General features: G+C 32.8%; 31 protein-coding genes across 82 annotated transcripts; 16 read left to right on the forward strand and 15 right to left on the reverse strand.

The window, feature by feature from the left end:
- Positions 1 to 3,246: 3,246 nt before the first annotated feature.
- Positions 3,247 to 15,645, reverse strand: LOC145317064 (uncharacterized). Its single transcript, XM_080157946.1, has 15 exons — positions 15,455 to 15,645; positions 15,047 to 15,113; positions 14,500 to 14,670; positions 14,039 to 14,123; positions 13,416 to 13,537; positions 12,437 to 12,680; positions 11,814 to 11,900; positions 11,447 to 11,521; positions 11,000 to 11,082; positions 10,589 to 10,783; positions 10,286 to 10,465; positions 9,727 to 9,852; positions 9,097 to 9,203; positions 3,959 to 4,064; positions 3,247 to 3,434 (listed from the first exon to the last, which is right to left on the reverse strand). Exons 1-15 carry the CDS (start codon positions 15,621 to 15,623, stop codon positions 3,302 to 3,304), a joined length of 1,950 nt encoding a protein of 649 aa, XP_080014072.1. The 5' UTR covers positions 15,624 to 15,645; the 3' UTR covers positions 3,247 to 3,301.
- Positions 15,646 to 17,215: 1,570 nt separating this feature from the next.
- Positions 17,216 to 140,700, reverse strand: Rpt2 (26S proteasome regulatory subunit Rpt2). 2 transcript variants are annotated; one of them, XM_080157943.1, is made up of 17 exons: positions 140,656 to 140,698; positions 43,064 to 43,202; positions 42,721 to 42,770; positions 42,567 to 42,636; positions 42,055 to 42,213; positions 30,804 to 31,013; positions 30,121 to 30,257; positions 29,287 to 29,408; positions 28,717 to 28,791; positions 28,171 to 28,445; positions 27,462 to 27,529; positions 25,936 to 26,320; positions 25,328 to 25,437; positions 24,411 to 24,943; positions 23,795 to 23,975; positions 21,688 to 21,801; positions 19,344 to 19,856 (listed from the first exon to the last, which is right to left on the reverse strand). In XM_080157943.1, exons 2-14 carry the CDS (start codon positions 43,189 to 43,191, stop codon positions 24,684 to 24,686), a joined length of 2,049 nt encoding a protein of 682 aa, XP_080014069.1. In that variant the 5' UTR covers positions 43,192 to 43,202; positions 140,656 to 140,698; the 3' UTR covers positions 19,344 to 19,856; positions 21,688 to 21,801; positions 23,795 to 23,975; positions 24,411 to 24,683. The 2 variants fall into 2 exon arrangements, with proteins under 2 accessions (XP_080014070.1, XP_080014069.1); XM_080157944.1 differs by lacking the exons at positions 19,344 to 19,856; positions 21,688 to 21,801; positions 23,795 to 23,975; ... (11 more) ...; positions 42,721 to 42,770; positions 43,064 to 43,202 and adding exons at positions 17,216 to 18,654; positions 18,908 to 18,994; positions 19,240 to 19,342 and having other exon boundaries at positions 140,656 to 140,700.
- CSN4 (COP9 signalosome subunit 4) lies at positions 43,462 to 44,679 on the reverse strand. The gene has a single exon (XM_080155443.1). The coding sequence runs from the start codon at positions 44,677 to 44,679 to the stop codon at positions 43,462 to 43,464; it is 1,218 nt and encodes a 405-aa protein (XP_080011569.1).
- On the reverse strand, positions 45,450 to 52,820 carry LOC145315461 (mitochondrial coenzyme A transporter SLC25A16-like). Its single transcript, XM_080155444.1, has 8 exons — positions 52,655 to 52,820; positions 49,919 to 50,046; positions 49,227 to 49,349; positions 48,486 to 48,549; positions 48,031 to 48,117; positions 46,351 to 46,450; positions 45,795 to 45,884; positions 45,450 to 45,570 (listed from the first exon to the last, which is right to left on the reverse strand). The coding sequence occupies exons 1-8, from the start codon at positions 52,818 to 52,820 to the stop codon at positions 45,450 to 45,452; spliced, it is 879 nt and encodes a 292-aa protein (XP_080011570.1).
- LOC145315462 (cytochrome b-c1 complex subunit 7-like) lies at positions 53,032 to 53,886 on the reverse strand. Its single transcript, XM_080155445.1, has 3 exons — positions 53,644 to 53,886; positions 53,413 to 53,483; positions 53,032 to 53,104 (listed from the first exon to the last, which is right to left on the reverse strand). Exons 1-3 carry the CDS (start codon positions 53,884 to 53,886, stop codon positions 53,032 to 53,034), a joined length of 387 nt encoding a protein of 128 aa, XP_080011571.1.
- LOC145315463 (caspase-3-like) lies at positions 54,584 to 57,426 on the reverse strand. The gene is made up of 6 exons (XM_080155446.1): positions 57,259 to 57,426; positions 56,688 to 56,808; positions 56,299 to 56,362; positions 56,113 to 56,211; positions 55,803 to 56,019; positions 54,584 to 55,057 (listed from the first exon to the last, which is right to left on the reverse strand). The coding sequence occupies exons 1-6, from the start codon at positions 57,424 to 57,426 to the stop codon at positions 54,584 to 54,586; spliced, it is 1,143 nt and encodes a 380-aa protein (XP_080011572.1).
- Positions 58,291 to 71,497, forward strand: LOC145317067 (ribose-phosphate pyrophosphokinase 2-like). Of its 10 annotated transcripts, none has more exons than XR_013878889.1 (12): positions 58,291 to 58,436; positions 58,578 to 58,636; positions 58,737 to 58,836; positions 59,162 to 59,225; positions 59,344 to 59,443; positions 59,502 to 59,607; positions 59,960 to 60,045; positions 60,234 to 60,304; positions 60,827 to 60,920; positions 61,102 to 61,199; positions 61,648 to 62,075; positions 62,520 to 65,764. XR_013878889.1 is itself a non-coding variant. In XM_080157954.1 (9 exons), exons 2-9 carry the CDS (start codon positions 65,772 to 65,774, stop codon positions 69,181 to 69,183), a joined length of 960 nt encoding a protein of 319 aa, XP_080014080.1. In that variant the 5' UTR covers positions 61,650 to 62,075; positions 65,002 to 65,771; the 3' UTR covers positions 69,184 to 71,497. The 10 variants fall into 10 exon arrangements, 3 of the variants coding, with proteins under 3 accessions (XP_080014080.1, XP_080014079.1, XP_080014081.1); XR_013878890.1 differs by having other exon boundaries at positions 65,002 to 65,764; XM_080157954.1 differs by lacking the exons at positions 58,291 to 58,436; positions 58,578 to 58,636; positions 58,737 to 58,836; ... (5 more) ...; positions 60,827 to 60,920; positions 61,102 to 61,199 and adding exons at positions 66,372 to 66,525; positions 67,127 to 67,244; positions 67,582 to 67,707; ... (2 more) ...; positions 68,650 to 68,820; positions 69,091 to 71,497 and having other exon boundaries at positions 61,650 to 62,075; positions 65,002 to 65,904.
- On the forward strand, positions 71,480 to 84,179 carry Ip6k (Inositol hexakisphosphate kinase). 12 transcript variants are annotated; one of them, XR_013878883.1, is made up of 14 exons: positions 71,480 to 71,591; positions 71,918 to 72,098; positions 72,518 to 72,646; positions 75,228 to 75,334; positions 75,913 to 76,003; positions 76,541 to 76,628; positions 77,055 to 77,177; positions 77,454 to 77,510; positions 78,101 to 78,214; positions 79,372 to 79,436; positions 80,029 to 80,134; positions 80,814 to 81,114; positions 81,532 to 81,828; positions 82,683 to 82,763. XR_013878883.1 is itself a non-coding variant. In XM_080157947.1 (13 exons), exons 1-12 carry the CDS (start codon positions 71,508 to 71,510, stop codon positions 81,070 to 81,072), a joined length of 1,404 nt encoding a protein of 467 aa, XP_080014073.1. In that variant the 5' UTR covers positions 71,480 to 71,507; the 3' UTR covers positions 81,073 to 81,114; positions 83,679 to 84,179. The 12 variants fall into 12 exon arrangements, 6 of the variants coding, with proteins under 6 accessions (XP_080014073.1, XP_080014076.1, XP_080014078.1 ...); XR_013878878.1 differs by having other exon boundaries at positions 80,814 to 81,828; positions 82,650 to 82,763; XR_013878877.1 differs by having other exon boundaries at positions 80,814 to 81,828.
- Positions 84,169 to 89,171, forward strand: Mic26-27 (MICOS complex subunit 26/27). Its single transcript, XM_080157956.1, has 9 exons — positions 84,169 to 84,290; positions 84,992 to 85,085; positions 85,380 to 85,431; positions 86,180 to 86,276; positions 86,680 to 86,831; positions 87,123 to 87,286; positions 87,502 to 87,537; positions 87,806 to 87,841; positions 88,950 to 89,171. The coding sequence occupies exons 1-9, from the start codon at positions 84,169 to 84,171 to the stop codon at positions 88,998 to 89,000; spliced, it is 804 nt and encodes a 267-aa protein (XP_080014082.1). The 3' UTR covers positions 89,001 to 89,171.
- Positions 89,850 to 101,468, forward strand: Smurf (SMAD specific E3 ubiquitin protein ligase). 12 transcript variants are annotated; one of them, XR_013878870.1, is made up of 15 exons: positions 89,850 to 92,079; positions 92,175 to 92,294; positions 92,487 to 92,814; positions 93,122 to 93,441; positions 93,554 to 94,345; positions 94,493 to 94,684; positions 95,070 to 95,221; positions 95,551 to 95,642; positions 95,896 to 96,104; positions 96,713 to 96,798; positions 96,990 to 97,179; positions 98,683 to 98,796; positions 99,489 to 100,824; positions 100,986 to 101,134; positions 101,307 to 101,468. XR_013878870.1 is itself a non-coding variant. In XM_080157939.1 (13 exons), exons 1-13 carry the CDS (start codon positions 91,186 to 91,188, stop codon positions 99,672 to 99,674), a joined length of 3,675 nt encoding a protein of 1,224 aa, XP_080014065.1. In that variant the 5' UTR covers positions 89,850 to 91,185; the 3' UTR covers positions 99,675 to 101,468. The 12 variants fall into 12 exon arrangements, 2 of the variants coding, with proteins under 2 accessions (XP_080014065.1, XP_080014066.1); XR_013878867.1 differs by having other exon boundaries at positions 99,489 to 101,179; XR_013878869.1 differs by having other exon boundaries at positions 99,489 to 101,134.
- Sf3b1 (splicing factor 3b subunit 1) lies at positions 101,465 to 113,890 on the forward strand. The gene is made up of 14 exons (XM_080157938.1): positions 101,465 to 101,555; positions 102,957 to 103,022; positions 103,631 to 103,774; positions 106,068 to 108,008; positions 108,164 to 108,417; positions 109,683 to 109,993; positions 110,320 to 110,467; positions 110,678 to 110,899; positions 111,087 to 111,297; positions 111,480 to 111,609; positions 111,729 to 111,873; positions 112,120 to 112,247; positions 112,915 to 113,110; positions 113,363 to 113,890. Exons 2-14 carry the CDS (start codon positions 102,995 to 102,997, stop codon positions 113,540 to 113,542), a joined length of 4,038 nt encoding a protein of 1,345 aa, XP_080014064.1. The 5' UTR covers positions 101,465 to 101,555; positions 102,957 to 102,994; the 3' UTR covers positions 113,543 to 113,890.
- Positions 114,017 to 117,595, forward strand: LOC145317070 (uncharacterized). The gene is made up of 5 exons (XM_080157958.1): positions 114,017 to 114,712; positions 115,154 to 115,204; positions 115,481 to 115,781; positions 116,106 to 116,213; positions 116,685 to 117,595. Exons 2-5 carry the CDS (start codon positions 115,155 to 115,157, stop codon positions 116,841 to 116,843), a joined length of 618 nt encoding a protein of 205 aa, XP_080014084.1. The 5' UTR covers positions 114,017 to 114,712; position 115,154; the 3' UTR covers positions 116,844 to 117,595.
- On the forward strand, positions 117,600 to 130,837 carry Nt5c (5' nucleotidase C). The gene is made up of 15 exons (XM_080157945.1): positions 117,600 to 117,871; positions 118,437 to 118,506; positions 118,804 to 118,897; positions 119,415 to 119,478; positions 119,896 to 119,976; positions 120,378 to 120,498; positions 120,868 to 121,003; positions 121,225 to 121,286; positions 121,481 to 121,618; positions 122,002 to 122,100; positions 123,133 to 123,299; positions 123,641 to 123,707; positions 124,194 to 124,378; positions 129,732 to 129,803; positions 129,958 to 130,837. The coding sequence occupies exons 1-15, from the start codon at positions 117,600 to 117,602 to the stop codon at positions 129,998 to 130,000; spliced, it is 1,671 nt and encodes a 556-aa protein (XP_080014071.1). The 3' UTR covers positions 130,001 to 130,837.
- Positions 130,827 to 149,209, forward strand: DNAlig4 (DNA ligase 4). 2 transcript variants are annotated; one of them, XM_080157941.1, is made up of 24 exons: positions 130,827 to 130,924; positions 131,784 to 131,844; positions 132,103 to 132,192; positions 132,472 to 132,573; positions 140,816 to 140,928; positions 141,231 to 141,336; positions 141,585 to 141,634; positions 141,970 to 142,012; positions 142,164 to 142,286; positions 142,700 to 142,879; positions 143,306 to 143,491; positions 143,876 to 143,948; positions 144,190 to 144,353; positions 144,591 to 144,663; positions 144,804 to 144,923; positions 145,361 to 145,437; positions 146,172 to 146,313; positions 146,574 to 146,741; positions 147,085 to 147,136; positions 147,339 to 147,394; positions 147,785 to 147,931; positions 148,417 to 148,477; positions 148,648 to 148,760; positions 149,115 to 149,209. In XM_080157941.1, exons 1-24 carry the CDS (start codon positions 130,842 to 130,844, stop codon positions 149,192 to 149,194), a joined length of 2,463 nt encoding a protein of 820 aa, XP_080014067.1. In that variant the 5' UTR covers positions 130,827 to 130,841; the 3' UTR covers positions 149,195 to 149,209. The 2 variants fall into 2 exon arrangements, with proteins under 2 accessions (XP_080014067.1, XP_080014068.1); XM_080157942.1 differs by having other exon boundaries at positions 148,648 to 148,745; positions 149,112 to 149,209.
- A 1,488-nt stretch (positions 149,210 to 150,697) lies between these two features.
- On the forward strand, positions 150,698 to 158,313 carry ric8a (ric8 guanine nucleotide exchange factor A). Its single transcript, XM_080155447.1, has 11 exons — positions 150,698 to 150,708; positions 152,025 to 152,216; positions 152,632 to 152,764; positions 153,104 to 153,198; positions 153,504 to 153,568; positions 154,006 to 154,166; positions 154,480 to 154,650; positions 154,943 to 155,056; positions 156,517 to 156,654; positions 157,085 to 157,249; positions 157,543 to 158,313. Exons 1-11 carry the CDS (start codon positions 150,698 to 150,700, stop codon positions 157,756 to 157,758), a joined length of 1,461 nt encoding a protein of 486 aa, XP_080011573.1. The 3' UTR covers positions 157,759 to 158,313.
- Positions 158,314 to 161,008: 2,695 nt separating this feature from the next.
- On the forward strand, positions 161,009 to 169,450 carry LOC145317052 (uncharacterized). Its single transcript, XM_080157929.1, has 12 exons — positions 161,009 to 161,247; positions 162,774 to 163,042; positions 163,298 to 163,443; positions 163,735 to 163,841; positions 164,524 to 164,585; positions 165,380 to 165,500; positions 166,334 to 166,386; positions 166,687 to 166,755; positions 167,423 to 167,546; positions 167,838 to 167,897; positions 168,519 to 168,592; positions 168,962 to 169,450. The coding sequence occupies exons 1-12, from the start codon at positions 161,194 to 161,196 to the stop codon at positions 169,011 to 169,013; spliced, it is 1,191 nt and encodes a 396-aa protein (XP_080014055.1). The 5' UTR covers positions 161,009 to 161,193; the 3' UTR covers positions 169,014 to 169,450.
- Positions 169,451 to 186,522: 17,072 nt separating this feature from the next.
- Positions 186,523 to 188,801, forward strand: LOC145317071 (troponin I-like). Its single transcript, XM_080157959.1, has 2 exons — positions 186,523 to 187,028; positions 187,807 to 188,801. Exons 1-2 carry the CDS (start codon positions 186,999 to 187,001, stop codon positions 188,047 to 188,049), a joined length of 273 nt encoding a protein of 90 aa, XP_080014085.1. The 5' UTR covers positions 186,523 to 186,998; the 3' UTR covers positions 188,050 to 188,801.
- A 9,645-nt stretch (positions 188,802 to 198,446) lies between these two features.
- Positions 198,447 to 228,310, forward strand: LOC145317072 (integrin beta-6-like). Its single transcript, XM_080157960.1, has 25 exons — positions 198,447 to 198,627; positions 199,541 to 199,645; positions 201,818 to 201,959; positions 202,278 to 202,382; positions 203,059 to 203,131; positions 203,896 to 204,047; positions 204,241 to 204,309; positions 205,871 to 205,976; positions 207,558 to 207,602; positions 207,990 to 208,027; positions 208,650 to 208,745; positions 209,289 to 209,381; positions 209,950 to 210,014; positions 219,715 to 219,793; positions 220,098 to 220,221; positions 220,836 to 220,921; positions 222,178 to 222,359; positions 222,628 to 222,757; positions 224,031 to 224,113; positions 224,591 to 224,639; positions 225,383 to 225,469; positions 226,079 to 226,181; positions 226,384 to 226,464; positions 227,329 to 227,393; positions 227,878 to 228,310. The coding sequence occupies exons 1-25, from the start codon at positions 198,572 to 198,574 to the stop codon at positions 228,007 to 228,009; spliced, it is 2,346 nt and encodes a 781-aa protein (XP_080014086.1). The 5' UTR covers positions 198,447 to 198,571; the 3' UTR covers positions 228,010 to 228,310.
- A 5,640-nt stretch (positions 228,311 to 233,950) lies between these two features.
- Positions 233,951 to 278,426, reverse strand: VGlut (Vesicular glutamate transporter). 4 transcript variants are annotated; one of them, XR_013878859.1, is made up of 10 exons: positions 278,293 to 278,426; positions 247,287 to 247,676; positions 245,309 to 245,644; positions 241,047 to 241,186; positions 240,644 to 240,851; positions 239,349 to 239,802; positions 235,263 to 235,411; positions 234,730 to 234,882; positions 234,423 to 234,565; positions 233,951 to 234,078 (listed from the first exon to the last, which is right to left on the reverse strand). XR_013878859.1 is itself a non-coding variant. In XM_080157930.1 (9 exons), the coding sequence occupies exons 2-9, from the start codon at positions 247,662 to 247,664 to the stop codon at positions 234,476 to 234,478; spliced, it is 1,908 nt and encodes a 635-aa protein (XP_080014056.1). In that variant the 5' UTR covers positions 247,665 to 247,676; positions 259,986 to 260,195; the 3' UTR covers positions 234,422 to 234,475. The 4 variants fall into 4 exon arrangements, 1 of the variants encoding a protein (XP_080014056.1); XR_013878858.1 differs by having other exon boundaries at positions 277,671 to 278,335; XR_013878857.1 differs by lacking the exon at positions 278,293 to 278,426 and adding an exon at positions 259,986 to 260,204.
- A 1,477-nt stretch (positions 278,427 to 279,903) lies between these two features.
- Positions 279,904 to 286,339, reverse strand: LOC145317073 (uncharacterized). Its single transcript, XM_080157961.1, has 4 exons — positions 285,740 to 286,339; positions 281,296 to 281,781; positions 280,938 to 281,034; positions 279,904 to 280,621 (listed from the first exon to the last, which is right to left on the reverse strand). Exons 1-4 carry the CDS (start codon positions 285,862 to 285,864, stop codon positions 280,349 to 280,351), a joined length of 981 nt encoding a protein of 326 aa, XP_080014087.1. The 5' UTR covers positions 285,865 to 286,339; the 3' UTR covers positions 279,904 to 280,348.
- Positions 286,340 to 290,012: 3,673 nt separating this feature from the next.
- LOC145317054 (uncharacterized) lies at positions 290,013 to 302,019 on the reverse strand. Its single transcript, XM_080157932.1, has 13 exons — positions 301,866 to 302,019; positions 301,275 to 301,341; positions 300,793 to 300,891; positions 300,266 to 300,320; positions 299,694 to 299,745; positions 298,299 to 298,362; positions 295,749 to 295,837; positions 295,042 to 295,137; positions 294,358 to 294,530; positions 293,894 to 294,083; positions 293,602 to 293,673; positions 290,764 to 290,863; positions 290,013 to 290,278 (listed from the first exon to the last, which is right to left on the reverse strand). Exons 2-13 carry the CDS (start codon positions 301,317 to 301,319, stop codon positions 290,057 to 290,059), a joined length of 1,257 nt encoding a protein of 418 aa, XP_080014058.1. The 5' UTR covers positions 301,320 to 301,341; positions 301,866 to 302,019; the 3' UTR covers positions 290,013 to 290,056.
- Positions 302,020 to 303,447: 1,428 nt separating this feature from the next.
- LOC145317056 (pyruvate dehydrogenase (acetyl-transferring) kinase, mitochondrial-like) lies at positions 303,448 to 324,750 on the forward strand. 7 transcript variants are annotated; one of them, XR_013878861.1, is made up of 11 exons: positions 303,448 to 303,615; positions 304,020 to 304,095; positions 304,530 to 304,648; positions 318,477 to 318,573; positions 318,749 to 318,883; positions 319,422 to 319,508; positions 321,921 to 322,028; positions 322,770 to 322,937; positions 323,213 to 323,539; positions 323,776 to 324,215; positions 324,474 to 324,750. XR_013878861.1 is itself a non-coding variant. In XM_080157935.1 (10 exons), exons 1-10 carry the CDS (start codon positions 303,554 to 303,556, stop codon positions 323,938 to 323,940), a joined length of 1,344 nt encoding a protein of 447 aa, XP_080014061.1. In that variant the 5' UTR covers positions 303,448 to 303,553; the 3' UTR covers positions 323,941 to 324,750. The 7 variants fall into 7 exon arrangements, 1 of the variants encoding a protein (XP_080014061.1); XR_013878863.1 differs by having other exon boundaries at positions 324,491 to 324,750; XR_013878865.1 differs by having other exon boundaries at positions 324,605 to 324,750.
- On the reverse strand, positions 306,562 to 308,013 carry LOC145317057 (uncharacterized). Its single transcript, XM_080157936.1, has 2 exons — positions 306,934 to 308,013; positions 306,562 to 306,787 (listed from the first exon to the last, which is right to left on the reverse strand). Exon 1 carries the CDS (start codon positions 307,956 to 307,958, stop codon positions 307,425 to 307,427), a length of 534 nt encoding a protein of 177 aa, XP_080014062.1. The 5' UTR covers positions 307,959 to 308,013; the 3' UTR covers positions 306,562 to 306,787; positions 306,934 to 307,424.
- LOC145317055 (protein DOP1A) lies at positions 324,743 to 364,829 on the forward strand. 2 transcript variants are annotated; one of them, XM_080157933.1, is made up of 56 exons: positions 324,743 to 324,888; positions 325,244 to 325,334; positions 325,537 to 325,630; positions 326,456 to 326,671; positions 326,856 to 326,944; positions 327,316 to 327,365; positions 327,777 to 327,953; positions 328,579 to 328,887; positions 329,198 to 329,272; positions 329,615 to 329,862; positions 330,033 to 330,141; positions 330,579 to 330,807; positions 331,334 to 331,386; positions 331,596 to 331,677; positions 331,992 to 332,100; positions 332,882 to 332,989; positions 333,336 to 333,475; positions 333,858 to 333,942; positions 335,212 to 335,278; positions 335,726 to 335,836; positions 336,207 to 336,369; positions 336,666 to 336,738; positions 336,907 to 337,020; positions 337,205 to 337,311; positions 337,550 to 337,680; positions 337,866 to 337,985; positions 338,159 to 338,258; positions 338,672 to 338,732; positions 339,006 to 339,229; positions 339,523 to 339,608; positions 339,803 to 339,894; positions 340,228 to 340,318; positions 340,551 to 340,608; positions 340,797 to 340,870; positions 341,208 to 341,300; positions 341,514 to 341,571; positions 341,780 to 341,839; positions 344,478 to 344,544; positions 344,798 to 344,865; positions 345,135 to 345,206; positions 345,680 to 346,584; positions 346,881 to 346,995; positions 350,335 to 350,460; positions 350,826 to 350,888; positions 353,322 to 353,389; positions 353,679 to 353,808; positions 355,865 to 356,027; positions 356,355 to 356,450; positions 357,589 to 357,688; positions 358,018 to 358,055; positions 358,219 to 358,304; positions 358,718 to 358,779; positions 358,924 to 359,065; positions 359,554 to 359,638; positions 360,400 to 360,478; positions 362,966 to 364,829. In XM_080157933.1, the coding sequence occupies exons 1-56, from the start codon at positions 324,842 to 324,844 to the stop codon at positions 363,018 to 363,020; spliced, it is 6,714 nt and encodes a 2,237-aa protein (XP_080014059.1). In that variant the 5' UTR covers positions 324,743 to 324,841; the 3' UTR covers positions 363,021 to 364,829. The 2 variants fall into 2 exon arrangements, with proteins under 2 accessions (XP_080014059.1, XP_080014060.1); XM_080157934.1 differs by having other exon boundaries at positions 337,869 to 337,985.
- Positions 364,830 to 367,580: 2,751 nt separating this feature from the next.
- On the reverse strand, positions 367,581 to 467,529 carry LOC145317074 (uncharacterized). Its single transcript, XM_080157962.1, has 18 exons — positions 467,452 to 467,529; positions 462,188 to 462,258; positions 460,180 to 460,248; positions 458,027 to 458,060; positions 457,538 to 457,594; positions 456,792 to 456,897; positions 455,206 to 455,294; positions 444,185 to 444,306; positions 439,048 to 439,108; positions 424,495 to 424,574; positions 419,742 to 419,832; positions 419,277 to 419,362; positions 376,745 to 376,842; positions 375,782 to 375,872; positions 374,931 to 375,003; positions 372,777 to 372,848; positions 369,773 to 370,373; positions 367,581 to 369,297 (listed from the first exon to the last, which is right to left on the reverse strand). Exons 1-18 carry the CDS (start codon positions 467,513 to 467,515, stop codon positions 368,979 to 368,981), a joined length of 2,184 nt encoding a protein of 727 aa, XP_080014088.1. The 5' UTR covers positions 467,516 to 467,529; the 3' UTR covers positions 367,581 to 368,978.
- Positions 412,630 to 414,570, reverse strand: LOC145317075 (uncharacterized). The gene is made up of 2 exons (XM_080157963.1): positions 413,754 to 414,570; positions 412,630 to 413,389 (listed from the first exon to the last, which is right to left on the reverse strand). Exons 1-2 carry the CDS (start codon positions 414,474 to 414,476, stop codon positions 413,174 to 413,176), a joined length of 939 nt encoding a protein of 312 aa, XP_080014089.1. The 5' UTR covers positions 414,477 to 414,570; the 3' UTR covers positions 412,630 to 413,173.
- A 15,860-nt stretch (positions 467,530 to 483,389) lies between the features above and the next one.
- LOC145315465 (uncharacterized) lies at positions 483,390 to 487,548 on the reverse strand. The gene is made up of 2 exons (XM_080155449.1): positions 487,471 to 487,548; positions 483,390 to 483,692 (listed from the first exon to the last, which is right to left on the reverse strand). The coding sequence occupies exons 1-2, from the start codon at positions 487,489 to 487,491 to the stop codon at positions 483,390 to 483,392; spliced, it is 324 nt and encodes a 107-aa protein (XP_080011575.1). The 5' UTR covers positions 487,492 to 487,548.
- Positions 487,549 to 516,342: 28,794 nt separating this feature from the next.
- On the reverse strand, positions 516,343 to 526,858 carry LOC145317079 (liprin-beta-2-like). 6 transcript variants are annotated; one of them, XR_013878895.1, is made up of 8 exons: positions 525,693 to 526,858; positions 525,151 to 525,240; positions 523,246 to 523,326; positions 521,265 to 521,327; positions 520,714 to 520,816; positions 517,415 to 520,429; positions 516,798 to 516,936; positions 516,343 to 516,587 (listed from the first exon to the last, which is right to left on the reverse strand). XR_013878895.1 is itself a non-coding variant. In XM_080157965.1 (6 exons), the coding sequence occupies exons 1-6, from the start codon at positions 525,909 to 525,911 to the stop codon at positions 518,904 to 518,906; spliced, it is 2,082 nt and encodes a 693-aa protein (XP_080014091.1). In that variant the 5' UTR covers positions 525,912 to 526,858; the 3' UTR covers positions 516,343 to 518,903. The 6 variants fall into 6 exon arrangements, 1 of the variants encoding a protein (XP_080014091.1); XR_013878894.1 differs by having other exon boundaries at positions 516,343 to 516,605; XR_013878891.1 differs by having other exon boundaries at positions 516,343 to 516,936.
- Positions 526,859 to 527,818: 960 nt separating this feature from the next.
- On the reverse strand, positions 527,819 to 538,677 carry LOC145317076 (uncharacterized). The gene is made up of 9 exons (XM_080157964.1): positions 537,716 to 538,677; positions 537,043 to 537,621; positions 535,023 to 535,117; positions 532,656 to 532,714; positions 532,038 to 532,244; positions 530,925 to 531,839; positions 530,231 to 530,526; positions 528,790 to 528,867; positions 527,819 to 528,456 (listed from the first exon to the last, which is right to left on the reverse strand). Exons 2-9 carry the CDS (start codon positions 537,190 to 537,192, stop codon positions 528,136 to 528,138), a joined length of 2,121 nt encoding a protein of 706 aa, XP_080014090.1. The 5' UTR covers positions 537,193 to 537,621; positions 537,716 to 538,677; the 3' UTR covers positions 527,819 to 528,135.
- Positions 538,678 to 539,517: 840 nt separating this feature from the next.
- On the forward strand, positions 539,518 to 545,967 carry LOC145317081 (enhancer of polycomb homolog 1-like). Of its 2 annotated transcripts, none has more exons than XM_080157968.1 (2): positions 539,518 to 541,168; positions 544,540 to 545,967. In XM_080157968.1, exon 1 carries the CDS (start codon positions 539,545 to 539,547, stop codon positions 541,051 to 541,053), a length of 1,509 nt encoding a protein of 502 aa, XP_080014094.1. In that variant the 5' UTR covers positions 539,518 to 539,544; the 3' UTR covers positions 541,054 to 541,168; positions 544,540 to 545,967. The 2 variants fall into 2 exon arrangements, with proteins under 2 accessions (XP_080014094.1, XP_080014095.1); XM_080157969.1 differs by having other exon boundaries at positions 539,518 to 541,118; positions 545,473 to 545,967.
- Positions 545,561 to 553,609, forward strand: LOC145317080 (uncharacterized). Of its 3 annotated transcripts, none has more exons than XR_013878897.1 (10): positions 545,561 to 545,698; positions 545,878 to 546,080; positions 546,487 to 546,596; positions 546,877 to 546,988; positions 547,357 to 547,463; positions 547,875 to 548,621; positions 549,342 to 549,486; positions 550,256 to 550,772; positions 550,974 to 553,045; positions 553,159 to 553,609. XR_013878897.1 is itself a non-coding variant. In XM_080157966.1 (9 exons), the coding sequence occupies exons 1-9, from the start codon at positions 545,655 to 545,657 to the stop codon at positions 551,992 to 551,994; spliced, it is 3,006 nt and encodes a 1,001-aa protein (XP_080014092.1). In that variant the 5' UTR covers positions 545,561 to 545,654; the 3' UTR covers positions 551,995 to 553,609. The 3 variants fall into 3 exon arrangements, 1 of the variants encoding a protein (XP_080014092.1); XR_013878896.1 differs by having other exon boundaries at positions 550,974 to 552,623; positions 552,865 to 553,609; XM_080157966.1 differs by having other exon boundaries at positions 550,974 to 553,609.
- Positions 553,610 to 576,716: the final 23,107 nt, after the last annotated feature.

The following is a 576,716-nucleotide window of genomic DNA, read 5'->3' on the forward strand; positions in this document are numbered from 1 at the left end:
TGAGAGGGTACCACAACACTCCTAAAAAAATCACGCCTATAATATGATTACCAACCCCCCCCCCCCTAACCAAAAACAAATATCATACCTTAGTTTTATTTTAATATTAAATTATTTTTGGCTAAAAGTAATAGAGAAAATTTTCAGCCGTTCTTTGTCTATCTGCTATATGAATAATGTATGAAAACCTCCTAAGCTGTTTCAGGGGGGTGACTACCTTTGTCAAGAAGTATGGACCCCTTATTTTTGCCAGGTGGGTGGATACACCCCCTTATGCATGCTTTTGATTTTAATCTATTCAGAACATATTATATAATCCTGCCTTCCATTATTGTCTAACTTGCCATAGCAAAATTAATTCATTGTTATCAACGTACCCATTCTTGTTATAGCATAAAAATATTTTGATTCTAAACTAATCAGAATTCTAACTGTACAAAGTTTGTTACGAATTATTATTAAAAATATATGTAAATATTCATTGGTGCTATTATAAACATATTTAGTTAAAAATAAATTTTATTTTGCAGCAAGATTTTTTCTTTAAAAATTATTAAAATAATAAAATGATCACAAATATTCATATAAAGAATTCATTTTAAGTATGACTTCAAGATCTCCTGGATTACAACCGTATCTCAGCCATACTGAAATAATAAGTATATTATCGTATTATATGATCAAATTATAAAGTTATTATCAGTTTTGTTCGAACGGGCCGTCTGCCCATCGGGGCTAACAAAACTGGTTGTAGTCTTTTGATTTTTCATTTTCATAACAGCGAAAGCTGTCTATAATACGATGCAATAACTATAATACATTTTACGTCTTCTGAAAATATTTGCTTTACGATTAACTATGCGTTTCTAAGAAATTTTACCTATTTGTAAAATATATTACAGGATTTAGTCAATTGTTAGTCCTTCGTGAACCTAGGATTTTAATTTTCGTGGCTAATTTATAAAAAAAAAAACATGATACCTTCATAAAACAGAGCTCTGGTGGAAGATAAATTTCTGGAGCGAAACGTATTGTCCAGCAGATCATATAAACAATGACAAAATATAAATCATGAAAGTATCTCTGTTTGGTGCCAATTAATTCCATTTGAAATTGCTTAAACTTTGAATAGTAACTAAAGGGAAGTGGGCAAGAAGGGGGGGAGGAAGGAAATAGGTTGTTAGGAAATAGGGAAAATTTCACTTAGATTTTTTTGTCAGAATCCTGTTCCCTTGACCCTGCGAAGTATAAACTGAACAGTCACTGGGCCACAGTTTATTATGGGGTCAATATGATATGTTGGGGGTAACTCCAAAGTTTATTGAAGAAAATGTAAACAAATGACACCATCATGTTTAAACAATGATCTCCTCTGATCGTTTCCCCTAATGGATATAAAATATACTTGGATATTATGACAGGCGAAAAATTGTCGTCAATTTAGGTTGCTAACATAGAGATTACTTATTGGTCAGTTTGTTGATCCAGTAGAAGGGGAGGGGATAAGGTAAGGGGGGGTCGTTATTTTAGCCAGCTACAAGTTTTACTTTATTAGAGTAAATGATAATCTGATGTTTTATCAAATTAAGGATTTATCCATTTTGCCTTAGTCTGCACAGAAACTTGCATAAAGTGTTAAAGGGGATATAATTGATTATGTTTGTAATACATGCAAATTAATCTTTACTCTACGCGTGTAGGTGACTCAATTTGATTGATTGATACACCATAGTTACATGGGTATAGGTATTGATATAAAGGGGTACTAGATCAAGCCGATATTGTTGTATTAGATCTTGTATTTATTATCTCTACTTGAAAGTACACTAGTGGCTGCGCCCCTAGCTTCTAGAGGCTCTGTATTCGAAAAGGGTAGGGAAATGCAGAAAATTGCCCAAATCCATCCCAAGACTTAAATCTTGAAATGAAATAGTTTTAAACCCTCCAGATACCTTTGTGAAGCTTACCTAAAATAGAGAACTCAATCGGTCCATTGGTTATAGAAATCATAAGATTCAGACAAAAAAGACTTACTACTTTATATAATAGGATAGAATTAAGACATGACCCAATGTTTCATGAGATCTCCAAATCGAGAAAAAGAAGTCAAACAGCCAGTAAAATAATATTTAGATGATTTTCGGCCATCACTGAAAACTGTTTAATACTAATTCCTACACTTTTCAACAACTTAACCTTCATGTTAAGCATACAAAAGAACTCATGGATGGGCAATTAGACAAATGAGTCATGAGCAGATTTTCAGTGACCAACAAACTAACGAACCAAGTAAATTTACAAGATGCTGTGAGAAATAACTTCTTCAAAAGAATCAGCAGTCTAGCTTAAATTGCAGCTGAGAAAATAATATTTCCCCTATAGCATTACGGACGAACAGATAAATTAAATTAGAGTAGATTCGCTATTAACAACGTTATCATGACAACATCACGTCTAAACAGAATGACCTATCAATGAAATGCTAAAGGGGTTAAGAACATGATAGTAGACATTTACATACACCGTGAGAATATTTCTTGATAAAAAGTTTAACTTCAATATTTACTATCATATTGTGATCTCGTGTCCTGCACAACATTTGTCAAGGGGTTCAACTTACATTATATTTGTGAGATTGTCACTTTTTAGGGGGTTAAAAAGAAGGCAAAACAATCTTACTGCATACTGGGATCTTAATAATGAGGAGCTCCCATGAGAAAGCGTGTCAAGTCAAAATGGACTTAACGTGGAGCTTGAGCTAGCCATAAGAGGGGTGGGGGGGGGGGGAGAGTTTTGACACATTTGCGTAAACCTGGTGTATAGGCTTAATTAATCTTTGTGCTGAGAGGATAGGTTATTAAAGATAAAATCATTCTTATATAATGAGTTTTCCCAAGTTTTAAGATTTTTTGGTTAGGCCACCAGGTTCAGGAGCTGCAGGCCTCAAGGTTCAGGAGCTAAATGCCTCTAGGTGGTCTCTGGACAGGTAAAAATTTTAAAAAATCTTTTTTTAAAAAAAGAATTAGAGGTCAAACACTAAGAAACTAATGCTACACACACACATCCTACTGTTTATGTTGTTATATGCTAAAATATATTGTATGGATGCAGGAATTCACATACATTTAAAACAGTTTTCTTACATAGCAGCTATGTAAATTCCATCTTTGTTAAACGAATTGCACAGACAGTCGGATATATGCTAGTTAAAGTATAGCTAGCTATGCTTTTTAATTTTTTTGTAGATTTGTAAATTTTCATGTATATTAAAAAAATAGAAAAAAATAACAACAATAAACTATCACAATGGAGCTTTAAGTACTCTGGCGGCTGCAACGGCATTATTCCCCTGGCCGCCACTGCATATCAATAAGAAGAGCCCGTTGACTGAAGTGTGCTGGTACATACTCTTGCAAAGCTCCTCTACTTTGCACATCCTGTTTATTGTTAACAGTACAATAATAGTAAAGATTTATTAAAATAGTTTTCAATTCCACAGTTGTTTTCATTTTTCTTTTTGTCCATTGGACATTGTATTCCAAGACTCCAAAATAAAGTCATTTTAATCAATTAAATCAATGAGTGAACCTACCACCCCCCCCCCCCCCACCCCCCCCCCCCCATTATCTAACCGCTACGGGAATAACCCTCCGGTGCTCTAACACTGCGGGGCTACCCAGTACCCAATAGAACCTAACCCAAACTCGAAATAATAAACAAACAAACTTAAAACTAACCCCCCTGTATTTTTTATTTATACCTATTAAATAAAGAAGCTGTAATACAAATTTTAAAATAAAAAATAGGTTTTTCCCATAGAGTTCAAACGGTCTTTGATGCCGTAATTTTTAATGGTTTCATAAAAATGTCCATTCTAGGAAAATTTAACCAAAGATTGTAAAAGAATCCTTGGAAAACATACATGCAAAATCTATATTTTTTTGTTTCTTATTGTACTATCCTGTCAGTATCTGTGTAGTTATTAAAGTCCAAGTGAGTGATGCTCATATCATATTGGAAAGCTGCAGCCTGACCAAGCTCCACCACACTCTCAATACTCTCACCTGAAATATTAAAATCTAAATGAGTGATGCTCATATCATATTGGAAATTCGCAGCCTGACCAAGCTCCAACACACTCTCAATACTCTCACCTGAAATATTAAAATCAAAATGAGTGATGCTCATATCATATTGGAAAGTCGCAGCCTGACCAAGCTCCAACACACTCTCAATACTTTCCAAATCAAAGATACCAGAGGCCGAACTCAATACATTTTTTTACTTAAATGTAAGATTTTTTCAACCCGCGACAGTGGCGTGTTTTGCAACGCATCCGCTCGTTGTCATTGCGGGAAGGTGATAGGATCGAACCTCGGTCCAAAACCGCGTGATAACTAAAGACGTTGAAAATGTTTTCTACTGTTTCTGGTCAGGTGCGCGACATAAATGGTTTTAGTGGACATCCCTGGCACATTTCAGTCAAAACCCAGAACAATTTAATTAGGACTTCCTGACAAAACTCATTCAATCCAAGGGTTGTTTTTCTGAAGGACGTTTGACCGTACAACCATCCCCCTAATCATCACAGATTTTTTATCAAAATGCATCAAATAAGATCTCATGAACAGAATAGAACAGAGCAAACCAAACAAATATAAAGGGAGGGGGCGGATGTGACACTTTTTGAAACCAAAACTAAAAGTCAAAGGACCTCTACTAAATCTGGAGTTACAGCTCTTAGATTTGACATGGCAGTTGCTTTAGAGAGGTACATTATGGAACTGTGAAGAAACGGCGGTGGAACCGCTGCTCCAGCCGTTTTCCGCCGAATTTTGTTTTTGCCTTTTCTCGCCAAATTAGGCAATTTTCATTCATTTGAGATAAACTTTTTTACTCATAAAAATTTCCCTTATATTTTGACACGACACTTTATTAATTCAAATATGTCCATATTAAACAAAGTGTCAAGTGTAAATATACTTATTGAACGGCATCATACTTCCAGTAAAACCACATTTCTCGTCTCCTGCATTTGCAGCCTTTTTTCTTTCCTGTCGTTCCTTACATTTGCATTTGGCGAGAAAAGGCAAAAAATCGGCGGGAAACGGCGGTTTCTTCACAGTTCCATATCGTACCTCTTAAAAGCAACTGCCATGTCAAATCTCAGAGCTGTAACTCTTTATTTAGTTCAGTTCCTTTGACTTTTAGTGTTGGTTTCAAAAAGTGTCACTTCCGCCTCCCCCTTTAGAATAGGTGTAAAGTAAAACCATTGGGTTGATAATATTTTAAATCACCAAGTAATCTATAATACAAAGTAGAACGATGTGTCTGTCTGTTTGTTTGTAGCAAAGGATATCGCTAACCGCTGAACAGATCGGGTACTCCTTTACAGGGTAGCTCCCATAGGTCCCGGGAAGGTTTAAAACTATTTTCTTAGGAGGTGGGACACCCCCAAACCCCCCAAAAAATAAAAAATCCCCCCCCAAATAAAAAAAATTTAAATTTTTTTTTTATAAATCTAAAATACGAAAAATTGGTTTGATTAAACCTCTTAGGGCAAAGCCCCTAGAGGCGAAGCTACTAGTATTATATTGAAGTTGAGTGATTTTTCTATATAATCTGCACGTGAATAAGACAAAGTACACAGCACCCTTCCTCCAAACAATAAATCATTAGAAATCTCGTTCCTAGTGCAGATATTTACATAGTACAAATTTACGCTGTTACCAAAATTGCGCATTTATATTTCACATATTATTACTTTTTTTCGCACATGGCGAATTTCTTATTAATTATTGATTGACACTTTTGCTGAATGATACGTTGAAATATTTTGAAATCTTAGATTATTTTCTTTATATACACATGTTGCAGAAGAATGTGTTCTTCAACGTAAAATAGGTGTTTATATGTAATTTAAGATCTTAGAAAGTATTCCTCCCATGAATGGTTGTAGAATAAACGTGGATATTATGACAGGGGAAAATTGTTGTCAATTTAAGTTGCTATTTCACTTGTCATTTATTTGTCAGTTTATTCATACAGTAGGAGAGGATAAAAGGGTGGATCATTATTTAGCCAGCTACAAGTTTCACTCATTAGAGTATATGGTAATCTGGTACAATTGTAAACTCATAATTCGAAGATATACGTTGCGTTATTAGAATTAATTCCTGTAGGTATGATTTAAAATCGCTTTAAATATTTTACTAGCAAAGCTGCTCTATAATTTCATGCGTCAATCTGTCCGCCTGTCAGTTAGAAAAGTCTTAAGGAATTTTCTCGACTGCTGTCAAAACTCTTCTCTATAACTTATTTTGTCCTTAATATTTATCATTGGTGTTTAGTTTTATTCTAGGCTACATAATGTATGTTAATGTATAAGTATAAATATGAAACCTAAAATAAATTTCTATTTCAAGGATGATTTTACTTACAACAACAAAAAACCTTGAAGACTTTGCTTGTAAGATTTTAGGTTTGAATTTCTTAGGAATAGGGACAGATGGTCAACCTTGTGTAAGAAATTGAATCCATATATTTTATCCCCACCCACCTTGTTGATAAATTCTACACTAACCTAAAGTATGAATTAAATTTACACAATTTCATACTTAATCCAATTTCACAGTCCCAACCCAAATAGACCTAACTGTTAATCATTACCTATTATTTGAAGAAAAGTACACCTTGAAAAGTACTCTTAATAAAACTAAATCATAAAACATTTTTCTGTTGATTTGTAAGTTCATATGCATAAATCATTATTTATGCTCATCTGTTAGTTTTATTGAAAATTAATTTACAACATAAGAAACAGCATTTTTGTTAATTGACCATGAACTTTTAATTTAATTAAGAAAAGCGTCCTCAAAACACTGAAATAAATAGAGAACGCAATTATGTTATGAAACGAATCATTTCATTTAACAGTTTTTGTTTACTTTTAAAATGTTTGGTGTTGCGTATTATTGGCAGGTCGTCACTCAATAAACAGCCAAATAGCAAGAACTATGAACTCTGGCCGCGGCGCTCGGCACCATTGCCTGCCTAGCCGCAGTGCTCAATTCCTAGCCTGCCTAGCCGCAGCGCTCGGTCCCCTACTCTGCCTAGCCGCGGGCGCTCAGCCCCCTAGCCTATAACCTAACCTAACATAGTTGTTCTCTGCCAGAGTCATAGTTCTGTCGGGGGGGGGGAGGGGGATACAAATTTTCAAAATTGAAAAAAAAGAGGAAAACGCCAGAAAGATGAAAACAAAAAAAATCACCGAAATTGCATACAAATATTTGCTATATTAATGATAGGGTAGCAGCGCCACTTAAAACTAATCTGTTCTGTACTTTGAACATACTGCTGGCCCAATTATTTTAACTACGACGCACGCAATTTTAGGGTACATTTCTTCACTTATCAGTCAGCAGAACATCGTACTTTGATTATCTTTTACAGGGTATTGCTTTCACATGAATCCATATTAAAGAGGATTAGTTACGGAAAATTATCATTTCTCACTAGTAGCTGCAGGGATCTCAAAAGATACGACAATGGACGATAAATTGAAGTCTCCAAAGTTATTAAATCCACGCATGAGAGAACATGATTGTAAAACTTAGAGAATTTTTATAGTTTACAATCTATTGCCCTTCCCCTCCCTGTATCGTTAAGGATTAAAGAACGACACATCGTTATCCAACGACTGGATATCTGTAAGAATGGATTCATTATTACTTGGATCTTACACATAATTATCATGTACTCTTATATAGTGAAACTCAGCGTTTCGGAGCCGGATCCGGGAGCAGCAACATTTTTGGTGGAGCCGGAGCAGTATTTTTCGTTAAAAACGGCTCCGGCTCCAGATTAGCTAAAAATGATTTTTTAAAGTAATATTATAATTTGGCAACGGTCTATTTCCATATAATAAACTGAAAAACTATTGTTACTTAACAAATAGACACACATCCTTCTATTTTTATATAGCTTTAATCAAATAAAAGCAAAATATTTTATATTATTTTATCAAATTCAATAATGAACAAAAATTGATATATTAATTTTAAGGTAGGAGCCGGAGCAGGAGCCGGAGCAGGAGCCGGAGCCGTGTTTCCAGATACGGCTCCGCGGAGCCGGAGCCGCATCAAAATTAAACGGCTCCGACACGCTGGGGAAACTTGTAGCTCTCCAAAATAACTTTCAACCACCATTACCCCCTTTGCACTATCCTGTCCCCTCTCCTCCTACTGGTTGAACGAACAGACCCTTAAATAATATCCATGTTAGCAATCTATAAGACTATCTTACCAACTAAAACACAAGATCATGGCATGTAAAAACAAAATAGAAAATAAGAGAAAAAGCTGAAATAATCCTCTTGTCTTGGGTTATGTGTAATTCTGCAAAACTGCTGAATTGTCAAGTTTAAAATATGCGTATGATATCTCTTTACATGTTTATCTTACAATGATAACACTGGCGTCAATAATTTAAGAAATAAACAAAGTTTTTATATCAGACGAGTTCAAGAAATAAAATAAGATTTTTTGGCATTGACAAACTTAAATTACATAGTACTTAAGATTTATACTAACGTCTTCATTTCTAGCTTAGAGAGACGGGATATTTAAGGTGTTTTGTTAAAGGAAAAAAGCTAAATCAATCTTAAGTCATAGCTGAAGCTCCAATGAAAAGCACAACCCAATTGTTTAATCTTTTCCTTAAAATCCATACTACTTTATATTACAGGATATGATATGAACAGGTACATTTTAGTAGCTATATTAAACTTTCCACAATGACAGCATATTTATCTTGGTAAAAAGTCAAGCAAGAAAGGGTAAAAGATTTATAATAAAAAGTTTTATCATTTAATGAATATGAAAACTTTATTCCTCCAATACACAATATCATAATTTATCATGTTTGAAACTTAGGTTTCGTGAAGATATTTACTTTTTTAACTATAAAAATATACTTTTCATTTTTTAGAATTCGATTTTGTGTTAATATCATCCTGCAAAAATAAGATACCATCACAGAAAAATTATTTTTTCAAAATCAAAATTAGTCAAACAGAAAAAAAATAGTTTTTCTTGCCTGTTTTCAATGCTGCTCCCTCCAAAAATTCTGGATGTTTCTCATAGGACTTTTGTAAAGAGCTGCTAACTGAGAGACCAACAGTTTTAAATTTCTTTATAGAAAGCCTGAAATAATATTGTTCATAAAATTCTTTTACAAAAAGGGAAAATTTGTATTTAAGAAAACTAAAACCTTTACATCGTCGGCGGGGAGGTGATAGGTTCGAATCTCGGCCTGACACCGCGTCATAACTACAAACGTTAAAATGGCAACTTCTGCTGCTATGTCAGGTTCGCGAAATAGTTAGAATATGAGGAATGACTTGGCTTATAAACAGGCGCATCTCATTACCATGTACAGTTAGGACTTCTCAGACAAAAGTCAATCAAAGGGTTGGTTGTCTGTTGGATGTTACTTAACCTAACATTCTTGGGTGTCAGAGTATCGCATACCATTACAAGCGGATGATGCTCTGAATTCTCTAGATTATCACTTAAGAATCGTAGGGATATCCCGCCATGTATGCATTGGAAAATCTTTAGAAGCATAAATATAATGCAAGAACATCTATTTTAATAGATGAAACAATATTAAATTTGCTTTTTCAAAAAGACAAAAATATCTCATACTTAAAAAATGTGGTAGTACCTTTTAAATTCTTGCTTTTTTATATTATTTGTTTGTTCTTCATCCACCACCAAGCCATTTTCATCCTTGTTATTAGTATTTTGAATAGCAGAAAAAGAATCATCAAGACTATAAATTTTCTCAAAACCTGCAAATACAATAATTTAATGCTGATATACACAGTATTTACAAAATACATTAAGTTATTGGTCAAGGAAAGCAGCTAAGCTTACAAATATAATATTAGTATTACGTATCTCCGTAAAAATCTGGATCCTATCTTTAGAGTCTGTGACTTACAATAAAGTTTCTCATAGATTCAGGGAAAGTTTATAACTTTTTTGGGGAAGGGTACCTAGCCCATCTGGAGAAATTGCCCATAGAAAAAAAAATTGGAAGGATATGATATGGTCGACCCAAAGAGGACTCTAAGGGTATGGCTATTATTAATCATGATATATAGTATTATATGCTGGTAAGACTTACTAAAAGATAAAATTACCGTTGCGATTTACGTTTTTTAAATAGCCTCAATTTGAAATTATTATAAAAATTCAAGATTCTAGCACTAAATTATGTCCCTGGTACAGTTCCCCCCAGGAGAACATCTCCAAAATGGTATCCCTGTTTCAGCTTCAGCAGGACGAGTTCCAGGGCGGCTATGGCGTCCTCTTCAGGACAATGGCCGTCGGGTCCACCAACCTGGATAGTCCGTTCCAGAAACAAACTGGTCAGGGTTGACAGTTTGGTTTTTCTTCGTCTAAATTATATAAAAATAAATTTGATGATATTAACGAGTATAATATTTAAAACAGAGATAATGACAAGAATGCAAAACTTTATATTAAAATTCGAAAACTACGAAAAAAACCTAAAGAATTACCTATCTCCAGTGATATTAAAAATTACGGATGTATCAATGATATAAGGATGCATCATTTTCATGGCTTTCAGGTCAAAGTTGAGAGATTGACCGACCAGAATACAGTCATCTGGCAGGAGGGCGCGCAGGTCAGCCTGGACATCCGTCAACCTGGTCGTCACATTTTCTAGGTCTTGGGCAGTCACTCCGCTGTACCTAGAGTTTGTTTGCTATCAAATATATAAAATTTATTTCTGAATGGAATCTTTTTTTTCTTTTTTTATCAAGATTTAATCCAATTATTATAAAAAGGAGTAAGCTTTTTGTTTGTTTGAACCTTACAATAACTACAATAGTTTTCCTGTATGCTAGGGACACAGTCGCTAGTATACATAAAAAATGTAATCTAATAGCTCACGGAAAGAGTTATACCTTGTAAGATGATTATGAATTGGGTTTTCAGGTTTCACCAAAGTCTTATAAACAACCTCCAGCTTCTCATTTACTACACAAATCTTAATAAAAAAAATTAGATATAAAAACTATTCAAGCATAGGCACCGCATATTAGTAAATAATAATAAGGAGCTTTCACAAAGCAATAATAACCCAAAAACAAGGGTAAATATTTGGAAATAAATTGAAATAAGGGGAGGGGGGTAAATTTTTTGCTTGTTTGTTTGTAACTTTATGTCAGGTTAGGTTATTTTTGGGTAATGGGTAGACCCGCAGGGGTTAGAAATAGAAAAAAACTACCCTCGCAATTATTTTGAATATATTTTTAAAATTATTCTCAACTATTACTGTACGTGAAAGAGTCACATAATAATAAAATTAATAAATAAGACAAATACTCCTAAACTAGGTATAAAATGAATACCTTAGTGAGTTCATGGCCATCCGAGGTTAAACACATTTCACAGTCAACAGAAAATAATTCGGACTTCTCATGGACCTAAAATTACATTTTTTGGTAAAATTGACGTTAGTAGCAAATAACATCTTAAAAGTAGCGCAGTCACTAAAAACTTGGATAAGTACGTTCGAGGGCTTAGATTTTTTTATCCGCTATGTAAAATTGTAATTTGATTTTTGATTATGTAGCTTCTCATTTGAAAGGGGAATGATTAGAGGTGCACTTTTAAAGTGTCTCATTATTTTTTTCTGTACGTTTTCTAAAAGGCCTTTATCATGGCTGTAGAACAGATGCAATACTTGATAAATACTAAAATATGGATGTTTCTAACCTCTTGATAAAGATCCTTGGTATAAACAAATTTAGTGGTATCAATATCTGTTCCAGTAACTGGTAAAGGATATCCCTCAATCAACATCTGGTATTCGTGCATAATAAGTTTCAATATTACCGAACATGTTAGCTTTTAAAAAAGATATGGTTTCCTTTAGGACAAATAATAATTTTTTCCGCGATTTCAATTGAATTCAATAACTAATTCAAGGTCCTTGTTAACTCGGGTATTATTAAAATGCATTAAGTGTATTGCTTTTATTTATTTCTTCTTGTCTTCTTTGGATATAAAAAAAATCAATGGATTTGTTATTACTTGGATCTTGCACCATATTTTCATGTTCTTTACTAAAGGGAAACAAGCAGCGAGCTAAAATAACGATTTACCACTTCCCCTCCTTTTACCCCATCCGCTCCCCTCCTTCTAGATAAACGAATTGACCAATAAATGACCTGGGAAATAGCAGCCTAGATGACCAACAATTTTTCCCCTGCTGTCATAATATCGACGTATATTCTACATCCATTGTTAAAACATTATCAAAAATATTCACACAACTCTTAGGTATATCCTTGAAGCGATAAATTCACGTAATATTTTAGTAATTATTAAGCACATTCCTGTTTAGCACTCAGCAAGAGTTTCAGCCTTAAACTATCTTCTTGTTTTTTAGTTTCATCTTCAGATTTATCTTTCTTGGAATCATCATTTATTGACTTATCTTTAACCTTATTATTTGAAATTTCTTCTTTTTTCTTCTTACTGGAAGTTGTAGGGAATAATGCCTTGACACTTCCTTTCCTGTCTAAACTCTCTAATGCAGATTCTAGTCCTCCATGTTCTTTAATAAGTTTCTCAAGCATTCTGCAATATTTTTTATCTAATTTAATTTTTTTTTATCCATATAGCAACCTTTGTCCGTTATGGAAAATCCCTAATATGTACAATACATTTTTTTCCGCCTTCAAAATCACGCATTATCCCATAAAATATAACTTGCCATTAAAGCTTGAAAATTAAAGAGGACTATCCACGAACGAGAGCACATGATTCTAAGTACCTTCCAGCATTGATCCTAAGTATTTTCTTTCAGAATATAATAGGTCACCATATATTATTAATATATTGACGAGAAAATTTATGTTTCACCATGTTTTTTTTAGGTATTTTAATTGATTTTGAAAACTTTTATGAAGCTAATTCTTTTAATAAAATGGATATTTGATGATACATATGCGAATACTCGTGTTAAATAGATTGTAAATTAATCCATATTAGCATTAATTTAAACATACATATGAGATATAGTAAATGTGCTTTTGCCTTTTTTATATTTTTATCATTTGACAACATGGACAATTAAAGACACCCCGAACTCAACAAAATGTTTGATAATATTTTAACGAAAAATGGTGGACATTTTCTTACTTTTCTTCAACTTGAAGTGGTGAAACATAAATTTTCTTGTCAATATATTAATTATTGATATTGACCTATTATATTCTGAAAGAAAATACTCAGGATCAATACTGGAAGGTACTTAGAATCACGTGCTCTTGTTCGTGGATAGTCCTCTTTGCAAAATACATTAGCCATTACCTTTTAGATGTTGGTACCAGGGCAAGTTCGTCTGGAATAGTGAATCCATAGTTAGCAGGACTAACAACCTCCATCAGATCTTCCCCTAGATCAGTCCAGATCCAGGTACAAGAGGATTTATTCTGAAAATCAGCCCATTTCTATGTTAAAGTTTACTTACTCTATAAATAAGGAATATAAGTAGGCACGCGTACCAGGACGTTTTATGAAACTGGTTGTTACTTGTTTAATGGCAGATTTTAATAATTCAAAGGGGACATTGGATTGCATATTAAACTAATAACCATTTATTAAATTAACGCTCTCTCAGTTGTCAGCTTAAGACTTTATGAAATCTTAATTAGTTGGTTCAAACTAGAAGTGTTCAAACTTTTCAGCCAATAATATCAACTTACAGAAGGATTTATTTTGTTTATCATCATTGGAGATGTACATCAATTTATCGTTCATTATCTTATCCTTTACGATCCATGGAAGGATAGAATTGGTCATGATAAATGGTAAAAAATTAAAATAAATCATCTGCTACCATTTCATACCTACTAATGATATAAAAAGTAAAGTAAATAATTTATCCTAAAAACAGTTTTATGGAGGGACTTTATATTGAAAAGGACAAATTCCTGAATTAATTGTTCAGCCCCAATGCCATCTATAACCAGGCAAACTATGTTGCTCAGTTTTCTCCAGTTTGTTAAGGTACACCATCTAAACATAATTCATTAATAAGAACAGAAATACTTTATTCGTTTAAGTTCTGAAAATTTTCGCTTACTCCACGTCATGATAACATAATCTGATCTGACAGGTCTCTATTCATGATCGACAGACATTAAATTTTTTTACTTGATTCGTATGGCAGGTGTCCTATCTTATTCCAACCTAATGAATCGAGCCTGACAGACAGGGATGGAGTGTGGATTGAAATAATAACAAAAACATATTTTGGTCTAAGTAGAGGCATGTTTGTAAAATCAAGACACAGCAAAAAACTCCCAGTGTGTTTGCTTTCTAATTGGTCTACATTTTTAAGGCATAAGAAGATAGCATTTTCTTTAATTATAAGTAAAACAAGTGTTAGTACCTATGAGGTATAATCGGAGCGTCATCACCAGCCAAACAGAATGTTAATAAAGCTTGGATGTCACTCAGATACAGAGGTATTCTGTCCTCAGGTGATTTTGTAAGAAGTGCATCTTGACCGGCACGCTTTAACCGAAAAGTTGGATTAAAGTTGTGAATATTTTGGTGCTCCCTAAAAAATAGAAAATTATAATACTTCCAACAAATCATTGGTTCAAAAAAATAGAAATAATCCTTATAGAATAGTAACAAGAACTCTGTCTGTCTGTACCGAAGGATATCGCTAACCGCTGAACCTATATATGGTTATCTTTTACAATGTAGCTTCCCATAGGTCCAAGTAAAGTTTGTAACTATTATGTGGGAGAGTACTCCCCACGCTTTTTTTTTTTTTTTGAAGAGGGGGGATTTTTTTATCTTTTTCTTTTTAAAAACAAAAAATAATAAAAGGGGGGCAGGGGGTCGTATTCAACCCCCGCATTTTCAAGTACACCTAGAACAGCTAGTACGTAATAAACCAATTATCAAAATTAAATATCAATATTTACCTATATTTCTGTTTAAGAGTAAAATAATCATCTTCTACGGTTTTGGTTGTAACTACATTTTTCTCACCTAAAGTAAAAACAATAAAAAGAGTACCTACCTAGTTACATGAATGAATATGGTGAACGTAGATCAGAGATGTAATTATAAACTTTTACTTTTTTTATGTTTAGCATTCATGTGCTTATGTTCTTAGATAAAATAGGACAGTTTAATGTTGCTTTTTTCAATACATTATAATATTGTTTAAAACTAGAGAGTAAAAATATACGTTCTCTGACATCTAAACTAATCATGTGATGTTAGGGCTTGGAACGCATATATAAAATTCTTTGCCTCCTTTGGTTGTATTTCATCCTTATACATGATCACACTAAAGTCAACACAACAACTACTATCTAAATTATTACCATTATTCTCAGCACTATTGACTAGCTGGTTAAAATTTTCAGGTGTATGATCCACCTTCCGTTTCTTTATGTTGTCGGTTTCATTGAGTTTTGCAATATTTAAAAAGGCTTCAATTTTCCTCTTTTTATTCTCCAGCCGCTTGGCTCGCTTTTCCTCTCTACTGCTCATTTTCCTTTGCAAAACAAAAACAAGTACATTTCTCAGAAAAAACGGTAGTATGGTATTTTTAAAAATTGGGATCAACTACAGTTCAGGGTAAAATAATCCTGGTAACGAGTTGTGTCAATTAAAAATTTCCATGAACTAAAAGGACATTCATTATGTTAAAATTGTGAATAACTAAAATATTTGTTTAGGTTGTTTGTTGCAAATTATTTGTGAATGAGAAGATTACCTAAATCAGAGATAATGATTAAGATCAAAGTTTATATGTTGTAATTTAAATAATATAGAATTATATTAATTTTTCTTTATTCAGAAGCTTTTATATTTGAAATTCTTTATTAAAGACATAATTTTATTTTCAGATAATTCCACCAATTTATTAGCACACCTATTATAGGAATTATAAGCTATATATCCAGTAATATAATAGTGTGTGAAGGGGTAAAAATGTACTGTTAAGTGAAATAAATTAACTTAATAAAAATATACCTTCCCTTTATTCCTTTAATTGCAAGGATAGCATACCAAAAGTAGCTTTTAATTTGGACAATCACTACTCGTTAAAGTGAAGTATTTTTAAGTAATTAGGTGGGCAATTATTTTATGGCTTGTGAATATAAGTTTTAGCCGCCACACGAGTATTTTCAAAAATCTATGAATTTTAAAGGCTGCTGCCAAACGGCTGAACGTACAGATCATATCCGCACACCATTTTAAGCGACATAAGAAGGCCTACAAATAATCTGAAATAGCCAAAATCTAATGATGTACAGGGAAAGCTTCATTGAAGAAAAAACGCATAAAAAAGGTATTTTTCGCGCATTTCTCTGCACTGCGAGATAATTATGCATTATTGATTGATGGTTATTCCAGATTATTTGTAGGCCTTTTTATGCCGCTTAAAACAGTGTGCGGGTATGATCTGTTTGTTTGGCCGTTTTTAAATTCATAGATTTCTGGAAATATTCGTTACTAGGAATATTTTACCGTGAACTGCAGTTGATCCAAAAATTGTTCTTAAGGTTTGTAGTTTAGCCTAATCTTATGTATAACTATCTTTTTTTTAATATGCACTCCAGAACAAAAAAGTATATATTGTCAGGGGAAAATTTGACGTTAATTTAGGTTTTTAACATTTATTGGTCAGTTCGTTCATTCAGTATGGGGGGAGAGGATTGGGTAAAGGGGGTATCGTTATTTTAGAAAGCTGAGAGTATCACTTTAATTAAGTACATGAAAATCTGGTGCAACATCAAAGTAATAATATATCGATTTATAGTTTATACAAGAGTATAATAGTCATCATATTGTTACATGTGTATGGGGTAAACAAACTTCCCAGAAAATAAGGGCAACTGCATACTATTGGAATTAAAGTTTAAGGAGATAAGAGTGTACGTTAAAGGGAAATACTTTACACAACTACCAACAACATTTGTAATATTTACCATGGCACAATAACCATCACATTCAATGATTTATATCCCAAAAATACACAAAATCTTATTGATAACTTACTGGACTGATTTTTTCTCTCTGAAAAATATTATTTCATTATATCTTTATCTGAAAAAAGTGAATAAATTACACATGAATAGTTTGGTTTATTTATTACAAAATTTTAACTCCATATTATTACATAATAATAATAAGACAATACCAAATAATTAGCATGTATATATCATAAATAAATTACAATGCGAACGATAAAATAAGTTAAGAATTAATTTCTATTGATCCATCGAGTAAGGAGTTGAATTGAAAAATATTGGTATAATAGAAATAAATCAGATTAACTAGGAAAGGGCATTCGGTAATCTATCCAAAAACGATCACAGAAATTCTCAATGCACGGATAGTTATAAGAAAATACTTGGGCGACAGTTTGACTATTTAAAGATACAATCCTTCTGGTGCCCCCTCCTCCTTTCTGTACAATACATTCTCCTTAGATTTCTTAAAATCCTCCTGACAAACCTTCATTCTGCGCTCTCTGAGTGCTAGAAGTCCGGCCTCTGTACAGATGGCCTTGATGTCGGCACCAGACAGGTCATCCTTGGCCATGATAAAGTCTTCAAGATCTACATCATTGGATAGGGTCATCTTACCAGTGTGAATGTTAAAGATACGACGCTTTGTCTTCTCATCGGGTAAGGGGAATTCAATCTTTCGATCGATACGGCCAGGTCTAATTAGGGCAGGATCTAAAGTTTCAATTCTGTTGGTGGCCATGATAACCTTGGTATCGCCGCGAGAGTCGAAACCGTCAAGTTGGTTGAGCAGCTCCAACATGGTACGCTGGATTTCACGTTCACCACCACTGTTGCTGTCGTAACGTTTGGTGCCCACAGCGTCAATTTCATCAATAAAGACAATTGAGGGTGCGTGTTCGTCAGCGACACGGAAAAGTTCTCTTACGAGCTTTGGGCCGTCGCCGAGGTATTTCTGAATTAACTCTGAGCCGACGACACGAAGGAAGGTGGCAGAGGTTTGGTTAGCGACAGCCTTGGCGAGCAAGGTCTTGCCGGTGCCAGGTGGACCATACAAGATGACACCCTTGGGTGGTTTGATACCCATCTCCTCATAATACTCAGGATGGGTAAGAGGCAGCTCAACAGATTCCTTGATCTCTTGAATTTGAGTGTCAAGACCACCAATGTCGGCATAACTTTCTGTTGGCGCTTTCTCTAATTTCATAACTGTAACCATAGGATCTGTATCATCAGAGAGTACGCCCACCACAGCATGTACCTTACCATTCAATAAGACAGAGCAGCCGGGCTCCAACTGATCCTTGTCAACAAAGCTGAGAATTGAAACGTAGTGTTCGCTGCCAACACTTGTGGACACGATGGCATGATTATCATCGATGATCTCTTCCAGTGTTCCGACTGACATGGGAGTACCACGCAACTCATCCACCTTGGTGCGCTCCTCTTCATTTTTCTCCTCCTGGGGTTTGAGTCTCTCCTGGTTACGGATAAACTCTTCCTCCATTAAAAGATAATCTTTTATTCTTTCTTGCTTTAACAACCTAAAAAATAAAAATTAATAGGTATAAATCGCAATTCAATTATGCGACATTTATAAAAAGAAAGAATTTATGTCACATTAGTCAACTTTCTCAGGATGGCGAGACATTAGCATGTTAATACGTGACCAGTAATCAAGCAATAAAGCATAGAGAATTGAGTTCCTTGCTCTTATCATTATTCTAATATTAAATTTTCACCCCATCGATAACAGTGAAATGATATCTCCTTTAAATCCCAGGGTAGCTTTATTACCTGAGCCTACAGCGTGTGTGAGGAGTAACAGTTGGAAGCTTGTAGGCACCATCAGGTCCCTTTACCTTCTTGCGTTTCTTTCCAACTCTAGAACATTTTCAAATATTTATTCTTACGTTCAATAAAAAGGGTATGTCAGAAATCGAGCATAACATTGGTAATTTTATGCAAAAAGTTTATATTAATGAAAAATATGATGAATCATAAAACGTCCCTATACAGTGCAAAAGTATCGTAGAAGGATTTTATCCCAGTATGAAACCATTTTGCTCTGTGATTAGGGGTTATGTAATATAGCACCCTCCTTTAGTAATGAAAGAATATATATTTTCCTTGTGGGGACTGGTGGTTCATATTTCTTCTTTTCAGTTTTATCCCCCTTGTCCTTACCAGGCCCCCCTCCAGATCCGGACTGTTGGTTTCCCATTGTTAAGTCTGAAATTAGGTTTACCAATAAACTTCTGCGGGTAAAATGCTAAAAATAGGTAGATATACAAACATTGCAAAATTAGCTTAGATTATCTAAATTACATAAAAGATAATTGAGTACATTTTTAAATATACAAAATGTGCTGTTCGTTAGTTAGAGTCAGGTACAGTATTCTTTAAGCGTAATTAAGGTTAGTATTCTTTAAGCGTAATTAAAGTTAATGTTGGTCGTACATTATTTTTGTAGGTATAAGAAATAACATACAATTATAACTAATAAAATACATCTATTTTAATTAGTACAAAATACAAACGGATAATTTGGAGTGAAATATTAATGGGATACATTTAAAATCTAATTCAATGAATCAGCATACTATATTTTATCCCATCTCGGATTAGCGCCGGCTGAAATCAAGTCCCACAAATAGTTCCGAACAAACTGCGGAGTAACGTTAGGGTCGGCCATGTCGAAGGTGAATGTGTTGACGTCATCCTTTCTCTCATTGATAATAAAGCCCTAAAATAAAATAAAAAATAAAATAAAATATAAAAGCAGGGCCGGTGTGCTGGATCGATTCCTGAATAAAGGCCCACACCTTATAAATAATGTTACCCCAAGAGTTGAAATTTGTATATTTAAATACAAACAATTGCAGCCCTAGCATTTAGGTTATAAATAATAATGGGGCTCATGTCAAGATTCTTTATATAAAACTAGCGGCTACGCCCCTAGAGGCCTCTAGTGGCACTTTGAATGTTTTTTTTTATTTAAAATATCTAATTACAGAAATAATTGGTTTATGTTTCGTTGGAGTCTCTTTTTCGAGGGGTAATTTTTTTCTAGGGGCGATTTCTCCTGAGAGGGTGGTGGTACCCTCCCCCAAAATAGTTATAAACCTTCCCGGGACTTATGAGAAGCTACCCTGTTAAGGAGAACCCGATCGGTTCAGCGGTAAGCGAGATCCTTCGGTACAAACACACAAACACACAGACATCCTGTTACTTTAGTATAAGGATGGAGAATTCCATCTGTATATTGGTTAGTGAAACCCTAATGAACTACTTTTTACAATAGAAAAAATGATAATCACTTGAATATAATGTACATGCCTAAAGTTTTAAATTTCAAATAAAAAGAATATATTATTACCTATTGAAATTAAAAGAAGTAATACTTAGATTTAAAAATTGAACTTTAAAGTGAAGTAATAGACTGCTTTAGTTTTAAAATCTTGCAAATAGGAGGATAAATATATAACTCTGTAATCTAGTTTTAGACTATTTTCTTACCCCCCCGTAAGAAAACTTGAAACACCTCTAGAGATTAAGGCGCAGCCATTAGTTCTTGTATAATATGTTTATTATCTACCTAAACTTTGAGGAAAATTTAAAAAAATAACTAAAAATCCCTAAAAATTATGCTTTCAAGTTTGTTAGTAAGATGAAACTACCATTTAAGAATACAATACAATTAAAATATTATAGCTGAAGTCACAAAGAATTAAATTTACTTTAATACCGATAATATTTGTAACTAAAATAAAACTTTAAAGTCATTGAATGCGAAGAAACTTTTAAAAATTGAAAGCCGCAAAGAATGACATGACTAAACAAAAATAAGTAAAGAAAATGTTCCGCGGCATCTGCGCACAAGCTTGTGCGCAACTCAAAAAACGCGTCAAATTATTCGGCGCCCTTAAAATATTGCGATTCAATAATATTCTTCAATTTAAAAGCAATTTTAATTTAGTATTGTTAACATTTATACGAAAAATATAGTCTCTTTATAATTTGAACTTAACAAGTTTTGAATTCACGATATTTTCTTCTTTTAACCTAAGTTAGAAGCTAAATATCTTGAAATAGACTAATCTCAGACTAGAGTTACATGCTATTGTCACCCCTCCCCCCTCTCATCTATCCTAGAATGTAGAAGCGAAGCATCCATAGTATTTATTTAATTAGTTTGCTTATTAAATAGAATAATAAATGACAAAAAAGGAAAGTTATCTTTCTTGGTACAAATAAAAATCAGCAAACAAAAATCATAGATAAACCGTCAATAAATACGAAAACTAAGAGTTTGCCAAAGTTTTGATGCAGATTCAGGTGCGTGATAAACGTGATAAACGTTAGCAGTTATCGTTGTGTATGTAACCTATGATGTTGATGATACACCAAATTACTTTTTTGTAAATAAAAATATTGATTGAAAAGTTTGGACACTGTTAGTTTGGAACCAATAATCTAAACTCAAAACTTTTGAGGTAACGAATATAAAGTAGATAAGAAAACTTTGTGTACCAATGTCAGGTACAACTTACAACTCTAATACTTGAAAATCTTACTTTGAGTTCAGTGCTCTTAGCCTTCTCATCCAGAGTCATTCTTGTGAGGTGAGTGTACATCTGTTTCAGAGTTTTCAACTTCGGGATATTCTCAAGCATTCCATCCTCTCGAGCCTTGAAATATTATTTTTAATATTTAAATCATCATTGTTAATACAAAATGTAGGGTAGTGCAGGGTTAATGCGGTCATCGGGTCAATTCCGGTCAAACGACCAACTTTTTAAAAATCGTTTTTTAACGGTGTTCTAAACGTTTGCGAGAGATCTTCAGAAAAGCAAAGTTGTAGTTTATTGCCTATATTTTCATTTCTTACTTCAGCAAATTTTTGTCAGATCACTCCTTCTATGATTTTTTTGCGCTCAAAAAGTTGCAAAAAATTTGCAAAAAAAATTTTCAAAATAGGCCATGTTCAATCTAAAATTGTGAAAAAATGGTAAGTCCTATCGACCACCGAGTTTTTGTAAAATGAAAGATATGGCATTCATTTATCGTTTGCAATTGGAGGCGTTGTTCTAACTTGATTTTTTCATAATTTTTTTTTCGTCTAAAAAAAATGGTCTATTCCGGTCACTTTTTTTACTTTTTTTTTATTACTGTATTTATAACTGTATAATACCCTAATGTTTTATTTAGGTGATCTGGAAGCATAAACAACCTAAATGCATGACCTAAGCTTTAATCATTGCCTTGCCTGTTGTGTGATGTACATTACTAGTCATTTTACTGCTTGTATTATGTCATGTTTTGTTGCCTAAGCTTTTCAATTTGTAAAGACATTAAAAATTTTTCAGACACATTTTTATAGTAATGGGAAGAGTATATCACCCAAAGGAACGCCTTAAATATTTGCCTGAAGATGTATCAGCTGCATTGGCTCATGTAAGAAAGGGTATGTCTATTAGGGTGGGTTCATATCGGAATTAGACAAAGCGGGGATATGCAACAGATAAAATTAACCTTAAAAACATTTCTGACCGAAAAAGAATTTTAAAAAATTGAGTTTTAGAACACGACCACTTAAAAATATAATTCATTACTTATTAGTATGCAAAGACGACATTCAAAAATTTTTTTGAATCAGAACTATGGCTTCATGGTGCTCCCTGGAAAGGCCTTGAGGAGCTGAATCAGGAACTTTTGTCCATTTCAAAATATCTCGTTCCTAGCCTTAGAAATCACTAAAAAACCAAAATTTTTAAAGGTTTATTGAGAATTGTCCAATTTGTAGAGGTTTTTTAGATTTTCTCAGGCTAGGAACGAGATTTTTTGAAACGGACAAAAGTTCCTGACTCAGCTCCTCAAGGCATTTCCAGGGAGCACCATGAAGCCATAGTTCTGATTCAATAAATTTTTGACTCCCATTTACAAATAGCTATACAATTGAATGTCTGGTCGTCAGCGGTTTTAAGACTTATGATAAATTTTAAATCATCCAGAGGTGTATTATAAAAAAAATGTCCAAAATCGACCCACCCTAATGTCTATTAGAAAGACCGCTAGAAGATTTAAAATTCCATATGAAACCCTTGCATCTTTTTCGTATAAGAGGGTGTTCGCGATTTTTGCGCGGTTTGGATTTTTTATGTCAAATCGGCTAGGATTAAGCTAGAAAGGTGTCTAAGGTGTCTATAGAAAGCTCTTTGCATGTCCTAACAAAAACTCCCCAGAATATGTGTTCTATCTCCAAGATTTAGAGTACATATTCAAGATTTTGCATTTTCAAAATTCCTGTTGCATAAAATGTGTTGAAATATTAGAGTTAGAGTTCGGTTCAGCGGTTAGCAAGATCCTTCGCTACAAACAAACAAACAGACAGACATCGTTCTACTTTGTATTATAGATAACTATGTAATCTAGCGCTTTCACACAAAGTACCCTACTAAGCACGGAAACCCCCCACCCCCCTAGGGGTTAGGTATATAAAAAGACCGGCTCCCTTAGTTTTAAATCATTTAAAAAACGAGGAGGTTGTTTATCAACTGTAAACTGGCACTTTGTGTGAAAACATCAATAATTAATATAAAAAAAAAAAATTGCATTTGCATGCATTGTTCTGCAAATTAAAAAAAATTGACAATTAGATAGGTAACATTAGTAAACTCCAACCTGACTACTCTTCAGCTGTTGCTCAATACGCTGGAGCTGTATGTTGATCTGGTTGAGGTCCCTCTGCTCCCTGTCCTTCTCAATGTTGAGCTCCACCAGGACCTGGTGCTGCTCCTCGCTCTGGCGCCTCACCTCGGCCCGGTCCTCCAATAATTTCTCATATTTTCGCTCCAAACAAAATCTATAGATTTGAGATAATTATAAGGATAATAAAGTTCGTATGTAGCGTAGCTATTTTGACCGTCGTTCTTTGCTGCTATAAATATAGGAATTTGCACCTATTGTTAATAATTGGAGTTTAGTGAAAACTTTTCAGCTTTCATTTAAAAAGTTACTTGAGAAGACATATATGAAGGCGTGTAGAGTAACATCGCAATTTAAACAAATATATTTCAGACGAAAAAATGTTATAAAACTGGAATGAATCACATAAAGTATCATGTAAATGTCAACCGCTAACCGTCAATAAGTCTCTTTTTTTCTAGGTAAAGTAAGTTAGTTGAGCTACCTATCTTACAATCGTTTCTAATGAAATTTAATAGCTTTAAAATATGAGTACAAGAATACCTTTCTTTTAGTCTTTACTATATCCTTGGCCTTCATGCAATCTACATACCTTTTTTCTTGAATAAGATCAAGCAACTCTTGGAACTTGGATTCAATGATATCATCCTGACCGTACAGATCTTTGCTGCTGGTCACAGCTGTACGTAGGTTGTCCTCTTCTAAGCGGATCAACTCATCAATGTGCGACAATTCATTCTCTATGTTCATTTTAGAGTTTACAGTAAAAGACTTTCTGCAAAAAAATTCATAGAAAAATAATATATCACAGATGTAAAAATTTCTTTTAAAAAAATTAAATAACAATCAAAAGAAGCATAAATAACTATTTATTCTTTTCTTTGAGCTTGAATGCCGCGGCACCATTCATCTTGTCATCTCCGGGACATATGACTATGAAGAGACTACTGGCTGGTAGCATAGAGAAGAGTGTCTCACATGTTGTGTTGGCAAAGCTCAATTTCTTCTTTGTTGATACTCGCTTACCCTTCAACCCTTCAGTGTCTAGGTGGCAAATGAATAGGCCCCTTTCCTCGGGGTTGTAGGATTTACTTAATTTTGCAATAACTGAGTGACAATTGACACCTAAATTTAAGAAATTTTTTATTTGCAATGATTGAATATTTATTATTTGGACCTTTTAGGAACGAGTCTTATTAGTACTACAATAGTTCAAAAGAGAGACTATCTAGATCCTTGAGACGTCAAGACTAATTTAATTGTACTTTAAAGATAAATTTTAATTTAGCCTTGTGATGGTTTTAGTTTTGCAGGGGTTAAATTCCCCTCATTATTTGCTATAGGATATAACCTGGGAAGGAAATATCTTTTTATTAAAAGTAAAATCTAGTATGATAATCATAAGACCCTTAAAACCCTTTAAAGTACAAACAAATGTCAGATTTGATGAAAATTTATGGGATTTAAGCTGCAATAACAATGTCTTAAGTAATGTTGAATAAAAATAACCTGTATCAAACTTCTTTGTCTCAAAAATAAGGCTCGGAATTTTTGTGTACGATTCTTTCAAGTTTTCTGTGACATATACTTCAACACTTTTGTTTGATTTGTTCAGATAACTAAAATAATATCATTTAGGTAACAAGTTATAAATAAGAATTTTCTTAGACTTTATAAAAAATCTATCTAAGGGGACTATTTTCTGAAGGGGAGGGGGGGGGGATGAGCTTGTACCATAAAGGTAAAGTAAGATATATTAGGAATCTAAAGGGATGAGACAATGGCCGATTAATTGATGTACATACCCAATGATGATACACAAATTTACCCCTTCTTTATATTATAATTAATGGTTAACAGTACGTTTGGAAACTTAACTTAATGAACCAACCAATTAAAATTCAATAGAAGTCCCCAAAATTATTAAGTCGACGAATAAGAAACCTTAGTATAAAACCTTGGGGACTAAAATAATAAACATCACATTGTACCCTCCCTTCCCTGAAAAAAACTAGCGCAAAATACTATCCCAACTTTTAATTGCTGTTGTGAAATTTATGCAAAGCTATATAAAGCGAAGAAAAATACATAATTATAAATACACCGAAAAAAACAACCTTGTTAATGTTTCAGCAGGCACATCCTTGCCGGTCAGAGGCCCTATTTTCCTAGGAGTGCCACCCTCATCATTAGCATCAGCTTCAGTCTTGTCGTTTTTTTCTGCTGTTGATTTGTCAACATCAGCACCTTCGCAGCTTTCCCTTTCTTCAGAAGTTGTATCAGGTGAATTGTCGCCGCTTTTTTTAGCCCGACGTTTTGAATTAACTGTTATAGGAATTTGTCTTTTGTTCTCTCTGTACCACTCATTTCTCAATTTAATTATCTCATCAAATCCTTCCTCCTGATGATATCTGAGGTCTCCAAATTCGTTTCCCTTCTGTATTTTCAATAATGCTAGCTCCAATGAAGCTAATGAATCCTCCTCCGGACAGTGACCTTCGCCTGAAAAGATGGCGTCTTTTAAGATAGGCGTTTTTTGGATCTTGGACAAAGTAGCCTCGGACAAAGTAGCCTCCGGACAAAGTTGCCCAGACAAAGTAGCCTCCGGACAAAGTTGCCCGGACAAAGTAGCCTCGTGACATTTACTTAAGAAAAGTAGCCTGCTAAGGAAAGTAGTCTCTACTGTTAAAAAAGGTAATGGCCGCAGCGCTCGGCCCCGTGGCCTGCCTAGCCGCGGGCGCTCGGCTCCCTAGTCTATAACCTAACCTAACCTATGTTAGCCTCAGGACATTTATTTTAAGAAAAATATCTTCAACTGTTAATACATAGGTGGTTTAGAATTTCAGGATTTAAAAAAAATGGTTAGTAGATTTTTACAATTTTAAATATTGTTTTTACAATTTTTAATATTGTCATATTACAATTTTTAGGTATCGTTAGGTTATAGGCAAGGTGGCCGAGCGCTGCGGCCATGACCTTTATTAACAGTGGAGGCTACTTTCCTTACGAGGCTACTTTGTCCGGGCGCTACTTTGTCCGAGGCTACTTTGTCCGAGTGCTACTTTGTCCGGGTGCTACTTTGTCCAAAGCTACTTGTCCAAGATCGGTTTGTTATGAGTATAGCCTTATATTAGTAATCTCACACAAAAAAATCACCAATAATCTGTTAAATGTAGTTAAATGAACGGAAAAAAATAAGATCCTCCACGTTTTTTTTTTGAAAAAATAATTTGAAGGAAAACCGATTTTGGACGAAATGGTATCAAGCTTTTGGTTGAGTTAGATGAGTACAAAAATAAATAACAGCAAAAATATTAGGACTAAACGCTGAAAAAGGCAAAAATACATTTATCATATTGTTATATTATTTCCAATAAACAACCCTATTGATAAATATATGACAATAAATGACGACACAAAAGTTTTCTTTTATGTCTCAGCATTTGATCGTCTATAATGCCAACTCCTTTCACATTTTAAAATTTTGTCACAAGACCGTGGTAGAGCTGAACCTTGTTCAGATCAATTTATTCTCAATTGAAACCTAAGTATATTTAATAAAAAAGGCTTGACATCACTGTTGGAAGATGCTTAAAATCACTTCCTCTCGTTTGTACATAGTCCCGTTTATATTTTTTTTTACCTGCTCTATTCTGAATATCTCTATCAAGGAAAACCTTTGACAACAATTTCAGTTTAGACATGCTTCTCCTAAAATTAATTTTTTTTATACACGAGAGACTCAGCCTTAATATTCTCAAACATGCTTACCAAACAAAAATATCGCATAAAAAAGTAGTTTTTTTTTTTATTATAGTAATGTGAAATTTGACAGTCTTCATGTACTTTCATATCTACAGGGATCTAAAGGGGGCAATGGACGATAAAATGATAAACATACATTCGCAAATGATGAAAAATAATTACCTCTTTTAAAATTTTATATTATTTTTTTTTGAATGTTTGGACAAAGCTAGTTTTAAACCAACCGATTAAAAAGTATCCAACGTTATTTAAATTAATTCTGTTGATCCAGGGAGGGAGTGGACATTGGACTGTAAATCAAACCGATGCCCAAATTTTAATTGGCATGCTCTCTTATTCATTGGCTCGAAAACTTTAGGTACTCTTATTAAATCTTGTTTGGTAGGTTCAAACAATAGATTTGATTTGAAAGAGAGTAATTTTGTTCACCATCATTAGGGTCATCATACTTCAATTTATCGTCCTTTATCCTCTCCCCTAAGATCCCTTGATTTATCAATTAATCAACGTTTTATTCTAATGTATTAAATGCTGAAAGTACTACATACAAATACAATCCAAGTCTTAAAACGTTTAACTATACTTACGTGCCAGTCAGGTTGTAACAAACTAAAGTATCTATCACATACGGATGCATCATTTCTAGAGCGTTCAAATCTCCACTCAAGCTATGGCCGACAAGAATACAATCCTTGGGAAGTAGCTCCCTGATGGCCTTCTGTATTTCAGGTAAGGTTGTTGTCAGGCTTCTCAAGTCTGCCTTCCTTACTCCGCTGTATTGTGTCACGTAGTCAGTGATAGTATTGTTGGTTCGTACGTACGACTTGTACAGAACTTCTAAGTCTTCAGTCACCAGAGTAACCTGAGAAAATTATAATGTAATATAACAAAAATGAATCAAAAGGGCCCTCTTAGAAGCATAAAAAAAGCTGCGTGATAAGAGCACTTTAAACTCTTGAAACCGATATGTTTCAAGCATTCCCTTCGTCTATTTATGCTACCTAATAAAGTGGCTTGTATTTTCAAATTCTAACCTCTTACATATTACAGAAATATAATTTAAGGCAATATCATTTATATATTGACAATTGTTTTCACCACAGTACAAGTACTAACTAAGAAAGAGTTCTTACGTATGTCAACTGATGTCCATTTTGTGTCTGACACATCTCACAATCAAGACCAAATAGTGGCGAATTTTCTGTAACCTAAAAGAAAAAATTATTAGTTTACCAGAAAATGTACCTACGCTTTTGTAATTAAAAATAGCTTTTGTATGCAATATCACATAATCCAAAAGATTAAGTAGTGAAGCACAAAAAAATATCAATTGATAAACGGACAAGAAAAGGTATACAGGAAATGTTAATTAGTCATAAATAAAAGAACGAGAAACACGTACACAAAAAATAAGCTTTTAATTTAAGAAAAATAAGTTAAAATTGCAGAGGTGAATTCTTAAAAAAAATTTGCCCCACTAATCGCTCAGTGGGGCAAAATTGTTTTCGTGAAAAATCCACCAAAATCACATTAAAAATCTACAAAAATTAAACAAAATCATAGAAGGGTTATTAACATATGATTTTGTTTAATTTTTGTAGATTTTTAATGTGATTTTGGTGGATTTTTCACGAAAACAATTTTGCCCCACTAAGCGATTAGTGGAGCAATTTTTTTTAAAGAATCCAACTCATGTTTCTTACCTCACTATATTCATCCTTGGTGTGGACAAAATGTTTGAAATTCTTTCTGTAACCTTCTATTGGCAGCGGATAACCTTCTTCTATTAGTTGCTCAATATTTAATAACAGGTCCAGTTTGGAACCTTAATAAAACAAGACTAGTTTTTTTTTTATGAAAACTGATGCCTTTTTGAAATAAAAAAAAAACTACTGTTAAACATACAAACCCAGGGGTGTATATTCTGCACAAGATTTATTTTTTTTCCCCGGCTACAAATTTTTATATTTTTTTCCCCCCCTAGTTTTTTCTCTCCAAGTAGGGGGGAAAATGAAAAAATATTTAAAGAACTCTATATTTTACTTATTTTCTCCCTCATACCACACATTTTTTTAGTTTTTTTCTCCAAGGAGGGGGGGAAATGGAAAAAATGTTTTCAGTTTTCTTAATTTTTACATTTTTTTTCCCTCCAACCACTATTTTTTTATTTCCCCCCCCCCCCCCCCCTTAGCCGGGGATCCCATGCAGAATATACACCCCTGTACAAACCTTAAATACTTAGAAATTGTTTCCTGAAATATGCTGGCTAAACAACTTTAATGTTGATATTATTATATGTAATGTATAGCAACTTTGCCGTCTAAAATACCCTCTATGACGGATGTCCATAGTGTCATGGATCAGTTGCCAGACAGGCTTGCTTAGATTAATCTAAAATTGTAGGAATTATATTTTTCTTGCTCTACTATAGCCAAAGTTCGAGTACTTTATTATATCTTACAAACCCCCTCTCTGGTATACATGATTCTAAGGCAAAAAAATTTATGTTAGTCTAAATAAAAATAATGTTATATTACCTTTCTTAGGGCCAAAACTTTGCAATGTTTGTTTGTCCATTCTTAATCCAACTTTCTTCTGATAATTCTTGACTTGATTTTCTTTTGTTTCATCTATCCTTTTAGTTTCTTTTTTTTCAATCTCTTCCCCTGTCATCCTAAGTCAAAATATTACTTACTATCAACTTTGCATCTATCATCCAGGAGCTTGTATTCAAAGGTGAAGAGGGGCATAAAACTACCCTAGTTCCTTCATTATATATAAACTACAAATGGCCTAAATCCATACTCTTCAAAAGGGGGGTACTTAATAATAATACAAATATCACACACTAGCTGCTACGTCCCTATAGGCCTATAGGGGCACGTTTTTTTTCCAATCTATGTTAAGATCAGCTGTTTACCAAAAATATTTTTTTCTCGCTCGATGGGGTTAGTTATTATTTTTATTTTTAGCTATAAACCTTCCCAGGACCTATGAGAAGCTACTCTTTAAAGTAAAATCATATCGGTTCAGCGGTTAGCGAGATCCTTCGATACAGACAAACAGACAGACAGAGATTCTGTTGCTTTCATATAAGGATATCTGCACATAGCACATTTATTATATTATAGCTATGCTTTTTTTGTTTTGGCAGATTCTTTTAGATCATCACCATATAGGCCATGGAAAACCATAAGCTATAATCTAAGAAAATAATTACCCATGGACAAGCGCAATCTCTTGAACAACATTTCCACCATATCTTGCAGGACTCACCACTTCAACCATTTCCAGTTTGTCAATAAACTTTTCTTGGTTGGGTTCAACTGGTGCATCAGATGATTCACATTCCAAATGGTCAACACCCAAACCGTCAAGAACGACACAAACAATGTTCTGAATATTCCCTTTGCTGTTCATTTCCAAAAAACTAGAAAAATATTGTGACAATTCATGATAATATGTCATATTTTAGGATTTATAGGATTTAAGCTAGGTATACCAATGCACTGCACTGTGCTAGAACTATACCAAATGTAGTAGAGGTGAAGCTATGGAGAAATTCGTTCTTGTTAGACCAATAGGTACCAAATGCGTTATAACAATTTCAATAAAATATATTTATCATTTGTTATGTTTTAGGTAGTCTTTCAATAATGTCTTGAGGAAGTATTAAAACAAGGATGACAACATCCATAAGTATCGAAGTACAAAAGTTCGTGGATGGGACTGACGGTCAAAAACCTGCAAAAAGGCAGTCTGACCGTCATTGTTGATTTCTTCAAATGACCGGAAATTTGATTTGATATCTTTAACTGAAAAAATTTTGAAAATCGATTAATAAACACCAAAGATATGGGGGAAAATGTAAAAAATATAAAATAGCCAAAAACCTGCAAAAAGGCAGTCTGACCGTCATTGTTGATTTCTTCAAATGACCGGAAATTTAATTTGATATCTTTAACTGAAAAAAATTTTGAAAATCGGTCCATAAACACCAAAGATATGGGGGAAAATGTAAAATGTATAAAAATAGCCAAAAACCTGCAAAAAGGGACTCTGACCGTCATTGTTGTTTTCTTCAAACGATGGGAAATTTGATTTTGATATCTTTAACTGAAAAAAGTTTGAAAATCGGACCATAAACACCAAAGATATGGGGGAAAATGTAAAAAATATAAAAATAGCCAAAAACCTGCAAAAGGGCAGTCTGACCGTCATAGTTGGTTCTCCAAACGACGGAAAATTTAATTTTGATATATCTAACTGAAAAAATTTTGAAAATCGGACCATAAACACCAAAGATATGAGGAAAAATGTGGAAAATAAAAAAATAGCCTAAAACCTGCTAAAAAGCCGTCCGACCGCCATTGACGTTTTATAGTTATTTGTGCTCCTTAATGATGGGAATGTTGTCAAAAAATTTCAGCTTTTTATCTTTTATAGGAGCTGAGTAAATCCCATTTCCCCCATAGCGTTACGGACTGACGGACTGACGGACTGACTGACGGACGGACAAAGTGAATTATAGAGTAGCTTCGCTACTAAAAAGGGGGGAGAGGTGTATTTTTCATTTAAAAAAAGGGGGGGGGGGCGAAAGTGACACTTTTTGAAACCAGGGTTGGCATAAAAAACCCAAGTTGGGTTTTAATGGGTTTTTTGAGTTGGGTTTTTTAAAATGTACCTTTTGTCGATAATGTTAACTGTACTATTTTCAAACAAATAATAGAAATTATAAAAACATTTTATTTTAAATATTGTATAACTGCATTTTAACTGCTTATTTTTATATACGGTGCATTATTTGCCAAATGTACCACTTTTCTGCACTACCTCTCCGATTTTGTTAATACTCTATATTTTGGTCCGTTGGGTCATTCAAGGATGCTGGATGGCCAAAAAAAAGTTTCAGAGTCCCTGGATGTCTAGATATCTAGCTATCTATGAAGGTAGGTAACAAAAATTTTAAAAACACCCATTTTTTCACAATTTTAAAAATTATTTTTTTCATCAATCTTACATCCAATCTATACATTTTATACACCAAAATGATCGTTTATTCATGTAAAAAGCGCACATAATGCTATTTTGGCCAAAACTCTAATTTTACAGGGTGTCCAACAAAAAGTGTATTTTGGATATCTAGCGTAATACCCAAAATACCTGTCCGAAAAAAATCATTTTTTTTGGCTTAAATCCTGTGTTTTATCTGTGTGCATATGTGGTATATAACGGTTTGGACCACCCGGGACTATAAGGTTGTCAAATTTCACTTTGGGACACCCTGTAAATGAGGTTTTTGCGTCTGTAGATCTAAAACTTGGTCCAAATTGGCTATTTTTTTCAAATTACTCTAATATGTGTCTTAGTATGTTTGGCCATAGTGTTTTCTGACCAGATCAATAATTTCATATTTTTTGGACACCCTGTATTTTCAAAAAAAGAGAAAAAAAAATTTTGTTTTTTTTTTAAATTTTTTTCTATTTTTAAGTTACTTAAAACTGTCATTTAGATACAGATTTTGACTAATAACAATAATATTTGCCTATTTTACAAATTTTTACACTTTTGGGACACCCTGTGCATGTTTTTGAAAAATGATGGTTTTTGCCCATTTTTGGGGGGAAGGAGTCATTTTAGGGCCATAGACTATTTCTTCATTTTTGTAGAACTTTTCAAGACACATCATTTGTTATTTATGCAAAAACCGCAAAAACCGAACCATTTTGCGGTTATTCACCGCCAAAGGCGGAATTTTTTACGTTTTTTGCAGTTCCCGAGGTTCTAATGGGCATTTGTGGTAAGAAGACGTTGATTTATCAAGATAACTGTGAAATACTTTTATTTAGGCATTTTAATTTACTAAATTTCATGTGAAGTAAATTTTTTTGTATATCCAACCGATTTTTGTCAAAAGGAATTTCAAATGCACATGATTTATGTTTCTTTTATCACTTATGTTATAGCAATTATTTATGTTATATTCACTTCATTTTCTTGTTTTAACAATTGAAATCCATCTCGACGAAAAACGGTTAGCTGCACAAAAAAATTTACTTAATATGAAATTTAGTAAATTAAATTACCTAAATAAAAGTATTTAAGAGGGATCTTGATAAATCAACGTTTTCTTACCACAAATCCCATTACAACCTCCAGAACGGCAAAAACGTAAAAAAATTCCGCCTTTGGCGGTGAATAACGGCAAAACGGTTCGGTTTTTGCGGTTTTTGCATAAATAACAAATGATGTGTCTTAAAAAGTTCTACAAAAATGAAGAAATAGTCTATGGCCCTAAAACGACTCCTTCCCCCCAAAAATGGGCAAAAATCATCATTTTTCAAAAACATGCACAGGGTGTCCCAAAAGTGTAAAAAATTGTAAAATAGGTAAATATTATTGTTATTAGTCAAAATCTGTATCTATATAACAGTTTTAAGTAACTTAAAAATAGAAAAAAAAATTTTTAAAAAACAAAAAAAAATTTTCTCTTTTTTTGAAAATACAGGGTGTCCAAAAAATATGAAATTATTGATCTGGTCAGAAAACACTATGGCCAAACATACTAAGACATATATTAGAGTAATTTGAAAAAAATAGCCAATTTGGACCAAGTTTTAGCTCTACAGACGCAAAAATCACATTTACAGGGTGTCCCAAAGTGAAATTTGACAACCTTATAGTCCCGGGTGGTCCAAACCGTTATATACCACATATGCACACAGATAAAACACAGGATTTAAGCCAAAAAAAATGATTTTTTTCGGACAGGTATTTTGGGTATTACGCTAGATATCCAAAATACACTTTTTGTTGAACACCCTGTAAAATTAGAGTTTTGGCCAAAATAGCATTATGTGCGCTTTTTACATGAATAAACGATCATTTTGGTGTATAAAATGTATAGATTGGATGTAAGATTGATGAAAAAATTAATTTTTAAAATTGTGAAAAAATGGGTGTTTTTAAAATTTTTGTTACCTACCTTCATAGATAGCTAGATATCTAGACATCCAGGGACTCTGAAACTTTTTTTTGGCCATCCAGCATCCTTGAATGACCCAACGGACCAAAATATAGAGTATTAACAAAATCGGAGAGGTAGTGCAGAAAAGTGGTACATTTGGCAAATAATGCACCATACATAAGTATACGTATGTATAAGTTACGGAATGTCTGTCTATATGTACCAAAATAACTCCCTAACCACTGAACCGATATGGTTCTCAATTACAAGGGGGGGGGGGGGGGGAAGTTTTGCCACTTTCGCGTAATCCGTGATTATTAGGCTAGGTATTGATGTGAGACTATAGGTTATTTGGGATAAAAGTTTACTTTTGGGTAGTACTTCACGTATATTTAATCATTTTTTGGATAGGTCTCCAGGTTCAGGTGCTGCAGGCTGGAAGGTGGTTTCTGGACAGGTAAAAAAAATTTTAAATTTTTGTTTGAAGAGTTAGAGATCAAATTATTTAACAAAATATGCATCTTTATGGATATTATTGAAATACCAGAAGAAAAAATTAAAATCGGCCTCCAGGTTCAAGGGCTGCAGGCCTCCAGGTCCACTCTGGACAGGTAAAAAAACAAGTTTTTTATTTGAAGAGTTAGAGGTCAACTTATAAAACAGAATATGCATATTTTTTTATATTATTGACATATTTGAAGAAAAATTAAAATCGGCCTCCAGGTTCAAGTGCTGCAGGCCTCCAGGTCCACTCTGGACAGGTAAAAAAACAAGTTTTTTTATTTGAAGAGTTAGAGGTCAACTTATAAAACAGAATATGCATCTTTATGGATATTATTGAAATATCAGAAGAAAAAATTAAAATCGGCCTCCAGGTTCAAGTGCTGCAGGCCTCCAGGTCCACTCTGGACAGGTAAAAAAATATTTTTTTTTATTTGAAGAGTTAGAGTTCAACTTATAAAACAGAATATATGCATATTTTTTTTTATATTATTGACATTTTTGAAGAAAAAATTTAAATCAGCCCCCAGGTTCAGGTGCTGCAGGCCTCCAGGTCAGGTAAAAAAACAAGTTTTTTTATTTGAAGAGTTAGAGGTCAACTTATTAAACAGAATATGCATATTTTATGATATTATTGACACATTTAAAGAAAAAATTAAAATCGGCCTCCAGGTTTAGGTGCTGCAGGCCTCCAGGTCCACTCTGGACATGTAAAAAATAAAAATTTTTATTTAAAGAGTTAGAGGACAACTTAAAAAACAGAATATGCATCTTTTTTGATGTTATTGACATATTTGAAAACAAAAATTTAAATCGGCCTAAAGGTTCAGGTGCTGTAGGCCTCTAGGTCCACTCTGGAAAGGTAAAAAATAAATTATTTGAAGAGTTATAGGTCAACTTATAAAACAGAATATGCATATTTTAACATTTAAATCGGCCTCCAGGTTCAGGTGCTGCAGAACTCCAGGTCAACTCAGGACGAGTAAAAAAATAAAAAAAATTATTTGAAGAGTTAGAGGTCAACTTTTAAAACAGAATATGCATTTTTTTGTTATTATTGACATATTTGAAGAAAAAATTAAAATTGGCCTCCAGGTTCACGTGCTGCAGGCCTCCAGGTGCACTCTGTGCAGGTAAAACAATAAATTTTTTTATTTGAAGAGTTAGAGGTCAGTTTTTAAAACAACATTAGCATCTTTTTAGATGTTACATGTATATTTGAAGAAAAAAAAAAATAAAATTGGCGTCCAGGTTCAGGTGCTGCAGGCTTCCAGGTAAACTTTAGAGACTATTTTCAGGTATATTTCCTATTTATTTGATTTCCCCCCTACTTTTTTCCTATTCTATATTTATTTAAACCTGGTAGTTATCATATTCATTGAAACTTTTTGATGGATCCCAGTGATTGCTGTTGGCCATTGGCCAGGTAAATATCCAGGTAATTTTTGAATTTAGAGGAAAGGTATGTATTTAAAAAATGGTTAAAATAAGATAATATAGTAAAATTAATCATTTAAGGCTTCAAAATGTGTGTCCAGACAGGCTCCAGGTCCTTTAATTTCACTATATTATTATATTTTAAGTTTTAAACTTATTCTATTTCGAAATCTTTCTTCTAAATTCCAAAATAACCATTTGAGATATTCACCTGGCCGGCAACAACCAGCGTTCACCAGGATCCAGGTAAAAGTGTCACTGTCCATATAAAAAAGTAAAAATGTATGATACCTACCTACCATGTTTTAAAACAGGAAAAAAAGCAAAAATACCTGAAAATGTAAGCCTGCAGCACCTAAACTTGAAGGCCGATTTTAATTTTATCTTCAAGTATATTTATTATATCCAAAACAATGCATATTTTTTTTTATAAGTTGACCTGTAACTTTCCAGATAAAAAGACTTAATTTATACCTGTCCAGAGTGGACCTGGAGGCCTGCAGGATCTGAACATGGAGTCCGATTTTAATTTTTTCTTCAAATATGTCAATAATATAAAAAAAGAAGCATATTCTGTTTTATAAGTTGACCTCTAACTCTTCAAATAATTTTTTTTTTATTTTTTACCTTTCCAGAGTGGACCTAGAGGCCTACAGCACCTGAACCTTTAGGCCGATTTTAATTTTTTCTTCAAATATGTCAATAACATCAAAAAAGATGCATATTCTGTTTTTTAAGTTGTCCTCTAACTCTTTAAATAAAAATTTTTATTTTTTACATGTCCAGAGTGGACCTGGAGGCCTGCAGCACCTAAACCTGGAGGCCGATTTAAATGTTTTCTTCAAAAATGTCAATAATTAAAAAAAATATGCATATTCTGTTTTATAAGTTGACCTCTAACTCTTCAAATAAGGGGGGGGGGCACATCTGACACTTTTGCGTAAACAGGGATTATAGGCTTTGTCTTAGGAGTTATAGGATAGGTTATTTGGGGAAAAAGTTTAGTTTTTGGGTGTATTTTCCTTATATTTAAAAAAAATTTTGATAGGTCTCCAGGTTCAGGTGCTGCAGGCTGGAAGGTCACTTCTGGACAGGTATAAATGAAAAAAATTTTTTTTTTGAAGAGTTAGAGATCAACTTATTAAACCAAATATGCATCTTTTGGAATGTTATGAGCATATATGAAGAAAAAATAAAAATCAGCCTCCAGGTTCAGGTCCTGCAGGCCTCCAGGTGAATTCTGGACAGGTAAAAACTGAAAATTTTAAATTTTATAGTTAGAACAAAACTTATTTTACAAAAGTTGCTACTTTATGGATGGTATGAACTAACTTGAAGAAAAATTTGAAATCGGGCTCCAGGTACAGGTACTGCAGGCCTCCAGGTAAATTCTGGACAGGTAAAAACTGAATTTTTTTACTTTTGAAGTTAGAACAAAACTTATTCAACAAAAGTTGCTACTTTATGGATGGTATTAACCAATTTGAAGAAAAATTTGAAATCGGGCTCCAGGATCAGGTACTGCAGGCCTCCAGGTGGATCCTGGACAGGTAAAAACTAAAAATTTTTACTTTTATAGTTGGAACAAAACTTATTTAGCAAAAGTTGCTACTTTAAGGATAGTATTAAGTATTAACTCATTTGAAGATAAATTTGAAATCGGGCTCCAGGTTCAGGTACTGCAGGCCTCCAGGTGGATCCTGGACAGGTAAAAACTAAAAATTTTTACTTTTTAAGTTAGAGCATAACTTATTTAACAAAAGTTGCTACTTTTTGGATAGTATTGACCAATTTGATTTGATTGATGAGAAGTTTGTGCAGAAACATGTAGTTTTATTGGCAATTCAATCTGACAATGAATAGATGATGTCTAACTTGTATCTTAGTTCTAATTGCCTATTTTAACAAAATTTGTTTGGTTTGTTTGTTACTTTTAAGTTAATTTTGTCAGAAAGTTTTCATATCCCTTTTTTTATACTTTATTGTTGAAGAAAGCCTGCAGGAAATATGCCGCTCTAATTGCTGAAAGACTGCCACAATAAGGCTTAATACCCCAAATTTGAAGCCTGCAGCTTCAATAACTTTTTTGTATCAAATTGAGGGTATTGTGTTGGATTTTGGTTGGATTTTTACCGCAGTTAGAGCAGTGTATTTCCTGCAGGCTTCCTTTAGTGACTGACCTGTTGACAGTACGTTTTTTTTATATATATTCTAGTCAATGCTTATTTTTTTTGCAGATATAATTCAAAATGTAACAAAATGGTTGGATTTAACTTGAACCTTGAGCCCGATTTCAAATTTTTCTTTGTATTAGTTAAATAGATATAGTTCTAACTCTTTAGTTAAATATTTTAATTTTTACATGTCCAGAATTCCCCTGGAGACCTGCAGTACCTGATCCTGGAGCCCAATTTCAAATTTATCTTCAAATTGGTCAATACTATCCAAAAAGTAGCAACTTTTGTTAAATAAGTTATGCTCTAACTTTAAAAGTGAAAATTTTTAGTTTTTACCTATCCAGGATCCACCTGGAGGCCTGCAGTACCTGAAGCTGGAGCCCGATTTCAGATTTTTCTTTAAATGAGTTAATACTATCCATAAAGCAACTTTTGCTAAAGAAGTTATGCTCTAACTTAAAAAGTAAAAAATTTTAGTTTTTACCTGTCCAGGATCCACCTGGAGGCCTGCAGTACCTGAACCTGGAGCCCGATTTCAAATTTATCTTCAAATGAGTTAATACTATCCATAAAGTAGCAACTTTTGCTAAATAAGTTTTGTTCCAACTATAAAAGTAAAAATTTTTAGTTTTTACCTGTCCAGGATCCACCTGAAGGCCTGCAGTACCTGATCCTGGAGCCCGATTTCAAATTTTTCTTCAAATATGTTAATACCATCCATAAAGAAGCAACTTTTGTTCAATAAGTTTTGTTCTAACTTCAATAGTAAAAAATTTCAGTTTTTACCTGTCCAGAATTTACCTGGAGGCCTGCAGTACCTGTACCTGAAGCCCGATTTCAAATTTTTCTTCAAATTGGTTAAACCCATCCAGAAAGAAGCAACTTTTGTTCAATAAGTTTTGTTCTAACTTCAATAGTAAAAAATTTGAGTTTTTACCTGTCCAGAATATACCTGGAGGCCTGCAGTACCTGTACCTGGAGCTCGATTTCAAATTTTTCTTCAAATTGGTTAATACTATCCAAAAAGTAGCAACTTTTGTTAAATAAGTTATGCTCTAACTTTAAAAGTGAAAATTTTTAGTTTTTACCTGTCCAGGATCCACCTGGAGGCCTGCAGTACCTGTACCTGGAGCCCGATTTCAAATTTTTCTTCAAATTAGTTCATACCATCCATAAAGTAGCAACTTTTGTAAAATAAGTTTTGTTCTAACTATAAAATTTAAAATTTTCAGTTTTTACCTGTCCAGAATTCACCTGGAGGCATGCAGGACCTGAACCTGGAGGCTGATTTTTATTATTTCTTCATATATGCTCATAACATCCCAAAAGATGCATATTTGCTTTAATAAGTTGATCTCTAACTCTTCAAAAAAAATTTTTTTTTCATTTATACCTGTCCAGAAGTGACCTTCCAGCCTGCAGCACCTGAACCTGGAGACCTATCAAAATTTTTTTTAAATATAAGGAAAATAAACCCAAAAACTAAACTTTTTCCCCAAATAACCTATCCTATAACTCCTAAGACAAAGCCTATAATCCCTGTTTACGCAAAAGTGTCAGATGTGCCCCCCCCCCCTTTATTTTTTACCTTTCCAGAGTGGACCTAGAGGCCTACAGCACCTGAACCTTTAGGCCGATTTAAATTTTTTTTTCAAATATGTCAATAACATCAAAAAAGATGCATATTCTGTTTTTTAAGTTGTCCTCTAACTCTTTAAATAAAAATTTTTATTTTTTACATGTCCAGAGTGGACCTGGAGGCCTGCAGCACCTAAACCTGGAGGCCGATTTTAATTTTTTCTTTAAATGTGTCAATAATATCATAAAATATGCATATTCTGTTTAATAAGTTGACCTCTAACTCTTCAAATAAAAAAAACTTGTTTTTTTACCTGTCCAGAGCGGACCTGGAGGCCTGCAGCACCTGAACCTGGGGGCTGATTTAAATTTTTTCTTCAAAAATGTCAATAATATAAAAAAAAATATGCATATATTCTGTTTTATAAGTTGAACTCTAACTCTTCAAATAAAAAAAAATATTTTTTTTACCTGTCCAGAGTGGACCTGGAGGCCTGCAGCACTTGAACCTGGAGGCCGATTTTAATTTTTTCTTCTGATATTTTAATAATATCCATAAAGATGCATATTCTGTTTTATAAGTTGACCTCTAACCCTTCAAATAAAAAAACTTGTTTTTTTACCTGTCCAGAGTGGACCTGGAGGCCTGCAGCACTTGAACCTGGAGGCCGATTTTAATTTTTTCTTCAAATATGTCAATAATATAAAAAAATATGCATATTCTGTTTTATAAGTTGACCTCTAACTCTTCAAATAAAAAACTTGTTTTTTTACCTGTCCAGAGTGGACCTGGAGGCCTGCAGCACTTGAACCTGGAGGCCGATTTTAATTTTTTCTTCTGATATTTCAATAATATCCATAAAGATACATATTCTGTTTTATAAGTTGACCTCTAACTCTTCAAACAAAAATTTTAAATTTTTTTTACCTGTCCAGAAACCACCTTCCAGCCTGCAGCACCTGAACCTGGAGACCAATCCAAAAAATGATTAAATATACGTGAAGTACTACCCAGAAGTAAACTTTTATCCCAAATAACCTATAGTCTCACATCAATACCTAGCCTAATAATCACGGATTACGCGAAAGTGGCAAAACTTCCCCCCCCCCCCCTTAGCTTCTCACGGGTCCGTTGAAGATTTTTAACTACTTTTTTTTTGGGGGGGGGGGGAGATTTGTGGTGCCCTACCCCAAAATTGGAATAAACCTTCCCTGGACCTATGAAAAGCTACCTGTACAGGAGAATCATACCGATTCAGCGGTTAGCGAGATCCTATAGTACGACAAACATCCTGTTACTTTATAAAACTGATTTAATCTTATATCTTAAAATTCCTAGGTAATAATCTTTAGAAAACAATAAAACCAAAAAAACCGGATTTTAGTAATAAAACCCAATGGGTTGGGTTATTTTTAAAAAACCTGGGTTTTTACCACCCCTGTTTGAAACCAAAACTAGAGGTCAACAAAGGAACTCAACTAAAAAAAGAGTTACAGGTCTGAGATTTTGCATGGCAGTTGCTTTATAGGGGTACAATACGGAACTGTGAAGAAACGGCGGCGCAACCGCCGAAAACCGCCGTTTCCTGCCGAAATTTTTTTGCCTTTTCTCGGCGGCTTTCGGCGGTTGCGCCGCCGTTTCTTCACAGTTCCATATTGTACCCCTATAAAGCAACTGCCATGCAAAATGTCAGACCTGTAACTCTTTTTTTAGTTGAGTTCCTTTGACTTTTAGTTTTGGTTTCAAAAAGTGTCACTTTCGCCCACCCCCCCCCCCCCCCTTTTGTAATGAAGAAAATTCTGAGCCTTACCCTGAATCCTGAAAAGGCGACTTCCATCCTTGAAGTCCAATGGAGATAATCTGCTGGACACTTGACATGTCCACGGGAGTTCTTGCATCTTTACTCTTGCTTAACCTAGCATTCACACCTTCTTGGCGCAAGGTCAAGCGTGGCTTTTGTATCCATGGTCTAAAAGTTAAACCATTTTGCAATCAAATTTCGACTTGGGGATGATTCTCATAATATTGATTTTACTCGACCAATAAAAGATTCTTTTAATATTGCAAGTGGATCCGTCCCTAGCCTCTAATAATGCGAACTATTCAATCCCCCGACAAAAAGTTTCTTCTGCAATTACCAAACTTGAAGGTTGGTTTTAGATTGCAAAAGAGGTTGATTAGAATGAATAATTATAGAAGTATCACAGTAACATTTCTTTTTTACCCCACCCATTCTTAGAAGAAAAATAATTTAGTTTACAAACCAAAATAAACTTATTATGTATCTTATTCAGATAGTCTTCTAGTATTTGTATCCTTTACCTTCTTGTGTGGTTATTTCTTAGTTTCTTATGTTTGTTCTTTAAATTAGGTTTCTTAGATTTCATATGTTCTGAAAAACATATTGTATCAAATAAATAGATCTTAATAAACGGTTTTAATAAATAAAAATAAACATATAAAAAAATAAAATTACCTTCATTTGATTTCGGTTTATTATTATTATCTTCTTTTTTCTTATTGGGTCTAAAAAAATGTAATAGTTTAAAAATTTGGACACTTATAATAACAAATAATCATTAATTGGAAATATAGTTTAAATATCTAGGTATTCAAACTTAACTATTTCCGTTATATTAAGAAAAACATTGATTTATTTCCCCTAGAAAATGGGCAAGATTTTATTTAGAGGGACAATAATCTCCTGTTCCTGCAAAGAGTTTGCCCTTTAATTGACGGTGACGAGCAATGTGCGTCGCAAAGTGTGCGTGCTGCGTGAAATCAGCTGTTTATTCCAAGCTTACTAATAACTCAATAACCTGGTATCCTCTTCCATCATCATTTTAAGCAAATCAGTTTTTCTATCTAATTTACTCTTTTTGGCACTCTCTCCTCCATTCATTGGCAACGAAGAATCCAGTTTCCGCTTTTGATCCATACCGCCCATTTTAAACTTCTCTGAAATGGACAATAGTGCTTTATATAAGGTATCACAAATTTTTAGTAAGACAAGATCTTAGTTAGAAACGAATTCATTTAATGATAATGTTGCATTTTTAGGAAAATGGATGTATATTAGGTATTATTGTAAATCTATCTTTCTTTATAAAGATAAATTGTTTTACTTCAAAAATTCATTTACATATTCCTGATTGGATGCAAAAAAAATCATTGAATGTTCACATATACTCACATCAATACATAGTAAAATAAAAGTTTAGGAGACCATTTGAGACCCAATGGTCTTGTTCATCCAGTCCGGCTCCACCACGCCTATCTTGTCAATGATACTGTTCACCTGGAAGCAGAGATGTTGGATCTGCTTGTCCCAGGAATCCAGAACTTCCCTGGTCTCAAAGTGTACAATGGAGTCAATCTGGTCAATGTGTCCTTGAAGCCTTCCCTCCGTGATCATCTTGCTAGCCACTCGTTCCGCCTTCTCGGGAGGAATCTCAAGAAGCGCGCCCAGACCACTGAACGTTATATTGTTGTACAACTTTGATGCAGCAAGGATGTTATGCTCCACAACTGCGTGATTTAAAATTGTAGACCCGTCGGCCATTGTAGCTTTCTGGTGTGTCTGAAGCAGGGACTCAAACTCAACTAACTCGGCACGCTTGATCAGCCGGTCCAGATACATTTTCTCGAGAATATTAAAGCAAGGCAGCTGTTGGGAACGCTCGTCCTTGTAGAGAGTGGCCAACATACGGCTACGCTGCTGCCCAGCGGATGCAAGGATAGCGCAGATTGTGGCGCTGCGCAGGGCTGTCATACGCTCACTCTCGTGTATGGCTGTCTTGTAGGACAGCTCATTATACTTTTGGGCAGCTTCGATAAATTTGCGTTTATAGTCAAGAACACGACCCTGACACACCTTGTACACAATCTGTAGCTCTTCATTCTTAGTTCTTGCCTGTAGGGGTGTGGAACGATTGATGTAGGATTCGCCCTGAATGTGATCTTCATCCTCCAGGTAAAGTCTGGCAATCTTAAGATAAGTTTCAAGCTTGTAGTCGATGGTGTATTGTTTCTGTCCAGTTTCAAGGGGAATGCCAACCAGAGTTTGTGCCGCTTGCTTCCAGTTCTGCTCCCGCTCGTAGATGTCCGCCAGATGTTGGCGGATGGACCCAACCTGCTCCTCGAAAGAAATTACTCTTGGCGCAATCTTTTCCAGAGTGTAGTGAGACACGGCCTTGCTAACACTGTCCTCAAGATTTTGAAGAATAGTTGAGATTTCAGTAAGCAGCTGGCGTGAAATTACCAAGGACACATTTTCGTCCACAATGGCCTCAATAAATGCGCGAAGTCCCTCAACAAGCTCGTCCTCTCCCAGACTAAGGATGTTGTGCAGAATTTCGCGGAATTTTTCTGACAGGTCCTTGTGTGGACCTGTGGTACTGATTAGGGCCTGGAGCGCACCCTTAAACTGAGACATTTTTATTTTTACTTCACTTTCTGAAAATAACAATTTATTTTTTTATTTTAAACTAATTAATGCTTTGTTTTCATTTCTGACAAATCAATTTCTGGTTTACATACAAAAAAATACATTTTTAATAAGAGTACAAAAACATTGATTTTATCTATTATGTATAAAGATATAAAAATGAGTAGGTAAATTTATAAAAAAAAAAAAGATTGTAAAAGTTCAGCTTTTTTGGTAGCATTGGTATTCCTTGATGAAAAAAGGTAATGCATACAGATTTTAAATATCTGATTTACATGAATAATTACAAGATTAGATGAAATAAAACCAAATTCGGATTAAAAAACAGATAACAGAGACAACATTTTTTTATAAAAGGAAATTAGGAGAAACTGGACTGAAAGAGAGAAAGAGGGTGGGGGGGGGGGCTAAGTATTTAAGGATATGAGGAAAGCCTCAGAATTAAAGAAATCAGCCCCCCCCCCTTCACTTGAAAAAAAATCAAAAATTTCTGGTTTGGCTAAATAAATAATAATATTGAATTTTTACATGAATGAGTTAAACAGAATATTAAATAAATTCAAATGCTTTTAAAAAATCAATTAAATAAATAAATAAATAAATAATAATCAAATCTTACAAAACTTTCTAATCAAGTCATTTAAACACAATTTCCTTAAATATTTTGATTGTCCAAGGTTTTCAATTTCAAGACAAACTACCTAAACTATTTCAATATAAATTTTCGTTTTAATTTTCTGTCTGAATTTTTCTTTTCATCACAACTTCTTTTTATCCTTGACAGATGTAGAGATTCCAAAAATATGTTTACAGGATTCATAAACACAGAATGACACAGCGTTCAATGGAACAGAACGTACAAAATTCACTGACATTCCCCTAGAAAAAAAGAAATAATGGCCTAAAAATACATGTAAATCCAGCATTGGGGAAGTTTCAGTAATGGAAAGAGGGATAACTCTGTAACCATTAGAGCTATTGAAAGCTAACATCAGAAGTAAAAGTTTGTATGTGATTTTTCATTATAGAAATCCTAGATTTTTAGGCCTTGAACAGTATATTTTAGGTAAGTATGTTATTCGTTGAATATATAATGATCTAACCTGTACCAACCCCGTCTAATTCCATGATTGTAGTAGGTATCCTTTAACAACAAAAGCAGTTTAGTTCCATCTCCTAACTGCATTCTCCTTCTAAAATAAAATAATATTAATAATTTTTTTCATGATTTGAATAGCGAGGCAAGGCAGCCGCATATTTTTCCAGCATCTACTTGATATAATGATCACAATTTTCTAACATACCTAGTTAAGTAGGTATAAGAATTTTTAAGCTTAATAGAAAATGCTGTAAAAAAAAATATGACATGCAATTTAAACTTCCTTTCCACTTGTCAAATCACAATATTTTGCATGGTTTTGATTATATGTTATAATTTTTTAAGTAGCAATTCTATTTTCATTTTATAAATAAAATGTAGTTATGTTATGTACAACGATATTACGATATTTAGATATCATTTGATCAATTTAAGTAGTATCTAGTACAAATTATATATCAAAATACAATTGAAGTCTAATCATTATTATTTTACATAGATACTTATCACTTTAAGTAGAATCTAGTACAAATCTTAAATCAAAGTTAAATTTTTTTTACCTTATGACATCCAAAGGATAGCATACTGACTGCGCCAGTGCTCCAGCCAGGCCTCCAGCTACCAGTCTGCCAGGTGTAGTCAACTGGTAGTGATCTTCTTCTGATAATATAATAATTGTTAGAATTTTATTTATTTTAGGAATGAAAAATCTAGGGTAAAGCGGGGCGATCTCGGTTTTGAGGTGAAGTCGGTATTTTTTTGACCACCTTCATTAAATGACATTTTTCTCCATGTTCTAATCGACTGACAGAAAAAAAACATAAGATCAAATTTGTTCCTTATTAAATTGCCTACAAAAAAGTATAAAATGAAATTTTTGTGAGATGAATTTTTAGGGTACTTATTGGGTCTTAAAGTCGGACGACAAAAATTTTTTTTTTCGATTTTTTTGCTTCGGTCGGAAAAACGGTAAGTTGGACAAAAACTGGTAAGAGCTAGAGCTTAGACGTCTTCAGGGGACTTATTAAGAATCTAATAGGCTATCCATTTCCGTTTAAAACTTTAAAAAAGCTTGTATAGTTTTTTCTTAAATCGACTAAAAGTGAAGCGGGGCGAATTCGGTTTTTTCACTTTTTATGCTAACTTTTTCAATTTTATATAAAAAAGTGAAATTTTCGAGAAAAAAAGTCAAATTTCTCGTACTTAGAAAAAAAAAAAAAAATTTTGTAGCAAAAATTGTCCGATCTTCATAATTTTTTTTTGTGAATGCTCTTTATTACATTTAGCAACTTTAACCTTTAGGGCATGCTGTAATTAAATCAATATGTCATAGGTTTTTTGAAGCTGGAAAATCGACCACAGATTTTGCCAAACTTTTCTCTTTTTTTCAACTTGATTTTTTTAGGAAATTTTGCTAATAGAACTAATTTTTTTTGGCCAAATCTATTCAAAATTGCCTGAATTTTAAGGATCAGGCCTTTAAAGTCATAAAAAGTTATTTTTTCTAGTAGTATTTTTATGTTTTTTATAAAAAAAAATTTCGAAAAAAAAGTCAAATTTCGCGTACTATGGAAAAATTATTTTTTTTGTAGAAAAAATTGACCTATCTTAATAAAATTTTTTGTGCATACTCTTTATTACATTGAGCAACTTTTACCTTTTGGGCATGCTGTAATAAAATCAATACGTCATCGATTTTTCGAAGCTTGAAAATGCCCTACCGACTTCGCCTCAAGGCGGGGCAAAGTCGGTGCCGTTTTAGAGATCAATTTTGACAAACTTCCCAAAGTCCTAGGTTTACGTCCTTTTAGGACCTGATCGACTTTTCCGAGATCTTTCTACTAGTCTTGGTCCTATTTTTAAAAAATAATTTTTACGATTTGCAGGTTCAAAAAACCGAAAAAAAGACCGAGTTCGCCCCGCTTTACCCTAACAAATAATATCATAGAAAATGACATGCATCTTAAAATATTTTAAAAGGGACTGGATAGAATCATTGTCATGTTGGTTTAATGCATTGTTTTATAAAAATTTAATAAGATTCTTTAAAATATATTCCCCATATCCCAAAGAACAAAAAATATTTGCTGAAAATTCTGTTTTTAACATGTTTGTAACTAAAAATGGGTTTGAAGAAATTGTTTGCCAGAATCCTTATCTCTTGTCCATGGTTACATTTAATACAGACCCTAGAAGCTACCGACAAGTACAGAGGCTCAACTCAAACTAGTATAACTTACCATGAGGTTTGTTGTCCTTGACCCGTAAAATATGAAGGTTCCATATCAATATAATCTTTATCTGTTCAAAAAAACAGAATGACAACCCTAAAAGTATTTAAAAAGTTAGATAAAAATAATTTAATAAAGATACCTAACAATTTTCCTGTATTTTAAGTTAAGAAACAAGGACAATTATGTCTATAGTTTGTTCATCAATTATTGACCGTAGATAAAAAAAACAGTGAAGTGTAGTGAATTACATAATGAAATGCCTTACTGACCGAAGTATAAAGTAAATAAGACAATATAGATGTTTGTAGAATAGTGTATACAAGTCTAGGCGGTGGTGTGTGAGTCAGTTATCTCTCCTTATTCGCACGCCACGTACCTGAGGGACGGACGAACAGACCGGCCTAAATTATAAAGTAGCAGCAAAACAGCTAATATTTAAAGGTATAAATCAAATTACAAACCTGACTGTGGAACTATTGCCATAATACTTGGAGTTAATCCACGATAAAAACCTATCAGTCCTTTCTAAAAACAATAATAAATTGATTAAAAACTCAAATTTAACTATATTTTTCAAACTCCCCCCCCTCCCCTAAAATCATTTTGAAATTTAATTGCTGGCAAAATTGCCAATATATTTTATAAGTAATTTTAATGTTTGGAAAATAACAAACATTAGGTGAAAATCTACTATACCTACCTTTTTATATATAGTTAAAGATGCTTTACTCAAACTTTTGTAACCAGCGTCATTCTAGTATCATACAAGATCATGGGTAATAGTTTTTATTTTCATGATTCTTGAATTTAAACATAACAAAGGAATAAGTTTTGCAGTTGATCTATAAATAGAATAGTAGGTATTTCATTGTCCGTGTATCATTCGTCTGTCCATACACATAATAAGGGACAGGTATAATTATAATTAACAGTACAATATCTCCACCCTCAAATTCAATAATAATAAACAAATACGGTCTTTAGTTTATCCTGACCATAGATGCAAAGAATTAGAACTGTCAACTATAACTAAGCTTGGTATTCCTCTGCTACTTCACATAATTATCCTATTTTACGACAATAACTTACTTAAAGCGAGAAGAAATGAGAAATAAACTTAACTTTTTAAATAAAAACGAGCATTTAGTTGATATTAATGAGATGTTTTTTTAACTTGTCTTTAACATTGTACCCATAATTGCCTTTGAATGGAAAGCCAAGTTAGCTCTAAGCGTATCAAGAGGGTAGGTAGCGACCATGCCAGAGACACCGCCAATGGAACCAGCCAGGAACCTGGTCAGGTGGGAACAGTGCATAGGATCGTCCTGATAATAAATTAATGTAATCGTTTGCTAAATCTGGTAAAATATATAAAACTAGAGAATATTAACTCAATGAACCTGTGTTCTTATTTATTAAGGGGGACCTATGTATTTTTTTAAAAAAAGCTATTATCAATTTGCGGGAACTAATAATAATGATTTGCTGGTATACCAGGTATAAATCTAACAAGAACTTCTTTTAACATAAATAAAATATGAGGCGGTTACCCTCTAAGTGCCTACCATGAATCCACACCCTCATTTTGAAATCGTGCGGTTTCAGTGCTTGATGGGGTTCCAGGACAAACGCAGGAGTCCCAAACGTCGGAGTGGACAAACGCAGTAGTGTTATAATATTAATTTAATTAAGTATTTTTATATAGGTTAGGTTAGGTTAAGATATGAATATACAAATAAGCCCTCGCATGGGTTAGGCATTTAAAAACCTACAAGATAGTTTAAAATAGGTTAGATTAGGTTAAGTTTCCACTCCGACGTTTGGGACTCCTGCGTTTGTCCTAGGACTCTTGACGGGAACTTTGAGAGAAAGCACCAAAAATAATGAGCCTTGCCTTTGAAAGAAATTTTTTCAGAACTTCGTAAATGGAGAACTGAATGCCTCCGTACGGAAATATCCGTATCATTTGAACCATATTTCCACGGAATAGTCCACTCACACCCTCAGCTTTCAATATATTAACTGAAAAAAATATAGGTAAATAAGTAAGGTACAATTAAAAAAAAAACTATGATATTTCTTAATATAGTTTATTTTCAAGTATCCTTATTTCGGGGAGTATATACAAAGTACCTATTTAAGTAAAAATAATACTTTTGCATGCTTTGCAGTTTTGGGACTGTGTAATATATATTCCTGATATGCCAAAAATCAAAGAAAAAAGGAACGATCAATAAGGAAATTGAATATCGTTTTTTAAAAACATTCTAGACAGCTAAAATATCATATAAGCCAATATTAATTTTAATTTAAAGAAAAAACTTTGTAAAGCGTTTGATGTTGTTGTATGGATATAAACCGAAATAAATAACGATAAATTGCGTTATTTTAACGGTCAATCATAACCCTTTATCCCAGGGGGGGGGGGGGGGGGGTTAATGCAACCATCTCGTAATCAATGTATAAATGGCACTTAGAATTCGAATTTTAATCTGAAATTTTGCATGAGTAATCCTTGGTCGGTCTATTTTCCCTAAATCGAACAAAAAGTTGGAAAAGTAACTGCTAACGGCTGGCGGCACAGCCGTTTGGCCATTTGTTGGGTATTTTCAAGGGAAACCCATCACGAAACCTCTCTCCACATAATGCTCTTTGCCGCTCCAAAACGTTTAAACGGTTCTAGTCGGTAGTTGCTGGTACCTAGGAATCTAAAAAATGGTTTTTTTTTTATCATATCACATGATTTAAAGCAAAAATATGTTTCAAAAAGTTGATTTCTACGTAATTTATGACAGATTTGCCCTAAAATTAGCCAAAAATCGGCTAAACGGCTGAGCCGTTAGCCGTTACTTTTCCAACTTTTTGTTCGATTTAGGGAAAATAGACCTACCAAGGATTACTCATGCAAAATTTCAGATCAAAATTCGAATTTTAAGTGCCATTTATACATTGATTACAAGATGGTTGAATTAACCCCCCCCCCCCCCCTTAAGCTTCTTAATTAGGGTTTGCAATCCGTATTCGGAATCCGCCCAATTTTAAGCCAATTTTGAAATCCGAATCCGTTTTTTAATAGCTGATTCGGATTCTTAATTGGTAGGCTAAAATTTGCGTCTTGATTTTTTCTTTCATCTCCGTCTTTTTGAAGGCAAAGATTATCATCATTATATATAATATCTTTTAATTCTGGTTCGATTCTCGGAAGTGAATTATAGAGAAAACCAACACATTAATTTTTAGTACATATGTAGCACCTAAATTTTTTAATTAAAAAAAAAAACTTTTAAAATATTGCTAAAATCCGGAATCCCCTTTTTTTGGACGGGTTCTTGTAAGAATCCAAATCCAGTCCAAAAATTTGACGGATTGCCATCCCTTTTCTTATTACATGTTTTTTCATTGACATCTGAAGATAGCAAACATTTTCGAAACAATTTGTTATGTCTGAATTGATTGATTGATTAGCCATAGTCTCTTAGGGTTTGGACCTAAGTAGTCATGGAGTAGGCTGAGACACTTTTGTATAGCTACTAGGGCTATCGAGCTCCACGTTCAAGCACATTATGACTTGACCCGCTATCTCATGAGAGCTACTCATTATTACCTCACCCTCGCCGAGTATGGCAGGTGTCCCAAATTAAGTCACCGTAATGAATGACGCTCTCCGCAGAGGAGCTTGGGATAAGGGTAGTACTGATATTATGTACTTGACTATTAAGTATCCAAACTTACTCAATAATCCCCTTCTTACACAACCAGGAGAAGTTGCGTGAATGTATTCAACTGAGAAATTCGAGTTGCCACATGGGGACTAGAACTCGAACTCTCATCACCGTAACTCAGTGCGTTACCACTGAGCTACGACGCCCCTTATTTATGTCTGAATAAATAAATTAATTCATTTTTTGTTTGTGAGTTAACATCTTATAGGTATTTTAGAAGCTGTATCTGAAATTATTGCTCTCTAGGATGTTTCTGAATGTCCTACTGAATAAGGGGGGGGGGGGGAGTTCTGACACATTTGCGTAACCCTGGTATATAGGCTTTATCTTTGAACTGAGAGGATAGGTTATTTGGGATAAAATCATTCTTATATGATGAATTTTTCCAAGTTTTAAATTTTTTTGGATAGGTTCCGGAGCTCCAGGCCTCTAGGTGGTCTCTGTACAGGTAAAAATGAAAAAAAAAAAAAAAAAATTTTAAGAGTTAGAGGTCAACTTATAAAACAAAATATGCATCTTTTTGAATGTTGTTCACATATTTGAAGAAAAAACATGCATAATTTTTTATAAGCTGACCTCCAACTCTTCAAAAAAAAGTTTTTTTTTTCATTTTGATAAGGTTTGATAAGGACAAAAAGTATTATGTGGAGATAGGTTCTTTGACTAACTTGCTCTTAAGATAGCCAAAAAAATGGCCAAACGGCTAAGACGCCAGCCATCAGGCGTTACATTTCCAACTTTTTGTTCGATTTAGGGAAAATAGACTTACCAAGCATTATTCATGCAAAATTTCAGATCGAAATTCGAATTCAAAGTGCCATTTAATTATTGATTACGAGATGGTAATTATTAGGTATTATCTTTTTAAGGCCTTGGCCTTACTACGACATCTTAAGGAGAGAACTCACTCAAAGCTGAAGTTATCCCGCAGTGGGTAAACTCAGTCTTCTGGGTCTGCAGCAGAATCTTAACCCGGTCTAGGGGCGCCACCACCGTTTTTCCCGCCATTCCTGCCACCCCACCAGCCACAAGCGACTTGAGCGCCAGGGCATATTTTCCACCACCCTCACTCATTTTATATCTACATTTTGTGCATAACTGAAAACAGGACAACTAAGTAGATTAAGACTAAAAAGAAGAAACAAATTGCAAGATCTACAATTTGACTGATTAAAAGAGCGTATAATAATTTATATTGTTCTCACCAAGCAAGTGTATTGTTATAATATACGACATAATTTATATTTAAATCTATGAACAGGCAAAACTACATTTAAGGAAAAATTTATGCATTCTTGCTCCATTCGGCTTTCTCAGCTAATTCTGCTCTAACTTCCTCCAACAACAAAGTCAGGTATCTGAAAATATTTAAATCTCAATTTCATTGTTCCTATTACGTATAAGAATGGAAGATTGTTTGTCCAGTACATCTGTCCATTGAGATATAACTAACGGCTGTTCCAACTATGAAGTAATTTTAGTATATTGATTCGAATCAGTTTTTCTACTTAAGAGAAGCATTGTCCCACTCCTAACAAAAAAAAATGACCCTCAATTTTTTTTTATTTAACTAATTTGAAGTAATGTATCCTCAAATTCTTTAAAAAAATTTTGGTGATAATTAATGAATCAATAATCCAATGATAAAAGATCTGAAATGTCTCACCTTCCTTTTTCTTGATCCTCCTCGAAGGTGGGCCACTGGTCTTTAGGTAGAACAGTCTTCATAACAGAGCACTGAAAAATATTTCTTTTTTAAACTTTGACATTAGTTTTTCGTTAAGTTTTCAGTCTTTAAATTCAAACCTGAGCCTCATAAATAGTTAAAGATTATGCAAGTCACTTCTTATTCTTAATTGAATTACCTTTGTTATGCTTCAAGTAAAAAAAACAATACCTGGAGAGCTCTCTGGATTCTGAATGCTCTTTCATCCTGAAGGTTCTGTGGTAGTCTCCTGATGGCCTCCTTAACCTCATCGTTTTCATACAGCACATCATCGTGATAGAGCCCGTACTGGTTGAAGCCAGACAGGTTGAAGGCCCACTTCTTGACAGCCATGTTGTTCACGAATGTTCTGGTCTGCTGCGTGGCAGAGAGATTGCGAGCAGTCAGGCTCAGGGCTCGAGAAAAAAACGCCATGTTGCTGCACTCTGTAATAGATAGAAAATTCATTTCATTGTAAACATTTCATATTTTTAATTTAATACATATACAAAAGTGTGAAAATATAACAAATGCAAATTAATGTAAATTGTAAAACAATAGGTAGTTAGCGTAAATTCTTTATGTAGTTGCAAAAGATTTTTTTTTTTTGACAACAAATATTAAGAGTGTTAACTTTAAAGATTGCACACAAACTAGTTTAGTTATTTGCTAAATATAACTGAAATGGTGCTAATTTTAAAGAATCAATCTAAAGAGGAAATGCACAGTAAACAAAATAATAAAATGAAGACTTAATTAGGTATTTAGATATAAAAAATAATAATTACATCAATCACAGATATAACTTTATTATTAAGTACTGAAATATTGATATTTTACTATAAAATGAGAAAAATTAAGAGAGCAAACAAGGCAGTTACGTAGATAATAAGCAATTCGATTTTTATCCAAATAAAATAAAATAATCTGAGTAGATTCAAAACTTTTGAGTACATAAAATAGAAACTATATAGGTAACAATAATATTATTACTAAATCACCAGAATTTTACGACAATTTGAGACAATAATTTTCTAGATGTATAAGCAGAAGAGGTTTGAAACTTATGAGCAACAATTTATGCGTTAGATTAATATGAATGGTACACGAATATATGACACATGTATCTATTTTACATGCAAATGCAATTTTCTTTGTTTTTAACTTGTCTGGTATCCATCTGTTCATTTTTCATCTTTGTCACTGGAACAAAACTTTCTTTCTGGCAATCTGAACAACGAGAACATTCTTTGGCCACTGATATCTGCTTTAAATACATTCGTCTTAGCAGGGTTGAATACATGAGAGGTGTTTGTTTCTTCTGGTGCAACTGTGGACGGGAAGGTACATTTGATTCTTTTTCAAGAGAAATAAATCTTGAAACAGCAAGTAAAGTATCCAGTAAAGAATCATTCATTGAGCTCTCATCAATTTTGTTGCACAATGCCTGGATAAACCAGGAGCCGGAGTCGCTACTTCGAAATGAATAATGGTCCCAGAAAGATGCTTGAAAAATAAGAAAATCTGAAAAATTTGGAATCCTGTAGGTGGAGGCTGAATCTTGGCTTGTATGTCGACGACGAACATCTATGCCTGGATCTGTGCTCTGAAAATAAAAAAAAATAAGAAACATTCTTAACAATATCAAAATATTATATTTTCTTAATTTTAAATGATATTTATTGAATCTATCTATTAGGGTGGGTCGATTTTAGAATTTCACATTAGTAGACATTGGCAAGGGTTACTGGGCCAATATAAAGCCCTGTGAAACTTGAAAGAGGGGTTTTAATTCAAAAACAACAGGGTATAAAATGTGCCCGCCCCCTTATAAAACAAAAAATTGAAATTCCTTCAAACACAGGCATGTTGCATATCAAAATGACCGCATTGAAATGCTGATTACAAATCTAAAAATCGTTTTGAAAAATATTGATTCAGTCTGAAATGATTTTCAAATAACCTACCAAAATGAACAATTTTGACTAAATCAGCTGTTTTCAGGTACTTAATGAGATCTTATTCCAACTAGGAGCCATATTTTTCAAAACGGTTTTCAGATTCGTAATCAGCATTTCAATGTGGTTATTTTGATATGCAACATGCCTGTGTTTGAAGGAATTTAAATTTTTGGTTTTATAAGGGGGTGGGCACTTTTTATACCCCCCGCGCGCCGGCAGCTATATGAGCCAAGTCAGTTTTGAAACTTGAATGGGGCTTATAATACATATATATGACTTCCACAATGATAACAGTAAAATCTAAAAAAAGGGGGAAATGGGTCCACCCTACTGTCTATAGGCACAGAGCATTACAACCAAATAATAATCTCCAATAAATAAATATCTTACCTTTCCCTGGCATGCCTGTACAAATATCAACTTAGGCTTGCCCGCAAGCAAAGGACATTTATCCGCTGCCAAGGGATACAAAATATCTTGGTCTACACGGTACATACTGTCGTTAGCAAATACTGTCCCATTGTCTTCTCCATGAGAAAGTATGAAAACAGCTAGGGCAGATATTTGAGAGGTTTCGCTACTTGTTTGTAAAGTATTCATCACATCCCTGAAAAATACATTTAATCAATGGAACGATTAGATACTTTACTTTATTAGAATCTGAAAAAATCTGACTAGGCTTTGATGGCTAAAAACTTACCTAATTTCCTTGCAGGTATAATCGTTGCAGATCTGGACTTCCCATTTTAGTGAGGTAAATGTTTTTTTGATTGCTTTTACATCATGTTCTGTTCCTCGCCTGTACAAAGAATTTATTTACATTCAAATAATCAAATGTTATAAAATAATTTAAGTTGTGTTGAAATAAAATAATCTAAATACCTACCTTTCAGTGAGATCAAATCGAGAATGAAATCTCTTGTGGTTAAATATGATCACCTTCTTAAATCCTAAACAATAAGTATACTCTTAATAAGGAATAACTGTTAAATACCTATTTATATTTTTTAACTTTTATGTCCAGAAAACCTTCTTATCGACATTAGCGCAGCTACTCTATATGCTTGATTGGTTTGGTTCACTTTTACATTCTTGCTCACTGCACTCGAAGGCAAACATGTTTGCATAATTATCTTAAATATAAAGCTATTTTCTAATAAAAAAAGAATGACTATCTCATTTTCAAAAGCAAGATATCTTACTACTGAATGCATAACAAAATACAATGTAACATTTTAATTGTTCTTGTTATTACAAAAATTAGTGTTAGCATACCTGTAATATCATAATGAAGACTATCTCTATGAGTAAGGGTAGAGGCCTGGCCTATGAGTGCACTGACCAGTCCATTAATATCTGCATCTTGGACTGCGGGACTTGCATCCACATCTTCAACCTTACATAAAGCTAAATAACTATTTATAATATTCTAAGAAGGAAACTTAACTAAGTAACATGAAGAGCTAGAGAGGGAGGAAGAGACATTCCCATCGTTAATTTGAGTAAAAGGGACAATTGCATGAAGTGCATTTAACGAGTTTGATTGCAGGCATAAGTTACAAGAACATTATCTAACATTAATTGTATTACCTATTAATAGCAATCATATCGGCACGACTAAAATAGTCTTCATGCTTTGTAAAAACAGGACAGTCATATAAATTGTATATTTTCAAAATTAAGATTTTCTAGTCTAAGTTTTTTAAATGGTAGAAAATTGAAATTCTTTCAAATATATATTGAACAGGAAAAATTAAGCAGATCACTAAATTCAAGTTTAAATGCATTCCGTGCAACTACCCCGTTAAGAACATTACTACAAAAGGGCCAAATCTTATAAGATTACCTGTTCTGGAAGCACAAGACTGTTCGTATCAGTTTCGCCATCATTAGTTGGCATCAATAGTACGGGTCGAGTTGTATTTATATTATCAATTCCAGCTCCTTGGTCATCTGAAGTTTTTATCACTTGAATATTGTTCTGACAAGGTAGTTCTCCAGTCTGTTCGGCCATGATTCATTTCTGAAAAAAAAAATGCTGGTTAGCAAACATAAGCATCAAAATTATCTTTCTGTTTCTACTAATAACACAAAATTAAAATGGGTAACAACAAAAAAACACTTTTTGGTCAATTTGGTTTGACTAACAAACAGAAACTTGTCAAATCAAGGCATTTTAGTTTTACAAAAGTAAATGGCCTTATGAAAATTGACTAAGCTCATGATCAGCTGTTTGAAAGAAACATGGCTACCGTAATGTCTATTTATAAACAAATGAAAAATCGTTTTTTATGAAATTTTTTGTTTTCGTAAAACAAAATGTTGATTTAATTTAATCTTCACCTTTTGATTTTTTCATTTTAATTAAACTTTACTCGGTATGAATTAATACTAATATATTTTATATTTTTTTTACAAGATTCAAAGTTGGGAGCTTTATTTTTGCCGAATGCCGCGTCTTTGTATTTCGCCATGAATTTGATTTCAAATGTAGACGACATTTTTACTGCTCATAGTTACCTAAATAAGGTACAAAACACCTTCAAAAAAAGAAATAAGTCCTTTAATTAGTACTATGACAAATGAAATAACATTAGTCTACTAATTAATACATAATTTACGTGATATACCAATTATAAGAAATTACAAATTGCAAAGACGACTTATAAAATATGAAAAGACGACATTTTAAAATCTTTGAAATCAGCGGCATTCGCGCAATGAGGATCCCAATTCCTTTTCAGATGTCAACTGGTTTATTTATTGACATTTGAAGTCAAAATTGTGCCTTAAACAATACGTGTTTACATTTTAATCATAAATAAAAAACTTTATTGTGTTATTATTTATCCTATTCATCTATATAATTTGTTTTTTCATTGCGATTTCGAATTATTGAAAATTTGACTGAACTTTCGGATGTTTAGTAATTTTTCAACCTTCTTTACAGAAAATGACGACACAAGTTGATCCCGTAGGAAATGTACCCGGTCCAGATGAATCAAAGAAAGAATTAAGTACTAGGTGAGGAAGGGATCTTTTTTAATAAAGATTTTCTTATGGTGAATAATATAGATTTTCAATAAAAATAATTTAACATTGTCAAACGATTGATTATATAGTGTAATTTTATAAAAAATAATTAGACATGTTAAATTGTTTTAGGGTTGCTGTTGGATTAATTTTTCTTATTTTCTCCACATCTTTGATTACAATGGGTTTAGGTAAATATTTTTACGAATGTTTATATTTCTTCTTAATTTTTTTAATATCTGTCTAATATTAACATTTTGTTTAATATTTGATCAATGATATATTATTTAGTATATTCAACTTTTCCCGATGTGGCGGAATCTGAACAAAAATATCTTAAATTCCCAAGTGATATTGAAGATGCAAAATCTCTTGGTGCAGTTCTTTCGAGGTTATATATTTTTATTTTACATAATTTTGACTGGTGTTTTCATGTCATGGCAGGTACATGTGTAGTAATCCCGAATAATTAAACAACCCATTCGTCTTGGCACGCGCGCCCTGGTTTTACACAAGATACATCTTTGTTGGCGTAGATTATCGGACCTACTATTGATAATTTGTTTGAGCAGTTTCCTTTAATTGTGTAAAACATTCAATTCGATGTATTTATTCTATAATATTAAAAATAAATTAATTGGTAACAATAAATTTTATTGAATACCTAGTTTATTGTTTATCAAAATCTCGTATGATAATCCAAACTCTAATTCCAGATATACAGATAAATACTTTGCCCAAGTTTATGGAGGTTTTCTTTGTACCTACCTTTTTCTACAGGTAAATTTCGATTTTAATATGATCTTTCTTTTCCTTTTTCATTACTCAAAATATAATACACAAATTGAATTCATAAATACAGAAAACTTTGTAATTCTATAATTGTGATTTTTTTCAGACTTTTGCAATCCCTGGATCTATTTTCCTGTCCATCATTTCAGGATTTCTGTTTCCTTTTCCACTCGCCTTGTTTTCTGTTTGTTTTTGTTCAGCTACAGGTAAAGGAAAACACTTCATTGTTTTGTAGTAAACTGAATCAAACTTTTATTTTTATAGGCGCTTCTTTTTGTTATCTGCTTTCATACTTGGTTGGAAGAAAGTTGGTTAGGAAATATCTGCCTGAACGTGCCGCCAGCTGGTCAGAAAAAGTCGACAGACAAAGGTTTGTTTTAGTTTCTAGCATTAATTCAAATTCTTTACTTCACATTATCACCTACATTCTGTTAAACATATTTATCCTAAAAATTAAACACACCAATGACTTATTTATTGTCATATTTTTCTAGATAATTGTTTTTAAATATAATATAATGCATTAATATATTTGCCAAAAAAATATAAATGTTTCATAAAATACCCTGAAATAATATCACACTTCCAAATTATTCACGTTTTTAACTAACAGTGTTCTGTAATTTGATGGGAAACATATGGATGTCCTGTCCGCTTTTTTATTTAAATTTGTATCTTTTATGAATGTTTGTATCCTTAAAGTATAAATGTTTTTTTTTCAGGAGCAATTTACTTTCCTACATTATTTTCCTGAGAATAACTCCCTTCCTTCCAAACTGGTTTATCAATATTGTTTCTCCTGTCATTGGTAAGTTACATTTTACCTACCCCTCTCAGGTAGATAAATAAAAAGAATAGTCCCATAACGGTTATTTCGTGAGTTTACCAACCATAAATCTAAAATCTTTATATACATCTTCTATTTCCAATTCATGTTCTGCCAGTAACAGTAAATCCTTTTTAATTCTCTGATATTTATTATCCTTTGTTGTATAGGAGTTCCTCTGACTCCTTTCTGGATTGGATCTTTCATTGGAGTTGCACCCCCTTCTTTTGTATTTATACAGGTATCATTATTTTATATTTTTCTTTATTCATTTGATTATCCGTTTAAGCCAGGGAGTTTAAGAGATTGAACAATGGAATGAGCATAAATGTATAGTGTATACTGCCGATTATGATAAGCAAAATTATTAATGGTAATTGTTTGTCACACAGTGAAACTTAATAAGCATTAAATTTTATCTTGCAAAGTTTTGAAGCTGACGAATTGCAGAACGAATGTATAAACTTTGGGATGCAGTAGCATTTACAGTCCAATTTCTGCTCCCTTCCTTGTTATAAGCCCTGTTAAATAAGCAATAGCATTATTAGTATTTTTATTATTTATAAAATTAATCAATAAAGCACACTTATGTACTTCTGTCCTTAATAGAGATTGAGTTGATGTAATATTTTTCTCCTTGCTATTTTATTGAAACTATTCTAATTTAAAGTGCAATATTCATAAGTCTAAGACGAAATTTTATGGATTATCATTTTATGAAATATTTGCATAGATATATAAGTATCATTGTACATATGTCTAGGCTGGTGTAACCTTGCAACAACTGACGTCAACTATGGATCCAATTACAATTGAATCTGTTGCTCTTCTTGTCATTTTTGCAATTATTTCTTTAGGTAAGTTTTATTTTCATAATATTTCCCCAATTATATTTTGTAACATATTTTTCATTTTTGTCCAGAAATAATAAATCATTTACATAGAATACCGTAGTATTTAAAAATATGATAAGTAGTTACTAATACTGTACAATCCAATGTACATACATTATTGATAAATATTTTATTTTCATTGTAGTTCCCGTTGTTCTAAACGACAAAATGAAACAGAAATTTGATTGACTGATTTGTTGGATTCGCGCATCTCAAAGGCAAACAAGACTGACCGATATACAGGTAGTTATCTAATAGACTCAAATATTCTATTAATACTATTATGGGTAAGAGTAATACAAAGTATTTAATGTATTTTACAATATTTTTTTTTTATATCAAGACCGAAAACGGTCATAACAAGCAAAGATTGCAATGAATGTAAATTCAGACTTTTTTTACTTATAATTAAGCATTGTTGCAAAAAAAACAATAGGAATTTAGACAGTTTTGCAAGTATACAAATGTTTCATTTCCAAATATGATTAAGACCATGTGGTGTGCTATTGTCATTATTTTAAGTGTGTCCTTCAAACTATAAAATCAAGATATTACAGTTTTCGGTCCTGCTTTTATTTAACAAATATCAAGTGTTGAAGGTTAACCTAAATAACCCTACCCTCTATCTCTAGAGACTAGGAGCAAACACAAGATATTTATATAATACTAACACTGTAAATACTTATTTTAGAACCCTGATTCATTATCCCTAAATTCATCAATTTCAACCTTAACCCGACCTGCTCCTATCCAGCCTTCAGTATCCGTAATTTCAACACCACCTGCCTCTATAGCTCCAAGCATAGCTGGGCCTGAAGAGGAACACATCCATGCTCCACCCTTATCACCTAAACCCCGCCATACCTGTCCAGAGTCGTGCTCATTTACAGGGAAACAGGTTTCTGCTTCCAGCAGCGGTGCTTCCAGTTCACAGGTTGGTCCTGCTGTGGATGAGAGTTCGAATCCCAGTTACAAATATAGTGACAAGAGTGTATATTGTAAAGATTCTGAACCTATAATGGGCGAAGAAAGTTTTACAAGATACTAAAACTCTTCCATTATAATATTGTACAATTCAAGTTTTTTAGAAATTCAGATTCTTAATTATATAGAATATAGGTAGGTATCAAATTTTCATTATTTTACAATCAGATAAGATATACAATATGAATATAAATGTAAGGAGGGAGGGGGGGGGGGGGGTTCAGTGACGATTAAGTCAATTACCAAACAAACCCCCTCTATAAGATAAATATCATGTGTTAACGTAGGATTTTACAATTAGAAATTGGATTTAAGTCCCTTTTAGGTAATGATGAACGTATAATCTTTACTTACATATAACTGACTGAAGATACCCAAGTCCTGTCAATTTTAAAGCTTACAGAAAGAATAACATTCCAGGTTTTTTTTCTAAAATTATCTTTAAATTCTCATTTAGCAAATTGTCGTTCTTTTAAATTATAAATAATTCTTATGACGTATTACCAAGTCAATAGCGGACAATCAATATTAATAATATTTATCGATTTTAAATAAAAGTATATTGACAATTTGTCAAAGTGTTAACAAATACAAGTGTTATTGGAATATTGTACAATGCAAATTTTCTTAGAATTACTCATATAAGATTGTTCACAAAAAATATACATTTCTTATATAACTAGTTCATTCATTCATGCAAAACAATAATAAAATGCTTATATTACTAAATAAAGAAGAGCACTAACATGCCATAGTTCTTAATCAGGCTTTCTTTTCAAACATGTCAATATAATATAATACTGGATTTTATTATTTAAAGTATTTTAATCTTTTCCATAAGGTATAATATGTAAATGTAGTTTTTTATTATTATTATTCACGTAATTTAGTAAATGATCAGTATATATTAACTTTAAAATATTATATTAATATTTTTTCATATACATTACAGTGTCCCGTCCTAGAAATATTTTGTTAAAATTTTGGCCCCCAGCCAAAATATGGTTGATTTATGCAAAGAAATGAAACATGCAAAATATTTTTTCTTTAATGCAAAAATTGCAACTTTACAAGCACTTTAAAATTTTGAGGCCCCCCTTATGGAGGTAAAAACTCATTGAATCAGAACTATGGCTTCATGGTGCTCCCAGGAAAGGCCTTAAGGAGTAGAATCAGGAAACTTTGTCCGTTTCAAAATATCTCGTTCCTAGCCTTAGAAATGACTTAAAAAAACACCATTTTTTATAGTTTAATTTGTAGAGTTTTTTTGAGATTTTCTTAGTCTAGGAGCGAGATATTTTGAAACGGACAAAAAGTTCCTGATTCTACTCCTCAATGCCTTTCCTGGGAGCACCATGAAGCCATAGTTTTGATGCAATGAATTTTTGACCTCCATAAGGGGTGCCTCAACATTTCATAGTGCTTGACGCTTATACCGTCGCAATTTTTGCATTCCAGAAAAAATATTTTGCAGGGGTCATTTTTTTGCATAAATCAACCATATTTTGGCTGGGGGACAAAATTTTAACAAAATTTTTCTGGGACGGGACACTGTAATATACATACACATTTAGTTGAATATATCAATAGGAAATATGTAATAGAAAAAAATAGGGGTGTATTTTTCCAAACTAGTTTAATTTCTTCATCCTCCTTGTGGTTGGGGTAATTTTGGAAAATATACACCCCCAAAAAAATGTTCAACAGCTTATTATCTTATAATTATTAAAAAGGCGCTACGTTGAATTAAATTCATGTTTTATTTAACATAAAAATATGATGTCAGCTATTCAAGCTAGTAAACATAATATTTATGTATGTTAGTTTGTCGTAAAATGTATCATGGTCAAATATCATTTTTAACGAGCATGTTTTTGTAATATTTGCTTTATTATGAAATATTCTGGGACAAAGGATTATGTCATGGATATAAAGAAAAACTGTTCCAGTATGGCTCCTATTTTCTTCCGGAATTTAACCGGTTCTAAGCTATACTGAAAAAAGTGCATTATTGTCAATTGTCTTATAACTAGATAAAGATCTACGGATTATTTTTATTTTCTGAACTGTAGACACCTGAATATAATACGATGCGATAATAGTTATTAATTGCATCGTATTATAGACAGATAGGTATATATTCAAATAATAAAACAAGTTTTGTTAACGCCAGCGGGACAAGGGCTAGGGCTAACAATCAATTTTATGATTTTTATTTTAAAATTCATGGAAAATTTCTGTAATACGATGCTACACATGATTTTTAAGTATGGCTTATATCCGGTTAACTAATCGGTTTCGAAGCCAATTTTTGCCAGTTGTAAAATTGTTTTTTATAATCTTAATGCACAATATCATTTTAAAAATTCCAGCTTTTAAATTAGTTTTTAATTAATGACAAGTTTATGATTTTAAATTGATTTTCCTGTCTCGCGGAAGAAAGTAGCTACGGGTGGTGCAAATAGAGGGGAGAAGGGTGTGAGATTGTAATGATAGCAGTGGTGGTGGTGATATGATTCGTGTTTTGTGCATGATATCTCTGTGTATCTGATTAGGATATCTCAGTTTTATTTCTAATGTTAATAGCTTGTGTTGATTACAGTTAATTCTATGGACAAATATTTATATAGTTATAATTCTGAATTTATTTTGTGATTGAATTACAGAACAAGGATAACTTTGTCGATGAATGGCGCAGCAATAACAAGCCAATAAAACAAAGTGATCGATTGTTTGCACCTTACAGCATTGTTGTTAATCTTTCGGGGCTTATATACTACCTAGGTTTCTATTGAATACAGTTAAATATACGAGATAAAAAATACTATTTTTTCTCAGTTTTATGAGGAAGAGTTTTAATTTTTGAAAAAGTTTTATTTAAAAATCATAAAATACCTACTTTGCTATCTATTTTTAAACTCAATGTTAAGTGTTTATTTACGGATGGGGATGACACATGAGAATAACTGAAGGAAGGCAATCGAGACTTTTTTTCTGGAAGGACGTACTTTCGCTCTGACAAATGGACAAACTCAAGTTAATGAGTAGCTGCGCTACTAAGAAAATGCGAAACTATTGTTTCAGTTTAGAGCTTTAGGTAACATATTGCATTCTGTTTTAATATTTTATTTTAATCAACATTTTATTTTTTAAATTATTTACAATTTTGCTTACACTGTACTGTACTGTATATATTTTACCAATATTTATTTAGAATAATGTAATGTAAAGTCTTGTGATAAAGATATGCTTACTATTTTTATTTATTTAATGTAAACAAGCTAAGTCCAATTTTGGCAAGACCTTAAAAAATAATCTAGTTAGCTAAAACTTACTTATTAGTTAGAAAAACAACTGTTGTAAAGCTGGAAAAAAAACTTTTAAAATCAAGTTTTAAAAATGTAAATAAATAAAATCTGTGAAAGTTAAAATTATTATGTAATAATGTTATGTAAGTTTAATCCTTTAATAAGCGAGAACAATAAAACAGTGGGATGCTTTCAAGGTGACCGATTTTTCTTGTGTAGATGTCACTTACGCCCTTCTTGTGGGAGCTGGGAGAGAGATAGACCCTTAGTCCTGTATAGTTTTTTCTTTGTTATGTTAATAGCTTTCTAGAGACACCTTAAGATTGGTCCACTGTAGCTCCCCTGGTGACACGGCAAAGTCAAAACTTGGATTTAACATTCAGTCACCTTGAAAGCATCTCACTGTAATATTCTCATTGTTAATGGGTATTTTGATTGTGATGTATAATTGTTTCATATTATTTCTCAATAATATGATGATCTGTAACTGGACTATTGTACCTTGTTTTTATAGAATCATAGAATGCCTAACATAAAGATTTTCTCTGGGTCCTCCCACGCTGACCTGGGACAAAAGATTTGTGACCGGCTGGGCATCAATCACGCCAACGTTGTGACCAAAAAATTTGCCAACGGAGAAACTAATGTTGAAATAGGTATGCTTTCTATTAGAACAGCTACTATGTTATATGTTTATGTATTCGTTTTAACTGCCTATAATAATATTTATATAAGTATTTTTGGATGAATTTACTATTTTATACACGTTTTTCTGTGCTAACCCTCACCACCCCCTCTTCTTAAAATGTGTTTCCTTTTCATGGTAAAAGAAAATCAAAGCCACCTAATTTACTTTGAAAACTTTTTCGAAAATAATTTTGTACCATCAGCTATTATTACTTATTGAGATATGTTTTTTAGTTGCTTCGTCCCTAGCCCCAATGGAGGGGAGAGGGGGATGCCAGGAAAATAGCCTGAAACCACACAAAGACAATTATAAAGATTCCCTAAAAAGTACAACTCATTCAAACCAACAATTTCCAAGATCTTAAGCTTCAGACATTAAAACCTTACTAATTTATATTAAAGGATGTACAATATGCAATTTAAAAATATATTTCAGGTGAATCTGTACGAGGTGAGGACGTGTATATTATCCAATCAGGTTGTGGTGAAGTTAATGACAACCTTATGGAGCTTCTTATTATGATCAGTGCCTGCAAGATTGCCTCGGCTGAGAGGATTACAGCTGTCATCCCGCTTTATCCTTATGCCAGGTATGTTTATGTCAAAACAATATCTGTTTAACCAGGGTTCTTAAGGGATAAGACAATGGCCGAAAATTGATGTACATCTCCAATAGTGATACACAAAATTACCCCTTCTGTAGATAAAAATTAGTGATTGAAACGTTTGAACACTCAACTTAATAAATCAACCAATCAAAATTCACTGAAGCCCCTAAAGTGAAGCCAACGAATAAGAAAACGTTATTATAAAACTTTGGGTACTAGTGTAATAAACAGCTTATTGTCTCCCCTCTCTCTCTGGTATATAACGTATATAAACGAACAGATTTTGCTTTAGAGTAGCTACCCTTTCAATAAAAATAAGGACGTCAATGTCCATATATAATACAATACAGCTTAAATGTTTAATTATTAAGTGAACAGTAATGAAATATAAATCTTATGGTATGTTTACTAAAAATAATGCTTAAATGACAAATATAAAAAAATAGATTTTTTTTGTGTGGTTCATGAACTAGTCCAAAAACTGAAGCTCACTTAAGTTTCTAAAACTAGGAATTTTTCAGTTACAGATGGACGGACTTGGCTCAATTCTAGATAAGATTCACAACCATTGTATATTTTGTAGACAAGATAAGAAGGACAAATCTCGAGCTCCTATATCTGCGAAGCTGGTGGCGAACATGTTGAGTGTGGCGGGGGCTGACCACATCATCACCATGGATCTCCATGCCTCACAAATACAGGTATGAACGAAGAGCCTTGAACAAGCTAACTAACTACCATATGGTAAAAAACTTAAAATTCACTGAGGAAATATGGTTTTAAAATCTCAAAAATCCTAGCTTAGGAACGGTCTTGAGGTATTTGTAAGATAGAACCTTTTTATTCTTAATCTTAAACCTTATGGCATCTCTTTTATATAACACTAGATTCAACATAAGATTTAAAACATATGTACAATGGTACATACATATGTTAGAGCAAGAACGTTCAGAGGGGGATAACAAAATGACCACCAAGCTAGGGTGGGGTTACTTGGATATTTTCATTCCCTACTCCATATAATAATAATATTATTAGGGCTTCTTTGATATTCCTGTGGATAACCTGTACGCAGAGCCAGCAGTTGTGAAATGGATCAAGGAAAATATTCCAACATACAGATCAGAGGCTATTGTTGTCTCACCGGATGCCGGCGGAGCCAAGGTACAATATCTATTAAGTGGGTGATTTATTGTGAAATTTGACAACTTGTGCGAAGGTTGTTTTCTAATCAAACAGCAAAGCTAAAAGACTTCATGACCTGATCTTCTAGAGTTTTGAAATAAATTAATGCACAAAGTATGTTAGGACATCGCAATCCTTCCCCTTATTTCAATTTATTTCAAAAATATCTTTGGGGGGTTGGGGAGGGTTCTGTTGTGTTTGAACACATGTTTTCAATTTCTTCGCTATTCTAATGTAAAATGCCTATGATTTGAACTACTTTTACAATGATGACTATTTCAGAGAGTGACATCTATCGCTGACCGACTGAACATTGATTTTGCTCTTATTCACAAAGAAAGAAAGAAGGCGAATGAGGTAATGTATGATTTTATACAGTTTACCTGTATTTAAGTGTCACACTTCTTTGTTAATCTCAAGGTTTCGCGGTAGGTCGTTAATGCGTCAATTACGTCACGAGGTCATTTGATTTTCTTGTGTTGGAGCCTCGTCTCATGAGCAGTTAAAATGTTGTTTCAACAATTTAAAATTAAGGGGATGATTTATTAGGTACGAGTACATCACTTGATTTATTGTTCATAAATTCTTTTACTATGCATTTTATTAATAAACTGATAATGATAACTTGTGTGAAGGTTGCTAGTATGGTCCTAGTTGGAGATGCCAAGGGAAAGATAGCTATTCTCATTGATGACATGGCAGACACTTGTGGAACAATAGTTCAGGTATGTCCATTTTTGCAACATTTTATACTCTCTCTGAAATTGGAGGATGGGGTTGTAAACTGTATTATAGGAATCCCATGCCATTAGAAACATTCAAAATATATTTCCTTTCCTTGATTTGTAATGTTTTTTCAAAATCTATTTTCTTGAAATCCCCCTATCGTATTTTAAACTTAACTAAGATTTTTACTTCCAGGCTGCCCAAAAATTGGTGGACGACGGGGCCAAAAAGATCTACGCTATATTGACCCATGGAATATTTTCTGGAGAGGCGCTCAACAGGATCAACGGGTCCCACTTCGAGGCCATCGTGGTGACCAACACAATCCCTCAGGACAAGAATATGGTTGCTTGTGATCGTATTCAGGTTTGATATTGATGTTGTTGCTCTTTTGCTCAGCTCAGCTCATGTACAGGGATGAGATGAAGTCTTGATATAAGTCATGATAAGTAAGCTACTGCTGTTTTGTCATATGCGCGACATTAATAGTGAGAATAGGGGGAATGTATTGGCTAAACCAGGCAAAGTAAGAAGGCAGTAAAATCCATGACAACATTACAGATTATTAAAACATACGGACAGTCGGACTTTTCGAATTTTAGATTAGCTTCGCTAATAGGAATGTTTCTTATTTAGGTGATTGATGTTAGTATGATGTTTGCTGAAGCTGTGCGAAGGACTCACAATGGCGAGAGTGTCAGCTATCTTTTTGAAAATGTTCCCTACTAAACCAACAAGAGATAAAAATCTTCATTCTAATGATAACTTAAAAATTAAAAATCCATTAAAGTTCAAATCTTCACAACTTTTTAAAAAGCTTTTGGGTATAGAAAGCTATGATCAACAATTTAGATATTTTAAATACTAAATAGGGATGGCAATCCGTCAAAAAAAAAGGCGGATTTCCGCGGATTCCGGATTATTTTTTTTGGCGGATTCCGGATTCTAGCAATATTTTTAAAGGCTTTTTTTTAAATTAAAAGATTTAAGTGCTACATATATCCTAAAAATTAATGTACTTGGTGTTCTCTATAATTCACTTCCGAGAATAGAACCAAAGAAATTTTAAAAAAATATATATAATGATGATAATCTTTCCCTTCAAAAAGGCGGAGTTGAAAAACTCAAGACGCTAATTTTAGCCTACCAATTAAGAATCCGAATCAGCTATTAAAAAACGGATTCCGGATACGGATTCCAAAATTGACCAAAAATTGGGCGGATTCCGGATCCCGGATCCAGATACGGATTGCCAACCCTAATACTAAAACAGTTTTTTTGCTGTACCTTATCTGTATCTAAAAGCTTTGAATATTTTTTTTTCCCGCATTACAAAAATATTTAAATCTAAAATCTTTTATCAAATATATAGTAATGTATTAAGAAAATTCTACCGATAACTATTAATGTAAACCTGCATTTAGAATATTAAAACACTATCAAACTTACATTTCTCATAACAAAAAATTTAAGCTTCATCATTGATTCTCATCATCGTGTATGTATCTCAAGATTTACTCAAATCATTTACTCCTCCGTTTTAGATAGCTGCACTAACATAAATTGACATTTCAAAGAAATTAAATTTAAATTTCTTCGCTAACCGGTGCAAAATAAAACTTTTTAAGATTTTAAACGTGAGATTCTATTTAAATCCTTAAAACAAAACAATTGCTCAATATAACGAAATGAGTATATTTAAGAAACCCATTACTGCCACGTATATATTTTAACTCTTCACGTGGCCGTATTTTTCCAAAGGTTGTATCGAGGGAGGGGGGGGGGGCAACTTTCATATGAATATCTCTTGGGCGGGCAAGGATAAAACTAAGAAAAGGTTAATACTCTTACAAAAGTTAGCAAAATATATATCAAGAAATTGGCCTCTAGGATAAAAAATGATAAGTTTCTGATCAAATATCTTATCCTTAATAACCAAAAAACGAAACAACAAATTCTAGCCCCATCCCAATGATTATTGTTTGTATGAAAGTGAATTATCCCCCCTCTCTTTATCTTATTTGCCAGTTTCATTTAATCAATTCTCTTTTTTTTCTGTTTGAAATTCTTAATAAAAAACATATTGACATTTTTTGTGCACACAGTACATTTGTTCCAAACGTTATCTTCCAAATTTGTAAAGTTGCTTAAACTCTTAAGTGACTGTTTTTTTCTTTTTGGATCATTATGACAATACTTTTTGTATTTATGTCATATCTTACATTAGAATTTGCTTCACAGAGCAAAGTCTATAAAACTTGACATCTTGATTTTGTTCTTTTTATAATTTTCATGTAATGAAAATCTCTACTATCTTAAATCCTATGGTCAATCAAACAAGGACGAAATTGACTTAATCGCTCCAACCATTTATTTATTATTTATTCTATTGGTTCATTTAACCTTATATTTTCAACAATGATAATTTACTATATTATTTATTTTGGTGATTTTATTAACATATTGTGATTAATTTAGCAAAAAAGAGACCCAAAATGTTTAGTTTTTTAGCTTTAAAGTTAACTTTTCAAACCCAAGCTTTTAAAATCTTCGTTACCTTATTTTTGTTTGATAATTGATTTGATTTTTAAACCTATTTTTATATTTTCGTTTTTTATTTATGAGTAACATAATATTTATATCCTATATATCCTATAATACTTAAATTATATACAATTATACAAGATATATATCATTTTGTATTGTTATGATTTGTTTTTTTACCGCTTTTAAGGGGGGCATTAATGTTTTGCGTCAGTGAAATTTAAAAATTATCCTTCTCTTGTCAAAAGTTAAAATTAATCCAGAAATTTGAGGTAAAATCTTTTTTTTACAAGTTAAGCAGCTACCATTCTCCAATTTAAGTTTCAAGTAACTTTTACAAACAATTTGGGTCAGTAAATCTTCCAACCAATCAAACCTAATCAAAAAAACTTTTGTATATACAGGATGATAATTTTTAAAATTTGCTGTAATCTGTTCAGCTTCATGTTGGCTTCGTGCTGGTTAATATGTTATCATATTTGTTACTGTCCAGATAAAATAATGGGATAATGTATTTTGGTGTGGCCGCCACAGGTCTCTCCAGAACCATGTCAGGAGAACAACAACTAAAGCTGGAACCTTTTATTCACCAGGTACTAATATTCTCAGACAGAAAGTGGTAAAGTTTTTTGTCTTAAGCTAAAGATCTCGAAAATTACTTGGCTGAATGGATTGTACTTTATAAATATCTTGGGGGTGGTTTTAGGCCATTTTCCTGACATCCTTCGCCCTCTCCTAGAGTCTAGGGGCGAAGCAACTAGTATAGATTAAAAACAAGATTTTTGCAAGATTAAAAACAAAAAGAAAAAAGCTAAACAATTTGAGGCAAACGACAATCTTCTTTTCTTTCCCTCTTTTTAAATTGTCAGATTAATCTAGTCTTTGATCTGTCTGGTCGTTTACTATTTATTATTCTAAGGTTGGAGGTCACAGTCCTTTATTCTGCCTGGACTCCCTGACCGTGTGCAAGCCCCTGGAGCAACGAGAGTTCAACTTTTACTGTTCCCTGCCCCACACACTCATACCCTTCACTCCGCATTTCAAGGGGACCATGAATGTTGAGGTCACAGAGGACCCAGACGGGTACATCATATTAAAAGGCACCGTAAACTTTATATCATTCTGTACTTTTGCACCAGAACTAAACTAGCTTTCTTTTGTATTATTTATTTTTTCAAAAGGCTTTGCTACAACAGATCTGCATCGTCATTGTTTGTTTAATGAACTTAAAGTTGCCCTGTCGAGCCTGAAACCCCTTCCCCCTTATTGTGAAATAAATTGAAAAAAGGAGAGGGGTTAGATGTTTGTTTGTTTAATACTGTAAGTTAAGTTCTGAACAGAGTTAGGGCACCGCAGTTATAGGCCTATTCCTTGCTAGGTATGCCACCCTCTCCCCCTGCAGGGGTTAGACATATCAAAAGCCTTTTTTATTTTAGTAATAAGGGAGGGATGAGGTTCAGTGATTAATAGTTACTTTGAGTGTTAGCACCAACTAAAATGACATAAAATTGCGGCCAAGGCTTGCCACCTGAGAGTTATCGAAAATTGTACCGGAAACACTCGAACTCCACATCATCATCTGACGGCAAACCAAAAATGAGACTCAAGAGGTGCAAGAGCATTGAGATTGAGAATGGTCGCCCTTCAGGTAAAAATATTTATCTACCTGTTTCAGAGATATTCTCTTCATACCAACACCAACTGGATCCATAGCTTCGGTTTCTCATTTATCGCTAATGTGTTAGCCCTTTTTTTAGTACTAGCGGCTTCGCCCTTAGCCTCTAAAAAATTAATTACCCCCACTAAGGTAACCCCACTACTTTCTGTTAATAAAAAAAAATAAGTACCCCCACTATTTTCTATTTAAAAAAAAAAAAATGAGGGGGATTTTTTTGTTTTTTGGGGGGTTGGGGGTGTCCCACCCCCAAGAAAATTGCCTAAAACCACCACAGGACCAGTAGGTATATATCCTAAAGAGTAGAATCCGATCGGTTCAGTGGTTACCGAGATCTTAAGTGACAGACAGACGGTCAGACGGACAGACATCAAGCTACTTTGTATTATAGATTTAATCCTAACATCCAGGAATAAAATAAGTGTGCCTTTGTGCTGGCACAAAAGAATCTTTATACCGTCATGAAACGATATGAATGTCCGTTACAATGAAGCTTCATATAGATATTGTGAAGTATTTTTTTCTATTTTTCCCAGGGATAAGGGATGGGAAACGTAGGAAAATATTATTTCAGGCCTATTTCAAGCCTAGGCCTATTTCTAGCCTAATAAATCAGTTTTGGGATGGCGCAGTGCTTCGTATAAAACGCTAATAAAAAAGCTGTGTGTGCGTGTGTAGATAAAGTATAGAATCAAATTCAGGTAGCTAGTTTAAAGTAAAAAACATAACTTTTTATAAACCTATATATTAATGGCTTTTGTTAAAATGAAGTTTTTTCTCTCCCAAAATTTTTTTATCTTTTACTTTGGTAATTTGATCTGTCAGAAAGCTATCGTTGGGTTTCCCTCAGACAGATTTTAGTTTGTATTATTTGCATTTTTATTAATGAGTAAAAATTTTATTTGAAAAGGGATAGTTCTACGAAGTGTATTTAAAGAGTTAAGGTACTTAGAGTAGTGAACTTTTATATGTCTTAGTAGAATATATTAGGCATTGGATAGATATGATTATATGTTAAAGAATTTTTAACATGACCAGACCAAACTTTTTTTATTTGACAATATCTAAAAAAGTTAAAGTGATTTGCCACATAAATTACATGAGAATGGTCTATTTTTTTCCAAATATATATAGCCAAAACACCAATATCAGAGAATCTTTTTCAACATATTTCACAAGAGTTATAAAAAAATTGAACAGGGGTTCCCCTTGGGACAAGTTACTTAAAAAACATAAAAAATAAGGTCCGTTTCATCATAGGACAGGTTTTCTATAGATTCTTTTTAAAAAATAAAGAAAACCGTCCGGTTTACAATATACACATTATCTCACGCGGAAATACCATTAACCATACAACATATATATATATATATATATATATATAAAAAGACCATTCTCATGTAATTTATGTTGCAAATCACTAACTTTTTTAGATATTGTCAAATAAAAAAAGTTCGGTCTGGTCAATGTTAAAATTCTTTATCACAATCATATCTATCCAATGCCTAATATATTCTACTAAGACATATAAAAAGATCACTACTCTAAGTACTATACTAAATATTTTATTGGTCATTCTTTGTTGTTATGTGTATTTCGTTGTATAAAAAGTTTGAAGTTCTATTAACTAGTAAATGCTATCTAAAGTTGTAATTATGACAAAAAAGTTTTTGCCACATATAACATGCAACGAAGTTGAAAATAAAAATGAAAAACTCATTTTTTAAGGAAAATCCCTGGTCAAATCTTTTAATTTTAATCAATAACTTTATATTATGCACTACTACGTTATTTAAAATAGGAAAAACTTACAGTTCACTATTTTTTTTTTAAATGCACTTCGTGAAACTATCCCTTTCATTGCTAATTAAAATTCAAAATAAATAAATTAATATGCACTTGGGTAACATTCTCTCAAGTATTCTTTGGATTCTATTATGTAGTGATATATTTGTACTGTGTTGTATTGTGTATTGTACATATATTAGGGTTAAAGTGTCGTATCAATTCCGTATTAAATTTTTAAAATTCAAAATACAACATCTAATTTATAAACTACCAAATGAAAATTCGTAGCTACCTCCTTTCCAAAAAATAATCCCGTTATTTTTGTTTTTTCTATATGGCCCTTTTTTAATGTTTAACTCTAAGCAGATTTAATAATTAAGCTAATGTGATCTAACACCATTTATATTTATTTTTTAGTAGCAGACGAAATCATTATTTTTTCTATAATTGTCTGCTTCTAAAATTTTCGCCAATTGGTGATTGGTTGTTAAAAACAGGCCGATTCTTATTGGTTTAGAGCTATAGCTACTTGGGAGCGTCCGCCAGTTTGATAGTAATTTGTAATAGTTGCAATATCCCTTTAGAATCTAGGCCGGGACCTAATTAATGGCCAGGTTTTCTATCCCTTATCCCTGATTTTTCCTCTTTTCTTTTTCAAAATCTATCTAGAGATTTTTTATGACACAACAAACCAAATGCACTTATAATTAACAACAAAAACGTTTTTTTCTTTAAATCCTTTTATACCAAGAATTTCTTGCTTTAGGTCAATATTTCGAGGATGAGTTGGTCCAGGGAGAGAAGACTTATAATCCGTGGGCACTCAAATGTCATAGGGAAAATCTCATGAAAATAGGCATCAATGTTTTCGAAGTAAGTCAACATTCCGTTTTTGTTCGTATCTTTTTGTTCATCAAAAGTTTTATTATTGTTTACCTATCTTGAAATATAAATATCTTTTTTACTAATATTAAATTTTCCAATTTTTTATCCTAGTCATGGGCTGCATTTAAGCCAATTAATTCCATTTAAGATTGCTGAAAATTAAACATTTTGTTGGCGTAGAGTTGGCGTAAAACTTGTTTTTTGATTTAACTGAGTGGAGGGGAGTGGGTAAGAAGGGAAGAAAAAGGGCAGGGGGCTGTGGGTAAATTTTCAATTAGAAACGTTTGTCAGAATTACATTCCCTTTTCCCTAATCCTAGTGATTTGAACTTAACTAAGAGGTCTAGCATATAGTCACTTTATTGAAACTCATTAATTTAATTCTGTTAAGATATAAATTGTTATAATATTAATAAAGCAGGGTTTATTCAAATTAATTTTTGGTTTGAAGAATTCATAGTTTGAAATTCTGCTTAATTTCTAGCTTAGCACAACTTTTATACCTCTTCAAAGATAATTTTAATCCTCAAGATAGAAAATCAAACTGACCATTTTTTTCACATTAAGAAAAACATTGATCGGCTGTCCAATCCAACATTTCAAGAATTTATCCTGTTAGAAAACCTGACCTACAAATACAAATATCCTTGTGTACTAGGTAACATTGTTTTAACCCGCGACTATGTTAACATGTTGCGCATAGGCTAGTTTTCGAAAAGATTCGAATCTCGGCCCAGCACGACGTGTCTTAAATAAAGATGTTAAAAATGCTTCCTTCTGCTGCTATGATAGGAGTGCAACATCAATAGTTAGAGTAGCGAGAATGCGTTGGTCCATAACTGTTGCAAATCATTACCGAGTACAGTTAGAATTATAAGACAAAGGTCGTGCTATTAATTGGTTGATTATCTATAGGACGCTTGGCCTTTCAGTAGCAATATTTGGTCCATAGGCAAACCAAAATAAAAAATAGAAATCCTTTAGTGGTTATGTTCAGTAATCTAGTAAAGCTACTCTATATTTTACTTTGAAAGTCAGTTATTATCATTAATCGAGAATAATATTTGAGACTTTTTCAATAAATTATAAAATATATTAGGTATGAAATATTCAATATCATTCCTCTGGTGTAATTTTAAATTTTGAGTCATGATTTAAACTTTATAAATAAATGTGAATTATTTTTTGTTGCAAGATCTGAAAGTTGGAACTCGACAGTATGGTGATGGGGCCTCAATAACAAAGCAAAAATCTAAAACTGCAAAAGTTGAAAGTTCAACGAGGTAAGTTTTGTTGACAGGAATATGATAAATGAAGGTTTTTTTTAAAGTTGTTATTATTTTGTTTATCTTAACTTCTAGAGATCTATTTTTTAAAAATATGATTAAGTAGGTAAAGTAGGTATAATCTTGATGGATTTATTATTAATTGGATCTTACACCAGATTATCATGTACTCCAATAAAAGGAAACTTTTAGCTGGCTAAAATAACGATCTCTCCTATCCACCCCCTTTACCCCATCCCCTCCTTTGCTGGATTAACAAAATAACCAATAAATGATGTCCATATCAGCAACCAACATTGGGGAATATGTTTTCCTACTTATATCCACGTATATTCTATATTCATTGCTATGTTTAAGTATAAATTTCATCAAATATCTTTAAATACAATATAAACTTATTAACCACAACCTTCCTTTTTCTAGTTGCAGTCTAGGGTTGAGATTAGGAGGAATGCAAGTTTATCAATTAAATCTTGGAAGATATTTGTGCAGATCTAAGAACTATGGCAGAAATTTATCAGTGGAAGGTCTAAAAATGGCACTTAGGTAAATCTTATTAATTTTGAGTTGTTGTTTTGTTATTACTTTTTGAAAAAAGGCATAGGTATAGTTTTCACATGCTTCTTCGTCGTTACATAAAGATTTCATTCTATAGGTGCATTTTAAAAAATAAGACAAAGATTTTAAAAAACATAAGAATTCAGTAAGAAAAATTACTATTTCATTTTAAATCACAAATTTCCAATTAGTAATTTTTAATGAGTTGTTCCATTTTTCCTCTTAATTATAAATTATCCCCAATTTATTTTATAAATTGTTTAGACAGTTCTTTTGCAATGGTTTGGTGATGAGAATGGACGTGATACAATCATTAAAAAGGTAACTTATTAACCTATCTATAATACAAAGTAGCTTGATGTCTGTCCATCTGAAGCTTAAGATCTCGGTAACCACTGAACCGATCGGATTCTACTCTTGGGGATGGGGATGTGGATAGGGATGGGGGAGTGTGGTTCGAAGCACCCGAAATATTTTTTATTTTTTTTTAAAACTACCTCATGGGGCAAAGCCCCTAGAGGCTAGGGGCGAAGATGCTAGTTTAATATAATTTTCCTAATATTTAAAAAAATAATTTTTAAAAAGTTTTGTTTGGGTATAAATTAGGAACCTTAGACCTTTTTTTTCAATCCATAGAATATTTTAATTTATTAACTTTTTAAATTCAATGTACATTTAATGTTTTCTTTGGTATCTTTCAAAAAAACGGCGGTGGAAGCGGCTGAAAGATATAAACATTTGGGGTAATTATTTACACAACCAAAAAGATTTTACCCAATTATCTCAATTATTATGTCATGTAAAGAGTCACCACATCCCCCTCGCCCCTTTAGGAGGAAAAAGTGGAATGTAAGAATATTGATAGATTTACTTATTGTTAATTTTCAGTATTTTTTATTATTCTTATTTAGGAAATTAATTGAATTGCGAAAGGTTTTGGAGAAGCTTGACTCCTACAGGTTCTACACAAGTTCTCTTCTTGTTATTTATGATGGATATATTAGTCATTCTGGCATTAGCCAAAGGTAAGTATTTATTTTCTATGGAGAAGTAATGATCTATCATTATAAATGTATAAGCATATTTGTTTAACCCAGAAAAATATCTGTCCCAAGTTGTGGACACGTATTTCGCCTGCTAGCTAATTGCTTTCTGCTCTTTTGTATCGACTAGACTGTGATTATATTTCCGAAGCTATTGGCTGTTATTGAAAGTCGTTACAGGGTCTCCACCCCGTGGTTAGAGTTTCATATAGCCCGTGCCCTCTCTATTCTATTAGTTTAATGTTATTATGTCGGATTTTAAATAGAGATACCTATTCAACTTTAATGGATCTAATAAACTCAGTAAAATAGGAGTTTCGTGTTCATTTTTTTGGGTGGCGTTTGGAGTTTTCATTAGATTATGTTGATTTTAAAATTATTTTCCAGTATGGCTACTAAACCGATTAATATCCACCGGATTAGAACTTGTATTAGCAATACTGAAAAATCACATATATAGTATCGTATTACAGACAATTTATCACGAGTATTAAAATAACAAGGATGACAACATCCATAAAAGCGAAGCACAGAAACGGTAGGACAAACGGTCATTAACACTGATATAGTGTCAGAACTAAATAATCAGAATATAAATATATAAGAGTCGAAGCAAAATTCTAAGTAAATTTGTTGAAAAACTGCTTTATACAGGATAATGTTTATGGACATACCTACATTTTTAGGACTTGATTATAGAGTTGCTTTGCTTATAACATTATACTTTGTTCTCCCAGGAATCAATATACCAAAAATCAGATCAATCGGATGATTTGATCATATAAAAATTTGTTGTTAAAAAGTAAAAAAAATCAACATGTTTAAAACGGACGTACGGACATTTTGGTAATGATTATAGAGTTGCTACGCTTTCTAAATCGTACCTAACTATTAAAGGAATCACCATGCAAAATTTGAAATCGATAGGACAATTCTAACATGCCTAAATTAACGAAAAAAGCTATCCGTTACGGACGGACGGACGGACGGACCGACCATAATTATAGAAAAGCTTCGCTTTTAAAAATCATAAACTATTTTAAACTTGTAATTTTTCATTTTAATACCTGTAGAAAGCTGTTTGTAATACGATACGATAAATAATTATTCCTTTATTTTCAAACTAATTCTTAATCTAGAAATTTTGAAGAATCTTACCAGCTGCGGAATAGTATGAGCACAACAAGCTTATTACAACTTTCAGGTAAGTAAATGTTATATAATATCTAGTCTGTTTTGAGTGCTCTTGAAAGTTTCGTGTTAGTCTTAAAAAGCAAGAAATGCTAGGTCGCATAGCATTTGTAAGTTGTCAGGGAAAGACGAGTGAAATATTTTTATTTTTATTAATGAATTTAGAGTATACACGTGGATAATATGACTTTCTAACATGGAACTCGTATATTGGTCAGTTCGTTCATCCATTAGGTGGGGAGAGGATGGAATAAAGGGAGTAGATCGGTGTTATTGTTATTTTAGCCAGCTACAAATTTTACTACTAGAGAATATGAAATCTGGTGTAAGATCCTAATAATGATATATCCAGTTTTAAAGTATCGCAGCTACTCTAATAGTGTATGTTCGTATGACACAACTTATACTTTAGCTTATACTGTGTCGTGTTTTATTTAGTATTTTCATTGATAGTTATTTTTCTTTTATAATCTATCTGTTTATTTTCGAAATTACGGTATGGTCTTGTATTTTAATCCAAGCTTTTTTTAACCCCTAATGCTGCATTACTTTTGGTGAAGTTTCCATAAACATATGTGTTTTTTTGTGACGAATATTTTTTTTAGGAAGAAGTCTGATTGGTGGACTAGATAGTGAAGACAATGAGATGTCAAGATCTCTGGATCAACTTTCTTTCTTCTCTGGTTATGTTAATCAGAGCTCTAACTCATGGTAAACATTATCCTAATAAATAAATAAGCTTTTTTGTCTGTAGCGAAGGATCTCGCTAACCACTGTACCGATATGGTTCTTCTTTTTAGTAAAGCTACTTATAGGTATCGGGATGGTTTTAGGCTATTTTATTTTTATAAAAAGTCTGAGTAGGTATAGTTTTCAGCTTTTTTTTGCCCTACCATATTCTTTCGAATATATAGCCCCTAGAATCTAGATGCTAGGGGCGCAGTCGCTAGTATCCTTTAAAACGCTATTGCGTTGTGCTACTTTAGAGTATATTATTATTTTGGCCAAATAAACGTTTGTTAAGGCCAAAAATACAAGTTTGCTTTTTAGCTGGATGACCATGTCAGGTTTGCTTTGCTGCTGGCATCCTGTGCCTGCCAGGATGGAAAATTTTAAAAATTTCAACACTAATACTATAATCACCAGATTAAAAAAAGTTTGCTCCATATCTTTAAACAAAGAAAATGAGATTGAAATTCTTCCGACTGCTACTGGTTAAACCAATTGAGTGATATTAATATAGTTTAAGCACTTCCTGGGTTTAGGTTTTGAAAAGATTGCAACCCCTAAATTCTGCGGAAGCCCACACGGCAGTATGCGGTTAAAATAAAATCCTAACTTTGCTCACATAAACCTTTCAAAATTCAATATTAAAGATATGTTAAATTAGGTCAAGAAAGAAGTCTGCATCTTACACAAGCATATCCAGTCTAGAAGACCTTCCAGCTGACCGACCTCTCTTCTCCGCCTCTAAGGCCAAGAAGCTAGTCAACGTCAAGATGATCGACTTTGCCCACTCCACCCACAGCGGACTGAAGGACCCGACCCTGCACGAGGGACCTGATCGAGGATTTTTGTTAGGAATTGACAGTCTGATCAACACCCTGCAAGAACTACAAGAGAAGGATGTAAATCCCGTTGCTGTTTAAATTTAGTGTGTATATACATTAATATTTAATATTTTTATTTATGTAGGTATTATAACATAGGAAATTTAAGATTCTATTATTTTTTTCTCAAATTTATCGACATAGATTAAAGATATTATTGCTTAGAATTAAACAAACATTTAATTTTTCATAATAATCACAGTAGTATGCACCTCTAGCCATCAGGGGCATATTCAATTTGATAACAAAACAGATATAAAAACCTGCCCTGAACCCTAAGAACCTCTTTTAATAGGAGGATACCTTAACCGGTTCTGTGGCAAGTGTTATTGTAACAGACTAACAAATCCCCCTTTTAAAGTTATAGCTAGAAAGCGTCATTTACTTAATGTTTTTAATGACATATTTGCTTTTCCTCATTTTTCTTGAATTTTAGACAATCTAAAAATTTAACATGACCCGGTCTAAAATGGTAAAATTGTGAATATTTGAAATTAGAATTGTGTATACTCTGATCAGTACAATGCCTGTTTATTTTATATTTTATTATAATAATCCATATTGGAATTAAATCTCGTGTGAATGATGGATAGTTTTTTAAAAATTTGTATAAATAATGAAATAATTAGTCATATCTATAAATACCATGATATATCATAACTCTGATGCGAAGAATCGTACCTTATATTTGTATGGACCATAAAGGGGTTAATAATCAACCCAGAAAATTAAATCAACTTTTGAATATAAAATAATCTTGAAAATTTGGTATTTCTTTTTATTCTGCTCAGCTTGGTTTCTGGAAAAAAAACTATTAAATTGTATATTAGAAGCAGTGGCGTGCACAAGTTTTGCTAGACTAACCCACCCCTCCCATCAAGTAGTTTTAGATGGGTGTATTATACCTATCCTTGTCAATGGATGTATCCACCCCCTTATTGCCAGGGGAAGGGATTACCACCAACACACCCTTTTGCACTTCTAGAAGACAGTTTTAATTATTTAAGAATAAATCATATAATATAAACTATGAAAGTATAAATAGACAGAAATAGAAGAATGGATCAAAAGGTCTTGATCATCTTATTCACATAACTTTAAGATAATGTTTCCTAAGAAAACAATGTTGAAAACATCCATAATATATTCAATCAAAAGGTCGAACAAACCAATATTAACAAATATAGAGTTAAAACGTGACACATATTTATCTTTATTTTTAGAAGTTTGAATAAATAAATCCTAAAATACAGGAAGTTTGATATGGAAATCCTTACATTTTAAGACCTTATTAAAGAGATGCTTCACTTAAACAAATTTTACCTAGAATACCATAATGCCATATGAATAGGAAGATTATATCATATAAAATGGTGTTTTTTAAACAAGCCTAATATCATCATTTTTAAAATGAACATCCGGCCTTTCTGGTATTCAATATAGAGTTGTTACACTTTCTAAATTGTACTCAACTGTTTCAGAAATTAGCATGCCAAGTTTGAAATCGAAATTGTTCTAACTGGCCCGAATTAACAATAATAGCTATCACTTAGGGACGGACGAATAGACGGGCAGACCCTAAATGAAAAAAAACCTTCGCTTTCAATGATTTCCAGAAACCAAATAACTGTTGCATATTTATATCAAAGTATGAAAATTATGTTTTCACATTTATGATACATTTTTTGTTGTTTTTTCTCTTTTAAATATACCTAATGTTATTAAAATCATATGCATACCTTTTTGTTTTCCTGTTTCTTTAGATAAAGTAAAAGTTTATTTTCATATCAACGTTTTGAGTTCTTTAATGTTCTGCACCTATTTTACCTATTTATATATCATTATTTTCATATTATCATGTTCACTCCCCAAGATATTAAAATAATTATCCCCTTTTAATGTTTTTTTTAAATTTATCTTGATATACCTTATCCTTCATCCCCCCTTCGTTTTTATGCACAATCAAATATTTTAGGATTTTTAAAAGATTATTTTGGCAAGGGTGTTATCCCATCTTCGTTATTATGCACAATCAAATATTTTAGGATTTTTAAAAGATTATTTTGGCAAGGGTGTTATTTTTCTATTTATTTACCATTACTATAAATCTAATATAGAATTTTGTTTTCTTCAGTATTTATTAATTCATGCAGTATGTTTTTTTAAAAACTCACTAAAGTAAAAGCTATTATAATCTTATTATAACCATTATAATTTAATGATTATAAATAAAATATTTTTCTTCTTCTTATATTATCATTTTGATATTTTTAACTAAAGTTACAAATTTATTATTATTGTGAGTAAAATCAAAAATTATAATGTTTGTTTTCAAACAATTTTTGGATTATTTATAAAAACAGTTACTTAACATGCAACGTTCATAATACATTTCAATTGCTTTTACACTGGGTATTATACAAAAAAAACTGATTTGTACTTTCTTAAAACTTAAATATTTCATCAAAATTTTTTGTGACACTAGTGACTACGCCCCTTGAGGTCTCTAGACGTAATAAAACCTTTACAACTAAATTAGGAAAAAAAATTTCAAAAGTGAATAAAAATTGAAATTTTTTAAAAAATCAAATAAAATACAAATGAAGAAAATGCAAAATTGTTCATTAAATTTTAATATCTTTTAGATTTTAAAAAGCTTTTACTTTAGTGCTTAAAAAGAACATATTGTAATATGTTTCTTCTTTTATTTAAACCTCTTTGTGATAGTATATAAAAACATTTAGCATTCTGTTCAAGCAATTAATAAACATAAATGTCATATTTTAAATGTAAAAAATAATGATATAAATCTTTTTATTTTGAGAACTAAAATCCATATGTTAAATGAAGAGTTATATGTATATATATTTTTTAATGAAATATAGAAGACAAACTAAAATTAAGGAGGTATAAGAATTTTACCCTTTCCATAACTTTGAAAGTTGTGGAACTTTTTTACGTTCTAAAAATTATTGATTTGCCCTTCTTTTTAATTACTTCTATAACAAGATAATTTTTATATCTATATTAGGTATTAGACATTTATGTTATTATTCGCAACCTTTTTTTGTTTGTTAATTTTCTTATTATTCTGTTATAGTTTAGTGACCAATATTTTGTAATAGCAGCAAGCACATGATTCCAGATTATTTAAGAATGAGTTTTCTGTTTAAGAAGCTAGCTGTAAAAGCTGAAGAGGAAACAAAATTAATCCGCCCATCTGATCTTCCTCTCTATGATGAACCTAAAGAAATAAGGTAAGTAGAATGGATATAGAATATACGTGGATATTATGACAGGGTAATAATTGTCGTCAATTTAGGTTGTTAACATGGACATCACTTATTGGTCAGTTCGTTCATCCAGTAGAAGGAGAGGGATGGATTAAATGGGGTGGATCGTTATTTTAGCCAGCTACAAGTTTCACTTTATTAGAGTATTTGATCATCTGGTGAAAGATCCAAGTAATAATAAATCCATTGTTAGTTGTGTTTTTCACTTCAGGGCTTTCAGGGAATTTGTCAGATGATTGGCATCACAGACACACCTAGTTGTAATAAACTTTGTAATTTTGTTATTAATTAGCAAAATTAACAACCAAAATAAACCTTAAAGTTCAAATTCCAATTGGGCTAGGTAATCTTTTAATGTTTCTGTTTTGTTGCTAACCAATAGGGTGTTAAGAATAATTAAATTTTTAAAAATAGGTTAGTATGTAAACCTTCTGTTTAATTTAAAAACATATACCTAGGTTTAATAAAGATACATTTTTGCTGATTTAAGTGCACTGCACATACAAAATTATTGTTTGTTTGTTTTGGCCTCGTCAAGAGAAAACACTCTTGGTATAACATAATTAAAATATCTTTTCTCTTGGTTTTTACATCCGCACATGAAAACAGGTATCTTTTTTTTCCTTCGAAAGTCTTGAATTTTTATGAAAACTAATTTTGTTTAGTTACGTGGTTGCTCCCCGTGAACCCGGAACTCTGGAACAAAATATTAGGGTTGCCAGAGAAACAGTCAATTCCGTTACTGATCAGGTCAATGAGGTAACACTTTTCTTTTTGTAAAGGCACGTACTTAAACAATGATAGCAACATTAGAAACTTACCATAACAAAAACAGTTGGTCAAACGAACATTAACAATTATCGAGTGACAGCGCTTTTAATGTTGAAGAATCGAAATATCATTTAAAATCTAAAGAAGAAAATCGATGTTATTGGGGTAAAATTTCTTGAAATGAAGAGAGTTTAGTATGGAAGTACATACTTTTTTTTTAAGTCTAATCATTGAGATGCTACGTTAGGTAAGCACTAAAAGATTTTTAAAAATTTATTTTAGGTTCGAGATCAAATCAATCATGTTATTGAAACTGGAAAAGCACATTCACAAGGTACAAAATCATTCATTTTATAGAAAATATTTTTATCTACCCAATAAAGCTATAAGTTATTGTTGAAAATATAAAAATTTAATTAAGATGTGTAATTTTTATAATTTTCTTAGCTGACTTTCTAACTAAGGAAAAACTTGAAGGTAAACATAGACTTGAAGCTTTGTATTTGCAGATAAGCATGTTTTAAATGTCATTTTGCATGTTTTAACCTTGACAAAAATTGTGTAGGTAACATACATTTATCAAAGTTTTTTTTGTATCCATTATAGAACTAAGTACAAGAGCCAAAGAATGTAAAGCCAGCTGTAGCCAACATGCTATTTAATTTGATTTTACAACATAACTTTGGGATGAAATATAACAAGGGGATGAAATCAGCTTTTTGTGTTTTTTTTTATTTTAAGAGAAATTTCGAAGCTTTATTAAACACAGAAAAGAAATAATGCAATTACAAAAATACCTTACCTATTTTAGCTTTCTTTGAAAAAAATCTATATAACTTTTATTTTGCTCAATGATTTTTTTATATTCCGAGGCGAATTCTTAGAAAACTTTTGCCTCACTAAAATCAGTTTTCCCCACTTAAATTTTAGTAAGGCAAAATTATCCCCTCTAATTTTTTAGCGAGCCTCACTGATTTTTGTGGGGCAAACTGATTTTAGTGAGGCAACAGTTTTTTAAGAATCCACCTCTGGTTTAAGTCAATAGTTAAAAAAACTACCTTTTGATAAATTGTGACATGTAGGTGCCTATAACCAGCTGACAGATGAGGACAATCTCCTTGCTCGTGTAGGTGTTATCACTAGTCTCGGTACTCTTGGTCTTCTTGTTGGTATGGTCAGGTATAGCTATCATTTGATTAACATACACATTCCTAGTTACAACAACAAGAACAAAAACTATCATAGATGCGTAGATGTATATAGAGGGGGGGGGGGGGCGTAATGAAATCTAAACTTAAACAGTGAGCAAAATGGTCTAAATAATGAACTAGATGAAATGGGATTTTTAATCTTTTTTTGGTCTATTTTAGTCTAATTTGATGTAGAAACCTACTTTTATTGTTTTTTTCTTAAGTTTTTTCTTCGAATACACTATGTCTAGTATACATACAGACAGAAAATGAGAAGGTTTAAAAGACAAAGAGCTGATGTTTAACTTTATAAATTTCTTTTTAATAAGAAAGTTACCTATCTATCTATATTAGAAATACATTTTTTTTAAATTGATGAATAATTTGTGCAGGGGTAGAATGTTACAGAGGTTGGTGTACACTGGTCTTGGTGCCGGTGTTGGTACAGCAATCTGCTACCCAGAAGATACCAAAGAAATTTCAAACAATGTCTACGTAGAATCAAGAAAGAAGGCCATGATTGCCTATAATTTTGTTACAGGAGGTAATGTAATTTCAGAAGCTTTCCTACTCTTTCATTTGATCAAACTGTTTATCCAAATGTTGATGCAAAAAAATATTAGATATTCACTAGAGAAGTTTTTACCATAAACCATCTCTTGTCATAATCTTAGATTAGATTTAATAGTTTTTACGGAAATAATAAATAAGCAAATTAAAAATTACAAATATGCATGCAAAATTGTGCACTAGCTTTGTTTTATGATTTATTTTAGATTTATTAGGATCTTTAGTTGTCTTGTAAAAAAATTAAGTTAAACTAAATTCTATTCAGTCGAATCTTCTGCCGTGAGCGGAGGAGGCCAAGGCGAGGCCCATTTTATTTCCGCCTCAATAACCCGCCTCTCCAGGTCACTAATCACTTGGATAATGGCCATGAAGAACAATTTAATGAGCTCCGTCTCCTCTGGCACAAGTGAGACACGTGTTATGAGTGAGGTGGGTTTTCATTATTGAAATTCATTATATGTAAAAAAAAAATTGCCTCTATTTATTTTCCATTGCAATAGGAGAGACGGGTTATTCAAACATTTTGATAAAATGCTATGTTACCTATATTAGTGCATGTATGTATTTGTGTTACTTTTAATGTGCAGTGGGTTTTTTTTGTAAAAACTATAATATATTATAGTATAAAATATTTTAAATTTCAGGTACAGAGCAGTAATTTACATCAAATTGTTCGTGTGGTAAGTTATATTTTTAATTAATCCTCAATTCTTACATTTTTTAAATGTTTGATTTGTAACACTTGGCATTTATTTTTAATCTTTAAAACTTATTTACTTAAATTTTTAGTTCGATTATAATATAGCTAAAGTAAAAATCAGAAATTATCTTTGCCACGGAGCAAAATATGCGGTTTTCTTAAAAAAGCCTTTTTACCAAATGGTAAGTGCCTACTCACCTTAATTCTGAATCTTTTAATCACATATTAAGATAACAAATATTGTTTAGGTTGATGATGGGGAGAGAAAACTTGTAGAAGGGGATCCAGGATAGTAAAAGTTCTTTTTAAAAATTATATTTCATGTTTAAATCAACAGGCAGCTACACAACATTTTAATTCATGATAAGAAGAACTATTAATTAATCCGAAGGCTTGAAACTTTAAAATTTCTATACTTACTTACAAGGAACATGGACAAAGTAGCTTCGGACGAAGTAGCCTCAGCCTCGGGACATTTACTTTAGAAAAGTAGCTTCCTCAGGAAAATATATAGGTGGTTTAGAATTTCGTGGATTTTACAAAAATTAGTTAGTAGATTTTTACAATTTATAATACCTATTGTTTTTACAATTTAAAATATTGTTTTTACAATTTAAAATATTGTTTTTACAATTTAAAATACTGTTTTTACAATTTAAAATATTGTTTTTACAATTTAAAATATTGTTTTTACAATTTAAAGTATTGTTTTTACAATTTAAAATATTGTTTTTACAATTTAAAATATTGTTTATACAATGTTTAGGTTAGGTTAGGTTAGGTTGTAGGCTAGGGGTCCGAGCGCTGCGGCCATGACCTTTATTAACACTTCCCTTAGGAGGCTACTTTTCTTAAGTAAATGTCCTGAGGCTAATTTGTCCTAGAGGCTACTTTGTCCGGAGGCTACTTTGTCCAAGATCCATTTACACAAGCAGATGTATGAAAGACAAACCAACATTTAGACAAAAATGTATGTATTATTTTTCTATTGGGATGTATAAGTTTTCAGTGTCTAAACTCTCCAACTATTCAATTTAATCTTCCAAAGGGTTAATTTTATTGAACGTAAATGAGGGTGTGTAAATCAATTTTTCTTGGCATTATCCCTGATTTTTATATGATTTTAAATTCTTTTCATTAACATCTTTCTAGGAGCGATTTCTCTTGGAAGGGTGGATGAAAGCATTACCCTTCCCAAAAATTAAATAGTTTTAAAAATTTCAAGGTACCTAGCCTATAAAAAGCTTTTGTATAGCTGAGCCAGCGGCTAGCGAGATCTTTCGCTACCGATAAATACGACAGACAGACGGACGAAGAGACTTACATTAACATATAAAATTGTGTTTCTGCTCTCAATCAATTTTGATTTGAAAAGAACTTTAATGAATGAAACCAGGTCAAGGAAAGGAGGAGGACAAAGACCTCTACACTACTCGTTCTTAAACAAACACACAAACATCCTTTTTTCTTATAGATAGTCTAAAAAAACATCATTCTTGTATTCTTTTTATGAATACTTTTATTGCTCATTGTCAATTATTGTTTGTAGTTTCTCTAGACTTGTTGGTTATGCATTAAATAAATAAGTTTAAATAAATAAATAATGAATAATCATTGCGATCATTTACTTACTCTTTTATTACTGATATTAGCGGACTGGGCGTTCAACAGTATTTGAAATTGTTATAAAAGACGAGTTTATGATAAGGAATATACTAGTGTTCATGTAAAGTATATTGCATGCAATATACTATAGACAATAGCCTTCTTAGCATTGCCTCCCTGCGCCTTAGAATAGGGAATTGTTTGAGTTTGGTTAATGATGTTAAAACTTTCGGCGATTATAGCTTTTGCCCTACATGTCGAAGATGAGCTTTTCCAATTTTATCAAAGGGATATCTTAATTTCTTAAACCTTATTCATTAGGGCAAATTTGTGATTGGTTACTGTTAGTCAACACTAATCCAAACTTATTGGCTGAAAACTGCTCGCGAAGAATACCAACCTTATATCTAAATGTCCATGGGATTTTCATAAATTAAACAACTTATTACAGATTAAATTGTTTTTTTTTTCTTTAAAATAAAACCTGAAAAAGGGATATAAATTATTGTTAACTATTTCTTATTAGGCTAAAATTACAAATATTAATCTTTTTTTGGGGATAAAATGACCAAGAACTATTTGTCCAGAGTTAAGAGTTTTCAATAGAACTATTACTTTAGATGGTTCATTATGCACAATAACCTGTCGATCCTTGACAGAAACTTTTGTAGATGATAATTAGTGGTTGAAACACTTGAAAACTTAACATAATGAATCAACCAATTAAGATTTTATTAAAGTTCCCAAATTTGTTATGCCAACGAATAAGACAATATAACTTTGTGAATTAATGTAATAAACATTTTAATGTCCTCTCCCTCCCTGTATTATTAGCTGTGGATGAAATGATAAAAAATACCCCTTTGAAAGAAATTGTGTATTCTATAAATCTAACCATTAACGTCGTCGTATTGTTTCTATACTTTGTTCTCATTAGTAATATAATTTGATTTGGCATCTAATCTTTTTAAACCTATTGTATCTTCTTTCTAGGACAGCAATGAAAATTTAACGCGGCATTGTAAGTTGATATCAAAATTTTTGCAATTTTATATATTTTTACTAAATTATGTTTGATTTCATTTATCATAGATTTTAAAAATATTACAAAATTAGCCGTATTAAATATAGTTTTTGTAGTTCTATTAAAAATTATGGATGTTATTGATCAAATAATGGCTTTGTCCTTAAATTTTTGCGCATTATGATTTTATTTATATACAAAGAAAAATAATTGTTGTTTCTGCAATGTTGTTAAATTAATTTAGGTCAAGTATAATTTGTATTTGTTGTAAAATTTGTTGATTTAATGATTAGAGGTGTTTTTGTTGCAACTTAAATGGAAACTAAGTGTTTTTCAATAATTTTAATTATATATTTGTTTATGCATGCATTTTGGTGTTTATCATGTATAATAACATTAATATAATAGTTTCCTATTATTTAAATTGAACTTGTGGCTGTAAAGGGCACTGGGTCTTTTTTTATTAATAAAGGGGTGTTATTCGACCCACCATTATAGTTTATTGTTTATAAGTTTTAAGAAAAAGAAATTTAATTGTGGATGGGTGGATTTTTTTCCTATCTGGCTTCAACCCCGATTAGGTAATATATCCAAAGGATTAATTATAACCGGTTCAAGCCATGGCATTTTTTGTATTAAATGATATTCCACCGAAGCAAATACTTTTCCCAAGAAGTTGAATTACATTAAAGATACAATAAAAAAAATAACTACTAGTACGTACCAATAGTGATCAATTTTTAATCAATCATGTGGCAATGATTGTTCCCACACGGAATCACGGGAACGATCAGATCAAAGTCATTTTGACTTTGTAGGTATCTATTAAGATTACCTAGATCCATGTCCAACATTATCTCGGGTGGATTTCCATTATTGTTTTAAAGTTCGTATAGAGAGGTTATCTAAAAATAATTCTATTTCAGATATATGAAAACAAATTAAAATGTATTTTAATCAAGATTTTAAATTCTTGCTTTTGCATCTGGTGCAGCGAGGATGAGCCGGTCAGGAGCTTTAAAAATCCGGGTCACAATATTGTGCGCCCGGAACTTAGCCAAGCGTGACCTCTTTCGTCTTCCCGACCCCTTTGTGCGTGTCACAGTTGATGGGTCGGGACAGACGCACACAACTGAATCGGCAAAAAACACGCTTGATCCTAAATGGAATCAACATTTTGACCTGTTCATTGGCAAGTCGGACGCTATAACAATTAGTGTGTGGAATGATAAAAAGGCACATAAGAAGGGGAGTGGGAGCAATGGTTTCCTTGGCTGTGTACGATTGCATAACAACAGTATCAACCGATTAAAAGACACTGGATATCAACGCTTGGATTTAGTGTCTGACAATAATAACCCTCTATTAGTGAAGGGACAGATTGTAATATCATTGTTGTCCCGCGATGGTCATGGCATCGGCAGTCACAACGCTGTTGTTGACCCATTGGGCAATCTTTCCTGTCCTATGGATTTGCCAGAGGGTTGGGAGGAACGGCGCACAACTGCTGGCCGAGTTTACTATGTCAACCATTACTTACGCACAACGCAATGGGAGCGCCCTACTCGCCCCGCCTCAGAATCAGCTACGCCTCGGTTATCTGCTGCCGAAGAAAGTTTATCACCGCCACATAATCAGTCTGATACTAGTCCGCCATTTGTTCAACCGCCGTCGCCGCCAACTGCTAGTACGACTGCCAGTACGGGTGGTTTAGGACGTTCTCATCTTAATACTAGTCTACAGTCTCAGCAACCACAGACTCCACCGCCGCAAAATGGCAGAGCCCCTGATGATCATCCAGCCCCCTCCATTATTAGACAAGATAGTAGTGATAACACCGATAACGGAAATATATCAATGGGTTATAACGCTAAAAATCAAACACCCTCAAAGGTAAAGCTTGTATAATTAAAGTGTTTTAGTTCATATTATTTTGTTAAACCAATATAAACTAAAAAATATTATTATTTGATAAAATTCTATTTTAGGAGAATCCTCAGTCGAGTAGCAAAATTGATAGCAGCAACAAACAAAGATTTTTATCCCGAACTGTTCTTCATCAACCAGATGATTTACCAGACGGATTCCAGATGAGAACTACTAATCAGGTAAATTAATTTTATATTTTTTGGTTAGATAACAACCTAACAGTAATTCTATGTATAATTCTAAGTATAAAAATTAAACGAATTTAGTATCAAATGTTTTATTAGGTATTGTTCTTCACCATGACAAAAATAATTAAGATAGTAATTGAATCTTTGAAAGGATTTAATTCCATTATTTATTTATTTTATCAGGGGCAAATTTATTTTCACCACATGCCAACCGGTGTTTCAACTTGGCATGATCCTCGCATCCCTCGTGACATTGTAGCTCCTGACGGCCTGGATCTGGGCGCACTGCCACCCGGATGGGAAGAAAGAGAGACGTCCACCGGACGGCCCTACTTTGTCAACCACCACAACAGAACAACCCAGTTTACGGATCCACGGCTAAATGGTAATTTGTTGCGCGACCTACTGCGAACCCGGTCTATGGATAGTGATCCAGGAGGAAGTAGTCCTTCTACCAACGGTAGAGATGGACAAGATGTTTGTAGTGTTGGTGATAGTATTGAGAATTCAGGTACACATCATTTTAAAAATGGAAACTCTTTCTGATTTTACTTCCTTAATTTTGCGAATAAAAAACAATACCTATTTCGATCTTTGTTCTTGCATTTATGTCTCTTTTTAATTATTCTTTCATTTTTATTGTATTGGAATTTTGAGAACGATTTTTGAATATATTACGTCCTTTACACGAGAATCTTGAAAAAGCTTATGTTTATGATTTAGTTCATGATTCTTTAGATACCTAGCAATTCAATTAACATGTACTTAGCAGTTTTTTATTTTGATTAAATATGTACCTAAATTATTAATTTTTTCAGGCAAGTCAGACAATAAAAACACCATACTATCCCCCTTTAAAAAGAAGCCCAGTGATAGATTAACCTCTTCAAATTCAACTCCTTCTTTCAACAACAACAACTCCCTTCAACAGTTTAGCCAAATGGATTCTAGGCTGTTGGCTGCTATCAGCTCGCAATCTAATACTTCTTCCATAGGTGCTGTGGCAACTACCACTACTGCCGTGAATGGTACTAATGGTGGCTCAACTATAACTGGTGCTAATACTAATGTAACCGCTTCCCTGGTGTCTCCTGTGAAACAGCCACCTGCTGTTCCACCTCACAATACTGCTACAAAGGTTATTTCATACATCTTTTCATCCGATATCTATAATTTTATTCTTAAAAATTATATTATTTACTTAAACTAGACTGTATATCTAATTGAACTCATATTATTTTAATTTTCAGACTAGTCGGCCACTTCCTCCTTTACCTGTCTCAGATCAAGACTCATCATTAACTCCTCCATCCTCAAGAGCGCCAATTCTGTCAACATCATCTCATAGTGTCAACACACCTGTATCAACGCCTACACACTCTTCTTCAGTAGCATCAAACACTGCAACGGCAACAACTTCAAGTAGTCACACCTGTCGTACTTCTGTGGCTAGCACAGAACCTGATATTGCCGAAGAGGTCACCGAAAATACTTTACCCGAGAATCTCTCAGAAATAGAAAATATTTCCGCCGTTCCTCCTGAACTTCCACCTAGGCCTGCTGTTATGCCTTTAGCTGCACTGGCTCCTGTTAACACTCCTGAATCAGAAGAGACTGATGTTGAAGACGGTGACGCAAGAGTATCAGTAGAACCATCTGCACCAGCCATGCTGGATTCAGCAACCAATACTGAAACTACACCTGAGCCTCAAAGTGATGATCAATCTAATGCAACAGAAACAGAATCAAGAGACAGGGTTGATGGACTTGTAATGTCTTGTCTATCTGCTGCGGCTGCACTGGATCCCTATCCCGCGCCACAAGGACAACGAAGCGTTCAGCCACCAGTGTCAGTATCATCGGATGTTACCAATCTACGCGCTGCTCATATACTGCCGAATCTTAGCGCTCTACGCATTAACTCAACTTCGTCAAGTAATAGTCCAACCACTACTGGAACAACGACAGCTTCAACTCCAACGAGTGGTAACATGTCAAACGGACCATCTCAGCATATGCATGCTGGTAGACTTAATCTATTAAGGGATGAAATATTTTTTTGTATCGTATTCTTTAATTTTAGTTTTTTTCATCGATTAAAAATTCTCTCTAACTCTCTAAAATATGTTAAGGTTTTTTTTTAAATTAGGTAGATTTCATTTCTAAATAAAAATATTTTATTAACTTCTAGTAGTAGTGGTTCGAAGAATAATTCATCCAAATTCCTCTTTGAAAATGAGGAGTGTCTTCCCAAATACAAGCGTGACCTTGTAGCAAAAATGAAGGTTTTAAGGGCGGAGATTAGCAAATTAAGGCCTCCTTCCGGTCACTGCAGGCTAGAGGTTTCCAGACAGGAGGTCTTTGAGGATTCATACAGAATGGTAAGTTTTAGATTTCTCTTTTACAAGGATCATCTATAATGGCCTGATTCTGTGTTTTTTTACCATTAATTTCCTGTCTATTGGCAACATAATTGTTATTGATGCGCCCAAATCTATGTGTTAAAGATTGAATGATCAAAATTAGAATACATGATTAACTTCTACTTGGGCTATGCCATTAAAGTGCGCCCTTGTCTATGGGCATACTTCCTGCCCTTACAATTGATATTACATACTTAACTAAAGTAACAGTTTATTAGGTACCTAGAGTTTTTTTTAAAAGTCTTATTGTAGAATACCTAGTTGTTTTTAATATTTAATTTTTGTTAAGGATCATTTATGATAAAGCTTAGATATTTTCATCAAGACTATTAACCTTGTTAAGGTTGTGAAAATGAGGCCAAAAGACATGAGAAAGAGATTGATGGTAAAGTTTAAAGGAGAAGAAGGTTTGGATTATGGTGGAGTGGCTAGAGAGTGGCTCTACCTCCTTTCACACGAGATGCTCAACCCATATTACGGCCTCTTTCAATACAGGTAACAAGTTTTACACAAACTATATTATCTAGAGAGAGTTGCAAGTTAATATCTATCTAGTGTGAGATGGGCAACTTATAAAAAATACTTATCATTAAAAAAATTTGAATTTGAAGTATGGAATTTTTAAGCCAAAAATATATTGCATAAAAGTATTTTAGAGATGGTTTTTATTTGCATTATAAAAAGCCAAGTTTTATGTTTAACTTAGTGACGTATTAGCTCTTTATTAAATTTTTAAGATTTTAATCAATATTTTGTTAATTTTTTTAGTGTACAGCCTCTCAGCAGTTTCTCTAATTCTACCTAAATTAATCTAAATATTTTAGTCGAGATGATATTTACACCCTTCAAATAAATCCCGACTCATCCATAAACCCGGATCATCTTTCTTACTTCCATTTTGTTGGAAGAATTATAGGTAATTAAAAATTTTAATTAATTTGCTTAACCTTGCTATGCTTGCAAAAAGTTTATAAGAGATTTCCTTTACCAAGAAACAAATTCTATTATTTAGAACAATTTCCTTTGCCCCACATGGCAATGGAAAAAGGTTGGGGTGGATAAAGTTAGGAGAATTTTTTTTACGTAATAATATTTTTCCACTTAAAAATAGATAAGTACCTAGGTATAACTTTTAAATGAAAATATAATAAAGAAATTTGAAATTTCAGGCATTGCAGTTTTCCACGGGCATTACATTGATGGTGGATTCACCATGCCATTCTACAAAATGCTTCTGAACAAGCCCATCAACCTGGCGGACATTGAGGGCGTGGACCCGAACCTGTACACTTCACTGAGATGGATGCTGCAGAATGATATTACTGACATTATTGATACCACCTTTAGTGTTGAACATGATAGATTTGGATGTATTAAGGTTAGGTTATAATAACAACAAAATAGCTTATCTAAATTAACTCTTGGCACTTGACACTTAGATTTTGTTTTGATTAGTTACAGTGATGACATATTAAATATGTTAAGTCCAAAACAAGGGGATTTTTGTCTCAAATAATACCTACCAATACCTAGTAAATTTCTCTCTTAAAGGCAGGGTTTCGGATCCGGATCTGGATCCGGATCCGCAAGGATCCGCATATTTTCGAGTCCAAGGATCCGGATCCGGATCCTTGGACTCAAAAAAATGAGGAAAAAATGGAAAAATCTACCTAAATTTATATAAAATCTCAGACATTCTCTTGATGAGAGCCAATCTTTAAGGTTTAGGGTAAGACTTGAAAATTAAAAGTATTTTTGACTTCAAATTAAGAATAAATATTTTTTGAAAGGTTTGGTGATTTTATTTTTATTGTCAAGGATCCGGATCCGCACTGACCAAATTTTGAGGATCCGGATCCGGATCCGCAAAAAATCAATGCGGATCCGAAACCCTGCTTAAAGGGACAAGCTTGGCCGGTTAGTCATGAATTATTTACATTCAATTCTCTCCCAATTATTTGGCTGTATTAAAATAATTTTTTTTAGGTTCATGAGTTGAAGAAGAACGGACGTAACATTCCAGTAACAGATAGCAACAAAAGAGAATATGTCAAATTATACGTTAATTACAGGTATTTAAATAGATTAACTTTTCGACTAATCTTAAGATTTAAAAAACAAAAAAAATCGCGTAGTTAGACCAAATAATTCATTTAATGAGAAATGGCTTTTAAAGTTGCTGCAAAATCCACACTTTTTGTTGATTTTATTAAGATAAATTCTACATGAAAAGAAAACGCATGTACCCAAGGTTTAATTTCAGATTTATGCACGGGATCGAGCCCCAGTTTCTGGCCCTGCAGAAGGGCTTCAACGAGCTCATCCCACAGCAGCTGCTCAAGAGCTTTGACGAGAGAGAGCTGGAGCTGGTTATTGGGGGCCTTGGCAAAATTGACCTCGAGGACTGGAAAGGCAACACAAGACTGAAAAATTGTCAACCAGAAACTAAACAGGTTTGTGGAGCTTACACTAAAAAAAATACAATTTTACGTCTATTAAGTCAAGTACAAAGAAAATGGAAATTTGCATGGAGAGGATCTATGTATGATCACCCTGCAAGAACTATGTATATCAATTAGACAATATTCTAAAGAAGCATGATTTTCTGTTATAGACTTTACCTAAATGATTTGTTTATTAGTTGTTTCTACTTCACTTGAATATCATTTTTACTTTGAAAATCAGATTTTTTCTAAATATTTAATTCAGCTCGTATCTAAATGGAAAAATGTATTTTTTTAAATCATCAAATAAAGAAGGTGTCCTAACTTGTGCGATTTTTTTAAACCGCTAGTCGGTGCTTTTAGTAAGTATTATATGTAAAATGATCCATAAAATTTAGATCTGCAATCGGTTTTTTTTGTTGACCTCTTATTTTTGAAGTAATTTAAGTTTTTTTTTTTAAATTAAGTTGGTTTTAAGATACTAAAACGCAACAAAAAAAAAAGAAGAAAATTACCATTATGAACAAAAATACTAAGATCTTTAATTTGACACCTTACTTTTTAAATTCTGTTGAATAAGGGGCGGGAGGGGGGTTTAATGCAACTTAGAATTAATGCACTTAGAATTCGAATTTCGATCTGAAATTTTTCATGAGTAATCCTTGGTAGGTCTATTTTCCCTAATATTTTTTTTTTTAATTCATGTTAAATAATAGCAATAACCATTTTTTAAATTTCTAGTACCAACAGCTACCGGCTAGAACCGTTTGTTAAGGTTTTTGAGCCACAAAAAGTATTATGTGGAGTTAGGTTTCGTGACTAATTTTCCTAAGTTAGCCCATAAAAATGGCAAAACGGCTGATCCATCAGCCGTTAGCCGTTACTTTTCCAACTTTTTGTTCGATTTAGGGAAAATAGACCTACAAAAGATTATTCATGCAAAAGGGGTAGTTTCACGAAATGCATTTGAACTTAATTTAGTGAACCGCATATTTTATCCTGGTTAAATGGTTAAACTACATTTATACGGCATATATTTGAAAAAATTTAAATTTTCTACCACATAATTTTTAAATATCAAGACTTGAAAATTGTCTTTTTAAATTTCATATATCACAAAAAGACAATTTTCAGGTCTTGATATTTTAAAAACTACATGGTAGAAAATTGAATTCATTTCAAATATATGCTATTTAAATGTAGTTTACCCCATTAACTAAGAAAAAATACGCGGTTCACTAAATTAAGTTCAAATGCATTTCGTGAAACTACCCCTTTCAGATCAAAATTCGAATTCTAAGTGCCATTTAATCAGTGATTACGAGATGGTTGCATTAAACCTCCCCCCCCCCCTTATTGAATAAATCTATTTTGTCGAAGCCCGGTGAATCAAAACTTTGAACTGTGGGAGCTCGTCACGAATGGTTAAAACAAAATAACAAAAGTTAGGACACGTTCTTTATGAAAACGATGAGTCCACTCTATTAAACTATTTAATGTGTTAATGTATAGGTTGTCTGGTTCTGGCAAATTGTGGAAGGATACAACGAGGAGATGAGAGCCAGATTATTACAGTTTGTAACAGGTTCCAGCAGAGTTCCACTCCAGGGATTCAAAGCTTTACAGGTAAGTTCGTGTTTGACATATAATATATTTTTTAATTACATAGACATGTAATTTATCAGTTAAAATTAGCTTTAAAATGCTGTTATTTTTACAGTAAAAAAATAAAATCTGCTCGCTCTTTTTTTGTTCTGACATAAGTGACAAAAAAGGAACTGAGATTTTTTATGACACGAAACTCGATGTAGATAGATTGCCACTGAAAGAAAACTATTTGTCTGTCCAGCTTTTCCACCAGTAAGATATATGTTTGAATTTTTCCCATTATTTCTTTATTGATTGGTTTACTATTGAAAAAGAACACCATAGGAAAAAAATTTTGTTTTAATACTAATCCTTTCCAAAGTTATAAGGGGTATATATTCTGCATGGTTGACCCTGCTAAAGGGGGGGGGGGGTGGTAATAAAAAATATTTGGTTGGGGGGGGGGGGGGGAATGTGAAAATTAAGAGAACTGAGAACATTTGTTTCCATTTTTCTTCCCTCCTTGGTGAAAAAACTAAAAGAATATGGTAGGGGGTATAATATGAATAAAATAAAGATTTCTAAAAAAAATCCTTTTTTCCCTTCCTTGCTGGAAAAAAACTAGGAGGGGAAAATAATGAAATATTTTGCAGCAGGGGAAAAAAATTAATCTTGTGCAGAATATACACCCCTGATCAAGATATTTAATTTAATTGATTTCATTGTTTCAGGGATCTACAGGTGCTGCAGGGCCACGTCTGTTTACTCTGCACCTGGTGGATGTTGATTCTAACAACCTGCCCAAGGCCCACACCTGCTTCAACAGGTTGGATCTACCTCCATATGAAACATATGAGAAGATGTCAGACAAGTTGACTCAGGCTGTCGAGGAAACTTGTGGATTTGCTGTTGAATAAATCTAAACAAGCAATTTTATTACAATTTTTATTTAATCTAAATGTTGTTATTAAAACAAAAAAATATTTTAATAATAAACAAAATAAGATAAACATTTACAAAATGTACAAAAAAAACTTTTTAGCTTTACATTAAAAGAAAAGAGAAAAATAATGGATTTTACATACACCAAGTGGTTAGAAATATTTAAATGTCATTGGGGAATAATATAAACGGGGAGTGTTGTAGTTTGAGTAACTTTAACATTTTTCTCTATTGTGAAATAATGTTGTATAACTTTTTTATACACATACAAAGATGCCATCAAATGGAGATAACATTTTTTAACTGAAAATTTTTAATTTTTATAAAATGCAATGTTTTATACATTAAATTAATAATAGTCTTTTTATAAACATTTTTGAATCTTATTCGATTATGTTTGGTTAATTAAAAATAGCAGAATCTCATAAATTTATAAATTAAATAGTTTTATTTAAGTTCTCAGCCTCCTCTCCCATTTTTATTTAATTCTATTGTAGGAAAATTTTAATTTAGAATCCAGTTCGATTTTATCCAGTTAACCTTACAATGACATAGTTATGTGCCTACAACAATAACAAATTTTAGTTATTTAAATGTGCATCATTTATTAATTTTAGGTTATTTATTTTTGAGTTTTACATAAAAGGCTAAATGGAATGTTAAATTTAGTCTAATGATAAAATATTTTGCACTTTCCTTAACAACTTACACAAGCACTAATAATTGCTGATGATTACGCAAATGCACCACTTCTTAATTTATTTAAGTTTAATCCAAATCTTATTTGCATGATTATTTGAAATTTAAGATAAAAAACATTGAAATCTACATATACATAAACCTAATAAGCTTATTTAAACTTCTCTAAATGTATCTCCCTGCAATCTATACCTATACATGTTCTCTAGTATTTATCCATAATCTTAATCAATACATTTTTTTTGTAAACACCCAAGCTTACTATTAAACTACATATATATTATAAGAAATATTTTGAGGAGTATTTTCTGTTAACAATATTAGAGAAAAACATAAAATTTTGACAATGTGATTTTTTATGAAAATAAACATTTTATTCAATGTTAATAAGTTGTAACCCCTTTTTATATAAATATTATACAATGTGTTAGTTTTTAAGACTAAAATGATTCCTAATTAAAATTTGAATTAAGTTTTAATACTAATTTAATGTGACATACCTAGATTATTATCAATTAGATTGGATAAACTAATCACTACTTTTTGGTTCATAAAAATAAACACACTGTATTTCTATTAAATCTTAGCACTAAGAGCAAAGCTTCTTTGTCGCTAGATTTTTTATTGTAATTTTGTATTTTTAATAGAACTCATGGATAAAAATCTACTTAACAAAAGTAAAATTTAAATCAGCTAATTAATTTTATAATATCAAAATATATAAAGAAAGGTATTGGTAGATTTGTCACCCTTAAAATCCAGCCTAAAACACAAAAAAATGGTCAAAAACAGGAATTTTAAATCCTTGAGTTGGTATGGTAGTTTTTTTTCACATGGAATAATCAAAAACTATCATGGCAACACTTGATTTACTTTTAGACCAATTTAAAGGTTAGATTTGTCAAAAGTTGCACATCTGCCCCCCATTCCCTTGAATTCTGAAAAAGATACTAAACATATTATTCTATACATTATTGCTTCCTTTAAAACTAGAATTTTGTACAATTTATAATTTATTCTTATGATACCTAGGCTATGATTATTACTATTATTATTATTATATTTTCAGACTTTAAATTATAAATATTTTGAAGAAGTTTGAAGGGCAGTAAACAGCTGGTCTTATTTCCAGTCAGGAAGGAATAATTCAAATCCAGGTACATAGTAATTTAAATTGAACAGCAGAGAGACGGGCAATTATTTATATTATACAGAGCTGAGTAGCTTCTTTACCTATTGATAATGACAATTAACTTTGGTTGTTTTTTTATCACTTTCTTTAAGGAAAAAAATAAAGGGACAGAAACAGTATATTTACAGAGATCTAATAGAATAAGGCAATGGCCTATAAATTGATGTACATCCTCAATGATGAATAATAATAAGCAAAGTTATCTCTTCTTTAGATCACAATTAGTGGTTGAAACGTTTGTACACTCAATGGTCTAATAAAACCAACAATTCAAATTTCTAAAAGCCTAAGAATAAGAAAGCGTTGTTATAAAACTTTGGGGACTAATGTAATAAACAGCCCAATATGATTACATATCTTAGGGCACTATAATAGTACTATATCCGTTCTCTCCCTGGGTATTTGTGATTATTTTTATTAAAAGTGAAGCTTTTCTATAATTAGGGTCGGTCCGTCCGAGACAGATAGCCTTTTCCGTTAATTTAGGCATGTTAGATTTCAAACTTTGCATGGTGATTCCTGTAGTAATTAGGTACGATTTAGAAAGCGTAAGAACTCTATAATCATTACCAGAATGTCCGTACGTCCATTTTAAACATGTTGATTTTTTACTTTCTTAACAAAATATTTTTATTGTGATCTAATTATCCGATTGTTTTGATTTTTGGTTTACTGATTGCTAGGACATTAAAGTACAATAATTTAAGCAAAGCAACTCCATAATCAAGTCCTAGAAATGTAAGTATGTCCTTAAACATTATCCTGTATCAAGAAGTTTTACAACAAGTTTACTCACAATTTTGCATTGACTCTTATTCATATGTATTCTGATTATTTAGTTCTGACACTATACTAGTGTTAATGTCCGTTTGTCCTACTATTTCAGAGCTTCGCTTTTATGGATGTTGTCATCCTTGTTTTTTTTTACTGGTTGATTTACTCCTAATTTTCTCAATTGTAAAGTTTCCTTCATTCCAAGTATATTTTCATCGTCTTTGATAATATTTATTTACTTCCATATAATGTTGAAATTCTCCAAACCTCTTCGCCCGAGTTGGGCCATTCTTTCTGCTTTGCTTATCTCGTACTTATATATCAGAAACAGAGTTGCCGCATATTTTTTTTTAAATTTAATTCCTCAATGTTAATAATAATTTTTTCTCTTAGAATTATTCCTTTTTTTCATGAAACGTAATATTAGATTAACTTTTTAAAATAATTATTTCAAATTTAAAAAAAATTCGCAACACGGCAGCTCTGTTCATACATTATTTACCAAGTTTCAACATGGCGCCCCGCTAGAGACAACAAAACAAAAATTAAAACACTAAAATTTAGAATATAAACTTAATTGTTTACTATTTAGATTCCTACTGTGAAGAAAAATCATATAAAATATAAAAAATGTCTGGTCCTGCAAGAACTGTTGAAGGTAAATATAGTTTATGCTTATATTTTGATTATTTGTTTCTGTATTTAATAAAACGTTTTTTGTATATATTATATATGAGACCGTTATTTTCATAAAATTTTGATTTTACATCGTAAAATGCATAAATAACTGAATTTAGATATTTTTAGGGTTAATTTTAAGAATGTGTTTATAGCTGTCAATGATTTTAAAACTTTAAAATTATTTTTTACGTTATATTTAATAGGATTTCCTATATACATTATACAAATGACTATAACCGTATCACGAAATCGTTCTGTACAAAATGACGGTTCAACGGAAAGACATTTTGTTTGTTTTACATAAGTAAAGTACCATAAGTATTTTTATCCATTTTATAATGTTATTTTCTAAAATTCCATAACAAGTTTAAGGGTAATCTTTCATGGTTTTTTTCATTATTAATACTAAACTCATTCCTATCTGTTATCTAAATATCAAGAAATTGTGAGTGGAATATTTACATTAAGTTTAAAATACTCCGCCTCCATCCTTTTTTTGTTACTATGCTAATGTATTGTAATTTACATAAAGATTTAAACATTACTTTAAAAGCAGGGGTAATACATTATTTACATTTCTTTTAGATTTTGAGGCCCAAGTAGCCAGTCTACAGGCAAAGCGCGCTAACCTCCCAAAGGATTTGCCCAAAGAGGATGAAAGAATTGGCCTGACAGACACTGGTGTGTTTGATCAAGATATCTACTCTGGAGGCAAAGGAAAATTTGATGGTAATTTTTTATATTGTTATGTGTTATTGATCAGTTTCAAACGTTGACAAGGCTAATCAAGAGTTACCTAGTCTTTGATACTTACCTTTTTAGGTATTGTTGAATAGTTATCTGTTACCTTTTTAATCTCCTAAATATATGTTCGTTATAAAGAAAAAAATGTAAATCTTTTTTTTTTGGGGGGGGGGCTGTAAATATATTAATTGGCAAATTTTTTTTGTAGGGGGGGCACTATGTGCCCAGGCAATGCAAAAACTCGAAGGTTCCAAAAAATGCAATTTTGGATATTGACTATTTTTATAGTTTAAGGTTAATCTTTGTCATATTTGAGAAGGATTCCCAAAGCAAGAGGTGATAATATCAATTACTTATGATTTTACAGCCTTTAGAAGTAGCCTACCTAGATATTTAGGATTTTGTAATAAAGCCTGACTATTGAAATTACATTTTATATGCAAACTTTAAATTATCGTCAAACTACCAAAAATTGAGCTACAGTAATATATTATACCTTTTTTTGAAAGCTTATTGAAAATACTATACGATTTTAAATTAATTTTTATACGTTTACTTCTAAAACTTATGAAAAAATTGATGTCAAAGCATTCCCCCCTAAAGAAGCAGGAATTATAATATTTTGTCATGATACTCTCAACTTCAAATAGTTTGATCTTTTTTCAGCTAACGAGGCCGTATATCAGATCTTTACACATGTTTAACCAAGGCACTCAGTGAATGAATCCCGTTGGTTTCACTGGCGGCCTCGTTAGCTGAAATTTTTTTCTTCATATTTTTGTAGGTGTGGTCGGACCCATTTTATAGCAATTTTTACATAATAAAGACAAATTGAAATAACTTTTTACAAATCATTTATCGTGATATTTATAGTTCTCGATAAAATTTTTTTATACAATCCCTTATTCTTATTGCTTAAAGTCTCTAAAGGATATCCTTGCCCCTCCCCCCCCCCCCTGGAGGGTGGGGGGAGACACCCCATGCACACCCCTAGGAATATTTATTTAAGCTATGTTACCGAACCTGTTGCTTCTAATCAATTACCATTGTTTTTAAATCAAATGAATATCATCTTCAATGTTTCAATTTGATAAAACTAAAACCTATTCCACTTTAGTGGTTAAAAAGTTAAGACACTCCACTTAAAAAACAAACAAGAAAATGTTATTATAAAACTTTGGGGACTAGAGTGATAAACAGCCCAATGTCCCATTCCTCCCTGATAAAGGTCCTATATGTCCTTTGATTGCAAGGCCTTTTGGATTAAAGTTTTTAGTGCTTTTGGGGTGATTTGTGATGTATTCGCTTTTATTTTTAAAACAAGGATTGTTTTGTCTATAAGTAGCGCAGCAGCAACAGATCAATTTTTTAATGAAAAATTACAGTAAATTATTTTACAAAACAGCTCAATGTCCCCTCCCTCCCTGAAACAAATCAATTGATAATATAAGTATTTAATTAATAATTTATGTATGGGGGGGGGGGGGGGTTAAAATGTGGTGACTTGAAACACTACATACCATCAATTTTATTTTGGGAGCTACTCCCTTAGTTTAGAGATAATTGGGTAAAATATTTTGGTTTGTGTCACCAATCACCCCAAGTTTTGGTATCTTAAAAAAAAACCGGGGCGGAACCGCCGTTCACAGCCGTTTTCCGCCACAACCAAAATATTTTTTATTTCTTGCTGAATTAGGCAATTTGGAATCATTTGAGACCCAAATCGTTTTTGGATGTCACTAATCACCCCAATTTTTGGTAACTTTGAAAAAAACGACGGCGGGCCCGCCGTTTACAGCCGCCGCCGCCAAAATTTTTTTTTTGCATTTCTCGCCGAATTAGGCAATTTGGAATTATTTAAGATAATGTTGTTTTTTTGGCGGCGGAAAATGGCGGTTAACGGCGGGAGCGGCGATCCCGCCGCCGTTTTTTTAAAGATATCAAAACTTGGGGTAATTAGTGACCCAACCCAAAAGATTTTACCCAATTTAAAGCAAAATTAACAGAATTATGAGTTTTTGTTTTATTTTGGAATTCTGGGCACATAGTGGGGGGGGGCTATTTAGGGAAAAGTTCTCGAAATCGAGGTATCGAGAACACTTTATTAGAATTATCAATTTCGTATCTTATTGAATATAGTTCAGACGAGCTATGTTATACTTCTTTCTGGGAAATGTTTAGCTTTCTGTGTTGTTATTTCACAATCTCAGCGTCATCGACACATGTACATGCACTTACCCCTTTTCGTGATAAGATTTTGATTCATACTCATTTGCAGGTTACAACTACAGTATTGCCAGCCAGGATGATGATGAGGATGATGACGGTGGTGGTGTGGAGCAGCGACCTGGCCAGCGACAGTCATACACTGCTCCTGTTGCCTTTCTTAATGATGTTGCCCGTGGCAGCGACGACTATGACCCGTTCGCCGAGCACAAGAAGCCGACCGTGGCGCAACGTGAGTCAGAATATCAGGCGAGACGCCGGGCTCAAATGATCTCACCCGCCAGAGTGGATTTCTTTGCTGATGGTGGTAAAACCCCCGAAGTTGGCGCTAGAGGATATGCTGAAATTATGAGAGAAGTCGCCCTGAAGGGAACAGAGGCTGATTTCCGCAAACAAATGCAGGAGAAGGCCAAGGACGGAACTTTAAAGGCCGTTTCGCAGGACACCAATGGCGCTGCAAAAGCCGCAGCTCCTAAACGCAAAGGCCGTTGGGATCAGACTACAGATGAGACACCAACCGCTAAGACGGCTAAAAAGCCGGCTGCTGCATTTTTTGCGGAGGCCAGCACGCCACAACACAATCCTGCCTGGGCCGAGACACCAGGTCGCAAAGATCCTGGATCAGAAACCCCAGGAAATGCTACTCCAGGTGCTAGAATGTGGGATCCCACTCCAGCTCATACTACACCTGGCAGAGATAAGATGGGTGCAGAAACTCCCGGCCACGGAGCTGCTACTCCCAGTGCCAGCACTAGACGTAACAGGTGGGATGAGACACCCAGAACAGACAGAGGTGAGACTCCAGCCAATGCTGGTTGGGCTGAAACTCCAAGATCAGTTCAGCCTGGAGATAAAATAGTGTCTGAGACACCCACACCATCTGCAAGTAAGCGTCGCTCCCGTTGGGACGAGACTCCTGGTGCAACTCCTAGCATGACACCTTCTGCTACACCATCGGGTGCTGCTACTCCAAGTATGACTCCTGGCAGTGGTGCAACACCCAGCATGTCGACACCCGGTGCCGGTGCAACTCCCAGCATGATGACACCAAGTGGAGTAACACCTGTCGGTCAGAAAGCCATGGCAATGGCAACTCCAAGCCCTGCACAGATGATGGCAATGACACCCGAGCAAATGCAGGCATTCCGCTGGGAACGAGAGATTGATGAACGTAACAGACCGTTGTCGGATGACGAACTTGACGCTATGTTCCCGCCAGGCTACAAAATTCTGCAACCACCTGCAGGATACATTCCCATCCGTACGCCAGCAAGAAAGTTAACTGCAACGCCTACTCCTATGATAGGCGGAACTCCTCAAGGATTCTACATGCAGACAGAAACACTGGACAAATCTGCTAAGTTTGTAGATAACCAGCCTAAGGGACAGAACTTGCCGTTCTTGAAGCCCGAAGATGCTCAGTACTTTGACAAGCTGCTCGTGGACGTTGACGAAGAAATGTTATCTCCCGAAGAGCTGAAGGAAAGAAACATCATGAAACTGTTGCTTAAGATTAAGAATGGAACGCCACCCATGAGAAAATCAGCATTAAGAAGAATTACTGACAAAGCAAGAGAATTCGGAGCAGGGCCGCTATTCAACCAGATTTTGCCATTGCTCATGTCACCCACACTTGAGGATCAAGAGCGACATTTGTTGGTGAAGGTTATTGACAGAGTTCTTTACAAACTGGACGATCTTGTGCGTCCGTATGTCCACAAAATTTTGGTCGTCATTGAGCCACTGTTGATTGATGAAGATTACTATGCGCGTGTTGAAGGCAGAGAAATTATTTCTAATCTTGCAAAGGCTGCCGGTCTGGCTACTATGATTTCCACAATGAGACCCGATATTGATAACATTGACGAGTATGTGAGAAACACAACAGCCAGAGCTTTTGCTGTCGTAGCTTCTGCTTTGGGTATTCCATCTCTGTTGCCCTTCTTGAAGGCTGTCTGTAGATCCAAGAAGTCTTGGCAAGCTAGACACACAGGTATTTAGCTTTGTTCATTTTAAAATTATATTTGTAAGAATTTTTTAGTAGTTCAAGTTCAATCAAGAAGCAAAAAGAAAATATTTTTTTTTAAATTATTCACATTAATATAGAATTGTAAATATTTGTTTGCTAAAATTTATTTTTCAATTAAGGTATCAAGATTGTCCAGCAGATTGCTATCCTCATGGGTTGTGCAATCCTCCCACACTTGCGTGCACTCGTTGAAATCATTGAGCACGGTCTTGTCGACGAGCAGCAGAAAGTACGAACCATCACTGCGCTGGCCCTGGCCGCTCTGGCTGAAGCTGCCACTCCCTATGGTATCGAAAGTTTTGACTCTGTGTTGAAGCCGCTCTGGAAGGGTATCAGAACCCACAGGGGCAAGGGTTTGGCTGCCTTCCTCAAGGTGAGATTACAGTTTAATTTTACTACAATCAATGGCAAGGGCTATTTGAGTAGATAATATTCTTATTTGCTGGATGATAGTTTTTTATAAGTTCATTTCAAAGAATCTGTATTTTACGTTTGTCTGTGCCTTCCTAATATTTTGGCTATGTATGTTTAAAGTTTAGTATTTGAACCTATGAATAAAGTAAAGATTGAGAACGCAGTATTTCCCATTTAACCCTTGCCATTGTAAAAAAAAATTGAAGAATATGGTTATTAATGATTATAAGTGTTGTAGTTTTGTTGAATGCCTAATCGCTAGAACTGAGTTATGGAAAGCTAAGATATCCTGTAAAGTATATCTTTATTCACCAAAGAAGGATACTTTTTTTCATTTAGTTGCCATTTGAACTTATATCAAAGTGATTATTGGTCGCCAAATGAAAATAATACAATCATGCGATTAGGAAATTTTTTGTGCAAATTAATGACATGTAATTTTTCATTTTATCAAGTATTGTCTGACTAAACCAGTTTTAGTAGAAAAGTAAACTTTTAAAATTAGCCTTACATGGACTTCTGAATGTAATATACTAAAAATTGAGAATAAAAAAAAACATTAACTAGTTTAAATGTCCACTTGGGACAAGGGATTTAGTTTAGTAGCCGATTTGCTTGATAATTTGGAATCTTACCTCTACAGACGATTTTGAACGCTAGTAAACTTAAAAAGCTACCATTTCTCAAAGATATTGAAGCTGTTTAAACTTTTCAGGACCTCCGATGGTGAGCTTCTTCTTGCTAAGTGAAACTAAGAGTTATTTTTACCACAGGGGTGTAGCTTATTTTTTTTGACAATTTAAAGAAAATATGGTTACTAAAATATGTCTTTGTTTGGGATATTTTATGTAATGTATGTAATGCAAGGCATCGATTTGGAGAAAAGCTGCAAATATTCTGGATGACGAAGACTGAGATATTGTGAACGACACACGGACTTGTACTAAAAGCAACTACTTATTGTAATATATTTAAATGTCTTTAAGAAACAGCATTTTAAAAGCTACACCCCTGGTTATTCCAAACTCTTATTTACTATGACGTAACATGCCGAACTTATTTATCAAGCTTCAAGATTTTGTAAATGCTTTTGAATTTATAAATAGTTAAATGCCATGATGAGTTATTTGAAATTTATGAATACTAAATGTCCTTATCAGCATGTTGCCTCGTAGTAATCGCTTAGGAACACCCAAAAATTATCATGTGTTTTGACTGTTTTAGGCTATCGGTTACCTTATCCCCCTTATGGACGCTGAGTATGCCAACTACTACACTCGTGAGGTCATGTTGATCCTCATCAGAGAGTTCCAGTCCCCGGACGAAGAGATGAAGAAAATTGTGCTGAAGGTGGTGAAGCAGTGCTGCTCCACCGACGGTGTGGAGGCACAGTACATCAAGGACGATATTTTGCCGCCGTTTTTCAAGCATTTCTGGAACCACAGGATGGCGTTGGACAGACGTAATTATCGTCAACTGGTGGACACGACTGTTGAAATTGCTAACAGAGTTGGGGCATCTGAAATCATTAACAGGCAAAGCTACAAACATTGATTCAATATTTTAAATCCTTTAATGTGCTAAACTTTTATTTAAAATTAGAATATAAGTATTTAACTGGGATTTTTTTATAAGGGGTACTTAAAGAGAACGTTTTAAATAAAGAGATTTATCATTTAATAGAAGGAGTTGACATCTTGTGAAATATTTAAAATTGAAGTTTTCCAGTTTTTATAAACCGTCACACTTATAGATATTCAAATCTTGTCAAATAAATCTTCGTCTTTTTTTTATGCGCAAACCATATGAAATCATTTAGGCTTTTAAATATGTAATCTAAGTTTGTACCTTTGTTTATCAGATTGGTTGACGACTTAAAGGATGAAAACGAACAGTACAGGAAGATGGTTATGGAGAGTATTGAGAAGATCATGGGAGGTCTTGGAGCATCGGATGTTGACAGTAGGCTGGAGGAACAACTTATTGATGGTATCTTGTATGCTTTCCAGGTAAATTATGTTTAGTCTCTCAATATTAGAACCAAATAGCCAGCGAGTTTTTAAACAAAAAAATATTTTGACTGATTAAACCAAGCGTTACAAAACTATCTAAATGTTAAAAATATGTTCATTTAAAATTTTACCAAGTTTGGCCTTAATGAACAAGTCAATCAAGTATTACATTTTGTCAAAGTAACTCTTAACATTTTATAATTTCAGGAACAAACAACAGAGGACGTTGTCATGCTGAACGGTTTCGGAACTATTGTCAACAGTTTGGGTAAGAGGGTGAAGCCCTACCTGCCTCAGATTTGTGGTACCATTCTCTGGAGGTTGAACAACAAGTCTGCGAAGGTCAGACAGCAGGCGGCTGATCTTATCTCCAGAATTGCTGTTGTCATGAAGACATGCCAGGAAGAAAAGTTGATGGGTCATTTGGGAGTAAGTATTTACCTTCATTTACACTATTCACTAAAAACTGTTGTATTTTAACTTTTGATATAATTCTGTTTTTACTTTTATCTTTAACTTTAGTAGGGAACAACAATAACAAAAAATATGAATTGTTGTCTATTTTTTCATTGATTGTTGATACTTAAATTGAAAATACTAATGTTTTCTACCCTAGGTTGTGCTATACGAGTATCTCGGAGAGGAGTACCCCGAGGTGTTGGGCTCTATTCTCGGTGCCCTCAAGGCCATAGTGAACGTCATCGGTATGACCAAAATGACCCCACCCATCAAGGACCTGTTGCCCCGTCTCACTCCCATCCTGAAGAATAGGCACGAGAAGGTGCAGGAGAATTGTATTGATCTGGTGGGCAGAATTGCAGACAGAGGTAGTTTTTTTACAGTTTCATCATTACCCATTTCAACGTTGTATTATCCTAAGAAAATAATATTATTTGCCGAAAAAATAGATTTTTTTTGTATTTAACACAATTACCGATTTGAATTTAAAATATATTAGTCAGTAGGTAATGTTTAAATTATTATTTTTTCATAAATTCCATTTGTTTAGGACCCGAGTATGTGTCTGCTAGAGAATGGATGAGAATTTGTTTCGAGTTGTTGGAGCTTCTCAAGGCTCACAAGAAGGCTATTCGTAGAGCTACCGTCAACACCTTTGGCTATATTGCAAAGGCTATTGGGTAAGCCCCTTTTTTATACTTTCTAAATTAACTTTGCACTTTTTAAAGGACTTTACCTTTAGGTAATTCTTTAAATCAGGTTTGTCTTACATTGAATTTAATAAAGTTATTATTTTTAGTCCCCACGATGTGTTGGCAACCCTGCTGAACAATCTAAAGGTTCAAGAGCGTCAGAATCGTGTGTGTACGACTGTTGCTATTGCTATTGTGGCTGAGACATGTTCTCCATTCACAGTTCTACCTGGTCTTATGAACGAATACAGGGTAAGACCGCTTTTGACTTTATTATTAAATTATTATGACCACAATGAAATAATGTTACAAAAAACTTCTTTAAACGTTTTTATTATCAAAACAGTAAGAACAATAATAACCTAAAAAATGTATTAAATTTTGAATGCCAGAATAGTTTTTCTCCAATTGCTATATTCTTTGAGTTGGACATATTTGAAACTTCATACTTATTAATAATAATTTGATCAAAATTATACCTTAATTTAATAAATCTAGGTTCCAGAGTTGAATGTGCAGAACGGAGTGTTGAAATCTTTATCCTTCTTGTTTGAATACATTGGAGAGATGGGCAAGGATTATATCTATGCGGTCACACCTTTGCTCGAGGATGCTCTCATGGACAGGTTAGTTGGACACAGATTGGCTTCCAAAGTAAAATTGTTTCTGAACCAAATTTTGGAGTAGAACATACTGTCAGTTTTTAAAGGAAACATTATCATTTTTATGTTGAAATATTGATCGCGATCCCAAACTGTTAATGTTGTTTTTGAGAGTATTAAAGATACTGTATTAAAAATGTTAATAGCTCGGTACAAAAATACTTATTTTCTACGCCAAATCGAAAGAACAACTTTTTTTCTTGGAACTAACTCGTTAAAAATATATCAGAGCTGATATTACCACCAAATACCTTTATGGAACAGATCCCTTATGTACTGCTAACACCAACACTTTACTCATCCATCTTTAAGCTGCTAAATATAATCTGGAATCAAAACATATAATTTAAAACCCCTATAGGTAAATTCACTCTGAAATGTCAACATAATGAAATCCAGTAATGCAAACCAAAGTCATACGAGAAATAAATAAACACAACATTTTAAACATAAATAGATATAATTTTATTATCATAAAATTAAACTTATAACTAAACAACATAAGCAATAAACAACATCTTCATGGCACAACCTATAATAAATAAAACATATAAATAATCACATATACAAACAAGAGCAATATATAATATGTCTTCATAAAGAAAATATTGTAAGTTTTTTTTATATTCAGAGACCTGGTTCACAGACAGACAGCGTGTGCCGCTATCAAGCACATGGCGCTTGGCGTCTTTGGCTTCGGCTGCGAGGACGCGCTCATTCATCTCATGAACTTTGTCTGGCCTAACGTGTTCGAGACCTCACCTCATTTGGTTCAAGCATTTATGGACGCGGTCGAGGGTATGCGGGTGGCTCTAGGGCCCATTAAGGTATTTTTTTATATAATTTATCCTTAAGTTTTCTACTTTATATTTCAAATGGGACTGGTGTATAGCCAGTAAGAAGAGTATTTTCATGTATATATAATTCTCAAGACATATTAATTTTATCACAACTATAAGTACAATTGTTACAATATTTTACATAATGACAATTTGTTAGAAACTTGTTATTCTTTCTTAAAAATGTAAAAATAAAATATTGCAAAAACTTTAAAAATTATTTTCTATAATCTATTTTAGGTGTTACAGTATGTCCTGCAGGGTTTATATCATCCAGCACGCAAGGTCCGCGACGTGTACTGGAAGGTGTACAACCAGCTCTACATTGGTGGACAAGACGCTCTAGTCGCTGGGTTCCCTCGCATACCAAACGACACCAAGAATTCGTATGCCCGCTACGAGCTAGATTATGTTTTATAAACATTGTATTTAGTTTCGTGTGAATGTTAGAACCGGATGTTATATTTGCGAGTGCATAAATATGTATTTAAAGAATACAGAAAAAAATATATAGTAATATTAATGTACAATATCTTTAGTTTTTATACACGGTAATTAAATGATTTTTTAATTAAACTTTAAATGATTTTTTAATTAAACTTTTTTTCAAGAATAAGCACTTTGAAGTATATTTGTTTATTTGAGGTACCAGTTTTTGAGTCATTTTTGGTAATGTTGAATACAGGACAAAAAGTAGTATTTGATGAAAACTGTAATATTAAATCATGATTGTGTTATAAACCTGTTAAAATAAATGTTTTTTCCTAAGTTTTATTTCTCTTTTTCTAATGTTTGTACATTATGAGGTATATTTTAATGTTATGTAATTTTTAATTAGAAATTGCGTACATCTTGCTTCACGTGAGTTTGTGCAAAAAAAGACTGCAATAATTGCGCATCTGTAAATATGGGTGGTCGCATGTTAATTTTAACTTGTACCACAGATAGAATAATGCCAAGAACCCGAAAAGTTATTTTAAAACAGGACTAGAACGCCAAAATTAGGCATGAAAAGCTACATTAGCGAGGCAAAATGTGGAAGAACGGCTGCGAAATACCCGCTACCGCCGAAAAACGCCAATTTTTTTGGGTTCTATTTCGCGCAATAAAAAATCAACCATAATTATTTTTCTGTATTTCAATTTAAAAAAAAATTACGTAACAGTATTTGAGGTCAAATGTTGTTACAAAAACGTACTTTACTGAATTCAAGAATTGCGTAGGAATTATTGTCCTTCCTTATACAACTCTGCCGCACCAAACCAAAGGAAAAAAGTCTGAAATCACGAAACCTTAATGTAAACAAGTCATTGACTGAAATCATATGTTCGAATTCGATGTTTTTCTTGGCTAGAAAAAAAATTCAAACTACAGACTAATTTCACAATTAAATTAAAGATTATTGTTATAAATTTTAACAATCATTTTGTTTAATGCACTAAAAACGTATTTTAAAAACTAACAATTATTTTTTTCAGAAATTAATACAATGCAACTTTAGATAAAAAAAAAACATTAGCACCTAGTTTACTCGAAACAAAGAAAAACATTTTTACTTCAACAAAGAAAATAATATAATATATAAATCAGGTAATTCATATAACATGAAAAAGTTTGTATAAATGTAGGTATATTTTATTATATTTTTATATATACCTACCATTTTTAAAATAAAAAAACACACTATTTATTTGAATTAGGAAAGTACGAGGAAAATTTATGAAAAGAATATAAATAGATGCTATTTATTTCCATATGGCTTAATATCCCATTGGTTTCTACTGATACTTAGTTCTGTACTAAACTCCATGATAAGCAAATCCAAGGAATTAGTCTTCTAATTTCTTATCAAGTTTTCGGTCCCTTGGGTCATTAAAACAAGAATTATGATATTTTATTCATCTAGCGCCAACATTCTAGTTTTTTATTTGTATGGAAATAGACCAAGAAACGTGTTTAAAACGTAATTATAGCCTTAATTTTCTTATGTTTGAAGTTTTGTAAGATTAATCTTAATTTTTTCTTATTTAGAATGACAGAGACACCGCCAGGAGCCGCTAGCTCATGGGTTGATCTTACAAGGTAAATAACCCATTTATATAGTAGAAATGCTTTCGTAAATGATTAGTTTTGCTATTCAGTCCTTCCATATTTCTAGAGGTGTGCGATTATAATTAAGATGGGATGTTTTTTAACTTAGATATGTTTCGTTTTGAGCCTTTGTCATACATTCCTGAAATAAGATTAATTTTACTTAAAAACGAATTAACATGATCAATTTATCTTGCTTAACAACTGAACATTATTAGACCTGTTGTAATATATATACTATAGAGGCAAACAAAATCTTTATTATAGAGAGGGAACCGCCAATCCATTTGCCTCACCGCCTGGTCCCTCCTCCCCTTGCCGTACCACACCAGTCCCTTTCAATGTTGACAACGATTACATCCGAATGTTGCGCGAGGCCCAGCGGGAATCTGCGCGCAGCTCTGCTCGCGTGTCCCCCATCAGTTCGGCGATGATGTCCATGTCCTCAACATGCAAAAATACGCCCTCCGCCTCGCCCAAGTCTCCGCCCAACAGCCCGAACACAGAGTTGGCGAATTATGAGGAAAATCTGAGGGGTGTGGTTGTTAACAGAGAACCTGATGTTCAGGTTATATTTAATGTTTATGTATTAACTTAATATTTATTAGATAACTCCATTATTGGCTCCTTATGAAATTTTAACTGTTAAAGACACTACCAATCTAAATAGCAGAACCAATACGCAACTTTCACCATAAAAACTTTTCGGAGGTTGTTCAGTAAGTTATTTTAAGACGCTCGCTTACGATTCTAGGGTTAGAAAGTTCGAGAAAATAAACATTATATGACCAAAAAACTCTCAAATCAAAATCTCATACTAATAATATTACCTACTATACTACACGCTACTACTATAGTAAACATAAAAATATTTTGAAAACTTTTTTGACAGGAGGATATAAGTGTATCAAACTGGAGGTCTCGACCTAATCTGTATCCTCCCAGAGGCTGGAGACTACCAACAACAAATAGCAGCTCAAAAAACTCCTCAGGGGCTCAGGTATAACGGTTTATTTATTTTAGCAAAACTTAAAAAAAAACTTACATCACATATCCATTCACCCTTTTTTTTGATAATAGATTTGTTAAAATTAGTTTGACCCATAAGATTAAGTACTTAGTAGTAATTTGGTTTGTCTCCTTTCAATTCAGGTCCTTCACTACTGACAACACTTAATTCTCCTTTTCATGGTCTCTATCCCGAAATATGCGAATAAATCATTTCTTAAGATTAAAAACATGAAGAGTTTATATTGTTTAAAAATCCTACTTTCTGACAATTAACAGTGGCGTATTATATCTTCCGTATCTTCCCTATACGCCTCTCCAGATATTCAAGATATTTTAAGATAAGGATATATTCACTTATTTTTACTGTATAAATTGGGGAAAGAAATAAAGAGGGGTGTGATGGGAGAAAAATTAAATCTGGCGGAAAATATACACCCCTGCTAAAAATTGAATATTTCAGTCTGATAGTGAGGAGCGAAAGTCTGAGAAGCCCGAGCTTAAAAACCATTTGACCGCTCTACTGGCGAGTAACCTCTTGTCCCTGGCGCTTGGCGCCGCCGTCGGATATTGGCTGTTTCGTAAAACGAGTGGCGGCAATCTCGTTAACAAGACAAGTTAGAGGAAAACAAGTTGTCCTGACCGTCATGAATTTTTGTCAACTTATGGTTGTGCCACTTTCAAACTCGGAAAGCTAAAAAATTTATTGTATTCAAAATTTTGTATTACTTTTCATATTGAACATTTTCGATATTATTACTTGGAATGAAGTCTCATGTTAAAAATTCTTGTTTTTTATGTATGATGTGTTTCAATCAAAATTTCTTTTTTATCATATTTATTTCTTTAATAGGTATTGTTAATGGTAATTTAAATGCTATTTTGAAATTTTGTATAAGTTATGAGTGTATTATTTTGCTATTGTGACATTTAAGAACAATCTACTCACTTTATTCATTAACTTCTATTTGAATTAGAAATAGTTAAAAGCCATACCATATTAAGCTGACTTATATTTGTACATATTTAAAGTTAAAATATATATTCTCTCTGTTAAAATAAATCTGTGAGTCATAGTTAAAGTGACTGAACAAATACTTACAGTAGTTAATTTAATCAATTTAGTTTGTAAATAATTTTGTAGAAATTTCGTATTGATAAAATTATTAAATTAAAATACAAAGTTTGATTATGTTTGGTATCTTTTAAATCATAAAATAAATGTTAAAAATTCTAGTCTATCTTTGTAAAGTAAACAACATTTCTACTTTGAAAAATAAATAGTTAATATTTGAAACAAGTTACTTTTAATATACCATCATCCTTCTTATGATGGCTTAAAATTTATAAAAATCTTTACTTAATATTTCAGAATGACATGATAATGAAAATGGCCACAACTATTTTTACCAGTGCTAGTAAATTTGGACAGTTTTGTAAATATAACAATAGACAGAAAAAAGTATTATTTTCAAAATTACAAACATACGACAAGAGACAATTGTCTAGTTGTCACAAGTCTTTCTTGACAAATGGTGTAAAATGTTTGTCAGGTAGACTAAGAGGACAAACATTGATTGTTGAGCAGGCAAGAAAAATCTCCTGTCAGGACTTGTGGACAAATTATGATCAAGCAAAGAGCTGGCTCAGGCATGGATTTCTCATCATGTCTTAACTTTTTTAGGTTTAGAATAAACAAGTATGACAACATTCCTAAAAAGAAAAGCACGAAAAATCAGACGATCATTATTAAATATAAAGTGACTGCACTTAATTATTGTTTCAGGAATTATCATAAGAAATTAGAAATAAATAGTCCACATGAACAAATCTAAAATAACGATCATTGCTACTCATTACGAACGTACGGATCAACCCTTTACTGTAGAAATCTTCACCCTAAGAAGCCATTTAAAGTAACATGAAACTAATAAAAAATAAGAGTATGAAATGATATGAATATTTGCAATTTACTTAAACTGCTTTTAATTTGTTTATCAAACATGGTTTACACTGGTTTTACAATCGAGAAATGAACCATGGAATTATAGGTATTGTTCAAACAACCCTATGTAAAATCTTTACCAAATAATTTTGTTGTAAGTGATTTAAAAATTACGATTTAAACCAAATAACAAATTACCTCTTTCAAATTTGTCAGGCCTTTAATAAAAATGTTAAACAGGCGTTATTAGAAATCCAATAACATTATCAGATGTAAAAAGCTACCCCCAGACATAGAAGTCAATCAAGTATTTTGCAACGATCAAATTGATTTATCTGAGGTTTGTATATTCTTCATCATACAACAATATAAACTCTATGAAAAAATTATTTTGAGAACATTGAATAACCTTATGAAGAAATTATACTTGGCAATAGACAATAAATTGATCTTGTACATATTTCAGTATTTATAAAACTCATTTTTTTCTTTCAATAAAATTGTAGGTCAATATGCTTTTTTACATGTACTTATCTAATTTAATAAATATTAAAACCCATGATATACTTTTTCTTATTTGATAATTATAACTATAAATTGTTGGTTGTATTATTCAATTAAATGTACTTTATATTAGGTTGAAGTTTATGGATTTGATTATGACTACACGCTTGCCAGCTATAAGAAAGGAGTAGAATATCTTATACACGATATTGCTAAGGAACATTTAGGTATGGTTTTAACCGGTTAAGCTATTCTTTAATTTGTTTAGCCGTCCGTCTATTAGTAAGTGACGTTATAGAAAAAATGTGATTTTCTCGGATTCTATTTAAGACTGCTTTTTTTTGGTTTAGATACACTTTCATAAGAGCCTTTAGTTTTTTATATTGCTTTTGTTGATATAAGATCTTCAAATTGAAATTTTACTGGATTGGGAATCATTGAATACTTAATTTTGTATAGGCCTTGAGTTCATATTCTTTGAAATAGAAAGGATTTGGGATGATTTAATTTTAGCAGTCGGGCTTTAGAAAGTATCAAATTTAAGGCGATTGCAAGGTTTAAACTCGTTTCATGACTTAAAATGTTTTATATTAGCCAAAAGTCGCAAACGTATGAAAAATATTAGAGGATTTTTCATGGAAAGCAGATGGGAAGGAACAGTTTGGTTTTTGTAATAATAATGAACTGAACACTCTTTACTTGACATTTTTTATATGAATTGTGATAATCATTTTATTTTTTTAGTGAAGAAATATGGATATCCTGATACTGTGGGAAAATTAATTTATGATCCCAATTTTGCGATAAGGTACAGCTATACACCTTGTAAGCGAATCTTTTCTGTCATTTAAGTTTGTCACCACGTCAAAAACAATAGTTTAATCAGGTAAGGTACTGTAATTTTCACTGGTGGTACCCAAAGTTTTATAACCTTATCTTATTCGATAGCTCAAACTTTGGGAACTTTTTAAAATTTTTAATTGGTTGGTTCCTAACTTTCATTGTCCTAACTTTTCAACAAATAATTTAAATTTATAAAAGTGGTATTTTATTTCATCATCATTGTGGATATATATCAGTTTTTCGTCCAATGTCTTATAAATACCTTAGATCTCTGAATGTAATATAAAATAATGGAAAGAGGCAGTCTTAATGTCATTGGTTGTGCGGTATCGCCTATTATATATCGTTCTAGAACATCATATTATATTTCAATGTATTTTAGGGGATTACATTATGACGTTGAGAAAGGTCTTTTCCTGAAGGTTGACAGTTTTCATCAGATTCAGTTTGGAACGGTTTACAGGTATGATACTTTATTTAAAGTAGTTTTCATTATCATCAGTTGAAAGAGTTCAAAAATAAAAGGTGATATAATAAAATAGCTAAAACTTAATATATTCTTATATAGCTTCCTTAAAATAGGTATTAGGGGGGGCACATTTAAATAATTGTCGCCAACATATAGTTCGAAACTTAATTCTTGAATAAGTTTTATGATTTCACTTGCTAAAAATGTGAAAATACTGTGAAATGGTATTTTGTGATGACTAAAATAGGACCAGGTAACTATTTCAATTGGGTTAGTACCTCGTTCTAGCTTCTTGATATGATATTTTTAGCTTTTTACGGTGTTTCTTAGTGCATTTCTCCTCTCCCTTTTGAAAGAAACAGATTAGAACTCAATAATTTAAATCCCATTCTCAGGGGTAAGGAAAAGTTGAGTGATGAGGAGGTAATATCTCTGTACACCAGACGACATCTACCTATCAACTATCTGGAGGCAACCAAGCTCAATGTTGGTGTCAACTCGGGACATGGATCAAAGGCAGGCCTGTTCAAACCTTAACTTTCTAGTCAAACCTACATTTTTAACAAAAATCTTACTTTTTTTGGGCGATCCACAAAAATAGCATAAAGAAGGGTTACCTAATATTGGAAGGCAATGAATGTTTTTATGGTATTAATTTTTAGTTAAGATGTCAGATATGTAACCAAAATAGGATCGTTCTTCCTTTTAATTAACCCTTGCTTAAGAATGACAGGTGTTCTATCATAGCGATAATACACTGTTAATAATATCAACATGTTATCAAAATCTTAATGGAAAAATGAATTGAAAACACAGTGAGTTAAAAATCTTAACTGCAAGAAAAAAAATATGAGTTAGGTTTTGAACCCTCCACCCTTGTTGAAGGTTAAGATGGTTCAGTTGGCAGATATCTTTTCTAAGCCAGAGATGAGTCTCATGGCCTCTGTGATGGACCTGTTCAAGGAGAATGATATTGAGTACCAGCCAGAGTCATTGTACTATGATATTTCTAAATGTATAGGTAAATACACATTTAATATTTTCATTACAAAATCAATATTATTCAATTCAAAGATGAACTAATTATATAAAAGAATTGATTATTTAACTCAAGTCAGAAATTAGGTGAAATCTTTTTTAAAAGTCATTACAAAGAGACAGAAATATTTATGATATTGTGTATAATAATAATAGTAATAAGTAAAATTGTTTTTCATGATTTTACTTTCTTCTACTTGATAGGTTTAGCACATGCAACATTCCACGCTGAAGTCAGATCAAATCCTAGTCTATATCTACACAAGGTAATCCTTATATAAAAGTAACAGTATGACTCTGTGAGTAAGTAACCGCTAACCGTTGAATCGATATGGTTCTCCTATAATCCCCCCCTCCCCCAAAAAACTTTTTCTTTTAAAATCTAAAATTGAAAGCAGAAAGAGGTTCGTTTTAAACTGTAATATATTCCTGTCTTGTTTAATCTATTACATTTTTTTAGGATACTTTACTGGCACCATACTTGATATCATTACAAGAAGCAGGAAAGAAGATTTTCCTCATAACAAATTCTCCATTTGAAACAGTACACGCGGGTATGGCCTATATGGTCGGGGAAAACTGGAGGGATTTATTTCAGGTTAGTACCTACTTACATTTTTAACTATTTGAGAAAAAAATACCTTAGGTTTTTGATCAGACTAGATACCCCATTAGAGTTGTTTTTAGACTTTTTTCATCTTCTTAAAGACACTAAAGTCATTGTTTGCATCCCCCCCCCCCCCTCCCTCCTTACCAACGCATTTCTACTACTTTCCCTTATATTTAGGTAAGACACCTGCCGTAACTAGGGTGATGGTAATGATAAAGAAGGTCATAGTTGGAATGCTATCTGAGATCTTATAAAAGATATAATAGATATTCAATTAAAATACAGAATGCTTAGCTTATAGCAAAAAAAATCAATTGTTGTATTTTATTCTTGCACAATTACAGAGCAACTATAAAAAAGATTTAATTTAGGTTATAGTAGTCCAAGCTGGGAAGCCTCATTTTTTTACCAACTCTTCACAGCCATTCAGACAATATGATTACAGCAGACGAGTTTTCTTCTGGGATAAGGTAGCTCATCAATATATAAAAGTATTTGGACGTTTGTTTGTCTGTTGCCGAAGCCTTTAGTATATTTAATGGTTGTTCTTTCTCTATTGTCTCAAAATATCTAAAGCTGCTGTAGATGTCAATAAAAAATAGACAATTTACTAGGTTTAATAAAACTAATTTATAATACCTATCTATAATACAAAGTAGCTTGATGTCTGTCCGTCCGTCTGAAGCTTAAGATCTTGGTAACCACTGAACCGATTGGATTCTACTCTTCAGGGTATATACCTATCGGTCCTGTGGTGGTTTTAAGCTATTCTCTTGGGGGTGGGACACCCCCAACCCCCCCAAAAATGAAAATTTACCCCCCCCCCCCAAAAAAAAAAAAATAATTTTCTTGAGAACACATTATTTTTTTTACGAATTTTGCGAATTCGTTATTTAAACGAGAAAATGTTTTCCTTCTGGGTAGGTGCGAAAATTTGCGATCCGTTCTGCTGGGTAAGTAATAGAAGATGTAATTATACCTCTTGGGGCAAAGCCCCTAGAGGCTAGGGGCGAAGCCGCTAGTTTACTTCTATTTCATTGCACGTTTTTGAACATCACTTATGCTGAATCTTTATGTTGATAATCAGTGTATCGGAGCCGGAGCCGGGAGCAGCAACATTTTTTGGTGGAGCCGGAGCCGTATTTTTCGTTAAAAACGGCTCCGGCTCCGGATTAGCTAAAAATGATTTTTTAAAGTAATATTATAATTTGGCAACGGTCTATTTCCATATAATAAACTGAAAAACTATTGTTACTTAACAAATAGACACACATCCTTCTACTTTTATATAGCTTTAATCAAATAAAAGTAAAATATTTTATATTATTTATTTTATTTTATCAAATTCAATAATGAAAAAAATTTATATATTAATTTTAAGGTAGGAGCCGGAGCTGGAGCCGGAGCCGCATCAAAATTATACGGCTCCGACACCCTGTTGATAATACTCTTACTTTAAGAAAATTGTATAGAAAATACCTAACCAATTTCAATATATACAGGTAACAAGTTTGGAAGCCGGCAAAATCTATGCTGGCGGAACTATCAATGATTTCCAGCGGTTGACAGGCTGGATGGGCGGCAATGTGATGTACTTTGGCGACCATCCGTACGCCGATCTGGCGGATGTTACTTTGCACCATGGCTGGAAGACTGCTGCAGTTATTAGGTAAGCATATTTTTCATTTGGATAAGACTTTCCTAGAGTTAAAAGATAGAAAAAGAGGGGACATCTGACGGTAAATCATGCTGGTAACCATAACTTTATAGATACGTTCTCTTATTCTTTGGTATCTAAATTTGCCAACCATTAGTTTTAGTCTACAGATTGGATAATTTTATTCGGGTGGTGAATAATGTTCATCAATTAATCGTCCATTTTCTTCTCCCTTAAGTTCCCTTGATATATTTTGCTTTAAAAACTTTTATTTTATTCTAATGATAGGTTTGGGGTACGAAAATAAAACATTTTATGAAAAAAACAACTGAATATCAACTTGATTAATTTAGAGAATTGGAAAAAGAGATTAATATGATGAATACAGAAGAATTTAAATGGGGAGTAAATTGGCAACAGGTATTACAATTTTACATTTTATTTCATTAACCATTAAGATTTATTTTTTTAAACAGATGGATACACTCATCCAAAAGGTGAAACTATGGGTTCCAACTATTCCACCAATCAAAATTAATTTTGCATTTTTAAGTGTTGTGTTATTTTCTTGTTGTTATTTTCACTGATAGGCGTAATACACAAATTTTCTATTACTAAAGAAAGGACGTGATAAATCAAATTCAAAACAATGGCTTAAAATATTATTTTAAAATTCTTAGCCCGAACAAGACATATTTCAATACCATGTACAGTCAAAACTTTCAGGCTGATTTCGTGAATCATGAAGATGATTTTCTGTAAAAGTTTAGACAAATATCTCTTTCTTACTATCTCTAAGTTAATTTCAATCCCTCCTCCCTCACCCCTTTGGAGGTATTATTCGACCTGAACAGTGAACACCTATACTTCGTTATTTTGTTTTTACATTCATTCTTCCAATTAAAGGTGCTGAAATCCCTAATTGAGGACCACCAGGACTGCGAGGACCCTACCGCCATCGAGGTGGTGAAGGAGTGGCAGCACGAGGTGAACATTATCCAGCACAACCTCAGAAACATGTTTAACCCGCACTTTGGCTCCTTGTTCCGCTCTCATAATAATCCAACATACTTCTCTAGAAAACTTTTTAGGTAAGGAAACCTTATTCTTATACTAAAGTAACAGGATGTCTGTTTGTCTGTGTGTTTGTACCGAAGGATCTCGCTAACCGCTGAACCAATCAGGTTTTCCTTAACAGGGTAGCTTCTCATAGGTCCCGGGAAGGTTTATAACTATTTTGGGGGAGGGTACCACCACCCTCCCAAGAGAAATCGCCCCTAGAAGAAAATTACCCCCCCCCCAAAAAAAAAAACAAATCTTTTAACTAAAATTAAAAATGTGGGGGGCACCCCCCCCCCCCCCCCCCAATTTTTTTTTTACTTTTTCTTCTAAAATCTAGAATAATAAATTAGGTTATCAAATTCGACTCTCCCCTCCTCAAGTGCCCCTATAGAGGCTGTTGCGGGGTGATTTTATGTTATATGTTGTCCATTTGTAAAGACTAATCTTCAAAATGATATATCCCCTTTCCCCCTTTATTCTGTTACCATTTCTAATAATGTACCTTTTTCATAGTACACCAAACTAGTTTATCTAGATCAAACTTGTATGTACATTGTACATAAAAATCCACGTACACATCATTTGGTACCTGATTCTTGAAGTGAATGGATGTATTTTTTTGTGATAATAGTTTTTTAGTTATAGGTTGTTCATAATTCTCTTTATTAATTACTTCAAGTATTTCTTTTGATTTTAGATAAGAAATGCAATAAATTTTGAACAGCTTAAGATGAAATGTATTTGTGAACCAGTGTTTAGTTATTAATAAATTATCTAAAAAATACTTCACTGTAGTTCTTACTGAAAATACTCGCATCTTTAAAAGTATCAGTTTATTGGTGCATATTAAAATCTTGTAAAGTGACAACAGAACCCGTCTGTTACAGTTCAAAATTTAGATTTCATTAATAGCACTAAAATTGTTTATTGCTTTTGCTATATTATAACTTTGACATTTTCCACTTGGCCTACTTGCCAAAATTCAGACCATTGTAAAAAAAAAAAAAAAAAACTTGTGGATCGCCTTAACAATTCTGGTCTACCTTCAACAATTCTGTTTAAATAATTCTGGTCTGCCTTTACAATTCCGGTCTGCCATCAACAGTTTCGGTCCGCCTTCAACAATTCTGGTCCGCCTTCAACAATTCTGGTCCGCCTTCAACAATTCCGGTCCGCCTTCAACAATTCTGGTCCGCCTTCAACAATTCTGGTCCGCCTTCAACAATTCCGATCCGCCTTCAACAATTCCGGTCTGCTTTCAACAATTCTGGTCCACCTTCTAAAATTCTGGTCCGCCTTCAATAATTCTGGTCCGCCTTCAACAATTCTGGTCCGCCTTCAACAATTCTGGTCCGCCTTCAACAATTCCGGTCCGCCTTCAACAATTCTGGTCCGCCTTTAACAATTCTGGTCCGCCTTCAATAATTCTGGTCCGCCTTCAATAATTCTGGTCCGCCTTTAATGATTCTGGTCCGACTTTAATAATTCTGGTCCACCTTCAATGATTCTGGTCCGCTTTCAATAATTCTGATCCGCCTTCAATAATTCTGGTCTGCCTTCAATAATTCTGGTCCGCCTTCAATAATTCTGGTCCACCTTCAACAATTCTGGTCTGCCTTCAACAATTCCTGTTGGCCTTCAACAATTCTGGTCTGCCTTCAACAATTCTGGTCTGCCTTTAAGAATTCTGGTCCACCTTCAACAATTCTGGTCCACCTTCAACAATTTCAATTCACCTTTAAACTTAAGTATTAAAGTTGCTTTAGCTAGGGTTCTTTCGAGAACTAAGCAAGGTAACAACTATATAGTTTAAATTGATTTACTAAGGTTTTAAAAGAATTTATCATGAAGTCTTTTCAAGCTGAACAAATCACTTAAGTCTCTAGTTCTAAATTGCGAATGGAATCTGGATATGGCAGTTCTTCATCAGTCAATGAGTCACTCAATAGAAGTGAAAGCTTGAGTGTTTCTAACTGCATCCAAGATCCTGAAGTCTTCTCTGAAGACTGGACCATTTCAACACTGGCATCAGAAATTAAAATACTGCATTCTAAGCTTGATCAACTAAAATCAGAAAATTTCTTTCCATTTGCTTCTGAGCCTAGAAGAGTTGAGAGTAATCCATCTATTACTACAACAGAGTTTCAGTTAGAGTCTGTGTCAAAAAATCTTGAATGTTCAGATTGTAACAACAAGCCAGACTCTTTTCTGACTACTTCTGCTCATGACAGTGAACAATATTCTGAGTCAAGGAATAGCTTGAATACCTCCAATGATGCTCAAAATTTTGAAAATAATTCTGATGCTCTTTCAATTTCAACTTTGTCAGCAGAAATTAAATTACTTCATTCCAAGATAGATAAGCTGAACTCAGTGAAATTCTTTTCATCCACTTCTATGCCAAAAGGCTCCAAGCCCAATTCTGAGTGTATTGATTATAAAATGAATCCAGAATCCCCTAAATCTACAACAGCTTCTAAAGATGAAACAGGGAAAAATGTTCCTATTTATCATGAAGCATGTGTAAATGATCCAGTGAATAATGCCCTAAAGATATATGGCAAGTTGTTAACAAATCAAATTAATGATTTGAGGAACCTTCTCATTCCTTTGTCTGACAAAGACTTAGATAGACCAACCTTGCTGTTCTTGTACAACAACTATCTGAATCCAGTAGACCAAAAAGTTCAATTTCTACAAGAATCTATCAGAGAGTATTTTAGTATTACATGTTATGACATTGAAAAGGCTCTTTCTGCTACAAAACTTGTTGAAGATGCTACCAGTTGGACCTCCAAGTTAAGAGGGTTATTTTTATCTAGAGGAATTTTCAAAAAATCTCAAGGCTACACTTTGTATTCTGATTTAGAAAAGTTTTCTCCTAATTCTACAATGGATGTCTATGAGTTCTTCAGAAGATTTGAAGGTCTCACCTTTGATTTTGATTATGTTGAGGAGAAAGCTTAGTTGCTATATGGAAAGTACTTATCAACAGTTCTCCAAGAAGAAGTTGAAACCCACAAGGGAGATTATGAAGCTACTAAGCAGTTTCTAATTCACAAATATGGCGATCCTAAAGATATTGTTTTAGCTTTACTCAAGCCTTTGTCAACCATACCTTTTCCATTAGATCAAACAAACATTGAACACTCCCATTTCTATCTCAGAAAGCTCAGTTCCAGCATGGACAAAATTAATTCTTTTCTGAGACCCCAATTCCCTTATTCAAAGGATTTTGAGTTATTCCTCTACTCCAAGGACTTTCTGCACAATCTACTAAACCTTGTGCCGAAAGAAACAAAGTTTGACTTCTTTGACAAGATCATTCAAGATGGAATAGATACATTGAACATCAAAGGGAAAATGTCCTATGAATTATTATTGAAGACAATCCATAAGCATTTTGAGATATTGTCTTGCTTACAGTTATGTCAAAGATCTTACAAAACTCTACCTGATCAGAAGACAAAGTCAGTGAGCTCCTTTAGCAAGAACAATCCTTCCATCAATGTGAGCAACTTATCCAATGAAGGATCCGATAATAAGAAGTTCAAAGGTGTCAGTGACATTGAGTACCCATGTGTGCTGCCTGGCCATAATCACAGTATTATTGGATGTAAAGAATTCTTCAAGACATCTACCCACAATAGAGTTAAAGCAAGAAAGGTCTCAAGCTTTACCCACTGTGCTGTTTGTTTGAAGTCTTCAAGTCTTTGTAGAGGTGCAAAGTGCTCAAACTTTAGATTAGTACCTTCAGTCCTGAGATGTAGAGATTGTGAAGCCCTGCATGCTTCTGATAATTCCAGACCCTGTTACTCTGTTCTGTTTTGTGTAACTAAATCTCACCACAAGCCATCAGACTCTGTGATTTATGATGCTTTGAAGAGTTACATTGATCAATAATGTTCTTAAGTGATCACTTTAATACCTATAATTGAGCATTAATCAAAATAAAACTCATTTTAATGATTGCCTATTAAGGAAACTTGTTTCCTGGCAATTATATATTTCTATAGTTAAAGTGTAGTTATAATCATGTTGCCTCATTTAGGAAGACTTGTCTTCTGGCAATAATAATAATACAAATCTATTAGAGACAACTTTGTGTTTGATGTCTAATTACAGACGTTTTCCTACTGATCAAAATATATCCTGTTCATTGTAGAGCACTTCACCACAGAGCTAACAATAGCAGATGATATGTTAATCTAAATATCTAAGGGATTTAGTGTTACAAATGGACTTTCTTGCCCTGGGCCAGTGTTGCGGGGTGATTTTATGTTATATGTTGTCCATTTGTAAAGACTAATCTTCAAAATGATATATCCCCTTTCCCCCTTTATTCTGTTACCATTTCTAATAATGTACCTTTTTCATAGTACACCAAACTAGTTTATCTAGATCAAACTTGTATGTACATTGTACATAAAAATCCACGTACACATCATTTGGTACCTGATTCTTGAAGTGAATGGATGTATTTTTTTGTGATAATAGTTTTTTAGTTATAGGTTGTTCATAATTCTCTTTATTAATTACTTCAAGTATTTCTTTTGATTTTAGATAAGAAATGCAATAAATTTTGAACAGCTTAAGATGAAATGTATTTGTGAACCAGTGTTTAGTTATTAATAAATTATCTAAAAAATACTTCACTGTAGTTCTTACTGAAAATACTCGCATCTTTAAAAGTATCAGTTTATTGGTGCATATTAAAATCTTGTAAAGTGACAACAGAACCCGTCTGTTACAGAGGCCTCTAGGGGCGTAGCCGCTAGTACTTATTAAAATTAACCGGATTTATTTTTGGTGTTTCTGTAGCTAAAGATTTCGCTAATTATTGTCGCCTAATGAAGCTCCTTACTGGCCAAGTGATGTTTTACAACTTTTTTGGGGGAGATTACCTCTACCTTTGTTTTAAAAGATTCATCTAAATCATTTATTAAAAGAAAAACGGGTATATTTTGTGTTACTTATCCTTTCTATGATCATAAATGGCAATCTGAATCCGTTCCGGAATAACCCTCATATTTTTGGACCGAAACAACAAAATCCGCGAAAATTTTGATCTTTAACTTGGATTAATCCGGTATTCGCATCCGTTTTGGATGGATCTGTCAATATTTTGTATTGCGATCAGAATCCAAATTTTGTGCTAAGTTCCTTGGATTGCCATCTCAGGCCGGGCTTCGTCTTATTTTCACAGTAGCTTTTCTCCCTGCGAGGGGCTCTTACCCAGCGGGGCCAATTTCCTAACCATACAAGGCAATTATTAAGATTTACCTAACCTAAAATAACCTATCAAAAGCACTGTGAAAATACGAAGAAACCCACTACTTCGTTTTCTTTCCTTGATCTTTATTAATTGGTGTTTATTTTTAGAGTTTCTGATATTTATACAAGCAGAGTAACAAATTTTCTACAGTACAGTCTCAAACATACGTTCTATCCAAGGTAAATATTCTTATGTTAATTTCATTAATTCTCAACATTTATAATAAGAGATTCATGAAGAAAAATATGAAAACCTATAAGTAGTTGAAACTAATGAACGCCTTAGATTATTTGTTGTTCTTTAATAGGTAGTTAAAACTTTGTATTATTATAGGAGAGGAGCTTTACCACACGAGTTTAAATCTTGGTTTGTCTGAGAAATTTGTATTTGTAGTAAAAAAGTAGAAGATTATATTCATTTTATAAGCATATATCATCGTTCATATTTCCATTAACACATGTTATTGTATGATAAACTGTTTTGTATATACTCTTAGTGCCATTGTTGATATTGTATAAAAATAATGACCAAGGTTGTGAGAGTAAAAATCTTGTATCTGTTCTCATATTATTTATTTTTGTTCATTTATTTTCTAGAATATGCTTGTTTTATTTTAAATAATCGCATTTTATATTCATTAAAAATCAAATTTACAGAGTTCGAGCTTATTATTTGTTGATTTTATATATTTTCTACATAGATCAAAAGAAAATGAGCTTATTAGAATTTAAAATTTCGGATAAAACTGTCTTAATTTGTGGAATTTTCTATAAAATAATTTTTGCACTTTTCCTTTAATTTGATTATTTAAACTGCCATCTGAATAGTATTCTGGCTTTCAATTATTTTTTAAAAGTTGTAAGTTAATGTATGAAAAGAGCTTAATTAATTTTTATTATACATTAAGTAAACGTTTTTTATTTTATTTTTTTGTCAATGTGTATTAGATGAAAATTTACAGTAATTTCGTAAGGTATGGTGTCAAAAAAATATTATACATATATGTCATCATTTTCGTCAAATGTGTTAATTTAGTCATAGTTTAGCTAAAATTTTTATAGAAAAAGAATTTTATTTTAAAAAGTTTAAATAAAAACAATTTTTCTATTCTCTTAATGTTTAGTTAGATAATTTTTTCTAATAAAAATAATAATGTTAAGATCTGTTGTTAAATATTATGCAAATTTGGAGAGATTAGAACCATTTTTCAGAATATAATGTGTGATTGGAGTGAAACTTTATCATTTAAAGAATTAACAGATTTTTTATCTAAAAATGCCAAGGTTCCGAAAAAGAGCAGGTAGAATGTTTTATGGGTTACATGGACGTCAATGGGATGTCTTTTAAAACAAGGATGACAACATCCATAAAAGCGAAGCACTGAAACGGTAGGACAAACGGACATTAACATTTGTATAGTATCAGAACTGAATAATCAGAATATAAATGTATAAGAGTCGAACGAAAATTGTAAGTAAATTTGTTGAAAAACTTCTTGATAAAGGATAATGTTTATGAACATACTTACATTTTTAGGACTTGATTATAGAGTTGCTTCGCTTATAATATTATACATTGGTCCCAGGAATTAATATACTAAAAATCAGATCAATCGGATGATTAGATCACATGAAAATTTGTTGTTAAAAAAGTAAAAAAAATCGACATGTTCAAAATAGACGTACGGACATTCTGGTAATGATTAAAGAGTTGCTACGCTTTCTAAATCGTACCTAACTACTAAAGGAAGTTTAAAATCGATAGAACAATTCTAACATGCCTAAACTAACGAAAAAAACTATCCGGGACGGACGGACCTATCCTAACCATAGAAAAGCTTTGCTTTTAAAAATATTTAGTCTTCTAAAAATTGCAAGAAAAATATTTTATTTGGGCATCGATAGACATGCCCAAAATTATGGAACGTTCAATAATTTTCATTTGTGCATAAAGTAGAATATAAAAATGATAGTCCATCCGTTTAATGGGGATTATAAGTAAGCTTAAGATAGCCTTTTTAAAATTCTAAAGGAGCAACTTTTCATAAAAACTTTTTTATGTCAGTTTTTAACTGCTTTGGTAAAATAATATCAATTCATTTAGTTAACTATTATGATATTTATCCTAATAACCTGCCAATAAAGTTGTTTTGATATTAGATTTAAGAATATGGAGAAGTTTTTGTTATACTGTAGAAAGAAAGCAAACTGTTACAGCAAGGTGAAGTTTTAAGGGATATCTAATAGCTTAAAGTGTTGAGTGTTTTTTGTCGGTTTTGGTCTTTTTTCATTCATGTGACATTCTATATAAATTTAATAGCTATTTCATTCATTGAATTAAAATATTAAATTTTTAACCTTGGCCTTAGATCTCTCAGTGCCAACAAACTAGAATTAATTTTTCATTTACTAGCCGTGAAAAATTCTTAAATATACGATACAAGTTTTTGAGTAACGCTTAGAATTTTGTTTTGTTTAGAATCCAGCAGATGAAAAGTTATCACTATTTCCAGTGATGCGCATTTTAATGCCATCTTTAGACAAAGAACGGGGTTCTTATAATATGAAGGTAGATTTTATACATACATACTTTTTATAGACTTTTTTTTAGTAAACCTTCCAGCATTAATATCAAGCAGTTAAAAAAAATTATTTACTAGGTTTCTAATTTAGTTTACAGTTTCGCATCTAAAGAAAAGAAAGGTTTTCCGTCAGTTAAAAGTTGTTAACAAAATGCTCATTTGTTCAGTTTTAAGATTAAACTATTCACGGCATGATAATTTAAAATTATAGTTAGATTACTCTATCTATTTTTTTTCTTGTCTGATTATTTTTTTTCCATATATAGGAATCCGTAATAGCAGACCTCTACATAGAGTTTCTGCAGCTGGGTAAAACTTCTGCTGATGCCGTTAAATTAAAGAACTACAAAGCTCCTAAAGTTGTCCAGGTAGAAAATAATTAATTCAAATCATTCAATGTTATTTTTTTTAGATTTATATAAATCTAATCTTTATTTCTAATATTAATCGATAAGCTTCCTTGACTTTAAATTTTTTAATACAATTAATCATAATATGGCTAATCTTCTCAAAATGCCATTTTTGCAGAAAGTTTGTATATCAAATGTAAAATATGATTGTTTGTTTAATAGGTAGGTAAGTATTAAGTTTTGTAGGTTTTTTTTGTCTGTCAGTGAAACTTAAATCTATTTTCATAGCTTAAACGGTTCCCAAATGTTAAAAGCAAAGCAATTAGCTAACGAAAAATATATTTCGTATGACTTAGTGTGCAATACCGCCCCTCAGTCTTATTTACCACCAATGACTAGTATTAATTGTAGAGTAGCCTTGCTACTGTAAATGATAAATTAATCACCTTTGGGTGCAAGTTGATTATATTTCGGTTTAGGTGCATATAAGATAGATAAAGATTAATAATAAGAGGCTAACCTGATTTGGGGTAGAGCTCTTATGTCCAACTGATAATGTGCACTTTGCTACAATTACAAGAAGACAAAACTAACTCAAATCAAGACTTACTTACTTGGGTATACTTGTGTTCTTTATCTTCTAGCTCCTCATCTAGAGGAATGGTTGAAGATTTCTGCTCGTTTTAATGTTGATTCATCCAGGCAATTAGTTTTTTCTTGAATTTATCTGTTGAAGTAGAATGTTTTATTTCCGATGGTACAGAATTCCATGATTCGACAATCCTGTTGGTGAAGAAGTTCTTTCTAACCTCAAGTCTTGAATTTTGCTTTACTAAATTAAGTGGTTCACTTTGATTTCTGGTAATGTTTCTGGTTGTACTATCTTGCTGGAACTTTAAACTCAAACTTATTTCTCCAATGTTGTTTGCCACTTTAAACATTTGAACTAGGTCAAACATTTTTCTCCTTTTTTCTAAGCTCCACAAGTTTAGCTCGTTAAGCCTGTCAGGGTATTCATTTGAACTTAGGCCAGATATCATTTTTACAGCTTTTATTTGAACATTTTCTAAAGCATCTATGTCCGCTGTAGTCCATGGTGACCATACTGAACTGCTGAACTCTAAATGTGGCCTCACATACTGTTTATAGAGTTGTAAAAATACACGTCTATCCCTGTAATGAAAACATCTAGTTATTTTACCAAGGACTTCTCTAGCTTTCCCTACAGCTTCATTTACATGTTTAGATGGTTTTAAATTTTGTGTAATACAGATTCCAACATCTCTTTCAGCTTCCACTTCAGTTAATTCTTCTCCATTCATAGTATATTTGTATCCAGGATTATTTCTGCTTACATGCATGATTTTACACTTTTTAGTATTGAAGTCCATACTCCAAGTTTTACTCCAGTTAAAAAGGTTGTTTAAAGTATCTTGCATTTGATTGGCGTCATTTTGGCTTCTGATTTTTTTGGCTCCTTTTGTATCATCAGCAAACTTCTTGAGTACATTTAGATTTTCAACTTGCTCATCAAGGTCATTGATATAAATTATGAACAAAATAGGTCCTAATACACTTCCTTGAGGTACTCCAGATATAACAAAGATCATGTTTGATTCAGCTCCTTTGACAAAAACAAAATTGTTTTCGGTCTTTCAGCCATTCTTTAATCCATCCAGCAACTTTTCCAGAAATACCATGAGCCTCAAGTTTGATTAAAAGCTTAGAGTGGGATATTTTATCGAATGCTTTACTGAAGTCCAAGTATACAATATCAACAGGTTCACCATTATCCACATATTCAGTTATCTTGTCCATAAATTCTAATAGATTTGTTTGACAAGATCGGTTTTTCATAAAGCCATGTTGGGTTTTGTTTAGGAGGTTATTATTGTTGAGGTGTTCTGATATTTTTTCTCTTATTATGCTTTCTAACATTTTACAAACAGAACTGGTTAGAGAGACAGGTCTATGATTTTCAGGTTTCCCTTTGGCTCCTTTTTTGAATATTGGTATGACTTTGGCATTTTTCCAATCTTCGGGTAGTGTACTTGTGTCCAAGGATTGTTGAAAGATTAGCATTAAGGGATACAAAAGAGCAGGTTTTAAATTTTTCAGCAAACTAGTATTTATATTATCAGGTCCAGGAGATTTGCCAGGTTTCAACTCATCTATTTTCCTTTCGATATCTTTCATAGTTATTTTGATATCATTGAGTTCACTGTTAACATTGGCTTTATTTATATTCGGTTTTGTTCCATCATCTTCAACAAAAACACTTCCAAAATAGTTGTTTAACATATCTGCCATAGCTTTTGGGTCAGTAACAGTATTTTTTTGGGTATCAATCAAGGGGCCAATGCCAGTGTTCTTACCAAGTTTTGATTTCAGGTAGGAATTGAACTTTCTCTTCCCATCATTTCCAGTTTTCTTAGCAATGTTGACTTCGATTTTTCTCTTAGCTCTTTGAATAGCTTTTTTTGTTTCTTTGGCTATGACGTCATATTTCTTACAGTCCTCTTCTCTCCCAGTTTTTTTTTTAGCTTGTAATATCTTGTTTTTTTGTTTAGTAGACGTTTAATGTAACTATTAAACCAGATTGGTTTAGAAGGATTTCTGGTAGCATTTATTTTAGGAACATTTTTGTTTATAGATTGATTGATAGAAGTTTTTAATTCTTGCCAATTTTTTTCTATATTGCCATTCAGTTTTTCTGTCCAATTACCTTTTGAAAGTTCCTCGTTCATAGCTCTATAGTCTGCTTTTCTCCAGTCAAATTTTGTGTAGCTTGTTTCTTCTTCATCTAAACCATGATTAGTTGTAATTAGAAGCATGACGTGGTCACTGTTTCCTAGTGGGCCAAGATTTTCAACATTTAAAATGTTCTCATTATTTGATAACACAAGATCAAGTATATTATTTCTGGAGTGGGTAGCAAAGGTAACATATTGGTGGAAACCCTTGTCAAGACATGTATTTAAAAAGTCTTTACCTTGGCCTTCACAAGACAGGTTCTTCCAATCTATTGCAGGATAATTTATATCGCCAACAATCACACTATCAGTAGGGGCATTTTTGATAAAGTCTAAAAGTTTATCACAATTTTGTTTATTTGAGCTTGGTGGTCGATAGATTAAAATAACATTAGTAGTAAAATTGTTTGTCAAAACTTTAAAATTAACAAATTGATTAAAATCACTTTTTCGTCACTTGGTAAAATTACAAGTCCTTTTCTTGCATATACTAATAAGCCTCCGCCAATACCATTATTGGTATCACATCTGTCCTTTCTCAGATCACTATTTAGTTCGTAGCCACATACTTTTAATACATTATCATTTATTTCACTGTTGCACCAAGATTCTGTAATCAAAATTAAATCTGGCTTAATGTTCGTTGAAGTTGCATTTAGTTCATTTATTTTACTTAAAATGCTGCGTGCATTTAAGTACAGGATATTTAGTCCCGGCTGGACATTTCTTCCTCCTCCTCTGCTCTGTCCTCCTCCGACATCTCCGCCCCTGTCTCCTCCTCCACCTCTGACTGTCTTGTCTTTTTTTTGCTTTTCTCTGTCTCTTGTGTTCTCACTCTTTTTTTGCTCTGTGAAGTCTCCCTCTCTGGAATGTACCTACCCCTTCCTGCTCTCCAACTGCCTCGTCCTCTGCCCCTGCCTCTCATTGTGTTGTTTGTTGGATCTATTTTCTTGCAAAGTATTAACCTTTTTTCTCCCCTGGAGCCTATCACCTTCCAATGGGAGTTTTAAAGCAGTTTCATCATCTAATTCATTGTTCCGTTTATTTGCCTCTTCCCAGAGACCATCCTCCTCCTCTCTCTGTTGTTTAGTCAGATCAGGAACAATATAAACACTTTCAAATGTTTCATGTAGTTTTTTTCTGTTTTTGACAATTTTTTTCTTTGGTTCTTCACAATTTAAACCCAAGAGAATTGGTCTACATTTTTTATTTTCAACTTCTGTAGGTCTAGGACCAATTCTTTTAATGAATTTTATACTTATTTCATCACTAATGTCAACATCAATACTGGCAGCTACTTCTCTTACAAGTTTTAGATCATGATCTTTTTTGGCTTGTGCAGTTCTAGCAGTTTCAGGAGCTTCATCTATACCATGAACGATTATGTTACACTTCTTATCTTCCCTGTCTCTTAATTCAGCAAAAATATCTTTCCTCATTTTGGTTTTATTTTCACTGCATTTCTTTTCATTTTCTTCGCTTTTTTTGTTCACACCAGCAACGTCTTTTTTCAGGTCAGCATAATCTTTTTTGACATCAGCAACATCTTTCTTTATATCCTGTATCTCCTTTGACAGCACCTTCACTTTATTGTTCAGAACCTTCGCCACCTTTGTACAGTGGGAGCAGGACCAGGAGATTGAATTTCCCTCGTTATTTTCATCAACCAGATATTTTAGTAGATCTTTGCTGATATTGGAACAATCAGGGTGGGTGTATTCTTCACAAACTTGACATTGGACACAAGTTTCTGTTCTTTTCAGGTTAGCTTTACAGACTAGGCAAGAGTAAGTTTTCTTTCCATTGTTGGGCGCCATTCTTAGAGTTTTTTTATTACAATATATCCAACTCTCCCCCTACCCTACCGAGATGTGGTACGTACGGGGGGGCCCTAGCGGAACCTGTGAGAGAGGATATGTAAAACAATCACAATAAGATTACAAGATATTACAGAGCTTAGGTGTCTTTGTTCTATTTTTTTTATTAAAAGTTTTTTTTTATATGTACACCTATTCTTTTTTTATTGGGTAGGTATTCTTTTTTTTTATTAGGTTTATTTTTTTTTAGAACCTTTTCTTTGTTTTATTAGGTTTTCTTTTTTTTAGAACCTTTTCTTTGCAGACTGGCCAGAGTGTACGTTTTGTACGTTACGCATCGAATCTGTGTACGTTCTGGACGTTATTTTGATATGTGTACGTAACGTATTTTGAAATTTGTATTTTTGTACGTTTTACGTTTTTTTAAAAATAATAAGAATCAAATATTAGCAGAAAAGTAATTTGTATGTTTTGTACGAAAATTTTAACAAAAACTATAGGTGTATTATATCAAATAAATTCAATATTATCTTAAATTTTCATAGAACAAAAACATGTAGGTAAATTATGCATATTTGTTATTAGAACTTAAGGTTTAAATTTATGGATTTGAAATATATGTCCTATAGATTTAGTTTAAACTATTGAACAGAAAGAGATATGCAGTTGACTAAATTAAAGTTTAAATGCATTTCATGCAACTATCCCTTTAATACCTAGATTTTACGATATTTTTTTCAAATTCTTTATATACTTGGGTAAATTTTCCGAGATATCATATGGTGCTCAGTTTAGGATTAAGAAGTCTTATTTTTTGGTATCTTCAGTTTTTAAAGAATAAGAATCAAATATAAGTATAAAAGTATTTGTATATTTATTTGTATTTGTACAAAAAGTATTACAAAAATAGTATATTATCTATAATACAAAGTAGAATGATGTCTGTCTGTCTGCTTGTCCGTCTGTATATCAGAAGCTTAATATCTCAGTAACCACTGAACCTATTGGGCTCTACTCTTCACGGAATATACCTAATAGTCCTGTGATGGTTTTTTGCTATTTTCTTTGGGGGAGGAACACTTAAAGCTTTTTACTTTCTACTAGGATTAGAGGCTTCGCCCCTAGCCTCTAGAGGCTTCGTCCCCTCTTTTATAGAATCGTTTGTTGGAAATTTGTCAAAAAAAATATAAAAAAAGATTGTGATTATTTTTTTCATTTAGGCTTCGCCCCAGGGTGCGGTGGGGGTTCCCCCACCCCGCTGATTTGCATTAGTTTACAAAAATAAATTGAGGGGTGGTTGATTTTTTTGGGAGGTAGGGTTTCCCACACTCTAAGAAAATAGCCTAAAACTACCACAGGACCAGTAGATATATTCCCTGAAGATTAGAACCCAATCTGTTCAGCGGTTACCAAGATCTTAAGCTTTAGACAGACAGGCATTGATTTACTTTGTATTAAAGACTAGTATTTTCTGAGATCTTTCGCAATAGACAAAATAACCCTATATCCTATTATATGTTTATCCTATAAATCCTTTTTTTCTGTAACGAAGAATCTCGCTAACTGCTGAACTGACATGATCTTTGTGAGGTTGTAGGCTATTTTCTCTGTCCTTCCATATCCCTTCAAGAACCTGTATTCAAAATGGTAGAAAAATAGCCTAAAACCATCTCGGTAACTGTGTGAAGTAGTTATGAAAATCTTAAGCATCGGACCAAAAACTTACTACTTTATTTAATAGAATATACTTAGTACGTAATAACAGGATGTATGTCTCTCTGTCAGTTTATTTGTACCGAAGGTTCTCGCTAACCGCTAAACCGATATGGTTCCTTTACAGGGTAGCTTCTCATAGGTCCTGGGAGAGGGTACAACAACCCTCCCAAGAGAAACTACTCTTAGAAAAAATTCACCACCCTTCCCCTATTTATTCTTTCTTTTTAAAATTGAAATCAGAAATGGGGATGGTCTACTTCCCCTTCCCTCACTAAAAAATTTATTAGCGAAGCTACTCTATAATCACTTTGTCAGTCCGTTATGCTATTGGAGAAACGTGATTTTCTCGGCTCCTGTTTTTTGATTGAATAAGTTCACATTCTACATATTTTCATTGAGGTTTGCCTTTTGGTTGGGTGCTAGATCTATTCCTAGATTTTCTTTTTTTCATGGTTTTCTCGACTTCTATTCAAGATAGACGGCTGAAATTTTCAGGGAATAAATAAATTCACATTCTACATATTTTCAAAAAGTTTCTTTAAGGTTTGTCTATTTGTTGCAGTGCTAGATCGATTCCTAGATGTATAGGTTTTTGTGATTTTCACAACTCATATTCCTGATAGTCGGTTGTAATTTTAAGGGATTGTATTAGTTTTCATTCTTAATACTTCCACTAAATTTCATTGAGATTTGCTTATTGGTTGGGGGGCTGAATTTATTCCTAGATTTTCACGTTATTATATATTTTTCAAAGGTTTTGTAATTTATTTAAATAAGTTAAATGCTTATTTTTTACGACACTACTCTATAGTTTATATAGTTCCCAGATTTCCATCAATAACTTTTGAGCTTCGCTACTTAAGGATGTTGTCATCCTTGTTTTTTACTTTTTATTTTTAAATAAAAAAAATGGGTTTTTGAATTCAACTCCCCCCCCCCCTAATCAAGTTCCTCTAGAGGCCTCTAAGGGCGTAGTTGCTGGTCCTTATAATAGGATATACTTTGTACATAATAACTATTTTGGGGAAGAGTATCACCATCCACCCTCCCCCCAAAAATGAATTTTAATTGCTCACTGATTTTAAGTTAATTTTTTTCCAGATGTCTATAAATAACTTTTGAGCTTCGCTACTTATGTATGTTGTCATCCATGTTTTTTTTATTGAATTCAACTCTCCCCTCCTCAAGTGCCCCTAGAGGCCTTTAGGAGCGTAGACGCTAGTTCTTTTGAATAGAGTAATAGGATATCTTGTGTCTGTCAGTTCGCTATGGTTCTCCTTTACAGGTAGCTGCTAGTAGACTTAAATGTATTGATAATGGGTAACTAGGAAATTATTTAACTTATTTTTATTAGGAATGTACGTTCTTGTACGTTTTTTTACTTTTTTTATGTACGTAACGTATTTTTTTTGTGTACGTTATGTACGTTTTTTATTTTCAAAATTGGCTGGCCAGTCTGTCTTTGTTTATGGTTTTTCTTTTTTAGTAGGTGTATGTAAAGTTATCTTTTTTTTACAATTATGTTTTACAATCAAGACAATCTTTTTTTGCTACAATTAGCAAGACTCTGTAATATCAGGGTTAAGGTGTTAGCAACAGGAATACATATCCTGCGATTGGTTTATTTAAATGTTAGTGTGTTAGGTATTATTCAATCAGTAACATAAATTATAATTTCCGATATATTCTTTCACAATATATTCTTCATTATAATTTTCCTGGGTATTACAGTAGTACAGGAGGGTTATTTATTACACCTCAACTGTTTCTCCAATTCTCAACAGAACATTTTTCCGGCACCCGCCGGGGAAGACCTCTTGTAGAAGTGAATCAAGCAATATTCATCAATCAGTATTTATACATGAAGACCAATGAGTGTATGGACTGCTTTGTAGCTTTCCATCCAACATACCAATGATGCAACAATAATATAAACATTTAATAACATTAACATGAATGAATTTACCACATTAGGACGATGCAGGTGATTTTGCAAGTGTTGTTTACACAGTTATGCTGGACAGAAGTTATCCGGGGAACAAGTTATCCCTGTTTCAAGTTAATCAAAAACTTGATGAGATAGTCAGGTATAATTTTCAAACTTTACCTTAAAAATCTAAGGTAGTGAAAAGGTACCTAGATATAAAATATTATGAAAAATCTAGCAAGCCACTTACCCCTGTTTTCAGGGAACGCTTTTTGGCATATATATTGTCAGAATAGAGCAATCAATGTTAAGAATTTTTATTTTGTTGTTGGCTATTATTTTTCCATTTATTCTCAAAAGTACTTTGAGATATTTTGTTCAGTTGAATATGAAAAAAATACATTCTTCGTGCTTAGCCAAAGAATTATTGTTTACTTATTGTTTTTTATAATTATCTTACAGAGCCACACAGACAAAAGGAAGACGAAAAGTTGCAGAAGTTCTTAAATATTTATTTTTAAATCAGAGTCCTCAAGAACAAAAATGGCTTCTGAGAATCATTTTAAAGGTAGGCCAGGATACAGGGATAGGTAAATAAAAATATGTTTTCTCATTTGTTGACTAGAAAAACTTGGGACTTATACTAAATCTTAATTGATCGGTACAATTTAGCAATGTTTAAAGTTTTCCGCCAATTGTATTAATCTACAGAAGGGATAAAAATCAAAATTGAGGTCGTACATCAATTTTTCCTCCATTGTCTTATCCCTTAAGATACCTGTGTGTGTTCCATACTTAAACTTTACTACTTTTAAGGAGATGGGAATGGGTATTGGAACAAATTCGATGTTCGCAGCTTTCCATAGGTAAGATGACAGTAATGATTTAAATTCGTAACATTGAAATTTCAAAATGAGATTTACTTAAAATATAAGATAGGTATATTGCGATATTTTGTAGGTATATTGTAGGTTGACTTATTTATAATTAGGGTTTGTTATATGGGCTTTCGAGATAAATTGCATGTATACATTGGGTTTCCCATATTTCCAGTCCAAAAAGACTATATAATCATTGTCAAGAAGGTGCTAATTTCCACTTTTATTTACTAGCTGATTTAATTTTTGAGCTTCGGATTTATGGTTGTAAAAAAGTGAAAAAGTAAAAGTTCTATTTTGTCTAATTTTTTATTTTCTTTAAGGGATGCTAAAGATTTATATGAAGTAAATTCAAATCTGAGAAAGGTAAAATTTGTTCATATTTTTTTGAAGCTCAGAAATACTTTACCTAATGAATTAGATAAAATCAAGATTAATTAGATAAGTTTTCTTTGCCAGAGGATATATTTCTTTGAATAGCCTTCAACAAAAACAAAAGTCAAAACTTTCTTTTTAGGTTTGTGAAGATTTGCACGACCCCAACATTCGTCTGAATCAGATTGGCATCCAGATTTTTGATGCTTTTAAGCCGCAGCTAGCTGATAGGATACAGCTGGCCAATTTGGAGACCATCATGAAGGTAGGTAAAACAAAAATCCGTAATGCTATCTAAAAGGAATGTTCCTTCTGCAGCTAAATAAAGTGCTTATTATTACAATAACAAAAGTTATATCACGCATAGTTTGGACTTTAATGCAAAGGTTTATCAATCAAGTTGTTTGTTTTCTGTAGGAGACAAAAATCTTTTACAGGTACAACAAATAAGGCTTTGTGTTGAACCAGTCCTTTATTGGCTAACCATATTTAGGATATTTAACATAGAAGAAGCCTTTGAAATAGTAATCATTCTTAATGTATTTACTTATTGAATAAATGTTGAATATAGATTTGTACTATGTAAATAATGATTAGCTTATAAGATATGACAAAAAGCAGTTGCTCATGCACTTTCCATGAAATAGATACAATAGAACAATTAAATCAATATTCTAGGATAAAAGCTGGTACATAGAAACAAAATATGATGGAGAGAGAATGCAGGCTCACTACAAGGACAACAAGTTCAAGTTCTTTTCCAGAAATGGAAATGACTTCACCGTCGAGTTTGGGGCCTCGGGACAGGAAATCAATAAGTTCTCTAAATTCTTGGCTTCGTCTCTAGATTTGTCCAAGGTATTTTTTGGTTTAGATAAGTTTAGTTTTAAAATATCATAAATGACCAAGCGCTATGTTTACGGTTGCAGCTACAATTTTTAACGGCTGATAAGCATTAAAGGATTGCTTGCGACGTATTTTAAAAACATTTACGATATTGATTTTGCTTGAAAAAGTTCTTTTTGTTACAGCAGCCAATTTGACTGAAGAAAAAACTGATACCGGCCCTTATTTCTTCTGGTCAAACATAGCAGTTCTTGTTAAATTACCAATTGAATATTATAATTTTTACATTATAATTTATGTTTGGCGAAAAAGTTAAGTGCACAACATTTTATATGTGGTAAAAACATCCTTCCTTATGTCTTTTCGCAAAAAAATGGATGTTGAAATTCATTTCTCTGTAAAGAACATCTTGATATTAAACAAACCATGTTATTTAAGGTAAAATCTATAATTCTTGATGGAGAAATCTGTGCGTGGCACAAAGACGAGAACAGGATTGTCCAGAAGGCTGACAAGTACGACATCAGGAATATCAAGGCGGACAACCAGAAATATCAACAATGTCTCATCATTTATGATATCTGCTACCTGAATGGAAAGGTCTTAACAGCACTGCCATTAAAGGTATATTTTTAGTATAACCTTGGAGGGAGAGGACATTGAAATTTAAATTACACTTGTATCCAAAAATTTAACACCCTGCCTACTTATTCGTTGGCTCAGAAACTTAGGGTACTTATATTGAATTTTAATTGGCTTCCAAAATAAAAATTTTAATTTACAGGAGGGATAATTTTCTTTATCATCTTTTGGAATGTATAATGTATTTTAATTTGTCGTCCATTGTCTTATCCCTTAAGATCCCCAATTAAATCAAATCAAGTTTATGTTTTAATGTAGATTTAGACATTGGAATTCCAAATATATTAGTTTTCTTGAAAAATATTCAAGCATGTTTTATTGTATTTAAATAGTTTATTGCACTAACATATTTAATTATTTTTCCAGGAAAGGATTGATATCTACAAAGGTTTAATAAATCCTCAACCTGGAAGGATTCAATTTTCAGAACGTAAAATAGGTAGACAATTAATTTTTTTTTGTATCTGTATTTTAATTAAGCACTACTCTTTTATGTCTTCAATTATGGTTACCGACAGTCCGACACACAAATTAAGTTTTAGACTGGATGCTTATTTCCTTACGCCTATTTTGAATAGCAGGTGAGAAATTTATGTTTACCCCATGTTTATCAATCGGACATCTGGAATTATAGAGTAGTTTTGCTACCAAAAAAGGTAGAAGAAATTCTTTTGTTTAAGTGACATCAGCTGAGGAAGTAGTAGAAGCTCTTCACAAGGCTATAGATGACAGAGAAGAGGGTCTGGTGCTGAAGGACCAGTCAAGTGTATACAAGCCTGGTGCCAGGGCCAACAGTGGCTGGATCAAACTCAAGCCTGATTATGAAAATGGTCTCATGGACACGGTAAGTAAGGAAAAAGAATCTTCCCCTTAATCCAAAACCTGTATTTAGTTGTGTGATGATGGGGAGATTGATACATTATTTATTTAACTTATCTTAGTAAATATAAAATACTTAGGTCCAACAAAATTTTTTTTTTTACCTAAACACACCTTATTGTTGTATTCGGCTTGTTTTTGAAACTTTGCTTATTCCAAACTCAAAGTACAGCTACTCTAAAATATATATTTATGTTTCCAGGTTGACTTGGTAGTTCTTGGTGGATATTATGGTTCAGGGCGACATTCTGGCAATGTAGCCCAATTTTTGTTAGGTAAATCAGTAAGATACTTGTCTTAAATTAACAATTTTTTATAAGCTGCTTGTTCTAATGTATTTTCTGAATTATATTCGACAATTCCTAATTAGTTTAATCTAATTAAAATCAGCTTCCATGACTCAAAATTCTTTCAGGTCTACAGGACACCTCAACAAATCCAGCAAGATTTAAATCATTCTGTCGTGTTGCCAATGGTTTCAATGACGAGGAAAGAGTTGATTTGGTCAAGAAGTGTGGCCCTGGATTGCGTACAGGTACTATTGACATTTATGGCCTAAGGCGTTTTTAATAATGGAAATTGGATATTTCTCCTTTTAATATAACCCTTGGCTAGCTCTGGCAATCTTTAAAAACGTAAAAGAGTTAAAACCTGATATTTTCAAATTGAACAACTAAAGATGGCACTTTTTCAAAATCGGATAGGAAACAACATTGTAAGTCAAAAGATCATAGAGCTTATAATGAATCAGCTAAGCAATCTTAGAATTTTACGCACCTTTTTCAGAAAAGGTTTCTCTAAAAATCATGATTATTTTTTATGCTGAAAATTTCAGTAAATTATTTTTTGTATTTGAAGAATCTTTAGTTGTAACATCTATTTTGTGTTTTGTTCGTATTAATATATTACAACAAAGACATATCAAATTTTCGTGATCATTAGCTTGATTATTTACATGTCTTATTTGTTCAGGACAACCAGCTGACGTAGATGTGACTAAAGAGAAACCGGATGTTTGGTATAATCCTGTAACAGCTCCTGTTTTGCAGGTAGGAAAATATTAACCTTAGTTTTCTGTGAAAATAATCAGTTTTGAAAAAAGCATATGAAAACATCAGTACGAAATCATAGTGTGTGTTTATACTTCATAATCTGTAGATTAAAAGTGCGGTAAAGGGTTCTGGCGGACTATCTTTAACGCCTTATGAAAAAGCCCTTACCATTAATTTTCATTTTTTTTCTCTGTATCGACGGTCTCTAAAATGTTTATCTGTATTAAGTAGGAAGATATCTTTGCGTGTGTCTGTCCATCTTAAAAGATATTGAAGTGCCTACGCATTTTTTGTTCGCTAATACTAGAAGAATTTGATTTCTAGTCGTTTTTTGGTGGAGTTGCATACATTGAATACTTTAAACTTACAAAGGACAGTTCAATTCTCTTGTCATTGGCTATAAAAATTTTGTGGTTTTTTTCCTCAAATAGCCTTGTTGAGCACAGAACCCCTCCTCCCTTCTGTGGTGGTTTTTTATTTGTTTGTTTATTACTTTAGATCAGGTTAAGTTAGGTTTTCTTTGGTACTGGATAGCTTCAAAGTGTTAGGACACTGTAGGTATAGGACTTGCAAGGTTAGAGTCAACTGCAGTTGTTAGGCATAGAGAGTTAAATCTGCTCACCCCCCTAATATTAAATTTATTTTTAAGAAACTAAAGGGTTCAGTATTACAGATAATAATTTTTAAAAAGTGGTATCAACTATGCAATAATACGTGTAAATATTTTACAGGTAAACGCTGCAGAGATGATCTATTCAAGTTCGTATGCAGTTGGCAGTACACTCAGATTCCCAAGAGTCGAGCAGATTAGGACTGATAAAGATAGTTCTTCATGTACCACTCTAGAAGAAATTCAGACTATTAAACTAAAAGGTATGAATTGAATATTGATAGAATGTGTTCTGGTTAGTCATTAACAAAGTTATTTAACAACCCATTAACATCTATAATCATCATATTTTTTATTGAAGGTTTGTCAATTTCCCCTCAAATCAACATAAACTGTCGACAAAAGTTAAACTTTCACTTTAGGACTTCTGAAACAAAGATTCTTTACAAAGCCAATACCTATATCTGTTTTGTAAACAAAAGTCTAAAGTAGTTTAAAGTTTATAAAGTATATCATTTTACAGGCGGAGGAAAACTTTTCGGCAACAAAAGAATCGGAGATCTACAAACACTGTCACAACCAAAACGTGCTCGCATTGCAGATGATAACAGTAGTAGCAGAAAAGCAGGAGGTGGCAGTTCAAGAAGGATACCTGTATTTGTAAATCAACAGCCCTTGCTGGATCTTAGCCAGGAAAAAATTAATAAAACTTAGTTTGCTCTAAAAAATAAAATTTTCTAATTTTATCTATAATTCCGTGGCTATGTCAAATAAGGAATCGTACATAAATTATTTTTTTTTGTGCAAATATATTAGTAATTTTTCTGGCCTTTTGGGGAATAAGCATGCATAGAACTGCTTTTAAATCCGTTTAGCCTAGTTGGATATTAAACTATCAAATTTAGAAGTAGGCCAAATTTTCTGTAACCAAAGACTACCAAACATTACCCCATTCTTTCTTTTTTTGCACTGTAGAGTATACTTACAACTAAAAAACTAAGTTTATCAATTTAATGGAAACCAAATCAAATTAAAGGAACGGATAGAGACACATCATCTAAAGAATAAAGTTGTTGTTGTTGAGCCAGGGAACAATTATTGAAAATTAGCAACTTTATATTTTTATTAAGATAAACAAGCATCAATTACTGGAACAGTCATTCGATTATATAACTCATAAATTATCCTGAATTCTATTCGCACCAAAAGTAATTCTCAGTACACTAATTTTTGTTTGACTTAATATTTTTGAACGAATTGTAAAATATATTTTTTAATGGTTGGTCTTAGGTGTGGATATAAATATAAAGCACAAGCTTGAAAGAATTGTAGCTAAACATGGAGGTATGCATTGAATGTAATATCTTTAGTAGCAATGCTTCTCTATAATTCAATAAACCCGCTTCGTCCGTTCTTTAACACCATGTTGGAGATGCGATTTTTAACGTAAAAAAATTATCATTTCAACTCTTCTATATACCTAAGTTAGATCCATGATATTCTTATATATCTGATTGAGATTTGCGACTTAGATGTATTTGTAGATGTTTTAATTTGGATGAATTTACAGTGCTTTGTTATGAATTAAGATTATATTGACATATTTTAAAATGATAATCGTTTTACAATAAATTTCTTAAGAATAGATTAAAACAGTATTATCACGAATTTAAACTTTGATATTATAGGTTGTGTATCCTTTTCATTTTGCCTCGAAGTCCATTAATTTTTAAGGAACAGTAGAACAGAACTCTAAAGCTGGTAGAACGCATATCTACATAGAAACTATTGGCTCCATCAAGTCAAAGAATATTGCAAATCAGGGCCTAATTGATGTTGTTAAATCTGACTGGCTTCTAGCATGTGATACAAAATTTACAGGTTTGATCTTTTATATTTACACTTTGATTACAGAATATTTGTTTTCTTCTATCATGATTTCAAACACTTGATTTGTCTAAATATAATAAAATTTCGATTTTTTTGACTAGAGCGTAATTCATATAGTGCATCCGCTCGTTGTGTCGGGAAGGTGATAGAACCTCGGTCTAACACTGAGTCATAACTAAAGTCGTTAAATATGATTCCTTTTACTCTTATGTCAGGTGAGCGACATAAATAGCTTGGTAATAAACAGGCGTAAGTCAGTAAAAGGTATATTTTCTTCAGGACATTCAGGCAAAGGTTGTGCAATCAAAGAGTTGGTTGTCTGAATGACATTTGAAAATTGATTTATGACTGGAACCACTGTTCATAAAATAGAAAAATTTAAATATTTGACATTATTTGTTTAAAATATGAATATAGTATTATTTCTATCCAATAAAAATCTAATCTTGTAATAATGCAAATAGCTTAACATTTAGATTATGGACCTCATGACACAGTATTTGCTACTCAAGAAACTTTGAATTCCTGGGAAAAAAGGTAAGTGATTTTCTAATAAAATATTATTTTTCTGGGGGGAGTGGGAGAATGAAGAAATAAAAGAAAATGTATTAATCAGTCTTAAGCAGTTTGTTTTTCAAGTAGATAAAAGACTATTCAACAATTTAACTCAAATTAGTTAAAAATATATAATTTAATAATTTATTTAGGTATGATTCTTATGGTGATTCTTATAAAGATCCTGCCTCCATGAATTCGTTGACATCAAGCCTCAAATTTGTATCAAATTCTACTCAAGACATCAATACAGGAACTATGAATGGTTATTTTCTAAATTTAAAATTTTGTTCTTCCGTTAAGAAGAGTTTATATTCTGTGGTAGTACTCAAAAAGTAAAAAATTACTCAATTTTAATTCTTTATTTTTAGTTTTGATGGCTATTTACATGGTAGTACTTCACGTTTATCGATTGCTTTGTTGAAGTCAAAAGAACTGGAATTTAACATGGATAAAAATTTCTTTAGTGGTAAAATGAACACGATATTTTTATTTACATGTATTATACAACTAATGTTTTACCTACTTTTGCCACTATGCATACTATGTTTAGAAATATGTGAAACTCTCTGTTTATAGTATTAATATATAAGAAAATAATCATTCTATGTTGATGCAGACAATACTGAAGAACTGAATGAGCTAATATCAGATTTGTCTGGCTACAAATATTTCTTATTCAAAGGAAAGATTTTTTAGTAAAAAAACAGAATTTGGTATTAATAAGGGTTATTCCTATTAAAATATGTTGTGATTGGGAATAGTTTACATTTATTATTTCAACTAACCCTGGGTCAAAAAAAGGAAATAAGTGTATTTCATACCTTTTCCCTAATGATTAATCCTTGAAATTTTATTAAAATATATATTTTAAAAATGAATCTTTACAGGTTTAAAGTTTTATCTGGATTTTCCAAAGGATAAAGTGAACATAGAACGTTTGTTAAGAATTCAAATAGAAAGATTTGGCGGGAAGATAATAGAACAGGATAGTTCTACCTTTTCACATCTGGTTCTACTCAATTCTAATCAACAAATTCTTGAAAGGAAAATAAAATTGTCAATCTGTTTAAGTATTTTTTTTTTGGGGGGGGGGGGGATTGAGAGTACAAGAAAGGGTTAGTTAGTAAACGCTAAGATTTTCTGAATTAGATTGCACATTGATTACTGAACAAAAAGATATTCTTACTGACTATTTTAAGCAAAGCAACATTTTAATTCGAAATTTCTGTATAGTTTGCTGTTACATGATTTCCTCGGCTTCTTTTTAAGATAGACGAATGAAATTTTTTGTAAAGATTTCCCTATACCAATTAGCATCCATTATTTAATTTACTCGGTTTGTTTGTCTGTTGGTCATGCTACAAAAGACATAACTTGCGCACATTAAAATTTGTTTGGTTCTTTGCTAATTATGGATGTTGTCATCCTTGTTATCTTAAAATGTAATATATGACAATTATATTTTTTGAACAGGTATAAGGCTATGAGACGTAAACGTTTGGTACATATGGGATCAATATTTCACATGATAACTCCTGATTGGGTTTTTAAATGTATTGATGCGGCTAAATTAGTTGACCCAAGTGATTATACAGTAGATATTCCTCAATAGATTAATGATGAGACGCCATCTTGGATTTTGGTAGAATGGCCTGCACAGAAGTCAAATACAAATACACATTTACTATTTGACTAGTAAAGGTTTTAAAATGTTTGAATTTGTAGGTCGTGGCCGCTAGTGGTTTATGTAACACTAGATAATATAGTTTTACTTTTCGTTCAGACGGCGTTGTAATAGACACCCATATCATTATTATACAGTAGCTGAACTACTAAAGGAATTTGTGATATAAAAAGCTTTAATCGTTTGAATTATTAGATGTTATCTGAAAAAATGCAATTATTAACGAGAAATGCTTTTACAAAATAATGTGATGAAATTTTCATAAAAACATTGTGATATTAAAAAAATTTATATTAATACAGGACCCTAAACGTTCTTATATGACATGTATTTCAAAACTTATTACTTTAATATTTTATAATTTTAAATCAACTACTTCAAATACACACAGACACACACACACGCAAGCACTAGAAGATCACAAAAGATGAAAGAGTAAATATATAAGAAATGACTGAACTAAATAAAATAAGGATTTTATAATCAGTTTTTAAGAAAAGTATACAATTTCAAAGATGATACGCATGTAAATAGTCTCTTTAAAAAAATTCTAAATATTCTAAATATTTTTTTTCTCCTGATAGTTCAATATTATTATAATATCGATTTGATCAAATTGTCAATGTTTTATCTAACAGTCAGTCAAACCGGTGCAGTGTTAATAAAATTTTAGTTATTCTCTTGTTTTGTAGTAATTTGGACGCAAGTGGAATTTTTATTAGCCTATTTTTGGTCAAAGATCTATGAAACGAGTGAATAACTAATCAGTTTTATATTTCTCTTGTTTTTATTGAAGTATTCATATAAATTTTTTTCAGAAGAAAATTAAGTTTCAAATGACAATAATGCAAAGTTTCCCTTATCCGTCAAATTAGACGGCTATGATTGGTTGAACAGATTTATCTCGGAGAATTTATCGATCTGTGATTGGCTGGTTGTTGCCAGGCCTACCAATATACACACTACAACTATAAAGAGAGAAATAAAACAGCTGATTATCAAAACAAGGATTATTGTGTATAAAATATGATAGAAAGTCTTATCAATTTGTAGTGCTTCCTAAATTATTATCAAATAGTATAATTAAAACTTTATTAGTTATTTATTTAAAATGGAGTTGTTAAATTTGCCAAATCAATCCCCAAAAGAACAGTTAAAACTACTAAGTAAATTTGAAACTGCAAATACGAATACAAGAACTTTTAATTTAACCAGAAGTGATAGAAAAACTATTTGGTCCAATCTATTCAACATCGTACAAGCAAATAATTCAGGAAATTTTCTTATTATTAATATTTTATCCTTTCCAAATATTTAATACATGAATGTGTTCTTTTTAAACATTTGTTTCTTTCAACAAATGTTTAAGTTATTACTGTGATTTTAATAATCGTTATACAAATAATTTTTTAAAGTCCTATTTTGAACAAAATTTAAAAATGAAACTATGACTTTAAGCGTTCTATTCTACCTACTAAACTTTTAATTCTTAACTAGCTGCCAAGTAATTTTTCATGCATTTATTTTTTTCAACAAATTATTAAGCTACTACTGTGATTTTAATAAAGTCCTATTTTGAACAAAAATTTAAAAATGAAACTATGATGTTAAGCATTCTATTCTGCTTAACTTTTCATTCTTCACTAGCTGTCAAGTAATTTTTTTATGCACTGTTTTTCGCGCTTGCTTTTTATATAATTCTTGTGCGTATAAGCGGATTGCTTTTCATTAATATACGTGAAAAGCTATCTACAAAACTACCAAATATATCTTTTTTTTCTATGTCTTATTATGCCGAAAACTATTACATTTTCATGGAATAAAAACTGCATACAAATTAAGAAAATTGGTAACAGGTGATGACGAAAAAGCATCAGCTGAAGATAATAAAGATGATGTTGATAACTCCCTACTGAAGCTGAAAGCCCTGACAGCCTGCAGAATCCTATCTCGTGATAGTACAGACCTTAATGAGAGTATTGAAAATGATCATGTTGATCTTATGGCTCAAGTTATTGATTCGTCTAGCTTAAGGTTTGCTATTTATAATTATTAACTAGCGGCTACGCCACTATAATCATCTAGGCCCCTAGGGACACTTGAGGGAAAAGGGGGGGGGGGTGTAAATAGACTCTCCACTTTCAATTTTAGTTTTAAAAAGGAAAAAATGTTCGAGGGAGGGGGGGGGGGGTCCGGGGACCTATGTAAAGCTACATTGTAAAGGAGAACCATATCGGTTCAGCAGTTAGCGAGATATTTCGATGCATAAAGACACACACACTGTTAGTATTTTTAATTAAAGATAAAAAAAAATCATGCAGTCAAAAAACAAACGATTTTGGTAAATTGCGCACTTACAAAATAATTATGAACTGTAACAGGATGTTTTATGTACAGGCCTTAAAGCAAAACTTAGTTACAAACATATTTTAATATTAACATTATTAAGATGGTCCACTGAAGTAAAGTTTGAAGGAAAGAAGGTATTATCTAACTGTATTCAGCAAAGTGAAACTGTACGTGCCTATTGTGTACAGTCAGACCTACTTAGTAAGGTCTTCCACCTTATAACATCACATAAGGTAAGATAGAATGAAATCTGATGTAGATTTTTCTTAGAGAAAATATATATTAATGCTTACTTTTGATTTTTTGCCATACAAGTATATCTTTAAGCCAACATGAATTTAAATTCATAGAAATGTATATATCCTTGTATAAAAGTAACAGGATCTGTGTATCTATCTGTACCAAAGGATCTCGCTATTTGCTGAACCGATATGTTTCTCCTTTATAGTGCAGCTTCTCCTATATAGTGTAGCTTCTTAAAGGTCTTAGGAAAGTTAATAACTATTTTTAGGAAGGATACCACCACTCTTTATAGAGAAATCGCCCCTAAAATATACTTTATTTTTTTACAGGCATATGATGAATTTGAAAGATTTGATCTTCGATTAATGTTTTTGTTAACTGCCAAATGTGAAGAACTTAGAACTGTGGCTAATCAAAAATTAAGGTTATTTACAGTTTTTTTATATTTTAGAAAATGTCTATACAGCTACAAGCAATTTTAAAGACTCAAAAAAATCTAAGTTGTTTAATGTTAGTGTATTAGGTACCAAGACTTGAAGTTTATATTATAATTGAAAACTTACACTTGACACTTTAGCCATTATGGCTTGCTATATCCCCGTAAAAACATTATGACTTCTCAAGCTGTGTCTCAATAGACTTTCTCGTGATTACCTCGCACTTGCTTGTTTGATTTTGGCAGCCTGCAGGCAGTTTTACCTAAATAAATTAATTTTTTTAACTGTTTAGAGCTATTGAGGGCCTTACAACATGTCTGCAGAATATTACAAGATTGCAAAAGGATAGAAAAACAGGTAAATTTTTCATTTTATTTTAAAAATTGTTGTTTTTCTGTTAGATCAATAGTTCCTTGACTTTTAAAAACTCTTAATTTTCTTGTAATTGGTTTAAAAATTGTTATTTAATAAGAAGAAGTCTGTATTCTCGTATTCATTTTGCACCTCGGGGCAAAAAAACTGGTTTTAATCTTATAATTGTACATTTTTATATCAGCGGAAAGCTGTTTATAATACGATGCGAGAAACAACTATAATTTTTTTAGTTCCCATTAATTTTCCATAATCAATAATCATGCCAATTTATGGCTTACAAAGCTCATGCGAAATTGGTTGTGTATGTGTTTGTGTAGGCATAGTTTCTTAGTGTTCAGATCGTGGAGTAGGAAATTTTTAGTTTAAATAAAGCTGCAAGCTATGATATTTCTTATGTGATTATTTTGCCTTCAATTTAGTTCCATCTGATGAAGCTGTGTATATGGGGGAGTTGTTGAAGCTGTTGTTCAACGTGACCCTGGCTGTTGACCAGGCTGATGACAAGGACAAGTTGGTGCGGCTTTGCACAGCTCTGGATCATGCTATTAATCTTCCTTTCCATTCAGATGCAGATCAACAGGTACATAGTCATACTCTTAAGCAAAAACATATCTAGAATTAGTTGAGAAAAAAGAAATAACGTTAAATAAAGTAAACAGTTTTTATTTTTAATTTGTTGTTTCAAATGAATTTATAACATCTATGTGATGGTATAGTTTGATAGGCCCAAGTTTCTGCATAGATTTGACCTAACCAAGAAAAAAAAATAAGAAAAATTAATTATGTGATTACTAGTTACATTTCTTAATATAAGTAGGTTTATACATAGCAATAAATTATTTTCTTCATGTTATAGTGTTATTATTTTAATTGGGTTTAATTTTGTTATTTAGAATGTAATAACTAATATGATTGGGTTGCTAACCAACATGTTGGACACGAAGGACCCTACCCTAGTCATCTTCCCTCCTAACAACACAAACAACATCGACAAGTTGCTCAATTTTCTCATGAAAATTCTCGAGAGCATGGATAGTAACGACGGCAATTTACTGGGATTAAAGGTAATTTTCATTATTGTCCAGAAATTTTAGAGTAAAGCTGATAAACATCGGTGGGGGGTTACGGGGTTATCACATATCCCCCAGCCCTAAAGAAAGGTTTGAAGGGTATTATCCTAAAATAAAAAAGGGGCTAAAGACAATCCCCCACCTTGAGACTTTATACCTCCCTTTCCCAAAACAAAAAAAATATATAAAAGCTTGGACGTCATTGAGACATCTACCGGGCATTTATTATCGATTAAATGTATTAAAAAGATAAAGATTAAAGCTACAATTTTGTCTTCCTTTTCAGCAAGAGATCTCCCCTGTCCTAATGGTGTTGTGGGGTGTTAGTAAACTTCACCCGCATGTAAGAAAATATTTGAAAAGTGTTATTCTACCTCCACTAACAACTGAAGATCTAAAGGTGAGCTTTCATTTCAAAATACAAGACTAGCGGTGAAACATTTATATTGTTTCATATCTTTCCATCCTATTATTCCAGAGAACAAAGGAAAATTATTCTTTTTGGTAAAAGAAGGTGTATCAACTTTTTTTTTTATGGCTAGCCGGTTCTTTTAGTAAGTAGTAGATGTAAAATTTTTCATAGAATTCAGATATGCAATCGGTTTTTTTTGTAGACCTCTTATTTTTTAAGTAATTTAAGTTTTTTAAAAATATAATTAAGTCGGTTTTAAGGTACTAAAACGCAACAAAATAAAAGAAGAAAATGGCCAGTAAGAACAAAAATAGTAAGATCTTTAATTTGACACCTTACTTTTAAAATTCTGTTGAGTAATTATTGAAAAAATCTATTTTTTTAACCTCGGTTTAATAAAAACTTTAGACCTAAATATTTTCTCAAACAGACATAAAAAACATGGGTTCATATATACCTTTAGAATCAGAAAAATATTACGAATCCATTGTAAGCAAAATTGAAAAAAAGTAAAAAAATATAAAAATATAAAAATGGCCAATTGTATTTTTTGTTCTGGCAACACTATTGTCTTCCCTTTTTTACCCGCTCTTTACCCCCTCTATACCCCCTTCCCATTTTTATACCCAATTCAAAAGTTAAGACGTTGCCTGTACAATATAATATGATATTTTCATATAATTCCTTTTATTGTAGTTTATATACTATATTGTAAACTTTTTTTTCAATTTTGCTTACAATGGATTCGTAATATTTTTCTGATTCTAAAGGTATATATGAACCCATATTTTTTTACTTGTGAAATGATAAAATTGAGTTCAAAGTTTTTATTCTCGTGGGTTTAAAAAAATCGATTTTTTCAATAATTACCTGACAGAATTGAAAAAGTAAGGTGTCAAATTAAAGATCTTACTATTTTTGTTCATAATGGCCATTTTCTTTCTTTTTTTTGTTGCATTTTAGTACCTTAAAATCGACTTAATTTTTTTTTTTTTAAACTTAAATTACTTAAAAAATAAGAGGTCTACAAAAAAACCGATTGCATATCTGAATTCTGTGAAAAATTTTACATCTACTACTTACTAAAAGGACCGGCTAGCTATAAAAAAAAAAGTTGATACAACTTCTTTTAAAAGAAATAGGCTGTCGTTCTTTCGATTCAGACTTCGCCCAACATCGAGACGCTAAGGAAACGCACCAACAGATTGTATTAAGCCTGTTTCCATGCATCTTATACCAACAACAAAATTGATTCGGGAAAAAATCACGAAACCTATACGTGTTTTTCAGCTGTTGTTGGAGTGCAACACATAGTAAAATTGACGACCTCTCCATTTGTCCCTCAAATATTAATTTAGATTTATTTCGCTTGTTGATTATAGCTTATTCCTGGTTTGCATGCAGCTGAATTGCTGCGAAACGAGTGAATAAATATATAAATAATTTAGAGGAAGCCAGAAGAGGGAGGAAGCCCGAAGGCGAGACTGGTGAAGCTGTTTACAAATGCTGACACTCAGATATCCATGATGGCCGCTGAATTCATTTTTGTCCTTTGCAAGCATAACGTTGGCAAAATGGTGAAACAGGTAGAAATTAGAAAATTAAGAATCTAACGAGGACATGTTTATTCATGAGTAGCGCATCAGTAACAATTAAACAGTTTTATAATGAAGGAGAGTAAAGAACAATAATTTTGAGTAGGTAGAGATAAGGCTATGTATTGCGTTTTTGGCAGTTATTGTAAAACATAATAAAAATAATGAAAAAAGTACTTACTTTGTAAGTTCGCTCGGCAATTTTAGTTATAGTGCATAGAAGAATAAAGAAATTTCCGATGATCTTAAGCAATAAATCATCTATTTCATAAATAACTCCAACTGTTTGGTTTCTTTTTAATTTTAAGATTTTTCATGTTAAAGAGCTTTGCTGCTTTAGATTTATCATCATGTTTTATAAGCATTAAATTTCAATTGTTTTTTATTTAATTATTTTGATTAACCGCTTTTTTTTATTCAGACAGGGTACGGGCATGCCGCGGGGCTGCTGGCTCGCAGGGGGCTTATGATGGGGGGCAGGGGGGATGAGGAGTTCTCCTCCGACTCTGAGGGGGAGCAGGAAGAGGAGGAGGGGTATAAGAAGGAGGCGCACAAAGTCAACCCCATCACTAACGTAGTTGAGGAGGTAATAAATGATCTTATTAGCAAACAAGGACGATAATATTTTAAATAATCCTTTTGTTTATAAATTGTGTATGCATTTCAACATAGTTAAATATTTACAGTCAGACAGTTAATAATAAAGATATTTAATGGACCAAACTAGTACATTTTTTAGCGGGAGGAGGGGTCAGTTTGAAACACAAAATATAGATAAAATGATCTTTTAGATTTTAGATTTATTTCGGTATGTTTTTTATGCGGTTGATTTTTTTCCATTTGGACAAAACAATTTCCTGCATTTTATTTATTTAACAGGAACGACCAAGTCCATTTGAGGGTATGAGCGATGAACAGAAAGAGTATGAAGCCATGAAGATGGTTAATATGATCAACGACCTCATGAAGACAGGCATCATCAAGCCGGCGACTGTTGGACCTGATGGCAAACCTGTGGAGGTGGAGCATGTGCTGCAACTCCAGGAGGGGCTCAACATACCTCCAACATCAGATGATCAGTCAGACTCAGATTAGGTTTCAAAGCCACGTAATCCTATTCGTTGGCTAAAATCTTTGGGCACTTTAATTTAATTAAGATTGTTTGCTTGCAAACTAGCAATGTCCAAACATTTCAGTCAATGATATTGATATATAGAATTGGTAATTTTAAGTGTCACGTACATTAATTTATCGTCCATTGTCTTATCCCCCAAGATCCCTGATCTCGCGTCTCGTGAAGTCGTTTTAATCTTATTATGTGACCAGATATTTAATTACTAGCTTTATGTTATTTTATTCATCTTGCTTAGGTAATAAAATTAATTCCGTGCAAATGTTTTGAATAACTAGGACAATTTGTCCTTAACTAGAACAAGCCAGCTATATCTCCAGCTAAAAAGATAAAACTTGTTTTTAGTATTTGTCGCTTCAAAAAAAATAATGACACTAAAATATACATTTACCTACCTTATATAATTTTACATTTTATTTGCATTTTTATCAATGTTTGTTTTATCTGTAAAAATTGTTTTGTATTCGTTATATGTTATCGTGAATGTGATATTATTAAAAAATAAATCATAAAATATAGTAAGTTAAGTTTAAGCTGGTTAAATTTGTAAGTTGGGTGTGATACATTCCCTAATTTTCATATTTTTCTAAGGTATCTATATCTCAGTGATATTTGATAAAACTCCACATAACCTAACCTAAGACTCGAGTTGCAGAACACGAGACTAGCCATGTATGCAATATCTGTATTTTAAAGTTAGAATGTTTTTCAATCTATTAAAATTAAGTTTCACTTTTCGGTGTTTGTTTCGGTTTTAGCCATTATTTTCAATTCATTTTGTCTCCTTCATGTGAGTAATTTCTTTTTTGTTTAATAGATGCTAAAGTAAAATTATAATGTGGATAATTTCGAAAATCCAAGTTTGATATAAAATGCTAGGTAAAAGACCACATTTTGAAGGGTATTTTTCCACATGTGGTATTAATTAATTTCCCTTATTTATTGTCTAGTGCACAGCTACTCCGTTACTTGCACGTTCGTTTAGCAGAGCTATGTAAAGGCATAGACAGAGGGGACAATGGTGATTAAATTACTGATTAATCCAATATTTTCTCATGACTGTTACCTGCAATGGCAGAAATTTAAGAATGATACCTATAAGAATATTGACAGGGAGGAAGGGACATTGGGCTGTTTGTTTATTACACTAAGCCTCAAAGTTTTCTAATAACGTTTTTCTTATTCGTTGGCTTAACATCTTTGGAGACTTGAAATTTGATAGGTTGGTTTAATAAGTTGAGTGTCTAAGTATTTCAACTACTAATTTTAATCTACAAAAGGGATAATTTGGGATGTATGTCAATTTATCGGCCATTATCTCATCTATTTAGATCCCTAATTTTCCATCAAACTAATGTAATCTAGCTATATTTAGAGGAATATTAAACACATTTTGACTCAAGATTAATTAGTTATATTTTGCATATTTTACCAGCAAAATAATTTCATTATTTTGTTGTTTCGCTAAGGACGTAGTTACCCTTGTCTTATATTAATTTGATGTATTGGAATGGCTAATATAAACAGGATGACATATTCCATAAGTAGCGAAGCTAAAAAGCCAAAGTATATTAAAAAGCAGATACTCACTGACTCAGTGTCCCCAGAGCACTACCAATGGACTATATGAGCTATAGAGCAAATGCCCATAAGTCTGCAGAATCATCACAAAAAAAACAGCCGGTTTTCCAGGATAGCAGCTGAGTAAATCAAGCATATTTATTTACACAGAAAACAAAATTTCCTGAGAATTTCCGACGAACAAATATTTACGTTTCTCCACGGAGGCATAGAGTAGCTTTGCTTGAAAATTAGGTTAGCTCTGAATCCCTCCCCCAATTATTTATTATGGTATTTCCTCATCTGTAAAATTTTATTGCGCGCATCTTAATATGACAGAGCCCCCCCCCCCCTTTTTTTTTCCCTTCTGCTCCACTTTCAATACTACTTTCCCCCATAAGTGTTGCCATTAATTAGAATTTGTCGCGAGTGTGTGTGTGTGTGAGAGCGCACTAATTAGTTATTCCCACCCTTTTTTTATGTGACCCCCCAAGAGTGACCCCCTACCCAAATATTTCTAAGAATTTGTCACCAATGGCAATATTTTCTGATATTCTTTCATTGTTATTCTTGACATAAACACATGTGTTAACAAATTGCGCTTAATAAGCAGTTAAAAGTGAAGTAAAGTAATTAATTAGTTTATTAAGATTATAGGTGTTATTCATGTCTGAAGCCTTAAATCTATGAAATGGTCAGATTGATAGTGCTGTCTTTTTAATTTCGGATATTTCTTGTTAGTGTTTTAAGTACCTACCGAAGATACTCTACATAATTCAAAACGTCTGTATGTCCGTCTGAAAGGTTTTGGGGAAACGTGATTTGATAATTGATTTAGCCCCCGTCGCCTTTTTTTTAATTTACTTAAAAACGGATTTGAGGGGTTCTGTTGTGGTCTTGAATTGATTAAAGTGAAAGAACCAAATTTTTGTTGCATAATCAATTTATTTCTTTTAATTCTATTAAAGGAAGCCTTAAAGAAATATACTGATTTAACTGCTGAAAGACTGCCACAAGAACACCCAATACCCTAAATTTGAAGCCTTCAGCTTTAATAACAAAAAAAGTTAAAGGCATTTTTTAAATGACATCTTAGGTACATGAAAATTTTGAAAGATTTCCATTGCTCATGTTAGAAATTAAATTCTGTCGTCTAGAAACAAAGTTATAAGTTTTTTTGGTATTATCCTCTTAGGAAAATTTTTTTCAATTTTAAAAATTTTAGTACCCCCCCCATCCCCGACAACGAACAACTCTGGCCGCAGCGCTCGGCTCCCTAGCCTGCCTAGCCGCAGCGCTCGGCCCCCTTGCCTGTCTAGCCGCAGCGCTCGGCCCCCTTTCCGCTTACAAACGCAATGTTAAACCGAATATTTTTAAAGATATTTTGACTGTGAAATTATTCATTGTAAAAATCTAATCAGTTACATTCAACATAGGTTTCTGACGAAGATAAGGTTATAATTTTGTGTCTAGGCGACGTAGTTTAATATTAAAATTTCTAGGATGAGTAACTTTTCAAAATTTTCATGTACCTAAAATGTCAATTTGAAATGCCTAGAACTTTTTTGTTATAGAAGCTGTAGGCTTAAAATTTTGGGTAATGTGGTATACTTGTGGCAATCTTTCAGCAGCGTTGTATTTTTTGCAGGGTTCCTTTATTACCTGGCTTTAAATAATTCTTTATTTTATTGATGATCGAACTGACCAATAAATGAGGACAAATATATTTGCAAGCAAAATTGACGACAAACTTTACACTGTCAATTATCCACGTATAATCTTATAGTAATTCAAATAGTTTTTTGTTATGTTCAGTTTTAGAATATAAAAATAATAAAATGGATATAAATGGGAAGAAGATACAGTACTATGAGGGCGGTATTCCGCAAAAGGTACAGTTTAATTATTTTGATTTTTCATAGGAGGGGGGGGGGGGGGGGGTAATGCAACCATCTCGTAATCAATGAGTAAATGGCATTTAGAATTCGAATTTTGTTCTGAAATTTTGCATGAGTAATCTTTGGTAGGTCTATTTTCCCCAAATCGAACAAAAAGTTGAAAAAGTAACGGCTGGCGGCTCAGCCTTTTTGCCATTTTTGGTTATCTTAGTCACGAAACCTATCCCAACATACCTTTTGCCACTCCAAAACGTTAACAAATGGTTCTAGCCGGTAGCTGTTGGTAATAGAAATTTTAAAATGGTTATTGCTATCATTTAACATGAATAAACCAAAAATATGTTTTAAAAGTTGATTCCTACGTAATTAATGATGAATTTGCCCTGAAAATAGGCAAAATACGGCTAAATGGCTGAGCCGCCAGCCGTTACTTTTCCAACTTTTTGTTCGATTTAGGGAAAATAGACCTACCAAGGATTACTCCTGCAAAATTTCAGATCGAAAATCGAATTCTAAGTACCATTTACTCATTGATTACGAGATGGTTGCATTACCCCCCCCCCCCCCCTCTGAAGAATAACTGTATAAAGAAAAGCAATATTTTTAAATCAACTGCAAATAAAGCTTTGGTTGTTTGGACAAAGGGGGAGGTAATCATTGCCCGACCGGTAAAATCCGCGGCATGCTGGCGATTTTTGTTTGCATTTGACCATTAATAATCACTGAAAAACAAACTATATTTTAGTCCATTTTCTTCGGAATATATTTGGATCTAGTGCAGTTTACAATATACAAGAATGTTGGAGAGGAAAATCACTAAACCTTTCCAACACATTTTTTTTTTAATTACGACTGACAGACTGACGGTCAAAGTAGATTACATACTGGATGCTCAGAACAACGGGAAATTTATTTTTGATACTAATATACTAACCCAAAGTTATGGGAAAATATGTAAAAAAAAAATTTAAAAAATACCTCTTCTTTCCTCTTTAAGTACTAAAACTCTTGAAGCAACGAGAAATTTAAGATACTGTAATCAAAAAAAATGTTGAAAATCGAACCTAAAACACCAAAGATATGTGGAAATATATACTTAATTATGCCGAATTTTAATGAGAATATTGACAAGAAGTTTCAGTCTTCTCTCTGTTATAAGAGCCGAGAAAATAGCGTTTTCCCCCATAACGTTTCAGTCATACGGACTGACAGAAATTTCGAATTATAGAATAGCTTACAGAGATTTAGAGGGAAAAGACAATGGCCGATAAATTGATGTACATCCAAAATGATAATACACAAAATTACCCCTTCTGTAGATTATAATTAGTGGTTGAAACGTTTGGACACTCAACTAATTGAACCAACTAATAAAAATTTAATAAAAGTCCCCAAGGTTGTTAAGCCAACTAATAAGAAAACGTTATTATAAGAATTTGGGGACTAAAATAAACAGCCCAAGGGCCCCTCAATAATAGCTTCAGGTCTAATATAAATAATGAAATATAAAATACTTTCAGGACTGGTCCAAGTTAACTGAAGAAGATTATCCTAGGACAGCCAAGGACATGTATGAAAATAATATCATCAGCTTTCCATGCTTGTGCTGCGCTATGAAATATTACAAGTTCAGCCATGTCAGAGAGCATATGAGATTATGCCATATCAGGGAGAATATTCAACTATTATCAGAAAAGTCTAGAAGGAAGAAAACTGAAATTGTAAGAAGACAACCGGTTAGAAAGGCGGCGGCAAAAGTGATGACATTCTTAGATGAGCCGAAAGGAAAGTTCCATGAAGGTAATTTCATGAGTTAAGCTATTAAAGTAAAGTATAATTGCATAATAATTTTATTTCCTCTGAATTAAGTTTTGTCCTTATTAGAGAAATCTACAAGAAAATAAAACAGTGTCAAAATTTTGTAATCATAAACTAGATAATCTACACAGAATAAGTTTGTTTATCACCATTTGAGGATGTAGAACAATTTACCTTCTATTACCTCTAAGATCACTGGTTTTCACGGAACTAAAACTTTAGAAAGATCTGTAGCACCACAACCCAAGACAAAACCAAAAAGAAAATCTCAGAAAGAAGTGGAACCAATGACGCCAAGACGCAAATCTCCACGCAAAAAGTTGACCAGTTCTCAAGCAGAAAATATTCCTTCAGTTTCCAAGGAGAAAGGAGGTAATATAAATAAAAGCGTTCTTGTAACTTATAATGGCTGTTTTGTTAAAACCTCACAAAAGATTGCACTCAGGTGAGAAACCATACTCATGTGGGCGGGCACTAAACACGACCCCCATATTTAAAAAAAAGTTTGAAAATAGGGTGTCTGGGTGGTCATAGTTTTTGAGGGAAAGTGCCTAAACTGTTTTTTATAAATATTTCTTAAAAATTTATAAAGGGGTTTAGATCAATAAAACCTTTCCTTCAAGTAACTATTCATAGAAAAGTTAAATGTTTCCTCCTTTCCAGATGAAAAGCAAGAAGCAAGTGCCCAAGAAACACCCAAAACGAGAATTAGATTAGAAAATCCACTGAAAGCCAAAATAGCGGCAAGGAATCTGATAAAACAAGAAACTGTAAGTTTTTTTAGTGTGTGCGTGCGTTCAATTATATTTAAAAGCAATTTTTTTAGAAAGTATATTCAGAAGCTTTTCATTAATTTACTTTGTCTGTCCGTTCGTTTGTCAGCCCTTCAAGTCTGTAACGCTAAGGGGGAATAATTATTTTCTCGGCTACTATATAAGCTAGATTGCTAATGTTTTTATGGATATAGTGACACACTACACTAATGAGCATCTAGTAAATAATTTACTTGGTGCGTTGGTCTATCAGTTATTGTACAAAAATATAAATATTAAAACTTACATAAAAACAAATATGAAAGGTTTCGTGATAATAAAAATATATTCTTGAATCAAGATTACAGCACATTTGCTCTAAAAATCACTTTGTCATTCCATTCATGATTTTTATGCTACGCAATTTGTTGGTATTGTCATTCTTGTTTTGTTATGTCTTACTACTAAGCCGTAAGAGTTGAATTAAGTTACAACGTATCTATAATATTTATTTATCGAGGGGTCAAAATTCAGGGCCACCAAAACTAGTATTATTTTTATTAATTTTTATTTTATTATTCGTGTAAAATTGTCCCTAATAAGATACAATACTGAATATTCTAATATGGCTTAGAACCGGTTCTAATCCAGTGGATGTTAATCTGTTTCAAAGCCTTACAGGAATATAAATCAATTTTAGAAAAGCAAGAAAGTTGATTTGTCTGGTCTGGTGGCAAATCCAAGATCTTTGAGGCAACTCAAGTTAGTATATTATACACTAAGGGAGGAAGGGAGGGGACATTGGATTGTAAATTATGCCGGTACTAAGAGTTCGCAAAATATTATCTCTCGTTCGTTGGTATATAAACTTTTGTTTCTTTTATTAAATCTTGATCCCTACATTTTTAAATGTTATGTGCAAATAATAGGGGAGAAAATTGTCGAGAAAAGGCAAACAAAATTCAGGGAAACGTCAGTTTACGTCATGATCGATGGTTCCGCCACGTTCTTCACAGATTGAAGCATTGAACCTCATTAAAGCAACCGTAATGTCCAAATCTAAGGGCTTTAACTCTAATTCTACACCCCTAGCATCTAGACTTTCTTTATTAAAAGGGGCAGATGGTTTGAAAAATAGCTAAAAACCATCCAATATTATCTAGACTTAAGTCTGAAAATGAAATAGCCCAAAACCATTACAGAAGGTTACCTAAAATAGTCGATCCAGTTATTGAGATCTTAATTTTCAGACAAAAAACCTTTCATATAATAGGATTGAGTTATCAAGCGACTATCTTTAAAATAAACATTTTTTGGATCATGGAAAGAAAACGAAGTAGTGGGTTTCGTCGTATTTTAACAGTAGCTTTTGATTATTTTAGGTTAGGTTAGGTAAATGTTAACGATTGCCCCGCAGGGTTAAAGCCCTTCAGCAGGGGCATGAAGTAGGAGAAAAGCTACTGTGAAAATGCGACGAAACCCGCTACTTCGTTTTCTTTTCATTATCCCATTTTTTTAGTTATGGAAATTATACTGTCATTGTTTATGTATAATAGGAAGAATACTGAGATTGTGGAGAGTTTGAACAAGGACCACGAAGACGACATTTTTGATGCTATTCCAATTGACCATAATTGTAAACTTCTTAACTATGATGAGTCCAGTGGCAGTGAAATCAGGAAAATATTGCTCAGTCTTTATAACAGTTGTTATATCTGGTCTAAAAAGATTGTAGGGAATGTAAACATGATATTTTATTACGGCTCGGTTTATCATTTTTATTTTTAGGCTATGCCAGGATCAGCTTTGTCTGCGGCATGGCTGCGGCTTGTGCGAACTTAGATTTTGCGGCTGAAAAACAAACCCCCCAAAAATTTTAGCGGCTGTTTTAAAGAATGTTCAGAAGTTTCTTCGGGCTTATGGAAAAAAAATGGGGTTGCCCTTGCTTAAATCTGAAGGATCTAACGTATTGGATATGGGGTTGACTTTTGCTTAAATCGGAAGGATCCAACAAATTGGATTAGGAATGAACGGTAATTCTATATTTATCCCTAATTATGGTGAACAAAAGAAACCATGTAGATTTAATTATTGGTTAAAAAGTCTTTACTACCCATCAAGGATACCATCTTACCCAATTTTTTGGGTTCAATTGAGATTAGCCACCATCCTAGCTTTACTATAAAGCATGGGTGTATATTCTGCAAAATTGACCCTGCTAAAAGGGGGAGGGGGGAATTTAAAAAGTAAAAAAAATATGTGGTTTGGGGAAAATAAATGTTAAAATGAAATTATTAGAGAAATGAAATTTTTTTTCCATTTTCAGCCCTCCTTGGTGTAAAAATCTAAAAGAATAGGCAAAAGAGGGGATAATATGAATAAAATTAAGAGTTTTGTAAATATTTTTAAGACATAATATACTTTTCTTAGTACAATGTGACATTAACTTTGCTGTTTTCAAGCCAAGGGAAATATTTGAAACATAGAGCAAGAGTAATATTCTTCTTTATAGTTTTAGCATGGATGAAGATAGAAAGAGTCCTATACAAAACTATATTGAAAGGTAATTTTTAATTCCCATCCTTTTCGTCGGACTTACTTTTCTTATTTCCATGAGTTATAAAATAGTAATTTCTAGCGCGATTATGCATATTGTTAAAAAGATTTTTTTTTTTTGCGTAAAACTTGTTTTGTGTTGTAACTATAGGAAAGTGGGTAAGAAAGGGGGGGGGGGGAGAAGGAAGTGGGCTTAAAATTGTTTGTCAGAATCCTAGTTTCTTCTCCCTGGATACTTCGGCAGCAAATCTTAATATTAAATCAATAAAATTAAGATATTGTTTCAAAAATGTATTAATTAATTAAGTTCATTCCTGGTCTGTAATGAACAGCTTCCTCCATCCAGAGAACAATCTCCTCTGAAATTTACCAACAGGTTTACCTTTAGTAGCGCAGCTACATTATAATTAGGGCATGTATGTATGTACCTCCGTCACTACGTCCGAAAAAACCAAAGTTCAACAATGAAATTAAAAACACACGCATTCTTTCTCTTTCTTTCCGTCAAAGTATGAAAGTATGAGTTAATATGAACTCTTAATGTTAACTTTAAATTGGACATTATTGTCCTTGTTTTTAATGTTAGCGGCTGCGTCTTTAATTCTTTGTTGCGCAATTGCGAGAGTGTCCTGCCTTCTTTTCAGTAGCAAAGCCAATCTATAATCCACTATGTCTGTCTGTATGTCAGTCCGAAGCGTTATGTTGGAATGAAATTTATCATCACCTCATTTTTTTGGATGCCGACAAAGGTTTATTCTATTAAACTTAATTTTAGAATTTATTTGCCGTTTAGGCGGTCGTTACTTAGCTATAATATATATTTTAATATATCACATTCTGTTATAGACATTTTCCTAAAGCGAAGATAGGAAAAAAATGATAGGATTAATTCCTGCGCGAATAAAACGGGAAATATATTTTTGGATCCTTACAGGAAAATTTCTATAAAGATCAGAACCGGTTCTGATCCAACGGATAATAATCGGTATTGAAAAGATAAGCCGTATTGAAAAGATTGTTAAATTACTTGAAAATAACTTCAGGGTAGCGAACGATGCCTATGTGTATAAGAAGCTTCAAGAGCGGAGGAGGGAATCACAGAGTAGCTCCACCAAACAAAAAGAAAGCAAGATTAAAAATGCTTTCTTCAGTGCTGGGTTATCTCAGGTATATTTGTTGATTGGTAAATTTGTTGTTTTGGGGGTGTAAAATCCTATAATATAAGTGAGGTAGGGGTGGCCGAGTTGAAGAGGAGTGAAAAATCCTGTGCTGAGAATTTGAATCAAGGGGATTAATATAAAAAATTTAGGTGGGGGTGGATTGTACCAACCAATCATGATTTGATTACCTAAAACTTTTAAGCCAAGGAATGAGAAAACTGGTTTTAAAAATGAAGCCATTATAAAATATAATCTCTAAAGCCCAAAATAAAATCTCTAAAGCCCAAATATTTTTTAGACACAGAAGAGGAAGAGGGTTGAAGCAAATTGCAAGGTTGTCAGGAGACTCTCAAAAGAGGTGGTCAAAATATTTAGAATTGATTAGGGGTATTATCTATATTTTTTTTCATCAATGTATCGTCCATTATCATATCGGCTTAAGATCCCTTGATTATAAATCATTTTAATAGAAGGATTACCCTGAGTGGTTTTAAGACCTCCGAAACATTTATTATAAAAGTTTTCTGTTTGTCCTTTAAAACACTTTTAGATTTCCCTGGTCCTGTAATTTTCAGAAAATATTTTAGACATTCTATGTGTTTGTTTGCCCGTATAAAAAAAGAATATTAGGGATGGCAATCCGCCGAATTTTTGGGTCGGATTCGGATTCTTACAACAATCAGCAAAGAAAAGTGCGGATTAATCCGCGGTTTGCTGATTCTAGCATTTTAAATTTTTTTTTTATAAATGATAATATTGTAGCCCTTTTTGTAGCGGCCATTTTCTTACTTTGAATGCTACCCACCATTTTACCTGTAGTTAAGAAACAATAAAACTCTTTTTTTTTGGTATAAAAATTAGGGAAAAATTTGGGTAATTGCTGCTGATTCGGGTTGCCATCCCTAAGTATAGTAATCTTTTCTATATTTTAAAAATGCATCAGTTTTCATGAAAACTAATCTTGTTTTTGTTTTTAAAGATGGAAGAAAGTGAAGAGAAAGTGGACAAGACTGAAGATTCTGACCAAGGTGAAGTAGATGATTATTTCAGCTGGTAAGACGATTATTTTGGATATTTATATCCTTATTTTTATGCAATTTCTATAACTTAACAGCTATATAATAATGGTACTTCTATGATTTTCGTGTCATATTTTAACTTTATTCGGGAGTGTACCAATTTAATTAACATGAATACTTTAATTCGAATGTTTTTGCCATTTGTAAAAAAAAATTTGGATGAAAGGGTTATAGATTAATTCAACAGTATGTGGAATCTCACTTCCAGAAATCCATAAAATTTTCTATTAAATTAGCCCTTATAAATTACTATAATTCTGCTGACAAAAAATGTATTACCTAAACCAATTTCTATGTCCATAATGTTTTATTAATGTACCTAATCGTTCTTGTTGTTTGATAGGTTGGACGAAGAAACCGAGCTAACCAATCAAGGCGGCCTCTTAAAGCAATAGTGTATTCCACCAAAAAACATTATGTGAGATACAACAGTGCTTAATTTATGGATAAAACCTTTAAGATAAAAAGAAACTATGATTCAAATAGAAGTAAGAGAAATAATAAAAAAAATCTGTATTTAAAACTGGTCTTTACTTATTTAGTTGTTTATCTAAAGATATATTTGAAAACTTATTTTCATACGGAAATCTGTATATAAATAAATGTTTATTAAAAAATATTTTTCTGTACTTACTAGAGTTAATACTCATCTAATAGTCATATAATCTATGTCAGTTATTTATATTTGTCATAATTCTAGTGATTATTATGCTACGCTTATTTTGCATTTACAGTACCTCATTATTAAAATGTTTATTTAAATTCTGATGTTATTTCTTTAGTTTGTAAGTTTTAGTATGTAATAAAGCTGCTAGATTTTTTTTTGAAAATACTTGAACTTTATCTCTTTGAGCTTATTCTGTTTTTAATTTTTTAACCAAAGATTGAACCAAATTTTAACCAAATAATTCCGTATTCAAATTTTGAAGTTATTTGTTAGTAAAAGGGCAAAAAAATGATACAAACCAAAGCTAGTATCAAAGTATGTACCAATGACAATACAATATGTCAACATGTATACCTAGTTAATTATTATCTAGGTGGTATTCATCTGATAAAAATTACTAATTTGCTTTCAACTTTTACGCTGGTCAAATTTATTTGTTAAGTGTAATTCTATTTTTTTTTATTTTTACTCCTTAAACACAATTCTTTTAGTCTCGACAATGTTAATTTTAAATGACGTAAACATTGGAGAAAAAAATGTTTTTCTTTCAGATGATAATTTTCTTTTTTGGGGGGTTATAAGATATCATCTTGAAACCTAATACCAAAAGTTTCAAGCTTTTTTATTAGAGTTTATTATTATATTTTTATTCCTGTATTAATGTATACTACTGTATATAAATATTTCACATCATGTGTAATACCAGTGTTAAGCATTTTTTGCTACTTATTTTTGTCATAAATTGCATTTTGATATCTTTTTCTTCTTTTCAAATGTGCAAAAATGGTGTGCGGTATATTCAACGAGTAAAACAATTTTTAATAAGTAAATATCCAACATGAAAAAATCTTAAAATTCTTATTTCCTTTGTTTTAATTTCACCTTTTATTTTTTTACTTTATGAACAATTTGTGTCATACTGTTATTTATCTAAGTCATATTTAATTAATAAGGCCATGTGATCATTATACTAGAATTCGTCCATTTCATATGTCATTGTGTTGACAACCTATTCATAAGGGACTATGCACGAAAGAAAGCAAAGAACGTTTAATTTTATTCAGTTCTTATATAGGTATCTGTTTTATAAGGTCAAAAAATACAATTTTAAACTAAGATTTGTCAATTTTGCAATAAAAAAAATTATATATGCAACTCGTTGAGCATTTAAACTTTTAAAATATATCAAAATTTATTTTCCTACATTTAACATAGACCTAGTACAAAAATTTAAAAAGGCTTGACATCACAACTGTAAGATGCTAGGATACATTGCTCTCGTTCGTGCACAGTCCCTTTAAGTTCTATTACTATACTTTATTTTTCAGCATGTCAAATAGTTTAATAGTAATGTTAATAAGTACTTAATAATATGCTTTGTTATTTTTGTGTAACAGGGAAATAGAGATTTGTTAATATGTTACAAAATTGAATTGGGAAAATAAGTTACTTAAATATCTCCCAGTGAACTTTTTAGAGATATTTCACAGTATGATATCTTGAATTACCCTGTGGTGCACAAACCCCTTAGGCCTAAATCACCTAAATTAAAAGTGAGGTATTTGTTGTTTGTTAGGTGGAGAAAATAATCGGTTTAGTTTACTCCATAAAAGTGAATGGTGTATCGTAAAACAGAGGAGTGCAGTAGGGGGGGTATCAACATTCAACACCCCCCTTAAGATTAAAATTACGAAGGCCGGCCTTTTTTCATCCTCTAATGGTTTCACACCCCCAAGGTGAATCGCTGTGAACGCCACTCTGGTGTAAAGTTTAAAAGATACTCATTTTTTTTCTCAATGAATTAACCTTCTCTATGTCCCTGGTATTTAATTAAAATTTGCGATGAAAATTTTTATTAATATTCTGTAAATTCTAGTTTATCATTATGTAAAGTTATAAATACAGTACATTTTCGTTGTTCTTACATTGTTTTTTTTTTCTTCATCGGTAGAGTGTTAGGTACGGTAGGTATGTACTTAAATATGTAACGGATAGCTCTTGTGATTAATTTATGTAAGTATTGTCATATCGATTTCAAACTTGACCAATGATTCCCGTAACAATTAGTTAAATTAAAGAGCGCAGGATCTCTATAAGCATTATCAGAAAGTCATTATGAATAATTTTGAATATCAAATTTGATAATGTTCGTTTGTTGCAGCCAACTTGTTGAGCTTTGCTTTTTTGATGTTGTCATCCTTGTTCTATCAAAGTTATTAACACTTTTTTACCAATTCAAGAATGATTTTATCGTTCTTATTATTTTTATGGTCGTTTTGACATCTGTTATAGCGCAGTGGTCATCGAAACTTTTTTTCTGTATGTCCGTCCAACAGATCTATAAATGTATATACAGACAACTACCTTTCTTCCTTTTTCAACGAACTTCTTCGTCTGCTTCTAAATTTTTTTCTGCTACTTGGCTGTGTTAATATAAGCGACACTATTGGTTGATTTTCAATGACTTAATAGAAAGGTTACTCAAGGTGGTTGCGATGTGGAGATATAGTTATTTAACCCTCTATCCCTCTAGTGTTTTACTCTAATGTTCGCCCTACTTTTTGATTTTATGATTCTACACCAAAGAGTCTCGCAATCCTAAGACGACCTTTGGGCCAAAACTTTATCTGTGAATTTTTATTAACTAATTAAAACTTGACTGTTGACATAATGTAAAAATATTGTTGCCTCATTAATTATCTCAACATAAAAATACATATATAATATATATACACAAACATAAATAGTCAAATTTACCTTTAAACTCATTGCAATTTCCAGGCAGAAGGGATTTAATTTTCCATTTCTACTCCAGTATTATCTAGGTTGCAAACATGGACTTCACTTATTGGTCAGTTCCTTCATTATACTGCTAAATTTCTTAAAATTTTAGCAAACCAAACTAATAATGGTGTGGTCCATACTTGAGACCGACTGCAACAATGACGAAATTACTTTACAGTTCGTGCAAATTAGTTTTTAATGACAAATTTTCTTCTGCACATTCCTTCCTCCTTGCGACACAGATTGCCCAAATGCAAAAATGATCAAATTAAAATCTGATTTTACAAGATAAGCATGCACAAAATTAAAGCTTGATTTTTAACAAGGTTATTTGTTCAACACTTAGTTTTACTCAGAAAAAAAAGGTTTTTATCAAAATAAAACAGAAGAAACATTTATCAAAAGTGTATTTTTTAATAACAGTAAATGGTAATTGAATAGAAATAGCAAGATCTTTACATATATTCTGCTGATTATCCTCAAAGGGAAGGGATAATATATTATATTATACATCCCCCTCACCCCCAAAAAATGACTCCTCAAAATATTTGTTGGAGGGGGCATTACCCCATCCATCCCCAAATTCTCAAAAATACCTTAACAACAAAATTTGCCACCTCGCGTCATAGCTCTAGGTCATTAGTTTTATTAATTACCAACTGTATATATTTTTACCCCACATTTCGGATGATTTAAAACTTTCTGCGCGCTTCTCGCGCCATCTAACCACCAAGCCAAAAAAACGTGAACATCCTTTTCTAAGCCAATCCTGCAAATGTTTGAACCTTGTACTAAAATAATATTTAGGCTATTATCCTCACCTTTTTCACAGATTAAACTTTTATTGCTGTAGAAATTGAGAATGCGTTTAATTTGAAGTCGTGCTTCATTGATATTTAATGTTTTAATTTAATAAGTTTTGATTAAATCAGGGAGAGAGGGGAAAATATAAAAGTGGGAGGTAGGGTTGTGCTAAAATTCCGTAAGGGTGTGAGTTTTAAGGCGTAAAAACAGTAGTAGAACGATAATATTCACTAAATATGTGTATTCCTTATTGAATAGAACAATACACAAATTTTTTATTTATATTTAGTGAATGTTATCGTTTTACTACTGTTTTTAAGTTTTAAAACTCACACCTTTACGGAATTTTAGCACAACCTACCTCCTCCTTTATTCTGCCATCGTTGGACTTAAAAGTTTATAGGTTTATTGTTGAATCTTGATGGGGCTGTACAAATTTACAGTCCAAACTTTTCTACCAATAATTAAATGTGCGCTAGGGGTAATTTTGTTAATTTTAATGTGTGTGAGGTCGGAGGTAGGGTAAATTATCTCATTCGTTATGATTCCTGGTAAAAGTAACAGGATGTCTATCTATATCTGTTTGCTCAGAAGGATCTTGCTAACCTCTGAACCAATATGTATCTCCTGTACAGTGTAGCTTCTCATAGGTTATGGGAAGGTTTATAACTATTTTAGGGGAGGGTCCCATAACCCTTCTAGGAGAAATCGTGTCTGGAATTTTTACCTTTTTCTTTTAAATAACAAAATCTAAATTGAGAGGGGTCGACTTCCCCCTACAACTAAAATCCCCCTAGAGGCTTCTAGCCGCTAGTTATAAATATTTTAGTTAGCAAATGATTTATAAGAATCATTTATTTAAAAATTATTTAGCTGTTTATTAAAATATTCTTGGACATTTTAAAAACTGAAATATATTTTCTTTGGGTATATTAACTTCAGTTAAATCGACTTTTTTTTCTTATTTTCTAATTGATATGAGTCAAAACAAAAGTGCAGGGCATAATTGTTCTTGTCATTCTAGTTTCTAGCTACACTGCAAAAAGCATAGATTTTATTTTTGAAGATAAAAAGATGACATACCTTATAAAAACTTATTACCTTACTTAGAGAGGGGATATTATACTGGCAAACACTCTTTCTCATTCTGGTTTGAAAATTGTCGTCACTTTAATTAAATCTTAATTAATTTAGTAGCTGAGGGAATTTCAGTAATGGGGAAGTATAGAAAGGGGAAGTTTGTTCACTTCAAATATTAATATCAGTAACATTATAGACACAAACACTTATAGAATAGTTCCGCGACAAAAAATATTTTAAAATCAAAATTAAAGCACATGCATAATTTAATAGCTGTATTATTACTTGGATCTTATACCAGATTTTCATATTGTCTAATAAAGTAAAACTAACAATACCCACCCCTCGTTCCATTCTCTCCTACTGGAGGAACGAATTGATCCATAAGTATATGTTAACAACATAAATTGAAGACAATTTTCCCCCATTCACGTAATATTCACGTATAATCTATATCCATTCATAATTGTTCTTTTTTATAGTGCAACGCATGTAGCTAAGAATGTAAGGAATCTAATCACTTTAAACTTGTTGCCCTCAAAATCTTATCTCAAGCACAACAAAAAAAAACTAAGAGGTAAAAACACAGCTGAGAATACAATTATAAACTTAAAAGATTAATAATTGTCTTGGGGTGATTTTAGGCTATTTCTTTAACTTCCCCAGCTTTCCTTTGAGAGAAGGGGTAAAAAACTAGTTAATTAAAACAGAATTATTATAATAATGGAAATAGAATAGACTTGGATATTATGACAGGGAAAAATTTTCTTCAATTTTGATTGCTAACATTGACATCACTTATTGTCAGTTCATTTATCCAGTTGGATGGGGGGGGGGTCATTATTTTAGCCAGTTACCAGTTTCATTTTATTAGAGTGCGTTACAATCTAGTGTAAGATTCAAATAATAAATCCATAATTATAATATTGCAAAAGATAAAGGAGAAGAAATATAATAGGTGATTAAATTCCGTAAAAAACTAGCTGTACAGACTAACAGATACATAGATATACAGAGTAGCTTTGCTATGAAAGGAAATAAAAAAGATGCAGTTATCTCTTCTATTCTAAGTGGAAAATAACTCAATATTCAACAAGATACAAAGTAGAAAATATGCAAGAAAGAGGAGCTTTTAAACGGATTTATTATTACTTGGATCTTACACCAGATTATTATGTACTCTTATAAAGTGAAACTTTTAGCTGGCTAAAATAACCATCCCCTCATCCACCCTCTGTATCCATCCCCTTACCTCCTACTGGATGAACGAGCTGGCCAATGAGTTGTGACAATTTTCCCGTGTAATAATATCCATTATACAATTCTATTGCACCCATAAGCTTCTCTTTAAACACTATCCTATATCTAACGTAAGATCTCTTACGAACGAAACGATAGGTCCTCAATTTTCAAAAAAGCTTGGTGTTGATCCCAGGCAGGTTTCAGTCTATTGATACTTCTCCTATGAATTATTTCCCTGGAAGTCCCCAAAACCCGAAGAAAATAATCTTTAATTTCAATCGGACAACCCTATTATTGTTGCGCGACAAACAGACATGAACTGTTACTATAAAATAGCTTCGCTACTAAAAAACAAAATGATAACTTTAATAAAGAAATTTAAAGAGATGTTACGCATCGAAATAAAAACAATTTAACGTCTTTTGATTGCATTAAAGTATTTGTACCTAATTCCCAATAATAAGATTCACCAGCCGTTCTTTTGTAAGTAAGTTAAAGATAAGAAATATTTTCGTAGATTTTTATAGTGCCTATAAAAAAGGGGATAAATTAAAAAAAACTTTTGGCCAAAGTATCCCGAATGACGTCAAATTAAAATATTCCATTGTTCTATCATAATGCCATTCTGAGTTTTTCAGCTAAAAGTTTTTTTAAATTATCCCCTTTTTTATAGGCACTATAAAAAGCTTCCCTAAGAAAAAACACCCGCCCCTTATCTTCATGTCGACCATAGGGCAATATAAATAAAATGGAATTAGATATTATCAGTAACCTTTTTTTTCAAATTTAATTTAATTGTTATTCATGCTGATTTTAGGGCAGTAAATGTAAGGGTTCATGGCTGACATATGATATGGGTTAATAATCAGCATTTGCGGTAGACGAGCCCTGGTAGTTTTTACACTAAATGAAGAAAAGACATTATAAAGTAAATAAATACAAATTGGCCTTTTTAGCGGAGTTAAGCTTATATATGACCACATATTACCGAATCTTTGGATTAGCACAGCTTCTCTATAATCATTAAGGAAAATATACGTCCGACAGTTTGTAAAAGTAAATTTCGTAAACTCGATCAATGAAGTTATATCAATAACTGATATTATAAGTTAAACTTGCAAAAATTTACCTCCTACTATTTTTTGTGTTTCAATTACCATGGCACAGTGTAGTAATGTTACTTTATTAACTGGCATGTTAAATAATGGATATATTATTACTTGGAAGTTAAATTAGATTTTCATGTTCTCTAATAAACTTGCAGCGGGCTAAAATAACGATATCCCCTTTACCACATCCCCTCCCCTCAGGATGACCGGACTGACCAATAAATGAGTTCCATGTTAGCAACCTAAAATGACGACAATTTCAACCTTGTCATAATATCCACGCATATATTACATATCCTTTTGTTTATAAATACTTTTCTCTTTTAGTTTGAGTTGATCAAACCTTTACATTTTACTTTGCCATTATTTCAAATGAAAATCGTTGCTGTTTTTAATAATTTCGCGCATCTGACAAAGCAGCACTAGGTACATCTGTTATTGTCTTTGGGCCGAGTTTCGAACCGATCACCTCCCCAACAACGAGCGGATGCGCTAAAGTTGTGGGTTTGATTTGACCTTAATTATAGGAGCACAGCTTTTCTATAATTAAATTATTAACATAATGTGACTGAAAAAATGTTCATTATTATGTTAACGTAAATATGTAGCCATTATGCCATTATACTATCATTATATATCGTTAATATGTCATCCATTGCCACTTTTTGTTGCTAATTTGACAATATATCGACAAAATATTCAAAAGCTGTCATTTTAGGGGAATAATTCGGGAATAGTCCCTTTCGTGGCAACGCCCCATAAGGGGCGATTCGTCGTATTTTAAAATGGCTTTTAATAGGTTATTTTAGGTTAGGTTAGGTTATATCGGGTTAGGTGATTGCCACGCAGGGTTATGCAATTGGCCCCGCAGAGGCTAGAAATAGGAGAAAAGCTACTCTGAAAATACGAAGAATCGCCCCTTAAGGGACTATACCCAATAATTCTTGTTTATTCCAAAGCTTTGCCTGTATGAGATGTGTTTATGCTTGTTAGTATTGAGACATAAATAAGAGGAAAAGAAAATATTTTATTAGCGTAGGACGTCATACTCAATTCTTAGTGACAAAGTTGAACTTTGGTGTCTTTATTATGTCGACTCTCAAACTATACAGAGTATATCCTTATAATAAAGTAAAAGGATGTTTGTCTGTGTGTCTCTTTGTACCGAAGGATCTCGTTTAACGTTGGATCGATCGGGTTCTCCTTAACAGGGTAGCTTCTCATAGGTACCAGGAAGGTTTATATCTATTTTGGGGGAGGGTACCATCATTCTCTTCAGAGCAATCGACAAATATAAATTAAATAAAAAAACGCCGCCCTGCGAACATTTTGCAATAAGCTAAATCATAAAATTATTTTTGGTAAATAGCTGAATTTAAAATAAATTGAAAAGAATAAATTTTACGTGTCCCTAGGGGCCTTTAGGGGCGTAGCCGCTAGTCTATTACATAAAGTAGTAAGGCTTCACATAGGTCATTGAATGGGTTTAGGCTATTTTAATTTTATAACTAAGTCTTAAGTTACTTTCAGTCTAAATAAATCTTAATTAAAAGGATTCACATTGTAATAAACATGACTTATTTATAAAATGCTATATAGTCAATCGTCATTTAAACTTTTAAGAATGCTGCCAAGTTGAACAGGGCTTTAGTCCTGTAAAAAAAAGATAGTTTCCTTTTTTATGTTTTTTTCTTGAGCTCATTTTTACGTAATTTTATGTTGATTTTTCAGGTGTTGATAGTCGTTGTTATTTCAATAGAGGTAAGATGTATTTTCAATTAATATGAAAAGTCTAGATGCATAATACTTATAAAAAAAATGACGAATTGTAAACAAAAATCTTTGTAGGTAATATTCTGTAATAAGTTGGACGAAACCTCGTAAGAGTGTCGAACTATGACGTCAGAAAAAATTAACAATTAACCAATGAGAAGCCAGTATTCATTGTAATTGACCAATGGTAAAATATATAGCGGTCTCTCATTGGTTAATTGTTAATTTTTTCTGACGTCATAGTTCGACACTTTTACGAGGTTCAGTTGGACGTACTATTGTGTCTGATAAACTTTCTAGGGTAATAAAAATGCTTTAAGATTATAGTGTTATACGCATGTATTGTGTATTTTTAAAACCCTGATCATAGATATGCTGTGCTGTTCATATACAAAATCAATGGTTGCTATTGTGACATAGGAATTATAAATTGAAGTAATGAATATTGATATAGAAATTGAAATTTTTTTGTTGTAAGATCGACTTAACAACGGACAAAGTGAGTTGTTTACTGGATGCTCACATTGGCAATAGATACTTTCTTTTGGTAAATAGAACTATGAATATGAGTACATTTTTGCTGTTTTGACTTCAAACAGCATTCCATTGCAAAAAACGCGATATTCAGTTTGTTTAAATATTCAATTAATTAGGTTTTTTCAAGAATGTCAAGCGTGGGAAAATTTTTAGAATGTGGGAACCATTTAATTTTCATTTAAATGGTACATATGTTTTTCATTTAATTTCATTTTTAGGACCCGTGAGAAAATTTTTTTAACGTGAGAACCATTTAATTTTCATTGAATTTCATTTTTTGGAAGTGTGGGAAAAAACGTGAGAAAAAATATGTTTTAGTATAAAGAAATGTTCTATCAGTTTCAAACCTTTTTCATTCGATAAATCTGACTTTGGAAAAACTGTCAGACCGATTTTTGAAATTCAATCTGTGAAAAAAGATATTCAAGTTTTAATTTTTTGTTTTGAAAATATTATTTTCATGTATTGACGCCATCTTGGATTCTGATAATTTTTTTTTGTTAGAAGATTTTTTTTAATAAAATATTTTATAAAATTAACTTTTTACAATAAAAAAATCTTTGAACTTAAATTGACCAATAATTCAAAGATTTTTTCTCTTTGATTTGGAAGATTTTTTATGATTTTTATTTTTAATGTCAAATAAAAACACAACAGTGAAAAAAATGAAAATTAAATGAAAAAACGTTTTATGATTTTATTCAAGAAATTATTTGCTAACATCACCTTTTTGTTGCAATAGAATGTTATTTAAGCAAACAAAATTTAGCATAAATGGATATTTAAATCCCTCGGTATTAAATGATGAGCTAACGCTCGATCATTTAATACCTTGGGATTTAAATATCCATTTATGCTAAATTTTGTTTGCTTAAATAACTCATTTGACACATAAAAAATATTGTAGTATCCAAATGTACATAAGTAGTATTTTTTTGGCATAAAACAAAAGATCTCCAAAATTGATAGGCGAAGTAAGTTTTACTTTTCAGGGAAGCTTTGTATAGGCCCTCGGTTGGATTTAAGCTTTTTATCATGCAACCCTATAAACTTCCACTGATAATTACGCCCAGAGATAGGGTGTCTGTTTGGTAAAACAAATTTGGTTGGTTCCATTAAGTATTAATCTACATGATCTTGACAATCTGAGTAGAGAATACAAACCCTCCATGGAAAAATATCCTTGGACTCCCCCCCCCCCACAAGCCAAAATAATTTGACAACATTATTATTCAGGGGACCATCACAACATCCCTATGGGGTAAAGCTAGAAGCTGCAAAAAAGTAGATAAAAAAACAATGTTCGACTACAAAACATATAAATAGATTTATATTTGAATAATATCTGTATGACTGTGCAAGTATGCATACCTTTACTTAGCACATCATTTCGGATAATATTTAAACAGTAAAAACATTGGACTGTAAATTACACTGGTACCTAAAGTATTATAGTAATGCTACCTTATTCTTTGGGTAGTTTAGTTGAACTTTTACTATTCAACCAATAATTTCAATAACCCGCAGGGATAATTTTGCTTATCATAATGGGAACACTAGCTATTGATGTTATTAACTTTTTTTTAAAAATACTGTCAGGTTTAAAAGTACGTTAGATAAGATGGTCGTGTATAGCGATATATCATTACTTGGATGTTGCACCAGAATTTCAGGTACACTAATAAAGTGATGCTCGCAGCTGTCTAAAATAACGACATCCTTCTTTGTTATTTCCTCTCCACTCGTATTAGATGAACGAGCTGACCAATACACGAGGTTCATATTAGCAAGCTAAATTGACAACAAACATTTCCCAGTCAATATATCCTATATCCACGTATATCCTATATCCACGTATATCCTATATCCACGTATATCCTATATCCACGTATATCCTATATCCACATATATCCTATATCCTATATCCACGTATATCTTATATCCACGTATATCCTATATCCACATATATCTTATATCCACGTATATCTTATATCCACGTATATCCTATATCCACATATATCCTATATCCACGTATATCTTATATCCACGTATATCTTATATCCACGTATATCCTATATCCACATATATCCTATATCCACATATATCCTATATCCACGTATATCCTATATCCACGTATATCCTATATCCACATATATCCTATATCCACGTATATCTTATATCCACGTATATCTTATATCCACGTATATCCTATATCCACATATATCCTATATCCACATATATCCTATATCCACGTATATCCTATATCCACGTATATCTTATATCCACGTATATCCTATATCCACTAGTGTGGCCCAAATGAAGGTCTAAATCGCTTTTCAATGTGCGTGATGTAAAAATAGGTTATGTATTGTTTGTAGATTTTAGCCCTATAATTGATTTTAAGAAAAAATCTATCGCTATCTCATCAAATGCATATTTATTTTCACCTTATCTTCCCCAAATTAAGATAGCCTTACACCAGATATAAAGCAAAACATCAAATTTTCTGTCTGTTTGTTTACAAACATTGAAATAAAATATTAAAATCACCAGGAATAAACATATGAAGAAAGAAAGTATAAAAATTTATTTATGTACAATTACAATAATTTGGGAAAGCTAATTCATACTGCAAAATCAATGAAGAAAAATAATTAAAGATAAGCCTTACTCTTTATTCCTGGTTTAATAAAAAACAATCAAATTATTTTTTGCAATATTAATTTTTTTATTAGTATGCTTTTTTTAAAAGTTGAATATGAGAATACGTATATTACATGTTTTTTTACTTTCATTTAATTTTTATTTAAATAAATTGTCTCTTTATTGGCGATAATGTCTGTTGAGCCATGAAATTTATTAAAAACACATTTTCCTATTTTATGTCTTTAAAGCGTATATTTTTTAGAGTTTTTCATCATTTCTGTTCTCATAAGACTAATAGCTACTGTTTTAGTTCAATTTCTTACACAAATTATCAATTTAAATAAAACAATGTTTTTAGACGTTTTTCGGAATTATTCGGCAGGAATGGCGGTTCTGCCTACTTTTTATAATTGCTTCATATTTGAACTCTTGTTACATTATTTTAGGTTGGCAGTTCTTTAATTATTTCTTGTTAAAATCATGAAAATATGAAGTTTTTGATAAAAAGCTTAAGATTGAAATTTCGAGATCAATTTTCATTGTAGAGAGGTCTAGTTTTCACTAAAAGGTCTACATTTGAGCCGGTAACAACTTCAAGGTATCCGCAAATTGATATGGTAAAGATTTAAAAATTCATGTTTTTTTGGGCCAGTCTAATATCCACGTATATCTTATATCCACGTATATCCTATATCCACGTATATCCTATATCCACATATATCCTATATCCACGTATATCTTATATCCACGTATATCCTATATCCACGTATATCTTATATCCACGTATATCCTATATCCACGTATATCCTATATCCACGTATATCCTATATCCACGTATATCTTATATCCACGTATATCCTATATCCACGTATATCCTATATCCACATATATCCTATATCCACGTATATCTTATATCCACGTATATCCTATATCCATTGAAATAATCTGCATAGTCCGAAAAGACCCAAATAATATGCATATCTGAAAGAAGGAAAGCTTTCCTCTGTAAATGCCTGATAAAAATTGACTTAAACTTGGCATTATTCTATACTCTACAAATCAGAGCGTAGGGAGGTACATTTTAAATTTTAAAAACCAAGTTTTAACATAATCTACCTACAAAGAATTGCTTTATAATATTTAAAATATAAAGGGACAAAAATGTTAAAGTCCGTTAGTTTTTTATATGTTTCATCATGTATTTGACCTTAACTCTGTCAAAATTGCCTTTTCGATCTAAAATACTAAAACAATTTCTTTACAAGTCCAAGTAATCAGTCTTGAAATAGCCATCTATTTAATGGAAAATTGATAGAAATATGCAAATTTGGGTGCTATTCACTAGCTTTTTAAAAATTAACATATTTTGACAGCAAATAGGATTGCTAGATCGGAGACGGTCGCCAGATCTCAAAATTTTATTTTGTACAAATATATCAATAAATTTGAAGAGTTTTTTTAAAAAAATCATAGAAAGGTTATAACCATAAGATTTAATATAAATTTTGTAGATTTTTTATATGATTTTGGAGGATTTTTTACAAAACCAATTTTGGTGATCTGGCGACCCTCACCGATTTAGGGATCCTAAATTTTTAAAGAATCCACCTCTGTACACCCCTGCTCTGAACTTAAAAGTAACACTATACAATATTATACATATATATGTATATAACATATACATCAAAGTAATTTTTAAATAGTTAAATTGTCCAAGCATTCTCAACAATTTTTGGCGCGCATAGAGTGTTCTATTAAGCTTCGAACCACGAGCATATTAAAGATCTAAAACTTAGAGTATTGCATTCCATGACAAGCGGATGATGCTCTTGAGTTCTCTAAATTATCACTTGAAATCGAAGGGGAATCTCGCAACAATTAGTTATAAAAAGAGATTTTAAAAGGGGTTTTCTTTTGTATTACTGAATTCTGGATATTGAATTTTAATAGTAAAATATTTTTTTTCTTCAAAATCTGTATCCCTTTTTTTGTTTATTTTCATTACATTACTTAGATTTATTTACATTGTTGCGTGTTATGGACGTATATGTTCTTGTTTATCTGTTTCTGTCTCTAACAATCACTTAACCTTAGCCTTAACATTACTATGCATTTCTCTCATATTTATCTACCTTTATATTTTTTCTTCATTCATTTTTATTTTATTAAAGACTCTATGAAGAAAACAAAAAAATATTTTTTTTACTTTTTTGTATAATTTTCTTATCCCTTTAAAATCTGTTAAAACTCTGATACCTAACATTAGAAAAAAAGGCGTGCATAAGGGGGATATAAGACTCTTTGACACCCTGATACAAGCCCCTTAAAACAGCCAAGAGGAGTGTCAATTTACCACCCAAAGAACGCCTTTTTGACATTGAAGTATGTTGATTATGTAGGGGTTACACGGCTAGGGGGGTGTATCCTCCCCTCTGTCACCACTCTTGTTGTAAGAATTATCCCCTCATAAATCACACACTCCCCTAAATCACTCTCGATTTTTTTGTTTTAAGGGTAAAACTCTGTGCACGCCACTGAGTAAAATATATTTGAAATATTATACATTTAAATTTATACCTTAACTTTGGGTATTTTTAGCCACGCCCTTTTAAAAGCGAAGCTTTTCTCTAATTATGGTCAGTCCATACGTCCGTATGAAATGGATAGCTCTCATCGCTATTTTAGTCATGTTAGAATTTTCCTATTGTTATCAGATAGTCAATATGTCCATTTAAAACAGGTGAAAGTAACAACAAATTTGTATATAATAGAATTATCCTAACCATCTGATTTTTGGAAAAAGGATTCCTAGGACATCAAGTTACAATGTTTTAGACGAAGCATAATCAAGTCCTGTAAGTATACAGAATCCCGTAGATATAATTTTGCAACGAATTTTAATACAATTTTGTTTAGACCCTAATAAATTCATATTGTGATTATTTAGTTCTGGTACTCTACAATGTTAATATTTGTTTGTCCTCCTGTCTTATTCTAGAGCCTCGCTTTTATGGATGTGGTCCTACTTGTTTTTAGGATATTAGCTATTTTAAAAAGAACAACTATGTCCATAAATAGTTAAACTACAATTTTACAATTTTTGGGCATAGTTTCTTTCGTGGCAACGCCTCGTATAGGCGTTTCGTCGTATTTTCACATTAACTTTTAATAGGGTATTTTAGGTTAAGTTGGGTTAGGTGATTGGCCTGCAGGTTTAGGCAATTGGCCCCGCAGGGTAAGAGCCCCCCCCCCCCCCCAGAAGCTAGAAATTGGAGAAAAGCTATTGTGAAAATACGAAGAATCACCCCTTAAGAGGCGTTACCACGAAAGGGACTATACCCCAATTTTTTGATGACCCGCGACCATAGCTTAAAATGTAGCGCACCCAATCTTTGTCTGGGAGGTGGTGAGTTCGAACACCGTGTCAAAACTAAAAACATTTAAAATGGTTCCAACTGCTTCTATGCCAGATGCGCGACATCAATAGAGAGTGTAGAGGTATGCCTTGGCCCAAAGCAGGCGCAACTCCTTACCATGCACAGTTAGGAATCTATGACAAAGGCCGTGTTATCAAAGAGTTGGTTGTCGCTAAGGTATTACATAACCCAATGCTATTGGGTGTTTGTATAAAAAAATAGAGATTGGCTCCACTTATTTATCTTTGGTTGTTGGACTTAACGTTAAAGTGTCATGAACAGCAGCCTTACCATTATTACCCCTAAAAAATAAAAATGTTAGGATTACAAAACAGGGATTTTTAGAGATAAATTATAGGAGGTATTTTAACTTATTTTTTATTGACCCATCATTTAAGATCCCTGACATTTTCTTATTTGAACCCTGGGAGACTAAATTACAATTATGTCAGACAAACTTTACAATAACATTAACATAATACAAAATGCATGAAAAGTAAAATTTGTGCAATTTTTAGTAAGTTTTTTTATTACTAGAGTAAGGGCTGATTACTCACATAAATTAAAAACAGTTTTTAACATTAACATTAAATTTTAAAATATTTATTTAAAATTAATATAACTTATGCATCTCCTATTGAAATCGATAGTTTTTGTTCTAGTGTAAGTGTATTTTGACTTTTTGTTTAATATACAATACAGCCTGAAACCTATTTGAAACTTTTTCTATTTTTTTGTATTTATGTTCTAAATTCTGACATGAAAGAGAAAAAAATTCGAGGAGTAATTTTTCTAATATTACATCTGCCCTTAACCAGTACTAAGTTCCCAAGAAAAGGACATTCATACATCTATCTACAATCCTATAATATAAAGTATTAAGGTTTTTTTGTCTAGAGTACTACGATCTAAATACTGGTCCCAATTGGTTTCAGTAAAGCCGTATAAATGATTTGATTTAATTTGATTTGAAAAAATACCCTCTAAAATTTAAGTATACCTAGTATGCAATACACTGACTAAAATTTCAATTATTTCTTAACTTTCCTTTTTTCCTCTTCAAACGCAAATAAACTATAAATACAAGATATATTAATGTATATTTTTTCCAAAACAAACACTAATCCCACTTAAGCAAACATTCGCACACAAAAAAAATAATTTGCTAAAAAAAACACCAAGAATAATTACTTTCAAAGTTATGTAGCCTAAATATTTTAATTAAATTTTTGTCAGATTTTTGTTTAAATTGTTTAAATGCAACTATATTGCTAAACTAAGGTAAGCAGAAAAATGTATGAGTAATTTAAAATGGCAAAGTTGTTGTACAGGTTTACGGTACATATTATAATATACACGGAGACTTGATGTACTTGGGCTATGTGAATGTGACCTAAGAAATTCTCTTGTGTCACATTGTCTTGCTTTCCTTACGGTATCCTCCTCTTTCACAACCTCCTTGACTATCCCCATGACTATCCCCTTGACTATCCCCTTGACTATCCCCTTGACTATCCCCTTGACTATCCCCTTGACTATCCCCATAACTATCCCCATGACTATCCCCATGACTATCCCCTTGACTATCCCCATAACTATCCCCATGACTATCCCCATGACTATCCCCTTGACTATCCCCTTGACACTCCTATCCCCTTGTACTATTCTTCATTGTCTCCTTTCCTCCCTTTTTTTTTTTAATAGCCTTCTCATTTTAAATGCTTCAATGCTTGTTCCCTTAATTATCCGAGGTTTAACATCCTTCCTTATTACTTTTCTATGATTATATCCCCGTCCCCTTTCTAATTTGACCTCTTATATTCCCCCTCAGACAATGATTTTATCCGAGTATTGTTTCCCTGCCCCTGCACGGCGACCTCACCTCCATGAAAGAAATGCCTGACCTCCTAAAGTAATTTTTTCTATTGTGTGTGTGTGTTGCCTCTTTATTGTGGCGTATTAGGCAGCCCCCCCCCCCCCCCCCATTGTTCTTAAAGGTTTCTTTACTACAATTCTCAACACTACTTTCCTCGAGTACAACCAGGGGTTAAAATATTTTTTCATAAATTTTATAATTTGTTAAAAGTAAATTTATTTTATGATAAAAAAGAGTTGCAAGATATTTTTCATATTTTGAAAAATAGGAGAACATAAAAATTTATAAAAGACTGTTTGAGATATTGTGGAGGTGTGTGGGGAAAGTGGAAGGTTGGCGGGTAAAAGGTGACCCTGACGAGGCGAGGAGCGAAGGTCAGCCTGAGGTTGGTCAGTCCACCAGAGACCAGGGTTTAGATCACACCACTTCTACACCATCTCTTAACCATGGCCATCCCTGACGCTGTCAAATCTAAGGTAATTTTATTATTTAAATACTTATATTTGTTAATTAATATAACTTAAGTTAAACCTAATAGAAAGAAATCATTCATAAAGAGAAGTGAAAAAATATCTAGAACAAACAAAAAAGACAATTATATCAAGCATTATCAAAATTAAATACACATACAAACATCAATTTCATTTATTAGCACTTATCTCCGTGTTTAATGGTCCTGATTTACGGACATTTGTCTGCTCATAAGTTATAGAGTAGCTGAACTATCAAAAAAGAATGTGCCTAAGTTATAAATTGTTGGCGTATAAAGAAAAGCTAAATATATGTGTTGTGTGCGCGAAGGATATTTAGAAACGTCATGTAAACTATTAATATAATCCTGGTCACTTAGACAACAAAAAGTTTTCTTGACTAGAGAAGCTTACATAAGTTGCCACAAGATTTATTGTCTTTTGTAATAGTCATGATGGTCTTTTAAACATTTACTTCTATTAATTAATCATCAAAAACAAAATTTGGAAACAGCTTCATTGTTTTTTATGTTGTTTGGTTAAGTTAAACTACGGAAAAGTAACATGTGCGCATCTCTTTGTCTTACTACCATAAATTTTAGAGGGTTGATGTTGGGATGTAGGTACGATCTACACTCCCCTAAAATAGATTAAAACCTGCCAGGGATCAATATGACGCTTCGAAAATAAGGAGAACCTGTTATATCTTTTGACAGACAAACAAACAGGCAACCTTCGACTGTTAAAGTAGGATTATCATTTTTATCTTTTACATAAATTTCAGGTCGGAGACATGCCCGATGTCTCCGCGATGGACAAGGACGCTCTGGCCGCCCTGATCAAGCAGCTGTACGACCAGAGCTGCTCTGTCTTCGCCGAGAAGTTCACCATGGAGCACGAGGTTAAGAAGAACGAGGTTGAGATCCACGCCCTGGAGCTGGAGGTGAACGACATGCACGGCAAGTTCATCATCCCCCAGCTGAAGAAGGTGAGCAACTTCAAGCTGATGGGCGGTGAGGAGTCCTAAACTATGATGACCATTACAACAACAACAACAGCCATCTAAACTCCATCATCATTAAATCAACAGCCTAGATATTATGTCAAAAGCTGTTGTTTTGCCAAAAATAACATCATAGAAAAAAAAACACCGGGCATGAAAAAACTTTTTTCTATAATATTTTCAAAAAAAAAAGATTTTGTTTAAAACAAATTTTCATTTAAACCAAGGCAGATTAGAAAGCTATCAAAATGAAGGCAAAAGATAAAAATTTTTACTTTAATAAATTGCATTCGTTGTAGATTTTTTTTTTTCGGTGTATAGAACATTCCAGTAATATTTTTGTTAAAACTGTCGTATTCCTTTGTCCTGGAAAAAGTAATTATAATGAAAATATAAAAGAACTGAGAGACAGTAAAAAAAAACTTTAGGGCTTAAGTGGAAACTAACTATGCTAGGAATTTGAATGGGATTAAAAAAAAAATTCGAATTGTATCCAGAATACATTTTTACAGACTTTAGACCTGTAATATATTTATAACAAAGCAAAATGTTCTAATTTTAAAATGACCTTTTTTTAAAGCATAAAATAAATTTATTTTAAAGTTAAAACATTTAAAAATTTATTGTTAATGTAAAAAACCTTATTGTAAAAATGACTACCAAAAAAAATATCAGCTGTGTGGATAACTATGTATTTGTAATACAGTTATATATAGATATGTATCTCAAAATATGTACATACAAATATAAAAGGAGAATAAATTAAAAATTTTCCATTTTGTGAGTTTTCTTATTTTAGATATGTTAACAAGGATGACAACATCCATAAAAGCGAAGCTCTGAAATGGAAGGACAAACGAACATTAACAATCTGTAGATTGTCAGAACTGAATTAGCAGAATATTAATGCATCAGTACAAACAATATTGTTAGTAAATTTGTTGCAAAACTGCATTAATATTAATAATTGATGATACTGATTAAGGACATACTTACATTTTTGGGACTTGTATATAGAGATGCTTTGCTTATAACATTGTACCTTGTTGTAATAGGAATCAGTTTTCAAAAAAAATTTTGTTAAAAAAGTAAAAAAATCGACAAGTTTCAAATGGACGTACAGACATTCTGGTATTGATTATAGAGTTGCTACGCTTTCTAAATTGTACCTAACTACTACAGGAATCATCATGCAAAGTTTGGAATCGATAGGACAATTCTAACCTGTTTAAATTACGAAAAGAGCTAACTTTCTGTGATGGACGTACGGACGGAAGGTCGGACGTACGGACGGACCGACCCTAATTATAGAAAAGCTTCGCTTTAAAAAAAATTTGTCTCATAAGTAGCGTAGCATTAACAAGGAAAATATCAACCATACAAAAAAATCTATTTTATGTAGACAATTATGAGCTAATGTGTTCTAAAATTAACATCGGTGTTTTCCCTTGAAGTTCCTTGTTGAGCACAGAATCCCCGTTTCCATCCGATATAAAAATTTAATGCGAGGGGGAAGGGAGAGTAGTTTATTGTTAATTTGTTTGTTTCTTGAGTTCAGGTTAGGTTAGGGTTTTTCGGGTACTGGGTAGCCCTGCATAAAAAAGGGTATTGGTACGGGGGTTAGACATTAAAAACTACGTCACCCATATATTCATTTTATTTAAAAAAAAAAAAGAGGGGGAAATGGGTGTGGTAGGGAATTCAGTGCTCAATGGGCACTTTGTTGTAAAACAACTAACAACAGGTCGTCGATAATATGTTCTTTTTATCCACTTTCATCCAATAAAGTTACATATGTAAAGAAAGAGACCCAGTAGGTGGAGAATGTACACAAGTTTAAAAATGACAAATAAACACCTTTTAATTGTTGCTTCTAAAAGTTGAACTAAACTTGATATCGAAAGTGTCTTTAATTTAGAAAATAAACATTTGAAAAATGTAAAAATTATGTTCTGTACAAAATCGTAATTAAATTTTTCTGTCATCCGTAAATTCTTTAGAATTTAAAGGTAGTATATGCAGGGATCTAAAGGGATGAGACAATGTCGATAAATTGATAAACATCCAATTGATGAAACACAAAATTACCCCTTCTGTAGATTATAATTAGTAGTTTACTGTGAAATGTTGGACATTCAACTATGTAAATGAACCAACTAATCAAAATTCTATAACAGTCCTCAAGGTTGTTAAGCAAACGTTTTTATAAGACTTTGGGGACAAGTGTAATAAACAGCCCAATGTCCGCTCCCTCCCTAGTTATATGTTACCACAAGTAGCACTAGAATATCATCTGAACATGAAAAGAATAATAATTGTTGAAACATGATTTTGATTTTCTAACTTACCTGTATACAGGGTTAGATCAACTGTACATGACGTCCAAGCTTTTTATTTTCAGGGGGTAATTGAGGGGTTTCAAAGGGTTTAGGGACGTAATCTAATGTATTTTTTTAAAAATTCAGGGGGTTTCAAACTTTACACCCCTTTACCCCCACCCTTAGACATCTATGCATAAACAATATTCTTTAAATATTGAACAAGGATGACTACATCAATGCAGCGAAGCTCATGACTTTACACAAACTAAGAGCTACAACTATAGAGAAGTGTAGCAAAATAGCGTGGCTTATAAAAAAGCGCAATTCATTATAAAGCATGCTAAATTAAGACCTCCAGCCACAGGTCGTGCCATCAAAAAGTTGGTTGTCTGTTATGGCAAATAATCATATGTTTTTAAAAACAACATATAGTTTAGATACAACATTAATACGTCCTGTGATTTTATTCTTTAGAGTTTATCCCTATATTTAATACTAGTGCAGCTGCGGCACTAGCAGCTAGGGGCCCCGAATTCAAAGATTAAGAGAGGGGGCAGAAAACCGAATAACTTTTAACAAAAGCATCAAACTATTAAAGAACATGGCATAAATTGGCTGTGTTGTTAGCGAGATCTTAACGCACAAATAAGATAATCTTACTTCGTGATATAATAAAAACCTTAGCCCTTTACAACTCCTAGCCCACGTATAGATAGAGCTGTAATTCGTAGGTCAATTTGTCAATTTCTATGTCATTTATTATAATTTATTTTAATTAGTCTGTCTCGAATTTTGTAGGCACTAGCCTCAGAGAGAGGGGACAAAAGACTGTAAATTATAAGGGATCTAAAGGGATAAAACAACGGCTGATAAATTGATGATAAACAAAATTACCCCTTCTGTAGATTACAAATGGTGGTAGAAACGTTTGGGCACTCAACTTAATAAACCAAACAATCTAAATTAATAAAAGCTTCAAAAGTTGTTTAAGAAAAGGTTATTATAAAACTTTGGGGACTACCGTGTCTTACCTCCCTGTTCCTAAAAGTTTGTAAACTTTTTTATTTTACAAGACCTAAAATTATAAGAAAAATTTTTATTATCATAATTATGTATAAACATTTACTTCTTTAAAAATCTTTAGAGTACTATAATAGATATAGTAAATGATAGCTTACTCCCATATATAAAATAGTTTTTTCAAAATAACCTAAAATGTATAAAAGCTTGACTTCTAAATACTAATTTTATTCTACAGCATAACCTAATTCTAAATACTTCATCTATAAAAGTAAGCTTTAATTTTGAATGATAATTTAATAAAAAAAGAAAATAGTTTTTTTCATATAAAAATGTTAAATATTAAAATTCATGTATATCAATGTATTTTAAACACCCCCCCCCCTGCTGATATTGTCTCTTGCTAAAAAAAAACAAAAAAAAAATCACTTCCAGTTTACTTTTAACATCCAACTAAACTCAAGGTTGATCATATTATTTTCTTCTTTTTTTAGCAACATTTTCTGCCTTTATAGATCTACAAATTTCTTTATTTTTACCTATCTTTTAATATGTAAATTAAATTAATATGATTTATGTCATTTAGACTGATGAGGGTGCAATGTCCACCGAAATATATTTCAATAAATAGCTGGGAAGTATCAAAGACTTTTTCACTTAGTGAATTTATCATGTCATTTGTTAGTTGAAAAACATTAGAGGGCAAAATTGGATCATGATTAGGTCGTATAAAGTAACAGTGACGAAACTTTTCCACCAATGATTTTAAACTACACAAGAGGTAATCTTGTTCATTCAAATTATTATTTTTTCTTTTATTGTCCTATCTCTTTGTCCTTGGGTATACAAAGGAATACAAAGGCGTGCACATGATTCTGTCTCCTTCTCAATACTGTTGACCTCCAATGAATTGCAAAATCGATACTCAGTGGCTACGCCGATTTTGAGAAAATAAAAAAATGTGTCATTGATTTGTTCTCCAGGAAAGTTTTTCTTTCTCAATATATGTATATATCCTTCCATGAAAGTAACAAGATATCTGTCTGTCTGTACCAAAGGATCTCTGTAACCGCTAAACCGACGGTTTTTGACAATTTGAGGGAGGGTACCCCTACTTTATTAAGAGGAATTTGGCGTAAATTTGAGGTACAATAGTTTTTTCTTCAGTAGAATTATTCCATTATCCAGAGCAATAAACAATGGGAATTTGCACCGCCACCCCCCCCCCCCTCTTCAACCCTGGCTATATATATGTATTTTTTTGGTTAGGGAAACTAAGAAAGAATAACACTATTTGTGTACAAACCAAGATCGAGTATGTTTATAAAAAGCGCAGCAACAATATTTTAATAACATTGAATTGTAATATAACTTTTAACAAAATGAGAAATGGTCAAATTGCGTATGTCACCGTAATAACTTATATGACATACACCACAGAGCTAAGCTAACTGCTGCACTAAAAAAACGTACAGGGTTATAAAAATCCTCAAATAATGTCACATCACACTATTTGGAACACAGTAATAGTGTCTGACTGATTATGACGTAACAAAAAAAATTAGCCAATGAGAGACCACTATAAATTTTACCATTGGTCAATAACGGCCTCTCATTGGCTAATTTTTTTTTGTTACGTCATAATCAGTCAGACACTATTACTGTGTTCCACTATTTGCAACTAAACTTTTATTACAGATTCTTGAAAAAGGTTCACATTTCTTAAAAAAAAACGTTGCTAAAATTTTACGCTAAATCATTTTCCTTTTTCAGCTTGGCCACTGCACTGTGGGGCAAGTGTTATTTCGAGGGTCACTGCCGACTAGCAATTGCATCTATGGTTCACCACAGACATAATTTAATAGCCAGTTCTGGCTATATGCCCCCATCCCCCTCTCACCCTAAACCAGAACCCCAATATAGTCAAATATGCCAAACACCTTTTTGAGATATTTAAAAATCCTGCTTCTAAAAGGTTGGAATAGTTATTTATCGCATCGTATTATAGAAGTTTCCGCGGATATTAAAATTAAAAATTATAAGAAAACAAACTGGAATTAATTTAATGATTTTTATTTTAATATTCGGGGAAAATTATTGGTATTACGATGTTATACATGATTTTTCAGTATGGCTTAGAACCTGTTCTAATCCAGCGGATATTATCAGTCTTAAATTCATACTTACATACTGGATTATGAATTATTTGGTCCTTAAAACTTAAATTTGTATATCGAACAAACACTAGGCCTATAAATAATTTAACCCGTTATTTTCTCTATTGGCTCCTCTGTGTAATGTAAAAAAGTTCAAATGTACCCATAAGAAGCGAAGTATAATGACAATACACTACATACTTATATTGAAACAATATTTTGACAGATTTTAGTAAAACTTAGAATCTTTTATGGAAACATGTAATTGTAATTCAAATAAGGACAGGCGAAAGTCATTTGTAGAGTATGCTTAAAGGTATGCTTTTCCGAACAGATAAACATACCTACATACAAACACAGATAAACATACTCACACACATACAAACACACACATGAATACATTTTTCATCCACATATTCTTTCACAGATAAGACATATTTACTTGAGCTAGAACATTGTCAAGTTTTTCAGAATTTATTTATGGGACCAGCAAAACCGGAATTAATTCTGTAGTTTTGATCCGCGGAAAAGTGTCTAGCATACGATGAGATAACTTTTCTATAATACAAAGTAGCTTGATGTCTGTCCGTCCGTCCGTCTGTCCGTCTGAAGCTTAAGATCTCGGTAACCACTGAACCGATCAGATTCTACACTTCAGGGAATATACCTACTGGTCATGTGGTGCTTTTAGGCTTTTTTCTTGGGGGGTGGGACACCCCAACCCCCCAAAAAACAACCCCCCCCCCTTTTTTGTAGGAGATTTCCTTAGTCCTTTTTTTTGTAGAAGATTTGGTATTATCCTCTAAAAATTTTTTTTTCAATATTGAAAATTTGAGTACCCCCCCCCCCCCCCCCCCCGACAGCGAACTATGAACTCTGGCCGCAGCGCTCGGCTCCCTAGCCTGCCTAGCCGCAGCGCTCGGCCCCCTTGCCTGCCTAGCCGCAGCGCTCGGCCCCCTTGCCTGCCTAGCCGCAGCGCTCGGCTCCCTAGCCTAAAACCTAACCTAACCTAAAATAGTTGTTCGTCGGTAGTCGGGGGGGGGGGGGGGGGTATAAAATTGAAAAAAAATTTCTAAGAGGATAACGCCGAAGATTTCCTTGGTCCTTTTCACCTTAACTTTTTTTTGATCACTTCTTGGGGCAAAGCCCCTAGAGGCTAGGGGCGAAGCCGCTAGTATCTATATATTTCAGTTTGGCATCGAATCCGATTATTTTTCCTTGGCTTTGAATTACAAAACAGAAAGTACAGCGTATATATTATCATATTTAAAATATTATGCATAAAAATTAAATTAAAATACCCCTATTTTGTTGTCCTGGGCCTTTCGCCCCTCGAGAAAAACAAAACTGGAATTATTAATTTTCTAATCCACGGACAACTGTCTTAATTCGATGTGATATTATATTCCGAAATGTTTCGAAATTAATTTTTCCTTAATCTGTATACTAACTAAACGAAAAAACAAACAGACACACTTATACAATTAAAGCTAAAACACACATACAAACATAAGTTCAGATACATTTTTGTAAGAGAAAGCTACGCTATAACTAAAGTCGGTCTGTCCGTCAGTCATATCAGTCCTTATCAGCTTTCTTTTTGGCTAAATATGTTTTTTATTTTACTATAGATAAATAATGTAGAAATTTTCATCCCATTTCTATCCTTTACACATTAAAGTAAGAAAATAGAGGGTCGCGATCTAAATTCAACTCTAACCACGGGGTGTGGACCCTGTGCCGAATTTAATTTGGGTCTTTGAATTTTCGCCTATAGCGTCGGAAATTCTTAAACTTTCTTAGTTTGTTATTGTTCCGAGACTTATGAACATATTTGTCCTTGTGAAATCTTTCTTTACTTGAAGTGAGATTTCTTAGAGTTTCTGAGAATTCTCTAATTGAACAAAGAATGCAAAAATATAAAGCTTGACACAAAGGAACATTGTAACTAGGCGTGTGCATAGGGTTTTTCGGACATTGTGTAACGCATACCGAAAATCCCTTACCCCACCTATTGTTTTTTTTAAATCCTTAAAAAAAGGTGTATGTAGGGTTGTGTTAGCCTTTTTAAAAGAAAAGCTTTTCTATAATTAGGGTCGGTCTGTCCGTAACGGTAAGCTCTTTTCGTTAATTTAAACAGGTTAAAATTGTCCTATTAATTTCAAACTTTACATGATGATTCCGATAACAGTTAGGTACGACTTTATGATCCAGTCTTTAAAATGTAAGTATGTCCTTAAACAGTATCATGTATGAAAGCCAATTTACCTACAATTTTTTATAGAGTTATGCATTAATATTCTGCTTATGACACTCTAGAAATGACAAGTGTTAAAGTTCATTTGTCCTTCCATTTAAGAGCCTTGCTTTTATGGATGTTGTCATCCTTGTTTAAATATGGAAGTGTAAATCAAAATATACAGTTGATCTAACCTTACTAAGAGAAGAAATATTCATATTTGGTTAAGCTTATTTAGGTGGGATGCGTGCAGAAAATTTTACATTCCAGATATTCAACTTATATTATAAATTGTTATGAAGGTGTATATTAATACTAGAGAATTGTTCATAACGTGGCTGCACCCCTGCAACTAGTGGCTCAGTATACTAATGGAATGGAAAGGGGCAGAATAAAACCTTCACAAGACATGAATTTCAAAATTAAATATACTAAAACCAACCTAGGATCTTTGTGAAACTTTCCTGATATGGAAAACTTAATTAGTTCAAGAGCTAGACCGAACTTAACGAACTAACAACAACAACAAACATAACATTTGATAACAGGATAGCTTTTAAAATTTTTCATTTTGACCAACAAAAGCCACAGTGTTAAGAACAAAAAGTTTTCCTAAGTAGAGAAAATATTCACTGATCAACGTAAGGGTGTCCATACGGTGTAACAAAATTATATTCTCGTGTCAATTCATTTGTTTTAGCTAATTATATTGCTCAATATCTAAAACTAGTGGCTACGCTCCTATAGACCTCTAGTGTCATTGCATTGTTTTTTTTCTTTAATATCTGATTTGAGAAATAATATGTCTCAATTAAGATCAGCCGTTTCTTTTTCATGTTTCTAGCGGCAACTATCGAATATTTTATGCTTTTTTTTCTCTTGTTAGGGTGGTGGTGCCATCCCTAAAAATAGGTATAAACCTTCCCAGGACCTATGCAAAGCTACATTGTAAAGGAGAACCATATCAGTTCAGCGGTTTGCGAGATCCTTCCGAATATACAGACACTAATCCAAAAAAATGTCAAAAATTATGTCGCAAACATGTTTACATAAGTATTTAACTTATAATGTCATCAAAATATCTATATGTTGATATTCTGTTAGCATTCATTACACATTGTCGATATTATGGCAGCCCCGACCACTTTTAATCAAAGCCATAAGGTCGACATAAACCTTTGCATTGTCGTATCAATACAATGACAATATTTTTTAAGCTTGTTATTAATTTGGGTCAGTCCAATAAATTTTTTCTATAATGTAAAGGTTGGGTCATTTTTGGGTTATATTTAAAATTTGGGCTTAGTTTATCTTAAGTTCTTAACACATTAGTTATAGTTTTTACTGTTTCATTTCCATGGATTCCTGGATTCCTGTTTATTATGACTAATTGGAAAAAGTTTGAAATCTTCTTGTTTTAAATTAAAACTGAAAATGTTTATTTTATATTTTCCAAATAAAAAAACAAGAAAAACTTATTCTTAAAATCTATAAAACAAAGTAAACCGAATGATTGTCTGTACGTCAAGCCAACCCTGAAACAACCACTTGACCAAACAGATTCTGTTTTTCAGTGACTTGGGGATAGAAAGTTCTTTAAAAATGTACTTCATAAAAACACTTGTCGTTAATTTAGGTTGCTAACACCATATATTGGTCAGTTCGTTCATTCAGTAAGAGGGGAGGGGATTGGGTAGAGGATGAGTATAGGAGGGAAAATTGTTATTTTAGCCAGATAAAACTTTAACATTATTAGAGTACATGATAATCTGGTGTAAGATCTAAGTCAGATCTAAGTAATAATAAATGCATTACTTTAATACGTTGCGAATGGTATTCTTCATCTGTAGGACAACGGCTCCTTGAGGGTAGTGGAGGAGCAAGTTGATTATTTGACTTGTCGTATTTCCCAGTAAACACAGTGAACACAGGGATAAAGGATACTTCTATAAAAGTTATTTTTTCCTTTTAATTTTTGCTGTAATTTGAAATATTTTTTAACATCATAATATTTTTTATTGTTAATCACTGTTTTTGATTATTTGATATTTTTTCGGCAGAAAAATATTTTTCATAGGTTAATCATCCTTCAATACATAAAGGTGACTGGCAGGGATATAGGGATATGATAGTGGATCTAAACTTCATTATTTTGTCTCTCATGGACTTTGGGTACTAGGGCCAATAAAACCTTTCTTATCCAACAAATTGATATCTTTTATGATCAATTAGATAATAATCAGTATATTATAACCCACTGTTGAATGTTACAATCTTAAGCCCTTTTTTATTTGTGATTATCCAATTTTTTTTTTAAGTTGGCATAGTTAAAAAATTCTTGTAATTTTTCTAGATAGATCTGGTTTTGAAGACTGTTGATATAAAACTTTATATTGTTACCAAATGTCCCATCCATAAATCCCTGCTTACTACTGATAACAATATTTGTTCTTTTATTCATTTTGTGTGTTTGTGTGTGTGTGAGTGTTTGGGCGTGTGTGTGTGTGTGTGTGATTTACCTTTACTATAAACCAAACTTTTTGATAAAAAAATCTAGAAAAAAATTATAAAATTAATATTAGTTTAATTAATGTTCTAATAGAAACTAAAAGTAAATAAAAATAAAAATTATAATTATAATTCTTAAAGAAATAAAAATCTCCATCTAAATTTGTGATAATTTTCTTATCAAAAGCTTAATTTTCTCGTAAACTGTGACTAGTCATAAAACAAACTATACAAACTGTTGTACAAACCAATTATTCTCTAAAGTTATGTATTAGTGACAAAATAATTCTCTTTTAATCATTATGTTAGGCTGTAGTTATAAATTTATTTATTTAAGTTTGATACTGGTTTTTATAAGGTAATTAAATTTTAATTAAAAACCTACAGAAATGGATATATTATCACCTGGATCTTACACCAGATTTTCATGTTATATAATAAAGTAAAACGCCAGTTCAAATTACGATACCTCCCATTCATCCATCCCCTCCTACTAGATGAACAAATTGACTAATAAATGAGTTCTATAAAATAAATGCCAAAAATTTTTCCACCTGTCATAATAACCACGTATATTCTACATCCATTCTTACGGAGACCTGAATAAAAAAACTTAATACAATCGTTGCTTTATGAATTAAGAACTAAACTTGCAAAATATGGCAAATAATCTTACCGGGTCATGTGAAGAAAACGTAGTTGCGGGTTTCATTGTATTTTCACACTAGCTTTTGAAAGATTATTTTAGGTTAAGTTAGGTTAGGTGATTGCACCGCCAGGTTAGGCAATTGGCCCCGCAGAGTTAGAGCCCCCCGCAAGGGCTAGAAATAGGAGAAAAGCTACTCTAAAAATATGACGAAACCAGCAACTTCGTTTCCTTCACAAGATCCTTCCCAAATATACCTAAAATATTTGTGTCAAAGTATTAAAGATAGCAAGGGAGGGAGTGGATAATGGACTGTAAATTACATTGGTACTCAAAGATTTATGACAATGGTATTTTATTCGTTTGCCCTAAAAATTTGGGTACTTTTATTGAATTTTTTTTTTATTGGATGGTCCCAAACTACAAGTGTACATACTTTTCAATCAAAAAAGTTCATCTACATATGAGGGTAATTGTCTATTGTTATTGGGGAGGTAAATCAATTTATTGGCCAGTGTATTATCCCTGCTTATAGCTGTTTAGGATTATCAACCAGAAACTCGAAATTTTAAACCTTTATGCACCCAAGAAAATGCAGTTTTATATTTTAGTTTCATATTTATAGAAATGTTGAAAGTGTTCGTTGTGGGGGATACTCTACTTGTGGAGAGTGTATGCAAGATTTTTCTTGTGTCTGGTGTCAAGACAAACAATACTACTCAGCTCCCAGGTATATAGGTGCAAGATTATTCTTGTGTCTTGTCAAGACAAATAATATTATTCTTGTGTCTGGTGTCAAGACAAACAAGATTTTCTTGTGTCGTGTGTCACGATGAACAAGATTGTTCTTTTAATTGGTGTCAAGACAAACAAGATTATTCTTGTCTCTTGTGTTAAGACAATCAAGATTATTCTTGTGTCTGGTGTCAAGACAAACAAGATTATTCTTTTGATTGGTGTCAAGACAATCAAGATTATTCTTTTGATTGGTTTTGTCTTAACCTCTTTTCGAGGAAGCTTTGTGTTTATCAAGATCGAAATTAATTCCTTATTCAAATTTCAAATTAGGCGCAAATGTCGTCTTTGTTTGACTTTCCTTTTCTAAAGAGACGCGGCATGGAATTGTTTATGTTTTGATGCGTCCACGTTCTTTACTTTTGAATGATATGTGAGTGGGTGAAGATTTCGGAGAATAAAGTTGGGCCTATCATTGGTCTCATAGTGCGTGAACGACCCTAGTATACCAGGGGCTTTAAACCATAAGAACTTCAGGTAGAATTTGTTCATTTTATTTAAATTGAATGGCGTATAGGACGATTTTAGTAAGTTTAAAAGGCTTTAGCCAGCTAAACATGAAACTTTATTATGATTAAATTATTATGTTTTAGTTATTTTTTATGTGCCTTTATTTTTGCATTTAACAATGATTTATTAAACCAAATAATTTTCCTTTAAAGCCAAAGTACCCAAAGATTCTTAACCGTAGAAAAAAAGATTTTAAAAAGCAAATAAGATTACGTGGTTATAAAAACTGGAATTTTGTATTAATTGATTTTGTAATTTCAGGACTTTGAAATAGTTTGCCTCAATAAATCTATAATCAAACCTGCTGTTGAAACTTGATGGTTCCTGGTATTGGGGGTTTGTGTGTCCGTCAAACAAGATCTCTAGAACTTCCCGCTAATTCGGAAGTCACACTCAACCAAAGTGTCATGGTTGAGACAGGTTTCATGAAAAACAATTTTATTCACATCCCAAATTTAAGATTATTTTTGTGTCTTGTGTCAAGACAAACAAGATAAGTCTTGTGTCAAGCTACATTATGCTTTTGTCATTATTCTCACGTCTGTTATCAAGACAAACGAGATTTTTCTTGTGTCTGGTGTCAAGACAAACTAGATTATTCTCTTGTATGGTGTCAAGACAAACTAGATTTTTCTTGTGTCTGGTGTCAAGACTAACAAGATTATTCTTGTGTCTGGTATTAAAACAAACTAGATTATTTTTGTGTCTAGTGTCAAGTAAACAAGGTTATTCATCTCCCTGGTATGTGCATACAAGAATATTCTTGTTTCTTGTGTCAAGACAAACAAGATTATTATTGTGTCAAGGCAAACAAGATTAATCTTGTGTCTGGTGTCTAGACAAAGAAGATTACTATTGTGTCTAGTGTCAAGACAAGCAAGATTAATCATGGGTCAAGACAAACAAGAATAATCTTGTGTCTGGTGCCAAGAAAAACAAGATTATTATATGTCAAGACAAACAAGATTATTCTTGTGTCTGGTGTCTAGACAAATAAGATTATTATTGTGTCTGGTATCAAGACAAACAAGATTATTCTTGTGTCTGTTGTCAAGACAAACAAGATTATTCATCTCCCTTGTACATATATTTATAAACAATTTTTCTTGTGTCTAGTGTCAAAACAATTAGTTATATGGTATATAAAATTGTTCTTGTGTCTGGTTCAAGTCAAACAAGATTATTCTGGTTTCTAGTGTCAAGACAAACAAGATTCTTCTTGTGTCTGACGCCAAGACAAACAAGATTATTCTTGTGTTTGGTGTAAAGACAAACAATATTATTCTTGTGTCTGGTGTAAAGACAAACAATATTATTCTTGTGTCTTGTGTCAAGACAAACAAGATTATTCATCTTCCAGGTATATGAATACAAAATTGTTCTTGTGTCTAGACAAAAAGATTATTCTTGTATCTGGTTTCAAGGCAAACAAGATTATTCTTGTGTCTGGTGTCAAGGCAAACAAGATTATTCTTATATCTGGTGTCAAGACAATCAAGGTTTTTTCTTGGGTCTAGTGTCAAGACAAACAAGAATATTCTTGTCTCTGTTGTGAAGACAAACAAGAATATAAATCTCACAACTATTTTCTTATTAGATGTATATCACGTGACAGCCCCACAACATGTGTATCAACAGTGGATGTCTCCAGCAGCATGACAGTTGTATCTGAAATGCCCTTGGAATTAGTTTCAGGAAGCTTCACTCAAGTAACACCCCAAGAAGTTAATCTATATCTAAGGAAAGGAAAATTTGTAGAGATATTGCAAAACTTTTTAAAATTTAAAGTCAGGTAATTGGGAGTATTATTTTGGCTGGGGTGATATAAGTAAAGATGAAAAGAACCCCACAGGATAAGGGACTAAAGCACTGGCATAAAACAAATTATTTAAAAGTTGGTAAAAAATAATAGCTTGAATTCAGTAGATCATAGTTTTCAATTAGGGAATAGCTAATTGTCTGAAAAACAGACAGAATAACAAACAAATAAGTTATAGAGTATCAAAGCTACAAAAATAAGCCATCTTTTCTTTTATCAAAAATTTTCCCAATTTGGTAGGCCAGGTAAACCTGTGAATATAAGTTTGACCGTCGGACACGCAGAAAACTTCCCTGTGGACCTGTACTTCCTCATGGACTTGTCATGGTCAATGAGAACTTCAAGGAAAATTCAAACACCAAACACTATCAAAGAACAGTAAACTGTTATAAAGTAGAATAAAGAAGATCTTGTAACATATACAATAAATACAAAGTATTTGGGATTATACAATAATCCTTTAGAACAAAAAAAAGCACTACATATACCCGCTAAGAAGAATTTATATATGATGTACCCTGTAATTCACTCCCTAGAGTATTTGTGTTTTAATTTTTTAAATGGCGCACCCCCACTTTTGCTGCGTGAGCGTAGTTCCCACGTTTACATACTTTGATGCAAAGAGTAAATGACGGATGTGAGAACGGACGTACTGGGATGAACTTATTATAGAGTATATGCACTACTTATACGTTTTTAAAAGAGAACGTAATAAAGATCGTCTTGCGTTGTTCCAATATTTTTTACATTCATAGTATGTTCTATAAAGCTTAACCTCAATAGTAAGTCATGTATTTATGTCAGTAACATCGATAATTTTATGGTATAATGATATTTTGTTATATTTCATTTAAGTTTGTAATTCAATTTATAAAAAAAAGCTTCTTTAAATCTATTAAATATTTCTTTCTATTTCTCTCATTATTATGCGGTAATTTTTTCAATTTTCTTTTCTATTATATATTGCTTAAAAATTACTCTATTTCAAAATTGAAGGTGTTAAATATCGAATTTTCTCCAGAGATGTGTTAACAAAAGTAACCCAAGATATTATTCAAGCAATTAACCAAAAATCTGATGATGTTAAATTAGGTAAATTTGTTTTTACATTATTAAGTACGTTTAATTAGATAAATATTTTTTTTTACACTTTAACAGGTTGAAGCCTCATATAGTGCCTATAAAAATTGGCGTCATACAGGCCTTCTATTGGTCAATTAAATTGTATACAGGCCTACCATTTAGTCTGTGTATTAGCCTATCATTGGTCATTTGTATTGTATGACATCATTTTTTATTAAGAGCTTCAAAATTGATGAATATGTTACCAAATAAATTATATAATACTAGCGGCTACGCCCCTAGAGGCCTCTAGGGGCACTTGAGGAAGGGGGAGTCGAATTTAATAACCTAATTTCTTATTTTAAATTTTTTTGGGGGGTGAAGATCTTTTTTTTTGGAAGGGGGGGGGCCCAACCCCTCATTTTAAATTTTAGTTAAAAAAATTTAGATTTTTTTTTGGGGGGGGGGATATTTTTCATTTTTTTGGGGGGGGGGTGGGGGTGTCCTAACCCCCAATAAAATAGTTATAAACCTTCCCCAGACCTATGAGAAGCTACCCTGTTAAGGAGAACCTGATCGGTTCTGCGGTTAGCGAGATCCTTTGAGACAAACAAACACACAGTCACACAGACACACAAACACCCTGTATAAGGATAAACTCAACTGTCATGTACTATGTGAGATAGCCATCCATTTTTTGTGTAGAATCCACTCCTGACTGGGTTGTAGCTGGCACCTCGGCCTTTTTGTGATTGAAATATTCTTTTTTTCAGTAAATAGAACATTTTTTGTAGGTTTTGGAAGTTTTATAGACAAGAACGTTCCTCCTTTTACAAGTGCTATTTCTGAATTTAATTGTGCTCCAGACAATCCAAACTGTTCTCCGCCTTACAGTTTTTACCATCAACAAAGATTAGAGAATATAAGCCCGGAAGACTTTAAAAAGGTTGGGATTTAAATTAATACTAAAAGCTATATTTCCCTGAAGTGTTAAGCAGTTTCGGTTCAGCTGATACCGAGATTCTAAGTTTCAGACTTAAGAGATATTTAAAGAAAATTGAGCGTTGAATACATCCAAACAAACAGAGTTAAGGAAGCTAAGTTGATAAAAAAGATGATATTTGTTTTATTATTTAAAGTCTGTAATGGAAGCTCCTCTTGCTGGCAATGTTGACGATCCTGAAGGTTCTCTGGACGCTCTCCTCCAGGTACCTGGTACCCCCTCTCAAACTTCACATTGTCATTTAATAATAAGCAATTTAGATGGTCTATGTCGTCTAAGTAGCATGAAATATGTATGGTCATGACTGATATATTATTAATATTGCTGTTTTCAAAAAGAATTTGTTGACTATTATCTTTGTATCATAAATGCCATTATATGAAAGTGGCCATGACTGTCAAATTATTAACATATGTATTCTAATAAAACATAGATTAATATATTCTTTTTAAAGGAAAAGATTTTCCTGAATAAGGCTCGTTCGTACATACTTCCGTACGTCCTATAAATGATAATCCCTGAATTAATTAATTACAATTTAGATTATATAATATTTTGGGGGATATATTTTACTGAAACTTATTTATTTTTAGTCTGTTGTTTTTGTAGATAGGATTGGTTGGAGAGAGAATTCTAGAAACATATTTATATTTAGTCTATGGTTTGTGTAGATAGGATTGGTTGGAGAGAGAATTCTAGAAACATATTTATATTTAGTCTATGGTTTGTGTAGATAGGATTGGTTGGAGAGAGAATTCTAGAAAATATATTTATATTTAGTCTATGGTTTGTGTAGATAGGATTGGTTTGAGAAAGGATTCTAGAAAACATATTTATATTTAGTCTATGGTTTGTGTAGATAGGATTGATGGAGAGAGGATTCTAGAAAACATATTTATATTTAGTCTATGGTTTGTGTAGATAGGATTGGTTGGAGAGAGGATTCTAGAAACATATCTATATTTAGTCTATGGTTTGTGTAGATAGGATTGATGGAGAGAGGATTCTAGAAAACATATTTATATTTAGTCTATTGTTTGTGTAGATAGGATTGGTTGGAGAGAGGATTCTAGAAACATATATATATTTAGTCTATGGTTTATGTAGATTAGTTGGAGAGAGGATTCTAGAAACATATTTATATTTAGTCTATGGTTTATGTAGACAGGATTGGCTGGAGAGAAGATTCTAGAAACATATTTATATTTAGTCTATGGTTTGTGTAGATAGGATTGTTTGGAGAGAAGATTCTAGAAACATATTTATATTTAGTCTATGGTGTGTGTAGATAGGATTGGGTGGAGAGAGGATTTTAGAAAACATATTTATATTTAGTCTATGGTTTATGTAGATAGGATTGGCTGGAGAGAAGATTCTAGAAACATATTTATATTTAGTCTATGGTTTGTGTAGATAGGATTGGTTGGAGAGAGGATTCTAGAAACATATTTATATTTAGTCTATGGTTTATGTAGATTAGTTGGAGAGAGGATTCTAGAAACATATTTATATTTAGTCTATGGTTTATGTAGACAGGATTGGCTGGAGAGAAGATTCTAGAAACATATTTATATTTAGTCTATGGTTTGTGTAGATAGGATTGTTTGGAGAGAAGATTCTAGAATCATATTTATATTTAGTCTATGGTGTGTGTAGATAGGATTGGGTGGAGAGAGGATTTTAGAAAACATATTTATATTTAGTCTATGGTTTATGTAGATAGGATTGGCTGGAGAGAGGATTCTAGAAAATATATTTATATTTAGTCTATGGTTTGTGTAGATAGGATTGGCTGGAGAGAAGATTCTAGAAAACTTATTCTACTTTTTACTGACAGGGATTTCCATTTTGCCATGGATGGAAAACTTGCAGGTTTTATACATATTTATTAGAGCAGCTATACTTAAAAACTAGGATATATCCAATTTTTCACTAAAAGCCTTTTTATAGAAATTATTGTTCCGCAATTGATAATGCCCTTTAAAAATAAAAGTATAAATTTGTTTTAAAGTTTTTAACTTTCTCAACTGTCTATTATTTTTTTGCTTTTTGAGATATAATAAAGGAACCCAAAACTTTTAATCCGTCAAATTAGAGAACGTGCTTTGGGTACCAGTATAATTTACAAACTGATGTCCCCTCCCTCTCTTTAAAAAACCTTAGATAATTGACAAGCTCGTATGCTTATGGTACTTCCAGACAAAGGTCCTAAAAGTAAAGTGTTGGGGGTCTGCAATTGTATTGAAATATATTGACGAATGTGTCTAACGGCTAAAATTGTATTACTTGTGAGACTTGATATACCTTGAAAAAAATAAACTCAGGCATAAAAGGAAGAAAAGAAATTAATAGCATATAAATCAAAATCTCCTTTTTTCTACAGAATAAAGCCTCTTCCTACATAATTAGTAGCGAAGCTACTCTATAATTCACAATGTCCGTCCGTCTGTCTGTCCGTAATTAATGAATTGGGGGAAACGTGATTTTCTCGGCTCCTATAAAAGATAGAGAGCTGAAATTTTTGACAACATTCCCATCAATAAGGAGCACAATTAACTATAAAACAGCAATGGCGGTCGGACTGCTTTTTAGCAGGTTTTAGGCTATTTTTTCATATTTTCCAAATTTTCCCCATATCTTTGGTATTTATGGTCCGATTTTCAAAATTTTTTCAGTTAAAGATATCAAAATTAAATTTCCCGTCATTTGAAGAAAACAACAATGACGATCAGACTGCCTTTTTGCAGGTTTTTGGCTACTTTTATATTTTTCACATTTTTCCCCATATCTTTGATGTTTATAGTCCGATTTTCGAAATTTTTTCAGTTAAAGATATCAAAATTAAATTTCCTGTCGTTTGAAGAAAACAACAATGACAGTCAGACTGCCTTTTTGCAGGATTTTGGCTATTTTTATATTTTTCACAATTTTACCCATAACTTTGGTGTTTATAATCCAATTTTCAAAATTTTTCAGTTAAAGATATTAAAATTAAATTTCTGGCGTTTTAAGAAAAGAAACAATGGCGGCCAAACTGCCTTTTAGCAGGTTTTTGGCTATTTTTATATGTTTGACATATTTGCCCATATCTTTGGTATTTTTGGTCCAATTTTAAAACATTTTTGCATTAACAGTTTCAAAATATTTTTTCCACCGTTATGTGCATCTAGTATGTAATTTACTTTAACCGTCTTCATCATACAAAATAAAACAAGGTTTCGTGTTTATTTTCTCCAATAAATCTATTCTTGATTTTATTAAATACACTTTAAATCTACTTCTACGTATTCCCATCCACAATTTTTTGTGCTTCGCTACTTATGGATGTTGTCATCCTTGTTATTATTCAAACCACGTTTTTTAAACAAAAAACTTTGGGTTTGTAACTTTTTGTCAACCAATATAGATAAAAGTCTAATACAATTGATTAAGGCTTAATATGAACTTTTTCAGGAATTCTACAAGAAAACGATGGTCTGTGCCACTTAAACGATACAGGTTTTTACTCTATTTTTAAGTTGAAAGGTTTTAAACAAATAAAACTGCATTAAAGGATAGGCTAATAATAAAATAAATGACTGCTAACTTGTAAATATTTGTCTCCTCTTCCTGTATAGTTATTTACTTCATCGTAGTATGGAAAGTTTCCACGGAAATTAAAATGAAAAATTATGAGATTCCAATTAGTTTTGTTAGCTATAGGCTCGGGCTAACAAAAATTTTACGATTTTTTCAATATTCGTAGAAAATTGTGTATAATACGATGCTATATATGATTCTTCAGGATGGATAAGAACCGGCTTTAATCCAGCGGATATTAATCGGTTTCGAAGCCATGCGGGAAAAATAAATAAAAATATAATGATCTAATTGTTATGTTTTAAGGAAATGGTTCCGGATACTACACAAAAGGAGCTATACAAGTAATTACAAGCAGAGCTACTCTACAAATATCCCTAGAACTTCTGTCTTTACGTCCAACAAAGTAGAAGAACAATACATGACATAATAAGACAAATTGTATTTATTTTCTGCATCTTATTTTACGATAAAGAAGCATATAACAGAATTAAAGAAACATGGAAAAAACACTCATCATAAGTTGTAAATTAAGATTCAATCTTTAAATTTCATATTTCTAAATGCGAATTGTCCTATCGATTTCAAACTTTGCATGATGATTCCTTTAACAGCTAGGTACTATCTAGGAAGCGTAGTAACTCTCTAATTGTTACCTGCAAGTCTGTACGTCCAGTTTTAACATTATACTTTTTAACTTTTTTAACAAAATGTTTTGGTATTTTTATCATACTAATCTGATTTTAAAGCATTCCAAAAAGGTACAATATCATAAAATCAAAGCATTTAATTACGTCCTAAATATGTAAGCATTATATAAATTTATATTCTGCTTTTTCAGTTCTGACACTATAAAAGTATTAATGTTTGTATGTTTATCGTTTCAGAGCTTTGCTTTAATGGATGTTGTCATTCTTGTATAATCAAAAAGATCTGCTTTTCTAGTAATCTATTTTTTCTATCAAGGATTACCCAAGTGTTGGTATGATAAGTAGAATTGCACAAGAAAATAATTTTATAATTCTGTTTGCTGTTCCCCAAGAGTATAAACAAGTTTATCAGGTAATACAGTTGGGATCATGAAACCATCTTTATGGCAGTAGAAATATAATTTATCCGTATAGAAAAGAAAATATTCCCTCTTGATAATGTTATCTTCTTGGTTAAAATGATTTTGGCAATTGCCGATTCCTTACAGGCCTCTATTCATAAAGATAATTTCGTGGCTTACATGATTTTTGTGAGTCTTCTCTCAAAGTGCCTTGAAATAAATTGGGGAAGTTCTTATTAATGCCTGAGTTAAGGAACTTCAGGTATAGGCCCCGAAGTATAAGTGCTCTCGCAGTGATTAGGCATAGGAAAAAAGTTAACATCCCCCCTTCCCTTATTTTCAATTTATTTTTATGAAATTTTAAGGGGAAGGTGGTTCTGTGCTCGACAAGCATTTTGAGGAAAAGCACCATTTTGGCAATTTTTTGCAGTAGTTTAAATTAAACTTTCTGCTCGGAAAATTTTGCTAAAGAACCATTTTTTTAAAAATTCCGTTTGTGTCATGATCTATTAGAAATGAAAAATTTACATTCAAATAAATTTTAAAAAATTCAGGGGATGGTTGATATGATTCCAGGATCTTCTGTTGATATATTAAGCAAAGATGCTTCTAATATTGTAGAGATAGTTAAAACTAAATATGATCAGGTTATATATGATTATAATATTAATATTGATATATTAAGTAAATATGCTTCTAATATAGTAGTGATTTTTCCAGTAATGAACAGCGTAAGGAAAGGGGTGTGGGGTTACGTCAGTTATTAAGTTCCTTCAATTTCAATTTTAGCTTTAAAAAGAAAAGGTGATTTGTCTTGTTGGAGGTACCTTTCCTTAGAATAGCTATAAATATTATCTGGACCTATAAGAAGCTTCACTGTATATGTGAACCATATTGGTTCATCGGATAGCGAGATCTTTTGCTACACACAGACAGACACTCACACAGTCCGACAAACATCATGTTACTTTTATGCTTGATTAAAGATTGGATAGAGGAGGTATAATTTATTCTATCCTATCCTATATTGTAAAATAGTTTTGTGTCTGAAACTGAAGATCCTAAAAAAAGCTTGTCAAAAGGGGTTGCAACTTTCCAGAGAAGCTTTATAAATATTCATGGGTAGTTTTATTTTAAATAACTAAACTCATCACACTCCCCATTGAGTCTAGGGGCGTAGCAATAAATGCCTAAATATTTATTTTTATTTTGAAGATAACAACACAAATGCGACTGTCTCCTGGTTATAATAAGAACATAAAAACAAGACTTTTTTCCAGGTAAAAAAATCTCTGGTTTTTGTAACCAGAAATTTTCCTCTTTTACTTTAGTTTAGTTTAGTTTAGTTTAGAGAGTCGGGCTGAGAACACGCATTTTGCAAGCTCTCCCCGCCCTACTCATGTGTTAGCTCAGTTCTACCTTCCCCCTCTCTCTCAAACTAGTTCCCCTCTCCCCACTGCCCGTGGTCACTCCGCAGTTGGAGGAAAGGGAAGACACTGTAGCCAGAGGGCACCTCGTATTTAGGCCTGGCAATGTGTTTGTGTTAACGTATCGGTCAATTGTTAACACAAAATGTGAAAAATAAACACTAAATAAATTGATTTTAATATATATATGTGTAACCTAATCGCTTTATCGAACAATCTATAGTGAAGATACTCTCTAAAAAGAATTTTTAGTAATTTATCGGTCTGGCAACAGTTTACCGGCGCAAAGTACTTCTTACAAATACGCTCTCCCATTGGCTAACATATTCACGCGTCTTACCATTGGTCAGCCGACCCACACTCGTTAAGCACCCTCGGATCCGCCATCTTCATTCCATCATGGCCTGTAGTACGTGTGACAACCCAGAATATTGGTCAAAATTCAAATCAAATTTGGACGCAGCTCTGGATGTTAAGTTTAGTGAATATGATGCGAATATAGCCAAGGTAAGGGATGAGCTTATCCATAGTACTTTTGCCAGCCATAAAACCGAAATAAATGATATTAAATCGAGAGTCTCAGATTTAGACGTTAAGTTAAAATCTATCGAGGGTATTGAAAATTTCGTCGATGCTAAATTAGTAGCAAGTGAGCAAAAAGCGATTAGGACTACGGTTACACAACAAAAGGACTATTTAAACTCTGTCGAAACGTCGAGGGAAAATTTCGTAAAGTATCAGCTGCTACAAAACTCGATAAGAGAGCAAAGATGTCGCGATTGGAGCTGTAGAATAGTGAACTTTCAGCAGCCATGGAGCCGCGAAAATATCACAGAGTTTGTTATATTCAGAAACATTATAAGGCCCACCCTTGAAACCGCCGTTAAACGAGGGGAATTAGAGTATATCCCTACGCATTTTAGTGATATCGTTGAGCGTGCTCATATGCTCCCATACTCTAAGGGTCAAATCCCTGTATTTATCTTTCGTTTTATGTCTAGATCCTACCTCGACGCGTGGATGAACAATAAGAAGGCTGTGCTCGACCGCTACAACGCCGAGATCAAGAGGTTCAACCCTAGGAATAACGCGTCACCGGTCCCCTTCTTTCCCAACAGATTCGTACAGGCCAAGCAAGACATGTCAGACCTCAACAGGAAGACAATGACCTTTGTATATGCCACCAACCAGATCTCAAGGGCCAAAGTCGCTGGCCAGTATGTACAATTCCAGCTTAAGAACGGCAGCCGCTGGATCCGTTGCCTAAATCCGTTCGGCAAGGATCTGAAGGAAATGTCTCTGCCCATCCCTGGAAGCGAGGATTTTTTTCTATCTGAAGCGCCGCCGATCCTCCGTTTCAATAAACTAACGCCTGAGGAAAGGAAATCATTTTTCTCGAACCAAGCTGACCTAACAGAGGAGGATTTCCCTAGACAATTCAACACAATTACTGCTCATCCTGCCAACACGGTACAGCATCATTTGACTTCAGCCCCTGCCCCAGCTCTTGAGGACCTGGCTGTATTCCCCCCAATTGACTCTGCCGCCGCACGTAGTGCCGCAACTACCGCAACTGCAACCGCCGCAACCGCCGCACCTTGTGCCGCACACGCCGCCGTTGCACCTGCCGCCGCCGCACATAATACTGCCGCCGCACATTCTGCACTTGCCGCGCCCGCCGCCGCACCCGCTGCCGCTGAGTTCACTGCCGCACCTGCCGCCGCGCTCGATATCGCACCTGCCGCCGCCGCACATGCCGCCGCAATCGCCGCCGCACCTGCCGCCGCACTTGCCGTCCCATCAGCCGCGGCATCTGCCGCCGCACCTGCCGCCGCACCTGCCGCCGCGTCCGCCGCCGTACCTGCTGCAATTACTGCTGCACCTGCCGCCGCACACGCCGCTGCACCTGCCGCCGCACTTGCCGCCGCATCAGTCGCCGCATCAGCTGCCGCATCTACTGCATCTGCCGTTGCCACAGCTTCCGTTGATCCTGTTGCCACGAGGGCCAAATCCAGAGAAACTAAGGAAGTGAGAGACACCGCCAACAAACCAAAGCGTACAGCAACGAAAGCGGTAATCTCAACATGAAGTTAAGTATCTTGAACGGCGAAAAAAGGTACCTAACATAAACTCTTGTTTCTTAACTCACCCAATGACTTAAGACTTTCAGCAGAGTTATTTTTGATCATTTTTGAAGCATATAGCATATAAAATATATGGAACTTGAATGAAAATGAGCAGGGGGAACTAAACTAGCTTATAAATGTGTTGCCACCCCCAACACACACATAGACTAAACGCGATCGGAATAAATATAGTAAATATAGTAATTTTTTTCGTTTCAACGATAATATCTTATATATTAACTATCTTTATTTGTTTATTAATATCTACTGTGTTTCAGATGTCCATACTTGACGTTAAAACAATTCCTCCTGCGGTGCTCCTGGACCAACCCTACCATGACAAACCTCCCTAATGAACAAATTAATCAGGATAACGGTAACTTGAACGATAACGTTGGTCTAAACCTTATGAATCCAATTTACGGTGACTATTTTAACGATTTCGAAAATGAATTCGGAATTAATTGTGTCTTTTCAAGTGAACAAGGAGTTGTACAAAAACTGAAAACATTTAACGAAAATCTTCTCAATATTTTTAGTTTAAACTGTCAGTCATTACATTCTAAATATAGCGATATTGTCTCCACTGTAGACTTCTTCAGACAACATGATATCCACTTAAATGTTCTATGCTTCCAAGAATTATGGCTAAATAAGGATGTAAATATGGATTGCTATGGGATTAATAATTATAATTGGCATGTTAAACTGAGAGCAAACAATAGGGGGGGAGGGGTGGGTATCCTAGTAAGCAGATATTATAAAGTTGATAAATTATTTGATAATTTTTCATTCAAAGAAAATATTCTTGAGTCCATCTGCTTAAAGATCTCCTACAATGGTATGAAGTTCTGTTTATTAAACTGCTACCGCCCACCCAATCAAAGCAATGCTGAAATCGAAGAATTCTTTGAACTATTCCTTGATTTAATTGATAAAATAGCAGCATTAAACATACCATACTTCATTGTGGGAGATTTCAATTTTGACCTTTTCAAAATAAACAATATAAATAGCAATTCTATGAGAATTATTGAATCTTTTTCTTTCAACGGTATCATAAATACTGTTACCAGAGCCACTAGAGTTACTAGAACCACAGCAACCCTTCTTGATTTATTCGGGGTGGGGAATTTTATCCAAAACCTGATGTCATCTTTTGTTCTAACTTCAAAAATCTCCGACCACTTGCCGATTATTAATTCATTCCGAATAGACAAAGTAAACAAACCCAAACTTCCAGATTTTTTTGAAAAAAGAGAATTAAATGATGAAAACTTTGATGCCTTAAACTATGCACTCTACCACACTAACTGGAACCATGTCTTAAGTCAAGACAACGTAAACACTGCTTATGATAATTTTATTTCAACCTTTTTAAAACTTTATAATGAAAAATGTCCAGTTAGGAAAAAACGGAAAAACAAACGCACCCAGCCCCAGCAACCCTTCATGTCAGATTATTTATTACGTTGTAGATTGCATAGAGACATTCTGTATAGTAACTTTTTAAATGACAAAACAATAGAAAATGAAAGTATTTACAATGTCTATCGGAATAATTATAATAGGCAAGTAAGAAGAGCAAAGATTGATTATTATAGAAAACAAATTAGGGATGCAAATGGGGATGGGAAGAAACTTTGGAAAACTCTCAAAGAAGTCATCGGTTTTAATAAATCTTCTCCTGAGTGTACGTACCTCCAAGTAGGCCCAAATAAAATTGAAAACGACCAAGAAATACCTAATGAATTCAATCGTTATTTTAGTCAGATTGGGTCTTCCCTGAGGCCTGAAATTCCTTCCACCCCCAAAAACTTTTTTGAATATTTACCCCCCCCATGCCAAGATTCCCTCTTTTTCGAACCATTGTACCCCTTTAAGGTCATTAATATTATCCGTAGTATTAAACCTAAGCGTTCCACAGACATCAATGATGTCTCGATGTTTGTCTTGTCTCGCTGTGCTGATACCATTGCCACCCCCCTAACACATGTTTATAATTTATCACTTCAAAATGGCATTTTTCCAGAGAAAATGAAAACTTCTAAAATAGTTGTCCTTCACAAATCTGGTTCACTCAGCGAGGCAGATAATCATCGAGGCATTAGTCTCATTGATAACTTTTCCAAACCCATCGAAAAATATGTCTGGTTAAGTTTTTAGAAGACCGGTCTTTTTTTAGCAATCGCCAGTTTGGCTTCATGAAAGGAATCTCAACCTTCCATAATGTACTAAATTTAAGCACAATGATTACCCAAGCACTCAGTCGAAGCGCTTCCTGTATGGCCATATTTTTGGACATAAGGAAGTGCTAAGGAAGTGGATAAACAGGGATATCCTTTTTAGTAAACTTGAGAACTCAGGGATAAGAGGGGTTGCACTCGAGTGGTTCCGTAGTTATTATGCAAATAGGAAGCAGCGTGTATTTTTTAAGGGTCTCTTCTCCTCTACTATTGAATTTATTATTATTGGCGTACTCCAGGGGTCAGTCCTGGGACCTATTCTTTTTTTAATTTTCATAAATGACCTTGTTTCATGCAGTGAAGAGATATTAATCAATCTCTTTGCTGATGACGCAGTGGGCTTTCTTGAAAAGCAGAATATAATCCAATTAATAAACCTTGCAAAGGAGCTTGTCCCCAGACTGACCCAATGGTACAACGCCAATAAACTTCTCATACACCCCCGCAAGACCAAATGCATGGTCTTCTCCTCCCCCCGTGAGACACTCACCCCCGTTGAGCTCGCAGCTAAGACCAACTTCGAAGTTTATGTAGATATGAATAATCACAATGAAAACGATGAATCAAAAATTACTAAGTTGGATCTTGTTAGCGGTACCAACGAGGGTAGTATCAAACACCTTGGAATTCAAATCGACGAAAAAATGAAGTTTTCTTATCATCTAGAAAAAGTCTATAGTAAAGTTTCTAAGATAATTTATAGTATGAAAGTAATGCGACACCTATTGGATAAAAAACATTTAAGGCTACTCTATACTTCTTATATTAAGTCGAATATCGAATACTGTTGTCTCCTGTTCACTGCTTGCCCTATGTATTTGTTAGCACTAATTATTAAACTGCAAAAGCAAGCCATTAGAATAATTGAAAATTTACCAAGCAGAGCTCACACAGCTGAATTTTTTAAATCTAATGGCATACTCCCATTCAATCTGTTAATTGAATTTAATGTTTGTAAATTCATGCATGCCTATAAATTAGGCACTTTTCCTAAAATCTTTGAGAACACTTGGAACTTTGTTCAAGACAGACATACATACGGCACAAGGAACAGGAACAATTTTGCTTACGAACCGGGCACTAATAGAAACTTCCTCCTGCACGCCCCTCTTAACTCTTTTCCAACTATCTTTAACAGCCTTCCAATTGAAATTAAGTTAATTGATAATAAAAATATTTTTAAGAAAAAATGTTTTACTTATTTCCTAAACAAGATCGAGTTTTAATTAAAATGCAAACTTTTCTTTCTTCTCATTCAATACTGGTTAATACTAAAGTGTATTCAACAATGTTTTTTTTTTTTCAATTCTTTAAAAAACCTTCCAAGAAAAGTTTTTAGTCTTGCTTCTTATTTATTTCTATTTTTAGCCCTCGACTTTCCGTAAGCACTAAACTTACTTTGATAATATTTAATAAAACTGTATTCTTCTAACCTCAAATCATAACGAATAGGTTCCGTAGGAACCGACACACATACCCAAGTATGTATTTTTTATCCAGCAGCTAACGAATCACGCAACCTCTATCTAACAAAAAACAACAAAATTTAATTGAATTTTTAGCCGAAAATTTATTATTTATTCAAATCTTGATATCGAAAAATTTATTAAAAATGACTGTATCGCAGACTGGTTCTAAGCTCTGTATATGAGGGCAAAGCCTCTGCGCATTTATGAGTCGTACTCCTCGCTGGAGTCGCCGTAGGCGCCGTGGACGGGCTCTTGGTTGAGCAGCTCCTCCAGGATGTCCTGCTGGGCTGTGACCAGGCGGTCCATTGCGGCGATGGCGTCCATGTTGGCGTGGAAGGACCGGGCGTACGTGGGCAATGCTTGAATTAACCGCACGACTAACCCGTAGTTTCCATACATACACTGGAGGATTTCTTCGTCGATGACGCCGAAGCGGGACCTCCTCCAGAGTAACATGTCCCCCTTGTACACGATGCCCATCAACCTGCGCTTGACCGTAAACCAAAGGTCGAAACAGCGCCTGTCTACCCCCGGAAATGGGAGTAGATCAGGCGCTGCCGCGAGGTTCAACAGCTGCTGGACATCGGGTACAGGATCATCTGCCTCTTCGCTGGTATCAAGCATGGCGACGAGTTCCTGTACCTGAGCATGGAGGGGAACATTTTCCTCGCCTCCAGCTTCTGCCGGAATTTCCGGCGCTTCTCCTGGTATAGCTCCTTGGCCTTGTCCTCCTTCCTCTTCTTGATTAGACATCTTGGAAACAATTAAATCTTGACCCAATTTCCCCCATATTTATACCCCTTTTGTGTTTTAATACCATATATTATGTAATCTTTAATTAAAATTAATAATAAGTAATACACTTTCCCCACTTCCGTTTCCCGCTTATTTTCCCCTATGCTTAATAAACAATTGTTTCCCTCCCGCTTTTTTACCAAGCTATACCAGGAAACCACCCTTTCCCCCCCTTTTCCCCACCCCCCCTCTACCTATACCAAACAAAACGCGCCGCTCAGTCTGACAAGTAGCCACGGTCGTGAATAAACCACTCATCACGTCCCTTTCTTCTTCTCGTTTTTCCCCCCTCCTCCCCTCTACCTCTTCAATCCTTTAACTATTCCCCCATACTTAACAATGTCTTTACTTCACCTACTTATTTTTATATCTATATTTTGTTTTATCATTTTCTCCTCATTTATCCATTTCCTATTTTTGATGCCAACATTATATTGATAAGTTTGACCCATAGCAACATATTAACAGACATCCTATTACTTTACACACTTTTCTGTAATAACATTAATTAAAGTTTATAGCAAGATATCTAGGATTTATTAATAAAATAAAAGATTGATGAATTTATAGTTTTTAAAATTAGTACATTGAATTATTAATAGTGCTATTCGTCACAAAACTGTTCACTTTAAGCCATAGTTAATCAAAATTAGCAACGTCATTCTTCAAAATATTTCAATTTTTTTCACGTATGCATTTTTGTGGATATCTTGTATATGAAGTCATAGAGAACTTGACCAGTATTGGTCCTGGATCAGTACTGGCCACTTTCTGGAGCTAAATCTGGAGGCATGCCCCTTCCTGAGCAGTAATCTGCTGAGCAATTGCACCCAATTTATTTTCATGATACTCCATGTTTTTGTTTGGATTGTACAGAGTTAGTGCCAACTCGGTTTCGAGATAACCCTGCTGGTAAAGTAGCCGGGCTACCTCACGACGCACTTCCTCACTGACATTGTCGCCATTAACTATATTGAGAAGTCGTTGATGTGTTATTGTCAATCGATCGCGTAGCGGCTGCCACATTTGCTGGTATTCTTCCTCTCCGAACATTTTTTCGTGCCTGAACAACAGTAAGATTAAAACTTCACTAAAAGCAAAGCTATAACCAAAATTAAACGCGCGACAGCGCGCCACAGTTTTATTTTACCATGGCCTACTTTCACTCTTACTTTCACCCTTCTCTTTTATAAAAAAGTGAGATTAATATAACGTTTTTTTTTGGGGGCACCAACCCCTTTCCCCTCATCTTCCCACCCCCCCCCCTGCCCCCCCGTCCCACTTCCTTATGTTTTCACCCCCCCTCACAGCTATGCTGTGACCAGTTCTCAAAACACAAAAATCAGATTCCGGAGGAATCGAACTTTACATACTTAGGGACACACTCCCTATATCTCAAAATACCAAAATCAGATTCCGTAGGAATCGCATATGACATATATTTTATTTTTTATTTATTTTGTACACAAGAGGATTTTATATCCCTTCCCAAGAAATAAAACTCAGATTCCGTAGGAATCGAAACCATTACTTTACTCCTTGTTCACCTAGGTACCTAGGTACGTTACATAGGTACGGTTTTTTATCTAGAGACACATTATCCAGGTATATTTTTGTCACTTTCACCGTTATTATTATTATTATTTTATGGATTATTGGTTTGGACCAGCGTTGTCGCGATATTTATCGTTGCCCTGTAATTACTAGTGTGGAGGTGTCCTTAGACACGGACATAACTCCACTCTATAATGAAAATAATTTGCTACAAAGGAACCTGTCAGGACAGGGTTGATAAGGGATCACAACGGGAATAGCAACTTCTCACGAAGGTTTTGGTTCCTTAATTGTTCCGAATTTATGCTTGGAGGAGTTGCAACTGATAGTAGGAGGATGTCTGAAATACACAGCAAGATACTGTATTTATCATTATTATTATTGTTAAGATTTTTTTTTGCACATATAACATTGTATCGGCTTGGCAAGCGTCAAAGTACACCAGTGGCTCCACAACCCTTAAAGGGTTATGCCAACTATCTGGTACAATGTTGCATGGAATTTTTCTTGTAAAATGTTATTTTTATCCTACACGAACTTGGCTTGGCAACTAGGTGGAGACGAAGTTCGGCCAATTCCATGCTAGGTACTTAATAATAGTTATTATGTAAATTATTCTCAAATTTGTACCAAACTTAACAAACCAGAAGAAACAAACCAATCAAAGCATAGTAACTTTAATGAATGATATATACTTAATAAAAACATGTTGTACCTTTGAGGAAAATAAATCTTATCTTATCTTATCTTACTTTGAACTTACCCAACTGTACCAACAACTAAATTAATGGGAGAAAAAATATATTTAAAGTTTTCGTGATTTTTAGCTGTTTTGGGGGGCAAGGCTCAGTAGTAAAAATAACCTCTTTATCTGACCTCTAAATATTAGTTTAAATTTATTTCGCTTGTTGGCTATACCTTATTCCTGCTTTAGACCTTCTTCCCTCCTATTTTCCAACTACTATCAATAAGCCTCCACTACTTTCTTGGGTTTTCTATTTTTCTCCGAATCTTCCTCCAGCCCTTCTGTATGAAAAATTAGAAACATAAGAAGTGCTTACTTAAGTTTAATGTTTATATTTGAATGTTTTTTTTTCAACCTCTTTTTAATGAACACTTATTTATTTTATATTGAAAGTTTAAAAATCAGATTTTCATTCTAGCAGCTGGATGTGCTTTAGTTTTCTTATGAATGAAGACTTTATTTCTTTCTCTTAAACTTTTTAACTTTTTATGATTAAAGTCAACCTTTAATATAAAAAGACTTGACAGGTATCTTTCCAGTATTTAAAAAATTCTTTTCCTAAATAAATCAAACAAAAAATTAGTTGAAACTATTATTTCATCTAAAGTTTTATTTAAGTTGTTCCGGTGCGACTCTGGAAGAAAGAAGTGAATGTACTGACATTAAGATTGGTGTACCTATTCAGTTTACATTAGAGGTAATGAGAATTCTTTTTTTTATTATACAATTATTCACGAAACCTCTTAAGATAATCTGGAATTCTAAAAGCCAAGATAGGCCAGGTTTTTTTTAGAATGAAGTCAGTGGATGGTTTTAGGCTATTGTATTGGTTTATCTATTTTAAATACAAAACTCCTATATGATAGGGGCGCTTCCAATAGCAGTAAAAAAGCATGTAATCTTAATATGCAGATGTTTTTAACAAAAATGATTATCGTTTTTTAGTTAGTTTTTTAAAATAATTTTTATTTTAATATAATTCATGTTTGATCTGCTTTAAGGTGACAAGTAATACTTGTAATTTTGAGAAAATTGAGCTTCCCATAGCTCTGATTGGTCTGACAGATAAGATGATTATAAATATATATCCCCAGTGTAAATGTCCTTGTGAACATGTAGAGACAGGTTCATTCTATTTTAGTAGCGTAGCATCTTTAATAACTAGGTTCGTCAGTAAGATATGTAAGTTGGAAAGAATTTTAATGTTAGAGGGAGATTTGAAATCTGCATCAAATTTTAAGGATTTTTTTATAAAATTAGTTTTTTGAATAATTCTTTATCGAAAAGCGGAAATACAATTTAAGTTAACTAATTTTGACATCTGTGATTTGTGGATTGAAAATTATCTGCGCTCTGATTGGAGAAGCTTAAGTGTCGCACATCATTCAACCAATTAGAGCGCCGGTAGTTTCCAATCCACCTATCCTATTGGTCAAAATTTATGAACTTAAATTGTATTTCCGCTTTTATATAAAGAATTATACAAAAAAACGAATTTTATGAAAAATCCTTAAAATTTGATGCAGATTTCAAATCTCCCTCTAACATTAAAATTCCTTCCAACTTATATATCCTATTCGTCAGTCAGTCATTATTTATAAATAAGGAATGTCATCAAAGTTACAATCATTGTATAATATGGAATGCAATGGAAATCAAATTAATAAGAAAACAGACTTTTATAATTCATCAATAATATTCTTAAAAAATGAATTTTAATAAGAAACTCTAATGCATAGGAATTAGCGAGGCTTGTAATAATAATGGGAAATTGGTTTGTGGAGCCTGTCAATGTAATCAAAATCATTATGGAAGACTCTGTCAGGTTTGTTATTAAAATCATTTTACATTAACAAAATATATGGAAAATGAAAAAAAAACCTTTTACCTTATATTTTAAGTAGTGAAGCTACTCTATAAGTATTCGTGTTTCCCTATCAAACCTAGTAAAAGTGTCTGACTCTGATTATGACGTAAAAAAATTAGCCAATGAGAGGCCAGTATACACTGTAATTGACCAATGGTAAAATTTATAGTGGCCTCTCATTGGTTAATTTTGTTTGACGTCATAATCTTAGTCAGACACTTTTACTAGGTTCTTTCCTATCCTATGCCTTTTGGTATGTTAGGGTGTTGCCTACTTTTATCTTTAGAATTGCAGATAATTTACTCCCCTTCACTCCCCCATAACTTCACGTTTCCATCACTTTCCCTTTCTTTTCTTTATTTATTCCCTTACGCTTTATTAACCATTTACTGCAACAGAAAAACATTTTAAAAGAGAATACTAAAAACAGCCAATAAAGGTACTAAGAAAGAGAGGTAATGTCTGATTGAGCCAATAGGAGAATCGCATCGGTACATACATTTAATCTCATTGGTTGAAATTGTGTACACATTTCATTTCATACATAGATAAAAGTCAGCTGTAAACAATATCATTTCTTATAGTACAAAGCTTTACTGAATCAGACTTAATTGCCCAAAAATTTCGTCTTAAATTTGAAAGCTTCAAACAGTGGTGGATTCTTAAAAAAAGTTAGGCTGGCTACTCGCTGGCGAGGCAAAATTATTTTTGTGAAAAATCCTCCAAAATCGCATAAAAAATTTACAAAAACTAAATAAAATCTTTAAAGGGTTATTAACATATGATTTTGTTTAATTTTTGTAGATTTTTTCACAAAAATAATTTTGCCTCACTATCGAGTAACAAGTCTATTAATTTTTAAGAATCCACATCAGCTTGAGTCGAAAGTAAACAATACATTTGTCTGCTAGAAATGTTCCTTCTTAGATTTGACGAAAAAAGGGTTCATAATATGCTTCTATTCTTATATTTTTATTAAACAACCTTAACTCTTCAGTATGGCTCATACTCTTAGTTTACACTAATTATTCAACATATAATTTTCCCGAATTCTTTTAATTTTATCATATTTTAAATATTTTTGAATATGAATCAACTAAAGTTTGGACTAGAATAGATGTTTTTTTTTTGTAAAAATTAGCCTATATAAACTAAATTATCCTTATTTGTTAAAAGATAATAACAATTAACAAATACTTTTTGTTTTCGTTTAGTGTTATGGTAACAACATGGATATCCAGTCAGGTGAGGAACTGTGCCAGAAAACAGCTGGTGGACCTGTCTGCAGTGGCAGGGGTGAGTGTACCTGTGGCATCTGTACCTGTCATACAGACACCAGGGGTATCATCTCTGGTACTTTCTGTGAGTGTGATAACTGGACTTGTCCTAAAACAAGGTATGAATAAATAAGATAATGTGTTCTTTGCGTTTAATCTTCTATTACTAATTTACTAATCATCTACAAAAAATGGCGAAGTTCTAAATGAACACTTAACTGCATATTTCTAAAGCTATCATGTCTATCAGTGTTTTATTGAGTTAAAGAAGAAGCAATATTTCAAACTCTTTTCAAACACACTCATCTCTATTTTATTCTACTTCTATATCATTATTAAATCCTGCGATATCCTTTTATTAAACTTTTTATCATTAAAAATTTTCAGAGACGGTCTGTTATGCAACGGGCATGGTTTGTGTGAGTGTGGTTCTTGTACCTGTGATCCTGGCTGGTCTGGTCAGCTGTGTGACTGTCCTACACAAGATACTATGTGTGTGTCTCCATATGATGGAGAGGTAAGTGTGTGACTCTCCTACACAAGATACTATGTGTGTGTCTCCATATGATGAAGAGGTAAGTGTGTGACTCTCCTACACAAGATACTATGTGTGTGTCTCCATATGATGAAGAGGTAAGTGTGTGACTCTCCTACACAAGATACTATGTGTGTGTCTCCATATGATGGAGAGGTAAGTGTGTGACTCTCCTACACAAGATACTATGTGTGTGTCTCCATATGATGAAGAGGTAAGTGTGTGACTCTCCTACACAAGATACTATGTGTGTGTCTCCATATGATGAAGAGGTAAGTGTGTGACTGTCCTACACAAGATACTATGTGTGTGTCTCCATATGATGGAGAGGTAAGTGTGTGACTCTCCATACTTTAGATACTATGTGTGTGTCTCCATATGATGGAGAGGTAAGTGTGTGACTGTCCTACACAAGATACTATGTGTGTGTCTCCATATGATGGATAGGTAAGTGTGTGACTCTCCTACACAAGATACTATGTGTGTGTCTCCATATGATGGAGAGGTAATTGTGTGACTCTCCTACACAAGATACTATGTGTGTGTCTCCATATGATGGAGAGGTAAGTGTGTGACTCTCCTACACAAGATACTATGTGTGTGTCTCCATATGATGGAGAGGTAAGTGTGTGACTCTCCTACACAAGATACTATGTGTGTGTCTCCATATGATGGAGAGGTAAGTGTGTGACTCTCCTACACAAGATACTATGTGTGTGTCTCCATATGATGGAGAGGTAAGTGTGTGACTCTCCTACACAAGATACTATGTGTGTGTCTCCATATGATGGAGAGGTAAGTGTGTGACTCTCCTACACAAGATACTTTGTGTGTGTCTCCATATGATGGAGAGGTAAGTGTGTGACTCTCCTACACAAGATACTTTGTGTGTGTCTCCATATGATGGAGAGGTAAGTGTGTGACTCTCCTACACAAGATACTATGTGTGTGTCTCCATATGATGGAGAGGTAAGTGTGTGACTCTCCTACACAAGATACTTTGTGTGTGTCTCCATATGATGGAGAGGTAATTGTGTGACTCTCCTACACAAGATACTATGTGTGTGTCTCCATATAATGGAGAGGTAAGTATGTGAGTTTGTGTGTGTCTAAGTGTGTGAGTCTCTTTTGTAAATCTTAAAATACAAAACACGTGTTTTTAGAACCATCGGATCTTGTCTGAGTGACATATAATGCGCCCAACTATTTGGGTACTAACTCGAACCCAAAATCTTTCAAATAACTTTTGATTAAGGTTTGTTCCGGTCATGGTCATTGTGATTGTGGACGGTGTGTCTGCCATGAAGTTGAACAAGGTGTTGGCATCTATACGGGCAGGTTAATAATTTTTTCATCAAACTCAATTTTTGTAATAGAAATTTTGATTCTGTTTGTCAATAATGATCTTGTATCTGGGCAGTATTTTTAAAATTTAAAGAAATTAAGCTATTTAATGGGGTAGGTTAATAGGTAACCCCCAATCAAGGATAGGTGTCCCTAAGAAATTTACATTGTAGTGTGTTAATATAGTATGAAGAGGGTAAACATTGCCTAGCAAATTAATCGTCTATTCCTGACGATTTTTCTAGGGGCGATTTCTCTTGGAAAGGTTGGTGGTACTCTCCCACAAAATAGTTATAAATATTTCCAGGATTTATGAAAAGCTACCCTATAAAGGAGAACCATATCGGTTCAACGGTTAGCAAGATACTTCGGTACAGACAGACAGACAAATAAACAAACACTTATTATTACTTTAATATAAGGATTTAGTAAGTATGTATATATTTACAATAAAAACCAAGTTTTTTCTAGGTATTGTGAGAGAAATCCTGTATCTGGGTTTGGGGCTTGCGAAGAAGTCAGGAAATAGTAACTTTCATCCTTCAATTAAAGACATATATCAAAGAGTTTAATCCTTTTCTCGTGGAAAATTGTATAAGAAACAATACATTTGTTATCATTATGGCTCAGAATAACCCAGCGGAAATATGAAACTAATCCAAAGCCATTTACTGTAAGAATGACAGAAAGGGAAAAAGGGTAGCTAAACGATTGACAAGAATAACTCGTAGAGTAGATTTGCACTTAATCAGATAGAACGAGTACATTGGACTGCAAAATATACTAGTACAGTACCCAAGGTTTTATGAACACATTATCTCATACCTGACACAAATCTTTGAGTACCTTTGCTAGATACTGATTAGCAGGTTCAAGCCAGCAGTACCCTATCTTTATTCAATGAGTAATTTTGATTCTCATCAATGGGAGTATACATTATCTTATTTACTATCCCTCTGACAAAATCTCTGACAATTATTGAGTGAAGTTAAACAGGGAGAGAGGGGGCATTGGGCTGTTTATTACATTAGTCCCTAAACTTTTATAACAATGTTTTCTTATTCATTGGTTTAACAACTTTGGGGACTGTTATTGAACTTTGATTGGTTGGGTCAACAAGTTGGGTGACAAAACGTTTCAAACACTAATTGTTATCTACATAAGGGGTAATTTTGTGTATTATGATTGGGGATGTACATCAATTTATCGTTCATTGACTTATCCCTTAAGATCCTTGGAAGTTACTTGAGCTACCAAACCTAAAGAGAGTGTGTGGAGTGTTTAAACTTTCAATCTGAGGAACAAGAAGATGATTGTTCTAAATGTATGTTTCAAACTAATATTATTGAGGTAAAAACTTTAAAGTTAACAATACATAGATTTTTTCCTCAATTTTTTTTGTCTTAGCATACTGAACGTTTAATTTAAACATATCAAAATTCCACTAATACACTTAGTGAACTTTATTGAAGAGGAGTAAGATCATCGAGAGAAAGTGATTTGGATCAGATCTAGTCATGCAATGACTTTAATAAATTACAAAATCTTAATAGGTAGCGGTTTCAAAACTATTCAACCAATACTTTTAAACTACAGAAGGGAAAACTTTATCTATCATAACTGGGAATTTAATTTTATCGCCAAGAAAAGTGAGAAAAAAATCGGGTGGAAGGTGGTCATATTTTTCTAGGCGCGATTCTCTTGGAAGGTTGGTGGTAGTTATAGTAAACACCTTTCCAGGACCTAGTAGAAGCTACACTCTAAAAAGAGAACTATATCGGTTCATCGCTTAGCGTGATATTTAGACACAGATACACACATATATAGACATCCTGTTACTTTGAAATAAAAACATTATCTTAACCCTGAAAATTATAGGTCTTAGGTTAAATTAGGTATACATAAGTAAGAGTTGGTATCCGTAAGATGTAATAATACAAATAATTTTGTTTAATTTAGATGAACACAACAAATATTATAGTAAACGAGGGAGTGACTATTTGTTCATTTGTTAACAAAAATAAATGTTCATATTCATTTACACTTGGACTTAATCTACAAGGTATTTATTAGTAGAGAAGCTACTCTTTAATTCACAGTGTCTGTCCGTAATGCTATGGGGAATATGTGTGTTACTCGGCTGCTATTTAAGAGAGACGGCTGATTTTTTAAAAAGATTCCAAATACCTATGAGCATCATCCAGAATTTTTTTTTCAATTTAATAATGGAAGGAATAATATTGTTTAAAATTATTATACTTTAGGTGTACCTGTAGTAAATTTAATATCACGGAATGGAAAGGTTGAGGTGTGTGGTACTCCACTAGCCATTGGACTTGGAATAGGTTTGTACATCTTTACATTACCGCACCTTGTAAGGGCGGGATTCTCCTTTGATCTAGAAAATCAAGAGCATAATTCGCGTTTAATGGGATACGATAACACCCAAGGATATTGGTTTACAGACAACCAACCCTTTGATTACACGACCTTAGTCTGAAAAGTCCTAACTTTGCATGGTAATGAACACAGTAATAGTGTCTGACTGATTATGACGTAACAAAAAAAACTAGCCAATGAGAGGCCTCTACAAATTTTACCATTGGTCAATAACGGCCTCTCATTGGCTAATTTTTTTGTTACGTCATAATCAGTCAGACACTATTACTGTGTTCCATGGTAATGAGTTGTGTAATAGGCCAAGGCATTCCCCCACACTCTAACTATTTATGTCGCACACTGGAGGTTCTTTTAAGGTTTTTTTAAGGTTCTTAAATTATACGCAGATACCAACTTTGAGACTTATGTGCAATTTTCCTTTAAATAAAAAAATTACAATATAATCACTAAACTTTTTTATACGACTGTCAATATTTAATAAACATGAATAGCGAAGTAGAAAATTCATTGATTAAAAAACGAAAAATGTGAATTAACGAGGAAGTGTTCAGTAGTCTTAATAAAAAGAGAAAAAAGGACGTAAGAAATAAATATAGAAAAAGTAAAGGCATTAAATCACGAAACTTTATTTGATGCAAGACCGACGAACCAACAGACAAAGTAAGTTGAATACTAAATGATTACTGTTAGTTCTTTATTTCATTCATATGTTTCCCTAAGGAAGAACATGAAAATTTCTGGATACCTTCAAAAATAAATATCTATTGCTTCTAAAATTTACATTGGTTATCTTCTCTTTTTGTTTACAGGGGCTGGAGTTGCAGTTATTGTTATCGGTATTCTAACTTTGTTAGCTTACAAATTATGCATTGAGGTAAAACTTTATGTAAATTGTATAGCATCCACCCGTTGCTGATAAGATAATAGGGTCAAATCTCAGTCCAAACCGATTCATAACTAAAAAAGTAGCTTCTGTTGCTTTTTAAGATTCATTTGGGCCAGACATAGCAGCAGCAGGTGTCATCACCAACCTATATAATATTACGAAATGTGGAACAACCCTTTAGACAACAAGCTTACACATTACCATTTATGCTTAAGAACTTGTATTATCTTTAATTTCAACAGATGGAGAAAGGGGATATTGGACTACAAATTGTACCTGAAATTTTAAAAACACTTTCTGCCATTGGATGGATTAAAAAATTTCGGATTTATTATTGGTCTTTACAAAGTATTAATTTTAATTATAATGATTAATTAGTGGCTGAAAAAACCTAAAATCTACTCTGTTTGAGTATTATTATTAATTTTTCCTAACAAAACATGCCCAAACAACTGAATACTTTATTCCTTAGATAAATGACCGGCGTGAGTATGCTAAGTTTGAGCGTGACCTGGACATGGCCAAGTCAGCGGTCAACCAGATGCCAAATGAAATATACAAGAGTCCAATTACAAAGTTTCAGAATCCTACTTATGGGAAATAACTTTTCTTTTTTTTGTATTATAAATTATTCTTATTGTATGTATTCGTTCTTGTTCTTGGTATTTAAAGCTATTGATCCATCTCTACCCAAGGCTATTTACACTCGCGCTACATATCTATCAGTGGTCTAACAGCAGACCAAAAAAAGCTGAAAGAAAAGGTTGAAGATTTTGAATTCCATTTATGTCAAAGGGGAAGAGCATATACATCGAATAACGAAGCACATTAATTGTAAATTTATCAATTTTATTTTAACTAAAATTAAAATAAAATCAAACAGACTAATGACATAGTACATTAATGTATTAATAAGATTTTTTTTTGTAGAATTAGATCTTTTGTTAATTAGATCTTTTGTAGCAAAGCCTGTAGATTATACGTGGATATTATGGCAGACGGAAAAATTGTCGTCAATTTAGGTTTCTATTTTCCCTGTCATTTGTTGGTCAGTTCATTCATTCGGTAGGAGGGATATCGTTATTTTAGCCTGCTTCAAGATTTGCTTTATTAGAGAACCTGACAATCTGGGGTAAGATCTAAAGTAATAATAGCTAAATAAATAGTAATAGATAAATTGATACATTTAAAAGATGCCATATTTTATAGAATGAATTTAGAATTATTATATGACGTCATTGTTAAATCTTCTGGTAGTTATTGTCACTAAATCATTCATACAAAGAATATCTTTGTTTAGAAATACTGGAGGATTTTTCTACAAATATTTAGATGTTTCCGACCCTAGTTTTAATCTGAGATTACAATTTTAATCTACGCAAAGAAGGAAATAATCCTCATCAATTTTTGGGGAGTGAAGCATCTAGTCAACTCACTTGTGGATTTGGTTTCAGCTCAAACAATATTAAATTTTGTAAATTTAAGAAATATAATAGTTTATTTCTCGCTATAATGCTTTTTAATCTGAAAAGTATCGTCTTATTGATCGGTATAACCATGAAGATATCTTTAATAACATACAGAAAAATATATAACCAACTATAAAAGGATAAATGAAAAAAAATAATTTTTAATACATACAATTCTTATCACGCAACCTTTGTTTGACAAGTTAGGTATGAAAAATTGTTGGAAATTAAAACCAATTTTAAAATTCAAGATCGACCCCCCCCCCTCCCCCCATAAACTTAGAACTTCGTGGATATAGTTGCAATTTTTAAAAGCAGAATCACACAAGCTTATCTGCGATGCAATTAAGTTCTCAGGATAAGAATTTGTTGGTAGCTATGAACCTACTTATCAAGCAACTTTTATCATACTTTCCTTCGCCCATGCTTCTCTTCCAAATGAGGGTGCCATTAATTAAAGTAATTTAATATGGAACAACTTTTTTTAACTGGCTAATTTACAATGAATACTCTTGTTCTTGTTTTGTTAAGTTGAAAAGAAGTAAATGAGAAAAATTTACATATCTTGATCAAATAAATGAACACAAATAATTTATATACATATTCATCAAGTATAAGATACATTCTGTTTCTTTAAAACTAGAAAATGAAATAATCTATACGTGGCAAAGCGCAGAAAAAAAGTTTGAAGATTTTTGAATTACTCAAAAACCAAGCAGGTGTGGATTTACAATTCTTTACCATTGATTTTAATCTGAAAGTAATTTTGTTTATCAAATTAGTGGGTGTACTTTAATTCATTATCAATTACCTTATCCTTTAAGATCACTGGGATTGTCTTTACTTTACCCTCACCATCAATACCACGTGTCTAATATAGCAATCTATGATACAAAGTAGAATAATGTCTGTCCGTCTGTCCGTCCCTTAAGATCTCGGTAACCTCTGAACCGATTGGATTCTACTCTTCAGGGAATATACCTACTGGTCCTCTGGTGGTTTTAGGCTATTTTCTTAGGGGGTGGGACACCTCCAACCCCCAAAAAATAAAAAAAATTCCCCATCAATTATTTTTGATGATGCAGATGATACTATTTGGTGCTGTACCACATGTACTACATTTTTTTAAAATTACCTCTTTAAGAAAAAGCCCCTAGAGGCTAGGGGCGAATACGCTAGTTTATAAAATGTTATTACATTTTTATTAAGCATAAGGTATTTTAATGATTTTCCAATATAAAAGTCTATGCTGTTACATAATAAAGTTTCCTCCTGGGATTATCAGAATCCAAAAATAATTGGGACCCGAGGGACACAAAACTGTTGCCAACATATTTAAATCTCATCACAAAGTGCACACTCACACACACATACACACAATTTTTGCAAATAACAAACATTTATATCATTTTTCAGTATTTGTAAAGGTTTTTGTTTTAAGTAAAAGATCTCTGTAAATTATCTAATTGATTCGCTTTTTAGGGAAGCTTTGTTTTGGATGTTTTATGCTATTTTACTGTCTTTCACAACACCTTCAAATGCAAAGTCCCTAGATGCTAAGGAGCAACCGCTAGTAAAATGATAAATCAGTGATAAGTTATTTTTCGTTGGTGTAGTCTCGAAGAGAATCATGATATATGTCTAAGTTTAAAAACTATACTAAATATTTTTGACAAATTTTATCTGTCTTTAAGTAAATATGATCATATTTGTGACTAAATGTATATCCAGTAAATATCAACTTTAAATATAATGTGACTATTTATTTACCTGGCGGAAAACTTATATGCAGTATATTCTTATTAAAAATGCTTTTAATATCATTAAACAATGAAGAAAGACCGATTTATATAACTATATTTATTTAACTAGATATAGAAAGATAATATTAACTACATAAAACTATTCACAAATATTTCCATTGATACTGGGCTGAAGTTAAGAACATACTGAACAAGAAGTCAAGCTTGCCTAGCAATAGAAATTGTGCTAATTATATTACAAGCTTAAATCTGTCAATAATTCTATAATTTTATACATAAATATGAAAGCTTCTTCTTATGCGATAACAAATAACATGTACATTATCATTATATATACGACATTCTGTCTACTTTTGGTTTAAGGTTTTGAAAATTCATGTCAGTGGTTTCAATATTTTTTATGATATCATCATAGGTTGCTGTTTTTACATATTTTTTACATTTACATGTTTATTTTTATTTAAATATAAATACATAAGGGAAAGGAATCTAACAAGAACAATTAATATTCACAATCACACTGGTAATAAAAAAATGTGTCAGCATAATTAAAATCTTTAGCTTGGTTATCCATTCAAACAAACTTACAAAAAACTTCAAATTTTTCTTATATCATTAAATTTTTAGAAAAAAATTAAATTTTCTTTATCATCAATTATAAAGAATCTTTTTAAAAGTTTTTTTTTCATTTACACCTAGATATGTAATAGGAAATAATACATACACTTTACATACATCAGTTGTTTCAATAAATAATTATTATTATTTTCACATTAGATTTGTAAGAAATTATTTCTCCTTTTGTCGCTACAAAAAAACTTATTAGAGTTCATTTAAAAATGGTTAATTTTTAAAATAAAAAAAAACATTAATATTGCAAAAAGCTTACTAGCATAATGTCATTTTAATAAAATTTTTATACATTTCACAATACATTTTATTATTATTTTACAATTAATAGACTATATTCGGCACTGTGACAAACATTTCTGTATTTTTTATAATAAAAAGAATAAATAAAATATAATTGATTCAGTCTGTAAGTCACAAAGCCGACCCTTACATCTATGAAAACCGTTTGGACATCAGTGTATTCATTTTTTTCAAAAAAATAAAATACCATTGTAATAAGAAATAAAATAAAATGCTATAATATCAAAGAGAAATTTAATAAAACAAATACTTCAAATATAAATTAAGTTAAAAAGTAAAATGTTAAAGATTGAGAAAGTTTTCATGAGCTACTTGGAATTAAAATGTAACAAAGTTAGAATCAGGTTTCAAAGAACTTTTTAATTTTACATTTAAAATAGATTTTAAATAGAATTTTTTTCCTTAATCAATTTTTAAATTTCTGCTGGTAACATTTAAGCTACACTTGAAATTTGAAACTAGAGATTCTGAATTTTGTGTGCCATTAATTCCACATTTTATTTAATCAAATTATGTTTAATTTTTTTAAAACATCACCAAAGAGAATTAATAAGCTATTGTTAGAAGTTAAGCAAAGGGGATAAGGCTGTAGTATAAAATGGTATTCTGATAATTTTGTCATGTGTAAATTTTATTTTTGCAGAATTGAAGGCACACCTACAAATTCAATGTAATAAATTGTATATCTGCCAGTGATTCTAGGTTTCCAAGTAGGCTCAAACAAAAATAAAGTAATTGAATTTAAACAAAACCATTTGATCAAATTAAAAAAGTTTAAATCATGTAAAAAACAACCTCACACAATTGGTGCAGAATATGTCTTATAAAAATCTAAATTAGTCTTGTTATTGAACAAAAACATGAGTTGCGCGTCTAAGATAAACGCGTAAAAAAGATATCTATATGCATTATGCTTGGATAAAGGTACTCCTAGACATGATCAAAGCTTTAAAAATAGCTTTAATCTACATTTAATTGTAGATTTATCAACTTTTTTTCAATCTTTGGATCATTGTGCTTTATGTACATTTGATAAGATAGAGGAGGGGAAAGGGGCGGAGTAGAGAAATAAGGAAGCAGTTAAAAGGTCCAAGGAATATTCCCATTGTCGGTTAGGAAGAGGCACAGTGAAATTCTAGTTCGTTTATGGGAAGTAATAAATATTCATTTTTACATTTAAGGTTTTACTCAATTAAAATCTATTCGCTAGGGATTAGTGGTCCCCAAATCATTTTTATTAAGCCATTTTTATCAAAAATTATAAAGCCTGATATGATTTTTTTGATTCTTAAAAACTTACAAACGAACATCCTAACTCTTTTTTCATTTGGCAAATTCTTCAGAGATAAAATTTGTTATTTTGGAAAGTTTTTTTTCACTGTTAAATTTGAGAAGGAATTGGGAATATCATTTAAAAGCTTTCAACAAAATAGAATCTTGAGTTGAATTAGAAGTAAATATTTGAAATAGACTTTAATACAATATATATGTATGTACATTGTACAATGAACATTTGTTCAAATAAAATTTATAAATATATCTATATAATAAATAAAATTAACAAATAAACTTTTTCTTTTAACAATAAATAAAGAAAAATAACAATTTTTGTAATTTATTCTGAGTTTAGCCTCAAGTTTTCGAAAAGACTAAGAAAAGATTTAGAACCAGAAAAAGTTGCAATAAAAACTTTCAACTTTCCTGGAAAATCTTTTTAGATTTAAGAACAGTTCCTAAGTTTTTATTTAATGAACACCATATTTAAGGTTTTTAGAAAGCCATATGTCAATTTATGAAAGCCATGGAATCAGCTACAAATTCAAGTCTTTGTAATTTTAATAAAAAAACTTTTAAAGAAATTGAGAAACATAAATTTAAAAAATTAATTGAACAATAATAATTCACAACCACAGTATAAGAAATGGGTTTAGTAAAATATAATTACAATAACAAATTAATTTAATAAAACGACATCAATAAAACAAATATGTCATAAATAGAAAGCCTAAGTTAAGTTGAAAACCTGAATTTTATTTATCTGTTAAAAAATTTCTTCGAATTTTCATTTTTACATTTTGAAAGTCTTTGGATTTCAAGAATCATTTAGTTTTTTTTCATATGATTCATTTAGTAATCATAAAATATTGATTGTTATAAAATCTAAAGATTGTTTTAAATAATTTTATTATAATAAACAATTAAAAGATGACCAGAGAAGCAGAATTTACAAGTTCCATTGTCATTCAAGTGATTTTATCTTTCCATTTTATTTTAAATACATCCATTGTTTGTTTGAGTGTTTTTTATCATTTTTCATTCCATTGTTTAATTTATATAAGGGGAGATATTTTCCATTGACAAATAATCATCAGTATTACAGTTTTTACTTTTTTTTGGTTCCATAAGTTTCCATTGTTTGGTTAGAATTGATTTCACATAGTTTTCATCTCTCATGGGAGTGGGAGTTACAAATATGTGTACATACGGGATACAACAATACATTTTATCCTAAAAATATAACAACATTAAGGTTTTAAGGAGAGATTGGTACTGAATAAATATCAGCAGTTTCCCGCAAATTGCAAATGTACCACGTAGTTTTTAGGCTTATTTTAGGTTAGGTTAGTCTAGTTTCAGGCAAGTACGTACGAATATTGCCCATCAGAGACCCCTGTAAGGGCTATGAATATATTAGGTGTTCCAAAAATAGATTGAATTAAAAGGACCTAAACACTTTCACATAAGAAAATCTATAAATGTTTTACTGTAGTATATTTTTATGATTTTTAAAATTTTTTAATGAATTTATTACTTTTTTTTCCTTATTTGAAATTTTAAAAAAATATATGAACCTGTTAGTATTGTATGGTGCATAACCAACTTGAGCATTGCCTTTCTCAGATATTTAATGCCTAAAAGGGTTGCTTGTATTGCCAGAGGTGAACGGATTTGCTGAAGATCTGGCAGCCGCCTGAGCTTCTGATCCTCCTTGGTCCTGAAAACAGGGTTACCGTCTTTATTTTTGGTTTTTAGGATTTTTGTTGGGTAAACAAAGTTCATTAAAACCACATTTTATGTCCTACTTTTAGACAGATATACAATAATAATTTTTTTTTAGTTTTCCTAGAAATATTTTAATGTTGTAAAAAGTATTTATACCTGCATGAGACTACTGCTTTCTGTAGCTGGAACAGCTGTTTGCTGAATCATGCTTGTGTCAACATTTGGGTTGGCGCCATAACCATTTCCCGCCTTTTCTGTGTCCATTTCCATTGTCTCAACCTCCAGAGGGGCCTTCGCCCATTCCTGGATCTAGAAATAATTAAAATTTTATAAACTGAATAAAGCTAATATTGCCTATCAAAATATTAACTGAACTAATAGATTAAATAATTAATTTGTATATTGATTTAGATGAAATAAATTGAGAAAAATATTTTTTTCAGTATGGCTTCGACACCGATTAATATCCGATGGATTAGAACTGATTCTCGGCCATACTGAAAAATTATATATAGTATCGTATAGCCAACAATTTTCCACGAACATTAAAATAAAAATCATAAAATTATTAGTTTTATTAGTCCGGGACTTCGGCCCCTCGGGGCTAACAAAACTGTTTTTTTTTCTTCTTATAATTTTCATATAGATTTCCGCAGAAAGCGATGCGATAAATGACTGTTTTTGCAAACCTCTCCACTGGCAAAGATGGCATAGAAGATGACTCCAAAGAAGTGAATGGATGATGCAATGAGGAAGACTGTCTGCCACTCTGCCATAATAGTCTCCATGTTGTCATGATTCTTTGTGATCTGTTCAGTTGTTATCGGGCAAATCATACCTATAATCATTATATATAATATATGCCATAGGATAACTGTCCATCCGTCTGTCTTACTGTTAGAATCTCGTGAAATCTGAACCTATGAGGCTCTCATTTGGGCACAAAATATCCGTAGAGGGTAGATTTGAAGCAGATTATTTATACTATTGTGGTCTGCATTTATTGATTCTTTGTATTGACTTTATACTGCTTTCAATCAATGCTATAATGGAGGTGGACTATAATCTCTCCTAGAATTCATTACCCCACTCTCCCCATGGAAATGATGAAGTTACAGGAACAGGTATTCAAATTTTATTTTTGTAATAATAGTTTATTGTAGTAAGGCTTTTCGCTTAGCCTCCGGATGGACCTTGGGTGGTTTAAAGCTATTTTCTATGCGAATAGGAAATTTATAAAAATTGCTATTGAAACAAATATTTTATAAGAAGCTATTTATAATGCCTATAAAAAGGGGATAAATTAAAAACTTTTGGCCGAAAAATCCCGAATGACGTCATATTAGAATAATGGACTATTCTGATATGATGCCATTCGGGATACTTCGGTCAAAAGTTTTAAAATTTATACCCTTTCTTCATAAACACTATATATAAAGAGCTTCATTTTAGAATTTTTAGAATGTATTCTGAAATTTTGTTGAGACAATATTTTCTATCCTTTATTGTTACAAGAGGCATAGCAATATTAAAACAAAAGTTGAATAGCTACTCTAGATGTAGATCTACATTCTCGAGTACAGGGGCGTCCAAGCTTTTTTTTTGGGGGGGGGGTAAAAAATTTTAGGGGGGGGGGTAATTCGTGTTTGGGGGGGTAATTAAATTTTTTTTTACCCCCCCCAAAATTTTTACCCCGGGGGTAAAATTTGATTGTGGGGGGGGGTATTTACCCCCCCTAAAGTCTGTTGGGGGGGGTAAATACTCCCCCCAAATCTGTTGGGGGGGGGTAATTACCCCCCCCAAACTAATTTACCCCGGGGGTAAAATTTTTGGGGGGGGTAATTTAATTATGTAAAAAAAGCACCTACCTAATCTATTAAGTTAATAAGTACTATCCTATAACATAAAGTAGTAAGTAAGGTTTATTTGACTATAGCTTCAGATTTCATTACTTTTAATACTGAGTTCTCCTTTTTAGGAAAGCTTCACATAGATCCCATGATGGTTCCACACTATTATAGGTCAATCCTTTGAGTGGTTTTAGGCTATTTTTCTCCTCCCTTTTTACCCTTTAGAAAACACGAGTTCTTAGATGCTAAGGGCGCCACTACTATTCAAATATATAGTAGTATCTCATTCTTTAGAACATAAAAATACAATAATTAACTCACTAACCAATGAACCAATATGATTATACTTTAAAGTGAAGCGTCTTATAGGTCCTGGTAAGTTTTATAAATAGTTTTGAGACACCCTGACATCCTCCCAAAAGAAATCGCCTATAGAAATTCTTTTTCATTATTTAATGAAATATTTAATTTAGTTAGGTATCTATTTTATGGAATCTTCAGTGCTTTACAATTACATCATAGATCCCCCCCCCAAAAAAAAATTTTCAGTAAAATTTTTTTTAAGAACATTCAATTTGGGGGGGGGGTAAATACCCCCCCCCAAAAAATTTTGTTTAAAGAACATTTATTTTGGGGGGGGTATTGTTCAAAAAATTTTGGGGGTAATTTTTTTTTGGGGGGGTATTGTTCAAAAAATTTTGGGGGTGCCTACGGCACCCCCAAAATCGTTTGGGGGTGCCAAATGGCCCATTACCCCCCCCCCCTTGGACGCCTATGCTCGAGTAGATCTACTTGAGTCAAATCTCCGAGATCTTGTCTACAAGATTTGTACAAGATGGACTCTGTACAAAAGTTGATAGTTTTAAATTTAAGCAACAATCATATCCGATGATCAAAATGTAATGAATACCTAATAATGTAAAAAAGCAACAGATTTAACAGAAGTAACTTGTATTTTGTATATTAACTAAATGGATTTAATATTATTTGGATCTTAAACCAGATTATCATGAACTCTAATAAAGTGAAACTTGTAGCGGGCTAAAACCACGATCCACCCCATCCCATCTCCTCATACTGGATGAACGAACTGATCAATGAATGACATGTGAAATGTCAACCTTAATTGAAGAAAAATTTTCCATCTGTCATAATATCCACGTGTAATTGTATTCTACATATATCATTATCTAATATCTATGCTCCAAATATTGTTGATACCAATTTCAAAGAACACAAAAATAAGTATGCTACACAAGCGGCAGAATGACTCTGGTCGACCCTTGTCTACTATCCCTCTCTCCTTCAACTGTCTACTCTATTTATCCTCTAGGGCAAATAAAGGTATCAAAATAAAGGACAATTATATTCCAAAAATGTAAATGACAGAAAAAAGTCAGTCATTTTATGTATCTTATGCTTTTAAAAACTTAATTTTTTCAAGCTATCAATATACTATCCATCTATCTTGAAAATAGGAATAAAACCGACTACCTAGCTATCTATCTACATTTGTCTAAGTCATTATTCATATCTTCTACTTGCTTTGCACGTGCAGAACTAAGTGCATGACTTGTCAATCTATATATAATCTAAGCTGGAAGAATTATCTTCCTTACTATCAATCTAAATTTTTCTATGTTTTTTACTCTATTGTGTAGAATTAACTACCTGACTACTAGTCTGTATGTCTGTATGTTTTATTTTTAAACATCCCTCTTAAGCAAACAAATGACTTTCAATCTATATATTTGTAAGTGATTAATCTTATAAATCTTATATATTGAACTACCTAACTATATGTCAATATATTCCTATGTTTTTTATTCTTTACCCAATTAAATCAACCAATTTACTTTTCATTTTATCTTTTGCTAATTTGGTAGAATCTACTACCTGACTATCCTTCTATGCTGAGACGAATCAACTGCCTGACTATTATTCTATAACTTTCTATGCGAAGCTCCATCTTTGTACATATGTATAATCAATTACCTGTCTATCAATCTATATTCATCTATGTAATTTTTTCTAATATATCCCATATAACCAACTACCTTCCAATCTAATTGTATCTACACGACTGTCAATCTTTCTATGTTATTATTATTCTCTATCCTTTATTTCTGCTCTACTTGAACTAATCAACTTCACACATCATCTTACAATTATATTCAATCAAAACAACAAAAAAAAAACAATTTCGGATTTGATTGTGGATTTAATAAAATGTTTCAATCAACCAAACTTTTGTTTGACCTTAAATGGACGTTTGAATTTTCGAAACATTAGTTGGAATTTCATGTAAAGTATATTTCACGCGACATAGAAGTAATAGGTATCTTATTATGGCTATTTTCATAATGTAATTAGGGCTACATCATTGGAACACCTTTTCAAAATTCCCCTCTTTTGATTTTAAGCTTATGTGAGTTTCATTATATGTATGTTGGCAATCTGTTGAAAAGTAGAGCAGGCTTTTATATTTTGATTTTAAAAAAATCATTTGGCAAAGGTAGGAATTAGTGTTTTAATCCCCCACCTTAATCCACGCTGTACCTCATTAAAACAACTGCCATGCTAAATTTTAGCCTTCTACTGCTGTTTTTAAAGTCTTAGAAAACATATCTTTACGGAAAAACCTTAAATACACCCCCTCACCTCATTTTAAAAACAATTCTCCAAGATTAATACAAATAGGAATAGGTAGTTAGTACGTAAAAATATGCTTTATCGAACAAATTTTAAATCTTAGGATATGAAATGTAACACTTTCCTGTATTACATGAAAAAAAAAAACTATAAATGATCAACTCCGGAAACAGAATTATATAAACTAACATTACAAAACCTAACAAATTGCTAAAGAGTAGACAGACAGGCAGACAAGCGTCCTTATATTAAAAGGATGAACCAGTTCTTTACCTGAGAAAGTTCCAACACCGTTGCTAATACCCATCAGGATAGAGGCGTAGCGGGGGGCAATATCCAGGTGGTTCACATTGAATCCAGAGATGGCGAATCCAGAGCAGCCAACAGCAATGACCAGCGCAACAACGGCGGTCAACTTGTCACGGGTCATGCCGACAACGATCAAAAATAGGGCCTCGCCGCCGAATCCGCCGCAGTTGAAGATTTTCCTAACTGCCGTTGTGCTGAGAATTTTGTTACGACGCAGGTAGTCGGCCAGTTGGCCTCCCAGCGGGACAATAATGGTCATGATGAGATGGGGCAGGGCGGCCAGGGTGGTGCCTTCGGCAATGCTCATGTTGAAAACCTCCTTGAAGTACTTAGGCTGGGTGATGAGGAGCAGATAGAAGGTCCAGGAACGGGCAAAGTTGGCAACGATAATGGCCCAGACAGGCATGGAAGTAAACACCTGAAAAAAAAGAGTCTTGTTTAAAAATATGACAAAAGCACCTAAAATTATATTATAAAAGAATAAAAAAATCATCGGAGGCATATGATGAACCGATTATTTTATGCTTTTTGGAAAGCATCGTAAGATTTTTAATTTTATCTGAGGCTTTACTCGCATTTAATTTTCATATTTAATTTACAGAAAACTCCACACTAAGTATTAAGCCCGTACAAACTTGGATTAAATTCGTTGCTTTTATGTACAGAATTACTATATTATTATCCATATATAGGATTTCTAATGATATAAATTACTAATATTGTTACTGATTAAGCAATATAAGTATATATGCAATACATATATTAATATATTTAATGTACATTATACAAACCCATAAACATTATTGATATATTTAAAAAAAATGAAAGGATATGCAAATGAGCTAAAAGTGTTTTGTTGTAAAAGTGTAAGCAAATGTAACAATGAAATATATATAGAAAATACAATAAAAGTAAGTCATTACTTACCACACTTTCAAAATCATTTAGATAATGTATATTGTATGTAGTGTAAAAAGTAAAAGTTAAAGCATTAAGTGAACATCTAATAAATTTTAGTTTAGAATGAAACAGCGTAAAGTGCCTCCAAAAATGACTTCGTACAATAAAATGACCAATCACAGGTCAGTGTACATTGTAATAAATCAATGGTAAAATTCATACAGGCCTCTCATTAGTTTTGAAGTCATTTTTTTGGTGGCACTTTCAGCTGTTTCATTTAGAATGACAAAAATTATCGGAAATAAGCTTTATAGAACCCGCTATGCATTTATAAAAACAATTAATCCTCAACTAATTACCTTAATCCAGGGAGTTGTCGATATAGTTGGCTGCTTCGCTTTGGAGTCGCCCAATGATTTCTCAATATACATTTGCTCCCTTGGGGAGATAGATGGATGCTTTGCGGGTTTCTCAAACGAGAGCCAAAGCCAGAACATGTACCAGATAATTCCACAGGAGCCGTAGAAATAGAAGGGGGCGTACCAGCCTATACCCTCCGCCAAATACCTAAAACAATAGGAATTTTAGCTACAAACATAAAATTACATGACCATAAAACTTTTTAGGATTTAAAGTTATTATCTGCTAAATTTCAAATGTTTTTCAAAGTAAAGGTAAATAAAAACAAATAGAAGTACATTTTTAAGTTCAAAATGCAGTAAATAATCTCTTTTATAATCTAAAAAATGTGAAATCACGCACCCGCTAATAGGCATGCCAAGTACAGCCCCACCATAGGATCCACTGAGGGCCAGGGTAGCCAGGCGGGACCTCTCCAGGGGAGGAGCCCACCATCTCCAGATTCCGTGACAGGCAGGGTAGGTTACTCCCTCCACCAGGCCCTGACAAATAAAAATTTTGATAAAATATTTCAAAATTATGTGTGTTACAAACTTACTATAGCTATATCTATGTTTTATAGTAACTTAATACACTTTTGCTGAATGATCATATTTTTTTCAAGATTCATACTTCCTACTTACTCTTACTCTTTCTCTCTCTCTCTCTCTCTCTCTCTCTCTCTCTCTCTCTCTCTCTCTCTCTCTCTCTCTCTCTCTCTCTCTCTCTCTCTCTCTCTCTCTCTCTCTCTCTCTCTCTCTCTCTCTCTCTCTCTCTCTCTCTCTCTCTCTCTCTCTCTCTCTCTCTCTCTCTCTCTCTCTCTCTCTCTCTCTCTCTCTCTCTCTCTCTCTCTCTCTCTCTCTCTCTCTCTCTCTCTCTCTATGAAATAGCAAATAAATTAACCTAAATTGTAATAAAAAGACCTAACTTAATCAAACTCTAAAAGCGGTTAAAGTATTGGGATTACGCCTCTTAAATTTTACATAATTACACCTTTCAGCTAATTTCCAAATCTAAACTAAAATACAAAATTTGCTTTTTTGTGTTCACATTTGTCTATTGATTGAGTGAAATGAAATTAAGAGGCTGTGTAACGCTCTAATAACTTCAAATTGTCAGACAGACACCCTGTGTATCTTTAGAAGCGTAGCTATTATATAACAGGAGTACATCTTGACGTATATTCGTCTATACATGTTTGTCAGCAAAATGGGATTTACTCAACTGCTGTATAAGATAGACCTTTGATTTTTGTAATTGTTTCCTTATGAAACATACATATCTTTATATAAAAGTTACAGGATGCCTGTCAGTCTTTATGTGTGTGTTGATAACCGTTTTCTTCCCCAACTTAAATTCAAAGCGTTAGGTTGACCTCCATCCTGTCTCCTCAAGATGCCCCTATGGCCCGTAAAGGGTAGTCTAGGGGCTTGCAACTTGTTAGATTAATATTATCCTTGCTGCGCTACTCATGGAAAATAATTGTTCTATTCTGTCTTAGAAACTAAATTTTAAATTATGAATGGAAATTTGATTAATTATTTCTGGTAATGAGATTATCTAAATCAAAATAAATATATTTTGATTAAATAAGAGTAAGTTTTGAAATGGGTTTATTTGTCTTTAGTATCTTTTACATATAAAGGGCGTGCAAAAAAAAATGCGGACATTTTTAAAATTGAAATTGCGCGGCTTGTGTTAATAGTAGAAAATTCTTATGCATATCGTTAGAACCTGAAATCTAGTTTTTGAAAATATAAGAACGAATTCTGTGCTACGTATAGTTAGGGAGCTACGTGGTGAAATGTTCCTATTGCCTTAAAACTTAACTTGCGAGTAAATTATCAAATATCAAAGTATAAAAAGATTGAATAAAAAAATTGCAAAACAAGTTTATTTTTTATTTTAAAACAATGAATTCAAGAAAAATTATAAAATTAACTAATTTATTAACAAACTAACAACAAACAAAGAAGTTAACAAACTATTAACAAACAAAGAATATTTCTAGCAGTAGAAACACAAACACCTGTAGTGGCAGCAACTTTTCTTAATCCAGGTGTTTTTTATTCAATAACATTTTTTTCACTCTTTTCTGTACACTCTCTGGTGTTTTCTTCCGCCCATTAAATCCTCTATGCTTTAACGACGAACCTGTTTCTTGGCATTTAGTGTAATTTCTCACCAGGAATGAAGATCTTGTTTGTCTTGTAAGATTATTCCATACCTGGGATGCAGATCCACTTTTAAAAAATTGTCTAATCTCTCTTATGCTTGCTCCAGGGTACTTATTCATAAAAGTTTCAATCTTAACTTTTATTTGATACCTTGTTGAAGGATCCATTGTTTACAAATACAGTACAAATATTCGTAGATTTTTTCATATTTAATTAGAAGATTTGTATGACAAATAAATACAAATATTTAAAAAGCTCTAAAAATATGTTTATTTTTTTTCTCAATATTTTTTTAAATTTTCTGGTTTACTCGCAATTCAATACTAAGGCAATAGGAACATTTCACCACGTAGCTCCCTAACTATACGTAGCACAGGATCCGTTCTTATATTTCCAAAAACTAGAGTTCATAACGGTTCTAACCATATGCATAAGAATTTTCTACTATTAACACAATCCGCGCAATTTCAATTTTAAAAATGTCCGCATTTTTTTTTGCACACCCTTTACTTTATAAAACATTAGTTGCTTCGCCCCTGGCCTTTAGAGAAGGGCTGGGAAAGTCAGAAAATTAGCCTAAAACCACATAAAGATATTTATGAATCTTACTTGATCAGTACAACCCATTTGAACCAGCAATTTCCGAGATCTTAAGCTTAAGCTAAAAAAAACTTTCTATTGTACATTATAGAATACATTTCAAGCCTATGCTTTAGGTAACATTTTAGAATAGTACTTTAAAACTAGTAGAATAGTACTATTCAGGTAAAATTTAAAAAGTGTTGCAACTCCATAATCGCTTTTATTGATATTGCTATCCTTGTTTTACATAATAACTAGCGACTTCGCACCTAGCATCTATGGGCTCTGTATTCAAAGGAGTAACAAGGATGACAACATCCGTAAAACCGAAGAACTGAAACGGTAAGACAAACAGACATTAACACTTGTATAGTGTCAGAACTGAATAATCAGAATATAAATGTATAAGAGTAGAAGCAAAATTGAAAGTAAATTTGTTGTCAAACTACTTGATACAGGATATTGTTAATGGACATATCTAAATTTTTAGGACTTGATTATAGAAAAGCTTCGCTTTTAAAAAGAGAGAAGAAAATAGCCTAAAACTTTCCCAAGGCTTAAATTTAAAATAAAATTGACTAAAACCATCGCTGGACCTATGTGAAGCTTACTGATGCTTCAAACAAAATAACCTTATCTTATAGTATTGGGAAAAAAGATTGGATACAATGGTTTATATTTTTATCTATAAATATTTTTTATGGGTAAAACTTGGCGACCCTCATTTTGATTATATTCTCGTCATACTTTACAAACTTAAATCCCATACTAAGCCCTTCGCAGCCTTTCTGAAAAACAACCAAAAAATATTTATAGAACAATTTGTTTCTCTTTCTTATAGAAAAAACAATTATTTGCACACCATCTGTATTTTTTATTCTTTCTTGTGATGAAACATTATTATGAATAGATGGGATAAAATGCCCTGTTAGAAAGAAAAAATGGTTCATGACTAATTTGATTACAATGTTTGAACATAACATTTCTCTTCTCAATTCATCCCTCCAACATTAGCTTTTACATTCAACACCAATGCTAATATTCTCGTTCTATCTATATAATTTACTGTCTATCTATCTAATTTGCTATCTTTTTTTCTATCTAATATGGTATCTATTTGTATATATAATTTGCTATATATCTATAATCTAATAGGCTATCTATCTATCTAGTATACTATCTCTCTATCTATCTAATGTGCTATATCTTTATTATTAACTCTATATTCTCTAATAAAATTCAATTCGAAATTGTATATTTAATTTACATCCTCTTAAAGTACATAAAAGGCATATTAAAAGCAGTTTGATTTCAGAATAACATTTGACTAAATAATATATAATAAGCTTATATTTTGATTTATATTTATATTTTAGGCAAATTAAGGGGTAAGAAAATGTACAATAAAATGATATACATCCCCAATGATGATATAACTTTGGGTACTAGTTTAGTATTCAGTGTAATGTCCCCTCCCTCCATGAGATAACTTTATTCTGTAAAATCTTTTAAACTTACAAATAGCAATAGTAATATTATTGGCTGATTGTAATTATTATCTGATTAAATTTTTTTTTTTTCAAAATTAGCTTTTTATGTCTTTTTAATTACAAGTGGCTGCGCCCCTAGCATCTAAGAGCTCTAAATAGTAAAAGCAAGAAACTAGCCTAGAACCATCTAAGCCATAATAGCCTAGAACTATCTAAGTTTGAAAATAAACTGACCTAAAACCATCCCGGATCCTATTTAAGTGTTTTTTTTTAGAAAGACGGACTCAATCATTTCTTTAGTCATAAACTTCAGTCTTTAACATAAAGCAAAATAAAATCTTATTACTTTATATAATTGGATATAAAGTAAGTATACCTGCATGACTCTGACAGCAATGACTGCCTTCGGATCCAGCAGAGTAGCCGCAGGAATCAGCAAATTCAAGCAGGACGACAGAAAGATGGCAGTTCCAAACAACCGGTTGGCCGGAAACTTTGATGCGAGGAAACCGCCAGGCAGCTGGGTCACAATGTAGCCCCAGAAGAAGGAGGCGTCCACATAACCGATGGTCTCGGGGCTCCAGTGAAACTCTGAGATCTCCGTCACTTTGCCCGTGTTGTCAGTTTTGTTTGACATCATGGAAACTGTGGCAACTCCGACATTGCAACGGATACCAAAGGAAATAATGAATCCGATCATCACCAACAGAGCCTAAAAATAAAGAGGGTATGATAACAAATTTAGGATCAAATTTTGTACAGTACATAATATGTACATTTGGATTATTTCGAGTTTCTGAGAACTCTTTAAAGGTTATATACTAAAATTGTAAATCACAAATATTGATTTAACTTTCTTAATGGTTATTTGATTTTGCCCTATTTGAATATGCGTACAATTTTTGGACTGCTGAGTTTACCTTATTGTTACAAGAATCATCATTCAAAGAAGGAGAAAAAAGAGGAGAAAAACTAAGCAATATGAGAAAACTATACGGATGTCTTTTAGAGTAGCTTCACTACGAAAAAAATTACAATAAATTCCCCGAACTAATGAATAATAATAATGCACATTTTTATTCATATAACAAAAATTACTAAGATTATTAGACAACAAGGCAAATTTTTTCCCAAGGAGCATAGCAATAATAACTAATATTCTAAATGGAAAATTAATAGTAGAGTAGGGTATAGTAATAATATAGTCTTATAGAGAGAAACTGAATAGATACTATAAACGTAGAGATTGTAGATTTTCAACTAGACACTTAAGACAATTAATGAGTGATCGTTGGACAGACGGACGTACAGACAACACCAAGTTATAAAGTAGCTGCGCTACTAATAAATTAGTAGAAGAATATTTGTCATTTCTCACATTCATAAACTTATCATGGGATCAATATTACAAAATTAAGAAAAATGTGAAAGAGAAATATTACGAAATTAATTATTTTAAAAGATTAATTTAGTGAAAAATGTAAAGTTAGAAATATAGGGATAGATATTTAGGAATAAATAGTAAAAGTATTTCATTATTAGCATGGCTTATGGATATAATAGCTGAAGAAAAGCTATACCTTCATAGTTATTTCTCGCATCGTATTATAAACGGCTTTCCGCGGATATAGAATGTACAATTATGAGATTAAAACTAGTTTTTTTAGCCCCGTGGTGCCAAAGCCACCGGCTAAAAAAACTGGTTTTAATCTTATGATTGTACATTTTTATATTCGTAGAAAGCTGGATATAATACGATGCTAGACATAGTTTTTTCGTATGGATAAGAACCGGTTCCTATCCACCGGATTCGAATGAATACGAGAAATATTATTACATAATAATTAGTTTTATATGCTATCCTTACTTAAGTAACAGGATGTTTGTATGTGTGTCTGCGTGTGTATCTGTGTGTCTGTACCGAAGGATCTTGCTAACCGCTGAACCGATCGGGTTCTCCGTAACAGGGTAGCTTCTCATAGGTCCTGGGAAGGTTTATAACTATTTTGGGGGAGGGTACCACCAGCCTCCCAAGAGAAATCACAATAAAATAAAAAATATTAAATATTTCCGCCGCATAGTGTCGCTAGCATAGTCGCGCTACGTAGTCGCGCTGCGTAGACGCTTGAATTTAACAAATGATAACATAGACAAGTTATTTCTTAAATTAGATATTTAAAATAAAAAAAAATTTAAAGGCAACTAGAGGCCTCTAGGGGCGTAGCCGCTAGTAGAAAAGTAAAGTATTTTAAACCCTTAAAATAGCGGTAAATAGCAGGAAAAAATATTTTAAGGCTGCTTAAAAACTTGATGTACAAATTAAATAGTTGTTTTGATTTAAGAAAAAAATTCACCTGTGTATAACGTTTGGTGAGATTACAACAAGGACATTCAGGTTGGCAGTACTGGTCAACTTTACGCAGCTTGGGCCTCTCCAGCTCGGGGAAATCCTCCGGATTTGTCAAATCCGCGGCCGTCAGGTCATTCTCCACCGTCTTGTCCACCCCCTGGTTGGCGTCTTTGAAGTCGTACCTGTCGTAGGCGCCCTCCTTGCGGAACACCCTGCTCGCGTTCCCACTGACCGATGATATTCCCGACTTCACTTTGAACATGAAGGCGCCCTTCACATCCTCTGGACACTCCTCGTGCGCTGTCTTCTCGTCCAGGTGGGCGTTGTTGAAGGCGGCCTCCATGCCCGCCTGTACGCCGGACAACCCCGCTCCTCCCGACATTTCCCTCCGAGCCTGAAATAATTATACAGCATTATTAAAATTATCAATATCTATAATCAGGATTTGGCACTAATAGTAGGTGTTTTTTATATTCAAAAAAATAATAATTCAGAGTCTGGGTCATCATTGAAACAATAAAATCGGTAGAAATGTTGGCTCTTGATTTTCTAAAGTGTATTAAAAAATCCTTATGATGAATTTCAAATAAAGTAACTTGAACAAATTGTTGCAATAAATCTCAATTAACAAAATATTTTATAAATAAGTTTAGTTAAAATTTCATAGGTAAATGATTAAGCAATTTATTACGAAGATTTCATTTCTTTTGGTATGCCTATTCATGATTACACAGTTACTAAAATATAATTTCAAAATAACATCTTAAGAGTATTCAATACCTAAGCGTAGTTCAAACGCCAATTGTAGCTTATTACCTTTAAATAATATTTACATTGACGCAATATAACTTTTTGTTATGAATTAATTTATCAAATATAATGAAACTAAAACTAATTTGTAAATAATAATATTGTAATATTTCTATTGTATAAAAAAATCAATACAGAGCTATAATATTTTTAAAGTAGCACGGTTACTCTTTTAGTAAGACGAGTAGGTCTGTCTACTCTATTTTTCCTTTTAAACCTAGTTGAGTAATTATTTTATAATTAACTCTTTTAAAATTAAAGATATGTTAGTTGAATAGTTTTGTTACCCTAAATAACAGTCGTCGGACACAGACATCTGTTAAGCTTAAGAAAAAATATCAGACAGAAGAATATTTGGATCTACTGCAGTTCACGGTAAAATATTGCTGGTAACGAATATTGCTAAAAATCTATGAATTTTAAAGGCTGCTAGCTGCCAAACGGCTGAACGTACAGATCATACCCGTACACCATTTTAAGCGGTATAAGAAGGCCTACAAATAATCTGGAATAGCCAAGATTCAATGATGCACAGGAAAATCTTCACTGAAGAAAAAACGCGTAAAATAGGCCTTTTTCGCGCATTTCTCTGCACTGCGAGATAATTCTGCATTATTGATTTGTGGCTATTCCAGATTATTGGTAGGCTTTCTTATGCCGCTTAAAACAGTGTGCGGGCATTATCTGTACGTTCAGCCGTTTGGCAGCTAAATTAAAATTCATAGATTTTTGGCAATATTCGTTACCAGCAATATTTTACCGTGAACTGCAGTAGATCCGAATATTTTTGTTTATATTTAGTCTATGGTTCAATTCCATTATACGAGAGATTAAATTTTTGGACAATATAATTACCCAATGCAAAGCTTTATCCAATAAAATTCAACTGATTTTTCGCTGACATATTAAATGGATAAAATAAAATCATTGTGAACATAGTAAAAATACACTACAATTCTACAATATTCTGCTTTGATTTTATTCTTTATGTCCCACATAATCTAAATATTCGTCCCAGGTTTACCTTGTGTTATCGAATAGCTTCGCTACTACTGGAATCTACTATAGCATTATCCTTGTTTAATTTGACAAAAGAATCCCGGTAATTACGTTCAGATGAAAGATTAGAAATTTAATAAAGTTTTACAAATATAATATTATTAATTTCTTCATTATTTTCCCATCACAGGGGAAAGAGATATGGTACATTATATACCATAATGATTTACGTTAGGCTGTTAATTACACTAGTCCCAACAGTTGTATATTAACGTTTAAACTACTAATTGTAATCTACAAAAGGTGTAATTTTAAGCATCAATTAATCGGCCATTGTCTTATCTATTTAGGCCCCTTGCTCCTCTCCCTATCAAATTGTCAATTTACATCCCTAACATTTATCAACCACACTTAGTTTAGAAATTTTCGGCACTCTTTGCACACTACTCTTGCAAATACTGATGAACGCGGTGATTAATTTAAATAATAACACTATATTCTAGTAAAAGCTATTTCAAAATACAGTTTTTCTTCAATTACACTGTCCCTGTTTCCGTGAATGAGGTATTAATCTTAATCCTAATCTAAAATAGGATTTTATTATTAAGAATTGTGTCAACTTTTCTTTTATATAAATTAAAAACAAAAGAAATAATTTTTATGAGAAAATAAAATTTGGTTATGTGATAAGAATATGACTTTTATCAAATATTATTCATTTAAAAATAAGGGGGAGGTCATTTTCTAGTAAATTCCGTAAAAGTGTGTAAAGGTGTGTGTGTTATATGGCCTAAAAATAGTAATAGAACGATAAGGTGCTCCCTTTTGTTCTATTCAATAGGGAATACAAATATATAGAGCACCTTATCGTTCTACTACTATTTTTAGGCCTTATAACACACACACCTTTACGGAATTTACTAGAAAATGACCTCCCCCTTTGTGTACTAAATTAACATACAAAACCTTCTTCCTTCCAATCAATATAAAAAACATTTTTTTTTATCCTATTTTTGTGTTAGTGCAAGTCCGGGGGTTTTATAATAGGATGAAAATTAAGATAAAAGGTGGCCAGCTCATAATCAGTGTTTACGCTTGGCTGAACAAATTATATTGGTGTCACAATATAGGATTTTCAACAAAATATATCAGAAATAGATTTTATTTAGTAACAAGGATGACAACATCCATAAGTAGCGAAGCACAAAAAAATAGTAGATGAGAATACTTACAAGTAGATTTAAAGTGTATTTATTAAAATCAAGTATAGATTTATTGGAAAAAATAAACACAAAACCTTGGTTTATTTTGTATGATGATGACAGTTAAAGAAAATTATATACTAGATGCGCATAACAGTGGAAAAAATATTTTGATACTGTCATCGCAAAAAAATTTGAAAATCGGACCAAAAATACCAAAGATATGGGGAAAATGTGAAAAATATAAAAATAGCCAAAACCTTTAAAAAGGCAATCTCATCTTAATTGTTGTTTTCTTCAAACGACGGGAAATTTAATTTTGATATCTTTAACAGAAAATTTTTTGAAAATCGGACCATAAACACCAAAGATATGGTGAAAAATGTGGAAAATATAAAAATAGCCTAAAACCTGCTAAAAAAGCGGTCCGACCACCATTGATGTATACTTAATTATACTTGCTATTAATGGGAATGTTGACAAGAAATTTAAGCCTTCTATCTATTATAGGAGCCGAATTTAGAATTCTGTTAAGTAATTATTGGAAAAATCTACTTTGTTGAACCCCGTTGAATCAAAACTTTGAACTTTGGGAGCTCGTCACGAATGGGTTAAAATAAAATCACAAAAGTTAGGACACGTTTTTTAAAAAGAGAAAAAAAATCAGAATAAAAGACAAATGAAGATGAAAATATGGAAGAAATTAGAGGGAAAGAGCATCCCCACTAGTTTTATAATTCTAAACATGAGGAGAATATAATATTGCTGATATTAATAACATTATAATTATGATAATAAGATGCTGATAATTCATATTCTTATAATCCTTAATATGTATTACCAGGTGTGTCATCACTTCCACTAAATGTATCACAATATCAAAATAGCGAAACCATAAAAACTTTCATTTATCTGCTAGTGTGCCTTTTTGCGCAATTGTAGGAAACATTGTGGAATTGTATAAGAATGTACAGAAGTGGTAAAAGTGATAGTGCATCTTACAATTGTAAAATACAGTCGGCGTCACAAATAAAACCTGCATTGACAACTAGGATTGTTAAATATGGAAATTATTATTATTTTTCTTAGACCTTAAACCGGAGCCGTCCAAAATATAGAAAGCTCCATTATCTTACATCCGGATGAAGTTGGAGCCGAAGTGGAGCAAAGGGAGGCTCCACATCTTGGAATGTTTGGGTGAAAAGATTGACAAAATTACAGGCACATTTTTATTAATTAACTAAAATTTTTTTAATGTGAATTAAAAAAATAAAGAAAATTAAATATATTGCATCAGATGCAATAAAATGTTGCAGGTTTTTTTCAAGGGGGGAAATAAGAAGAATGAAAATTGTACATATTGTTATGTGGATAAAATAGACTCAATATATCTAGATGGTCCATCTGACCCAAAAATTCGCCCAACTTAAAAACAGATTCTTTAGCAGAGAAACACTATTGTTTATTTTTTGCATTTAATTCTACCAGATACAAAAATTTTCGAGGATATAATTTCTAGAAAGCTAAAATTTTAACCAATGACATGTCTGGAATATACCTCCACTGTTATCTTATTGGCTGATTTAGAGAGTATGTCTCTAGATTATCTCTATTGTGGACAATGTTGTACATATAATATACATAAATATTTAATCCCCTGAGGCATGTTTGCACCATTTACATATTAATATTGGCCATTCTAGATTTCTTCATAACATACAATTACACTATGAAGCAAAACTGTACGACAAAGACAGTCCAAATTTCTAATTTTCTAGATTTCGATCCTTTTACATCAGGGTAAAAAATTCAAAGGCAAATTCAAATAATTTATAAATGCCTTTAGTGTAAGCAAACTCTGATTTTAATGAGTTTAAAGTTAGTTTGGCTCTAAATTCAAAAGTGTAAAGTGAGCAAAAATTAAGTGGATTTCTCTGAAATGTTCCAACCAGAGTCAATTTAGACAGATAGGGAATGGGGGGGGGGGGGACCATAGATAAAACAAAACAATATTTCCTCCGAAAAATAGAAACTAAAAAGTCAAAATGTTACAAATAAGACCGGGGGCGTAGGGAATTAAAATTATCATCAATTGTCCTATCCATGAAATCCCTGAAATTTAGAGGAAATTAATGAGGGACAATAAATTTGAGCTTCTATATTTTCCACTCAGTTGATCTTCACTCCCTACAATTCTGTTGAACTTAGAATTGCTGTAATGACATGCATTTCCCATGTATTTGTGTCAACAACTGACGTATAAGCTTTTCCCTAAATTATATTCAAAACTAAGTTTAACTATAAAGTAACTTTACCCTTATGAATGTTTCTGTATTCATAGTCAGAAAAAGAGGGGGCATTGGCCTTTAAATTATACTTGTACCTAAAGCTTAATAAACAAGATCTCAGATTCACTTGCTTGAAAGCTTTGGGTACTTTTTATTAAATATTGATTGGATTGTACAAACCTTCAGTGTCTAACCTTTTTCAGTAATGAAAACACAGTGGATAATTTTGTTTATCGTAATTACATCTATTTTATATTGTTTTATAACTTTAAATTTCTGATTCATATTGGTCTGTCGATATAATGACAGCACCAAAGCTTAACATGATGCAAAGTATCTCCCCCCTGTCTGATTTAGCTGAGCTATCAGTTCAATCTTTGAAATATCCTTTTAACCTATTATATTACAATATATTACATTATATTACAGGTAATTTCATTTAGTCACCTCTTTCAAAATACATTACTTTGTCTCTTGTTCTTCAATATTTAAAACAAGGATTACATGTTTTGGCGCTTAAAGCAGTACATTTGATTAGTTTGGCATTTTGAGAGCTCTTAAGTAACTTTTCAATTCCTTATGAAAATTAGTAAATTTATGTTGTAATTATCTTTATCTTCATAGTTTCATATCATTTTTTAAATAATGCTGAATAAGATTTCTTTATAATATGTCGGATAAATACAAAAAGGAGAAATGTTTCTTCTAAAATATTTTAAATATGTGAAACATAAGTAGGTACTAAATAAAGAAATAAAATTATATATTTTTATTATAGAATAACATTTAAAAATCAAGATTTAATTTGGACCGAAATTAAGCATTTTTAGTTATTAAAATTATCTTCATAAAAGTAATTTGCCCCAATAAAAAAAGGATAAAATTTATTATAAATCAAACAAGTTCGTCTATCCCTGAAAAATTTCCCCCTCCACTTTTGTAGTGAAACGTCAGAATCCCGTAGCTAAATTAGACATTTTGCTGACGGAAAAGATTCCAATTTTATACATTATATGTCGCGTTTCAACAATATCATATTTTTAGTTGCGAAGTTATTTTTAAAGTTATGTATGTCTGCATTTTATCATTTGATATCTCATTTTTGATATCTATTCTTTTTAATTTTAGAAAATAAGCTTTTGTTGCTTTATTTGATTTGTGGGCTTCATAGTCAAAGGGGTAATTAAGAAGGGGGCATGAAATAGCATATAACCAACCCATTGTAACCCAATGTAAAAATGAATAGCCTGAAACCATCCAGTAGCCTAAGTGAAGCTTCCCTAAAAAGTAGAACTTAATCTACTCATTCCTGTTTAATTCGCAAAGAATATTTTCGATGACAGTCAGATTCTAGGTCCAATTTTGTAGTGTGTAATAATGGGGGTTTTCTCGAGTTTTACAAATGTACAAAACATATTATTTTCTTCAACTTACAGAAGCAGTAATTTAGTGGTTATTTACCCTTGTACTTTTTAAACCTACATAATTTCGGACTAATTGGTATCAGCCACTACATATTTTTATATAAAATTGATATTTAGATACATAAAAAACGCGTCTTTATTCATGATAGTTAATCTTATATTTTTATCCTATTTCATGTTTTCAACAGTTTTTCAATAGGATTTTAATATGGATTAAATTTTAAATATTTCAAAATAATCTGATATTCAATGAATGCATCTACTCTATATGTATAAATTGACATATCTGAAGAGAGTAAACATACTTAAAACCATGTTTAATGTCTGAATAATTATGTAAAGTTCGTGTTTTGTTTGTGAGTTAACCTCGAAACCTTAAAACCCAATATTAATTCATCTTATATAAGCAATATTTCGTGATTTTTTTTTGAATATTTGGTATCAGTCACTGTTATTTGCATTACATTACTTAATAATCAAATAATTTACATAACCAGCTATATTTATTTTTTTTTAACTAAAATATTTTAATTACTGAGCTTCTAAATGACATATTTGATATTAGTCCTTGTTTTTAGTGGAAACTTTAAAAAATGATAACATAATATTTTAGCCATATTTTATTGATTTAATTTTTACATCAAATTATCATTTTTTTACTTCAGTTGAAATACATGATGACAACATTTATTAAGCGAAGCTCTAAAACCAGAAGGAACATTAATTTGTAAGTCTTTACAAATTTGTACATAAATTTGTTGCAAATCATTCATAACTGTTATAATCGTGCAAATTAAAATCAATTGGACAATTCTATCATGTCTACATCACTGAAAAGAGCTATTCGTTACGGACAAATGGACCTACGCTTTTAAAAAACATAAGATATTTCTTTTTTATGTGTATGATATATATAAATATGTTGAGTAGTATGTAAATCCCCACTAAACATATCCATACCCCCTTCCTATTCTTATTCAGTACTCTAGACATCTTCAACAATATTGAAGAATGTTTGCTCAGGAATTTTCTGTGCACGCCCCCCTCCTCCCACCTCCCTTGCAACACACAATGGAGATTTTCAGGACTTTCATTCATTTATTTTCTGTATTTATCATTTTAAAGTAAAAGGAGAAAATTTTATTTTAACAAGGGCAATAATGGTCAGAAGTAGCACAACACGTAAAAGTTCAAATTAGAAATTGACTAGTAATGCATTTTTTTAAAGATTCTGTTAATGAATCATAAGGCACAATCAAATAACCTAGTTTAAGTATATTCAGGAATCTTAAGGGATAAGACAATGGACGATAAATTTTAAAACACACCCAATAATACCCCTTTTGTAAATTAAAATTGTTTGTTGAAAAATAGGGAACGAAATAATGAACGTTCAATAAAAGAACCCAAAGTTTTTAAGCCAATGAATAAAATAAAGTAGTTAAAAAACTTTGGCCACCAGTGTAATTTATATCCCAATGTCCCCTTTCTCTCAGACTTAAAGTAGCTTATTTTAAAAATAAATGTTTATTATTCCACCGTATTCCCCTCCCCCTTTGTTGATCCAGTAATCTTATTTAAAAGGATTCCTAATGTATTTCCAATAAACGTGTTAACCATAAACAAAAAATGTTTTTTTTTTTAAATTCTGATATACTATGTTATGATTTATATGAACTCAGTTACTTTAAAGAAATTCTTAAATATGTCTTTTTTAAAGTTTAATTTTGACGAAATTGAATTTAAGTGTTCCAATATACAAGGTATTTAAATTTTCTAAATCGTATAGTATGAAGTAGTAAGTTTTTTCTTGAGTGTATGTCCGCTAAAGTCTACTTAAACGCTTGATCAATCGATAAAAAGATTATCAAAAAAATGTGGGAGTACCTTCTCCCCCCTTTGGGACTACGGCTCAAGAGAGTTTTTCTTGTAGTCCAATGCATTTGAATGTTTCACCTAAAGATTAGACACTCCAACCCTAAGAAAATAATACAATAAAAACAATATTAAAATATTATTTTTACAGAATGTAGTAGGCCCTACAAATTTGGCAAGTAAGAAATTATTCGACTCGAAACATGAAAATGTAATGAAAAACATGTTCAAAATTTGCATAAACAAGAGATATAAAATTCTGAAGAACCAAATCAGCTTTTATCTCATGATATAAATTTTGACAATCAACCATTTCCTATTTTACAGAGGGAAAACTAAATTAGAATTGACTAGATATTCCATAAATTTCACAAACAAACTTATTTATATGTATCTATGGTAGCCAAATCATCAAAATTATTTTTGTAAAAATCTTCCAAAATCATTTTAAAAATATTCAAAAATTGGATAAAATCTTATATTAATAATCCACCTCAGATGCTATATATTCCAAAGAATTCAATTGCATGTATCACGCTTTTGCGATGTTGATAAAATACCCCCACAATTTCGGAGGGAAAACTACCCCTTTTCTATTCCACTTTAAAAGTAATATTAGCAATGAAGAGAGTTTATTGTCATTTGTCAATGTTAAAAGGCGAGATTTTCAGGGATGAGAGATGTTTAACTTGATATTATGATATAATGGAAAATCAAACCGTGGTTTTCATTATACCTCTCCAATTTCAAACATCAAACATTCCTTATGCTGGGTAGAAATTTTAAAATGTACTCATAATTTATATATTCTTAATAGATTTTAAAAATACTATAGCAAAAGTTGCCCTAACCTTTCACCTCATGCAGAGGGAGGGGGACTTCCCTGAAAAACATATCTCAATCGGACCATCCACTTCATTTTCTTTCAAAACCTATTCTTTAACGCTTAAACGTTAAAAATGTTTCAAAAGAAGGTGTATCAACTATTTTTTTATAGCTAGCCGGTTCTTTTAGTAAGTAGTAGATGTAAAATTTTTCATAGAATTCAGATATGCAATCGGTTTTTTTGTAGACCCCTTATTTTTTAAGTAATTTAAGTTTAAAAAAAAAAAAATTAAGTCGATTTTAAGGTACTAAAATGCAACAAAAAAAAGAAAGAAAATGGTCATTATGAACAAAAATAGTAAGATCTTTAATTTGACACCTTACTTTTTCAATTCTGTCAGGTAATTATTGAAAAAATCGATTTTTTTAAACCCACGAGAATAAAAACTTTGAACTTAATTTTATTATTTCACAAATAAAAAAATATGGGTTCATATATACCATTAGAATCAGAAAAATATTACGAATCCATTGTAAGCAAAATTGAAAAAAAAAGTTTACAATATAGTATATAAACTACAATAAAAGGAATTATATGAAAATATCATATTATGTTGTACAGGCAACGTCTTAATTCTTCAATTGAGTATAAAAATGGGAAGGGGGTAAAGAGGGGGTAAAGAGGGGGTAAAAAAGGAGAGACAATAGTGTTGTCTGAACAAAAAAAATAATTGGCCATTTCTGTAATTTTTTAATTTTTTAATTTTTTTCAATTTTGCTTACAATGGATTCGTAATATTTTTCTGATTCTAATGGTATATATGAACCCATGTTTTTTATGTCTGTTTGAGAAAATATTTAGGTCTAAAGTTTTTATTATACCGAGGTTAAAAAAATAGATTTTTTCAATAATTACTCAACAAAATTTTAAAAGTAAGGTGTCAAATTAAAGATCTTACTATTTTTGTTCTTACTGACCATTTTCTTCTTTTATTTTGTTGCGTTTTAGTACCTTAAAACCGACTTAATTATTTTTTTAAAAAACTTAAATTACTTAAAAAATAAGAGGTCTACAAAAAAACCGATTGCATATTTGAATTCTATGAAAAATTTTACATCTACTACTTACTAAAAGAACCGGCTAGCTATAAAAAAAAAAGTTGATACAACTTCTTTCACAAATACATCAAAAAATTAAACCTAACTTTGAAGAAATTTGTGCAATTTTTTTGTATTTAACAATTTGTTATTCCACTTATTGTATATTCATATAATGTGCAAACTTCGTCAATTGCCCCATGGGGAATACATACCCCCCCCCCCCCCACATAATTCCCCACCAAAACCAGCCATTGTTGAAATAGTAAAGTAATCTTGTAATGGACAGAATATGCATATTTTAATATTCATCCTAAGACGGGGCAAAGGATTCATTGCTTTCACACAAAGTGCCGGTTGAACACTGTATGCCCCCCTTCCCCTCTTATTTAAAATTCAAATTGAAAAAAAGGGAGGGGGGAGTTTTTCAGCCCTAATCCTACGGGTTCTATGTCTAAGGTGACTTAACCCTTCAGGGCTACCCAAAACCTAATTTAACATATTCTAACCTGACCTAAAGTAAAAAAAACGAAACACTACCTAACTTTTCATTATTTTATTTTTTTTTTAAAGTAGGGGTTGGGGGTCCTTGCTTACAAGGTAACTTTGTGTGAAAGCAACAAGAATTCATAATGTATTTAATAAATTAAATTAATTCCCTATCATTCAGGAAGACAAAGTCCAAATTGTGTCAAAAAGGATCTATGTGACGCCATAAAAATGAGGGTGATGAGATGAGAAGTGAAAAAGAAAACCCCTTAAAAAGAGTTGGATAATCCCTCATATATATGACGTCACATGGATGATATTTGACACAATTTTGACACAATTTGGCTTTGTCATTCAGGAATAAAAGAGGTAAGAACATGAAATTGAAATTTTGATCTTAATTATATCTAGAATCAAGCAATGGGAACCCGTTATTTGTTTAGGGCAGCTTCGATCTGGCTCTTACTCTAGCTGAAAAATGTGGCTCTGGCAGACTAAATGTCAGGCGAATCGTCCTTTATTCCAAAATAATGTTTTAATGCGATCCAAGTTCAATTGATATGCTATCGAAGTTACAATTCAATTCTACAAGACTGTGCATTGGTGCATAGCATTATAGATTTCACAAAAAAACATATTATATAATATCACAGTTCCACTACAAAACTATAAAATATTTTTTTTAAACATATCAAGTTAAAGGTTGTAGAAAAAGTCTTTGTTTCAAAAGTAGGCCTCATGAAAAGTTAACCAAAATTGTTTAGACTTCAAATTTTTATTCATTAAACACGTAATGTCAGGAGTTTGGTTTCAATATCTTTTCCAGATTTTATAACTATTAGCTAGCTGACCAATTTATGGTAGCTGGCTGAATTTCAAAATAGATAAGTTTTCAGTGTTGCTTTACTTTTATCATTTTTACTGGTAATTAGAAATCAAGTAAGGTAAAACGTAAAAATAAAGGAAGTATGAATTTTGAAACAATGTTTACAGTCGTTATTTAAAATTTAAGGACGTTATGGACTTTTGTTTTCCTGTTTTAAGTAATTTACAAAACAATTTAAACCCCCACTTTAAGATGATGCATCACAATTAATTTTTAAAGACCACTTCACATTCTTATCAAACAAACTATTTTTTAGCGCTATTTTGCATTTGAAGGACCTTAAATCTGTTATTTTGTTACGTATAGAACTCAAATGGAAAGGGTAGCAAAATAATAAAATAAATAGATATCGAAATCCTAAGCATAAATGTACTTTTTAGGTTCCTAAGGAAGAAGTCATCCCCCCCCACTCATTGTTTGTAAGCACATGCCCATATTTTTAATCAGCTGATAGGACAGAGAGTCAGATCAGTTTCAAGTCACAAGACCTCCACAAGATCGATACCCTTCCCCTCATTCCCTAGAGAGTGCCCATTACATCATATAGCCCCCCTCCATATGCCCAATTCCCCCCCCCCCTACCTCCCCATTGGAACCTGTGAGAATGGGCACCCCTACCCATCCTATCCTCCGACAACGTCATACAAGATTATCACGTGATCAATATTAATAAAATAATGCATTTTAACTAATAGAAAAACTTTGATAAATTTTAAAAATGTCAATTCTTAAATCATTATTACATTTAAAAATTATACAATGACATACTAATACATTTATGATGACTTTAACCCAATAAACTCTCACCTAGCTATCACGAGGTACCAACAAGAACAATTATTTCCAGCACCACCTTCACACAGATGAAAAGATTCGGTTTAAACACAAACAAAATGGGAATAAATTCATTTTTTAATATAAAGATGTTTTTTGAGGTGGGTAAAACTATTTTGCCCGTAAAGTTTTTTGACACAAAATTGCTTTGATTCTGTTTGGTTTGTGTGAAGGGGAGGTACTGCTGAAATTAGAGAGAAATATAGATAGATTCATTAAAGATAGAGAGATAGATAAGGAGAAAGAGGGCAAAAGAGAGAGAGAGAGGGGGGGTGAGAGAGAAATGGTCTCCTAACCAAAATCTAGGCACTCTGAGAGTCAAGCTCACGAGGACAAGTTTGCTTTATTCTAACCCTCGCCCCGTCCATACCACGGAGACGGAACGGAGAATAACGGAGCCACTTGCCGTCAGACTCCCAGAGCAATTTGGTTTCTCCGAGAATATATATCTGGTAGGATGGGTATTCTCAATATTCATTAGGGTGGTCTTGTTTACATTCTTATCTTATTTTATACATTTTATACTATTTTGCTGATATTTGATCAAAATTAGACTATCTTTTAAAGTTATTATTAGAATTGCGTTATAAGGTAAATTTTAGTTTTAAAATTCAATGTTAGTCACAAGCTCGACATAAACATCAGGCAATTAAATTTGGATAATAGCATATTATATCTCTATTTTCATCATAGGCATTCTTGACTACTAGTGGTTGCGCCCTTAGCATCTAGGAGCTCTGTATTTGTAGTGATAGGAAATGCAGAAAAAAAGCCTAAAAACATCCCAAGACTTATCTTAACAATAATTCGCCAAAAACCATTAAGGAACGTATGTGAAGCTTCCTTAGAATGGAGAACTCAATCGGTTCAGTTGTTATCGAAATCTTAAGCAACAAACTAATTACCTTTTTACTTTATAAAATAGGATATTGATCTTCAAAACTAAATATCGGTAGAAAAATACTTTTTTAAAAAGTAAATAAGCAAATAATAAACAATTTAATCATTTCCAAAAATAAATATTACCTAATATTATTCGGTGAATTAAAATGATTTGATGAAAATATAAAATATGACGATTTTTTCTAGTTTCTAGGTATTTGTTTAAATATATTAAATATTTGGATAAATATGATAAAAATAGATTTCTCCTGAAAAATGAAACATTTAAAGAATCATTCTTGTACTAAGATTTGTACTTAAACAACTAAAATTTACATCCCATCATCAATTCTTTATGCAAAATAACATAGAGAAATAAAAATGAATGTGGGGGAGTGAAGTAACTAGTCAAGCTAATATGAAAAATTGGATTGTAAGAAAACATTTTTTTATGAAAGCTAGCAAAAATGTAAGTCTAGAATATATATACATATATTGCATAACCTTATATGTACATATACAGTACATATCATAATATGCATTTGGGCACCCAAGACTTGGTTTTGATCAAGATAGAAAAAGGGATCTTTCATTATGAAAACAAAATTAAACAATTTAGATTAAGGCAATGATGCTTTTGTGTTTAGACTAAAACAAGGATGACAACATCCATAAGTAGCGAAGCACAAAAATTGTGGATGGGAATACTTAGAAGTAGATTTAAAATCAATGATAGATTTATTGGAGAAAATAAACATGAAACCTTGTTTTATTTTGTATGATGAAGATGGTTAAAGTAAATTACATACTAGATGCACATAACAATGGGAAAAAATATTTTGAAACTGTTAATGCAAAAAAGTTTTAAAATTGGACCAAAAATGCCAAAGATATGGGGAAATATATCAACATATAAAAATAGCCAAAAACCTGCTAAAAGGCAGTTTGGCCGCCATTGTTTCTTTTCATAAAGAAATTTAATTTTAATATCTTTAACTGAAAACTTTTTGAAAATTGAACCATAAACACCAAAGATATGGGTAAAAATGTGAAAAATATAAAAATAGCCAAAAACCTGCAAAAAGGCAGTCTGACTGTCATTGTTGTTTTCTTCAAACGACAGGAAATTTAATTTTGATATCTTTAACTGAAAAAATTTCGAAAATCGGACCATAAACACCAAAGATATGGAGAAAAATGTGAAAAATATAAAAATAGCCAAAAACCTGCAAAAAGGCAGTCTGACCGTCATTGTTGTTTTCTTCAAATGACGGGAAATTTAATTTTGATATCTTTAACTGAAAAAATTTTGAAAATCGGACTATAAACACCAAAGATATGAAGAAAATTTGGAAAATATAAAAAATAGCCTAAAACCTGCTATAAAGCAGTCCGACCGCCATTGATGTTTTATAGTTAATTGTGCTCCTTAATGATGGAAATGTTGTCAAAAAATTTCAGCTCTCTATCTTTTATAGGAGCCGAGAAAATCTCGTTTCCCCCAATTCATTAATTACGGACGGACAGACGGACAGACGGACAGACGGACAGACGGACGGACGGACATTGTGAATTATAGAGTAGCTTCGCTACTAAAAATTGTTAAATAAACGGAAATCAAAGGCGAATAAAATTAAACCAGGTTAAGGCATTCAGACAAATTTTCAGGGCTCGGCAGACGCGCGTCATCCGCCTATAAGCCTCAGGAAATTCAACAATTTAATAATCAGCTGGAAATCTAAAACTTATATGGAAATTCCTCTTTTCAAAAAAAATTTCAAAGCAGCCAAACGGGTTTAAATTTAAGGTTTAGTCGCAGCTGACGCGCGGCTGCCGAGCCCTGCAAATTTTATGAAAATGGTTGAATTCTGGAAGTATTCTGTTTTTATGTGTTTGTGTGTGTATGTGTAGGGGAAAGAGTTTGTGTTTTTGTGTGTTGATAGTTTTGTTAACTAGATTATTGTCTCCAGACCTATCTCATTATTAAGTTAACTAAATTTAGGGTTGTGCAATCTGTACTATAGCTGATTGTAGATAAGCTTCTAAAATAACTTTTTGGGTCTTTTTTGGGCTTTATGTTAAATATTTATTTGTCAATTGGTCATTGAACTTAATATATGTATAAGCTATTAAAAGTTTAGAAAACTCAAAGCAACTATTAACAAAAACTACTACCGAAAAAATTGAATTTTCTTTAATTGAAGGCAAGGATGTGGACATGGGAGGATTGAATGAGAAATTAAACCCATAAGAAGTTTATGTAGGGGGTATAAAGCATCCGTCCACCTCAAGAAATAGTACCCCCTCCACAGATTGTTTTAAATAAAGGAGATTAAACAGACTATGGAGAACTAAAATCCGTCATATAACTTGCTTTTGATGATGAGCGGCAACTTATTTATCATTATCTCAATCTAATTTAGTATACGCTGCTATGTCAGGTGTGGGTACAGTGTAACATAAAATTATTTATCATTATCTCAATCTAATTTAGTATACGCTGCTATGTCAGGTGTGGGTACAGTGTAACATAAAATTATTATCTCAATCGAATTCTTTCTTGGTCCAATCAATTGACAATCAATAAGAAAGTGGAAAATTGTGGTTTAATTTTATATTCAATCATTTTTAAACAGGCATTATTTCATATTCCATTGCCATATCCCCAACAACCCTGTTGAAATGACTCATTGTCAAGAATATGAACACCCACAAGGGAATAAATATTTACATGGATAACAATGTTCTTATACAAAAATATAAAAGATGATTTCTTATTAACTACTTTATGATATCCATAGTCATATACAATGTATATTGATTATTATGTACAATAAACAAGGAAAATATAGGCATTTGTATAACGCAAAAATAAGACCAGAAACCTACTATTTTGGTAAAAGAACAATTATCTAAATATTTGACAGATATTGTCAATAAATCACCTAAAAAAGTATTTCATTATGTCAGATAAGTGACAAAAAATCAAGACATAGTAACTTAGTTAGCTATTATGGTTCCTAATCATAAAGACATTGTTCATGTTCATGTTTCTTTTACAAATATTATTTATTTTAGCTATGAAATTGTAACATCATATTAAATTTAGCAACGGTATTGCCACACTTATTTCTAGATATGAGAGTCATGCATCATACAAATATTATGCTTGCTATGATTGCTTTATTCATGCCACACCATACATATATTCACCGAATGCGCATTTCCTCTCAATAAATGCTTTTATTCTAGCTATGACTATTGCGCACCCTAACAAATATAACATTTCTTTCTTAGAGTGCCACATCATACATAGATTGAATAAAATGTTCACTTTCACAAAAAAAAATATTTTAGCTTTAATTTTACCACACCCTAACAAATACAATACTTATAGCTATGAGAGTGCCACACCAAACATATATTGACCGAATGTTCACTTCCCCGGAACAAATGCAAACTCTGGAAACTCTTTTAGCTGTGATACCAGTCAACAACGGCCCATAACAAAATTATTTGGACAGAAATTAAAGAAATGAAATAAAAAATAATATAAAAGTGTCATGGAGGGATGGAAATTGGGCTGCTTAATACACTAGTCCCCAAAGTTTTATAATAACCCATTATTATTTGTTAAATTAACAACTTTGGGGGCTTGTATTGATTGGTTAGTTCCTAGATTGAGTGTCCAAACGTTTCAACTATTAATTGTTAATTAATTGTTAATTATAATCTACAGAAGGGTTGATTTTTTGTTAAATCATTTGGGATGTACATCAATTTATCGGCTATTGTTATATCCCTTTAGATCCCTGTAAAAGCGTAGCATCTTGACCAAATAAGTCAAATAAGTGCCGACAACAGGAGTGCATGTTTGTGTTTTGGTTGCCGTGGCCGAATTATAAAAGAAAGATTGCACCAATAAAAATGGAAAAGAAAAGGACGGCTTGTAAGTGATATAAAAATGGAAATTTATTCAAAAAGAAAAAAAGGATGGAATGAAATTGAAAGAGAAGATAAAACTATATCCAGTATGGCTTCGAACCCGATTAATATCCGCTGGCTTTGAACCAGTTCACGACCATACTGAAAAATCATGTATAGCATCGTATTCTAAAAATTTTTTCACGAATATTAAATAAAATCATAAAATTAATACCAATTTTGTTAACCCTGTCCTCGGTCCATCGGGTTCAACAAAACTGGCTTTAATGCTATAACATTTGATTTTAATATCCACGGAAAGCTGTCTATAACACGATGCGATAAATTACTTTAAAAACTATTTGAATATTGTAAATTGTAGAGTAGGTTTACTTCTAACAACAATTTTATCCAGCTCTATACTGTTGTTAAGCTTTTTCTTGTATGAAGAAGAGTGGAAAATATTATTTTGGATTTATATATTTATCCTAAGCTACACACTAACATACAAATAGTAAAAAAGAATAAAATTAGGTTGAAGTGATTTTGATAAAGAAGACTATCTATTGTATTTTTGAAGCATAATATCTCTTAAATCGGTAGATAGCTTTCTAGAGGGTGTTAAAAAAAAATGCGGACATTTTTAAAATTCAAATTGCGCGGCTTGTGTTAATAGTATAAAAATGTTACGCATACCGTTAGACCAACTAAGAAGTCTATTGTATATATAAGAATGATTCCTATGCTACGTATAGTTTAGGAGCTACATGTTAAAATGTCCCAACTGACTTAAAACTTGAAGAGTAAATTTTGGAACATTTTGCCCCCTAGCTCCTAGCTCCTAGATTATTTGTAGCACAGGAACTGTTCTTATATTATCAAAAAATACAGTTCATTGCGGTTCTAACGGTTTGCATAACACTTTTTACTATTAACACAAGCCGCGCAATTTGAATTTTAAAAATGTTGGCATTTTTTTGCACACCCTTTATGTATTTAAGCGTTGGATTAGGATGGTTTTAAAATCACCGATCTTTTTCATTTAGGGTTATTTTTTTATGTTAGAGGTTTCCAATAGATTTTGAATTTGAAGGAAGATGAGATATAATCTTGAAATAGATGCCAACTATATAAATATGCCAGAAATTCAAAAATATTAAGCTTGACACTAAAGTTTTATAATGTAAAAGTATACTGTTTTAATGGTGATTTCTAGAACGACAAGACAAAATGATATAAGCTTAGTATTTCTATAATGTATTTATTAATAAGTATCATGCATTTTAATCAATTTTACAACTTGTAAACCTTAAATTTAAGCGCATAATTCAAAACATATATTCTTTTATATGCAATGTTATGTTTTTTTATGAGCTTTGTTATTACTGATGTAATCATCCTTGTTTTCTTTAGTAAAGTATTATCTGTGAGATGAAAAGATTTAATATCTTTCTTGCCAGCAGTTTTAAACAGATTATATAGTTTCTAATCAGTGACACAAAAAAAGAGAAAGAAAAACCGAGAAATGAGAATTTAAGGCGGTTTCCTAAAGTGCCAAGCCGAGCACAGACCTCCCCACCATTCTTTATTGAATTGAAATCATAGAAGGTGTTTACTGTTTTGTTTTTCGTTTGTTTCTAAAACTTTAGGTTAGGTTATATTGGATTAGGGTTAGGGAAATAAAGGTATTTTAGTCAATAGTCACTTTGAGGGAAAGGACCGAATTTTTTATTTTATATTGTAAACATGGACGAATAATTCAAATGGTGAAAATTATGATCCTTTTTAGAAAGAATAGAATGGGTAAAAAAAGGAAATAAAAGGAAGGGGTACAAAATATTAATAAAAAAGTGGTAAAAATAAAAATACAAAGAAGATCCGAAGTCAATGAAAAAATGAATATTTCTTAAAATCTTTACAAACAAACAGACCATTAAAGCTTATTGTTTATATAGAGTATAGTTGCTACTAAAATTTAATAAAGCAAGATATTTATATAATAACCGCTGTAACGTTTTCATTTGTATGTCATAAAAGTTTTAATGTTATTTTGGAACACAATAGATTAGAGGGAGGATAGTTTTATCATTTTCCCAGAGATAGTCATATACTGTAAAAAAATATTCTATTAGTCGTAAGAGCTCGCAGCCGTACAGACAAAGAATCTTACTGTGTCTTTGAGATCTGAACCTATGTACTGAATATTTTTAAGACTAACTACGTAATGTTTTTGATAATTAAGGTAAATTAATTAACTTAAAAAATATCAATAATAACTACTCTGGTCTTACAAGGAGCTTGACTGTGAAGGAGAACCATGTAGGTCCAGCGGTTACCAATATCTCAAGCTACTGATACAGAGACAGACAAACATCCTATAACTTTTACATTAGAATAAAACCATCATAATAGTTTCAAATAATATAATAGTTATTATAGTTAATACTAGATCTAAATTTTGTCCACCGGATATTAATCTATTTCTAAGGAATAAGAGAAATGTTTTTATAGTGTATTATAGTAATAAATGTATATATGGTTTATATTTCTACTATACTCAGGGTAATAATACTAGCTTGTGAAAATACTATATTTTAGGCTTATAACAAAAACAAGAATTTTTATTCTTTAACTATCATATAATAGAGAATTCTCATTATTATATGGTTAAGTATGAACCTCATTAGTACAGCTACAATTTTGATTTAAATTCAAATTTAAATTAATTTTAAAGATTTGCTCATGCTTCCCTAGCATCTAGGGTATCTGTATTCGAAGTAGAAGGTTAGGGACAGAATAATAGCCTAAAATCTCCTCAAGCATAAAATAGGATAAAACCATCCAAGGACCTATTATAAGCTTCTCGTCGTTTTTTGGCTAGTAAGATTTTAACGAACAAACAAAAAACCTCACTACTTTAAAGAAAAGGATGACAAGATAACGATTTCTAATTAGATTATAAAGACCCAACCATGATTACTAGAAAATCCTTCATAAGCCTAATTGAATAAAGGAAGAAGGGAAACAATCACACAGTGAAAATATTATGGACTTTTTCATAAATTAATAATTCGTTTTATTAATATATTTTATATATTTTGCCTTAATTTTTTATATAAATAAAAGTAACAATTTCTTTTGATAACATTTTATATAGAAATATCTTAAAAATCAAATTTGAAAACCAGAAGTAACAAGTCTTTATTTTTAATTTCTGAAGGAACTCAAAACATAAGAAAATAAGAAAATCCACCAAAAAACTTGACTGTGTGAGCTGGGGAAGTAAATTAAAAGGGAGGGAGAGTAAGTATGTCTCCGGGGCTTCTAGTGGTAATCTTATTGAATTGTCCCACGGATGGATAAGTCAACAAGTCTAGAATTATTCAAATAGCTTCCAGTAAAAATTTTTTATTTTTGGCATCGGTATAATAGCATTTGAAGTGTGATGTAAAGCTCTAATCTTTTTGATTAGTTTTTCTTATTAAAAAAATAGCAGTCGAAATAACCCAGAATTGACTGCACCTTAGACGGGCGTGTGAAATTTTTAGCAAGAGTTTACATCGATTTTTTATTTTAGCACAGCTAAAACTTCTAGACAATTAAATGTTCCTTTCGGAAAGTTGCTTGACTCTATGTGAAGGACAAAGCTTATAATTGGTCAATTTAAAAAAAAATTACATATCCGTTTTTCCTAGAAGTGTCCTCGTATCACTTGAGTTCAGAGAGGGAAGAAGTTACTCTTGATAACTTTATCTTTTATTTTCATTCAGATTGGCCACACACACATAAACACACACACACACACACATAAAATCTAATAAACAAACACATAAATACAGACTTACAAACAAAAGTTATCATATCTTTATTGGTATTTTCTCAAAATAATGTTTTAAAAAATATGAACTTAATTTTGAATTGGGTATTGGGTAGCTACTTTACAGATTAATGTGTCAGCTTGTTTTTTGATTATATCCAAAAAGTAACTGTGCATTTTAAATTAGCCTAACTAACATTTTTTTCCAATATAAAGTTTTATTACAATGTTTTAGAATACTTTTTCGTGGCAAGTTCGATCAAGCTGTTTAATTTATATTGTGCATTATATAGCCAGTGATATGCCAAACTCTAAATTCGTCAAACCATGGATCAAGCAATTCTTAGAATATCAAATCATGTTAACACTGGGATTAATATATTATTTTGTATTAATGTATAATCGTATGGCTTGTCATTTGGCGCCTTTTTAATAGAGGATTTTCTTTTCATGGTTTAAATCTATAATACAAAGTAGAACGTTGTCTGTTTGTAGCGAAGGATCTCGCTAACCGCTGAACCGATCGGGTTCTCCTTTACAGGGTAGCTTCTCATAGGTCTCAGGAAGGTTTATAACTATTTTCTTGGGGGGTTGGACACCCCCAACCCCTCCCAAAACAATGAAAATTCCCCCCCCTCAAACATTTTTTTTTCTTTTCAAAACTAAAATTAAAATAGTAGGGTCGACTAAGTTACCCCCCCCAAAAATTTTTTTTATATTTTTCTTTTAAATCTAAAATACGAAAAATTGGTTTGATTAAACCTCTTGGGGCAAAGCCGCTAGTATCACATACAGTAATTGAAGCATTTAAAGTTTCTGGTAGTACCAAACAGACAAGTAATTTTAGAAATTCAATTACCTTTTTCAAATGACTTTAGACGATTTTGTAAATATGTGTTAAACGCGATGCTTAAGTCAAGGTGTCACTAATTAGAACTAATCCTATGTATGTGAGTACAACCTAAATCAGAGCTAGATAATTTACACCTGTATCAAATAACAAGGATGATAATATCTGTAAGTAACTTTCGCTAAGAGCAACAAAGCAGACGAAGGTAAGGAGTTAATTAATGAATAGATATTTTTAAGTCGAAGAAAAATTCAGAAAAATTAAAGAAAACTATCTTTTTAGCAGATGAATTAAGCATTCACATAACTACTTTATAAAGCCCAATAGCATTATATTGTTAATACGTACTACGTAATACGTTTGAGATACAGAGAAGCTTCGCTACTCCTAAAAATATACCGTTAATTAGAAGGATAAAGATAATGGGATGCATAAGTACAGACATTTCAAAACACGTGATCTTCACTGTAAAAAAAAAATTTATCATGTTTTTCTTACTGTTAAAAAAAAGATTTTTAAATCGCATAATTTTTTTGTTAAAGTTACCTAACATAAAAATCTTTCGTTTATATTGAAAAAAATGACATTAATCTGGAAAAAAATGTGGGACATTGAGATAATTTTGGCAGTGTTGAATAGGTGAAAGAATTATTAGAAATTAACTTAATTAATAGAGTAGCAATAATATGAAATTAATTGCCAAGTGATATTAGACATACAATATTATCATAACTTTTGTACTATATATAAGAAAATTAAGTAATTAAAATCTTTTTGGCTTCAAACTTTCAAATTTGTAATAATTCATACACATACAAACATAATTGCAATCCAAAAACTTTTTCTTTAAAAAGTTATTCGTGCAGACGGTCAGACCCAAGTACTAAAAAAGCAGCGCTATAAATAGCTTTAAATATTTCTAAAACATATTCTTAAATTAAATGTAAAAATTAAATATTATTTTCATGGGGTTTGAGAGAGAGAGATAAAGAGAGAAAAAGAGAGAGTGAGAGAGAGAGATTTGATTTAGGTTTAATCCATGATGTTTTTAGCGTATAAAATATTCTGTGCTGATATCTGGGAATGATTGATAGTATTTTCCCTAGCACATCAAGCCATACATTCAGACTAATACAGGGAGAAGAATAAGGAAAAGTATTTCATACTCAAAATTTATACAATTGCTTTAAAATGATTTGTTGTAATAGGTCGGAGGTAACTAAAATTTTAGTTTTTACTAATACTAAGAGTAAAATAAAATCAATATTCTTTTCCATGCTAGTCCTTTGTGTTTCCGAAAATCGCCGGAATTTTGCTAAGAACTATTTATAAACTTCCTTGGAAAGTGCCAAAAAAATTTAAGTCATGAAATTTTTTGTACTATTAACATTTAACTATTAAACATTTGTTGATAGGCATAAAAAAATATGAGAAATTTTTTTTGGGAATGAATATCCACGTCAAACTCCCCTCTCACGCCGTCAATCTTTCTTTTTTCATACTTTTGTATTCAGATGGTTTCTACATTTCCTTTTAGATATGAAAACCAAAAAGTCATTCTTGCCAATTTACAAAATTAACCATCTTTGTAGGGTATTGATATGGGAAAATGGGGGAGGGGCGGGAAAGGGAGTTACGTACATTTGTTGGCACCAAATAAGTGTTTATTTTGGCATAAAAAGTAATCTGTAATAAATATTGTCTTGTCAATATGTAATGTGTAAGAAAGTACATTTAACATATTATCTTAAAGTAATTCAATAGTTTTTCCAGTATAGCTTCAAAACCAATTAATATCCGGTGGATTAGATTCGGTTCTCAGCCATACTGAAAAATTATGCATAGCATAGTATTATATCTAGTTTTCTATGAATATAAAAACGTACAATCATAACATTAAAACCAGATTTTATTTCCAGTGCCCTCGCCATCTTGGGGCTAAAAAAACTAGTTGTAATCTTATAATTGTACATTTTTATATCCGCGGAAAGCTGTTTATAATAGGATGTGATAACTAGTAACGTATCAGCCAGCCGTGAACACTTTATTTTAAACAAACCAACAAAAATATACATATGTCGACAAAATGATTCATGGTTTACCATGAAATAAGCACAGCTTCCCTTAAACATCCGTCCGTACGTTCATATGTTCATATACATATTTAACAGTTGAATCTAGTTAAAATTTTCATTATAGAGAAACTTCAAGTCTATACTTATGTAAAAGTAACAGGAAGTCTGTCTTGTATGAAAGATATAACTAATCACTGGACACGCATGGTTCTCTTTTACAGTGAAGCTTCGTAATGGTCTAGGAAAGGTTGTGGGGTAGTGTATCTCGATAACATATAATATAAAAAATTTATATCCCTTTGAATAAAATCAGCTTTTTCTTTTAAAACGAAAAGTTAAAAAGTAGGGTCGACATCTACCACCACTCCCCCTCTTCCTGAAGTGTTCCTATGGGCGTAACCGCTAGTAATAACTTATTATTTTGATATTCTGGGAAGGTTGTGTGTACAATACATAAACTTGTGAACGATTAACTTGTTTCAAGTTTGAATAATGGTGTACAGGCTTCACACAGAATTATGATGCAAACACACATGCTCAGGTGTCCCACCCATCCAGCTAAGTTTCAGGAATTAGGATCGTTAATTGAAGCAAATGTAATAATCTTTGAGACATGTAAGAATGGGACCAACAGTTTTTTAAGTTTCGAACTAATAAATAAGAGTCAACAATTTTATGTTTTTGTAACTAAAATTGATATTTTCAGTTTATCAAAAACCTTATAATCAATTAAATCAAGAAATAAAACCATTACATTAACAAATTTTTGGAGTAGCTAAAATTGATTCTATTAACAATTCATTCTAAGTGTGTCAGTCTCGTGCTTTTTAGGTCTTTGAAATTATATAATATGTTATGAGTTAATATAAAATAGGTTTATTTGTTGCCAAGAATAAACTCATTCTCATATTAGACATATATACTTCATCACAATGGGTTAAATAAAATAGATTTAAGAATGTTGATTTCAATTTCAATCGATATTGATTAAGTAATATTTTTTGGTGTAAATCTCTAAAATAGCGTCATAATTCTAAATGGCTGTTTCAGGCCAAAACTTTTTTGCCTACAGTTTTAAAAAATCCATTTAAATTCTGTGAAATAAACAAAAAAGAAATACAAATTGATTAAATTGTATTCAAAATATAAAGTTATAAATCATATTTTGAATATACAAATTTTTATTTTGTACATTTTGGTCTAGTTTGAAATGGTATGAGCCGAGACACGCCACCAGAATCAAAATTAGAATCATCTCATCATTTTTACTAAGTGAGCTCGATCCTTCAAAAATATTTGGAATATGAAATAGAACTTTTTTTGTCATATTAGAATAATCCATTATTATGAAGTTATTTGGGATACTTTGGCCAAAAGTTTTAATTTTTTAGGCACAATAAAGAGCTTCGAAAAAGATTAAGATAAAATACTCAAATATTTTACTCAAAGCGATCATTAAGGGTTAAGGGTTATTGTCCTTGAATGTTGAAGACATAAAACATGTGTTTTTAAAGATCGGACCCATAAAATCCTGGATTTTGTTGAAAAAGATAGATTGACTTGTCCTCTAAGAAGAAATTTGAAATTGCTTAGTCATTCTATGAATTTATAATGTTAAATATTTTCTAGGTTGCTTCTTGTCATTTACAGTTAAGTTACAGAGTAAATGCTGAGTATATACAGACAAACTTGAATCATTCCTAGAGAGGTTTTGCTTTTTAGAGATAGAAGCTTTTTGTTTAACAAAAAAAACCAAGAGGGGAAATATTATTTACATAATGGTGCTTGGTACAACTGTCTCGTCCTTAGCCTTGCATATATCGGGCTGGTATTATTGTCCTATTACTCTATAAATAGCTTAAATCCCAATGCCAGCATGATGCCTATCTAAAAATATAAATTACTTGTCCGTTTAATAAATCTTTTCCTTTAATCAAAAGCTTGCTACTTTAAAGCCTCTAAGTTTTTTTCTCAATACTAGATAGAAAAACCCTAAAGATACACAAAATAAAACGTTCTTGAACTAGATAAGTTAATTTGCTTAATAGTGTAAAATATTCAAGGACTAAACAAATCTTCCCTGAAATTAAAGACATTTTGTGATTTTATTTTTACATTGGCTGAGCCACAACAACCAAGTACTGTAGTATAAATGTATTGTAATATTGTATAATATTGTCCTAATATAAAAAGTTTATGTGTGAGAAGTCTTGTCTCCCATAAATCATCCAAAGTGTACAGACTAGTGCTCTTACCATAATACAATTTTTAAAACAGCGTATAATTAATGATGGGAGATGCTTTCCCTTAAAGTATCCGGCGATCACACATTAACCCCTTTTATCTTTTTAATAAATTGAAAGTAATGGGGTTCTAAATCCCCCCCTTCCCCCCCTTATACCTATTCCTAACCTCTGCGTGAGGCCCTAACCCTGCTGGGCTACCCTGTACCCAGTGTAACCTAACTTAACATGATCTAAAGTAAATAACCAACACAAAAGATTACTCCTTATTTTCAATCTATTTTTAAATAAGTAGGTGTGGAGGGGGTATCTGTGCTTAGTACTTTTAAACAAAACTTTTTGAGGTTTTGAGAAATGAAATCTAAGGTTGGTTGGTTGTTCGGTAAGTCAGAAAAATAATGATTTTTGAATTTTCATTTGGTATTTTTTTTAGACAATTTTTGCAAGAGGTATAACTATAAACAGAATATTTTCATGTTAAATGTACTAAAATAATTTTAAAAGATTAATAACATTGTTAGAACACTAGTAAGAACATCTTTATCTCTCTAAACAGAACCAAAACTAAGCAGAGCTATGTAGTTAGGAGTTTGGGCAGAGAATTTATAATTCAACTAAAACTAAGCAGAGCTATGTAGTTAGGAGTTTGGGCAGACAATTTATAATTCAACCAAAACTAAGCAGAGCTATGTAGTTAGGAATTTGGGCAGACAATTTATAATTCAACCAAAACACTTCATGTGTTACACATAAACATTTTAAAACATTTCAGACTTTTCTACATTAAGGGTATGTCCGTCCGTCCGGGCTAAAGAAACAGCTGTTGTATGTAGTTATATAGTTTACTTTGTAACGAAATATATCTTAATTGGCTGGTTTATCTTATATCTATCTCATCATGTAGGCTTTATTTATATAGTTAAGTAAAATCTTCTCCCCTTCTATAAAACAAATAGCCTCCTAAGCTGGGTACTCCTAAACATTCTTTCTTTTATTAAGCTCTTAGAGGCTAAGTGTGTAGCCACCTATATGATCATTAAAGTATATTTACAGAGTAAATATCTTTAGGATTATATTTCGTTATTACTTTTTGTTTATTCTAACAAAAAAAATCGTAATAACTTTCATTAGAATAACGTAAATAAGCAGAAGTAAGTATTTACACGTAGCTAAAATTATTATAGGTTAAGTTTTATAATTTCATAAACTTGATTCTTCTCATAAGGATAAAAAAATTAGGAAGTTAAAAGTTGTTCGTCCGTTTGTCCATCTATCACTTCAAGTTTGAACCAACCAATCAAAAAGTATTTAATTACAATTTCAAGACCACTAATGAGAGAACGTGTTTATTAAACTTTAGGTTCAGGTAAAATTCAAGTCCAATATCCTTTTTGCTCCCTGGGCTGAACAATCTAATATCATTCAAATTTTGTAAATATTGTTTTTATATAAAAATATTTACTAATTCCAAAATAATTGCATAATTGTATATTGTTTAAATATTTAATAATTTACTAATTTATAAACAAAACCATGGATACATAATAATGTAATCGATAATTTACTCTTAAATCTATCAACAATATTTTTTCTCCTTATAATTTCCATAAAAATGACGTGTAAGGATTTTTATTGTTTTTTTTCTGAAAAAGGGCTGCCATTTAATAAAATAGATATTTAGCTAGATAGACAAATTGACATAAAAACGGTGACAATGACAGAATAATAAAAAAATTGGCATTAATATGTCAACAACAATATAAATTTTATTTTTGTCATAAGACTTAGTTTTATTTTTTTCTGATATCGACTTGAAGTGAAATAAAATATTTTATTCAAACAATTGTATACAACTGTATCGCTATCATAATCCTATTATAAAAAGTAGTATTGTTTTTTGTTTGTTGGACGCTTAAGATCTTGGAAAATACTGGTTTCAATTGGTTGTACTTTTCAGGAAATGTCTTTGAATGGTTTTAGGCTGAATTACCCTTGCTCTCTTAGCTGCTAGGGATGCAACCACTTGTAATTCAATAAGGTATCACTTGGTCTTTTATTCATTTATTGCATAGAAGTTAAGTACTAAGTAAAAGAAGTAGATTTATTTAATATTTATTTTTGTTAAAAATCTACAAAAAAAAATATAAAACCAATTTGAAATTTATAGTTTATTGTTACTATTTGTATTATAAATATAAATATAAAATCTTGATATAATAACCATATGATAGGATCTACACTAAATGTAATATTCAAAATTCAATATCCATGATATTATATTTCCCCTTCTTACCTTATATTACATTTTTAAGAGCATACATTTTCTATAATTTGGATGTGCCCGTTCGTTCGTTTAGGGTAATATCTTGTTAACTTTGATTTGTTATAATCGTTCTGTTTATTCTAAACCTTGTTGGATGATTTATGTAACAAAAAGGTATAATCTCAAAGGCGTAGCAAACTTACAATTACAATTATCAGAAACTAGTTAAAAAAAAAATAAATTATTGTGTGTTTTAATTATTTTCTATCAGTAAAAACATGATTTTGAAATGGTGATTCAATAGACGATAGGGCATAATGTTATAAGCGTAGCATCTCTGTAATTAATTCTAAAATTTAAAGTACGCTCAAATTGAGCAATTGTTAGGCTTCGTTTTAATAAATGTTGCTATCCTTTTAGATTTACTTTAAGAAATCCTTCTATCTGTGGGATAGCAGATTAGAATGTAAATACACATTATTTTTGGACCTTATTAAAAAGTTGTGCTATTTGAAATAATAAAATTTAAAACATTTAATGGCATAATATAAAGGATAATTTTGGATAAATGGCGCAGAAAACCAATTCTGGGCAAGTAACGTTAGTAATTATGGATATATTATTATTTGGATCTTACACCAGATTTTCATTTTCTCTAATAAAGTAAAACTCTTAGCAGGGTAAATAACGATGACCTTCATCCCCTCCTACTGGATGAGCAAGCCAATAAGAGAGTTCCATGTTAGCAACCAAATTTGACGACAATTTTTCCCCTGTCATAATATCCACCTATAGTCTATATCCTTTTAGTTAACAAAGGTTTACATCACATAGCTAATGAAACTTTATGCATTACATGTTTTTTTCTGGAGTTTATTGTCCATGCAAGGGACGTACAGACAAACCATAGAAGATTAGCTGCGCTACTAAAAATATTTATTCCCATAAGAAAACCAGTAATCCTGTATTTGTGAAGATTTCGTGATCAAATATTTTTATTCCAAGATTAAGATTAGTATTTAGTACCAAATATACCAAAAAAAGAATTTATGTTATTAACATTTATATATACTACTAGGATTGAAATATATATAATTTTTTTTATATATACTAGTTTCTTCGCCCATAGCTTCTTAGGGCCTCAACCGAAGAAGGGTGAGACACAAAATTAGTTTTATGTCAAAAATATTTTTTTGGGGGTAGCTGCGTTAAATGCCCTAGGAAAATGGGGATAGGTGTCACAGCTAGTAGCCTACCGATTCTATTGACGTCATAATAGGGAAAGTGAAAGAGAAGGGGGAAATAAACCCATGGAAAAGAGATTGGATATAGGGTATTTCCTGACGTTGATAGAATAGGTAGGCCAAAAGAAGTGACATCTATCCCCATTTTGGGGGACCATAACTATCATACGTGACGTACCCTCGATCTATATAGCTTGAAAACTGTAGTTAACCAATAAAAGACTACTTTAAAATTGTGTTACGAGATCTTATTGGACATACATCCTGTTACTTCCTGTATAATACTTCGTGTAAACAATATATACCATTCAATAGTAAATATGTTAGATATCAATAAAATCAAAACAAAACTAAACTTACCTTAACTTTAAACTTTATAAATAGTCTTTGTAGCTCATTTCTGACATTTCAACTAAACTTTGAGATTTGAATTATTTAACACTTAATTGTTTGATGCTCTGTGTAACTATCTTATTTTGTGTGTTTTTTAACTTTAAAAATGCTATAATTAGAATGTTTTTGGAAACCTATTATAATTGATTATTCTTTCAAATAATTGTGCATAATCTACAATTTTGTAATTAATCTTATATTGTTATTTTCTTATCTTTAGATATCATATGTAAAATATGGGGCTATATCTTTTTTTTTTTGGGAGGGGGGAGGGGAATTTATCTTTTGAAAAATAAATTAAATTCAACTTATTTATAATGCACTCAAACGTTGAAGAATTTTTTGTATATTCTTGAAAAGAACTATTATACATTGTATAAATTAAGAATTTTGGTAAATTAAATAAGAAAATTTAAACTTTATTATAAATTAATGTCTGAATGTGGCATTTAAGTGCTCTTCTTAATTAAAAAAACAAAAAAGATTAATTAACTGTTAAATTTTCTCACACACACACGCACACTTAAAATCCCTAGGGAACCAAAAAAGTTGATGTACATATTGTAAACAGAAGAAGAATATAACTTACTTTGTGAGAGTCTCTATCCTCCCCGGAGGTTGAGAGAGGGACTGAGAGAGAGAATGTCAGAGGTTACCAGAGGCCGCTACAAGTGTGGTGCGGACCAATTATTGGTGGATGGAGGGAGGTGATGCCCGTGTCCTACTGGTTAGTGTCTGGCGCTAAGTTCTGCATACTTTTACACCTGGAGACTAATTTTGGGGACACATGATATTAAAATTCTTGTATTTTAGAAGCAAATCTTCTCTATAATTAGGGTATCATTCTCCGCACTAAGATACGCTTATCTTGTGCATATATTGAAAATATTAAAGTATAAATTATTTCAGTTCAATTCAACATTTAATGATTAATTAAGACAACACCTGCCGAAAATGTAAATTTAATATATTTTATGCAAAAGGTTGCGTGACTGAGATTTAAAAAAATAAAAATAGATTTGATCTAGTGATATTTAAAAATTTTCCACCATTGTTAATTTAACGTTTTTCGTGTACGTAAAAAAATAAAATAATAATAAACATTTTTTGGTGTTGGGTAACATTCATGTTGAGCTTTTTTTAACCTATCTAAATATAATCTAACCTAAAATAAGCATCAACATTTTTTCTCTAAAGTTTGTTTGTGAATTTTGAACTGAGTAATTTATTTTACCGAACTTGAATTTTAGTTTGATTACTTCTTAGGTTGTTTACACCAGAATCAACTTTGAATTACAATTATTACTCACAAAATAGATTAAGTAATTTGTCTTTTATATAGATTGTGGAATACGGTCAAAAACAATTTTGATTTAAATTTTTAACTAGACCCTTCGTATTCATGAACTTATTTCCTTAATGGAAATTATCACCAAAGCCCTTTAAAATCTGTAGATATTCAAATGATACGCTTCCAATGTCAAAGTATAGAGCCAACCTATTTTATATTTCATGGGAGTTTCTATACCATGAGGTGTTTACTTAGAGTTTATAATATATATATTACCATGAGTAGCTGGTCTTCGAGGACATGAGCTAAAGAGAGGATGGGAGGGGAAGGGGGCTAGTTAAGAGGTCATGAGAATGATAATGGGAAGGTAGGGCAGAAAGTATTTAGGAGTGAGATGCCATGAGAATTTGAGCCAATCAAAATAAAGGTAAGATTGATGAGGGCGGGATTTTCATGACTATCAAGTTCTATAAATTGTTGCTTCGTAAACCATTCATTATATAGAGGGGAGGGTTCAATGGACTATAAATTACACTGTTATTTAATGTTTTGTAACCATGTTATCTTATTCGATGGCTATAAAACTAAAATTTTTATTAAAATTTTATTAAATGGTTTCAAAGTAGTAGTGCCCAAACATTTCGATAACAAATTTTCATCTACATTTGAGATAATTAGGTATCATCATTTGGATGCTTATCTTTTCATCATCCATTGTCTAATCCCTCTAGATTCTTGCATTTATACAGCATAAAAGGCACGAATATTTTCGTCAACATTATGACCAGCATTAAAAATTTCTATATTTCAAAATGTTTTACTTTTAATGTTGTTAATATTCGATATATTTGTGATATAGTTTAGTATCTTTTTAAAGCTTCTGACACGCTTTCAAATAAAATGAAAAACTTCAGTATAAAATTTATTTCAATAAGATCGTTCGTATATATTTAAAGGAATCTTTTTGTAAAATTAAATTTTTTTTTACATTGAAATTTGTTTTTTTTAATCAACATTCATTTACATGATAAATCGCAAAAATATATTTTTTTTTATTCTTTTTTCACTGGTAATTTAATCATATCTGTTATACATTGATCGATATATTCGTTTTGTCTCATTTGCTAAGTACAGTTGCATATTTATGTATAAAAAAATCATAGCACACTTTTGCATTTGTTAAATGGCAGTTTTTTACATCTTATTATAGGTATTAATATATATCATTTTTTTGTATTTACATATCTTACATTGACAATTTAATAATATTTTATTCTTTGCTGTTTTATTTACTATTATAAAATTGTTTTTTCAATATAAGGTGTTGATTTCATAAGAGGGGCCAAGATTATATTTAAGCAGCACGAACTCCTCGCTTCGTTTCTTCGATAACTGTCTTCCTTGTTTTCTTGGTTGTTGAGGCGGCCTCAGCATCGCAGGCCATCATGGCTTCCTTAGCCATCTGGGCGGCAGACTTGGTGTAGGAGGACTGGAACTTCATGGCGGACGCGGTGATGGCGTTCAGCTCCTTCTCCATGCGGTCAATCTTGAGCCTGCCCTGGTTGAGGGCGGCCTTGGCCACACCCAGCTCTCTAGAGTCAAAGGGGGTCATGTGGATATCAGCAATCTAAAAAAACAATTTTCTTAATTTATTTTACTGATAAATTAGACAAAAAAATAATCAATATAATCAAAATGCAAAATTTTAATTTTATAAAAACTGAAATTGTTTATTTCAACACTAGCGGCTGCGCCCCTAGCATCTAGAAGCTCTGTATAGACGAAGCAGAAAAGCGTTGATGCAATGTATCCTTCTCCAAAATAAACATAACCATTCCAGGAGCTATAACAAGGAGAGCATGCGATTAAGGATATATTTCAGTAGACACAGACAAAAACCCGCTTACTGATACATAAGTATAAGTACTAATTTTGTGATGTACCTTTTTCAAAATATCATCACCAGTTTCCCTTGGAACTCCGACGTGTCTAGGGTCTCTGCCACTTGACTCAGCATGCTGCTCTGCTCTTCTCACAGCTCTGCAAATAGGTTAACTATTAAGAGAATTATTATCCTAGATGGTCAATCATTCATCAATATCTTTTCATTTCATATACTAGACATAACGTTGACTGTTCTTATTAAAGTTTTTACTGCATATAGCCCCATCGTAGTTTTAATTCTAATAAAATATGAATGCTAATTTTAGGGTAAATCTGGGTTAGTTCTGTCAATAAACCTTTCCTGTTGAAAATATTAAAACATTTCACCAATATTAGTTTTATTGATTAAATCTGTACCTGCTGATACTCTGGCGTCCCTCCTTGATACTACTCTCCTGTGCTCTCATAAGTGCCGCTCTCTTACTCTGGAGAATTGTCTCCTCTCTCTCTGTGGTCGTCTTCACAGACTCCATGGTTGTGGTTGTCTTGGTCATCTGTGCTGACACAGCAGTCCTGCTGGATGTGGCAGAGCTGGCAGCCATCTGGCTGCTGGACGCAGATGCTGACATCTGTCTGCTGGCTGCTGAGGCTGACATCTGTCTGCTGGCCGCTGCGGCTGACATCTGCCTGCTTGCAGCTGACGCGGCGGCAACAGAGGCGGATCTGCTGGCGGACTCTGCCTTTCTAGACTCCTCGGCCTGTCTGTGAAGTGCCAGCTGGCGGCCATAGTATCCTGTGTATCCAGTAAGGCTGGTACCTGGAGCTGGTGCCACGCTGGTGGCGCGGGCGTAGGTCTGGGCTGTGCTACGGTCAAGAGCTACTTCACTGCTGGCACGAATATTTCTGAAAATAAAAATAATTAAAGTACAAATAATATAATAATAATAAACACACAATTTAAATTTTGGATAATTTTATAGAAAAGATTATATATCAATATATCTTTTGAAAAAAATATTTTAAATGTTTTTTATTTGATATTATCTAAAATATATATACAGATATAAATGATACCAATGCTGTTTAATAATCAAACATACAAGCAGTTTGATTTTAACAAAGCATTCGATCACAAAGATCCTTTAATAGTTTTTTTTTAAATTTAAAAGTTTGAAAAAAATATTTCAAGTACAAATAATATAATAATTATAAACACACAATTTAGATTTTGGATAATTCTATAGAATAGATTATATATTAATATATTTTTTGAAAAAAATTTTTTTGTTTTATTATCTAAAACTAGCGGCTACGCCCCTAGAGGCCTCTCGGGGCACTTAAGGAGAGAGTTGAATTTAATAATTCAATTTCTTATTTTAGATTTTAAAAGAAAAAGTAAAAATAAATTTTTGGGGGGCGAAAACTTTTTTTTTTGGGAGGGGGTGCTGGGTGCCCCCCCTCTCATTTTTCATTTTAGTTTAAAAAATTAAAAAAAAAATTTTTTTTTGGGGGGGTTGGGGGTGTCCCACCCCCCAAGAAAAAAGTTATAAACCTTCCCGGGACCTATGAGAAGCTACCCTGTTAAGGAGAACCCGATCGGTTCAGCGGTTAGCGAGATCCTTCGGTACAAACATACAAACACACAAACACACAGACACACAAACATCCTGTTACATTATTATAAGGATATACATATAAATGATACCAAAGCAGTTTAAATTTTAACAAAGCTTTCGATCACAAAGATCCTTTGATAGTTGTATGTGTGACTTTTAACACATTTTTTTTAATTTAAAAATTTTAAAATTAATATTGATATTAAAGATGGGAAAAGCCTTAATAATTAGAATGAATTAAATTAGAAGAATTTTATTTTTTTTTAGTTAATTTAGATAATTGTGTAAACATTTCTACTACTGGAAAAAAAAAAAAAAAAAAGTTGGGTGGGCATACTTTTAAATTCGCAAGGTCATGTCTTATCCTAAAATACAATGAAAAACAACACGAGGAGAACAAGGATGATTGTACACAAATGTTGTTAGCCTTTTAGGGTGATAGATTAATTCTTTTCTGAATGGTTTACAATATAGTGTGTGTTAAGGAGATTTCGGTGATGATTAGGAAATAAATTTATGATTTTCGCCACTTTAAAAGTTTTTACATCAACAATCTATAATACAAAGCAGAACGATGTCTGTCTGTTTGTTTGTCTGTCTGTTTGTCTGTCTGTTTGTTTGTAGCGAAGGATCTCGCTAACCGCTGAACCGATCGGGTTCTTCTTTACAGGGTAGCTTCTCATAGGTCCCGGGAAGGTTTATAACTATTTTCTTGGGGGGTGGGACACCCAACCCCCCCAAAAGTGAAAAATACCCCCCCCCCCAAAAAATGATTTTTTTTCTTTTTAAAACTAAAATTAAAATAGTGGGGTCGACTACCTCCCCCCCCCAAAAAAAAATAAATTCCCCCCCCCAATTTTTTTTTTTTAAATCTAAAATACGAAAAATTTGATCAAACCTCTTGGGGCAAAGCCCCTAGAGGCTAGGGCCGAAGCCGCTAGTTTTAATATAAACTATCAAGCTTTTTTCATTCAATAAAATCATAGTAAAATAGTTTTTTTGAAAATATATTTGCATAGAATTCTAATATTTCAATGTTTAATTAATGACAACAGAATTTACGAATTTCTCTTATTCCCCCCCCCCCAATTTTTTTTTTAAAATCTAAAATACGAAAAATTTGGTTTGATCAAACCTCTTGGGGCAAAGCCCCTAGAGGCTAGGGGCGAAGCCGCTAGTTTTAATATAAACTATCAAGCTTTTTTCATTCAATAAAATCATAGTAAAATAGTTTTAAAAAATATATTTGCATAGAATTCGAATATTTCAATGTTTAATTAGTGACAACAGAATTTACGAATTTCTCTCATTGTCCTGCCGACAACAATTAGAAAATAAGAGTGTATGTGCTTCTGAATAAAGCGATTACGTCTATTAATAGCGAAGCTTTTGAAACCACATAAGCAGTATATACAAGCAAACATTGGAGAAAAATTAGATTAAAGAAAAATAGGTAGTTATGAAAAAAATAAAAATCTGCAACCTCCCAGCATTATAACAGACAGACAGAAGGACAGACATAAACACATATGGTGTAGCTTCGCTACTAAAAATCTCCAAAAACATTTGAAGCAAGTTGAGACGCCAAATGTTAAATATCTTTACAATAAACATACGTCTGAGGACACAAAATTAGATAGGGTCAACAATAATAGCGCGGCTTTTTCATATTAATAGAATTTTCTTTGCTTATATGTAGGTGTTTTATATCAATAAAAAGAATGCAATCATGCAATGTTATTAAAGTTTGCTATGTAACATTTAAAATGATAAGCTATTTTTATGTGATATACATATGAATTAATTCAATGTTTGATTTAGTAACTAGTTCCTTTAGTTCGGCCTTAACATCTATTATCTACTGGCAATAAAGTGTTTTTGCACATATTATAAAACACCCTTAGACATTTACAAAGCTTCTCAGAAAAGAAACATGTATTTTATCAAACCAATTTAGATTTGCATTGCTTAAATTAATTTTTTTCTCTATTTCAAAGGCGTTTTTAAATTTCTAGATTTTTAAAATGTAGAAAAGGTCTCTATAAGCATTAAGTTAAAATGTCTTAAAATTCTTTTAAAAAGTTATCACAGACAATACTGATGTTGTGAAATATTTGAAGGAAAGATGTTAATCCTGTGTCTTGCCCTTTCTTTACTTTAAGGTCCAGACATTACAGAACTCATTGATAATAGATAATGCTTGAGAAAAAATACTATTCAAGTCATTTTGACCATTTAAAGGTTTCACTTTACTTTTAAATTTGAATTATATTCTTTGTTGTTAAAAGTTTATAAAAAGTTGTTATATAAGTGCAATACTGATCAATTATTTCAAATGACAGTTTTTGTTTTCTATAGATGTACTATCTTTTGTCCCCTAAAGAATTAGAAACACAAACACAGTTCATACACAAACACACACATTTACACACACACACACACACACACACACACCATTTCATTTTATTTTGGTAGCACTGCTATTTTTATGATTTTTTGTCCACGGGTTTACCGACGGTCAGTCTGTCATTAAAATATCATCAAGAAATATATTTCTACTAGCGGCTTCGCCCCTACCCTCTAGGGGCTTTTTTCCCCAAGAGGTTTAATTAAACCAATTTTTCATATTTTAGATTTAAAAGAAAAAATAAAATAAAAATTTTTTGGGGGGGGAGAATTTTTTTTTTTTTTGGGGGGGGGAGTCGACCCCACTATTTTAATTTTAGTTTTAAAAAGAAAAAAGAAAATTTTTTGAGGGGGAGAGGGGTTAATTTTTTGAACAGTTTGAACTTTGGTTCAATAGTTGGTTTCTGATAGGTGTCGGATGACGTCACAAAATAAAGAACAGTAACAACGCCGCCCTTGAGATTAATTAATCAATGGAACGTTTTAACTCGCACTATAAAATCTTTTTCAAATAGGTGTATGGTATTTTTCATGCATTTTTTGTTACTGTATCTAATTTTTAGATTCTCTTTTGTTTGTACTTTTTCTTAATATGCTTAATTTTAAATATTTAAATGAAAATAAATTTAGTGACCTACTAAATTTAAATTTCATGGGCTAATTCGTTTAGCCTTGCTTGTTAAATCTTCATTAAACTAAAAACATTAAATTTAGGACTTATTTTAAGGATAAAGTTTAGTTAAGAGTTGATTTAATGAGCCTTAAATGATTCAAAATTAGTATGTACTATTTGAAAGTAACATTACTAACAGCCCAAAGGCATTAAATAAAAACAGTACCTGGCGTTTGCGATGGATTCTGCTACAGAGCTAGTTGTTGCAGCCGCCGAGGCGGTTGACAGCTCCCTGTTGTAAGCGTAAATATGGGGGGTTGGACGCACCCACATCCATCTGCGAGAGGGCATTTTTGGAGATTATTAAAGTACTACAAAAAATATGATACACACACGCACACGCCTTAGCTTTTAATTTGAGACTAGTCCAGTATTTGCTGAGGCAACAGTTTTGTTACACTCACTTAAAATCACACACACACACACACACACACCCGTACAGACCAACAAACACACAAAATTACTCACGCAAACACAAAAACACACTTTCAGGTAAAATCAGCTGAGATGAAATGAAAGACCGTTCAACACAAAATATGAAACAAAAAATAAGAGGGAGAGAGATACAAAGAAAGGCTAAGTAAAGAAGAGAGAGAGAGAGAGAGAGATCCAGACACAGAAAGAAGGAGAGAGAGAGTAAATGAAAGAAAGAGCGAGATGGATAGAGAGAGAAAGAAACAAATAGAAAGATCCACTTGAGAATGTATTTATCTGAGTATCTTTGGGGAGCGGTCATTCTGCACTTCACACACACTCACATACACACACACACACACAGGTACATATACTTACAAACACACACAGCTACAACTAAAGCAGGGACAAAGAGATAGGGAAATAGCAAAGTTTGAACAAAGATTTGAAAATGAGGCAAATGGAGAGATCGTCAATTTTACTATATGTCCCCCCCCCCTCCCCATTGACAGCTGAAAACCACGTATAGGAATCGTGATTTTTTTCGAATCAATTTCGTTATTGTACAGTTTGGTACAGTCTGAGTGTATTAACTACTCTATATCATTTCCACTGAATACCTAATTCAAAGGCTTACCTAAATATCAGATTTAAAATAATTGATGTCTTAATAATAGATATTATTTTTACTATACCTTTATTCCTGAATTTCTATTATATACGTGATGCGTCATTCTTACTTACAAATACATTCTCATAATATTACTCGAGTGTTTTGTTATCTCTATTATTGGACCAGCAGTTTTTGAGATCTTGTAAGGCACATAAGATTTACAGATTGACAAACATTCAACTACTTAAGTATTTAGAGTTAGATATTAATAAATTTTGATATACAATACTCCATTTTAAGATATTTTTTTTAGATTCACACAAAAGATACAGCTTAGTGTACCAATTAATTACAGGAATCCCCCCTCTTATTGTGTTCTAATTCGAAATGAAGGAATTTTGCAAAACTAAATGTGTTAAAATTTTTAAACTGCGGAGTCTATAAATTTTAATTCGATTGTGCAACAGCATTTATAAATAGCAGGGTTTTAGGGATAAGATATTGGACGATAAATGAAACCCCTCCCTCCCCCCAAAAATCAAAATGTAAATAACACTGTCTTGTGTAGCTTGTAAATTTTGGAGGAAAGAAAAGGTATAAATTTGATAAACCAGCAATATTCCCTTCCTCCTTGAAAAATAGTCATTATTAAAGTAATCTACATTCTTTAAATATTATCTTATTAAAAGATTATTCTTGGAAAATTTAAATTTATAACAAGGATGAAATATTGCATAATTAAAAAAAATAAAGTTCTTATTTTCTTTAAAGCATTGAGTATTTTTAAAAACTAACAAATCTTTTAAAAATACATCTCCTATAAGTATACCCAATGTATAAGATAAGTATTTTTAACTTTTTAAAAACTTTTTTTTCATTGTATGTTAATAGTAAGACGTAACTGTCAAATTACAATACATAAAAACACAGACACACAATCAAACATTCCTTAAGAATGCAATTTTTACAGCTGAAAAGGAGAGGAATTTGAAAACATTTAAAAAAGGGAAGATAAAAGGCTTTTATGAGGAGAAAAAGAAAATGTATTGAAGCTTTTTAAATAAAGGGAATGGGGAGGGGGGTGATGGGGTTGGGAAGGTCAGTGATTGCTTGCTAAGCTGGTCAACTTTCTCTCTAGAACTTGAAAGAAGTTTACACACCACAACAAGCTCAAATAAGATAGTTTTATATGTATTTTTAATTCACTTTAGAATCACCTTGAAAGTTTGTTTCAGAGTGGACCCACAAAATCACAAAAAAAATGTAAATTGCTTGTGAAAAATCCTTATTTTTTGTTAAGTAATCATGATTAAATTAAATGGTATGATGCTTTTCAAAAAACTTCAATTTAGTGGATATAACACTATAATTTTTAAAAAGTTAATAAAATACTATCATACTTTTTTAGGTTATTTTGAAGGAAAACTAGAATTTTAAGTAGCTAAAAGGGGTTTGTTGGAAAAAGGACAAGATAAATATCAGAATTAAAAAGAAATAGATAAATAATTTAAAATCAAAAGAAGATTTTAAAACAATACATAACTTAAAAAACAGACAAAATCAAGGTGAAAACGTAGATTTAGATTTTTGAAAATCATACAGCAAAAGATGTCCTTAAATTGCACTCGAACAAATTATGTCTGGGTATCTGTCCACTACGGCTATACTGTTACATGCAGCTCCTTTTTATAACGAGCCAACAGTATCAGCGGACGTTTGAAAAGAAAATGAGAGGCCGATAAACTACAACTTTGGCAAAACTTCTACAGCTGCGGCGGCAATACAAGAATTTGATAGTTTAAATGTAAAACTATAGATTACTATGTACTTTATTAGGACTAGCAGTTTCGCCCCTAGCTAAGAAATATTCATGGAAAAATAACTATCCTAGAGCCTAAAACAGGTATTAAAAGATAACTAAATTTAGTTTAGTATGTTTAAACTTTATGGTTGGGTACAGCCTGAGTGTCTTTATTATTAATCTAATGTATGCTACTAGCGGCTACGCCCCTTAACCTTACCTGCAGGATTAGGGAATGGTAGGTGTAGGCACCGCAAGATAAGCGCCATCGCAGTTGTTGGGCATAAAGAGAAAAATACTCCATACTATCAAAATAAAATGATGTATTTTTGTGCTCATTCCGCTCTTTAGGGGAAAGCACTTTAAATTTTGATTTACATTTCATTCTAAACTTTTTTATTCTGTGATAAGCAGGTCTGAAGAAGACAAATTTAGTGAAATATTTTTAGTTTTCAAGACTTTGCATTTCTAAATATATGCTTTGCTTTTTTTACTATTCACTTTTCTTTATAGGTTTTAAAGAATGCTTTAAATAATAAAATTAGATTGAAATAAATTTAAAAATCGAATGAATTAAAATGTATATTAGCACATAGAAATCATGGAACCAGAACTATCTTGATAAGTTTTCTGTTTAATTCTATCATATTTGATTTTCGATAATATTTTAACATTTTACTTTACAGAACGTTTCCAAGTAGATTTTTAATATTTGTTGTTTTCTTTATTAATATGTCTTTCTGTTTAAATCAAGACTCAACAGAAGAACATTTTGAATGCGGCTCGCCTGCGAATATTAGGAATTGTTGTTGGCTCGGCTGTGGTTTTAGAAAATGTTAGCACGGCTGCGGATTGTAGCAACTGGTGGCTTAGCTGCGGATTTTAGAAAATAATGGCTCAGCCGCAGACTACAGAAAATAATTGCTGAGAAAATTTATATTAACGGCTGAAGGGTTATTTACGTTTGGCGACACAGGAAGAGTGCTATCCCAGCTGATTTTTCATAGCATGAAGGAGACGGCTTAAAAATAGCCTAAAACCATATCAATGACATAAAGCACCACAAATTGAAGAACTCAACCGCTTCAGTGGTCAGCTACTTCATATTATGGGCTGATTAATTGGCTGCTATTTTGCAAACTGCGGTATTTTCCTAACAACAAAAGTAAATCATAGAATAGTTTCACTACTTAGAATAGTCTACATGCGTTTTCTGTTAATTTTTTAAAACAAGACTTCTAGACAGTTCAAGAATTTAACAAAGAGTGACCTCATTAAATTCTAATTCACGAGATGCAAGAGAGTAAAAAATATTTACAATTATTTAAAAAGATTAATTGGCTTTTTTTTTAAACTTAGTTTTATAAGATTTTATTCATGCTTTTATTTTTAGAAATATATTATCATTAAATGTAACTTATTTAACTTGTACCACAAAACAAAATATACAATTAAATTTTTATTAACATATTTATTTTCCAATAAAACTCGTAAAATGATAAGAATTACTTTTATTTTCATCTTAAAATTTTTTGATATTTGATGAATTATAATACATAATATATGCATATTTAACAAGATTTGAATATATAACTTCCCCTATAAGAAATATATTTGATGTTTAACATTATCTTTTTTGAACTATCTTTTGAATGTTAATAATCCGAATCTGTTTCATTAGCTTTCTTGGCATGTCTACCTTCCACTGCAGCCTCCAGACCTTGCATAAAATCATCAGTAAACGCTTTGAACACCTCCAGACCTATCTTAGAATACTCCTCGTTTAGACCTTCTATTTTAGCTTTGAGCTGATCATTTTCTTCCAGAAGTGCGTCTAGTGTCTCTGCCTGACCAAGGCCTGAACTACCGTCTGGACTCTGATTGTAATGATTATACCTGTAACTTACATTGTAGCAATTAAGATCATTTAATTTAATTTTTTATAATAAATAAGATAATTTTAAATGTTAATCAATCAGCCAATGATTTTTTTGTCCCTGTTACCATAGGTTTTCTTTTATTTGTACTAAACCCACAAAACACCCTTATGTTCAATGTCATGATGATTTTAAAATATGTGGATCATGTAAAGAAGACGAAGTTAAGGTGTCCATAGAAGCGTCATGGCATGCTCTACAATTAACTCGCCACAACCTAGGTCTATCGTTTAAAGTTAAATTTTCAGACATTTTACTCGTACAAAGTGCAAAGAACTCCTACAAGGTACTTGAATGAATCAAAGATAGAACCTGTGCCGAATTTTTTTTGTATAGTATGCAATGACACTTCTATAGACATCTTAACTTCGTCTTCTTTACTTGACCAAACTATATATTGTAATAGATATAAACAGGTATAGTTCCTTGGTAGAAGTAGGTTCTGGAGTGGTGAAAACACAGCTGGGTGGAGTCCAGTTCACACGAGTCTCTGCTCCGGTCAATCCAAATACTCGCAGGATATGTCTAAAAATCGATTTATAACTACTTGGATGTTGCATCAGATTTTCGTGTACTTTAACAAAGTAACAACGATACCTCCATCCTTCCGCTAACCTCCATCCTTCCGCTAACCTCCTACTTGATGAACGAATTGACCAATAAATGAGGTCAATATTAGCAACCTAAGTTGACGAAAAATTCTACCCTGTCAATAAATCTACATATTCCATATCCATTTACACCTAATAGATTTCATTATTATAAGCAACTTAGGGAAATTTATTTTATAGGTTTAAAATAGACAGTTTGAAAAAGAATTGGACTTCTATGTCACTGACTGATTACAACTTGAATTTCTGTATTCAGTGACAATAACTTATATTCTATATTATGGGTCACTTGTAAAAGCATCATGATGAATAGAAATCAGAATTTACCTGAATTCTGGGTCACATGGAACAGTATCACTGTGAATATAAACATAAATCACCTTAATTCTGTATCACATGGAACAGTATCCCTGTGAATATAAATATAATTTACCTGAGCTGGATCTTTAAATCGTTTATAGGTGATTTAAACCGGGGCGATTCATTCAGCGCGCCATCAAATTATTAAATACCAATCTTTAAATTGAAATGGCATGGGCGATTCAGCGCGGTCAGTTGCGCCGAACCGGCGCGGCAATGGTACTCAACTAGTGGCATTGCCGCGCCAAATCGGGGTGATTCATATTTAATAAATAAATTAGGGTTGGGCCGGATATCCGGTGTGGCCGGATATCCGGCCATTTTCAATATCCGGCCGGATACCGGATATTGAAACTATCCGGCCGGATATCCGGCTCTATAATTTTTTTATACTTTACACCAAAAATCTCTGTTTTTTTAAATCTTAAATGGCTATAATTTTCTTATTATTGAAGCTAGAAGAACATTTTTTCTGAATAAGTTTAACTTTATGTAAATTTATATAAGATTTTTGAAAAAAAATTTTTTTAATACTTTAATATCTGGTAATTTGGCCGGTTATCCGGTAATTTGGCCGGATAACCGGATATTTGCCGGATATCCGGCGTTAGCCGGATATCCGGCCGGTTACCGGATATCCGGCATTTGAAATCAGCCGGATATCCGGTATCCGGCCAAAAAAGTATCCGGCCCAACCCTAAAATAAATATTTTTTTAAAATTAGTTTAATATTTTATTGCAAAACTATCGTGAAAACATTTTATAGTTATTTTTAAAATAAATTTTATATTTTTTTTTATATAAAACACCGTACTGACCCAGTTTAAGTTAAAAAATTGTATCGGCACGTATTGATATTCACCTCTGAATCGCCCCGATTCAGCGCACTATAAAAACGATTTAAAGATCCAGCTCTGAATTCTGGGTCACATGGAACAGTATCACTGTGAATATAAACATAATTTACCTGAATTCTGGGTCACAATGAACAGTATCACTGTGAATATAAACATAATTTACCTGAATTCTGGGTCACGTGAAACAGTATCACTGTGAATATAAACATAATTTACCTGAATTCTGGGTCACAGTGAATAGTATCACTGTGAATATAAACATAATTTACCTGAATTCTGGGTCACAATGAACAGTATCACTGTAAATATAAACATAATTTACCTGAATTCTGGGTCACAATGAAAAGTATCACTGTGAATATAAACATAATTTACCTGAATTCTGGGTCACGTGAAACAGTATCACTGTGAATATAAACAAAATTTACCTGAATTCTGGGTCACATGGAACAGTATCACTGTGAATATAAACATAATTTACCTGAATTCTGGGTCACATGGAACAGTATCACTGTGAATATAAACATAATTTACCTGAATTCTGGGTCACTTGGAACAGTATCACTGTGAATATAAACATAATTTACCTAAATTCTGGGTCACATGGAACAGTATCACTGTGAATATAAACATAAATCATCTGAATTCTGGGTCACATGGAACAGTATCACTGTGAATATAAACATAATTTACCTGAATTCTGGGTCACATGGAACAGTATCACTGTGAATATAAACATAAATCATCTGAATTCTGGGTCACATGGAACAATATCACTGTGAATATAAACATAATTTACCTGAATTCTGGGTCACATGGAACAGTATCACTGTGAATATAAACATAAATCGCCTGAATTCTGGGTCACATGGAACAGTATCACTGTGAATATAAACATAATTTACCTGAATTCTGGGTCACATGGAACAGTATCACTGTGAATATAAATATAATTTACCTGAATTCTGGGTCACATGGAACAGTATCACTGTGAATATAAACATAAATCACCTGAATTCTGGATCACATGGAACAGTATCACTGTGAATATAAATATAATTTACCTGAATTCTGGGTCACATGGAACAGTATCACTGTGAATATAAACATAATTTACCTGAATTCTGGGTCACATGGAACAGTATCACTGTGAATATAAACATAAATCACCTGAATTCTGGATCACATGGAACAGTATCACTGTGAATATAAATATAATTTACCTGAATTCTGGGTCACATGGAACAGTATCACTGTGAATATAAACATAATTTACCTGAATTCTGGGTCAAATGGAACAGTATCACTGTGAATATAAACATAATTTACCTGAATTCTGGGTCACATGGAACAGTATCACTGTGAATATAAACATAATTTACCTGAATTCTGGGTCACATGGAACAGTATCACTGTGAATATAAATATAATTTACCTGAATTCTGGATCACATGGAACAGTATCACTGTGAATATCAACTTGGATTGGTTTACTCTTTGGAAAAGGCCTGTAATAAACATCATATGCTTATAATGTGGTAATTAGCAAAACATAAGAAATTTTATTTTTTTTAAATTCATTGGCAAGTCTGTTATATTTTACTTTCTAACGTGCCAATCATATAATAAATAATATAATTAAATTACAAAATAAAAGAAATAGAGTAAAATAAAAATCTAAAATTGATGAAAATGAATCCATATTGGTATAAGAAATGAATAACTTACGAGTTCAAAGTTCTAGAGAAGGTACTCTCATTGTAGGTCATATCATAATAGTCCAGCACAAAGTAGTCCAAACACGTGGGGTAATCAATCTGGGCCATCCGCCATGATACTCGGATCATAACCGGTTCTTTAACCTCTTCCTCTTCTTCTCCTTCCCCTTCCTCCCCTTCTTTCTGGTCATTCTGCCAACCTTAAAAGTAATTTGTTGTTGAGCTTGCCTATCTGTTGGTAAGTAATGCACATAATATTGTACAAGATTTTATTAAAAAGTTGCAAAAAGGTATAAAGTTTGCAAGTATCATCTTTACAAGTGACCCCTTTCCTCACTGTATAACTGGCCGACTCATTAACTCTTTCGTCAATTGATTTATTTATGATATTAACAATTTTAATGTGTAATAATAAGTAATTTTGTACTTTGTAATAGTATTTTTATGCTCTTGTTTAAAACAAATAGTTTTTACCTTGATTATGCTGTCCATAAGGATCATAAGCATTGTTGTTGTTATTATTATTGTAGATGGTTCTCATTGGGTTGTTGGGTTGATACTGATATGGATTGTTGTTGTATGTGTTAGCTCCATATTGGTTCTGTTGTGTGTTCTGTTGGGAAGCTTGATGTGCCCACCCCCAGTCTCTGAATAGTTAAGGATAATTATGTTCCAATTACAGGGAAAAGTACTCAACAAACTCTTTTGAAGAAATCAAATTGCTAATTTTAATAAGGAAAGGTGTTAAAATAGTTAGCGAAAGAATAAAGTATAAGACTTAAATTTAAACCCGCTAGTGTTACTAAACATTTTTTAAAAAATAGATTGTCTGTTTAGGACTAGTGTTAGACATCCAGCTGAATTTTACAGTTATGACGATTTCCCAGAGGCTTAAACGCGGCTGCTGAGCTGCTGCTGAGCCCTAAAAGAAAATAATGGAAGTAGCTATGTAAGTACCAAAAGAAAGTTGGAGAATTGAGAGCAACGGTTCATCAAGCATATTGGTGTGAGTGTTATCACCAGACAGACAATCATATTAACATGGGTGACTTGCAAAATAGTTTTGCTATTAAGTGGCTGTGTAGTGCCTAGAGGCTAAGGCACGTCCATCACTATTAGATAAATCAAAGTTAGGGGGGCAATCATTAAAAAAGTAACCTGTCACTTCCCCACCCATATGACCTCCTAGGTCTGTGTGGTTTCTTCCTATCCTTGCGGATTTTTAACTCTTTCACAGATGGCATCGACATAAATCTTAACAATGGATATATATTATTATTTGGATATTATACCAGATTTTTATGTTCTCTAATAAAGGGAAACTCACAGAAGGCTAAAATAACGATACCCTACATGCACCCCTTTACCTCCTCCCCTCTCCTCCTACTGGATGAACGAACTGACCAATAAGTGAGTTCTATGTTAGCAACATAGATTTATGTCATTGCCCTGTTATAATATCCAAGTATATTCTATATCCATATCTTAACAAATAGGTCGACCTATCTTTAATACAAAGTAGAATAAATGCTGTGTGTCTGTCTTTCTGTCTAAGTAATATAAGTTAGTGACAACTGCATTGGCTAAATTCTGCTTTTCATGGAATCTTTCTACTGCTTTTAATGTGATTTTAACTCTTAAGCTTATATTATTTTTAAAATTTGAAACGGTATGTAGAGCTTTTTAAAAAGGCAGAATTATCCTATTTTAGTTTACTACATATTATTCTCAGGTTTAGTAAGGCAAAATAAACGTTTCTAACCATTTCGTTCCCTATCGTGAAAGAAAAAGTATCAGTATGTATATCTGCGTGCCTTTCGAATAATCCAGAAACAAAGACCTTTCGAAAGTATAAATTAAATAACCTGGGGGTATAATCTAGTTTGTATGAAACTAATCCAGAGTGGGCTTTGAAATCTTCTCGTTTCCCCTGATAATCTTCAGATGCTTCAACCTATTTATTAAAAATATTGGTTTTATGCTATTTACCAGAAAGGGAATCGGGAAACCAACTCTAACTTCTAGGTTATAAACTTGCATGTTTTTTTTTGTGTGTGATTAGTCATAGGAATAATATTTTTTCTTATTTACTAATTAACTTAATTCACCTAACTTTTTAAAATACCCAAAAGGAAACTTAGTCATACAAATGAATCAATCAATATATGAATAAACAAGTAAAAGTTGGTCCATATGCATTTGTTCTTTGCAAAAAAAACATTAAAAAAACATGAAATTTCTTAAAGGCATTTAATATTAAAATTTGAAACCCGTCAATAAATCAGAAAAGAACAGTCAATTGAAAATTTTATTGATAGTCCGCCCGGACAAACACTAAATAGTTATAGAGTAGGGCGCTACGATTATTTGATGTGACCTTTTAGCAATGTTAATTCTGTAAAAATGTAGAGACATTTGTGAAAGCATGTGTGAGTAATATAATTAGGGATAGGGCAAAGGAAAAATTATCCAATAATATATTATACATCCAGGCCAAAATGAAGAATAACATTTTAAAATTTTTATTATCCTTCTATAAAAATGGATGTTGGTCTGTCTGCATCAAAAGACCTCGCTAACCGAAGAAAATTATATAGGTCTTCTTTACAATGAAGCTTCAAATATGTCTTGTGATGAAGTTTAACTATCATGGTAGAGGTTACCTCAACCCTCCTTTAAAATAGCCCTTCTCAACCCCCCACATATCAAAACCTATTATATGTATAATTTACAATTATGCTTTGCGATAAAGCTGGATGATTTTTTTGTAGCCATGTATACAATATTATATCACTTATAAAATTGTCCTTGCATCCTTTTCATTTAATATGACCTTTCAATATGACAATGCAGGGATAAAGGGAAAATCCTATGAATTGTATTTATTCGTTATCCCACTATTAACATAAAGTTGTAATTGGATATTAACACCCTGTACCCCCCCACACACACACACACCACACTATGAAGAAAAGTCATTAAAGTCGGCTTAAAATATGAGTTTCCTAAAAATAGTATAATTATGTCCACTTTCTTATCCCTAGCTCCCTGAAAGCGGGGAGTGGGAAAGGATTTAACCCTAAATCAAGTTTATTTGCTCATTTTCAAGGGCTAATGAGTTCTGGAAAGCAAAAATATTTGCTCATTACACACACTAGAGTTTAGACATTATAGAGTAATCAAAGCAAGAATATATTTAAATTTGTTATAGGATGAAATTTTTATTTTCTTTATTTTCAGAGATTAGGCTTAAGAAAAAAGTTTTTAAATCTATTTTAAATTAAAGGGTGGTTGTTTGATAATCAACAGGCACTTCGAGGGAAAGTACTCTCTTTTATAAATCTTTTGTTATTAAAATTTCCACTGTCCACAGATCTCAACATTTTTTTCTCCGAGAGTCAACAGAGAAGAGATACAACAAGTACGAGTATGCCCAGTTTTACGATGCTTCTCATACAAAAACAAATAAGAAGGTAACAGAATGACACATTTGGAGGCTTTTGTATCAATTTAAAAACCGGCAAAGCAGGTAATTTCATAGGCCCACTAAATTAACGTAAAACTTTACAGGCTACAGCTTGCAAACCTCATCTCGTTAAAATAGGGTCGAAAAAATTGTTTCTACTGCTGCTATGTCTGACGCATGACACAAAAGTCAGGGCAAGTTAACTTTATTTAAAAAAAAAATTAATACCTGTTTAATTTTAATAGCATTCATATAAATCGCATTAAAACGTTCCTAATAGACAAACATTTTTAATTATAGGGTATTTTTGTTAACAAAAATTGGACATTAGGCATCTTTCAACCCATGGAGGGTGAACCCCCTAGATGTTAGAGAAGCAGCCGCTGTTCATAAATAGAATCTATTATTTTGTAACCTTTACTCTTTCTACGTATAGCTAAGCTATAAAAATGTGCAACATTTACAAGAATTTCCCACTAAATTCAATACAATTGGACAGTTTAATGCAACATTTAAATGTAAACATTGAGACGATAAAATATATAAACTTGATTAGGATTATACATTTTAAAGACTGGATTAATCAACTAATCAAAACGAATAAGGTACTTCGAAGTTGCTGAATAAACAAACAAAAAAAGGATATAACATGGATGACAAAATCCATAAGTAGCGAAGCACTAAAAATTTATTGCAAAATCTATAAAGTATGACCTACAGACTGACGGACAAAGTAGATTATACACTTTATGCTCATTCATAAAGAGAATTTTCACAAACAATTTCACCCGTATATCTTCAATAGCAGCCAAGAAAATTGCCCTTCCCCCATAGCTTAACGGACGGACTGGCAAAGTGAATTATAGAGTAGCTTCGCTACTAAAAACCAAAGACTTTAAGATATATATGATTTGTGATTTGTGCTAACTAAAGTTGGTTACTAGCTTACCTTGAACGTATACTCCGTACAAGGTTCAACATCAATATCTTGGTGTCTCATAAACCTGTCTATCCTAGATGAGAACAAAATTACAAATAAAGATAACCACTAGGGCTCGGCAGTCGCGCGTCAGAAACATGTAAACCTGAGGGAAAGAATCAATTTATACATAGATTCATATATAGAATTCGGATGAATGACTAGAAACTTATATGGCAAATCCGTCTATGCAATTAAATATCTTAACCCTAACAGCTCGGGCCCCAATTCCCACCTTAATAGATCGGGGGGGGGGGGGGGGGGGGCTCCAAGAGCCCCCCCCTCTATCTCGGCTCCTGTTACAGATAAAGACGTAAAATTTTTTTCTGGTGGTTCATGTGTATTTTTAGAGAAAATTACTTTTTCTAGTCATAGCAGCCAGGCCGCTCCTTAGCCGCTTTTTAGCGGCCAGCCGCTAAATTTTAAAATAGCTGTAGAGCGGCCAATTTTGCAGCTAGGATGACCAAATTTTAGGACGAACTTTTATTTTTCATAACAAAAAAATTACTTTTTCTGATCATCGCCAAAAAACGGCAAATAACGGAAACCGCCATTTTCGGCGGTTACGGCGGTAAAACGGCGGTTGGCGGCGCTGATTAATATTTTTATCTGTTTGATGTTGCTCAAGGATTTACCAAAAAAATTTATAGGACTCTAGCTGTAATAGAAGCCACGATATTTATGATATATGTCTGTAGTAAAAGCCGGACAAAAATCGGTCATAAAGTCGGTCAGGGAGCGGTCAAACGGTCATAACACATTTTTTCTCAGAAGGTCATTTATATCTAAGTATTCACCAAAAAAATTTTAGGTTTCTCCTTATACACAAAAGTCATAATGTAGAAATTAAGATTTTTTTAGAATTTTTTTCTAATTTTGGTGCTACCCAACCGACTTTGACCGGACACCACGACCGACACAGACCAGATATCCTATTAAAATCAACTCTTGCCGACGTATAATTACTAAACTTAAAAAGTCATGAAGTCACAGCACTCCATCTTACCTACAAAAAAAATGAGATTGAAAAAACTAGAGGGGGGGGGGGCTCTTGGAGCCCCCCCCCCCCCCGATCTGTAAGGGTTAAGAGGGTTGAAAGGTTTAATATTGTGGCTTAAGTGAGGGTGACGCGTGGATACCGAGCCCTGATCACCATAACAACTATGAAATTTACTAATTCAAATAATACAATTAATGCAAGCCCAACACAATTCTTACTGTTTTTAAGATTAAGTAAATGATAGTGTAAGTTAGTTAGAAATATAGTAGTTTTACACATTCACATCTATAACACTACTAGGCCCCATAGAATACTTCTTTTCTCGCCAAAAATATGCAAATAAAATAAATACTTTGAATGTTTACCTTGGCGTTAGCTTTACTGTATTGGCTGGATCTAATTTTTGAAAAAATTCAACCTAAAAGTTTTAATGATTGTCAAAATTAATCGATATATGATTACTTGGATGTTGGATCATATTTTCGCCTACTCTAATAAAATGGTCTTCCCAGCTAGCTAACATAACGATAACCCCAACAATCACATCCAACCCCCATCCCCACTCCTACTAGATGAAAGTACTGACCAATAAATGAGGACTAAAGAAGCAACCTAAATTGACGAAAAAATTTCACATGTCTTTATATTCAATCCATTTCAAAATTGAATATTTTTTTAAAAATAATATTCCAAGAAGAATAAACCGACCTTAATCCATGTATATTTATCAGAAACTGTTACAAAGTTGTCTGCGGATAAAAAATATAATGATAAATATTATAGGATGATTCACTGAAATGGAGGGCCGATTTTTATTTTCTTTTCCATGCAAACTTCGTTGAGCTGTAGAGTTCTCAAATATTGTATTACTTTTTATATCTAAAAGGCGAACATTTCTCAGTTATAGAATAGCTGCGCTACAAAAGTATAAAAAATTCCTGAAAATAGTCGACACATTTGAAGTTGTACAGTTTACCCCAGATCACCCGAACCTAGAAATAGTTTACCAAAATAAAACAGGTAACAGAACACTTAGGGTTGGGATTATCATAAAATGTGTAGTTTTTGCATAGTAAAAAAGTTTTAAATTGTTGTGAATACTTTAATAAAATTACAACACAACTGGTTTTAAGCTATATTTTTTTCTTATTTAATATCTGCGGAAAGCTATCATGGCTTCCAAATCGATTAATATCCACTGGATTAGAACTGGTTCTCAGTCATAATAAAAATCATTAATAGAATTGTACTACAAAAATTTTCAATTAATATAAAAAGAATAATCATAATATTAATACTATTGTTATTCATGGAATGCTGTCTATGATATGATGCGATAAATAACTATAACACTATTTTTAATTTGATGTATTTTTCTTTCCTATTCTAATTACTCCTCTACAGTCTACAATTATGAACGCCATTATTGAATGATCGTCCTTGTTAAACAATAAATTCATTTACCTTATTTGAAAGCATCTGTCCTTCATCGTCGTACAAGCTCTCAACCCTGGGCTGTTCTAGAAACCAGAAAGGAGACTGGTCATAACATACACAGTCAACCTAAAATACACATGAATGAAGTGTATAAATACAAGGATGATAACCTACAAACAGAGTGTCCCGAGAAAACTAATTCTTTTAAACGTTTATTACTACCTAAATATTTGATTTATCTTAGTAAAACAAACAGGATTTAGCAGCCTGCTACTGACCGTTTTATGGGAAAATGATAAAAATCCGCAAAGCACTAACAGAAAAAAATCTACAAGGTAATACATAACATGTTGACTTTATTTAATCACACTGCTTTGAAGAAGCATGAGCCACTCTAAGCAAAAGACACGCCTATTCTACCCATCTTCAGTCACACTCCACATTGGCACGGATAATGAGCCCTAAATTTGTCATTATGGATAGAAACTTGCTTGTTTATATTGACTTACTTGATTTAGAAAATATGCACCAATTAAAAGTATAGTTATCATCATTGAAAAACAATCAGCCTTCTCTCTAAAAAATAAAGATAAAAAGCATATGATGTATGTATTATAACATATATTTCAAATATTGCAAGTGCAGAGAACAAATTACCAAGGATGACAACATCCACAAAGAATTATGAAAAGACAAAGTGGGTTATAAAGCAGATGTTCAGTGTTCATAAAAAGAGGGATACAAAAGAAATGGTGAAGGGTATGATAAATAAAATAAAATTAGAAACCTTTACATACCAATATATAAATTTCCTATGTAGCATGACCGACAGACTTACGGATCAAGTTATTTGAACACTGGTTGCTTTAGGTATCTTACAAAATAATATCAATAGTCTAGATCTTTAAGAGCAGCCTAGTTAAAATCAATTTCCCCTTAGAGTTACGGACGGACGGACGGATATACGTTCCGACAGACGACTTCTAGGGACTAGACGGGACGCGCAGCCAATAGTGTATAGTAAAGAATATGAATGTCACTCGACTCTAATGAATCTTCTACTCTTTCTTTATTGTAAATATTTTATTATAGTTTCTAACCTGATTTTTCACTATTTAAGAATATAAAGTTCTAATGTAACGTTTCGAGTATTTATTCAAACATTTTTATAAATGCTCATCTATATAAGAGCAGAAATGCATATATACATTAAGTAAATTGTTTAGAACCTAACTGAGAGTTTTACCGGATGTACCAATTAGGATTGTTACATCCCATCTAAGGATTTCCTTATGTGTTATTTACAATCAATATATATATATTGAAACAAGAACAATTTCATGAGTAGTGCAGCAATATCAATCGAATTACATTTTAAATTTGGACAGTAAATTGTTGTTCAGTAATTAAATATAGACTTAAGTTACAGTCTGTTTATCTGTATGTATGTAATTTTTACAATCGTTCGTGAATGTTTTGCGGTGTGTCTGTGTGTGTGTGTGTGTGTGTGTGGGAGGAGGGGGTAGTACGACACCATTAGAAAAACACTTTTCCCAGAGGTATTTTTTTTCATAGAAAAACAATTAATGTGGGGTTTATCTCCGACCCAATCTTTTGGGTGAAACAAATAGTACTAAAAATTATTTTAATGATTATTTAACTAGCCAATTGTCAAATACAGAAAATTAATCAAACTAGATCTAATATTCAAAATGGAGAAAGTAAATTTTAGAGTAGCCTCATAAAAATTAATTTATTGTAATTATATGTCAAGTTCAGAGTGTTTCTGTTTAGTCTCTAAAATTTGCTTTTATGAATGTAAACTTTAATAATCTTCCTCCAATCATACTACTAAATATTTTCAGACTGCTGAAAATAGAATTGTATCCACGCAAGCTCTCACAAACTTTTCATAGTAAACATTGATGGACTTTTTAGGTAAAATTTAATTGGTTATAAAGTTTTGTTATATTGGATTAGGTTAGCCATAGAACAATAGCCGGTGTGGATGTAATATTAAAATTTATTGAACTCATTGTAAGTAAATTTTCATCTTTTTATCTATATAACTTTTTTCCTTGCATTAATTAATTTTAAAAACATCTATTTTTAAATTAATGTTTTAGTACACCTTTCAAATTTTCAGTAATAAATCTTTTCTTTTCTTTAAATTAATATAAGATTTATGAAACAAAGGACTTTTTTCCTTTCGCAATTTCCAAATTATTTTAAAATCTTATTTGAAAACTTACAAATACGACATTCAGACAAAAACATTATCAACCAATAGGAAGCGCCTATTTCAGTTTCGACCAATGGGAGTTGAGAATTATCTGTCTGCTAAATTCTGTTTTTATTTCATATTGCGACTTAGGTCAGTGTTCGTTTTCAAGTAATCTAATTAATAGTTGAAAATAACTAATTAATATTGTTTCTACATTATCTTTATAATTTGATCAGATTATTATGTTTATTTGATTTGTATAAATATTTTATATTTATGAAAAATAAAACTTTCCATTATAATTTTGAAAATGAACTGGGCCCGAAGCTGAATTTTCGACATCTTCAAGTTTCCATCATCAAAAACATCAAAAACAAAAATACGTCATACGTTACTAACACATACGATAACATACGCGTTATTTTTATCAAAAATATAAATAAATATCATAAGAATCGTTTATCTTTATATTTTTATTCATATTTTTTAGATTTAGAATGAATCTTGTATTTTAAGTGATTGAGTTTTATTAGTTTTACATTGTTATATAAAAATTGTGAGAAAATGAGAGCAATGAATTTATTTACTAAATTGAGATGCGGGCTAGGTGTTGTTAATCAAAATAGGTTAGTATAGTATTTATAAAATTAATACAGTAATTAAATACATGTTGTCTTTATATGATTTATAGTTAATTACAAAGTTGCCATCCTACATATTATTTTATTGTACATATTCACGAAATCTTCAGAAAAAATTGTGAGAATATTGTTACTGATTTATTATTTTGTAATATTCTTATATTTTTTTTCTAAAAACATTACTTATTACATCATTATTTGTTGTCCGTTGAATTTTATAAGCAAATTAAGTTAAGTTTTACCCTTTAAATTGATTTCTTGTTGATTTTAAAACCTTTGAAACTTCCAATTTTTTAAAAATTATGTCTAATGACTATATTCTAACTACAATTTAACATGTTTTTTCTTCTAATTTATTAAATTGACTTATGCCCATATGATATTTCTAGATTATGTGTAAGTCGCCTGTTCCATAGTGGAAAATATCAATACTACAGTGGAAATGGAAATCAAGATTTGCTAGACAGGAAAATTTACTTTTTAAGCTTTTTTTCAGTCTATAATTGAATTTTTATAATATTTATTTTATAAATTGATATTTACAAATTTTGACCTTAAATTATAACTCTTGTTTTATGTTCATACTTTGTTTATTTTAATTATTTGAACTAGAAGATTCAAGTTAAAACCATGCAGATCTGGATATTTCTAGTTTCTTGATAATTCCCTTATTTTACGTGAAGTGTACTATCGACGCTTCCCCCTAACTTTCTAACTGTGGAAAGATAACAGCAATACCCAATATGACATTGCCTTTAGAGGAATCCAGATTAATCCGGAATATATTAAACTGGATTAGGATTAAGTAGGGAAGTCCCTTAAAATTTAAAAGCATATAAATTAAAATTAATATAAATTACTTGTAATTTTTTCGTAAGACAAAAAAGGATTTTTAAAATAGTGAAACTCTCCACTTTCTTGATGTGTATTCGAAGTATAATCCAGCTCCAATCTCCATCAAACATTTGCTGGATCATGGAAGATCCGCGGGAACTGAAGATTCCTTTCTCTTTCTCAGGTTATAATTTAGAGTTTTTGTCACTGTTGTCATTGACTTGTATTTCCTAGCCTTTGTTTCATACTTAGATATCCTTCCTTCTACAATCGTCAACAATTCCTAGTCAAAAAAGTAGATCTGATATTTTCATATAAATACCAATTGAAAGTCATTATATTCTTTGGTTTTATACTTCCCCTATTTTTTCTGGTCTTGAAGTAAGGGGAGGGGGGGGGGGGGGGGGTTAATGCAACTATCTCGTAATCAGTGAGCAAATGACACTTAGAATTCGAATTTCGAGCTGAAAGGGATAGTTCTACGAATTGTATTTAAAGAGTTAAGGTACTTAGAGTAGTGAACTTTATATGGGCCGCCACCAAAAATAGTGGCGGCCCATCCATGTGGCAGCTGGGTAACGGCGGCAGCTCAGCTGGGAGAGGCCAAGAGTAGAATTAGTACATAGGGCATGTGACATGTCCAGGGTTAGGTTTTTATGGGTGCTGAGCTCAAAAATATTACCAAAAATGGTGATGGCCAATCCATGTGGCAGTTGAGTAATAGCTGCTGCTCAGCTGCGAGCGGCCAAGAGTAGAATGAGTAGATATGGCTTGTGACGTGTCTAGGGGTAGGTTTTTATGGGTGCTGAGCTCAAAAATGGTACCAAAAATAGTAACGGCCAATACATATGGCAGCTGGGTAACAGCTGCTGCTCAGCTACGAGCGGTCAAGAGTAGAATGAGTAGATGGGGCTTATGACGTGTCTAGGGGTAGGTTTTTATGGGTGCTGAGCTCAAAAATTCTACCAAAAATAGTGGTGGCCCATCCATATGGCAGCTGGGTAACGGCCGCAGCTCAGCTGTGAGAGGCCAAGAGTAGAATGAGTAGATAGGGCTTATGACGAGTCTAGGGGTAGGTTTTATGGGTGCTTAGCTCAAAAATAGTGGCGGCCAATCTATATGGCATCTGAGCAACAGCTGCAGCTCAGATGGGAGCGGCCAAGAGTAAAATGAGTACATAGGGCTTGTGACATGTCTTGGGGTAAGTTTTTATGGGTACTGAGCTTAAAAATGCTCCCAAAAATAGTGGCGACCCATCCATATGGCAGCTGGGTAACGGCTGCAGCTCAGCTGGGAGAGGCTAAGAGTAGAATGAGTAGATAGGGCTTGTGGGCTGTAGCTGTTACCCAGCTGCCATATGGATGAGCCGCCACTATTTTTAGAAGCATTTTTGAGTTCAGCACCCATAAAAATCTAATCCTGGACATGTCACATGCCTCATGTACTCATTCTACTCTTGGCCTATCTCGTCTGAGCTGCGGCCGTTACCCAGCTGAGCTGCGTCCATTACCCAGCTGCCATGTGGATGGGCCTCCACTATTTTTGGTAGCATTTTTGAGCTCAGCACCCATAAAAACCTACCCCTAGACACGTCACAAGCCCTATCTACTCATTCTACTCTTGGCCGCTCGCAGCTGAGCTACAGCTGTTACCCAGCTGCCATATGGATTGGCCGTCACTATTTTTAGTAGTATTTTTGAGCTCAGCACCCATAGAAACCTACCCCTAGACATGTCACAAGCCCTATCTACCCTTTATACTCCCAGCCGTTATCAGCCGGTTCTAGCCGTTTAGCAGCTGGTACTAAAAATTTAAAAAAATGGTTATTGTTATCATTTAACATAAATTAAACCAAAAATATGTTTTTAAAAGTTGATTCCTACGTAATTAATGATGAATTTGCCCTAAAAATAGGCAAAAAACGGCTAAACGGCTGAGCTGCCAGCCGTTACTTTTCCAACTTTTTGTTCGATTTAGGGAAAATAGACCTATCAAGGATTACTCATTCAAAATTTCAGATCGAAATTCGAATTCTAAGTGCCATTTGCTCACCGATTACGAGATGGTTGCATTAACTGTCTGGGAAGGATACTGTATCCCCCAAGATGGAATAGGACTTACAGATTGGCTAGTTATAGAGCAGCTTTAGCAATAATAAACTACCTGGGTCTGTAATGCAGGGAAGATCAAATTTATCACAATCTCACCAGAGGTTATCCAAAGGGTGCAGGGGGCCAGGACGGGAGTACGGTTAGGGTCTCCAGGCGGGGCCTCAGGGCATTTAATGGAGTCTGGAATTATTGGAAGGTCTTGATGTTTAGGCCTAAACAAATAGAGTTATATTTTGGGAAATTTGGTGGAAACCTAAACTTCACCCGGCCTAAGCTATTGTCCTATCCTCCCCCCAATTACATTATTTGTTAATAGGGAAAGGTGGAAAGGTTAATAATTTGAAGAACTAAGCTGTACCTGGATGTTAATTCTGGACAGCTTAGTTTTCCAAAGAGCCGGCAGACATTATAATTAAGCGGTCTGAAAAATGAAAATCTTTAATTTGCTATTTGCAACCGCGAAATTATGATGTCCGCCGCAGCGAGCCGCAGGCAGCCTCTGTTCTTCTCCAAATTTGGTGGCCTGAAAGTGTACATACATTAGCGTACATGACACTCCCGGCAAGAAAAAGAAGAACATAGGGCTGCGGGCTGATCACTGCAATGTACAATATAAAGTGGAGAAAAAAGAATACATGACAATACACCCCCGAAGCCGTCACCGCTGGACCTTTAAAAAAAATGGAAGTGGCATTCGGAGTGGCGTATGGAGTGGCTGGTCATCACATTTTTTTTATTTTATGTCTTGTCTGAAAGACATATTGGTTTTGGATTTAAATAAAAAATGGAAGAAAGGGAAAAAGAAACACATTGGAAAAAATGATTTTTTTTTTTTTTTTTTTGTTTTGTTTACAATTTTAATTTTTGGAATTGGAGACAAAGATCCATAGTCTCCAGTTCTTTTTTGGCGGCTGAGAGTCCCGCGTTGGCCTCACGGGCTTGCTTCCGGGCACGCTGGGAGGCTTTTTTAAATTTTCTAACTTTAGTTAGCGAAATTTGGCGCCAGGGGGTTGTAGTTTTGGGGGGGCTCCAGACGGGGAAGAGGGCAAAATGCTGGGCTTCAACGGCCGGGCCCATTTTTGTCGCAAGATGAAGCACTTCATTGCGAAGGATGCTGACTTCGCGCCTGGCCAATTCTGGGGGCATACTAAATGCCCACATCCTCCACGAATCGATCTCTTCCTCGAGATACTCGATTTGCTTGGCAAAACCGTCCAGGTAACGGCGGTTTACCACATCCTTCAGGAACAGCCGGGTGTGGTCATGAATACCACGCCGGATGGACTCAAGCATACCTTTGATGTCTCTAACTTCATACAGGATGTATTTGTGATGGTCATAGGGCTTGCCAATTTTAGCCAGCAAGTCGAATGGCACACTCATTGTGATTTGGGTTTTATCTGAAATTAGATAAGAATTTGATAAAATTGATAAAAACGAAACTTGTAGCGGCACAAACAGGATGAAAAAAATAATAATTTTATTTATCGACACATTTTTTCTTTAATAGAAAATTTTAATAGAGACTTAATAGAGACGGTCTGTTACAGGTATATAGCCGTAACCGTCCTGGCGTGAGGGGTCATAGGTGTTATCGTGATGACTCTCACTTTGGAAGTGACGGACGTATCTACCCTGTGGTGTGTTGACATGATTGTGTGCATATCTATCATCATAGTCTGCTGGTCGGCGGTAGTCTTGACGTACAGCAGGTGATGGTGACCGTCGTCGTGTGGGTGAACGTTGTCTCGGGGGAGAACGCCTTCTAGAATAAGAACGGCGTTTTGGGGAATAGTGTCGTGTAGAATAACGGCGCCTAGATGGCAAGCGCCGTTTTGGAGACGAGCGGGAGCGTGAGCGCTGTCTTGAGGTGGAGGGTTCCTGCTGTTTGACCTGGGAAACTTTTTGTTTTTTCCTTCTTGAACCAGAATTCTGGAGACCGTGGGTTTTCAAAGAAGGTTTGGTGGTATGCTTACAGTCAGGGCATGCTTGATTTCTGCAGTAGAGCATTTTACTATTATGCTTTGGAATCTGGCTGATGGAATTTTGCATGTTGTCAGAAGTCTTTTTTCTGTATTCATAAAACTTCTGTTCACGGTGGAACTCTAAACGGGCGAGTGTGGTTTCCATCGCTGCTTCCTTGCCTCTGAGGTATTCCGCCTGTATGTAAAGGGAGTACATTTTTTGGAATCTGGGGGCGGATACATCATCCTTTCCAAGCAGCTCATGTATCAGATCAAGTTGGTGCCATCTGTCGAAAAAGGTGGGCATTGGACTAGCATGGAATGTTTGATAGAGATTATCAATACTCTTTGTCAATTCACTGTCCATGTTACACGGGGGGGGGTTAGGCTCCTCGGGAAATTTTTGTTTGTATAATATCTCGAGGCGGGTTTGCTTCTGAGCCTCTTCCCTGACCTGGCGGGTACTTGAACAGTGGGTGCCTTTTAGAGTCCAAGCCGGGATTTGAACGTATTCTTCTTCGCTAGGTAGGAAGTTTCCACCCCGGTTGTCGGTGACGTCTATCTTGTGCAGTTCCTGGTTAATTTTTTCTTCAAGAGTTTTGATATTTTCTTGAGCGCACAAGATAGCTTCCAATAATGTATTTTCAGCTTCAAGCATCTCCCGTATATCCGGGTTGTTGACATTCTGGAACAGAGCGGGTTCAATTCGGGTAACGGAGCCTGGGTGTAGTCGATTTAGCAGCTCCTTTCTCTTCTCCTTTAGGTCTTTTTCAACAACAGCTAGCGGTTTGGTTAGAGGGGCGCTGGGAACGGGGCCGTTGTTGGAGATGGCGGAAATGTTGGAATCCATCCTGGAATAAAAAAAGATTTTGTTTATAAAAGAGAAAAAGAAGGCTTTTATGGGGTGTATTGTTTACAATGGTTTATAATATTCGTAAAGCTAAAGGAAGATTGGCAAATAATGATTATTATATAAGAACGTTTAAATTTAATATTTGATAACACTAATCCAGGTTTTCTTCGGCTGGAATCAATTTATCGGTTATTGATGTAGAACCATCATCCTCGTAGGTGGGTTAAACTTCTAGAGGCAATTCATCATTTAATAATAAAATTATTAAGGACATTGAACAGCATTTACTTGTTGGAATTTAACATTTAATAAAAAGATTATTAAAGTTATTAACAGGTGTGTGAACCTATAAGTAGGATTTTTCTTTTGTTGTAATTTAATATTTAATAATAACATTATTAATATTAATTGTTGGTTTGTAAGGCAATTACAGCCGTATTCAGGGAGGTGGGCCAATTCAGCCTTTATTTAATAGGTAGGTTTTTTATATCTTCGGCACTTACAGCCTTTATTATAGTAGAGTTGAATTTTGGACATGCATAACATCGTAATGCGTGTCGGTTAAATTATATTTTTTCGGCAACTACAGCCTTTATTAGTCGGGGATTTGAAATCGGAGACGCACAACATCGTAATGCGTGTCCGTAAGGTTTAATTGTTATCTTCGGCAAATTCAGCCTATGGCAGGTTCAGCCAAAGTTTCAACGGGTGTGACTCATTTGCAACGCATTGAGTTAACCCGTTTCAGGAACAGTTTTATTAGTTTTTTTGCGCCGAAGCGTACGACTCGTCACACTTGGAGGCCGCGGACCTGATTTGGTCAACTAGTGAGAGCTCGTCCTCGGAGAACAGGATGGCGATGTGCCGGACACTCCTTCTGGTCTCATGAAATTCTTCCTTCCAGTGTTTCCGCCAACGGATAACTACCTGACGGACAATACCATCATCAGAAGTGATGAGGTGTAGGACCTGACCAAGACGCCAGAGTTGATCGCCAATCAGCTCATCTGGGGACCGGAGGAAAACAACGATATCCATCTCTTTTGGTTGTGGACCTGTCTTGCCAAATTTCTTTGGTCTTGGGATGTAGTCTGGAAGGCGTTCATATAGCCAGATCTGCCACCATGATTGGTAGAGGCGTTCCATCTGTTCCAAAAGGCGGGAGGGTTGTTCTACCCTCATTGGTCCAGTGGGGGCACGCCTGTTATTTCTGCCGTGTATCAGACGGTTAGGCGTGATAAGGTCTGCGTGACCTACATCCTCCGTTCTGGATACCGTGCAGATCGGCATGTTGTTGATCTCATTTGCTATATATGAAAAGGCAGTCTCAAATGACATGACATCCAGTTTGAGACCGTTAAATGTTGCATGGAACAAGGTTTTGATTTCTTTGATTGAGCGTTCCACACAACCTTGATAGTTGTGAGCAGCAGTGGGACCGACCTCGTACTCTATGCTGCAACTTTTTCCATTGAGCGTTTTAGTGATGTCAGCCATGGAAAACTCCGATTTTGCTACGCCTTTTATGAGCTGTGCTCCTGGGTCGATGAAGACCTTTTTAGGGTAGCAATAACGATGAACGAATCGTTGGAATGCTTGGAGAAAGGCGTCTGTATTATACTTAGTCATAGCATAACATGCTGTTGCGGATGAGGCTGGGTCTCTACAGACTAGACCCCAAACCTTGACTGTGGACCTGTGGTTGTGTTCACAGTGAGCCAAGAACGGACCCATCAGGTCAAGTTGGCAGTAGTAGAACGGGGGAGCAATGGTCAATCTGTTTTGGTGGATTGGTCCCATTTCAGCTTCTAGAAGCTTGGCCTTGAACCTACGACAATGTGGGCAAGCCGCTCTAATCTCTTTGGAGAGATCTCTGCCATGGAGGATATAGGCGATGTGCCTAGATTCTAAGAGTGTTGCATTTACATTCCTGTGTAGTGCAAGCTCTTGGTGGGCGTATAGCATAATGGAGTATGCTATCAAGCTATACCGATCAACTATTGGTCTAACAAAGTGGAGGGGAGACAAATCAGGCATGATATTGTCAACGTCTTCAATGCTGGTGCCCTCGACAATACGACCATTGTATTTGATAATGCCGTCGTCAGTGATGACATTGTTGCCGTGGGCCTTAGAGTTGGAGAATTTAAGCACTTCTTTAGTGGCGAGCCTAAAGTAGTATTTCTCCGCCTTCTGAACTTCCTCGTCCAAGAGTTGGACAACCCGAGGAGTGGGTTGTGGAAGTGATGCCCTGTTGTGACAGTATGATTTAAAGTCAAAAGCAGAATTTTCGAACGATGGCCATGACCCGGAGAGATTTTGGCCATGACCGTTTACACGGGTCGTAGAGATAACTCGAGAACTTGGTTATCTCTGCCGTTCTTTCTTGGGGTGATTTCGTATCACCATGGAGGATTTTGACCTCTTGGGCAGCGGCCTGTTTTGCTTCCATTGTTAGTTTAAGATCTTGGAAGGATTGGGCTGGCATGTCCTGGTAATCAAGATACATCCAGGGTTTGCCATTTTGCCATTCAGATTTGGCGTCGATGTCCTTAATAGTTGCAAGGAACTGGGTGCCGAGATCCGCGATGTTGTTTTCTGACTCAACATGACGCCATTGATCCGGGGATGAGAACCGTCGAATTTCGATGACGCAGCTACGTACGCCCAGAGAAAGAGGACGTGCGTCTTGGTGAAGCCACGACAACACAACAGTAGAGTCTGTGAAATAGGTGACTTTGTCAACCTTGTCTTTGAGATTCTTGGCAACGGTTGTTGCAAGAATGGTGCCTACAACGGCTGCCCTTAGCTCTGCTCGAGGGATAGTGCTGCCAGTCACGATCTTTGACTTGGCAGCGGCCAATCGGACAGTGACCTCCCCCGAGAGAGATATTGACCTAACATGCACACACACGATTGCCATGTTTTGGCTAGCATCAACGGATACTAGCAGATCAACTTTGGGTTGGGAGTTTGCCGGGATTACCGACCGTGGACAGGAAACTGACGCGAGTTGTTGCATCGTTTCAATGTTGGTCACCCATGTTGGAAGCAGTTTGGTTGGGAGCCCATCGTCCCAACCAGTAGCGTAAGAGAGGAGATCGTGATAGTCTGCTTTGAATTTAGCAGTCACGGGGGTGCAGAATCCGAGAAGGTCGAAGTTTGAGGCAACTTGCGACAGGATGGTTCTTTTCGTGAAACTGAGTAGAAGAGCCTCTTCAAGACTGCTTTCTACTGGCGGGGGTCTTTTCCCTCGTTTTGTTTTGCCAAACGACAGGGGTTTGACATCCAAGCTGAGAGTGTCAGCTAGTGGGGCCCAGCGATAGCCGAGGTAGCTAACATGTGTGCCGTCATTGGACACGGTGTCTTCAGGTACAGATGAAGATTTGACAAAGCTTTTGACGCTCATGCCTGCCAAGTCAAGAGTAAATTTGACTCCCGCAATGAGTTTGTCTAGTTCAGTTGCGGAGTCTGTTGAATCAGAAGTATCATCAACATAAGTTTTGGTTCTGAGAACCTGGGCACCTGCGGTATGTTCAGGGTGGTTGTCCATGACATACTGAGCTACCTGTTCAAGGCCTTCTGCAGTTTGATTGCCAGAAGGTTTGACCCCATAAATGATGGTACGCATGATGCGCGTTCTGACAGTGCCACCAGGGGTAAGGCTATCAACCCACAAGTACTTGTGCCAGCAGAAATCAGATGGATCCAACTTGATCTGGTTGTACGCCATCCGTATGTCGCATGCGAAAGCATGTGGTCCTGCTCTGAAGTTGATGTCCAGAGCTAAGATTTTTTCGAGCCTGTTTGTGCCCTTTGCTAGGACATCGTTCAGACTTTTACCTGAGGAGGTAGTTGCAGACGCATCAAAGACAACTCTAACTGGAGTGGAGAGAGAATTTTCTTTAGTGACGAAGCGCCAAGGGAGGTAGTATTCTCCTGGCAGATTGTCTACTAAGGCTCGTTCCTCAGGGGACAGGTCATCAATATCACATGAATAGCCGTTTAGTGCCAACTTGTCATGTGATGCCATAACTTGCAGTTTGGCCTCTGGATCTTTCTGCAGTTTTCGTAGCTGCGATTCCAGAACTTGAGGGCCCTATTTTTGTTTGGTTGTAACTCCTTGACCGGATCAGCAATGAAGGGAAGAGATGCTACGATCCGGCGTTCGTCAGGTAGGAATTTGACGGACTTTTTTATTAGGAGTTGTTCGGCCTCTTCTCTGAGAGAAGTTGCATCCAGAATGTCTCCGTTTTTGCAATCATTGCATCCACGGCATGCTATGCAACGGTAAGGTGCTTGAGTGCCTATGTCTTCACTCTCAAGATACTTCCGTTCATGTCGTTTGACGTGTTGAATATCGGAGCTGTATGTATGAACATCCAGCGAAGTGTCCTCCTCTGTTTTTTCCTCAACAGTGATTGGATGGAGGTATGGAAAGGTGTCGGTTAAGGAATCCGCACACCAATTCCTACCACTGTTCAGAAGTGTTTCAGTGGTATAGCGGTAAGCAGACAACTCGTTGGTGAAAAAGAGAGCAGCACCAACAAAGTTTACAGTCTCGGCTGCTTTGGCCCAAGCCTTGTGGGGACCACCGAGTACGCCTGTGTGGCCATCAATGCCCTTGAGTGGGCTTCTGTATAAGGATAAGCCACAGGGCAGTGAGCAGATACGCATTGGGAACAAGTAGTTGTACTTGATCCCCAAGATTATGTCGACTTGGCCTCCGCCAATGACATCTGGTACAGTAGGGAGAAGCTCGTGGCCTTTGTAGTGATTTGCGAGGTCACCATAAGGATCTGTGAGTTCCCAACGAGGAAATGGGGCCGTCAGTGTGTCCATTTTCGCAGCAATTATAGTTGCGGACATGGCACTGTCGACTAATGGCAGTGTGAACTTGTCACTGCCATAGGGAAGATGGACGACTTTACCACCTGCTACGTTCATGAGGGTGGGTCCAGGGCGGTGTTCTGTGGCATTTAGTCGAGCCGCTGCAGAGGCTGAAACTGCGTCTGTGTCACAACCGCTGTCGTAAAAGACAAACAGCGGATTGCCGGAAAGATCAGGGACGTTTTGGCACATGAAAATGCCAGGAGCAGCAACATCAGGGAAGGTGTTGGGGTCGGAAACGTCAGGTGTGGTGTCAGAGGTTTGGAGATTCATGGTGATATTATCCATGAACAGAAGGTTGCCAGATGTTATAGGAACATCCTTTGGCAATGACTTGCGGAAATCGCCTAACCTCTTTTTATTCTGCTCGACATGAATAGAGCAGGCGAGGATATGCTTTTTTAGCGATGAGCGGACGCGTACTGGCAATTGTCAGCTTGACAGTAAAAGGTGGTGCGACAGTCGTTTTTGTGGTTATTCCACCATTCGTCAATATTGTCGAAATTGACGCTGGCGTCCATTCTGAGGCACCTGTGACAGGCTTTTGTCTTGCCATGGAGTTGGCGTTTCTCCTTATGTGGTGTATTGATGTACACCTGGCATTGGAACAAATATGTGTGTTTGTTCTGACAAAGCGCGCAATCAGTTGGTACAGGCTTAGAAGCAGCGCCTGTGTATGCTAAGAGTGGAGTGGGCGTCTTAGCGGACTTATCAGAGGCCTTGCCTTTAGGGCGTTGTTTTGGGTCCTCCGAGGCCGAGAAAGTGGAGGCCGTGTAAGTTTGAGAAGCTGGTTTACTCCGGTTCGAGTTTTTTTGACCGGGGTTGCTACCAGTCTGGTTGGACTGTCTTTGGCCGAAGTTACCGCTGTTCGAGTTGGCGTTGTTGCCACCAGAGGATGCGGTACCAGTATGGAGGGATGCCCCTTCATGCTGGTTAAGTTGGTATTGGAGCTGACGTAGCTCGCAATCCAAGAAGAGGAGAAGTTGCTCATAGCAGTACTGGCCATCTTCCTCCCCATTTTCATCTGCGCTAAGCAGGAATTTTTTAGACATTTCCTTAAAGTAGTCTCCTTCAAGAAGGTTCAGTACAGAGTTGGCGATGTCCGTTTTGCCGTGATACAAGGCTTGCTCTGCGTCATTTTCTTTTGCAAATTCTTGGGTGTCAGCAAGTAGTGAACGGAGTTTTACCATCCATGTGATCTGCTGTTCCCAGTTGTATTTAGGGCATGGTCCCAGTTCCATGATTTTAGCCTTACGTTTGGCTATGATGCTGGTTTTGCTGCCATAGTGGAACGACAGCTGCTTCATGCAAGCCTTAATAGATTTTTCGGCCGAGCACAACATCTGCGCATTGCCCTGAAGACACTTTTCTTTCAGGATTTCCAATGCTTCGACTTCTGCTATAGACGGCATTGAGTCGATATAAATCTGGAACTTCTTTTGAAATGTAAAGAGGTCAAGTTTATCTGTCTTGGCCCCGGAGAAGTGAGGGATAGGGATGTTGGAAGAGCGCTGATTGAAGGAGTGCCCTGAGATAGGTACTCCGAAACGATCCCTCAAGCGTTCAACGTAAGATTCCAAGCTGGATATTTCCGTTTCAAGCGTGGTGGACTGGGCATCTAATGCTGTTGCATCTTGCTCCATGTCCGTAAGCATTGCGTCCTCACACAAGGTTTTGGCTTTATGTAAGGTGCGCTGTGCCTTATCAAGTAGCTCTTTAAATTGAGCATTGAGCTTATTGAATTGACCTAACTGCTTAACTTCGGTTGCTTTAAGATCGCCGAACTTTTCGCAGAGGTCATCAAGCTCCACAAGCATGGGGTCCCTTTTTTGTTTTACCCTTGCTTGTTTTACCGCGTATGTCGTAGGGTTTATGCGGTTGGGGATGGGAGCTGTTTGCTGGAGCATAGTTGCAGCAGGAACAGCTGTGGCCTGAGTCGTAACTGCTGGAGGCACAATTACTTGGCCATCACATGGTAAGGTACCTGCCTCGGATCCGACTGCTGAAGTGGTAGTCGAGTCGTCAGAGCAAGTAGAGAGAGGTACTGCTGGAGCAGCAGTCGTCGTAATCGGTTGAGCTTTCAAACGTGATGTACGATGGTCATGAATGAACTCGATTTTTGAGCGCATGGCTATACGTAGCTGTAACGCTTTGTTCATGTCAGCTTCGGTGACCCTTGGGTCTGGGCTGTTGCGAAAGAAAGCTATGATGTGGCGAATTGACGAGGCTTTTTCTTCCAACAATGATAGACTATTGTCTAGCTTTTCAATGCTAAACCTGTCAGGGTTATTTATGATGCCCTGACAGTCTTCGTCTATCATCATGCACTCATCGCATTCGATGATGAGTTTGGTTGCCTCATCAGTCATGGTTGGGGTTTGTGCTGTAACAAGCGCAGATAGATCGACACTAATATTGTGTGTCGATGTGGAAGTGTTATAAGCAGAGCCTGGGAGGTGGTCGTGTAATGGGAACTGTTCAGGGTTATAAAAAACCTCGTCCTGAACCTCTTTCTGTAAATCTTCAGAATAGAGTTGTTCCAAAGCTTCTTCAAGAATTGAAGCTGATTTTTGGAAGGATGGTATGGGGGAATAATTATCCCAATCTAGTTGCTGTGGGGCTAGCTCAAACTCTTTAGTATCTGTAGGGGTTGTGGGGGTTTGTGGTGAAAGGCCGTTATACGGATGTATAACGGGAAAAGTTACCAGTGGATCAACAGGTGAGGAGGGTAAGTGGGGGGCTGCAAGTAGTTGGGGAGCTGCAGGGGGTGTAGGGAATCCTGGGATAGGTGACGGGGATGGGCTACGGTGGTGGCTGTTTTGGCCTGGGGGGGTGCGACTAACGCTGGGCCTGCGTGAGGAAACGACGGGCCTAGAGTTGCGGTCAACCGGTTTTTGCCGTTGAAGTAGCGCTTTTTTTGTTTTAAGGAGTTTTTTGGCGCGTAATTCAAACGGGGTGTTGAGTTTATGTTTTTTGGCTAAAACTCTGACCGTTTTAGGCCGACGACTCGCAAAAGTCGCAGAGTCGGATTGTGAACGTTTGGTGTGAGAAGGGGTGGGGTGTGAGTTAGATGGATGATAGAGGGTGTTATGCCTTGAGCGTGTAATTGCTCCGGGCGGTTTAGTGAGGAAAATCTCCTTCATTGACCACTGAATGCTATTGTTAATTTATTTATTTAAATTATAACCTCTCTTTAGCTTATATTTTTTTTTTTGGTATTTTGGATATTGTTTTGTTCCAACAAATAAGTGCTAATGGATGAACCTTCAACAGCTTTTTGTTGTCTTTGGTATGATGCGGGTAGGCAGGGGCCGCAAGCTAACAGGGAGGTGATAGGAAAAAAGGGAGGGGGGTGATCAGGGGCGAATTATTTAACAAGCGACCTCGTTAAATAAGAGGACAAAAAGTTTGTCCTATGGGTGGGTGGCACTTAGTTGTAAAGCACCTCAGCAGCTGTCCAGAATTAACAGTCCGTATTAACATCAATGTCTGGGAAGGATACTGTATCCCCCAAGATGGAATAGGACTTACAGATTGGCTAGTTATAGAGCAGCTTTAGCAATAATAAACTACCTGGGTCTGTAATGCAGGGAAGATCAAATTTATCACAATCTCACCAGAGGTCATCCAAAGGGTGCAGGGGGCCAGGACGGGAGTACGGTTAGGGTCTCCAGGCGGGGCCTCAGGGCATTTAATGGAGTCTGGAATTATTGGAAGGTCTTGATGTTTAGGCCTAAACAAATAGAGTTATATTTTGGGAAATTTGGTGGAAACCTAAACTTCACCCGGCCTAAGCTATTGTCCTATCCTCCCCCCAATTACATTATTTGTTAATAGGGAAAGGTGGAAAGGTTAATAATTTGAAGAACTAAGCTGTACCTGGATGTTAATTCTGGACAGCTTAGTTTTCCAAAGAGCCGGCAGACATTATAATTAAGCGGTCTGAAAAATGAAAATCTTTAATTTGCTATTTGCAACCGCGAAATTATGATGTCCGCCGCAGCGAGCCGCAGGCAGCCTCTGTTCTTCTCCAAATTTGGTGGCCTGAAAGTGTACATACATTAGCGTACATGACATTAACCCCCCCCCCCCCCCTTGTATTATATTAAGCTAATTAGATAATACATTACAATACACAAAACGGTCATAAATAAAAAATAAGGAAAATCGCATGACATATATTTGATATCTCAGGAAAGAGATTCCCACAAGATTGGCCAACATGATCATGGAATTGAAACTGTTGCCAACTGACCTTCTACAACAGAGAGAAGCACAACAGATTTATCAGGTCTCATTTTGCTTTCCCCCTTTAATTAGAATGTATTAATAGTTACTACGCAAAGCTATCATATCGCAAGTTCTTATTTCTTAAAAAAGACATTTTTGATTGAGCCTTATAGAAACCTCGTATATAAAATGCCTTATTTTGTCAGTCAGATCCTTGAATATATTTTACATTTTAGGATTACATTAGAAGTTTCAAAGAGATGATGCTGTATGAGAAGCTAGCAAATTCACCAGAGACACATGCCAAATTTACAGACAGTCTTCAGAACATCAGAATTAGACATATTGACACTGTTCCTAACATGGCACAGGTAACATAAAAAAGTAAAAGGCTCTGTCACTAAAACTACCCCCCCCTTATTTTGAAAAAAAAGAGGAGGAAATACCTTAAAAAATAGCTAAAGGGCTAAGTCGCCAGCTGTTACTTTTTCAACTTTTTGTTTAATTTAGGAAAAATAGATCTACCATGGATTACACATCCCAAGTTTCATAACGAAGTTCAGATTCTAAGTGCCATTACGAGATGGTTGCATTAAAAACCCCCCCCGTGTGTAGATGCTGTTATGACTATTTTTCATGTGTAAGAATGAGTTACACTTTTATATGGCAAAAAGTTCTTTACATAGCATTATCTTTTCTTGTGTTCTAATCTAATCAATCCTTACGAATGGAACGTAATAGTGAGTTTTTCAGAAACTACAAATTATCACATTATTAGTCATGTTGTACAGTTGTTGGTAATCACTCACCGTTTAACCCCAGAACTTAAATCGTGCGACCCAACCCAATGAAATCATATTTTAAATCATAGAAAAATATACATACCTAACTCTTTTATTTTAATTATAGGCGGTGTTACGGGTGAACAAAAATCTGCGAATGCATGATGGAGTTACCGATACTATTCAATATTTTCTAGACAGACTTTATACCAACAGGAAAACTATAATTTAAGTTAGTAAAGAATATTATTTAAGTAAAAATATCGTTTGATAATGGGTTTTTAATCACTCTTCCTTCAAGACATGGCGATAGCCTTTTTAAGTGATTATTATCTTATCGTACATAAGGTTATACTAAAAAAGAAATTTTATGGATACCAGTTACAGCTGTTCTTGGGTGACTATACGGTATATTGAACAGGAAATGTTTATTGTTCAACCATTTACTTATATCTCCGTGGAAATCTTGAGTTTTAATTCATTTGGAATCCGTTTTGGATTAAACCACCAAATTTTTATTATATACCATTACCTAAGCAGAATCCAAATCTGAATTTGTAAAAAGAGCATCGATATAACTTATATATGTAGATGTATTTACTAAGTATATTTGCGATAACTTTTATTTAACAGATTCTTCAAATTTTTAACATTTATAAAACAGCCTACTTTATTGCTTCAAGATCCATGTCAGATCTATATAGGAAATAAATGTCTATAAATGAGCTCAAGTTTTCCAAGGAATAAATGTTTAAAACTCATAGTGCTCCAATAATCCATAATAAACTCTCATTGGCCAGAACGATGAGACTCATTATTTTACTTTATTAAAAATAAATTCATTTTTTTTTCATTTCACGTTGCTATTTACAATATATTGAAGTATTTAATTTCTAATCATAAAAAAGAAAATTTAAATTTTTAATAAAGTAAATGGGTAGTTTCACGAAATGCATTTGAACTTAATTTAGTGAACCGCATATTTTTTTTTTAGTTAATGGGGTAAACTACATTTAAATAGCATATATTTGAAATGAATTCAATTTTCTACCACGTAGTTTTTAAAATATCAAGACCTGAAAATTGTCTTTTTGTGATATATGCAATTTAAAAAGACGATTTTCAAGTCTTGATATTTTAAAAACTACGTGGTAGAAAATTTAACTTTTTTCAAATATATGCCATATAAATGTAGTTTAACCATTTAACAAGGATAAAATATGCGGTTCACTAAATTAAGTTCAAATGAATTTCGTGTAACTACCCCTTTAAGAAAACTCTGTTTCAAATATCAAAACTATAATTTATATCATATTAATCCTTTGGTGATGGTAATGTGAAACAAATATAATTGAAAAAATCTTTTTAAATCATTTCAATTATTACATACCTATTTACTTCTTTCTTTTAGATAGTAATGGCGGGGGAGGAAAATTGATTTATTGAGAAATAGATAAATATATAGATATGTACTCATAGAAAACTAGCCAATAGTGAGATAGTTATATCGAGCCAACTCTAGTCATTAAATATCAGTAAGTATATATTAACCAAACGCTTTGTAATAACGTTACATTTTATTTATTATCTAGTATATTTATTATTATCCTTTAAATTGCGTTCTTAAGAAGTAAATCCTTATTTTATTTCTTCTTTGACCTTACCATAATGAGTTCTCTTAAGTATTAAAGCAATTAGAGTGTTCTGTACTATTCAGCTGCTAACAACAAAAGAATAAAAGAGGACAAAGAATGATTGCATTGCATAGCTCCTTATTTTTCTATTGTTTGGAGTTTTTATGCATTTTACCGCATTAAGATGCCTGATACATTTGAACGGGTTATTAAATGTATAAACTATACATTTTCAGGGTTAAGGTTATAGAATAATAAACGACAAATTAATCCCCCTCCCCTTCCCCACAACTTTTAATTTGCATTTGTTTGCTTGTCCTCTCAATTCCTAGTATAGTTTTGTCATTTAAAAAATCTTTCTTTTAAGAAAGTCGTAAAAAATAAATCATAGAGTAGGTAAATATTGTACTATTTAAAGTGTCCAGATATTAAAAAGTAGAATTTTATAATGAATATTATTTCCCGCTTAAGAGCAGGGAACTCTATGGAATGTGAGTAATGTAAAATTGTCAAGCTTGCTTTTGAAAAACAAGACCGTGTTGGAATTTTTTGCAAAAACTATGAGAGGAGAAAAAGGGGAGAGTATTAAGATAAATAAGGTCAAAGTAAATTTTATAAAAAGTACATTTTAAATCAAAACAAAACATCTCGTAAAATGTTTACAGAAAAAGTACCTAATTTGTTTGAGTTTTTATAAATTGTTTATTCCTTATCATATTATTCGTTAAATTAAAACAAGCTTTTTACAATTAGGGCCGGTCCGATAGTTGATTTAGTTAAGGTCATTGAAACTCCTTAGTAGTCGTGCTTTTTAGAGAAGTTTAATTTAGTGCCATGTATATGCAGGTTTTAGGCTGCGCAGGATCAAATGAAAGGAAAAGACAAATACCACCATAGAATAAAAAAAACTGACAAAAACCTAGCTAGTGGGTATTATTATTTAAAAAATTATGACTTAAAACAAATATTAAATTATAGTTATCAATATTTATAGAATATCAATTCACATGTTGATATCTCATTTCCAATCTCTGCATGGCATCAGAAATAATTCTGAAGGATTGATAGGCACCATTGACCCGCAGTGTGATCTGCTATTTGTGAGTATTTTTTACATTGTAGCGACGCTATGCTATCAATTTATTGTTGTCTGTTGGTCTGTCTGTTAACAAATACATTATATCAATCAAGCGAAGTATTTTTTCGTTACCTATGTAAATGACATTGTGATTATAAAAATGCAGGGATAATAGGTAAGCAAATCAATTAGAAAAATTATTTGGTGGACAGAAAATTCAAAAGCAGATTGGTTGGTTGGTTGGTTAGCCACTGCGGGATGGAGCCGTTCCATTATTAGTAGTTTTAAAATCAGTTAGGAATTCAGGTAATTCCGTCGTCAGGTAAATTTAAAAATTCTGAGGCCAGAATAGGCTGCGTCCATAAATCCAGGGGTATTAGCTCTGTGGGCTTGGCTGTGCAGTTAAATAAATGTTGAACATCATGAGGGCTTTCATTACAGTCAGGACATGTGTCGGGAATGTTTTCATCACATCTGTGTTTGAATGAGTTCAGGTGTTTACAGAAACCTGATCTGAGCTGAGCAAGAGTAGATCTTGTTTTCCTGTTCAGTTCTGTTTCAAAAGCAGATTACATCCCATAGCGCCATTTGGTTATGGCTGAAAATACAAACTGACGAATAAATGAGTTCCATGTTAGCAAGCTAAATTGACGCCTTTTTTCCCTATCATAATATCAAAGCATATCCTACATCCATTAATATATCTTAGAGCAGTACTTATAACTTTCCCAGTAACACTCTGAAATGGTTTGTTTGTATATAGGTAGCTGACCAGGCCTACAATGCTGCCTCACTCCTGTGTGATAACGAATACTTTGACCATCCTGAGTTGAAGAGCAGAGCTGTGGACACAACTGACGAGAACTCGGAGACCCAGGGTAGAGTCACTGCAGTCTATGTTCCTGCCCATCTACATCACATTCTTTTTGAGGTAAAGAATAGGGTTACTTCAATTCGTAGTGGCTTTTCTGGCTAGGTTTAAAGAAAACATAAATAATAGATAATACTTTTGTTCTAATTTTGAAAATTAGCTGATAAGGATTCTGCTGAAAAGGTCTTAGTTTTCAAGAATAACATAAATCACTTTCCAATATTTTTAAAAGTTAAACATCTGTTTGTAGAATATGCAAATGTAGTTTTTTTTGCTTTTTTGCATTAGTTAAATTCCCAATATAGTCAATAATGATTTAAAATGATATATATCAGGTATTCAAGAACGCCATGAGAGCCTCGTGTGAATGGGCCCTGAGAAAAGAGCTGGACACAATACCCTTCATCCGTCTCAGAATCTACAAAACAGACGAAGACATCACCCTGAAGATATCTGATCGTGGTGGCGGCATGTCCCGCCGCACCAAGAGGAAGATCTTCAACTACATGTATTCGACAGCGACCGACAAGGTGTCGTACGAGGGTATTGGGGGAGGATCCTATGGTGCTGGCATATCTGCCTCCACACTGCCTATGCATGGGCTGGGATATGGACTTCCACTCTCCAGACTGTATGCCAGATATTTCAGAGGAGATATCAAGGTATTGTTTCTAGAAGTTCAAGTGAATTTGTTCTTTTAAGAAAAAGGTTTTCGACATTCCAAGTCCAACGTTTTGTTTTTACATTTTTAGATATTTTTTTCTCAATCGAACATAATTCAAACCAATCCTAGAAAGAAATATTAAATTCAATTTTTCTCTATATCATGGTTTCAAATCTAAAATTACCTTATTTAGTAGGTAGGTATATCATTAAATAAACTGATTTTTTTTCGTAGGTCGCCAGTGTTGATGGATTTGGCACAGACGTATACGTTTACCTGCAGCGGTTATCTCACATGGCACAGGAGAACCTGCCAGTTTACAACTATGTATCATCCTCTAAGCTGCTGGCTACCTCTACCCAGGTTCCTGACTGGACAGACAACAAGGAGAGATACTGACACACATTTTATAAGCAGTTGAACAATAGCAAGAAATATAAACCTGTTAGACTACCTCCTCCTCACCCAGGGTCCAAAACTTAAATATTACAAAAGAATAATTTCTAGGTACAATTACTAATTAAGAAATGGTATTTGTGACCCTTTTAATCTTTAAAACCAATGTGGAGGTTTGATTAAAAAGTACCTAAATTTTTTAAAGTCACCTAAGCGTATGCGTCGTAGTTTTAACTTTATGATAAATATTCATATCATTTCTCTAAACAAACATGTAGGTATACATTATTACATATTTTCTAAATTCACATCACATTATTAATCACATAGGTCCTTTTAAACATTTGATATAGGTATACACAATTGAAATAGGTACCGGAAAATTTTCTACAGTTTTTTGGGTAAAGTGGTAGGAACAAAAATGTAAGATTATTAAGTCATTAAAAAATAGGTCATATTTCTAATATAAAAACATTAATTAAGCTAATTTATTAATCTTATGAATCAAAATATATTTTATTTGTTAATGTATTTAGTGTCTATAGAAATAAAGTATACTTACTGTAAAAACCATTTTATATTAAATGACAAACCATTAAAAAAAACTAGACACACTAGGTATAAAAATATATATGTAATGTGTATGTCAGTAATAATTTTCTAAAAGGGAAAAGCATAATATAACATTATCTGGATATTGTGATGTTTTTTTTTATTTTAGTTATATTATTATACATCTTGTAGCTTTGTAATAACTTGATATATTTACACATAAATTTATACTCTTAAGTTGATTATGCTTTCAGATATAATGTATGGTAGAATGATGGCGGATTTTTTCAAAACAACTTGATTAGAATATTTATTGATATGCATATTGCATGCTAAAATATAATACAAAAAAATGAATTCTGAAGAGAATGAACTATTATCAGACTCCAAGTATAGAGGGTAAGTTTATTTTGAAGCTTTAGAAACACTATTAAATATTACTTTTTTATTGTAAAGTCTTAAATGCCCCTCTTAACGTAATGCTATTTTCAAAAAACAGAAAAACATTTTTGATAAATAATTCTGTAATCCAATTTGATAAAGTAGTAAGGTTTTTTTGTCTGAAGCTTAAGATTTTAATAACTATTGAACTTATTGAGTTCTCATTCAACCTGAAATGGTTTTAGGCTATATTGTTTTTTGATTTAAGCCTAAGAATGGTTTTAGGTTATTTTTGCCCTCCCTTTAAGTACAGATCCACTAGATTCAAAGGGCGCAACCGCTAATTTATTATAGAATTCTAAAAATTCTCCAGGTATATGAATCAAATTGATCGATGTTTGCGCGGGTTCGAATCAACATCAGAATGGGCAGATCTCATTGCTGCGCTATCAAAGCTCAACAAGGTATTTTATTCTTAATTATAATTCTTAAAATATTGAAACTAACCTCTCAATTCAAATTGCAAAAAAATGTAATGGTATTTCACATTCTTCTTTGTTTACACTACGTATTATCAGCAAATGAGGACTATTCTTAACGCTATGCGAAGCAAGTGCATTTCACCTAATAATTATAATATCTAAATAGTTTTGTTGTGATATTAAGGTTTTGTTGGCTCACATGAAATATCCCATCATCCCTCGAAGAGTTCTGATCAGCAAAAGACTGGCACAATGCATGCATCCAGCTTTACCTGCAGGTAAACTTGATTAGCGAGAAAGGGGGGAGGCGGGTGTGCCACTTTTTGAAACCAAAAGTAAAACGTGCATGATCTCAGCCCATAAAAGAGTTACAGCTCTAAACTTCGGCACAGCAGTTGCTTTTTTGGAGAACAATATGGAACTGGGAAGAAACGGTGGCGGAACCGCCGCTCCCGCCGAAAACCGCCGTTTCCCGCTGATTTTCTTTGCCTTTTTCCGTCAAATTATACAGTTCTCAATAATCTGAGATAAACTTTTTTTCTCATAAAAATTTCCCTTATATTTTCACGTAACACTTGTAATATTTCAAACATATCAATATTGAAAAAAGTGTCAAGTGAAAATATAAAGGAAATTTTTATGAAGAAAATAAGTTTATCTCAGATGATTGAAAATTGTCTATCATGGCGAGAAAAGACAAAAAAAAATCGAGGGGAACGCCGCCGTTTCTTCACAGTTCCATATTGTTCTCCACAAAAGCAACTGCTGTGCTGAATTTTAGAGCTGTAACTCTTTTATGGGCTGAGATCACGTTTTACTTTTGGTTTTAAAAAGTGGCACATCCGCCTCCCCCCTTTCAACAATGTATTTTCTAATGTTAATGTTATTTATCATTTTAATATACTTCAAACTAGTAAAATTAGTTTTCCAGCTTAACACAATTCAATAAAGATAGCTTTTTCTTAAATAAATATTATACTGAAAATCGGCGAAATTAGTTGTAATAACATGGGTTCCCATGAGACATGGGACAAATTTTAGATTATTGTATACCTAATATAAATCACCCAAAAATATATATACCTAAATCTAACTTTTCTCAGGAGTTCACCAGAAAGCATTAGAAACCTATGATATAATATTCAAATGTATGGGAACAAATAGACTTGCCACAGAATTGTTCATTTATTCTGCTGGCCTCTTCCCGCTGCTGTGCAATGCCGCGCTGAATGTCAGACCAATCCTGCTCTCAATCTATGAAACTCATTTTGTTCCCCTGGGCGAGAGGCTCAGACCAGCGTTGAATGGATTTTTGTCAGGTAATAGCATTAACAGCATTGATTAAGGATTTTATATTAATAGTAAATTAAAACATGAAGGATTAATAAATTGAAAGAAATGAAAAGTTTACATTTGCCCCAATCTTAGAAAGTATGTACCTACCTAATAAAATCAAAGTTTAGCAATTTTTAATATATTATATAATTAAATTTTTTTCTCCAGGTGTTTTACCAGGTCTGGAGGAAGGGTCTGAACATTATCAAAAGACAAACAATTTATTAGAATCTGTTGCTGAAGCTGTTCACCCACAGGTATGCATTTTATAAAATCGCGATTGTCGGGAGGATTATTGGGTCGAATGTCTGTCGGCCCCACATCGAGTCTTAACTGAAAACGTTAAAATGATTTTTGCTCTTGCTGTGCAGTCAGTTGCGTGATATTAATAGTTAGAGCAAGGGAAATGCCTTTAAACTAAAAGGGGCAACTAAATATCATGCACGGTTATGACTTGGACGAATGACTAGTGTGTAATCATGCACTTCATTAGCAAGATTTGGCCCAGAGATTTATCGAATATTACCTACCTAATCTTATAACCAACGTTAAAAATAAATTATATTACCTATTGCATTTAGACTATGATTTTAATTTGAAAAAATTGCCATTTTAAAATTATTTTTAGATATTCTATTCTGCGCTGTGGGAATGTGTAGCGACTAATTCTACTGTGAGGTAGGAGTTTTTTTTTTACTTATTTCAAAACTCACATAAACTTATCTACAATTTTACTTTTTAAGTCTCTAGTAAGTCTAAATATACCTACGTAAGTACTGTTTTTTTTTGACTTACTTGATTATGGTTTCTTTAAAATGAAAATGATCAGGGAAACTACGATTAGGTCGCTGTTTTTTGTTGGTTTTAGGGGCCGTTGAATAAGACAAAAATGTTCCTGACCGAAAATTTAACATTAATAGTATTTAACTTCAGGCTTCCAGCTTTAACCTTCGTGTTATCACACTGTGGTAAGAAGAATAGATCTGGTAACTACGATTAGGTCGCTGTTTTTTGTTGGTTTTAGGGGCCGTTGAATAAGACAAAAATGTTCCTGACCGAAAATTTAACATTATTAGTATTTACCTTCAGGCTTCCAGCTTTAACCTTCGTGTTATCACACTGTGGTAAGAAGAATAGATCTGGTAACTACAGTATCCAACCTTATCTACTTGGTACTGATCATGATGTCATGTGCAGAGCCCTCTGCCTCGCTCTACAGGACACGTCTGTTCTTGTTCAACGATCTGCACTCGATCTTTTACTTCAAGGAATAATTTGAATTGCAATTGCAAACAAGAATATTTATAGTACACTACAGAGGCGTCCAAGCTTTTTTTTTTGGGGGGGGGTAAAATTTTTTTAAGGGGGGGGTAATTCGGTTTTGGGGGGGGGGGTAAAATGGAAGCGCGCCGCGAATTTTTTTCCCCCCCAAAAAATTTTTACCCCGGGGGTAAAATTTGCTTGGGGGGGGGTAATTACCCCCTCTGAAATCTGTTGGCAGGAGTTAAATTTGTTTACCCCCCCCAAATTTTACCCCCGGGGTAAAATTTTTTGGGGGGGGTAATTTAAATTTTATTAAAAATTTAGTATTAAAAATGCGCGCGAAGCGCGCAAAAATTTTTTTTGTTAGAGATTTTTTATTTTGAGGGGGGGGTATTTACCCCCCCAAAATTATTTGGGGGGGGGTAAATACCCCCTCCTAAATGGTTGGACGTCTATGGTACACTATTACCATATTTTTATATAATAAGAAATTACTGTACTTGAATATAAAAAATGGATTTTAAGTACCTAGGTAGTTAAAAGCTGTTAAATATAAAACTAAATATGAACAAAATTTCTAAAATAAAGAAATTTAAAATTAATTTACCCAATCAAATGATCTGTGACCAGGATTTCCTCTTCACCAGCAACAATTTGTGAAGGATGACATGGTGTGTCTGATGGCCTCTGTCCTCAAGTCACTGCTGCGCAGGGACATGAGCCTTAACAGGAGGCTGTTCAGCTGGCTGCATGGCACTGAGACAAATCTTCCCAGCTTACTTAATGAATCCAGAGAGGAGGGGGATAGTCAGGAGGAAGAGAGTTATTTCTGTACCTATGTCAAGGATTATGTTATTTTGGCTGTGAGGAAGATCATTGAGCATGCTATTAATTCAAGATATGAAGAAGAAAATGCATTTGATGCTAAGCCGTATAGGTAATAGTTTAGTATTTTTACTAATGCCAGAAATACCTTTCTCTTGTTTACTTATAATATTCATTTTGTAATACTAAAATTTGATACAGGTAAAAAAGTTACTTTTATGAAAATGCAGGCCAAAATTATATTGATTTAAGCAATGAATTTACTGTCCAAACTATCATTGTCTTTAGCCAAGATAAAATAATATTTCTTTCGTTGTTTTTCCGTTAGTTATGTGTGATAACATAAAAACTTTGATTTTAAGATAAAAAATCAAGTTTCTAAATATCTTGATAATGTTACTTATCAAGCTGTTCCTTTTCAGAATCTTATCTGCCTTGATTGATAAACCTGAAGTTGGTCCGTACATCATTGAACATGTGATATTAGATATTTTCAGGTAAGCTTAAATTCAATATTATTGTTAGTGTATTAACATATTGGGGACGTTGCCGTTTCTACAACTAGCATAGTTATATATGTTTTTATGCATAGTTATATCTGGGTTGGATACCTCTTGGGTTTGATAAGGCTATATTATATTAGGTACAAAGATACTAACATCGCAACATTTACATATCCATACATAGTCAATTAATCATGGTGTAAAAACAAAACGAATATTGATGCAGTTAATTGAAGTTAGTTATATTATGTCATTAGTTAAGACTATTAAAAATGTAATGATGTATGCATATTGAATATGGTATGAGTTCCAATATTATATTGTTTTGTATTGCAGGCTTCTCTATCTGATGTCAGGCAAGGGTGAAAGCCTTGTCCTGGATGCCTCTGGCGGTCAGGAGGAGAGGAAACATGTTGTGCCTCAGGAATTAATAAAAACTGCCAACCTGCTGTTCTCACAGCTTGAAACCGGTTATGTCTGGTCCGTGTGTGAGGCCAAGTTTAGCTCTGCGTGTCAGATGCAACATAATAATTCCTCCAACCAGTATTTAAACAATTCCAGTTATTTGGATAGAACTTTATCAGGCAAAACAGAATTTAATGTTCTTTTTTTATGTTAATGAATAACGCAGAAAAAGTGTTTTTTTTTATATAACATTTAATTTTCATACTTTCTTACCTAGTTTAGTCTTGTATTTACTTTTTTTTGCTATAAGTCAAATAACAAGTTTGAAATTCTGTTGCAATTGATTCAGATTTTAGCGGTGGATCTGTGCATCCTATTGGATGCGAAACAACTGATATTAAAGAGATTTGTACATTGATTGATCTTCTATTAGATATTGTTTCCATAGAAACTTATGCAGGAATGTTTCTTCTAATTCATTAACTACATATTGATAATAAATGTGAATTTTTAAATATAATCTCTTATATATCTTTTAGGGTTTTTGACCTTCTATTTGTGTTACCTTAAGAATAAGATGAATAATTTGAGAATGTTCACCCTTTGCATGTAATTTAATCTTCCTACGACAAGGTTGTAAATATATTTTACATAATTCAAATGAAGAAATCAAAAATATTAAATATACTGCACTTTACTATATAAATTGGGGAAAGAGATTCAACTAGGTTGGAAAATATATACCCCTGGCCTGCGACTAATACGTACATAACAGCCATGAATAAAAGACGGACCCATGGTTTTCGCGGTTTTAGAAATCTTAAGTAATTTAAATATTTATTAGAATGCATTTTTACAAAAAAAATAATTAAAAGAAATATAATCTAATTCCTATAGAAATATCTGTGAAGCATCTTCCAAAATTATTCCAATCCATGGTGACCAGCATATCCCAAAACATCCAGAACCTGGATGGTAGCAGGCTGGCCACTGGACTGCGATCTGTCAAAAGAGTTTTGGAAAGGATAATGTCGGCCGTCAGTGTATGGGAGGAGAATAGGAGTGGAGGGGGAGCAGGAAGGGTTGATGACCGGCTACTGGATTCATCTGTGGATGAAACACAGGTCAGGTTATTTCGATATTGAATGTGGAGTGTCATCCACTTACGGGATTATACCCATTTAAGAAAATAAATATTTATTTATATTTATTTGATTAAAGCTATACCTATAAATTTAGAAGGATGTGTGTATTTGTTAAGTAACAATAGTTTTTCAGTTTATTATATGGAAATAGACCGTTGCCAAATTATAATATTACTTTAAAATATCATTTTTAGCTAATCTGGAGCCGGAGCCGTTTTTAACGAAAAATACGGATCCGGCTCCGGCTCCACCAAAAATGTTGCTGCTTTCGGCACAGGCTCCGAAACACTGTATACATTAATCAATTTAGTACTTAGTTTTTATCAAGTCTGATGCTATAAATAAGTGTTAAATAAGAAGTTTTCTATAACTTTGTAGCCCGAAGAAAATCCTTACATTCTAAATGATACTTAGAAATATACATTGTAAATTCAAAAAAGAGTTTAAGGTTACCAATTTAATACAGGAATAATACAAAAATCAAATGCAATGTTATTAATTTTAGGAGGCAATAGAGCTGATTACTTCTCATAAAGATAGTGAACCTCTTCATAAAAGGTATTCTCTCTCTACTTATCAGTAGCTTATCTTTGAAATGAATACCTACGGAAAGTTAAACTTTTTTTGGGTTGGGGAGGTGTTGTGAATTTTTTTCTTACAACCTACAAGAGAATTAACCCCTCCCCATATTGTAACTTTTTATCCACCCACAGTAAAGTCTTGGGTTTGTTGTAACTCATCAAATAAAATATTTATTTTGTGTTTAGTTATTATGGTTTAATAAGAAGCTGCGCCCCTGCGTACACATCTATGTTTCTCAACCTTGTTCAATCAACCATCTTGGAGACAAGGAAACGATACTTCAAACAGTCAATCATAAATACCTGAATGTATTAAATTTTGAAAACTTACAAAACATGTAATGTTGTGTTTATTTGTTCAATATAGAATTGTGCCTTGAAATAAGAGACTTTATTACCTATCTAAAAGCAAGAAAATAATGTGAATATGTAAATTTTTTTCAACTTAGAATTTACTTTATTTTGGTAGATGTTATTTTCCAGTTTAATAAAAGTTGTTGAGATAGCTTTACAGACTATGGTATTTCTTCATAATGCTGATGTAAATATACTTCAATGGTGTTAAGTATTGCTTGTTGCTGCAGGACTGAGGACTGGAGCTCCATCTTATTCTCCAGCAAAGTGACACAAAAGGGTCAGGAACACATTCAAGATGATAGCCTTTCAAATATTCTTAACAGATTTATGCAAGGTAATGATTTAGGACAGCTAACATTAGATTATGACAAAACTCACTCACTTTGTCATTATTGGAAGCTTGAATTCTGAAAGCATAATTTGAATTAGATCTCTGTGATACACCCCATAATTGACACGTGACATAGACAAATAAGATGACACTCGCACGTCCTTGTAGATAATGTAGATATTCTGTGACTTTATGACTTATGAAGAAGCAGCTGTTTGTATCTTTGCTATATACACTTATGACTAATAGGCTTTGTATATCGAACAGCTGATTGTGCTTTGTACTTTGATTTGATCATTTGATGACTGTTCAGGTTCAATCTAAACATGAACATTATTAATGATTAGCGTAACCATTATTGAGATCGTGTGCGACAAACAGACACATATCATAAACTTTTCAGTGATTAAAATCTGAAAAAAGCCGAGAAAAGTTGTACCTATTAGATTTTTATGCAAGATAAATTTTTTAGCCGGTGCCTTCGGCACCTCGGGTCTAAAAAAACTGGTTTTAATATTATAATTTTACATTCAATATCCGCGGAAAGCTGTTTATAATACGATGCGAGAAATAACTATTATAATGTTTGAAAAATCCTAGAACGTTTTACTTAAGAGATATCCCTTTAGGACCTCTGTCCTTTTGGAGGTTTGTCCCCTTAGATGGTTTGTCCCCTTAAGAGGTTTGTCCCCTTAGGAGGTTTGTCCTATTAGGAGGTTTGTCCCTCTAGGAGGTTTATCGGTGGACCTGTATACTTGATTAACAGGTAGCTTGTTCTATTCAGGCAAAGATCTGACCAATACAAGTGTATCATGTACAGAGAAAGTTGCCAGAGTTGTTCTCAAACATCTAGACCAAGATTATTTAACAGCTTTTAATGTGGCTTGTTCCGGTAATATTTTAATTTATATAAATGATTATATTTAACAAGGATGATAAAATCCTTAAAAGCTGGTAAGTCTATTTTTAAGTTTTCGTGACTTAATAATACATTACCCATTTATTGTTAGTTTGACTTTCTCAAAGCTTTTGATAGTAAAGTGATGGTTATTTTTATTATCTAAATGAGAAAGCATTTATGATTAGCGCTGAGTAATAAAAAATGATTTATAAATCGACAGGATTGCCCATAGTACGCTTTTTTATATTAAACTTATAAGATGTATATATGATTGATTTCAATTTTCTAAAATGTACTTAAATGTAAATTAAAACAATATGTTTATTGTTCTTACTAGGATTACTTGAACTATCTTCTATGCCAAAATTTGGAGGAGAGAGTGATGAAAAGGAGCCCAGCAATGAAAAAGAAGTTCCTGGATGGTTGCAAGGAATCCTGCTGTGCACAATTGTTAATATTACACAAGTCAACAAACAGGCATTGTAATTCTTATAATAGGCTTGAAAAAAAGGTTATATTTTTGAAAGTTTTTAGAAAACTAGGTGCTTTCACTCAAATCTAATTTTTAAAAACAGAAAACCCTTCCTCCTCTAGTATTAAATTGTAAAAAAAATGTTTCTGGCCCCTGCGAGACTAAAGTTAGCTTTTACCAAATGGGACCTATACCAAAAAAGGAATTTAAATATTTTTTTCTTCTAAAAGATACTTTTTGGACCAGTAGCGTTTTGAGGACTAATGAAGCCATATATTGCATCTGTTTATCATATAATTTAGACATGCTGGTCGCTATCATGCTACGTTTTAATGCACCAGTATTTGTAACGCTCATTGGAAAAGAATAACAAATGTTTCCTATCAGATGAATGATTTGATAATTCAACTGACAGCTGTATCTGGGCTGCTGGATTTATGTAGTCTAGCTGCCACGTGTCAACATACACAAGGTACTTTCTCAGTTTTTTAGTAGCGAAGCTACTCTATAATTTGAAATGTCCGTATGTCCGTCTTAGTTTGGGGGAAACGTGATTTTCTCGGCTCCTATAAAAGATAAATGGAAATGAAATTTTTTGAAAACATTCCCATTATCAAGGAGCACAATTAACTATAAAACATCAATGGCGATAGGACCGCTTTTTAGCAGGTTTTAGGCTATTTTTGTATTTTTCACATTTTTCTCCATATCTTTGGTGTTTATGGTCCGATTTCCAAAAATTTTTCAGTTATAGAATCAGAATTAAATTTTCTGTCGTTTCAAGAAAACAACTATGACGTTCAGACTGCCTTTAAGCAGGTTTTAGGCTATTTTTGTATTTTTCACATTTTTCTCTATACCTTTGGTGTTTATGGCCCAATTTCCAAAGTTTTTCAGTTTTATATATCAAAATGAAATTTCCTTTCATTTCAAGAACACATCAATGTCGGTCAGACTGCCTTTTTGCAGGTTTTTGGCTATTTTTATATTTTTCACATTTTTCTTCATATCTTTGGTGTTTATGGTCCGTTTTTTTTTTAAATTTTTGTAGTTAAAAATATCAAAATTAAATTTCCCGTTGTTCTGAGCATCCAGTATGTAATTTACTTTGACCGTCAGTCTGTTAGTCATAGTACTGAAATATAAATAAATATTAAGAAATTAAAAACAAATGTTGAAAAGGTTTCGTGATTTTTTCCTAATTTACATGCTTTTGTCAACTAATATCTAAATTCTTATTTAATTGTTTATGCTTCGCTACTTATGGATTTTGTCATCCTTGTTTATTTATATAAACACTTTCAAATTAATTTTATTTAATTTACAAAATTTTTACAAAATGTAAAGCGCTGACGTCAAAGTTTATATACATTTTACGTCACAGTTTTAATTAAATTTGGTTTTTGAAACAGATTTTTGACTAATCGGGGATTCAGGGATAAGGCAATGAATGAGAGATTAATACCTAAAATTTCCTCTTTGTAATGTCACAAATATTGGACGAAAACTTGGGAGCGAAGGGGCTCGCTTATCGCCGAACCAATGTAGTTATCCTTTAAAGTGAAGCTTCTCATAGGTTCAGAGTTCGATTATAAATATTTTTGTGAATAATACCATTACCATCCCAAGAGAAATCACCCTTAGGCCTCAAGGGGCGCAGCCCTTAGTTCATAATAATTTACATTTGGTCAAAAACCCAAAATAGTTTGATTGAGGTTTTTTATTCATGTTACTTTTTAAGGTAACCATCAGCATACAGTTTCTGTTACTGTACCTTTGGACCCGTTACTGAAGAAGAATCATCTGCGGTAAGGTTTTTTTTACTGCTTCGTATAATGAATAGATGTAATGAAAATTTAAAGGTTCTTTGTCTCTTTTATTTGCTGCAAGATGCGAAGGCTAAGGCCAAAACAAAACCGATTTTTAATATTTTTTTTGTGAAAAATTTTCTACAATACGATACCTGTGTTTTCTTATGGCTCAGAACTGGTTCTAATCAAGTGGATATTAATCAGACTCAAAATAACCTTCCATAAGATATTACTGAACGCAAAACAAAATCAGCTAAATTTGTTGAGATTATGTTTATTACTTTTTTTATTTGTGAGCTTTTGTGAATTCCCCCCTCCCCCAGGCAACTAGCTATATTAACCGGAAAGTATAGCCAAATTGATCCAGTGTGGTTAGTAAGATCTTAAACTTAGACAGACAAAATCATTTGAAAAAAAATATTTTAATGAGAATATTTTTGTCAGGATTCTTCTTGAGGAAACGTCAGTTGTTTACCACATAGCTGAGAGTCTTTGGTGTTATCTTGAGACAGCTCCTTCTATGTATCATCCACAATGTATACATCTTCTACACAGGTATGTTTTATGTTGTTTTTACTTTTTATGTGCCTTTTTAATTTTGATATTATTTTGAGTCTACGTAGTTGTACTATGTGCTTCGTTAACTTCCGATACGCCGCCATAATAAATACTTGTTCAATGTAAAAAAATCTTTCAAAAGTAAAATTCTTCTGCTTGCAAATATTTAGGATTTATACTTATTAAAGGTATTTTTACGTCCTTTAATTATTGACAAATTTTACTTTGAGCTCAAACACTAAATACTAATAAATAATAAATGTTGTATTCCTACAGTTGGCTGTAGATCAGTCTTATATGTACACAAGAGTACTAACTATAGCACATAAACACTTTAAGACCTTCAAGGTTTCTTGTTATATTAAAGGCTATTGGAGCTGTCACCTGACGCAGCAGGCGTGGAAAATGTGCTGGCCGGCAGCCTGGCTTCTCCCAGCTTGTTGGCCCCCAGCCTAGCGGCTGCTCCGAATAATCTCATTGCCTCTCAATGTTCAGATTCGTCTGTCAGTGTATTTAAAAGATTTGCACAGGTGCCATTTTCTTCTATTTAATCAAATATATAATAATAAATATAACAAGGATAACAACATCATTCATAAAGGCGGAGCTCATCAAACCAGATAGTCTGGGACAAATGAACATAAACAAATATATTGCACGATAGAATTATGCAAGGCTTTATTTTAGAGTTTCTTAGCTTATGTAAATATGTGTTATCATTACAGAAATCACCATTGTAATACTCAAATCAGAATATTTCTAAATAGTAAAGCTTAGTTTAAAATTAATATATAAAAGAGCACTTAAGATTAAGTATAACATTTAGTTTTGGCATCTGTCAAGAGATTTGAGTACAAGACAGAGAACCATGGACTTGTGCCTTTTAAAAATGGTGTCAGGTAAATTTACTTTGAACTAGGCCTTTGGAAATAATGTCAAACACATAATTAAGACATAAGAATGTCTCACACTACTGTAGAATATTATAAAACTGAAACCGCAATCTGTAAATACAATGTTTATTTTGAACCTTATTTTTTATTTAACTCAAATTATTCATTTTTTAGGTCTTTGTTCCCGGGCCAGTTCTGTCCGTGTTGTGTGTGAAGTATGGGTGGAGCATGCCCTTATTCGTGGGGATGCGGGCAGGCTTCTAGAGACTCTACTACTAGCTCTTCTAGGTAAAATTAAACTTTATTGGGTAAAGTGGGCCAGCTAAGATGATTAAATAAAGTAACTCTAATTTTTATATGATTCGATAAAAATATTTTTTATTTTTTTTGAAAATGTTCTTTTGAATTAAGAATGCTATACCTATATCTATGACGTTTTCACGTTTTAATGTTTTAAATATTTTATGTTTAGACCCCTCTACTGCTCGACTGTCCATACTTCACTGGACCCCAGCAAATGAGCGGAGCTCCTCTGTAACCCCGAGGCCACAAATAAGAAAAACTGAAAATTGTTTGGAGGTCAAAGTCTTTTTATACTTCTTTAGATAAGACTGTGTATTTAATTCCGTACATAGAGCACAATATCAAATAAGAAAATCCAAGTATTATTGCAAGAGACTACAGCCCCTTCCTAAATATGTAATATATAAAATTAGTATTAGGTGGTAGATGGGGATTTCTTTTGCAATATTTTTTCGTTTGTGTGTTAATATTTTCTAAGTTTATTATTAAAGTTTTAATTTGTTTTCTCTTAAAGGAAGAAGAAACCTGCACAGGATTCCCATTTTCGCTGCTTGGTGAAGGATTTGTGAATCCATTTGCTTTGGTCAACTCTGAATCTGAATTTAATGCTGACCCTTGCAGCGATACTGCCAGTCAACATGCCAGGTAAATCATTTCACAAAATAAAAGTTGATCTTAAAAGCTTTGAAAACAATCAATTTTCCTCTTAAAACGAATGGATTAAAAATGATTGGTGAGGAAATGGCGGTACAACCACTTGTAACATGTCCAAACTTTTTAACCAATAATTTCATTCTACATCCCTTAAGATTAAGATTGCCTGTGATTAGTAGGTTGATGACTCCAGTAACAAATTCTGAGAGTGGAAGTTCCCTGTACCAGTCAAATATCTGGCAGGACGAAAATTCACCCACCACTTCCAGAACTAACAAATTTACCAACAGCAAAAGGTATTGAAAAAAAAAGATTTATTTTATGACTTTGATGTTTGTTTTTTACTTTGCAATTTCAGTTTTTTTCGTTGTAAGACTAAAAAAATGTACCTAATATTGACAACTTTTTTTTTGTAGATTTGATCAGAAATTGTTAACAAATTTGAATGATAATTTCTTTTATTTGCTAGGAATTCATCATCCCGTAATTTGAGCTCCCTGGAGCACCAAGAAGCTGATATCATTGTTGCCCATCTTCTAGATACAATCATGGATAGAGTTGTCGGACAGGTAGTTTTTATTTTATTTATATAATGATATAGTTGACTAGCGGCCATGCCTCTTGATTGAAACTCCCCTTTAAATATTGGTTTTAAAAAGAAAACTTAAAAAATATATACCTATATTTTTTGGAGGGGGATATATTTTTCTAGGGGTGATTTCTCTTGGAAGATTTAATGTACTCTCCCCCAAATATATAGTTCCAAATTGACATCCTGCATCTTTCATATATAGTTAAAAGCAACTAATTCTCAATGTGTTAAGGTGTTTATTTTTGTTAATTAATGTACTTTAGACTTTAGAAAAGCATTTGTCAATTAACCTCTTAGTTACTTATCATTTCCAAACTTAAAGTTTAGCAATGAAATTATTTTAACTTGGTGATTTAAAAGCATAGCCTAAAGTTGATTAAATTCTTTCAGGAAGCATTTTTACTTCGCCTTGAAGAACTTAGTTTTCCCTCAGCAAGAGATTCGAGTTCAGGTCTGTAATATACAATTGTGTAATTTAAATAGTTTTAAGTATTTGATTAATTTTTTTTGTAATTTATAGTTCATTTTAAATGAAGATAAGTGTGTTGTTAATGATTTAAATTTATTGTTCAAAATGCCACCCTTTCAATTTATTAATGAATGTTCGGTCAGCTGTTTTGAGACTGAAAACTGCCAAAACATATTTAGATTATGTAAAACTGGCTTTGCAAGCTTATAAGAAACTTAACATTTCTCTGTAATATTTAAGTAGCATCTATTAAAGATGGTATGGAACGAGATGAAGTTGACGAAGACGACATATCATCTCATCATGAACCTGATCCCCTGCCCAGCAGCATCAGTCACACCGAGTATGGTAAAGATGGACGTCATCACCTGGATAAGTCTGTGTCTGAGGGAAGAGATGAGTCTGTACATCCCCTGCATTCTCATATTCTTCTCTACAGTAATCCTATTGATAGTAGGACTCTTCTGCATTTCTTAACAGTAAGTTTATTTATACTTTTTAAGACGTATCTAGCTTTTTTTATATTGAACACAAGAAATAAAACAAATCTCCCATTCAATACCAGTATTAAAAAATAAAATTGCCAACCGACGACCTTTATCTGTAAATAAAAAAAGTTTTATAACGGCTAACGTTTGGCTTATGTACTTTAAGACCTTAATTTTAAACGTGCTTGGTTTTGATAATAAACGGAACACATACGAAGTATAGGACTAGTTACACAAGAAGCTAATTTTGTTTTTTGCTTCTATTCAAAATTATTATGATTCAGGCTTTAATGAGAATCCTGAAAATCCAGCCACAGCTTGGAGTTTCAAGTTTGGCATCAACTGGTGTTGCTAGCCCTTCATTAGTTAGGTAATCATATTATTTCAAGAATATGGATAAGAAAATATTAATAGTATGCCTATTATCATATAATGTGTGCCTTTCAATATAAAATATGTTAAAATGAGACAGATAAAGTGTGAAGGAGGCTTTAAGTTTATTATAACATCAAATACACTATAAAAAAAATATGAAAAAAATAATTGTAAAGAAATATATTTCAGGGGAGTTCAGTTAATCCAGTTGTTGGCCAGGCACAAACGCTCCATCCTGGGCAAAGGATTCTCAGCTCCAGTTTCTGGTGAAAGTGTTGCAGGTAAAATAAAATCGTTAGAACCCAACCGTTGTCCAACACTTTGATTTTCCGTTTAATATTAGGGGAATGCCTTGGCCTAAAAGAAGTTGATGATTAGGTTGTCTTCTGGGTGATGCTTCACCTAATACCTAGAGTCTATAATTGATGTCTAACATAAAAATGAAGTGGCTAATACTGGTATAATCGTTTACCATGAAAGTTTAGGTTTACTACTTAGACTAAATTGGTTGTCTGAAGGATGTTTAAATTTATGTAAAAGTAAAGGGCCTATTAACTGTTAAGGTTTTAAGTTGTAAACCTAACCTATTTACTATGATTATTAAACTTTTTTAGGGTACAGATCAGCCATGCTGCTAGAAGTTGTACTGACCATAAACTTGTACTTTATCAGATCTTTCTATCCACATTTGCCAGGATTATCCAGGTACACTTTTAATACATTATGAATAAAGTAGTTTGTCGCCATTTTCTATCACAATCGGATCAACATTATTTTAGTTTAATGCTGAAGAAATGGGTAGTGTATTTTAAATTTTTTTTAAATTACTTTTCTTTCTGTAGTGTATAGGGGACTTACTTTAAATATTCTAAATCACATCATTATGATTTTGGGATGTAATTTTCTTATGTTAATAATGTTTAATTTATTGTTATAGGGAAGAAGTACTTGGAAACAGAGAATTACAGTTAACTGCTTCGCAACTTATAAATCAAGTAAACTTTTCTAATTGCAACAAACTTTATTTATTTATTTTGTTTTATGTAATTGCCTTTTTTATTAACACTAATGCATTTTAACACTATAAAATGATTTTATAGGTATTAAAATTAAATAGTATGTATTTACCTACTGTTATTTATAGCATAGAATTATTTTTTTTTGTGAAATAAATTTTTTTTAGGTAATTACAGAGTTGATCCTTCTAGTCAATGAAAGTGGAAAACCCTTTGCCCTCTTCCTGGTGGATATATTTAGGTACATTTTTTTTTGTTTAAGTCTATTCTTCGAACCAAACAAAAAACCCCTTCACATAGTTCCCAAGTTTTGGGTTGGTTTTAAGCTATTTTTCTGCCACCTACATACCTCCTCCTTCAAATGCAGAGCCTCTAGTTGCTAGGAGCACAACTGCTAGTGAAATATCAAATTTTTAATGTGTCTAGTCGAATTAGGCTGTATTTATGTTTTTGAGTAGACAGCTTTTCTTCCCTCTCTCTCTTTTTATAAATAAGGTTATAAGTAGCCAAGGGGAAACTAATCTAACTTTAATAATTATAAATTTCCATTAGCCTTAATTAATAACTGATTGTTTCAGGCGAATAAAACTCCAGAAAGTGATATTACACACAGTGCTTTCATTAGTTCATAGTGTGCCAAAACAAAACATTGTTACTAGTCAAATTCTAAGGTAAACTTAATTTTTATTTTAAAGGAAAATAACTCCCAAGAGAAATTGCCCCTAGAAAAAAACAATCCCCATAATTTCCTTCTTTTTGTTTTTCTTTTTAAATTAAAAATGGAGGTGTTTGGTCGACTTCAATCCCATCTCCCCACTTTAAATGCTCCTTGGAGGATTCTAGAGCCGCTGATATACATTATAAAAATATTATATATTTTGTAGATTGAATATGGGTGATACTTCTGGTACAAGCAACAGTGTTAACTCTGATGCATTCCAGGTTAGTTTTATCTGTGTTACTCGATATACATTGTGTATTTAGATTCCTGGAACGGCTTAACTGCTTTCATTATGATAGCATTTTCAGTCTCTTATATGTATAAATTGCAAGTATTTCAGAAATCATTGAAATTAAAGTTTTCGTTTTTGGTTGAAAAAACTGGAATTAATAATTTCAAGCAAAAACATACAATTAATAATATATTTAGGTTGAAATTTTGAAGTTGGTAGTTTCCTTAGTGATGCTTGAGGAGGTTGTTTTTCAAAAGGTAAGCCACTGACAATGAAGTGTTATTAGAAATTTTCTATGAAACTTTTTTAACAGTAGCATATTATTACAACAGCTCTGACTATCCAGGGAATCTAAATGGATAAGATAATGTCCGATAAATTAATGTAGACACCCCAATGATCATACACAAAATTATCCCTTCTGCAGATTACAATTTGTGGTTAAAACGTTTGGACACCCAACTTAATGAACCAAACCAATCAAAATTCAATAAAGTCCCCAAAGGTGTTAGGCCGATGAATAATAAAACGTTATTATAAAACTTTTGGGACTAGTGTAATGAACAGCCTAATGTCCCTTTCCCTCTCTGCTGATTACCCCCGCCTCTACGACTTCCTGGCATTTGAAAAAATTCCATCTTATTTAATAACTATTGTTTTTATAAAGAACTAGCGGCTGCGACCCTAGCAAATAGGGGCTCTGTAGTAAAAGGGACATTAAAGGGGGGAAAAATAACATTAAAAATCCCCATGCTTAATTTTAAAAATGAAATAGCCTAAAACCATAGTTGGACCTATGTGAATCTTCCCTTTAACGGATACGAAAGATATGGTAAGTTCTGTTGTTATGAAGATCTTTAGCTAATTTTGAACTTAAACGAAGACTTGGCTTAACATCATAGTTAGTGAAGTTAATGAGATAAGATTTATATTATTCACATATAAAAAAATACTACCTACCTATATATTTCATTTTGGAATTTAGCAATGAATCTAATTAAACAGTTATCTAACCTGCTAATATTAAACGGATACTTGAATTTAAATATTCATTCAAATTTTTTTTTAAATTCTGAATATCAAATTAATGAAGATTCAATAAGAATGTAGATTATAGGTTTTAAAACTAAGATTAGTGAAATAGCTTAAAATCGCCTCAGGGTCATTTGGTATAAAATTTGAAAAGCTTTACTTAATTTGTTCAGCTATTATCAAGATCTTTAGAGACAGCGGATGGACGGACATACAGATAAACAAACATAGTTGTACTTTGTATTATAGCTACTAGCGGCTTCGCCCCTAGCCTGTAGGGGCTGTGCCCGAAGAGGTAATTAAAAAAATTCAGTATTACTGGTACAACAACCATCCGTTAAAAAATTGGGGGGTTGGTTGTTTTTTTGGGGGGTTGTGGGTGTCCCATCCCCCAAGAAAATAGCCTAAAACCACCATAGGACCAGGACGTATATTCCCTGAAGAGTAGAATCCAATCGGTTCACTAGTTACCGAGATCTTAAGGGACGGACGGACTAACGGACAGACGGACTGACGGACTGACGGACAGACGGACAGACAGACAGACATTATTCTACTTTGTATTATAGATGGTAATATTGTTTCTCGTATTCATTTGAATCCGGTGGATAGGAACCGGTTCTCATGAATACGAAAAAACTATGTCTAGCATCGTATTATATCCAGTTTTCTACGAATATAGAAATGTACAATCATAAGATTAAAACCAGTTTTTTTAGCCGGTGCCTTCGGCACCACGGGGCTAAAAAAACTAGTTTTAATCTTATAATTGTACATTCCATATCCGCGGAAAGCCGTTTATAATACGATACGAGAAATAACTATTCTCGTATTCATTCGAACCCGATTAATATCCGGTGGACTAGAACTGGTTCTCATCCATACGAAAAAAATATGTATCGTATTATATCTGGTTTTCTACGAATATGAAAACTGGTTTTAATCTTAAAAGTGTACATTTTTATATCAGCGGAAAGTTGTTTATAATACGATACGAGAAATAACTATTCTATCGAAATTTTTGCTTTATCTGTAATAAAATATTGCAAGGATGATGAATTTAAGTGGGCGGTTAAAGATATTTGAATATTTGAATTTTAATTTGTTCATGTTTCAGATACTTCAAATATTTCAACAAGTTTTTTTTTGTAGAGTTAAATTTTAATACCATGCAAATAAAACTACTTAGTACCTATATATTTAATTAATTTTTAGTTTTTAGCATCAATTCAAGCAAAGCTCAACTTAACAGTTTCGAGGGTCGAACAAGCATTAATAAACCTTGAAGGGTTAGAAAATGGGAAGGCAGGCATCCCAAACTTTGATTTGATGAGGAGCGTAGTAAAGTAACGGCTGGAGGCTCAGGCGTTAAACCGTTTTTTGCCTATTTTCAGGGCAAATTCATTATTAATTACGTAGGAATCAACTATTTAAAACATATTTTTGGTTTAATTCATGTTAAATGATAGAACCGTTTGATAACATTTTTGAAGCGGCAAAGAGTATTATGTGGAGATAGGTTTTGTGACTAATTTGCCCCTAAGATAGCCAAAAAATGGCAAAACGGCTGAGCCGTTAGCCGTTACTTTTTGTTCGATTTAGGGAAAATAGACCTACCAAGGATTACTCATGCAAAATTTCAGATCGAAATTCTAATTGTAAGTGTCATTTAATCATTGATTACGAGATGGTTGTATTAACCCTCCTTTGATCTTCAAATCGTGGTCGATCTTGATAATGTATATCTTCAAATTCTTATTTGTAAGAATATCAGAAAGTAAGTCGTCCATTTTGACAAGGTTGATTTTTTTTCTATTTTGACCTCACATTTTACATATTTTGTACATTTTTTCTGATTTTTAGAAACACGAGGAGGGAGACCGAGGTCAACATCCCCCAGTTGTATCAACCATCATGAAATATCATCCAGGCAACAATGTCTTAATCATTTCCTGGACTGTCAACATGACAGCTCAATTCCGAAATTAGCTCACTCTAGTTCTAAGGGTTCTCGAGTAACCACCCCCCCCCCCCCTGCCCAAACCATTGTAGTGCACATCCTCCTTTTACTACCTAATAAAAGCATCCTAAAAAGTAACATTTAATTTTAAAAAAACCATAGAAATAATCGATTTTATGTCCTAGTTTATTTAGTAATGATTAACATTGTGGTAAAAACGTAGAATTTCCGTTTGCTGAGCAGCCGATGTTGTTGGCAGCTGTCTTATCAGCTCTCAGACAACCTCATCTCAGGAATAACATTTAATATTGATGATAAAACAAATATTTTTCATCACGTTATCTTATATGTTGGCTCAATAACTTTGGGTACTTTTATTAAAATTAGATTGTTTTGTTCTAAACTAGCAGTGTCCAATTTTTTTCTACTGAATATTGTAATCAGCTCAGGGCATAATTTTGTATATCATCATTGAGGGTGTATATCAATTACTCGTCAATTGTTATATTTCTAAAGATCCATACTTATAAAAAAATATTTCAATATTTTATAAAAATGTTAGGGATATTCATTCACACTGGAACAATCTTGTCATTTCTTGTCTTCCCTTCTTTGGTTCTAGTCTTACTCGGGTAAGAAATATATTTTCACAATTTTATATGAAAATTTATTAAAGCTGCTATTTTACTTGGATTGTATTTTTAAAAAGTATAATCCTGGTTAGTTTTAACTTAGTTTTATATCCAAAAAAAACATTAACATTAACAGATGAACACAGGGGCGTCCAAGCTTTTTTATTTGGGGGGTGTAAAATTTTGTGGGGGGTAATCTTTATTTCATAGAGGCATAGGCATTTTTTTATTTGGGGGTAGGGGGTAATCACCCCTTTACCCCCCCCCCCCTTGGACGTCTATGGATGGACAGTAAACAATTTGATTAAGTAAGCAAAGATTTTAAAAAATAATTAAGTGATGACAATGAGAGAAAGAATTGTCTAACTTTTTTGCGGTTTTGGTAAACAATTCACTCCTAGAGTGTGCAATTGCATTTAATGTTATGGACCTTTATGCAGGTGTAATGTAAAATATATATGCATTTTTTATAGGTTGTAACAAGTGTGTGTGGACAGATATGGGGCAACCTGGAAAATATTGCTCACCAGGCTATTACTGTAAAATCTCACCTTGATGATAATACAGAGGAGGGTTGTGATGATGTTATTGAAGATTCTACTCCAGCAAGCATCAACATGCCTGCCTCCAGTGACTATGTGCTTATGCAGCTAGAATCACTTGGACACATCCTGTCATACTGTTTGTTGGACACTGGTCAAGCTGGTGGCCTGGCCACTGCATCCTCTCAATCCTCTCTGCCCTCAATCCACAGTGCTGTCGCCAGCTTTGTTCATATCCTTGACGCTAAGACAAGAAAACCACCTGCAAATAAAGAGCATATTTTGGCTGCAAGACAAAGTTTGTTGTCCATGACCCCGCGGCTGATGGTGGCCCTGACCAAACTATGGAATGCTGCCTCGGACGCGAGCACTGTTTGGCTCGTTGGCAGCGGTAAAGCGGTTAAGGGAATGATTCTAGAACTCTTATCGCCACTGGCAAAAGTACACCCAACCCACTTCTTGTCGGCACTCTCAATTGCACGTTGGGAGTTAAATGAGAGTGGCGGCGTTGAAGGCACACGACTAATTCAGCTAGTCTCATCGTTAAAGATTTTCCCCATGACAACAGTAATTTCAACCCTGCGTCAGGTTATCAAGTCTCCACCATCTATTTCTGGTAGCCTGGGTCACAGGCTGGAGGTTTATGCCATGGAGTTTCTTTCTGCTTATTTGTCAAGTCTAAACCAAAATATTCTTGCTGAAGCCTGGGGCAGCCTCAAAGATTTATTGAAGGATTGTCTGAGCCTGAAACCTGCTTCTGTTTTTCTGGGACTGGAGATTCTTCATCAATCTGTGACCAGAGATATTCTTACAAATATGGACAAGAAAGAAATAAGGTATACTGATCATTGTTTTTATTTTTCATGGACATTTATTAAGGAACAATCATCTAAATTTAAGTTTTATAAACACGTCTTCTTATTCGTTGACTCCAAACCTTGGGTACTTTTTATTAAATCCTGATTAGTAGTTGGGTCCAAATTAGTGGTGTCCAAAAATTTTAACCAATAATTTCAATCTACAGAAGGAATTATTTTGTTTATCATCATTATGGGTGTATATCATTGCTTTATTCCTTAAAATCCTGAAATAAAGAGAAATGAAATTCCTCATATTGTTATTATTTTATCAGGGAGATTCAAGAAATGGCGGGCAAACTGATCGAGACTGTGTCCGGACTTGGAGGTTGCATGCTCGAGGCCGGCACATGGCTCAGAGGAACAAGAACTGTTAAAACACAGATTGAGGTAATATTTGGATTTGCCGACGGTAAACTAGCTAATGATTATGATTTAACAGCTCATACTAAACGTTAAAATAAATGGCACCTAGCTGCTTTGTAAGGCACAGGACATTCAAAGTTTAAGTAGGGGGAATGCCTTGGCCCCAAACATTCGCAACTCATTACCATGCACAGTTTGGATCTCAAGACAAAGATCGTGCAATCAAAGAGTTGGTTGTCTGCTATATTTTGTAAAGAGGGTATGAGGCTGAGGTCTAAGAGTCTAGCCTTGAGTTGACAAGTTGACAGTTAAGTCCAGGTGCAAATCACCCATACGACATATTCACATGATATAACAGGAAAATAAAAAGAATCTTGAATTCATTGCTTAATGGGAGCTGCAAATATTCTTATTTTCTGTTTAAACTTGTTAGGTAGATCGTTTTACAAGAAATTTATGTTTACTTACTAATTAAAACCTGATATTATTTATATAAGGTAGGTACAACGTGGGTGCTTTATTTAATTTTAAATAATCTTAACTGTTTTCCTAATTTGTACTTGTATTTCTAAACATTTAAAAATAACGATTGTTTTTATCACAACTAAATTAAAACAAGTCAAATGAGAACTCCCTCAATTAAAAATAAAATATATTTTGGTGATGAAGAGGTTTTGACACACCTCATGGGGTAAGCAAACAAAAAAACTATCCCCTCTAATTTTAAAGTTTTTTTTATCAAAAGTAAGGGTTCGGGGTTTCATTACTCGATAGGTACTTTGAGGGTAAGCAACCATTGCCTTCTCAGGTAAAAGAGCTTGTTGTTTTTTGTTGTCTCCAAAGGGATAGTTTCACGAAGTGCATTTAAAAAAAAATAGTGAACTTTAAGTTTTTTCTATTTTAAATAACGTAGTAGTGCATAATATAAAGTTATTGATTAAAATTAAGAGATTTTACCAGGGATTTTCCTTAAAAAATAAGTTTTTCATTTTTATTTTCAACTTCGTTGCGTGTTATATATGGCAAAAACTTTTTTGTCATAAATACAACTTTAGATAGCATTTACTAGTTAATAGAACTTTAAACTTTTTACACAACAAAATACACATAACAACAAAGAATGACCAATAAAATATTCAGTATGGTACTTAGAGTAGTGATCTTTTTATATGTCTTAGTAGAATATATTAGGCATTTGATAGATATGATTGTGATAAAGAATTTTAACATTGACCTGACCAAACTTTTTTTATTTGACAATTAGGGTGGGCCCATTTCATCCTTTTTTTAGATTTTACTGTTATCATAAGTTGTGGAAGTCATATATATGTATGATAAGCCCCATTCAAGTTTCAAAAGTAACTTGGCTCTTATGGCTGCCGGCGCGCGGGGGGTATAAATAGTACCCACCCCCTTATAAACCCAAAAATTGAAATTCCTTCAAACACAGGCATGTTGCATATCAAAATGACCGCATTGAAATGCTGATTACGAATCTGAAAACCGTTTTGAAAAATATTTCTCCTAGTTCGAATAAGATCTCATTAAGTACCCAAAAACAGCTGATTTAGTCAAAATTGTTCATTTTAGTAGGTTATTTGAAAATTATTTCAGACTGAATCATTATTTCTCAAAACGAATTTCAGATTTGTAATCAGCATTTCAATGCGGTCATTTTGATATGCAACATGCCTGTGTTTGAAGGAATTTCAATTTTTGGTTTTATAAGGGGGCGGGCACATTTTATACCCCCGCGCGCCCGTTGTTTTTGGATTAAAAAACCTCTTTCAAGTTTTACAGGGTTTTATATTGGCCCAGTAACCCTTTCTAATGTCTACTAATGTGAAATTCCAAAATCGACCCACCCTATTGACAATATCTAAAAGAGTTAGTGATTTGCAACATAAATTACATGAGAATGGTCTTTTTATCAGGGATAAGGGATGGGAAACGTAGGAAAATATTATTTCAGGCCTATTTCAAGCCTAGGCCTATTTCTAGCCTAATAAACCAGTTTTGGGATAGCGCAGTGGTTCGTATAAAATGCTAATGAAAAAGCTGTGTGTGTGTGTGTAGATAAAGTATAGAATCAAATTCAGGTAGCTAGTTTAAAGTAAAAAACATAACTTTTTATAAACCTATATATTAATGGCTTTTGTTAAAATGAAGTTTTTTCTCTCCCAAAATTTTTTATCTTTTACTTTGGTAATTTGAACTGTCAGAAAGCTATCGTTGGGTTTCTCTCAGACAGATTTTAGTTTGTATTATTTGCATTTTTATTAATGAGTAAAAATTTTATTTGAAAATTTCATTGCTAATTAAAATTCAAAATAAATAAATAAATATGCACTTGGGTAACATTCTATCAAGTTCTTTGGATACTATACTGGATATAATGTAATGATATATATGTACTGTGTTGTATTGTACAAAAATTAGGGTGAAGGTGTTGTATCAACTCCGTACTAAATTTTTAAAATTCAAAATACAACATCTAATTTATAAACTACCAAATGAAAATTCGTAGCTACCTTCTTTCCAAAAAAATAATCCTGTTATTTTTGTTTTTTCTATGTGGCCCTTTTTTAATGTTTAACTCTAAGCAGATTTAATAATTAAACTAATGTGATCTAACACCATTTATATTTATTTTTTCGTAGCAGACGAAATCATTATTTTTTCCAGAATTGTCTGCTTCTAAAATTTCCGCCATCTGCCAAATCACAGAACACTATTGGTTTAGAGCGGTAGCCAATATGAGCCGTCCGCCAGTAAGGTCATTAAATTAGGCAAATGGTAAAAGTTGCATGATCCCTTTCAAAACCAGGCCGAGACCTAATTTATGGCCAGGTTTCCTATCCCTTATCCCTGGTCTTTTTATATATATATATATGTTGTATGGTTAGTTGGTATTTCCGCGTGAGATAATGTGTATATTGTAAGTAAACCGGACGGTTTTCTTTATTTTTTTAAAAAGAATCTATAGAAAACCTGTCCTATAGTGAACCGGACGTTATTTTTTATGTTTTTTAAGTAACTTGTCCCAAGGTGAACCCCTGTTAAATTTTTTTTATAACTCTTGTGAAATACGTGGAAAAAGATTATCTAAAATTGGTGTTTTGGCTATACACATTTGGAAAAAATAGACCATTCTCATGTAATTTATGTGGCAAATCTCTTTAACTTTTTTCGATATTGTCAAATAAAAAAAGTTTGGTCTGGTCAATGTTAAAAATTCTTTAACATACAATCATATCTATCCAATGCCTAATATATTCTACTAAGACATATAAAAGTTCACTACTCTAAGTACCTTAACTCTTTAAATACACTTCATAGAACTATCCCTTTAAATTATTTAAGGATGTAAAAAGTGAAGAGATGTTGTCAAGTCAGCAGATACAAACAGCAGCTACAGCTCTGAACCTCCTGGGCAGGTTGATGGTCAATATCCTGGATATCATCTTTACTTCAGAAGAAAAAGAAAAGGTATCAAACTTGTTATAATACCAGCGGCTGCTCCCCTTTGCATATAGGGGCTCTGAATTTGAAGTGGGAAGATAAGCAGAAAATTAGCCTTACACCATATTAAGAAATAAAATAGCCTAAAATCATATGGAGACTGATTTGAAGCTTCCCTTATTAGAAGAACACAATTGGTTCTGTTATAGATATCTTAACGGACACACATTGTAAACACTTAGTAATACACTGAAGTAGGATTCGTGGTTGAATGAAACCTATCATTAAAATATTGTCATATTTAATGCTTCTAACCATGAGCTGCCTGTTGATGAAAGTACGTAGGGTTGTTTTGTATTTTAAAACAAACAGTTTATATTGAAATATTTTAGGTGCTACCATTACTTACAACAGTAATGTATAACACAGTTCCTTATCTAAGAAATCACACGAAGGTAAGAATTAAATATAATTTCAGGGAATTGACCATTCCATAATAAAAATCAAAATGATTGCTCTCCTCTCTTTCGTTTAATACAGGGTGGGAGAGATATTGGACTGGTACCAAAATTTTTGTAAACGGAGGTGGATTCTTAAAAACTTTTTGGCTCACTGCCTCACTAAAATTAGTAATGCTCGCTCAAAAGTTTTGTGAAAAATCCTCCAAAATCACATAAAAAATCTACAAAAATTAAATAAAATCATAAAAGGGTTATTAACATAAGATTTTGTTTAATTTTTGTAGATTTTTAATGCGATTTTTCACAACAAATTTTATTGAGCCTCACTGATTTTAGTGAGGCGCTGAGCCAAAAAGGTTTATAAGAATCAACCTCAGAGCTCTTATTCTTATATTTAAGTACTTTTATTACATCTTATTTGGATGATCCAAAGCTTGCAAGCACCGATTTAAATTCTAGATTGGGAATTTTGTTTATCATAATTGGGACTATTTTTTGGCTTTGTTATTTTTCTTAAGATCCCTGAATTAAATCCCTGTAGACAACAATAGCATTCTTTCAATTTGATTTCCCTAAACTTGAATCTTAAATCGAACAATTTAGCTATCAATTCGGGGATACAGGGTTTGGCCAATGATAGATAAATATTTGTATGTATATAGATAATATTGTGTATTGAATTTTGGTGAGGGATATGCTTTAGGAAATTCTATAATCAAAATATTTTGTCATTAGTATCATATCATGATTAAATCATATTTAACTAAATGTAAGAAAATGATCTTCGTCTGTTATTAATTCCTTTAAAAATCGGAAGGATTATTGTGTCAGATTGGACATCTATGGCAATTCTATTGTTCATTTTACTAATTTTTTATTTACATATCCTTATAACCCTAACTTTGTACGCAATGTCAGTTTAACCTAATTATTTTTTCCATTGCTAAATAATTACAAGTTTTTCATTGTTAAATATATTTAATAAAAACTGTCAAATTATTTTATCTAAATTAATTTTCTCTCTTATTTTCAAAAATTGTTAGTACAATGTTATTTTTTATACAATATACACTCATGATGTAAAAATAGTTTTAAATGCTTCTTCGTGTAAGGCATTATAATCTAAAAACATATTCCCTAATATTCAAAACTTATTTACTTTTAAATGACATAGAAATGTACCCCATACAGGATTACATCCATTTAACAATATAGTTTTTAACGAGGTTGAGTTAGATTAGGTTAGGTTTACTATAGTTAATCTAGGTTTATCCCTAAGTAAGTAGCCATGCTCACACTAGATTAATGCCCCTAAATGGACTGAGTGCTTGAAAGAAGTTTTATTCTGAAAGGTGAAACACATCTAGTTGTAATGAAAAGTATATTAACCCCTCCTTGGCAACAGTAGTTTAGGATGTATGTTTCAGATAAATAGTTTTACAAAACTTTATATTTTATCTTGTTTACAATGTGTTCCAATAAAACTACGTCATCCTTTATTTCTAGTTCAAATAAAACAAAACAATATTAATGGGTTAATAAGATAAAAAAGTAACTTTTATTATTATGTGGATAGATCTGGCGTCAGCGCCCCTAGTATTTGAATGGGAATGGAAAGCAGAAATTTAGCCTAAACTATTTAAAAATTAAAAAGCACAAAACTATCCAAGGATATCTGTAAACCTTCCATAAAATGAAAAACTCAATCGGTTAAGTAGTTATCGAAACATTAAATTACATAGGACATAAAAAAAAACTTACTACTTTTTATAATAATATTGATTTTAATATTTGAATAAATAAATCTTATAGAATATTAACATTATATTATATTATAAGAATTATATGCAAAGCAGTTAGACTTAAGTAAAGCGCTTAATAAGTTTGAAAAAATTTTACTCTTTATGATTTTTTAATGTAAGAATGTATGCAAAGAGATAGTTCACTAAAGAGTATTTAAATTAATGTACAATAGTTTATCAATAATAATTAATAACTTCGATAAACACTTCATATCATAATCTTATTATGTTAGTAATTAGCGGCTACACTCCTAGCATCAAGGAGCTCTGAAGGAGTAAGGAAAATTGGCTAAAACTTTAAAACCCAGATATAAATATCAAATATCCTTAAACCATCTAGGGACCTATAAGAAGCTTCCTTAAAGTGAATAACTCCATCGGTTCAGTAATTATAAAAACCTTAATTACAAAGAAAAAAGCTTATTACTTTATATAATAGGATTATAAAAGTAACCACGAAGCCTAAATCTTAAGATTTTTTTTTATAAAAAATGTACTTTATAGTTTAAGAGTGAAAATCTTTTAAGAACTACATAGTAGAAATTGTTAGTTCTTTAGATAAAATTAGATAAATATAAGTTTTGTTATTTGTATTTTTGTCAAGTATTTATAAATTTTTTTTTAGGCCGGAATGAGTTTATTACAGGGTGCTTCAAAAGTATTGGCCAGTGTTTCTGAATACCCCTATACAAGGTAAATAAATTTTTTGTGTATAAACTGTAATTAGTATTTTATTATTTTGGAGAAAAAAAAATATTTTTTCCTTTTTGAATCTTACTTTTTTAGAATTTAAAACCAATTCCTCTTACTTTTTAAAATTCTTTAAAGTTTTAAATTAAAATCGCTGATTTTATGATCTTATGATCTTGGCTATGACTATAATAATGATTTTAAAATTGTGGAATTTTCTTTTGTCTAGTATTTTTAAACCTCTAGTAAAAACTAAAAATAAAATGCATATTTATAAGCTAATTAATCCTAGGCGATGCTGGAAAAAGGACGGACTAGAGCTGTTACTGGATCCAGCATTTTTCCACATGGATTATGAGTCTCTGAAATCCTGGAGAATAACAACTGATAACCTGATGACCCATGACAAGACAACATTTAAGGTATTCATATTTGTGGCATTTGCAATTAAGATCTATATGACTTCGAATCTGATTCATTACAACTATATTAGAACCGGATTTTAGCCACACTGAAAAATAATTACCTATAGATAATCTCCACGAATAATAAAATCTATTTCAATATGGCTTTGAATACATTCATTACCACTGGATTTGAACCGGTTCTTAGCGATACTGAAAAATAATTATAGAGAATATCCACGAATAATAAAATTAAATCATAAAATGAATTCAAATTTTATATGGAATTATTCTTCAATTTTATTTTACTATCCGCACTGCCGCAGAAACCTCTCTTTAATACGATTTATGCATTAATGAATTAATATATGATATATTATATTTGTTCAAAAATTAAAACTTGTCTTTACCTAACCTTGCCTCTCTATCAACTCAAGGACGTAAGTACCAATATTAACAAAATTATTGCATTTACAGAATTCTTTAATTTCAATTAAGGGGGGGGGGGAAGTTTTGACACATTTGCGTGAACAGTGAGTATAGGCTTTATCTTTGGGCCGAGAGGATAGGTTATTAGGGATAAAATCATTCTTATATGATGGATTTTCCCAAGTTTAAAGATTTTTTGGATAGGCCTCCAAGTTCAGGAGCTGCAGGCCTCAAGGTCCTCTCTGAACAGGTAAAAATAAAAATTTTTTCAAGAGTTAGAAGTCAACTTATGAAACAAAATATGTGAATAACATCAAAAAATATGCATATTTTGTTTCATAGGTTGACTTCTAACTCTTCAAAAAAATATATTTTTTTAATTTTTACCTGTACAGAGAGGACCTGGAGGCCTGCAGCTCCTGAACTTGGAGGCCTATCCAAAAAATCTTAAATCTGGGGGAAATTCATCACATAAGAATGATTTTATCCCTAATAACCTAATATCCTATCAGTCCAAAGATAAAGCCTATACTCACTGTTTACGCAAATGTGTCAAAACTCCCCCCCCCCCCTTAATTTTAGTGGGCGTTCATATTAGGATAAAATCTTATTTGAAGTCTTTTATTAAGAACAGTTCTGGCTGTCAAGATAATTAATTTTCTTAATAATATGTCACGTTATTAAACATAGAAATAATCTGACATTTTTAAATCTTAATCTATAAAACTGAAGTATGATTAATTTATGATGAACGTTTAGTAAAATGTCAATTAAGTGAAATTTTTGGGAAAGGTGGATAATTTTTTTTCAGGGGCGATTTTTCTTTGGGGCATTACAGTACCACTCTACTCCCCCCCCCCAAAAAAAAAAAATAGTGATAAAGCTTAATAAGACATATCGGTACAGTGGATAGTCCGATTCTTCGCTACACACAGAGATAGAGAATCATCCGGTTACTTTTATATAAGGATTTCACAATACATCTGATTTTAACAAAATTATAAATTCATTATTCCTCCTTTCTCCGTGTCTTCATTTAAACTTTCTAATTGTCCTGTTTGTTCAAATTAAAGTTTGAAGTCATCTAAATGTTTGTATCTTGAGTCTTTCTAATTACAATGTTCAATTATGAATATATTTCATTTATGATTCACATATGTATGCTCAAAGCTTTCATTTTAAGATGATATTTATATTATTTACCTCCTCAAGTATAATTAGTTTGAATGGTTTACATTAAAACTTTGGGTAGTTCCTTTCGTGGCAACGCCTCTTTAGGGGCGTTTCTTCGTATTTTCACAGTAGCTTTTCTTCTATTCTAGCCCCTGCGCGAGGGGCTCTAACCCTGCGGGGCAATCACCTAACCTAACCTAAAATAACCTATCAAAAGCCATTGTGAAAATACGATGAAACGCCCCTTTAGAGGCGTTGTCATGAAGTGGACTATACCCAAGTTTTTTTGTTTCTTTACTCTTATTCAGCTGTCATGCATATCAAAAGTAACAAACATTAACATCTAAAAATACAAACTTTCAAATCCGTTAATATCTAAATGTTATTGTAGCTTTGTCTTATTTTCTAAAACATTCTTTTGTCAAAAATCATCTCCTCATCCTTCAATTTAAAATAAATTCTTTTACCCCAGGATCTGTTGGCCCGTATAGCTGGACTGGGTCAGTCGAACATGTCCTTGTTCAGCAGTAAGGAGTTAGAGCAAGAACAGAGGGCCCTGCTGCTCAAGCGTCTGGCCTTTGTCATCTTCTGTTCGGATATTGACCAGCATCAAAAGCATATGCCAGATATCACAGGTAAAAATAATCTGAAGAATATTTTTGATCAAACAAAAGCTCAGTTCACAAAGACTTTTGTAGGTTGACATAATTTTTCTTAGGTCAACCCAACTCAAATAAAAGTTATAGGATATGTGTCTATAGCTAGGATCTCGCTAACTGTTGAACTGCTATGGTTCTTTTACAGTGAGGCCCATGCAAGGTTTTTAATTATTTTTGGGGAGGGTGCCTCCAATCTCCCAAGAAAAATCGCCGTTAGGAAAAATACCCTATTTCCTCAAATGCCCCTTGAGGCCTTTTTGCAGTAAAACATCTATGTTAAGAATTAAAAGGAACTTTATTAAGATCGTTTATCTGAGTGTTTGAGATCAGTGCCTGTATCCCCAAGTGTTCTGGCGGCTGTATTCCTTTGCTTCAGAGTTATCCTTATCAGAATGTCTGGTATGTTTTATTAATAAATGTATAAGTACAGATGTATAACCCAGACAACTACCTGGTTCCAGTGATGTGGACTTTTTTTCGTCTGCTAGCAAATTGCTTTCTGCTCTTTTTTTAGCGACTTTGCTGTGTTAATATTTGCAACGCTATTGCCTAATATTGAAAGACCTAACTGAAAGTTAGCACAGGGTCCCTACCCCGTGAACATACAGTTATTTTCCCTTGGCCCTATATTCTTTCACTTTAATTGTTCAGTCAATATTTCTTTAATGTTTCAGTCAATATTTTTTATCATTGCATTGTTTTGTCTAATACAGACTGGAAAGTTATTTGTATTAATTTAAAATTCATACATGTCTAATTTACAATTTAAATATGGCAATTACATATCCAGAATGGCTCCGAAACCGATTAATAAAGGCTGGATTAGAACCGGTTGTCTTAGACTTAGCGTTACGATTCATTAATGGAAGACTTAAAAGCAATGCTATATTTTATTCTTGTTTTATGCTGACCTTTCCACTCTGTATTGATTTGATCTAAGCAAAGCATACGATACTTTCAGTTATAACTTTTAGTTTTAATTCATTTCTCATAAATAAACTTTTTTCCAACACTATGAAATATTGAAATATATAATGTACTAAGTTGTAATAAATACTGTTAAATAAGTTTGGGTAAAAATTGTTTGTGGTACCAGCATAAAACTTGTTTAACTGCATACCAACTTTTACGCTATAATCCGCCAAATTTACATTGCCCCCCCCCCCCCCCCTTTTAATGTCTATATCTTAAGTAGCGCTTAGAGATATCATTGACTCCAAGTCTCCAATAGCCTGATATTCACTTTTCATTTTTAATGTTTTTTTTGTGTTGGTTTAAATTTTTAAAATTCTCGGGTAGGGTGTATAGCAGCTCCAAAATCATATTTCAGGGATATTGTCAGTATTACAATCAAAGCTGCTCTTTAATTGTAATTATATGTATTATCTATTATGTTTCATTAAAATTGTTTTAAAGTTTTAAACCTAAAATCCAATCAATGAAAATTAAATATAAATATTTGATGATAACTAGTGATAATATCATCTATTTCATGAATCATGAGAGTGAGATATTTTAAGAATAAATATTTGTTAAGCTATGCATGTTGCTTTCCTGTGGCCAGTGATTATAACAGAGATGGTCATCATATTTTCAACCATGGAGAATCTTATTGTCACCCAGATCAAACAGAAAAAGTAAGTAAAAATTATACCTATGATAAATAGTTTTTAGCTTCTTTATTATGTAGGAATAATTTATGACAAAGAGATACGGTATTTTGTTCACATAACTGCTTGAATTTGTGTTGAACAACGATAAATCAGTCTTAAAAGTGTTTTCAGGTTTATCTTAATTATCTAAGGGGAAAAAATGCTGAATCGCTCTGAATTCTTTATCAAATTCTTAAAATTTGAATACCCTTTCTAATGGTGCCAAACAAAATAGGATCTCATCCAACAGCTTTTAGTCCTTTAAAATATATGAATGGCAACCAACTGAAATTATTTGATATTTTTTTTTGTAGAAAAGTATCTTCAAGTGAGCAGACAGTCATTAATACAGGTGATTGTTTTTTTCTATTCTTTCAAATCTAAAATTTAAACATGATAAATGAAAAATGATTAAAATCGTGGAGAACCTTTCAATGGTACTCCAATAAACTGTGAAATTCGCTGTATCAGATTTTAGAACCAGACTTGAAATAATCTTAAATTCTAATTTTCAGCTTCCAATGTTGGGTATGGACTGGAGGCAAATGATTCTGTTGCTTGGATGAATGTTTACCTGGCTGTTTGTAAACTTCTAGACCAGGTATGTATGATTTATGTTGCTTGGATGAATGTTTACCTGGCTGTTAACAAACTCGTAGACCAGGTATATATAATTCTGTTGCTTAGATGAATCTTTACCTGGCTGTTTGTAAACTCCTAGACCAGGTATAAACCTTGTGCCCTAATTTGTGACACCTGCCAGACACGTGATAGTAAGGTTATGAAGATAAGGTCCTTTGAGACTGCTTGCCAAGTCATAATGTACTTGAACGTGGAGCTTGCGCAACTTCATGACTTCTTACTATATATAAACATTAACAAACTGTGGATACACACACAGAACTTTTCACTCAAAAGAAGTTAGCCAAAATAAGATTTATTTCTTTTTAAAAGTATTATCTTATTATTTGATTATAATATCTTTGATGAAATCAAAAATTCTAAATTTTTTAGGTGGTACTGTTGCCAAGCTCTCATTTGCCGCAGTTTCAAATGTATAAATGGGCTTTTATCAGGTAGGATTCAAATACCTTTTATTCAAATTGAAACTAAATTCTTATATTCAAATTCTTTCACCAGTTACTTTTTTTAATATTTCCGGTTCGAATTTTTAGTTCAGCTTTCTATATGCTAGCTTTTAATTGTGTTAAATATTTTAGAGAGGGATGTAGTCCAGAAACAAATCTTGAGATAGATGCTGCTAGGAGAGGCCAGACTAATGGTACCAGCAAGGTTCCTCCCCTGCAGTCCAGTGATTTTGTTCCCCATGTGGCCAGGATTCATAAACTTATACAAACCAGGGTAAATTTTATATTATAAATTAAGAAAATGAAATAATGACTTCTATTAAAAAGAAAATGTAATGTGTTGTTCTTACTAAATGAAGCATTCTCATATATGCAACCGTTTTGTAAACTCTACGTCCTGATAATTAAATAAGTAATAGAGGTGGAGGGATTCTCCCGCATATTTTTTTATTTGAAAAAATTTTGGGTAAGGGGAATAAAAATAAGAATAGAGATTATAACTGTCCTGTTGTGTTTATTGATACAGTGCACAGAGGTTTGCCATAGCTGAAAGTTTCAACACTACCTTAAACCAAAATCGAAGGGTTGTGATTTTTAGGATTTAATATAGACAAGTCGGAGAGGCGTTTATTAACATACTCAAAAGTCACACAAGCGTTCTGTCATTGTCCTTCATGTTGTCAGGGGGGGGGGGGGGGATAAACCGTCGTTTTATTTGCTTCTCCATTGATATATCATAATTAACGAACAAAACTTACAAAGGTTGGACGAGAAATCGGACCCTGTCGAATTCCAGTTGGTGAACCTATATTAACTATGAAGTCAATTAAATCTCTTACTGAACTAGGTAAACATTTTTTTAGAATTTCAAGAGTTAGGGTGGGTAAATCTTAGTGTTTACAATTTCTACAATTTATTGTGTTCGTTTCATAAAAGCTTTATTTTGTTTTGTATTTTAAGTATTATACTTATAATAAAGTAACGTTTGTCTGAACTAAGGATTTCGCTAACCGCTGAACCGATCGGTTTTTCCTTAACAGTGTAGCTTCTCATAGGTCCCGGGAAGGTTTATAACTATTATGGGGTAGGGTAACACCATTCTCCTAAGAGAAATCACAAAAAAATGAAACTTTTTAAAATATTCAAGAGACTTGAACGCAACATAGACACGAGATAAAATAACCAAAAATTTAAAGTGCCACTACAGGCCTCTAGGGACGTAGCCGCTAGTTTAAAATATAGAGGTATTAGTATTGAAATATTTTTGTTAATACAGCTATCTCTCTTTTCTCAGAAGAATAGATACAAAGTCACAGACTAATTAATTAATTACTTGTATAAAATATATTTCTTACAGTTAGGATCTTGAATCATACTTTTCTTCATAAGAATTTTTTTGCGCTCTGACCGATATGATTTTTGGAAAACCTAGTTTTATGCACTGATTTTTTTTTAAATCTATACCTAATGATTAAGAATTAAGAATCTAAAAAGAAAAAAACCAGATACTATTAGCTTATTTAACCTAATAATTTTAAAGAATCTGATGAAAAAAAAATAAAAATCCATGATTAAAAGTTCTTGTATTTAATTTTTTAACTGTGTTAGGTCCTTGGTTCAGTGCTCTGAGTAATTCTTTAACTCGCCAACAAACAAAAAGTATGCAAAATATTTCTGCAATATCCAGGTAATTTGTTTTAACAACTTTACTAATTTTATTTTGCTAGCACATTATTCTCTATTTTTTAACTTTTCTTTGTAGAAAGAGTTCTATTCATGAAGGAGGAATAATGGATTTATTATTATTGGATCTTACACCATATTATCATGTTCTCTAGTAAAGTGAAACTTGTAGCTGGCTTAGATAACAATTACCCCATCCTCTCCCTTAACGAACTGACCAATAAGCGATGTCTATGTTATCAAACTAAATGGACGACAATTTTTCTCCTATAATTATATCCATGTATATTCTTTATCCATTAAGAAATCGTAGAATTTACACCCCTTTCCAGTCTTATTTTGCATCAATTGCATGGCACCCTAAAATCATGTTGTTCTTGATGTGAAAAAGGAATTAAGATTTAGATTATTTATCTACCCCTAATAGTTTTATACTAATTTAGCTAGAATTTAAAATATTGTTAATATTTAGATACATTAATGTAGCTAATGCTATTTTATGTAATACTAGCGGCTTCGCCCCTAGCCTCTAGGGGCTTTGCCCCAAGAGGTGATAAAAAAAAATTATTGCGAAAATCGTAAAGGACCATGGAAATCTCCTTCAAAAAAAAAAAAAAAAAAGAATGGGGGGGATTTTTTGGTTTTTGGGAGGTTGGGGGTGTCCCACCCCCCGAGAAAATAGCTTAAAACCACCACAGGACCAATAGGTAGAAACCCTGAAGAGTAGAATCCGATCGGTTCAGTGGTTACCGAGATCTTAAGGGACAGACAGACAGACGGACAGACGGTCAGACGGACAGACAGACATCGTTCTACTTTGTATTATAGATAATTTGCTTAGTAAATTATCAGTACATTTTGACAGGGTTTAGAAAGTCCATATTTTATTAAACAAAAAATATATATGAAAAAAAAACCTGATATAATACTTTTTTGAATTCGCTTAACTATAACATAAGCGTCTAATTGGGGGGGGGGGGGTAAAGGGGTGTTTACTGTGTACAATGTTCACCCCCTCAAATTAAAAAGCTTGGACGTCCTTAACTAAAGATTCAAAGAAATGCATCAGTTCTATTTCATGAGTACCTACTGCCCAATTGTGTGCCAATATAACCCATTTTTTCTAATATTTAACCATGTAATGCATAATGTGTAATTTAATAATATATACTAGTGATGGCAATCCGTCGAATTTTTGGGCCGGATTCCGGATTCTTAAAAGAATCCGTCAAAAAAAGTGGCGGATTCCGGATTCTTATTTTTGACGGATTACGGATTCGGATTCCGGATTCTAGCAGTATTTTTAAAGGCTTTTTTAAAAAATTTAAAAAATTAAGTGCTACATATGTCCTAAAAATTAATGTTCTTGGTGTTCTCTATAATTCACTTCCGAGAATCGAACCAGATTTTGAAAAATTTTATATGTAATGATGATAATCATTGCCTTCAAAAAGCGATAGTCGAAAGAAAAAACTCAAGACGCTATTTTAGCATACCAATTAAGAATCCGGAATCCGCTAATATAAAACGGATTCCGGATTCGGATTCCAAAATTGGCCCAAAAATTGGGCGGAATCCGGATCCCGGATTCCGGATTGCCAACCCTAATATATACATACCTACACTAAATGCAAATGAATTTTGGCTCAGCGCTGCATATTTATTGAGAAATTATGAAACTAGGTGAACAGAATAGAGCAACAAAATTACGTAAATTCACAAATTAAGGGATGACAATCAGAATAAGTTTTTTTTGGCAATTTCTTCAACTTTTGGACAATAACTTTGTTTACGAAATATTCGAATTTAGTATTCAAATTAATTGACATAAAGAAACTACTTATTTTAAGATTTGTTTTGAAAATCCCTCTGATCCCTGTATAATTCGTATATTTCAACATGTAACTACACAATTAGGTTAATATTTGATATTTCACTTCAACCATTTTAACAAGATCTATAGCGTAGATAGAAGCGAAGCCATTTAAATGTGCATTGCCAAATACATTGTTGAGTAAAAAGTATTACAAAGAGGCTCCTGTAAAGTTTTTTTTGGGTATGAAACATTTTTAGGAATTTGCGATAAACTCGACTACAGACTACTAAATACTTCTATACCTATCGATTTTAATGTTTATACTTTTCATGCATCTGATTTCAAAGGTTGTTCATTGGTCAAAATCTTATCGTATTATATAAAGTAGTAATATTTTTTATCTAGCTTAAGGTTTTGATAACTACTTTACCGATTTAGTTCTTGATTTTAAGGAAGCTTCACATTGGTCCCTAGATAATTTTAGACTACGTTTTATCAAAGTTTTAGGATGGATGTAGGCTTTTTTTCTGTTCTTCTCTACCCCTTGGAATACAGTGCCTTTAGATGCTATGGGCCGGGGGCTGCCGCTAGTACCCGTGGATTATAGCACGGCCTAAGCTCTCACTTTTGTTACTTTGACTTTTTACAAAAACCGATGAATTCTTTTTTGTTTAGGTCACCGATTAGTTTCCTGGAGAAAATTATTGAACAAGATTTCTTGGAGAGTTAAGGTTTATGTAAAGTTATAAATGGGGCTTTTTGTATTTTATCGTTAATTATGATGCGTTTTGACAGGGAATTGATTTATTAAAGATGTAATTTTGCTCTGATTCAATGTTTAGTCAAAACCTTTATTCTGTAAATTGAAGATCAATTACACTAAATCAAAACATTTTATGTTTTTATGCTACTTACATGTAGATTGGATTAAAATTTCGACAAAAACAAATATTCCGCTGGGTTAGAACCCTTTGGTTATACCCCCAGCAATGGTTAGCAAAGCTGTATGTAATTTATGAAATAAAATAATGATAAGTGTAATTGTGAATGAATGCATTTTATGTTGTATTTCATAATACTTAAAATTGTTAGATTTAAATTTATTGTAACCTATATAAATATTACCTAATCATAGAATTTATAGTTTTGTAATATTTTTTGTAAACTTTAAATTTATGCTTTTTATATTAGGTTTAAAAATTATATTGGGAATCTTGAGATATTTTGTATACGAGGACGGTATTGTCTAATAGTGGTTCAGCGTTTTAGACTGAACTAAGCGTCATGGAATGCCTTAATTTTATCAAAATTATGATATTCTAAACTGGCTACCAAAAAACGGAAAAGAAAAAAGAAGTGACAATAATTATACGGAGAGAGAGGACAATAAACTGTAAATTAAACAGCTTATCGCTTTTATCATAGTTTGGCTTAAAACATTGGGTACTTTTCTTAAATCTTTATAGGTTGGTTTAAAAGAGCAGTATCCAAATTTTTAAATCAATAATTTTCAATAATTCAGACGGTGTAAATTTGTTTATATTCACTAGAAAATACAATTTATCATACATTGTATTATCCCATAAGATCCCGGATTCTACAGCTTATCCAACCTAAGCGTAATAATTGTTGAGTAGCTTCGCTTCTAAAAATGTGATATTTATTTGTAAGGTGATTTAGATATTTAAGTTTTTTCTTATCTCGTGATTGTCTAGTTTATAAGGAAATGTAAAATTAATAGAAAACTTATTCCAGTATGGCTTCGAAACCAATCAATATCCGGTGGATTACAACCGGTTCTCAGTCATACTGAAAAATCATCTTTAGCAACAAATTATAGGCAATTTTACATAAATATTCAAATAAAAATAATAAAATTAATAACAGTTTTGCTAGCCCGGATCTTCGTTTATTCGGGTTTAACCAAACTGGTTTAAATCTTATAATTTTTCATTTTAATATCTTCGGAAAGCTGTCTATAATATGATGCGATAAATAACTATTAATGAAAATACAAGAATTTTCTCCTATAGTATTCTTTTTATTCTTCTCATTTATAATTATACAATATTTACTGTAATTCATTAATTAATTTAATATGTAAACAATACACACACACCCACACACACACACATACATACACTACACACACACACACACACACACACACACACACACACACACACACACACACACACACACACACACACACACACACACACACACACACACACACACACACCCATTACAGTATTTGATTTATATCAGACTTGTAACTAAAGATTAGGAATTAAAGACTTTTGGCGTCTTACTATAGCCGGTTGGGATTGAAGATTAATCTCGAACCCATAACCTCCCCAAAACATTTAAAAGTATAAACAAAAAAGATAAGTAAAGAAAAGTTTTTAAAAATTTATTGTGGATGCCAAATATCTTTTATTCCTGGATGAACATTTCTGTGATTTGAGTGATTTAATTGGTTGATTAGTTTTCATAATTCTGTGGTATATATTGCATTGTGATAAATATTATAAAGTTATCAAATCTTTTTATTATACAGTAACATACAAGCTACTCTATAACTCACTTTGTCTGTGTGTCCGCAACGTGTTATTCATCAGCTTCTGCTTAAGATGGATGACATTAATTAAGTAATTTCTAAAAACAATTGTGAATTACTCGGCTAATGTTTAATGTAGACGTCTGAAGTTCTGTACCCAAAATTTTGTCTTACCACAATGTTTCTTTAATATCTGTTAATTTGTTTGTTTCTGAGCTTTATTACTAATGGTCGTTATCATCCTTGTTTTGTTAGATGGATTAATTGAAATGTATATTTTGTCGCAATGTTTTAATGGTCCAAAGTTTAGTAATAAAATAAAAGTAATTAAATATAGATAATCTTTATGAGAAAATGTTAGTAGGTTAAAAGTCGGGCTCCCAAACTCGACAGTGATTCATATTTGTATGAATAACATGTTGTATCCTTATTTAAAAGTAACAGAATGTTCGTCTGTTCTGAAAGATCAAGCTGTTGTAAGAACTATTCACATTACTTAGCTTCTTGTTCATTTACCCTACACCTCCATTGAAATATAAGATCTTTAGAATTTCATCCTCAGATCTTTTAAATTTTTGTTTGGAAATTGAAAAGATAAAATTATATTCGATTTGCATACGTGTTCTTAGTTAATTTTATTTGGGGATTAAGCAATGGCACAGTACTGATTTTAAATGAACATTATTAAGATGTACTGAATTTTAGTTTCCGAAAGTGTACCTAGCTTCTGCGTCCTATCTCAATATTTGCTACTAGCTAAAAAAGCTTCAAACTTCCCCAAAAAAAAAAAAAATTTGAAAAAATTAAAATTTTGACTGTGTAATGTATAAATCGTTTATACATTATATCGCTTTTCCCTTTGACCGGAGTAGCAGAAAATAGCGTTTGCAATAATTTGGTTATCTGCTGTACAACTTTGGAAATTAGGGAAGAAATAGGAAATCCATTTTCAGCACATCATTATTAATCTATATTAAGAATATACAGAAAAATATCCCACCACCTTTGTATTAATCAAAATACCAACAAATAGAGAAATCAAATTATTTATCTAGTTAAATAACAGCAGTTGAAAAACCTTATGTCAGCCGCTCTTAATTTGTGCAGCTTAGAGGAAGCCGCAATCTGTAAGGCTGTTTAAGCTGCTCCTGTGGTTGTAACCGCCAACTTTCCAGCCGATGCTGTGCGGCTGCTCGACTTTCAAGAATAGAATGAGACTCATTTTCTTTAAAAAATTGTTATTTTGTTTGGCTTTGAAGTTCCATTAGGATAAACTAATTATCTCTGCAAAAGAAAATGTAATTAATTCTATTTTTCTCATTTCTCTACTGCTTTATCTCAATTTACTAATTTCTGCCTTTTAACATCTGAACAAACTATTTTCAGGTATCTATCTTGAGCAAGATAAATTCAATTCAGTTAAGAGGGTATTTTTTTTCTCGTAATTCCGTAAAGCTGGGCGTTGGGTTGTAGTCAAATGTTCTTATTAAGTCAAAGTGTTCTCAATTATAACCAAATGTATATAAATGAAATGGTCCATAATTAAGATCCGTATGTCTGAATAAGAGCATTTGACTACAACCCAACTTAACGGAATTAAACGTAAAAAATGACCCTTTTTATCACACAAATCATTATATTTTCTTTAATTATTAGTAAATCGTGAAATATATTTCTTTAACTCATCATAGTCCTTCCTATTGAAATTAATTTTAGAGTATTTATGTTGGTTGGGGTGACTGCCATTTACATATCCAGCAAACTTACAGTGGATGTATTTTCGCCAGTGCAATTTAAAAAGTTTGGATGTATTTTATGGCAAACTGAATTTTGACTGTATAAATGACAATAAAATCGATTTTCCCTTGGTTGTTATGTAGATAAGTTGTTTTAAGGGGGGGGGGGGGGCAATAAATATTAATGGGTTGGGGTAATGTTTGGGTGGGGGTAATTTAATTTCTAACTGTTATATTGTATTATGTTTACACTTCAAGAGTTTGGTTGTTTTTTAGTAGCGAAGCTTCTCTATAATTCACAATGTCCGTCCGTAATTAATGAATTGGGGGAAACGTGATTTTCTCGGCTCCTATTTAAGATAGACAGCTGAAATTTTTAGTGAAGATTCCCACTATATATGCCCATCTAATATATACATTGTTTTGTCCGTCTGTTTGTTATTTGGGGTGCTAGATCGATTCCTAGATTTTTACGTTTTCGTGATTTTCTCAACTCCTTTTCAAGATAAAGGGCTGAAATTTTCAGGGATTAATTAATTCTATATTCTACATATTTTCACTAAGTTTCAATAATATTTTTTTTTATTAATTGGGGTGCTAGATCGATTCCTAGATTTTTTAGGTTTTCATTGTTTTCTCAATTCCTATTCAGGCTTGACTGTTGAAATTATCAGGGATTAAGTATGCGCATGTTCTACATATTTCCATCAAGTCTCATTAGGATTTGTCTAATAATTGCGGTGCTAGATCGATTCCTAGATTTTTAAGTTTTCATGATCATAAGGTTGCGTGATTTTAAAGGTGTGATTATTTCCTATTTTACCAATATTGATATTTATTATATGACACTACTTTATAGTATTTTTTTCCTGATATACAATCATAACTTTAAAGCTTCGCTACTTATGGATGTTGTCATCCTTGTTTTTATTTCTGGTTTGTTTCTAATTTTTTGAAAGCACCACACATTCTATTTTAACAAGATACACAATAATTATTTAAAATATTTAATTCATGCCTAAAATCAATTAAAACATAAACAATTTTATTCTATGAAGTTACATAAAGGATAACATTGAGACAATATGCGATTCTAAAACCAAAATTTAATTCATTTCAATTAGGGACAGCCCTTTTTCAAGGAATAAAAGTCAACAAGGGTAATAATTTATTGTCCATACTAAGTGCAACAAAAACAAAACAAAAACTTTTATTGATCTATACGGAAAAGGATCTGTTGCAGTTGACAGTTTAATTGTTCCTGGTATCGATTATCTCAAAAATACATGAACTTTAAAGGCTGCAAGCTGCCAAACGGCTGAACTTACATGTTATGTTCGTACATCGTTATATGAGGTTTGAGAAGGCCTATAAATAATTTGGAAAAGCAAAGATCTAAGGATTCAAAGAGAAAGGTTGACTGTAGAAAACACGCGTAAAACCTGCGACGTAACTGTGGATTACGCCTTCTTTTGTCGGATAAAAATTTGTGCAAACTACATAAGTTATAAGTTTGGCCGCCTGTCGCCTTAAAGGTTCATAGAAATTTTTTATATATGGGTATGTAGTTTGAAAATATTTTTATTATAAAAAGTTAAAGTTATCGATTTAACGTAACGATTTGAAGGTCGAACGGACAGTACCTAAATAAAAATGTAGTTTAACTACTAAAAATTTTTATTTTTTGCTTAATCGTTGAAAAATTCAAAACAAATTTTAGTAATATGGATAAATTAAAGGAAATTTTGTAAGTTTAGTGTTTTGAACTTTTTGTTACATTTGTTGCATGTAAGGGACTTCTTTACTGTATTAAATTCAGTTAAAAATATGAATTAAGGTTGAAATTTTGTTAATTTAGATTTTTATCAGTTCTTCAAATGTGTTTTTTTTTCTGTGAAATTTGAACAATAATTTGACCAAGATACCTAACAAATCAAATTAAAATGTAGAATATTTTTAGTTCTAGAAGTTTATAAACCAATTTTAACAATTCCAATAGAAAAGAAATTTTACTTTCTTTACAAAAACGATATTTTTAATAGAATCACTATTAGAAAAAAGTTTCAGAATAAAAATAAAATAGCATAGGTAGTTATTTAGTTTTATATTCCTAGGTAAGACAATAATAAATTTTATAGTATGAAGGATGAACCAATTTTTATAAAAGCAGTAATATAATCAACGGTTTTGTCCCTCTTGAAAATCATGTCGGCCAAGATGATTTCATTATGAAGAGAAGGGAAAAATGGAATCATACATTATCTTTATTTATATTTCTGTTTTTATAAAAATGGTTTTACCCTCATAACTGTTTGGTTACTAAACAATTGTTCGAGAGAAAAAAAATAAGTATTTTCCCAAAATAGTATCTGTTACTTTTGTCTTTAAAAATTCACAATAATCTTTCTACTGAAAGTCTTGGATGGGGCTGTGCATTAGGAACCACAACATAAACCCCATCCGCCCCCAGACTTTGAGTTCTACACAAGTACTCACGACATAGCTGGCGGTTGACGCCGCCGCCGTATGGCGTCACCAGCCGCGAGGCGGTACACGGGAACCCGTACTGTTCGTCGGAGCAGATCTTGGCGGATGAAGGTACACTGTGGGGAGTGGGAGCACGAGGTGGAGCCTGGCCGCAGGCAGGGTGCTCTGGTATTATACCTGGGTCACTCTGCTCAGACATGGTCCGCTGGGTAAAGTAACTTTCCCTAAAAAAAAGTTTAATATTAATTTTATGCTAAAGTCACAAAAAAGCAAAAAAATTTTAGTCAACGTATGATTATCAAGTTTAAAATAATATGTAAATCTAGAACGTAAGCAGTTGTTAAGCATACCATTTCAGGAATAAGGTATAACCAAAGAGCAAAATGAATCTAATTCTAAAATAATATTTGGGGGGCAAATGGAGAGGTCGTCCATTTTACGATGTGTTGCCCCCCAATGACAGCTGAAAAACACGTATAGGTTTCGTGATTTTTTAAGAATTAATTTCGTTGTTGGTATAAGCTGATACCATTTTAGTAGATAAGTAACCTACTGATAGATTATTTTTCAGAACAATTTATCCCGCTGAATGTTAAAGAAAATCTGGCGTATTAATCTTAAAATAGTTACTTTCACTGTATAAAACTCGTCTTACAGGGAAGAGTGTCCATGTATATTCTTGAAAAATAGGAAGCTTACCTGTAAGCATAGTTTTCTGTGCCCCTAACCATCCTATTATTACTATTCTCCATAATTTTAGTGTACGCATGAGGAGTACCATTGCTGCTTGCCACACCAACTTTGTTACTACCCTCCATACAGTTGACTTTAGTGGAGCAGCCAACAGATATACACGTGCTGCTAGATCTTGTGTTCACTGTACTGTTACTAGCACTCATACTCTTCTTCAGCACTCCCCCGCCTCCGCTCCGCAACGCACTCCTGGCAATTGTTGCGTTGCCGGCCATTGCCAATTGACCGGCATAGTCGCCGCTACCTTTGCCATTGATTTCTAGATTTTTGCGCGGACTAAAGCTTATTAGCTGGCTGCTCTCACAAGAGCTCTGTTTAGACAGCGGCTCCGGATTTTCTCGGGAATTTTTCATGATGCTTTGCATTAATTTGTCCTCGTGGAATGAGTCCACTACCATGTGGTTAGCTGAGGGTGGGGGACACGCTGACGGGAGAAGGGATTGTTTTACTGATGGTTCAATGTTTTGTTTGGTAATTAGTGGCGCTACTGAGTTGTGATTTTGAGTTTTCATCAAGGGAACCTCCTCGACTCTAAATGTTGGATTTCCTGAAACAATAAAAATTAAGAACATCTTTTTTTAAATTTACACGGCAATACGCATTATTTCTACTATATGTAATTATACAATATATATAATTACTATGTAATTATATCTTTAAGGTGCAGACTAAGATAGGTATACACCTTAAAAGTTAAATAAGATCTCAGCCAAAGATTGTTTTACAACATTTACTGCTAAAAAGCCAAATATAGAGAATTTGGCTCCTAAATTTTCTCTAAAAGGACAAGCTATACAAATATATATATCTGTATATTTAGGCAAATAAAACTTATCCAGTATGGCTTCGAAACCGATTGGTATCCGCGATTGGATCTCAGTCATACTAAAAAATCATGAATGGCATCGTATTTGAGACAATTATCCACGAATATTAAGAAAATAACGAAAAGTGAACACTAGTTTTGCTTGCCCGAACCTTCAACCACTAGGGGCTAAAAAATCTGGTTTAAATCATGAGAAGCCAGAGCATCAACCGCGTGTAATGGGATGCGATACTCTAACCCCCAAGGACATTAGGTTATGTAACATCCAACAGACAACTAATCCTTTGTCTGGAAGTCCTAACTCTGCATTATTTGCGGTTGTTTATGAGCCAAGTCATTCCCCATTACTGTCACGAACCAGACATAGCGGCAGTAGGAACCATTTAAATATTTAGGTAGTATGACGCGATGTGGACTTAAACCCGTTACCTTTCCCTTACAGCAAGCAGGCACGTTATCATTTCAAATTTCGTATAAATTACCAACAAACCAAAATGTAAAGTAGCCTCGCCCCTGAGCATATTTACTTAGCACCACATATTCATTACTTGAGTATTATTAAAGAAGATTAAGTCTACTTTCTAGTTTTTCTTTTTTTTTAGAAGAAATTACTTGGAGAATGTTTTCTTGTGATAAGGCTCCATTTTTTTTATACAAAAAAAAACAAGAAGACAATCTTTACATTGTAACTTACAAATTTCAAATGATAAGTGTTAAAAGATCCTTTTTAACACTTTTTAAAATTTTCTAAAACTAGCGGCTGCGCCCATATCATATAGGGGCTCTATATTTAAAAGTCCACATAAATAGCCTACACATTCTTAAGACTGTTAATAGCATAAAACCATCCATGAACCTAACTGAAGCTTCTTTGAAATGGAGATTTCAATCGGTTCAGAAAATGTTGATATCTTAAGCTTTAGAACAAAAAACATTAGTACATTATATAATAAGATACTTGGTATCCATTTTAAAGACGATCAAATATTTTTTGCGAGGGAAGAAATTTCTTAGGATAGTATTTCTCTTAATAAGTTAGTTCAAGCTTTTTAAATCAGTTTCTTATAGTACAAACAGAGAGACAGACACGTACACATCCTACTTCTTTTAAATTATGTTGCACCGTTTGAAAAGAAAAAATAAATAAGACATAATATCAACATATTTACTCAGCAAATTATAAAAATTCTTAAGATTCCAATGAAATTGTTGAGTTGTATCTTAAGCTGGGGTTAAACATTGTTTTAAAAGCAGGGAGAGAGTAAGTTTTCGACATTTAAGTTTTAATTTTTTTGTCGAGTCGACATTTAGAAATGCTATTACTTAATTACTTATTATTATTGTCGACTATATTACACCAAAAGCAAGTGGTTATAGCTGACTTATTATCGACAAACCACCCTCTATTGAAAAATGTAAATTGCTGAAGTGGTTGGTCAGGGCTGACATATTTTTGACTTGATATCAAAACTACTGTTTTTTTGTTGATAAAAAAAAACAGCACAAAAACTACTTCATAGAATCTACCAAAAGAAAATGAAAAAAAAGCTAAAATATGTAATATTAAGAAGTCAAAAATACCCTTTTTTGTACCTAATATGAACTTCTAAATCTACAAGGATAATCAATTCGCAAGACAGGAAAACTTTTATTTTTTAGTATCTAAATAGGAATCAAGTAGAACATGTGTTTTTCCCACACAACATTTGTAATCCTTTTGTTATAGAGTCTGTGGTTATTAAAAAAAATTATTTCATCTCAAAAATGCCTATGTTTAACATTTATATAAAAAGGGATGACCCGGACTTTGTGCGATGGCAGATGTCGAACCTAGTAAAAAGTGTCTGACTCTAATTATGACGTAAAAAAAATTAGCCTATGAGAGGCCACTTGGTCAATTACAGTGTATACTGGACTCTCATTGGCTAATTTTTTTACGTCATAATCAGAGTCAGACACTTTTACTAGGTTCCAGATGTCCTATGTACTGTTTTTCCTTCTCTTTATATATCTATTTTTTTATATCATTGTTTCCCCATTTGTACACTTGGTAGGATACTGATTTTACAAACCAACCGATGAAGAAAAACGACTATTAGTAGTAGCTTCGCTCCTACAAATTACCTTTATTGTATTTGTTGTTGTGTATTGTGGTGGAGTTTGTGATTATAACTTGTGGTGTACCTCGTCCATTTACTAAATACATATCAAAGTTTAATATAAACAATTATTGACACTGGTGGATTCGCCACAAAAAGGAATGGGACGTCCTAATCTAAATATTAAGCGTGGCGTTTGAGCAGAATTTCTTCCAAGGGCTTTTCCTTTAGAAGGATTGACTTATCTCTAAAATACAATCAACCAAAAGTTATTGTCAGAATCCCTGTTAAGGAGAACCTACTTGTTTTGGTGGTTAGAGAGATCTTATAGAACAGTCGATAATCTACCTATTTTTTTTAAAGATTATTTCAAGAAGTCAAATAAAATAAACAAAATAACCTATATTAAAACTGTCAAATTTTATTCTTGTAGGTCATTTACTTTTTTCGTATCAGCATTTCTAATTATTAAAAATAAAAAAGAAGGACAAACACAATTGTTGTATTAAAAACATCAAACCCTTTGTTGAGGTCTAACTGTATCAAATTACAATTACAGAGCTTCGAGGATAAAGTTTCCTTACACTTTTTTTTCTAATATAGTGTGGGTAACGACAGAATTTAGAATATCATATAGACGCCAATAAATATTATCAATTTTTTTTGGTTATCTTAGTTTTGTTATATGTTAATTATCTTAAATCCTTAATAATTTAAAAGAAAGGCATTGTGTCATATATTTAATAGAATTAAAATCTTGCCTTCAAATCATTGATTTGATACGCTAAAGGTTTTTTTAAAATTTTATATTCAAAAATATACTTTTGCATAATACATGTCTTAAAAAAGAAAGATTTAACTTTTAAATAATTTTGGTTTTTCAAGATTAACAAAGAATATGCCTTTGTAGCCTTTATAGGTAGTGTTGGTTAAAACTTTACTTTTTACTTACTTCCTCCATTGCCCTAACTGTAAGAGGATCAAAACATATTGTAAACCATATGTAATTTGTTTTTTTAACAGTGAATTTAATTCAATTTTAGAATCTATGACTTTACCCTCAAGTTTTTTCTTTCAAAACCTTCTCCCGTTAAAAATCGTAAATCCTGAGCGAGGCCAATTTCAAAATTTCAGGAAATTTCAAAAACATTTCAGGTCTTGCAATTCAGGGTTCCAGGAGTGACAAACGTCGTAGTAGACAAACGCAGAAGTGTTTAAGATATTACGTTAATTAAGTAGTTCTACGTACACAGGTTGGTTAGGTTAAGATATGAATATACAAATAAGCTTACCGCAGGGGTTAGGTTTAAAAAAAACCTATAAATTAGTTATGTTAGGTTAAGTGTACACTCCAACATTTGTCCATTCCGACGTTTGTCACTCCTGTGTTTTTCCTAGGACCCAATTCAGACATTCTAATCTTTTTACAATTAGGAAGACAAGTTTAAAATCATTAAACAGTAACTTTTAAGATGGTGGGTGGGTGTTAAAATTACATATATTAAAATAAAAAGTGTTAAAAAAACTTGGAGCAGTTAACCTAAACTATCACAAAAATTTTAAATAATACTAGTTCAGTGGTTAGAGAGATCTTTTTATACAAACATTTTCTTAAATAATCATTATTACTATTTTGATTTAAAATAAGATTCTTTCTTATTAAATAAAAAACATAGAACACTTGAAAATTTTAAATATTTAAAAGACTAGATTAAGATTTCTAAAAATCTAGAGAAAATGCAGAGAAACTTGTCAAATTTTCAATTTTACAAACTTATGGTAAAATAAAAGTTGGTGATAGAGATATGAAAATATTGGAAAATGTCAAAAATAACTAATGACAGTCCAGGAAGATATCTTAAACAGATATATTATTTCATTCTTTGTTCTAAAACTTTACTTTATACATAAATCTTTATCTTTTATATAAAAATATTGTCAAGTATGAAAAGGCTGTGCTTTTTCTTTTGCTTTAGAATTTGTTTCGTCTTTTAGAATTTATAGAATCGAAATACTTGACTATGCATGAATTGTATTACAATGTTATCGAATACAATTGATTTTGTTACTCTTAGTTTTTAGTGGGCAACGTGAGAAAATGTTCTTTTATTTTCATAATTCTAAAAATAAAAGGGAGTTCGGTGCGCGATATTCACTTTGAGGAAAAGCACAAATTTACCTTTGGTAGAGTTTCCTTTACTAGCCGAGTCTGTTGTGGAGCGTTGGTTCACTGAGTCAGGCGGGGAAAAATCCTAAAGGATATAAAAGGTTTAGGAAGGGAGGGGACAATTGATTATAAATTATATCACTTATCAGGAAACCCAGTTTTAAAAACATTCAAGCAAAAATTACATCTTGAAACCTTAAATTGAATCATAACAGCAACAGTGTCCAAACTTATCCACCTATTATTTTAATCATAATATTTATGGAATTAGAGTTCCTTAAGCAACAGTCTTAACTTCAAATTGGTCTTGGCATAATAGTAAAGCAAAAATTTAAAAGGCCAAACACTTGATGTTGATGAATATGAAAAGACTTAGGCAATCTTTACTTCTTGCCAACAATAGCAATCATAAATGCTCTACTCGAAGCAGATATAAAACAGAGTTAAAGAAAAGGTTTTGTGTAAATAAAAATAAAACATATTTTATGTTGGACCTTAATGTATGAAAATATGTCAGATAATGTACTAACAAAAATAAATGTTATTTCTCAGAGACAAAATTTGACAAATCTAGATGTTTTGTGAGACAAAAGTACATAAGAATTTCGAGAAAGTATAATTCAACAAGTCTAAATTGTAAATGGTGTCCAATCTGATTAATTTATGCTGGATTATAAGCCATAATAAAAAATCATGAATCGTAATATAGAGAAATTTCCACAAAACTAGAATTAATTCCAATTTTTTCAATTTAATATCTGTGGAAATCTGTTTATTATACGCTACGATTTATAATTAGTATAGAAGACACCTTGCTGGATATAAAGGCATAGTATCACATTACTTGAAATAAATAATAGTACCTGTCCCAAGTTTGAATACTGTCTCACTGCCTTTGTTAATCTTGTGATTGCTTTCCTCGGGTACAAACAACTCAATGTCTTTATAAATCCCCTAAAAAGTTTAGATAGTAGTGAAGCTGCTCTATAATTGTGGTATGTCTGTACGTCCATTATTCAATATTACTTGAAGACGCCATATTTTTGCTATTTATTTTTTTATATTTTTATTTAGTTGTCCTTGTCAGGGATATAAAGTGCCGATTACATCACTAATGATGATACACCATCCCATCTGTAGATTACAATTATTGTTGAAACGTTTGGACACTCAACTTCATGAACCAACCTATCAAAATTAAATAAAAGTCCCAAAAAGTTGTTGAGGCCACAAATAAGAAAGCGTTATTTTAAAGTTTGGTATTATCCTCTTAGAAATATTTTTTTCATAATATTTTTATACCTCACACCCCCTCCACCCCCCCCCCCCCACTGACAGAACTATGAACTCTGGCCGCGGCACCCTTGCCTGCCTAGCCGCAGAGCTCGGCAACCTAGCCTGCCTAGCCGCAGAGCTCGGCCCCCTAGCCTGCCTAGCCGCGGGCGCTCGGTCCCCTTGCCTATAACCCAACCTAACCTAAAATAGTTCTGTCGGAGGGGGGGGGGGGGGCTATTTATAAAAATTTTCAAAATTAAAATTAATATTTCGGAGGATAACGCCAAAAGTTTATGGAATAGTGTATTAAGCAGCCCAATGTCCCCATCCTCCCTGTGTCTTTGTTATGAAATATTTTCTATTAAAAACTGGTTGTAGAAAAATTCAAAGCGTTACAATGTCATTTTTTAAAATTCTCAGATGATTGTAGGTCTTTTTTTGGTCATTTTTTTTTGTGGAGCCTAAAGATAAAAATCTAGTTTAATCATATATGACAATCTCTTTAATTGTACAACGCATTTTAAAATTTTCTTAACAAAATGAATGGTTACCTTCTAAGTTCTCTGCTACAAAAAGCATAAATGACAGGATTCATACAGGAATTGGTCCACCCTAACCAAGTTGCTACAGTACTAACAAACTCTCCATCCTATAATAATAATAATGTATAAATTGGTCCAGCCTAACCAAGTTGCTACAGTGCTTACAAACTCTCTATCCTATAATATTATAAGTTTTAAAAATATAATATACTGGACTTAAGAATTAGAGTGTTTTTAAATTATATTAGAAACAATAAACTCTAGTTAAAGAGTTTTAAAAAGAAAGTTTTTGTGATAGTCAGTTTTAGATTTAGACTATCATCCTGTCACGGCTACCGCCGCATCTGCAGCCGCTTGGACTACAGCGGCAAGAAAGTTAACAATCAAAGCTGTCGTATTATTTTTCTTGGCGATTTTTATTTTACATTTAAGGTCAAGCCGCAGTAAAATTGCCAATTTCTGTCTTTCTTGCATATACAATCTATATATTATTCTTATATTCTTTGCAAAAATACTATAAAATTTATTGAACTTTCAAAAACATACAAATTTGATAGCACAGAATAGAAAAAATATACAACGTTCATTTTTATTAATATACTTATATTTAATTGAGGTCCTTATGAAAAACCACTACAGCCATTACCTAATCTTAATTTAATCTTGATTTGTTTTAAAATTTTAAAATAAGATCGAATTTATTCTTAGACTATTAACATATAATTATCCAAAATAATTAAAGCAAATCTTTTGTGGTTGCTGTTCTTTTATGTTTCATTTCGACACATATTAAGCAAAAGTTTTCTTAAATGACTTTTATAAAATATAATCATTAGTTTGGTTAAAACATAGAGAAAAAAAAGGGGGGAATCGAAGCAACTAGAAGACGAAAATAGGCAGTGGGCCCAAAGCCTAATTAGTGCTGTTGCCGCGCTAAATTTTATTGCTATTCCACCACTTTTCAAATGGGAGGATTACAAAATTAATATGTAAAGTTTTAATAATTAGAATATAATATTTAAATTAAAAATAAAAAGAAAATTTTGTTATTAAATATAAAAAAATACTAAAATAACAATATCTAAAAAAATATTTTTTTTACTTTTTACTTTTAGATATTGTCATTTTAATGTTTTAAATACAAAGAATTTATTTTTATTTTAAAAAATTTGTGCACAAAAGATGAATCCTTTCATTTTTAAAAAGGGGGAAATCTTTTTCATAATAAACATTCAGCTGATTCTGACCGCCCACAGCTGTTTGCTAAATATCGCTTTTCTTTTTATTCACATTATTATTTATGATTGACATACAAAAAGCCCTGGGCGGCTTTTGATTTTCGTCTGCTAAATTTTCTTTAAAAATTTAGGGATGGAAAAGTAGTATTTTACCATGAAAAGGGGGTGAGTATTCGTCCTCTTATCCTTTTTCCTTATGGGTTAAAATAGCCCAAAAAGAAAGTTATATCATTTCATATAGACAAATGTATCTTCACCAAAAAAATATATCTATAATACAAAGTAGAACGATGTCTGCCTGTCTGTCTGTCCGTCTGTCCCTTAAGATCTTGGTAACCAATGAACCGATCGAATTCTACTTTTCAGGGAATATATAGTTCAAATAAAACTACTAGCGGCAGCACTAGTAGTACTTAATTCTTTTAATTTTCTCTTGGGGAGGAGCCCCTAGAGGCTAGGGGCGAAGCCGAAAGTTGCATAAAAGTAGCAAACGACCCTTCAAAATGTTCAATAAGTATGGCTATGCATGGAGACAAAATTGCGTGAAAAAGAATAAGTTTTGTACTTTTCTCTGATATGTTTACGAAATAGCTTTGCTACATATATTCCAAAAAAAAGTCAAACAAGTTTATAAAGATCAAAATAAAATCTTTCATAATTAATAATTTAATATGCCTAACTATCTTTTTCGTAATGCTATATAATCATAGAGAGCTTTGCCTTTAAAAAGCTTTTTTAAAATAAATTAAGAAAGATTCAGCTTTTTTGCTGGACATACTGTGAATGTATTTCTCCATAATCTGATTAACTGAAGTGGCACATCTAAGCCAAATAATTAATTCTACTGGAATGCTTTAATGTTAAATTACCATGGTTCCCAAACTTAAATTTTGTCAATAAAATTTCTTAAAATTTGAATAAATGATTTATAGGAGTTTATTGGTCTGGGCGTAGATGTTCCATGTCGTGAACCACGGTGCTTTCCCTTAAAGTACCTAAGGAGCATAGAATACCTTCCCCCTAATTTTTAAAATAAGAGAAAATATTTTTTTTTCTGCTTAGTCCCAGTGGGAACAAAGAAAAACCTTACCTGACCTTAAGTAAAAGCTGCCAGCAAACAAAACAGTAACTAATTATATTTTCTTATCCACAGACAACTGTCTTTAATATGTAATAAATATGTATATCTCATATTGTAATATCCGTAAGAAACAATGTTAAATATTTTTAGGAGAGCTTTTCATTAGTCCCAAATTAACTTAAGTTTACTTTTTGGTGGAATTAAGAGTAAAAATGAGACGAAAATTCCTCTTACATATTTATAAGATTGTATGGTTATGAAATTTTTAATTAAATTTTGATGAGATCAAAGTTTGATTAAAAATATATTGTACTTTTTTAGTTTTAAACATATAAAGATTACAGGATTAAGTCAATAAAAGACAATTTTTCCGGTTTTTTTCACATTAAGTGACTTTTGAGCACCAATAAACCCTCCAACATTTATTATAAAATAAATTGAAAATAAGAGGGAGTAATTTTTTTCTCTCTCTTATGACTAACCCCTGCCGGGGGACATAACCATGCAGTGCCTATATACCTGCGAAGCAATAACCTAATCAATCAAAATGAATTAAAATTACCTAATGTTTTTAGCCCAACCTATAATAAAGATTGTTTTCAAAACTTTAGTACCAGGGATAAGGGATAGGAAACCTGGCCATTAATTAGGTCCCGGCCTACATTCTAAAGGGATATTGCAACTATTACAAATTCCTATCAAACTGGCGGATGCTCCCAAGTAGCTATCGCTCTAAACCAATAAGAATCGGCCTGTTTTGTATCAACCAATCACCAATTGGCGGAAATTTAATAAGCAGACAATTCTAGAAAAAATAAGGATTTGTCTGTACTAAAAAATAAATATAAATGGTGTTAGATCACATTAGCTTAATTATTAAATCTGCTTAGAGTTAAACATTAAAAAAGGGCCATATAGAAAAAACAAAAATAATGGGATTATTTTTTGGAAAGAAGGTAGCTACGAATTTTCAATTGGTAGTTTATAAATTAGATGTTGTATTTTGAATTTTAAAAATTTAATACGGAATTGATACAACACCTTAACCCTAATATTTGAACAATACAACACAGTACAAATCTATCATGACATAATAGTATACAAAGAACTTAATAGAATGTTACCCAAGTGCATATTATTTTATTTATTTTGAATTTTAATTAGCAATGAAATTTTCAAATAAAATTTTTACTCATTAATAAAAATGCAAATAATACAAACTTAAATCTGTCTGAGGGAAACCCAATGATAGCTTTCTGACAGTTCAAATTACCAAAGTAAAAGAGAAACAAGGATGACAACATCCATAAGTAGCGAAGCACAAAAAAATCGTAGATGGGAATACGTACAGGTAGATTTAAAAGGTTTTTACTAAAATCAAGAATAGATTTATTGGATAAGATAAATATGAAACCTTGTTTTATTTTGTATGATGACGATGGTCAAAGTAAATTATATTAAAGATGCTCATAACAATGGGAAAAATTATTTTGATACTGATATTCCATAAAAGTTTGAAAATTGGATCAAAATAAACAAAGATATTGGGAAAAATGTAAAACATATAAAAATAGCCAAAAACCTGATAAAAGGCAGTCTGGCCGCCATGGTTGTTTTCTTAAAATGACAAAAAATTTAATTTTTAAATCCTTAAAAACTTTAAAAATTTGGAAAATCAGACCATATACACTGAAGATATGGAAAAAAGTGTTAAATATATTTATAAATAGCCTAAAACCTGCCAAAAAGGCAGTCTGGCCTTCATGGTTATTTCCTTTAAAGACGGAAAATTCAATTTTGACATCTACAACTGAAAAAATTTTGAAAATCGAACTATAAACACTGAAGATATGGAGAAAAATGTTAAAAATATAAAAAAACAGCCTAAAACCTGCTGAAAAGGCAGTCTGGCCGTCATGGTTGTCATCATAAAAAGACGGGAAATTTAATTTTGATATCTGTAACTGAAAAAATTTTGAAAATCGGACCATAAACACTGAAGATATGGAGAAAAATGTGAAAAATGTGAAAAATATAAAAATAGCCTAAAACCTGCTAAAAATCGGTCCGACTGCAAATGATGTTTTATAGTCAATTGTGCTCCTTAATAATGGGAATGTTGTCAAAAAATTTCAGCATTCTATCTTTTATAGGAGCTGAGTAAATCCCATTTCCCCCATAGCATTACGGACTGACTGACGGACTGACTGACGGACTGACTGACGGACTGACTGACGGACAGACTGACTGACGGACGGACAAAGTGAATTATAGAGTAGCTTCGCTACTAAAAAATTTTGGGAGAGAAAAAACTTCATTTTAACAAAAGCCATTAATATATAGGTTTATAAAAAGTTATATTTTTTACTTTAACCCCTTACGGTCAGGCCCCTTGCCGCACCTTAATCAGTTGGGGGGGGGGGGGGGGCGTTCAACGCCCCCCCCTATTATCTCAGTTCCTAGAAGAGTTAGAGCTAGAGGGCTAAAAATTTTTGTGCAAGTGTTATGATGAATTTCCGACCTTAAGTAAGTCAAGGTCAATTTTCGCTTCCTTCACCCTTTTATTTAACAACCTTTGTTTTTAAGTCCTTTTTTACTTATAAATTTCAAACGGCTGTAATTTTTTTATTTTTGAAGCTAGAATAAAATTTTTTTGTAAGATAAGCTTAAGTTTGAAATTTGAAGTCTCTAAGTAAAAAATTGCGGCCACATGAGCCTTTTAAAGATTTCTGGAGACCTGGAGGATCAGGACCTGCAGGATCATACCTAGAACCTAAAATTGACTTGAACACCTGTATTTAATATGAGGATGTACTACTAGAGGATATTTTAGTATTTTGGTAAGATAAAATGCTTTGTTTAAGTCAAAAAAAAATATTTTTGCTCTTTACCTGGATGACCCTGCCAGGTTTGCTGGCATTCTGTGCCCGCCAGGATGGAGATATTCAAAAAATTTCAACTCTCAGTTATGTCTCATACCCACACTTAAAAAGTCAAGCAGTTTGGGCTCTTTATTTTTCACACGCAGAAAATGAGATAGAAAAAACCGGATGGGGGGGCGTTCAACGCCCCCCCCCTACCCTTAAGGGTTAAACTAGCTACCTGAATTTGATTCTATACTTTATCTAGACACACACACACAGTTTTTGTATTAGCGTTTTTAACGAACCACTGCGCCATCCCAAAACTGGTTTATTAGGCCTAGGCTTGAAATATGCCTGAAATAATATTTTCCTACGTTTCCCATCCCTTATCCCTGTTTAGTACCGATATTATTTATATTCCAATGTCAAATACAATCCCTAGGATGTGGACAATTGAATTAAATTTAAAGATGTGTAAATGCAGCCTTTTATTGTTTTTCTTCCTTAGGTAATAAGAAAGGTATGTAGATTTATTTTAGCCCGATTGTCCTAACTCCCTGCATAAATTAAAGTAGCAGAGACATACCCCTCACTCACAATAAACTATTTTAATTAAGTTTCGTACATTACATTTCTATATACAAATTGAATTAAGAAAATGGACAATTTTCAAAAGCTTTTTGATGATACAAGCATTTTTTGTAATCATTTAATTATACCACAAACTTACTATATTCATGGAATCTATTCAATTCATTTATGATATTAGATTATGCAATAGCCATCCCAGATTATAAACCTGATGCACAATAATGCAAAGTATTAACTATTTGGAGCCTAAAAGATTAGAGTAAAACACCAAAGGAAGAAAGGGTTAAATAACTGTATCTCCCCATCGCAACCGTCTTGTGCAACCTTCCTATTAGGTCATTGAAAATCAACCAATGGTGTCGCTTATATTAACACAGCCAAGTAGCAGAAAATAATTTAGAAGCAGACGAAAGAGGTCTTTGAAAAATGAAAGGAGGTAGTTGTCTGTATATATATATCTATAATATAGATATGTTCCTGTTCTATTGTTCTATATGCCACTAAACATAAGAAATCAAGGCTGACATATTTTTGACATAACTACAGTTGTATATGTTGAAAAAATAACAAAAAAAGGAAGGACTTTTATAATTTTATAGAATATTCAATATAATTCTTTCTACGCAATGTTTGTTCATAAATCTGTATTCAGGGAGTCATTAAACTAAGTATATAACAAACAATCATATAATAGCAAAACACTTACTGTCCAACCAACCAACCAAAAGATATAATTGTAAAAATGCTATGCTGTTAAATAAAGAGGAACAAAAAGATAAAAAATAGTGTACACATATTGGATGGAATATGTGACTTGGAACATGGATTTACGTTAGGCCGGCTCAGTTTTGTTCAAATTTAGGCTTTTTACTTGCATGGTTTATGTTATAATGTAGACAAAAAGAAATGCATGCATGAAGACATAAAAAAGAACATATTTTTGGTACATATATTTTTTCGATTCCTCAGGAAACATTTTTGTTAAGTAAAACTCTAAAATTTGGGTGGTCTATATTATTATCATTTTGGACAAGGCTTTGTTCTTTTTAATTATTCACATAAACGATCTCAATACAGGACAATATTCGATAGACATATGATAAAAAAGCATAGTAATTTTTTATTGTTTTTGTTAAGATATTTTACCTTTAAGTTAATCTAAATGATTTAAAAATAAAGTGTACCCATTGCATTAGCGAGAAATTAGGTCTAATTTAATCAAAAAACCTTTAAAAAAGAAGAAAAAAATGTTTCTATGTCTATTCTATAATTAGTCTATTGTCTATAATGTACATATATATGTTATATACTCAGACATTATGTTGCTAATTACTTGTGGGATAAGGAAATACGGATTTAGGATTAGGGATTGACCTCATTACAATATTAGCAAAATTACAAGTTCTGTTTTACTTTTCACTATTTAACATTATAAGTGGAATCATGAAAAGATAGATTATCCTGTTTAAAGGTGAGTATCCTTATCTGTATAATAAGTATAAAATTCTTATGATTTTAGCTGTATTATATTATACCAGCAGATGTGTCCCTAGAGGCCTCTAGAAGCACTTGTAGGAATGTGGGGGGAGGGAGGGAGAATCGACCCTTTAAAAGATTGAATTTTGCTCGGGGAGGGGGTTGCTATCATAGACGATTTCTTTTAGAAGAACCTTCCCCAAATAAGTTAAAGGCATTATATAGGAATACAAAAAGGTTGACTGTAATGGAGAACCATATCATGTGTAGCAGTTAGAGTGATCCTTTGCTACAGAAAGAAAGGTATTATGTTACTTTTCTAATTGATATATCTTTGGGTAAGTTTAAAATCATAGGAGCTTGTATCTTTAAAACAAAAATCTTTTTGTTTTAATCATTAAATGATTTCTTCCTTTTTTAATTAGTTAGACACAAACATACAGCTAATTCATATAGCAAATATCTCATTTTATGTATAATATTCAACTAGCTAGTGCTGCGCTGTTTATAGCTATTGCCTATATATTTATGTTATATACTTATAAAACATATTTATAATATATTTAATTTCTGAAGATTTTTCCAATTTCATGTAAAATTTTGTTATTGTCATGTGCGCTAATATTTATGCTCCTTACAAATTTTACTTTTTTACCAAGTTTACATTTTGAAGTGCTACCAAAAAAAATGAAAATTATAAATCAATAACAAGGATGACAACAACCATAAAGCTCTAAAATCAGACTATAGAACAAACGAATATTAACACTAGTAATATGTCAGCTTAATACGAAGATATGTATAATTTAAAAGTCTAAACAGAATTGTATAACAAATTAATTGCAAAATTGCGTAAATACAGGATTCTATTTAAGGACTCACATTGAAGACATTATACATATGCTTAGCTTAAGATAATGCACCTTGCTGTCCTGAATATATTTGTTCCAAAAGTCAGAAGATAATTAAATCATACAAAAATTGTTGTAAATAGTACAAAATCAGCATGTTTGAAAGAATGTACAGACTCTCTGGTAACGGTATAGAGTTGCTATGCTTTATAAATCGTCCCTAACTGTTACAGGAATTATCATTCAATTTGTGAAATCAATAGTACAATTCTTGCATGCCTAAAAGATCTATACGTTACGTACATACAGACGGACGGGCCTACCTTGTAAACAAAAAACTTCGCATTAAAAAAAAGAAACAGCCTCTTTGAGAAAAAGATTACAAGCTTTAGAAATCTTTACAAGAAATTATATTTCAGCTAAGAAAAGTACACCTTAAGTACACTTGAATCCCATTTCCCACATAGCATTATCGGCAAACCGAATAGCCTATCGAGGACGGGATACACCAGGCGAGATTATTTTGCATGATGTATCTCTGAACTTTATGATGAGGATAATTCAGATAACAAACATTTAAATTGCACGTCCTTTGTCTCGAAATTGCAACTGTGCGCCTGTTTTGGGCCAGGTACTCTGTCTTCTCTAATTATTTAAGTCACGCATTTGACAAATCAACAGTAGGAATAATTTTTATGGTCTTCAGTTATGAGGCGGAAAACACTCTAGTGCCATTACTCTATTATAATAGGTATGTCTTTCAGGGTTAAAGCCCCCGCAGGGGCTGGTAGTGTGTTTTAAAAATCGAATTAAGGTTGGGGGGATTCCGGTGGTTCATTTTAAGTTATTGAATGAAATTGCTCAGCACTCAATATATAAATTAAAGATTTTCATTTTCACCTTCACTAATGATATTTTCTATTTTGTATTGCAGAGATAGGACAATGGAAGATAGAACTTTAAACACTACAGAAACACAAATTTGTAAATTTTGAAATAGGGAATTTAAATCTATATTATAATTCTTCAAGACTGTACACGTAACACAAGCCGTGATTAAGTGTTAATGTCCGTTTGTCCCACCGTTTCAGTGCTTCGCTTTTATAGATGTTGTCATCCTTGTTTGAATAGTAAAACGTTAATTTCTCTGAGGCTAAAAGGCGCAATACGCGCGTCTGCCGAGCCCTGGTAATAAGAAAATATGGAGAGAGGTAATAAAGTTATGTCTTTAAATAGCAATCTTGAAAAACTATTATACAATTTTAATTAATTTTATTTGCCGTACATCATTCACAAATATTTAGCACAAAAGTTATAATGAATCAGGTTAAGTGTTCAAGAATCCCTTTTAAAAAGAAAATTCGGTAATTTCTCTCGTACTTAAAGTGGACCTCAAAAAATCTCTTTGAAAAAAATGTTATGCTTGATTCAGAGCAACTTGAGTAAGGGCTATTAGATCCCTGCAGGGTTTCTATAGAATCACATGATTGAAAATCTGATTAGGGGGGGATGGAGGAGTATTATTTTTTTTGGATTTCACCGAAAATTTCAACCCATTGCTTGGTCTTTTTACTCTTAACAGTAACCCTAAATATTTTTAGAATCATTTCTTTTTTTAGCAGCAAAGCTACTCTTCTCTTCACATGTTAAAACAGGATTAAAAGGATAAGATAAAGGATAAAACATTTATAAACATCACAAAAAATTATAAAGAAAATTATTTGACGAAAAGTTTAAACACCATTAGTTCGGAACCAACCAAACAATATACAAAAAGTGTACTCAGCGTTTTTAAGCCAACGAATAAAATGACGCGGTTATACAAATTTTAGTTATAAAATACTGTAAATTATTGTGCAATTTTCTTACCCTCCCAATGCTTTATTAAAAAAAGCATAGGTAATTTTACTTTATTTTTCAGGTATTTTGCATTTACATTCTTCCCGATTATCATTTTGAACAATATACTTTAGTCCTTTGGCTTACTTCTTTATAAATTCTTTACCTTTGCAATAAATTGTTCTTGTACCTTTTTATACTTAAAGTAAATCTTAGTGATGGTTTGGGATAATTTTATAACATCCTAATTTTCTTTGGGTACTTTGACCAAGTTACAATTTTGTATTGATTTTTTATTTTCATTTATGTTGCATATCGAAGCTACTCTATAATTAATTCTCCTTTACTCCACTATCACTGCACTTCCCGTAACTTTTTAAATCCCCCCTCCATTGCTCCCATCCCACCTCCCTTCATTTACTATATACTTCCCTTTCACTAAAACATCTCTCTTTATCATTTCTTTTCTTCTCACTTTATTTTTCTTTAAACTAAATTAGTTAGGGGGGAAAATCACACGAAACCTACACGTGATTTTCAGCTGTCGTTGGGTGGCAACACATAGTAGAATTGACGACCTTTATATCTGCCCCCCAAATATCATTTTAGATTTATTTCGCTTGTTGGCTTTGCCTTATTAATGATTTTTCAAAGCGTAGCTTTTCTATAATTAGGGTCGGTTCGTCCGTCCGTCCGTAACGGATAGCTTTTTTCGCTAATTTAGGCATGTTAGAAATGTCCTATTGTTTTCAAATGTTGCATGGTAATTCCTGTAGTAGTTAGGTACGATTTAAAAAGCGAAGCAACTCTATAATTGGAGATGCGATCCTCAATTTTCAAATTCTTTGAACGTACATATGAGACTTTTACAGAAATGCTTCGCATCCACAACTATCTATCTATGCTTGATATAAAGTCAACACTTTATAGAGCATATTATGAAGATTTGATTGACGCGTGCCCCGCAATTATCTAGTAGCACTCAGGGGCAAGACACAATTACTTTAGCTAGGCCCAAGGCATTATTTGTATCAATTTATGCATTCATAGGCCTATCTTTACCTATATGACACCATATATGGGTAACGCTAGTCTATTCATGGTAATCTGTATGTGATTTGCTAATAGTATATGTTTATTAAAGATATTATGTTTATAGTTAATGTAATCATATAAACAACCAGTACAAATATGTATGCCTACAACCATGCCTGATTTACGTCACATATTAACACACAGATATTTAATTGCACAGACAAACACTAAAATCCTGGTCCAGAGCTAATGTTATAGCATGTACCTCTTGAATTTATTCAGTTATTCATTAACTCTCCTACCATCAACTTCTCTTTCTGGCTTTAAAAGGTAATGACTTAGTTGTTTGGCATGCATTGTAGTTTAAATTTAGGCCCCTTAGTACTTAGCATGAATTGAGCTCAGGCCTTATGTTAGAACTCTAACACTTAGCACAATTCACTGCTTGGGACTTAGGGCACATTTCTGTCCTACTCTACTTATAATTTTAACACTTATCCTGTAAATATTTTCATACTTAACCTATGCACTTGTAATATAAATACACTTTATAAAAACATTTTCCTTCCTTAATACTAACTATACTTGTATAATTCCGATCGAATATCAAAACCAACCATTTATTCTTAGGTTAAAGCAACATAATACTTCGCGTGGGTCTTTTGTTGAGCTTCCACCAGCTCAACCAAATTCGTATTATACTTGTGGGAATAGAGGGTTAAGCATTCTAAACAAGCGAACCGACGATGAGAATGTCTATGTGTATTGCATTAAAAATAGGTTTTAGTAATACTCATAGAAGAGCGGTCTCCATACCTAAATATGGACAAACGCCCCATTCGCACACACAATGGTGCAACTTACCGGTTGTATCTTGGAAAATTTTACTTCATAAATTTTTTTTCTTTTTTCTTACCGTACCCGAACCGCCTAAGGCAGGTATTTTTACCAAAATCGAATAATTGTAGTTATGGCAAAATCGGATTTTCCAAAACCTGTGTAACTATTTGAGAGCAAGGTTAGGACTATGAGGCGTTTGAAGAGATAGGGACTGAAAGGCACGACACAAATGCAATTGAGAGCCTCGTGTACGAGCAGTTGCACTAGCTGACACTCTAGAGGCCCTAGAGAATGCTAGCATATTTGTGGCCATTGGTCGCCGCCCTATAAGGACACTCGCACTGGTTGACACTCTAGAGGCCCTAGAGAATACCAGCACACCGGCACCTCCATGTCCGCCTCTCTTTAGTAAAACACTTGGGTTGGAATAATCTATGATTGAGCTATGTGCAAAATTTTGATTTCTGGACTTAGTCAGAATTTTGAAATTTAGGAGTTGTGCTGGGTGGCGGAGTATATATATAAATCTTCGGACTTAGTATGATTTTTACTTATTCGAAAGCTCTCTAAGTGTTGAAATACTTGAATCTTTGATACTTAAACCAGAACTTATTAAGAATCAAGCATGGAGTAATTTTTCATTTATAAGCTATCAAAATACTATTTGTAAAAGGACCATTTTGAACTGTCTTGTTAAATGAAAACTTAGGAGCAAATCTTATAGAACACGGGAAACGCTGTTAGTTGGGATACATATTGTCTTTGGAGCCATGTTTCTGAAACAATATGCCGAAAGCAGTTAGTACTCTTGAGTCGTAGTAAAGGGCCAAAAGATTATTACAAACTTGTAGCATTTATACTCAAGTTAAACTGTACTAATACTTTGGTGCCGTTAGAACCGATTTTCTGAGATTTGCACTTACTTATACATGCCTAGGACTTATATTCTTAATGCAATTCTGATTTATATGCGGATGTATCAAAATAACTATTGCCTCCAAAATTTTGAGTTAAACAAAATATTTCAAAGTCTCAAAGATATTCTCAACATCGATCGGTTGGAATGATATAAGTGTAGACAAATTACTGTATGCAATCAGAAATAATTCCAGAGATTTCCTGAGACTCTGAGCAAAATATTCCACTTTTGGACTTAGCACCGTTCTACTTCTTTTGTTACAGAGAGAATCTTGAATTTCTGGACTTATAGTAATTTTTATGAAATTGGAAACTTGGTTGGAAATTTACCAAAATTCGGACTTGTAATAATTGCGATTTTTCCAACTAGATTAACAAATTTCATTTTCCACACCTAAAAGAAAATTTTGTTTTAGAGTATTTCTGTCTTAGCCAAAATATTCCAATTATGGACTTAGAGAGATTCTATTTCTTTTGGTGAAAGATAATTCTAACACTCTAATACTTTATGATTTTAAAATCCTTAACTTAGCGAGATTTGCGTTTAATCAAAATACTCCAACAGTGGACTTAGAGTGATTCTATTTCTTTTGACTTATAGGCAATCTCTAAAGTAGCTTTGTGAATGAACTGTTAGGAAATTTCATCTCGGACAAAATATTCCACGTCTGGACTTAGAGTAATTCTATTTCTTTTGTCTCAAGATAAATTCACTAGTTTTGTACTTAGCATAATTTCATTGAAAAGTTTTGGACTTAGTCAAAATTCACTAATTTTGTACTTAGTATAATTTCATTGAAAAGAAATTTTTTTTGGACTCAGTCAAAATTCACTAACTTTGTACTTAGGATAATTTCAATAAGAAAATTTTTTTTGACTTAGTCAAAATTTATTAATTTTGCACTTAAGATATTTTCAGAATTTTTTTTTCCTAAGCAAAAAAAAAAAAAAAAAAAAAATTTATTGATTTTGTACTTAGAATAATTTCATTAGAAACTTTTCGGACTTAGTCAAAATTTTCCAACTTTGGACTTAGAGTGATTCTATTTTATTTTGACTTAGAAAGTTTTTAATTCAATCTTAACTTAGAAAATTTTTTTGTTTGTATGTTCCTTACAAACACATACATAAATACAATAAACAGTTCACTCAACAATAAGTAGGACATGAAAACTAAATTTTTACTTGCTTTGCTAATGCTAAAATTTCTATTTCATGTGCCGCCAGAATTCAACAGACAACTTGAGAAGAGTTATAAACCATCAATCATTAGTGATAGTGAATATTAGTGATTTAAAAGTATAGTCAACAACCTAAGCCCTATATGTAATTAAAAAGCACACTTATAAGAGACAAAGTTCTAGTAACCAAACGCAGCAAAAGGTTGCAGCAGCCTATATTGGGAATCTTGGGACGTCTCTAAAAGAAGTAGCAAGTAATATTGGAAGTACTCTACTGTCTTTATAAAAATCCGGATTAAAACAAAGAAAGAACATTTTCTTTTTATACCATTGAGAAAATTTAATTTTACTTAGGATTATTAGCATAAAGACTATAACCAAGTAAAATAAAGTGTGTACATATAGTTCATAATCTTTATAATCTAAAATTGTTACCATTTAGAAAAAAAGTGCACTAATTCAGCTAATTTGATTTTCAATAATATTTGACCAAATAATAACACCAACCTTGTAGTCTACTTTAAAGAGTTTGATTGACAACTTCCAGCGTATAGATTGATCACCTTGCGTAGGATATCACACTTCAGTAAGACACATAGAATATTGTGTTTCTCACTAATTAAGTAGAGCACATCCGGTCTATAATAACCTTGAAAACAAACTGATTATATTCATATATATAGGACAATCTAAATTGAGTCTCAATAATATAGTTATAAGGATTGAAATCACAAGTGAAGTCCCATAATAATTCGCGAATAATACTTAGTAGGATTGGTAGGCATACCCTAATACAACTATAAGTATTGGGTGCGAGATCTTTGATATTCAGGCAAAACTGTTGCAATACTACTAGAATATAGACGATCCTTTGGGAGTGAACCTTAGTAAGTTATATTCATAAAGCCTTACAGGAATAAGCAGATTGTAAGCTACATATCCTTAGAGTGGAGTAAGAATTCAACAAGGATTATAAATTGCTGTTTTTCTCAACAATAACATTTGCTAGGAAAAGTCGACGCCTAAGCAAATAACAGTTAATTTGTGATAGTATATTAGCATACCCAAATTAACTTCGCTGCAAACCTTAACATTCTATTTAACTTTATAGCTAATTTATATAGCCAAACAACCCACATTAGCTTTATAGGCAAATATAGAATAAATCTAAGTAGAAGTGTTTCTACAGTTGAGCTTAATTAAGGATAAGAGTGCATTAGCGCACACTCCAGAATAAGATTCAAAGCTCACTCGCAAGCATTCACGACGTAGAAACAACTGTAGGTGAAGTAGACAATACCTACTCATCTATATTTAACAATTTTAAAAGAAAAATTTGTTATTGTAAACAATTTTTGATTATTTTAACTTTAGGCGCATTATTTAGTTTCTTCTTGTACCTTTGCTATTTAAATCCTAAAATAGTACAACATCTCATAAGCTTCTTTAAAGAACTCATAGAAAGTTTAAAAGCTTTAAGCTAGCTGTAATGCCATTATTTAATAAAAGTAAGAAAGATGACAACGCTGAAAAGGCGAACACTCCACGTCGAGGACGCTCGACGACGCCTGGAAGAAGAACTCCATCAGCTGATGCAGCTTCTGCAGGAGATGATACACGAAGGGAGGAACCAATGCCCAACCAGGAGGAACCAGAACAGAATGGTGAGAGAACCAAGACGCCAGAACCAGACACGGAATCTGTAAGATCCATACCTATGCGTGAGGACTCACCAGATGCATTGATCAGAGACCGATATGTTAGAGCAACACTATCAGATCCTCTGGGAAATTTCCTGTTCCCACAATTCCTGGATACAATAAGACTCTGTAACCCCAACATACGTGTGGACTCAGAAATGATGAGGAACTTCTGTACCAACTACACACAGAGTATGAGGGAATACAAAGAGGAACAAAGACGTGAAGTTGAGTTAGAAGCCCAGCGTATTGTACACGAGGAGAATGACAAACGCACTCAACGACACTTCAGTAACTTCACCAACCAAACTGGAATTAAACCACCAAGCAGCTATGCAAGCAAGAGCACCCTATGCAACGATCAAAAGCTTAAGTTAGCCAATGGAACCTTCCCTCTCAAGCATTGCTTCAAAGGAGATGGCAAGCCACCTTACATTACTGATTATCTGTCAGAGATGAACACTGCTCAGGAATTATGTAATCTCTCAAGATCAGAATTCGAAACCTTTATGCTTAGAACCACAACTGGCGAAGCATATACTACTATCCAGCAGAGTTTCAACCTTGGACTATCTATTGAAAGTGTCTACAATAGCTTACTGCTACAATACGATATACTCATCAGCCCACAGGAAGCTCAAGCTAAGCTGATAGCTTTTAAGGGAACCAAAGCCATGTCATTCCCTAAGCTTGTCAGTACCATTCAGAATCTTGCCAGCAGAGCCGCTGTTCATTATACAGACAAGAAGGAACGACAGAATGTATTCAACATAACTGCAGTGGAGGCACTCAAACGTAGCTTACCAACAAATAGCCGCAATATAGCATCTGAAAACCATCACAATCTCACACATGACCTTGGGAGATCCCCTACATATCATGAGTTGACCGCTTCCATGTATCCTAGAACTGAAGACCTAGATCTGGACCTACAGCAGAATGGTGTATCAGCCAGTTACAATGGAGATTTGTCGCTTCATAAAAAGACAAACAACACCAACTACTCACATGACAGGGATACAAGAATGAATAGAGATAAACAGCCTGCTAAAGTTGCCGCTACGTCAAGCTATTATAAAAGGCCAACAGTTAGAGAAGTTACTGCTAAACCAGCCTATCCTAAAACCTACAACAGAGAAAACAGGGATAACAGAGATAGACAACCACAAAAGAACACTAAACAAGATTATCATATCTCCTATGGTACATCCAATAAGCGCTATTGCGGTGCATGTGGTCAAAATACCCACAAAATATCAGATGGATGCAGACTACTGTGCGATGACCAAGGACGACAATATCAAACAGCACTAACATCCGGATACTGCCCAAGCTGTCACAAGAAGTATGGCAAAGACCTATACCACGCTCAACACCTATGCCCTGGACGACCAGCGATGATGGAACTGTACCATAGTGGTAAAGTAAGACCTGGTGGTGTGTTTAAACAGGCATATGAAGAATGGATTGAGGCCAAAGCCAATGGACAATCCAAAGAGCGTGGCAGAACAAGTAGGGTTAACGCTATCACCGTTCGAATGGATCCTAATGACCCTAAGATTTTAGCGGTAGATAGTTCTGCAGCTATCATGGATGAAAACAGGAAAATGTACCTGAACTGCTCCGGCTGTATGTCAAATGGAAACTACGATGTATACATGACAGCTTTGTTTGACTCAGCAGCAGACAGAAACATCATGTCAACCAGCTATTTTGGAATGTTATTTGGAGTACAACAAAATGAGGTTAAGAACCATCTGGAAAAGAGTGACATGGTTCTTGTCAGCTATTCTGGACACAAAATCCCAGTAGCTGGAGAAATAACTCTCATGATTCGCCTTACACAGTTCTCAGGCATCTATAGACCAGTACCATTTATGATTGTACCTGAGGAACACAAGAATGTCACACCTATGATCATCGGAATGAATGGCATTAGAGATCTCCAATTAGGGTTGACTTTCGTTGCGGACAACCACCCGCCAGCACCATATCTATACTCTATGTTCCATCCTGGGAGAGTACTAGATAGCCTGTTCTGTTCTGATTATGAGTTACAACTCTGCACAGGGACAATTGACAAAATTGACTCTAATGAAACTCAGACTATAGAGATGAACATCAACCACTTCTTCAACTTGGCTCCTGGAACAAAAGTCATTCTCAGCGATGACCACATTGCCAATGATAGAAATGGAGGAATTAAAATTCAACCTGGACAAACGCAACTGACTGTCAACAACCGAGGACAACTTAGTGGAAGAGCAATGATAACAAATATCACTGAACATGCAATCACTAACACTGTTATCACCGGATACTTGGAACCAAGCAACCAATTTGTAGTCAAGGAGATCACCACAGACTTTGATTTTACGCAATCATTCCTACACAATGTATCTGTGACAACTGAGCTAGACGAGATTGTACAAGCCTTGGAGCAACATGCAGAGAAAGCTATTACTCCAGCTGTCAATCAGATCTCACTAGACACCAGAAACAATTCAGTCCAACTCTTATAGCTACCAAAATACAGCGCCATCAATCTGGTAGAACGATCTTTTCCTTTAGCTGATGGATATATACCGAATCCTACAGCCATAAACAATGACACTCCAGTACCAGGAGTAGCCTTATCTGACTACCGTTCTAATATTGATGAAATTCTAACTACACCAGATCCTGAAATGAATAAACTCTTTGAAAATAGTGATGACGTTATTGAACTTGGCTTAAAACATATAGCTGAATCTGATAACCTCATGGACTATGTAACAGAACCTACTGGCTATAGTGTGCCTAAGGACCAGTTTGTTAAACCAGAGGATCTTGTGGTGCTGTCAGACTATCCACCAGAGGTAAGACATTATATAGAAGACATATTCCTAAAATCTTACCCCGATATCATATCTACACATTCTACTGATAGAGGTAACATGAGTAAATATCTGGGCAATTATACAATTAGACTAAAACCTGGTCAAACTTTACCCCAGCATAAGAAATTATATTATTTATCACCCGTAGAGAAAATGCAAATGCAATCTATCTTAGAGTTTTTGTTAAAGAACGGCACCATTGAAAGAGCTAATTTGGATGGGGATTCCTATAACAACTATGCAAGCCCAGCTTATCTGATTCCAAAGTCGGATCAGGGGAGCTGTCCTCGTTTAATTGTAAATTTTCAACAATTGAATCCTTGTCTGCAGTCTGAACCTGCACTGCTACCCACGGCAGAAAATTTGATTCAGTCACTAAGGGATAAATTTGTGCATAGTAGTAGTGACATGTCTAACGCTTTTCATAGTATAACGCTAGAACCTTCTTGCAGAGACCTAACATTGTTTGCAACCCCATTAGGAGCTTTTAGACATGCATCCTTACCAACTGGCATTAAGACTTCACCTGAAAGTCTATCACGTTTTATGGAAAAGATATTACACTGGGAATTGGTTTATGATGATAATGGTATTGTTGTAATGGACGGTGATTTAGCCAAGATGGTATACTCACCTATCCCAGAAGTCCAACACATTTATGATGATTTCATTGTCTCAACTGAACTAGCTAAAACTAGATCAGAATCATTGAATATACATTTTAAGATTTTGAAGAAAGTTATGGGGAGAATACACACGCATAAAGGAAAGATTAGTTTAAAGAAATCACAACTTTTCAAAAGTAGGGTAAACTTCTTTGGATTCTTCATTTCGCATAACTATTGCTGTGTAGATCAAAGGCGAGTACAAAAACTTCTGAATATTCCCATGCCTACTGATATTACTATAATGAGATCTTTTATGGGAGTACTACAAAGTATGCATAAACATCTAAGATTTGACATTATGGCTCCTACACATATTCTAACTTCACTTACATCTACTAGATTAGGTAAAACTTTTGTCCCAACTCCAGAACAAAGACAAGCATTCGAAGACATTAAGAAAGCCTTAGCTTCAGGACCAATTTTTAGCAAATTAGTTAACTTATCGGCACCTAAGATTATTTTGTCAGATGCAGCCGGCACCTCAACTGGCTCATATTCAGCAGTCTTAGCGCAAATAGTGACACCAGAATTACAGGCTAAAACCCTACCCCCTGGGCTAAACTTCGATGATCCTGTACACCATGTTATTTATGATAATAGGTTACCAATTTTACCCCTACCTTTGCAGATTGAAGGTGAAAACATTAAGGATTATGCTAAGCGTATGTCTGAAGATGGACCGCCCGAGTTTGAATATTTGGCTAGTAAAACTTTGGGCTATCCTGAAGACACTGTACACAATAGTCTTGGGATATCTTTACAATTGCTTTTGGAACTAAATAAAGTTCAAACACCTTTGACCACCATCCTGCAAAGAGCATCAAAAATCATACGTTCTACCATGCTGAGACAAAAGTATATTCAATTTGTATTTAATAATGATAGGGATAAATTCTTAGAATTTATTCGCAAACTAGAGCATGGATATGTATATCTAGATCCGCAACAACTCATATTTGAGGCTCTTAGTGTGGCTATGTACCGCCCTGTGATAGTTATCACAAATATAGAGGGTGCCAAGCCTGTCACTCAACACTGTTCAGTAGATCTTTTCATGAAAATACCCTTTCTCGAATTTCATTCTTCTGCTAACCTAAAAAGTTACTTTAGGGGCCTAGAAATACATGTACAAAATTTCAGCTCTTTATCTCTACTGGCGACCTAGCGCCAGGCATGTAAATTATCAACAGATAACGGTAGAACGGCGGTTTTAACAATATCTCAGTAATGTGCAGGTTTTAAGCTCTTCTGCATATTTCAATTTAAACACATAAGGCCAAAGATATTATATCCAAAAAATCTTTTGTCAAAGTATACTCTGCACCTAGCGCCAGTCAGTTTTCTAAAATCATGCATTTTATACCTGTGAAAAATGAAATCGCCAGCGCTAGGTGTAGAGTATACTTTGACAAAAGATTTTTGGGATATCATATCTTAGGCCTTATGTGTTTAAGTTGAAATATGCAGAACACCTAAATTCACCTTCCAAGCCATTCTCTAAGCATTTTAAATTTTTTTATGAAATAACGGGATTTCAAAACAGCCTTTTGAAAAGGCCTAAAAAGTATCTTTTTTTGTCCCTTTTTTCACTGTTTATAGTTACAACTTATTGAGATATTATTCTCAGTTAAAAAAAAATTGGCGCTTCCAGCACCAAAACCGGCAAAAACAGGCAGTTAAACTTCTGTACCCCTACTTAACCCCCTAACAGACCCCCCTCTCTATCTCGGCCTCTGTTACAGATAGAGACGTAAAACTTTTTTCTGGTGGTTCATGTGTTTTTTTAGAGAAAATTACTTTTTCTAGTCATAGCGGTCAGACCGCTCCTTATCCGCTTTTTAGCGGCCAGCCGCTAAATATTAAAACTGCTGTAGAGCATCCAATTTTATAGCTAAGAAAACCAAATTTTATGACAAACTATTATTTTTTATAACAAAAAAAAATACCTTTTCTGACCATCGCCAAAAAACGACAAATAACGGAAACCGCCAATTTAGGCGGTAAAATGGCGGTTGGCAGCGCTAAATAATATTTTTATCTGTTTATAGTTACAACTTATTAAGATATTATTTTCAGTTTTAAAAAATTGGCGCTTCCAGCAACAAAACCGGCAAAAACAGGCAGTTAAACTTCTGTACCCCTACTTAACCCCCTAACAGACCCCCCCCCCTTATCTTGGCTCCTGTTACAGATGGAGACATAAAACTTTTTTCTGGTGGTTCATGTATAGTCTTTAGTCTTTAGTCTTTAGTCTTTAGTCTTTAGTCTTTAGTCTTTAGTCTTTAGTCTTTAGTCTTTAGTCTTTAGTCTTTAGTCTTTAGTCTTTAGTCTTTAGTCTTTAGTCTTTAGTCTACCCTCCAGCTATCAACACCTATGGTAGCCACTGAGTAGACACTCTACCCTTTTTGACTCCCCCCAAGGATACCCCATCCCCCAGTCATCATACCCCTCATCTACACACACTCGCAAGGCGCACACCAACCCCTCTCCCTCAGCTGTTCTACCCCCACCACACACACACTCTCTCTAGGCAGGCTATCAGCTGACACAAAGTGCCGGTAACGAAACCCTCTCATTGGAGGAATTAGTTCCTACCGACAGATAAGAGATCTGATTGGTCCAACGCACATTCATTCGGTCACATGACCTCAGGCTATTGGCTAATCTAGATTGATTAGTGTAACACGCGTGTTTTTACACCAGTTTTTATCTGACCACGCTCGATTATACATCTCAATTATACAAGTGTTGCTGCTTTATAAAATGGCAAAGAAATTGCTAACGCAGGATGCCTTAGCTCAAGTAAGGTCATTCTTACAAAATGACATAAAGGATGCCATCAGTCAAGCCGTAACTGAGAGCGTGCAAGCATATGAGAAACTTCAAAAGGTGAGCAGCGACACTCTTAGTAAAACTTTTCTATCTGAGATTCGTGGTTTGCGTGATTCAATTGAAATTTTAAATGTTAAACACCGCGACGAAATGAACGAACTTCGTACGTTAATGGAAGGTGGTGAACTTTCATCGGAACAGCAAATTGCTGTACGAGTGGTGTCGTTAACAAAAAACTTTGAGAACTTTGTCGTTAATGCGAATGCGCGTGAAAAATGCCAATCCACACTCAATGATTATTTTTTGTCCCAACTTGCTCACAGGGAGCAAAGGGATAGACTGTGGAGCATTCGTGTTAACAATGTTCAGTGCCCATGGCTTGATAAAACGCCGACAAGTCGCGAGGTTTTTGACATTGTCATCAGGCCTGTCTTAGTCGAACAGGACCCCGACGCAAACATCAATTACTCTAATACGATAGAGTACTCTCATCCCCTAAGCCAGAGGGTTAAAGGCCCCAGAAATTATATCTTCAGGTTTTACTCTCGCCATATGCTTTTTCAGTTCATGCTGAACAAGAGGAAGCATTTGCAACTGTTGGACAAGAAGGCTCGCGACAAGACAGGTTGGACCAGCGCCGCTGCAGTATCTTTCGACGGTAAGAGTTTTCTTAAGTGCGCCCACGATCTTGCGGACACAAATAGAAGCCTGATGACCTACCTACACAGCGCAGGAATCGCGTCTAGGACTAAACTGTCGGGTACCAGCGTCGCCTTCCAACCTAAAGATGGCCCCCCTAAATGGATAAAAGTGCAGAATCCTATGGCTCGAAGCCACATCGGGCTGATCTCTCCACTGCCTCCCCTACAGGAAATATTAAGCACTGATAATTTGATTGTAAAATTCATGCGTGAAAATGGCCAATCTAACCGTAACCTTTTCTTTCAAGGTTTCGAATCAGAGATAAAGAGCCTACTGCAGGACCTGAAGGACAACAAGCTGCGTGGAGCCCAAACAGAGCAGGACCATGAGGATCAACATTCTCCAGATCATAGTGTCACTGTTGATGCTATCTCCACAGCCGAATTTCCTGCCATTGAGAATTCTGGTGCCGCAATTCCCGCCAAGACAGGCTCGGCCCCAGGTACAACACCAGGCTCTACAACCACAGGTACTAACGCAGCATCATCCTCGGTATCGACAAGGTCAGCAGCTGCCAAACCATGAACAATGCCACGAGCATTCCTCTATGGATATCGGGTCAAATTTAAGCCTTGAAAAGGTTATCGTCATATTAGTAGTGTACATTTTGTACAAATTTCACTTCAATTAAACAATTACTAGGTACTATTAGGTACACACCAATATCAAAGCTCAAACTTATTACGCTTAGCCGTTTTTATATCTATCATTATTATTATAATCTGTATAATCTGTCAATAATCTGTCAATAATCGTAAAATAATCGTAAAATTCAATGAAAAAGACTGATTAATAATAATTGTGTGTAAACATATTCTGGTAATTGGTAATTAGTAATTAACAAATTAATTTTTTTTAACTTAATTTACTGATTTATCTCTTCTTACTGATTTTCTTACTGATTCTTTTTACTGATTTTATTAAATCATTGTACTTGTTGGATGCGGGTAGGGGGGGGGGAAATAGTAGAGATTTTTTACCATGATTATTATATATGTTATTATTTTAGTGGAACACCTGCCGATAACTTCTGCCTGCATAGCTGAACCGGAAGCAGAACCTGCATCTCCAGATCCATGGCCTCCAGACACATCCTTAGACAGCTGGTTCTAGTCAGGTAGATGATATTTTGTGTCTGAATGAGAATGTGAATTATGACATCACTAGCATTCTCTATGACGATACGTTTAGAGAATACTCGAACGACTATAACATTAAGTGTGACTATATAGACATAGATTCTCTTTTTAATAAATTTAAAAATACAAATGAGCAACTTTTTAAAATTTTCTCAATTAATATTCAAAGTCTCAATAGTAAAATCCAGCAGTTAAGAAATCTAATTGAAACGGCCTCCCTGGAGGGAGTTGGTCCATCGGTCATCGCCGTCCAGGAGTCCTGGTTGTCACAGGACTCTAACACAGATAGTTTAAGTTTAATAAATTACAACTTTATCTCCACCCCCCGACCAGAAGGGAGGGGCGGGGGAGTAGGGCTGTTTGTTCATAGCAAATATCAAACAAATGTTTTATTTCCAAATTTTTTTGTGCCACATATTTTTGAAACTATGTGTGTTAAAGTCACATTAGGGAGTTTTAAGGCATTGATAGTTAACGTTTATAGACCTCCACACAGGAACCCTGAGGACCTTGAATCATTTTTTAACATACTTGGTGACTTTTTAGATGTGATTGATGATAGCAACCTCCCTGTATTCATTGTGGGAGACTACAACTTAAATCTCTTTATGACTTATGACGTCTTGGGTCCTGCATCTCGTTTTTTTAATTTAATGGTAAGTAATGGGTATCTATCCTTAACGTTAAGAGCAACCAGAGTACATAATTTCTCGTACTCATTGATTGATTCAATTTTTTGCAAGGATTTCCTAGACAATTTTGTTGACTCACATGTAATTGTCACTGACCTATCAGACCATTTTGTATTGTCTAGTTCTTTTTCACATATTATTCCAAAACCACCAAAAAAACCACAATATTTTGAAAAAAGATTTTTGGAAGAAGCAAATATTGATAACCTCAATTATGAACTATCAATACAAAACTGGGATGAGGTCTTAAGCACAGAGGATGTTGATTTAGCCTATGCGAAATTTTTTTCAATTTTCTTTAATCTTTACAACTCTTGTTGTCCCAAGGACAAAATTCGCAATAATCGTAGGACCATGCCGCAGTCGCCATGGATGTCTAATCACCTTCTGCTGTGCAATAGATTTAGGGATAAGTTATATAGGAAATCCTTGAGTTATCCAACAGAAGAAAATAAGGATAGGTACTCAACTTACCGTAATAATTACCAGAGAACTTGCAGGGAGAGAAAGAGAATATACTATCAATCTGAGCTTGAAAAAGCGGGCAAAGATGGCCGCAAAGTATGGCAAGTATTAAGGGAGGTAATGGGTAAATCCAAGTATTCAAGTGATCTTGAATATCTGGAAATTAATGGAGCAAAAATTGAGAACAAAAAGGAAATAGCCAACGCCTTTAATTCCCACTTTGCAAAATTGGGTGAGAACCTTACCCCTGAAATTCCCCAAACATCAAAAGATTTTAGGGATTATTTACCCCCCCCCCCATTAATGATAGTATATTCATTCCTCCCCTGGATGAGCTCCAGGTATTTAACATAATAACGAGCTGCAGGCCCAAGACGGCCAAGGACGTGAACGATGTAAGTTGTAAACTCTTAATTCAATGTGCCGCAAACCTGCTGCGGCCGTTGACGCACATATATAATCTTAGCTTTTCACAGGGAATTTTTCCCTCAGGGATGAAAGTGAGCAAGAATGTAGTCGTTTATAAATCAGGGCCGTTGACCAGCTTAGATAGCTGGAGGGGGGTTTCTATCATCAACACATTCTCGAAGCCACTCGAGAAGATCATGTATAAAACACTATATGAATTTTTAGATGAAAGATCCTTTTTCTCCACGCGGCAATTCGGATTCCGCCCAGGACTCTCCACGGCACATAATGTTCTTGATCTTGTCAATCGTATCACGGCGGCACTTTCCGAAAAGAAAGTGTGCGCCGGGATATTAATTGATATCAAGAAGTGTTTCGATCTTGTAGATCGAAACATCTTGTTGAAAAAACTCGAGCATTATGGCTGCCGTGGAGTGGTCCTGAGGTGGTTCGAAAGCTACTTTGAAGGACGGTCACAACAGGTTGCGTTTGGGGGAGAATTTTCTGATGTACTATCTATCCTTATCGGTGTTCTCCAGGGAAGTACACTCGGTGTACTCCTCTTTCTTATCGTAGTTAATGATCTAGACTCTGCCACTAGAGACGCATTGCTGTCTCTTTTTGCAGATGACACATTTTGTCTTTTAACAGCTGACAACATCAGGGATCTGTTTACTAAGATTGAAAATACTCTTCCTCAAATTACCGAATGGTACAACAGTAATAAACTTATTATAAACAGCAAAAAAACCAAGGTTGTTTTGTTTCAATCGCCAAGACAAAATTTCACGGAAGAGGAAAAAAATCTTATAAAACAGTTTCCAGTTTTTATCAATTCTAATCATGAAGGAGAAAACCTTCCAGAAAAAATCCAGAAGCTAGATCATATAACTTTCTCGAATAGTAACCCTGGGGAACAAGCCGCAAGGCACTTGGGTATTCAAATCGATGAGAAATTGTCTTTTAAAATCCATTTTAATTTAATGCACAAAAGAATTTTAAAAATCGTATACTCATTACGTCAAATGCGTCATATACTTGACTCGCAACATCTTAAATTGCTCTATTTTGCCTACATAAAGTCTGTTCTCAACTATTGTTTAATTGTATTCACTGCTGTTCCAAACATCTTATTGGAGCCAATCTTAAAGCTCCAAAAGGAGTGCTGCCGCTTAATAGCAAAAAAACCACGCCGTTTTCCATCAAATATTTTATTTAAACAATTGGAAATTTTACCAATCAGAAAACAAATGGAATACGAAGTGTTTTTATTTATGTACAAATATAAAAACAATATGCAGCCAAGAGTATTTGATGGTGTTTGGAACACACGTGATACAATTCACGATTATGAAACCAGATTTAGAAGCCAATAGAAATTTTATATTTAATTCACCATTACATTTTTTCCCAAGACTTTGGAACACATTACCTGAAAATTTAAAAACTATACCTACATTCCTGGAATTTAAACGAAAAGCTTTTTACTTTGTATTAAACTCAATATAATGGTTTCATTCTTTATTTTCTTTATTTTCATTCTTAATTTTCTTATCTTTTATCTATATTTTTTAAATTTATCAATAGTTTATTTTTTTACACTTTATGCAGGCAACAATATATCATAACATCATACTCATACTCATAATCACCAGAGCAGTTTAAGTTGGATTCAAGTATTAAATTTTTACAAGGATTCCTTTTTTGGAATCTTTATCCCTATCATATTCAAAATGAGTGTACGGTTGGGAAGTTCTTTTGTACATTTTTTAAATATTTCACGCATCGGTTTGACATACTTAATTATGGCATCGGATCATTCTGTCCTAAATTTCAACCAAAATTTTGAAGCCTTCAAGCAACGTTTTTTCTCTTTCCTTCTTTTCATTCATTGGGATTATACATGGTCGTCTCAGGGACTAAGGGATTCATTGGAAATTTAGCAAGGGTTGAAACTTAATTCGAGGACGACAGGGTTTTTGTAAACGGCCAGGGAACGTTAAATACAAGTGACCAATTAATATTTAATATTAAATTAGCTAAAAATAGGACTTAATACACACAGAAATTCTTCTTTAATCTTAACTTTTCAAATTCAAATTCAATTTCAATTCATTTTCTTTTTCAACTTAATTTTATTTTTATTTTTAATTAATTTATCTAATTTATTTTAGACTACCTTGTCCGGGTCAGTACAACCAGGAGCTCCTGGAGGGCGTACATTGTGTCCTTCGAGTCCGACCTAAATACCTACATCCCCGTCGTCGGGTCGTCGTTCAAAATAGAATTCTTACTAGATGTTAACCCCTGCAATTAAATTCATTCAACAAAAATTCTTACAACCTCTCTTTTCTTACATTACAGTTTTTTATCAGTTTTTTGGCAGCTTCTTTTCAATATTTTTATTCTTCAATAAATTTTTTCACAAAAACATTTAACTTTAAAATTTAGCAATTTTTTTTCTTTCATTTTTTTCAACTTAATAAAATTACTTTTACGGGGGAGCGCATCTAGAAACCTGCTGAGATTCTCACAAATTTTATTTAATTCCAATTTAATTCCTATTTTTAATCAAAATTCTTTTTAATCTTAATTCTTTTTTTTCGCAGTTTTTTTAGTTTCTTTCTTTCCAAATTTTCCTTGTTTTCAATTTTTACTATAGTAGCCACACGAAATGTCTATATGTCATGATTAGGTTCATATTCCCATGTCGGGCGCAAAATCCATCTATCTGTCTAATCGCTAGCCGGTCAACTCGTTGACCGGTCACGTACTAACATTGCTGTACAGGTTGACATATGGAGGTTATGGAGAAGGGGTTGCAGGCAAAGCTGATGTGAAGGCGAGCTCGCAGATGGTAAAGCGGTGGAACCACGAGCGGATAACTTTCTGATCCGCATTTATTTGGCGGTTACCGGCCGGCGAAAGTGGTACCGACACCAACCACAGTCCAGCCCGAAGTAGGCTCAGCCACACCTGGGCCGCCAAGAGAAATCACCTAGTTTATCAAATTCCGCAATTATGTTTACCAGTAACAATAAAAACATATAATTATTATCGATATATTATGAAATATTAACATGTAATTTCAATATAATAATTAATTGTCTATGTGATTTACTCATAACAGGATTGAAGAGTTATTGAATAAAAGTTCTATTATTATTATATTTTTAGAGAAAATTACTTTTTCTAGTCATAGCGGTCAGACCGCTTCTTATCTGTTTTTAGCGGCCAGCCGCTAAATATTAAAACTGCTGTAGAGCACCCAATTTTATAGCTAAGAAAACCAAATTTCACGACGAACTTTTATTTTTTATAACCAAAAAAATACATTTTCTGACCATCGCCGAAAAACGACAAATAATGGAAACTGCCAATTTTGGCAGTAAAATGGCAGTTGGCGGCACTAAATAATATTTTTATCTGTTTATAGTTACAACTTATTAAGATATTATTTTCAGTTTTAAAAAAATTGGCGCATCCGGCACCAAAACCGGCAAAAACAGGCAGTTAAACTTCTGTACCCCTACTTAACCCCCTAACAGACCCCCCCCCCTCCTATCTCGGCTCCTGTTACAGATAGAGACATAAAACTTTTTTCTGGTGGTTCATGTGTATTTTTAGAGAAAATTACTTTTTCTAGTCATAGCGGTCAGACCGCTCCTTATCCGCTTTTTAGCGGCCAGCTGCGGCCAACTGTTTTACCGCCAAAATTGGCGGTCTTCGTTATTTATCATTTTTGGGCGATGGTCAGAAAAAGTATTTTATTTTGTTATGAAAAATAATAGCTCATCATAAAATTTGGTTTTCCTAGCTTTAAAATTGGCCGCTCTACAGCTTTTTAAATATTTAGCAGTTGGCTGCTAAAAAGCGGATAAGAAGCAGTCTGACCAGCTATGACTAGAAAAAGTAATTTTCTCTAAAAATACACATGAACCAACAGAAAAAAGTTTTACGTCTCTATCTGTAACAGGAGCTGAGATAGAGGGAGGTCTGTTAGGGGGTTAAGTAGGGGTACAGAAGTTTAACTGCCTGGTTTTGCTGGTTTCGGTGCTGGAGGCGCCAATTTTTTTTTAACTGAGAATAATATCTTAAAAAGTTGTAACTATAAACAGATAAAAATATTATTTAGCGCCGCCAACCGCTGTTTTACCGCCAAAATTGGCGGTTTCCTTTATTTGTCGTTTTTCGGCGATGGTCAGAAAAGGTATTTTTTTGTTATAAAATATAATAGTTCGTCATAAAATTTGGTTTTCTTAGCTTTAAAATTGGCTGCTCTACAGCAGTTTTAATATTTAGCGGCTGGCCGCTAAAAAAAAGGATACGGAGCGGTCTGACTGCTATGACTAGAAAAAGTAATTTTCTCTAAAAATACACATGAACCACCAGAAAAAAGTTTTACGTCTCTATCTGTAACAGGAGCCGAGATAGAGGGGGGGTCTGTTAGGGGGTTAAGTAGGGGTACAGAAGTTTAACAGCCTGCTTTTGCCGGTTTTGGTGCTGGAAGCGCCAATTTTTTTTTAGCTGAGAATAATGTCTTAATAAGTTGTAACTATAAACAGTGAAAAAAGGGACAAAAAAAGATATTTTTTAGGCCTTTTTAAAAGGCAGTTTTGAAATCCCGTTATTTCATAAAAAAATTTAAAATGCTTAGAGAATGGCTTGGAAGGTGAATTTAGGTGTTCTGCATATTTCAACTTAAACACATAAGGCCTAAGATATGATATCCCAAAAATCTTTTGTCAAAGTATACTCTACACCTAGCGCTGGCGATTTCATTTTTCACAGGTATAAAATGCATGATTTTAGAAAACTGACTGGCGCTAGGTGCAGAGTATACTTTGACAAAAGATTTTTTGGATATAATATCTTTGGCCTTATGTGTTTAAATTGAAATATGCAGAAGAGCTTAAAACCTGCACATTACTGAGATATTGTTAAAACCGCCGTTCTACCGTTATCTGTTGATAATTTACATGCCTGGCGCTAGGTCGCCAGTAGAGATAAAGAGCTGAAATTTTGTACATGTATTTCTAGTCCCCTAAAGTAACTTTTTAGGTTAGCAGAAGAATGAAATTCGAGAAAGGGTATTTTCATGAAAAGATCTACTGTTCAGACAAAACAAAACCCCCTTTTGTATTTTTACTATATGGACACAAGGAGCAACACATAGTAAGACCCGCAATGGTTTCATCAACCAATAGCTTTAATTTAAAATCTTTAGCGTCTATGTTTGAAATTATTGCATACACCTCAAAGAAAATTACCGTTGCTGAGTCAAGATTACATATCATAGACATTGAAATCCTAGGAATTATTTATGCAGCAAACTCGTTTAGAACTCTAATAGGTCCAAGCTGTGAATGTACTTTGTTAACAGACGCAAAGTGTGCTTATTATCTCTTCAATCCTAAAGCATTAACAGCCGTTAATAAATTGAAGAGGTGGAATACCACTCTGTTAACTCTAATACCGAAGCTAACAATGTCTTTCTTGAGAGGAGAAGACAATTTGGCAGATTTCTTAACAAGGGCATATAAAGCTACTTTACCAAGTATCAAAAAGGTAGCCCTACCTAAATTTGTTAAATCTGGGTTCGAAGATAACTTACCACAATATAAAGTTTGGACTATTGAAGAATGGACACAGTTCATTATGGATAACCCCGACTATTTGGGTTATGATGAACAACCCCCACAGCCAAAGCAACAAAAACCCAAAATCACCATAAATTCACTTGCCGCAGAACATAGAGTTATAGGCAAAGTACTAAGACCTTTGGAAATCCTAAAAGAAAGGATTAGCATAGAAAATATAATTGCAAACCAAAAAGAGGAATACTCTGATATTTACACACGTTGTCTAACCTCTAAATCAAACACCTACACTTATAAAAGACAGACCTACGAACTTAAAGACACGATTCTGTTTACAAAAATAAAAGGAGATTTAAAGGTTTATCTCCCAACCAAACTATTACCAGTATTAGTATGCTATACTCATCTTTTGTTAGTACACAGTGGAGAAATTAAAATGCTTTTGAATATGCAAAATTTCTTCCACCCTAACCTTAAGAAATATGTTAGAAATTACACTAGATCCTGTTTAAATTGTCAACTTCAAAATTCATCTACAAAACTAGAACAAGTAGGAACTTATAGTACAATTTCAAGACCGTTTGAATGTGTAAGTATTGACTATATACAATCCTTACCCCCCTATCGTAGTTATAATCATATCCTCACTATAGTCTGCCAACTAACAGGAATGATTCTTGCATATCCCATGAAATCACTCACATCCCGTGAATTTATAGACAAATTCATGTTTTATTTCTATCCTAATTTCTCCCCCAGACAAATATTGTGTGACAATGCAAAATCATTTTTAGAGAAGCAAAATTTGATATTCTTCGCTTCTATTGGCATCCGAGTTTTGTATTCTACTGCATACTTTTCACCTTCTAAAGGACTGGTAGAAGCTAGCAACAAAGTAATAAAATGGCCAATCATTAAAATTTTGGCGCAAGACTCAACAACCTCATGGTTATATCTACTACCGTTAATAGTCCGACAATATAATTGCACTAAAATACCAAAAACTGGATTTTCACCCATGGAATTATTATTCGGGACACGTAGCTCCCTGTCTAAATTGTTCTTTGGAGCAATAAAACCGGATGAATATCACCCTGAAATAGCACGCACAGAAGCTTATGTGCAAGACCTCTCAGATGGTATACAAGAAAACTTGGACATTTCAGCAAAAGCTATAGAAAAGGGAAGGGAGGCAAGACTAAAGTATATTAACAAAACCCGCATACACAAACAATTTGATATAGGAGATCTTGTCTTGGTTAGAAATAACACTATTACACCTGGTGTTAACCCAAATCTTACTCCTATCTATCATATTTCACCCTATAGAGTTTTGGATGTAAGCCCTAACAGTTGCAAGCTTGAAAGAATTTCTGACAAGAGAACTGAAATATTTAAATACTCTTTCAACGAAATCAAAAAGTTCAAGCCAATTGACGAACATTTTGACACCCTCCCAGAGGAAATAAAGGGAATTATTACAAAGCCTTATAATAAACTCACAAATCAAGAGATAGCCACATTAGTTAAAAATGACACACTTCCGCTTATATTCCCGGTCAATTCAAAGGATCCACAACCAGGAATACGCGCACACTCACCCTTAGAAACACGAAAACAAGCGTCACAAAACAAAAAACCATTAGACTCTGATTCGGACATAGAGGACTCAAGTGCCGATGAGGACATGACACTAGATTCCGTATTTATTACCGGAGGTCGACGACTTAGGAAAATAAATGATAGACATGTCAGATTTCGGAATGGCACAAGTTCACAACCATAACTTACATTTCCATTTACCCTGTAAACTTGTGAACAATATGATAATATGTTATTCTAATCTGATAACTAAGTTATCATATTCATGTAAATTTTCCCACTCAAGGTTATATATCCAGTGGTAAAATATACATCTTTTCTCTTCAGCAGGGGAGACCAACTATATGCAATATACGTCGACTAAAAAGTCGATCCCTTCAAAAACACTTACATAAAAAATTGCATATAGAAAGTTTTGATTCTGTATAGGCAAACAGAGTCAAACGATTGATACAGATTGTACAAATATACGAATGTTACGAATGTTAAATACGCACCCTGATATATACACAAAAACTATTTAAAAACATTTAATACAAATTGTATAAAGTATACAAACATAGCAGTACTATTAGGCAACCTATATATATACGCCTTGAATTGTGATGAGTTGATTAGTTATTAGAAACTATAACCACTCTACATACAAAAAAATATGTCAAAAACTTTAATTATAACTTCGGACAGGAAACGCCCACTCAGAATTTTAGTAGTAGTGAACAATAACGATAACTTAAATTTTATCCTGAAATTGAGTCAGTTTACTATAACATATCCACAAGTGAGGAAATCACCAACCTTGTGAAGTACTACAGTTATCACATAATACGTAAGTCTTAACAGAATATTTTACAAAAGCTATAAAATGCAAACTAGATTCCGAAAGCCTATGCCTAGATCACAACGAATTCTACATGAGACCTTCGCGAACCTAGTAGAATATTGTTATAACTTGCTTACGATGATTAAAGAAATGTTATCGTTTAAAATTAGTTGTGGAATCAGCCAACCTAGTCGTATTGTACGATACTTGCATTGTCGTATACTTAGAAACACTTATAGAGACGCATACAACCGTTTGGTTATACGGTATAGACAGCAAGAGTATAGAAGCCGACAGACTATAACAGACGAATTACGGGCAGTAGCACGCCAAATAGAGAATCTGAGAGACACAGTCCTCCTCATTTCTGGACATTGTACTCTCCCCACTATCCACGAAGAGTAAACTAGATTAAAACTGATTCTTATAATCTGATTTCTAACAATAACGTACGGACGTATCCTAACGATATAAAAGTTTTGCATATGATAAAACCTCTTGTACATATGTGTATTGATGTAAAATACTTATATTCTCATATATCTCTATGTAATTATTGAAAACGATAGGAAATTAATCGCATAAATCATAGTTGAGATATCAAAAAGAACATAGCAAGAAATTTTGTTATTTATAAAAGTTATCATAAACCAAGTGAATGTAAGCTAGTCTAAGCACCTTGTAAAAATAAACTTTAATTATGTATCTAACTAAATTAAGGAACAGACAATAATACTTATAGAGTAGCTACGTAAACGGGAGTTGTACACAACAAATACTAAATCAGTAAATAACAGTGTATATGCTACTTAAAATCTCTATATTTATTTTAACAAAAGTAAATAATCTTTAGAAAAGGTATAAAATTTTTGACAAATATTTTTTCTTTGGTGAAAATATAAAATTAAATCAATTTTGAAAACAGAACATAAATTTTTATTTTTACAGTATTTGAAAAACATTATGATAGTAAGAAGTTTTCTGACAATTTAACATCTTAGTTAATATAATTTGGACATAAGCTGTATATTGGCACATAATAAAACTTCGAGATTGCTAATACTATTAATTGAACGCTAAATGTTGAACTTGTATATATATAAAAGGCACATAGCCTAACAACAAGCCAACGTGAGCCAAAAATTTAACTCTACTTGTTGGAAATAAGACTTAGGTTTAAATTTAAAGGGACATAAGAACACTTTACCTTGAAACATTAAGCTTTATTACTATTGTATTGAAATTTAAAGGGGAAACGCTATTTATTCTAAGCCTTACTAATTAAATAAAGCTTCCTTAATGAGATCATCCAATCAATGATATTACTTTAATTACTTGAATCACAAACAGTCTTTACATGAGTTTTCTTAAAAATACTTGAATAAGCGTATGTAAATAACTTTGTCTAACGTCAGTCTTTCGGTTTACTTAGATATTGGTTACAAAAAAAAATAATATATATGCTATTTACAAGTCCTCTCTATATCACAGCACAATTAAAATTCACGATTAATGCACAGGGATGGATATAAATGAAATTTAGAGAAAAGTTACTGAAGTGCGAGTTCGATTAAATATCTATATATACATAACCCTTAAAAGCTAACAAGAATGAATAAACTGTGACATAAGGCTGTAATTACAGTTGTTAATACATTATTGAGAAAAGAGAAAAGATTAGTTCGCTTACGAAGAAAGTAATTAAGATTGAATGAAGTTTAAATTATGGGCATAAAGAAAATACAACCTTATAATCATTTCCTTACATACTAATATCCTTACAGACTAAACATGTATATACATAACATACTGGCAGAAGTGTAAATTAATATTTAGTTTTGTACAGTATAAAAAGTCATAATGTCTAATAACAAAAGTCTTTACTTCATAGTGATTACTATTTTGACTAGTTACATACGAATTAGAAAATCTGTAAATTTAGTCACATGTTGTCTAAACTGGTCATTGTCTTAAAATTTGTATGTCATATTCAACCAAGCTAACAGCGCCACTTTACGGCGTACGTTTAGGGAACGTAGGACCCCGACGTCGAGGGACTCCCTCAACGCCGGAATCCTCTGTCCTGTTATTTTCGGAGGAATGCGTAGTCGAATTGAAGCTATTCTCCGCTGATGTTATCTCTTCCAAGATGGCAGGAGTTGGAGTACGCATAGAGCGGCGCAGACGTTCCAAACTGAGAACTCGCAGTGGTGTGGGGTACTCGATCTCATCACTCACCGCATTAAATCTAATGGGCGGGAGATCGGCGTCCTCGATATCATCAACCAGTGGGACTAAACTGGCCGCATCCTAAAATAAGAAAAGGGACATTACTAGACAATCATTTTAATAAATGTTCACAAGAAAATGTATCAACGCTTATCCATACATGTTTGCGAGTTAATATTTTTTATACATCACTAACACTTTATCCAGAATCTTAATACTGACTATTAGGAAAGAACTACACCATAGTTAAAGTAAAATTATTGTCTAAAAGCATAGCTATCTGAGCTAAACAGCATAGTCTAAGTTACGTAATTTTTGCAACAAAGAAAATAAGAATATTATAAGAGCTTATCAAACTTACCTCAGACAAATCAGCTGCAGATGGAGACTCAATGCGACTAAGGCACATAATAGAGCTCAAGGAAGAGCTGTCGCTGGATCCCTCAGCTGTCCTCTCAGAACTGACCCGATTACACCTCCCCATAGTGGTGTAGAACCGCGTCAGGGGGATTGAGTTGGTCGCCTAAAATATAATAGATTTTATTAGTTTAATCGCAACACCAACAAAGAATCTAGGAAAATCAGGAAATGAGAATGCCTAAAATCCTGTAAAGCTATATGATTAGGTAGCGATTCGACCCACTTTATAATAGAATTAAAATCTTAGATCGGTTCAAAAATGCTTATGCAACCATACATTTTAAGATTAATATTCTACCAATAAAAGAATTTTAGTTGCAAATACCTCTAGATATGTGTACAAATGTACAGCCTCTTTCTGAAAATTAATATAGAAAAATTAAAGCATGGATACTTACATGAAGACGCTCTGTTTGATCAAAGATCAACGGACGGAAGCCAGGACTTCCCGACGGGGTGTCCAATCCCGCAGGCACATTACTTCCAGTAACTCGATCCTCAGTGGCAGACAGGCGGTGTACAGCAAACAGCCCAACTCTGGATCTCACTTCGGCTGGAGTCGATGGACTAGCAGAGGGAGCCTAAAACAAAAAGAAAACACTAAAGTCTTGATCTAACATTCAAAACCCCAATGAGACACGTGCGGCACGAGCAAACTCTCAACCTTCCCAGAGGGAAATAATATTAGGTTGCTAATTAAGATTTTAGTAAATGTTAACTGGTATCTCAATTTAATTGCGGTAACCGAGCGGATTTCTCTGGCGACATAAAACGACGACAAACGGTGAGCGATATATATGGAAGAGCCGAAAGTCAACGTTGAGGAAGTGAGAATAGGACAGAACAACCCTGCAACATCATGATGCTTTATTAGACAAAACGGGTGGCTAGAGAAAAAAAAAATATACAAAACAGAAAAGAAATATACAACAGAAGAAAACTCACCTGTGTATCTGACAGAATATCATCCATCACAGAGGACGCGGCTTCATACATGCCTGTATCCGACGGCTCCACAGTTGGCGACGTAACTCCAGATCTAGTCCTGTTGGTCCTGTTACCGCAGTGAAGAAGCTCAATGGTCCTGACGCCTATATTTCGGAGGCGCGTACATACATCTCTTATCCAGCGAGCCAGCGACCTGTCTGAGGTGTTGTCTAAACGTGTTAGAGTCTCAAGCCCTACAGCACCGAAGAAGACCACTATGAGAGCACAAGAAAACAAGCCTAAACCCAACAACATGTTAATTAAGCCATCCATGTTGAGTGCGTCCAGACTCGTCTTCTGGTCTCTCCTCGACTCGGCAGACCCAGAATCACCTCCGGCAACATCGTCACCAATGTCACCGCAGGAGTTCTGCATCACCGAATTGAGGAGAGACCAGATGATTTGTATCGTTCTACTAAGCATCAGTGAGAGATGCTCGTTGCCAAACATCTCCCCTTGATCCCTTTCGGACTCTACAGTATCAAAAGTACTTGTACTCCCATAGTCATCGACGTCAGCAAGGCTTGGCATCCCAGACGCGTCGCTGTACACTGAACTCGAGTCGTCTAAGGAGGTTTCGAGAAGCGAGGAATTGGCAAGAGTGGCCGCAGCCGCTCTCATCGATTCCTCGAATCTTTCCTTAATATTCTGATGCGCGTCCAGGCTGTCAGGAATATACATTATGAGCGGATGTAAATTTAAAATAAAGGACTAGTGATTCTGAAAGTCAATATAGTAAAATTAATTTTATGAAAAAGACTGTACACACGAATATTTTTTTTTAGTATTTTAAGCAACTATGGTTGAGCTTCCTAACCATTAAAACTTTGATTTATCATTTAAAAGTAAAATTCTTTAAGTTAAAGAATATGTAGTTAATCTTACATAATTCAACACTTAAAAATAGCTATCGTTTAGCTATTCAAACATTAAAACTTTGACTTATTCATTTATAAGTAAAATTTATTTTAGTTAAAGAACATGTAATTAATCTTACATGATTCAACGCTTAAAAATAGCTATCGTTAAGCTATTCAAACATTAAAACTTTGTTTTATTAGATTCGATTAGTTAAAGAATATGTAATTAATTTTACATGGTTCAACATTTAAAAATAGCTATCGCTGAGCTATCAAAAACATCTTCATTATGATGTATCAAGCAACTAAAACTTATGTACTAGCTAAATCTGAATATTTTAAATGACTTAAAAAAAATAAAAATACCTACGATAAAGCTAGTTAAATATAATTTTTGTAAGCGACCATTTTAAAATAAATATGGTTGAGTTACTTGTACCATAAATAACCTATCAATTAGCGTCATTATAACTGTATTACGTAAAACGAAAATCTTATTTTTAAAACCTATAGCATAATTGTTTTAAAAGATTTCAGTCAAGATTCAATAAGTTTTGATTACAAAAAAGGGACGCTGTAATCAAATGTTAAAACGAATAAAGTGATGGAACATATCTGTGTCAATATAAGTTTTGCTTACAATAAACAAATTTAACTTTTGCAGACAGAAAACGTAAACAAAACAAGGTACGTCAATTTACCTGATGATTCAGATATGTCCTATCAAAACTACAAATATTATATAAAACAAAATTGTCATAGATTGAAGATATACCCATATTGCTTCTAACCCACTTTCGATCAAAAATATAGTGATAAAGGCCTTATCGACGAAGAAAATAAGATTCTTAAGTCTTAAATAGAGGCTAACGAATGCAATAATGGGCATATCAACAATCTATAACATAAAAACATTCATATAAAACAAACGGGTTACTATATTTTATCACTTTTATATAAATTCTCTTGGAATTTAGCGGTAAAATTAAACACTCGAACGCAAGCTCCGCTCGCAAAGACAATTATTAATAAAATGAGCATAATTACTGGGCCGCCAGCTTTTTATAACCTCGCTCAAATCCAACCCCTATCACTTTTGACCGCCCAAACATAAACAAAGGGTTGACAACTTATTGTTACGTAAAATTTAATTACGGACGTCGAACGATATATTTTGTAGATATTAAGTCTAAAAGGTATACTTGACAGCGATGTAATGTAAGACATTAGTCTTTAAAATGATTAAAATTTATTCGTGTTAAAAATAACATAAATACAGCTAATGCCAACAATGGTATAAACCATATGTACATATACAAAATATACAAACAAGGGTTACCAACTATTGTTAGTAAAACCTTATATACATATATACGAGTAATGTAACCAAAGAAATTAATACGATATGTAAATACTAATTGTACTTATAAATTTTTATATAAAATATTGTTTAAATTCAGGAAACAGTTATATTTAACAGAAATAGAAATAACTAATCAATCCATTATAGGTCTATCTGTAACGAAAAGAATTTCTAGAATATCCCAGGGATAAAATGATTAATAAAAAGATTATTAAACGTTCTTTTGTTTAGATTACCATAGCCAGGATACCCCAAGGAACCGGTTGGAGCACGCGCACTAACTCTTTTTAGGATCTACCATGGACCCGCCTGGAGATAACCTAGATGATCATGGAGTATTGGAGCCCTACCACCACCCTACCTTGGACGGATTGCGGTTGTGTTCCTGTCAATACCTTGATGCTATAGACGAGAACAACAACATTATCACCACACCAGAGTACGATGGATTCTCAGAGAACCTGTCCATCACCATCAGGAATTTCTTGTTAAATACAGCCCTGAATACCAGAGAAGATAGTAGAGTGGAGACCGATAGTGACATTAGCTCCAGCAGCACACTATCCCTCTCTACCAATGACCTCAACCAACTCTACTATGACCTGGAAAATCACTCAATCACCTTGGACGAGAATGGTAACGAGGTAGCACAAGTGGATGCCCTTGGCTACATATCTACCTCACCCCCAACCTCAACCTACACTTCGAAAGAGAGCATTTCACCACCTAGTTCATCATCAGAAGAAGCTGAACTATCCAGAACAACCAACGCAAAAACATTTATTGATGTGACAATGTTAGATAAAACTAAACCCCTCAAGAAAAGAATGTATTCTATTTGGGAGGTTTATCATCTTGTATACCCAGCTATGAAAATACGCAAAGCTTACTTTCTTAATGGAAAGCGTATTTAACTTAGCTTGGAATACATTTATAGTTTATTATATATGCCTATATACTGGGACTACTAAACTTTTTCTTTTTCTCTTTTTTCTTTTTTTACAACTTACCCCCATTGGAGATGCGATCCTCAATTTTCAAATTCTTTGAACGTACATATGAGACTTTTACAGAAATGCTTCGCATCCACAACTATCTATCTATGCTTGATATAAAGTCAACACTTTATAGAGCATATTATGAAGATTTAATTGACGCGTGCCCCGCAATTATCTAGTAGCACTCAGGGGCAAGACACAATTACTTTAGCTAGGCCCAAGGCATTATTTGTATCAATTTATGCATTCATAGGCCTATCTTTACCTATATGACACCATATATGGGTAACGCTAGTCTATTCATGGTAATCTGTATGTGATTTGCTAATAGTATATGTTTATTAAAGATATTATGTTTATAGTTAATGTAATCATATAAACAACCAGTACAAATATGTATGCCTACAACCATGCCTGATTTACGTCACATATTAACACACAGATATTTAATTGCACAGACAAACACTAAAATCCTGGTCCAGAGCTAATGTTATAGCATGTACCTCTTGAATTTATTCAGTTATTCATTAACTCTCCTACCATCAACTTCTCTTTCTGGCTTTAAAAGGTAATGACTTAGTTGTTTGGCATGCATTGTAGTTTAAATTTAGGCCCCTTAGTACTTAGCATGAATTGAGCTCAGGCCTTATGTTAGAACTCTAACACTTAGCACAATTCACTGCTTGGGACTTAGGGCACATTTCTGTCCTACTCTACTTATAATTTTAACACTTATCCTGTAAATATTTTCATACTTAACCTATGCACTTGTAATATAAATACACTTTATAAAAACATTTTCCTTCCTTAATACTAACTATACTTGTATAATTCCGATCGAATATCAAAACCAACCATTTATTCTTAGGTTAAAGCAACATAATACTTCGCGTGGGTCTTTTGTTGAGCTTCCACCAGCTCAACCAAATTCGTATTATACTTGTGGGAATAGAGGGTTAAGCATTCTAAACAAGCGAACCGACGATGAGAATGTCTATGTGTATTGCATTAAAAATAGGTTTTAGTAATACTCATAGAAGAGCGGTCTCCATACCTAAATATGGACAAACGCCCCATTCGCACACACATAATCATTACCAGAGTGTCCGTACGTCCATTTTAAACATGTTGATTTTTTTACTTTTTTAACTACAAATTTTTATGTGATCTAATAATCCGATTGATCTGATTTTTGGTATACTGATTCCTGGGACAACAAAGTACAATATTATAAGCGAAGCAACTCTATAATCAAGTCCTAAAAATGTAAGTATGTCCATAAACATTATTCTGTAACAAGCAGTTTTTCAACAACTTTACTTACAATTTTGCTTCGACATTTATACATTTATAATCTGATTATTCAGTTCTGACACTATACAAGTGTTAGTGTCCGTTTGTCCTACCGTTTCAGTGCTTATTTAAGGATTCAATAAAAAATATATCAAAGACCCAAAAAGATATGTTATTTAATGTGCATTTTATTCTTTCTAAAACCAATTTTTGTTGCTTGCAATGCCAACTATCTGGAATTGTTTCTCTGGTGATAGATAGTGAAAGGATTGCTAAACCTGACTTATAAAAGTAATTAGGATAAGAGGAGGATCATTGGATTTATATTTTTTTTATTTCTTGTCTGTACCAAAAATGATCTATTTCATTTTATATCATTTACTTAAATGAATAGTTTACTATGTGGTATAAATGTATTTTGTGTAATACATCTAAGACAGGAAGACCTTAACACTCTTTTAGTTTACTCTATGATTAGTAGAGAAAAATTACTCTTAGAGTTTACACAATGGTGATTCCTACTTAATAGCCATAACACTCTTTTATGTCACTCTGTGGATATGCTTTACTTGAATACAGGAAGGCCGTAATACTCTTTTATATTACTCTATGATCATACCTGAACAAAGGAAGGACAGAATACTCTTTTAAATTACTCAATGGTTTACCTGATACATGAAGGACATAATACTCTTTTAAATTACTTTATGGTTGTACCTGAATATACAGGAGGAACAAAATAATCTTTTAAATTACTCTATGGGTCATATATGAATAAAGGAAAGACAGAATATTTAACTTTTCTCTATGTCCATACATAAAATAGGACAGGTATAAAACTCCTTTATATTACTCTATGGTCATACCTGAATACCGGAAGGACAGAATACTCTTTTATATTACTCTAAGGTCATACGTATAGAAAGGAAGGATAAAAAAACTCTTTTATATTACTCTATGATCATACCTGAATACAGGAAGGACAGAATCCCGCGACAATGTTAATTACAAAGAATGGAAGCCAGCAAATGATAAAGACTCCCATTACTGTGCCTACAAATAGAACATAGGGTTAGTCATACACAAAGATATTTATCTCATACAATATATACATACAGGTCTTTTTATAGTTGCCCATAAAACGGGTTTTCCGTCCTTACGTGTAAGTGAGTTATGAAACCTGTAGAAAACAAATTATTATATCACACACAAACACATTAACAGCAAATCACATGATGCAAAAGAAATCAAAATATTACAAAATTTATTTTAACTAGCTACAAGTTTTATTTTATTAGAGTAGTATATGATAATCTGGTGTAAAATCCAAGTAATGATAAATCCATTTTTAAAACAATAAAAGTTTTTTTTTATCGTTTTAAAGATAGAACTGTAAAGAAAATAGACATAACGTACATTGATAAATATTTACCTAAAGTTTTGGCAGCTTTTGTTTCTCTGGCAAATCTTGTCAGCTTCTTAGAGATTGTTTTGTGTTTCTTCTCTTCATAGGAACCTGGCTGCTGAAATACAAAAATAAAACTTTTTTCTTCAATCTTCTTTCCCCAGTTAGGAGTGCGAAACCTAAATCATGTTTCTGAGAGGTAAGCAGGGATAAGGGATGAGAAACGTAAGAAAATATCATTCCAGGCCTATTTTCCAACTAGGCCTAAAAAACCAGTTTTGGGATGGTGCAGTAGTTAGAATTGAAAACAATCAACTAGATTGAAATAGCTAAATAAGTTCAAAGTAGATAAAGTATAGAATAAAATTCAGGTAGCTAGCCTTCTGTAAAAATAGAACTTTATATTACCCAATTTATAAATGGCTGGGAAAACGTACAAGTAGAAAGAAAGAGTATTCTTTAAAATCAATAATAGATTTATTGGAGAAAATAAACACAAAACCTTATTTTATTTTGTATGTTGACTGACATTCCAACGGTCAAAGTAAATTACATACTGGATGCTCAGAACAATAGGAAATTTTTTCCTGATACTGTCATCTCAAAAAATTTGAAAAATGGACCAAAAATACCAAAGATATTAGGAAATATGCATGAAAATAGCCAAAAACCTGATAAAAGTCAGTTTGATCACCATGGATGTTTATTTATTATTTTTTCAGAAGCAGACAATTTAATATTATTTCTTAAGTGCAGATGCCGCGGTTTTTATATAGCCAGCTGCCAATTGCCTTTTGGTTGATACAAAACAAGCCAATCCTTATTGGTTTAGAACGATAGCCAATTGGAAGTGGCTGCCAATGACCTCATTTAGTTATGAAGTGGTAAAAATTGCAGTATCCCTTTGAAAATAGGCCGGGACCTAGTTTATGGCCGGGTTTCCTATCCCTTATCCCTGGAGGAAAGATTTTGTTTCACTTTCCCAACTGTTTTCCAATTTTTTCTCAAATCTTGTTGAAAATTCAGAGAAATAAACACAGCTAATGATTGAAGAGGTTTTCTAACATTCATTCAACAAGGAAAAAAATTATTTGTAGGTAACGTAGTTCAAAAATATAAAAATGGTTTCCAAAATAACAACAAAATTTTCATTCAGAACATGCAAGTTTGGTGTCCTATAGGGCATTACATATAGACTGAGTTATACAAAGACTGATCAGCTAATCTTAACAAAACAGACGTCTATCTCGGACAACTGCGGAAAAAAATACATTTCCCCTAGAATTCTTCCAGAGCAAGTGGCTATCTCCGCAAACTACCTCTTATCCACAAAAAGACAAAATAACAAATAAATAAAAGAAAAACAAAAAACAAGGAAATGGGAAGGATTTTTGCTGTAGTAATAATATTCTGCTTTAAAATGTGCTAATTTTTACATTTGCAAAAATTATGTTACACCATAGATTTGTATATGATGTACAGTATTAATGGATATAGAATATACGTGGATATTGTGACAAGGGAATATTTGTCGTCAATTTAGGTTGCTAATATAGTTTTCATATATTGGTCAATAGGTTTCTCCATGGTTCAAGGAGGGGTTTGGGTAAAGTTTTAAAAGAGGGATGGAAGGTATCGATATATTAGCAAGCTGGGAGAAACTTGCATCAGGGTATGCGAGAATCTCCAACAATATCCACTTATTTTATATCCATTTGTACAGTGTTCATACTTTAGCTTCCAAACCACACCAAAACTTTAAAACCTTTCACTCACAATAGATAAAATATGTATAACATCATATTATTTGTTTTAAAAAAGATATAACTTTATTGTGAAACATAGCTACAAAATAAATGAAAGAATAGTTATCATGTTTATATAATTTAATCAAAATGTCGGACATACACAATAAATTTTATTCAATTATTTTAAAATTCTTAAATTTCAAACAATAGATTTATAACCCTAGATGGACTGTCAAACTCAATAATCCTTCTAATTTTAAATGAAATGATAACTGCCTTTTTCATACCAAAATTTATGCACGTTCTGGCCAATAATTTGGTCAGGTCGTTCATTTACTGTGTTCCTATTGGTACATAGTTATTTAGATCTACTAAATTTATTGGAAGATGATTAAAGTCCCTCCACAGATTATGACGTCATACGATAAAATAACCAATGAGAGGCCAGCGTAAATTTTCCCAATGGTCAATTACAGTGTACACTGGCCTCTCATTGGCTATTCTATCGTATGACGTCATAATCTGTGGATGGACTTTAATCATCTTCAAATTCAAACTAAACTGAAAAGATATGTTTAGTTTTTAAAATATTTTTTTTTGCATTCTGTCGTCTATGTAAGTTAGCGATATATACCAGGTCAAAAAAGGTTTTAAATTACTTTATAAGTCTCATATGCCCTTCAAGAGTACAAACATAATATTATCTTTTATTTTCATGAGAGCATAAACAATTTGGCGCAATCCCTGAAACCGAAGATGAATCACAGCTCAGAAACAAGACATAATATTATTTTTAACTTTTTAAACCTGACCCTGGGAGAACTATTGCATCAGGATCTCTTAATCCTAACTTAACCTAAAATTACTTACACTAAGCATGTAAAGAATGCATGGTTAAAAGTTTATTTATGACTGTTTTAGCGTCCATCAAAGGAAAACTGACCAGCTATACTAACAACTGAATTAATTCAAAAAAATATTTGTGGGCAACACATTGTAGTAAAGACGACCTTTTTAACAGGCTTTCAAATATTACTTTGGATTTATTTTGCATGTTAGCTATACCTTATTCGTGGTGACCGCCCTTAATTCATATACGTAATTTTTCTTAAGAATTACTAATCTAATAATTGATATAATTTAGTGGTATAAGTTTCATTAAGTGTTATTTACTAATTAAGTATCAAATATCCAACTATAAAAATAAAGATTCAGATATTAATCTGCATTTATCATTTGTTAACTTGAATACAGAGCAATGTTAGTGGAGGTGTTGTACTTCTCTGTGTATTCTAATATTACCTTATTAATTCTGATGTTCCTGTACTACTAGGAGGTGTTGCACTGCTCTGTGTATTCTAATATTACCTTATTAACTGATGTTCCTGTACTACTAGGAGGTGTTGCACTGCTCTGTGTATTCTAATATTACCTTATTAACTGATGTTCCTGTACTACTAGGAGGTGTGGTACTTCTCTGTGTATTCTAATATTACCTTATTAACTGATGTTCCTGTACTACTAGGAGGTGTTGTACTTCTCTGTGTATTCTAATATTACCTTATTAACTGATGTTCCTGTACTACTAGGAGGTGTGGTACTTCTCTGTGTATTCTAATATTACCTTATTAACTGATGTTCTTGTACTACTAGGAGGTGTTGTACTTCTCTGTGTATTCTAATATTACCCTATTAACTGATGTTCCTGTACTACTAGGAGGTGTTGTACTTCTCTGTGTATTCTAATATTACCTTATTAACTGATGTTCCTGTACTACTAGGAGGTGTTGTACTTCTCTGTGTATTCTAATATTACCTTATTAACTGATGTTCCTGTACTACTAGGAGGGGTTGTACTTCTCTGTTTATTTTAATATTACCTCATTAACTGATGTTCCTGTATTACTAGAAGGTGTTGTACTTCTCTGTGTATTCTAATATCACCTTAATAACTGATGTTCTTGTACTACTAGGAGGTGTTGTACTTCTCTGTGTATTCTAATATTACCTTATTAACTGATGTTCCTGTACTACTAGGAGGTGTGGTACTTCTCTGTGTATTCTAATATTACCTTATTAACTGATGTTCCTGTACTACTAGGAGGTGTTGTACTTCTCTGTGTATTCTAATATTACCTTATTAACTGATGTTCCTGTACTACTAGGAGGTGTGGTACTTCTCTGTGTATTCTAATATTACCTTATTAACTGATGTTCTTGTACTACTAGGAGGTGTTGTACTTCTCTGTGTATTCTAATATTACCTTATTAACTGATGTTCCTGTACTACTTGGAGGTGTTGTACTTCTCTGTGTATTCTAATATTACCTTATTAACTGATGTTCCTGTACTACTAGGAGGTGTTGTACTTCTCTGTGTATTCTAATATTACCTTATTAACTGATGTTCCTGTACTACTAGGAGGGGTTGTACTTCTCTGTTTATTTTAATATTACCTCATTAACTGATGTTCCTGTATTACTAGAAGGTGTTGTACTTCTCTGTGTATTCTAATATCACCTTAATAACTGATGTTCTTGTACTACTAGGAGGTGTTGTACTTCTCTGTGTATTCTAATATTACCTTATTAACTGATGTTCCTGTACTACTTGGAGGTGTTGTACTTCTCTGTGTATTCTAATATTACCTTATTAACTGATGTTCCTGTACTACTAGGAGGTGTTGTACTTCTCTGTGTATTCTAATATTACCTTATTAACTGATGTTCCTGTACTACTAGGAGGTGTTGTACTTCTCTGTGTATTCTAATATTACCCTATTAACTGATGTTCCTGTACTACTAGGAGGTGTGGTACTTCTCTGTGTATTCTAATATTACCTTATTAACTGATGTTCCTGTACTACTAGGAGGTGTTGTACTTCTCTGTGTATTCTAATATCACCTTAATAACTGATGTTCCTGTACTACTAGGAGGGGTTGTACTTCTCTGTTTATTTTAATATTACCTCATTAACTGATGTTCCTGTACTACTAGGAGGTGTTGTACTTCTCTGTTTATTTTATTATTACCTTATTAACTGATGTTCCTGTACTACTAGGAGGTGTTGTACTTCTCCCTCTGTGTATTCTCAAAGTCACCTCATTACTGCCTGGAAATTTAAATAAATTAGTTTAACTAGAATTAAAATAATTTCATTCTTTGTTAACACATAAATAGGTTATTATTATCCATAAACTTTTGTTACTTATGTACTTAGTACAGTGGATTTGGTCACTCTATTACTGGGCCTTTGCGTGTGAATATAAAACCTTACTACTTTAAGTTTTACATTGCACTAGGGGACATAAATATGTTTCGTTTGGTTCAGCAGTTTACAAGATCTTACTAAACACGCACACACATATAGCAAATTTAATGCAAAGTGTATAAAAATGTAATGAAGTGAAAATAATTTGGGGGCCAAGTAGTGTAATAAACACTTATATAAATCCCAAGCATAATTAAATAAGATTTATAGCGCGAAACAAACAAACTGGTCTATCTTTTAGGGTTAGGCAGCAGCCAAAAAGCCGCCACTTTAATTCCAACAACTACCCAGCAAAACTTAAAAAAAAAAGGTAGCATGCGAGTTCACCATCAATACCGTAGCAGAGTAGCATAAATTAAATGAGCGAGAGAGAGAGAGAGAGAGAGAGAGAGAGAGAGAGAGAGAGAGAGAGAGAGAGAGAAAGAGAGAGAGAGAGAGAGGGAGAGAGAGAGAGAGAGAGAGTTAGAGAGAGAGAGAGAGAGAGAGAGAGAGAGAGAAACATATCTTACTCTTTATTAAATTAAGCCGGCATGCTCGCATGCTACCTTTTGCTTGAAAGGACGATTTTTGTATTATTATTGCACGAGCATGATGGCGATTCCATGGCAAAATATCTTGCTGGGTAGCTTTATAACAAGAATGACAGCATCCATAAAGAGCGAAGCTCACTAAAATAATGGATTAACAGTTATCTAGAACAGATGTTCAGTGGTCATAAAATAAAAAGGAAAAGAAGATATGTGATTTATAAATTGAAAATTGTATAAACTCTTCTAAAAATTAATATTTTTAAAAATCCTATGAAGCTGGTAACAGTGTCCAAAAAAATTACAAAACATCGTAACATTTGTCTACTTTTTTTAGACACTCTTACAAGTTCAAATCCTTTAACATTTCCTAGGCTATAAAAAGAGTTTTGAGTCTAATACGATTACAACTCAGAAATTAAGGGGACTGATTATCTTACTGGTAACCAAAGTTACATAATTTTAAAACTAAAACTCAATGACTTTTTATCCATTCTTAATATGAATGTACATACATAAAAACCTTCATTTTCTAATCAGGAGTATTTATGATTTTTTATAATTTTGGGTGTCTGTACATCAATTTCTTGTAAATCGTCTTATCCATTAAGATCCCTGTTACAACAATAGTTTTTAATATAATAATAGCAAAATTGTTTATAGTTGGCATTTCCTTGTTTTTAGCGGCTGTCTATCCCTTGCATCTTTATTTCTTATCTTACTGCAACAATCTTAAACTGTAGACAGAACAGATTAACTTTAATTAAGCCACAGATACCTTGAATTACATGTGAAACAATAGCAACTCCAACACACACACAGGCATACTATTTGGACTCATGCCAAAATTAAACAAATTTATGAAGAAATAAAATCCACGGATTTGAGTTTAAAATTGGCACAGAGTCTCAACATAAACCATAAAAATAGATATTTGGATTATTTGTAATGGGGGAACAGGTTAGCCTTGACATAATATAATCATAATTAAATTAAATATTCAAATTTTAATTAAACAGGCATTAAACTTTATATTTACTTGTTTGTAAGGTAGATTAACATGGAATAAAAGGTTTTTGAGTTATTATCCATAAGAAGCAATGCACAAAAATATCATTTGTACAAGCGGACAACGCGACTGTTCAGTTGTTACAAAAAAGAAAATGAAAGAGGGAGAATATGCAAAAAATCATAGAGATTCACGAAACCTTTATTAAAAATAAGTTTTATGTTCTTTGAAGCATGACCGATAGACCGGCGGTCAAGTGAATTGTTTACTGGATGCTCATTGTTACAGGATATCTTCAACAAAAATTTCTGCTGTGTATCTTAAATTGCAGCAGAATTAATCACATTTTCTCCATAGCGTTATGGACAGACGGACAAATTAATAATAAAGTAGCTTTTTTACTCAAAAACAAACAACTTTATTAAAACTCGATGAAAGGCAAGTTGTAGTTGTTTGCAGAACTATCAGGTGTTTTAAGCTGGATGTAGGAGATTTTTAATGATATTTAAAATAAATATTGTGTGTTCAAGCCCCTCTAAATTACTTTTGTACACCCCTGGATGCATTCACAATCATATACATTTTCTTTCTATATGTTCTTGTTGATATAGTTCATGACAAAAGTTGTAATATACACACATTTCAGCATGGCTCCGAATCCGATTCCTTTCCGCTGGATTAAAACCGGTTATAAGATTTATTGAAATATGTGTCAAATCGAATTATAACAAACTAGCGGATACGCCCCTAGAGGCCTCTAGTGCCACTTTAAAAACACAGACAAACAGACATCCTGTTACTTTAGTATAAGGATTGTTGATGCTGCGCAAAATGGTACAAAAAAATGACGTCATACTATAAAGTTGTCCAATGAGAGGCCAGTATACATTGTAATTGACTAATGGTAAAATATATACTCGCCTCTCATTGGTTATTTTATCATATGACGTCAATTTTTTTGTACCATTTTGCGCAGCATCGGATTGTTTTAAAAAAAGAAAAAAAATAGGATTAATAATTTTTTTATATAAAGCAATTAGCCTCTTGGGGCCAACAAAACCGGAACTATACCCATAATATTTAATTTTCCTCTCCGCGGATAACTGTCTACAAAACGATGCAATATATATATTAAGCATATATGATATGCATTTTATAAGTTTATCCATGACTATCAAAACTCAACCTCAACCTTCTAGGCTGAACAGCAAAACTGCAATCAATAATAGGATAGGAGATGGGTTCGAATCTCATCACCGGTCATAACTTAAGATTTTTGAAAAGATTATTGCTTGTGTATTATAAGATTCGCGATATATATTATATAGGGAGTATATCCATGACTAAAGCAGGCTCAAATCACTACAGTATACAGTAAGGACTTCAATACACAGGTCGTGCTATTAATCAACAGTTAATTATCTGTATTACATTTCGCCGTGTAATCAATTCAGTCTACAATAGTGGTTATTTTCTTATCGCAGTCGCAGCCAGCCGCTATATCCTTAAAACACCTGCGGATAATTGTAGCTTTAAAAAAAAAGTTTATTTGCTGTTTTCTGCAAGGACAAAGTTTTAGCCATTCACTGCATAAACTTTTTTGTTCTCCCTTGCCTAAACCCATCCTCCTATTATTATCTTATAAATGGCCCTTCCACCACTTTCTCTAATTCAATTATCCACCTCCCCCCCCCCCTCACTAAATGCCTTCTATTTAAAATGCATGGATAATATTTGCAAAAAATTATATACACAATTTGTTGTTCAAGAAATAACCAAGCATTATTTTGTGGCAACGAATTTTTAAAAGAGTTAACTCTAAAGCATTTAATTCTAATTGAAAAAATTATCTTTTTTCACGAATAATAAAATAAAAAAATAAAATAACCAATTTTGTTAGCCTGGGTATTCGTGCTACCAAAACTGGTTTTAATCTTATAATTTTACATTATGATATCCACCTAACCTGTCTATAATTCGATGTGATTAATGTTCTTTTTTTTCTCATGTAATCATAAGGTGTAGATTTGAAAATAACTACCAAAAGGGGCTATTTTTTAAATTAAGGGTACTAAGAGAAATACTTTTAATTTTTTCTTTCCCATTTTATGTTAGTAAAATGTAAAAAGCTTTATCTAATTGAATTGAGTAATTTGACATATTTGTTCATTGGAATTTTTGAATATCACTATTCTGGTGAGCAAAATCTAAACAGCTGAAAGAGGGTCGACTTTGGAAGGTGAAATGTGACAAAGATTGATTTACAAATGAGAAAAAAGATAACAAGAACATTTTCAAGACAAAAATAAAAAAAAGTAATGGAGATGTTTGAGTATTATTTAAAAAACCTTAAAATTACTTAAATATGGATAATAATATGTTCTTGTTGCCTTTTAAACTTAAACTATAAGGTATGCGACAGAAAAACAAAACTTTTTAGTAGCGAAGCTACTCTATAATTCACTTTGTCCGTCCGTCCGTCAGTCCGTCAGTCCGTAACGCTATGGGGGAAATGGGATTTACTCAGCTCCTATAAAAGATAGAATGCTGAAATTTTTTGACAACATTCCCATTATTAAGGAGCACAATTGACTATTAAACATCATTGGCGGTCGGACCGATTTTTAGCAGGTTTTAGGCTATTTTTATATTTTTCACATTTTTCTCCATATCTACAGTGTTTATGGTCCGATTTTCAAAATTTTTTCAGTTACAGATATCAAAATTAAATTTCCCGTCGTTCAAAGATACAACCATGAAGGCCAGACTGCCTTTTTTTTGCAGGTTTTAGGCTATTTTTTATATTTTTCACATTTTTCTCCATATCTTCAGTGTTTATGGTCCAATTAATATTTTTTCAGTTATAGATATCAAAATTAAATTTCCCGTCTTTTAAAGAAAACAACTATGATGGCCAGACTGCCTTTTAAGCAGGTTTTAGGCTGTTTTTTATATTTTTAACATTTTTCTCCATATCTTCAGTGTTTATAGTCCGATTTTCAAATTTTTTTTAGTTATAGATATCAAAATTAAATTTCCCATCTTTTAAAGAACATAACCATGACGGCCAGACTGCTTTTTTGGTAGGTTTTAGGCTATTTTTATATATTTAACACTTTTCTTCATATCTTCAGTGTATATGGTCTGATTTTCCAAATTTTTTAAGTTAAGGATTTCAAAATTAAATTTTTTTTTGTTTTAAGAAAACAACCATGGCGGCCAGACTGCCTTTTATGAGATTTTTGGCTATTTTTATATGTTTTACATATTTCCCCATTTTGATCCAATTTTCAAACTTTTATGGGATATCAGTATCAAAATAATTTTTCCCATTGTTATGAGCATCTTTAATATAATTTACTTTGACCATCGTCATCATACAAAATAAAACAAGGTTTCATGTTTATTTTATCCAATAAATCTATTCTTGATTTTAGTAAAAACCTTTTAAATCTACTTGTACGTATTCCCATCTACGATTTTTTGTGCTTCGCTACTTATGGATGTTGTCATCCTTGTTACATATTTAACTTGAATAAAGCAAAAAGAGATAAAGAATCTAATCTGGATTTAGAATAAAAATATTATCTTATTTTGCGGCAGAGAAAATAATCATTTGTCACTGTTTTCTCTGTCTCTAACAAATATATGAATTTAAATTTGTATACTGAATGTAATCCAAGGATAAGGTAGCCGCAGTTTGCTACACTACCACTTATTGAGAAATAAATTGAAAATCAGATGGTTGGGTAGTTTTTTACTTTGTATTAGGTTAGGCTAGGTTATGTTAGGTATAGATTAGCTCTGCGGGATTTGGACACCTCAGGTTTAGCTCATGCAGGTTTAAGGTTTTGCAATAAGAAATAAAACAATCAACCCCCCCCCTATGATTTTAATTTATTCCAAAAAAAAGAGAGATGAGCGTTCAACATGCACTTACCGCATGGTTTCATAGTTTCTCCAAACTGCAACTTTCAATTAATAAAATCAGCGGTGCTATGTTAATAATTTCTATAATGCTAAATTATATGGATGTGCCTAAAACCAAATAAAATAGCCTGAATCCATACAAGGCCCTTCATGAAAATCTACTGTTTTAGGGGATAGCAGTATCTTACCAACAACGGTACAACTATAAACCTTATTACATTAGATAATAAAATATCACCAGATCCAGCATTATAAAATACATTACATTATAATTGATGCAATCCATCTTTTAAGAAGCATAGCATCAGAGTTTTAAATTTTGTACTTTCAAGTTGTATTAAATTTGACTATTTCTGCAAAAAAAAAGTTGCAGCATTTTGTGGCTGCCAAGCCCTAGATAATCCACAAGAGAGAAGATACGACTAAAGCATTAATAATGCATAACAAGCTAACTAAAGCTCCATCTGTTAAAAATATTTTATACCTTAATAAATAATTAACGATAATGAATTATATTAATTTATGAATATACAAGCAGCTGTGCCCCTTACATCTAGAGTATCTTTGACTTAAAGGTATAGAGAGATTTAAAAAGTACCTATAACAAATCCCACAACTATATAAAGACTCTCCAACCTACAAATTTGAATCGGTTAAGTTGTTAGCGAGAGCTTCATATTATAGGATCTTTTAGGGTCTAAATGTTCTTAAATTTATTGATATATAATCCACTAGTGGCTACGCATCTAGAGACCTTTGCAGGCATTTGAGAAAAGATGATGGGGATTGAAAGTTAAATCTCAACTTTGAAATTTTAGTTTTAAAAAAGATTTTTTTTTATCCAACTTTCCTGTACAAATAGACATCCTGTTACTTTTATATAAGGATAAATGTCAGTTAAAATACAGAGGATAATGGAAAAGAAATTGGCAAGAAACTGGTGTTAAGTGTTTCAATGAAGAGGCAAAACATGGCAATGAATCAATTTTTATTGTCTTTTGCCACTTTACTTTGCAGTATGTTCTAACAGAAATATTTCAGTTAGTAGCGCTTAACCTAGTCTTACCATATAGAAATTATACCTAAGTTGGTAGCACTAAACCAAATCTTACTATCTGGAAACATTATATAAGTTAGTAGTACTTAACCATGTCTTCCTATCTAAATTATTACAAAAGTTAGCAGTGCTTAACTATGTCTTAATATCTGGAAATATTAAATAAGTTACTATCTACATATACTAAACCAAATCTTACTGTCTAAAATTATTATCTAAGTTGGTAGTGCTAAACCAAACCTTACTGTCTTTAAATACTATTTAGGATGGTAGCTTAAAAAAATTTGTTACTATCTGGAAATCTTATCTTTGTTGGTAGTTATAAATCTAGTCATACTGTCTTGGAATATTATCAAAGTTGGTAGTGCCAAAATAAGTCTTACAGTCTGGAAATATTATCTAAGTTGGTAGTGCGAAATCAAATCTTACTGTCTGGAAATATTATCTAAGTTGGTAGTGTGAAATCAAATCTTACTGTCTGGAAATATTATCTAAATTGGTAGTGCAAAACCAAGTCTTACTGAAGGAGATATTATTTTAGTTTATTACATCATTCATCTCCTCCAAATAAAAACATTTATTACAATTTTTAATCTATGATTGTATTTTTATCTAAAAAGACTTGATACCATGCTTGTTTGTGAATTTATTTATACATTTAATAAAATTTTAAATTGTACTTTGATGTATCATAGATTTGAATAAAAATCTGTGCAATATTTGATTCTTAGCTCAACTAAACTAAACCACTATTAGTATTTTGTAATTTGTTTCTTACTATTGTTATAATGTTAAAGGTTAATTAATCAAAGAGAAGGGAAGGTTAAGAATATCACAAAATAAAAAAAAATAACTTGAAATAAGGAGCTTTTAATTTATAATGTATAAGCTTTGCTAGACAAAACAAATTTTATGATATCTTTTATACAAATAAGCAATAAAATTGTAAAGTCAATGATGACATAGCAATAAATCTAACTGTCAATAGAAAAATAAAAACTGTTTGTACAAATTGTAACTGTAAAAACATTTTTATCAAGCAAGTTTTGGTATTTATCACACCTAACTCAAGTTATAACCAAGATTTTTAGGATCATATGAAGCAAATGAAGTCATTCCTTAAAAGGACAGAAATTTCATTGCAAAAAGGACAGAAATCATCTTCCTTTTTCTCAGATAAGTGAAATATGGACAAAAATCACTCTCCTTTTTCTCACATATCCGAAAAAGAATATAAAAATCACCTTCCTAAATCTCACTTAATCTTCCTAATCCTAAGAAAATTAACCTAGTTCCTCCAAATTCTAACTTTTCATAACAAAGTCTACCTTTTCCTTACACATTCTCACTTATTCTCAGATAACCTACCTTATCCTAAGAAATTCTTCCTAAATCTAAGAAAATTTACCTTACTCCCCCAAATTCTTCCTTGGTTTCCCAATTTCTTCCTTATTCTTGAAAATTCTACCTTATTCTAAGAAATTCTTCCTTATTCCAAGAAAATCTACCTTATTCCCCCAAATTCTTCCTTATTCCCCCAAATTATTCCTTATTCTTAGAAATTCTTCCTTATTCTAAGAAAATCCTCCTAATTCTCCCAAATTCTTCCTTATTCTCAGAAAATCTACCTTATTCTAACAAATTCTTCCTTATTTTAAGAAAATCTACCTTATTCTAAGAAATTCTACCTTATTCTTCCTAATTCTTTCTTATTCCCCCAAATTCTACCTAATTCTAAGAAAATCTTACTTGTTCTAAGAAAATCTACCTTATTCTAAGAAATTCTTCCATATTCTAAGAAAGTCTACCTTATTCTAAGAAATTCTTCCTTATTCTAAGAAATTCTTCCTTATTCTAAGAAAATCTACCTTATTATAAGAAATTCTTCCTTATTCTAAGAAATTCTTCCTTATTTTAAGAAAATCTACCTTATTCTGAGAAATTCTTCCTTATTCTAAGAAAATCTACCTTATTCTAAGAAATTCTTCCTTTTTCTAAGAAAATCTACCTTATTCTAAGAAATTCTTCCTTATTCTAAGAAATTCTACCTTATTCTAAGAAATTCTTCCTTATTCTAAGAAATTCTTCCTTATTCTAAGAAATTCTACCTTATTCTAAGAAAATCTACCTTTTTCTAAGAAATTCTTCCTTATTCTAAGAAAAATCTACCTTATTCTAAGAAATTCTTCCTTGTTCTAAGAAAATCTACCTTATTCTAAGAAATTCTTCCTTATTCTAAGAAATTCTTCCTTATTCTAACAAATGTTTCCTTATTCTAAGAAAATCTACCTTATTCCCTCTAATTCTTCCTTATTCTAAGAAATTCTACCTTATTCTAAGAAAATCTACCTTATTCTAAGAAATTCTTCCTTATTCTTTGAAAATCTACCTTATTCTAAGAAATTCTTCCTTATTCTAAGAAAATCTACCTAATTCTCCCAAATTCTTTCAATATATAAGGGTCCCAAACTCAAAAACGAAGTTTCAGTGCAATCCAACCACCCGTTCTCAAGATACAGTGACCTGGTGTCCTTGGCACTGACGTTGAGATTTGGGAAATGGTTCAAATCCTTAATAAAATATTTTGGCACTTAGTCAAAATTTTGAAGAAAAAATACCCAGGTGGACAAATAATTTTGATCAAATATTTGAAAATTATTTTAAGTGTCAAAATATTTTTGGACTTTAACCAAATTTACTAAGGATTCGAACCATTTCCCAAATCTTACTGTAGGTACCAAGGACAACAGGTCACCGTATCTCAAGAACAGGTGGTCGGATCGTGCTGAAACTTTGTTTTTGACTTTGGGACCCCTATATATTGCAAGAATTTGGGAGAATTAGGTAGATTTTCTTAGAATAAGGAAGAATTTCTTAGAACAAGGTAGATTTTCTAAGAATAAGGAAGAATTTCTTAGAATAAGGTAGATTTTCTTAGAATAAGGTAGAATTTCTTAGAATAAGGAAGAATTTCTTAGAATAAGTAGATTTTCTTAGAATAAGGAAGAATTTGTTAGAATAAGGAAGAATTTCTTAGAATAAGGAAGAATTTCTTAGAATAAGGTAGATTTTCTTAGAATAAGGAAGAATTTCTTAGAATAAGGTAGATTTTCTTAGAATAAGGTAGAATTTCTTAGAATAAGGAAGAATTTCTTAGAATAAGGAAGAATTTCTTAGAATAAGTTAGATTTTCTTAGAATAAGGTAGAATTTCTTAGAATAAGGAAGAATTTCTTAGAATAAGGTAGATTTTCCAAGAATAAGGAAGAATTTCTTAGAATAAGGTAAATTTTCTTAGAATAAGGTAGAATTTCTTAGAATAAGGAAGAATTTCTTAGAATAAGGTAGATTTTCTTAGAATAAGGAAGAATTTATTAGAATAAGGTAGATTTTCTTAGAATAAGGTAGAATTTATTAGAATAAGGAAGAATTTCTTAGAATAAGGAAGAATTTCTTAGAATAAGGTAGATTTTCTTAGAATAAGGTAGAATTTCTTAGAATAAGGAAGAATTTCTTAGAATAAGGAAGAATTTCTTAGAATAAGGTAGAATTTCTTAGAATAAGGAAGAATTTTGTAGAAAAAGGTAGATTTTCTTAGAATAAGGAAGAATTTCTTAGAATAAGGTAGATTTTCTTAGAATAAGGTAGAATTTCTTAGAATAAGGAAGAATTCCTTAGAATAAGGTAGATTTTCTTAGAATAAGGTAGAATTTCTTAGAACAAGGAAGAATTTGAGGGAATAAGGTAGATTTTCTCAGAATAAGGAAGAATTTGGGGGAATAAGGTAGGTTTTCTTAGAATAAGGAAGAATTTCTTAGAATAAGGTAAGTTATCTGAGAATGAGGGAGAATTTGTGTAATTAAGGTAGAATTTCTGAGAATAAGGAAGAATTTGGTAAAATAAGGTAGATTGATTAAACATGGTTGTAATAGTGAGGAAAAGGAAGAATTTCTAAGAACTAGGAAGAATTTGTAAGATGGTGGACAGAGGTCACCTTCCTTTAGTGAGAATTTGTAAGATAGTGGACAGAAATCACCTTCCTTACTGAGAATTTGTAAGAAAAAGGAAAGGAAATAGCCTTCCTATACCCAAGGAAGGGAATTTCTGTCCTTTTTAGGAATGACTTCATTTCCTTCATATGATCCGATTTTTACAATAAAAAAGAAGCATAAAGATAAAATTTATGAAGTCTTTAAATAGAACAAAAGAAAGTAAAAAGAACGAATTAAATTTCAGTGTTTTTTGTTTTTGTTTAAAAAGGAACAATTTTAGGATTAATCAGCTGAAAATTTTACATGTACAGGTACCATTACAAACCATTGAATATGGCAATGTCATAAAATAAATTTATGTAATTTTTCAAAAGCTGGCAATAAACAAAGGGGTTAGAATCAATTCAGGTAATTGTAAAATTTAGAATTCAAAATACATTGATTTAGCCCAAACTTTATTGATGGCAGGTGTGAGTAGAATGAAATCAATACATTACACATTCATATACAGATACACAAACACAGATATCACGCAGATGCAAGAAGATTCATGGACCAATAATTGAGCCATTTATTGGAAACAGTTTTACTAAGTTTCTTCCAAATTGAGGAATGCACTCAACTACATATAATACTTTCTGTGGGGTTAGCACTAGGCAATATTTTCACTTTTGGTAAAAATCATCAGCTTTGTCGTGATGTGTAACTCTATTAGATTTATTATTACTTAGAACTTAAACCAGATTTTTATGTTCTCTATAAACAAAAAGAAACTCACAGCAGGCTAAAATAACGAATCTCCTATTCCACCCATCTCTTCCTCATCCCCTCTCATTCAATAGGATGTACGAACTGACCAAGAGAGTTCCGTGTTAGCAACCTAAATTGACGACAATTGTTCCACTGTCATATTATCCACGTAAATTCTACATCCATTTTAACACTTCTGCAAGCTGTTTACACTAAGGGGGAATGTAAAACATCCCATCATGCTCAAGATACAAAAAATCAAGTAAAATAGACAATCAATATTTTTAGCAGCGAAGCTACTCTTTAAGAGGCCTCTATCTGTTTTTAAAGCTCTATCTCTCTGTCGCTTTCTTCATATTACCCTACTCTCGAGGTATTCCTTTAAGTTCAGTTTATTATTCATAAAAGGCTTGCCTTTATTGGACTTAATCGTGCTGGAATAGAAAAATATTGAACAGGGCTAATGTATAAAACAAATAGGGTTGGTGGAGTAGTTAAAGTTGAAAGTTCATTTAGGATGATGATCAGTTCCATTACAAATGGTCTATATAACAGTTGGGAGGTTGATAGCAATTTTATAAAAGTAGAATAATGATCTAAGATAAACATTTTATACCTTTAAAGTACGATTAAATTTACCCCTCTCCTCATAAAAAGCACTTCTTTTTTTTGGCTCTCTTGATAATGATATTGTCTTGGCTTTAATAAGTTTTGTAATACCCTATTACACTTTTAAGATAAACTAAATTGTTTCTAGAAAGTGAAATAGGGTATCACAAAAAGCATATTGGTCATGACAATTTCATTATGAAGGTCAAAATAGAACGGGGTATTATTTCAGAAACTAAATATATATGTCAAGATGATATTACTATTAAGAAGGGTGTACGACTATTATTTTTTTAATTAAGGAATAAAATAATACTTGTAGATTTTATAAAATGGTTTCAATCCCCTTACTGTACAAAAAATCATCAGAAAAAGATTTTACAAAATTAAAGACATTTTCTGATATTTTGCAAATGATAAATATCATGATTGAGATATAATGTTCTCTTCTTATTCGCCCTTTTATCAAATAGAATGTTGGAGAGTAAAAAAGGAGAGAGAGAAATTTCATATCTTATTTTATTTAAAAAACACCCATATTGTACTTTTTTGATATTTAACTTCTGTTTTAGGTTAGCAAAAGGGCGGAATATAGCTCTATCAAACTTTCAATGCAAATTTACTTTGAACTATGTACATAAAATATGAAATTTAGTTCAACGCTTTTCTAAGTTAATAATTAGTGAATGAACATTCTAAATTTGGATATTATTATTTACTCTTCGTTGTCTTCATATTTAACATGGAATAAGCCTGCATGTTTTTTTTATTAATCTCAACATTTGTTTATTTATGGGAGACTGAATAAACTCAAAGTCAAATGTTGATTCGATTAAAACAACATTTTATTTTAAGTATCGCCATTATCAACAGTTAGTTATACCGATTGGTAGGACAGACGTATGAAACTAACCTAGTTATGGAGTAGCTTTGCTACTAAACAAGTAGACATTCTGAAAATCACACTTTTTTAAATGGATGAGAAAGTAAATGTAAATTATTCCAAACATTGATTGTTCAAAGATTTTCTACTGTATAGCTGATTGAGACCAATAAAGAGAAGGAGGAGAGAGAGAGGGATGGGGGGAGAAATAAAGAGAGAGAGAGAGAGAGAGAGATGGGGAGAGAGAGAGAGAGATATGGGGGGAGAAATAAAGAGAGAGAGAGAGAGAGAGAGATGGGGGGAGAGATAAAGAGAGAGAGAGAGAGAGAGAGAGACAGATGGGGGGAGAGATAAATAGAGAGAGAGAGAGAGTAAAAGAATATTACAAATTCATCTTATTTGACTGAAAGGTAATTCTAATTTGAATTCTGCTCTTGAACCTTTGTGGATCAAAGTAGTTGTCACCAGGGCTCGGCAGTCGCAGCTATATTCAACAACCATCCTTACTACCAATAGAAGAAACCTGCTGCCAAATTTCTCGGAAAATCAACAGTCGCAGACAACCGTCCTATAATGCCTTTAGGAATTTATAACATAAACAGTCTTTTTAGAGTATCATCCGCCGCAAATATTTTTGAATCAGAAGTCGTTTACAATTTATTTATTCAGCTAGATAACAGCCATTCGGAATCAAATAATTAAGCGGCTGACGAGTCCTGGTTATCACCTTGAAATTTGAGCAATTTATACCTCTATTTTTAATGCAAATGCACTTGAAATAAAAAAAATTTTTTTTTCACACTATTTTTCTGCATGTTTATTGTTCATTTCTCCACAGGGAAACTGGATGAATTTGTCAAGTTGAAAATGTTATTTTGGTTCCTTTAGAAAGGCACCAAGGAAGTGAATTAGACACTCATAGTAATGATCCTTAACTGCTCAAACCTAAAATAGTTTCTTAACAGAAATTAGTACAGCAAACTTTTGTGTGTGTAGCTCCAAGAGCCAGTTCAAATCTCAAGTTTAAGCACATTATGATCTGACACGCTGTCTCATGGGAACTACTCTTTAATACCTAAACTAGTATAGCAGGTGTCCCAAATTAAGTCACCGACGTGCTGAATGACACTCTCAGTAGATGAGCTTGGGTAAGGGTTGTACTAATATCACTGAGTATCAATACTGCTAGTATTCAATTATCTCCCTTCTTACAAAACCAGGGGCAAGTTGCGTGATTTAAGGCGAATCAGAAATTGTTACCACATGGGGACTTGAACTCGAGCTCTCATCGCCGTAACTCAGTGCGTTATCAGTGAACTGATCGAATTACATGAACCAACGGAGGACAGTGCATATACATAGCCGCTAGTAAATATGGGATACTCCACAAGTCTTAAGGGTTAGTTTGTAAATTTTACGTCACTGTTTACAATGAAAACCTTTATCAAATATATTAATATCTGATAATTTTTTTAGTTAAATTGACTTCAGCTTTTTTACCTAATATTAGGATTAGGTTTTATTTGGCATTAGGATATTTAAAACAAGAACAATTTACCTGATGAGCTATCCAGCTGTTTTGTGCCTGTCTTTAAACTCTGACTGTACTTTCTGGCCGCCTGAAATAACAAATATATGTGAATAGCTTTCAAGTGGCCGGTTGGGTATTAATATCCAACCCCCCCCCCTCCCTTATTCTGAGGGGGCCCTAACCTTGCAGTGCTAACCAGCAACCTAACATGAACTAAAGTAATGAAAAACAAACAAAAACTCATCACCCTTTTCTTCATTTTAATTTAGTTATTAGTGTTCAAGAGGGTACTTAGTGTGATAGCGCCCACAAATTTGTTTTAATTCCTTTGTTAGGAAATCAACCATTTTTTGAAATTTCATATTTTTTTTAATATTATTTGTAATATTTTTCTTTTAGCAAATCCCCTGTATGTCCAAAACTAGCCGCTTTAATTTTACCAAATAGTTGAGACTTAGCCAAAATTTTCTCATATTGCCATTTCAATTTTCTAGAGAAGGTTACATGCAGTAATATAATGAAATCTTTAAAATTTATAGTTATTTTATTGGCGAAATACCAATATACTAAATCCTTTTTCAGTTCATATTAAGCTACAACTTTAAAATTTAGTATAATTTACTGTTTTATAACAACAAGTCTGAAACAATAATTAAATAATAATGCAATTCAACAAGAGACAAATTTATATTAAAATAAAACTAAACATTGCAGACAGGCAGAAAGATTTCAATAAAAAGAACTTTACTTACTATTTTTCAATTAGCAAAATGCATTATGTACAGATAATTACAAATATAATTTTGTGAAAAATCAGAGCATCTTTACTCTTTTTCCAAACATTGCATAAATTTACAGTACTCTTAAATTCATAATAAGTATTATAATTATAATATGAACAATTTTGCTAAATGAATTTAAAATATAAAACATTTCGTAATTAATGAATTATCTAATGTTTTTAAAAAATCACAAATTATTGAAAAATAGCTGCTGGATGTACCATTTTGATAAGATTAAATGCTTAATTAGCAGGTCTAGGCAGCAGCGTGTTCGCCTCAGTAAAATAGTCATATTATAACCTTTAAATTCGGCTAGATCTCCAAACCTATTCCAAAATAGACAATCAATTTTTGTCAGAATTTCTTTTTTGCACACAAGCGGGTTTAAATTCTAGTAATATAGCGAGCCTTGTTAATTAGGATCAAACTCATTTATGATATTTTTTCGCTATAATTTTGGAATAATACTTGTTTTTGTTGACTGCAACAAAGGTATGTAAATTTACAAATGCATGAATGTACTTATTACAGGAGACGGGGATAAGCAGCCTTAGAAATTTACTCTACAACTGTAAAAAGCAGTGCTTAAAAATTTAAAACTAATATAGTTTTTTATCCTAAATTATTTTGCCTTATTCTTTTCTTTGTAAAAACAATTACTGCATATTCTCTCACATTAACATACAGTGTTAAAACATTTGTTTGTTAAAATTAAGCCTGCAGTTCCCATCCCCTGGAGATTATGTATTATTGTATGTGCACTCTTGGGACAATATATTTGTATCTATGTCAACAAAACATTTTATTTTACACAAAAAAATGGTTCTAAGATGAGTTTTTAGAACAAATAATGGTTTCCATGTTTTAACGATAACATTATTATTTAGCAAAGTAATAAATTAAAGTATTTCTAACCCAAAACTTGTTTCAATAGCAAAATAAATAAAAAAAAAGAATAGTTGCTTATTGGTTCTAAAAGGCCTCAGAAAATACAAGCTTAGAACTCGAAACTTTTTGTTGGTTCTTTTGCTTTAGAATTTAAAAAAAAGGAATACAGGGGGCAGGTATTAATAACTGGGGACCCTGTGCCAACTTTTAATTGGGTCTTAATATTGAATATCAGCCAATAGCGTCTTAAATATTAACACAGACAATTCGCAAGAAAAGAGCAGAAAGCAATATGGTGACAAACATGGTATACATTTAAACCTATAAATTTAATGCTTCAGATCTATCTATAATTAGAGGTTTATAGTTGTATAACTTGAGACCATCGAATAGTGAGCGGCATTACAACTTACGTAAATTTTATACTCCAAGATAAATTTGAAAAAAAACGTACAAAAATATTTTATTCTTTATGTAATAATTGAAATATATAATTTTATTCTAACTTCCTCATTTGAAAACATTAAGATTGGTTACGTTTTGGACGTTGATAGATTCTAATTCTTTGTACAATCAGTCAATTGGAACATGACCGAATAATTAAAATTTTCAGGTAGAGTTTCTTACTTAAAAGCGTAGATCTTAAATCATTATATTCAGAGGTGATCTTTCCCGAACTATACTTAATCTATCTTAAATTAAAACTATGGTATGAGTGGGATTGTTTGGAAAATAGGGACAGTGATTTTTATTTGGATAATTAAATTCAAAATAAAAGAGATAAAAAGCTATTACTAAATGGTTCAATGATATTTCATCATTAGACTTATTATACATGTATTAAATGAAGAAAAAAAAATCATATGCATTCAATTTTGAGAAATTTATTTTTCAGAAAAAAAATTGAGAAATAAAAAAAAGGTTTTTAATTATTTTTCTAGAAAAAATATAGATTTGATTCCTTGAACCCTTTCATATTTGCTAACGTTTTTGTGGACAGTTTCTGTAATACCATAATATTAAAGATTTTTATCGGAACTTAATCGGATGGGAAGTCGTAATGTAAATAAAATGAAATCCCCGGACCAAATATTTGTGTAAAGAATGTTGTGGCTCCCCTATTGAGATCATACTTATGTTCTCTCCTTACAAGCTACAGGGTTAACAACACAATTTACATATTATAATCAGTATTGAGAGGCAAATTACAATAGAAAAAATTAACAATTTAATGTCCTTATCAACATCCGTATAAAATATCTTCATATTTTTTTCTATAAATTTTAAATTCAAATGTTTTAATATTAATTTGTCATGCTGGTAACCATGTTTTCTTGATGTTTGCAAAGCATTTGACAAAAAAATCAGAAGTTATTTCTTACAGGACTTGTAGTTTGATTGAAAAATATGCTAAATTAAAGGGCGAATATAGGTTCGATATGAAATGAGCTTATATCAAAGGTGCAATTCCATAGATTATAAATAACTTAAAAATATTGACATATTCAATTGTATAAGTCTATTTATAGCTTAAAACCCGTCAATCTCGAAAAAAAATTTGGAATTAGTGTGGTTCCCTAAGAACTCAAACACCCTAGCATCACACAAGGCTTCGTGGCTAGGTTGAATTAAAAAGCTTTCGTTAAATGATAGTCGTAATAACGTGGAAACCAATTAATCAGGGGTAAATATACCCTCCTTCTACCTTCATAAAGTAAATTATTTAAAAGTTAAAAAAAACATCAAATAATGTAAAAAGTAAAAAAATTTAATCGATAAAATTTTCTTGGAGAAAGAATGATTTCAAATCCCTGTTTTTTTTGTGGCCGTGTGTGTGTGTGTTGAAAATGCGTACAGAAGGGTTGTTTATATCATCATGAATTAATCAAAGATCTCTGTACAGAAAATAAACTTTAAGACGTATTATTTACCCTGTTAATACTCCTGACGCCTTTCTACGCAAATTATTTTTATGCTTTTTAAAAAATTAAATAAACTAGTATATAATCTAAAATAATAAACATTTAAATTATCTTTTAAGGTGCGTGCCAATGTAATAGTCAATCAAACTTAAGCAAAACAGTCAAAAAAAGTCTTGTAAAGGGCTAAAATAAACGATTTTGTCGGCAATCTCATTTATTATATGTTCAATTGAAACAGAAAATTGCAAAATCTACTTAAGGATTTTTTTGAATTTTTAAATTTGGCATAGATATTCTAAAAGTATGTAATGGCACCTTTGATATAAGCTCATATCATATCAAACCTATATTCGCCCTTTAAACCCATAAAATGTAAAAAGGATTTCAAATGCGTCAAAAAAATAAGCATTGTGGGTTTATAGCATTAGACTTGAAAAAAAAGATGCTTAAATTCCTTTTAAGCTTTTTTTTGTGACCCTGTAAGAAGCCTAATCTCATACGGATTGCAATGAAAGTGAGATTACAGGAAGGCCAAAGTGTACCTTTTTGTTCAAACTTTTCACATACACAAACATGCAAACGCACACACACACACACACACACACACACACACACAAACATGCAAACACACACAAACTTACACAGACTTGCACACAAAAATATAAAAAAAAAACGGACACATACATAAACAAATAGAGCATTACGGATCTTTCCACTAAACAACTGGAAAATTGGAAACCTAGCAGAATTTGACATAATAGTTTAGAGGTATTGTCAAGGTGTTTGTGTCGATATGTATTTACTGAACTTTGACAACTTTAAGCAACAGCCATCTCTGATAAAAAAAATGTGCCTTATTAAGAATAATGTTTAGAAGTAAAATTATTGGTAAACCGACATAATAACAACCGTAGATTTTAGGCACTTGAAATTTTGACAGGCCCCTTGTGTTCCATATTTCTTAATGAAACACCCAGCTACGCCCCTTATACAGACAGTGAGTGTGTGAGAGAGTGTAGCAGCCTAGCGGCCTAGCGGCCTAGCCCCCTATAGTAATACAGACAGTGAGTGTGTGACGGAGGAAATGGTATGTAGCACACTAGCGGCATAGCCCCCTATAGTAATACAGACAGTGAGTGTGTGACGGAGAAAATGGTATGTAGCACACTAGCGGCATAGCCCCCTATAGTAATACAGACAGTGAGTGTGTGACGGAGAAAATGGTATGTAGCACACTAGCGGCATAGCCCCCTATAGTAATACAGACAGTGAGTGTGTGACGGAGAAAATGGTATGTAGCACACTAGCGGCATAGCCCCCTATAGGCATCCAAAGGCACTTGAGGTGATGTGGGCTTCAACTCTACCACTACCCCCGCCATTTTTTTTTGGTTTAAGAAATAGAAAAAAAAACTTTAGGGGGAATGCTTTTTTTTTTGGGGGGGTTGTGGTGACCTCCCCAGGACCTATGAGAGGCTACATTGTAAAGGAGAGCCATATCGTTTAATCAGTTAGTGAGATCCTTTATTACTTTATATTAAAGGATGCCTGGGGTGTTAAAACATGATGTAACCTGAAATATTCTGATGTATGTGAAGACCATGACCAAGAGTGGACCATAGAATGAGACCGTGCTGGAGAACAACAGATACCCAATGTCCTCGGTGAATGGGCACTTGTAGTCGGGTGGTGGACCTGAACAAAATACAGTACGTTATATAAAAGGATGTTTGTAAGCATGTAGATTACCTTGTTAGGGCTGGATTCTCCCTCCATTTTAAAGGATTATCTAAAGTAGTCAGTGCATCATCCAGGTGTAATGGGATTCGATTATCTAACACCCAAGTGACATTCAACAGACAACAAACCCTTTGATTTCATGATCTTGGTCTGGAAGTGCATGTTGATTAGTTGCGCCCGTTTATGGGCTAAGGCGTCCCCCCCCTCATTCTCACTATTAGTGTCACGTGCCAGACATAGCAACAGTAAGCCTGCAACTCTGTTGCTTTGGACTCTTAAAGTTTAAATTTTTAGACAAGCATTATAAAGGTTCTGAATAGGTCATATCCTTCCTTTTAGCCCAAAAATTATAAATCCACTTAAACAACAATTTTTAGATTACAATTCACATAAAAATTTAAAAGGCATTTGGGTCGGTTAAAATTTACGAATTATTTTTTATTTGTCAGTTTTAGCGTAAAACTATGAGTAAAAAACACGTGCAAATCTTTATTTATTTACTTGTTTTCCCTCAAGCAATTATGCAAAACAGTGACGCTGGGCTGGGACGACAAGAGAGAGGATAAACTTTAGGGAATTGAAATTCTTGTCATGTACCCAAATTTAATTCTGGCATCTGAGTTTTACAACCTTTAGAATTGACAATATTCAAAGTTTATTTCCGACTTTTTTTTACATGTTGTGTTTGTCTATATATGTCATGAAGGAAAGAATTAAAAATTGGCATAATTATTGAATTAGTAGTGAGAAGGCATTTATTTCAATGAATATGTATGTCGTAAAATGTACATATATCCAAACCGAACGATGACTGCAAGTAACTTATAGAGTAGCGTTGCTAATTAAAAATCTAAAATTAAATGAGTTAAATGATATCTTTAACATGTTATCAAAAGATTTTTCTAGATTGGTATTCAAACATTTTGCTGAATAATTTAATAATCTAATGACAGATATTTAACTAGAATTTTATATTTCATATTTTTAAGATAAATTTAGATAATATAACAGTTAGATACTATGTGTATTAATAAGCTAAGATAGATAAAATAATGTCTTGAACAGAAATACTTAGGTAATTTAATTTTCAAAAGTATTTAATGTTTTTTTTTTAATAAAAGCTTTTCACTTTAAATTGCATTAGTGAATTAAAAATGATTGGGTTTTTAATATTTTCTAGCTGAAATGAATAACAACTAATTTTCTTTTTCCATTTTTTAAATATTTCAATTTACAGCTTCTCTCATCTAGAAATTAAGAACCTAGTAATAGTGTCTAACTTTTTATCTTCGTGACGTAACAAAAATCCATCTCTTTTTTAGGGGTTTCCTTTCCCACCTCCCCTCTCATCCTTCGATTTTTGTTACGTCACAAAGATAAAAAGTTAGACACTAATACTAGGTTCAGAAATTAAACTTTTAATTTCGGGATATATTTATCTTTTAGTTAGTTGTTCGCGTTTACGAAAATAGAATATTGTTGAATTTTTTCTATTTTGTTAGCCCCGAAAATAAAACATAATAGTAAATGTTTTTAATGGATTAAGACCGGTTTTAAAAACAAGCCAAAATATATTTTAAATTAATGTCCGTATTTAAAATACATATGTATTGCGGTTTTCTATAAATATCTTTTTCATGTCACATATAATTTTTTTTATATATAATGAGTATTTGAGGTAATGAAAGCTCTTTATAGTGCCTTAAAAAAATTTCATGTTAGAATAGTCCATTATTCTAATATGACGTAATTCGGGATTTTTCAGTCTAAAGTTCTTTTTAATTTATTCCCTTTTTTATATGCACTGAATTTAAAAACTTTTGCGTCATATTAGAATCATGGACTTTTCTAATATGATGTCATTTTTATGGTCACTATAAAGAGCTTTAAGGTAATGACTCTCTGAAACTTAAGATAGTAAAATTCCAATTATAAAAGTATATAATGTGATTGTGCATTTACATAAGTGTAGCGCCATCCAATTAATTGTCTCATACATCTCAACACATTATCAACAGCAAAGCTTTTCTATGGACAGGGTAAGCATGTCACTCTATAACATATAGTCAACCTAGGCATAAGAAAATCATCTTATCGATCACAATATTGAACAAGAATTCATATAGCAATTAGGTATAATCCGGAAAGCTAATGAACTCCATAATTGTACTTGAATATTTTATTTGATTTTTACCTTTAATATACTTCAAAATTTTGTTGTTATCATTTTTCTATTATCATGATTTGGTGATTCATAGAACAATTTTTAACTATGACAAAATCAAAGTATATATTAAGAAAAAGCCTTTTGCATTTAAGTAATTTTACGACAAATTTTTGTTTATATTTTTTGTATATATACTACAGGGGCGTCCAAGCTTTTTATTTTGGGATGGGGAAAATTTTTTTAAGGGGGGGGTAATTTGGTTTTGGGGGGGGTAAAATGGCGCGTGAAGCGCGCCGCAAATTTTTTTTACCCCCCCCAAAATTTTTACCCCGGGGGTAAAATTTGCTTGGGGGGGGTAATTACCCCCCCTGAAATCTGTTGGCAGGGGTAAAATTTGTTTCCCCCCCCCAAAATTTACCCCCGGGGTAAAATTTTTGGGGGGGGTAATTTAAATTTTATAAAAAATTTAGTATTAAAAATGCGCGCGAAGCGCGCAAAAATTTTTTTTGTTAGAGATTTTCTATTTTGGGGGGAGTATTTACCCCCCCAAAATGGTTTGGGGGGGGTAAATACCCCCCCCAAAATCGTTGGGGGTGCCTACGGCACCCCCAAGGTAGGGGTAATTTTTTTTTGGGGGGGGTATTGTTCACAAAATTTTGGGGGTGCCTACGGCACCCCCAAAATCGTTTGGGGGTGGCAAATGGCCCATTACCCCCCCCCCTTGGACGCCTATGATATACTATATAGTATACTAGTGGCTTCGCCCCTAGCCTCTAGGGGCTTTGCCCCATGAGGTAATGGAAAGTCAACCGTCCCGAATAATTTTATAGTTATATTTTCAAAAAAGTTATTCTTTGCCGAATTACTCTTTGGTAAAATTAAACCCAGGTTGTGCGCCGTATGCACAAAAATTTAAATTCGTAAAAAATAAACCCAGGTTGTTCACCGTATATCTCGTACGGGGTGAGCATAAGCGAGTAACCTGTATCTGGCGCAAGCTCTGATAGTCCCACTGATTGGACCACATATACACAAAAATTGAAAACTCTCCTCTGTAAATTTTATTTAATACCTATAATTGCAACAACTTTTTTAAGATGTCAATTTTTAAAAGTTACAAAAAGCCCAAAAAAATTTTTTGGTGAAATTTTTTTTGTTTTTTTTGGGGAGGGGGTTCATGGGGGCTTCGCCCCTTGGTGCAGTGGAGTTCCCCCAGCCCAATTACTGGTTTTTGTTTACAAAAATAAAGAAAAATTAAAAATTTGGAAATAGGGTTTTTTTTATTTCTAGGGGGGTTGGGGTGTCCCATCCTCCTAGAAAATAGCCTAAAACCACCAGAGGACCAGTAGGTATATTCCCAGAAGAGTAGAGCCCAATTTGTTCAGCAGTTACTGAGATTTTACAAAAAATGTAAAAAAAATTTTTGGGGGGTGTTTTTTTTTAGTTTTTGGGGGGGTTGGGGGTGTCCCACCCCCCAGGAAAATAGCTTAAAACCATCACAGGACAATACCTGAAGAGTAGAGCCCAATCGGTTCAGCGGTTACTGAGATCTTAAGCTTCAGACGGACAGACAGACGGACAGACGGACAGACGGACAGACGGACAGACGGACAGACGGACAGACATCGTTCTACTTTGTATTATAGATAGTCGTCTGTTCCTTCAATATCGAAAGAGATGTCACTCTATAAATTCATAAAAACCAATTGTCTCTTTTGTTGTGCTTCGCTTTTATTGATGTTGTCATCCTTGTTTGTCTTCAAGGGTTTGTTTAGAAGTTAGATTAAGAGGAATTAAGCTGTGTTGGTTCTTTTGCTTGCTTAATTACTAAAGTTAATAAAGACCCAAAAGTTTGGCTTATTTATTGTTAGAAGTGCAGCTTCTCTATAACTTTTATAACTCGTCCATACTACGTTGAAGTCATTATTGACAATACCTGCTAAAAATTTACTTTAAAAGTCTTGTAATCTAATTAAGATCAGCTTATTGACGTCTCCCTGAAAGTACTAAGACGAGCACAGAAAATAAATTGAAAATAAGGGGGAGGGAAGGTTTTCTTGTTTTGTTTAATTCTTTAGGTCATGTTAGGCTAGGTTATATATGGTGCTAGGAAGCCCAGCAGGTTAAGGTCCCAAGCAGGGTTTAGGCATTGGAAAATAACTAACCAACTTATTTCAAATTATTCTAAAATAAGGGGGTGGTTAGTTTTCAATAGTAACGTTCAGGAAAAGCATAGCTTAGGAAAATTAAAATCTTGCTTAAACATATTTTTTCTACTCTTACAAAACATAAAATTACTAGAATTTGTTCTTTGTTTAAATTGTTAGGATTCAGCAAAAATGTAAAGAGAAAAAAGTAAGAAGAAAATGAAGGTTAGGATATCTGACAACTTTTTCATTGAAATCATTTAACATAAAATATTTTCTTCGGAAAGAAAAGGAGACCCTCTGAAAACCAATCTATATTTTGGATCAGGTGCAGTTCACGGTAAAATGTTCCAGGAAGCTATTATCTCGAAAATACTATTACCTTTAAAAGCAGCTAATGGCCAACGACTGGCTAACTTTACGTGCATGTTCTCTAGTCAAAAAGCCACTTATGTACGGTCATAAAATAAACGTTATGGCGTTTGGCAGCTATCAGCTTTTAAAAGTTCATTGATGTTTTTGAGATAATCGATCCCATGAAAATTTTACCGTAATCTGCATTCTGCACCAGATTCTACATTTTTGTTCTTGATCACATTATTTGTATTATAAAACACTAAATATGTCTTATATAAGATTTTTTTTAATGTTGAAAAATAATACAAATCAATTCTTTATGTGGCCTATGCTTGATGTAATATTTAATTATCTATTCAGTACTAGCTGTTTCGCTCCAAGAGGTAAAAGGAAGTCCCCCTCTTATTGAAAATTGTTAACAAAGTTATAGAGATATTATCAAAAATTTTCTTAATTAATTTTGGTAAAATTAAACCTAATATGTGCTTTGTGGTTACCGAGATCTTACGCTTTAGACGGGCAGATATCGTTATACACTATTATAGATATTATTGATTTAATGATTATTAAATACAGGATTTGAACATATTATTAGGTTCAATATGTATGGAAACAGTGTTTAAAATCAGTTTTAAATAAGAAAGCAAATAATAAGAAAAAGGGATAGTTATGCCCATAAGTAGCGAAGCTAACACAATCAAGAAACAACTGAAAGTAAAATCCATTATAGTTCAAGTATAACAGAATGGCAGACTTTAATACAAAAATAATTTATGTATAACTGGCGGCTACGCCCCTAGAGGCCTCTAGGGGCACTTGAGGCGGAGAGATTGGAATTTAATAACCAAATTTCTTATTTTAGATTTTAAAAGAAAAAGTAAAAAAAGGTAGGGGGAAGGGTATATTTCATTTTTATATTTTTTTTTTTTTGGGGGGGGGGTTTGGGGGTGTCCCACCCCCAAGAAAATAGTTATAAACCTTCCCGGGACTTATGAGAAGCTACCCTGTTAAGGAAAACCCAATCGGTTCATCGGTTAGCGAGATCCTTCGAGACACACAGATACACAGACACACAGACAAACAAACAGACAAACATCCTGTAACTTTAGTATAAGGATTAATGTTTTGATATGCTTGATTTTAGAGGAATATATTTTATGAAATACATGAAGGAGTTGCGGACAGAAGGAAAAAAATATCTTTGATAGAGTAGCTGCGCTACTAAAAAAGACATAAACAGTAAATCTATCAAATCTTATCAAATTCGCTTTTAAGATTTACATTTTTCACTTAAATCAAAGTTAATCTTTAAAAAAATAAATGAAATATCAAATATTAAAATATTTGGTGAGATTAAAATTTTGATCGAGAAGTACCAAATCTTTTTATATAACATATTTCCTGAATGTAACTAACAATATTTATAAGACTTGTTGTTCGGCCTCTAGCCATTATGGTCTTGGAGTCAATAAAAAGATTTTTTCTGTGTGCCATTACTAAGGGGATGCCGTACCACTGCCGAAAAAATTCAAACCTGATATAAACTATTATTTTGGAAATTGAGGAGCGATCGTTTTCAGCCGTTGGCGAGATCGAAAATAATTGTACTTTTACAGGAGCTTATTATCAGTTTCTATTTGAACAATTTTTTTAACAATTTTTCCAAAGGTATAAAACTTAAATAAGAGTAACTAGGAAGTCAAGAGAATTTTAACATTAGAAAATCTATTTTGTCCTACAAAAATATATTTTATGAATATTTTGTATTTTTTTTGGTGAAAATACCTTTTACCGTAGACCACTTAGTATACAACTTAATTGATTCGTCAGTCCGTCTGTCATGCTACAACAGACATATGAATATATGCTCAATAACTCACTTTGTCCGTTTGCTCAACAACTATTTATTATATTTAAAATAAAATAATTTTTTGTCATAATAAATAACAGAGTATCTTTAAATAATCTATCTAATTACTAATTATAGTAAATTAGAGATTTTTATCTTAGTGAACATACAATTAAAATTAATTGATTCTAACGAAAAAATTATATCAAGTAATGAATGATTTTTATATAGATACTCTTTCTTTTAAATTGTACATTTCTTTTGTTTAAGTAAAATGTAGTAACAACAAATAATATCAAACAATTTTTTTTTACACATTTTTTTTATACTAATGTTAAGATTTTTTATAATTTCACCTCAACCAGAACCACAAAAAAATTTATTTTAAAAAGGACTTTTATGCTTTTTTTGGTTAGGTTCTATTAAATAGGGGTTAGGAAAGCACCGCAGAAATAAGGCCATTGTACTTTAAATAATCCTGCAGGGGCTAGAAACACGTCTTACAAAGATGAAATTAAATGAGTTTGACCGTTTGCTGTGCTTTATCTATGCGATTGTTCTCCTTTAAATTGCATTCTAGCTGCTGTATTATTTTTTTTGTAAAATTATTCCTTTAATAGGTATTAAATTGGAAAGGAGGAAGATTTATAGATTAATCAAATTGCCATTAACCTTTCCCTCCCTGTGACAACCTAACTAATTGTCTAATCACTGGTCATAAAATCTCCAATCCACTTTCAGTGATTACATTATATCTCCACAATACATATTTGTCCGGCAATATTTGGCCCCCAGCCAAATATAACCAGTAGACCTGTTCAATTTTCTTAAATATTTCTTAAGTTAAAAGTTTTTACAAAATGTACAATAAATTGATACACATCTCTAATAATGATAAAAATTGCCCCTGCTGTATATGAAAATTATTGGTTGAACAGTTTAGACATTCAATTTGGAAACAATGAATTAAAAGTACCAAAAAAATAAGATAGCAAGCGGTTATAGTACCAGTATAATTTTAATTTATTTGTTCCCCCCTTCCCTGACCATATGTTACTTTAGTAAGTAATTTTTTACAAAAATAATTAAATTTCATTTGTAATATTTCAAGAAAACTAAGTATTACAGATAGAACTAAATACAGACAAGTAGGCGTTCAGACTTACATAGTCAGGTGAAAATAAGCTTTAAATGATAGAACACGGTTTGCGATTTAAAAATGGAAATACCGGACAGTTCTACGAGCCAGTCCTCAGTGCACTTTTAACCTTATATTCTTGCAAGAAATGCAATTTGGATCAGCATTAAACAATTCCCTTCTTGTTAGTTTAACATTTATAACATTTTGGAAAGTTAAATATCCTAAACATAAATAATTTTAACATGTTTGAGTGCTTATTAATATTTCTAAAGAACGTTTGTTCTAGAATAGTTTATTTTGTATAACACGGACTTACCTAAAATGTCGAATAGCTTCGCTATATAATAAAATACATCAGCTTTTTTTTTGAATTCTGTTGTTTTTTATAAATTTGTTTAGGCATGTATATTACAGATGTGTCTGAGGAGGATTTCTTTAAACCTTTTCTTTTTGGTAAGTCTTCATTTCCGCTAACGTATTTTGGTAATACTATCAATTCTTCTATTATATTTACTAGCGGATACGCCCTTAAAGGACTCTAGTTCCATTTGAGGGGGAAGTCCATCCCCTCTTTCAATTTTTTTTTCTTTTTGGGGGTTGTAGTGCCCCACCCGAAAATATTTATAAAATTTTTTCCAGGATCTATTAGAATCTACACTGTAAAGGAGAACCATATTGGTTGATTGGTTTGCAAGATTCTTCGGTACACAAAGACAGACAGACGCAGATCCTGTTACTTTTACATTAGTTCTCCCGTACAGGCATTTAGAGGGTATCACCTAACTTTGAAAAAAAACTGGAATGTTTTACTCTTTTTTGAAGGATTGGAGGTGTAGGTTTTTATTTCAGAACCTTATCTCTTAGGGGAGAACAAGTGACGAAGCCCCCGTCGAATAATATAAAACCTGCTATGGTCAATAACATATCTTCCCTAAAAATGGTGTTGCTAAATTTCAAAAGACCTAATCCTACAAAAGGCCTAGTCCTAATCCTAATATAGGTTAGGTTAGGTAATATTGAGTAGCCCACAAGGTTCGGGCCAACAGCAGGGGTTAGTCTAGGTTAGATAAGAATTTAAGGATGTTATCATACTTGTATTTAAAAATTAGCATATGTATTTTTTAAGCAGATATGGTGGCACATTTCGTTTACAAGACAAACTTTAAAACACATATAATATTCACAATAAGCCTCTCTTTGTGGAAATGACAAACACTTGAATTTGGCTGACTATATTCTTTTCTAATTTATAATTTAAATTTAGGACTAATATTTCTTTAAACATTTTTAAAGCTAAGCATTTCTATTAATTTATGCATTTAAGAATTGAACTTTGCATAATGATTCCTGTAACATGCATCTGATTTAAAAGCTTTGCTTTTAAATATGTTGTCATCCTTGTTATGAAAGTTCGGGTCAATGTAAATAACATGCTACAAAAGAGCACGTCGTCTTTTCTATTAATTTCTATTAAGGATATGCAATTATCTCACTTGCTACTAAATATAGGTGTCTATAAATAAACATCTATTTATTATTTTCACATCTATTAGATTAGCTAATTCGTGTTTATGGGCTTTTATTTCATTTGTTTTGCAAGTTCACATTTCAAGAAAAAATGTATTTAGTAATATTCTTAGAAAACCTAAAAAGGAATCATAGGATTGTAAGTATGGCACGCGACAATTATTGTTTTATTGTCAGACAAAACTAGTTTACCAATAATAGTGCAGGATATTTGGTATCCAAGTTACTCTATAATTCCAAGTGTTCATATGTATAACTTTATATCTGTCCGTCTGTCTAAAAAGTTTTTGGGAAAGTGTTTTTTTTGTGACGATTCCCTATCCCAATGAACATCCAGTATATAATTTACGTGATCATTTGGTCACTTGGTCCAATAATATTTGTATGTTGTAAAAAAGGGGTTCTTGGATTTTTTTTATATTATTACGTTATCTGTCTCTCTTTTTTAATATTACTAAACATTTGAGTAGTAATTAAACTTGTCCGTTTGTCCATTCATGATTAGATGGTTTATTTAAAATACTAATTAATAATGATTTTTTAATACGTACAATGTAGTATTTTTTAATAAACTATTCTTTTTAATGTACAACAGAATTAGGTAAAAGTTCGAAATTAAGTTTATGGAAAATTAATAGATCTTTAATGTCTAAGAAGCAATTAAGCATTTTATTAGAGGTTTGTTTTTGTGTCTTGACTTGAAATTTAATTATAAAATATTTACATATTGTTTTATGATAAAATTGAAAACTATGTTTTATTATCAAACTTTTTATTTGCAAATGTACTTTTAAAAATGAAACATATGTCCACTTTCATACCTTGGTCAGCCATTACCATACAAGTACACCATTGTGTAAAAGATATCACAAGCTGTAAAACAGAGAAAATCCCCGTATATCCGTTTACTATGTGCATCAGCACAGGGTAAAAGTAGCATTTCACCACTTTTATCTTACCCTTTATTAAAATAGAAATGCCTGGAACATAGGGGGAGGGGGGGGGGGAGGTGAGAGGCAACCTGGTGGCTTCACATGGAAATGCAACTCCAGATGGCCACTATTATTGTGTACCACTTACAATAAAAGCTCTGGAATGGACTCTAATATGGTAGAAAATTATATTAGGAATTGGAATTATATTGTTTTTGTTAGTGCAGCAAAACGGTTATCTTTTACTGTAAAGAAAGTTAGATTAAAATAAATCTAGGATTGCAACTTTATTCTTTTCTAATTTTAAGTAAAGTAAAAGGTGCTTTCTCATAAATTGCCTGTCGAGCACTGAAACCTCTCTATTCTTTTTAAAAATTATATAAGGAAGAAAGGGTAGTTTTTGTTTGTTTGTTTACTACTTTATGTCAGGTTAGGTTAGGTCAGCGAAGTTATTGACCCTGTAGGGTTACAGCCTCCAAAGTGATCTGGATTAGGAAAATAAATCTATTCCTTGTCTTATTTTAAATTTTATTTTTCAAGAAAGTGGGAAGGGGTCAATGCTTGATATGTACTTTGAAGGGAAAGTATCGATTCTTTCCACAACATTATATAACCAAAAAAATAGAGCAATTTATGATGAAGCTCTACAAAATGTGCGTGTGACGTCATAATTTTGAGGGATGAGAGGGGAAGTGGGAAAGGAAACCCCTTAAAGAAATGTTTGGTGAATTTACCTGTTGAAACTGATCTCCACCAGGCAATGGCAGGAAAGGATATGAAACATGAACAAATCCAAACTCCAGAAATCAGGATACATGCACGCCTAAAATTAAATAATAGTTAGAATATTATTAAATATGGATCTGAAATGGCTGCGCCACTTACCTGAAAAGCACAGAAACAATAAAATGCATACTTATCTGGAAATATTACGAAGGGTATTACTTGTTAATTGTACGCTTTAGGAAATTATTTTCAATGGGAAAAAAATTAAATAAAAGTAGTTAGAACCATAAAACCCTAATTGTAGCAAAAAATTGAATGGACCAGAGATTAACACGAGCGTGAAAACGAATATTTGATATCAAACATTTTGTTAAAGTCAAACTGCTAGAAATATATTTATCTAAAAAACACAAACTTTTTTATGTTCAGTAAGTTTAGGTTATATGTGGGCTTTAAGAAATAGCAGGATTAGAGTTTCTCGCATTAGCTATAAAGTATTTTCTCGTATTCATTCGAATACGGTGGATAGGAACCGGTTCTCACCCATACGAAAAAAACTATGTCTAGCATCGTATTATATCCACCTTTCTACGAATATAAAAATGTACAAGCATAAGATTAAAACCAGTTTTTTTAGCCCGTGCCATCGGCACCTCGGGGCTAAAAAACTGGTTTTAATCTTATAATTGTACATTCTATAGTCTCGGAAAGCTATTTATAATACGATGCAAAAAAAAAAATTCAAAACAAAGAAACATTGGGGGCGTATTCTTATTTGTTTGTCAAATTACACCTCAACTACTACAAATGAATTGATTAAAAAGTTTTTCCTTTGGATTGATTATTAAAAAATAACGTTTATGTGAGGGGGATGGGGCGATGTTACTCTCATGTTATTTTAACGCCGGGTTTTGGAGTTAATTCTTTGTGAGGGTAAGGTGAATTTCGAAATTTCTTATCATTAACACACAATCTAATAAATATTGATTTTTCATGGAAAAAAAACTAAAAGATAGAAAAGTGTGAGGCTAATACACAAAAGAAAGAAAACAATATGTGAAAGAAGATTAGATTATCTCATTGATAAATCAATTTGTTTCTTTATCTGATCTTTAATGAGCTCATTAATGTAAGATTGTCTCTAATAGATATTATGGTAACATGGTTAATGGATGAGAAAGAATGAATGTGTTGTTACTCATAACAATTTCATTAGCTCTCATTTACAATTAATATAATCAATTAATTAATTATTAATATATCCTTATATACAAAAGTAACAGGATGTCTATATGTGTATGTTATGAAAGATCTCACAAACCACGGAAAAGGTTCTACTATACGGTGAAGTGACCAAAGAAGGGTTAGAAAACTTTTTTGTCGCCGCTTGAAAAAAAAACACCCTAAAAATATTTTTTTTCTTTTTCATTTTAAATTGAAATCAGAGAGGACCGCCTTATCTTTTTAACCCCTTCAAGCTCACATCCAACCCCTTCCCATTGTACACGCTTTTTTTTCAAAATTGCGGAAGCAGTAATTTAAGGGACAGACAGACAAACGTTCTATTTCAATTAAGATATAAAAATATACTTACTTTCCATCCATTTTAACAGGATATGCCAGCGGGCTGGAGATAGCCCAGTACCTATCCAGAGATATCATGCACAGGTTCAGGATGGACGCTGTAGAGGCCAGCACATCTGTTACAACGCATATATTATTACTTTCTATTACTAGTTGCTTCATCCCTAGACTCTAGGGGAGGGCGGGGGAGGTCAGAAAAGGCCAAAAACCTTCATTTTACATTAATAAAACTTCCCTAGAAATTAAAACCAATTCGGACCAATAACTTATGAGATCTCATAAAAAAACTTACTACTTTATATAATAGGATTTATAGATGAAATTTTATACGAATCATGAATGTGTTATACATTATTTTTACAGAAAGAAGGAGGAAAATAAAAAAAAGGCAGAAAAAGGAAGAAAGAGAAAGAAAGAGATGAGATTGATCACTTATTACAGAGTAGATACGCTTCTAAATAAGTCTAGTTTTTTAATAGAGTAAAAATAAAGGAAAAAAGAGGCTAAAATGCAGTTACAGGATAGTTTGATAGTCATTTTGTTGCCAAGGAAGCCCGTTTATTAGTGGAATCTACACAAAAATTTAGCTTTCTCACTTTGATTTTAGTTTAGAATCAGAGGGAAAACCTAAATATCTAAAACAGCTAAAAAGCAGTTAAGGAAAGGTTTAAAATTTATAAAAACGCTTGAACATGACCCAAATCTATTTATATTCATCGATACGTGTAACATAATAATTTAGAAGTAATGACATTCCTAAACTATGCCAGATCTCACACCATACTGTTCCGAAAATCCAGGCTTTATTCATACCTTAACAAATATCAAAATAATTTTTACATCCAATTATTTTTTGAAGCTGGTTAAAAGGTCTCGTTAAAAAGGGGACAAATGTTACAAAGTTTGGCTAAACTATTACAAATAATGATGACGTCACATCACAAAGGAATATGATGATAATCGGGATACTTAGACCAAAAGCTTTTAATTTGTCCCCTTTTTTATGAGGCTCAAACCAGCTTCATTAATTTTTGGCAAAGAAATGGAATTATTTAAGACTTTTTTTGTAAACCCTTTAATATCTTCAAAAAATTTACAAATTATGCCAATTTTAAGCCACACAATCATTCAAATAAAATTTCAGAGGGTGGGGTAGGGTTATAAACTTTTTGAAAAATTAGTATTAGACATCCACCACATGGTATGACTTATAGAGTAGTTGTGCTACTGATAATCATAATTTACCTTCATATGCTGCACTGAAAGGCATAACAACTAACCCTACAGTATACCAACCAAATAAGAATTTACAATTTTTTATTTGGATGCCACTAAGAAAATCTAGCTTTTAGTCTTAAGGTATTTGAAGGTTAGTTTGGCATAAAAATTTTGCCTATAAAACACAAAATAACATTATTTTATTAGTATTTGAATTCAAAAAAAAATGAAAAACTATTGACTACTACATACAGGCTTCTAGGGTGAAGGTCTACTGCAGGGGTTATGCATAGCAAAAAAATTCCCCCTTCCCTTATTTTCAAATTATTTAAAAAAAAATTATTCCAGGTACTTTTAGGCAAATCACCAACATATCTTACTGTAATATAGGACATTGAAAGATTAATAGGAGATATTTTTAGGAAAGCACAAACATACTTTTGACAAATAAATTTTTTAATGCAAATGTATGGAAATCATAAAAGGAAGATATCTACCGTAAAGACCTTTGATAAAAAGTATGTTATGAGCGCTGCCACAAAGCATCTAATGGCCAATAAAAGAAGACATTAAAAGTAAAGGCAGAGAACATTGTTGACAATAATACCATGGCCTTCAAACAGGGTGGTGTTGCGGAGGAGGGATATTTTATCTGAAGAACACATATTTGTCGCTCAATATTCTGTAAGTCACAAATTACAGAGGTGAATTCTTATAAAACTTTTTTGGCTCACTGCCTCATTAAAATAGTGAGGCAAAATAATCCCCTCTAAATTTTTTTAAATAATTTACCTCAGTTCTTTTTTAAGCGGTATCTTTTATTGCAATTTTAGAATATTTTTAGAACTACATGAAAATTTTTAATTGTATGCTCTACATAAGAATTATTTTTAGTGACGAAAAAGATTTTCAAAAGAAGAATTATCCCTTGCTTTAACTACAACATTTTAACGTATTTCAATAAATAAGGTTCGATATTCTTAAAAACAAGATTAAAGATTGTAACTAAAATTTTATGTTATTAAAAGTGACAATATTATACAGTCAATATTATTGATAAATATATTAATTCATATGTCAACTATGATCACTTTTATTTAATGTCAAACCCATGAAATATTTGTTAAACGACTTAAGCTTTATTTAAATAATCTCTTAAATCTTGATTATATTTAAAAATTTGTTTGACTACTTTAAGTTTTCAAGAAACTATGACCACATGAGCTAGAAGGTACAATAAATATAAATATACTTTATCACAAGTTTTCCTGTAAGAAATTTATTTGATATTACTTTTTAAAAGAATCTAATGGTAATGCTATATTTTTCTAGGAAGAATTTAATATTTCTCTATCCAACAACAAGAACAAAACTGTTAAAAAATGCATAATGTCACAATATGTAAAAACAAATTTAGGTTAATACCAAATTTTATTATTTAACAAAGCTTTCTAAGGTTTGTTTCGGTTAATCTCTAGCCTACTCTATTTTCTTGAATGTATACTTTTTTGCAAATTTAATTTATTCAACTCTTAGAAGCAGTATTTTTTAGTGGTTATTTACCTGGTACTTCTTAAACTTGCGTACATCTTTGGTCGACTAGGTCTCTGTAATCAATATGCGTAACCTAATTTGACATAGTTTAGTATCTAAGTACGGACAAACTCTAGCTATAGAGATGCTTTGCTAAAAAAAAGTAATAGTATATAAGACTACTTTTTTCTCTCAGGAAAAGATAAAATACTAATTTTGTTTAGGTTGTATTTCTTTTCAGTAATATTCTCTAACAAATATAATTATAAAGATTATTTTGTATCGTCTCCTGATGGAGTTCATACGAGTTAACATAAAATATCTAAACGAAATATACCTTCCATAACTACATAATAAAAATTTTGGCAAATTTATCAGAAAAATTACTCTTTAGATTATCCGACTAATAAAAAGGCTCAAAAAATTTCCTACTACCAGGAAACAAAAAAATCCTTTATATCGAGAAAAAAACACTAATCTCGGACATACTGTTTTTAAGATCTTAAATAACGGACACCTGCTATAGTGTTAAGAAAAAAAAGAATTAAGTATTTAAAAAATATACAACACTGAAAAGAAAAAAATTAGCTTTTTTGTATGAGCGTTAAGTGGCATCCATATTCTGAGGTTGATTGGTTGGTATAGTTTCCTACAAGTAGATCTGCCACTGCCAGAGATGAGATCAGATAATTGGTTGCGGAGTGCAGGCTCTCATTCTAACAAAAAAACAAGAAAAATAATAGTTTTGTCATGGCAATCTTTTTCATATATAATCAAATAGACAAATTGTCGTTATGATTTACTTAACGCCGCTTTATGACAAAGTTATGAAAACAACATAGGTGCGATTAAAACTATTTAGACGACCGAAGTTTTGACAAAAAAAAAACATATTTATAGTCACTTTATGGAGCCTAAACCACCCGTCCGTTCGGGGACATTCCTTTAATTCAGCTAACATAATCTAATTTGGTAATAGTTTTAGTATTACAAATACGAGGTTTTTCATGTGAAAGTTCGTCCGTGGTCCATATGCTATAATCACCAATAACTTTAGTGTGTATGCTTACTAGTAACAAAATTCATTCTTGTTTTAATTTAGCATATCTAACAAGTCTTTCAAAGAAGAAACTACGCAACTTAAATTGATTTCTGGAATTCAAATGGTTTTCAAAATTTGAGAAAATTGGTTTCAATAAAGAAAATGTTGTATGAAAAGATTTCATGTTTTTAATACACATTTTACATTCATGTACATTCTGAGAAAAATAATTCTAATAACATGTAAAAGATGCTTAATTAACTTATTTACTACAGCAAATATCTATATATCCTATTATATAAAGTAGTAAGCGTTTTTTGTCTGTCCTAAAGGATCTCGCTAACCGCTGAACCGATATTGTTCTCATTTACAGTGAGCTTCTTATAGATCCTGGGAAGGTTTAAAACTATTTTTGGGGAGGGTGACTTCACCCCCCTCCCCCCCAAAAAAATATTTTTTTTACTCTTTTGAAACTCAAATTTAAAATGGGACGAGGTCGACTTTTCCCCCTCCTACCCTTAGTGCCCCTAGAGGCTTCTAGGGGGCGTAGCCGCTAGTATTATATATAGGAAATTATGATTACCTATGTTTCAGATATGTTTGTTAGAAACAAAAATATGTCTTCAGTACATTTTAGTCATTTTAAGTAAAAAACTATGAATACTATGTGGATTTTAAAATTAAAAATATAAGATTATAACCAGTTTTGTTAGTCCTAAGGGGCCGAAGGTCCTGACTAATAAGATATCTTATTTTATTATTTATCTTATGATATTTTAATACTCGTGGAAAATTATCTGTAATACGAGGCAGCTATACGTGATTTTGCGGTATGGCTGAGAACCGGTTCTAATCCAGCGGAAATTAATAATAGGTTTCAAAACCATACTGGAAAGTAAATTATTAGTTCAGGATCAAAACTAGATTTTTGAGTATTTAAAGGAGTGAGTTGGAGTGAAGTGTAAAGGGAAATCAACACCCACCTAACAAAATCCAGTTGGCTCTAGGGTAACACCTATAACTTTAACCAACGTAAACTGATTTTGATTTATATGGGGGTGGTAAAACTGTACTGTTTAGAAATAAACAGGCTATCACAATAACAAAAAATCCTTAATAATTTTTACAAAATATTCAATATAGAAAAATAAATAGATATTTAAATATTTACAAAACCTGAATAAACCCAAAGAAAGTTACAAACCTGCAGATTTAAATCCCCTTGAAAACTTTATAATCCATATTAGAAATTTGAACATTTTTTGTTTCAACCCGAGTAATAAAGTTTAAATTATATGATGCTCATCAACTTTTAATCAATTTTTAAATATCAAAATTGGTGAACAGTTACATAAGCGGTTTTTAAAAGCAGAGCTTTTCTATATTTAGGGTAGGTCCGGACGTCCGTCCGTTCTTAACGGATGGCTCTTATCATAAATTTCAGCATGTTAGAATTGTCCTAGAAATAATTGATATTAAAGATAGAAGAAACATGTGCAAAATTAATATTTTGTTTGTGAGTTAACCTGAAGTATGTATGTGATCTAAACCAACAATAAAGTGCTACTATATAATGTTGTTAAAATACAATTAAAATTAAAATCGATTCTTACCTTTATTACAGCAAGAACAACCAAAGAGTTTCCAAAAACTGTAGCACAACAAATAAGGTAGAGAACAACAGCTGAAAATTAAAACATAAATAATTCCAACCATTAGCATACAGAAAGTGAAGTCAACTAACCTAACAAATTGTGGAAAACTGCAAAATAAAAATTTCGGATACAAAACTCCCCAAGCCAATGAAGAAAATAAGATATTTGTTATGAATTCTGTCAATGGTAAGTGGGTTAAATTTTATTTGTTCCTTTAAATGAAAACACTCTGTATTATGTACATACCTATTGAGTTCGTTTGAAATATTGCACTAATTTATTTATTGATAACAATTACTGTCAACTAGGTATATAGTCCATGGATTCTATTTGTTGTGGTGGTTATAAACTAACATGCCTAATGTTATAAGAGAAACATGTATATTAACAAGTATTTAAAATGTAAGTTTGTCCTTTTAATTAATCAGAGCTATATTGGGATACATTTTCACCAACGTTTTTAGTAGCGAAGCTACTCTATAATTCACTTTGTCCGTCCGTCAGTCCGTCAGTCCGTCAGTCCGTCCGTCAGTCCGTAACGCTATGGGGGAAATGGGATTTACTCAGCCCCTATAAAAGAAAGCTGAAATTTTTTGACAACATTCCCATCATTAAGGAGCACAATTAACTATAAAACATCAATGGCGGTCGGACAGCTTTTTAGCAGGTTTTAGGCTATTTTTTTAATTTTCACATTTTTCCTCATATCTTTGGTGTTTATGGTCCGATTTTCAAAATTTTTTCAGTTAGATATATCAGAATAAAATTTTCCGTCGTTTAGAGACCCAACAATGACGGTCAGACTGCCTTTTTGCAGGTTTTTGGCTATTTTTATATTTTTTACAATTTCCCCCATATCTTTGGTGTTTATGGTCCGATTTTCAAACTTTTTTCAGTTAAAGATATCAAAATTAAATTTCCCATCGTTTGAAGAAAACAAGAATGACGGTCAGACTGCCTTTTTGCAGGTTTTTGGCTATTTTTATATTTTTTACATTTTCCCCCATATCTTTGGTGTTTATTAATCGATTTTCAAAATTTTTTCAGTTAAAGATATCAAAATTAAATTTTCCGTCGTTTGAAAAAAACAACAATGACCGTCAGTCCCATCCACGAAATTTTGTGCTTCGCTACTTATGGATGTTGTCATCCTTGTTTTTATCAATTTTTTAAATAATAAGATGATACAACATTCTATAATTATTAAAATTCGTTTCCCTGACTGTATGATACATATATTAAGCTTTGCCCTATGGTTGATCTCTTGGTTATAAATAATTTACTGTAGTGTAGTCACAGAAAAAGATCCAGGGATCCAAAGGGATAAGACAATGGCCGATAAATTGGTGTAGATCGCTAATGATGATACACAAATTACCCTTTCTGTAGATTAAAATTAGTGGTTAAAACGATTGGATACTGAACTTAATGAAACAACAAATCAAAATTCTATAAAAAAATCTCCAAAATTCTGAAGCCAACGTATAAGAAAGCTTTATCAAAAAACTATGGGGACTAGTGTAATAAACATTCAATGTCCCCTCCCTTACTGGTGAAGACCATAAAATGTTCAGAGGTTGTTAATTTGATTCAAGCAACACTTGGTGGAAGGAAATATCAAGCCATTAATTTCTCTCTCATTAGGATAATAAAACAAATCTTATTTCTCCCAGTATTGTAATATTTTTTTTAATCGATCTATTTTTTAAAGTTAAATATTAGGCATCATTTTTCTTTATCGTTGAAAAATCTTTGGTCTGGTGGTAGTTAATGCTTCCGAATTTTAAACTTTTATGGCTCAACAACTAACACTATATATTGTCTTTACTCGACAAAAAATTGTGTCAAAAAAAACTTTGTTGCCATCAAGTATAGTCTTCCTTGTTTATTTATTTAATTATATTTTATAGAAAACAATGAGGATATAGAAAGAGGATTAACAAACAATGACAACACTATCCAAATGGATGTAGATTATACGTGGATATTATGAAAACGTAATAATTGCCTTCAATTTAGGTTGCTAACATTGACATCATTTATTGGTCAGTTCGTTTGTCCAGCAGCAGGAGGGGAGGGGATGGGCAAAAGGGGGTGAATGAGGGGTGGTCGTTAATTTAGCAAGCTACAAGTTTCACTTTATTAGATAACCTTGTGTAAGATCCAAGTAATAATAAATCTAAAACTATCCATAAGTAAAGAAGTAGAGGTTGATATTTATTTTTTCTAATTAAATCAAATGGTAATAATAAAGTTAATTAAAAATAAAAGACGCTAAAAAAACAGAAATGTATTAGTCCGACTTTAATATAATTTTTTTCAGACTCTTATCTTACATGGCAGCTAAGTAAATTTAATTGCTATTAAGAATTCTCTGACGACGTGTAAACATACGGCCAAAGTATATTAAAGCTGCGCTACTACAAAGGTAAGGTAAGTGTAGTAGGCCACTCACAACAAAATAATTTCATCTGAAAGATGAAACGTGAGAAGAGTTTCCATTTGTGCAGGAAAAAGTGAACATTTCTTTATTTAATTTCATTATCAATAGCGAAGCTACTCTATGGTTAAAAAAATTTGGTGTCTGTTGGTCGGTCAAAACGCCTTCCTAACGTTCAGTCAAATTTCTTTATAAAACTTAGGTTGTGTGACCCGTTACAAAAGATACAAACATGGGTAAAAAAATACGTGGATATTGTGACATAGGCGTCCAAGGGGGGGGGGTAATGGGGCGATTCCCCCCCCCCCCATTCAAAATTTACCCCTATCCTGGGGGTGCCGTAGGCACTCCCAACCATTTAGGAGGGGGTATTTACCCCCCCAAACAATTTTGGGGGGGTATATACCCCCCCCTAAAATAAAAAATCTCTAATAAAAAAAAATTTTGCGCGCTTCGCGCGCATTTTTAATACTATATATTTAAAGGACGCCTGCAAGAAATAACACGCTTTAACTGCTGAAAGACTGCCACAAGCAGACCCAATACCCCAAATTTAAAGCCTTCAGCTTCAATAACAAAAAAGTTCTAGGCATTTCAAAATAGCATTTTATGTACAATGGAATTTTTAAAAGATTTCCAATGCTCATAAAAGAAAAAACAATATTAAATTACGTCGCCTAGACACAAAATTATAACCTTATCTTTGTCAGAAACTTAGATTGCCTGTAACTGATTACATTTTTACAATAAAAACACTACATTTCATAGTCAAAATCTATGAAAAAAATTCGATATAAATTGCATTTTTAAACAAAATCATAGCGGAAACAAAGGGGTAAACTAATACAAGCTTAGCTGTGATTAGTTGTTAAGCTGATTCAGCCTTCTGATTGGCTACAGTACATTCGGTACAACGCAAGTAAAACTTATTTTTTTTTTAAGATTTTGACTATAAAAATGGGTATTTTTATTGTAAAAATATAATTAGTTACTGGAAACCTAAATTTATGACAAAAATAAGCTTACAATTTTGTTTCTAGGCCACGTAGTTTAATTTCAAAGTTTTCAACATGAGCATTGCAATTCTTTCAAAATTTTCATTGTACATAAAATGTCATTTTAAAATGCCTAGAACTTTTTTGTTATAGAAGCTGAAGGCTTCAAATTTGGGGTATTTGGTCTACTTGTGGCAGTCTTTCAGCAGTTAAAGCGTGGTATTTTTTGCAGGCTTCCTTTAATAAAATTTAAATTACCCCCCCCAAAAATTTTATCCCGGGGGTAAATTTTGGGGGGGGGTAAACTAAATTTACCCCTGCCAACAGATTTCAGAGGGGGGTAATTACCCCCCCCCCCCCAAGCAAATTTTACCCCCGGGGTAAAAATTTTGGGAGGGGGGGAAATTTGCAGCGCGCTTCGCGCGCCATTTTACCCCCCCCCAAAATAAAAAGCTTGGACGCCCCTGGCAGGGGATAGGGTAGAGCCATTAGAGGGGAATTGTATCGTTGTATTAGCCAGAAAAATTATATCAGGTTATGCAAAAATCTTTCACAATATCCACTTATTCTATATCCATTGATACAAGAAACTTTTGGTTTTGACTGTCGAAAATATGGCGTAATATTGTTTCTCGTATTCATTCGAATCCGGTGGATAGGAACCGGTTCTCATCCATACGAAAAAACTAAGTCTAGCATCGTATTATATCCAGCTTTCTACGAATATAAAAATATACAATCATAAGTTTTTTTAGCCGGTGCCTTTGGCACCTCGGGGCTAAAAAAACTATTTTTAATCTTATAATTGTACATTCTATATCCGCGGAAAGCCGTTTATAATACGATGTGAGAAATAACTATTTTCATACAACAAACCATCCGTTGTCACCTTATGAAAAGAACTTGACTTTAATGCGTTTTGTTCTGAATACATTTGCTTGCAAGTTGCTGTGCTAATTTTGGATGAAATTATTCTTGTTTCCGAGTTAGTGCAAAAAAAACTTTTCTTCCACAAAAAAACAAACAAAGTAAAATTTCAATGAGGTTTATGAATCTTAGAAATAATTTGAATGTGCGTGTTTGTTATTTTCAACTGTTAAAAAACGTATGAATGATATTTTCAGAAGAAATTTTATTATGTTTTCTTAATCTATAATAAATGACCTCAATAATAATTTTTTTCTGAATAAACTTTACTATCGAAAAATGTATTATTATTGTTTAATGTAAAAATAAATAACATCTGAGAAATAAAATCTTTTCCATAAGTAGCACAGCAATTACAAGCTAACTAGATAAAATTTAAATTGGTAACTACAATGTAATAATGAACATAGAATATACGGGGATATTATGACAGGATAAAAATTGTCGTCAATTTAGTTTATTAACATGGACATCACTTATTAATCAGTTCGTTCATCCAGTAGGGGGGGATGGGATAAGGGTGTGTAATAATAAATCTATTAATGTAGTTGCATTCTTTAAACAAAATAATTACGTAAAATTAGTACAAAAAAATATATTTTCTTGTGCTAATTTTGGCGTTGTCATTTTAAGGTAATCTTAAAAACCAAAATTTTACCGAAGCTTACATAAAATATAGAACCTAATCTGTTCAGTAGTTTATGCGATCTTAATTTTTGTACAAAACAACCATACTATTTTTATGTAATAGTATTTGTATGTGATGTAAAGTGGTAATTAGTGACATATTAAACCTAGTATGAAAGAAGACCGGTATAAAACCTCAGTTATATAGTAGCTTGGCTCCTAATAATTCTTACCCAGCCACAACCTCTCCATAACAGGATGTGGTGATCTGTCTAGATACTCCAGGGACGTGTTCATGCTCCCTTCAATGGAACTGTCAAATATTTTTATTATTCATCAAATTAACTCTTTTGTCGAAATATGTAGAAACAAAATTTTATTGAAATTATAACCTTATTCCAAGGTTGTCCAAGCTTTTTATTTTAAGTGTGGACGTCTATGCCTTATTCTCCTTCCTATTTATGAGCTTTTTCATTATTTTTTTTTAAAGAAGGTGTATCAACTTTTTTTTTATAGCTAGCCGGTTCTTTTAGTAAGTAGTAGATGTAAAATTTTTCATAGAATTCAGATATGCAATCGGTTTTTTTTGTAGACCTCTTATTTTTTAAGTAATTTAAGTTTTAAAAAAAAAAAATTAAGTCGATTTTAAGGTACTAAAATGCAACAAAAAAAGAAAAAGAAAATGGCCATTATGAACAAAAATAGTAAGATCTTTAATTTGACACCTTACTTTTTCAATTTTGTCAGGTAATTATTGAAAAAATTGATTTTTTAAAACCCACAAGAATAAAAACTTTGAACTTAATTTTATCATTTCACAGGTAAAAAAATATGGGTTCATATATACCTTTAGAATCAGAAAAATATTACGAATCCATTGTAAGCAAAATTGAAAAAACAGTTTACAATATAGTACAGGGTGCGCCACATAAAACCGGACTTTTTCTAATTTGTGAACAAATGAACATAAAATCGTCAATTTTAAAGATTTTATTAAATTTTTAAAACTGGGAAGCTAACTAGGTATTTGACTATTAGATTATTCAATAAAATCGCCGCCAGGATCAATCGCCGCCTCCACCCGCCTCCTCAACCGGCGGCATGCCCAGGTCAAAATGTACCTCTCCAAGCTGGCGAAGTTCTCCTTGATAGTGGCAATAATGGAGGTCTTTATGCTATGGGCATGTCTATTGGTGCATGCTTCAAAGTAGCTCCAGGCCCAAAAGTCGATTGAATTAAGATCGGGCTGCTGGGAGGCCCCATTTCCTTAGGAAAGTGAGAAACCGCAGGATCCAAATTCACCTAACTATCAAGCTGCCCTTCAACAGTTGAGCCACAGTTGAGCTATGACGATGTTTTATACCTTTTTGGAAATGGCATGAAGATTCAGCTAGGGTTGTAAGCGCAATACATAGTCAAAAATGAGTTTTTAAGTTCCATATGGGTCTCTAACGTCGAGAATCGAGAAATTTTCACGATTTTTGACGTTTTTGACATCTTTAAATCTGCCACGTTTCACTTTGCCATAGTATTACAGCCAAGCCATTTTAGATAGAGAGCTCTAGTCTTTTCTAGTGTCTTACTTATGTATCTAACAGTATCCCCAGCAAGTTGCATAACTATACCTCATCTTTAAATGGGCTGAGGTCCGATTTAGTGGGCCCTAGTCAAGAATCAATATTATACCACCAGCGCATTTCGAATCTGCCTTGTTGAACATAAGCGCGGCCAGCTTGGAGTACGAGCCAATCTTTGTCCAAAGATTTTTTATGTGCTAAAAGGTCACTACCTAAGCTTTTTATAGTGGGGTCAAACGTCCTGATTGGTCAAGTAGTTTTGACGCTATGGCCGTTTAAAAAAAGTCCGGTTTTATGTGGCGCACCCTGTATATAAACTACAATAAAAGGAATTATATGAAAATATCATATTATATTATACAGGCAACGTCTTAATTCTTGAATTGAGTATAAAAATGGGAAGGGGGTAAAGAGGGGGTAAAGAGGGGGTAAAAAAGGGAAGACGAAAGTGTTGCCTGAACAAAAAATATAATTGGACATTTGTTTATTTTTTATTTTTTTACTTTTTTTCAATTTTGCTTACAATGGATTCGTAATATTTTTCTGATTCTAAAGGTATATATGAACCCATATTTTTTTACCTGTGAAATGATAAAATTAAGTTCAAAGTTTTTATTCTCGTAGGTGTAAAAAAATCAATTTTTTCAATAATTACCTGACAAAATTCAAAAAGTAAGGTGTCAAATTAAAGATCTTACTATTTTTGTACATAATGGACATTTTCTTCCTTTTTTTTGTTGCGTTTTAGTACCTTAAAATCGACTTAATCTTTTTTTTTTTAAACTTAAATTACTTAAAAAATAAGAGGTCTACAAAAAAAACCGATTGCATATCTGAATTCTATGAAAAATTTTACATCTACTACTTACTAAAATAACTGGCTAGCTATAAAAAAAAAGTTGATACACCTTCTTTCCATTTATTAAACTAATACCATAATTGAATTACAAGCTGAGGAGCTATTTCCCATTTAAAATAAACCAGTTCGTTTCGTTGTTATCCCATATAAATACACACAAATTACAAATTATATAATATACTTTTTTTCCAATGAAAAAAATGTAAAAAGAAAAGCTTTTTAAAGTATCAACTATAGTGAAAAGTTTCTTGGTGGAACCCTTTATTTTGCAAGTAGAGCTACCACGGCGCCTCCCAAATTATTTACAAAAATCTAGCTCCTGCGTATTTGAAAATTTATCTTAGTCTATAAAATTACGCAACAAATGACATTCAAAGATGTGTAAAAAAAGAACAAATATTCGAGTATCTCTAAATAATGTAAGTTTATTGAGATTTGAAAGGGGTTTTTGTGTTCCAATTGGAAATAAGGAAATTTTAATATTTTCTCTTAACTCACATTTCTCTTTTTTTGTATTTCTGTCATTTTTGTTCATGAATATGAATTAGGAGAATTTCCAATGAGGGAAACTGTATATCATGAATGGCTGTTTCATGTACACAGCAAAAAAATGTTTTTATTTTTACTTTGTTAGATTAACAAAAATGTGTCAAAAATTATAAGAACTAACAATATTTTTAGGCCAAAACGTTGTTTATTACAAAAAAAAGAAGGACTCTAAATAGACAATAATTAATTCATCAATAAAAAAAGCTATTTCTTATCATATAAAAAAAAATTTCCTATTAGTTTAACAAATGATTTTTTCTAATCAGATAACAAATTTTAAAATCCTAGCTTGATTTATCAAACACCCTATAAATGTCAAGAGTAAAAATAGAGGCATTTAGAGAGTGTTTCACAATTCAGTTTTCTTTTGTTTAATTTTAAATCCAAAAGAACAGTAAAAATTGATATGGCGTTTCGATAGAAAAATTAACAAAATATTTTAAATTCCTAATTATTAGAAGCTCTTATAAATAATTAATCTATAAATTATATTGTCATTGACATCCACCCAGTAAGCTGCAGCATTAAAATTTGAATTCAGCCACAGTTAACCAAGCCATCCTAAACCACCATCAGCCACGCGGCTTTTTAGACACACCAGCAATCATCAAAGCAGCTTAGACAAAGGTAGGCCAAGTCTGCAACAAACTGTGCGGCTTGGAGTAAGTCTCTGCCATTTTAAACTGCAGTCTTCCTTAGCAGTCAAAGCCACGCAGCTGCAAACAATTTTAGATAACCCAGTTGTAAAAATTTGAGTGGGGGTTAAATAAGTCATTATCCCCTCCCCCCCCAAAAAAAAAAAAAATTTAACATATTTGGATAACAAAATAATTTGGACGATTGGTCTAAAATAATTTTTCTTTCAAATAAATTTGTATATATACATATTTAATTTTTAGTTAAACTTCTTGCTTTGAAAGTATTTTGAATATAAAAGATATTCCTAATCTTTATAAAAAGAAAGATTTATCAATTTTGACGTGAATGAACAATGAATTGTCATTTTTGGTTCCTAATTTGAAAAAAGTTTAATTAGATATTCCTATTTAAAATCTATGAAAATAGTTTGGTGGAGAGGGGGTTGGGGGTCCGACATTCTTCAAAAGGCACAAATTTTATTTTAATGGTTTCTTGATATCGATGACTTATCGCATATTATCTAATATGACAACTAAACATCTGCTCTATAAATAACTTTGTAAGTTTATCCAGCAAAGATTTTTTATGAATATTAATATTCTTGTTTAAATATGTTTGAAATCAGCCAATCCTATAAAATTTAAAAATGTTCAAGTCTTGATAAAATGTAAAAAAACATATTTTATGAAAAAAAGAAAATATTTACACAGCAATAATGTTTGGCCAGTTAAAGTGAGATTTATGTTAGCATAGTTGCCCATTTTACTTTATTATAATCTTTCACAAATCTTTTTAATGTTTTTAACAGTTTGTGAAATATTTTGGTATTATTATCTTTATATAAAAGTAACAGGATATCTGCCTGTAGTTCCAGAAAAGGTTTATGACTATTTAGGTGGAGGATACAACCACCCACCCACGAAAAATAGCCCATGGAAAAGAATTTCTTCACCCTTTTTTGGCTTTTACATTAAAACTAGAATTGAAGGCGAGAATCGACTTCCTCAATTAATTAATAACTATTATGCATAATAAATGTAAATATTTATAGTTTAGAGAGTGGTAAGAATTATTTCTGTGTGGAGAGTGCATTTATAATGAGCTAACCAAACTATATAAACAAAGCATGGTTATAACACAAAATAGTTTTAAAAAATTTAAATTTACAACAACAAAAAAAATAACTTTAACATAGCTTAAAAAGAAAGTAATATTTCAATATTGTATTCTTACCTTTTTTTGGTTTGATTATAATGACATTATTTAATAAGCAATAGATTGATTGGCTTATTGTTGGATTGGGTGATTGGAGAAAGTCTCTCAAAAAATCTGGATGTGACGTCATAAAAATAAGGAATTGTCCCTCTATTTTTTAGATGTTTTCTTTCCAACTCCTCCTCTCCTCATCCTTTATTTTAAGACGTCAGAATTTTTTTAACGACTTTTTCTCCTCAAGCCCAATCTACCTCATGTAAATAATACTGTTCTAATAGGTGCATGTCGAAAGGTAATTCTTTTGGTGCTATACAGTTGCTATTTATTGCAACACACAGTTAAATCTTACTGAAAAAAGTCGTGCAACTAAAATATTGGGTGTGCGTATTAGACAAAATGATTATTGATACAAGATCTACTATGAAACTAGCGGATAAAAAGGAAGCTAGATTTTCCTTTGATGCAAAATTTCCTATTTTTTGGTTAAATTTTGGCTGGTGTAAAATTATAGGTAAGGTATAAACACCCAATGCATCGTTTCTTGTTTTAAGAAAATAATCAAGGTAGAATACATTCAATATACTTTCAAACTATGTATGGTTTAACTCTTAGTTATTTTACAACAGAGAAAGTTAGAGACAGACAGAGAGACATAATGACAGAAATACCAAGTACAGGACATAGTGCAGGACAGACTAAAAAACAGAGAAAGTGACAGATAGATAGGGAGGAAGAGATAAAACAAATATAGACAAACAGACAGACAGACATAAGGACGTGCTGAGAGTGGTTTTTATCAAGTTTTAAGAATTCATGTTTGGAATTTAAAATTTTGTGTTTTTTGTTATGTGTAATGTGTTGATGTTAAAACCTATATGGTAAAGTTTTGAATAGAATGCAAAGCTGTCAAAATTGTGTTTTATCTGTTCACCCCCTCGTCAGTTGAACCATTCAAATTTTAACATTTTATGTCGACATAAGTTGAACATCACATGTGTGTTGGTTGTGCACTTTACCCATCAAATAAGGGCGCATACTCACTTTTATTTGTACGACTAACTTTTTTTTGGATCATGCAAAAAAACATAAGCAGATTTTGGCAGTCAAAGTCGCTTCTATCCGAAATTCCACTTATTTCATAATACTTAGATTATTTTCATTTTGAATTAAGCAATACAAATAAATGTATTAAAATTATTTTAAAAAGAATAAGACTTCTTAGAAAATTGTACCATTTTAAGAGTTCTTTCTTTGTTTTGAGATTGTCAAATTGTTTATTATATCCTATTGCAAACATATACCCCCTGTTTACGCTATTACAATATAGACATAACTTATCCACGGTTCATAGATTCAAACAAGATTTTTTTTACAGTCAATGTATTTTATTTAAGGGATTGCTTTTCAGTTTTTTTATAGGGAAAACTCAGAATATTTTTTATTTTATAAATATTTTCAAAAGCGAAGCATTCTTTAATAAGGTTCTGCAGATCATTAACGGTAGTGAAGCATGAAAAAGTTGTCTGGGCGACTAATGTCTAAAGTTTAAAATTATTTTCTTGTAGCAAAGTTTCTTAACAATTATAACAATATGCACGTAGGTCAAATGTAGTGATATACAAAAGGCAATTAACCAAAGGAACATATTGAAGTTATTTAGTAGGCTGGGCGATTTAAAATTTATCCTAAGTCTTAAAGCCACTGACGACCAGGCATTCAATTTTATAGCTATTTGTAAATGGGTGTCAAAAATTTATTGAATCACAACTATGGCTTCATGGTGCTCCCAGGAAAGGCATTGAGGAGTAGAATCAGGAACTTTTGACCGTTTCAAAAAATCTCGTTCCTAGCCTCAGAAAACCTCAAAAAACCTCTACAAATTGGACAATTCTCAATAAACCTTAAAAACGGTTGTTTTTTAGTCATTTCTAAGGCTAGGGACGAGACATTTTAAAATGGACAAAAGATCCGGATTTTACTACTCAAGGCCTTTCCTGGGAGCGCCATGAAGCCATAGTTCTGATTCAATAATTTTTTTTCTCGTATTTATTCGAATCCGGTGGATAGGAACCGGTTCTCATCCATACGAAAAAACTATGTCTAGCATCGTATTATATCCAGCTTTCTACTTCGTCACCTCGGGGCTAAAAAAACTAGTTTTAATCTCATAATTGTACATTCTATATCCGCAGAAAGCCGTTTATAATACGATGCGAGAAATAACTATACTCTCATTTACATTTACAGCTCTACAATTGTATGTCTGGTCGTTGGTAAAAGGTTTGTAAATAAATGGTAAGGAAGCGAAATATGAATTTGACTGACTTATAGTCGGAAATTCATTATTAATCTGGGGAAATGCACAAAAATTTAGCCCTCTAGCACTTATAGCAACTGAGATAATAAGTGAAAAGGACTTGAATGTCGTCTTTGCATATTTTTTTTATTAATGAAATACATTTTTAAGTGGTCACATTCTATATCTAAATTTTTTAAAATTCTTTTTCAGTCAGAAATTTTGTTTAAGTTAGTTTTATCTGTTGCACATCCCCTCTTTGCCTAATTCCGATATGAACCCGCTCTATTATTTAGGACTGTAATTGACTATTTTGACTCTTTTAATGTTTTCAATTAAACTCCAACGGAATGTGGATCACAAATACAATAAAATATGTTGGGCTAGAAAAAGGAAGTGTTAATAGAACCTTACAGTGCTAAAAAGACTTTATAATAAAAGTTTAATATTATGCATTATTCCAATTTTCGGTTCGAGGATTTATACCGGCATACCAAAAACTCAGCCTAACCTAACCTAACCTAACCTAAATATAAGACAACAAAACTGTGTCTCTAAAAAGGGTTGTTTCCATTTAAAAAATAAAATAATGTAACTTAATTCAATGAAAAGTCATAGTTAAAGAATTATTAGTCTATGATCATTGGCCTTGTAAGCAGTTTGATTTATAGGATGAATGTATAGTACACCCATAGAGAAAAAAATAAAAGAGAGGAATCGAAGCAACTAGAAGACGAAAACAGGCAGTGGGCCTAGAGGCCTACTTAGCGCTGTTGCCGCGCTAAAATTTATTGCTATTCCACTACTTTTCAAATGGGAGGATTAAAAATTATTTTTAAAAATATTTTTTTACTTTTTACTATTTCCATATTTAGGGCAAGAATATTAGATTAGATATTTTCGTTTTAATGTTTTAATTAAAAATTACATAGAATTTTATTTTTATTTAAAAAAATTTGTTCATGAAAGATGAATCCTTCTATTTCTAAAAAGGGGGAAATTTTTTTCATAATGAACATTCAGCTGATTCTGACCGCCCACGGCTGTTTGCTAAATATCGCTTTTCTTTTTATTCACATTATTATTTATGATTGACTTACAAAAAGCCCTGGGCGGTTTTTGATTTTCGTCTGCTTCTAAATTTAGGGATGGGGAAGTAGTATTTTACCATGAAAAAGGGGTGAGTATTCATCCTCTTATCCTTTTTCCTTATGAGTACACCAGTGCAATATTCTTAGCAACTCAGCTATTCTATAGATGTAGAATATACGTGGATATTATGACAGAGGTAATATTGTCATCATTTTAGGTTACTATAATCGAACCCGGTTAATGGTCAGTTCATCTAGTAGAAGGGGAGAGGATGTTGTGAAAAGTGTGGAAGGAATAATTGTTTCAAGTTTTAAGAGTGCATGAAAATCTGGTTAAAGATTCAAATATTTTATTGCTATTCTATAGCTTGAATATCTATTATGTTTAATTTTTATAAAAATAATTTTACTTCAGTACCAATATCACCACAATTTTATATCTCTCGTTCTTAATCAAGATCGCGTTTTCTAATGTAATTATCTTTGTACAACGATATCGCGCCTAAAGATTTTATTAAGGCTTTATTTTTCGATTTTCTTTAAGATAGCATAATTTTCATATTTTCATTACTAATGAAATTAATTTTCTATGATATTAGAAGCAGCTGCGCTTCTGGCATCCCAAGACATACGATATTAAAATGGCCTCTTGGACCTAAGTGTAGCTCCCTACAATGGAAAACTCAATCAGTTGATTTGTTACAGACATCTTAAAGGATAAACATGCAATCCATACTTATATAAAATTAAATGAAATTCATACATGATACTAAAAAATATTTTCAAAATATTCAAAAAATATTTTGAAAGCATTTTCTGTGGTTGCGGCTACTATATTTATGGCCAGCTATTTATCATTTCTGAATCTGAATAAATTTACAGGTAAAAATAAGCACAAGCAATGTTGAAAATATATCTTTACTTTAGATCATGGAATAATAACTCAGTAAAAGGTTTAAGTATCTTAAAATATTAATAATATAAATTTTAAATGAAAAAAAAAGGGAAAAATTTATAATAGATGTTGAAGGGGGAGTTATAAATATTTCAGAATTATTTCTCTTGAGGATGGTTGACTTACCCGCACATTAAACATTAATACAACCTAAAACTTTTATATAATCTAATTCATGAATTACTAAAATTAAAAGTTTCTAGGATTATATGCATAGTAAATTGTATAGTAATTTGTATGAGTACGAATAAGAATAGAAGTGGATTATACCCCATCAACTTTATTACAAGCCACAACCACTGACACATCACAATTGGCAGAAGGAAGCACTTTCTTTTTAGAACCAAAATTTCTGAGGAAAAGTAAAATTATGTCCATAAGTAGGTTAGCTACGACAAGATAACTACAATTGATAAAAGATAAATATATTTCAATATTATTTTGAAATAAAAAACAAATTCTTAATACTTCAGGTTTGAAACTATAATTAGATGCGGTAATTTATTAGATTTTTTTGTGTTAAGAAAAGTTGGGAATAGTCCCTTTCGTAGCAACGCTCCTTAGGGGGCAATTTGTCGTACTTTTAAAATGGCTTTTTATAGGTTATTTTAGGTTAAGTTAGGTTATATTGGGTTATGTGATTGCCTCACAGGGTTAGGCAATTGGCCCCGCAGGGTTAGAGCCCCCCGCAGTGGCTAGAAAGAGGAGAAAAGCTACTAGGAAAAATACGAAGAATCGCCCCTTAAGGTGCGTTGCCACGAAAGGGACTATACCCAAAAAGTTTAAATCACTGATATGACATTTTCTAAGATGGTGTTTTTGAAATCCGTCGATAAAGAGAACGTAATATTAAAAGATGAAGGGACATTTGTTTGTTTTGTAGAAACTTCACTGAAATATAAGAATGGTAAATATGTTTGTATGTGCGTGTGTGTTGAAATGTGTGTGTGTGTGTGTGTGCATGCTGGGTTTCAACTTGAATATTTAGAAAACTCTGCCCCCCTGCCATCCGCAGTTTTAACAAAACTTTTAAAAATAGAATGCTCAAATTTATAAACAGTGTAGATTCTCTTTAGCTGATATAAATTGTTACGTCCATATTCCGTTCATAACTTTGGTAAAGTAATTTACGTAAATTAATTTAACAATTTATTATAACTAACACTGTAAAAATCAGTTCTTTCTTTGTAAGATTACTAGTTGATTCGCCCCTAGCATCTTGAAGCTCTCTATTCGAAGGGGAAGCGATGGAACAAAAACAGCTTAAAATCATCCCAAGACTTAAATCTAAATAAGTAAATAGCCTAAAACTCCAGGGCCTAAATAAAGATTCCCCTAAGAACTACATCGATTCTGTAGTCATTAAAATTTTAAGCTTCAGACAAGAAAACCTTACTCCTTTATATAATAGGATAATATACACAGAACTTTATTCTATTTATACCTGTAATGCATAAATTTTCATTCTTGCGATTATTAGAACAAAGTCTATCTATATTATTAAAATTTTTTGTTTGATACATTTCTTTTTTTATAAACATAGATAGTTTGTTATTACTGTACTACATATTCATTACTTGAATAACATCTATTAATTCTATTATTATGATTTACATTTACAATACTTAAAAACTGTCCTTTGACAAACGCATGAGTTTCAAACGTCGGAGTGGACAAACGCAGGAGTGTAAACTTAACCTAACCTAACCTATTTTAAAGAATTTTATTTTTAATAAAGCCTGCGGGGGGCTTATTTGTATATTCATATCTTAACCTAACCTAACCTCTATAGAAATACTTAATTAAATTGATATTTTAACACTCCTGCGTTTTTCCATTCAGACGTTTTGGACTCCTGCGTTTGTCCTGGAACCTTAAAAACGATTTAAAACTCTTTTGTAATCTAAGAATACTTTCTTTTATTATTCACTACAGAATGTATAATGTAAATTTGTCTATTTTTACTGTATATTGTATAAGTATTTACTAATAATTTAGTGAATATTTGAAGAATTACGGAAAATGAACAAATATGTTATAAACATATTCTGATATAAATACAATACCATTTCATCATATAAATATATTCAGCTTTATAATTGCAAGTACTATATAACTAAATTGTTTTTGATTGTTTGCAGGCTAAAGTAACAAAATTTTTAATCCAAAACTTTATATTTCATTGTATTTATAAGCATTTAATATAGAAAAGTTTGCTCTTTAAGAATTTAAATGGATGTACAGAATTTTTTAAAATGAGTGTAGAGATGCTGTGCTTTCCAAAGTATGCCTAATTATTGCAGTAATCCTCATGCAAATATTTGAAAAGAAATGTTCAATGGTCCATAAATTACCATAGAACTAAAATTTATCGCCGAATGAAAGGATTAAACCTAATTGTAGAAAAGTATAGCTTTAAAAAAATATGAGTAAAAAAGTTGTGAGAAATATATAAACAGTTTGAAACAGTTTGACTTTAGAAAAGCATGTGATAGTTTCTCACGGATTTATAGTCATATTACAGAGTAACTGTATTATATAACTTTTGCAGTAACAATAGATGTTCTAATCTACAGAATCAAGACATCAGCTAATATTATTTACAATTTTGAATAAATATAATAATGTACAAGGATGATAAAGTAAATAAATAGGATAACTCATAGATATATAATAATTGGTTCACATAACAAGGTTCAATAATGTGTTAAAGTCTATTTTAAGTATTCATATTTTTGCTACGCTTTTTATTTTTTTACTTAATTGACCTTGTTTATTATGTGTAATAATATTCATTCCATTATTTTTTTTGTTATTTCAATGTAAAACTTATTCACTATTATTAACAATTGTTGATGTTATAATAGTTTTTTTCTATTTAATTAATATTAAAAACATGTTATTTTTTTCTTTATGTAGTTTATTGTATTTATGTCTTTTTTTATTCCAACTACTTTTCAAGACCAAAGACTTCAATTAGGGTGTATCTGTAAGTTGTACTTTTGATTTTAAATAGTTTGATTTCTAGTGTAATCAATAATAATGTTATTAGCATAGAATCAATATTAAGCACCCCGAAAAAGATAACAACGATCAACATCGAATATTTCTTAAGACTTCAGCTTCTTTAACATTAAAATGGCAGCCACTCTATATTTGTTTATATTACACTTTTATTTTAGGATTTATTCATTCGTTTCCATGAATGATGTCATCCTCGTTTCCTTTTTTTATTTTTGAATGAAAAAAAAACGACATCACACATTTCTAAAACTAGAATATAAAAGTATAGTAAGAAGAAAGAAATCTAATTTATTATTGGGTATGAATATTTTTCCAATTTCTGTTGGAAAATATGAAAATATTTTGTATTCTGTATTGTTGGCTTGCTTAGTGTAGACACCCATCAATTATTATTTTCTTAACTATAAACAAAAGGTCTAGCCTTTGAACGCATCTTTAAAAGAGACTAAAAAATACCAAGGATAACAACATTTTTAGGTTTCTCGCTCAATTTATAAGTTCCCAAATATTATCCTTTCTTATGAAAGATTTACAGACCAACTATGGCTATTAATCTGTCAAACAGTCACTATAAGAATACGGTGTTTTCCTAGCCAAGCATAGAAAACACCGCCTTTCCTCTTATTTTGAAATAAATTCAAAATAAAGGGTATTTTTCAAAAGGGTTTTTATGTGTTAGTTCTTATCTATTATAGGTAAGGTTATATTAGATACAGGGTAGCCCCATAGGAATATGGCACAGCAGGTATAGACCCCGTAGGTATAATAAAGCACACCTTATTAATCCATGGCAGTTCAGGTTAGACCGTAATAACTTTTCAGACTGAGTAGACAGACAAAGTAAGATATATATTGTAGAGTTACTTCTCTACTAAAATGATTGATAAGTCTTATCTTTTTGTTCTTGACCTATATGTTTTTTTTTAAATAGGAAAAACTGAGAAAAAAAATCTTGAGTGAACTAAAAACAAAATGAAGAAAATATTGTGATAAAGAAATAAGTAAAATATGTTTTTGAATCTTATCAAAATTTGTTTTGCAAATTTTAGAGTGATCTCATAATTTAGGAAACTTATAAGATTAAAACAATGAATAAATTGATGCACATCCTATATTATTATAAACAAAACTACCTTGTAGATAAAAAATACTTTCGGACATTGATATAATTCACAATCCAATGAAGAGTTGATATATGTTTGATCTAACGAATGAAAGAACGTGTTTAGAAAACCTTTTGGATCGGTATAATTTACAGCCAACTGTCCCCATCCCTAACCCTTACTATAACGCCTCAATCCAAAAGTAAAGTAAAACCCAAAATCCATACTACATCTTATATTTGATGGCACAACCTTTTTCTAATGCTTGATAAATGATTCTAGCAGCTGTGCCCCTTGCTTTATAGGAGCTCTGTATTCGAATCGGGAGGGAAAGGCCTAAATAGCCTAAAATAGCCTAAAACAATCCCAACACTAATACTTAAAACTAAATAGACAAAATTCACCTTCCACAAAGATCCTATGTGAAGCACATAACGAAATGTATAATGGATATTTAATCGGTTCAATGCAATAAACAAGATCTCAACGGACAAACCAAAAAACCTTACTACTTCAAATACTTGTGGTTTCCAGGTTTAACTACTATTTCTAGCTGATATTTTCATCAACACATAAGATTAAAGCAAATAAGAAAATGTCAAAAAGAAGGACTTGTCATTCTCTTAATGTTTGTAGAAATACAATAATGAAGAATTCACTTCTCTCATCCACCTTACAAAGATGTTTGGAATTCTGATAGAAACAAGGAAACCCATGTTCAAAATTATAATAAATGTTGTGCTACCCTAAATCAATTCAAATTAAGCAAAAGTGAAGCATTTTGTAGTGTCTTCCAAAAAGTGCTAAAATGTTACAACTCTTGGCCGAACTCTTCAGATTAACGTCATATTAGAAAGGAATATGACGTCAAGCAATAGTTTGGCCAAACTTTAGAAAATTTGTCCACTTTTTTGAGACACTGTAAGCTGCTTCATACGACGGAAAACAATGCATTTGTCCAGATAATTATTATTTGATACTATATAGTTTTCTTGGAGAGACTTTTTTCATGACTAAATGAAATTACAATGAGGAATAGAAATAATTGAAAAATAGCAATCTTAGTTTTGATTAAAGTTTCGTCATTATATCATTGTAGATTATTAGGGGGAAAATAGACTTTATGACTACTTAATTTTCCTTATATAAAAATAACAGGACATCTGTTTCTGTAACGAAAGATATCCTTAAAAGCTGTATCTATTTAAAGATTATATATAGGGAAGCTTCCTAATGGTCCCGAGAAGAATTTATCTAGTTTGAGGAAGGGTACCACCAACCTCTAAAGAGAAATAGCCCATAGAAAAAAAAATTCTTTCTTCATTAAAGTGTTTTTTACTATTTTCTCCAACATGATGTTTAAACAGAGAAAGATTTAAATTGGACATTCTGACAACTTGACTCAATAGAAGAGAATCTTCTCTATTATCTGAAATAAAAAGTTGAGACTCCGTAAGAGGCAAATCCAATTATCTGAATCTGCTCCTTGCAAACATTCTTTCATCATTCTAGATAACATTAACAGGAGTGGGTGGAGGGGGTTGGGGGGGGGGGGGGGGGGAAGTGGCGTTTAGGATCAAACTATGAAAATTTATACAGAACTTTAAGATCAAATTTAAGTTTGTAATGGTAGTATTATTTATATTTTTAAAGGCTGTGTCCATATCACCTAGTGGCTCTTTATTACTATTTGGAAAGGAAAAGACAGAAGAGACAAATAAACATTAAAATGCTACTTTAAAAAGCTAAATTTTTTTTTTTAAATCCCTTTGTTTTTACATTTTAGTACATAAACCATTAAAATAAAAGAATAGAGGGGTTTAATTATTGTATACTCACTCTGTGCCGACTTTTAATGGGGTGTTTGAGTATCAGCCAATAACGTCAGAAATATTAACACAGCCAAGTCGCTACAAAAAAAGCAGAAATCAATTAACTTGCAGATGAAAAGGGTCCCTATCACTGGAACCAGGTAGTTTTTTTTGTACTTTTATTGATAAACCTATTGAAAAATATGTAAAAACAACTGGGGAAAGCTCAAATTAACAAAATATGTACTGAGCTTGATCTTTAAATCATTTTAGTGGTGATTTGGATCGGGGCGCGCCAAACTTTCAGCCAATCACAGCGCTGCATTTTGAAAATGCAGCGCTGTGATTGGCTGAAATTTTGGCGCGCCCCGATCTGAATCGCCACTAAAATGATTTAAAGATCAAGCTCATTACAAAATTAGCTCCTGAATTAGTCCATCACTATCATTGCTCTCTTCTATGAAAGAACATAAAAAAAACTTTTAAAATATCTAAAATAATCCAATAGTATGGGACTGCAAGATAATACAATAAATTTGAACAAAAAGGGAAGGTGGGAAGGTTGTGAGGGGAGAGGAGACATTGGATGGAAAGTAAGTCAAAGAGATTAGGACGCAAAGCTTTGTTTAACAACTAAAATGATTTTCATTTTCTCGTGTTTTCCATGTTTTTATGGCTTTGAAAGAAACAAATTTATGTAATATTAAAATTCGTACTCTTAATAATAATGCTTTTAGATTTTTAATGCTTTGTAGATTTTTATTAAAACACAATATCTAATGATATGAATCCAACTGCTAATTTTTTGCACTAAAATTCACAAAATGAATAATTAGCACTATTTGACTAAAATTGAAGTGGCATAAAGCTTTGCCTTACAAAAGCTTTTGGTAATTTTATTGAATTGTGATAGGTTGGTTCCAAACTGGATTTAATGTGCAGAAGGTTTTATTTTGCACATCATCATTGGGGATGTATTTCAATTTATTGTCCATTATCAGATTTCTTATGATCCCTGCGTTTTATATGAATATCTTATTATCTTAATACCTTCAGACGGACATAGACATTATTCTATTCTGATTGAAAGATGGTATAAATTTTGATGAATAAAAATTCCTGTTTGAATGAAAAAACGTGGATGACCAAACATCATACTGCGTGTAGGTGCCAGGTAGAGAGGGTACTGTTGCTGGACTACTGGAATCGGACCATTCCACTGTTGTCTCCAGGTCAGGCGGCCATCCTCCTGGCCAGACGCCAGAGTCATCTGGTCCAGGTATTCTGTCAGGTAGAGTGTAGGTGGGGCCAGGGGTGGGGATGTAGGGGCCGGGGGTCACCCACCCAACCAGAAACTGAAAAAATAAATAATAGTAAATTTATTGCTTTACTACACTGAGAAATAAGTAATCTTAATACAATTCCATTATGAATCTAATTGTATATCATTGACTTGATTAAAACAAATATGATATTAATCTTTTTGAACAATAAAAATTACAACAGAAACATAGTTTACCTTAATATTATAAATATTAAATACTATTTGATTGCAAGATATTTTCTGCTTGTTAATTGTAAAATGGTCTTTATTTAAGCTAAAATATATTATAAATTTTAAAAAAACTCGAAATACCTACAAAATATTTTTTCTAGCATAATTTTTCATAACCTTACAAGAGGAAATATGAGAATGTAATATCTTTTAAACTTTAAATATATATTTTAATATACAAACATATTCTTTCAGACCTTTATAACCTCGCCAAAGGCAAACTAAGTTGTGTCAAATAACACTTAAACGTCTATTTTATGCTATAACCTTCTAGATTTCTTAAGATTAACTCAATATACCAAAATTAATGTCTAGGATTATGGTTTGTTAATCTTTTAAAGCGTTTGTTATGATTTGAATATTAAGAAAAAAAGAATATTAAATCTTTGATTTTTAGAGATATTGTATAATTTCGCCTTTAATGACTACAAAAGAGCATAAAAAGTTAATTAATACCCAGAAATACAATTGGAGGTAAAATATTAAAGTAATATATATAGAGCGATAAATAGTATATGTAACAACCACCCCTTGTGAAAGACCTTCTACCGACTTTTGGTTGGGTCTTCGAAATCAGCTGAATCTTTCAAAAATGTAAATACAGCCGGGTGCTGGCAAAAGAACCAAGAGCAAATTGTAAACTAATGTTAACGCAAGGACGCCCAAGCTGTTTACTTTGTATTGGGGTAAAATTAGGGGTTCTATACGTTCAAGGGGAGTAATCTAACGTACTTAAAAACAACTTGAGAGGTGTAGATAAGAGGATTCAAAGTCTAAAGGGATAAACACCTATTTACCCCTTTACTTGGACGTCTATGTATTAGCTATAATGATTTCTGCATTTTACCTAGTTAATTTCGTTTTTGCATTGTTTAAATACTGTTCATTTGTTGAAAAATATTTTGAAAATTATCTATTGATCTCATAAAACTGACAATAACCCAATTACTTAAAAAAAGGACATAGTTAATTTGCCACCACCTCAGGGAGAGTTCAACCCTTTGTGGAAAAATATTGAAAACAACGTAAATTCAGGCGAAAAATAAATTTGGGAACATCTGCAATATATTAGTTCTATATTTGTCGCTAGATGTCACTAAAAACTTGATAATTATGATTTGCAAGAAAGCATTCACATCATTAATAAAAATGTCTTGTTAATCACAAATAACTAGGTTTAACAATTCAGTAGTGTAAATCGGAAAAGATGATTATCAATATAATTTCATAGTCAGGAGCCTAGTTGTTAGAAATTGATAATGGCAGTTTTAAATACTTCACCTAAGTTTAGACAGAAATGACAATTTTTCACAAAAATTGTCCCTTTCTTTTTCAAAAAGCAGAAGAAAGCATTAAACAGCTGAATTTAGAAAGCAAATTTTAACAACATTATTTCTCGTCTGCTGAGCTTTAGGGTCTTTGCCTTCAGAAATCAAATAGTAAGCTCTTTATACATCTATACTATAAATTTATTGGTAAAATAGTTTTTTTTTCATATCAGGGGCATGCAAATATGGGTTGTCAACATGACTATAGATAGATAGATAGATATTTATTTTATGACACACATAATTATGCCATCCATGTATGAACTAATGATTATCATCCAGTTTTATACAAAACAAGGAAAACTTTTGTTGGTAGCGGGGTTGGCTTTTATATTAACAAATCCTTAAAATTTTCTATATTAAATGAATATTCTATCTTTCATGAAAAAATAATTGAATGTTTATTCATTGAAATTGAACTTGGCAATAGAAAAAAACTTCTTGTAGGTAATTTCTATACATCATTTTAGGTTATTCTCCTTACCCCCAGCATGATGTAGCTGTTAACAACCCCCCCCCCCCTCCCCCCAAAAAAAAAATATGTTATCATACCGCTTTTTACCCCTACCAACGAGAAAGACTAAACTACATAACTTTTGTGTCACTTTTGAGGAAGACGATTCCTGTGACGTCATATACATTTCGGAAAAGAAAAAGGGAAGGGGTGTAAGAAAATCTCTTCAAAAGAGATGGGAGAAAAGGGAATCGTCTTCCTCCAAAGTGACACAAAAGGTATGTAGTTGATTCTTTCTTCTACCAACCTATTCCTCTTTTATTTTTAATGTTGGTGTAAAAATTTCTTTGCGCTTCGCACACATCCCTGGAAAAATCCTGTGGACGTGTCTGGTACAGATGATTTATCCCAGCTTCCTGTGAAGACACGTGGATGCAATATTGACCATTACTTATTATCATCTCATCACAAATACAAATCCTAAGGATTTTAAACCTAATTTAAATCACCCAAACCTAATTATTCACTAAAAAATGACCTTTAAAAAGTTGTCATGCTAATTGATTTTTTGGTGTTGAAAAAAAATAACCTTCAGACAAAAGTAGCTAGAAAGATGAAGGAAGCAAAAAAATATTTTAAATCCTGCCGTGGTTGCAAGAGTGACTGACTATTTTTTAACCTAATGCCAGAAAAGCAACATAAGAAACTTTTAGGTTTGATTATGTTTTTAATTTATTTGTGACTTTGGCTATATGAGATAGTACGTGTATTTCTCAACCATTAATTATTTTACCCTGATCAGTGGGGGTATTAAAATGATTACGGTGTGGTAGAACGACAAATGCATTATAACTAATTATATTTAATGTTGATAACATGCGTTACATTGAAATTCCACCCACCGTAATTACACCCTAGCCCCTACAGGGCACCTAAACTTTGCGGGTGCCTAAGCACTACTTGGGGCTAACCTATACTAACTTTATTAAATATTTAGTAACTTAACTTAACCAAACATAACCTATACAATGGATACAATTCCACGTTTACCAGCTATTCGATGTAAACCATAAACTTATTCAAGTTTTACCAGAAAAAACAAGGATGACATCATCCATAAAAGCGAAGCCCTGAAACGGTTGGACAAACGGACATTAACACTTGTATAGTGTCAAAACTAAAAAATCAGAATATAAATGAATAAGAGTCAAAGCAAAATTGTGAGAAAATTTGTTGAAAAACTTCTTGATACAGGATAATGTTTATGGACATACTTACATTTTTAGGACTTGATTATAGAGTTGCTTTGCTTATAATATTGTACTTTGTTGTCCTAGGAATTAGTATAATGTTTAAAATGAACGTACGGACATTCTGGTAATGATTATAGAGTTGCTACGCTTTCTAAATCGTACCTAACTACTGCAGGAATCACCATGAAAAATTTGAAATCGATAGGACAATTCTAACATGCCTAAATTAATGAAAAAAGCTATCCATCTCAGACGTACGGACGGACCGACCCTAATCATAGAAAAGCTTCGCTTTTAATAATTATAGAAAAGCTTCGCTTTTAAAAATTGTATATTATTACATCTCTATATCATTTCTAGAGGATTTGCTCTAAGCCTCTAAGTGTCTCGACTCCAATCACAATTGTTAATATTTGTTGTTAATCTCTCAGGAAAATAGCTTTAAACCATCACAGCAGAAATATTACATCCAAGGCACAACGGACATGCTAATTTGTACTATAGATAAAAAAATTTTAAAGCCCATACTAATGTTATACTAACCTTGACTTTAGAATTGATCATTATATTATCCTGTGACTGCCCCCGCGTATTCTACTGCTGGCATCATTTATTACATCTGTAAAGTATAGAAACTGATGCATATAGGCTATAATCATTATTACCCTAATATATAAACATATAACTTACAAAAATGCCCCATGTTCCAATAAAATTTTCATCATTTTGATTTGTCTGGATAAAGTATTTATTTAAGGCATTCAAAAGAACATCCGCTTAAAATTTCCTTAACTTTTAAAATGATTTTTTAAAAATAAATTACTCTGACAGAGGCGTCCAAGCTTTTATATTTGGAGGAGGGGGGGGGGGGTAAAATGGCGCAATGCGCAACGCAAATTTTTTAACCCCCCCCAAAAAAAAAAAATTTTTTACTACGGGGGTAAAATTTGCTTGGGGGGGGGGGTAATTACCCCCCCTGAAATCTGTTAGCAGGGGTAATTTTTTTTTATCCCCACCAAAATTTACACCCGGGATAAAATATTTTTTGGAGGTAATTTAATAATATAAAAAGATATCTACCTTTTTAGTAGTAAAAATACGCGCCAAAATTTTTTTTTTATAAGGATTTTTTATTTTGGAGGGGGGGTATGTACCCTCCCCCCCCCCAAAAAAAAATTGGGGGGTATTTACCCTCTCCTAAATGGTTGGGGGTGCCTACGGCGCCCCCAAGGTAGGGGTAAAATTTACATGGGATGTAAAATAAAAAAAATATTTTTGGGGGGGATTGGTAATCACCCCTTTACCCCACCCCCTTGGACGTCCTTGTACTCAGATATTTTAATTTGGATCATGAATTAAATTAAGTATGAAAACATTCTTTTTGTAAAATTCTTGACAGACTGATATGTAAAAATGTGCTCTATAAACTGTTAAAAAAAATAGTTCAAAAAGTGCTTTTTTTTGATGAACTAAAATGGGTGAAGATTAATTTATCTTTTATTTACCTTTATTCCTAACTCCCCTTGTTTCACTACTGTACTTTTTGGTTAAAAATAAAATATTTCTATTGCCAGGCTTTAGACTTTAGAGTGGGCCTGAATAATCATGTACTTTATCATATTACCTCGTTATTGCCTCCCTAACCTGCAGTGGTTTAATTATTTAAGAAGTAGTCTGAAAGGGTGTGTGGTCGTTAGCATACTAACTCAAGGCCTATACTAAGCTTTTCTGAAATGCACAACTTAACTCAAAAAAAATTGCCTGAAAAGACATAAACCACTCTATTTTATAGATAAGCGTGTTCGCCCCCAACCTAGATGGGTTCACGCCAAAATGGAAGTTGGACACTAGCACCTCACTCCCCCCCCCCCCCCTTCAAACATTGGTTGATGGGTTTTCTCGGGTTTTTATATCCAAGAGGGATGTTGCATTACAAACAACAATAGACCCAACCTTCCATGGACCAACAATGCATAAAACTTCATTGAAAAATCTAATTTTTACTCCTAAAAAGTTTACCTCGTTCTTAACGAGTGTCTAGGATAAAAAATCACATTTCGGGTGTAAATTGGCAAACATTTACCTGATTTGTAATGTCTTTGACATGGAATATTAAAATTAATTATGTTCCTCCTAAAACCCTTATTTCATTATCTTTGGCATAATCGTATTCACGCTCCTTTATTATTGTAAAATTTGTTTTTTTTATGCGATTTAACACCAATCTGATATTATTTTTAGATTCTCATGAATGAGAGATAAACCAAATTGTAAACAAAAACCAGAAGAGCAAGAATTAATTTGTCTAGAAAACCAAACTGTATCAGAAAAGCTTATAAATAAACCAACAACAAATAGATTCTGACTTCTGGTAATTACCTATAAAAACGTAGTAAAAAGAAATACTTTACAATTACAACTCTTTTTCCCCTGGAAAGTAATGACTTTCACATAATTGAAATGACTTTCCAAAATTACTTTCTGTGCATTAACTTGTTCTTGCGACCATGGGAGGGAGGGTAAAACACACCATCAATCTTTCATGTTTGTTTCATTTCCTTTCAAAGATAGAGAAATAAGATTAATACAAATAAATACTGTAAATATATGATATACAAATTATATGAAGCCGCTGGTTAGATCATAGTAGGAGGTCCAAGTTGGGGAGTTCTAGCATTCATTCTGTAGTTTTTTATTCAAAGTTATATTTCATTATATTTTAAATATACAAATAAAAGAATTTAAATAGGTGATTAATGCCACTACTCAATAAATATTTTTGACAGTTTCCTTCAAAATGTAGCTTATGCTTGTTTTAGGGTTATACGAGTAAAGGTTCAAAGTGCCCAGCAGGTATAGCACCCAGTTGTGGTTAAAATTTAGATATTTGAAAAATAGGGATAAAGACGGAGTTGGTGCGGTTTTCAAGATATAGGTATGAGTCAGAGGACAATATTTGTTGAGACCATCAGCATGTATATGTTGGTTTTCAAGATATAGGTATGAGTCAGAGGACAATATTTGTTTAGACCATCAGCATGTATATGTTGGTTTTCAAGATATAGGTATGAGTCAGAGGACAATATTTGTTTAGACCATCAGCATGTATATGTTGGTTTTCAAGATATAGGTATGAGCCAGAGGACAATATTTGTTTAGACCATCAGCATGTATATGTTGGTTTTCAAGATATAGGTATGAGTCAGAGGACAATATTTGTTTAGACCATCAGCATGTATATGTTGGTTTTCAAGATATAGGTATGAGCCAGAGGACAATATTTGTTTAGACCATCAGCATGTATATGTTGGTTTGTCTCGATAAATATTTGAATTCCATTGAAAATATCTGAATTGCAGTTTGCTTGAAAGCTGTAGACCAATTGGATCAATGTCTTCCAAAAAAATTTTGTATTTGTAAATGCAAAAGTACATATACAAATGCATATAATACAATTAATGTTTTAAATTGTTGAGATTAGTAAATACCAAAAAAAGATATAGTTTTTAGTAAGGTATTATAAATAAAAATCACAGAATATTCTCAATTTAAATTTTTTTTTTAACATGGAAATGTACTTAATTTCCCTCACTACGCTATTAAAAGTCAGCAGACAAATGAGATGAAATTATATATTTAGATTAATTAAAAGAAAATAGAGTGTGAAAAATAGATAGATAGATAAAGCAAGAGAGAGAGAGAGAGAGAATGAAAGGGATAAATATTTATAATCATTCTTATCCTAGGAAAGGGTTCATCGATCAAGAATGGTAAAATGAAAGATGTGTGTGGGTGGCTGTGAGCTGGTTGCCTGCTGGTGCCTGCTGGCTGCCATATTGCCTGGTGCTGGGTGACACCAATCAACAGGGATGAGGGAGGTGAAACATGAGGTTTTTATCTTTAAAAATCTTCTAAAACACTGGCATTAAGAGAATGAATTTGTAAATATAGATGTATAATCAGATGCCCCTGGATCCCTCTGTTTAGGACCAGTTTCATCTGCTAGCAAATTGCTTTCTGCTCTTTGTAGCGACTTGGCTCTGATAATATTCCCGTCGATATTGGCTGATTTGATTATGTCCGAGCATCCATCTCTCCGTAAAAGTAATTGTTCACCTTATAGAAAGTCTATAATATGAACATATTTATGATTTTAGGGGTCCAAGGAAGAAATGATTACAAGTAAATACTAAAGTTTCCCTCCATTAAAAAACAGCTTGAATCAAGAATTTAAGAATTGAGGGTCTGAGGTATTTTTAACAGGCCATGCTAAGATTAATCCTCCCTTACGCCTGAAAATGATAAACTGTCGCTATAAACGGAGACGGGGATAGTAAATTAATCACACTTCTTTAGCACCCCCTGCTCCCCTCTCTGCATCTCTTACACCCTTGAAAATAATAATCTTTCCATTACTCCCCCCCAACAAATGTTAAGTTGCCAATTTTGGGTGTATCGCTGACAATCAAGCTAAAAAAATTCTAAAATATTTCTAATTTTACAAGAAATTATTTCCATATTTGAAAACAAACATAAAATAAGGACGATTGTGTCCAATAATAAGCTTTATGAAACACAAAGCCCAATATTAAGATAAATAAAAGTTTGAAAATATATGGATATAAAAATTGACAGAAAGACTAACGGGCAAATAAAAAAGTATTACTTGTAGAATAGCATGACAATCAAATTTACACTTTTTATTCAATAGGTTACAAACCTCAGAACTAATAAATTACTAAAAGCTATACAATTTTTTTCTTTTGTATTGTTCTTAAAGAATTTAAAATTACACTTTTTAAATCAAGCGTTAAGCACTAAATAGTAATTTTGATAGGTGGTACATGTTTGAGTGCGTCACATTATACCATCAAACTAAATTATAAAAAAATGTTTCTTTAAAAATTGCTAGCTATTACTCAACAGTTTGCAATAAACACTCAAAAAAGACATCCAATGTATGAGCATTGGGGGGTAAAATGTTAAAAATATGAGGAGCCCTGAAAAGGTTTAATATCTGTAAAATATTCGGTACATATCAGAGTCTTACTTCCTACTCCCCGCCTGTTTTCAGTTAATAAGCTCCAGGAACTTAATGTTCAAAATTTCTATCTGTCTTTTTGGGATAGTTGTTTCATATTTAAGAGCTTTGTTTACGCCCTTTTTTTACCATTAGACCAATGATAAGATATATTAAAAATCCTTTTTACTAGAAGCTTCTAACCCTGACTATGATCTAATAATTGTGATCATAGAGAGACTTTACTGAACTTTATTTAGCCTTAAACAAAGGATCAATGCTTGCGAGATAACCAAAAAACAAATATCCCCTTTAATACTTATAAGTTAGACAAGGAATAATGATTAATTTATTAATCCTTGTTCATAAAATCAAGTTCAGTCATAACATAAATTAGAATATCAACAAAAGGAAATTTGCCAAATTTTAGGTTTAACTAAACACTGTTTCTCATCTAATAACTATTATTTAGCAGGAGTCTAAAGAGATAAGACATTGGCCGGTAAATTGATGTACATCGCCAATGATGATACACAAAATTTCACTTTGTGTAGATTACAATTAGTGCTTGAAACGTTTGGACACTCAACAATAAAACCAACCAATTGAAATTCTGTAAAAGTCTCCAAAGTTGATGACCCAACAAATAAGAAAACTTTATTGGGGACTAGTGTAATAAGCAGTTCATTGTCTTCTTCCACCCTAATTATTTTACAATCATTAAAATTTTCCCATGAATTGGTTAAAATTTATAAATCGTGCATTGTTATTTCCCTGTCTACTGGATGAACATATGAAGAAGTAGATGACACTAATGACTCCAAGGGCTCTTGAAATTTTTTCTTACTGATGACAATGCAATTTTGTTATAATAATAGGGTCATCATTTTTCATCTAATTAATATAAATAGCCTTTATACATATCAATATAGATAGTAGCTGAAAATTGCACTTTGACGAGTCCATAATTTAAAACCAGTATCCTAGTTTCGTTATCAAATGAAGTCATCCTTGTTTTGATTTTTTATAAAAAGAAAAGCTTCTAGGCTATTTAAAAAGAATTTAAACTGTTCGCTTTAAAAGCCTTTCTTAAAGAATTAAATTTGCATCTTGACTATGAAATGAATATGCTTAAGTTCATCTCAACAATTCTTTCCCCAACAAAAGACCTTTGTAAGTTGAAAGAGAAAGGAAAATTTTGGTTTTCAAATTGGTGAGATTTGTGGTAGCACATTGTGAATGATCAAACATTAGATTTGCATATTTAAACTCTTTGATGGACATGTCATACTAGGTTAGGTTAACATACAATAGAAGGAATCGCCAGCCGCAATCAAACCTCAGATAAGTGACAAAATTGTTATATGTTCAATAATATATTTATTTCGTAAGGAGATACGGAAAGTGTCATGTGTGACGTCATAAAAATATGCCTAAAAAGGAGGGATCAGAGTAGAAGTGGCATTAGAAACCCATAAAAGTGACAGATTTAGGACGAAGCCCAATCTGTCCCACTTTTGAGCAAGACGATTCCCTTTTCTCCCATCTCTTTTGAAAAGATTTTCTTCCCCCCCTTCCCTTTTTTCCCCTTTATATGACGTCATATAGGAATCGTCTTGCTCAAAAGTGAGACAGATTGGGCTTCGTCAAGATTTAGATGTATTTTTATGACGTCACACATGACACTTTCCTAATCTCCTTTCGAAATAACAAATACTTTCATTAATGCTTGAAGTCGGTAAAAAGCGGATCTAGTGCGGCTGTCGAGACCGCATAGGCCTTATTCACTCTTTTATTATATTGTAAGGATTTGACCTATTTATATTTTTACATAATGCTAATTCAAAGAATTGAAATATGTCAAGATTTGGGACTTAAAGTTTTAGGGATAAAAGAAAAAAAGATATGCTTTATATTTTCAATATTTAATCAATTTTGTCTATTTTTAGATGATTAAAGATCCCAATAATAAAAATAATAAATTTTATCAGCTGCTATTGTAGAAAGACAACTGAAATTTTTGATGAAAATTCTCTTTATGTGAATTTATGATTCTACATATAAATGTAATGTTAAAAATAAGTTAAGATTTTAAATTATTTAATCAAAATCTATTTTCAGATGATTAAAGATCCCTATTTTTTAAACTTAAATTTTCTCAGCTGTTATTGAATATTGATAAATAGAAACTTGTATGTATGTTCACTAATATGTCTTAATCGGTACATGTCATGTTTTAGGCTATGCAAAAGGAGGGTGCTTCACTCCCACAACCTTAAAAAAGAACAAACAACCCAAGAAAATAAAATTTTTGTGGATTATCCCAATTACCTCTTAGTCCAAAGCCCTCAGAATTTTAATCTTATATTATTTGTTAAATTACTTTATTAACAGATAGTTGAAATATTTACAATAAAGATTAATTATAACATGAATGAATAAAATTAATAATACTGTGTAATTGTAGAAATGCTACTAATGTTAATCTCTCTTAATTTGGTAGATTTGAGGATATATTCCTGTATTAATACTTAATTATTGGACCACTCACAAACCTCATCCCTCAAAAAAATATTTTTTAATGCGAAGCGTATTAAACCCTTCTGTCTGTACGTCCGTACACTTTTAAAATGATTTTCTAGCTATTTTCACCCTTGTTTTTAGATGTCATAATAATGCTATTTTTATTGTATTTGTAATTCCTAGAACACAAATTTAAAACGAAACAATATAATCTTGAAAATGCATGTGTATCCTTAAAGATAATCCTGCATTTAAGGGGTTTATTATGCCTTACTCGGCGCCAAAGGTATATTGATAAATCAAAATTAAGTCTACAAATATGAAGTAATGCTCAGATAAAGGATCAATGAAAGATGAAATTTTATAAATATCTATAATATGTATAAATTTGGAATGACAGAATACGAATTTTGAAATTTAAGAGGAAGATTAACTTATCTCCTTTCATTTAGGTAATTACATGTATATTGTATAATACAAGTGGCTATGCCTCTAGAGGCCTCTATTGGCTACCATAAAGTGAGAGGGAAAGGGGTGGTGGTGTTGGGTGGAGACTTAAAGCCTTTTTTAGAATTTTAGAGAAAATTTTTTTTTTTTTTTGGGGGGGGGGGAAGGTCAAAAGGCGATAGAAGAAAATAATAGCCCTTAGAGGCCCATAGGGCTCTTTATAAGGAAATAACTTAAAACCTTCCATTCACCTATAAAAAGGTTCAGATTGATTAAGCAGTAAGCAAGATTATTATATATTGACAGAATAAAAAATAAATCTAACATTTTTTCTAAAAATTAATAATTGATTCTTTTCGTGCTTTAGTAGTTTAAATAATCGTAAAATAAAAAAAAATTATTCTAGTTTATGTGGTAAGAAAAGGGATATAGAGTATACGTGGATGATATTATGAAAGGGGAAAAATTGTTGTTAATTTAGGATGCTAATATGGATATCATTTATTGGTCAGTTCGTTCATCAGTAGAAAGGGAGGGAATGGGGTAAAGAGGATGGATATTCATTAGCCACCTACAAGTTTCAATATATTAATGTACATAATAATCTGTTTTAAGATTTAAATAATAAAGAATTCATAGTTAACATAAAACATAAAATGATTCAAGTCATACTTTAGAAAGAGAGGGGTAGGTTTCTGGTAGAATCTGTAAAGATGTGTGTTTTAAGGCTTAAAAATAGTTAGTAGAACGATAATATTCACTAAATATGTGTATTTCTTATTGAAAAGAACTATACACAAAAAAAAATTAAAAAGTTAACATAAATTTTTATCGTTCTACTACTGTTTTTAAGTTATAACACATAACCTTTACGGATTTTACCAGAAACCTACCCCTCTCTTTAACAGGAGATAGATATTAAGTGGATAAAGTTACATTTTGAAGCCGTATTGGTGTATACTTATAAACTAACAAGACCAATACTAAATAAACATTGAAAATAATAAACTATCTATAATACAAAGTAGCTTGATGTCTCTCCGTCAGTCTGTCCGTCCGTCCCTTAAGATCTCGGTTACTACTGAACCGATCGGATTCTACTCTTCTGGGTATTTTAAGCTATTTTCTTCGTGGGTGGGACACCTCAAACCCCCCCAAAAATGCAAATTTCCCCCTTCCCCAAAAAATTGTTTTCTGGAGAAACTACTTTACATAAATTGGCAGCACCAGAAATTTTTTTTATTATTAATTTTTTTTCAATAACCTCATTGGGCAAAGACCATAGAGGCGAAGTCGCTAGTAAATTAAAAAGCAGCATGAAATTGGTTTTAAATATGCATTAATATTAATTGAGATGAAAAAGAATCATCTTACTGTGTTAAAGTTACTTACTAAAGCAGAAACAATCTACCAGACCCACAAACAAACATAAATATAGAGTTCTATACAGTTTGAAATTAGCAAAGCATTTGATAGTTTTTCTCTTGAAGTTTAGCAAAAATATTTTTTCTCATTTTAGAAAACTAACAAAATCCATTAATTAATTGATAATCATTGACAAAGTGTTGTCCTTCTTTTTCATTAATTACTTTTTTATCAAATTTTTTATGTTTTGATTACTATGACGAAATATGACATATCGCTAACTACGACTCATAAAAATAAATACGTTTTACCTTTTTTTACTTCACGTAATTTTACAACTGATAAATTAAAACAACTAAAACATGTGTCTCGTTGGCTTAAAATATAAGAGATTTCTATCAAATTTTGACATACTAGTGCAAAAAATCGATAGTGTCAAATCTTTTCTACCAATTTTTTAATCTTTATTATGTGGGATGATTACGTTCCATTGATATGGCGGATGTTGTCCTCATTTAGTCAATGAATTTTTGTACCTCATAAAAATCATATAGATTCTCACCAAAATACTAAACCATAAATAATTCGCAGCAATTGCATAAAAGAAATATGGATGGCAATATTCATAAAAGCGAAACTACATTTTTGAACATGATTATGGAATCATAAAAGTTTAAATACAGCATTTTTCAAAATGAATGTAAGAACTTTCTGGTAACGATTATAGAGTCGATATGTTTATTTAATTGTACCTATCTGTTTCTGGAATCTTTATAAAAAAATTTAAATCGATAGGACAATTTAAAATGTCTAATTTGAGGAAAAGAGTTGACTGTTATGGACGTATAGACATTCCCATGATTATTAAAAGCTTCGCTTTTAAAAACGATATCTTTATTATTTTCACTTTCAATATTTTTAAACGTTCAAAAATCACACATAATACTCATAGTATGTAAGGTTGAAGCACACGTTGAAAACAAACTATTCCCAATAAACTCGGCAATGAAAGGAAAGAGTGTTCATATGTATGAAAGTAATATATGTTATGTATATAATTCTTCGCAAACTAAAATCTCTCGGATGATGTGGCCCTTCTTCAAGGTTTCCAAGCTTGGTTATATTGGGAGATATTGTCAGAGGGTGTGTGTGTGTGTGGGGGGGGGGGGGGAGAGAGGAAAGTAAGAGTATGAGAGAGAGAGAGAGAGAGAGAGAGAGAGGCAGAGATTTGTTGAACTATTATCCCGAGACCATTTAAGCCCTCTTCTCTATATTTGAGTTCACAACGCTCTTCTATATTGGTCATTTGTTACTACTATAATTATTTAACATTTAGGTTTTAACTAAGGACATTTATAAGGATTTTTATTTTATTTTGAACTACAATCATATTGCTATAATGGAAGCATTTATAAAATCAAGTCTTAAAATTTAATTGCGTTTATGTTAGGCTTCCTGTATTTTTATGTAATTTTGTAAGCAGATTTACATTGAATTGATTTTTTTGTTTATAATTATAAATTTTGTTTTATTTGTAAGCTTCGCTATAAAGTATTTTTTCTACCTTGTCTGAAGTCGAAGTCTTTTAAAACAATATTTATTTAAACATTGTAAAAAACGGCATACCTTTTTCCAGCATGATATGTATGAGTCTATAAATTATTTGACAAAATATGAATTTTTCTTTTGATAGAACAAGAAAGAATGCGTTCATAAAAGCAAAAAAAAACGAAACCCTTAATCGTTGAGATTTAATTAAAGAGAAGCATTCTCACAATCTCAAGTTTAAAACACAAAATCAGATAATGAATTGAAAAGGGCTTTAATAGAAAATACGACAATATTTCACCATACTGCTCGTACATTTCCTATGAGAGATGAATAAAACGGGATTGGGTCGGCTAGATCGTTAGAATTATGGAAAATTTTGTTCCAGTTTGACTTCTAAACCGATTAATATCCGCTGGATTAGAATCGGTTATCAGCCAATGATAAATCATGTATAGCATGGTATTGCAGACAAGTTACGAGTATCAAAATAAAAAACATAAAGTTAATATGTACCAGTTTTATTAGCCCATAATTCGGCCCCTCGGAACTAACGAAAATGGTTTTAATCTTTTTTATTTATCTATTATAAGATGCGATAAATAACTAAGACATCGTCAGACCCCCCTCCTTGAGTGTTCATGTACTGTACACACTTCACTTAATACATACACACACACACACACACACACTCACCATGAATAGAGATGCTATGCACCCAAAAATAATGGTAAATTGTTAAATAAGCATAAAATATAATACCCAGAAATGTCTTGAAACTAGAGATCAAAGGTATTATTTTCTATGCGTCATTAAATAATTTTCTTTTTCACGGAAAATCCATTCGTGTTCAGTTAAGCAGAGTTAAAGAAAGGTTTGCAAAATAAATTGGATGGCAACAAAATCCTTTAGTTTTTACATATTTTTACTGTATAATTTACATTTAAATCTTATCAATTATTGATGCTAAACTTAAGTTTTTTAAAAAATGTATTCTATTCTAACATTGAAAAAATGTCTTACTCCAAAAATTATTATTATGTATTGATTTAAATTTCTTCCTTTTAATCATAAATTTTCTTATAGCTGTATATAATGTTTGTACATAAAATAGGGCTTGGCAGCCGTCATTTCTGGGGCGGAAGACTGTGGATTGGTTAAAATAGTGGCTAGTCTGCAGGTTGTTCAGTTAAGCAATAATATGACTGTTTGATAAATAAAAAAGTAACCGGATGTTGCTAAGAATTATCCAAAATATTGGGCAGGCGAGCGACTATGGCTGCCGAGCTTGGCATAAAATTGTAATAAATCACTAGTGCCCACTTTCATATATATATTTAAGTCCACGGAAGTTATATATTTGAAAGGTATAAACACGGGCAGGCCCAACTTTCAGTGCACTAGAGATACATTTAGCATGAACCAAAAAAAAATTGGTGGTTCTCCTAAAAGTGCATAGTCGTGCAAAGAAACCTCCTCCTCTTATTTTTCAAAATTGAAAAAAGGTGAGGGGAAGGATTGGTAGTTTTTCGGTTTTTTTTTACTTTAGGTCTGGACAAGTTAGGTTATGTAGCTCCACAGGGTTAAGCACCACAGGGTTTAGTCCCCTCTGGGATAAAAGCTAGACTTTCTACCAAGCAAGAAGCATGAAAAATATTATTTATTAAAATCTTTTTTTTTAAATTGTCTATAAAACTGAAAAGAACTTCACTGATAACTTCAAAGGGATGGAAACTCAACAAGTTCTTATTTTGGTGTGCCTAGACCTGATTTTGCTAATCAAGTGCATTTAATTTGAACAACATTCTATAGGCAACCAACCCTTAGATTGCACGACTATTATCTGAAAGTCCTAACCATGCATAGAAATGATAATTTCCTGATTTAGCAAAGACTTCCTCCTAGTCTAACTATTAAAATCTCAATCATGACTCAGTATGCAGAGAGAGTGGGGACAATGGGCTCTTTATTACACTAGTCCCCAAAGTTTTATAATAACGTTTTCTTATTTGTTGTCTTAACAACTTTGGAACTTGAGTGAATCGTTATTGGTTGGTTTATTAAGTTGAGTGTTCAAACGTTTCAACCATTTATTTTACACTACAGAAGGGGTTATTGTGTGTACCATCATTAGGAATGTATATCAATTTATCGGCCATAGTCTTATCCCTTTTGATTCCTGCTTAATATGAGTATATACAATATTTATTCGGCGATGGGCTCGAACCTGAAACCCATTAAATTTTATGACAGGCTACTAGTACAATGTAAAGAGTAAATATATATACATATTACATACATACATAGTTCATACAACATATCCTCATAATAAATTATACAAAAATACATACAGTGACCTTAACTTTTCAGCTAAAATTTTAAATGCAGCTCATCCAACTATTCGGGTCGTGGTGGTTCGAATCTTCATTGCGTCACAACTCATGATGTTTTAAAAAAATGTTGTACTGTAAGCCGAATGAAAAAATAGACATAATAGGAGACATCTGTTGGTTCATAATCAATTTTAACCACTTACCAAACAAAAGTGTAATGTATATACAACGTTCGTGTCATTAAAGGGTTTTAACAGTTATTTTTAACATATATAGATTATTTCTGTTGGTATTTGTGATGTTTTTATTCCTGGACAAATCAAATATTCTTCTTACTAATTAAAAAATAACAATTTTGAGCTGCGAAGATTGCAAATTTGGTGGCACTATAGATAAAGAGGGAAAATTATATTTTCCTCCATTTTCTTAGGGCTATTTATATGATCAAAATATCAATATTTTGTTATTGGATGTATGTAAATATCCGTATAGTAGGATCTTTGTCTACCTGTTGGTGTAACTCTTCTAAGATCTCGTAAACAGTTTGACCAAAATTTTCCTGTAAGTCTCGAATCTATCGCAGGTGAAGGGCCGGGGCGTGTAGTTTTAACCCTCTTCTTAGGGAGAAGCCCATAGTTGCTGATATCAAAGCCATTAATATAGAAAATTAAATGGTGTCTGTAAAAGGATAAAACTTAAAATTTATCCACGAGTGAATCTAAATATACCGAAAGAATCCCATATATAATTGGGCGTAAGCATGATTAAGATTGAGAGGGGCTCAAGTTCTTAATGAATTTTATAAACCCTGGAAAATTGAAATTAATTTAGGATGAAGGGGGGCGCAGGGCACAACATCCGATGGGGAGGGGGGGATTATTGGCAAGAAGAAAATAATATACTCTCACCAATCAATACCCAAATAATCGCAGGGAGTAAGGGAGGGGACAATGGGCAGTTAATTCAATTTTATAGTTGTGACCCTTTAAGGTTGAAAACCCAGATATTTCCAGATAAAACAAGTATTTGCAATATAGCAACCTTTAGTGGAAATTTTTGACTTTTTGAATTGTTTTTAATTCGAAATGCACCATCCTTAAACTGATGCTTTACTACAAGCCTTTGATTCTTGAGATCAAAACCCTTGTTTACAATTCATTTCCATAATTGTTATTATTTAAACTTCGGAAAATTAAGGAAACATACCATTTTACTTTTAAAACATCTTTTACCCAAATTTTTTTATTGTATTTATTAAAAAGCTTAGACATGAAAAAGCCTATAAATAATTATATTACAAAACTTACTAAAACAATTACCTTCCTACAGAACTTTTAACTCAAGTTATTTCATTTAACGAAATAAAAATGAGATACCTTGCGTCAAAATTTCATACTACATAAATAAAATAGATGAGAACATAAGTACATCTTAATTTTAAAGATCTTAAGGTTTAAGTAACATATCTTAGGATAACTGGTAGCTGCGCTCCTAGCATCCAGGACAGAAAAATAAAATAACACCATCTTGAGATTTTAATGATAAACAAACCTTAAACAACTCAGGACTTCGTGAATTTTCCCTAAAATTTTGAAATTAATCGGATCATTAATTACAGAAATATTAAGCTAAAGACAAAAAACTTTTGCCTTTACATTAAATTAATAAGAAACATCTAACATGTCTAAAGTAACGAAAAAGAGCCAACCGTTACGGACGTACAAATGTGCGGGACCTAATTATATAGGAAGGCTTTGCTCAAAATAACTAATAATCTTAATATAATTTCTTTCTACAACGCACTAATCGGAATGAATTAACATTAAACAAGAATTAGATATAAAAAATGTAATGATTCAATTTACAAAATAATTTTCAAAATCAAAATATTCTGTCTGCTTGTTATTGTTTAATAATGTTTATCTTTCTGTTGACGCGCTAGTTTGCCGCGAGATTATGCATGATTTTGCGTGACGTCATTCATAATTGGTCCCCAAGATTGGTTAGAAACTGCTAAATTCTTGCATGTTCCCTTTAAGCCAGTCCCCAAAGTCTGAGACTCCTAAAAATTGAATATTCGATCCATTGTCCCCTCCCTTACTCCCTGAAATAATCGTCTAAATGAGTTTGGGAATAGTAAACCCATCCCTGAAATTGAACAAAGAACACGCCCCCCCCGCCCCCTGTTTTCGCCCATGTCCATTTAAGAGAAAAGTATTGAAGTTACCAAGCATGAAACATTTCCTCTTTGAACACAGAATTTACCTTAATATTGGAATATAGTCTATATCCAGGGAGTAAGAGGGAATTAACACGGTTTTAAAATTTACAACTCTTTTCTCTCCCTAAAAAATAACCAGTTAAAAGGTCAGATTTTCATATTTTTTTATTGGGGAAGTGGGGGATTTATCGTTGATTGTTCTATCCCTGGTCTATACTCTATATCTCTCTTACCACTGTCTTTGATTTTATCAATTTAAACTTTGATATTTGGAGTTTAAATTAATAAATATAGTACAGAGTTTACATTTCAATACAAATATTATTTCTCAAATACGATAATATAAATATTTTTTTGTTGCAGATTTCATTTTATTTTCAGTTAAATTATTGCTTGAATTTTTTTATTTATTCTAGCAATTTGCCTTCCCGAGATAATTCGGATTTAGAAAACATTCCCACCATCCCAACCCCCATAAAAAATATGTTAATCTTACATGCCTCATCATTAAAGATAAATTGAAAGTGAGGGTTAATAAAATACCCTAAACCATCCCCCCCCCCCCATTTATTAAGTGAGCCTCCTCGGGCAGAGCCACTGGTATTAAAAATAAATACATATACTTATACTAAAGTAACAGGATGTCTAACTGTGTATACTAAAGGATCTCGACGAATAAGGTTATCCTTTACAGTGTAGCTTGTCTTAAGTCCTATGAAGGTTTTGAGGAGGGCACCACAGCCATCCTAAGAAAAATAAACCCTAGAATAAATGACCCAACCCCCAAACCTTTTTTTCTTTTTCTTTTTGAATTAAAATTAAAGTGGGGGTCAACTCTCACCTCCACCTTAAACACCCCTTTAGGCTTCTAGGGGCGCAGCCGCTATTAAGCACATATCTAGATAGAATGAAGAATCTTCTAAATACAGAAAAGTGTAAACTGTGTCATACACCAATTTTTAATGTTGAAAGCCTCCCCCACATAGCATCATCAAATATAGTTTGCCAAAATTCAATTCGGAACACACACCTCCAGAAATCACTCTAGGTTTTAATTGCGAAGAAAAATATAAAATCCAGAACATAATTACTTTCTTCCCTGTATTATATCTTTTGTTATTGTAAAAAAGTTTTAAATTTGTCCATCTGTAAGTAATATCTTTTAGACAGACGAACAAACAGACATCCTATATTCTTTGCTGTATAAAATATTTACACCTAAATATTTACTATATATTTACACCTAAACCTAAGTGTTACTCTAGACATATGTAACTATATTTTATCAGTATTCTGATATGTACCTCATATCTATATAATATTTATACTACAGTATATCTTTACACCCAAACCTAAGTGATACTCTAGACACATGTGTGACTATATTTTATCAGTATTCTGATATGTACCCCATATCTATATAATATTTATACTATAGTATATCTGTACACCCAAACCTAAGTGATACTCTAGACATATGTGACTATATTTTATCAGTATTCTGATATGTACCCCATATCTATATAATATTTATACTATAGTATATCTTTACACCCAAACCTAAGTGTTAATCTAGACATATGTGACTATATTTTATCAGTATTCTGATATGTACCCCATATCTATATAATATTTATACTATAGTATATCTTTACACCCAAACCTAAGTGTTACTCTAGACATATGTGACTATATTTTATCAGTATTCTGATATGTACCCCATATCTATATAATATTTATACTATAGTATATCTTTACACCCAAACCTAAGTGTTACTCTAGACATATGTGACTATATTTCATCAGTATTCTGATATGTACCCCATATCTATATAATATTTATACTATAGTATATCTTTACACCCAAACCTAAGTGATACTCTAGACATGTGTGACTATATTTCATCAGTATTCTAATATGTACCCCATATCTATATAATATTTATACTATAGTATATCTTTACACCCAAACCTAAGTGATACTCTAGACATGTGTGACTATATTTCATCAGTATTCTGATATGTACCTCATATCTATATAATATTTATACTATAGTATATCTTTACACCCAAACCTAAGTGATACTCTACACATATGTGACTATATTTTATCAGTATTCTGAAATGTACCCCATATCTATATAATATTTACACTATAGTATATCTTTACACCCAAACCTAATTGATACTCTAGACATGTGTGACTATATTTTATCAGTATTCTGATATGTACCCCATATCTATATAATATTTATACTATAGTATATCTTTACAATTACACCTAAACCTAAGTGATACTCTACACATGTGTGACTATATTTTATCAGTATTCTGATATGTACCCCATATCTATATAATATTTATACTATAGTATATCTTTACACCCAAACCTAATTGATACTCTAGACATGTGTGACTATATTTTATCAGTATTCTGATATGTACCCCATATCTATATAATATTTACACTATAGTATATCTTTACACCCAAACCTAAGTGATACTCTAGACATGTGTGACTATATTTTATCAGTATTCTGATATGTACCCCATATCTATATAATATTTATACTATAGTATATCTTTACACCCAAACCTAAGTGATACTCTACACATGTGTGACTATATTTTATCAGTATTCTAATATGTACCCCATATCTATATAATATTTACACTATAGTATATCTTTACATTTAAACCTAAGTGATACTCTAGACATGTGTGACTATATTTTATCAGTATTCTGATATGTACCCCATATCTATATAATATTTATACTATAGTATATCTTTACACCCAAACCTAAGTGATACTCTACACATGTGTGACTATATTTTATCAGTATTCTAATATGTACCCCATATCTATATAATATTTACACTATAGTATATCTTTACATTTAAACCTAAGTGATACTGTAGACATGTGTGACTATATTTTATCAGTATTCTGATATGTACCCTATATCTATATAATATTTATACTATAGTATATCTTTACACCCAAACCTAAGTGATACTCTACACATGTGTGACTATATTTTATCAGTATTCTAATATGTACCCCATATCTATATAATATTTACACTATAGTATATCTTTACATTCAAACCTAAGTGATACTCTAGACATGTGTGACTATATTTTATCAGTATTCTGATATGTACCCTATATCTATATAATATTTATACTATAGTATATCTTTACACCCAAACCTAAGTGATACTCTAGACATATGTGACTATATTTTATCAGTATTCTGATATGTACCCCATATCTATATAATATTTATACTATAGTATATCTTTACACGCAAACCTAAATAATACTCTAGACATATGTGACTATATTTTATCAGTATTCTGATATGTACCCCATATCTATATAATATTTGCACTCCAGTATCTTTAAACCAAATATTGATGGTAAAATATGCAATTTATTTAGTTTTAAGTTCATAAAGTCTCAAGAAATTAAATAAATGTAAATTGTACATTTTTAAAATGTGAGGTAATCATCACTTAATACTTGTTTTGATACTTCTAATTAATTTACAAGTTCTTAAGTATTGTGTATTTTTTCAACATTTATTGTAAATTGTAAGTTTTTATATTGCAATAAACTTTAATTTTGATTATCTGAAAGAGACTATTTTTACCGTCTTTTGTATGGCACAGCTGGGGATAATTCTAAATAACAATTGTGTTGAAATAAATAAAGGTACTTTAAATCTCAATCTCATCTTTCATCAATGCCTCAAAACGTGCGCAATCCAAGGAATATTGGAGAACCATTGTGCGTGGCCTATGTTCTAATGAGAACTTAAAGGCAATGATGATGATGACTTTAGATCTTGTTGAATGCCAAAGGCGGAAAACAGAATTATTTGACAAATGAGGAAAATTTTAACTGGAGATGCAAAACGTGTTAGTTGATCTAAATTACATTGAGGAAATGCTTTTGGATGGTAGTGAAAACATTTACAATTTTACACAAACTAAACGTTTTAGCGACTTCCATAAATTAAGTTTTCAATGTTTTATAATAATTTGAGATATTAATGTTTTAAAAATTTGAAAAAGAAAAAAATCTTTTAATTTTGATTCCAGTATTGCTTTGAAACCAATTAACATCCGGTGGATTAGAATCAATTCTAAGCCATGCTGAAAAATTATGTATGGCATCGATTTATTACAAAAAATTAAAGATTAATACCAGTTTGTTAGCCCAAGCCTTGTAAAAAGTAAAGCTAACTCTACTACTTTTTGCATTGCGTTCCTTTGAAATGTGTCATTCTTGTAAAATAACACATATAGACAGTAAATATATAGGAAAAGAAGACAGAATAGAATTCGATAAATGTCTGAATTAATTACCTAAATCAACAGAATAGAAATCTTGGGATCGCAGAAATACAAATAATTTCTTTGCTTTTAAGAAATTCTATCATTCTTTTTTGATATAAATATAACAAATTATAAAACATTAGTTGCTTCACCTCTAGCCGCAAGGGAAGGTGGGAAAGGTCAGGAAATTGCCTTAAACCAACCTTAATAAAGCTTCCCTGTAAAGTTCAATTAATGCTGACCAGATTTTTCTATGATCTTTAGATTATGCTGATAAAAAACCTCCTTTTGTATATCTTAGAAAATATTTTTACATTTTCAGAAAATATATGTATGTTATTTGAAAATCTTTGATTAATTAAAATAATTCAATCTATTGTTAGTTTAAAAATGCTTAAGGCAGAAAAAAACGTTAATAAAAGTTTTACCAATATAAATTAATTAAAATAGATTGTTTATGAAATGCAAATAAATCTCATTAATATTTAGTTTGGATGTGTTAAATGTACTTTTGACTTTTACATAGCTATCGACATTTATAAAAAATATTGTTTTTAATTACTAGCAGGTCTAAATTATTACTTTTGTTGTCTTTTAGCTGCAATGAGTAGGATAAAATCATAATATGACCCTTTTTTAGTTTTCCATTAAAGAGCCCGCCAAAAAATAAATTCAGCAAGTATTTTGAAAAACAAATTTCACCGGCCGTCATATAAATAAGAAACTATTCAAAGTCAAACTTTATTTTAGATGTTGATAAATAGAAAATAAGATATTGTAAGGTATTTTTTTCCTGCTTAAAATATTGAAATTATGTAAAAGAGTAGCTGCGCTTCCAAAATTGCCCCCTCTCTCCCCTCTCCTGATCTAGCATCAATTTTGTGCAATACTGCATTGAAAGATAGCTTAATGGTTTTTGCAGTAAATACAATCTAATCTTATTCTCCCTCAACCCATTTTTTCTCTCCATTTTCTCCTTTCTCTCTACATTTAATCTCTTTTGCAGCCCCCCCCCCCCTCTCTCTCTCTCTCTATGTCATACTCCCTTTCTATCCTTTTTTTAAAAGCGAAGCTTTTCTATAATTAGGGTCGGTCCGTCCGTACGTCCGTAACGGATAGCTTTTTTCGTTAATTTAGGCATGTTAGAATTGTCCTATCGATTTCAAATTTTGCATGGTGATTCCTTTAATAGTTAGGTACGATTAAGAAAGCGTAGCAACTCTATAATCATCACCAAAATGTCCGTACGTCCATTTTAAACATGTTGATTTTTTTACTTTTTTAACAACAAATTTTTAAGTGATCTGATCATCCGATTGATCTGATTTTTGGTGTATTGATTCCTGGGACAACAAAGTATAATGTAATAAGCGAAGCAACTCTATAATCAAGTCCTAAAAATGTAAGTATGTCCATAAACATTATCCTGAATCAAGCTGTTTTTCAACAAATTTACTTACAATTTTGCGTTGACTCTTATACATTTATATTCTGATTATTCAGTTCTGACACTATACAAGTATTAATGTCCGTTTGTCTTACCGTTTCTGTGCTTCGCTTTTATGGATGTTGTCATCCTTGTTTTTACATTATCCAGTAATGGAAGGATACACAAAGTGAAAATAAAATAATCTAACGGTTACTTCTGCTTGGCTTTAAAAAAAGTTAAACTATAGCTTCTATTAACAATTTTTGATAATTTTCTAAATATTCACCAATGTCTTTCAAATAATTAAGTTTTTATTTTCTGCGAAGGGAGGGTGGTAATTTGTTATCATAGCCTTTCGTCCTATCGGCTTTATTCTTTAGACATCTAACTACTTCACCAATTTAATAAATAATAGCGGCTACGCCCCTACACATCCTATTACTTTTACATAAGGATGAAATAAAGTCATATACCTTACCCCCTGTTTATTTTCTCGGCAAATTACCATCTTTCACGGCAACACAGAAAAATATAAAAAATGGAAAATTATTTCCTGTTTTTAGTTTTATTATTACACTGTAGTGTTATCATAATATGATAGAGATAGGAATTGTCAGTTACTTAAGATCTCACTAAACGTGACACAACCCAATCTTTCCCGATTTTGTATAATTTTTACGGAACACGATTCCAGTGACGTCATATTTTTCTTTCCCGAAAAAGGGAAGGGGGGAAGAAAATCTCTTCAAAAGAGATGGGGAAAACCCCCTTTTCTCCCATCTCTTTTTTTCTTCCCCCCTTCCCTTTTTCGGGAAAGAAAAATATGACGTCACTGGAATCGTGTTCCGTAAAAATTATACAAAATCGGGAAAGATTGGGTTGTGTCACTAAACGTTTGACCAGGTGAATCATCTTTTTTTAAACACATCATTTCTATAATTTGGGTTCGTCCGTACGTAACGGATAGCTCTTATCTTTTTTTAGGCCTGTCAGAAATGTTATATTTCATACATTGCATGATTCCTGTAACAGTTAAGTAAGATTTAGAAAGCGTAGCAACCCTATAGTCGTTACCAGAAAGTCCGTAAGTCCATCAAAACATGCTGATCTTTAACTTTTTTTGTTGACAAAATTTGTTTTTGTGATATGATTATCCTATTCATTTGATCTGTGAACAATGATTCCTAGGACAACTAGGTAAAATTTATTAAGCGAATTATCACTTTAGTCAACTCTTAAAAATGTAAGTATTTCCTTGAACAGAGGTGGATTCTTAAAAAACTTTTGACTCACTAAAAATTCTTTGCCTCACTAAAATCAGTGAGGCTCACTAAAAATTTAGAGGAGATAATTTTGCCGAACTATTTTAGTGAGACAGTGAGCCAAAAAAGCGTTTTTTTTAAGAATTCACCTCTGTATTCTGTTTATAGGCAATTTTGTTCTGTAGACTTACAATTATTATGCTGTTTATTAAATTCTGACACTCTACAAGTGTTAATTTTCATTCTTCGGCTGGTTTTAGAGCTTCGCTTTTATGAATGATGTTGTCTTACTAGTTTTTGAAGTGTTAAAAAAGATTATCTTAAATCTGAAAAACCTCTTACGCACATATGAGAATATTGTTGGTCTAATTAAAAATATGAATGTACAAGATAGTACATATAGTACATATGAATATGTAATAAATGGACAGAGTTAACCCCTACAAACTTTCTCACTTTATTTAAGAATTTTATTCAATACTTTATCAAGTTTCCTTCCTCTATAACTCAGTTTATGCATCTGTCCTTGAAAATTATAAATACAGCATCCAGTACCAGAGAGATAGGGGACAAAGGGCTGTTAATTACACTAGTCTCCAAAGTTTTATGATTACGTTTTCTTATTCGTTGGCTCTACAACTTTGGGGACTTTCGTGATTCATTAAGTTCAGTGTTTAAAAGTTTTAACAACTAATTTTAATCTAGAGAAAGGGTAAGTTTGTGTATCATCATTGGGGATGTTCATCATTTTATTAGTTACATCATGGGGACATAAATATATTTATCAGCCATTGTATTATCCCTATAGATTCCTGAGCCCGTACTGTATTTTAGAAAATCTCAGAAAATTTTGAAGACAATTTTTTATTCAATTTTTGACAATATTGTAAATTTAAAAACATCAGGGCTATTTGTTTTTACTGATGTGCAAAAATATTTGATTGTAATCGCGTGCACAGATATTTTAGTGTTGTACACACAAAAATTGCTTTTCTTTCGTAAGATACGAACAATTAGGCGGACATTAGGAATTATAAAGTAGCTTCGCTTCTAAAAATATAAAGAAATGACCTGCAACAAAAAATAAAGAAGAGGGCAAATATGTACTGATATAATATATAAGTAACTTGTCTTCTTAATTGTATTTTCTACATAGAGGTTTGATTAGGCATGGCCATGGGGGTAGCTATACGAGAGAGGGGGAGGGTGGGATAAGATTAATTAAGAGAAGGATTGAGATACTTGCTAATGGAATTGATGGAACTTACCATTCTTCGTTCATTCAACTAATACAAACTCAAAAATTATATCATCTATGTATGTACTTACAATATATTAGGTGTGTGCATTAACATTAGGTTTTAAACATATTATTTGATTTCAGTCAAAATTAAACAGAGTAGTTTTATTGGCTAAGACTAAGTTAAAATTAAATCATAATGCTAAACTTTGAACTGTAAGTTGCTTGAATTAGGATACAATGTCAAACTGTAGAAACAGCATAAGGACCGCCACTGCCGCCGTAAACCGCTATATCCCGCCGAATTATTTTTTGCTATTTAAACGATTTTTGTCTTTTATGAATTTGGCGAGAATTAGCAATTAACAGTTTTCGGCAGTAGCAACGGTTACGACGCCATTTCACTGTTTCATTTTGCAACTATTTTGCCTAATTTTGGCATAATCTTGCTCCCAACTATGAGAATTTACTTAACCTCTTAAGTAACGAATATTACTGAAACAACTAAGATATGCTTTCGAAAGAGCTTGGTAGTAAAATAAAAACTTATCCTAACTTAATTGTAGTTGTATTAACAGACTTTTTAAAAAAAAGGATGCTTATTATATAAACCTTTCCCTATATCCATAACTATTGTATATAATCTATTATATGAATCGATCCCTATATTACTACGTAGGGTTGGCAATCCGGATCCGGAATCCGCCCAATTTTTGGCCAATTTTGGAATCCGAATCCGTTTTTTAATAGCGGATTCCGGATTGTGATTTGGTAGGCTAAAATTAGCGTCTTGAGTTTTTTCTTTCAACTCCTCCTCTTTAAAGGCAAAGATTTTCATAATTATATATACCTAATATCTTTTAAAATCTGGTTCGATTCTCAAAAGTGAATTATAGAGAACACCAAGAACATTGATTTTTAGGACATATGTAGCACTTAATTTAAAAAAAATTAAAATCCTTTTAAAATATTGCTAGAATCCGGCCCAAAAATTCGACGGATTGCCATCACTAATTACTATCATAATATCCATAACTATTGTATATAATCTATTATATGAACCTATCCCTATATTACTGGTAATTATCCATAACTATTGTATATAATCTATTATATGAACCTATCCCTATATTACTTGTAATATCCATAACTATTGTATATAATCTATTATATGAACCTATCCCTATATTACTGGTAATATCCATAACTATTGTATATAATCTATTATATGAACCTATCCCTATATTACTGGTAATATCCATAACTATTGTATATAATCTATTATATGAACCTATCCCTATATTACTGGTAATATCCATAACTATTGTATATAATCTATTATATGAACCTATCCCTATATTACTGATAATATCCATAACTATTGTATATAATCTATTATATGAACCTATCCGCTGCAATGATAAATATATTCACAACTAATTGACCGATCACAGATCATACACAAAGATTAACAAGGATGACCTCATAAATGAAAGCAAAGGTATCAAATCAAAAGATTCATGGTTATCATTATAGAGTAACCTTTTATATTCAGACAATCCAAAATTATTGGTAGTGGTAGGGTCTCTAGTTCAGAATTTCAATAACTTCAGAACTGATAGAGTTCTCCCCTAGAGGGAAGCTTTACCTTAGTCCTGGGATGGAATTAGACTTTTTTGCTAACCTTTATCCTCTTTGAATGCAGAGACAAATGCTAGGGAGGGAGGGGGGGGAGGTTGAATATATGATAGTAGCTTTAGTAAAATTACTAACGGATTTAGTAAACAATAATTGTGTTTGGTTGTGATGTTTGGACCACTATTATAGAATAGCTTTGCTTGTAAAAATACTTTGTCTGTTTAATCTATTATCTATAGTGAGGCTTCTCTGTAACTAGCCTACAGCTCACGTTGTTCGCTGGTCTGTAATGCTCTTGGGAATATTAAATATCCGTACTGGAAAATTAGAAGGCTAATGCAATTATTAAGGTATAAAATCCGATTAGTTAAGAATTTGTAGAGGGCCCGATCTTTCAGGGTTAAGACAGAAGACTTATTTTATGTTTGCTGACCAATGCACGTCTACTCTAAGAATAATATTGTCTGTCGGTCTATCGGTAATGCTCTTAAATAATTTTCCCAGCTTTTATCGAAGATATTTTTTGTGTAAAGATTCACTATGCATCATTACTTTATATGTCTGTCTGTTGTGCACCCTTTTGCTTTCATTTGCTTTGCCTTTTGTTTTTTAAATTCAAGAGCTTCTATAGTTCTGGATGTTGTCATCCTTATCTACCTGATAAATGTTAGTAGCGACGTCAATTAATTTAATTTTTAAAAGTTTTATTCCTCACTTAGTCCGTTATTCTGTCTATAGTGCTCTGAAATAAATAGAATTACTGTAGGGGAAATGTTTATTTTCCTCTCTACTATTTAATATAGAAGATTTATTTTTTTGAGACCAATGCACTTTTGTCCGCCTATCCGTTGATCAATCAGTACTGCACATAAACACAATTTCATTTTCTGATATCAAAGACTACTAATATTTTGTGTGAAGATTTGTATGACCACTGCACTGATCATCGTTCGTCTGTCTGTCGGTTATGCCGCGTTTTCTTCTTTTTGCTTTTGTGTTTTTACTTTTACTATTAGGAACTTTGCTACTTCTGGATATTATCATCCTTGTTGATGATTTTTAAACTCAGGGATCTTAAGAGATAATGTACTATATTTATTTTACATCCCCCATGATGATAAACAAAGGTAAGCCTTCTGTTGATTTAAAAGTTTGGACACTTATTGTTTAGAAGTGACGAAACACAGATCAAGTTTTTTAGTCAAAGTGGTTACTAAACTTTGGTTAACAGTGTAATTTACAGTCATATGTTACCTCCTTCCCTGAGGAAAAGTAATTTTGGAATTGAAATTATCCTTCTTACTCTATAATTCACTCTAAAATATTTGTTTTCTCAGCTGCTATAAAAATTAGATGGCTTAAATTTTTAATCAAGATTATAATAGACATTTGTTATTATAATTGCTTATTTATAATTCAAAATGTCCGTCTGTTCGTCTGTTGGCTAGGATTAGAGGAGAAAGTAATTTTCTCATTTGCTATTCAATGGCTGAAAATTGTGTAAATATTCCCAACATAGCTTGCCAGTATGGACCTCATTTATTGGTCAGTTTGAAAAGGGATTGTATAATGTTAATGATCTATTTCTTGTTAAAAGCAAAACTTTTCTACAGTGGGGGTTGGTCTGTCCATCCGAATATCCCTAACAGATAGTTCTGATTGTTAATTTAGGCATATTAAAATTGTCCTATTGAATTCAAACTCGACAATAAAATTTTTGAAACTTTTATGTCCTTCAATGAAGTCAAAGTCAAAATCTTTATTTTTTACCATTGCTTTACATAGCTGCTCTATCACGTTAGTATGTCCAAAGAAAATATCTTGTATTTAAGCTATTTAATGATATATTTACTCAAATTTTATTTTATACAAAAATTCAATATGTACTCCCCCCCCCCCTTTCTGTCTCTCTATCCCCCCGTTCTCTCTCTCTCTCTCTCTATCCCCCTGTTCTCTCTATATATATATATCCCGTCGTTCTCTCTCTCTCTCTTTTTTCTCTATCCCCTCGTTCTCTCTCTCTCTCCCTCTCTCTCTATCCACCCATTCTCTCTCTTTCTTTTAAAATATTAAGTTGCACATAAAGACTTTAACGTCTTATTGTATAATATCTGTTTCACTGATTTATTCAGTAATTTTTTGTTTTATCTATATTTAATGTAACAATACACGATTTAACGTTTTGCTTCATTTTTTAAAAGAATATGCTCTTAATATTTTTCATTTCAAATTTTCGTTCTGAAAGGGTTAAAATGTTTAGTTTAATATCAGACCACATTACGGGAGTGTCGCACGAATCAATTTATATTAAAACTAAGTTTTCTTAGATTTACTATATTATAAATTTAAGTTTTCTGTGTTATGAATAGAAATCAAATACTTCAATGTTATTCAAATAGCAACATGAATTAAAAAAACTGAATTAATGATGCTAAAAGTAGAATAATGGGTCTAATCGTTCTGGTCAATGAGAATTTAATAGGGATTATTGGAGCACTATGAGTTTTTAACATTCTTTACTTGGAGAATTCGAGCTTATATATAGACGTTTATTTCCTATATAGATCTGTCATGGATCTTGATGCAATACAGTAGGCTGTTTTGTACATGTTAAAAATTAGAAGATTTCATTAAATAAAAGTAATCGTACATATACTTAGTAAATAATAAAGTCTGGCATACTTAATTATTATGCAAGATAAAAAAATCTGAACAACTTGTTTCGTTTTTAATAAATATAACCAACAAGGATGACAACATCTACTATAAAAGCGAAGCTCTGATACGGTGGGACAAACGAACATTAACACTTGTAGAGTGTCAGAACTGAATAATCAGAATATAAAATTCGAATCAAAATTGTAAGTAAATTTGTTGAAAAACTGCTTACATGCACGATAATATTTACGGACATACTTACATTTATATGACTTGATTAACGATTATAGAGTTTTCTTACATTTTTAAGACTTGATTATGATTAATGATTATAGAGCTTTCTAAATCGTAGCTAACTACCACATGCAAAGTTCGATAGGACAACTCTAACATGCCTAAATTAACGAAAAGAGCAAACCGTTACGGACGTACGAACCGACCTTAATTTTAGAAAAGCTTCGCTTTTAAAAATACGGGCAGCCGCAGCTCTATATTAACCAGTTCATAAAGCTGCAACATCCATTGAAACCCATTATCGATCTTAAATTACCCTTATTTTTACAAGTTTTGCAAATATTTTTCGCTTTTATTTATGGGCAATGTTATTGTTATTAGAAATACAAATAGGCTAACACATTTATAAACGATTAAGTGATAATCTAACTGTTATTTTCCTCAATTATAAATGCATTGTTTGGGATTATCTGTAATAAACATATTTACATGAATTTCTATTGCTTATTATTTATTTCATGAATTAATGATATATCTAAGCTATAGATGTGCTTCACTTTGGTTGTGAACATTTTGTGTACTTTTTTTTGACTATGCGAATTATAATTTTGTCACTTGTTTTAGTAGGTATTGGTATTTTTTCTAGTCTCTGTTAAGATCTCGATAACCGCTAAACAAATACAAGTTTTCTATTTTTTGGAATCTCCACATAAAATTAAAGTGTTGGTTTTAGGCAATTAGATTTCCAAAATAAAGTTTTAGGATGGTTGAAGGCAATTTGTTTACACCAACCCCCTTACGATTAAAGAACTTAGATGCTAGGGGCGAAGCGACTGGTCACATATATTACAGAGGATTTTTATTTAATCTTTACGCGTTGTGGCCATTTTAGGCCTTGTTCTATGTAACACAGCAAAAAACTATCATTTTTGTAGGTAGTAAGGTAGTCTGTAAGTTATCAGTAACGTGAAATGCCATTATGTTTTTTATTGTCGGTTTTTAGATATTAGATAAGGCTTGCTAATAGTTGAACTTACTTTTATTTAAAATTTTGTCATTTTGAAAACTACCTACTAAAGAACTGTCCTTAAGGTTTGTCTCTGGTTATCCAAACTAACGTTCTAAGTTGATGTCTAAATAAGCAATTAACACTTTGATTACTTTTGATTTATTCTACCGTGCAATATTAATATTAATTATAATTAATGTATAAAGATAAAAAGTTAAATACAAACATACAAAATATACACAATAATGTAAAAATTCAACAATCAATAACAAGTTCGTAATTATAATAGTAAAGGCACAAACATTTAGAATGATTGAGATTTCTTGGACATTTTATTAAAAATGGTGTAAAAGGTTATAAAAAAAACATACGATTTTTAAAATGCAATCTTTAAATTCCATATTTTCTGTAAAGAATTGAGGGAAATATCTCACGCAGTAGGTGAATTTTTATTTGCACATAGAAATGTTAAAATTTAGCCATTCGTTAAAATATGTTAACCCCCTTAACAAAACGTAATTGAAAAATACCAAAATTGAACCCTAAAAAAATTCCACAAAAAAATTGTATTTGTCACGCCTTGTAAGAAAGGTCCCACCATTTTTTCTTTAACAATAGAAAATAATTATTTGTTATGCGGTAAAACTGTCGATACAAAACTTTTTCATGCATATCTGCATACTTTTTTATCATTAGAAAAGTCTTATTACTATTTACTGCTTTTTCGAAGCAATTAACTATATAAACAAGGATGACAACATCCATAAAAGCGAAGCTCTGATACGGAAGGACAAACGAACATTAACACTTGTAAAGTGTCAGAACTAGGGTTAGCAATCCGAATCCGACCCCCTCCCCTCTTTGAAGGCGAAGATCACCACCCCCATCATCTTGAAAATATGAAAAAACGCAGTTTTAGATTCTTCCAGTACCCGGTAAAATTTAATCCCTTACCTACTTTATTTAAAAAAAAAGCCTTTTAAATATTGCTAGATTCCGGAATCCGTCAAAAAATATAAGAATCTGGAATCCGCAGAGAATCCGTATTATTTTTGGACGGATTCTGGTAAGAATCCGAATCCGGTCCAAAAATTAGACAGATTGCCAACCCTAGTCAAAACTGAATAATCAGAATATAAATGTATAAAAGTCGAAACAAAAGTTGCTACCCTAATTATAGAAAAGCTTTGCTTTTAAAAATACAAGAAGTTTAACCTTAAAAATGTCATTGAGTATAAATTTAAAAAACATGAATATCACAAAAGTAGGTTGAGAAAACAGATAAAATTTGCCAGACCCAATAATTTTGTGTCTGCTAGGAACCACCATTAGAAGGTAATTTGTTAAAATTGGCACTGGGGTATTGTATTGTGTTTACTTGTGATAAACGAGTCAGTTTTTGGCACTAAATTGGTTAATGGTAAGCGAACATACATTACACAAATATACTTACATACAAAAAAATATTACATTTATACAAAACTAGGTATACATTTTTATGTACACACAACAATAGGTAAAAAAAAATAATATGTCTTTTTGGCGACAAGAATAAGTAGTGATTCATTTCGTTTATACAAAAATTTTTCAATAGATTCATTTCATTAAAAAATTCAATTAATCTTAGGCCATTAAAATAATTAAAAATTAGCATTTTTTTGTTAAAACAACTAAATGATTAAAAATTATTTTTATTATAGTAAGTGAATAAGTATTAACCAACACAATTAATGTTTCAAATGTAAATTTTATAAAAACAAGGATGACAACATACATAAAAGCGAAGCACTGAAACGGTAGGACAAACGGACATTAACGCTTGTATAGTGTCTGAACTGAATAATCAGAATATAAAAGTATAAGAGTCAAAGCAAAATTGTAAGTAAATTTGTTGAAAAACTGCTTGATATAGGATAATGTTTAAGGACATACTTACATTTTTAGGACTTGATTATAGAGTTGCTTCGCTTATAATATTGTACTTTGTTGTCTCAGGAATTAATATACCAAAAATCAGATCAAACGGATAAATAGTTCACATAAAAATTTGTTGTTTAAAAAGCAGAAAAATCAACATGTTTAAAATGGACGTACGGACATTCTGGTAATGATTATAGAGTTGCTACGCTTTCTAAATCGTACCTAATTACTACAGGAATTATCATGCAAAGTTTGAAATCGATAGGACAATTCTAACATGCCTAAATTAACGAATAAAAGCTATCTATCTCGGACGGACGGACCCTAATTATAGAAAAGCTTCGCTTTTAAAAACAATCAAAAATAATTAGGTATAATATCTATCTATACCTAATCTAAGTCTATAGTGCAAAACCTAAATTAAAAGCCAAGTATGCTTAGACACTTAATGTATTTTAACCCTATAAATAAGTTAATGCTACTTGAAACCTACGGGAAGCTTCATTAAAATAAGACTCATAATCTATGGCTATAACAATCTGTTCTTTTGTGCTGTTTAATAGTTAGTCACAAAATGAAATATCAAAATACATATAAAATTGTAAAATTGAAATACTCGTTAGTTGATGGTAAATGCAATAAGTGAAGAATTATAACTAAATATTGGTTTTAAGTAGGATAAACCTCGTCTAAATTTAATTATTACGTGATGTTGTCAGTTGGATACTAGTTGTAAGAAAGATATAGATAGAGTTATGAAGGCAAGAAGTTTGGTAATATTGTTTTAATTCTGAACTTGTTTAATTTTAATGCCAGCTGTTGGTGAAAACGGACAGACAAGGCAATCCTCTCCGTCCAGCTCAGCTTTGGACTTCTTTCTTTTCAGCGTAAACTGTCCATGCTTATATTTGTGCTTCGCTGTGGGCGTTAATGGGTAAAAATTCGGGTCTGATTGAATGTTGCGCTTCTCCATCATAATATCCCTACCAATAAGACTGGAGAAATGTATGTTTAGATGTCTTCTTAGCAAGCTCTTACTGGAGGAGATGGATAGAAGGGTTGCCAGAAGCTCAGCGTCAAACTTTGGTTCAAGGGCAACTAAAGCACCATGGACCCCGGAACCGCGCAGGTTAGGCGCGTACTCTGCAAGATCCACCTGGCGCAGCCACTCCATAACCCTGTGGTTGCTCCAGGATAAAATGTTGTTGTCATCTTCCTCTTCTGTTGCCCGGCGCTTCAGGAAATCTGGATCAAATTTATAATCTCGCAAAACTTGGATACCCCGTCGGATTGAACAGTGGTGTAAAAGAGTTGTCACCTTAAGATAACCTAAATCATCGACAGTTAAAAGATTCAACAAACGACCATCCACCCTACACTCCAAGAAGGACTCCTTGTATTGTGGCAGGCCAATGTCGTCCAGCCATCTGACCACCCAGGCACAGTCAAGACCACCGGCAGGATCTGGTCGTTTAGAGTCAATTTTAGCTTGCATGGCAAGAATAAGTTTCTTTCTGTGCAGTGGATTCTTAATTCCCAGCTTCACGTCCAGTTCTGTTCCTCCAAGTTTGGCAAGATCAGCTCCTGTACCAATATGTCTCTGAACCTCACCTGTGTATTGGCCCAGGCCCATAGTTTCCAGCCAGGTACACAACATATCAACGGACCAATCAGAGAATCTTTTCTTTTTCATAGTACTCATAAGGACAGAGTTAGCACCATTAGCACCGCTACTAAAGTTACTCCAGCCAAGTCTACCATTAACAGTTGCCCTAGAGTTGCCGCGAACAAACGCAGACGATTCTTTGCCTCCAGATGCCTGACTTCTGGCACGATCAGCTTCGAACCCACCTGAATTGCTTCTCCTAATCTTGCCTAATATTTTCTTGATGCTTCTAGTTGACCTTCCAGAGAGTGACACCATACTGGTGTCCATCTCATGCGAGGTATCGAACCCATTTTCATCATCCGACAGCACAACGGCCCCGCCTGCTCTATTGTTGTAAGAAGCTGCATGCGGGGAGGACAGAGAATTCTCATCAGGACTGCTCACAGGAGTCGGAGACCGTGGAAGGCCGCCACCTGCAGCCACTTGGCTGATCTGGCCAGAAATTGTGCGCGGCATTTTTGGAGTTGTGTTTCTATACTCTGCAATGTCTCGTTCAAGGCGGGCACACTTGAGTTTGAGGCCGGCAAGCTCGGTGCGTAGTTCACCAGTTTTAATTTCAGAGCCGCTCCGCAGGTTTCTCTCGCGTTCAAGTGATTCCTCAAGCTTAGCTGCCTTAACGTCTCTGTCGTGCAATTTTCTTTCTATAAATAAAAGATACTTAGGCAGATAGAAAAGTAATTTCATCTTAAAATAATTCTAAAATAGAAAAATTCAGATTTCATTAACATAGGGGCATGAAAACTTAATGGTATCAATATTGTTTACGTTTCACGCAATTTAACTCTTGTTCTTTTTAAATAAGAGATTATAGAGTAGGTCGAATTCTTGGGTACAAAAAATTATTACTATCTGTGCGAATTTTCAAAGGACTTATTAATTTTACTACCTAGGTACCTAGTTATAAAATACTAATTCAAAAGCTTACCAAGGTCTCTGATTTCTTTGGATTTACTCTCAATTTGATCTTCTAATACGGTAACTTGTAACTGTAAAGAGTCTTTATCTCGCTCTAGCTCTTGGGTTCTCTCCTAAATTCATAATATGATTTAAACATATTTATAAATATCATTAGGTAGTGTGAATTTCAACTAATTTCATCAAGAATTACCTACATGTATTAATTTTAATAAAAAATTTCTAGCTTAACTAAAAAATTGGATACTTTTTAAAGGATTAACATCACATGAGAATTTGCTTTGGATATCACAAGAAGAAATGCCATATTAATACTTTTACGAAGACAAATGTAACCGAGAACTGTTTTTAAAATTCAACATACCTACCTAGGTACTAAATTTTAAATGGATTAGAAAAAAAATTCAGGCAAAGAAACGATTTTAGAACCCTATGGGGTTCAATACTTTAGGGATACTTCCTGAAAAGCTATCTCAACCTTGACAAAACCTAACCTATCAGGTACGTCGTTTTAAAAGTTTTGGTCTAAATGCTATATGAGGGAGACTAGTTTTTCTTTACCTCTAATCTTGTAAGATCATGAACACCGTAGTTATCGTCTTGCTTCCACCACTGTTGTTGATACTAAAAGTAAAAACAAAATATTATTAAAATTATGTTTTCCGTTAATATCTCGCTAACCACTTCATTTATCATAATCTTTTTTAGGGAAGGTTCTCATAGGTCCCAGGATAGCTTTTATTACAATCTTGGGATGATTTTATACCATTTTCTGTGCCCCCCCCCCCTCAATAATATTGTTTTCGTTTAAAGAATAAATTAAATATTTAGCAAATAATAATACTCTTGTATTTAAATTTTAATCTCCAAAAGGGTTAATATTGTTTTTAATCTTTCCACCTCCATTGCTAACGGTTTCAACCAAAACCTCCCCCCCAGCCGCACAACCGTAGCCTCCATTGACCTTTCCAAAGCCTTCGACTGCATCCCAATCCATCTCCTTCTCCAAAAAATCTCCTCTTCAAACCTCCATCCAAACATCATCAGATGGCTGTCCTGCTACCTGCGTGGCAGAATGGCCTTCTGCTCCTACCAAAATACCAACTCCTCCCCCAGAATTGTCCACACTGGTGTCCCCCAAGGCTCTGTTATTTCCCCCGTCCTTTTCAACTTCTACATAGCAGATGCCCCCCACATCCCCCCTGCCACCACCTCCTCCTATGCCGACGACCTCAACTCCTTCCACTCCTCTCCTGACATCCCCCAGTCAGTTGAATCCATCAACTCCCACCTCTCCTCAATCGCTGACTGGGCCTCCACCAATGGCCTCTCCATCGCCCCCAACAAATCCACTGTCACCCTTTTCACTCCTGACCGTAAGCACCAATCCAACCTCCATCCTCAAGTCCAAATTAACGGCTCCATCCTCCCCCTTGAGAAAACCCCTAAGATCCTTGGAGTTACCTTTGACACCTTTTTCAATTTCAGTTCCCATGTCTCCACCATTTCCTCTAAAATTTCCTCCCGCCTCAGAATCCTTAAATGTCTGGCTGGCACCAAATGGGGCCACCAGAAGGAGACCCTCCTCACCACTTACAACACCCTCCTCCGCCCCATCACCACCTATGCCTGTCCTGTCTGGTTTCCTAACACCTCCAAAAACAACATTGACAAACTCCAAGTCCTCCAAAACCAAGCCCTCCGCATCTGTACTGGTTCCACCAAAAAATCCCCCATTAGCCACCTCCACCAAGAAACTAAAATCCTACCAGTACGGAACCACCTCTCCCTTTTATGCTCCCAGTACCTGGCCTCCTCCCTCCGTCCTTCCCACCCATCCTTCCCCAATGTCACAACCCCTCCTGGTCCTAGATCCAAGAAATCCACCCTCCAATCCATGTTCCTCCCGAATCTCCAACCTTTTCTCACCCCTGACAACACTCTCCTCCCTGCAAATTACAAATCCACCATCTCCCGACTCCACACCTCTGCAGTTACCCAAGCCATCAACTCCTACCCCCCTAATCCTGTCCTTAATCATGCCCCTCCCAACATCAACCCCTCTGAGATCCAACTTCCTAGGCACTACAGAACCATCCTCTCCCAATTAAGATCCAATTATTGTCCTAAGCTCCAAAGTTACCTGCATTCCATCAACGCTTCTCTTTCACCCAACTGCCCATCCTGCCCCAACAATCCTACCCCTGAAACAGTCCAACACCTCTTTTCCTGCCCTAATAACCCCACCAACCTAAATCCCATTGACCTCTGGCAAAATCCCACCCTCGTAGCTGCCTTCCTATCATCACACCCCAGTTTCACCAGCCTCCCTCCTCTTCAACGCCCCCCTCCAGAGCCCCCTCCATAAGCCTCCCCTCCCCCACCTACTGATGACAACCTGGACACGAATATGGACTATGAGCAGCCAATACAACAACAACAATCAATAAAGGTTTACTTAATTTTATCGTGTACCGTCTTATCCCTTAAGATCCCTAAATATTTTAGACAATTTATGTTGAAAACATAAAGTCCAACTTACCTTGTTTTGTGAATTTTTGTTACAATTAGACCTGTTGTTCATGAACCAATTCCAGATAAATTCTCGAGTTTCTGAATCAATCTGAAAATAATTACATTTAATTTTTGCTCAACTCAGAGCAGTATTTACACAATTTATTCTGAAAATATCGTATAATCAAAGTTTTAAAGGCTTATAGCTAATAGTAGGGTAGTATGAAAAAAAAAAATTTAGTAATTATACCTAAACAATTTACAAATATATTAATAATTTTAGTGCTTTTTTATTTTTTGGCTAGGTAAAAATTCTTACAGAAATTTTTTAAAAATATCTAAGAGCTCAGCATCTACCAACTTATTACAAATAATATCAACAAAATCTTTCAATTAAAAAAAAAAAAGAATTCAGATTTAAAGAAATGCATAGCTGCAATGCAAATAAAATATTCATGGGTTGTGTGCTTCATTTTGACATTCTTCATATACGGACAGTAAATATAGGTCACACAATAGAAGTTATAATAAATTATAGAGAAACAAGGATAAAAGTAAAACGTCCATAAAAGCGTAGCTATCTCTAAAATAATTTTTGATTAATTTAGGTTTTTTTGGTTCTGGGTATCCCGCAGTGTTATTGCACAGCAAGGATTAGGCAAATGAAAAGAAAAGCTTACCACACCCCCTTATTTTCAATTTATTTCAAATATAGGATGGGTTGGTGGGGGCGTATCACTGCTCTATAGGCACCTTGTGGCAGGGTTTCGGATCCGGATCCGGATCCGCAAGGATCCGCATATTTTTGAGTCCAAGGATCCGGATCCGGATCCGCAAAAAAATGCGGATCCGGATCCTTAGACTCCAAAAAATGCGGAAAAAATGGAAAAATCTACCTAAATTTATATAAAATCTCAGACATTCTCTTGATGAGAGCCAATCTTTAAGGTTTAGGTTCAGACTTGAAAATTAAAAGTATTTTTGACTTCGAATTAAAGAATAAAATTTTTTTGAAAAATTTGGTGATTTTATTTTTATTGTCAAAGATCCGGATCCGGATCCGCACTGACCAAATTTTGAGGATCCGGATCCGCATAAAATCAATGCGGATCCGCATATTTTCGAGTCCAAGGATCCGGATCCGCAAAAAAATGCGGATCCGGATCCTTGGACTCAAAAAAATGCGGAAAAAATGGAAAAATCTACCTAAAGGGGGGGGGGGGGGGGGGCGAAAGTGACACTTTTTGTAACCAAAACTAAAAGTCAACAAAGGAACTCAACTAAAAAAAGAGTTACAGGTCTGAGATTTTGCATGGCAGTTGCTTTATAGGGGTACAATATGGAACTGTGAAGAAACTGCGGCGCAACCGCTGAAAACCGCCGTTTCCCGCCGAAATTTTTTTTGCCTTTTCACGGCGGTTTTCGGCGGTTGCGCCACCGTTTTTTCACAGTTCCATATTGTACCCCTATAAAGCAACTGCCATGCAAAATGTCAGACCTGTAACTCTTTTTTTAGTTGAGTTCCTTTGACTTTTAGTTTTGGTTTCAAAAAGTGTCCCTTTTGCCCCCCCCCCCTTTATATACAATCTCAGACATTCTCTTGATGAGAGCCAATCTTTAAGGTTTAGGGTCAGACTTGAAAATTAAAAGTATTTTTGACTTCGAATTAAAGAATAAATATTTTTTGAAAGGTTTGGTGATTTTATTTTTATTGTCAAGGATCCGGAACTGACCAAATTTTGAGGATCCGGATCCGGATCCGCAAAAAATCAATGCGGATCCGAAACCCTGCTTGTGGGAAAGCATTACTTAATTGTAGATTAGGTTAAATACGTTGTCATTAAGCCCCATCAGTCTCGACGGCTTGGCAACCCAAAGTTGAAGTTAATAAAAATACCTAATAACTTTTTTCTTACGTTTATTCATGGATTACCTGCTTTGGATCATCTTTGGATGCATTTAATATTGCACGCTTCAAATTTTTCATGGCCTCAGATACACTTACAGTTACACCAGCAGACTCCTAAATAATAACAATTTATTTGATAAGTTTATATGTCAAGAATACCTACAGTACCTAGGTACTTTAGATTTTAGTAAAAAGAGTTAGGTAGGTATCTTTTTACATAATATCGTCCTATCGTTTGTTAGTATAATATGGGTATCAATAGACACTTCATGCTGATATTACTTAAGAATTCCCTTTAAATAAAAAACACTTCTAATCCCCGTATATTTATGACAATCTGATACAGAATATTAAAGTAAGTAACTTATTACAATTTTTTTCTTTGTGTACAAAATTCAAATAGTAAGGAAAAGATGAAAAAAATGTAAGACAAGAAAAAATTGACAACAATGTGTATGTATTGTATACCTACCATTTATATAGTAAAACAGCGTTTTTACTTAAATTTTATATACCTAGCTTAAAGTTTATGCTTTCTTCAGAAAGATACTCTATAGAATATATACCTGTATAGAAAAGTTATCAAACTGTGGAAGATCATATTTAGCACCCTGAATAATTCCATCCATCTGTTCTAGGGCAGCCTCTAGCATTCTAGAAGCCTCGGAGGCCACGCCTCCTTCGGCACGACCTCCATCATGTTGATACCCGCCACCAGCGCTGACTCCTCCCCCTCCCAACCTACGGACCCCGTCGGAATATATCTTTCCTGTCATATCCTCCATTTTTACCCAAAAAACTTCAGACCATTTTAGTCTGAAAATTTTTCATTTAATTTACACTTTACAGTATATATAGGATTATAACACATACATAATGGTATCAAAATTTTAACACATTGAAATTTCGATTGAACAATTACTTTAATTAAAGGGTAATTATTTTGCCTAGAACTTTTAAACTGGTAAATATATTAAAAACTAAGTAGGTATTTTTTTTGGTTTTCTGTATGTTATGATAATTCGACATCCTATGCATAAGAAAAGTTCTTTTATTCGTATATAAGTTAGAGGCAAAACAGATTTTCTACAGATGAAATATCTCTCTCACTAGAACATATAAAATAAGCATAAATAAATAGTATCAATATTAAAAGAGGACATAAACAATAACATATTCAATGGTACATACATTTTTTTCAGAGATTGTTAGAATTTTTTTTTTGGGTTCAAATTGGATTCATTTATACGAGTCTAGAAATCTTTTTCGTAATACAAATATTTATCATTTATTATCATGAATTATGTGAGATATTTTAAAAATTAACAATAGATACAGATTAACGTAGAGTTAGGATTGACAAATATTTGGGTAAAAAAGCGTCCTTCGCTTTGTAGGACAGTCTACAAAACTAAATAAAAAATAACTGTCTGAATTATTTCTTACGTCTTCTCCGTGAACAATAAAAAAAACAAATATTAAAGTATAAATAAAATATATAAATGACTTGTGTTCTTGAGACTTTTTATTTTAAGTAATTTCCTAATGAGAATAAATGTTGTAACAAAAGGGTTTGGTGTAATTTGTAGGTAAATGTACATTTAAATATAAGTAGTAAATTTTATTAAATCAATTGAATGTCTTTTAGATAAGGGGGGTGGGGGTGGCGCAATGACATCTGAACTTAAACAGTGAGCAAAGTGGTCTAAACAACAGGGGTGTATATTCTACATGGGAACCCCTGCTCAGGGGGGGGGGGAATAAAAAATAAGTGGTTGGAGGGAAAAAAAATGTAAAAATTAAGAAAACTGAAAACATTTTTTCCATTTCCCCCCCCCCCTCCTTGGTAAAAAAAAACTAAAAAACTGTGTGGTAGGAGGAATAAAACAAATAAATTATAGAGTTCTTTAAATATTTTTCCATTTTCGCCCCTAGAAAAAACTAGGGGGGAAAAAAAATAAAAAATTTTGTAGCAGGGGAAAAAAAATAAATTTTGTGCAGAATATACACCCCTGCTAAACAATGAGATAGATTGTTGAAACTTGGTACATAAGCCTAGTCCTATAGGTAATATATCTTAATGGCAAAAAAATCTAATTTTTTTTTTATATTTTTAGGTTAGGTACCTAAGTAAGAGAAACCCTGAGGAAATGGGGTTTTTAGGCCTTTATTGTCCTAATTTGATGTATACACTTCCCTTGCATTGTTTTTTCTTAGGTTTTTTTCTTGAATACACTGTGTTTATAAAATTCTGGTCCCCAACTTGATGAATCATCTTAAATAATGTCCCTACCTTATGAATAGACAGTGTATTTCAGAAAAAATCTCAAAAAAGGATAATAAAAGTAAGTTTCTACATCAAAATAGACCAAAAAAGCCCTAAAGATCCTATTTCCGCAAAGTTTTTCTAACCTAACCTAAAAAAAACTAGATTTTTTTCTCATTAAGATGTAGGTATTACCTATTGAACTATGTACCAAGTTTCAAAATTCTAGCTCAATATTTAGACCATTTTGCTCACTGTTTTATCTCAGAGGTCAATACGCCCCCCCCCCCTTCTTATTATAATTTTCACTTAAATATCCTACTGTAATCGTTTTAACAAAAAAGTCAATTTTTATATTGTTTTAAGTAGGTAAGATATTTTCTATGTAGGTAATACTAATAAAATTTTTATGAAGATTCTGAATGATAAGTATTCAATTTATAAAATCAGTGTTTAAAATAATATCTGACAGCATTATACAATATACATACATTCAAATCTTTTAGCTTATGATAATTTGTTTGAAACTTTGCTTACCTTCTAAGTTCTAAATGTAGGTAATGTCAGAATAAAGCAAATTAACATGTGATACAAATAGGTGAACTATTAAACAACTGAATCGGAGTAATAAAATCCCTCTGAAATCCACAGTTAGTGGATATCAGAGGCTGCACGACCTTTGTTCCAACTCCATAAGAGCACAGAGCTGGTTGACAAAGTTTCGAGGCGTGCAGACAAGGCTGTCATAAGGCCCCATCCTCGTTGATGCTAGATAAATATGAACGCGCGTTTACCGCCGCCGCTCGCTGCGATCTTCCAGGATTATTAGGTTGTTCGGGAGTTGTGTAGGGCAAGTGCACGCTGGGGTCATCCTCAGCCTTTCTTTTAGTCCCTCCAGAAGATTCCTGATCTACCTGGGAGAACTCATCAAACTCCTGGAGGGTGAGGCCCAGTTCCTCTGGGAATTGTTGCAGCTTCTCCCGTTCTCTTTCTTTCCTGGCCTTAACCTGCTGCATCATTTCTCCAATATTATGTTTCCTATCGGGGTACAACATTTCAAACCACTGAAAAGAATAGAAATATATTCCTATTAATTATTATAATCCTATATACCTAATAAACTGGTTTGGAACTAAATCTATTAAAAATTACCTAAAGTTTTCAAGTCAACGAATTAGATTACGTTGTAAAAATTGGTTTGTTTTGACAATATGAAATAAAATAAAGTAGTCATGTCTGACATATTATCGACAGTATAACATTATGACTTATATGGGGGTGCGCCCCTGGCATCTAGCATAAAAAATTCTAGCGCCATTTTAGGGCCTACAAGAATCTTTACTGTAAAGGAGAACCATAACGGTACCTAATCAGTGAAAAAATGATATAGTTCTTACCTCTTGACTATTTCTTTTCGGGATCTTGTCATTTTTGTGAACACTTGTACTTAAATGCTTGGGTATGTCAGCGCGGGCCTAACACAAAAAAAAGTTTAATAGGTAGATGTCAAGAGTTTTTGTAACTACTCTAACATTTTTGAAAATGGAAACCTAAAGAGTGGAGGGGGAATTATGTAAAGATATTATAATAACGACTTAAAGTAATAAAAGAAGACTATCCACGAACAAGAGCAAGTGATTCTAAGCATCTTCCAGCATTGACCCATAGTATTTTTAAAAGCGAAGCTTTTCTATAATTAGGGTCGGTCCGTCCGTCCGTCCGTAACAGATAGCTTTTTTTTTGTTAATTTAGGCATGTTAGAATTGTCCTATCGATTTCAAATTTTGCATGGTGATTCCTTTAATAGTTAGGTACGATTTAGAAAGCGTAGCAACTCTATAATCATCACCAAAATGTCCGTACGTCCATTTTAAACATGTTGATTTTTTTACTTTTTTAACAACAAATTTTTGTGATCTAATCATCCGATTGATCTGATTTTTGGTATATTGATTCCTGGGACAACAAAGTATAATGTAATACCTAAGCGAAACAACTCTTTAATCAAGTCCTAAAAATGTAAGTATGTCCAAAAACATTATCCTGAATCAAGCAGTTTTTCAACAAATTTACTTACAATTTTGCTTTGACTCTTATACATTAATATTATGATTATTCAGTTCTGACACTATATAAGTGTTAATGTCCGTTTGTCCTACCGTTTCAGTGCTTCGCTTTTATGGATGTTGTCATCCTTGTTTTAGTAAATATAATACTAGGTTATTGTATAATATTTGCTTTATCGACAAAAAAGTTAGGTTTCACAATGATTTTATATGAAAAAAAACTTCAAAATGTTAAGCATTGTTTGGTGCAATATCATCGAATGTTTTGATGAGTTCAAACTGTTGTTTAAAAGCTTTGACACAAAAGTATAATATTGTGATTACAAATGTATATTTAGAAAAAGGGTTGGTAACTTGAACAGTTTAATTAATGTACTTTTGCAATTTACAACATTTGATGCTTTTCTGCAGTGTTATTTTATTTTGACCTTTGAACTCAACAAAGCATTTGATGATATTGCTTTAAAAGTTGCTTTACATTTCAAAGTTTTTTTCATATAAAACCATGGTGTAACCTAACTTTTTAGTCGGTAAAGCAAATATTAAACATAAACCTAGTATATTCACTAAAAAAATGCTATGGGTCAATGCTGGAAGATGCTTAGAATCACTTGCTCTGGTTCGTGGATAGTCCCCTTTAGTTATTTTTATTGCAGTACTAAGTGTCTATATAAATAAAAAATCATAGGCCATGTCCGAAATTAGCCTTTAGTAAAAGGAGACAGTTTGATTCAATAGATAAGAATCCGCGAAAGAAAGAATATTCCTATACCTGGAATCTTTTGTGGCAAAGCGGACATTCAAACGGCCATTCTGACTCGGGTTTGTGTGTGAGAAGGTGTTTCTTGATGGCACCTGGTCCTGACAACCCTTTGCCACACTCAGGACACTTGGTCTTCTTCTCATTGTGTGTTCTTTGTATATGTACCTCCAAACTTTTGTAAACTTCGAACCTGGCAGTACAGTGGGGGCAAGGATGTATAGCTCTCTCAGTTTTCACTGTAATCAGAGATTCAACTTTCTTTAATCCTGTTAGGGTCCAGGAGTTTGGGTTGTATTTACGCACTCCTTAAATAAAAAAAAAGGAAATTATTTTCACCTATTTATAGACCTTTTATTGCATGTTGTTTTATATAGAAGACTAAAACAAGTTCCTAAATAAAAAAAAATATTATTTAGACTACCTAGAACTTTAATTTAAAAGAAAATTTTGAAGAAGTCTTAGGTATATTCTACAATCTACTCTTAAATTTATTCTTCTTCTGAATTTGTGGATTCTGGACAATTATGAATACAATAGGTATCCAAGTTTTTATTATTTCCAAACAAATTTTGAAGAAGTACCTATTCGGTATAGTTATTCTACTCTTAATTTTTTTCTTCTGAATTTTTAAATTCTGAATAATTGTGAACAAATTTCTTACACACACTTTTTTTATTATTTCCAGACAAATGTCTAAAATTACCTTCAATCAAAGCTGTGGGTTTATTTGTCTTGGCTGGCACTTGATCCATTGAAACAACCTTTCCCCTGTGTACTACCATACCAGGACCAATCAATGGTTTTTTTACGACAGTGGTGCTTTCTTCACACCGTTTATATGGAACAACTTCTGCCACAGGCGTTTCTTTTTTGATAGCATCAGTTGATATGGGTAGAATGACATTTTGACTATCTTTGTCTAATGTAGCTGGTTTACTTCTCTTTTTGGCAAGTGACATCTTTGGTAAAGCTATCTTTTTAATACCATTTCCCAAATCACCCGAGTTAGAGTTGGATTTGCGTTTCAGTTTCCTTTTACGTTTCTTCAGCAGAGAGGCTCTCTTAGTTCTTGGGGGTGATTGGTGTGAAATGTTCTCTGAAGGTTCAGCTTCATCATCAAAGTTCCCATCTCTATCCATGTTTCCATCCCCATCCTCATCTCCGTCATCACAGTCAAGTCTAGAGAGGATCTTTGGAGCTTCCGACAAGTGAAATCCACCAATGCGTTCTGTCCCATCTTCAGCGTTGTCCATGACTATAGTTGGTTCTTCATCATTGAATACATGAGTAGATGAGCCCTGTTCATGTCCGTTCTCATTTTCGTCCTCGTCAGAGTCAATGAGATCTACTATGTCAGGCGTGGGAGCCGGAGGAACTTCAAGCTCAACAATATCAGAGGATGGAGTCATTCTGCCATCAAAAGTTTGAGCAGGACCGGTATCATTGTCCTCCAACCTTGTATCAATGGCCTGTTCGGCCGTTGAATCTTGGGCTGACACAACTTCTGATTCTTGAAACTTGTCGGTATCTGTTACTTGAGATTCGTCGACGGGAAGACCCAATTGTACATGCTGCCTAAATCCTCCAGTCTCGTAAGAAATATTTCCATTTTGTGAACCCTGACAATTATTTGTATTAAAGATTACCTATCGAAAATTTCAGATATCAATATAACTATAAATTTTGTATAGATTCACCAAACAACAAAAACATGTGAATAGGTTTTCAATATTTTGTTAAATTTCATAATGAAATGTGTAGGTATATATGTATGGGTTTTTGTATATTTTCTACTTTGCTTAAATACAAATAATTTCCTGAGTTGAGTTTGTTGCATTGTTTTGATTGCCATTGGATGTCCCAGATCCTTTGTTTGATCTCCTTCCACTTCCACCAGCAGAACCGTCAGGTCCCGTGTCTGGATCCAGCCATCCTTCTGGCGGAGCCTCAAGGTTCAGAGCACCTAGATCAATGTTGGCGTCCAAACGAAAAACGTTCTTGATGATCTCTTTGACATGCCACACTAGACGAATTTTCATTTTTAATTCATAATTTCTATCATTTCTTAATTAAATATGTAGAAATTTTCCAAGTTTTGTGCATTTAATCGTCCGTACATTGTAACTCTAAGCTCAAATTGTAAATGCAAATGGTCATTTGTTGTATTTAAGGGACACATATTCCCGTAAAATCTAGTGGCTAACGTATGTATAGAAACATCCTGCATTGCTAAAAATTCCTGTAGAGCTTCCTATAAACAGGAGATAAGAAGAAGTTCATTTGGAATGAATATCAAAATCTTATTGTCTACCTTTTGACATTAAAATAGCGCAATTTGCCGTTAATTTGTTGTGATTTTTATTCTTATATTAACATCGACGATAATACTAATTATGTATTTAAAACTTATAAATGAAATGATTTATAAAATTGCCTAGATAGTTTTTGTATAGCTCTTGATTGGTGACAGTCAATTTACCACTGTACATAAACCTAAAATATTAATAGTTTGTTCATTTAAGTTAAACTGGTGGTTTTTAGAGGGAGAAAGACATTTGATCCAGACACCGTTCTACTTTGTATTATAAATATTTCAGCCTATTGGTTACTAATCTAGTTTAGTGAAGTAATGGGTTTAGCCACAATCCAAACTACAGGTCTTGGACGACGATGGTAAGGAAAGGAAGAATAAAGAAATTCCTCTCCAAAAAACGGCACAAATTATCACTTCGCATAGTTAAGACTTGCAGTTCAATGAGTTTGTTGTCTACAGAAAGAATTTAAAAGAAAGATTTGGTTCAGGTCCAACCATGTAATACCTTTTGAGGTTATGAAAGGTAACATCTATAATACAAAGTAGAACGATGTCTGTCCGTCTGTCTGTCCGTCTGAAGCTTAAGATCTCAGTAACCACTGAACCGATTGAGCTCTACTCTTCAGGGAATATACCTACTGGTCCTGTGATGGTTTTAAGCTATTTTCTTGGGGGGTGGGACACCCCCAACCCCCCCCAAAAATGAAAATACCCCCCCCCCAAAAAAAATTTTTTTTTACTTTTTCTTTTTAAATCTAAAATACGAAAAATTAAGTTGATCAAACCTCTTGGGGCAAAGCCCCTAGAGGCTAGGGGAGAAGCCGCTAGTTTAACATAAAGTAATACAGTGTGTTTATATGAGAACTTTTTTGAAAGCAATTTTACCCCACTTATGGTTATCAGAATTTAATAATTAATGGCTTTTTTTCTTCGTTTTTTAATACAAATAATAAAACAACAAAAAAATATTACAGTTTTTTTTAACAAGCACAGTAAAATGTAAAATTTAAAACTTGGATGTCAACATCTAAAAATGGTTTTAGCGCATTTTTCTTATGTTCAAATCTTCTACCTTTTGCAAGAATGGCTTCAAAACGCTTCAAAGTTGAGATATAGAGCTAAAAATTGATGCAGATACTATTGAGGACATGTACTAGAATAAATCAAAGTTTGAAAGCCATATCTCAATCACGGAGGGAATACTGGCCCCCTAAAGTCGACTACTGAAAATCAAATTTTTTTCTTGCAAAGGGTAGAGGATTTGAGCATAAGAAAAATGCGATAAAATCATTTCTAAGTTTTGAATTTTAGATTTTACTGTACTTTTTAATTAAAAAACTGAAATATTTTCTTAATGTTCTATTAATTGCATTAAAAAACGAAGAAAATAAGCCATTAATCAATAAATTTTGATAACTATAAGTTGGATAAAATTGCTTTTAAAAAAGTTCTCATAAAAAACACACTGTAAATCATTCGGCGGTTTCCCTAAAAGTTCCTTCTCGAGCACAGAACCACCACAAAACTGTAGAATAAATTAAAAATAAGGAGGAGGGGAGAGTTATAGTTTTTCGTTTATTTGTTTATCCCTTTGGATCCGGTTAGGTTATTTTGGGAGTAAATTACACAAGAATTGCGGGTACAGCTTGTAATATAACTTAGATTAAATTGTGCCGAAGCCTACCAATCAAAGATTAGTCAAAGGATTGTTACGTCCAATCTCCGTGCGCGTCTGAATCCTAATCAGATAATAAGGGCAACAAACATTCACGGGTTATATGGGGTCCTAGCTAGGTAGCAAGACGGGTATAGGGCCACCGACGAGAATTTGTTATAGGTAAAAGGGACTTCTCCCCCACACATTTTAAAAATATGCTCGTTTAGCCGTTTTTTTGGCTATTTTTAGGGCAAATCTGTCATAAATTACGTAGGAATCGAATTTTTGAAACATACTTTTGCTTTAAATCGTGTGAAATGATACAAAAAAAAAACATTTTTTAGATTTCTAGTACCAGCAACTACCGACTAGAACCGTTTGAAAACGTTTTGGAGCGGAAAAGAATATTATGTGGAGATAGGATTCGTGATGGATTTGAATTAAAAAAGGCTAACGGCTGAGCCGCCAGCCGTTACTTTTCCAACTTTTTGTTCGATTTAGGGAAAATAGACCTACCAAGGATTACTCATGCGAAATTTCAGATTAAAATTTGAATTCGAAGTGCCATTTATACATTGATTACGAATTGGTTGCATTAACCCCCCCCCCCCCCCGCCAGCCGTTACTTTTCCAACTTTTTGTTCGATTTAGGGAAAATAGACCTACCAAGGATTACTCATGCGAAATTTCAGATTAAAATTTGAATTCGAAGTGCCATTTATACATTGATTACGAATTGGTTGCATTAACCCCCCCCCCCCCCCTCCCCCTTAGTGTAAGAATTATTATGGACAACCCTTTGCAATTGATAGCATTTCATTTACACTTACCTAAGTACTCTTTCTACATATTTAACTTTTATTCCGGGCAATATTATTTCTGCCATCTCTGCGGCTTCGCTTTGTTTCAAAACACTTGTCAAAAACTAAAACATATCCAATTAAATATATATAGATATAACTCACACATTGATTTCAGAATAAAGGTAAAGCTAGAGACAAAATTAACATACTAAGGCATAACGATGTTTATGTTAAATATTTGCATATGTGTACGTAGTAAAAATTTTCTTTGCAATGATTTTGTTACTAAATAAATGAATAAATGAAATAAGCAAAGGGGGGGGGGGAAAATGTGGTGACTCGTGCCACGACATACCAGCAATTTTATTTTGGGTGCTACTCCCTTAGTTTTAGAGATAATTGGGTGAAATCTTTTGGGCTGGGTCACTAATTACCCCAACTAGAGGTATCTTTCAAAAATAACGGTGGCGGGTCCGCCGCTCCCGCCGTTCGCCGCCATTTTCCGCCGCCGCCAAAAAAAATTTTTTTTATTGCATTTCTCGCCGAATTAGGCCATTTGGAATCATTTGAGACCATGTTATTTTTTTCAAAAATTTTTCCCCTTATAACCAACCCTGCGGGGGGACTTAGTCATTTTTTTCAAATTCTCGTTTATCAAGGTATATCTTAAATTCAGTGCCTCTCCTAAGCTTTTAAAGATATTTAGACAAAACCTTTTGAGGTAGATCAGTAAAAAATATTTGAATATAAAATGGCGGCGGTACCGCCGCTCCCGCCGTCCACCGCAATTTTCCGCCGCCGCCGCCAAAATTTTTTTTATTGCATTTCTCGCCGAATTAGGCAATTGAGACCATATTATTTTTTTCAAAAATTTTTCCCCTTACAAGCCGTCCTGTGGGCGGCGGAAAATGGCGGTGGATGGCGGGAGCGGTGGTACCGCCGCCATTTTTGATTCAAATATTTTTTGCTGATCTACCTCAAAAGATTTTGTTTCAATATCTTTAAAAGCACAGGAGAAGCACTGAATTTAAGTTATACCTTAATAAACGAGAATTTGAAAAAAATGACTAAGGTCAGTAAAAAATATTTGAATAAAAAATGGCGGCGGTACCGCCGCTCCCGCTGTCCACCGCCATTTTCCGCCGTCGCCGCCAAAATCATTTGAGACCATATTATTTTTTTCAAAAATTTTTCCCCTTACAAGCCGTCCTGTGGGCGGCGGATAATGGCGGTGGATGGCGGGAGCGGTGGTACTGCCGCCATTTTTGATTCAAATATTTTTTTGCTGATCTACCTCAAAAGATTTTGTTTCAATATCTTTAAAAGCACAGGAGAAGCACTGAATTTAAGATATACCTTAATAAACGAGAATTTGAAAAAAATGACTAAGTCCCCCCTGCAGGGTTGGTTATAAGGGGAAAAATTTTTGAAAAAAATAACATGGTCTCAAATGATTCCAAATTGCCTAATTCGGCGAGAAATGCAATAAAAAAAATTTTGGCGGCGGCGGCGGAAAATGGCGGTGGACGGCGGGAGCGGCGGTACCGCCGCCAATTTTAATTCAAATATTTTTTACTGATCTACCTCAAAAGGTTTTGTCTCAATATCTTTAAAAGCTTAGGAGAGGCACTGAATTTAAGATATACCTTGATAAACGAGAATTTGAAAAAAATGACTAAGTCCCCCCGCAGGGTTGGTTATGAGGGGAAAAATTTTTGAAAAAAATAACATGGTCTCAAATGATTCCAAATTGCCTAATTCGGCGAGAAATGCAATAAAAAATTTTTTTTTGGCGGCGGCGGAAAATGGCGGCGAACGGCGGGAGCGGCGGACCCGCCGCCGTTTTTTTTGAAAGATACCTCTAGTTGGGGTAATTAGTGACCCAGCCCAAAAGATTTCACCCAATTATCTCTAAAACTAAGGGAGTAGCACCCAAAATAAAATTGCTGGTATGTCGTGGCACGAGTCACCACATTTCCCCCCCCCCCCTTTACTTAATAGATTCTTTACAAAAACGTATTAACAATAAAAAAGCGAAAAAATGTACCTTGCTTTGGGCTGCAAGAAAGAGTCTGTTTGCCATGGTGGTGCCATCATCACAAACAAGCACAACATCTGGATGAAATTTATTTGCTTGGTATTCTTTCCAAAGCTTCTTTTTCAAATAGGAATTTGGACCTATGTGTATAGACGGCATTTTTAACTCTAAAAATAAACAAAATTGGATTAAATAAAAATTTTGTTGGAATAAATAAAATGTGTATTATGTATTTACTACTTTATGTAGGAATAGCTATGTCTTGCCATTAAATCATCACATTTCTATATGTTTTATTTTATAATGTTTTATTTTTTGTCATCTTCTTTTTCTTCTATCATTGTTTGAACTCTCAAAGCTGGAGATAAAAATTTTCGCCTCCGCTGGAAAATAATTTTCTTTTTAAATTCACTTGCATTGTTATTTAATTTTATGTCTTTTGTTATATTTTGCTCAGAGAATTTTGAATGACTATCAATGATTGTCTTTTTTTCATTAACAGTATTTTTAATATTTCTAGATCTTCTTGATGATAAGAAAGAATCAAGATCTGTAAATTCATTGCTACATCTTACTCTTGACGTTATCCTGAGAAAAAAAAACAATGAATAAAGATTAAATAAGCCAAAAAAACATAAACTAATTTTCATATAATTTAGTTTCGCCAAATCTATTTCGATACCTGAAAAAGTTAATGCAACTGCCCCTCATTTTCCACAATATGAAAAAGATTTTGCCTGAAAAATTGAAAACTGGGTATAAAATTCATAAATGAAATCATTTACTTTCACTATGAAAATACTATTGATTGGTATGTAATTTTCTTATTAGTGTCCAAAGATAATAACAAATGTGGCTTTACTCCTAGTCACATAAAAGGGAAAATATATTCCTTCACTTATTAATTTTATCTAACACGAGAATTTAAGGGGAGGAGTTAACTAGGATATCTTCTTAAGGGTCAATCATAATTTTAGAAAATATTAACACCTGGTTAGATTATGTTTACCTTAATCCTGCCAAATTCATTAGATACTAATATTTAAGAAAACCAAAAAGATCTCCCCAGTTTATGAAATATATTACGAGTGGATCGCACCAGCTTATATACCAATAACGAAATTAATTCGGGAAAAAATCACGAAACCTATACGTGTTTTTCAGCTGTCGTTGGGGGCCTCTCCATTTGCCCCCTAAATATTTTTTTAGATTTTTTTTGTTAGTTGGTTATACGTACATTATACCTGGGATCGCATGAACACACATACACTATATATTGTTTACTTCATAATAAATAAAAAGAAGGATTTATAAAAAATAATCATAAACATTGAGATTAAATCGTTATAATTAATAAACTTTTCAATAACTTCAAATTAGAAACAAACAAAAAACATTATTGAAATCGAAAGTAAATTCGAGCGGCATTTTTTGCAAAGTATTTTTGACCCAATTTGGCTAAATTGAGATATGAGTATTTAATAATCTTTTTTTGCACTATTTTAAAGCCTAATTAAAAGTTATATGCCCTAAATTAACATAAGTACATATTCTGAGGAAACCAAGCAAAATAACGATTTTTTTAACGTATTTTTAATGCAATAACTTTTTAACTTGACTTGATTGACATTGTTGTTTTGTTTGCAATAGGGAAGGGGTAAATTTTATTTGACCATTTATTCTCTTCGTCTTATATCATTTTAAGAAAATAAACATATCAATAAATTCTTATTACAATTATATATCAAAACTATTGAAAAAAATTATGCTGATAAAAAGAGACTAAAGAAAACTTTAATAAGTTAGTATAGTTTTTTTTTTAATGACATTTTATTGAATAGAGAATAAAAGTTACAATAGATTTTGTCCTATTTATTTAGGTTCGATTGACGCATGCGCAGAACTCGAACAACTGTAACGCGGCATTCAGCTAATTGTTACGCATGCGCATATTGACAAGACGCAACTTTTACTTATTTATATAATTTGTGAAAATAATTTCATTATTCTATTTTATTTTTCAAAAATATTAGCTTTAAACCTATAGTGAATTTTGGCAGTGAATTTTTTTCTCGCAATTTATAAACTTAAAAAAGATATGATTTTATTTCTTATTTTTGTCAAATAAAAGTTGCAGTAGCTCAGGTAGTGAAATTTCATTATCAAATATGGAACAAAAACTTTCTTTTTTAGATTTCACCAATTAGGAGAGACGAGCGTGAGAATACAATTTACAGTTTGAGTTTACATTTAATGTGCTATTTCAATTATATATGGTTTTGTTATTTTAAATGAATATCACAATATTTATCACAATTTCAATGTTAATTTGCCGTGTTTAACCAAATCTACTCGGCCGGCCTCTCAGCGCACGACAGCTAGTTATTTTACATTATATGAGTGAACAAATTAATTTATTATACGTGTCTGTGTCAAAAATAACGGTTTTCTAATTTTTGGATAGAACTATTTTTAAACATTTCTATATTTCGAATATTATTTTCAGACACCATGTCGAAGCTCACGTTCCGCGCTCGTACGCTGGACGTGAGCAAGCCCATGGCTATCTACAAAGCGGAGGACTTGCCCGAGCTCGCCGCTGAGAATGCCATCAACCGGGCAGTGCCCGCGCTTCCAACAGGCATGGAGAAAGAGGAGGAGACGGAGAAACATTTACAAGATATTCTTGAAGCTCAAACCAAAGGTTTAGTGAAAAAAGTTGCTGAGCTTGTTATACCTACACCTGAAGTGATAGAAGATCAGGAGTCATATGATCAGTTAATTAAAGGAAACTTTAAACAGCCCAGACAGTATATTCATGTGCAGCCACTTACTGCAGACCAGGATCTGCCAGACTATGACCTGGACGAAGAGGACATGAAATTCTTCACAGAGGAGCTCAAAGAAAAGAGAAAATTTGAAGTTTCCTTGATAACTCTTGAAGATATGATCGACAGACTGGAAAAAAATTCTGGGCAGACTGTCGTCAGTCTGAAAGAGGCTAAAATGTTGTTAAAAGAGGATGATGATTTAATATTATGTGTTTATGATTATTGGCTGAATAAAAGATTAGAAACACAGCAATGTTTGATGCCTCAAGTGAAATGTGAACCTAATCGTGATCAAGTCCAGGGCCAAACTGCTAATCCTTACATTGCATTCAGACGCAGAACAGAGAAAATGCAAACAAGGAAAAATCGTAAAAACGAAGAGGATTCATACATGAGAATGTTAAAACTCAGACGTGATATCAACAGGGTCGTAAGTTTGTTAGATCTTCTGAAAAGACGAGAGAAACTCAAGAAGGAAAACTTGAATCTCGTAACAGAAATATTTGAAAAGCGTGTCCAGGCTGAGGATTGGGACGGCTCATTGTACGAGCAAGTCCAAATTCAAAGGCAGCCGAAACCTGCGGTCATCCAGCCGTATCCTCTCACTTCCTGGATCAATATTGGGAATGCTGAAAGCAGCCTTGGCTCTAAGAAGGAGAAGCGGATCTACAGAAAACGTAAACATAAATCTGTTTTTATGAGAAATGGTTTCCCTAACTTGCTAAAGGCTGAGCAACATCACCATCTTCTTCCCTTGATTCCTGACACACTTAGCTCAGATGATGAGAAAGCCTCCAGTATCGGGACTAAACAATCAGATATAGACATGGACGACAACGACGAAAACGATGGACCTTTCACTTTCCGTCGCAAGGCGGGTGTAGAATATCTAGCTCCTTCAGATGATCTTTTCGCGGATTTTGATAACCCTGAACCGCATGAAACTTTCCTTCCATTGATGATCCCGCTTGATCTTAGCCGGAGTCCAGAATATGTTGGGTTTTGTCGACGAAGAGTTGGGCGAGGTGGAAGGCTGGTTATTGAGCGACTTCCATCTAAGTGGGATGCTCCTTCACAATCTGATTATCTGTATGGAGATGATCACCGTCTAATTCGACCTTTGACTCCAGATAACCAAAAGTTTATTGATTGGGACCCGTACAGAGGATTAGATCAACAAGTGTTTTAAACTTGAATAGAATCATTCTCTTTGCTAATTATGCTAAATTATGTGTTTGATTAAATAACAATCCTGTAAATAAGCCTTTATAGACTCATAACATTTGCTATCACTAGTACAAATAGTAATGTAGAAATATCTTTTCGTTCTTACTTACCTTAAAAATAATGTAATTAAGGGGGGGGGAAGTTCTGCCACTTTCGCGTAAACAGTGTGCTGTGGACTAGGTATTGATTTTAGATTATAGGTTATTTAGGATAAAAGTTTACTTTTGGGTATTAGTTCACGTATATTTAATCATTTTTTGAATAGGTCTCCAGGTTCAGGTGCTGCAGGCTGGAAGGTCGTTTCTGGACAGGTAAAAAAATTAAAAATTTTTTGTTTGAAGAGTTAGAGAGCAACTTATAAAACAAAATATGCTTCTTTTTGAATGTTATTAACATATCTGCAGAAAAAATTAAATTCGGCCTCCAGGTTCAGGTGCTGCAGGCCTCCAGGTACACTCTGGACAGGTAAAAATAAAAAAAATTTATTTGAAGAGTTAGAGGTACACTTATTAAACCAAATATGCATCTTTTTAAATGTTATTACCATATTAGAAGAAAAAATGACAATCGGCCTCCAGGTTCAGGTGCTGCAGGCCTCCATGTACACTCTGGACAGGTAAAAATTAAGTTTTCTTATTTGAAGAGTTAGAGGTACACTTATTTAACCAAATATGCATCTTTATGGATGTTATCATCATATTTGCAGAAAAATTTAAAATCGGCCTCCAGGTTCAGGTACTGCAGGCCTCCAGGTACACTCTGGACAGGTAAAAATTAAAATTTCTTATTTGAAGAGTTAGATGTACACTTATAAAACAAAATATGCATCTTTTTGGATGTTATTACCATATTTGAAGAAAAAATGACAATCGGCCTCCAGGTTCAGGTGCTGCAGGCCTTCAGGTACACTCTGGACAGGTAAAAATTAAAATTTCTCATTTGAAGAGTTAGATGTACACTTATAAAACAAAATATGCATCTTTTTGGATGTTATTACCATATTTGAAGAAAAAATGACAATCGGCCTCCAGGTTCAGGTGCTGCAGGCCTCCAGGTACACTCTGGACAGGTAGAAATTAAAAAAATTTATTTGAAGAGTTAGAGGTACACTTATTAAACCAAATATGCATCTTTTTAAATGTTATTACCATATTAGAAGAAAAAATGACAATCGGCCTCCAGGTTCAGGTGCTGCAGGCCTCCAGGTACACTCTGGACAGGTAAAAATTAAGTTTTCTTATTTGAAGAGTTAGAGGTACACTTATTTAACCAAATATGCATCTTTATGGATGTTATCATCATATTTGCAGAAAAATTTAAAATCGGCCTCCAGGTTCAGGTGCTGCAGGCCTCCAGGTACACTCTGGACAGGTAAAAATTAAAATTTCTTATTTGAAGAGTTAGATGTACACTTATAAAACAAAATATGCATCTTTTTGGATGTTATTTCCATATTTGAGGAAAAAATGACAATCGGCCACCAGGTTCAGGTGCTGCAGGCCTCCAGGTACACTCTAGACAGGTAAAAATTAAAATTTCTTATTTGAAGAGTTAGAGGTACACTTATTAATCCAAATATGCGTGTTTTTGGATGTTATTATCATATTTGAAGATAAATTGACAATCAGCCTCCAGGTTCAGGTACTGGAGGCCTCCAGGTCAACTCTGGACAGGCAGTTAAAATATTTTTTAATACTTTTTTATTTGGACACCTTACCTGGATCCTGTTGACTGCTGGTTGTTGGTAGCCAGTTAAAAAATCCTAAATGGTTATTTTTGAATTTATAGGAATGGTTTCTAAAAAGAAAATGGCTAAATTATAATAATTTAGTATAATATAGCATTTAAGGCTCCAGACAGGCTGTAGGCGGCCTCCATGAGCCTGCTGGACAGGTAAATCAAATGTGTAATCTTTTATTTAAAAGGAAGGTATACTATGTAGAAATAGAAAAGAAACTTTATATAAAAAATTAGAGCATAAAATTTGCAATGTTATCCTAAATAATATTCACATAACTTTCGTCATTTACTTATTTCCAGTGAACAATAAATTTTTCTTCATTTTAGAACTCTGGAGGCTACCAAGAGCCTGCCTGGAACAAAAATAGAAGACTTACTTAATAAATTTTGTCATATTATTATATTTTAATAATTTTCTATTTAGAAAAATTTCCTCTAATATCAAATATTACCTGTATTGGAATTTATTTTGCCAGCGGCCACAAGCAGTCACCAGTGGTCACCTGGATCCAGGTAAGGTGTCCAAATCAAAAAGTATCAAAAAATATTATAACTGCCTGTCCAGAGTGTACCTGGAGGCCTGCAGCACCTGAACCTGGAAGCCGATTGTCAATTTACCTCCAAATATGGTAATAACATCCAAAAAGTTGTATATTTGGTTTAATAAGTGTATCTCTAACTCTTCAAATAAGAAATTTAAATTTTTACCTGTCCAGAGTGTACCTGGAGGCCTGCAGCACCTGAACCTGGAGGCCGATTGTCAATTTACCTTCAAATATGGTAATAACATCCAAAAAGATGCATATTTTGTTTTATAAGTGTACCTCTAACTCTTCAAATAAGAAATTTTAATTTTTACCTGTCCAGAGTGTACCTGGAGGCCTGCAGCACCTGAACCTGGAGGCCGATTGTCAATTTACCTTCAAATATGGTAATAACATCCAAAAAGATGCATATTTTGTTTTATAAGTGTACCTCTAACTCTTCAAATAAGAAATTTTAATTTCTACCTGTCCAGAGTGTACCTGGAGGCCTGCAGCACCTGAACCTGGAGGCCGATTGTCATTTTTTCTTCAAATATTGTAATAACATCCAAAAAGATGCATATTTGGTTAAATAAGTGTACATCAAACTCTTCAAATAAGAAATTTTAATTTTTACCTGTCCAGAGTGTACCTGGAGGCCTGCAGCACCTGAACCTGGAGGCCGATTGTCATTTTTTCTTCAAATATGGTAATAACATCCAAAAAGATGCATATTTGGTTAAATAAGTGTACCTCTAACTCTTCAAATAAATGTTTTTAATTTTTACCTGTCCAGAGTGGACCTGGAGGCCTGCAGCACCTGAACCTGGAGGCCGAATTTAATTTTTTCTTCGGATATGTTAATAACATTCAAAAAGAAGCATATTTTGTTTTATAAGTTGCTCTCTAACTCTTCAAACAAAAATTTTTTATTTTTTTTACCTGTCCAGAAACGACCTTCCAGCCTGCAGCACCTGAACCTGGAGACCTATTCAAAAAATGATTAAATATACGTGAACTAATACCCAAATGTAAACTTTTATCCTAAATAACCTATAATCTAAAATCAATACCTAGTCCACAGCACACTGTTTACGCGAAAGTGGCAGAACTTCCCCCCCCCTTACCTACCAAACCACTCTATAACGAATTGCTTTTATTTGTTTATCAAATCAATAATCTAGTGATCTCAATTTAAACAGCTAAGATTCTTACCTTCATATATTAAGTTAATATTACCAACATTATTTATTGCAATAGATTTTTTTTTGTGGGAGGTTGGGGGTTAAGTACTTCACTTTAAATGATTATGTAAAGGAAATAAATATTTCAATTGAAAATAATAGTCAAAGTTTACTTTTAACATCCAACTAAACTCAAGACTGATGAGGGTGCAATGTCCACCGAAATATATTTCAATAAATAGCTAGGAAGTATCAAGACTTTTTCACTTTATTTATTTATCACAGTCAAAGAACAATTTGACAATCGAAACTTTTATTTAACCTGGTTTTTAACCTATTTGCTTTTGTATGCTTGTTATTCAAGTAACATGAAAAACTGTTGATTTTTTAATTTAATCACCTGATTCATGAATTGCTCAAATATTTTTTCTTTATAATTTTGCCTATCAAGTAGTACCTAAATATTTTTCGTGTGATATGATTCTAGTGGGAATTAGAAGACGTAAATTGTCTTCTTATCAAGAAAAACCAATATCGATAATTCTATTTTTTTGGTGTTAACCAATAATTAGGACATCTTATTATTACTTATCTATAATTAGGTCCTGATAATTGGAGAACATGTTTTTCTTTATTTTGCCTTGGTAGTATAAAACCTTTTTTGATATTAATAACATATAAAAAGACATGATAATTGTGTGATAAGGCTCTCCCTGTGTAACCTTTGTTGTCATATTTTTTAAAGGAAATGTGAAAATATTTCAGTTTATTGTATTTATGTCAAATGATAAAATTAAATGTATCAATCATTACAAAAAGTAAAAGAAAAAAGTTACCTATTAGATTTATGTTTTCTTAATACCTACCTATACTTTTAGATAAACTATATCTTGTTGGTATTAACTTTAAATTAATTTAAACATAAATTAAAAGGCCTACTAAGTGATATTTTATATTTTTATTAAATCTGCATTATTTCATACCTACCTGGTTCAACTTAAAAATTCACGCAGTTTTATGTGTAAAACTATTTAGTCTTGTGTAATATATTATGTATAAAATATTAGTTTACATCCCTAGTACCTAGTAAACAAGCTTATTGCTTACTGCTTTACATGTCTTGTGATTCATACTGTTACCTACTCTATGTGTTTAACTGGTAATTTTTTCTTTTTTATTTGTAAGAAATAAAAGCAAAATAATCTCGGCTATATCATTGTAATTGACGCAAGGACAATATTTTACCAAAATAAAACTATTTTATGCTTAAAAAAATACCTAGTTTTTATTCATGTGCTTTATTACTTAATTTAAGATAGAATGAGAAAATATTACCAGTTTTAAGATAATCTGCGATGCAAAGGGCATTATTGGACAGTGTTCAACACTTCTAAACCTTAATCATCTGAGTATTTGTTTGTTCAGAAAGAATGTGGTTGCGATGATGCAAGTGAATCTGTATCCTGGGCCAGAGGCTGTCACTGGCACCAGTAGTTCTTCAGGCCTGGTCTCCATCTCTGATACAAGTCTGGCACTCACAGGTACACGATTCAACAAATATTTTTTAGTATTGTGGCTTTTCTGCTTCTCTATGTTTTGTGAATATGTCTGTCTGACAGATAAACCACAATTTTTTTATACTAATTAACAGATTTCAAGTCTAATTGGTCTTCAATTTATTGAGTTATAAAAAAAATTCTTTATGTTTAATTTTTTGTTGTTGTCTCTAAATGCTTAGAATTGAAATTACTACCTACCTATCTTTTTTTCATGAGAAATAAATTTTGTTTTATTTTGCTGCGTCACTTTTGATCAATGTTGCAAATGTACAGTCTTCACTGTATACTTTCATACTAAAATCATTCCTTCACATCCGAATGTTGTATTCAATCCTTATACTTGAAAACACCATAGCTAATTAAACAACAACCTAATTTTTTCTTGCAGGTACCAGCATGGTAATTGCGAGCAGCCATCCTCACCACCACAACCAACACCAGCAGCAACACCCAGCAACCAAGACGCATGGTATTGAGTCCATGGAAATGGACCATCAGGTAATTAACATTGATTTGGCACAAGTGAAAAAGTTAATTTTCTAAAATAGTAATGACAATATGCTACATAACTTTGTATTTAAATAGTTGACGTTTGTATTTGTAAAAATGCTTATACTGTGAAATGATAGATAGTAAAATCTTTAAAAATACTGACTTTGTAATATTGATGTTTAGTTTATTCATTAAAGAAAATATTTTCAGTTTGATAATTTGTTTATTCTATATTGCCTCACACCCTAGACAATGTACGTACACTTTTAATCAATGTATTAATCAGGTTGACCAGGTGGCCACCAGTGCCTCAGATATTCTTTCTCTCCACAGAAAACCTCTGGTCTCCAACAACAACGAGGTCATGTTCTCCAAAGAGATATTTACCATTGCTCAAGGTAATTTTAATATCATGTCGAAAGAAACGGGAAGTCTGTATGTAAGTTACAGAGTTTGTAACTATTTATTTGTTACCGTTATTAGCGTTTTATTTCCATTGAATAGAATACTATAATGGTCCATTGCCACATTTCTTTGATATTTTTAGTAGTGGTGATAGCGTACTTTTAAAGAAAGATCCAGGCTCACTTTATATATGATAAAGGTATATGTATAAATAATACCTACTTAAATAATAAAATATCTTTATTATTTTTGAAATATCTTTTGTTGTGTATGATATTCTAGACTTAAAGATTAAAATGAAAAAGTTAACTAAAGAAAATTTTGAAATAATGTAGGTATATGATGTAACTAATATTACCAGGTGCAGCAGAAAAACCTTGTGCTAACCATATAACTGGAAGAAGACTGATATTTAGCCAACATTTTGACTCTCTGCTTGATTCTGCTAAAGAGTATTGTATAAAAAAGGTAATAATAATCTCTCGTTTTTGTATAGAAATATATTTTCATACCAAGGTATACGCCCCTAGAGGCGTCTAGTGGGTCAGTTTTTTTTTCTAGGGGCTATTTCTCTTTTGAGTGTGGAGGAACCGTTCCGCAAAATAGTGTTAGACATTCCCTGGACTTAAATGAAGCTTCATAGAAATGAGGAACCATATCTCTTTGTAAAACTATATATAATAGGAAAGATTATTTCACATTATTTGACAAAGATACTGGCCTATTTCTAGCAAAATAGGCAAACGTTTTGTTTGTAGACAATTAAAACCAAATGTGCAAACATGACATCATTGACCACATAACACAAACTAAGTTTTGACACTTATTTTTTCACTATTATTTATATTGAACTATTTGAAAACTATGTTTTATTGTTAGGAATTTGTTGACGTGTATCTCCAATGTGAGGACGGAACTTTAGCTGCTCATGCCTTAATTCTTTCAATAGCCTCGCCCTTTCTCAAGCGGCTGCTGGAGGCCGAGTTATTATGCGGCGAGGCCAACCCTGGCAAGCTGCACGAGCCTCCAGTTCTTGTTCTGCCAGATGTGAGAATAAATCTTGTCCAGTCTTTGCTGGAACTACTATACACAGGACAAGTAATGACCCTAGAAACTCAATTCTATAGTCTTATGAAACTTATCTACGACCTAGAAATTAACGCATCCATCGATGCGGACAAAACCAGTGCTCAACCCTCAAAATTTGAACTAACACCAGTATTAAAGAATAACTCTGAATGTGACCTATGCCGGCGGCCACGCAAGCGGTCACGCGCAGATACATTTGAAAACACATTTCAATCTTTTCTATACCCGGACAATAATATGTTGATCACACGGGGTAGTTTAGATGGCAATCCAAACGGCAACAACAGTAACGGAGGAGGAATGCCTTGGCGTAGCACACCTGGCGGCTTGGCAGTTAACAGCTTGACTGCCAGCGGTGTTTGTGTGAAGCAGGAGCCTGATGAGAAGCCGAGCATGGAGGAGATGAGAGACATGAAGCGGACAATTATTAAGACAGGAGGCATGAATGGACTAAGCAGCACCGTCAATACCATGACAACCAACACGGTCAACAATAACCAGCTCGGACATTTTGTTGCGGTCAACTCTGGATATCAAGTAAGTTAATCATTTGCTGCTGTATTGTATATTAAATGCAAAAAAATAAAATAAAGGGGGGAGTTTTTAATGCGCAAATGGCACTTAGAATCCGAATTTCGTTATGAAACTTTGCATGAGTATTATAGTCCATAGTAGGTCTATTTTCTCTAAATTGAACAAAAAGTTGGAAAAGTAACTGCTACAGTGCTAACTGTTGGCGGCTCAGCCAATTAGCTTAAAAAAACGGCTAAACGGTTGAGCCATTAGCCGTTACTTTTCTAACTTTTTGTTCGATTTAGGGAAAATATACCTACAAGGATTACTCATGCAAGTTTCATTCTAAGTGCCTTTTGTGCATTGATTACGAGATAGTTGCATACCCCCCCCCCCCCCATATTATGTATTCTTTAAAGGTAAATATTTTCATATTACCCATTCCAAGTTTCGCAAGGAAATTCAGAAATATAGTGCAAATTCTTGGAATCAATCAAAACACTAGTAGACTTCAGTTATATCTATAGTTGTTAAAAGTAAAAAACCTAGGTACATTCGTTAATTAAGAAATTCAAATCAATAAGTATATTTTGAAATCTACTTTGCATAAAATGAAGATTTTTTAATTTTCTCGTCCTAATTTACATAAAATCTACAAATAACAAAAAAATAATTGAATGATAGTCAGGAGAAATAGTTTAATGTTAGCAAACCATTTTACCAATAACATCGTTATTATTCCAGGTTAAGATGGAGCTGACAGGTAACTCTGGCTCCAGTTGTCCACAACAGAACCTGTCCACCAACCCAGGTCAACAGCACAACAGTAAAGATTCCAGTAATTCTGATGATCCCCTCGCTGCTATCATGAATCAAACTATATTTGAAGGTAAAGTTTGCAACAACAAAAAAACAAGTTAGCTTCTTTAATGGGTTGTAAACTGCTATTTATTGATTTTGATAGGCATAAGTAAAATTACCAGAAAAAAAGTCGGATTTTGTCGTAGATGCCCGTTTGATCTATCAATTACTTTAAATTCATAGGTAAAAAACTTTATGAAAGCTCTCGGATGGTGACATTATTGTCTCAAATAGTCGACATATTCTATTGAAATGTTTGATGCCATGTACTTATTTCATAGGTACTTTAGATTAGGTTTTAAATTATTTTTTTTTAATTGATATATTTATCAAAAATCTCTTCCTTTAATCACAATATTAAAATGTTTCGAATTCTATTTAAAACTACCTATTTGAAATAAAGGGGGGGGGGGGGGGGCGAAAGTGACACTTTTTGAAACCAAAACTAAAAGTCAAAGGAACTCAACTAAAAAAAGAGTTACAGGTCTGACATTTGCATGGCAGTTGCTTCATAGGGGTACAATATGGAACTGTGAAGAAACGGCGACGCAACCGCCGAAAACCGCCGAGAAAAGGCAAAAAAAAATTCGGCGGGAAACGGCGGTTGCGCCGCCGTTTCTTCACAGTTCCATATTTTACCCCTATAAAGCAACTGCCATGCAAAATCTCAGACCTGTAACTTTTTTTAGTTGAGTTCCTTTGTTGACTTTTAGTTTTGGTTTCAGAAAGTGTCACTTTCGCCCCCCCCCCCCCCCCTAGACTTATTGACAAAATATTGATTATGAATTATTTTCTAGGAGAAAGTCTAAATATGTACATCCAAGTTCCTGGTAATGGCTCCAGCCCAACATTTGTTACCGCCAGCCCAACCAAACCAGCAGGAAAAAATAACCAAGGTCAAAACGAGCCACAACAGTTGGAACAACAACAACAGCAACAGCTACAACAACAACGTTCGAGCCCACAAAAGAAGGGATCTCCGGCAAAATCTAGCGGCTGTCAGGGCACCACCACAACCAGTTCTGGGGAGGAGGTGCAATGTGGGACCAGTGAACCAGGTCCTGGCAGTGACCAGGTCACCTCATACAACTGTGACAGCTGCAGCAGGGTCATGAAGGGGGAGATGTTGTTGAAGGCGCACAAGTTCCAGGAGCATCATGTCAACCCTGAGCTGGAGAATACGTCCATCCCACAGAATAAGTTTCCTTGTCGGGTCTGCTGTAAGCTCTTCACTCGGAATTCTGATGTGAAAGCGCATATACTCAGGGTACATTGTGGAGATAGAAGATATCCTTGCACTCTATGTGGTAAAAGGTAATCAATCAGATTATTTACTCTTTTATAATCATGTTTTTTATTTTTAAAAAACACAGGACACTAAAAAATTTTAATTAAAGACAGTGATGGCAATCCGAATCACTGTGCACAATTTCAATTCGGATTAGATTGTCAAAATATTGTTTCTTTGAATGTTTAAGAATTTATATAAAATGTTACATATTTATTTTATTTTAGATTTAAAGAGTCTACTCATCTGCGGAAACATCTGTACACTCATACTGGTGAGAGGCCACATTTTTGTACACACTGCAACAAGGGTTTCCAAACCAGCTCTGACCTGAAACGGCATAAGAAGACCAGAGTTCACCAGGAGAGGGTGGACCAAGCCGAAGCAGCTGGCAACAAGGATCCCGCAGCTCCAGCCACAGTCCCAACTTCTGGCGCGGCTACAGCCACAACTCTGGTAGAAAAGACTTCAAACAGCAATAGTCTTATTGAGTCTGCTAGCATGGACACTTCAAACATGGATTTTGACCGTTGGACAGACCAAGACGATGATCTTGAAAGCACTCTGGCAGGTAATGGATCCGGCGGAACAACTATCCAGGTATCAACCGGAGGAACAGTTGTTCAAGCTTCTGCGAGAAACTCTCCGTTTGCAACGATTAACCCACTCGATGCCACTCATCAGAATACATCTACCGCGGGGGTTATTTTAACCCGTGGAACAATCCACAATGATATTATCCAGAGTACCAATAGTATGCCTATCTTCACCACAACATCTCCTATAACCAACACTGAGTTTATACAAATGACGCAGCAGCCACGGTTGGTTACAACTACAAACATTCTGCTGCAACAGCAACAACAACAACAGCCAATAGTGCAGCAGATCCAGTTTCTGAATGAACCATTGCAGTTGAACTCAAGCAAGCCACCGCCATGGGTAACCCACACCAGCAGCGGTGTTATCCTACAGCATCAGGATTCCAGCACAACCGCCAGTATTGTCGGCCAGGAACTTATAGCCGGTCTATCTTCTTCTTCTCCCCTCTCTGATGTTCTCTCGAGCCTGCCCAACCAACCCTTGGGTGTGCACAATCTGACCTTGCCCAGCACAACCCTGGACTTGTCCGATATCAAGTGGGGCATACTGGACACGACAACAGGGGTGTCCACCATCAAACGGTCAGGATCCATGGAGGACGCGCATGTACAGCCAGAAAGGATCCACATTCGCGAGGATATGTAGCTCAATTTTAGTAATATGAAGTTATAAGAATCTCTTGAAGAAAAAAAACTAATTTAAACCTATTAAATGAAGTTTGCTAAACCAATGACTCTGCTCTATAAGTATTTTAATGTAAAAATTTGGATATGTTTTCATTTGTGAAGATATCTCGTCTTATACCAATCCCTTAGATTTTTATCTGTGGCTCATAGTAAAATTGATCTAATATGCATAAACCTCATGATTTTAAAACTTAAACAATGAATCATGCCCTGTACCGGTAGAATAAAACCACGATATATTTGTTAATATAAGGCTATAGTTTTTTATAACCTAATACTGCCAATACTGCTTGTATAAAATTTCTTTCATATTTATGTGTTATAGTTTAATTTTCAGATTTACTTGGACTTTTTTCGCTATGTAAATAACTCGATATTATTAAAATACTCTGTTATAATGAAAATTTTTTGTTTAGTTATTTTTTAAATGTTTATCTATGATTAAGTTATCAGAAATCTTCCATCGCAGAAGTTTCATAAAAAAAGATATCTTTAAAATTCCAAAATTAAAAGTTACTTTTTATGTTATTTCTGTCAGTGTTTGAATCTCATATTATGTTATGGATAATATCGTCCTAGTTATTTATGGTTATGATATATTTCATTTTTGAAATGGAAAGTAAAGTACCTATTATCATATTAAACATACCTAGATATTTATTTTTGTTGGCTTTCAAAAACTCAAATATTATAAAACAACAACAGAAAGAAAGTATTTTGTTTATCAAACTTAAAAATTTTGTAGAAAATTATTATTTAAAGAAGAACTAATTTTGTAATGCACAAATTAAACAATAGAGGTATTTTTTTAAAGAAGTAAAATCCATAGATATCTACGTGATAAGTAAGTGAAACTAAATCTTAAATTATAAAAAAAAAAATTAGATTTTTAAAAACTTTTTCTTTCAATGTGAAATTAGAAAATATACATACATATATTAATTTCTAATGTAAGGTTGTTATAATCTAAAAACATATCAAAAAAAGATTGTATATTTCTCACCACCCTTGTAAATTACCCTTGTGATCAAATGGCACCTAAAACTGATCTATAGATGCAGATTTCTTAAACGATTTAGTATAATCTAAAAGCTTAGGAGCTATTTTATAAATCTTTTCTGAGTGTCTTTTAATCATAACCCTTATTGATAATTGACAAATGTTATTAACTGCATGTTTTATACTCAAACTTAATGATATGTTTGCTCACGATAATCTGAAATTTTGAATGTACCTATTTTAAGCTGTATATATATTTGTAACGAAATATTCTTTTTAATTTTCCTAAATCTTCCAAGTTAACTGTTGTAAGCACAGCTTATTAACTCATGGCTATAATCCGCGTGTACCTTAGCAAAATTTACAGTTCACAACCTTCCACTCCAGTTTTTATATATAGTGCAATCAATAACCAAGGTATCTTTCTAAATTTAACATATTTTTTGTACTTTGTTATGTAAGTTGTATGTAATTATTGGTTAGGGTGAGTATTTTTGTATTTTTATATAGAATAAATTTATATTAAATATTACAAATGAAAATAAAAATAAATATATTATTATAGCATTTAGTAATTAATGTGTTATTTAATTTAAGATATGTATTATTAAGAATTTTGTCTTTCTGTGGCCTTTATTTAAAGATATGAACAACGTTCTTTTGTGTAATTTAAATGTCTTTGTAGCAAGTAAATACTGGAAGCAGCGTTGCGGAGCCGTTTGATTTTGGTGCGGCTCCGCGAAGCCGTCTGTGAAGATGGCGGCTCCGACCTAAAATCAAGAGAAACTCGACATATTTTTTTCCCACGTCTATTTTTGACTTTTAAAGGTTTTACAAGTTCAATTTTTGATAAAATGGACTTGGAAAAACTTAAAAGAGACATTTGCACATGACAAAATAGAGTTACCAAATTATAATTAATAAAAAATCTCTTTGTTTATCTAATCCGGAGCCTTTTTTTAACGGAAATTACGACTCCGGCTCCAGCAAAATAAGGCGGCTCCGCAACACTGCTAGAAAGATTACGAGTTGTAAACCTAAGTCATATGAGCGTGCGGAATGGGGTGTCGACACCTCCTTGGGCAAGGAATTGGTATGGGTTTCTTTTATCTTTTTCACTGCCATAAAGCTAACACCGCCTGTCAAAATGCTGTGCAGTGTGCATGCCGCTGCTTTTAAGTCTGGCTAATTCAGCTTTGTATAGTAGGATTGGTTAATTTTATTACGGCGCGAACTTCAACAATTACTCAAAATACTTGTGATTTATATATTCTCTGCTATGCTTTAGAATGTCCTTGTTTCTTTGTTTAAAGTTCAATTTAGAGATAGTAAATATATTGTTATCTGAGGTTCTACCCGTAAGCAATACATCTATCATATGCGGGTTCTTTAAAGTTAGTACATGCTGTTAATAAAGTGAAATAGTAAGTTGTCAGCCCTTTATAATGCTGTGGCACTTATTATTCAACTTACTTTAAATTTGCCTTGTCTTGGCCAAAACTAACCTAAGTTTAAACAAGGATACAAACGTCCAACATTTATGAAAGCGTAAAATGGGAATGGATTTATTATTACTTGGATCTTACACCAGATTATCATGTACTCTACTAAAGTGAAACTTGAACCTGGCTGAAATAACTATTAATTCCCTCTCCTTCTACTGGATGAACGAAGTGACCAATTTATGATGTTAATGTTAACTGGCGACAAGTTCTCCCCTGTCATACTATCCTCCATGCATTTTCTACATTCAGTAAAATGGGAATTCTTTTGAACTAGAGGCGAATAGGTAGAAATAATTTAATAGGATATAAAAAAATCTTGTAATCCTGAAGAAAATGATATAGAAGACTAGTTTTACAAAGGCTTGGGTTTCTAGTTGTGAAAAAATAAAATTATCTTTTGGAGTTTTCAATAAGAATGTGCTGACCCTAAGCCTAAGTGTAAAATAAGGATAAGAATACAATTATAACGAGGCTTTGCATAATACTTTGCAGTTAACAATGTATGTATATTGCAAATTTAGTGTATATATTGTTGTTGTATACACCAGGTAAATTTATCTGAAACATACAAGTGGAGCGCAACAGGATCGGGCCCTGTCGGACCTTAAATCATAAATATTGCAAAAAAGTGTTTTCACAATTGCAATACTTTCCGTAAATTATTAAAGCTTTGTTAGGATTAGGTTTGAATCAATCTTTTACGGTTAATGGTCTAATATTAGTAATGAGTAACTTTTTTACAGTTTCATACAAAGTAAACTGCGATTAAGTTTGACTTAAGGGGGCTGTAGTTCAGGGTAATTAAAGTGATTGATTCTTCTTCCAAGCCGCCCAGTTTTCTCGAATCCGCAAGGTTCGTTTCGACTGCACTTGCAGTTGTCTAAGCTGGGTTGATGGGTGCGGCTGCATCTTTTAAATGACTGTGTAGAATAGACTGAGCTTAAATTTTGTATTTGCAGCTGTAGCTTGTTGGGTGGCCAAAAGGTGCTGTGGCTGCTGAGTCCTTTTTGGATAGAAAATAAATTCACATAATCTTAGGCATAAACCTTGTTTCTCTGATTCAAATAGAACAAAAAGTCAAGGAAATAGATCAAATTTTGCTTAGGTCATTATCTTGATACATTTCTTGGAACCTTCAAGTGATTGCAAGGATTGTGTTATAGTACGTGCTTATTATGACAAGGACTATTTGTACATTATTAGCAGAGCGCACACTAGCTTACAATGATTAAAACATAATAGGCAACCAACAAACAAACAAACAAAAAACCTCAAGATGTATTCACTAAAGTCAAAAAGCAAAGTTTGAATTGATTATTATTGCATACTAGCCGTCTGGGATGCAGAGCCGCCTGTGAAAATAACGGCTCCGACCTATAATCAAGAAAAGCTCAACATATTTTTTTGGCCAAGTACTTTTTTGACTAACCCGGAGCCGTTTTTTAAAGAATATAACGGCTCCAGCAAAATATGGCGGCTCCGCAACCCTGCTAGCCGTTATAAATAGTTATGGAAATCGAGTAAAAGAGTTTGTGCAGTAAATTCTTTTTTAAAAATCTTTAATATATTCACGCAACCTTCATAGCTATTATATTAAATTGTTTTATAAACAACTACTAAGGCGGGGGGAGTTCCCTTCATTCTTGATCCAAGATTTTTAGAATAAGGAGGGTGGAGTATAGAATTATTCTAGTCAATTTTTCTTTATATTTTACATTTGTTTTGACCAATTCTAAGATTCATTAAAAGTTACAATTAAAAAGATTTTATTCTACCATCCCACCCCCAAACAAACTTAGGTATTCCGTTTGCACCCCGTTTTTGTGCACTGATACCCCACCACCCTACCCTTTGTTTTTAAAGTCTTTTGTGTTACAATTGATAATTATAATGCTAATTGAATAAATCTAATGTTATGTAATATTGGATTAATTGGGGAGGTTAGTTTTTTTCCCTATGACTAACCCCCCCTGCGGCGGGCTCTAGCCATGCGGGGCTACACAATAAAACCTAACCTAACCTGATAAATCTGTACTCAAAAAATAAACAAAAGTTCCCCCCCCCCTTCACTCTTTTTTTCAATTTATTTTAAAAAGGAGGGTTGATAATAGTGCTCAATGGGGTACTTTATGTGAAAGCGTTGAATTATAAATGGAGTTACAATCATTGTAAATAAATTTTACAGCCCGGGGAAAAACAATCCCTCCTCATCTTTACATCTCATATAAAACTTTTTAACTTTTAGATCTTTAGGGGTGGGGTGGGGGGAGAGGTTTGACCACCCAAAGAAATGTCATTTCATTTAAACACCACTATATTCTTAACATATTTTATATCCATTAGGGTTTTCGTAGATATCTATTTTACTTTGTTAAAAAATTGGTAAAAAATGATAGCTTTTTTTGGTGGATTTATTCGCATAATTGGTTGATTAGTTATTTTGTTCTTAGGTTTATAATAAAACTAGCGGCTGCGCCCTAGCATCTAAGGGCTCTGTATTTGAAGAGGGAAGAAGGGACATAAAATAACCTAGAACCAGAACAAGACTGATCAATCATAGTAGCCTAAAACAACACCGAGATGTGAAGCTTTCCTATAGAAACTGAAAGGATATCTCAATCCGTTAGCAAGATCTTATAATACAATCAAAAAGTCTCATAATAGTAGGAATTGAAAAATTGAACAGATTTTAACTCTAAAGATATCCGTTCTTTTGCTCCTGACATCCTTGTTATTTTTATAGCTTACTAGCTCTCATTTCACGGAGATAATAAAAGTTTTATCTTAAGAATCAAATAGTTATACGCATCATTGAAAAGAAGATATATATTCTAGAAATCAAAGCTATAATCAATATAAAAATAAAGATAAAGTCAACGATCATCATATAGAAGAAGTAGGATGTTTGTCGTTAATGAACGCGTAAATCATTGGTCCAATCAGGCGGTTTTACAGAAAAATCACAAAAAAAAGAATGGTTTACGCGTTTATTTTATATTTATGTTGGACATTCTAGATTATTTGTAGGCCTTAATGGGCAGATTTAAAGTTACATGTAAAAAAAACGTTTTAATTGGATTTACGATAGCTGCAAAAAGAAGCCAATCATTAAATATTTTTGGTACATGCTTTCTCATTCTCTGAAAGTGAGAAGGACTTGCCCCCCTTTTTTTAAATAAATTGAAAATAAGGGGTTGAATTGTTTTCCTATGCCTAAAACCTACGGAGGGCCCTAACCCATCGGGGATACACTTTAACAAATAAAACCTAATAATTTAAACAAACGCACCCCACCCCCCTTTGCTCGTCTAGGCACTATGATGGAAACCGCTTTATTTGACTATCCACAAAAACTTCAGTATTTTTTGTAAGGAAAGTTTGTCCCTGTCTTTAAGATATGTATTTGTCTGTGAGGTCTTTTTAATATCATTTTGAAGACAAAGATAAAATGTTCCCACAACTCTAGTCAGATTGTTCTGTCCTGTCCTTTAAAAATTTCGGTACTAGCCTTTAAGATTTCTTCTTCAGCTGTTCGTGAGATAAAATGTTTATAAATAGCAAAATTATTAGTTAAAATTCTAATAAATTTAATTAACAGAATTAACTTAAACGACAACAAATACAAAAAAAATCTGAATAAATTTAATTAAATTAATTGCGATTCTGCGATATAACCCTGTCGTCATTATTATAACATTATAAAAGCCCTTAAAATCTTAGGATCATGTTACTTGTAGGTGCAGCGCCCATCACATGTTACTTGTAGGTGCAGCAATATCTTATGTCGATAGAAAGCCAAATATTTGTTCTGAATTATGAATATACCGCTAATTCTATTTTTTTAGAATTCGCTGCAGGTAATTCCCTCATGCATGTATTTGTCTAAATACCCCGTAAAAACTGCTGACCTTCTGTCGAAATATAATTTCCATGGTTTATGTCGACTACATGGCTTAAACTGAAAGGTCGTGTCTAACATATATCGACAAGATATTTTTTTAAAATAAACAATTAACAATATTTATGCCGACGCGATAATATGACTGTTGTGGCGATTCCTTTATTGTACTAAATTGTCTCAGGCAAACATTTTAATTTTCAATTATTTTTGTTTTTAAATTCGGCTTTAGAATCTAAAAATTTTAATTGTTTTTCCGCTTTTATTTATAATTTAATTTGTATTATATAATACATTATATATATAGGAAAAGTATGAGAAAGTTGACTTAATATTTACTAACTTGAAATGTTCCCTGCCTTAAAGTGGGGAGGGGTAATATTACGTTGACCGCGGAGTTTTGTAAGTCAAGCTTGGGTCATGCAACGCCATAGAGAAAGGGGAGGAGGGGGAAATGGTTTGTCCTTCGCGTTGCGTTGACCGTAAACACGCATTATGGAAGACTCTCATTCGTCCATATCAAAAAGAAACTAAGCTTGCAATCTAGAAATGGGTATAAATACAGCCACCGAAGCCAGCCTGGACATAGTTGGTTTTAGAAGGCAGGAGCGAAGACACCTCAAAATTTGCAACAATGACGATCAGCTTTGTCAACAGCCTGGCCGTAATGGCGTATCTTAGCTGGAGGATTTTAAAGGCTTTTGTAGCGACAGCCAGGAAACAACGCCAAGAAGCCTGGGTTAGTTTCGGGCTGGACGATTTCAGCTCGGACAGTTACAGCGGAGTTTCAAGTGCTACACACTCTACTGGGTTCAATAGATTGGAGGATTCCAGCCAATCAGACATCAGTAGCGATTATTCAAGAGATACGAGTGCCACACCCTCTACAGAGTTCCGAGGAATGGAAGATTTCAGCTCATCAGACAGCAATGGTGATTATTCAAGAGATACGAGTGCCACACCCTCTACTGGGTACCGAAGAATGGAAGATTCAAGAGCATCCGACAGCAGCAGCGATATTTTGAGAGATACGATTGCTACACCTTGTACTGACGATATCAGCGTGTATGATAATGATGACCTAAACGTAGCAAGATTCCTGGCGGATACCACTGAAACATCATTCGATTTTGAGAATTCATACCTGGACTTGTTGGATGTTAGTGGTTTCACGTTTGCTGATGGTACCAGCCGTGTTTGTACTCTGCCTGGCTTGCCACTGTTTATTATGGCGTTGCCGCCGAGTGAATTGAGATACTGCTCACCCTCAACACCTACTCCAACATCGTCATGTTCAACGCCGCCATTATCCAACACTCCAGAATCATCTCAGACTTCTTCAGATTTATCTGTAGAATCATGCCTGCCATCCCTCAAGCTGCCACGGCACCGACCATCTCTCTCCACTTCATGCCAAACCTACAGCAATATGATGAATAATTCCGAGCTCTCTATGACCATCTAATAATATTTAGAATGTTTATTATATAGTATTTATTTATATGTATGTACATATTTATTTTGATACACTTTCTGTGATATGTTTCTTATTCTTTTTGTATTACATTTTTCAATAGTCTTTAATTATAGTGCTTTGTTAATAAATTTAGTTAAATGTACTAACTGTTTTGCTTATTATATTATTTTCGCGCATTTAATTGATTTTATTAAGATTTTTTCCGTCTGACATTAGAAATGGCGCAAATTGTTGATTTTAATCGTTGGACTAAATTTCTCTAAAAGGATGATCCATCTTCCTTTTTAAATGTCCAAGTGTGGCTCAAACTGAACAAACTCTTTTATTCTATAAGCAACTTTTTTTTTGAAATTTAAAGCATTGTTATTTATAAAGGTGTTTTTCCCCTTCATAATAATGTCATATCATTTATTAAGAGTTAGGACTAAGCTACCGATTGTGAACTCAAAGCCGACCGCGACAAAATATTTTTTTTTGAAAATTGCGTTGTCCTGCTACCAGAATTGGTGGTTGCAGTTTGATTTAAGTTACACTCATCTGTGGTCATGGCAAATTTGCTGTATTTAAAGCTTTCAGCATATGCAGGGACGTCCAACAGAAGGGGGGGGGGGAGTCATCCCCAAAAATTTTATTTTTACCCCCTCTCCACAAATAAAAAACATTTTAAAATAAACTTATATGAAAAGCCATGCTTTTCAATTCGTCGAATTCAGTTTAATATAAAAAAAACTTGATAAAAAAGCCACGCCACCAAGTTTTTTATCAGAGCCGTCTGAGCTATCCTCTTAAGTGTTGATATAAATCTCTATTTCATACTCAAATACTACAGTTATTATCTATAGAGGGACATTTTAAAAAAATTATGTTGTTTTAGCTGCGCTCAATGCCCTTTAACTGTGGTCTCACCGACAAATTTAAACTCGTTTATTAGCTATTTTGTTCATCCAGGAGTATGGGAAGGAAAGGGGTGAAGGGGGAAATCTTTATTCCAGCTTGCTGTGTGTCTCACTTTATTAGAGAACATAAAAATCTGGTGTAACATTCAAGTAATAATATAACTATTACTTAAGCTGACAAACTTGCTAAAAGTGAAGATACTCTTCAATTTGTCAGTCAGTTTGTCTTTAACGGAAGGGGGGAAATTTGATTTTCTCCGCTGCTATATAAGATAGACAGTTGAAATTTTTAATGAAGATAAGCATACAAAGTATATAATTTTCTAAAATAGACATTCGCATTGTACATTACTCGAACGGCTGAGTAACCGAAGGACAGACAAGCAACTACTCTGTTATATATTATAGCTAAATAGCTCTCTATAATATGCCTTAATTATATATTTATTTTAAGGTTCTCTTTTTATCCCTTTCCATATTTACAATCTTGCTCAGATCTTGGCGTGCGTATACAATGTTGTCCATCAATTAGAAAATCCTTTAGTTTTTGCAGATATTCTACTCTATATATTTTACTAGTGGATACGCCCCTAGAGGCCTCTAGTGGCACTTTAAATTTTAATTTTTGGTCCAAATTTTGTTGTGTTTAATTTTTTTTTTTTTTTGGGGGGGGGGGGTTAGGGGAAGGGGAGAAATTCTTAATTCTTGCAATTTGACAATATTAATGTTATAGGTTTTCAGAATTATATCCATTTTCGGTACATGAATGATTGTGTAACTTTTTTACTCCAGTGTTTGAAGTTTAGTTCCCTTGATAACATACATTCAATAATGTTTGAAATTAGGATAATTTTGGAGAACCCATATGAATCTTCCTTTTCTTAGTATGAAAAATCACAACAATGGGTGTTTTCGATCCTATTTTCAATTTTCTAACCCCCCAACGGGGCTCTCAAATCATTACTTTAACATAACCTAAAATAAGTATAAAATATAATCCTTCCCAAAAAGTCAATTTTTAGTCCTTATGCGATGTGTGCCCGGACGGTAAACCGACGAAAATGTTTTCATTGTTATAGTTATTAGAAATATTTTGAATAAGTCAGTATTCCAATTTTACAATTCGGGCTACCGGACCATTCATCCTTTGTTATCCATGACTGAACGATCCATATCTCTTGCTTTGTCCAAAAAACTTGAACAATAAATTTGTATTTTATATTTAGTTAATATCTTCCATACTTGTACATCATGCCAAGTTTACACATTACAACAAAAATTCTATAAAGCATAACTTTTTAACAAGTAAACTGTTAAAGTCACCTAATGCATTAGATTATTTTGTTACATGTCAGCTTGCTATCGAAGAGGTGTCGGGTTCGAGTCTGGGTTACAATGATTCATATTCAGACCTACTGCTGCTATGTTAGATAAATGATATTAAAATTAAGAGTAGGGGTAATGCCTTGATCCATAAACTAGGCCTTGTGCAACTATTTACCATGTACAACTTTCAGCCAAAGGACGTACAATCAAAAGGTTGCTTATGTGTTAGTTTACTTAATAATCCGGTTGTTTTGACAGAAAAAGAGACAAAAATATCCTTAGTTGCTGGACCTGTTCATGTAGTTTAATTGTGACAGTTTAACAGTATACACTCAAAATCGTTGAATAACATTCAATTTATAATGCTGACAGCAACTCAAGTTTGTCAGGTATTGTGTGAACTGCGATGAATCTTTACGGTCAGTGGTCGGGCGCATGAGATCATGATACAATTTATTTATGATTATTGTTGTTAAGATCGTGACCAGGGTGTTTAGAACAGTGGACCCACGGGTAAGGTATGGCATTTCATCTTATAAATGTTCATTCTATTTACTAAAGTATTAGGATGAGTTTCTCTCTCTGTCTATGTGGGAATTTATCCTATCTATAATACAAAATATTACGATGTCTGTCTGTCTGAAGCTTAAGATCTCAGTAACCACTGAACCGATTGGGCTCTACTCTTTAGGGAATATACCTACTGGTCCTGTGATGGTTTTAAGCTATTTTCTTAGAAGGTGGGACACCCCCAACCCCCCCAAAAATTTCAAATTTAAATAGCACAAAAATAGGTTGATCAAACCTCTTGGGGCAAAGCCCCCAGTAGAGGCTAGGGGCGAAGCCGTTAGTTATCTAAAAAGTAAAATTCTGAGAAACTTATTATTGGTCATGGTTCAATTTAAAGTTGTTTAAAATATTCTTGGGGTGGTTAAAATATTAAGAGACTTGTACTATATCCGACAAGTCACATTACTGTGGACTTTCAGACAAAGGTCGAGCAATCAATGTGTTGGCATATTGATTTGCTACTTGACCCATGTTTTTGGTAAAATCTTTTTTAGATTAAAATATATTTCATAGTGTTGTATCCCTGTTCTCTGACAGGCCTTCTTACCAATATGGACAATCATTAGTTTCCTGGTTAACCCTATCTGCCGGGAATTAACACTTGATGGGAGGTGATGGGATCGAGTCACGGATTAACACTAAAGACGTTAAAAATGGTTCCTACTGCTGCTATGTTAGAGTGTATGGGAATTCTAAAACAGGCGCAACTCATTACCGAAGCTTCGAAGCTTTACTGTGAAGGTTTTTACGCTTGTAATGAAGCGGCTAAGGTAAACCAATAAAATATTTACAATCCGTATAATAAAGTAAAAGGATGATTGTCTGTACCGAAGGATCTCGCTAACCGCTAAACCGATCGGGTTCTCCTTAACAGGGTAGCTTCTCATAGGGGGGCGTAGCCGCTATTATATTTATAATATGATATAATAGTTATTTATCGCATCGTATTATAGACAACTTTCCTCGGTAATTTAATTGAAAATTATTAAGATTAAAATAAGTTTTGTTTGATCCAAGGGGCTGAACCATTACAGAGATAGGAGAAGATTAAAGTATTTTAAGGGTTAAATCCAAGGATTCACATTTGATTCACTAATCCACTTTTTTAATCCCCAGGGGGTCGTCAGCGGTATTGGCTTTAACTATCCTTCTGGTAGAATCAAGTAAATTACAAGTAGGATACATCTGGGAAAATCAATCCCTCCCCATATTTTCAAGTATTTTCTATGAAAGGTTTGCTCGCACTTCACACTGTTCTACTGAACTTAAATTCTCTTTAACCTAACCTAATCATTTTTTGCTTTAAAATGTATTATTCTTAAAGGGGAGGGGTGGAACACAGTAATAGTGTCTGACTGATTATGACGTAACAAAAAAAAATAGCCAATGAGAGGCCACTATAAATTTTACCATTGGTCAATAACGGCCTCTCATTGGCTAATTTTTTTTTGTTACGTCATAATCAGTCAGACACTATTACTGTGTTCGGAGGGGTGTGATAATTGTCAAGAGGGATTTTCCAAACTTCTCCTTCTACTTGATTCATTGATGACTGATCAAGGCATTTTTAGCATGTAGGTGTAGGGGGATGGGGAGAATAAAGGCGTGCACATAAATCAGATAGTTATTGATTTCTTCTCGTCCAAAGAAAATTCTGAGTGTATTCAAAATATTCCCAATGGGATCAAATTCGTCCTGAGCAAAAAAATAAAATAAAGTAAAAATCCAAAACCTACGAAAAATAAATTCTCCTTTCTGGAAGTTCATTATTGGGCTTTACAAGCTAATATATTCATGTGATATCGCGGTTCTCTCTGATGTTTGAGAGCTTCAGTATAACATCTTAAACCGAATATAGTGTGAATAAGCTCCATCCAGAGACGTTTGACTGACGGTAGCTGCTGCTTTGTATTAAGAAAATAAGAGTCAGTATATTTGGTATTAACATACTTATTACTTACCTTACATAAAGTATTATTAATGTTTGCCCATTAAGATATCTCAATAAAACGATTGAAATCTCCATATATATCTTTTTAAGTCTCGGTATTATTTGATGTCATTAAAAAAAATTGTTTTCGGCTATTTTGCATAATTCTACCCTCAAGTTCTAATTAAGATGCTTGGGGAACACAGTAATAGTGTCTGACTGATTATGACGTAACAAAAAAAATTAGCCAATGAGAGGCCACTATAAATTTTACCATTGGTCAATAACGGCCTCTCATTGGCTAATTTTTTTTTGTTACGTCATAATCAGTCAGACACTATTACTGTGTTCTGCTTGGGCCGCAGTCGCAGTGTTATGTAAAGTAAAACTTAAGGATTATTTTTGGTTAGTTCGTTTATATCTCGTTAACTACTGAACCGATTGAGTTCTCCCTTTTGGGAACGCTTCACATAGTTATCAGTATGGTTTTAGACAATAATTTTCTGCTCTCTCTTGTCTCCTTTGAATACAGAGAGCTCCAAGAAGATAGGGGCCCAACTGCTAGGAAACTAATAACTCAGTACATATGCCTTATAATTCTTGGGTAAAACAAAGGAAACCTTGAACCAAATAAGAGGTGAAAAATGATGAAAGAATGTGATCTACAGAATTTGAATTGATAAGAACTGCACTACGGACCACACAGACCATATTCATGAAACATCTCAATATTGTGCCAAAAAAAAAGTAAGCTCAAAACAGAAGTAACATGTTTCTTTCGGTTTTAGTAGTATAATTTTAAAAAGGCATTGGTTTTTTGGTTATAGTCCCATTCGTGACAACGCCTCTTCAGGGGCGTTTCGTCGTATTTTCACAATAGCTTTTGATTAGGTTATTTTAGATTAGGTTAGGCTATTGCCCCGCAGGGTTAGGCAATTGGCCCCGCAGGGTCCAGAACAGGGGAAAAGCTACAATGAAAATACGACGAAACGCCCCTTAAGAGGCATTGTCACGAAAGGGACTATACCCGTTTTTTCTCTCTAAAAGATAGCTAAGGAAATACCATTTATGTTAACACAAATGACTTGCATACGGACGGACAATGGCATACCTTAGTTAAAAGGGTAAATTAAAAAAAATCTGCGTTCATAATCATTATATATTAATATCAGTAAGGAAACTTACTAAAAAGCAGACATTGTCCAGAATATTTTATTCTACTTGGCCATTCTAGAAATCATGTAAATAGGTATCAAATAGTATTCTTTGTATAACATTCGGAATGCTATTCTATATTCCTATTTATAGAATACAGTCTTTTACTATAGGAAATTGACAATGCACATTGTACATGCACTCATATGTTACCACGGTCAACATTAAAAAAAAAATTATGTAGAGCAACAAGGATAGGTTTGCTCAAAAGCTGCGAAGATTAATTTGATTTCAGTGTCCTTGCTAACGTAATATAGTTGTTTGTATGCCCGTCCATCTGTATTTAAGAAACTATAAGACAAACGAATATTAAAACACTTGTAGAGTGTCAGAATGAGCTGAATATATTTATGTAAAAGTCTAAACAAAATTGTAAGTAGATTTATTTCAAAACTGTTTAAATACAGCCACAGGATACTGTTTAAGAGCATACTTACATTTTTAGGATTTTAGAGATGTTTCGCTTATAACATTGTACTTTGTAGTCTTGGGAATCAGTTTTCCAAAAATCAAAAGAATAAGATAATAATATATCGTAGAAATCGTTTTAGAAAAGTTAAAAATAATCATTTTTAAATGACGTACGAACTTTCTGGTAACTATTATATTGTTGTTATGCTTTCCAGATCATACCTGACTGTTACAGGAATCAGTTTGAATCAGAAGTTTGAAATCGATAATCCAATTCTAACATGCATAAATTAACGAAAAGAGCAAAATGTGACGATCGCATAGACCATTATTATAGAAAAGCTTTGCTTTTAAAAGTCTCTGATATATTTTATGTTTGAACTTATAGAAGAGCTGTGCTCTTAAAAACTGCAACATTTCAGCAGCTCTATTTTTCTTCATAAGAAATGTAGATCAAGAATTCCAAGACTTTTAGATCAATGATAAAATCAGATTTTAAAAAGTGTATATGATACTTGCATTTCAAGTTGGTTTTGATGTTAGTAATATTTTTTCAAGATAAAAAACATCTTTGCTGAAAACGTTATACCTATAGAATTTAGAATCTACCTATAATTCTGTCTTTTTTCATATACTATAAGAAAATTTGTAAGAATTAAATTATACAACAAAATGATAATACTCCAATAAATCTTTTTTAACTGATAAAAATGTAAGCAAACAATATTCTGTTCCTGGTTATTGGTTAATTCATTTTCAAAGTAGTTTATACTGTGGGTATTATCGTCCATGATAAAAAATTAAATAAATTAATAATAAACCTTTTTTTCTACCAGAAAAATCAATTTACTTTTTTAATTTTCTTGAATACTATATGAATAGAAAACAAGGATGACAACATCCATAAAAGCGAAGCTCTGAAACGGTAGGACAAACGGACATTAACACTTGTATAATGTCAGAACTGAATAATCAGAATGCGATTGTATAAGAGTCAAAGCAAAATTGTAAGTAAATTTGTTGAAAAACTGCTTGATACAGGATAATGATTATGGACATACTTACATTTTTAGGACTTGATTATAGAGTTGCTTCGCTTATAATATTGTACTTTGTTGTCCCAGGAATCAGTATACCAAAAATCAGACCAATCGGATAATTAGGTCACATACAAATTTTTGTTAAAAATGTAAAAAAAAAAATCAACATGTTTAAAATGAACGTACGGACATTCTGGTAATGATTATAGAGTTGCTACGCTTTCTAACTCGTACCTAATTATTACAGGAATCACCATGCAAAATTTGAAATCGATAGGACAATTCTAACATGCCTAAATTAACGTAAAAAGCTATTTAAAAAAGTAAAAAAATCAACATGTTTAAAATGGACGTACGGACATTTTGGTAATGATTATAGAGTTGCTACGCTTTCTAAATTGTACCTAACTACTAAAGGAATCACCATGCAAAATTTGAAATCGATAGGACAATTCTAACATGTCTAAATTAACGAAAAAAGCTATCCGTGACGGACGGACGGACGGACGTACGGACGGACGGACCGACCCTAATTATAGAAAAGCTTCGCTTTTAAAAACGGGAATTGGGTAGTTCAAAAAGGTCTGCAAAAAGGTCTGCCTTCATGAAACTTAAAATGAACACAGTAATAGTGTCTGACTGATTATGACGTAACAAAAAAAAATTAGCCAATGAGAGGCCGTTATTGACCAATGGTAAAATTTATAATGGCCTCTCATTTGCTAATTTTTTTTATTACGTCATAATCAGTCAGACACTATTACTGTGTTCCTTAAAATACAAAAAAAAACAATCATTAAATGTACTTACAAATTTTATCTTTGCAGTTTTGGTTTAATGTGTATAATATAAAGAAGCAACTAACTGTGATTAACTGTGCAGATAAGGTGTCCAAAACTGACACACAAGATGCAGCTTTGCATATCTAATTTGGACAACAATGGACAGAAGAATTGCTACAGTTTGGGCTGGTTCTAAAGTCATATTGACCACTTATATAACATCATAATCAAAGGACTTAAGCTTGCATGTCAGTGTAGTGTGATTATGTGTGAGAATTAGTCTTTTGAATTAATTCTAAAAAACTGCACTGCATTAAGATTATCATTTAAAGGGAGTGTGAACGTAAAAATTTCTCATCTGATTATCAAATCTTAACATTTACTAAGCACATTTCACTACACTGATCAACCAAAAATGTCCTATTCACAAAAATATCCTGAAATAATGCCTTGATTTTATGGTATTTTGAGAGGGAAAATGGAAAAAACAGGGAAAATCTGAACGTTTTTGTTTCTTATAATGTTTGTAGGGATATTTAACTTGTCATATATAGTTGAAACAATTTACTTACTGTTAAGGATTTATTTTATGCTATAAAATTGCCAATTCGTTTTTTTATAACGTAGTAATTAGGTAATAAAGACATATTTTAAATTCGTATTATTGACAAAAAAAAATACCTCACTGTCTACAAAGGGTTGAATCTCATAGGTTATATAAAATAATAATATCCTTTTTTATTGTGTTGAACAATAAATAACCCACTTTGGAGAATTAGTTTACACTTTTATCAGACTGTTTATAAAGAAATATTGCGTCTTTATTATTTACAAATTTGTAATTAAAGGTGGGCGAGAGATGGGCCATTTAAAGTTAATTGGATACTAATAAAAAACCTGTTTCTGGCTTTGTTATTGTATTTGGTTTTCAATAAAAAAATATTGCTTATTTTATCAATTTCTAAGTAACTATACATTGGATTAAAACAAGGATTATGTTAAAAGTCAGCTTAACTGTTAGGAAAAATCTAGAACTATGTGAAAAAGTTTAATTTTAGCTATAATGGGAGAAAAAAGCAATTTAATGCACATTTTATATAATACGGAAAATTTCTTCCTTTCCCCGTACCTTATAAAAATCGTCGGAAAAAGCCGTTTTTTAAGCAAACAAAAGCGCGTTTTGCTCTATCTGTGAGATATTATGAATGAGATAATGTTAAGATTTGATATTAAGATGAGAAAAATTTACGTTCACAGTCCCTTTAAGGAGCACATAAAAATAAATTGAATTATGCAATACTTAAATTTAACAATCTAAAGTTTAATTGCTTAATTAATTGAAATTTTTCAGTATAGTTTTGTAATTTACTTTTAGAAGCTTAATGAGAGGAACAAAAACCTCTCATATTTTATTTTTAAAAGTCACATTTCTTGCAAAGTTCATTGCTTGCCTTTTTTGTTCATTTTTTTGCAGAATGAGTTTTTTACGAGAGCCGACACAATCAATAATTATTGTTTTATTTTAAGGAAACAAAATTAAATTTATTCTTATAATTTGGATTGATGATGACATTTCAGGGCCTTGAAGTCGCTTGGGGTTCTACACCTCCCGACACGCCTTAAAACATACTCCGCGTCTTATAATTGCATGGCCCGATAGGCAACCAACCCCTTGATTGCACGACCTTGGTCTGGAAGTCTTAACTGTGCATAAGGTGAGCCTGTTTATAGGCCAAAGCATTTTCCCATAGTCTTACTGTTGATGTCACGCGCCTCACTTAGAAGCACTATGTAACATTTTTAAACGTTTCTTGAAATGGTTTGGTTTCTGTGCTCTAACATGTCAAATTTCTTTGGTCTGCTTCTGCAATGGATGTATTATTTCTTGGACATTATACCAGATGATATTTTAAGCAGGCACGAATAACAACTCCCACAACCTTTATCACACACCCCCAACTTCTGTTTGATGAACGAGCTACCCAATTAATAACAGGGTGAAAAGAAACCTATCTTTATCCCCTGTCATAATATCCACGTATATTCTGCATCCATTGTTACTGCACATATCTTGCAGGACATCCAGTACAATCAAATTGCACAATACATTTTCAAATTCATTCCTAGAATAATAAAGAAATAAGATATAGATTTACATTCCTTTGTTTTTTATCATAAACTTCAGGTGTGTTCTTCAACCAAAGTCTAAACAAAATTGTAAGAAAATATGTTGCAAAACTGCTTAAATAAAGAATGCTGTTTAAGAATATATACTTACATTGCATTGTTAGGACCTGATTATAGAAATGCTTGGGTACGAGCAACATGTACAGACTTTCTGGTAACGATTAGACAGTTGTCATACTTCCCAAATCATACCAAATTGTTATAGAAATCATCATGCACAGTTTGAAATCGATAAGACAATTCTAACATGTCCGACCCTAATTATTGAAAAGCTCCGCTTTAAATAAATTCAAGAAAGATGTAACTTGAATATTAAACTTCATTTTTTCTAAATTTTCTTGGTGTAACACAGAGATATAATACAAAAACACCAAAGATCAAACTACTTCAGCATTTTGAAGAAAGCAATCTATACTGTTACCTTTATTCTTCTTTGATTACAACTGCAACTGCTCTACTTCTTGTCTGCCATCTTCAAACTTTCGGAGGAACCCCTATACTTACCAGTAGACCCTCTGGAACGCCCCCCCCCCCTGATGCTGCTAAGTTCCTTGGACTCCCCCTTCAGGAGCCCCACGACGATCATGGATAAAATGGATCAATACCCCCCTAGAAGTTTAAAATTGGTAGGCATAAGAAAAAGATAAGGGGACAAGCTGTGCTTTTTCCAGCCTCATGAAATGTCTTAAAACTTTTTTGTGACTTCTAACTCGTAGAGAATAACATGTATTTGTGTCTTAGTCATATACACTTGACTAGTCGCTACTCCCCTGGCCTCTAGGGGATGGCGAGGGAGGTCAGGGAATTTACCCGAAGCCGTCCCGAGGTGTTTCCCTAAATTTCCCTAAAAAGTAAAACCCATACGAGATCTTTGGCTTCAGACAAATAAACCTTACTAACTTATATTATGTTCATAGTCCTTCTGAAAAAGATATTCTGTTTCTATAATATTAGAAGCACTGACACTCTAAAATTGTTAATATCCGTTTATCCTGCTGTAAGATACGATGATTTTTGCTTTTGATTTGTTTCTACAGTGTGTTTTTTTTATGAGAACTTTTTTGAAAGCAATTTTACTCTACTTATAGTTATCAGAATTTAATGATTAACGGCTTATTTTCTTCGTTTTTTATAACCATTTATAGAACACCAAAAAAATATTTCAGTTTTTATTTTAAAAGTACAGTAAAATCAAAAATTCAAAACTTAGGTGTCAACATCTAAAAAAGGTTTTAGCGCATTTTTCTGAAGCTCAAATCTTCTACCTTTTGCAAGAAAAAAATTGGATTTTCAGTAGTCCTCTTTGGGGGGCCAGTACTCCCTCTCTGGTTGAGATATGGCCTTCAAACTTTAATATGTTCTAGTACATGTCCCCAAAAAAATCTGTATCAATTTTTAACTCTGTATCTGAACTTTGCAGCTATTCTTGCAAAGGGTAGAAGATTTGAGCATAAGAAAAATGCGCTAAAACCATTTTTAGATGTTGACACCTAGGTTTTGAATTTTTTATTTTACTCTACTTTTCTAATAAAAACTGAAATATTTTTTTGATGTTCTATAAATGGTTATAAAAAACGAAGAAAATAAGCCATTAATCATTAAATTCTGATAACTATAAGTGGGGTAAAATTGCTTTCAAAAAAGTTCTCATAAAAAAACACACTGTATATATTTTAAATCAACTGCCGCGCCATAATTGCAATATGAGTACGAGTGGTACATTGGAAGTATCATGGATTTTGTACAAGTTTCACTGTAAGAATGCAACGAGATATGCAGTAAAAAATTAGATAAGTCCTGACCAAAATGTCGCATTGTCTGTGTGACATATCATCTTAAATAAACAAGAATGGTTACACTAGCCCCCAAAGTTTTATAATGACGTCTTCTTATTCGTTGGCTTAACAACTTTGGGGACTTTCATTGAAACTTGATTGCTCGGTTCATTATGTTGAGTGTCCAAAACGTTACAATCACTAATTGCAATCTACAATGAATGGATAATTTTGTCTATTACCATTGGGGTTATACATCAATTTATCGGCATCAACCTACCAAAAAGTCCCCAAAGTTGTTAAGCCAAGAATAAGAAAACGTTATTATAAATCTTTAAGGACTAGTGTAATAAACAGCCCAATGTCCCCTCCCTTCCTGAGTTTGACCGGTGAACCCGTATTTTAGTCCTGAGGTGGATTCTTAAACAAAATCCCACTAATCGCTTAGTGGGGCAAAATTGTTTTCGCAAAAAATCCACCAAAATCACAAACAAACAAAATCATAGAAGGGTTATTAACATAAGATTTTATTTAATTTTTGTAGATTTTTTATGTGATTTTGGAGGATTTTTCACGAAAACAATTTTGCCCCAGTAAGCGATTAGTGGGGCAATTTTTTTTTAAGAATCCTCCTTTGTATTACATCTGTGCATTGATAACTTGTCTCAAAATTTAAATTAGAATAAACTTTCCAGTATGGCTTCGAAACCGATCCGCAGAATTAGAACCAGTTCATAGCCATACTGAAAAACCATGTAAAGCCTCGTGTTACAGACAGTTTTACACGAAAACTGAAATAAATATCATCAAATAATTTTTCATTTTAATATCCACGGAAAGCTGTCTATAATTCGATGCGATAGATAAATATTAGCAACTTCACTGCCCCTGTTATTTGTTTTAAATCAAGGAATTTAATTACTGAAGTATAATTTATTTATACACACACATACAAATTTGGTTATACTATGCCATACGTATATGGTGTAAAGTATAAATATTAGATATGGACACGGTCAGGGCTTTTTAGGTTTTCTCATTATTGCATCTAAGATGGTCGATCTTTCAACGTTGAATAAGCTCATTTTACTAGATTTAAAGGCACTAATATCTCTATAATTATAGAAAATCAATACTTTAATTGCAAGACCTTAGTTTAGATGTTTAAAAAGTATTGAGTGAGCCCAAAGAACATGGTTTTTGTATGCTAAACTTTGATTATCTAAAAATATGCTTTTTTTTATCAAGTTTTCCTGTTTTCTGTAGCTCTAAAACTCTAATTCTGACTTGATCTAATATATGTATACACGTAAGCCCTCGGATTTTAAGATAAATTGATAAGCAAAGTTGCAACTTCACAATCATACTAGCAAATATAAAGATAGTATATATAGAGAGATAGATAGATGAATAAACTAAGAACAGATAGACGAGTAGATAATCAATGGATTGAAAAATATCTACATCCGACGACTCCGCTTACCCAAATATTTTATTCCGTAACACCACTTATCTAGCTGCTAAATTTGTAGTAAAAGCTCTTTTAGGTCATTTTTATTTGATGGTGTAAAATCTAAAAGTATTTATAAAGTCCAAAACTGTGTCTTGATTATTATCATTACAGAAAATAGCTACTTCTAAGAAGATAAATAAAACTGATATGGAAAAGACCAAATATGGCGCGGATGCAATTTGAAGAAGACGATGTATAACTATACGCGGCATCTAACATGTAAATTTGTTAGTTTTTGTAGGTTTTAGGATGAAAAGATTTTAAAAAATTAATATTATTTAAATCCTTTAAACAAGATGGGTTTTTCCAATTTATTTCTGCTTTTGTATATCTATACGCCGCCCGTCCTACCTAAAGGCAAGAGGCGAAGACACTAGTATTTTACATAGTCGAACATAAGAAACAATTGGTTTTATTATTATATTTAAAAGTCTTCAGAGAGTAATAAGTAACTCTTGGATTTGATATGTTTTTTACTATGTCCATTCTAAAATCTTGTTTCTGATAGCTTAATAGTTCGTCCTATGCGGGTTCTTTGGTTTTTTTAACACTTATATTAACTCTTAGATTGCTAATTGTTTAAGGCAGTAATATGGTGTAATGCAACCTCTGAATGATGACTACAGGAACCCCTCCTGAAAAGCGACCCAAACAAATAAAGTGTAATAATGGTCCCAGAATGATAAGCAACATTTTTATCCAGTTTTATTATTATACACACATAGAGAAAATGTAATATAAAAGGAGATCATTTTTTATTAAAGTTCCTCAAACCTTGATTTAGATTTTTTTCTTTTGTAAATTATATGTTGTTGGTTTACACTAGATTTTTTTATTTCACTGCGACCATGGCCTATACAGTAACACATTTTAAGCATCGTATAGACATCTTTCAGCGGATAGTAATATTGAAAAACAACAGATTGATTCTAGTTGTGTTTTTTTTTATGAAATTTTTATGATTTTCATTTTATTACTTGTGGAAACAATACTGGAAAACATTCTGTTTATTTTGCCTAGCTGTTGTAAAGATCTTAAGTAAAACAATGACTCAAGGAAAGACACCATTCCCTAAACCATCATTATGTACCTTAAAAAATAGCTTATACAATCGAACATATAAAAAATAAGATTTTGGCTTTCAATTTAGTTGTACATTTTCTATTTTAATTACCTTAATATTTACAAATATATTAATTTATTTGGGTATAGTCCTTTCCATGACATCGCTCCATATGGGGCGATGATTTTCTATAGCTCCTTCAAGGAGCTATAGCATAGCCTCTTATCATATGGAGCGATGTGATAGCCCCTTTTAAGGAGCGTTCATATCGCCTCTTATGATAAGAGGCTATGCTATAGCTCCTTCATGGCCTCTTAATAGCTCCTTTGAAGGGGCGTTAATATCGCCTCTTATGATAAGAGGCTATACTATAGCCCCATGATGGCTCCTTCATAGCCTCTCCATCGCCCCTCCATAGTTCTTTACCTCCAGTGCCCCTTCATCGCTCCTTCATCGCCCCTACATCGCTCCTTCATCTCTCCTTCTTGAAATTTATATTAAATTGTACTTTGATGGCCCCTACATCGCCCCTACATCGCCCCTACATCGCTCCTTCATCTCTAATTCTTGAATTTTATATTACATTGTACTTTGATGGCCCCTACATCGCTCCTCCATCGCCCCTACATCGCTCATACATCGCCACTACATCGCTCCTTCATCTCTCCTTCTTGAAATTTATATTACATTGTACTTTGATGGCCCCTACATCGCTCCTCCATCGCCCCTTCATCGCTCCTCCATCGCCCCTACATCGCTCCTCCATCGCTCCTACATCGCCCCTACATCGCTCCTTCATCTCTCCTTCTTGAAATTTATATTACATTGTACTTTGATGGCCCCTACATCGCTCCTCCATCGCCCCTTCATCGCTCCTACATCGCCCCTTCATCGCTCCTTCTCCAAATTTATATTACATTGCAACTTGATGGCCCCTACATCGCTCCTACATCGCTCCTCCATCGCCCCTTCATCGCTCCTTCACCAAATTTATATAACATTGCAACTTGATGGCCCCTACATCGCTGCTACATCGCTCCTCCATCGCTCCTCCATCGCTCCTACATCGCCCCTTCATCGCTCCTTCCACAAATTTATATTACATTGTACTTTGATGGCCCCTACATCTCTCCTCCATCGCCCCATCGCCCCTTAATAGCCCCTTACCTTAATTTATATAAAAAAGCCCCTACATAGCCTCTCCATCGCCCCTTAATAGCTCCTTACCTTAATTTTTATAACATAGCCCCTACATAGCCTCTCCATCGCCCCTTAATAGCCCCTTATCTTAATTTATATAACAAAGCCCCTACATAGCCTCTCCATCGCCCCTAATAGCCCCTTACCTTTATTTATATAACAAAGCTCCTACATAGCCTCTCCATTGCCCCTTAATAGTCCCTTACCTTAATTTATATAACATAGCTCCTACATAGCCTCTCCATCGCCCCTTAAAAGCCCATTACCTTAATTTATATAACATAGCCCCTACATAGCCTCTCCATCGCCCCTTACCTTAATTTATATAACATAGCCCCTACATAGCCTCTCCATCGCCCCTTAATAGCTCCTTACCTTAATTTATATAACATAGCCCCTACATAGCCTCTCCATCGCCCCTTAATAGCCCCTTACCTTAATTTATATAACATAGCCTCTACATAGCCTCTCCATCGCCCCTTAATAGCCCCTTACCTTAATTTATATAACATAGCCCTACATAGCCTCTCCATCGCCCCTTAATAGCCCCTTACCTTAATTTATATAGCATAGCCCCTACATAGCCTCTCCATCGCCCCTTAATAGCCTCTTACCTTAATTTATATAATCCTTACCTTAATATATATAACATAGCCCCTACATAGCCTCTCCATCGCCCCTAAATAGCCCCTTACCCTAATTTATATAACATAGCCCCTACATAGCCTCTCCATCGCCCCTTAATAGCTCCTTACCTTAATTTATATAACATAGCCCCTACATAGCCTCTCCATCGCCCCTTAATAGCCCCTTACCTTAATTTATATAACATAGCCCTACATAGCCTCTCCATCGCCCCTTAATAGCCCCTTACCTTAATTTATATAGCATAGC

This window comes from Acartia tonsa, chromosome 4, assembly GCF_053477335.1.
Source record: "Acartia tonsa isolate MP-2025a chromosome 4, ASM5347733v1, whole genome shotgun sequence".
NCBI classification, from domain to species: domain Eukaryota; kingdom Metazoa; phylum Arthropoda; class Copepoda; order Calanoida; family Acartiidae; genus Acartia; species Acartia tonsa.

Excerpts from the sequence above, each read along its gene's own strand:
- LOC145317064 (XM_080157946.1), bottom strand. The coding sequence starts at position 15,623 with ATGAGCAGTAGAGAGGAAAAGCGAGCCAAGCGGCTGGAGAATAAAAAG. Across the intron at positions 11,522-11,813 it reads CCAAGGATCTTTATCAAGAG|GTCCATGAGAAGTCCGAATT; the intron begins GTTAGAAACATC and ends ATGTAATTTTAG. Across the intron at positions 11,083-11,446 it reads ATGGCCATGAACTCACTAAG|ATTTGTGTAGTAAATGAGAA; the intron begins GTATTCATTTTA and ends TTTTTTATTAAG.
- Rpt2 (XM_080157943.1), bottom strand. The coding sequence starts at position 43,191 with ATGGGCGGTATGGATCAAAAGCGGAAACTGGATTCTTCGTTGCCAATG. Across the intron at positions 28,446-28,716 it reads ATGGACATCAGTTGACATAC|GTTACTCTGGTGACTGAAGA; the intron begins GTAAGAACTCTT and ends TAATTTTCTCAG. Across the intron at positions 25,438-25,935 it reads CCTGCTGAAACATTAACAAG|TTATCTGAACAAATCAAACA; the intron begins GTTGTTTTTTTC and ends ATATTATTTTAG.
- CSN4 (XM_080155443.1), bottom strand. The coding sequence starts at position 44,679 with ATGTCTCAGTTTAAGGGTGCGCTCCAGGCCCTAATCAGTACCACAGGT.
- LOC145315461 (XM_080155444.1), bottom strand. The coding sequence starts at position 52,820 with ATGAGTGAGGGTGGTGGAAAATATGCCCTGGCGCTCAAGTCGCTTGTG. Across the intron at positions 50,047-52,654 it reads CGGGATAACTTCAGCTTTGA|TTAATATATTGAAAGCTGAG; the intron begins GTGAGTTCTCTC and ends TATTTTTTTCAG. Across the intron at positions 48,118-48,485 it reads GGCAATAGTTCCACAGTCAG|GGTTGTCATTCTGTTTTTTT; the intron begins GTTTGTAATTTG and ends AAATACTTTTAG.
- LOC145315462 (XM_080155445.1), bottom strand. The coding sequence starts at position 53,886 with ATGGCGTTTTTTTCTCGAGCCCTGAGCCTGACTGCTCGCAATCTCTCT. Across the intron at positions 53,484-53,643 it reads GAATCCAGAGAGCTCTCCAG|TGCTCTGTTATGAAGACTGT; the intron begins GTATTGTTTTTT and ends AATATTTTTCAG. Across the intron at positions 53,105-53,412 it reads GAGGATCAAGAAAAAGGAAG|ATACCTGACTTTGTTGTTGG; the intron begins GTGAGACATTTC and ends AAATATTTTCAG.
- LOC145315463 (XM_080155446.1), bottom strand. The coding sequence starts at position 57,426 with ATGGCCGAACAGACTGGAGAACTACCTTGTCAGAACAATATTCAAGTG. Across the intron at positions 56,363-56,687 it reads TCTTCATTATGATATTACAG|GATTTAAGAAGGTGATCATA; the intron begins GTATGCTAACAC and ends CTTATTGTTTAG. Across the intron at positions 56,212-56,298 it reads CGATTTGATCTCACTGAAAG|GCGAGGAACAGAACATGATG; the intron begins GTAGGTATTTAG and ends TTCTTTGTACAG.
- LOC145317067 (XM_080157954.1), top strand. The coding sequence starts at position 65,772 with ATGCCTAACATAAAGATTTTCTCTGGGTCCTCCCACGCTGACCTGGGA. Across the intron at positions 68,454-68,649 it reads CTTGTGGAACAATAGTTCAG|GCTGCCCAAAAATTGGTGGA; the intron begins GTATGTCCATTT and ends TTTTACTTCCAG. Across the intron at positions 68,821-69,090 it reads TTGCTTGTGATCGTATTCAG|GTGATTGATGTTAGTATGAT; the intron begins GTTTGATATTGA and ends TTTCTTATTTAG.
- Ip6k (XM_080157947.1), top strand. The coding sequence starts at position 71,508 with ATGTATTTTGGTGTGGCCGCCACAGGTCTCTCCAGAACCATGTCAGGA. Across the intron at positions 72,099-72,517 it reads CGGGTACATCATATTAAAAG|GCTTGCCACCTGAGAGTTAT; the intron begins GCACCGTAAACT and ends ATTGCGGCCAAG. Across the intron at positions 79,437-80,028 it reads AAGCTTATTACAACTTTCAG|GAAGAAGTCTGATTGGTGGA; the intron begins GTAAGTAAATGT and ends TATTTTTTTTAG.
- Mic26-27 (XM_080157956.1), top strand. The coding sequence starts at position 84,169 with ATGATTCCAGATTATTTAAGAATGAGTTTTCTGTTTAAGAAGCTAGCT. Across the intron at positions 86,832-87,122 it reads CTATAATTTTGTTACAGGAG|TCGAATCTTCTGCCGTGAGC; the intron begins GTAATGTAATTT and ends AATTCTATTCAG. Across the intron at positions 87,287-87,501 it reads AGACACGTGTTATGAGTGAG|GTACAGAGCAGTAATTTACA; the intron begins GTGGGTTTTCAT and ends TTTAAATTTCAG.
- Smurf (XM_080157939.1), top strand. The coding sequence starts at position 91,186 with ATGAGCCGGTCAGGAGCTTTAAAAATCCGGGTCACAATATTGTGCGCC. Across the intron at positions 96,105-96,712 it reads ATAGATTTGGATGTATTAAG|GTTCATGAGTTGAAGAAGAA; the intron begins GTTAGGTTATAA and ends AATTTTTTTTAG. Across the intron at positions 98,797-99,488 it reads AGGGATTCAAAGCTTTACAG|GGATCTACAGGTGCTGCAGG; the intron begins GTAAGTTCGTGT and ends TCATTGTTTCAG.
- Sf3b1 (XM_080157938.1), top strand. The coding sequence starts at position 102,995 with ATGTCTGGTCCTGCAAGAACTGTTGAAG. Across the intron at positions 103,023-103,630 it reads TCCTGCAAGAACTGTTGAAG|ATTTTGAGGCCCAAGTAGCC; the intron begins GTAAATATAGTT and ends CATTTCTTTTAG. Across the intron at positions 109,994-110,319 it reads GCATCTGAAATCATTAACAG|ATTGGTTGACGACTTAAAGG; the intron begins GCAAAGCTACAA and ends TTTGTTTATCAG.
- LOC145317070 (XM_080157958.1), top strand. The coding sequence starts at position 115,155 with ATGACAGAGACACCGCCAGGAGCCGCTAGCTCATGGGTTGATCTTACA. Across the intron at positions 115,782-116,105 it reads ACAGAGAACCTGATGTTCAG|GAGGATATAAGTGTATCAAA; the intron begins GTTATATTTAAT and ends CTTTTTTGACAG. Across the intron at positions 116,214-116,684 it reads AAAACTCCTCAGGGGCTCAG|TCTGATAGTGAGGAGCGAAA; the intron begins GTATAACGGTTT and ends TGAATATTTCAG.
- Nt5c (XM_080157945.1), top strand. The coding sequence starts at position 117,600 with ATGATAATGAAAATGGCCACAACTATTTTTACCAGTGCTAGTAAATTT. Across the intron at positions 118,898-119,414 it reads TATTGCTAAGGAACATTTAG|TGAAGAAATATGGATATCCT; the intron begins GTATGGTTTTAA and ends TTATTTTTTTAG. Across the intron at positions 120,499-120,867 it reads ACTCGGGACATGGATCAAAG|GTTAAGATGGTTCAGTTGGC; the intron begins GCAGGCCTGTTC and ends CCCTTGTTGAAG.
- DNAlig4 (XM_080157941.1), top strand. The coding sequence starts at position 130,842 with ATGTGTGATTGGAGTGAAACTTTATCATTTAAAGAATTAACAGATTTT. Across the intron at positions 130,925-131,783 it reads AAGGTTCCGAAAAAGAGCAG|ATTTAAGAATATGGAGAAGT; the intron begins GTAGAATGTTTT and ends TTTTGATATTAG. Across the intron at positions 143,949-144,189 it reads ATTTTCAGAACGTAAAATAG|TGACATCAGCTGAGGAAGTA; the intron begins GTAGACAATTAA and ends CTTTTGTTTAAG.
- ric8a (XM_080155447.1), top strand. Across the intron at positions 154,167-154,479 it reads ATTCAGATGCAGATCAACAG|AATGTAATAACTAATATGAT; the intron begins GTACATAGTCAT and ends TTTGTTATTTAG. Across the intron at positions 154,651-154,942 it reads GCAATTTACTGGGATTAAAG|CAAGAGATCTCCCCTGTCCT; the intron begins GTAATTTTCATT and ends CTTCCTTTTCAG.
- LOC145317052 (XM_080157929.1), top strand. The coding sequence starts at position 161,194 with ATGGATATAAATGGGAAGAAGATACAGTACTATGAGGGCGGTATTCCG. Across the intron at positions 163,842-164,523 it reads ATCTGATAAAACAAGAAACT|AAAAGCAAGAAAGTTGATTT; the intron begins GTAAGTTTTTTT and ends AATCAATTTTAG. Across the intron at positions 166,387-166,686 it reads ATACAAAACTATATTGAAAG|TTCATTCCTGGTCTGTAATG; the intron begins GTAATTTTTAAT and ends TAATTAATTAAG.
- LOC145317071 (XM_080157959.1), top strand. The coding sequence starts at position 186,999 with ATGGCCATCCCTGACGCTGTCAAATCTAAG. Across the intron at positions 187,029-187,806 it reads CTGACGCTGTCAAATCTAAG|GTCGGAGACATGCCCGATGT; the intron begins GTAATTTTATTA and ends CATAAATTTCAG.
- LOC145317072 (XM_080157960.1), top strand. The coding sequence starts at position 198,572 with ATGTTAGGCTGTAGTTATAAATTTATTTATTTAAGTTTGATACTGGTT. Across the intron at positions 202,383-203,058 it reads CATGGTCAATGAGAACTTCA|AGAGATGTGTTAACAAAAGT; the intron begins AGGAAAATTCAA and ends CGAATTTTCTCC. Across the intron at positions 227,394-227,877 it reads CTTACAAATTATGCATTGAG|ATAAATGACCGGCGTGAGTA; the intron begins GTAAAACTTTAT and ends TTTATTCCTTAG.
- VGlut (XM_080157930.1), bottom strand. The coding sequence starts at position 247,664 with ATGTCGGGAGGAGCGGGGTTGTCCGGCGTACAGGCGGGCATGGAGGCC. Across the intron at positions 241,187-245,308 it reads TTGCTGTCAGAGTCATGCAG|GGCCTGGTGGAGGGAGTAAC; the intron begins GTATACTTACTT and ends TTTATTTGTCAG. Across the intron at positions 235,412-239,348 it reads CGGTGTTGGAACTTTCTCAG|GTATGATTTGCCCGATAACA; the intron begins GTAAAGAACTGG and ends TAATGATTATAG.
- LOC145317073 (XM_080157961.1), bottom strand. The coding sequence starts at position 285,864 with ATGCCCTCTCGCAGATGGATGTGGGTGCGTCCAACCCCCCATATTTAC. Across the intron at positions 281,035-281,295 it reads GGACGCCAGAGTATCAGCAG|AGCTGTGAGAAGAGCAGAGC; the intron begins GTACAGATTTAA and ends ACCTATTTGCAG. Across the intron at positions 280,622-280,937 it reads GTGATGATATTTTGAAAAAG|ATTGCTGATATCCACATGAC; the intron begins GTACATCACAAA and ends TTGTTTTTTTAG.
- LOC145317054 (XM_080157932.1), bottom strand. The coding sequence starts at position 301,319 with ATGATGATAACTATACTTTTAATTGGTGCATATTTTCTAAATCAA. Across the intron at positions 300,892-301,274 it reads GTGCATATTTTCTAAATCAA|GTTGACTGTGTATGTTATGA; the intron begins GTAAGTCAATAT and ends TGTGTATTTTAG. Across the intron at positions 290,279-290,763 it reads CAGAACCTACTTCTACCAAG|AGTCCAGACGGTAGTTCAGG; the intron begins GAACTATACCTG and ends CATTACAATCAG.
- LOC145317056 (XM_080157935.1), top strand. The coding sequence starts at position 303,554 with ATGAGAGCAATGAATTTATTTACTAAATTGAGATGCGGGCTAGGTGTT. Across the intron at positions 303,616-304,019 it reads GGTGTTGTTAATCAAAATAG|ATTATGTGTAAGTCGCCTGT; the intron begins GTTAGTATAGTA and ends TGATATTTCTAG. Across the intron at positions 322,029-322,769 it reads CGCAGTGTGATCTGCTATTT|GTAGCTGACCAGGCCTACAA; the intron begins GTGAGTATTTTT and ends GTTTGTATATAG.
- LOC145317057 (XM_080157936.1), bottom strand. The coding sequence starts at position 307,958 with ATGAGTGTGCCATTCGACTTGCTGGCTAAAATTGGCAAGCCCTATGAC.
- LOC145317055 (XM_080157933.1), top strand. The coding sequence starts at position 324,842 with ATGAATTCTGAAGAGAATGAACTATTATCAGACTCCAAGTATAGAGG. Across the intron at positions 339,609-339,802 it reads GCTAGCCCTTCATTAGTTAG|GGGAGTTCAGTTAATCCAGT; the intron begins GTAATCATATTA and ends AATATATTTCAG. Across the intron at positions 341,301-341,513 it reads GTTACTAGTCAAATTCTAAG|ATTGAATATGGGTGATACTT; the intron begins GTAAACTTAATT and ends TATATTTTGTAG.
- LOC145317075 (XM_080157963.1), bottom strand. The coding sequence starts at position 414,476 with ATGTATATTCCTGACAGCCTGGACGCGCATCAGAATATTAAGGAAAGA. Across the intron at positions 413,390-413,753 it reads ATATTCTGTCAGATACACAG|GCTCCCTCTGCTAGTCCATC; the intron begins GTGAGTTTTCTT and ends TTTTTGTTTTAG.
- LOC145317074 (XM_080157962.1), bottom strand. The coding sequence starts at position 467,515 with ATGAACACGTCCCTGGAGTATCTAGACAGATCACCACATCCTGTTATG. Across the intron at positions 460,249-462,187 it reads TTGTTCTTGCTGTAATAAAG|AATGAGAGCCTGCACTCCGC; the intron begins GTAAGAATCGAT and ends TTTTTTTGTTAG. Across the intron at positions 372,849-374,930 it reads TAAAGGAAACTCTACCAAAG|TAAATGGACGAGGTACACCA; the intron begins GTAAATTTGTGC and ends ATATGTATTTAG.
- LOC145315465 (XM_080155449.1), bottom strand. The coding sequence starts at position 487,491 with ATGATCAATTCTAAAGTCAAG. Across the intron at positions 483,693-487,470 it reads TGATCAATTCTAAAGTCAAG|TTTCTGGTTGGGTGGGTGAC; the intron begins GTTAGTATAACA and ends TTATTTTTTCAG.
- LOC145317079 (XM_080157965.1), bottom strand. The coding sequence starts at position 525,911 with ATGGAGGATATGACAGGAAAGATATATTCCGACGGGGTCCGTAGGTTG. Across the intron at positions 525,241-525,692 it reads TTGATAACTTTTCTATACAG|GAGTCTGCTGGTGTAACTGT; the intron begins GTATATATTCTA and ends GTTATTATTTAG. Across the intron at positions 520,817-521,264 it reads ATGATCTTACAAGATTAGAG|GAGAGAACCCAAGAGCTAGA; the intron begins GTAAAGAAAAAC and ends TTATGAATTTAG.
- LOC145317076 (XM_080157964.1), bottom strand. The coding sequence starts at position 537,192 with ATGCCGTCTATACACATAGGTCCAAATTCCTATTTGAAAAAGAAGCTT. Across the intron at positions 532,715-535,022 it reads TATGTAGAAAGAGTACTTAG|GTTTATGTACAGTGGTAAAT; the intron begins GTAAGTGTAAAT and ends TTAATATTTTAG. Across the intron at positions 532,245-532,655 it reads GCTATACAAAAACTATCTAG|TGTGGCATGTCAAAGAGATC; the intron begins GCAATTTTATAA and ends AAATTCGTCTAG.
- LOC145317081 (XM_080157968.1), top strand. The coding sequence starts at position 539,545 with ATGTCGAAGCTCACGTTCCGCGCTCGTACGCTGGACGTGAGCAAGCCC.
- LOC145317080 (XM_080157966.1), top strand. The coding sequence starts at position 545,655 with ATGTCTTGTGATTCATACTGTTACCTACTCTATGTGTTTAACTG. Across the intron at positions 546,081-546,486 it reads TACAAGTCTGGCACTCACAG|GTACCAGCATGGTAATTGCG; the intron begins GTACACGATTCA and ends TTTTTCTTGCAG. Across the intron at positions 547,464-547,874 it reads AAGAGTATTGTATAAAAAAG|GAATTTGTTGACGTGTATCT; the intron begins GTAATAATAATC and ends TTTTATTGTTAG.